Source organism: Stenella coeruleoalba (genome assembly GCF_951394435.1).
Source record: "Stenella coeruleoalba genome assembly, chromosome: 4".
Lineage (NCBI taxonomy): Eukaryota > Metazoa > Chordata > Mammalia > Artiodactyla > Delphinidae > Stenella > Stenella coeruleoalba.
In genome coordinates this window covers 121531820-122108535 of record NC_137149.1, presented here as the reverse complement: position 1 = coordinate 122108535, position 576716 = coordinate 121531820, and the positions used below count along the sequence as shown (strand labels likewise).

General features: G+C 36.5%; 1 protein-coding gene across 1 annotated transcript; it reads right to left on the bottom strand.

Annotated features, from left to right (window-relative positions):
* Positions 1–118035: 118035 nt before the first annotated feature.
* IQCM (IQ motif containing M) lies at positions 118036–575757 on the bottom strand (the record flags this gene model as incomplete). The annotated part of the gene is made up of 13 exons (XM_079919840.1): positions 575682–575757; positions 462299–462381; positions 454092–454174; positions 451678–451945; positions 410983–411073; positions 406801–406895; positions 364850–364965; positions 345296–345354; positions 325998–326196; positions 315595–315739; positions 306738–306872; positions 190421–190582; positions 118036–118139 (listed from the first exon to the last, which is right to left on the bottom strand). The coding sequence occupies exons 2-13, from the start codon at positions 462330–462332 to the stop codon at positions 118036–118038; spliced, it is 1491 nt and encodes a 496-aa protein (XP_079775966.1). The 5' UTR covers positions 462333–462381; positions 575682–575757.
* Between the last annotated feature and the right edge of the window lie 959 nt (positions 575758–576716).

Genomic DNA, 576716 nt, shown 5'->3' with positions numbered 1-576716 from the left:
GGCAGTACAAAATGAAAAGGGGCTTTTAGACCCTCAACCTATGCCTTCTTATGGGCAAGAAGCAGCTGAGGAGGCAATTCAGTGGCAAACTTTGTTCCTATGCAAAAGGAAGAATGATTTAGTGGTCAGGACCAAGAGCTTGGAGGGTAGAGCTAAGTGCAACAGAGAATCATTCACAGGACTGCGAGCAGGACTGGGCGCTAATCAAGGAAGTGGCAACATATGTCAGGGGTGCTTAAAGAATCACTACGGACCAGCCAGCGTTGCATCCATTTTCACCCACTTTGAATGAATTCCAGTTTTGTTTTTGTTTTTTATTTATATATTTATTTTTGGCTGTGTTGGGTCTTCGTTTCCATGCAGGGGCTTTCTCTAGTTGCAGCGAGCGGGGGCCACTTATCATCGCGGTGCGTGGGCCTCTCACTGTCGCGGCCTCTCTTGTTGCGGAGCACAAGCTCTAGACGCGCAGGCTCAGTAGTTGTGGCTCACGGGCCTAGTTGCTCCGTGGCATGTGGGATCTTCCCAGACCAGGGCTCGAACCCGTGTCCCCTGCATTGGCAGGCAGATTCCCAACCACTGAGCCACCAGGGAAGCCCTGAATTCCAGTTTTGAATGGGAATATTTACTGTGGTTATCCTATGCCCATTCCAACACTGTATATTGGTTGTATGGGTAGTAGGGGAAAAATAGCCTATTTATTTAGTACACAGGTCTTCAATTTAAGAGGAGCTGTGCCCAAGGAAACTTATTTATACCTGGACCTGACACCCATGACATGTTCCTAAAGCTCAAGCCTGAGCCTGATCCTATAATGAAATGAGATGCTTGGGAGTGGAGGTGCGTTGGGAAGGTGTGAGTATATTTTGCACTTGGGTTGGATATAAATTAATTTGTGGTCATGGGTGGACTGTAGCAGTTTTAAATAGTGGCTCCAACATATTTTAACACTTTTCCTATCAAGAGGTGGAGTCTATATCTTTTTTGCCTTAATCTGGGTTGTAACTGCTTGACCGCCATGACACTGTGTCAGTTTCTGGGTTTAGACCTTAAGAAACTAGCTGCTTCACTTCCTAAATGCTCAATCTTGGAACCCTGCACCATGTTGTGAGGAAGCTCAGGCAGCATGTGGAGAAGCCCAAGAGGAAAATACTGAAGCCGCAGGCCCACAACAGCCAGAAAACTTGAAAGTCAACACACACTTCTCCCTTAACGCATGCAACTACCCACATATCATTAACGCACTTTGATTAAAATTACTAATTTTATCACACATACATAAGAGTTTATACCATGTACATGTACAGTAAAGAATGTGTGTAAGCACCCACACCCCAGCTTAAGGAATCATAGGGTGCCCTATTTGTTCCCCACAAGGCATTCTACTCCCTCATTCCAAAGGTCACTGACATCCTGAGGTTTCTAATAATGACTTGCTTTTCATTAAAGTTTTAATATTCATGTATGTATCCCTCTATAATATATATTTATTTTTCTCTGGTTTTATACTTTATATAAGTATAATAGTATACTATGCATCCTCTGTAACATGACATTTTTTCAAAGTATTTGAGGTCTTTCAATATTGCCTTGTGCAATGATATTTTATTTGTATTACAACTTTGTAATACAAATTTTTTATACTCTGTTAACATTTGTTAATAGTCTCTAGTTCTGGATTTGGGTCTCCAAGAGAACAGATTGGTGTTTGCCAGAGGCAGGAAGTGGGGATGGGAGAATTGGGTGAAAGTGGTCAAAAGTTCAAATTTCCAATCACAAGATAAATAAATTCTGGGGATGTAATGTACAGCATGGTGACTATATATATTTATATATATATATATATATATATATATATATGATGCAATTAACAATACTGTATTGTATATTTGTAAGTTGCTAAGAGAATGGATTTTAAAAATTCTCATCACAAGGAAAAAATTGTAATTATGTAAGGTGATGGATGTTAACTAAACTTACTAATTTGTTGTTAATTATATATGTTTATCTTCTCCCAGTTTTTCTCTTATGATTTTATTCACATTTAGTGTCTTATGATCATCCAAAGTACTTACATTAATGTATTCAAATATACTGTTCTTTTCCTTTATTTTTTAGTGCCTTTTGTATCTTGTTTAAGAAATCTTACATCACTCTAAAAATATAAAGAAATTCTTCTCTAACTTCTTTTAAAACTTTTACAGGTTAGCTTTTTATATAATGGCCTTAATTCTCTTGTAATTTATTTTTGTATAGTGTGATACAGGAAAGAAAATTCACTTTTTTCCCAGTGGGCATAATCAGTGTTCCATTACCATTTATTTAGTATTCCAGACTTTCCACATGGATACTCAATCCATCCCTCATTCAAAAATATTTATGCCACCTTTATTACAAATTAAATTTCCACAAGTGCATGAATATAATCCTGGATTCTCTACTTTGTTCCATTGTTCAGTTGACTAATGGTGCACTAATATCAAACTGTCTTAATTAATAGAACTCTATGATATCTTGATGTTTTATAGGAAAGTCCCCATCCCCACCTCTACCTTGTTCAGAAATGCCATGGTTATTATTGGACCATTGTCCTTCCACATACATTTTGGAAAATCTTATACAGAATATGTAAAATAATCTTGTTGAAATTTTATTGAAAGTTTAATTTTATATAGAAAATTTTGGTAGAACTTATATATTCCTACATATATAAATGCCATATCTCTTGATCTATTAAATTCTCTTTTGTCTTTTAATAATGTGTTATAATATTCTCTACAAAAAGCTTGCCTTTTTTGTATATTAGTTTTAAAGTATTATATGCATTTATTGATAATGTAGATGTTTCCTTTCTTATGATAAAATTTCAACTGAAGAATAATATAATACATAAAAGTTCACATTCATGTATATAAAACAATAAATTATGACACTGGGAACCCATCCATGTAATTAACAAACAGATATAAAATATGAACATTATCAGAACTCCAGAAAATCCCTGCAGGATGCATCTCAAAATTTTCCTTTCCTAGAAGTACCACTATCCTCTCTAATTCAAAAATTTATTTGTTTTTTTTTTTACTTTAATTCAGTAAAATCATGCAATATGTGACTAGTTTCTTCAGCTCAACATTATATTTGTGAGATTCATCAGTGTAATAATGTAGCATTAGCTTGTTCATTTTCATTCCATATAATATTACATTGTTGTAATGTTCCACAATCTAATTTTCTATTCTAACCATTGATGTGTAGTTTTTGTTTATTAGTAACAGTATAGTTACGAACTTTTCTGTATCCATCCTGGTGCACATATGTTTACATTTCTAACTGGTATGTACCTGTTAGATCTAGAATTTTATTTTTCCCTATTTAAAAGCTAGTAAGTTAGTCTATGACTCTTTCATGGAAGAAGACAGGAGACTCCTGGGTCAGAGATAAATAATTTATCTCTCATGCCACAGCAAGCAGCATGAATATTAAAGTTTGTGTCACTTTCCCTTCTTCCCCCATGACAGGCATCCCCAAACCTCATGGGAATGATGCAGAAGACCAAGATAGCTGCTTGTACACATATTAAGTAGAATTGGAAATAGCAAACATCTTTTTCTTCTTCTAGATCAGGCAGCAAGCTTTCAAAATTTTATCATTAAATGAAATGTTTAATTCCATGTCATTACCATTTCTTATATTATTATTGCTATTATTCAAGCATAATTTAAATATAATATAGATGTTTTCACAAATGTACACAGACCCCAGTAAGGTCCCTGTGGTAGACACAATTCTAAGATGGCCCCCAAGTTTTCCATTCTTTGGGACACACATCTTCTATAATCCCCTCCCCCTGAGAGAGGGTGAGACCTGTGAATATGTTAGGATATTGCTCCCTTGATTACGTTATGTTCTATAGCCAAAGAGATTTTGCAGATTAAATTAACGTACCTTACCAGTTTATGCCCATCACAAGAGAGATTATCCTGGGAAGGCTTAACCTAGTCAGATAGCCATAAAAGAAAGAAGCAGCACCAGTGGACACTCTTATTTATTCTGGTCCATAAGAAGGCAATTAGGCATGTTGTGAACTGCCTATGGGGGTGGGATTGCATATGGCTAGAACCTGAGGCTGACCCTTAGGTATTTTTAATGACTCCTGGCTGAAAGTCTGTGAAACACAGGGATCTTAGTTCTACAGGTTCAAGGAACTGAAGCCTTCCAACATCCAAGGAACTTAGAAAAGGAATGGGGACTTCATCTGGACTTCATCCTTGTGTGACCCGGAGTAGAGGACCCAGCTATGCGATGCCCAGACTCTGACCTACAGAAACTGTGAGATATCAAACAGACATTGTTTAAGCCACTAAGTTTTTGGTAACTTGTTATGCAGCGATAGAAAACTACTACATTTCCTCTTGCTTTTTTCCAGGTAATTTTCATATCCTAGAGGGTGTTCTGATTTCAATCACCATATCTTAGTTTTGCCTTTCCTAGAATTTCATAAAAATTGTAACACATATATAAATAAAATATTTTGTGTCTGGCCTTTTGCTTCATATTTTAGTGTGTATCAGCAGTTTGTTCTTTTTACTGCTAAGTATTTTATTATGTGAATATACTGCAATTTGATTACTTCTTCACCTGATTTTGATGTTTGGGTTGTTTTCAGCTTGGGGATAATATGAATAAAGCTGCTATTTTGAACATTCTTGCCCACAAATCTTTTATGGTTGTATGTTTCATTGCTTTGGACTAAGTCCTAGAGTAAAATTGTTGAGTCATAGGGCAGGTGGATGTGTATAAGATATTGTCAAATTGTTTTCCAAAGGATTACATTATTTTTCACTCCCGCCAGCAACGCACGATCATGCCAGTTCCTCTACATCTTGACAACACTTATTATTGCCAGCCTTTTTAATAGACTCTGGAGTAAGACTGCCAGAATTTGAACCCTGGCATCAACATTTAGTGTATGACCTTGAACAAGTTATTTTCTGTACCTCAGTCTTATTGTTTGTAAATTGAGAATAATATTAGTATCTGATCCATAGGGTTGTTTTAATGCCTAAATGTGTTTATGTATGTAACATCCTGAGAATTGTGCTTGACATCTAATACAATGTAAATTAAAATTATTGTTATTTATAATTTTGCCCTTGTATTCATGATAAAGATTGCTCTAATTTTCCTTTCTTGTACTCACCTTTCAAGAGCTTTACTAACTTAATAAATTAGCAATAGCATATGTTCTTACTTTTTCTATTCTCTGGTAAATTTTATAAAATATTAGAGCTATCTAAACCTGAAATATTTGGTAAAACTCAGCCATATAGCTGTGTGAGACTGGTGGTATATTTTGAGAAGATTTTTAACTCCTGATTCTTTCTCTTTAATTGTCATGTGGAAATTCTAATTTTCTATTTCTTTGGGTATAAGATTGATAAATTATATTTTCCCAGAAATTTATCAATTTTATCTGATTATTCATATTCATTAGCTAATTTTTTCCAGTGGTCCTTTAAATTTTTCTTGCATCTGTAAGTATGAACTCGATTATTTCCTAATATTTTTTGTTTTTCTTTTTTTTAATTAATTGGTCTTGCCATCATGTTTTCTGTTCTTATGTTTTCAAACTCAGCTCTTAACTTTGTTGATCTGTATCAACTTTGTTGATCAACTTTGTTGATCTCATTGTATCTGTATTTTCCTTGTCATTTATTTATACTTTTATTATTAATTTTTCCTATTCTTGGCAGGGTAATTCTCTTCTTTTTTAATTTCCTAATTAGGATGTTTGATTCTTTAATTCTCAGCCCTTCTTTTAAACATGTCAGCACTTAAGTCTAAGTTTACATTCCCCGATGCACCCTATTAGCTGCACACCAAAAGTTTTGATATGAATTATTTTCATTAAAACTTACTACTAAATATTGACCAATTTCCACTATTATTTATTCTTTAATATGTGTTACACGCACATATGTTTTTCTAAATTCCAGTATGGCATCTTTTCTGGTCATCTTTTTGTTATTGAATTTTATCAAATGATTTTCTGCAGTTTTTGGAGAAAATAGGATAAAAAGAAAATACTGATAGTATCAATATTATGTATCTTTTTATTTTGATAATATGGCAAATTTTATAGTTGGTTGTCACATCTTGGAACGTTTATTTTTTTTATTTTTATTTTTTTTAACATCTTTATTGGGGTATAATTGCTTTACAATGGTGTGTTAGTTTCTGCTTTATAACAAAGTGAATCAGTCATACATAAACATATGTTCCCATATGTCTTCCCTCTTGCGTCTCCCTCCCTCCCACCCTCCCTATCCCACCCCTCCAGGCTGTCACAAAGCACCAAGCCAATATCCCTGTGCCATGCGGCTGCTTCCCACTAGCTATCTACCTTACTACGTTTGTTAGTGTGTATATGCCCATGACTCTCTCTCGCCCTGTCACAGCTCACCCTTCCCCCTCCCCATAACCTCAAGTCTGTTCTCTAGGAGGTCTGTGTCTTTATTTCTGCTTTACCCCTAGGTTCTTCATGACATTTTTTTTCTTAAATTCCATATATATGTGTTAGCATACGGTATTTGTCTTTTTCTTTCTGACTTACTTCACTCTGTATGACAGACTCTAGGTCTATCCACCTCATTACAAATAGCTCAATTTCGTTTCTTTTTATGGCTGAGTAATATTCCATTGTATATACCTAAGTTATGGTTAAGTTTCCTAAATATAATATATGTGCTTGAAAAAAAAAGTGCATTCTTCATTTGTGGAATATAGTGTTTTATATATTCATTGGTTGAGTTTGCTAATCAAATTCTTCAAAATCATGTCCTTACTGATTTTTCCTGTCTGCTTGATCTATCAATTATTGAACATTAATTCTTTTATTCACCTGTAATCAGTTATAATTTGGATTTGGTAATAAAACAAGCACTATGGAAATTGATAGCCTTGTCAAACTCAGCTTCTTATTTGGAATTTTTTTTTAATATATTTTGAGACTATATCATTACTTTCATACAACTATATCTTTCTGGTATTGAACTTAACATCAATATATGGTGATTCTTTTTTGTCACTAGTAAACTTTTGTTTCTTTTTTCTCTTATTTATATAACTACATTATCTTCTTTTGGTTAGTATTTGTCTCTTGTACCTTTTTGATATTTCTTCTTGTAAGAGTTGTATATTTTTATATTTTAAGAGTACTTAGCTCAACTAAAAAAGTCTAAACTGACAGTCTTTCTCCTTAAAATTGAAGAGTTTAGTCCATCTATGTTATTGTTAATACTTGTCAATTTGTTTATTTCTACCCTTTTATTTTGTGCTTCTCATTTTGTTTTTCCAAAACTAAGGAAGATTGTCTCTGAATAATTTCATTTTCCTCTTCTCTCTATCTGGTTATAGATAATAAATACCTCTTTCTAGGCTACTTTTTGAATAACTTCTGATTTCTCATCCAATTCTTTAATTCCTTCTTTACCTGAGTTGAATATGTAACTTAACTTATGCATTAACTTTAAAATTATGATTGTTGCTTTTATGCATAGAAGCTCTTTCTGATTGTTTTTCAAATTTGCTTGATAAGTTTCATATGCTCTTTTCTTTGTTCATATATTTAATCACTTTTATTAATTCAAATTTATTAACGCTATTTAATTTTTACTCTTACAATTTAAATATTATCAGGGATATGATGCTACCTTCTGTTGTTTTTCCTGACCCTTATATGGAGTCATATCTCTGTTTTTTTATGACTTTTAACTCTGAACTTTTGTCCCTTGGAACATTTTATTTATAGAATTCTTTGAGGCCTAGTTTGAGGTGCAGTCTCTAGAGGAGAATTGAGTTTGTTTCTGCTTATTCCTAGGAGCACCACTAATCTGGATTCACTTTACCTGGGTTGGCATGAATTTGTGCTATAGACTCACATGATGGGAGGATTGTGTTGTAACATCTCAAAGGAGAATTTTTCATATTCTTCTAATAACATGATCAAGAGAGGAAAGATTGCGTGCTGGCCACTTCTGCTAGGCAACCTGACACTGCCCATATAACCTTTGGGCCCCAGGTTTCTGCAAGAGAGTTGTATTAGACTCCATATTTGTGTCTGGCTGGAGGCTGTATGTTGAGTCTCTCACACATGCTGTAGCTGTTGAAACTAAAACTCAAGGTCACTAGGGTTTGGCAGATATCATCTGAATGGCTTAGGCTCTGGCTTACCTCCCAGAGTTCAGGCTTTCACTTCATTTTTTGGCCTCTGTAGATTCCAACCTTCTTTTTTTTTTTTTTTTTTTTTTTTGCTACCTCAGTTGTATACTAAAATTTGATATTAAAAATATTTTAATTTAGCCCAGATTATTAGTAATTTTCTGCAGTATAATTTTTCAGAGTAACCAGTCTACCATACTGGTATACATAGAAAACAGCTATTTTTTTTTAATATTTATAGAATCTGTCCCTTTTCTCTGTCCCACCTACAGCATCCTAAGTTTAGCCCTCAAGTGGGTTTTCACCTGGATCCTAGTTTCACTCTCTTCACAGTGTTTCACATGACACTGTGAACATGTCAAACTTTTATGGAGTTCTTTTTGACTTGGCATAAAATCCAGCTTCCTTGGAGGAAACAAAGGAGGAATGGTTGACAAGGTGTGATTTAAACTGAACAGTGTACTTTAAGAAAATAGAGCCAATTAAAAAATGGGTTAGTCAATAGTGTATCTTGCAGGATATAAGGCCACAAAGTTATTTCATTTTGCTTTTTAGTCTAAAAGCATAGATTTCTACTTTGCATCTGAGAAAATGGAGTTCCCAAGTTCATAGCTTGTATTTCAAAGCACATAAAATTATTTGCTTAATCTAAAAAGATCTTTGACAGCAAATTTTAAGTACTTAAGAATACATAGGTCTTCTTATCCATGAATAGAATGAACAGAGAGATGGATATATGCCTCGTTACAGAAGTCTTCCTGAATGATAATTCTATTGCAGATGGATAATGATATGTTGTCTCTCTTTACATTATTGAGCATTAGATTGTTATTAACACTTTGTTTCATTTTCTAATACCTACAAGGTAGAGATTGAGAGAGAAGTAGGTTCTTCTCATAGTGAATTTTCAAGGTTTATTTTTATCAGTCTAACATACTGTGATTTTAAAAGCATGTGATCAGTTCCTCCACTCAATTAATTTAATACTAATTTTAAAACCTACAGTCTTTACTAATAAGTAGGAGTTCAAGGAAATAATGAACCAGATAATGCTCTATTTTATTTTTCATTCTCCTGTACAGTATGCAAGGCACTCTCTCTCTCTCTCTCTCTCTCTCTCTCTCACACACACACACACACACACACACACACACACACACACACACACACATGCACACACACGTCTTTATCAGTGATCCAATTTAAAAAGTTCCTGGCACTTTTCTTGGACAGAAGGGGGAAGTTTTGTTGATAATATATCAATATATAAATACATCTAATATTTGGCAAAATGTCATTTAGTAAAAATGTTTAGATAGTGAAAAGCAAATTTTATGAAGAATATTACCATGGTTATAAACAGATTAAGAAACACAGCTGTCAAAGTAACAGTGTTGATGTAGAAGTTTCAGAGAAACAATATGCAATCAATAATTCCTTGCCAAAGGCCTGGAATGGATAGCACACACATAACTAAGTAGGCACTAAACTTAGTTCAGATGAGAACTATTTTCAAGGTAAGCGGTGTGCTGAGATTAGATGCCTGACTTCATAAAACCTACCTCTCTGGTTTAAGTGTCTTCATACTTTTGCCTGAACTTTCCTTATAATTGACACACAGTTAAAAGTGGGCTACTCTGTCTCAAAATATCAGGGTCTTGCTGATTTCATTGTCTTCCTAATAATGTTTCCCTGTGTCACAGTCATCAAATGCAACAGAAACCTTATAGTGCTGTCTACTTGTAGCCCAGAACTGTCCAACAGAAATATAAGCCAAAAATGCAAGCCACATATGTGATATAAAACTTTCCTGGGGCTTCCCTGGTGGCGCAGTGGTTGAGAGTCCGCCTGCCGATGCAGGGGACACGGGTTCGTGCCCCGGTCCGGGAGGATCCCACGTGCCGTGGAGCGGCTGGGCCCGTGAGCCATGGCCGCTGAGCCTGCGCGTCCGGAGCCTGTGCTCCGCGGGAGTGGCCACAACAGTGAGAGGCCCGCATACAGAAAAAAAAAAAAAAAAAAAAAAAACAAACTTTCCTGGGGCTCCCCTGGTGGCTCAGTGGTTAAGAATCCGCCCATCAATGCAGGGGACACGGGTTCGAGCTCTGGTCCAGGAAGATCCCACATGCCACGGAGCAACTAAGCCCGTGCGCCACAACTACTGAGCCTGCGCTCTAGAACCCACAAGCCACAACTACTGAAGTCTGTGCACCTAGAGCCTGTGTTCTGCAACAAGAGAAGCCACCGCAACAAGAGAAGCCACCACAGTAAGCCCACACACCAAAACAAAGAGCAGCCCCCGCTCACCGCAACTAGAGACAGCCTGCGTGTAGCAATGAAGACCCAACAGAGCCAAAAATAAAATAATTAAAAATATTTTTTTCTGGTACCATTTTTTTAACAAAGGAGAAGAAACAGAAGAAACATTTTAATAATGTATTTTATTTAATCCAACGTGCAAAATAGTATCATTTCAAGTATAATCAATTTTAAAATTATTAATCAGATATTTTACATTCTTTTTTCATACTAAGCCTACAAAATCCTTTGTGTATTTTATACTTCTAGCACATTTCAAGTTGGACTAGCCACATTTCAAGATTCAATATCCACATGTGGCTAGTGGCTACTGCATTGACAGCACTGTTTTAGACAGAAATTTTTTAAGAAGCACAAAAAAATAGGTTTTATGAACTTGAGCTCAGCTGTCTTTACTCCATCTCCGTGATAATGGAAGGGTGAGAATACACTTAACTTTCATGTTTAATCCCCCAAAGTTGAAATACCCATGTGTTTATTTAACAAATATTCATTCTTTGTTGATTCTTTATGATGGACTTGGTGCTGTGGTTAGTGTCACAAACTGTCCCCATTCCTATGGAGCCTACATTATTATAAGAAGGGGGGACTGACAAACATTTACTGAATATATATTTTGTGCCAGAAACTCCTCTAAGTGTTCTTTATATATTATCTCTGGCATGCATCAGGCAGGTGCTATCATTCTATCCAGTTTCAGATGAGAAAACGATAATCATTTAGCTCCGTGTCATAATGCCCTGTCTCCATAGCTCTGAACTTCCTCACACTGACGTAATTGATTCTCACCTAGAGAGTCCCTGGGCAGTGGTGTTCTACCTCCGTAGCACATTAGAACCATTTGGCGGGCTTCTTAAAATTATCAAAGCCTGGAAACCTCCCTCAGAAATTCTGATTTAGTTGGTTTGGGTTTCTAAAACCCATGACGCAAGTGATTCTAATATGCTGCCAGAATTGTTTAGGGGAAATTCAAGAAGCTTTAATCCCATCGTCATGGGAAACGGCTGCCAATCGCCATTGTTAGTAGTCCCTTTCTAAACTCTGCTCATCATAGAATAATTAAGCTTTGGCTTTGTCAATGATACCAAGTCTCAAAACTTTTACCCAAGTTCCTTTTACCACCTTCCGCTCACCTCAGACACCACAAATACTTAGCTCTTGCTAAACTTTCTGTTGAGTCTGGGGGCCTTCTCTGAACCCCTACCCCAAGGCAGGACTAAGTTTGCATTTCCAGCAATATCCAGGAGTCACCGTTGGTGTTTATCCAGGAAGCATACTTTGAGAACTACTGCTGTATGGAACCAGGACTGGATTCCTCAAATTGCTTGAAACTGAATCTGCCTCTTCCCACACACAGCATGGTGCTTGTCCCTCCTTAGTGAACATGCCCACTAATTTCCAGCATCTGCTGGTCGACCGTGTCTTTTGTACTTTGTACCTAGCTCTGTGATGAGATATACCTTGCAAACAGTTTCAGCTTCTCGGTAACTGGATCAAGGATGCTATTGAGGTTTTCTAGGCAAACCTCATTCATCTATGAGCACTGCATATGAAGCATGCACAAATCAGAACTTTAATTGCCCTAGAAATTTTATAGTGTTTTACAGAGAACTCAAGGTATGATGGCATATGGTTATGAGAACAACAGAGGACAAGCAAGCAGAAATAATTTAGGGAGGAGAGACTGTATCTATATTACAAAAAGGAAAAGTGAAATCAGATCTTCTTAGGTCATCTTTGTAGTAAGCTGCTACTGATTATTATTAAGGTGCAAAATGTACATTTCATGAAGAGTCTGCTTTACATAAATCAAGATCATTAGGTCACCATAAGGTTAATCAGTTTCTATTTTGTCTTACTTGGTTATCTTATAGTTATAGGTGGTCTTTCATGTTCTGTGCTTGATGTTTTCAGTTTGGTCTCTCCCTCTGTATTTTTTTTGTGGTCAGCTCATTCAACAATCTTTGCAACACTTTAATTCTTCATTTTCCTGTATAATATATATGATAGATGCTAGCTATATACAATATATATGATAGATATCAGCTTTCCTTCCTCTAGAGGTGGCATAATTCTGTGAAATAATCCTGATCAGGGAGATGGAAGCACAAGTCCCTAGGGAGGGCTTTCCTTCTCAAACAAAAATGCAAAACTTCACAAAAAGAAGACTTTCATCCTTGATCTTTTGCCCTTTGTCTATCTTCCTTCTTCCTACTGGGACAAAAACAGGATGTCTCATAAGTTCAATAGCCATCTTGCAACCAAAAAGATATAAGGATGTTAGAAGGAGCCCAGGTCTTTGATAAAATCTTTGAACAATCAAACCAGCCCTGAAACTCCTACCTCTGAACTTTCTGCTACATGAGAATGATAATCACCAATTTTACTCATCCTATTGCTCATCAAGTTTTTATAACAGCTGATTTCAACACTACATGATACATATGTTGAACTCAAGCTATGCTTTAAACTGTTAGACTATTTCTTTAAACATCAGCTTGTTACTGATGACTTTGAGCTCTCACTTGTTAGTATCGCCAGCTATATCTTGGCACTGAGGTAAAAACCCAAATCACCAGGCTACCGGAATATCTGCACGTAAGAGCTGAGGGAAAGCATTTTTCCTACCCCTCCATGGTCCAAATAATCAACACCTGCAACATGAAGAAGTAGCCATGGCAGCTCAGGGTACTTGTAGTCTATAGTTTGCTTGCTAGTGATGGGCTGCATTGGCCACCTCAACCTTCACTCTCTCCTCACCTACGTGCTGTCCCATTTTTGGTGTGTGGGGCAAGGGTCTGCTCCAATTCCAGCAGGTAGCCAAAGGTAGGTGTTTCATCTAATCAGTCACCTGTACACATTTGTGGAAGTTATTCCTTGACTTCTAGGGTGAAAAAGATGCACGTGCTACCCTACCTTTGGTTCAGGAACTAACGTGGTCTAGCTCAGAGTTCTGAGCTTGAGCACTGCCCAATACCCCACTCCGGTCCTTCCAGGGTACTCTGGGCAAATGTGACAGTCATTTGGAAGAGGTTACCAGAATGAAAGGAAGAAAACACCGCCACTTGCTCCAGAGCAATTTGCAAGCCATTTTCTGATAATCCTCCCTAAAGTGTTCCTTGAGGCTCAAAGGAACAAGTACTGCCCCTGGCCCCCGAATATGCAGAGACTGGATCTTCCTAAACCTACCAGCAGAACACAAGTAAAGACATGCATGGAAGCACAGAAACTTGCGGGTTAAGTTATTGTCAACCAAGAAGAGCTTAGTGTACTAAGGGGGAAAGTGCTGCCTTCAACATTTTAAACCTTGTCTGTCTCTGTAGTAGCGGGCTATAGTGCTTTAGTTTGAGATGAGTTGCTCATAAACTTGCCAAGATAAAGAACCTTTGTCAGATGCCTGTTTGTTTCCTAGCTGCTTTATGATTAGCAATACAACAGTCAGAGAACCACATCTTGTGGTCTCCTACCTGCTAAACAGTTTCATGACACCAGAATTTTACATTAAGTGAAAATGACTATTAAAATGCATTTCAGTGTATGGTGACTGACACTTTTGCTGTCTCACACACCAAGCAACTCTGAAATATCAGATGACTTATGCTTTTCATAATTTTTTGGCTGCATTTTAGTACTCTGAGCTTGAAAAACACAAATTTTAGCATTCATATCACCCCTTTCTTAACAAAAAGAAACACATTTCTCCTAAAAATGGAAAACTGGGCTTCCCTGGTGGCACAGTGATTGAGAGTCTGCCTGCCGATGCAGGGGACACGGGTTCGTGCCCCGGTCCGGGAAGATCCCACATGCCGCGGAGCGGCTGGGCCCGTGAGCCATGGCCACTGAGCCTGCGAGTCCGGAGCCTGTGCTCCACAACGGGAGAGGCTGCAACAGTGAGAGACCTGCGTATCTCAAAAAAAAAAAAAAAAGAAGGGAAAACTATTACAAAATTACCTACACACAAACATATTTCCAGTGGTTATCCAGGCCATATACAAAAAGGGTCCAAGGGAAGCAAATCACTTTTGGTGGCATTCTTTACATTTTTTTTAAACATCTTTATTGGAGTATAATTGCTTTACAATGGTATGTTAGTTTCTGCTTTATAACAAAGTGAATCATTTATACATATACATATATCCCCATATCTCTTCCCTCTTGCGTCTCCCTCCCTCCCATCTTCCCTATCCCACCCCTCTACGTGGTCACAAATATATACAATGGAATATTACTCAGCCATTCTTTACATTTTTAACTCCTTGCATTATTCCTGGAACTTCAATGGTTTCATTATTAAGTCAAAATGAAGGCCTTGGCAGTGACATCCCTTGAATGATGAACAAAGCAGGTTAATTAGAAGCGTTCTAACTTTTCTTAAGTTACAAATTCTCCTGAGTAAAAGAAATGAAATAGAAGTCTCATAAGGCAAGAAGAAAAGTGACATGGTTTTTATGCTTCCAGATGAATAAGTTACACTAGGAAAAGATATCGTTTATGGAAAATCTATAACAATAGTTGGATTTTTCTTTTGAAGAAGATTGGCCCCTTGTCATCTTTCTCACTGAGCATCTACTCCCTACGGCGACCACACCAGCAGCATTTTATGTAACAAACTTTTCTCCCATCTTTTCCCCTATAGTTGCGAGCTCCTGTCTTCTAGCCCTTCTTGCCCTGTGTTTGGACAGGAAGAGGATTTTTTTATGATCACAGTGATCTATAGTTGCCTTTCAATTATCATCACAGGCATTTTCCATTTCCCAGATTACCTCAGGCACTTCCTGAGCCAGCTTCTCCCACTGTGCAGCACGCTCCCAGGATAAATTCCCTGCCATCAGTTGCTGTGTGGGCAGGAAATGAAAACTAATTTTAACCTTAGCTTCACCAAACCATTATTAGAATCTTCAAACCACAGAAAATAAATCCTACAGTATAGGCAAAAGGCAAGTAAGAATGATATTTTGGGGAAGTCTGGGACTATCGGGTGCTGGGGCTTATTCTAATCTCTGATTCTCTCCATGAATACCAATCCTTGAGAGCAGAGGCCATAGCTTTGCATATTTATTATTCTCTAGCACATGTCAAATAGACAATATTTATCTGGGTCAGTGAGCTCAGTTGGTGTGGAGCTAATAAAGCCAAAAGCACGGGCTCTTTCCCCATAGAAACCAGGAAAAAGGACTCAGAGAGAAAAACCAACCTACTGTACATTCACTAGTTGTACCCCTAAACCTGGCCAGACATCTCGCAAGTGCATATTGTGGGTGACAAGTGGGGTGGGTGAGGAAAACTGTGCTAACTCGGAATGAGTCCAATGCAAGTGTTCTAGAGTTGACTCAAAGTTGAGGTCCTTTAGGAAGCAAAGCAAGTTGGTGACTGATTAGGAGGGTTGGAATTCATATGCTAGACAAAAACAGGCATATAGATGCATGTCACTGCCACTTACTATAGAAAACTGTTTGTAAGATGTTATCTCTGCTGATGTACACATTGTTTGTTCTAAAGAACTGATAATGAGTTTTTGATGGTTTCAACCGTTTTCAGGGTTCATTTCTTAGGTATGACTCTGCCTCTTGGCCACATAGGAAGACACTGCAGAAATATCTACTTTGGAGTCAGAGACCTGAGATCAAATCCCACCTGCATCATTTCCTTCTTGCATAGCCTTGGGCAAGATACTTGCACTCTCTATGTTGTTTCCTCATATGCAAGAGAGCTGTTGGGAGGATTCCAAGAGATAAGGTATGTGAAGCTATTAACTTCATGCCTGGGACATAGGAAACCACTAATGGTGATTTGTGTTATTAGTACATCAGAGGATGGCATTTGAACAATAAGTGGTGTAGTTCCAGGTTCATGATAGGAACTCAGTAAAGATTTGTTCCCATCCTTCTTCCCCAGTTTCTGTGGTTTTCCTGTAGGTATCTCCCTTTCTTCATTGTGTTGCATTTCTCTTCTCTTTGTGAGGCAATTTCTGTCTCTGCCCAGGGCATTCCTGCTCCATGATTTCACAGAACAGGTGCTTAAGGGTCCTGCTGCCACAGTCTCAGGTGTGCTGCATCCTGCATCCCTTCATTCCTGCATTGATTGTATCTCAAGGTCCTCTTCACAGAGCAGCCATCTTGCTATTTGACATTGTCTAAGGCTCACTCATTGGAAGATTTCTTTATCCATCCAAACCATGTATATTAGTGATGTTATTCAGGAAGCCTGATGTGAGGGATATATTTGGAAGGTGTAAGCCGCTTCATTTCCAGAAGGTTAAAAACTTGCTTGTCTATTTGTCCAAAAACTGGATTGTATATTGGTACCACATTCAACCTACTTGAGTTATTTTTTTCTTTTTTTTCCCCTCTTTAAGTGAAATTGAGAGTGAGCTTAATGAAAATAAATTGGTGGGCATAGAAGAAATTTATAATGAACCTTAAGTCTCACACGCTATGTTTCTCAAAGTTTAATGTTTGTGTAGGGACTCTATGCTGTTTCCATATTTCAGTGATATAAGTGGTAGAAATAATTGGACTTGATTTTTCCATGTGCATCTGAGTCAGTGCTTTGGTTCACCTTCCAAGCTATTAGGGAAGAAAAATCTCCAGGGGGTCAGAGATCACTTCAACTCTGCCATGGAAAACAGATTCCTTTTTAATATTACAGAAAGTGCATCTGTGAGTGAAAAAAATCCCAACAAGCAGCCCATGATTCCAGGATTTGCCTGGCTTCTCCTTGTTCACTCCCAGCTGGCTCTGAGGCCAGAGCAATCCTCACTCTTTTTTTTTTCCCCCCCTTTTTTCATGATGTGCTATAGTCAGATTTGATATCTTCTGCTATTAATTCAAGTATTGATCTCAGTTTGTCCCCAACTGTGATTTTTCTATACATTCTGGACTTTGATGACCCACACATGCCCTTGCAGATATATCTGACCTACATTTGTATTTTATGTTAGTTTTGAAAACTATTGGTAGGAGTCACAAAGAGACAAGATGTTGGATGCAAGGATCTCTGTATGGAAGCCCAGTCAAAAGAGCAAAGATCAATAAATTGCATTCTTCTAAAGCGGAATCCTTGCACAAGTGAATATTTCTTTGAACTCACTCTTGAGTATATTACCCAGTTGGGTCTAAAACAGATTATTCCTCACTCATTTCTTCATAATGTTGTGCTCCAATGCAAGTATAACTCTCAAGGGTTTTTCTCCTCAGATATCTTCCAAAGAATCCTTCTGAAAACTGTGGGCTGGTACCCTGGGAGGAGGCTCTCTTTATATGGGCTATGAGGCTGATGGTTGGTTTATGACTTAGGAAGGCATGCTCCAATGTTTTCTCAGCATTCTATGCAAAGGGTGGAAGATATAGTTAGGTGTATTGATTTCTTAAACTAACACATATTGAGCACTTATAATTAAACCCTCAAGACACAAAGATGAAGAAGACATTGTCCCTGCCCACCATCTAATGGAGAAAGACAGATACATAAATCATAATACAAAAATGTTTATTTATGAATAATGGATTTAGTTTTAATACTTCATTTCCTTATTGACAATATATGTGCTATTTAATACTACTGAAATAGTACACATTTTGGGGTGGAGTTAGCATCACAAGTCTATTAGTCTCACCATATCCTCTATCCATATTCGTTTCTCCTACCCCCTTTCTGTTTTTAATTTCCTGTCATTCCCTTAGGCCTCAGGCCCTCCATCAATCAGTTTCATCTAGTGTCTGTTTGATAAGCTGCAGGATGGTGTTATAAGTTTCAGTTTGTCTGCTAGCCCCAGATCACTGTCTAAATATACTAAAACCTAAAAATCACTTGGCAATGCTATTGGTTGAATCTCCAATAAAATTACACACTGGGATATACTTGAATTGAAGACAAACAGGTAATATTTTTTATTGATATACTCCTTTGAGTCAAGGACTCAAATTTTAAAACCAAATATACCTACAAGGAGGGTCATTTATAGGGTATTTGTTCATTAATTCAAACTGCCTTCACCATCTTTGAAAAAACCCATAGGACCCAGAGTACATGTATATTCCTCAAAACAGTATATTTTAACATAATTACAGAATGTAAAGGATCTCAATTAGTCAAACTCAACTCATGAATATTCATAAAGTTTTACTGTCTTTTTGCCCAGAGACTATCAGGACCTGACAAGTCATTTTCTCTTCCCTTTCTTTATACAAAATGAACTTATTAACAGTGATTACAATGATTAGAAGTGAAATGTTTAACAGAGCTGACATTTAGGTGCTTGTAATTAGGTTTGAAAGTGACCATATTACTGAGATGGATAGGAGAAGTGACTGTGTCACTTTCTCTTGTTCCAGTGGGCACAGTTCCATGGGCAATGGTATGTCACCAGAGGGAGGTTAAAAGTCCATAAAGTTTAAAATAGGATCCAGTAGAAGTCTTGCAGAGAGCCATCAATTTTCAAAATCATAGACTTTGAGCATGCTCCAATTTATGTTGTCTCTGTACAAGCTGGGAATTATTCTTTGTCCATAAATCAAGTGTGTTTGTATGTCAGTGTATGTTTCCTTTTACTCCCTTTAGTTACAACTATATGTATATTTGCATGTATTTTTTATTTTTCCTTTGGCCTCTAGAAGAGATCGATTGCTGCTAAGGTGTTATTATGTAAGGAGTGTTTCTAATCTAGTGTGTTCATTCTGTGTACCAGAATCCTAAGGGCAATTTTCAGTTGCCCTATGATTTAAGCACCTGTTTATAAAAATAATAGAATGAATCTTTACTAAACCTTAAACCACAAAGAGGTAGCTGTGGGTTGGGAACTCCATGTGCTTCACTTAGGTTTAATTAGGTTTAATTACTAATGAACACTGGTTCCAACTTCAGCATCCAATCCAATCCTTTCTTAAATTGGTGACATTCTTAGGTAAATTTGGCTAAAGAGATTGACTTTGGCCTCTGTAAGTTTCAGTCCTTTTCTTTGATTTTTCTGGCACTGCTTTGCTCCCTCACTAAAACATCGGTTCTCTAAAGGCAGGACTTCTATTTTGTTTACTTCTGAACTTCCTGTTCCTGGATGGTGCTAAATCTTTTCTGTGTGAACGATCTATCTTCTATGATGGTAGTAACTCTGGGCTTTTCTGTGTGATTGTCACACATTTGCTTTTATGTAGCCTACAGACAAATTTACATATATAAATTAAATACGTATAAGCACACATACACCTAGTATATTGCCTCTTTTTTTTTTACTAACATTCCAACATTGTGTTTATTCTAACTTTAAGAAGAAATTTAGTTCTGCATAGTAGGAAAATTTTTGACCTAAAAATAATTCCCACAACTTAGCAGATGATAGTATGGGGCAAGATAATCTACCTCTTTGAGCTTGAATTTTCTCACTTGTAAAAATTTTTTCAATTAATTAATTAATTAATTTTAATGAAGTATAGTTGATTTACAATGTTGTGTCAGTTTCAGGTGTACAGCAAAGTGATTCAATTATGCATACATATATATCTATTTTTTTTCAGATTCTTTTCCCTTATAGGTTATTAAACTATAATGCCTATCTCACAAGTTGTTGTGAGATTTAACCATGGTAATATACCTGAAGTATATAGTACAATCTTTGGTATCTAGTACACGCTCAATAAATATTATCAAAATGGTAGAGTTTATCTTATTCTCTCTTTGAGATTTAGATTCATGGAACATGACAATTACAAGGTTACAGAATTGCTTGGTGGCAAGTGGAGAAGGCGTGGCCAGAGTTACTGACTGTGAGATCTTATATGAATGGCAAAGCCTAAAATCAGCCAAAGTGTAATTGAATTGCTTATTTTGGCTTTATTTAACCATTAGTTCTGCACAATTAGTTACTATCAATCTATTCAAAATTAATGGAACTCCTTCTAGTGAAAGACTATTAGGCAGGCTATGCCTTTATTATTTAAAATGCTATAGTGTAGTTTAATGTAATTTCTAAATCAATATGCCCTACCCCAAAACCCAAAGTTAAAATATTGGTTAAAAAAATCGGTTGTATCAAAGCAAGCAATATGTCTCTGCATGTCAGTACCTTGGCTTCTCTGAGTTCTAGGTTTTAAGCATTAGTTAAATGCTACTTACTCCTTAGTTATTTTATCAGGAATAGAGGACTACATGGGCATATGGAAAATAGTAGTAGAATTATCTTTGCACATTTATTCGAAATGCCCCACACAGTTGCTTCAAAGTTTCAAAACATGCTGGTGTCAAGTCTACAATTCTCTGAAAATTCAATGAAAAAAATGCTGGAAAAACCTCACCTCCTTGTTTGATGCACTACCAAGTTGTGTCCCACAAGTTCTCTAGGTTCTAGGGAGAAGACTTGGATTCAGGGCCCACGTCACCAATGCTGAGGGCTGCTGGAGCTCAATGGTGGTCCCTTCTGACAGGCATGCCTTTTCAGTTCACCACGGTCCACCCTGGACCCACTTCTGCCATTTCTGATGAGTTTCTTTGCCCCTGAGACACTAGATTTGGGGATTCTGCATTTACCTCCACAGAGTGGAACAAAGTGACCGTACACATAAGAGGAAGTGCAACTTATTCAAAAGGTGAGGTTCTACAGAGTTGCTGCATGAAGATAACGGGACATTCACCAAGGCAAGGTGGATGATACAGCAAGCGGGCACCTGGATGGAAGAGAAAGAGTGTGGTATAAAGGAATCAAGAACTGTGGGTGGCTTTAGGAGAAGTTCCAATGCTAACAGCAGTCATAGGTTTGAGAGATTGATCCCTAGGCAATTATTTCTAAATAAATCATGTCTTTATCATTTGTTAAGGGTGGAATGCATGAACTGAGGAAGACAAACACCTTATTTTTTTCTGCCTGTTGCTTATATCTAGTCCCTCCCTATGCCTTATTTTTATCATTTACTTTTGCAATGCTGCTAGCAGTTTATTAGTAGTTTTATTTGACAAATATTTGTATAGCACTAACTATATACGGAGCACTACTCTAAGAATTTTACAAATGGTAACTCAGTGGTCCTCAGCCAGGGGCAACATCTGGAAATAATTTTGGTTGTCACAATTCGAGATGGGGTATTGTTACTTCATCTAGTGGGTAAAAGTCAGAGATGATGCTAAACCTTCTGTAATGCACAGGACAGCTGCTCTCCCCAAACCAAGAATTAATCTGGCCAAAAATATCAATAGCACCAGTGTTGAAAAACCCTCTATTAATTCCTTAATCCTTATAACAGCCCTATAGAGTAGGTGCTGTTCTTATGTTCATTTTATAGATAAGGAAAGTGAGGCACAGAGAGGTTAACTAAATGGCTCAAGGTCACACAGCCGATGAGTGGCAAGGTTGGTGTGTAAGACTAAGCAGTCTGTGTCTAAAATCCATGCTCTACCAACACACAAAGCTATCTCTCTCTATGGTTTTTATGCAAAGTATTTTTACTCTTTTGAAATCTCACCAAGAAAGGCCATAGTTCATCTCATCCCATTTCCTTACCTCCAGACCACAGAGCTTAGAAAATACTAGCTTTGTTCCATGTTACCCATCCCTTCAATGGATGCTTTGTTATTCCACTGGTGTGGGTATGTCAGGTGCAGGGAAGTTACCTCTCCCCTAAACTGGTCTCAGGTCACAGAGCATCTTTAACCCTACTCAGGGATTACTCAATCCTGTAGTCTCTTTATCTTCTTCTTCATGACTTCTAGCCTTTTGACTATTTTGGAGCTAATTTATGTAGGTTTCAGAAGGTAGGTAATGGATAATGAAATTCAAATGAACCTATTTTGTGACAAGTTAGCATCCCTGAAGAAAGTGTGAATACACAGTTCGGAAAATTATGAATAAAATTAAAATCAGCTCACTATCTGTGCATTCTTTATAATAAGACTTCTTAGGTCCTTATCTTTCTTTTGATACTCTAAGTTAAGTATAAATGTGTTATTTAATCATTGCAAAAATTTATAAGAAATTGCCTGATAAATCCACCCTTACTTAAAAAAATAAAGTAGAACTGGGTATCTATGTTATCTCCTTGCCGTACCGTGTGTATGTTCACTGATGAAACACAGGATTTCTAAGTAATATCTGAATCCTGTCACACAAAAGATCTAAAGGAAAATATATCAAAGTGTATGTTTCCAAAAAGCTACTCTTAAGTTTGTAAAACACTTGGTGTCCATCAAACAAAGTGTGGGTGGACAGCCTTGCACTCAGTAAATGAGACACAGTGGGTAATAATTAGGGTTCTAACTTTCCTCTACAATGTTGGTTCAATATGTATGTTGGGAAACCATGTTACTTCAATTGCCTGGATCTTCGGAGGCCATGTCACAGTTGGCCTGTGCCCTGGCATCACCCAATGTGACATGCTGAAAATGAATACAACTCCCTTTTCTTTATACCTCTCATTTCCATGCAAGTGTCATTACCAACCCAGGCTGTGGGCATGGATGCTGAAGGGACTATATATACACAGGGAAACAGAAGAGAGAGGAAAGGAAGGAAACCAATGAGAGGAAATGGACCAAGGCTTGAGTCCTCCAGCATTCAGAAGGAAGAGGGAACCAGTTAAGAAGAAAAAGAAGCAGCAGGATAGAAGAAAAACTAGGTGGGTGCTGTCTTCCAAAGGCCAAGGGAAGAAGTGTGCCCAAGTAGAGAAAGTAAACAGCTGTGTCAAATATTGTGGGAGAGACTAAGAGAGGCTGGGAGTGGACCATTGGATTTGGCAACATGGACACCACTGAAAACACTGACAATAGAGCCTGAGGACATTTTCTGTTATGGGAAAGATATCCCAGAACAAAAGAGAGACTCAGGAACAGTCTCAGCATCCTGGTCAAGATGGGCTTCCTTGTTCTTTCAAACTCTTTGCCATCCTGCATCTGAGATCAGCCCCTGCTCCTGGTGTCAGAGGTGATGCCAGGGTAGGAGGGTCCCAAGACCAGGAAGAACAGGGAGAGTTGTTGACTTGGGGTGGCCAGAAGCAAAGCAATTCATGGGAAGAAGTAACTCCATGACTGGGGAACTAGGCCCGAGCACCAGTTAGCAGTGCATCTATGTGTAGGTCTGTCCCCATCTCCTTCGCACCTCTGGTTAAAAGTGGTCACCTGCTTCCTGTCCCTGAGCACATCTAACACCACCTTTTCCAAGCTGCACCGGATTCCATTCCTTCTCACCTTCTCAAGGCTTCTGCTCCTTCCTTCTTTTATCACCTATCTCTCTCTCTCACCTATCTCATCTCTTCCAGGCTAATGTTATCAGCATACAAACAAGTTGCATTATCTCCAATCTAAACTACAAAATAAAACAAGCAGAACTCACTTCCCCCCAGGGGCCCCGCTAACTCTTGCCCATTCATTTGCTCCCCTTTACAGCAAAAACCCTCCAAAGAGGTGTCTATGCTCACTGTGTCCTCTTCCTCATCGCTCTGCATCTGCTCACCACAATCCAGAATTTGTCCACAAGACTCCACAGAAACAACTCTGGTTAAGTTTTTATCACCTCTGACAGGAGGAGCAGGGGCTGACATTAGATTCAGGATGTCATAGAGTGAGAGAGCCAGGGGGCCCTTCCCATCCATGAGGACCACACTCTGTTCCTGTGTCTTGTTCTGTGATATCTTCCCCATAACATGAAATGTCCACAGGCCAGTTCTTCAGTGTCTTCTTGGGAGCCTAAGCTGGTAATTGGGGAAAATGAATTTTGTCTTTGCTTCCCTTTGAGAATTGGGACTTTGAAACCTGCCACTGCTGGTCTCTGTTCACATTTTGCTACAGAGGAAAAAACAGAAAACATTGAATGTGGTCGTTGCCCTTCAAACATTGAAACTTGCTACCTATAGACCATCATTCTTCATTCAGGCCAGACCTGTGACAAATGATAGAATTACTAAGTCCTTATCAACAGTCATTCTGAAGCCAAAATTCTAATTCTCCTTTGTGCTGTGTATCTCTGCTAATGGGCATGTGTGTACAGAAGCACCATGACCCTCATTTGGGAGAAGAAGATGCCAGAGGCCAGGAGGTTGGTCTGCTTCTCCGTTGGCTGGGGAAAACTTGTCCTATCAAAGCTTTCCTCCAAATAGAGTTATAATGTAACCTACATCATTCTGAGTGCAGGTCTCCATTTATTCAGTAGAATTAGGCTAAAGAATTCCATTATATGACTGTGAAAATGTACAGATAGGGAAAGAGCTTCCACCCTCCCCACAAACCAAACTCAAACTGTCTTAGAAAATGTTCTGCTAACTCCCAGTGAGGGATCCTGTGCAGTAGGCGTTCTCATTGCTGAATTTATTTGGAAATTTAAAAAATTCCTTTTGAATGGAAATATTAACAAACAGTTTCCTAAGCATTTTTTTAAATTTCAATTTATTTTTAGGAAGTGATAATTTCTTGTTCCCAGGCAACATCAAATTGAGTTAAAGATACAGTGTCAAATGAGAGAGGCTTTGAGATCCTAGCATTGGATCTATTCTAATGTACTTGGAAAGAATAAGAATGCTGTTCTGTGCTGAGGGGACTGTGAGTGACTCTGGTGTCTGAGGAGGTCAGCATTAGCCACGTGGAATAACAACCCAGTGTATCGGGTCTGGGCCATAATGAGCTGAATAGGACTCACAAGTGAAAGCACCAGAAACAAAACAAAACAATAACAAAGGTGGCTCGTAGATGAACCAGGAGAGAAAGGCAGAAAAGGTAGAGTGGAAAAATATCGGGTAGAATCAGGCGACCTGGTTTAGCTCCCAGCTGTGCAACTGTGGAAATTACACTCTGAGCCTTGGTGCTCTGATCTCTAAACTGTGGGTATTAATACAGCGCCTGTTCACCACCTCCCTGCGTTGCTTCACAAAGGCAGGCTAGGTTCGTGTCCCACCACGGGAAACACTCCTACCATGGTAAAACGTCGTGGGTCCACAACCTCCCACGCATGATATCCGGCAAGGTACTCAGCGCCTTTTCCCCTTACTTTCCTCATCTGTAAAATGAGGAAAACAATAGGATCTGCCTCTTAGGAAGGCTCTGAGCATTAAAGGAGTGGGTTCTTACAAATGGTTGCAGCGGTGCCCAGCACACAGTGGGTGTTGACTGCACTATCGCACCTGGCCCTCCACCAATGATGGGGAAGAAGACAGATTTGCCCTTGCATTTGTCTCAGTTTGCGGTGGAGTTGTCAGCCATGCAGACAACTTCATATACTTGTTTTAAGGATCAAGCGACAGAATAAAGGGGAAAATGCTCTGTAAGTCAAGTTCTTTACAAATACAAGGCATTGTTTTTATTTGAATTCAGCACACCCCCAAGGAAGAAAAAAGACTTTAATGATGTGCATTCAACTAAACAATGCAGAATTTAATTAGTTTAAACTGTGGGATTTGGTATGAAAGACTTTTTAGGTGGGCTGTAGCATTGCTTTTAGAAAATCATGAGTCCATTTTAGGGTATGAAATGAGTTCCTAATGCCTTGAAGAATGAATGCACCCCCTGAAGAGCCCTCCTTAGGACTGGCCTGGCACCAGGGCAAAGAGAGCTCCTTGTTATCCAGACAACTATTGGCCCTTCCAATAAGCCACCTTGGGCTGTGTAGAAATAGCTGCACATTGGGTGAACTCCTCTTATTTGTTATTAATTTCCTTTCTACTTTTTCATGGGTTTAACCCTTTCAATGTGTTATTTATGTAAAGGGTTTGAGTGTTGTCCAGTGCACTTTTTCTATTCATCTAGACTGGCACAAGAAATTATTTTTTTAAATGTAAATGGATTCAAACGTTTGTACACTGGATGTCCATTATTGGCCTGACAGCTGAACTCCTGGATCTCTTGAGAGTTTAGATATTAATGTAGACTTTCAATAGCATTGTATTTGTTACATTCAATACCATCAAAAGGGAAATGGATGCCCTTCAAATAGCTGGCATTTGATAATGTGCATTTTCTGAAGTGCTCAAAAGAGATGTTCCCAAGGGAAAGGGACATCCGAAATACTTGCCGTAACTTTTTGTCCACCACAGGACTTCTTCTCCATTCCTAGAAAAAGTGAATGGAGTTCACTTTTCTAATTTCATGGAAGTTTCTAGCTACCTAGCTGCTCCTAGATGTAGACAATTTGGGGAATGATGGGTGGAGCTTGAATTAAGCAGCACTTTTCATTGAAATAAGATCTCTGGCACTTCAAGACTGATCCATTTTCAGAAAATAATGGGCCCCAAGTTTTATCCTGTCATCATGAAGCGTAATCTTAGAAGGAAGTTATTAAATCAGTATTACATTTTTGATAGATTTTAAATGCCCAGATGGTCTTAAAAGTAAAATATATTAGAAAATACCAATGTAAGCTAATTTTTGTCCGTGTTTAAAATCACAAGCTTTAGGTAACGTTCATTAAATTTTGTATTCTACATTTTTTAATGAGGGATAAGTAGTAATAGGATAAACCCCAAGAATTTTTAGAGAATTAAATTGGTAAAATGTGAAACAGGGATAGTGATAAAGAACAAATTTAGAGTAGAAAAGCCAAGAATTATCTAGTAATATTAAGTTTGTCATAGCTTATATTTATGCAAAACGGTAGATCAAGGAAGTTTTTCCAAGAGAAAATTTTAAGAATAAATTTGTAATGTCATGTTTTGGAGTTAGTTGGACCTGGGATTGAATCCTTTTTCTAATACTTATTGGTGTCAACCATGGACAAATGATTTAAACAAAGCTCTGTGTTTGCCCTGGAGATAGTGTATATGAATGCCTACCCTTTAGAACTGAGAGGAAAGAATGTAATAATATAATTTATGAAAAGTAGCTGGTTCGTAGAAAACACATACAGTATATACTTACATATGCAGTTGAACATTTTTGTGTGTATGAGTGTGTATTTGTGTGGGTGTGGGTATATGTACTTTTTCCTCCCTTACATATATAGAAAGTGAGACCCTGACTCGCGAATTTACTTTCCTAGGAACACATAGCTCTTCAATAGCATAATAAGGTTTGAATCCAAGACAGATCTTCTAAAGTTCCTTCTAGTTAATGCGATCTTCATAAATAACAGTAAATCAGCAGAACCCTCTAATGCTCCATTCTGAAAACAATCAAGTTGCTCTAATTATTTCTATATCTGATTAAGTACTATAATGAAAACAAATATATATATATACACATGCATGTGTGTTAGCGTTCAAGCGAAATAAACACAAACGAGCATGATAGAAAACTGAGGAAGTATTCAAGATGCTAAAACTGGAAGAAAACAAATTAACTCAGGAAGCAGGTAAAACATAAGCACAGCAGACAGCATGCTGGGTCTTTAGTATTGGTGAGTTTGAGAGAAATATCTATTCCATTCACAGTGTAAATCAGACCTTGTAATAGACATCAAAATATTAGCATATCCAAAACTTTGATTCATCACTCTAGGTTTTACTTTACTTTCACCCATCTTTTGCTAAGCTTACATGTTTTGCTAGGCAGTAATAATGATCATTAATAATACCTCTTCCTGAAATTCCTCCAAGGTTTATTTGAAACCAGCAGTCTCTGCTATACACCAATTCCCTTATGAATTGGTAGAAATGCAAATATAGTACCACTAATAATAACACATGCACACACACTTTCTCTTCTAGTCCATATGAGAGATAAATAATTAAGCTACAATCTTTGATTTCAAGATGGTTATAATGCAGTTTGGGACAATGTTATTTAGGATTAGGTTACTTTATGAGTGAGAGAAAACTCAAAATATAGCAGCTTAAACAAGGGTATGTGTTTCCTAGTACTGCTGTACAACATTGTCACAAACTTCATGACTGTAAACAATGGAATTTTATTCTCTCACAGTTCTGAAGGCCAGAGGTCCAAAATCCAGGTGTTGGCAGAGTCATGCTCTTTCTAGAGGCTCTAACAGAGATTCCTTTCCTACCTCTTCCAACTTGTGGTGGCCTCCAGCATTCCTTGCAGCTAGATCATTCCAATTTTCCGCCTGTCTTCACCTCCCCTTCTCTTCCATGTCTCTGAGCCTTCTCTTCCATGGTCTGTGTGTCTCTCCTCTGTGTGTTTGCAATGAGAACACTTAGAGTTGAATTTAGAGCCCGCCTGGACCATTTGAGATGATCTCATCTCTAATTATATTTGCAAAGACTCTTTCTCCAAATAAGGTTACATTCACAGGTTCCAGGGATAAGGATGTGGACCTATCTTTTGGGGGGTCATAATTCAACCCACTACAACCAGATTGAAGTTTATCTCTCTCTTGTAAAATCTAGGCAAAGAGTTAAAGGCTGATATGACTCTCCACAGTGCGTTAGCAACCCAGGCTCTTGCTATTCAGTTTCCCTGCTAGAAGCAGCTGCCTTATAATCCAAGATGGTAGCTCAAGCCACCACATCTGATGTGGAGCCAGTAAGAAGGAGAAATAGGGTTCATGAGTTTTCCAAGTGAGTTACTGAACCGCTGCCCCGATGACCTTATTACGTAATTATAAACTCTATATTTTAGTAATTGATAAATTAAACTAGCTTTTCTGAAACATATGTTTATTAAAGGATATTGAGCCATGTAGAGTAACATATCATAGAGGACTGTGATAGAGTCCAGAAGACGGGTGATCGCTGCAGCTTAGGTGGTCCAGAAAGAGCTGGTTCCTGATCATTTTAAGGATTGGTGAGATTTGTCAGTGTGGGGAAAATGCACTTCCAGATGACTTCAAGACTTGCCGATCTTTCTTAACCATAAAATTCAACCACTTGGATTTTTGTAATTACTTGTTACCTGTAACTACTTAGACTGCTCATTAGGGACAAAAATATACCATTCTTAGAAGAATCCAAGGTTGCACCACTCAGGTCTTAGGTTCTGCAATGCTGCTGATGGAGTTTAGCTAGGAAAGGAGAACCAGAAGAAACCTAAGATTTACCTAAGAAACAAGGCATAATCTGAGGGACAAAAAAAAAAAAAAAAAAAAAACCAAACAGATCTGGAAAGGAAGAAAAGAGGTGAGGGTGTCAAAATGTTGAGGGGGGTAGAAAAGAGTTTGGGGCAGCTGTTGTTATTTTTAAAAAATGCTGTCCACTTCCTGTTGGTAACACATTTGTTGCCACTTTAAGAGAATTCAGAGCAGATATAGTATTATTGAAGGCTTTGGAGTAGCACTGTAAAGAGCGAGGCTTAAATCAGGACAAGATGGCATGGGGGAAATATTCACACCTCTAAGATAAAAACAACAACAACAAAACTCAACAAACTCTACATAGTTCATATCTCCATTATATTCACTCAAGACTATCTTGAATGTAGATGATTACTTTTACTCAAGGTAGACACCCTTGAGAACCTGGGTACTGAGCTAGCCACAGAAGCGTTCACTCCCTTAAAATCACAGAAAGATGGGTAAGACACAGAAGACACACATACAGCATTAGATATTGGTTGTTTACATGGTATTTTCAATAGTATTCTACTTCTATTGCTTTAAAACTATTGTGTACAGTTTGCAAAGAACCATCAGGAGTATTTTTCCGTAAATTATTTTTCCCTGTGCTGAAAGGAGCACAGGCAATTCCCTACCAGAGGCAGAGGCACGAGGTGTTTACTTGCTACATAGCGCCATCTGGTGGCAAATGCTGCAAATTTCAGATACAGGGTCCCTGGGTTCCAGAGAGACTCCCAAAGTCGTATACCTTGAGGTATCCACCCAACGGAAAATGAGTAAATACACTGTCTTTAGGAACGTTTGTCAAAGTTGAAGATCAAGTTACTTGTTAATTATTCTCATTGATATTTCTAATATCTATAGTTAATAGATTCTCAATAAGAATGAACTGCTTTATGTACAAACTGATTCTTAATAGTAACAATTCTCAATCAGCATAACGCTGTCGTTTTCAAAGTCCTATTCTTCTGCGATGCACAAGAGGGGTATGAATATTATGCTTTTCTCACAAATATAAAATGAAACTCATGTAGGTTAGAGAAATTGCTCAAGCTCAAAAAGTTGAAAAAAATGGTGCTGCTGAAGCTCAAATAAAGACTCTGTCACTAATCTGTGTGTTGTCTTCACAATGATCCTGTTTCCCCCTCTGCTTAGAATGAAATGAAGCAGGTTCAGGTGAAGCTAGATTGAAAGTTTAGCTTTAGCAGGAAGTGGTCTTTTGAATTAGGTGGCACTTTATAAAGCAGTGGTCTCTCCTGATAGCATCTGAAGAAAGGCTCGGGAAACCTTGGTGGACAGGGCAGTGCATTCCTAAAGTTTGGTGCATGTGGTTTTTTTCTTGTTTTCTCTTCAGACCTTGTATTTACATATACACAACACCATCTCTTCGTGTTTTGCTCTGCTGCCCTGTCTTGAGATTTACTGTTTATAATCTTTTCATCAAAAGCACCACCTACTTCTCAGTAGACCTTCAGGTGGCCCTTCACTGCCTCCTAGTAGATAGATTTCTTTCAGAGTTAATCAAAGGGTGATATTTAAAGTGGCATCTCTTAGTGGGCATCTAGATGACTTATGCCATTCATATCAATGAGACCTTTTCAACTCTAATATCTGTTCCAGTGATCTGTGGAGCACAGCCTTGAAATTTAATTAAGGTGATGTTTCAGAGGCTGATGGAAGCTCTTGCAGCTTTAAGCATCTTGCTTTAAAATCATTAGACAGTCCCAGGTTTCAGTGCTGTAAACGATTGAAGACCAGTCTACTTCATGTCTTACCTTCATTATGACCTGTAGGTATAAGCTTACATTTCTCAGATCCTGTCAGGAAGTTTTTTGTCCTTTGGCTATGATATTTCATCTTGTGAAAAACTATTGAAATTTAAGGCTATTTTAAAAGAAGCCTATGTAAGTCTATGGATATCATCCTGATTCTGGCAGTAAGTATTTTGGTCATTGCTATACAGTTGCTTTCATTCTTAGACTTGGGCAATGAGTTCTGGAGCCATTCCAGGAGCAAAACTGAGACTTATCAATGTTGTATTCATCTAAAATAACCTCCTGGGAAAAATAGTAAATATGGATTTTATAATGCCTAATCTTTATTGGTTCATCAAAGCCATTTAAAAATTTATTTCAGAATGTATTTCAAAATGCAGAACATTTTCTTTCCTACAGTTATCAGACCACTGAAAACCTCAAATTTCCTTTTTTCTTTAAGCCATTTATTATCAGCAGCAATAAGGATTTTGGAGTTAGAACTTAGGTAGCAATTTTGGGATGATATATTAGCCCTTCTTCAACTACGTTTGCTCTAGAGAGCTGATTAATACAAATGTCAGTTTATTTGTAAACTAGGAGTATGTAACACAGAAAAGAAGACAGAGAAAAGAACTGATACTGCCATTTCCAGAGCCTCCTTTTAGACCCTAAATGAGTTTTAGTTGGGCCAATAAACATTAAAATTAATATTGCCTAAAATGACAGAAAACACAGTGGCATCAATCTCTTTTCAAGGTTAAGAAGTTGCTTATTCTGTTTCAAGAGCTCAGCATACAAATACAGTTTACAAGCCATTTTAAACTGATCACTGAAACATGTATATCTTCAACTGTTAAATCAAAAGGGAGCCTGTGGTGTTGATCAAGCCCAATAATCACTCTTTAATATCACTGGGGAGATAACAGCATGATGAAAAGGATAAGGATGGTATAAATCAACTGAAGAAATTCTGAGCCAAAGACCTTCATTTTTAAAAGGCAGAGATTAAAATCACCAAGCTAATAAGATCTGCTCAAGGACCTAGAAATGTCAGCCAAAAATATGGAAAATGTATCCCCCAAGAGGCAGCTTTACCCAGGTCGGTTTATAAATAATAGTTATCTGCTGAAAACAGACCATTAAGCTTGCTGTTTAGCTTAAAGCTAGTATTTAGTTAGAATTCTATATACGGAATATCTTACTCATATATTAATATTCATATCTAGTAGTTAGGAAAAGAAATAAACATTGCAAATGGATTTTGCATGAGTTTCATAGCTGTTTCCTAACATCTGGCATTCACTTCTCTGCTCTCAATAATACTACTTTGCAAATATCTTCCCCAACCCAAGACCCTCAACAGGTCCTCTTTGTCCATGGGGTACCTCAGATATTGATATTACCTAAGATAATATCAATACCTGAGATATCGACATTATCTTTTGACTGGGCAGTCATTCCCAATAGATTGGAGGTTAAAGAACAAAATAGTATATTAGTAATTTTTATGTCTCCAGGTCCTAGAGATTTTTATGTCTGTCAGGTTTTTATGTCTGTCATAAATTTTTATGTCTGTCAGGTTCCTGACAAAAAGCAAGTGCTCAATACTAATTGCTGAACTTCATTTAATTCTCTCATTATAAATGCCTCAGCATAAACATATCTTGAACCCAGATGATCAGCTTACATCCCCAGACACTGAAAATCCCCTCCTTTGTGCTTTGGCTTATACCCTGTGTCCTTCTAGGAGGTTCTGATTCTTCTTTACTTTTTCACTCTTTCCTTTTTTTATAAGATATAGTCTATGAGACGTTGTTTCCCAGAAAACACAAATTTTCTCTCCTTTCCCTTCCTGAGGCATTTACTATTTCCCCCAATTCTCCTAGTTCTTATTAGTACACGTTATCCTGTATCATTAGTTATGTTTTTAATTCACAGACACAATTCCTAATCAAGGTTGAGTCTTTTGAAGAACAGGAGTCATATCACGGATTTTGTCACATAGCAGTTACCCAGAGCATTGCATTAGCACACCCCAGTGCTCAGTAAATTTGAGTTTAAAGAACGCTGGTTCAAAGCTAGTCTAATGATACGATAGCATAATAAAAATGAAGCCCAGTGTCAACAACACAAGTGTAAACTATGAAGTGTCGGTCATAAATTGTGTGAAAGTTCAAGCTGAAACATGTAATGCACTGTGATTTGATAAAATTAATTTTTAAAGATGATTTGAACCATTAATTAATTAATTAATTTTTTTTTTGCGGTACGCGGGCCTCTCACTGCTGTGGCCTCTCCCGTTGCGGAGCACAGGCTCTGGACGCGCAGGCTCAGTGGCCATGGCTCACAGGCGCAGCCGCTCCGCGGCATGTGGGATCTTCCCAGACCGGGGCACGAACACGTGTCCTCTGCATCGGCAGGTGGACTCTCAACCACTGCGCCACCAGGGAAGCCCTGAATTAGTTTTTAAAGATTATTTGAAAAAGTTGTGTAAAACTCCTACTCATCATTCAAGAGGTAGGGAAAAAACGCCACTTTCTCCAGGAATACTTTCCTTATCCAGTCCCCTCCCCTCCCCAGCCAAACTAGAAGCAATGATTCCCTGAGATAAATACCCAAAACATGGTGTTTATTTCTCAAGGATTTTTTTTTTCTCAGCCACACTGGGGTGCTTATCATCTCCACTTTGGAACTGAACAGAATATATTTTGTCCTCTTCTAAACCATAAGGTATTTGAGGAAAGGAGATCAAGTTTAATTTATTTTTGAAACACTTCCAACATTTAGGGCATGATTTACCTATAGAAAGGTCCCAGTGTATGCATGCATGCCTACATGAGTGAATAAGGCCCATGTCATTAATACAAGGGCATTCAAGTTAAAATTCTGTATCTGGATACTAACAACCAATTCTTGAGTCTTAGACGCATACTTTTTAATTATAATGTTTCTGAAGTCAGAATACTTCTTACTTTTGATAGGTACATTTAATATTGTCACTGTTGATTGTGTTGGGGGGGAAGCAGTTATTAATCAATATCACATCTTAGAACGAATAGCATCTTTGTTTTTTGTTTTTAACATCTTTATTGGAGTATAATTGCTTTACAATGGTGTGTTAGTTTCTGCTTTATAACAAAGTGAATCAGTTATATATATATATATGTTCCCATATCTCTTCTCTCTTGCAATTCCCTCCCTCCCACCCTCCCTATCCCAACCCTCCAGGTGGTCACAAAGCACTGAGCTGATCTCCCTGTGCTATGCAGCTGTTTCCCACTAGCTATCTATTTTACGTTTGGTAGTGTATATATGTCCATGCTACTCTATCACTTTGTTCCAGCTTACCCTTCCCCCTCCCCATATCCTCAAGTCCATGCTCTAGTAGTTGAGAAACTAGAATACAGGTCAAAACTTCTAACTTCAAGATCAGTTACTGGGTTCTCATGTGTCCATGAGAGAGTGCATGGTTAAATGTGAGAAAAAGAAATTTTCATCCTTCCAGTGAGGTGTAGAATTTTTGCTCTATGCTTGCATGCCTGGAGTGAAACTAGTAAGTATTTGCTTTGACTAGATGACGTACTGATCTCTGAAAAACTCCAAGTAAGTGTTAAAAGAGAGCTATTCTTCACTGTTCTTCCTGCATTATTTTGTCCTCAGATGTGAATCTGTTAGTTTCCCAGGCCCCTAGTATCACTGTGATTCATGCCCATCTTTAAGTATAATTGCATCACTTAATAAGCCCTGCCATTCCTTTCTGTCTTCATTCATCTTTTGCCTGGACTTTCTCATTCACAATAAACACTGGTTACTTCGGATATGTAAAATCATGGGTCCACAGCCAAACAACAGTTTGTCAGTTTGCAAATTAAATCCTTGTTTACAAAGAGGTCCAGGAAGGAACAGGAAATGTGCATCACATAGTGTACCTAGAATTCTACTACTAGAAACACATTCCCTGGCACTAGATGTGCTGACAGTATGATGTGAGCACAATTTTAATCACGAGAGCAGGAGGCTGAGCTACCTGCTTGGCAGGGCAGGAAATAATCAAGAATAGAGAACCAAAAAGAAAAAAAAAAAAATAGAGAATCCTCTCTGATACCCTGCTGCCTACTTTGGGATTATCCATAAGGTTTATAAAAGTGAATAGAAGAGAGACTTCACACACTGCATTAATTTTGGATAATGGCCAGGGCAGCCACTTAAGTATATATATTCAGGAAGTCTCTGATAGAACAAGAAGACATTCTTATTTCTTAGGAATATATGTGGAAAATGCTGTTTAGTTTTCCTCTTTCTTTGCAGAGCAGTCCAGCCACTGGGTGTGTATGTTCATGCATCTGGGTAGGGATGAGTAGGCAAATGATAAAGAACATGTATTCAATGGAATTGCATTTTGAAATGTGAAGATTACTATAAAAGACTGTAATTGTCCTTTTGAGTCTAAAGAGTTAATATTTTTTTCTAGCATCATTTCATTTTACATCCCAAAGAATCAGATTACTCCCAGAAAAATGCCACTTAAACGGGAAAAATAAAAGGAGGCAAGAAAGGGATTGACAAAAAAAGGAGGCTTGAATACATAATGAATGCTTTGCAACTCATTGATAGACAACCCTTAAAACAAAGCATTGTTGTGTGAAATGTTCTAGAGAAAAGAACTCAAGAGTTTATCAAATGAGTTACTGGAAAAGAATTTTTTTAAAAATCTGCCAGAAATGTACCAGGCCATTATTGCATCTTATAAATTATTTATTATTCTTAGATATGTCATAAAGTCCAACACAAATAAAGGAAAAATGCTGACAAGACAGAAACATCATTGTGAATATAGACATAGCTGCTCAAAGCCTTGCAAAAAAAATTCCAAGAATCTTTGCACCCTGCCTGCCACATTTTCACCACTTAGGTATTTTGCTTTCTTGTATTTGAGGGTGTCAGCACTTTCTTTTTCCAACAAGACCACCCATTCCCATCTTTCTTCACATGGCTAAGGTAACAGACCACAAACCCTTTTGGCTGTGTGTGTGTGTGTGTGTGCGTGCGTGCGTGAGACAGCGCGTGAGAAAGAATTAACCATGAAAAATCAAGTAAAATACGATAGTGAAGAGAAATCCAGTTTTAAAAACATCTGTTCATATGATCGCCTAGTTTATATGCATTTTTGCATGATTTTGCTTGGGACTGCCTTAGCTATTCCAGAGTCTCACGTAATAAAACAGCCAAGTTTACTAAGAAAGACCCTAGTCTTTCATTCTTATGAAGCAGGCTAATGAAACATCATAGAAATAGTTTCATTTTAACACTGGGAAGACATTAAGTATCTGACTGTAATATATTTTTCTCCATATTCACTTTTTTTTAATAAAATCTCTTTATTGGAGTATAACTGCTTTACAATGGTGTGTTACTTTCTGCTTATAACAAAGTGTATCAGTTATACATATACATATGTCCCCATATCTCTTCCCTCTTGCATCTCCCTCCCTCCCACCCTCCCTATCCCACCCCTCTAGGTGGTCACACAGCACCGAGCTGATCTCCCTGTGCTATGGGGCTGCTTCCCACTAGGTATCTATTTTACATTTGGTAGTGTATATATGTCCATGCCACTCTCTCACTTTGTCCCAGTTTACCCTCCCCCCCCCCACCCCATATCCTCAAGTCCATTCTCTAGGAGGTCTGTGTGTTTATTCCTGTCTTGCCCCTAGGCTCTTCATGACCTTTTTTTTTTTTTTGACCTTTTTTTTTTTTAGATTCCATATATATGTGTTAGCATACGGTATTTGTTTTTCTCTTTCTGACTTACTTCACTCTGTATGACAGACTCTAGGTCCACCTCACTACAAATAACTCAATTTCATTTCTTTTTATGGCTGAGTAATATTCACTTTTAAGTGTCTTACGAAAATGAGTATGGTTTAAAGTAAAAGCAGCAATTTCAAAGTTGCCTAGGACTTCCCTGGTGGTGCAGTGGTTAAGAATCTACCTGCCAATGCAGGGGACACGGGTTTGAGCCCTGGTCCGGGAGGATCCCATATGCCACTGAGCAACTAAGCCCGTGTGCCACAGCTACTGAGTCCGCGTGCAACTACTACTGAAGCCCGAGCGCCCTAGAGCCCGCGCTCTGCAACAAGAGGAGCCACCGCAATGAGAAGCCTGCGCACTGCAACGAAGAGTAGCCCCCGCTCTCCACAACTAGAGAAAGCCCGCGTGCAGCAACGAAGACCCAACGCAGCCAAAAATAATGAATTAAAAAAAAAAAGTTGCCTAGTCTCACAATGACACACCATCATTCACCCCTTACTTTCTTTGCCCATTACTTATTTCAGAATCTGGAAACACATCTTTCTCCCTCATAGCCTTTCCAATGAATTGCTGGAACTATCTCACAAATTACTTTAGGACAGGTAGACACCTCGTCTTGTATATCTTAGTATCCTCCATGGCACTTCACCAAATGTGTTGCAGGTCACGAGGGTTCCAAAAATACTCGTTGATATTAATGTGTGTGGAGTGGGGGCGTGGAATCTTTCACCTCCCACTGCTGTGTGCTTAGAATCCTCTAGAACACCACGTATCACACAACTTTAACCGAACTTCATCACCAAGGCAGGTGTACAGGAGGGCACAGCTCTATTCCTTTGTATCTGAGAAATCAAACTAAACAATGTGGGTATTTTCCACTTAACTCGTCATAAGCACAACACTCCTAAGAAGACAAGTCGCCTGCTGTTAGCTCCCAGCCAAGCAGCTCAAAATGCCTACTTTCATTTTCTTAATCTTATATCCCAATTAACTTCACTTTTAACCTGTATATTTTTCAGAAACATTCCTATAAACTTTGTAAAGGATTGCTCTGGCAATATTCAGATGATATAAATTATAGATAGTCTAATACCTAGGAAAAAGTAGAAAATTTGAGGCATTGCAGTAAGAACTGTCATAATGACTAAGTTATAGTGAGGAATACCAAAGAATGCTGAAGTTGCCTGTGAAAGATGTGGAAGAAAGGGAATTGTTTTAATTTTATATTCTTCTTTTGACCATATTCAGGATCTTATAAAAACTAGATTGGTGGGCTTCCCTGATGGCGCAGTGGTTGAGAGTCCGCCTGCCGATGCAGGGGACACGGGTTCGTGCCCCAGCCTGGGAGGATCCCACATGCCGTGGAGCGGCTGGGCCCGTGAGCCATGGCTGCTGAGCCTGTGCGTCCGGAGCCTGTGCTCTGCAGCAGGAGAGGCCACAACAGTGAGAGGCCTGCGTACCGCAAAAAAAAAAAAAAAAACTAGATTGGTCATTGATTGGGACCGAAGGTCTCTATGACTATTTTTTTCCCTGGGAAATGTAATTCATTTCCTATGCACTCTTAAGCAGAGGTGCTTCCAAAGCAAGATTTTCCCTCCACCACTCTGGATCTCTTATTTTTTCCACTGAGAAAATACATTTATAGTATTCCGCGCAGAGAAGAGTCCTAATCAGTCCCAGGGAAATCTGCTAAATAGCGGAGAGAAAAATCTGTGGATACTGTGATCAAATAACATCTAGTCTAGTGTTTTACTTCAGACAGAGTTTACAACTTTGGATGAACATTGCATGATTTCCCTAAACCCAGAAGCCTGCTGTGTACAATATAGAGTGAAAATATGGCTGGTAGTGAGGGGGCTTTCCTAATAACAGACTGGAAGATTCTATATATTTCCCTTCTCCGTTACAGCTTATGCTACTATAAAGTGAGGGCAGTGGACTGGATTATTTCATTTCTCTATCATTTCTTGTATTCCATGGAGTCAATCTTGGATTCCTCCTTTCTCCAGGGCCCCATCATCAGTCACTCCACAATGACTCCTGATAATGTCTCTGCATCTCTTCCAGCCACTCTCTTGGTTCAGACTTCAACACAAAGGCTTCTTAAACATCTTTCCTACTTTCGTCTTTAATGGCTAGTTCATCCTGTACCTTTGGTCTCCTCTAACCATGATTAAATTGCATCAGCTGCAGCTCCAGCAACTTCAAAGAGGCCCCATGATCACAGAAGACAGTTCACCTCCCTGAGCCCAGGTCCCTCTTTAGCCAGAGTCTCATCTGGTTTTCATCTGTTCTTTATTGAGAAGTTAGCTATTAGCAGATTCCTATCCCTTCTTTCTGATTAAAAGCCCCAAACACTTCTCATGTTTTGATTCCAAACATAACCCGTTTTTTTTTTTTTTTTTTGGCCGCACCATGAGGCTTGTGGGATCTTAGTTCCCCAACCAGGGATTGAACCCAGGCCCTTGGCAGTGAAAGTGAGGAGTCCTAACTACTGGACTGCTAGGGAATTCCCACATAACACTTACTGAGGCAATTTTAAGCCCCCTTTCTTTCCTTAGATCACTCTACTGCACAGCGAGCTCCTTCATTCTAAATCTCTATGGCGCTATTGTTTCCACTCGTTTCTCCCTTGCCACTTATTGCCTCAAACCTGCATCTCCCAGTTAGCATACGTGTGGCTTTGGCTAATGCCATAGTCTCCCAGGTCTTCAGTTGTCCCATCTGTTAAATATGAACAACAGACACAGGTGGTTTTGGGTCTCCCAGATGATGTGTACAAAATTCTTTGCACTGCGTTCGGTTCCTAATGGTGACAACTATTATCACCTAGAAAATTATCACCTAGAAAATATGTATATTGCCCTTTTTTGTCATAAGAAGTTTACTCTTTTTTAAAATTTATTTTATTGAAGTATAATTGATTTGTAGTGTTCTGTTCATTTCTGCTGTACAGCAAAGTGATTCAGTTATATATAATCACTTAATATATATATCACTTTTTCATATTCTTTTCCATTATGGTTTATCACTGGATATTGAATATAGTTCCCTGTGCTATACAGTAGGACTTGGTCGTTTATCCATTCTCTGTATAATATTTTGCATCTGCCAACCCCAAACTCCAACCCATTCCCCCCACCTTAGCAACCACAAGTCTGTTCTCTATGTCTGTGAGTCTGTTTCTATTTCAGAGATAGGTTCATTTGTGTCATAGTTTAGATTCCAAGTGATATCATACGGTATTTGTTTTTCTCTTTCTGACTGACTTCACTTAGTATGATAATCTCCAGGTCCATCCATGTTGCTGCAAATGGCATGATTTCATTCTTTTCTATGGCTGAGTAGTATTCCACTGTATATATGTACCACATCTCCTTTATCCATTCATCTGTTGATGGACATTTAGGCCATTTCCATGTCTTGGCTGTTGTGAATAGTGCTGCTATGAACACAGGGGTGCATGTATAAGAACTTTACTCTCAATTGCAACAGGATACAAGACAAGGAAAAATAAAAGTTACCTAGATGTCTGGGTAGAATGCTTGTGTATACAAACATATGACTGCTCTTCTAATAATAAAGGAAATGACCAAGAATGTGTAAAAATGGGGAGTGTGAGGTATCTGTTACAAAAAAAAAAAAAAGACATGGGAAAGATATCATCGTCATTATGGAGTTCTCAAGATTGTTTGATAGAAACAACAGCAAGAAAATCATACTGGGAAAAGATGCTCGGAGGCTTACGGCAACTCATTTCCCCATGCCACAGAGGTGGCCTCGTGGGATCCCAAGTAGACGAGGTCAGGGACCCCCACAACACCTTCTGTTTTGGAGAGCTCAGCTCTCCAAATGGAAATGAAGGTGAGCTATAGGGCAAAAGGAGTTTCTTTGGCAGTTGTGTTGAGGATACTTGAGGGAAACTAAGCAGGTATGCCCAGGTTCATGAGCATTTATACACAACAGGAAGATTATGATGGGCTTTTCCTTGAAGCCGCAGGTCTGTGGTTGAAGAGGGCATGGATGAGCGATGAGCAGCCTCTCCCAGGCCACACTGGTACCATCAACCACTATGAAAAGACAGTGCCAAGGCCACACTCCTCTTTAGGAGATTGCCTATTACTTATACAAGAAAACATAGAAAGTTAATGACCTTTGAGTCAAGATTTAAACTCAGCTCTGTTTGGCTACAAAGTGCTAACATAATAGATTTAAAGACTAGGAAAGTTGTATATAACTGACTAAAGGTGTGCATCGAATCCAATTTGAAAAGTTTGAATAATTGTTATACATGTGGTTGCAAAAGTGATAACTTTAATTTTGAAAATAAAATGTGTGATACTGTGAGAATTTTAAAAACTGGAACTAAAAACTTAGATTATATGAAAATAAAACCAGGATGTGGGTGAGAAGGTAAAGTATGGTAATATTTTCATCTTGCATCACAGGAAGCCAGTGAATACCATTTTGTTCTTGATATTGATGAAACCCTGGGAAATTAAATACTCTTCCAGATAAACTGTGGGTGATTAAACACATCAAAACTGAATTTATCAAATGCATAGGGAATGATAATGACAACACTGAATACTAAAACCCATGGAACCCGGCCAAAGCTGAAATTAAAAGCAAATTTACACCATGAAATACTATGATTAAAAGAAGGAATGAAGATATGCAATAAACAAAATAACAAAATAGTTCAAAAGAAAGTAGAAATAGGGATTAATGAAATTACATATAGAAGCAAGTATAAGCAAAAAATGATTAGAATCTGTAAATAAAAGAAATTCCTTCTATTATATCACTCAGAATGGTCTTACAGATGTTAATAAAAACATGAAATTATGTTTGAGATTGCCTGATTTAAAATATTGGATACATGGACACCTCAAAATTAATTTTAGAGATTTCTGAGTAACTCAAAGAAATATGTTTCATACTTCAATATAGCTAAAACTGAGATGAATTTTTCACCTAATCTTGAGAACAGGTGAGATGGTCTGCAGTCAAATAAAGGCCATGAGGGATACATGAACTTCACTTTGGGAGCCCATGGGCATAGCTAAAAGAGAAGGTCGTAATCTCACAAACAACTAGAGCTGCAGCACAATGAGTGATTCTCAGACCACAAAATAGAAGAGATAATGCCACATGTCTTAAAACATAATAAAGAAAGAAAAAGGCATTTCATTATAAGTATAGAATAAAAAATCAGCATCAAGAACTATGAAGGGTGTGAGATTTTATTTATCCTACTTTCAAACTAAGTTTGCCTACACAAAACCCATGGGTCAGAGACAAAAGACTTTGTATCATGTTTGTATCAGTTCTTCTTTCACCCCAAGTCCTAGGGGGGTGATGTGGAGTAAGCCAGGTAGATGCTGTGCACACAGTGGATTTGTATCACAGCTAAGGAATTTGAGGAATCCTCAGCAAGAACCCAAATCTTTTAAAATAGACTGCAGGCAAATCTGCCTGACCTTTTTGCCCAAGCGGGATATTACCTTTTTTAAGCTAGGCAGTAAACACATCTGCCCTTTTCTCCAGAGGGAGACATTATCTCTATCTTCCAAGGCTATTCCCTTTGAAACATCCTTGAAAAGATAGTCCAGGACAAAGGCCACCTATGCCTCTGCTCACAATATATACAGAAGTGAGGGAGACCCATGGAGAATTGTCTCTAAACATACATAAATGCTCTAAATTTCAGGCATTGATTTATAATTGCTCTGCATCTCACTTGTACAACTCTATGTAGCAGGCTACAGACTAAATAGGAGCCAGGATTTATTTAACAACATTTAATGATTCTTCCAAGCAACTCAGGAAAGTTCAGCCAAGTAAATCCCAGGGTTAATTGGTTGAAATAATTTTTTAAGGAAAAGATAATAACTGGACAACCTGTATAAAAATTTTTAAAATACAGAAAATTAGAAATTAGGAAAGGTATAAAACACAGATCAAGAGGTCACAAAATATTATAAGAAAATACTATATATAATTAAATGATAATGTTGATGTAATAAATGATTTTCTAAGAAAACACAAATTATCTAATTTTTTGGCATTTAACTCAATCTTTCTGGAATAAACTTTAGTACATAATATGATAGAGGCATTGACTTTTAAAAAAATATTTGTTTATGGAATATCTCTAATATCTGATATCTCAAACATCATCTATTATATAATTCATCTTTAATCTATTGATTTAAATAGAGAAAATCCTAAAATAAAAGAAAATAACATAACATTAGAGATAGTAAAAAAACAAATGATCAGTAGATTTGATTTGTAATTTTATTGCCATCCATTCTGCTATAGGAGGTAGTACAGGGTAGCCCATAGGAATTCAGACCCAGGAGCCTAAGTTCTGAGTAAGATATCTGGTCACTAGACTTGAATAATTTGGGGCATGTTACTCTGCCTCTGAACATTTCTGTACCTCAGTTTCATCCACTATAAAATTAAGATAATAATTGTTCACATCTCTTATTAGGATTAAGTGAGTTAATAATTATAAAGGATTAAAACAGTGTCTGGTATAAAGCAAACACTCAAAAGTGTTAACTGTTACTATTTTTTTACTATTTTTTATTTAGCACACCAACACATAACAAATAAATATAGATGAGAAAAAAGGTAACATATCTGAGAGGCAGAGCATATGGTTTTAATTTATGAGAAGCTTACAAATCTTTAAGGAAAAACAAAGACCCTAGTGGAAAAATTGCTAAGAGGCATAGCAGATAATATACATACAGAAAAATGCCATAGGAAATAAAGTATTAAAATATTTAATGACTAACTAAATGAAATGACTAAAAATTGAAAATAGAAACAAACAGATTTTTTTCTGTCATACTGAAAAGATTAAAATAGGTAGGAAAAAATATGTATGAAAACTCTCAAATACATACTACTAAAAGAATCAGCAGAGAGCCATAGCAACTTCCCAGAGGAAATGTGTCAATCTGGATCAAATCCTTAAACGTTTAAAGACAAAAAATCCAACTACTCTAAATGTATTCCAATGATAAAATCAAATATGTCTGTGTTACACGTACATTGGAATGTTATTTATAACAGAAAAACATTAAAAACAACCTAAATGTCCAAAAGTACAGCACTGATTATGTATATCACGGCACATCTATAGGATACCAGGTGCAGGACTGGGACAAGGAGAAGCTCAGAGCACATGATTTCAGGAATCACTCACTCTCAGGGCTGTGCCAATGTCCACACTGCTCTTGCAGACGTCTGAGAGTGAGAGCCTCCTTAAATTTTGCTACCAAGGTACTTCTTTTGCCTCAACCTAGACCAGAGTCTAAAGATAGAAGTCATTTAAAATTATGTTATTAAAAATCATCTAGTAATTTAAGTTCATATCTTTATATATTTCTAATTCAAAATCCAGACTAGACATATGTACTGAAATATCATACTAGGATAACCATACTCTTAACTCTTGTGCTATTAATTATTTTACACTTAATTTCTTGCTTTTATTTTTTTAGTATTTTGAAGAGTGTTATGATGACTCTCCTTATATACAATTCTTTCTGTATATTGTACATTATTGATTTTTGTTTGGTTTTTAGAATTGGGATTATTGGTCAAAGAGTATGAACATTTTAAGACACTTGATAAAAGTTGATGATTACTTTCCAGAAAGACTCCCCATCTGTACACCCTCAAGTGTGCAATGTAATTCTCTAAGACCTGCAGACATGTGACACTTCTACTGAAGTTCAAATACATGATAAATTTGAATTATTTCCCCAACTCACCAACTATAGAAACTTCCATGAAGGCAAAGACTTGCCTGTATACATTTTTATTTTCCCTTATGTGCTTTGCATATGTAACCCAAGTTAGAAGCTTACTAGGCATTAATAGATTGATCATTCTTCAGATGTATTTTCTACCACAGTTGTAAAGACTTCTTAACCCTATGAGTTCTTTTTTTTTTTTTTTCTTTTTTCTCTTTTAATCTTCTGGTAGCAGCAATATGAATGGAAGCTGGCTGGAAGTCAAGGGAAGACAAAGAATCCCTCTGACGTTTCAGTAACTCCTGTAATTCTGGACCAGTCACAGTGTGGAAGATGCTGAGAAATGGCAAGTTAATGTAAGAGGTCTTTCAGGAGAACGTCTCTTCCCTCCCCAGACTGCTGTTCTTGATTCCCATGATTACATACAAAGTTTACTGCACAGGTGATATTGGGAATTTACTAAATTAAAATTAGAGCAACAGGACATTAAAACTCAGTTGAAGAAGAAGAGAAAGGAAATAGTTCTGAGTCTTGTTTCCATTGTCAAGGTGTGTTAGAAAAAGAGGCATCTCTCTGAAATGTTTTCCTCGTGTCCAAGCAGCTATGTTTGTGCTCTCAGGCTGCATCTAAATTGACCAGGGATCCTCTCTTACTCTTTTTATTTTCCTGCCTATATTACTGGGAATTTCCACCTAACTGGTCCCATAAGTGATTCAAGTATGCTGTATAGGGCAGATGAGAACACAGAATTCACAGCGTCATAGCCAAGGTTTTCTCTGTCACAAGGACATGGCTGAGAACCCACATGAAGTACCTTTGTGCTTCCCGTGGCAGCAGATGACAATAAACTCTGTAGGACTTTGCAGTGATGGGCAAACTGACACACAAAAGAAATGGTGTTATATTGTCACCTCAAATTCCTAGAGAGAATTTGTTATTAAGGCTTTGACATTTGTTTTATTTCTCTGTTCCTTTCCCAAACTTTTTTTCTGACTCACTCTTATACTTATGTGTTTATAAGGGAATTTTCAATTAATCCAAGAAATCTGCCTGTGCTTTTGTAAAACAACAGATCACCAGCCTTATTCTGTAAGGAATACTAATTAATGGGCATATTTGCAAAGGAACTCAGGTTTTATTGATGGACACTGTGAAATATTTTAAAAATCCCAATGTCTATTTGAGCAATTGACCCAGAGATAGTAACTTACAATCTTCCTAATCAGGTAAAGTGAAACTATATTTATGATTATCAGTTTTGAAATGTAAGCTACCAGCTATGAACATTTTAGAACGTTCATCCCTCCTTCAGCAGTTATGATATTGAAAATAATGATGCATATGAAACAGAAACAGACTCACAGCCATAGACAACAGACCTGTGGTTGCCCAGGGGGAGGGGGTGTGGGGGAGGGATAGACTGGGAGTTTGGGATTAGCAAATGCAAACTATTACCTATCGAATGGATAAAAAACAAGGTCTTACTGTACAGCACAGGGAAATATATTCAACATTCTGTGAGAAACCATAATGGAAAAGAACATGAAAAGGAATGTGTGTGTGTGTATATATATATATATATACACACACATATATATGTATATATAACTGAATCACCTTACTGTACAGCAGAAATTAATACAACATTGTAAATCAACCATACTTCAATAAATAAATTTTTAAAAATCATGATACAGATTTTACAAATCTAAAAATGACTTCTGATAACAGAAAAGGAAGCAATCTTAAGTGATTTCTCTCTTTGGTCCCTGGAAATCTAATGGGTCAAGCTTTCTGGGCACCTGCTGTCCCCAGCTGTGGTGACCACAGTCTGGCTATGTGACAATAGACTCATCAGACTCGAACACCACCAGCTGTTCCACGTCTTGCCCTCCAGGTCCCATTCTGATTCCCGTTGATCCAAATGTTTGCAGTGCCGGTGCTCTGAGCATGCATTATGAATGACATGCCCTGCCCATCCATCATCTGGATTCTGCAGGCCACCTCTACTTGTCAAAAGTAAGCAGGTTGCTACTTGTAGAAAATAACTGAGCCCAGCCCTGAAAAGGCTGGCATTCTCTGCATTTATTTTGTTCAGGGCCGTTCTGGGTCTTCCATTTGCCTCATTGTGTCAAATGCAGCTTTCCTTCCTTTCTAGCCAGTGAGGAAGTTTTGTAGCTAGAAATCTGATAAACATTACATGCAATGAGAGAAAAGAGTCAGAAGTCTTGATTCGGAGTTCTACTTGAGGATGTGAGCACATTTCTGCAATCTGGACCTGCATATTCATCTAATGAATTCAGTTGGGAAATTTGGCTCCCATTGCTACTTCCTAAAGGAGACGGAGTGCCAAGAGGGTGGCAGCTGACAGGGGAGGGACAGAAGGCTGGAGAGTGGGCGAGACTAATTGGTCTTGTCGCATAACACAGATTAGATTATGTCTGCCGAAAACTAGGAGGGGGCAGGGAGACTGAATCACTGTTTATACCAAAAAGATGTAGAGCAGAGCATCCTCCTGGAACCAAAAGCAGGGGATAGAAACACAAGCCTCTTGACAAGAAAACAGGAAAAACCAAGTGTAAGGCAATTAAAAAAAAAAAAAAGATACAATATTTTGCTCTTCAACTACTTAAGGGAATTGAGACCCAGAATAGCAAAGTACAATCTGATAAGAATTCTGATCATTTTTGATAATTCACAAAGGCCAGGACAGAACTTTACCTTGCTAAATAAGTCAATAGATCTTGAAAAAGAGCGCAAAAGATTGCTGGGGTTCTGAGGAGTATTCTAACCACAAAGAAAGATCAGCTTTTCAAGAAATGAGGAGCAAATTTTTGAATGTAAATAATTCACATGATTAACTGTTAATGATTCTTATGTCAAATAGTAAAGCAACTTAGAATCACTAATATAAAATTACTATTTGAATTCAAGTTACTGTATGTTCTACAATGTAAAACTGTACTTTTAAGACAATACTCTGTGAATTAATCTTACAGAACCCAGGGCTAAGTGACTACTACGTGCTGGCTTAGTGACCAAAATTCCTAAAAGAAGAAAACCAATGTTTTCCTTCTCTACCCTTTCTTCTTACCTGTTTGTCCTCCTGCTTCACTCTTTCCCTTGGATCTTTCTTCTTTTCCTGAGATACTTGGTCCCCTACTAGCAAATTTCAATTCTTTTAATAAGAAAACATGAAGAAGAAATAGAAAGTGTTGATGTGTGGCTAAAAGATTCCTTGAGATGAGTGTAGGTTCTATAACATAGCCTTTTCCCTAGACTCTGGAACTCCAATGAAATAGATATTTCCCCCAAGCCTTTGCTGCCTCTGGCCATGGACCACAATTAAGTCAGCCTCTCTGGGTTTGTCTTAACATCCTACATCAGATATCCCAAACACCCTCATTATTAAACCCAGCTGTGAGCTAACTAATGGTCCAAAACAGATTTTTCTCTCCTTTATACTGTTAGGAAGACATACATAAGAGTCACAGCTTCCTGTAAATAGCTGAGCCCATTCTGTTGTGTTCGTAAATAATCTGAGGATCTGTGATGGGGACTTCTTATTTAATGGGTGGACCTGGTTTGTCATATTGCATTGTGTCAAATAATTTAAAGATTTTCCTCTATTTTTTTTTTAAAGAAGGTTTCTGTGGGTTTTCTCTACTCAGTAAATCTTTCCAGTTTTTATTTTTCCACTCTCAGTTGCTAGATATTCACTTTCTGTGAAATTGTAATTAGTGATATTCCTAGAAAGAATAATATTGAGTTTTGGATTGCACCTCTCACACTCAGGTTCTCCACAGCTGTTTCTAGAACGATGAATGCTGAGGTTACACAATGACTGTGGAAGTAAAATAGTACCAATGATTGAGTGTTCAGAAATGGCTCATCTATGAGTTCAAAGGAGAATGTTCCTTTCTGAAAGGATATTGGCCAGGAATCTTTAGCAGGGAAGATGATTATGTTTGCTTTTAATACAAGAAAGTAACTCTAGCTTCTAATCTTACATTTATAGGATCAGAAAAGTCAATAAGGACAGGACAGGAGAGAGTGTGCAGAGAAAGGAAAGGACCCTGAGGGTGACAGGGAAGAGTCTTTGGGTGTCAATACAATCATGATGAAGGAAGACAATTACAGGAACCAGAGAATTGTGAAATAAAACATGTGATTCTGGACTTCCAGTTAGTTACAGAAGAATTCTGGGCATGTTGCGATAAAAAATACTCCTTTTGAATTTTTTTTTAATATTTATTTATTTAGCTGCATTGGGTCTTAGTTGCGGCACACTGGATCTTCATTGTGTCTTGTGGGATCTTTCGTTGTGACACGCGGGCCTTTCTAGTTGTGGTGCGTGGGCTCCAGAGCATGTAGGCTCTGTAGTTGTAGCACGTGGGCTCTCTGGTGTGGCTCTTGGCCTCAGTAGTTGCAGTGCATGAGCTTAGTTGCCCCACAACATGTGGGATCTCAGTTCTCTGACCAGGGATCAAACTAGCGTCCCCTGCATTCAATGGCAGATTCTTAACCACTGGACCACCAGGGAAGTCCCTATTTTTTAAATTTTTTTGGAAATTATTGGAATTATTTTTCATAAACACTGTTGCCAGTCACTGTCTGATTTTAAAGGCATCAGAGCTTTCTCAAGAGATCTGAGTTCAGGAGAAGTTAGTCTTCCCTGCCTTGTGATCTACAAAATTGGGGACAGTATTCTAATCAATTGCTCTGATAGTCCCATCTGAGTGCAATGTGAACAATACTGCCAGCCTGTGACATGTGTGGTCCCTTGGTCTATAGAATTCACTTGTGGTCATCCTGGCCATTAATCATATGGAGCTGTTTATTTTCCTTTCTGTTTTGTACCCCAAAATGACATCTTTAGATTCCATTAGAACAAAAGAAAAACAGACTATGTCTTTTGGTATTTACAAACAATGATGATTGCTGCTAATACTACTGACCATTTATAATTGTGATAGTCCAATATCTATCTATCTATCACCTCAACTGATTCTCATAACAATTTTATGAAGGTAGGTAATATTATCATCTCTATATTACCGTGAGAAAACTTACATTCAAGGGTTGAAAAATTCCCAGGGTCATAAGACAAGAGACAGACCCTCGTCATTTTGACTATAATGTCATACAACTACCTTGCTATCCCACTATTTTAGTTGATTTCATGGTTATCACATTGCCATTGTTTATGTCTAATAGGCAAAAAAGGCAGAAGTTATAAAAATGTTGGAATGAAATGAGTTATTCTTTGTTTTACTGTCATTCACTTGCCATTTCTCCATTTCTGGTCACTTGTTGATGAATATATTCTTACCCAGGTAATGAAAGGTACCAATGCAGTCATAGGATTTTGCTTTGATGCTTTTCTGTTTGGGCTAGCATTTGTGTTATTATCAGAGAAAATTTTCTAAATGCTCTGAGGTCACCCTTCACAGCTGTATTTTGTACTACTCAGTTCCTACTGTTGTTTGCCTGAAGAGAGAGAACTTTAGTCTTGAAAAACTCATAACTAAGAATATTTCTCAAAGTAACAACCTAAATGGTTGATCTCATGGCCTCTAAATCATGTTCTTGTGATGACACTGCATTGTATGCTTTTTCAACATTGAATTTGTCTGTCTCATTCCTTACAAAGTGATTTAAGTCAACTTAGAGAAAAGACACAATAGCAAGCATAATAATATGATGGGGAAAAAATCAGCAAATAAGACATAAGGAAAAGAGAAGAATGCAGGTAGCCAAATGGCAGGATTAGCTCAACTGTACAATTACACTCTAGGTTTGCCTCTGAACTTCACTGACACCAAAAGGAAGCATGATGAATTGTATTGTTATTATCTCTGGAAAGCACATGTTTTAGGAGATACAGTTGAGTGCATGTCAGCCCTATTGTGAACTCTTATTTTCACATCTTTATTATGTCCATTCCTCCCTATTCATTTTTCTAATTTTTTGGGGGGGGGTAAGTTTTGTTTTCTTTAAAATATTGACCAAATTTTTATTTCCTCTTGGAGCAATAGATCACAAAATCACGCTGCACACCTGTCAAAAAAAAAACTATTTAAGTTCTGAAAATGCCTCTATCTAGAACCAGAGACCTCACCAGCCACTACAGACAACACAGCATGTATTTAGAGACAGCACCTTTCCAGCTGTTTCCCACAACTATTTTTTTTGATCGGATTTTTACTTAACACTGAGTTGTTACCATTCCAGATTCTAGTTGGCATTTTTGTAAACTTTGAACCATTAAATAAAGCATAGCCTCATTAATCTAGACTCTAACACTCCAACAAAATGATTTATAGACTTTCCATGCATTAGCCATAATAATTTTCTATTTATATCACTTTGTAACACCTCTGAAATTAAAATGTGCTTTAACTTCTTTCTGATTTGTATTATGGGTATTTTCTAGAGAGAAAATAATATTTTATGGTTGAGAAGAAAATGACAACAAGAGGAGTCCAGGAAAAATCCAGAAACCATTCACTAGATTTCATGGGATTAGATAAATCAATTAGTAGAAAAAATGTAACTCAGTGATTCTGCTGCTCAACAGGTTTGATAAATGTACCCCCTAATTTTGAAATAACTGATTTTAAATTTTGTGTAATTTTACTTTATGTCCACTTCTTTTTAAGAGCAGTCATATTTATTCCCTATAAAGTAAATGGAAATGCAATTGTATTGGGAAATGTCTCTCAAGTTCTGAAACTAATACTTTTTTATTCATTATCAGGGATAATGTTCTATATCTATTGTAGGAAAATATACCAGCAAATTAGATGTACTTTCTGGATAGCATTTGTAGATAATGCAAAAGTGATATAGCAAACGCACGTATTGGTGACAGGACTTGCATTTTTAGCATAATTTCTTGATCACAAATGAAGAGGGCAAATGTTTAGCTGAAAAAGAAGATTCTAAGAAAGCATAAAAAGATGTTTTCTGATCATACATGCTGTGATGTACAAGAGATGCTAGATTTAATCTATGTTGCCTAATCAAATAAATTCAGGATCAATAAGAGGTTGTTGGAGAGAGATTGCTTTCAACTATCTATCAAAACTGCTTTCCATTTACAGCTTCATGAGGGCAGGAACAACATCTATCTTTTTTAGCATGTATCCAAGCATGGAGCACAATGCCTAGAAAAATAATAGTTATCCTATCAGTAATAGTTAAAGGAATGGAATTAGGATTTTGGAAAGAGAAGGAAAGGACTTCCCATTACTCTGGACGATTTTGTCTGCAGAAAATATGCTTCCATTCAGAGATCCTAGGTCAGGATATCCCAAGATGACCATGATGATCTATACCTTATAGTTTAGATCATCTAGTTCAGTGGCTGTCAAACTTTTTCTGTAAAGGTCAGATAATAAATATTTTAGGCACTGAAGGCCAGTCTTCCTCAGGAGTACTCCACTCTACTGTTATAGTATGAAAACAGCCATAAACAATAAGTGAAAGAATTGCTGTGGTTGGATTTGGCTCATTGGCAGGCCATAGTTTGCCAACCATGATCTAGTTACATATTACTTTCTCCCTACTTCCTTTATTTACCAACACACTTTTTAAAAATTTAAGTAATTTTTGTATTTTATTTGTGATTGTGGTAAAGTATACATAACAAAAAATTTACCTTTTTAACCATTTTTCAGTGAACAGTTCAGCAACATTAAATACATTATTGTTGTGTAATGACCATCACTATGCATCTCCAGAACTTTTTCATCATCCCAAAATGACACTCTATACCAGTTAAACAATAACTCCCCATTCCCTCCTCCCTCCAGCCCCTGGTAACCACTGTTTTACTTTCTGTCTTTATGAATTCAACTACTGTCTATACTTCATATAAATAGAACCATGCAATATTTGTCCTTTTGTGTCTAGCTTATTTCACTTAGTATAATGTCTCCAGGTTTCATCCATGTTGTAGTATAAATCAGAAGTTCATCCTTTTTTATAGGATTTATTTTTCCAGAGAAGTTTTAGATTCACAGCAAAACTAAGAGAAAAGTACAGTGATTTCCCACATACCTCTGCCTCTACACATGCACAGCCTCCCCCATTATCAACATCCCCTATCAGAGTGGTACATTTGTTACAACTTATGAACCTACATTGATACATCATAATCATCCAAATTTCATGGTTTCTCTCTTGATGTTATATATTCTATGGGTTTGACAAATGTTTGGATAATATGTACCCATTATTTTAGCATCATACAGGGTATTTTTACTGCCCTAAAAATCCTCTGCACTCTGTATGTTCACCCCTCCCTCTCTCATTCCCTAGAAACCACTGATCCTTTTACTGTAACCTTAGTTTTGCCTTTTCCAGAATGTAATATAGTTGGATTCATACAGTATGTGACCTTTTCAGACTGGCTTCTTTTATTCAGTAATGTGCATTTAAGGTTCCTCCCTCCATGTCTTTCCATGACTTGATAGCTCATTTCTTTTAGTGCTGAAAAATATTCCATTGTCTGAATGTACCAGTTTCTTTATCCGTTCACCTACTGAAGGATATCTTGGTTGCCTTCAAGTTTTAGCAATTATGAGTAAAACTGCTGTAAACATCTGTGTTCAGGGTTCTTTGTAAACATAAGGTTTCAACTCCTTTGCTGGCTCACATCGTTGGGATGTGTATAATTTTGTAAGATACTGCCAAACTGTCTTCCAAAGTAGCTATACTATTTCGCATTACCATCACATATAAATGAGGGTTCCTCGTGCTCCACATCCTCACCAACATTTCATGTTGTCAGTGTTTTGGATTTTAGTCATTCTAATAAGCATGTAATAGTATCTCACTGCTGTTTAGATTTTTATTTCCCCGATGACATGTGATGTGGATCATCTTTTCACATGCTGGTTTACCATCTGCATGTCTTCCTTGGCTAGGTGTCCATAAGTTCGTGAGCCCATTTTTTAATCAGGCTGTTTCTTATTGTTGAATTTCAAAAGTTCCTGGCATATTTTGAATAACAGTCCTTTATCAGATGTGTCTTTTGCAAATATGTTCTCTCAAATTGTAACTTGTCTTATTCTCTTGACCCTGCACTTTTATTAGATTTTTATATAAACATTCCAATTATATTTTAAGTATGTTATTAAAAATTGAGGGAAAATGCACTTCTGGTTAAGGGTAGGGCAGCTCCTCCTGAGCCAGTAGAGAGATAACAGTAATAATAAGTAAAAGATCACATATGAAAACAGAAGTCACAAGAGTAAATTGAGGTTATAAAGTCCAACCATCACTTTTCACTAATACCAGCTCTGAAGATTTTCTTTGGGCATTTCAGCACTCTGATGTGATTACAAAAAAGTTTATTAGGGTTCTGGTGTCTGGTAAAATTGAATAAGCACATTCTTCCACTAAATGCAGTTATAAAACATAGAACGCATGAGCAGCTATTTGGGAAATCTGAAAAGTAAATAGTAACAGCCAGATTTGAAAGAAGATCAGAATTGTAAGTGCCACTAAACCACCAATGATCTTACCATTTCTGTCTCTGTTATCTCCAAACCCAGTCTCAGTGCAGTCTGAAACCCGGAAGTGGGCATTCTTATAGACTGAGAGAGTTCCAGAAGTTCCAAATTTTGGCTTGCAAGATGGGAAAGGGATATTCTAATGGTTAGAGAGAGTGGGATAAAACCTCCTGTGTTGTTGTTTTCTTTTTTCCTTTCTCTCTTCCCCCAGTCCTCAAGCGATCCAGTGCAATTGGTGGTGGCACTGGAAGCAATAGCAACAGTGATGATTTAGGGACACACAATGAGGAATTAGAAGCGTCCCTACAAATCAGAGGAGATGAGGCCCCAAGAAAGTGGGGTGAGCACCTGATGCTTTTCCCTCCATCTTTTCCTGCTGCATCTAGGCTCAGGAAATGATCACAATTGGTAATGAATGACAGAACTGGTAAAATAAAGTCCAAGCTTTCTGGCTAAACTGAAAAGAGGAGCCACAGAGAGACTAAAACATTCTAAGGATGTCACAGAGAGGAAAGAGTTGGGAGAGTAGCTGGAAAAAAATAGTTATTAACTACTGAGAGCACTCCCACTATGCCCATGTAGAGCTTTGACAGAAAACAGCATACCATCGACTTTGAGAACTGAACTATAAGACAGATCACCACCCAGAACTAAGAGTGGCCACAGGGCGACACACACATAAGACAGATCTAAATAATATTGCAAAGGTATTTATAAAGGAAGTGACATTGGGACCACAACTCCCATAAGTCTTGTCAGAACTTGCAACCTGAAACAAACCAGGTCAAGTGCCTGCTGATCTAAAATATCAACATTCTCCAGAGGAGTTAAGCAAAACCCAGAGACTCCTAGCATAATATTCAAAATGTCTAGCATACAATCCAAAATTGCATGGCACATGAAGAACCAGGAAAATGTCAATTTGTATGGAAAGGCAACAAAGAGATGCTAACACTGAGATGCCACAGATGTTGGGATTATCTAACAAAGACTTTAAAGCAGCTATTAAAAAAACTCTCTAAGAAATAATGTCAAATACTATTAAAATGAATGGAAAGAGATAAGTCTCACCAAAGGAAAAAAAGAAATAAATAAGAACCAGGGAATTTTAGAATTGAAAAATAAATAATCAAAACTTGAAACTTACTGGATGGACTCAATACCAGATAGGAAATAACAAAACAAGGAGTGAACTTGAAGACAGAGTAATAAAAATTATCCAGTCTGAATGACAAAACGGGAAAAGGTTAAAAATTATGACCAGAACCTCAGGGATTTGTAATACAATGCCAAAAGCTTTAAATTTTATATCATTGGAAACACAAAAGGAGCATTAACACAAAAAGTATTAGCATTAACACAAAAAGAGCATTATTCTGGGAAATAGTTGAAGAGATAATCACTGAAAACTCCCCCAATTTGGGAAAAGACATACATTTACAGATTCAAGAAGTGCAGCAAACCCTAAACAGAATTTACCCAAAGAAATCCCCACACAGACATATAATTAAACTCTTCAAAACTAAAGGCAAAGAAAAAATCCTGAAAGAAACCAGAAAAAAATATTGCATTATTTATAGGGTGACAATGGTTTGAATGACCATATTTCTGATAAGAAAAAAATGGAGTCTGGAAGGAAGTAGAACAACACTTTTTAAAGTGCTAGGAGAAAGAAAAAAACACCCAGAATTCTATATCAAGAAAAAATATCACCCATAAATGAAAGTGAAATAAAGACATTAACAGAGGAAGGAAAACTGAAAGAATACATTGCCAGCAGACCAGGACTAAAGGAATTGCTAAAGGAAGTTCATCAGAGAGAAAGAAATGATATGGGAGGGAAACTTGGATGGCAAGGAGTAAAGAAATCACAATAGAATGCATATAATTGGGTAGATATAACATACTGTTCTTCTCTTAAGTTTTTAAAAATAAGTTTGATAGCAGAGAGCAAAAATTATAACACTGCCTGATACGGTTTCCTATGTATGTAGGTGTTGAACACATAAGAATATTATATCATAAGGGGGAGGGGAGTAAAGAGACCTAAATGGTCATCAAGTTTCTATATTCTACTTGAAGCAGTAAACTACTGATTTTAAGTTGACTGAGAAAAGTTAAGAATGCATACTATAATCTCTAGAGCAACCACTAAAATCCTCTACAAAGAAATAGATTTTAAAATGCAATAGATAAAGTAAAACAGAATACTAAAAAAATTGGTCAAATAACTCAAAAGAAGGCAGAAATGGAGAAACAGAAAGCAGAAATAATAGAAGAAACAAATATAAATCAAATAATAAAATGGTAGACACAATTCCAATCATATCAAGAATTACATCCAACAAAAATGGTCTTAAAAAGCTAACTAAAAGAGATTAGAATGCATTTTTTTAAAAGAAAGGAAAAGAAAAACATGATCCAACTTTATGCTGTCTACAAAATTTACTTTAAATATAATTATAGATGTTGATTAAAAGTTAAAGGATAGGAAAAGATACACCATACAAGCATTAATGTAGAGGCAGTTGGAATGGCTGTATTGATGTCAGACAAAATAGACTTCAGAGCTAATAAAATTACCAGGAACAAAAAGAACATTACATAATGATGAAGTAAATTTACCAAGCACACATAACAATCCTAAATATTTATGCATCAAAACAGAGCTTCAAAATTCATGAAACAAAAGGTGACAGAACTGAAGGGATGATTAGAGAAATTAAGAATTATAGTTTGAGATTTCAACACTCCTCACTCTGTAATTGTTAGAACCAGTAGACAGAAAATTAGCAAGGATACAGAAAAAGCAAAAAGCACCATCAACCAACCGGACCTATTTGACTTTTACAAAACCCACAGACAACAACAGCAGAATACACATTTGTTTTTAAGTGCACCTAGGACATTGACCAAGTTAGGTCATATATCCTGGCGATAAAACAAATGTTAAAAAATACAAAATAATTAAAACCATATAGAGTAGGCTCTCTGACCAAAATGGAATTAGATTGGAAATAGATAACAGAAAGCTAACAGAAAAATCTCAAAAGATTTGGATATTCAATAAGATATTCCTAAATAATCCATGCTTCAAAGAGGAATTCTCAAGAAAAAAATAGAAAATATGTGAACATATCAAAATTTGTGAGAGGCAGCTAAAACAGTGCTTAGCTGTACATTTATAGCATTCAATGCTTACTTTGAAAAAGAAGAAAGGCTTAAAGTTAATAATAGACTTCTACCTTAAGGAAAAAAGCAAAATAAACTCATATCAAGCAGAAAGAATAAAAGAAAAAAGAAAAAAATCAATAAAATTGAAAACAACAAGCAGTAGAGAAAAAATGTCAATAAAACAACAAGCAGTTTCTTTGAAAAAAAATCAGTAAAGTTGATATACCTCTAGCAAGACTAACAAAGACCCAAATTACTAATAAAGGAATAAAGATGTTGTATCACCATAGACTGAAGACATTAAGAGAAAACTATAACAAGTCTAGCACAAACTTTGAGATGAAATGATACAAATTCTTGAAAACTACTAACTCCCAAGAATTATCCAAATGGAAATAGATAAGCTGAATCACCCTATAACTATTGAAGAAATTAAATTCATATTTTAAAGCCTTCCAGAAAGGAAATCTCTGAGCCCAGAGTCTCCCTGGAGAATTCTACCAAACATTTAAAGAAAAAGTAAATTCTGCACAATTCTGCACAATCTCTAAAAGAAAATAGAAGAGGATAGAACACTTCATAACTTATTTTGGGAGGCCAGCACTTCCCTGATGAAATTAGATGAAGAATAGCAAGAAAAGAAAATTACAGGCCAATATCCTTCATTAAAATAGATTTTTAAATCCTCAACAAAATATAAGCAAATCCAATCCAGCAATATATAAAAAGAATAAACACCACAACCTAGTGGAATTTATCCTAGGACATCAGGACTGTTTCTATGTTCAAAAAGTGATTAGTGTAATCCACATTACAGTCTAAGGAGAAAACCAACATGATTTTTAATTGTTGAAGAAAAAGCATTTGACAAAACTCCAAATTCCCTCATGATAAGAACTCTCAGTGGACTAGGAATAAATGGTAAATTTTTCAACTTGATAAAAAGCATCTACAAAAAGCCTACAGCTAACTTCATACTTGGTGAAAGACTGACTTCTTTCCCACTAAGATTGATGAGAAGAAAAGAATTTCTACTCTCACACTCAATATGAAACTGCAATAGCGCAATAAAGCAAGAAAAAAATTTAAAGCCATACAGATCTAAATAAATAAATAAAATTGCCTCTATACTCAGACAATATGATTGTATATGTAGAAAATTCCAAGGAATATATTTTTTAAATCTCCTAAAAATAGAGTTTAGAAAAGTCACAAGTGAGAAGGCAGTACAAAGGTCAATTGCATTTCTGTATTTCTGTAATAAACAGTTAAAAACCATAATTTAAGAAAATAATACTATGGACTCCAGCTCAAAAAAATGAAATGCTTAAATGTAAATGTAACAAAACTGTACTCTGGCTGTCTATCTATATGCTAAAAACTACAAAACACTGATGAAAGAAAACAAAGACATAAACTAATAAAGGGACATACTGTGGTCACCTGGTCATTGATTAGAAGAATCAACATGGTAAAGATTCCAGTTCTCCCTATAAACAAAGAAGAACAAAGAGCATTGCTCACCACCTAGTTCTACAAAGATTAAGTCATCAGCCACTGCAGTCACTGAACTAGGGTGCACTCTGAGAGGAATTTAGGATGAAAAACAGGACTAGGCACTCTGTGCTTTGGAAAAACAGGCATCTTAGATAGTTGAATCACCCCATACAGAGAAAAGCACTGAAATCATTAACTTGAGATGTCTGTTCCTTGTGAGTAAGAGTAATCTTTTACCAGAATGTATGCTTGACTGCATACATATTCTGTAGCTAAAAATCATATATAAGCTGGTTTCTCCCCTATCTGTTCAGAGAAGTTCCCTCAGAGCTACTGAAAGGCTGACTCCCAGGCTATAGTCCTCAGTAAGACTGAATAAAACTTAAACTCACAACTCTTATGTTGTACGTTTTTCTTTAAGTCAACATCCCAAGTTGATCTGTAGTTTTAACATGTTTCTGATCAAAATCATAGCAGGATTTTTGGTAGATATAGACAAACTGATTCAAAAGTGTGTGTGTAAATGCAATGGAACTAGAATAACCAAAGCGAGTTTTAAAAAACAAAGTTGTGTGGAATCATAATATCCAATTCTAAGACTGCATAGCACAAGGAGAATCAATTCGATGCTTTGTGATAACCTAGAGGGTTGGGATAGGGAGGGTGGGAGGGAGGCTCAAGAGGGAGGGGATATGGGAATATATGTATACATATAGCTGATTCACTTTGCTGTATAGCAGTTATACTCCAATAAAGATGTGAAAAAAAAAGACTTACTGTAAAAGGACAGTAATCAAGATAATGTGTTATTAATGAAAGGATAGGTCTATAGATCAGTGGGAAAGAGTACAGAGTAAAAAATAGACCAACACAAGCACAGTCAATTACAAGAACAATTCAATGAGGAAAGAATAGGATTTTAAAGAAATGGTGTTAGAAGAATTGTATATAAAATAAAAATAAACTTCAACCTAAACCTTACACTTTATACAAAAATTAACACATAATAGATCATAGATCTAAATGTTAAACATAAAACTATAAGTTTTGGGGGGATAAAATGTAGAAGAAAATCCCATGAGGCAAAATCATGTTAGGCAGAGTTCTTAGACATGACAACAAAAACATAATCCATCAAAGACAAAATTGATAAGTAAGACTTTATCAAAATTAAAAACTTTTGTGTGATGAGAGATACTATTGAGAGAATTAAAGATAAGGTACAGACTGGGACAAAATATTTGTAAATCACATATCTGGAATATGATTTGAGTTCAGAATATGTAAAGAACACTCAAAGCCCAACAGTAAGGAAAAAATCCAATTTAAAAATGGGCAAAAGATTGAAGTGATACGTCCCCAGAGAAAATATACAGATGGAATATAAGCACATTAATAGATGTTCAACATCGTAGACATGCTCAATTAAAGCTATGTTGATATATACCACTACACACCTATTAGAATGGCTAAAATATAAAATACTGATAACCCCAAGGGCTAGTGAGAATGCAGAGCAACTGGAACTTTATTAGTTGCTGGTGAGAATGCAAAATGTCATAACCGTTCTGGAAAATAATTCGACAGCTTCTTACAAGGTTAAACATACACTTACCATATGACCCAGAAACCTCACTCCTGGGCATTTACCCTAGAGAACTAAAAACTTATGTTTATACAGAAGTCTAAACAACAGTGTTTACAGCCCTTTTACTCATAATGGGCCCAAACTGGAAAAAACCAAGATGTCCTTCAACAGGTGAATGAATAAACAAATGGTGGAACATTGGGAATTTACTATTCCCAATAAAGAGGAGTAAACTCTCAATACACACAGCTTAGATGTATTTCAAAGGCATTATGCTGAGGAAAACTTGCCAGCCTCAGAAAGTCATATATAGTATGATTCCATGTATATGACATTCTCAAAAAGACAAACTACAGTCCTTTGGAAGGGTCTGACTACAGAGGGATAGCATGATGGGATATTTCGTAGGTATGGAAATGTTTTATATCCTGATGGTGGTGTAGGAGAGGGAAAAAGTCTTTTTCTGTACCTATCTTAGGTTCTCCAGATGGGACCCTATAAATTAGACTTGTCAAAGACAGACTAACAGGAGAAAAACAAACAAATTTATCAACATGTGCATAGTGCATGTACACATGGAAACATCCAATGATGTGTAACCCAAATGGGTGGTTAGAACTTGGGCTAATTAGGCTAAATAATGGAAAAGTGGTTTTGTGTTCTGGGTGGGGTGGGGAAGACAAGCTAAGGAAAAGTTGGGGGGTGGGGAAGTATGGTCTACAGAGGTTGTTTAGTAAGGTTTGTTATGCAGATTCAAATCTTTGCCTTCTCCATTGGTATGAGCTATTGAGTCTTCCTCTTCCTAATGGAAGAAGGAGACACATTTTACAAAGGGAAATTTCCTTTACAAAAGGAAACCTTGTCCCCTGTTTTTAGAGTTTTCCCTGCATCTGCTGGTTCTCAATGGCCTTTAGCTCAAAATAATTCACATGTCAAAGAGGCATAATTTGGAATGGCATATTCTAGTACCCTTCAGGGATGACGTTTTATATGAATGTGTACTTATGTTAAAATTGAGAGGACTGTACTCTTTATGTGGTTTTATTTTATTTTAATTTGAGCAATAATACTTTTCTAAAAATGAAAACTCATTGGGGAAAAGTAAACTTAAAATGTGAAAGGAACTTTGGGTTAGAAGTTCATTCTATATCATCATCTAATAAATCACCTTCATCAAGTGAATTCATTTTTAATTTTTCTCAATCTATTAAATGGATATAATAATACCTAGCACAACTTTCTGAACAGTAGTGGTTCTCAATGTTTTTTAATCTCCATTTCCATTTAAGTTCTTAAAAATTATTAAGAATGTCAAAGAATTTTTATTTATATGGGTTATATGTATCAGTATTTACAATATTAGAAACTGAAACAGAACAAATGTAAATATCTATTAACTCATTTAAAAATAACAATAACAAAACTATTACATATTAACACAAATAACATTTTTTATAAAAACTATTTTCCAAATTAAATAAAATGGTGAGAATAATAAAATTGTATAAAATATTTTCAAATGTCCTAATGCCCAGCTTAATGGAAGACAGCTGGATTTTTTTAATAGTTGTGTCTGGTCTCTGGGACCCCTGGGATCTCACACCAGACTTTAAGAACTACTGCTTTATAGAATAGGAAAAAGGAGAAAGAAATATTTGACAAGAAAATTTCTCCATCAATGAATCTTTATATATCATTAATATGTTTTTAAATGGTGTGTATTATAGATAGATTTGAAAACAGAACTGAAAGATATTTATTTCTCTGTGTATGCGAAAAAAAGGAAATTATTGTCTTAGCCAAAACTAGAATCTACTTCTCTTGATCCCAAATCACATATTCTTTCACTATATCATTTCCCTCCCAAATGCCTTGCTAGGGACATCACAAATTCTGCTTTTCCCATCCTCCCCACCCCCAACTATATTGAAAGGTACATTAAACACTTCTGTAATCATTAGATATTTTTAAAGTCTAAAAGTGCTATTCTGATTTAGCTTGCTTTCTTTCCCATTTTTCCTTTTACTTTTTTCCCCTGAATTATGTCTTCCCAAATATTGTCTGAATTTTTCTGAATAACAACAGCTGTTCATTCCCAGGTTGGCTATGACCCCAAAGCAGCAATGGCATCAAGCCAATGTCCTCTCCTTGACAGCACCAAGAAAATTAACTTTTTCTGGTTTCTGTTCACTGTGAGATCCTCTTCCTACTTGAACTCATAGGAGATGTTAGGAAGAATGAAGTTAAAAGAAAATAGTACACCTTCTCAACTTTTTGCTTTGGCATATTTAAGAATATTGGGATGTTCCAAATGTTAATAAAGAACATATCTGGACGTTAAAATATTATAAAATTAAAGAATTTGATATATCCTGGAGAGAATTTTATTTCTCATTATTTATTCAGTAACACACTGATGTTTTTTACAGTTTTTATTGCATCAAACTGCTACAAATATTTCTCATAGTAGCCCATTTTAATAGTTAGTTTTTGCTACATAAGAAATCACTTCAAAATGTATTTATTTAGCTCTTGATTCTGTGGGCCAGCAATTTGGGCTAAGCTCAACTGACTGGTTCTTCTGGGCTCAGCTGCCTATGTATCTACAGTCTGCTGGGATGAGTCATTTCTACAACACAAATTCTTATCCTCTGGCAAGCTAGTCTACACATCGGCTGGTCAGAATTTTTCAACAGAGCAGATAATCAAGACTCTCTTGATGCCTGAACTTGGATTTGCATGCCATAACTTTTGCCACATTCTATTGGCCAAAGCAAGTCACACGGCCAGCCCAGATTGAAGGGGTAGGAGAGTAGAATCCATCTCTTGATGGGCAGAATTGCCAAGTAACATGGTAAGGGTATGTTTATAGGAAGGAGAATAATATAGCCAGTTCTTCAAACAATCTACTCTACCCATTTTATGAGATCCAGGAAGTTACTCTATGCCAATTTTAAGTTTGGGAAAATAATTACACAAGTATGGAAAAAGAATAAGAAAATATGTGGGGAAAATACCTAAATACAGAAGGAGGGACACTTTTGTTGATGGTGAAAGGGAGAAATGGAAAATGCTGAATGCTAAAAATTATAAAGAGCACTTCAATCTAGGAGTAATGGAGAGTGAAATTGAGAAAAAGAAAACTTGGGCAGAATTCCATGAAAGTTCTAAGAGTAAAGATTATTATTCTATAGAATAATCTTGCAGACAAAGCAATTTATTGTGCATTGCATAAGGATTTGATAAAAGCTTGTAGAAACACACTTTTTCATTCTATAAAGAAGAAACTTGCCTTATGTCAATACATTGCAGGACTGGCCAGTTTGTTTAGCTTTCTTCCTTTCTTTACTTATCTGCTGATGTCACCAATTTTCAAAGTATGTCATCACTTCCCCCACCATTTTCACAATATTTGGACTGGCCCTATTTGGATTACGCCTGGTGTGCTATAACAACATCCCTGTCAGCCACCCTGTTGCTTTCATTTCTCCTTCCTATACAATGCTGAGAATTGAATTCCAAAAGTATCATCTTGGAATTACACCCTCCTTAAAAATGTAGTGTTTTGTTTAGACTATCATTTTCAGCCAATGGACAATTTATTTGGCTCTGATCATACGCTAGGTGTTAGATAAAAACTAGTTTGTTATATAAAATGTTACTTTCCAACTGGATAGTTTCTTTTAATCATTTCAAAGAACTTTCTCATCTATTATTTCATTGAATCTCTGTGAATCAACTAAGCAGATGTTTTCTGACTTTTATATATGTGGAAACTAGGGCACTGTGATCTATGTGGGGTGGCTAGGTCATGTAGCAATTACCTAATTATCCAGTTCCCCGGGGTATAAAAAACAAACAGGGCTTCCCTGGTGGCGCAGTGGTTGAGAGTTCACCTGCCAATGCAGGGGACACAGGTTCATGCCCCGGTCCGGGAAGACCCCACATGCCACGGAGCGGCTAGGCCCGTGAGCCATAGCCGCTGAGCCTGTGTGTCCAGAGCCTGTGCTCTGCCACGGGAGAGGTCACAACAGTGAGAGGCCCGCGTACTGCAAAACAAAAACAAAAACAACAACAAAATTAAGACTGCAAGTCCTGAGAAAGAGATAGTAAGTGTACCTTTCGCTATTTGTTCTGTTTGAGCTGTCCAGTCCAATAACTAGATTTTCTAATTACCCCTTACTCAAAAAATACTTGCCTTATGTACATGGACCATTCTCACATGGACAATGTGCACTTTGTTCTGCCAGCTTTCTCCTCTGTTCAGAAGGTGCTTGGAGATTGGGTTAAGATGGTGGAGTAGAAGGATGTGCACTCACTCCCTCTTGTGAGAGCACTGAAATCACAACTAACTGCTGAACAACTATTGACGGGAAGACACTGGAATTCACCAAAAAAGATACCCACATCCAAAGACCAAGAAGCCAAAATGAGATGGTAGGAGGGGGGCGATCACAGTAAAACCAAATCCCATAATCGCTGGCTGGGTGACTCACAAACTGGAGAACAATTATACCACAGAAGTCTACCCACTGGAGTGGAGGTTCTGAGCCCCAAGTCAGGCTTCCCAACCTGGGGGTCTGGCAACGGGAGAAGGAATTCCTAGACTTACAGACTTTGAAGGTTAGTGGGATTTGACTGCAGGGCTTTGACAGGACTGGGGGAAACAGAGAATCCACTCTTGGAGGGCACACACAAAGTAGTGTGTGCATCAGGACCCTGGGGGAAGGAGCAGTGACCCCACAGGACACTGATAGACCTACCTGCTAGTGTTGGAGGGTCTCCTGCAGAGGAGGGGGTGGCTGTGGCTCACTGTGGGGACAAGGACACTGGCAGTAGAAGTGCTGAGAAGGACTCCTTGGCAGGAGCCCTCCCAGAGTCTGCCATTAGCCCAACCAAAGAGCCTGTAGCCTCTAGTGCTGGGTCACCTCAGGCCAAACAACCAACAGGGAGGGAACTCACCAACCATCAGCAGACCAGCAGATTAAAGTTTTACTGAGCTCTACCCACCAGAGCAGCACCCAACTCTACACACCACCAGTCCCTCCCACCATGAGGCCTGCACAAGCCTCTTAGATAACCTCATCCACCAGAGGGCAGACAGTAGAAGCAAGAAGAACTACAATCCTGAAGGCTGTGGAAGGAAAACCACATTCACAGAAAGACAGACAAAAAGAAAAGGCAGAGGGCTATGTACCAGATGAAGGAACAAGGTAAAACCCCAGAAAAACAACTAAAAGAAGTGGAGATGGGCAACCATCCAGAAAAAGAATTCAGTATAATGATAGGGAAGATGATCCAGGAGCTCAGAAAAAGAATGGAGGCAAAGATCAAGAAGATGCAAGAAATGTTTAACAAACACCTAGAAAAATTAAAGAACAAACACCTAGAAGAATTAAAGAAACAAACAAACAGAGATGAAAAATACAATAACTGAAATGAAAAATACACTAGAAGGAATCAATAGCAGAATAACTGAGGCAGAAGAACAGATAAGTGACTTGGAAGAAAGAATGGTGGAATTCACTGCTGCACAACAGAATAAAGAATGAAAAGAAATGAAGACAGCCTAAGAGACCTCTGGGACAACATTAAAAGCAATAACATTTGCATAATAGGGGTCCCAGAAGGAGAAGAGAGAGAGAAAGGACCAGAGAAAATATTTGAAGAGATTATAGTCAAAAACTTCCCTAACATGGGAAAGGAAATAGTCACCCAAGTCCAGGAAGTGCAGAGAGTCCCATACAGGATAAACCCAAGGAGAAACATGCCGAGACACATAGCAATCACATTGGCAAAAATAAAAGACAAAGAAAAATTATTGAAAACAGCAAGGGAAAAATGACAAATAACATACATGGGAACTCCCATAAGGTTAACAGCTGATTTCTCAGCAGAAACTCTACAAGCCAGAAGGGAGTGGCATGATATACTTAAAGTGATGAAAGGGAAGAACCTACAACCAGGATTAGTCTACAAGGCAAGGATCTCATTCAGATTTGATGGAGAAATCAAAAGCTTTACAGACAAGCAAAAGCTAGGAGAATTCAGCACCATCAAACCAGCTCTACAACAAACGCTAAAGGAACTTCTCTAAGTGGGAAACACAAGGGATGAAAAGGACCTACAAAAACAAACCCAAAACAATTAAGAAAATGCTGATAGGAACATACATATAGATAATTACCTTAAGCGTGAATAGATTAAATGCTCCAACCAAAAGACACAGGCTTGTTAAATGGTTAAAAAAACAAGATCCATATATATGCTGTCTACAAGAGACCCACTTCAGACCTAGGGACACATACAGACTGAAAGTGAGGGGATGGAAAAAGCCATTCCAAAAATCAAAAGAAAGCTGGAGTAGCAATACTCATATCAGATAAAATGACTTTAAAATAAAGAACATTACAAGAGACAAGGAAGGACACTACATAATGATCAAGGGATCAATCCAAGAAGAAGATATAACAATTATAAATATATATGCACCCAACATAGGAGCACCTCAATACATAAGGCAACTGCTAACAGCTCTAAAAGAGGAAACTGACTGTAACACAATAAGAGTGGGGGACTTTAACACTTCACTTACACCAATAGACAGATCATCCAAACAGAAAATTAATAAGGAAACAAAATATTTAAATGACACAATAGACCAGATAGATTTAATTGGTATTTATAGGACATTCCATCCTAAAACAGCAGATTACACTTTCTACTCAAGTGTGCATGGAACATTCTCCAGGATAGATCACATCTTGTATCACAAATCAAGCCTCAGTAAATTTAAGAAAATTGACATCATATCAAGCATCTTTTCTGACCACAGCACTATGAGATTAGAAATGAATTACAGGGGAAAAAACGTAAAAAGAGCAAACACATGGAGGCTAAACAATACGTTACTAAATAACCAAGAGATCACTGATGAAATCAAAAAGGAAATCAAAAAATACCTAGAGACAAATGACAATGAAAACACAATGATCCAAAACCTATGGGACGCAGCAAAAGCAGTTCTAAGAGGAAAGTTTATAGCTATACAAGCCTACCTCAAGAAACAAGAAATATCTCAATCTAAGCTTACACCTAAAGGAACTAGAGAAAGAAGAACAAACAAAACCCAACGTTAGCAGAAGGAAATAAATCATAAAGATCAGAGCAGAAATAAATGAAACAAAGAAAACAATAGCAAAGATCAATAAAACTAAAAGCTGGTTCTTTGAGAAGATAAACAAAATAGATAAACCATTAGCCAGACTCATCAAGAAAAAGAGGGCGAGGACTCATCAATAAAATTAGATACAAAAAAGGAGAAGTTACAACGGACACCGCAGAAACACAAAGCATCCTAAGAGACTAGTACAAGCAACTCTATGCCAATAAAATGGACAACCTGGAAGAAACGGGCAAATTCTTAGAAAGGTATAACCTTCCAAGACTGAACAAGGAAGAAAGAGAAAATATGAACAGACAAATCACAAGTAATGATATTGAAACTGTGATGAAAAATCTTCCAACAAACAAAATTCCAGGACCAGATGGCTTCACAGATGAATTCTATCAAACATTTAAAGAAGAGCTAACACCCATACTTCTCAAACTCTTCCAAAAAATTGCAGAGAAAGGAACACTCCCAAACTCATTCTATGAGGCCACCATCACCCTGATGCCAAAAACAAACAAACATACTACAAAAATAGAAAATTACAGACCAATATCACTGATGAATATAGCAGAAATCCTCAACAAATACTAGCAAACAGAATCCAACAACACATTAAAAGGCTCATACACCATGATCAAGTGGGATTTATCCCAGGGATGCAAGGATTCTTCAATAAATGCAAATCAATCAATGAGATACACCATATTAACAAATTGAAGAATAAAAACCATATGATCATCTCAATAGATGCAGAAAAAGTTTTTGACAAAATTCAACACCCATTTATGATAAAAAAAAAACTCCAGAAAGCGTGCATAGCGGGAACCTACCTCAATGTAATAAAGGCCATATACGACAAATCCACAGCAAACATCATTCTCAATGGTGAAAAACTGAAAGCATTTCCTCTAAGATCAGGAACAAGACAAGGATGTCCACCCTCACCACTATTATTCAACATAGTTTTGGAAGTCCTAGCCATGGCAATCAGAGAAGAAAAAGAAATAAAAGGAATACAAGTTGGAAAAGAAGAAGTAAAACTCTCACTGTTTGCAGATGACATGATACTACACATAGAGAATCCTAAAGATGCCAACAGAAAACTACTAGAGCTAATCAATGAATTTGGTAAAGTTGCAGGATACAAAATTAATGCATAGAAATCTCTTGCATTCCTATACACTAACAATGAAAGATCAGAAAGAGAAATTAAGGAAACACTCCCATTTACTATTGCAACAAAAAGAATAAAATACCTACCCAGGGAGACAAAAGACCTCTATGCAGAAAACTGTAAGACACTGATGAAAGAAATTAAAGATGATACCAGTAGATGGAGAGATATACCATGTTCTTGGACTGGAAGAATAAATATTGTGAAAATGACTATACTACCCAAAGCAATCTACAGATTCAACATAATCCCTATCAAATTACCAATGGCATTTTTTACAGAACTAGAACAAAAAATCTAAAAATTTGTATGGATACACAAAAGACCCCAAATAGCCAAAGCAGTCTTGAGGGAGAAAAGCCAAGCTGGAGGAATCAGACTTCCTGACTTCAAACTATACTACAAAGCTACAGTAATCAAGACAATATTGTACTGGCACAAAAACAGAAATATAGATCAATGGAACAGGATAGAAAGCCCAGAGGTAAACCCACACACCTGTGGTCAACTAATCTATGACAAAGGAGGCAAGGATATACAATGGAGAAAGGACAGTCTCTTCAATAATTGGTGCTGGGAAAACTGGACAGCTACATGTAAAGGAATGAAATTAGAACACTCCCTAACACCATACACAAAAATAAACTGAAAATGGATTAGAGACCAAATGTAAGACCAGACACTATAAAACTTTTAAAGGAAAACATAGGAAGAACACTCTTTGACATAAATCACAGTGAGATCTTTTTTGATCCACCACCTAGAGTAATGGAAATAAAAACAAAAATAAACAAATGGGACCTAATGAAACTTAAAAGCTTTTGCACAGCAAAGGAAACCATAAACAAGACCAAAAGACACCTCTCAGAATGGGAGAAAATACTTGCAAACAAATCAACATACAAAGGATTAATCTCCAAAATATACAAACAGCTCATGCAGCTCAATATTAACAAAACAAACAACCCAATCCAAAAATGGGCAGAAGACCTAAATAGACATCTCTCCAAAGAAGATATACAGATGGCCAAAGAGCACATGAAAAGCTGCTCAACATCACTAATTATTAGAGAAATGCAAATCGAAACTACAATGAGGTATCACCTCACACCAGTCAGAATGGGCATCATCAGAAAATCTACAAACAACAAATGCTGGAGAGGGTGTGGAGAAAATGGAACCCTCTTGAGCTGTTGATGGGAATGTAAATTGATACAGCCACTATGGAGAACAGTATGGACGCTCCTTAGAAAACTAAAAATAGAATTACCATGTGATGTAGCAATCCCACTACTGGGCATATACCCAGAGAAAACCATAATTCTAAAAGACAGATGCACCCCAATGTTCATTGCAGCACTATTTACAAGAGCCAAGTCATGGAAGCAACCTAAATGCCCATGGGCAGATGAATGGGTAAAGAAGTTGTGGTACATATATACAATGGAATATTACCCAGCCATAAAAAGGAACGAAATTAGGTCATTCGTAGAGACGTGGATGGATCTAGAGACTGTCATACAGAGTGAAGTAAGTCAGAAAGAGAAAAACAAATACCGTATTGCAACACACATATACGGAATCTAAAAAAAAAAAAAAAGATTCTGAAGAACCTAGGGGCAGGACAGGAATAAAGATGCAGATGTAGAGAATGGACTTGAGGACACGGGGAAGGGGAAGGGCAAGCTGGGACGAAGTGAGAGAGTGGCATAGACATATATACACTACCAAATGTAAAATAGCTAGGGGGAAGAAGCCTCATAGCACAGGGAGATCAGCTTAGTGCTTTGTGACCACCTAGAGGGGTGGGATAGGGCAGATGGGAGGGAGACGCAAGAGGGAGGCGATATGGGGATATATTTCTATGTATAGCTGATTCACTTTGTTATAAAGCAGAAACTAACACAGCATTGTAAAGCAATTATACTCCAATAAAGATATTATAAAAAATAAAAAGGCTTTCTTTTCATATGCCCTAAGGATTACTTGACTGGACTTGGATTGCTTTATCCATTTGATGGTTAGTTTCAGTTGTCATGAGTGAACAAAAGGGTAACTGTCTAGAACATATCAGACATTGTTTTGTTTTGTTTTGAAAACTATGTTCTACCTGAATACCTCTCATAGCCGGTTTTGTGAAATTATTCTGCTGTTAAAAATGTAGACTTATGTTTGACAGCTTTTAAATCAAATTCATACGGAATAAATAAAACTAATCCAGTGTGATTTAAAAAAAAAAAGACACATGCACCCCAATGTTCCTTGCAGCACTATCTACAATAGCCAGGTCATGGAGTCAACCTAAATGTCCATTGACAGATGAATGGATAAAGATGTGGTATATATATACAATGGAATATTAGTCATAAAAAGGAATGAAATTGGGTCATTTGTTGAGACATGGTTGGACCTAGAGACTGTCATACAGAGTGAAGTAAGTCAGAAAGAGAAAAACAAATATTGTATATTAACACATATATGTGGAATCTAGAAAAATGGTACAGATGAACCGGTTTGCAAGGCAGAAATAGAGACACAGATGTAGAGAACAAACATATGGACACCAATGGGGGGAAGCGGGGGGGGAGTGGTGGTGGGATGAACTGGGAGATTGGGATTGACATAGATACACTAATATGTATAAAATAGATAACTAATAAGAACCTGCTGTATTAAAAAAAAAAAAAGGAATGTTCTTTGACACCCACCTCCACCAAGAAATTGCCTCAGAGACACCCTGATTATAAAAAGGCTTTGCATTTACAGATTTCACTTAAAAAAAAAAAACCTATAGATTTTACTTGATCCCCGCATGATGGGATCAGTGGCCATTTTTATCCTATGTCACAGAGAAGGATCTGGTATGACTTCAAGAGGTTAAGGGATTTCCAGGATCATAGTTAGTAGAAGAGCCAATATTATGACTAAAGAAACCAGGGAGTTTCCTTCTACAAGTCACTGGCCCTAATCAGTCATCACAGTTTCTCCTTAGTGCCCGTGAACTTTGCTGTTACTCACTGCCTATTCCTTCTATTTACACGTGTGCCTTTCTATGGAACACATTCTCTCCCCAGTTATGAGCTGAATTCCCACCTCCCACCCCATTCCTATGTTGACGTCCCAACTCTCAGTACCTCAATGTAACCATATTTGGAGATAAGGTCTTTAAAGTGGTGATTAAGTTAAAATGGGGCCCTTCAGGTGGAGCCCTAATCCAATATAACTGCTGTCCTTATAAGAAGAGGGGCACCAGGGAAGAGCATGTGACGTCAGCAAGAAAGCAGCCATCTTCAAGCCACAAAGAGAGGCCTCAAGATAAATCAAACCTGCCAACACCTTGATCTTGGACTTCTGACCTCTAGAACTGTGAGGAAATAAATCTCTGTTCTTTAAACCACCTAATCGGTGGTATTTTGTAACGGCAACCCAAGCAGACAATACACCCCCTTAAAACTTATGGTCATGCTTCCTATTCCTTCAATATTATTATGCTACTCTTAAAACAGGACTGTTGTCATTTCCTGGTAGTTTTTGTCTCAACATAAAAGTTTCACAGTTGGAGGGTTTTCCAGGATCTTCAGAAATCAGAAAGAAAACCTAAAAGCCTTTGCCACAGCATTTTTTCTTCGAGATAAATCCATCCGATGATCTCTGCACTAAAACAACTGTTAAGGGTTTCAGGTAAGAAAATGGTATATAAAAAAAAAGGAAATTTGATAAGGAAAGTGTTTCATATTACCTCCCTGAAGCTTAAGGCTCTCAGGTCACCAAAGATAAAATCTCAGGCAACCTTGCAATATTTAAATGCTTATCAGGAGCTAGAGAAGTGTTGCTGTAGAACACGGCATCTGCTGTGTGACCACAATAACAAAGTGTGTTGCTAAAATAGAATTTGTTCCTTCCTGCCTATGTGTCTTTTCTCTTTCATCCTGGAAGCACACAATTCCACCAGTAGGTTAGTTGCCAAAACTAAAAACAGGCAGAATATGCATGGTAAAATGCCAAGCCAGGCTTGGTAAATTCTCTTCAGCTCTCCTTTTTTGTGCCAGTGGCTCTATTGTTTCCTAATCATGTTTGAAGTGCAGCATTGACTTTTTTTCCCAGCCTTGGAAGGACTCGGTCATTCTAGAAGAATGAGTTTTTGAAATACAGGGGACAGATCAGACATGGCGTAATGTTTCTTACAGTATCAGAGATCTGGCAAAGGATTAGAGAGGAAGTAACTCAAACCAATGCCATTCACACCTGCCGGATTTTTGGTCAATTAATGTGCTAAGTATTTGACAGAATAGTGATGAATGAACAATGAGAATCTTTAGAAAACATTAAAAACTGCTTTACTCTGAGATCTGCTCAGCACACAGACAAAACATAACTCAATAGATAAGAGCCACTGTCTAGAAAATAGAAAATTACAGAGCTACTGGTCCTCAGGCAAATATTAGTAGCACAATGGATACAAATACAGGTACATTCATTTTTAAGAACCTATGATACCCTGGGCCTGGCCTGGGCTGCACCTCTGGTCTGGTGTGCTGCTCACTGGTCAGGAGAACTGCAAGGAAGCAAGAATCACTCCAGGGGACTGGATCCGTACGAGCGCTTTTTGGAGCTTACTCCATGGGGACTGGCCAAAATAAATCCCACATTCCTTTCTCGCAACAAACAAATTTCTTGCGTTACACTAGAAGCCAAATGGACTTCCAGACCGTAGGAACCAGGACCAGAGATAGTCCTCTTAAAGACTTAGAATCAAATCCCAAATTTCCCCAAGGACCAAACCAGCCTGTAAGGCTAGTGGGTGGAGGCGGGTTGGAGATGAAGCAGATCCTTGAATCTAGGCCAAAGCAGGAAAAAAATCTTTAATCAGGAATCCATCCTACCAATATCTGTAAATGTACTTTTCTATGCTACCTCACTATTAAGTCCTGGAATGGCTAAACATTTGTCAGCTGAATTCAGTTCTGCTGCCCTTCACAATTTTCGTGTGGAAGAGGGCAGGGCACACCCTCCACCTGAAATGGAACATTCTTTCCGCTCTCTGCACCTCATCAATATGGAGAAGACAGTAGTAGCAGAGGGAGGATTATGATCTGAAGGGGAGGAAATATGGAGCTGCCCTCTCTGCCTTAAAGTTTCAAAATGCAAATAAATAATTCAAAACTTAGATTATTAACTTGTTCATAAAGTTAACTTTTGCTAGAAATCCAGCATGCTAGTATAAATAAAAGAACTTTTTCTCAAAGGGAATTGGAAAACACAGAGGGCTATCTTCAGATTTATTTTCTGCAAAGAACTTTTAGATCTTTGTAGATATTTTATATTATAAAAGTCATGCATGCTCCTTATAAAAGAAATTTAGACAATACAGAAGGATATAAAGTAGAACGTATGATACTCTCCTCTCCCTGCTCTGCTTTCTTCTTCTGAATCTAATTTTCTAGGGATGAACTGTTAATCTGATGTATAGCCTTACTCAAATGTCCCTGTGAATTTACAAATATAAACCCCATAGCCAGTTGAATTACAGTAGTTAGATTATATAGTAGAGAACATACTATTACCTTTTCATTTAGCAATTGACCATGGACATTTTCCAAATTAGAATATATAGATATACTTCAATATTTTCAACCACTGCATAATATTCTAGTATATGCATTGTAAAGAAACATTTAACCAACCCCTAAAGATGAAAACTTAGGTTGTTCCAAATTTCTGCTTTTAAAGTAACACAAATACCATGCTTAAACATCCAAACATGCATTATATACTATTTTTCTCCTATAGACTTATTCCTAAAATTGCAATTTATAGTTAAAAGGACATTAGCAATTAAAATATTGACTTATATTGACAAATTGCTCCCAAAAAGGTTATACTGAACTCATCTACAATCCAAGCAGTATTCTGAGTGCTCATTTCCTTTACTCTCACCCAGACTGGAGAGTACCAGTCATTTTGCCTTTTACCAATCAGATAGGTTAAAATTTACATCTCTTTGTTGTTTTAACTTTTATTTGTTTAGTGAAATTTAACATATTTTATTTGATGTTGGGTATTTGTACCTCCTGTTCCATGAGTTACCTGTTCACATAGCCTTTGCCCATTTAAAAAATGTTTATTTAATCATCAATATATAAGATCTCCTTTTATCTGAAGGACATTAAGCTTATTTTATGTACTATATGTTATGAATATATTTTGTTATTAATATTTAGGGGAGTTTCTTGATTCATGTAGAAGTTTTAAATTGGGATGTAGTAAAAATGTACCAGTTCTCTTTATGATTTCTAGATTTTGTGCCAGGCTTGGGAAATTCTTCCCTAATCCAAGATTATCATAATATTCAATCACATCTCATTTCAATACTTCTGCTGATTTTTAAGAACATTTAAACCTTTAACTCATTTGGAATTCATTCTGTTGTTAACTTTGAGGTAGGGATCCAGTTGTATTATCATTATTTTTAAATGACTATGTTACTGTACAAAACATCAGTGACTGAATACTTATCATTTTCCCAGTGATTTGCAATGCCATCTTTATCACACAGTGAATTCCAATAAATGTTTTAATCTATTTGTTGATTATTCTGCACCACTGGATTGTCTATTCTCTTACTGTTACCACACTATTTTAATTATTGTAGCTTTATGAAAACAATTTAAAATCTGACATGAATAGTTCCTCTAGATTATTCTTTCTTTCCAGCATTTCCCATCCAAGTCTCAGATATTTATATTTCTAGATGAAATTCATGAAGTTTAAAAAAAAGTTATGTTGTGATTCACATTGGGGTTTTATTTGTTTTAGAGATTAATTTAAGAAGGATTTTTATCATGACAGTATTGAATCTTCCTATGCAAGAATAGGAATTGTCTCCTCTTTTAAAAGGCATTATTTCTCACACTTGAAACTTATCATTTTCTTAAAAGTATGCATTTTTCTATATGCCTAGATTTTTTTGTTGTTTCTTTACTGGAACAAACAACTGGAATAGTTGTATTTAATCATCTTTGCTAACTGCTTATTAACATTTGTATGGTAATTTTAAAGTCCAACTAAAATTTTAAAATGCAGTTGATACTGTTTTTTATACCTCCAGGCATTGCAGTCATAATATTAATATAATCTGCAAATAATCTACCCCATTTGAATATAAACTCCAAGAGTGCAACCAGTCCATCTTTACATGGCTATACGGTGGTTCTCCAGTATCAACAGATGACTGATCCGAGGACCCCCACGGGTACAAAAATCCAGATGCTTAAGTCCTTATATAAAATGGATAGTATCTGCAGCTAAACAATGTACATCGTCCTATATACTTGTTTACTTTAAATCATCTCTAGATTACTTATAATACCTAATGCAATGTAGAAGCTATGTAAATAGTTGTAAATACAATGTAAACACTGTATAAATAGTTGCTGGCACGTGACAAATTCAAGTTTTGCTTCTGGGAACTTTCTGAAATCTTTTTCTGAATATTTTTGATTGGAGTTTGGCTGAATCTGTGGATGCAGAACTCTTGGATATGGAGGACTGACTATATATCCTAAGAGCCTTATTATATGGCCAACACTTGATAGGCTGTCTATCAATATTTGTGGAATAAATGGCTGAAATAACATTTTCCCCTTTGTGCCAACATTTCACATGTTTCATCATTAGTTTTAAACACTACCAATCATAGTGGGCATCACTGTTATATTTCTGACTTTAATTGTAATACTTCAAGTGCTTCACTCTTCATCATGAAACTTAGTTGGCATCCACATTTTTTTCATGTAAAGGAAATTTCTCTTTATTCCTATTTCTCTAAGACTTTTTCTTCTTGAATCAGGAGTGGGTAATGGAATTTTTCAAATGTCATATCAGCATATGTTGAAGCCATCCTTTGCTTGTTTCTCCTTTAACTCATTAATATGCTGAATATTATTAATGCCTTTTAAAACATTGAATCAGTTTGAATTTCTGGGTTGAATCCCAATTGGCCATGCTGAAGTACTCTTTTAATGTACTTCTAGATTCTATTTGCTAATATTTTACTTAGAATTTGCATCAATATTCCTAAGTGAGATTGGTTTTTCATTTTCTTTTTGGTACAGTTTTTGGATATCAGCATGATGGGTTTCAGACAGAGAAGTAGCAAGTTTACTTTCTTTGTGTTACAGAACATTTTAACAATAGCCAATCATTTTGGACTTGGAGCTTTCCTTCTCCCAACTCTGCTAGTCTGAAGAAAAATTAATTTTGATCCTTTTAGGGGAAATCCTTGCTTTCCCAGGTTTACACTATTGTCTTCATGTCTGGCCCTTTCAGGGTTAGCAGAGTTTTGTGACTTCTGCCTCCCTAGACAAGAGAGCCTTTAAAATTACTATGTGTGTATGGATACACTTGAGTACTTGAGAAACTTTTCCTTCATTGTTCATATTAAATTTGAGTTTTATCTTCTGAGTCTCCTTTCTGTGTGCCACAGTTTATTTTTATAGCTCTGGTTGGTATAAATGTATGTTTCATTTTATTAAAGATCTTGATTAAACACCGTACTTTTACTATTATTAAACAATTAAAGAGATAATCTACTGGAGAAGATTGTGTCTCATTCAACTTCAATACATTCAGTGCAAGAATTTTGAAACGCTACTGTTTATCATTTGAGAGGTGCAAGGTAAAATCAGAGTGGGGTAACCAAAAAGGCGCTGGTTCTATGATACCTCAAATTCTGACACTGTGACATCTACAGACACTGTTAAACAGACCAGACTATTTATTTATTTATTTATTTACAGGTTGTTTTTTTGGGGGGGGCTGCGTTGGGTCTTTGTTGCTGTGTGCGTGCTTTCTCTAGTTGTGACGAGCAGGGGCTACTCTTCACTGCACTGTGTGGGCTTCTCATTGCGGTGGCTTCTCTTGATGGGGAGCACGGGCTGTAGGCATGTGGGCGTCAGTAGTTGTGGCACCCGGGCTCAGTAGTTGTGGCTCACGGGCTCTAGAGCACAGGCTCAGTAGTTGTGGCACATGGGCTTAGTTGCTCCGCAGCATGTGGGGTCTTCCAGGACCAGGGATCGAACCCATGTCCCCTGCATTGGCAAGCGGATTCTTAACCACTGCGCCACCAGGGAAGTCCCCAGACTATCAAATCTATGGTTTGAGACAAACTTTCCTCTACTCTTCCCTGCCCGCAGGTGGGGTGATACTGGCTTCCAGTATTCCATGATGCCAGAATATTGAGATGTTATTAAATATCTAAATAACAGTATTTCGTTGTTGTAATATTGTTATTCTGGTATTTTTAAAAATCTGAAATCTGGATCATTGCTGCCTTAAAATGCCTCCATAGCATTTTATGCCACATTACATTTCTAACTGGAACAAAATATATTCCTTCAAAAGCATCCCTCATTGTTTAAAACCCATCCAATGTATCTTACTGTTTTTATTCCAAGTACTCATGTTACCAGTGAGGTTGAGCAAATTATATTTATTGTCTATTTCTATTTTTTTGTGGAGCCAGTTTGAATTTCTTCTACATTTGGATGATCCCAAAGGGATTTAAGGAAGATGGGAGAAGCTCGTGGAAGGATTGGGGAGACAGTGTAGACAGGGTCTAATAGGAGGTCCACAGACCCCATTTCAAGCTCTTGTCCTATTGCTGACCACCCTTTCCCCTAAGACTGGATTCCTCCTACTCTCAGTTTTTTCCTGTAGGACCAGGTCTAACCTTGAAGTTTTCCCCTTGCTATGATAATTTATTTTAACCAGGGACTTCTTTCTAGTTGTCCAACTGAGTGAGACTCAGGCATGCAGGACAGAGAAATTCAGCCCTGGATCCCAAGTTTTTCTTAGAGGGAATAACTTATGAGAACAAAGTACAGAAGACTGTGGCAATGGTATCTCACTTTTAAAGGTAAGTATATAAAGAGTAATATATTTTGTTCTCATACTGAAATCACTAAATACTTTGATGGACAAGGTCAAAAGAAACATATAACTTTCCTGCAACTTTATGCATACATGATGTGATCTAAATGGAAGATGTAACTGTTATGTAACTTCAATAAATTCTCACATGTAAATAAACTAAAAGAGAAGAACAGGACATTTAAGATATAAGGAAAAGTGTTATCAGACCCAGGGGCCATGGTAGAAAAAAAGAGACGTGAGGAAAGAGAGACTGAAATGATTAAATGAGAGACTGAAGGGTCAGTGGACTAGAAACTTCATGAGTTTGACAACCAGGCTTGGTGGTATGTTGGAACCTCACAGAATTCTAGCTGAATTTTATTTGGAGAAGAATGCAACTGGTTGTCCCTAGGTACAATGAAAGAGGATGACTTGACCTGAGTATGAAAGACAAAAAGCTGAAAGAGGAAAGAGTCATATAGAAATGTTAAATAGAGTAGAGGGTAGTGGTTGCAAGAGGCAAAGGAGAGTAGTAACCCCATGACTTGCGACCAAAGTACATGAGCAGTGAGGGAATGAAGTGCTACCACTGGAGAGACCACCTGCAGAACCTGGGTCCTCAGGGCACAGGCAGGTTTTACTAAAGCAGATGGAGAAGGAAGCACATGGAGAACTGTTTGAGTTATGAAGACAGGCTGATAACTATGGAAGGATAGTTCCAGGGGACACAGAGAGTTGGAGAAAGTTGAAGACATGAACATAAAGCCTTGTGGGAAACAGAGGGTGGTGGCTAATACCACAGGTGTCAACTGACAAAATCACACACAGGAAACGTGGTCAATTTAGTCTCATTTTGGAGGGTGTGGAAACTGTGCCTGATGCCCAGAGACCTTGGCATTTAAGATAGTCAAGCGTCTGCCATGTGCAAAATCAGTATTCAATATGAGTGACTTAAAACCAGCAATCATATAGAAAACTAAACATAATTTCAACTAACTCCTTTTTACTTATGATTTACCCATTTGATTTATAATAGGTATAGTGATATCATAGAAATTTACATGGTCTTTGTCCCTGATTCCTTTGTTCCCTGCTCCTAAAACCCTTGGAATTTCCTGAGTGATAAGGGTGATAGAATTGTCTGCTGTTCTAATGAGATGGGTCCCTAGGTAACTTCAGGATGAGGGCTAGTTATCAGAAAGACCAATCCTTGATTAGAAACTTGGAACATGCCATCCCACTCTCCAACCTCTGGGAAGGGGAGAGGGGCTGGAAATTGAGTTAATCATCAGGCTAATGATGGAATCAATCACGCCTACCTAATGAAACCTCCATTAAAAACCCCTCCATGACAAGGTATGGGGGGCTTTTGGATGGGTGAATGCATCCAAGCTGACACCCCAATTCTTCAAGAGGGTGACACACCCCAGTTCTACAAGATCCTGGAGACCTCTCCAGACATCACCCTATGTACCTCTGCACCTGGCTTCTTTGTATTCTTTATAATAAGCTGCTAAGCATAAGTAAAGTGTCTTTATGAGTTCTGTAGCCATTTTGGCATATTATTGAACCTGAGAAGGGGGTCATGGGAATCCTTGAGTTATATAGCCAGTCGGTCAAAAGTACAAGTGGCCCAAGACTTCCCATGAACTTCTGAAGTGAGAGCAGTCTTGTGGGACTGAGCCCTTCAGCTATGGGGTCTGCACTAATTCCAGATAGTTATTAGTGTCTGAATTGAATGGAATTGTTGGACATCTAGTTGGTGTCAGAAAGTTCAAGTTAGAGAAATTGTATTGGGCAAACACCATATATTCGATGCCAAGAGGAAAAAAACCTCTCTCAGGTACTATTTTATTATTAGCTTGAACAATACAGAATGAAGTAAAATCGAACAGAATACCAATTATACTGAGGTGAACTCTCTCATTTTCCCTATATTGAAATACAGCAGTGGGCTCCAACTCCAAAGTCAAATAGCAGTAATTATGAGCACAGCTGAAACCAGACTTTATGTGTGCCTGGCATTTTCTAAGAAACTGCAATCATCTTCCTTCCTCTGCATCATCCATATAGTTTTGGTCCTATTCCCAAGATTAGAATATAGTTATTTTATTTAGCTTGTAAATTTCAGGCTCATTCTGAGGTCAAGCTTGTTAGATGCTTCTATTGAAATGGATAACATTCCTAGACTGTGCTGTAATACTCCAAAATACTATGTGAGGAAAGAGGCTCAGGATGCACGCCAACCATATAAGCCCCACATGAAATAAATGTGTCATTGGTTTTTCTTGCAAGTATGGTGTGAATTTCAACGGACCAACAAGGGTAGCTGTTTGAGATCTTGAACATCTTTCTGAGATGAAATTTAAAGGAATGAATCACCCCCTTGGAGTCAAAAAGTATGACAATACAGAAACTGAAGTACTTCCTCTTATAGAATACCTCTTTGTCTATTATAACGTAGGTTTTCATTGTAGTATACAAATGCTGTATAAGTAAATAAGCATCTCATCTTTGTTCTTTCTCAATTCAAATAAGTATTCTGAAGCAAATCTTATTCTCCTGTACTTTAGTAAAGAGTTCCTGAAATATTCATGCATTTTTCTATGTCCCTTGAAAGTAAAGAGCATGACAGTTTCAGTCTACAATGTTGATGTGAGATAACATTTTCCTCAATATTTTCCTATGCAGTAAATTTGGAATAAAGAGGAAGATTTTAAACTCAGTACTTTCGAGTTGACAATGAATTATTAAACACAACACATAAATGCCAATGTGAATCTCTTACGTTCAGTAGATGAATTTAGAGAACATTTTAAAAAGTTAAAATTATATCTATTGCGAGTCTATCCAATCAACGCACTGACAAAAAATTTCCATATGGCCAGTTAATTATATATTTGAAGACAGAAATCTTTAGCACGTATACTTTTAAATGATCAAGACTATTTCTTCTCATGTTATTAGTCAATAACATACTGAACTGTCTAAGCACTGTTCAGAATTAGCAGATATATCTTAGAAGAAAAAAAATTATGCTTGTTAGCAGTGGTTTTACACTGAATAAAGCTGAAGTGCTGATATAACTTTCTTAATAAATTATGACACCCCTCGAATTTCTGTCATCTTACTATTTCTCCTCCCTTATTCTATACTGAATTTCAATCTGTAACATATGCACTTTAAATGGGATGCCAGAGTTATGTGAATATGCGAGCAGGTGTTGCTGTTAAAATTAGAACAAGAAAATGAAAAAAAGAAAGAAGGGTTTATTGCATTTTAACTCACATTAGCATAGAAACACAATGAAATTTACTTTTTGTCTGAGGTGGCAGGGTCATATGGAAATTTGACCTATGACTACATTGCTCACACTTATATAAATTAGTAGAATTTAAGACTTTAATGTACATCAGTGGGCATATATCAACTTCACTATGAAAAAAGAAAAGGTATTGGTATTTTGAAAGGCACATACGAAACATGCATACACACACAAAAGACAAAACAAACAACAGCAACAAAAAAAGAACAAACAACCTAACACAAAACACTGCTTAAAATAGTAATTATCTCTCATTAGCAGTTTGTATTGTATTATACTAAGAAGTGAATTGGACTCTCTGAAGGTCTCTAAAAATATTAACTCACTAAATACAAGGTAATCCACAAGCCATTGAATATATGCCTGGGTGCTTTCAGAGGGCTGTAGAACTCTGAATATAAGAATTAACAACGTAATCATGGTAATATAAAACTCTGCAGGTTACAAGAATTTAAAATCAAATACAAGTTTAAAATCAAACTAAAACTTTCCTAAAAACACCACAATATAAAAGCTTTTTTTTGCCTGCATATTGACACTTATTCTTTCATATAAAATAGTTGTTATCTCTGTATAGTATGTATGCTACTATAAGCATACATATTTAAATAAGGGGACTCTCATTTTGAAATGTCCTATGTGGACCCTAGAGAAATTCTACACTTTTGTTAGTTTTCAGGAAGAAAATTAATGTAGTAATTTCAATATGCAAAAGGATATTATTTTGTTTTTCTCAGAGCACCTGATGCAACTGAACCAAAAAAAAAAAGTCAAGGTATGAGGGATGGTCCCATCTCAAGGGAAGATAGTTTGTTGCGTTTTCTTTTAATACATAGTACTTCCAATGATATCAGATCTGGCAGCTTTTCAGGAATACATGGAAAATTCAACAAATGTGAATCAGGTTTTCTTGTAGATCTCCCTAAGGCTTGGACCACCTTAAGAATTCAATCTAAGGTTAATGAAAGAACTATACTGTATCTGACAGCAGACACTCTTGCTCAGTCAAGCTTGCTGAATTTTTGCCTTATGCAAAATGGCAGAAACATATCTTTCCAATATGGGCCACCCCTTATTAAATGACTAGTTCAACAGCACTGACTCCTCTTACCTGTTCCAATCACCCAATAGCCAAGTCTTAGGGCTTTATCAATCATTTTGAAAGGTTTTTGTTCAGTACTATTTTAGAACTTTTCCAAAGAGACATTTGCTTTCTTTCTTTGCGGGGGAGAGAGGAAGGGGTGACTACAGCATGATGAAGAATAGGAAACAGTATCTGTATTACCATATTCTCCTTCTCTCATCAAGTTTCATGGATATCTTCATGACAAGACAGTGAATAATAGATATTTTCAAAAAATGGCATTTCCCACCAGATAACCCCAATTTAAAACAGGATATCCTGGTCTCTCAATTGCCTGACAGAAACTCTCTTTGGATGAAACAGACCATCTGTTTTCCAGGATAGAAAACAAAGACATAAAGGATTTGGTGGGAAGTTACTAGACATTCCTTCCAAGGACGAAGGAAAGGAACAGAAGCATCTTGGAGCTGCACTCTGAAGGAGTGTGTCATAACAGATTTAGGAAATGATCATCCAAGCCACAGAGAAATATTTAGCTAGTGGAAGGGAGAATACATTTTCTAACATGAAGCTATTTAACATTTAGTTCTGTGGAGCAAAGAGTTTATAGGGGAAATTCTTTTGCTTCCCTGCTAGGATAATTCCCTGAGGATGTCTCTTTAACTCCTATCTAAAACACACCACTGAATCTTGGAATGGTAATGATTTTCATCACTTTTACAGGGATTTGTCAATTTTTTCGTAAGTCTGAGTATGTGAATTATTTATTTCCTCAAAATAGGGAAATATTCACAGATACTATTTACCAAGTATTCTTTCATTCTGAATTCATTTAGAAATAATATTTGCTTGGTATCATTGCTTATATAATTATAAAGGAGAATAACATTAATAAACTGAAAATGACTTACCTACCTTGAACACAAACATGATGGTACTGGTGATTCTCATTAGGAGTGTTGGTCTAGTATTGGTAATGTGTAGTGTGCTTGATATCATTGCTAATTGATATAAAGATCTTTATTTCTTAAGTTAACTAACATTTATCAAGTGTCTTCTACATACTCAGCACTGTACTAGGCACTGAAGAAACAGAGACGATCAAGAAAAATATCCATAAAAGGCAGTCTATTGTAACCAGTAACTTTGTTAAAGAGCTAAAGGTAGTAAGTAACCTTTTGATAAGCAGACATATATTAAGCACCTAATGTTCCAGAAACTATGGCTAAAATTTGGCTAAAACTAGTTGCTGAAAATTTTAAAGTGAATAAGAAAGACATAATTACTGCTCCCACAGATCATAGAGTGTAGCATAAGAGGAAGTCAGTTAGAACTAATTGCAATGAAATATGATAAAGACTGACAAGGAAGTTAAGATTACTAAGAGGAATACATAACTGCCCACCAAACCACTCACGTTAATCAAGAAGTGAAGACTTTGGGGAGGAAATGTCTGTTGGGACCTGAAGAATTATTAGCAGTTATAAGGTCAAGGCAGAGTGGGGAGTGGAAAGGGAGTTTACAGGCAGGGAAAACATGTGTGAAGATGCTGAAGTCCTGTCTTTAAGTGTGGAAGTGACGAGAATTGAGGATAGGGAGAAAAGCAGGGGCTATCTCGTAAAGGGCTTTGATCATTACCTCAGTAGGATTGGTCTTCATTTTAAGCCCAATGAGCAATCATTTCAGGTTGTAAGTATAGGAACAATTTATCAAACTTACCCTTGGGAATATTATAGTGGCTGCACTGAGGAAAATGGTTGGAGTAGAAAGCAGGGAGATCAATTAGGCTTTTGTAACAGTAATTCAGGTAAGAATAATGAGAGTCTGCACTAGGGCAGTGCGCGTGGAGGAAAAAAAGATGAATTTAAAAGATATTTAGAAAACAGGATGGTGGTTCCAAGTGGCTGGTAAATGAGGGAAGGGAGTGAAAGAGACAAGGTTAGAATAACCCTGGGTTTCTGATTTAAGCAACTCGTATGAAGGTGCCAATCATATATTCAGGGAATTCAGAGGAAGGAGCCATCTTAGAAGGTGGGAAGGTTGTAGCTGAGTTTTGGATAAGGTGAATTTCAGATGCATGTGAGCTCTCTAAGTAATAATATCTAACAGGCAAATGGTCTAAGGAGCATGAAAGAAGACTGAATTAGAAGAATAAATACTGGAGTCAGTACTCTCAAACCAGTAGAGTGTGCTATTATAGAAGCCAAAGGAAGAGAGTGCTTCAATAACAGTCATTATTAGAGACTAACTTTCTAGTTTCTTTTCTTCTCCTGGCTATGGGTGGGCACTGGGCCTATATGCAGAGCAAATCTAAAAGCATCTAGGAAGTAATACCACCAAAAAAAAAAAAAATCCATTGTCCACTGATATATAGGAAACTAGTGGATGAATGCCCCAGCTCGTTTGTGCCTTTTTTGCATTCTGAGTTGTATTCTACACAGTGGCCCCTGCGGCGATGGTGGTACCCGGGGGACCCATGGGCACGTTGGGGCAGCAAGGCAAGGGGTGGAGGTCTATGCAGGGGGCCAGAGAACTGGAAAATGGGGATTGTCTTCTGAGCACACGAGGGACAACACTCTGAGAAATTCTGTGAGACAAAGGATGGGCACTCTAGGAGGCAGAATCTACCCCAGATGAGGGGAGGCTTAATTAAGATCACCTTATTTCTGATATCTGTGGAAACCTAACTATTCTGTAGTCACAAGATATTGAGGCCAGGGCCATGTGAATTTTTAAATTAAAAGTATATAGAATGTGGGAGTTACAGTAAAGAGAAAAAAGTATTCAAATTGCATCAGAAAAAGTTAATTTTAGATATTTTGAGAAAATTACTGACTATAACTCATGATTTATCAAAGACAGGATATCTCGCCCTAAAGATTTTTTTTTTTGAGGCAATACACAAGTAGGGTTACATCTGTAGTCAAGGAAATGGGACAAATTAATATCTTCATCTGTCTTACAGCTTCCTTATTCAAATATGTGAGCACAGGTTTCAATATATTACTCACACATATAAACTCTGCTCACATACATGTAAAATTTTTAATGATTTGTTTTATAATAATATCTAAGAAATATATCCATTTCCACACTGATGAAAAACCATATTTTCAACTTAGACAAATAAGAACCTGTCATTGATATAAATCACACACTTTAAAAATTTTTATATTCCAGTTGAAAGATTAACTTGGCATGTAGACACAAATCAGCTTTCACTGATAGGCATTAAGATAACAAGAGGTATTTTTATATTTTAGTGTAGAGGCACAAACAAGAAACTTAAAAAGTATTCATTACTGTTAATACTCTATTTTAAAAATGGAAAACACTTATTGAAATAAAATAGCAAAAAAAATATATTAAATTTTACATATAAGTTTAAAAATTTGAACTATCAGAAAAGTTTCCCTAAGCGATGTGATATATATATTGTGCTAAATAGATACACATGCATACGCATACACATATACATACACACGAGTGCATGTGCAGTATTTATACATGTGCTATTCAAGGTAATAACTAATTCTTGTATGTTTTTCTTGGATAGAGGGATTCAAAACTCTTTCTGAGGTGATGCTGAAGAATGTTGCTATAATAAACTCTATTAAATTACTGGTTAGGCTAAACATTTTTTCTTTAGTGTGTGCCCAGTTACAGGAGCTCTAGAATTCAAGAGTCTACAAATTCTAATTTCACACATTAGAAAATTTCTAATACACAAATTAGAAAATTTATCAATATTATCAATTACCAATCAAAATATATTCATACTATCAATATTAATTAGAAACAATTTTCACATACGAATGAAGCATTTATGTTTTTTTTTTTAAGAACCAAATCTGAAGAGTATCAAGAAAACACAAAAATTAGGGATTTTCTACAAGTAGCCTTCTTTTATGTAAAATAAAAACAATGGACAAAATGTGTGGGAAGTCTAATTTTGGAAAAAGAAAGAATAAAGAAATTCTGAACATCTCATGAAGTTGTAAGAATACAGATTTCTCGAATTTATATGTCAGAGAGCTCCAGGCGGTCTGCTTATGAGAGGAGAACAAGGAATTGTCAATAAATGTTATTATTACACATGTTAATATTATATATTAACAGAAATGGACCTAAAAGTTGGAATATGGCCACATGTGAAACAAGTAAACTTCCTCCATTATTACCACTAAATATTTTACCACTTGATATAAACTGTATTTAGCATAAGGTATTTGGAAAAATAATATTATGTGATTATGTAGTTTCAAAATAATGCAAAACACTTTACTACATATCATATGGAGGTAATGAATATATATTTTTCAAAGGTAAGCTGTGAAAACAATTTTAAATTTAAAACTTACCAAACGCAATTTCAATGGATTAGTGGGTATTATGCATATTTCACAGAAGAATCAAATTATTAATATATCCTAAGATCAACATACAATCTAATTTTAATAAAATTTTCATGATTTTAGTATGTATACAAAATCAAATCTAAAATCTGTGCATGCATGACTCTTTGGAACCATACCAAAGTTAATTACATTGACATGATATAATACACTGGAAAAATACCAAAATGCAACACAATTCTAAGATGTTATTTTTATATAACCATATAATTATAATAATCTGGAGAGTTGCTGAAAATCACTTAGATCGCTTCTGCATGAAAATGTCGTTTTTAAGTGCTCTTGTTCTTGAAATTTCCTTTACATTTATAGATTTTTAATAAAAACTGTAAGCTCTGTGTTCTACTCATAGACTATGATCAATAAATAAGTTCTCCTGCCTATGTCTTAATCAGATTATTTGGGCAGTTTTTGGTTATTGAGTTTCCTACATTCTTTACATATTTTGGATATTAATCCCTTATTTGATAATAAGCCATAGAGATCTCATGTACAGTAGAATGAACATTGACAATAATATTGCACTATAACTGTGTAAGGCAATAAATATCACTACATTGGCAACCATATCAAGATATATAAATGTATCATAGTATCATGGTGCACCTTAAACTTACACAATGTTACAAGCCAAATTTATTCAATAATAAATAAACGTTACACGAATTAATTTAGAACATATATTATAAAACATTTAAAATAGTAGGCGTCTTAGAGATCAACTGAGCTAAACCCAACATTTTACATGAAGAGAAACTGAGGCCCAGAGAGGTTAAATAATTTGCCCCAAATCACTCCATTAGTTATCACATAACTGGGACTGGAACCCAGTGGACATTACGTATTTGTTCATTTACCTCCCATCATATCACACATACACATCCCCCCAAAACTAGTGCTATTTCATGCTTTATCATTAGTTACATGGTATTTAAAAAATTATTTCATGTGACTACCTTTTGTTTTCACAAAATTATAACCTCCTGCTCTATTGTCCCTCATAAGGGACCACAATGCTCATTAGTAAGTCTGCTAGGACCTTATGACTTTGACCGCTCCATGTCACTGCCCAAACCTCTTCTCTGAGGACTGCTGTGGCCTCCTAACTCGTCTTGCTGCCTCTGCCCTTGTATCTCCATGGTCCATGCTCTTCTCTGCACCCACAGTGATCCTCTTGAACTGTGAGTCAGGCCATGTTACTATTCTGTTCAATATCCTGTAATGGCTCCCGTTTCACTAGGGGTAAAGGTCAAATTCTCATGATGGTCTCTCCATGATCCTGCCTCCACCCCCAAGACACACACACCCAGCCTCCTCACCCACTGTCTGCTTCACTGCAGCCCTGCTGGCCTCCTTACTGTACCCACCCATGACAGCACGCTTCTGTCTCTGGGCCTTGGACCTACCTGTTGCCTCAACACAGAATGCGAGAACCCACGTGTCTGCAGAAATGTCTTACCATTTTAAAACATGCTCAATGTCACCTTCTAAATGAGGTTTATCTGATCACACAAGTGAGTGCAGTCCTCACCCAATGGGCTGCACTTTTAGTTTGGTCTATAGCATGTATTATTTTTTGAATACTCTAAAGTTCACTTCTTTGTACATTTTTTTTCGTTTGACTATCTCCTCTTACTGTAATGTAAGCTCCACAATAATAAGGAGTGTTGTCTTTTACTCACTTGCCTATTCCCAGTGCCTAGAACTGTGGACAGTGCATAGTAGATGCTTAATAAACATTTGTTAAATTTAAGTTAATTGACCACACTTTCCAATAAAAAGTTACTCAGTTCATTTACAGCATGTTTTTAAAATGTCTCAAATCATTGTATTTATATTAATTACTATGACAAAGCTATCATAATAACTTCAGATTGGGCAAAGTAGCTATAGAAAAATAAGAAATCAGGAGACTATAAAGATTTTATATCTTATATAATTCTTAATTTTACATTTTCAGTGTATAAACTTTTCTTAAATAATAGTTAATCATCTTTGAAAGCTACATTAATGCTTTCAGATGAGTAAGATGTTATTTAAAACACCACAGAAAAATGGAAGTTTACAAAGTAGTCAACACAAGTCTGCCTTGGTCTGTTATGTTTGTAACTTAAAAATCATATAAGCCCAGTTTTGTTTTAACTATCAGTAATTCTTACTGTGTCCATATCTAAAAACCTCATTCATAAGATTTGACCTCTTTTTATCACTTAAATTCAAATGGAAACATATTTGACCAAATACAAACAGAAATGTATATATGGCAATGATAATGTCATTTCATCCCAGTTGACTTTTCTTTAGTCCAATTATAAATGCATTTTTTTCTTTTACGTCTTCACAGTGATGCTTTCTGGTAATTAAGTTCTTCCCATGGGAAAAAGAGTACATTAGAAAATATATATTGAGTAAAAAGCATTGCTTAGAGAAGTCTACCAATAGTTTTATATCCTCTCAGCAAGAGTTAATTGTAAGATGAAATTTTTCAAACATTTTCTTTTTTATAAAAATAAAATTTGCTAATTGAAGCAGAGAATCTGTTGAGCTTTTGTTATCCCCAGTAGAGAAGCTGAAAATGCACGAGTTAATATACTGTGACTATGGAGCTTAGATACTATTAACAAGGGGAAAAATAAATATGATTCTAGGTCACCATCCATTTTTAGTAACTATATTTCTAGCTATTACTTTCCCTATTGAAAAGGTATATTAGGATTTGATGTGCTTATCATGGTATACAGAATGCTAATACTCGCTAATTATAGACTGTTTTCTAAAAATCAGGTAGATGCTACAAATAATGTCCAACTCATCTGCACCTGCACGGAAGCACTATTAACTCAATATTGCTGAGAAGGCAAGTGGCCAGTGGAAGATACTACACATCACAGCAATTTTATCTTAGCTTTGATTCCCTTTTCAGTATATCGCTTTGACTGAACACTTTCAACTATCTTTCCCTCAAATTTCTTCAGATTCAGGTTTAAAGACCATTTAAAAATGTAAAGTATTAGAATCCTAGACTATGTCTCCTTGAATATAAAAATCTCAGTGGATATTCACAAGAAGCAAGAATAAGGAAGTAAAATCGGATTAGATGAAGCGGTGGATAAGCAGATGATTATGGCAGGGAAGCAATGCACATAGTGAAAAAAGCAGAGGCTTTGGGGGCCAGCTCAACCTCAATTCAAATCCTGCTTTGGGTACTTTAAGCTACAATTGCCTCATTTCTTGTAATGCGATAATAATGGCCTAACCCATAGAATTTTTGTGAGGAGTAATGAGATAGGTAAAGCTTCCAGTGGAATCTTTGCACGTTGTAAATTTTCAATAGTAGGGAATTAGGGAATTCCCTATTAGTAGGGAATTATTTTCTTGAGTTTACTTAGGTTTTTCTTTTAGATGACTAGATCATCCTAAAATCAAGTAATCCAGTAGGACAAGAACATCATACAATTACACAAAGTAAACTTACTATGGTGTTGCTAGAAGTGTCTCTTCATTAAATAAAACAAAACAAAACAGTGAGGTTTCTTTTGAAATCTTTACTACAGAAAGTTTCAAGTGAGGTTTTGCAAGATGTTGCAAGTGCCTTATGGCTAGAGTGGAAAAATAATCCTGAAATTTTAGCCTCAAGATAAAGCTGGACTGGCACTGCCAAAGGATAAGGTTAGGCAGATGGTGTCACAAGAGGCTTCATGGGGAGACATTCAGGACCCCTGAGTCTCCAGGGTGCAAGGAATAACCATCTAATTTTCATGCTCACATATACGCTTTTTATGGTTAAAATATTTGAGAGTCACAATTACTAAGATTTAATTATGGTAAGGGGTAGATTTTTCTTTTTTCTTGAAAAGTTGTTTTTACAATAGTGCAGAACAAGTAGAACCGACTCTAATGCTATATAATGCATATAACTGACTTACTGCCCCTTCAAAGATCAATACAGTTCTGAATGAACTCTGCAAAATTAGACATATCGCCTCCTTGTCCCCAAATTGTGTATGGCAGAAACAATTTCATTCATCTCTCAAGGACAGAATCATATTAACCAGTTCATGTATAAAACTGAAATGCCAACTCATTAATTTACAGTGAATAATCTCTGTAATGAAACCAAAGTATTCGAATCCTGGCATGCAGGTCTAAATGCAAGCCAAATACAAATTAGAAGTTTTCCTTGAAAAGCAGAAATCAGACCAAGAGTAGTGTAGTGGAAATAGATGAGTGGAAATACACTGTTTCAATTCAGTGTTTAACAATAGGCTTCCTTAAATGCTACAGATGAGCCAGTTTGCAAGGCAGAAAGAGACACAGATGTAGAGAACAAATGTACGGACACCAAGAGGGGAAAGTGGGGTGGTGGTGGTGGGATGAATTGGGAGATTGGCATTGACATGTATACACTAATATGTATAAAATAGAGAACTAATTAAAAACAAACAAACAATAGGCTTCCTTGAATATGTATCTCCCTCCTGTTATTACCCCGTGGCTCTGCTCTCAATCCCTAACGAACTCTTCAGAAGCGTTTCCTGTAATGCTGTCTCTGCTTGCTCTCTCCCATCCTTCCATTCTTTCTTTCTTTTCTTTTTGACTTAAATAACAGAAATTTATTATCTCACAGTTTTGGAGGCTAAAAGTCCAAAATCAAGGTGTTATCAGGGTTGGTTTTTTCTGAGGGCTATGAGGGAAGGACCTATCGCAGGCCTCTCCTTGGCTTATAGACACTGACTTCTTTCTGTGTCTCTTCACATACTTTTCAGTCTATGAGGATCTATGTGTCCAAATTCTCCCTTTTTTGATGACAGCAGTCAGTTATATTGGATTAGGGCTTACCCTATTGACCTCCCTTTATCTTGTTTACCATTTTATAAACTTTTTCTCCAAATAAGATTACATTCTGAGGTGCTGGAGGTTAGGACTTTGACATACGAATTCTGAGGGAACACAATTCAACCCCTGACACTAGCTGATCATCTAACACTTGAAAGAAAATTTCTGTACGAGAAAGGTTTTAAAAATTTTTTTTTATTGACATATAGTTGATTTACAATGTTGTGTTAAAGCACAGGGAATTCTATTCAATACTCTGTAATAACCTATATGGGAATAGAATCTAAAAAAGAGTGGATATATGTGTATGTATAACTGACTTTGCTGTACAGCAGAAACTTCCATTCTTTCTTGAACTGACTCCAATTAGCCTTCCATGTTGCCAAATCCAGTGGTCATTTCTCAGTCCACACTAACTTGATCTTTCAGCAGTGTACAACCACCATCCTCCTCTTTGAAACATTCCTTTCACTTGTTTTCTAGCCATAATGTGCCCAGTACCATATTCCCTTGGTTTTCCAACACCACACTGGTTCTTAACGACTTTTTTTTTTAGCTTTTATTTTGAAATAACTTTATAGTTAGAGAAAAGTTGCAGGGATTGTACAAAGAAGTTCCATAGACCCTTCACCCAGATTCACCAACTGCTAACATTTTGCCACACTGTATCATTTTCTGTTTCAGTCATTCATCTTTTCCCCTGAACATTTTCAGCATAGATTGGAGCACTCAGACCCCCTGACTCCTTTACTTCTCTGTGTATTTCTTCAGAAGGAGGACATCATTTAATATAATTATAGTACAATAATCAAAATCAGAAAATGTAACATTGATGTGATACTATCAGTATTCTCCATTATTAGAATTAATCAAATTTTACCAATTGCCCCAGTAATATCCTTTATAGGATTTTCTTTTTTCTAGTCTGGGATCCAATCCAGGATCATGACTGCATTTTCCAATTATGTCACCTTTAATCTCAAGTGCCTCAGGCTGTATTTGTTTCCATGACATTGACTTCTGGAAGAATATCAGACAACTATTTTGTAGAATGAGTCTTCCTCATGATTAGATTCAGGTTTGCATGTTTGGTAGGAATACCACATACAGGACACTGTGTCTCTTCAGCACATCTTCATCAGGAGGCACACAGTGTTGGCTTGGTTTGTCCCACTAATGGTAACATTATCTCTGATCATTTGGTTAGAGTGATGTCCTCTGGGTTTCTCCCTGTAAAGTTACTACGTTTCCATTTACAATTAATATGTAATTAATGAGGAGATACTTTGAGGCTCTGGATAAATTCTGCTTCACATTAACTTACAGCCTCTAGTCTAGGCCACCTGCTGATGATTCTTGTCTTAGTCAATTATTATGATAAGGGTTGCAAAATGGTGACTTCCTAGCTTCAGCTACATTTGTTGGCATCCTACTCACCGTAAGGCAAAGTTTCCTCTTTCCCCCCATTTATTTGGAGAATCATATTTCATAACAGTGTGAAGTCATGGATTTATATTGTATTCAATAGGTTGATCAACGGGTTTATTCAATTCACTGCTTTCATCGTTTGTGTTGAAGCTGAAATTGTTACATTTTTTGAATCCCTTTCAGCTAGATCTTTTTCTTTTTTTCTAATTTCTTGGCCTGTGAACATTGGAATAATCTAGGGCTTGTCCATACTTCTGGTTTCTTTTCTATGCACTCATCCTAGGCATCTCATCCAATCCAATAGTTTAACTATCATCTTCATACTGAAGACCCTAAATGTATATCTTTAGCCCAACCCTTCCCCATGAACTCTAGATTTGCATTTGCAATAATAGCCTGCTTTACTCTCTGAAGTCTACTAGGCATTTCAAATTTAAACTACTCTCTAGATGTGCACACCTCCCCTTCAGGATATCCCATCTCAACTAAATACAATTCTCTTGAGCCAGTGATCAAGCACAAATTCTTGGAGTCCTTCTTAGCTCCTCTCTTTTTCTCACACCCCTTACCTAATCTGCCAGCAAGTCCTGCAGCCTCCAACTTCATAAATTATCTGGTATCTGACTGCTTCATATCACTTTCACGGTTACCACACAAATCCAAGATTATTATTCTTCACCTGGATTATTGCAATAGACTCCTGACTATTCTCCATGCTTCCACCTTTATCTGCTTTCCATGATCTATTCTCCGATCACCACTGACTGAGTCTTTAAAAGCATATATTATACCAGGACATTCTTCTGTTCAAAACCTTCTAATGGCTTCCTATCCATTTAAATTAAATTTTAAAAGCCTAATCATGGCCCATAAGGTTCTGCATAATCTGGCTGGTAATATCTGACATCTGTCTGACTTCATATCTACTCTCCAGTGCATTTCATCCTATCTTGTCTCCTTGCTCTTCCTCTAGCCCTCCTCAGCCTGCTCCTGCCTGAGGACTTTGACATGTGTTATTCCCTCGGTCTAATTTTCTCTTCTTTTAGATATTTAGATGGTTTACTCCTTCCCATCCTCCAGGTCTCCATTCAAATGTCACCTCCTCAGAGAAATTTTTGCTGATAACTTATCAAAAATAGCACTTCTGTGTCTATTCTTGTACTTTTTTTTTCCATAGCACATTTTACCGTATATTTCGTCATTTTTAAATGTCTATCTTCTACACTAGAATGTAATATCTGAAAGCAGAGACTTATCTTTGTTATTCAATGTTGTGTTTTCCTGTGTGTTGAAGAGTGTCTGATACATAGTAGAAATCCAATAAATATTTGTTGAATGAATAAAATATGTTGATGGAATTATGCAACCTTCTCCAAAAACAGCCTTGCTAATAAGTCCGAAGTTCCTGGTGTTTGCTGGTGCCAAGTTTTCTCTGCCCAGGACAGACTTGAGTGGCATTACCAAAATGATTCTCCTTCTGTGCTTCTCTGGCTTTCAGATTCCCTCCCCACTTCCTGAAGGTGTGACACAGTGTTTTCCTAGACTTGCCAGCCAGTACGGTTAGTCAGGTTATGTTTTTGTCTTGCTGGTCTGGGAATCATTTAGTCTATAAAATGATTTTGCCCATCTGTGCTCTGATCCATTGTGATTTTACACTTTAACTCTCAAAAACCAACTTTGATGCCTCTTTCCCAAGGTCTTGGTGACACCATGTCATCGTCTCTTGTTCTCAAAGTCACAATTGTCTGTTGTGAACTCTGCTTCTAGAATCATATATCATCTAGAGGAACTTGGCCAATGTTCCTGATACACAACAGCAGTTCTGGTTTGGAATTTGTTAGTTAGGGTTTGTTACACAGTATCTGATGAGAATATCATTCTTCATCTTGGCTGTTATGACATGTGGAAGCAGGCTCATGTATGTTCTTGGTTATATGTCAGTTTCTTTTAACATAAATGGAACAATTACTTGCATGTTATTTTGGTGTCACTTATGTCAAATGTTACAATTTACTACACTCTATATCAGATACATTCATGTTCACATATAAGCCTCTAAAAACCTTGTAGAAAAGAGTAAAAATTTCTACTTTAGAGACAAAGATATGGAAGCTTGGTAAGTGTAAGTAATTTTTCCCAAGATCATTCAAATAGGACTATAAATAAAAGACCTATCTATATTCAAACCCCAAGTTCATCAAACTCCAAAGCCTGTTCTTTTTCTACTGTATTATATTATGTCCTGGCTTTTTGTGACTCTCCAGCCAGCTAAGTGAATACTTTTGGTGTAAAGTCGTTTTCTTTTGAGTGTCTGTAGCAAATGCACATGGATCTTCATTAGGCATGACTGAAACACTTTACATTTTAAGCCAAGCAAAGTGTATAATATATAATAAGCCTCAAACCTGCCCATAATTATTGGCAGGTTTAATTTTTACCTACTTCTGCTCTTGTTTGCGATGAATTGATTTGGGTGGTGGTTCTCAACTGGGGGCAGTTTAGCTCCCCAAGGGATATTTAGCAATGTTTAGAGACATTTTTGGTTTTCACAACTATGGAAGTACTACTGGCATCTATTAGGTAGAAGACAACGATGATGCTAAACATCCTACAAAGCACAAAACAACTCTCTACAACAAAAAATTATCTGGCCCCATATACTGAGGTTGAGAAACTTTGATCTGTGGCAACCATGAAACTCAAAAAAGCCCAGATGGATTTGAAGTCCAGACTCTTTCATTTACTAGCCTCCCTAAATATCAATTATATATCCACAAAATGGGAATAATAATACGTAGCTCACATAGATTATTGTGAGGTTTAAATGAGACATTATATAAATAGCACCCACACTCAGGGTAAATGGTAAAGTTCACTAGCTGCTGCTCCAGTGTCCTCCATATTAGGGTTAGGGTTAAAAGGATTAAAGGAAATTGGGCCTTTTGGTCTCACCATTCCCTGTGGATTTTCTTTTTGTTTGGTTTTCATAAAACTCTAAATTTGCTCAGAACAATGCCTGACACATGGCAAACACTCCGTACATATTTGCTATTGCTATTATTAGTATTGTTCTATTTCTTTTACCTCTATGCCAGACAAGTGAACATTTCTTAGTTTTTGTCTTGAGGGATACACCCTAGCCTTGCCTCCCCAAAAGAACGGCTTCCTTAATCTAGAGAAATACTGAATTTTGATGGTTAGTATGTGTACTCCTTTTTATTTTGCACCACACCATGTCTGCTCTGAAAATTGAGCATCTGTGATCACTTTACACTTTTTCTGATCCTTTCTGTGAACTAGCAGATTGATTTTTAAGCTTATCCTGTTGACATTTTCAGTTCCTAGGAAGACGTTTGTTTTGCTCTAAGCTCTGTCCCTGTGGAAAACTTTACCCTGATGGCACCCATCTTTTTGGGATTTCAACAATCCCCCAAATAAATCCAAGTCCATCTGCTAAAGGACCTAAAAAGAGTCAGAAGTGTGATTAAAGGAAATTGAGACTTTTGGTCTCACCATCCCCTATGGATTTTCTTTTTGTTTGGTTTTCATGAAACTTTAAATTTGCCAAGGAACAAATACTCTTTCCCACAGGTTAATGCATGTATTCTCAGTAATATGAGAAATAAGGGGAAAAGGTGTTGGATAGAGAAAGTTATGACTGGGGAATATGGGAGGATTAGCTACAGTGAAGGGGAAAAGATATTTCAGCCTAATGGATTTTTAAAAGTTTTTTCCACTATTATGTGTATTATGTATTTAATATGTGGGGAATCACATTTTCCATATAGGAAGGTAATTGGGTAGAAATTTAGGCACAGATTAAGCTCAGATTTAGGCACTCCTAAACTTCTCCACTAGTTCAGCTTGAATTAACCACATGGTCTAAGCCCCATTAATTTCTTCATCCATATCATGAGGATAATAACATATTCATAGGGTAATTTTGAAAATTAAGATCATCTACCTGCAAGGACCTGATGCATAGTAAGCACCCAACATTACTATTATTTTACTTTCCCAATACGCTTCTTTGTGTTTCAGAGTCTCTAACCCTCTTTGGGAAGAGGAATGCCTGATCTGCTTCAACACAGAGATTTTATCAATATGTTCTAATCGCCTAAAATGTGATTTTTTAAGTTTTTTTTTTTAACTTGCTGTTTTTTCTTCTTTGTTTTCTCACAGTTCTCTGATATAGAGCAAGATAAAAGATTTCAGTTGTTACTTTTTAAACTATTTTCATATGCAAATATTTTTAAAATGTTTCACTCTATTATCTACTCTAGATCATAGAGTATGATGTATATATGTTATATATATGATGTTTATATATTAATGATGTTTGTATGATGTATATATATTAGTGATATATTAATTTCATTAATATATGATATGTACATATCATATATTAATATATACATATATCATATGTATATATATGATATATACATGTCATATGACATGTATATATATCATATATACATGTCATATGACATGTATATATCATATATATACATGTCATATGTATATATCATATATGTATGATGTTTGTATAATGTATATATATTAATGACATATATTAGTTATTTTTATATATATAAAACACACATATATATATATCTTAGTCACACTCTGAAAAACAGGTTAACGTCTCCATGCACCACAAATTGAACAGAAACTCATTAAAAAATCAAGGCCTGAAGCTATAGGCTTGCTGGTTTCCAAGCCCAGAAATATTCAGAGATAACTAAGAGTTGCTTCTCGAAGGGGAACAGGAGCTGGAGTAGGGTCATCTGTAATGGGAGACTGAAAGATTTCAGGAGCCTCCTGATGCTGTAGATTGTACAAAGCTGCATAGTGTGTGTAGACTGGAGTTAAGCCTCCATTTAGGTAAATGACCAGATCTGTGATAGCTCTCAGATCATTTATATTCTGCTGCCACTATTAGTTCAGATGCTGCACTGGATGAAATGGCGATCGAGTTAGGCAATCCAAAACCACAAAATACATAGGGATGGTTTAAAAGGAGGGAGAAAAGGAAAAAGGAACAGTAAGCAATTTGAAACAATTCCTACTAAGAAGGGTCTATATTCTACAGGACTGTGTAGAAAACTAACACTTTGGAACAAATCAACAAGATCAGTAATTAGGACATGGATTTACTAATACATTTTTTCAAATGATTGTAAGTGAGTAAAAGGGAAGAAGAGCAAACATATTTTTTTAAACATACTATGCAGAAAAATTAGGCAGGTATGAATCAAGAATAAATGAATATATAAAAGAATAAATTTTGCAATGAAAATATGTTAATTAAAAAAATTGTTTTAATTCCATGGACAAAATAGTACTCTAGAAAGACAGTCAAAGAGAGAATTACTGAATTGAAATATAGCCTTGAGAAATTCTTTCAGAACATCACTTTGAGAGATAAAGAAAGAAAAAAGCACAACAGAGAAATTTAGAGACATGAAGGGTAAAATGAGGCACCAATAAACTTAGGTATAATAAGTTTCCCAAAATTGATAATAGAGGTAATGACAGGCAATATTTGTTCAATATGGCTGAGTATTTTCCACATTTGAAGAAAATTTTAAATGTATATATAAAGCTCAGCTAGATTAATGAAAACAAACTACTCCCATGGACACATTCTCGTGAAATTTCAGAATACAAAGAAAAAGAATCTTATAAGTCTTTGAGAAGAATATTAAAAAGTACTTACAAAGGAATGACAATTACACTTACAGCAGTGTGCTCATCAGCAAAAATGAATGACAGAAGATGATGGAATAAAATCTAAGTACTGGAGGAAAATAACTTGCAATTTCAAATTCTAGATCCAGCTAAATAAAGTATCATTCTAAAGAGAGAGAATTAAAGATATTTTCAGATATTTAAACAAATAGGAGAATTTACTACCCACAGAACCTCATTGGAAGAACTACTAAAGCATGCAATTTAACAAGAATAAAACAACCCAGAAATAAAAATACCACAAACATTAAAATATTTACCATAGAGTTACTACTTTTTGGTCAAAATATGTACAAATCTAAAATTCTAAAAGTAAATTCTGTTCAATGAAGAGTTAACTTTCTAAGTTTTGTTCCTCATTCAAGAGAATAGAAGTAATGAAAACTTTAGAATCTGATAGAAAAATGATTTGAGTATGTATGCTAACTTTTTTAAAGATAGTAAACCAGTAGAGGGGAAAGAGTGAACAAAACAAACTTATCAATCCAACAGAAGGCAGATAAGGAGACAAATAAGCAAAGGAAAAGCATAGGAAACAGAAAACACAAAATGTTAGAGATAGTTCCAAATTCAACAGTCTAAAATGTGATGAAGTGAGAAATCTTTAAATATTAAATTATATATTTGGAAAATAAAATAATCTAAATACATAAATTAAAGATTAAATAAGATTAAGATTACAAAATATTTACAATGAATAACATAAAAGTATTATATAAAAACCTAATAGGATGCAGCTAAAGCATTGTTTAGATGGAAGTTTTACACAAATGCAATTATTTTAAAAACAAGAGACATTAAAAACAAATTAACTATAGAAGCTATTGAAAGAGAAACAGATTATACCTTAAAAAAGCAGAAATAAGGAAATAAAAGAGACAAGAGCAGACTAAAACAAAATAGAAAAAATAGTCACAAAAGCAATAGAATGTTTCTTAAAAAGACTAATAAAATGAACTATCCTCTAGCAAGACATTGATGTGAGTGCTTTACATTACATTAATTTGTTTAATCCTTACAGGAATAATAATACCTATATGGTAGGTATTATTAAGTGTCAGTACAAATAAACATTAACAGAGAAGGGAAAAGGAGAACATGGCTATAAATACAACAGAGATTTGACAAATAGTAGTAAATTCTGAAGACAATTTTTGCCACTACATTGAAAATTTGTCCATGTCAATTACCAAAAGTAACTTAAGAAGAAAAGAGCTAAATAACCCCATACCTATTTTTAAAAACAGAACTGGCAGTCTAAAACCTCTCCCTCTAAAAAGCTATTAGTAAGCTCAGGCAATTTTATAGAATCATTTTATTAATTTCTATGTTATATAAAAAGTTTTGTATAATTAAATTAGGGAGTAGGTTAACAAATTAATGTTAGGAAGTTAATATAAGTTTGAAAATAAGACCTGACAGAGAATTCAAGAAAATCTAAAATTATAGATAATCTCCTGTGGTAACATAGATGAAAAAGTCCTAAATTTAATTTTTATAAATCAAATCCAGCAGTGTTAATGTATACCTTGTAACTAAGGGGGATTTATCACAGGAACTCAAGAGTGATTCAACATCAGAAAATACTGCAATGTAATTTACACATTGACAAATAAAAACTATTTAAGAAAAAATATATATATATAAGTAAAACTTAAGAAATATATCCATTCTACATCAATAAGGCAGTGTTGCCCACTATCATGCATCATTCATAGTTATTAATCGTTGTACTAAAGTTCCTAGCCAAGGCAAGGCTACCAGAAAAATAAATAAAGCATAAGGATTGGTAAAGAGTAAATAAAACAATATTTATTTATATAGAACACATTTATCAATAAAGAGAATGTACAATAATTTCCAAACAAACAGTAAGAACACATAATAAAGTTTAGCAAAATGATTAGTATAAGATCAGTATATAAAATCAAAAGGAATTTTTATATTTTAATATATTAAATATATAAAATCAGTAAAATAACCAATTAAAATTATAATAGAAAATGGTACTGATTTTAATAGCAGTGAAAATTATAAAGTACCTAGGAAAATACCTACAAAAATATGTAAGCCCTGTATTCATTTCCTAGGGCTGCCTTAACAAAATAGTAGAAGCTGAGTGGCTTAAACCAACAGAAATATCTTGTCTCACGGATCTGGAGACTACAGGTCTAAAATCAAGGTGTTGGCAGGGCTATACTTTCTTTAAACCCTCTAAGGGATCCTTCCTTGCCTCTTCCAGTTTCTGGTAGCCTCAGGGGCTCCTTGGTTTGGAGATGCAGGACTCCAACCTTTGCCTCCATCTTAATTGTGGTGCTTTCCCTGCGTGTCTGTGTCTTCATATGGTCCACGGTCATCTTCTTATAAAGACCACATATTCTATCAGGGCCCCACTCTGTACCTGTATGAGCTCATCTTAACTAATTACAACTGTAACAATCTTCTTTGCAAATAAAGTCATATTCTGGGTACTGGGGGTGAAGACTTCAACGTATCTTTTGGAGGACACAATTCAGTGCATAACAATCCCCAAATTCAAATTATTATTTAAGGACATAGAAGACCTGTATCACTGTCCAGAAGACAAAGACCATCAGGAACACCTGTCTTCAAATTGACCTGTCATCAATTCTACAGATTACTTGACTCAGTGGGGAGAACTGCATGCCATGGGGAACAGTGGGGTATCTCAGTAAGATAAGGATGTGTATGGGGAGCTTCTGATAGGATTTGGGCTTGTGCGGATGATTTGGAGAGGGCTTAAGGAAGTGAGGGACTGCTCTGGACTGGATGATGTGAGAAAACAAAGGTAATTGCTTAAAGATTACAGGTTACTGGAGATCTTAACAACTTTAAGAGGTGAGAGGAACAGGGTGGAGCTCATTCTGTAACTGGCAAAGAAGCAACACTCACTCATGTTAGCTGGGAAGGGCATGGTTGGTCATCTTTGTGGCTAGCATGGTGCTTTTGTTTTCTTCTGTGTCATTAGGTCATGGCCTTGTTTTAGTCTTACTCCATCACAGTCTCAGGAGCCTTATCTGATGGATTCTGTGATATTATAGTCACCACCGTCTAACTGTCACAAGCCAGTTAACAGCTAAGAGCTATTAAGGGTACTTTTCCTTATCTTACCTGAATTACCATGATTATGAATGAGAATATTATAAAGATGTCAGTTCTACGCAAATTAATTGATAAAACCACTTTGCAGAATAAAAAGATGTAGTAAAGACTATGGAAAATTTGAAAGTGCTCCTTGCTAAAGGCATTAACAGACAATTCTGTTTTCCTTGAAAACAGTGCTGGCTTATAGCTATTGCCCCAGCTTCCAATCTGGTTAGCATTTTCCCCAGATTGTTTTATTTTTTAACAAGTATTATTTTTAATAATTACATTAAAAATAAGCCAGAATTAGTTTGGTAACATGCCTCTGTGTATGTCCAGCTTCTATCATAGTTTTCATCTAGTAGTATGTGATCTATATGTGCAGTGAACAGTTTTCATTCAACAGGAGCTTAATTCAGGAAATCAGTCTTCAATAACCCACCTCCCTTTTCCCAAAACTTTTCATAAGTAATACATCTTACGCCTTCCATTAAAGAACAACATGCAGAATAACCACTGATAAAACAAAGTGTGTACCAACAAGAGCAGCTAGAGACAGCAAACTTCTTTTGGTCTCCGGTTACACTGGGGAATGTATTTTTTTTATTTAAGCATATTTTTATTTACTAAGGACTCTCATCAAGATGGAAGCTCTTACCATTTGTCTTAGGAATAGAAATGTAAATTAACCTCCATTCATTTATTTTAGCAATATCCTAGCTTTTAATAGTATTTTCCCCAGCTTTATTGAGGTATAATTGACTAAAATGTAATATATATAAAGTGTATGACATGATGATTTGATATACAGGCATGCCTTGAAGATATTGCAGGTTTGGTTCCAGACAACCGCAATAAAACAAATATTGCAATAAACGGAATCACACGAATTTTTTGGTTTCCCAGTGCATATAAAAGTTAGGTTTCAGGCTTCCCTGGTGGCGCAGTGGTTAAGAATCCTCCTGCCAATGCAGGGGACACGGGTTCGAGCTCTGGTCTGGGAAGATCCCAAATGCTGCAGAGCAACTAAGCCTGCGCACCACAACTACTGAGCCACACGCCTAGAGCCTGCGCTCCACAACAAGAAAAGCCATGGCAGTGAGAAGCCCATACACTGCAACGAAGAGTAGCCCCTGCTCCCGCAACTAGGGTAAAGCCCATGCAGGGCAACGAAGACCCAACGCAGTCAAAAATAAGTAAAATTTATATATATATATATATATATATATATATATATAGTAAAAGAGTTGAGGAGCATTGCTATCTTCAAATAGGAATGGTTCAAGTCTTCATTAAAAAAGAAAAAGTTAGGTTTACACAATATTGTAGTCTATTAAGTGTGCAAAAGCATTATGCCTAAACAACAATGTACATACTTAATTTAAAAATACTTTATTGCTAAAAGTGCTAACCATCATCTGAGCCTTCAGCAAGTTGTAATCTTTTTGTTGGTGGAGGGTCTTGCCTCCATGCTGGTGGCTGCTGACTGATCAGGGTGATGGTTGCTGAAGGCTGGGGCTGCTGTGACCATGTCTTAAAATAAGACAACAATGAGGTTTGCCACATCAGTTGACTCTTCCTTTCACAAACAATTTCTCTGCAATATGCAGTGCTGTTTGATAACATTTTACCCACAGTAGGACTTCTTTTAAAATTGGAGTCAAATAAATACACTACCATGTGTAAAATAGCTAGTGGGAACCTGCTGTATAGCACAGGGAGCTCAGCTCAGTGCTCTGTGATGGCCTAGTTGGGTGGGATGGGGGGAGAGGAAGGGGGGTCCAAGAGGGAGGGGATATATGTATACATATGGCTGATTCACTTCGCTGTGTGGCAGAAACTAACACGACATTGTAAAGCAATTATACTCCAATAAAAAAATTAAATTAAATTAACTTTTAAAAAATAAATAAATAAAATTGGAGTCAATCCTCTCAAACCCTGACACTGCTTCATCAACTAAGTTCAATGTAATATTCTAAATCCTTTGTTGTCATTTCAACTATCTTCACAGCATCTTCACCAGGAGTACATTCCATTGCAAGTAACTACTTTCTTCGCTCATCCATAAGAAGCAACTCCTCAACACTTAATGTTTTAACATCTCTTGGAGAAATTTGGTCACATCTTCAGGCTCCACTTCTAATTCTAGTTCTATTTCCACTATATCTGCAGTTACTTCTTCCACTAAAGTCTTGAACCCCTCAAAGTCATCGATGAGAATTGGAATCAACTTCTTCCAAACTCTTGTTAATGTTGATATTTTGACCTCTTTCCAGGAATCACAAATGTCCTTAATGGCATCTAGAATGGTGAATCCTTTCCAGAAGATTTCCAGTTTACTTTGCCTAGATCCATCAGAGGAATCACACTATTTATGACAGCTATAGCCTTACGAAATGTACTTCCTAAATAATAAGACTCGAAAGTCAACATTATTCCTTGATCCATGGGCTGCAGAATGGATGCTGTGTTGGCAGGCATGAAAGCAAAATTAATCTCATTGTCCATTTCCATCAGTGCTCTTGAGTGACCAGGTGCACTGTCATTGAGCAGGAATATTTTGAAAGGAATCCTTTTTTTTTTTTTCTTTTTTTGAGCAGTAGATCTCAACATTGGAGTTCTAAATATTCAGTAAACCATGTTGTAAACAGATGTGCTATCATCCAGACTTTGTTGTTCTATTTATAGAGCAGAGGTAGAGTAGATTTAGCATGATTCTTAAGGGCCCTAGGATTTTCAGAATGGTAAGTGAGCATTGGCTTCAACTTAAAGTCACCAGCTGCATTAGCCTCTAACAAGAGAGTCAGCCTGTCCTTCGAAGCTTTGAAGCCAGGCGCTGACTTCTCCTCGTTAGCTATGAAAGTTCTAGTTGGCATCTTCCAATATAAGACTGTTTCATCTACACTGAAAATCTGTTTTTTAGTGCATCCACTTTCCTTCATTATCTTAGCTAGACCTACTGGATAACTTGCTGGTTCACCTTGCATTGTCATGTTATGGAGATGTCATCTTTCCTTAAACCTCATGAACCAACTCTGCTAGCTTCAGGCTTTTCTTCTGCAGCTTCCTCACCTCTCTCAACCTTCATAGAATTGAATAGAGTTAGGGTCTTGCTCTGCATTAGGCTTCAGCTTAAGGGAATGTTGTGGCTGCTTTGGTCTTCTATCCAGGCCACTAAATGTCTCTCCATATCAGCAATAGGGCTGTTTTGTTTTCTTATCATTTGTGTGTTCACTGCAGTAGTACTTTAAGTTTTCTTCAAAACCTTTTCCTTTGCATTCACAACTTGGCTAACTATTTGGTGCAAGAAGCCTAGTTTTCAGCCTTTCTTAGGTTTGACATGTCTTTCTCACTAAACTTGATTATTTCTAGCTTTTGATTTAAGGTGGGAAACACTCAACTTTTCCTTTAACTTGAACACTTAGAGGCAATTGTAGGATTATTAATTAGCCTAATTTCAATGTTGTTGTGTCTCAGGGAATAGGGAGGTCTCAGGAAAGGGATAGAGACAGGGGAACGGTCAGTTGGTGGAGCAGTCAGAACACACACAACATTTATCAATTAAGTTCGCCGTCTTATATGGGCGCAGTTTGCTTCTCCCCAAAACAATTACAATAGTAACATCAAAGACCATTGATCACAGGCCACCATAATAATTATAATAATAATGAAAAAGTTTGAAAGATTACGAGAATTGCAAAAATGTGAACCTGACATGAAGTGAGCAAATGCTGTTGAAAAAATGATGCCTATAGAGCCTTGCTCCATGCAGCGTTGCCACAAACCTTCAGGTTGTAAAAAAAAAAAAAAAAAAAAAAGCAGTATCTGTGAAGTGCAATAAAACGAGGTATGCCTGTACATATACATTACAGAAGGATTCCCACAACCAAGTGGGAGATGTATTTGATGCTGCTGCCTCTGCCAGCCACATGATGTACCAGACAGTTGTGCTATTGCCCCTCTCCCAGTTCACAAGATGCACAGAACTTCCAGATTTTGAGTTTGTGGGGTCCATAGGAAATAATGGCAAGTTACAGGTTAGATGTATATGGAATACGTAGAGGAAATGGATGCTGAACAGTCAGTAATCAAACATAGGGTGTAATCTAAATAGTCTCGCACAGTGGCTTTATAATTTACATTTATTTTGATAACATTTTCTCTTATTTTTTTCAATCATTTATGTGTATTATTATGAACTCATGGAGTTTTTTGTTTTCTTTTGATTTGGTTTTAATTTTGGGGTTAAAATCCAATAGTATTATTAGAGTTCATTCTAGCATTTAGAAAATTTTATTCTAAAAAATTACACTTTATTTGTAACTTCTCAGAAAGTGAGAGTCTTAGGTTTCATTATCTGAAACATATTTACTTCTTTGTCCAAGCCTAGTACAGGTGTAAAATAGTTTCAGAATCATTAGCCCATATCTTGTATGGTAACATTTTAATTTTGTAACAAACACTTTCTAGTAGCCATGAACTCAAGGAAACAATGTCTACATTCAATTAAAAATTAAGAACTAAATTTATTTCTTGAAAAAATGAATAATAAAATTTTCCAGTAGTTATTTTAAGAAGACCGTGCCCAAAGATCATGACTTAAAATGTAGATTCAGAAGATGCCATTAAGTATAATTCTGTGAAGTATAACACTGGTTTAATTACTAACTGGATTTTTGCTTATTTTCAATTCAAAATTTTCTTTTAATAATTTCCAAGTTAAATGATAGTTATTAATGTACTAACTCTATTAGCAGAAAATAATTACACAAACCATATTATATTAATATCATCAGATCCTACAAAGATATCAATTAAGGTAAGTCTAATAATGATATAATTTTTTTCATATACTTCATGTCATTAAAGTAAAGGTTTTTGAAATTTCATTCTTTGAAAGGTGAGAAATCTGATATTTTTATAAATGTTTCTGTAAATTCAGTTAAAAAGTTCAACATTGAAAATACAATTTTTGTTTTTGCAGTAGTAATATCAATATAAATTTTGTTAAGAATGGGATTATGGGGACTTCCCTGGTGGTCCAGTGCTTAAGAGTCTGCACTCCAATGCAGGGGGCCTGGGTTTGATCCCTGGTCAGGGAACTAGATCCCGCATGCTGCAATTATGAGCCTGCACGCAGCAACAAAGATCCTACCTGCTGCAACTAAGACCCGGCGCAGGCAAATAAATAAATAAATAAATAAATAAATATATTTTAAAGAATGGGATTATGGTAAAAAAAATGTTCTTACAATATTAAGAAATATTTGGGGCAGAAATATTCTTAGAATTGGTTGTAGTACACAGAGAATTCATAATTGCATACAAACAAGCTGCAGTATTCTGAAATAGAAACTGCAGTTGCTAAACATCACACACACACAAACACATACACACACATTTGTAACCAGAGTTAGAATAACTATACTATGGATACAAAGTTTGCAGGATGAAGAGGACATTGAAAATGAAGCAATACTTCTGCATAGCAGTATGCAATTTCTCTCTTTGCTGCCCATTTTAGAAGTGTTTTTTCTTTAAACTACTTTACTAATAAACTTTTTGTGAGTCCTCTGTATTTGCGGGTTATTTTCTTCAGAATCAATATGAAATTTTTTTTTTTTTTTTTTTTTTGAGGTATGCGGGCCTCTCACTGTTGTGGCCTCTCCCGTTGCGGAGCACAGACTCCGGACGCGCAGGCTCAGCGGCCATGGCTCAGGGACCTAGCTGCTCCGCGGCATGTGGGATCTTCCTGGACCGGGGCACAAACCCGTGTCTCCTGCATGGGCAGGTGGACTCTCAACCACTGCGCCACCAGGGAAGCCCTCAATATGAAATCTTTCCTAAAAATAATCAATAACGGGAGTTGACAAAATGCCATTTTTTAAAGATTTTATTGCATTGCAATTACTGAAAAACAATACTAGTGAACAGGAAGACTGCTTTTTATTCATATCTGATACTTATCCATATAAAAGCAAGAGACGGAGTGAGCAAATTAGGCAATAGTAGCTTAAATGATATATAAGATTTAATTCTAAAATTCTATAGTTTCACTTTGGAGTATCTTTAGTAGGAAAACAATGTTATTGGAGTTTTAATATTTAATTGTATAAGTTATGTTATGGAATGCAGTGAAATTAAAAATTGTGCGTAATTTTGCACAATCTGAAGTTAATAAAACATTCAAAAAATCATACTGAGAACATAGGTGATACACTTTTTCCATGTAAAAATATTAAAGAATGGTCTCTAACTGGAGGCTAAATGTGATTATCTGTTGTTGACCTGAAATAAATAGACTGCCAGATATTTCTCCAGCAAAGACGTATTTATTTGGAATCAGCAGAAAATTGCAACCATGGGTTTGGGGTCTGCAACCATGGCAAGCCATGCACAAGACCTCACAAGGGAAGAAGAACTCTTTTATAGAGGGGAAAAGGGAGTTGGGAGGGCTATAGTAAACACAGAGTCCATGGCTTTTCATTGGGTGAGTCCTTGACAGGAAAGAAGGGGAGTCTTTTTTTCTTCCTGTTGGGCTCTGCTATTATCACAGGGAGCAAGAACTCCCCCTCTGGCCTCCTGACTGTATGTAATTGAGATTTCTGCTTATTAATTTTTTATACGGTAAAAATATTTGGGTTGAAATATTTATATACATCAATACAAAAAATTTACAATTGAGAATATTCTCCACTTAGCAGAATTTGCTCTGAGTTTACCTCAGCACATATAAAAAGAGTGTTTTCTCAATTCCAAATAATATAATCTATGGAGAACATTCAATGGAAAGTGTCAATTTTAAATCTGTTAAACATAAAATGCAATTTAGAAGAATACTTCAGGCAATTTTATGAAAAAATTAAAGTGATACCATATTTGAGAAAGATACAAATGTCATGGCATTAAACAGCTATGTAATTCATTAAAGTATGTGATTTAAAAATGTGAATTAATAACAAGAACAAACATTCTGCTTGTCATTTTTATTGTTCAAATAATCACTAAAAAGATGTTTTGCTATGTTACATTAAGGCATATAGATGAAGGTTGTTTTCACTTTTTAAAAAAGAATTTTATCTTTGAAAAGAGCTTCAATTGACTTATTTTATAGATCCACCGATATAATAAAATGAGTTCATTGAAAAAAATAATTTTAGCTATGTTTAATACCATCTTTACTCTCACAATTGTTTCCGTTTGGATGATACATTTTTTCATTAGCTTTTTTGTGACCTGCTTCTGTCTGTATTTTTTCAAGCATTCGCTATATAATTACAGACTGGTGCCTTTCATGTCTTGGTAAAACCCTTGGTAGCCTCTTCTGTTTGATTGAGCCGTCTAGTTTAAAACCCTCTTAATAAAATGAGCATTTCTCAAAAATGTGTGCTATGTTTAGGTATAATGGCATAATCCTTGCTCTCAGGGATCTTTTTTTCTTTTTTCTGGTGAGTTAAAAGTCATGCACATGAAACAACTGGTTGAGACCAGTATAAATTGGTGCAAAATAACGTCATCAAGAACACAAATAAATGGTGCAAATCCACTCTGGCAGAAGAGAAAAAAAAGACTAAGGATGACAGTTTTCTGGGAAAGGTTTTAAGGTAACTCTAGGATTGGTTGCTGAGAAGACTAGCTAAACCTTGTGTGGATGAGGAGAAAATGGAAGAGGTGCCATGAACTAGGGCAGGAAGATGTCTTTCCTTGGGTGGTCTGTAGATTGGGCAAGAAGGTGAAGGTGTGTTGCAAGCAGCATAGAATGCAAAGGTAAAAACTGAACTTCATCTGAGGGTCTGGAAATTCATGGACAAGGGACTTGAGTGGGAAGGGCATACATTGCTAGATGGACATCCATATTTGAGAAAATTCTGAGACATATTAAGTAGTCTAGATTAGAACTGATAAGGTTCTGACCTAACAGAATGAATGCGAGAGTGAAAAAGAAAGGGACAAATCCAAGAAGTATTGTGACAAAAAGGAGAATTGGTAAAGTATTTTTACATAAGAAACTTTAAAAAATTCTAATTCTTTGGTTCTTTACCTCAAACACTTTGCATTGGCTAGCCTGGGAGGCAGGATCCAACAAGGGCTTTATATTCTGTACAGCACAGGCAATATAGCCAATATTTTATAATAACTTTAAACAGAGTATGATCTATAAAAATTTGAATCACTATGTTGTACACCTGAAACTAATATAATATAGTAAATCAACTATACCTCAATAAAAAAAGGAATATATTTGATAATTCAACATATGTAATTGCTTCTCAGTTGAAGATGACATGGCAGCACCAGCTATATTAATCAGGAAGAGATTTATTAAGAGATATAGACAACTAAAAAAACTGTTGGGATGGCAGAAAAAACAGATGGCAGGAGTTCCATGAATCACCCCTTGTATCACCTCAGGAACTGGCTTAACAAAATTAGGAAACTCTGAATCAGAAAGCTACACCATACCCGCTGATCAAGGCCAGGACACTGCCATGAAGTATTCTAGTAGGGTCAATGCTCTGTGCTCACCTTTTATCCCTACATAGCTCATTTCCTAAGCAAAATTTTGTATGGAGGAGGCTGAAAATATAGCATGCATTATTATTATTATTGTTACATTGTAAATGTATGTTTTACAATGTGGAAAACTAGTAAAATGTGCAGACTTTTAAAAATAATTGGAAGAACACAAATAGAAGTCCAAAGTGGAATTTGTTTAATAACCCCCAAACTTGAAAGTTTCAAGCATTTATTCCAGAAAGAGATACCCAAGGGAATGTACCCAAGTTAGCACATGTGTTCAAAACTTTCAGCAAACCTATTTAGAATTTTGTTTCTTTAAGTTTTCTCTTTTTCTTTCCTCTTAGTTGTTTAAAAATACTTTAAAAATGGGGATTTTTTAATTCCTCAATATTCTTGCCATTGAAATAAAAAGAATTACTTCTGAGATGGTAAGTGAGTCTTGCCTTAGTACCATTTTATTATCCTTTCTTTTCTTGATTATTTATATAGAAAAGTCTCCCTCTATTGCCCTGCAAGCATTAATTTTTGATAGACTGCTTCTCAAACTGGAAATAAGTTTTTTTAATATAAAAAGATGATTCTTATCAACATATTATTGAAAATTATTTATTTGACATATTTATTTGAATAACAAAAATAAAACCCGAAGTTCTTCAATTTCTAGAAAGAAAAGCACATATGTCAGAAATAAAAAAGAAAAATGGTTTCCCTTTAAATTGATGCTAGATGTTTCAGGATTCTTGATGAATTGTATGAGGAAGGGAATTAGCATCAAAATGCTAAAAAACTAAAAAAGACTGGATTATTTTAATATTTTTATAATAAATTATTTTTGCTGGTCTTTTTTTATTGAAATATAGTTGACCTACAATATTATATTAGTTTCAGGTATACCACACAGTGGTTTGACATTTATATACTTTACGAAATAATCACCACAATAAGTCTAGTAACCATCTGTCACCATACAAAGTTATTGCAATGTTGTTGACTATATTCCCTATGCTGTACATTACATCCCTGTGACTGGTTTATTTTATGGCTGGAAGTTTGTATCTCTTAATCCCTTTAACCTATTTCGTCCATTCCTCCACCTCCTTCCCCTCTAGCAACTACCAGTTTGTTCTCTGTATCTATGAGTCTGTTTCTGTTTTGGGTTTTTTGTTGTTGTTCACCTGTTTTGATTTTTACATTCCACATATAATTGAAATCATATGGTATTTGTCTTTGTCTGACTTATTTTGCTTATCATAATACACTCTAGATCCATTCATGTTGTTGCAAAAGGCAAGATTTCATTCTTTTTTATGCCTGAGTAATATTTCATTTTATATATATGATATATATATATGTATATATTAATCCTTTATTGGATATATCATTTGCAAATGTTTTCCCATTCCGTAAGTTGCCTTTTCGCTTTGTTGATGGTTTCCTTTACTGTGCAAAAGCTTTTAAGTTTGATATAGTCCTATTTGTTTATTTTTCCTTTTCTTTCCCTTGCCTGAGAAGACAGATCATAAAATATATTGTTAAGACCAATGGAAATTTAGATTGCTTCCATATCTTGGCTATTGTGAATAATGCCACAATAAAAATAGGGGTGCATATATCTTTTCAAATTAGTGTTTTTGCTTCTTTGGATACATACATCGATTTGGAATTGTAGGGTCATATGGTAGCTGTATTTTTAGTTTTTTGAGGAAACTCCATACTGTTTTTCATGGTGGCTACAGCAATTTACATTCCCACCAACAGTGCACAAGGGTTTCCTTTTCTCCACAGCCTTACTAATGATTGTTATTTCTTGTCTTTTTGATAATAGCCACTCTGACAGGTGTGAGTTGATATCTCATTGTGGTTTTGATTTGCATCTCCCTGATAATTAGTGATATTGAGCATCTTTTCATAGCCATCTGTATGTCTTCTTTGGAAAAATGTTTGTTCGAGTCCTCTGCTCACTTTTTTAACCTGATTGCTTTTTTTTGATATTGAATTGTATGTGTTCCTTGCATATTTTGGATATTAATCCTTTATTGGATATATCAGTTGCAAACACATTTTCCCATTCAGTAAGTTGCCTTTTCGTTTTGTTGATGGTTTCCTTTACTGTGCAAAAGCTTTTAAGTTTGATGTAGTCCTATTTGTTTATTTTTGTTTTATTTTTCCTTTTGTTTCCCTTGCCTGAGAAGACGGAATCTGTAGGTCTCCTTGGGTAGTCTAGACATTTTAACACTATAAATTTTTCCAGTCCCTGAGCACAGTATATATTGATATTTCTATTTATTTGTATTATCTGCAATTTTATTTCATCAATGTCTTATAGTTTTCAGAGTATAGGTCTTTCACTTCCTTGGTTATTCCCTAGTATTTTATTCTATTTGATGTAATTGTAAATGGGATTGTTTTCTTAACTTCTCTTTCTGCTCATATATTATTAGTGTATAAAAAAGCACCAGATTTCTGTATATTAATTTTGCACCCTGCAACTTTACTGAATTCATTGATTAGCTCTAACAGTTTTTTGTGAAATCTTTAGGATTTTCTATATATAGTAGTATCATGTCACCTGCAAATACTGACAGTTTTACATCTTCCTTTCCAACTTGGATGCCTTTATTTCTTTTTCTTATCTGTGTGGCTAGGACTTCCAATACTATATTAATAAAATAACAATAAATGTGGCCAGAGTGGCATCCTTGTCTTAATCCTGATCTTTGAGGAAATGCTTTCAGCTTTTCACTGTTGAGTATGCTGTTAGCTGGCTGCCATCAGCTTCTCAGTCCGCAGGGGGAGTCCCAGCTACCTCCTGCCTCACCAGGAGGCTCTCAAAGATCATTAAATGGGTCTGATCCAGGCACCTTTCAAACTGCTGCCTCTGCACTGGGACTTGGACCAAGTGAGGTGTTATGTGCCCACTTTAAGAGTGGAGTCTTGGTTTCCTAAAGCCCTCTGGCTCTCCTGACCCAAAGCTCCACTGGCTTTCAAAGCCAGACTTTTAAAGGCTTGTCTTCCCAGTTCAGGACCCTGGGATTGGGAGCCCAATGTGGGGCATGGATCCATCGTTCCTTGGAGAGGACCTCCATGGTTATGTTATCCCTCCAGCAGCGAGTCATTATGCTGATGGTCTGGTCTTAAGTAGACCATGTCTACACCCCTCACACCCATTTTATTGTGGCCCCTTCTTTATATCTTTAGTTGTGGAAAATCCTTTCTGCTAGTCTTCAGATCATTCTTAGAGATAGCTGCTCTATCAGTAGCTGTAATTTTGGTGGGCTATTAGAGGAGGTGAGCTCAAGATCTTCCAACACTGTCATCTTGATCCAGACTCCTTATAAGAATATTTTAAACCAGAATGATGACCATTCAAATGAAGGCATTTGAAATTTTTCCTGTTCCCTCAACTAACGAGGAGTGCAATTTACTCCCTATGCCTTAAAGTGGCATATTCTCTTTCAGGATGTAAAACTAGATTACACTTCCTAGGCCCCTTGCATTTAGATGGAACCAGGTAACAAATTCTCTCTAGTAGAATGTGAGTAGAAGTGATATGTTCCAAGTTCAGACTGAAGTAGATAAGAAGTGGGTATGCTTTCTCCACACTCTTTTTTTTATCTACAGCCTGGCTGTGAAGACTACAGTACAGGCCCTAAAGCATGTCAAAGCTATTAAGATGAAAAAAGCCTGAATGTCTAAAAGAGTGCATGGGGCAGTACCTGCTGGCTCACATTGGATTGTGAAGTGAGCAGAAAAGAAGTTATTATTTAAGCTAATGGGATTTGGGGGATTGTTTTTCAAAGCTATTAACCTACCTGGAATTATATACTTCTTTGAACATAATATGCTTTGGGAGAAAGCAGTTAATATAAAAATTTGGTCTACCTATTGTTGAAATAGGCCCAAGATAGAGCTGCTGCTACTCAGGGTGCCACAACAGCAAACCAAAATTTAGATAACTTCTGCATCCCTTACATGTTCCACTTGACCAGAAACACAGTAAATCCCATCAGCCAATCCCCAAACACCAAGCCAACTCTGGGCTCTACACTTATTTCCATGTTCCTTTTCATCCAAACAAGGTTGCCTGTGTGGCCCCAGCCAATCAGACATTTTCTATTTTTCTCTTCCTTTTTCTTTATTTTTTTATCCTATAAAAGTTTCCTGTCTTCCACCCCATTTTGCAGTTCTCTAAATGGAGACTGTCCACTTCATGAAATCACTTAGATTGTCTTATCATTTTTAACACAGTTTCCGTAATTCACATTTGTGTGAAAGTATACTGCAAATTCTAAAGCATTTTGCAAATTTAATATATTTTTGTTATTAACAACATTAATAAAAATATTAATAGTGTCAAGGAATTCAGTATTTCAATTTTGTGTTCTAGAATGGAAGTTGGGGAAAGGAATGAATCAACAAGGAAAAATTACCTTAAATCTGAATTTTCTGAAAAGTAGTCCATGTTGCAGGATCATGGAAGTTTGGCTTTCAATTATTCTAATAGCTGCATTTATTTAGAAAAATATCAATTTATAAGAAAATGTAAGACATAAGACAGATCATTTAAAAGATGTAAGAAAGCTAAGTCTTGACCTTTTGTTGTTTCTGCTTTCTTTTTCTTAATGCACTTTTATTTAATTTGGCTTAGCTATTTTAAAGATTGTATTACTCTAGTCAGAAGCAGCGTTGTAGAACTCAGCTGGGTCACAGGAACTTTCTCACCACTCCATTCTAATTTGCAGTTTTGCTATAATAAAAGCCCTAAATATATTGCTACTGTCTAGACGTTTTATCTGAAACAAGTGTCCTTTGTAGTCTCAGAGGACTTTTCTAATTTATTTCCAGTAAATCAAAGTCTGTGAAGAGCTTCGGTTCTTATTAAGACATACCCTTCACAGTCCAGTGATTGCCAACAGTGGCAAGCCATTGACAGTTCATTTACATATAAGTGATGACTTCCATCAGGTAGTTGGCTCAAAAACACAATGGACATTTCGAGCATATCCAATATTTCTTGTTCTTTGATGAGCACCAACTGCCAATTTTTATATAGAAACTGACTATTGAAAAGTGAAGGCTTTTTTCACTGACCTTACACTGTCTTCTACAGGTCTAGAGTGACATGTCACTGAACTTAATGTAGGATCACACCTCTAAAAGACATTCAGGAGCCCTACCTCAGTTTGCTAAAAAATCAAGAAGAATAGTCAAATCTAGAAAATATGAGACAAGAACAATCACACTTTTTTTTTAAAGGAAAAATAAATTTCTTCTGTGTCCTGCCCCCGATTGTCATAATCATAACTTAATTTTTATATTTTATTGTTATAAGGTAATTTTGATATTGTTTTTATATTAATTGTTTTCTCTTATAAATACATTTGCCATTTGAAATAGTGGCACTCATTACACAACACTCATTAGGAAATCTTGTGTTTTAGTTTATAAATGCATTTCATTATATTCTATGCTTTTGCTCCCAATTCTCTGGAATATTGAAGGCAGAAATCTAGTGAAATTTTTATCCTAATAATGCTATAAAAAGGAACAGGCTTCTGATCTGTTATCATGCTGGGACTCAACTCATGTGTGATTTTTTTCCCTTTATTTAACTGCGCATTTTCCAGCTTTTTTTCAGTACTGAAATAAAATGTTTTTCTTTAAAATCAGGCTCTCTCAATTATCAACTGGGATAATACAGATCATTTAATTTCACAGATAAGCTAACCTCTATATTTTAGCCAGTAATCACTTTTCCCCCCTATCAAACGTTTTACTGCTAACATTTTCTGAATAGGGTATCAGCATGTTTTTTAGTCCATCTTGGTTCTGGTTTTGGTGAGGCCCTGACTTAACATGATTCTTGTAATTAGCCTTCTAAAAATTTCATTCTAGTACCTTCCATATTTACAGTTCATGAAGTAGTCTGAGAGATTTTTTTTTTAAAACCAAAGTGTCTATTACAGAGGTAATAGATCAGGGCAAGAATTGAGAAAATGGAACACCTGTCATGTATTTCCTGTCTCTTTATTCATATCAAGTCACTGTGCTGTGCATGGATTCTGTTCCCTCTACTATTATTTCTACAATCTCATTCATAGATGGAGGGAGGAAGGGAGGGAGAGAGGGATGAATGCTGGTTAGATGGTTGGATGGATGGATGGATGAATGATGGATAGATAAAATTAAATTCAAGATTCTTTAGAGACTGGTGTTAGCCACTGTGCTTCAAATCTTTTCTGAACTAAGGTAGGTAATTCAGGAATACTATATATTAACTTTCAGTTTTTCACTTTAAAGTGAGCAATAAGAATAGGGAAAACATAATATGATGACTACACTAATAAAATATTTTAAAACACATTTTGAGAAACCATTTACAAAAAAATGTGAGGTTCTAGAAATAAGAATCTTAACATTTCTTTATGGCATTTATTGGTACTGCAACAAACCAAATTTAAGTCCAATGAAAGGAATTCTTGATACTATGTGATTTCAACTTCATTACGATAAAAGAGATGTCGTTTATAAAAAAAGGTCCAATGAATGGTTCATCCAAAGATATTTAGTAATTATAGACTGACTTGTTGAAGTTCTTTGGATGTGCAAAGATGCTTGTCCTTTTTTCCTGTTGATACAGAATTAATCCATGGCCTATGTTAATCTATGTCTTTGGGTAGATAGGTTCAACTCTTAAGGTTTCAACATTGTATTGAAAATACTATTTTACTTCTCATGATGAATACTGTTGTCTCATTTTCCTTTCTCTCATAGATCCGGCCACCAGGTTCCCAACAATCTGGATGTTAGCTCTTTTGAGTATTGGATGTCCCCTGACTGTAAGACAAAATATATAATTACATTAATAAATTTTAAATTATATGACACAATGTATCATGCTTTTGAAATAATTTTAAAATATTATAGGAAATCAGTTATGGTTGTGCTAAAACAAAGATTTGACTTGGGCACATTTCCTTCAGGTGTATTGAGATACATTATATATCATACCACGAGATTCAGCAAGAATTACTGTTGGACCAAAGAGTTGAGAGGAAGGATGGCAGAATCTGGATTCCACCAATCTACAGCATACTTGAAATAAATAAATTAGATGCAACATATGTTTGACCATAAGAACAACAGCATTGAAAATTTTTGCATTACAATGGAATCAGTTCTGATACTGATATTCAAATCAATACAAAGCACTATTTTTATAGATGGCTTGTACTTGATTCATCTTTATGTATAAAATGCCTTCAAATAAATAAAAAACATAGATTTACTGCAGACACCATTTTAGACAGTACTAATTTACAGATATGGTCATATACTTTGCCTTTTAAGACCTATTGTTGTTATTAAACAAAAACATAACCAACTACAAAAAAACAGTTAAAGTTGTGAGAAGAACAATCCTCATTACTAACAGAAAATGAATGACTTGATGTGTTGTCAAAGGAGAAGCAGGGCATTGTTGTTTTCAGGTTTATCTATATTGCCATTAGAAAAAGAGCAAGGCTTATAATAAAAAAACTAAATTAGACTACATTCCGAATATTTATGAAATAATTAGTATTAGTAATTATCATTGCAGGTGTAATCACAGGGAAAGGCAATCACCAATTGATGTCCCAATATAGTAGTTATACAAGATAAGTGTGTTAGTTCTAAAGGTGAGATCTTAGGACTAAATGATTTCCTACTGCAATTTTTTTGATAATATGCAATACCAACCATATATTTCATCAGGCAGAGAATAGCTGAAATACAGGATTACTCAAAGTAGGTAAAATAGAAGAAAAAGTGAATATAATGGTCCAAGCTCTTGTTCTTATACATTTGTGAGTGAATCCAAATTTAATACTCAATCTTAGTTTCCTTATTTTTGAAACAGGGATAATATCTATCCTGTCTGGTTGTTAAAAGGATCCAAAAACATATGTCAAGAGATATATGTGTAAGAATAATGTATTAATATTGACCCATCAATTATAAAATGTACCACACTAATGCAAGGTGTTAATAATAGGCAACAGGAGGAAGGGGTTGCAGGTGAGGGGGTATATGGGAACACCCTGTACTTTCCACTAGTATTTCTGTAAACCTAAAATTCCTCAAAAACATAAAGTCTATTAGTTAAAAATAAAGATATGTGCCTGACAATTCATTAAGTATTCAAAATTAGTTGCTGTATTATTATTATTTACACTATGAAGTTATAATATATGTAGGCTTTATAAAGAAATCACTAATAATTGTGTGAGATAATAGCAAATGTATATATATTGGTCTCTGTCCCCAGTTCCTGGCACAGAACTCTTAAAACGCTTACAATTTCCTAAGTGATAACAGCACTGGGAGCATCTTTTGTTCTAATGAGGTGACTCTGGGTGGGCTACTGGATGGGGGCTGGTCACCAGAAAGACCAAGCCATGATTAAAAGCTTGGAACTTTTAGCCCCCTCCCACCAACACTTCTCCAGGGAGGGACAGGGGCTAGAAATGGAGTTAATGGTCCACCATGCCTATGTGATAAAGCCTCAATAAAAATCCCAGTGGTACGGGGTTTGGAAAGCTTCCAGGTGGATGAAAACATCCTTGGACCGGAAGGGTGATGCCACAGGGACAGAAAACAGAAGTACAGGACTCTCCCAGATCTCACCCCACTTATCTCTTCAACTGGCTATTCGTTGGTATCCTTTATCCTATCCTTTAATAAAATGGTAAATAGAAGTAAATGTTTCCCTGAGTTCTGTGAGCTTCTCTAGCAAATTGATAAAACCTGAGGAGGGAGTTATGGGAACCTCTGATTTGTAGCCAAGTTGGACACAAGTTGTGGATAACTTGATAACCTACTACTTGTAATTGGCATCTGAAGTGGGGGACAGTCTCCTGGGATGGAGCACTTAACCTGGGAGATCTGACTGGCATCTGATTCTCTCTCCAGGTGGATTGTGTCAGAATTGAGTAAAATTGTAGGACACCCAGCTAGTGTCAGAGAATTGCTTGTTGACGTGGGAAAAAACAAAACTCACACATTGGAATTGGCGACCAGAATCTTAGTTGGTGACCGGAAGTGGGACTGGGAGCAGAATCCTAAATTGCATAATATATAATTTCATAAATATTTCAATTAAATAAAGGATCATTAATTTTAGGAAGGATAAAAATGTAAGTATACATGATATATTTTTAACCCTTCAAAGTAAGTATTCTCGACCTTCATTTTTGTCATATGGCAGAACAGATTCAGAGAAAAATCTTTTTGATTAAAACAACTCAAATCCTGAATAAAATATTAAGTGTATTTTAACTGCATTGCTAAATTGGCAGAGAAGGAAGAAAATGCAAAGGCCAAAAAAAGTAAAATCAGTAACCTTAGTGAATATTTGAGTGCTAAAGCCAGTTTTTTTTTCTAAGGTTTTCTGCTGAGCCCTGGATATCTGAGCTTCAGCCTTGTGAGGGGAGTGGGGTCAGGAGGTAAAGCATAAGGTTCACTCAAAATGGGAAGCCCGGCATGAGATCACAGCGGAGTGCGGGGCCCCAGAGGGCTACACATCAGAGTAGGTGGGATAATATCACAAAATAAAGAGAGAGAAGGAGAAAGAGAGAGAGAGAGAGAGAAGGGCAGGGAAATGAAGGCAAGGGAAGAGAAGAGAAAACTTCAAAGAAGAGGACAGCAAGGAACCTTTCCCTTTTCCATGAGGCTGGGTAGATGGAACAGAGCCTCAAAGTCACCATTGTTTGATGCCCTGGTTCATGTCACCTGTGTGGTCCAAAATACCTCAAATAAATTTAGAGTTTGTTGGGCCCCAAGAACAAATGAAAAAACCTCTCTAGAGGAAAGCAACTTCAACCAAGGTCTTTAAAATATGTCATAGAAACATATTTTATTAAACCCTTATATGTTACAATCAGTTTTAAATAGAAAAACAGGCTACAAAGCAGGATCTACAATGTGATCCCAGTTTTTAAAAAAGTTATATGCATAGGAAACCATGTACAGTATTAAATACCAAAATATTCACAGTGGTTGGAATTATAATTTAGCTTTAGTTCTTTTCACTTATCCATATTTATGACAGAAGATATTATTTATGTAAAATAACAGTATTAGAGATGTTCAAGTTTCTAGATTGGAATATACAGTAGAAAGTCATTTTTATTGTAGATAATGAATAATCAGAAGTTAGATCTTTGTTGATAGTCAATAATTTGAATAAATGATTTCAACTTGGGAAAATAATCAAATAAAAATAGATAATATGGTTAATATTCATTTAATAGGCTGTATTTTCAGAAAAGGGATACTAAATTTTCCTCAAAGGCTCAAAGTAAGCTTTTGTCCTCTGTTTTCTTCTAAACCATCTCTATGTTTTTATGTTCACAAGTCTATTTTATGATTTTTCATGCCATTTCCATGACCCACTCAAGGTTATATATTGTATTATTCTACACTATTGGCTACTTCCTGTCAGTGCTTCAAAATGAATCTTTGTAGAGCAACTTGGAAAGAAAACAAACACTGACTGTGTTAGAACATAAAATACACATTTAGGTCGTTGAGTATCTATTGAGTCCTATTTGTTCAGGTTCTTGCTAAGGGCTATGAGGTGATATAAAAGGCACTAGCTGAGACCTTTCTGGGTCTTCATTTCCTAATCCAGAAACAATTAAAAAAACAAACAAACAATTGCAATTATTATGCTACTCATAAACATTTAGTTTAAAAAATGAAAGTATCTACCTAATGCGGTATAATGGCCCTGCCCACCAGAAGATTATCATAGTGAATACAAAGCAAAAATATCGTCCTAGATGACAAACAATAAAGGACGTATTTAAGTAGTTACATTTGATGCTTATATGTTGCAAGGGTACAAATTTGAACCCAAGTTTTGTGCATCTGAGTATTTCAAACAGAGTTACGTCCATGAAGACTGGCTGAATAAATGCTCTAGAGATCTCTCTGCAAAGAAGGACCAAGAAATCTTCTTGGGGAAAAAAATTCTTAATATGAGAAGAGTGAGCTGAATATTTTCATCTTGGTCCAATAAGATGATGGCTGTTGGCAGGGATGAGTGGTTTCATGTGCTCTGAGCTACCTCTTGCTAAGATGATTTTGCCTTGACTCTGCACTCCCTTCTTCCCCACCCTCCCACCCCGCCAAAGAGATTCTGGCCTATAGCCTTGTGAAAGGAAGACTCAAATGAGAAAATAATGGAGCTGAAAAAGCTATTTTCCTATACCATGTTCTCGGGATACTGAGAGAACAGGGTATCAGTGCTCTGAGATTAAGGGAACTGGGTTACAAGGCCAGGAGAGCGATGGGCTTTTCCCTTCAGCAGGTTGGCTTAGGCCCATATGGAATCCACACACCATGGCCTGGACAGGTGCTAGTGGCAATAGCAGCAGCAAGACACCTCCATCAGGCTTCCTGAGCTTTGGAGTGACAACAGCAGACAGCACTGCAAGGGGGTGGGTGGGAGGGGGGTGAAATTTCTATGTTGCAGCTTAGAACGGTGTATTTATGAGCACAAGTGAGATATCCTAGGAGAACTTCTAGAAATAACTGCAGCTACCAGGATTGCTTTCAAAGAGACCAGAAGTTGCATAAGAGTAGGTAGAAAATTCTATGTGCCACTATTTTTGTGATTATGTATGTAGTTCCGCGGAGCAGCTGGGCCCGTGAGCCATGGCTGCTGAGCCTGCGCCTCCAGAGCCTGTGCTCCGCAATGGGAGAGGCCACAACAGTGAGAGGCCTGTGTACCGCAAAAAACGAAACAAAACAAAACAAACAAACAAAAAAACCTGAAAGGGTAAAGTAACATTAAAGAGACTCAGGAACCAACCTGAAAAAGCTCCCAAAGTCTAATGCTGGAATAATTTCAGCAACAACAACAGAATAATGTAGTCTTAGATTATAACTCATAGTAGGAAAGAAATATGTAGGAAAGAAATATTTATAAGTACATATTGATATAAATAAATGATTGAATAAAAGGGGAGAAAATATCTAATAATTCTTAATAATTTATGTTGATACTCCCACCTCCAAGAAAAAAGTTGAATTCCTCCATTCCTCCCCATTCCCTCCCCCAGTGTGAACTGGACTTAGATATATGCTTTCAAAAAATAGGTTGCAGAAGGTGGATGGGAGGAAAGTTACTTTATAGTGAGTGGAGAAACCTGACAAATACTACCTTGGCCAGGTGATTAAGGTTAACAGCACTGGGGATAAGTCATATTGATAGCATGTTCCTGCTGATATGATGTGGTGAGGAGGGCACGTCACCTATGACATTCTTTCAAAAAATGTATAATCTCAGCATTTAAAAAAACAATAACAATGAGAATAACAGCTGTCATTTAATGTACATTCATTCTGTGCCAGGCACTGTGCCGAGCACTTTACTTATCTTACTTTCTCTTTCCACCAATACCTGATGCTATCATGATTATTATTATAGGAAACTAAGACTCATATCAGTGACATGTTTCAATGGATAAATAATTCTTGATCTACATATGGACTGCAGAACCTTTTATAACAACTCATTGGAAAACATAGCACTCTATATATATCACTTATTTTTAAAGTAGGTCTAAGTTACATTATATTATTGCTTCTTTTTTTATACATTTGTCCTGTATCTTCAAAATATCAATAATTCACTTCTTTTTCTCAGTGCACTAATCTCTATGAGTGTGTCTTGCAGATAGATGAGTGTTCAATAAATAATTTTGATAATGCTTATTTTTGTTTTATAAAAATGACATCGTACCATGCATATTTTGCTTTCTTCACTCAAGAAGGATTAATTCATGGAAATTCCTTCAAGCTAACTAGTATAGCTCTAATTCATTATTTTAAGCGGTACATAGTATTTTGTGATATGAATAGACCATAATATTCCTCTACTGATTAATGTTTACTTTGTTTCTCAGTTTTTCCAAAGAAAAATAATGTTAAAATAAGCATGTTTGTTTGTTTGTTAGGTAGTGGTTTTATTTCTATGTGATAGATTCTCAAGATGGAGTGCAGAAACACATTTTTAATTTTAATTGATATTGTCAAGGTGCTTTCTAAAACACTGTAAAATTCATATTTCTACCAGCAATGTGTGATGGTACTTCTTTGCTCATATCCCAGCCAACAATAGCAATTATTTTGTTTTGTTTTAATTTTGGCCAATCTAAAAGCTGCTAATCTACTGAGTTTCCTCATCCACTAGTGACTTTGAGCATCATTGCATATATCCAATAGCTGTTGGATTTTTGTTTTGTGAATGGTTTCTCTACATTTTTTGTCTATTTTGCTATGATTGTTCCCTTGTTCCCGATTTTAAATAGCTCACTGTATTAAACCTCTGCCTTCAAAAATGCAATTCCACTCCAAATCAAATTTATTTTTAATTTTTTTTTGAATTTTATTTTATTTATTTTTTATACATCAGGTTCTTATTAGTTATCTATTTTATACACATCAGTGTATTCATGTCAATCCCAATCTCCCAATTCATCCCACCACCACCACCCCTCTACCACTTTTCCCCCCCTTGGTGTCCATACGTTTGTTCTCTGCATCTGTGTCTCTATTTCTGACTTGCTAACCCGTTCATCTGTACCATTTTTCTAGGTTCCACATATATGCATTAATATACAATATTTGTTTTTCTCTTTCTGACTTACTTCACTCTGTATGACAGTCTCTAGGTCCATCCACATCTCTACAAATGACCCAATTTCGTCCCTTTTTATGGTTCAGTAATACTCCATTGTATATATGTACCACATCTTCTTTATCCATTTGTCTGTCGATGGGCACTTAGGTTGCTTCAATGACCTGGCTATTGTAAATAGTGCTGCAGTGAACATTGGGGTGCATGTGTCTTTTTGAATCCAAATCAATTTTTTAAATAAATTTGCTTATGGTGTTTTTTCATAGAAAAGTTTTGAAAGTTTTATGTATAAGCAAGGTCATTTTTCTTTTCTTCTGTATTCTTTTTGAGTACTATCTTTCCTGCTCCTACCTTAAATATGTAGTTCTCTAGATTTCCTATCAGATTTATTTATTTAGTTAGTTACTTAATTATATACCTATTTATTTATTTAGATGGTTGTTCAGCTTTCTCAACTGCCTCTTTTAGTATCTATTGATATTATCATATGATTTTTTTCTCCCTAAAAATGTTGATGTAATAAACTATGGGAATAGAATTCTTAATTCTTAATATGGTATCATCCTTCTGTTTGGAACAGAATGTTTAATCGATGGCTGGGACAACTTACTTGTCTCCAAGTACTCTGTACTCATGACTACTAAGGCAAAGACTGCCAACTTCTTCCACCCTGTCAGAAACTGTTTTGGATCTTTCAGGCCCAATTACAAGAAATCAACTCTTAGTAAGAGCCCTTCAGCCAGGTTTACATAAAAGTGACCTGGGCATCTTCCATGAGCTGGTTCTCATTCTCTGACCAGTGGCTAAGAAATGAGGCTTTGAAGCAAAGACGTTAGAGATGAAAATACAAGAGCAATTCTAGAATTTTCAAATACAAATCCTTCATCATATTTCTTTAAGGGGGTGATAGAAAAAGACAAATTAACACAAGCGTAAGACTTTAGAATATATGTAAAACACACAAATAAGAAATTTCTCTGAGTTGATGTAGATCCTAACATTCCAAACAAATATATGAGATTAACTTGAGGAGGAGGCCCATCTAGAAAACACATTTTTAAATCCTAGGAAAAAATGTGTACAAATGCATTTTACCCCAGATGTTCTCCATAACTTAGTATATCTCTTGACCTTCCTTGGTTTTCCATCTCCTTGTCATAAAATGAACGTGGTATGGTATTATTACAAAAATCCACTAGGAAATACTCAAACAAGTGCTTCATTATTTATTTTAGTCTATATTAGGACAATAGCATAGTGAAGATTCAAACTGCTGAATTGCCTCTGAGAAGAAACAATCACAAGAAAATTAAAGTGTTCCAATATATGTGTACACTGGAAAAGAGCAAAGATGGTTCAACCATCTGTGTTATAACCTACTGAGCTCTAACTGAAATCCAATTGATCTTAATGGGATTTAGCTAAGGACAAACAAAGCAGGATGGTCAATATCTCACTAGGAAGTGATAAAAATTCTTGTGACATTTTTAGCACAAAGCAAATTTTGGGATCAGCAAGAATAGAATTCAAATACTGGCACTACTAACTTAGCGCCTCTGTGTTCTCAGGAAAGATGAGCTTGCCTTTCTTCAACTGTAAAATGAAGATAATAAGAGGACTTAACCTAAAAGGATTAGCATAGGAATTTAATGAGAAAATGCACACAAAGCACTTGATTTAGATTTGAATACATCATAATTTCTTAATAAATTTTAGCTGTTGTTATTGCCCTTCTCATTTTTTTTTTCAGTCATCCTCTACTGAGATGGAGATTAGTTTATCAGCATCTGCCTTAGTATATATTTATTTATTGGGTATATTGAGGTTAAAAAAAAAAAAGTGTGTTTGCTATGTGAATGCAACTTCCAGACAGGCAAACAACCTCTTCCAATGGACCGCCAGTTTGTTTCCTCTAACTTTTTCCTATATATTCTCTATTTACCACTGATGCGCCTACATTCTGATGTGAAGACAACTGAAATGTACAATTCTTTCTCCATTCTGACTGGGTTTCAATACACAACACTAGCTCCCCTGCCCACACACATTTCCCAAGTTAAACTCTGAGGAATAGAAATTTCATTTTGTTTAATCTTCTTCAATTAATCGGATAGATAAATCTATCTGGTGTGTATAAGAGATCTACCAATGCACAGCCCAAACTTCCTGCCCTCCCACCTCTCCCTTCTTTTATGAGCAAAACTTGGAAATATTGAAAGACTCAGGCTGGTAGAGTTCCACCAGTTTCATTTTCCCAGACCTTGAATCTAGGCAATGACAACTTCTGAGCAAGCATATTTATTAAGGTATTTAATCCCTTTCCATACAGGATCCACATCTGCGGAAAGGTTGAGAACAGGGTATGTTCAAAGGGTAAATTCGCTCACAGTTATACTTTACCACTAGATGGCACTCTTTGTCATATCGAAGCAAATGTGGGGTCACTTCCTACTACCAAAATGCTCTGCAGTAGGCACTTGGCCTGCACCTGAGAAACATCTAACAGTAACAGTGACTTTGTCACACTGGAAGCAAACAATAATTTCCAATGTAAGACCAAGTCTGGCCTTGATGAGGATAGGAAAATCCAATTATCTCCACCAACAAGAACCTCATTTAATAGGTTCCCACCTCCAGTGGGCTGAAGGCTACCTGCAGTGTTTCTATCTCCAACAGTATCCAGCTTTCCACACTCCATCATTCCAGAGGCTTATGGAATCACCTTTTACCCCCACAGACTGTGCTGTCACTATGGTACCAGACTGTGGTGTCACTAGCAAGAACTCAGATGAGCTTCCAATTTTGTGATGAAAACCAATACATCTTTACCATGTAAAACTCCTATGTAAACATGATCCAATTGTTCCTGATTCTCCAAGATTCATTCTACTACTGCTGACAGGTCATGGAAGTTAATTTTCAGGCTGAAAATGGGCATTTTTCTTTCTCAAAGATGCACAAGAACTGAACACATAAATTCCAGCAACAGTTTTTCAATAAGTCCACCCCAGAAACATTTTTGTGGAGCTGAGGTCATGAAAAGACCCCAGTTCTAAGCATTCTAAATCACACTTAACATTTTGTACTTACAAAGAAGCCCAGCCCTAGAGATTTAGTGGCATGTTCTAATCATGACCAAGTCCTTTTTCTCTATTTGATGCTTCTTATGAATTTCTCAAGTTTTTAAAAAATTATTGTAATTATTCTGAACCAAGAAAAAAACTTGCTTAATTGCAAGTTCCACAGCAGTGGACACATTCTCAGAGGCCCAAGTTTATCTGACATGAACATTCTCTGAACAGAAGAATTTTAAACCCTTCAAAAATTAGGTCTCCATTGAGACTTGGTTAAAACTCATGTCCAATTGAAAATTTTAAAAAGTACTTCCTTAATCTAGTAAATTTATATGGTGCTGAATAGGTTTTCTTCTCTTTCTGGCATTTCTTGCCTTAAGTAGGTCATCCTAAACACAACTGTAATTAGCACAAGTTCAGTTTCGTGGATGTCTCTCTCCTTTGCAGCTCCCTTTGACCAGAAAAAAAAAAAAATGGTGAAATGTACTCTTGGCTCAATTACAGAGTAATTTTAATGCTGAGCCCAGCAAGTTGGGTTTAAAACTCTAGATTATAGATCCCACAATGTTACCCCAATATAATTCAGGGGTTCATGTGATCTCGTTTCTGACATAATCTAGGGTAATGATAAAGAATTCTAATTTTTACTCATCATAAGAAAATGCCCATATACACACTACTATTCAAGATTTGAATCTAGCCGGTCAACAGACTTTGTACTTTTGCCTTTTGTCTGAATGTTAATTATTTGCATACATATTTAACTGAGATATATATTTATATGGTACACAAATATTTTATGCACATTATGATTTTAGCTCTAGGAATTTAAATTTAAAATTATACAAGCATTTATAAGCATCTTCTATTCTTGGATCTCGATTCTGTAGTGGATTGATTCCTCCCTTCAACCTTCCACCTCGATCTAGAGCAACCGGAGATACAAAAACTGTATTTCTGAGATGGCCTTGAAACTGACTCTGGATGTTAATTGCCTTCTACCAACTAGCTACACTTTCATAAGATTTGGAAGGGAAAGTGATGTGGAGACCATCTTTCTACCCTTTTCTTTTTTTTCTTTCTGCTAGTAGATAAGGTCAAAGAAAGGCAAGTTTGTTCTGCTCAAGTATTCCAAAGACTCTTACCTAAACTCTTGGGTGACTAGAAGTATTTGCAGCAGCAGCAACAAAAACATCTTCATGACTTCACATCCTGATTTCCGGAACAGCTACTGGGATGTGTTCTTGTATTCATAGCTCCAGTGGCAGCCACCAAGATGGTAACTTCCCTAGTGGGTCAGACCTTCATTGCTCTGAGAGTCACTCCTAGAAATTCAAACTAGAAACCATCCCTTCACCATTCAACAATTTTTTACAGGTCTTTTTAAAAAAATGTTATTGAAGTATAGTTGATTTACAATGTTGTATTTAATTTCTGCTGTACAGCAAAGTGACTCAGTTTTACATGTATATAGTATTTTCATATTCTTTTCCATTATGGTTTAACACAGGATATTGAATCTAGTTCCCCGTGCTGTAAAGTAGGACCTTGTTGTTTATCCATTCTATATATAATAGTTTGTATCTGCTAATTCCAAACTCCCAACACATCCTTTCCCCACCCACCCCCCTTGGCAACCACAGTCTGTTCTCTATGTCTGTGAGTCTGTTCCTGTTTTGTAGATAGGTTCATTTGTGTCATATTTTAGATTCTACATATAATAATCATATGGTATTTGTCTTTCTCTTTCTAACTTACTGCGCTTAGTATGATAATCTCTAGGTCCATCCATGTTGCTGCAAATGGCATTATTTCATTCAGCATTTTTTAAAGTACTAATTTTTGGCATCAAATCAGTTTCTTCTTAACATTTCTAGTGTGCTTTTCATTTCCTGTGCTGAGCCTTGACTGATAAAGTATTCATTGTCTGAATTGTATTACTGCTATCTGGTAAAAGTTCTTGAAGCTGATGCCTTTTAGAGACTGTGGAGCTGCTGCATCTTGCAGTTTTTTCTTTTCATGCATTCTGGTCCATCGTCCTCACCTAGTCCTCCTTTCCTTAGTAACCCTGTCCATTCACTACTTTAGAACCATTTATGAAAACTATTTTGTCAATCAAGCTTAATTTATCCCTTGGTTCCAGTTTAGGAATGTTAACATCATTTTGAAAGAAAAAGAAAATTCAGGAAATAGAATGTTTGTTTTAAGGCATTTAAAATGACAGTGTTCTGAATGAAGGGAAGTTTTGTTTGTTTCTTTTTCTCTTCTCTGGTATATTTAAACCAGGAAATATGTCCTGATCCCCAGCTCCTACCACTTTTCACCACTGCTGCTACATCCTTTGCTGCTGCTACTATTGCTGCTTCACCCTTGCCCTGAAAATTCTGTTTCGAAAAGTAGTGTAGGTACTGTACTTGATATTTTGCATTTGTCACAAAATAGAAATGTTTTCAAGATATGTGTGTATAAAAATTAGTGGTCAAGATCATGCCAAGTCCGTTGCCTCTGCCACAGTTTTGCACAAAATCCTTTGTGCTGAAAATCCCATCTTTTATTTTATTTTAGTTTTTTTAGAATATTCTTTATGAGCAAAATTTAGCCTAGGAATAGCCATTAAGGAAGTCCCAAATCCGGGAGATTGGGATTGACGTACATATACTGATGTGTATAAAATGGGTGACTAATAAGAACCTGCTGTATATAAAAAAAAGGAAGTCCCAAATCCATTCAGTTAAAAAGCTCAGTAAGTTCATATCAAACAATAAATATTGGTACCAGAGCACCTTGCTGAATTTGTTCTCAGCTAAACACTAAAATAAATACCATACATATTTATATGTGATGGTTGTTGGGAAGACTATCAGAAGGGTAAACAACATTTGGGGAAACCATCCGCCATTTGTTTCTTTGTACCTGACCAAAAATATGTTCAGCTGGTATTTGTGCTACTACATAGATGGGCGCCTACAGCCCATCTGATACTTCTGCTTTCATCCTCTTTCTCTGAAGAAGGGAAGGAGGAGACAGAGAGACCAAAAACTATGCCCAAGTCCCAAAATGCCATGGCCAGACCAGAGGAGTATCCTAACAAAGGAGAAAGTCTTTGTCAACAGGAGCTAAGTTAGCTCCTACTTTTTGGTTTATGGATGGCAAGGATTTTGTAGAAAAAAAGAAAAAAAATTAAGTAAAATACAATTTCCACTCTCAGATTATTTCAAACATTAGTTTGAAAGTTAATCGGGTTAATGCACTTCTGTGGAAAGAACTGGGACTTTTTGCACTCTGGTTTCTTTCCAGATCTTTTACAAAAACATAAACACAATTCCCATTTACATCTTCTTGCTATTCCATTGTGTTTTTCCTAAATATTATAATTCATTGATTCTTCCTCCCAGTTTATGTCTCTTTAAATTCAGATTGGAAGTATGGAATTTCCTTAGCAAATAGTATTAGATGCTGCAAGATTATTTTAATTTAAATTTACTATAAATAATCATTTAATGAAATAAGCAAACGTCTATTCCATTTTCATTGACAGGGCCAGAGGGTAATATTTGAGTATTTTGTTTCCAACAATTTATTATGAATATTTTCAAACATACTAAAACTGTGAATGAATTATACAATGAAAACCACTTAGATTCTACAATTAATAATTTACTGGACTTTATCATGTATCTTTCCATCTATCCGCCCTGTTTAAGGATTTTGTAATCAAATAATAGGAAGAATGAGCTGAAAAACATGGGCATGACTGAATAGAAATCCCCTCACTCTTAATATTTTCAACATTTTGACTTTGCTTTTTCCTCTCTAAACATTTCTATAAACATTTGGAGGATGTTTGAAATGAACACTGAGATTATGACTCATATCTCAACGTTTTCGGCAGGTTTTCCCATGTTTTTCAATAATGCAGGTTTTGTTGAGCAGTAGAGGAAGAAGGGTTATCTTTGAGTATCAGAGTAATATATAAAGCTCCTTACATGTCACGACTCTGCCCTCGATTTTTAAATAATGGGATTTTATAAAAAGACTGAATAAAGGACTCTAAAGCGATAAACTACAGAGAGATATAAGATGCTATTGCCAAAAACAGATAGCATTCAATTAGTTTTTTAAAGGCATTCTTATCACATCTACTCCTAATATTAGCTTTCTCAATAAACAATAGCCTGCTGCAATATTGCCAGGGTTGCCCAGCTGAGATGACAATGTGCAGTGACAGATGATAGGGACCATCTGAAATTGTTGATGTGATTCACAAATGGCACTCACTGGCCGCTCAGTCTTTAAGATCATTCAGTGACTCTAACAAGATACCAGATTAATATTTATGTGGTAACAGAGATAAGAAATGCATTTTTCTGCAATAAAAAATGAACTAAAAATATGTTGTGGGTTTATTTTCACTTACTTTTATCTAACTGAGCCTAATGTGTACATAAAAAACAATAAACACAAATCTTTCTGCTTTTTAAAAAGGGTTTAAATATTGTGTGCCTATTCAAGACTTTAGTTAAGATTTACAGCTTGTATTTGCTATAAATGAAGGGAAAATAGGTAGGGAAAAATATCTCTATGATTTAATGTAATCATGCCACCATTCACACTAGCTTACGTCAGTCTCTAATTTTTAAACATATGAATTAGCACATTAAACTACTGGGTCAAATTAAAGTTTAGAATAATACTTTATAATCTGTTCTTTTTCTCCAGAACATTGAAATTTTCTAGTTTTAAAATTTTAAAAATTCATTATTTTAAATCGTCTAACTAAAAATTATATTTTCAAGATATTTTGGCACATTGGCCAATTTGATAGGACTGAAACATTTGACCTTCTGAAAGGAAATGAAATATTTAGATTGAAATTTTTGAAACATTCCCAATTCAAGACACAAACCAACTGTTGGCTTATGGTAAACAAAAAATTTCTTAACATTATCTGTGAGGCTCTAAAAGGTCTGGCCCCTTCCTACCTTTCAAGTCTCATCTGGAAGGATGTTCACAGGATTTCTAGGTAAGGCAATACTCTAGTTTTCTCTTACCATAATGAGTTGCTGCTTCTTATTCTTTTAAGGATTATTCTTCCTTCTCTCTGACTTGGTATCAAATTCTGTGCCTTGAAACCTCCTCTATCTTTATCCCCCTTCTTCCCCAGAATTATGCCCTTAAATATCATACATTTGTTAATAGCTATCAAATTGATATCTCCAGCTTCAATAGCTCTCTAAGCTCCAGATTTGATGTGAAAGGGGACCCTAAAATCCACTGCATATCAAGGGTAAGAAAAATGAACACTTTCAGTGATATCCTGGACTGACTAGAGAAGATTTTACATATCTCTTCCCAATTCTCTGTTCAGTAACATCAGAGTTGGAGAGTCATAGGTATATGTTCTGCCTGACATTGCTGCTGTGAAGAGTAATGTGTTATAGAGCAGAGGAAATGAGATAGTAATGGGCAGAATAAAGCAAATATGCAAAGAGCAACAGTGCTAAGAGATCCTGTGGTTCAGGAAAGAGGGAGAGAAGGCAAGTTGACATTCCATAACCCATAATCCCATGTAGCATGGCTCTGCTGTCTGCAATTGGGTTTCATGTGCCTACATTCTGTTTTTTAAATAAACACGTTTTGCTTAAAAGTTCTTATTAAAAATTGCCGTTAAAGATTTAGTTGAGACAAAAATATCTCACTAACATCAAGATATGGTACCAAATTGACCTCTTGCAATCACCACTTAGATGTGCATTAGTCATCTCAAAATTCACGTCTAAAACTGAACTGAATTTCCCCCAAAGCTGCTTCATTCACATTTCCTCTTCTTCCTCAGCTCAGTAAATCCAACATTTTTAGTTGTTCAGGCTAAAATCATTAGACTTTGACTCCTTTTCTCTCACATAACTACATCCTCTCCCATTGCGTGTCCTGCTGGCTCTATCTTCTGAATATATTCAGAATCTGAATACTTCTCATCATCTCCATTGTCACCACCCTTTTCCAAGCCATTATTCTCTCCTGCCTGGATTATTGCAATAGCTCTTATTAGTCCCTGCTTCTGCCTCTCTCTGCCTCACTCTCCCACCCCTCAAGTCTATTTTCTACACAGCAGCCAGAGTAAATCTTGTCACTCTTCTGATCAACACTCCATTAAGCTTCCCATTTCCCTCAGGCTAAAAGCCAAAAACTTGATAATGACCCCTGCCTCTTTAGCTCTGTAACCTCCCCTCCAACTATGCACCTCTTCATTTATTTCCTTCCAACTACACGGGCTCCCCTGCTGTCCTGAAACACTCCAGACACTCTCCTTTCAGGTTCTTTGCCTTTGCTGTTCTTTTTTTTTAGAATTTCTCCTCAATGATCCCCCTGGCACAATTCCTCACCACTTCAGGTGTTTGCTTAAATGGCACCTTCTACATGCAGATTTCCTTGCTCATTCCATTTAAATTGAAGCACCACCTACTCCCAGGACATCCTAACCACTTCTAGCCCCTTTCTGCCATACAGTTTACAACCATATAACACAGTGTGTATTTTATTCATTTTGTTTATTTTCTGTTTCTCTCCACTAGAATATAAACTCTTGGCTGGCAGAAATTGTTGACTATTTAGATCAGAGCTGTATCCCCGTGTGCCTAGAATGATGCCTACTATATAGTAGATGCTCAATAAACCTTTGAATAAATGAATGAGTGAATTCAGATAATAAATAAAAATACTTCTGGGGGTGAAGTTGGAAAAATGGCTGAATTACACAAACTATTTGCCTCCACTGCCTTAATTCAATGGAATATTGCCAACTCTTTGTTTTGTTCTATTTTGATTCTGCATCTGTGTAGAGTTCGTTTCCAAAATTTGGGGATGTATAGTAATTTAGTCAGGGAAAAAGTTGTTTCCATGGATGCCTGGTAAACTGATTACAATGAAATTGGCAGTGGGTCCTAGCTTTAATATGACACCATGCCATATTATAATTCTAATTTCCACTATAAAGTTTTTCTAGTGGCAGAATGGGTACTTTCCCAGGTCCTTTTATTTTTTTACAAAACTTAGATAAAAAGCTCATGTTGTATTTGGCACCTGATCATTCACAGCAATCTTCTCAGATAAAAACACAGAGTCAGTGAGAAGAAAGGAAAAAAATCTCCTGCAGACCAGAAGGGAATAATCCCTTGCTATATGCTAATGAACCAACAATAAAGGCCCTATTATGTTATTGTTTTGAATGATATTGTTCACATTAAGTTTCAGTGATGCCAAAGGCAGAATCACCCAGAGGCTTGGATACATCAGTTAGGACAATGACACATACTTAAGCTCATCAATATTAACAATGGCTGGTGCATCTAGTTTAGACCAAAATGAAAAAAATGGAAACTTGAGTTTTCTTTTTAGTCTTATTTGGACATTATTGATCATATTCTTGAACAGAAAAAAAAAAAGGAAAATTATACTGTGGTATCAATACCCTGAAATACACACAAACATATGTCCTAATGGGACAACACCAGCATTAAAAGTATCTTGAGACCCCTGCCTGTTCCCAGGCTAAAATAGTAATACTAATTGTCCTTGTCTTGAATCTCTTGTGCCCTCACATTCTAAGATTTTTAAGTCTGGTTAGACTGGTAATTGCTTCCATTGCCATATGTAGACACTTTAAAAAATGATGTAGGTGATAGAAACCAGAGACAAAATGCATCATACATATATTTTGACTTGCTCATAAATCTAGGAAATTTAGAGGATCTCTAGTCATTAAATTATGTTTGAAATATGTGGATAATGAATATCTCTATGGCCCTCTAAGGATAATGCAGATTCCAAATTAGACACTAGAATTTTTTACCACATGAATGTGACACTGAGATCAGATGGACAGCATTCTGGCATATTCAATAAAACACAGTTGACACAATTCTGTTTTTTAAGTGTACAATTAAAGTTATGTCACAAACTGAGTAGCTGATTTCAGAAATTTTTAAATATTCAGCTGCAAAATTGACTATTAAATTTGAACAGCTGGATCTTTTTGGCCAAATGTCGACTGAAAGGATGGGCTAAATTCCTCCATTATTAATCCTCACATTCTCTATAGAACATTCTGGAGTATGTTATACATTAGAATTTCTTATGAAGTTACAGTTTCTATGAATGTGAAAATCATGTAGGACAGATGATGGAAAGTATGTCTTCTAATGAAATTTGAGACCTGAGAAGAACACTGGTGATCACCTAAGCTCAGTTTTTTCTTTCATTTTACAGATAAGAAGCTTCAATTCCAGTAAAGAAAATGATATGGGGCTTCCCTGGTGGTGCAGTGGTTGAGAGTCCTCCTGCTGATGCAGAGGACACGGGTTCGTGCCCCGGTCCGGGAAGATCCCACATGCCGCGGAGCAGCTGGGCCCGTGAGCCATGGCCGCTGAGCCTGTGCGTCCGGAGTCTGTGCTCCGCAACGGGAGAGGCCACAAGAGTGAGAGGCCCGCGTACAGCAAAAAAAAAAAAAAAAAAAAAAAAAAAAAAAAGAAAATGATATGGAGTCATATTAATAGTTATAATTGCATTATGTGACTGAAGGGGATCATAATATGCAGTCCCAAAATACGTCACTCTGGCAAAAGAATTATTTTGAGTTGACGGCAACTGAAGGGCAGCAGAGGCAGGAAGAACTCTCTGCTCTTCCACTTTCTGCCTAAAAGCAGGGCATACATTTTCCTTTGTGAAGGTGTTCTCCTCCCCTCTCCTGTAACTGGAAGAGAATGACTTTTAATCTCACTGCAGAGTCACTGACTTGAGCCTGCATAACAAACCTTATTAAACAATCCATATGTTCCATTAGTATCCCCATATATTTACCTTCCCAAAATTTGCTACACCTAGAAGCCCAAACCCCTTTTCCTTTGTCTAGTTACTTCTCCACAACCTAATGTTACTTGGTAAAATGGTATATAAGCCCGCAGGTTTAACTGACTCTTTGGGGCTTTCACTTCTTCTCTGTGAACCCCTCCCCATACACTGCATGTAAAAGTATTAAAGTCAATAAAATATGCATGCTTTTTTTCCTGTTAGTCTGTCTTTTGTCAGCTTAACTTGCAAGTCTCATTCATAAACCTAAAAGGGTAGAGGAAAAGTTTTTCCTGCCCTACATGACAAACGATTATTTGCCACTCAGTTAAATAGAATTTACTCAGAAACAGCTATTTCTGAGTTAAGAATTTACTCAGAAACAGCTATTTCCACAGTGTGTTTATAATCTAGCTGTGGGTGATTTAGCTTTATTACTTAAAAAATTGTACATCCTACACTATCCACTTCAGAACTCCATCCCTTTTATCTTCTACACGTGTTGCAGGAGAAGGGGAGATGCGGGGAGTGGGTGCTATTGCCGTTCATCCTAAAAGACTGTTTTAGAACGATATGAGAGGGAGAGAGAGCCTACTGGTTTAAAGTTGTGGCACTAGCTATATTTCAGGATTTAATTTTTAAATAGTCTTAATCTGCCTCCTTATTAATACCTTGAACACAGTTAAGTGCTTACAAAATATCAGACACTTGCTAAAAATGAGGAAGCCGTGATGCCTATCCTTAGAGGGCTTACAGTCGAACATGAGGAGACAGTTTAAAAAACAAGGAGTAGAATGAAGAGATTACAGACACCATGATAGTAGCCTGCTGCCAGAATAACAGAAGGACAAAGGCGAGAGTAGATAACTGTATCACAGTATGGGTTGACAAAAATGAATACAGAAGGTGGCCCTTGAGCTCATGAAAAGTTGCCTGTGAAGAGGAAGGTGATAAGTAAGATATGCCACTTTTACACTGAGTCAATCACAAATTCATCTCAAAGATTCCTAGAAGCCAAGACGTTTTCCCCAAAATACAGACCCAAATATCCAACTGACTTGACAAATCCATCAAGTTCAACATGTTTAACACCCAACTTAAAATCTTTCCTTACAAATCTGGTCTTCTTCACTATAGATATTCCATCTGTTTCTCAAGTTAGAAATTCGAGTCAAACTTGACTCTTTCTATTATCAAACCATTGTCAAGTTATTGATTTTACCCACAGAATACCTTTCAAATAAGTTCAAGTTTTTCAATTTTCTCCATTACTACTGTAATTCAAACTATGAGCATCAACCACTTCTACTATTGCATTACTTAAGGACTTAGAAGCATGCCTAGTACATAGTAAATGCTCAGTAAATATATTGAATAAATGATTGACTCAACTGGTTTCCTTGTACCCCTTTTGCTTACCTTTAATTCATTTTCCAAGGGGAAAAATGGTCTTTTCAGCTCTCTAGTATTATCATGCCATTCTCCTATTTAAAAACCACACTGGCTTTAAAGAAAAAAAATTAATAAGGCTTAAAAGGTCCTGCATGAATGGGTTGGTTAATGCTCTGTCTTGCACAAAACAAGATGAGAAATGTGTGTCTGTGTACTTGTAATTTATTACCACTGTATAGGATTTGCACTGTGATGTCAACCTCCACATTGAATAATTGGGAACTCTGAGTTTGCCATACTTCAGTGGATACAAGAGGAGGGAAAAGATTGGGGAGGAAGGTGGTGATCCCACATGGCACACACTTTTTGAAACAAAATTTCTGATTATAAATATTTTCAAACACAAAGTATAGAGAATATATAACAAACATTTAACACATACATTTAACAATTATCGATATTTTATACTCTACTCTTTGTAGCTGAAGTATTTTAGGGGAAATGCTAAACCTCATGTCACCTCATTTCAGAATGTTTTAATAGGCATCTTTAACAATATGCACACCTTCTTGCAAACTACAATGTCATTATCATACCTAACAAAAACAGTAAGAATTCCTTGGTATTATCTGATTCAAAGCTGAATTTAAAAATTTTAAATTTTATCAAAAAATGTCTTTTTCACATATCAGTTATTAGAATCAGGATCCAAACAAGGTCCATACAGTGTGTTTGGTGATGTCTCCTAAATCCTAATCTGAAGCAGTCCTTTTTCCCATTTTTAAAATTTTCATCCCATTAGTTTGAAGAAACTGGTTAGCTGTCCTATAGAATGCTCTATATCCTAAATGTCTCAGTTTGATTCCTTTGTGGTCTCATTTAACTTATTTTACCAGGAAACTTTCTGTAAATTGGAAGTTACTTTGAAAGTTTTAAATAAATTCAGGTTTAATGTCCTTCCTATCTCCTCCCACCAAGAACACTTAAGTGATGCTGTGTGTTTCACAGTCACATTGGGGATTGGGGCTTCAACATATGAATATGGGAAGAATACATTCATAGCAATCACACTGTTTTGATTACTGCTGTTTGTTTGTTGTTGTTTTAATTTTTTTTTAATTTTAATTAATTTTTTTAACATCTTTATTGGAGTATAATTGCGTTACAATGGTGTGTTAGTTTCTGCTTTATAACAAAGTGAATCAGTTATACATATACATATGTTCCCATATCTCTTCCCTCTTGCGTCTCCCTCCCTCCCACCCCTCCCAATCCCACCCCTCTAGGTGATCACAAACCACCGAGCTGATCTCCCTGTGCTATGCGACTGCTTCCCACTAGCTATCTAGTTTACGTTTGGTAGTGTATATATGCCCATACCACTCTCTCACTTTGTCACAGCTTACCCTTGCCCCTCCCCATATCTTCAAGTCCATTCTCTAGTAGGTCTGTGTCTTTATTCCCATCTTATCCCTAGGTTCTTCATGACCTTTTCTTTTTTTGTTTTTCTTTCCTTAGATTCCATATATATGTGTTAGCATACGGTATTTGTTTTTCTCTTTCTGACTTACTTCACTCTGTATGACAGACTCTAGGTCCATCCACCTCACTACAAATAACTCAGTTTTGTTTCTTTTTATGGCTAAGTATTATTTCATTGTATATATGTGCCACATCTTCTTTATCCATTCATCTGTTGATGGACACTTAGGTCACTTCCATGTCCTGGCTATTGTAAATAGAGCTGCAATGAACATTTTGGTATATGACTCTTTTTGAATTATGGTTTTCTCAGGGTATATGCCCAGGAGTGGGATCGCTGGGTCATATGGTAGTTCTATTTTTAGTTTTTTAAGGAACCTCAATACTGTTCTCCATAGCAGCTGTATCAATTTACATTCCCACCAACAGCACAAGAGTGTTCCCTTTTCTCCACACCCTCTCCAGCATTTATTGTTTCTACATTTTTTGATGACGGCCATTCTGACTGGTGTGAGATGATATCTCATTGTAGTTTTGATTTGCATTTCTCTAATGATTAATGAAGTTGAGCATTTTTTCATGTGTTTGTTGGCAGTCTGTATATCTTCTTTGGAGAAATGTCTATTTAGGTCTTCTGCCCATTTTTGGATTGGGTTGTTTGTTTTTTTGTTATTGAGCTGCAAGAGCTGCTTGTAAATTTTGGAGATTAATCCTTTGTCAGTTGCTTCATTTGCAAATATTTTCTCCCATTCTGAGGGTTGTCTTTTGGTCTTGTTTATGGTTTCCTTTGCTGTGCAAAAGCTTTTAAGTTTCATTAGGTCCCTTCAAACTATACTACAAAGCTACAGTAATCAAGACAGTATGGTACTGGCACAAAAACAGAAATATAGATCAATGGAACAGGATAGAAAGCCCAGAGATAAACCCATGCACATATGGTCACCTTACCTTTTATAAAGGAGGCAAGAATATACAGTGGAGAAAAGACAGCCTCTTCAATAAGTGGTGCTGGGAAAACTGGACAGGTACATGTAAAAGTATGAAATTAGAACACTCCCTAGCACCATACACAAAAATAAACTCAAAATGGATTAAAGACCTAAATGTAAGGCCAGACACTATCAAACTCTTAGAGGAAAATATAGGCAGAACACTCTATGACATAAATCACAGCAAGATCCTTTTTGACCCACCTACTAGAGAAATGGAAATAAAAACAAAAATGATTACTCCTGTTTTGTAGTGAAGTTTTAAAATCATGAAGCTTCCAACTTGAGTGAGTTCTCCATTGTTTTTCTATTCTTTATTTCATTATTCCCTCTTTAAACCTTATTTTAATTTATTTTTTAAATAAAATATAAAGTTAGGTTGTTGATTGGAAATCTTTCTTAGGGTGGAAAGTTAGGTTGTTGATTGGAGATCTTTCTTCTTTTTTAATATAGGCATTTGCAACTATAAATTTCCCTCTAAACACTACTTTAGTTGTATCCCATAAGTTTCAGTATGCTGTGTTTTTATTTTCATTCATTTCCAAGTATTTTCTAAAATTTCACTTGTGATTTCTTCTTTGATCTATTGGTTATTTAGGCAGTGTTGCTTATTTTCCACATATTGTGAATTTCCCAAATTTTCTTGATGTTGATTTCTAACTTAGATACACTGTGGTCAAAGAACAGACTTTGCATAAATAAAATACCTGTAAATTTATTGAGTCTTGTTTCATGGCCTAGCATATTCTCTATCCTGGAGAATGTTCTAAATATGCTTGAGAAGACTGTGTATTCTGCTGCTGTTCAGTAGTGTGTTCTACAGATGTCCGTAAAGTCTAGTTGGTTTTCAGTTTTCTGTAAGTTTTCAGTTTCCTTGTTGATCTTCTGCCTAGTTTTTCTATCCATTATGGAAAGTGGGGAATTGAAGCCTCCAACTATTATTTTTGAATTTTCTATTTCTCCCTTTATTTCTGTCATTTTTTTGCTTCATGGAGTTTGCAGCTTGTCAGCAGGCAAATATGGTTTATAGATGTTTGTCACATATTCTTGGCAATATCTTATCAGCTAGTAGCTTGTTTTACTAAAAGCAATGACTCTGAATTTCCTATTAGATTCTATTAATATTTCTTGTTGACCTTTATCACTTTCTTCCCAATTAATAAAAATTAGTGAGGTTTTATTACATATCTAAAATTTATATACACAAGTGAAATAAATTTCTTTAGGATTTGTGAAATAAGCTAATTTCTGACAAATATGATACCACAGTTCAACTGAACCTTTCTTTTCAAATTAGATTCTTTAAAATAATCAAACTAACATGTAAGTACAAAATACCACCATGATATAAAAGTTTTAAGGATGAGGCAGTGTAATGAATGGTTAAAGCTTATCAAATATAAAGATTAATCTGGATAAAATCATGCAAAAATTAAATGTAGTCAACAAGCGATCATACAATGAAGGATGCACTACCTTTAAAAAGAATCCATGCCTGATAACTGAGGCAAGCGTGGCTCTAAGAAGACTCTGCAAGTGTGTTTTATTAAAACATTGGAATTATGGAGAATGGGAGAAGGGAGGTAGAAAAGTCATGTTCCTTGCAAACTGGAGATTCTATGACCCCCCCATTAAAGTAATGAAAATGCACATGGGGCAAAAATTAATAGGGAGATAGAAATAGGGAATTAAAAGGCTGAAGACATAGCTATAGCTTCTCAGGGGTCATTTGTTAAACTTTGTCCTCTATAACCAATAACTACAGCTGTGAACAAAAAGCAGAAGACAAGCCTTGAGCTTACTTAAAGTGAAGAATTGGAGTTACTCTCTCCATATAATGTTCTATATATTATATCCATACATAGTTCAACTTCAGTGAAAGAATGGACTGGACAAAAATCTGCCCATGGGGAAAAGAAACATGTCTGATATAACCTGGACACTAGGTAGGAAAAAAAGAAAAGAAAAAAACAGAAAAAGAAAATACCCTTCATTGAGAAATTATAACCACTGTTCTTTCATGGGTTTAGGATTTATATTTACATTAACCATATTGTCCCAAAAAACTCTAAACTCAAAAATAAATTTATAGTTTTTCCATGATAGGGATGTCCCAGAAACTTGGAAAGAAGCCACAACAAATCTTTTCCAAGAGATGTATAGACTCATAATCCAAAATTTACATAATGCCCCAGGAAATAGGCAGACATTACTGAAAGCAGAACAACATACTGCAGATTTTGACTGCTGAGAACTTTGAATTTTAAAAAATATATGATATAATAAAAATTAATTAAAGTTTAAAGTAATAAGATTGGATCAAAAAGATGACCAAGTAATAAGATACTATCAAAATATCAAGTGATGTGGAAAATAACTGAATAGATGGCTAGAGATGAGAAATATAATAATTGAAATGATAAACTTCAATATTGGTGAAATAGCAAAATAGATAGTGTTGAAGAAGAATGAGTAAACCAAAAGAAGAGGTTGAAAAACTTAGCAAGAAGATAGAGTAGATCGAAAACATGAAAGATAAGTTATGAGATATGAAGGAAAGAATGAGAGGTTCCATTATAAACCTAATGGGAGCTTTACAAGAAAAGAATATAATGGAAAAGATGAAATGTTCTAAAGAATAGTAGGTGAGAATTTTAAGAACATAATGAAACATAGAAATTCAAGATTCTGGAATCCCAAACAAAACAAATAAAATTTTATTTTTTTTAGAAATTAAAAAATATATTTTCCACATCTAAACACCTCTTAGTGAAGCTGTATGGAATCAAAGACCAAGATGATATTTTAAAAGAATCAAGGGAGGGCACATACTTACATAAAAATGAGTGACAATAAAAATGGCAGCAACAATAGACCAAATTAATATTGTTAAGGTACTGAGAAAAAATGACTATAGGTGAAGAATTAAATGCCCAGCTTAACTATCATTCATGACTAAAATGGAAACAAAGATAATTTCCAAGAAATAAAAATGAGAATGTTTACCATCAAATAAAAAAATTTCTAAAGGATATATGTCTGGAAAAAGAAGGATCCCAGAAGGAAGTTGGAGATTCAAGAAAAATTGATGAGCAAAGAAATTGGTAAAAACACAAAAAAATCTAAACAAATGTTGAATGGATAAACAGTAAGTAGGTGGGCCTAAAAACACTGAATAATAGTTTCTAAGTCAGGAGGCTCGATTTCAAATGTATTTCTTCATTGTCTTCTCATAGTCAGTGTTGTTCTTGGCAAGCTCTATGCCATTTTTGTTCATAACAATTTGAATATAACCTCTTTTTACTTGTTTTATTGTCTTTGTAAGCTTTTGAATAATTTAAAGTAACATATCTTGATGGGTGTCTTACTGCACTTATTTTGATGGTTATATTGAGGGATCTTAAATGTTTGGAAAGTTTTCTTCCATTATTTCTTTGAAAATTTTCTATATTCTCCCTTCATTTTTTTCGATCTTTACTTTTTGAAATTCTAATATTTCAGAGTTGTACCTTACAGATTAATCCTCTAATTTTCTTATATTTGGTTGTTATTTTTCATTTGTTTTGTATTTTTTATGTACTCCATCTTTTTCTTTTGAGATATTTCTTTATCTTGCAAAGATTCCTTTTTTTTTTAAATGTTTATTATATTATTGGTTTCTAAGCAATGTTTTGGTTCTCTGTTTGTTGTTCTGGGCTTAATTTGTGTTCCTCCCTAAGTTTGCTCAGTCACATCATCCCCCTCTGATGCCTTGATCACTTACTTTATAAAAGTCCCACTGGGTCATCTCACTTTCTTTCCTAGCACAAGCAGTTATCTTGGCCTTTTTTGGAGTGAGGTCGGGTTCCATGGCCTCAAGGGTGAATGCCAAGGTGGGAGTCCCTACAGGTTGGATGCCTAGGTTCTGCCCAACTAAATTCAATCCCACTACTTGCAAACTAACCTGAAGCTCATAGAATCTGTCTTCTGAAGCAGCAATTACACACTTGGAAGATTTAATCTGAAAGAACTATTCTAAATAGTTTTGCACATTTAATCTCCTCATCTTGAGAAAAAGACTAATTTGAATATTTTTACCTAGTTCTTCGTTAACTTAAGTCAGAGAAAGGGACTTGAACCAAGTGTTTCTAGAGAATTTGCTTGATTAAGCAATTACACTGCCTTGAGGTCCACATCACTGCCTCCAAACAATCTTATTTTGCTTTTTACTGGCCTATAATTTAACTGACACAGAAAATATCTTGGAATTCCCACCAAATAAAACCTAGCTAAGGGAACAGGAAGAGCAGAGCACATGTCCACAAATCGGTATCTAAATATGCCCCAGTGAAATCTAAGAATTTAAAAGAGGCCAATTCAAATGGGAAAGATGTCACAAAGCAAAACATATAAACATATCTATAGCTAACATTTGTTTTGATCACACGTTCCTCTGGGAAACACATGGCAACTAGGAAGAAAATCATATTTTCATTGCCAGCAGTTAAAGGGCTAACCTGCCTTGGAATCCAAAGTATTAGGGGTATTGTATGTGTTTTAAAACTCAGCAAGTGCCACTTTACATGAATTGTAAAGGTTCACTTTTGCAGTAATGATAACTGTTTCTATTATAGAAATATCATTTGCTGAATATATACAGATTTCAGGCAAAAAATAAACCAGTATGTGAATAAATAGACCTCGGCTCTCATTAAGTGCTGCTCTTTGGAGAATGGTTTACATATGTTTACTTTGGATTTAATGTTTTATTTAAGCATAGTTTGTTTTTGTATAACAAAGGATGGATATAAAAGCATAAAGTGAAAGGGATCCCAAGGGGTTACACATTGCTTCTCTTCAACCACTGGTGAATTGTACAACCCACCTGTCATGGGGTTGTCTGTTCTCTGCCAAAGAATGAGGGTGAATCATAAATTATTCTAAGTAGCTCATTTCGATTTCCTACAACCATGCCTATCAGGAGACAGAAAAGTATTTTGGGAACAATAAAGTGCTATGCAAATGCAAGTTTTATAATTAGTATTAAGATTCTGTTCTCTATTCCCAGAAGGGGAAAATGACTAGACATTTTGCATCTTATAAAAATCCTCGTAACCCTGAAAACACTAATGTTATTCTTCAGATTTCCTTTACGAATAAAACTCACATTTTACTTTTTCCTCACAAGTAGTAAATTAGCAAAAACTGGGGTGGCTTTTGTTAAATTTTTGATGTTTCTGAATAAAGGTCAACATCGAGTTCAAGTCAGTCATGTCTAATATTTACTTTTTACAACTTTTAATTACAAATATTTTTAACATGAAAATTCAAAGAATACTAAAAGGAGCGCCTACATTACCAAGTAATCAACTGGATTCAGCATTATCAGCTTTTTCTCATAGTTGATGATCTATCACACACCCAAATGCACACATACCTAATTTACCAAATTGTTTGAAAGCTGCAGATGCTACCTAACAATAATACCATTATCTCACACAGAAATAACAATATCCTAATCTCATACAATGGCCAGTCCATGATCAAACTGCCACAATTGCTCCCCAAACGTCTTACCTTATCTATAGGTAATTCTTTTAATTAGACTTCGGTTTAGCTTTCCAATTCTTTTACTGAGAAAAATACATAAATTCTTGTGAAAGGAAGCATGCTGTATGCAGCTTTGTTCACTTAAAGTTTTAGACCTGTGATCTCTGTATATCGGTGTACATTGGGCATCTCCATTTCTCTTACCTCACGGGTTACATTGAATATGAGTGAATGTATGCAAAGCACTTATTAACACAATGCCTATAAAATAGAAAGCTCTCCATAAATGTTAACTGTTGTCCTTTTAGAGAGATTATATAAGAAGCCTGGAATTACTGAGAAAAACACCCTGCTGATTTTAGGGAAAGGTAATAAACACACATACGTGTAAATTGACTCCAAGATATTTACTAATTTGATGAAATACGATTATAGGCTTTGGACTGGCTACCAAAACACAGTAGCAACACCTTTGTTGCTTATCTCTTGCACTTTAGAGGCTGAAAACCTCTGTTACTCAACTGTCTATCCTCCACTGCAGCTCTTGATGCCATGAAACGTTATTATGGTCAATGAGAGTAGGTGAGAGTCCCAGACCTTCTCATCCCATAAAGAAGCCAAGTATCACTGGGACATGGGGAATAGTGTTTTTTGTTTGTTTGCTTTTAGAGTTTGTTTGTTTTCCCTCCTTCATCCCTCTTTCTACCCAGAACTCAGACCTGTGGTCTAATGGTACATAAGCTACTTTCAGGCCTTAAGGCAAAAGAAGCTTAAAGACAAAGTCTTACAGTTTAAGGATAGAAGAATGAAAAGTAGAAAAACCCTGAGTTCCTTATGTCACCACAGAGCTGCTGCACTCTCTAAATTGTTATAATGAGAACAATTTTTACTTTTTGAAAGCTATTTTTTGTCTGGTTTCTGGTCTTTTCAACCAAATGCATTCCTAACGGAGAGAGATAGAAATCAAAATCTTATAAAAATTTTTCTGAAAACATAATGTTTTCATTTTAAATTCCACTTTTGATAATTTGTCGTTCAGAATATCAAAGAATATTCAGAAAAAGAATGAGGAGGAACACTAATACTACAAGACCTTCTGCATATTAAAATGCATTTGAAGCAAAATTAGCTAAATTAGTATATCTCTGGGTGACAAATAAATGTTAGATCAATGGAGGAGTATTAAAGTCTAATAAATATCTAAAAGTCTAATACTTGATAAATCAGGCATGACCAAATGATGGAGAAGGAAAGAACTCAATAATTTTTTAAGAAGTCATTAATTTGAAAAAAAAAGACACTTGTCCACACATCTTCTTAGGTAAAGCCTTAAGATTAACCCTGTGGTGGACCATGTCTGCCGAGGGGAACCCAGGGACCGTGTTCTGTGCTGTTGCTGTACACTTTGCTCTGGCACTTTTCACATATGTTAGAAGTACTGACCTGTTTGTCTTTTAACACCAACTCCTAAAATAGCTGTGGGCTCAATAAATGTACAATAAGTAATTGAATGCATATCTCTTTAGATGCTTCTGGATGTACAAAATGTACGTGAATCAGACAGACCCACCTCTGAAACCTCACAACCAGAAAAGAGCATATGACAATGTAACTTCTGAAAATTATAATATGAGCAGAATGCTATAAATATCTTAAGGTGAATGAAAATAAAATATTCTGGGAATTCACAGTGTTCAAATGAAATCAAGGAAGACAGAGGGAAATATTTATGTTTTTATCAAATGTTTATGTTTATCAAACATAAACATAATTTTTAAATTTATATGTATTAATTAGAATAGTGTTTTTATCTTTCAGTGGATGATGGGCCACTTTGGGCATCCAATCCTTACCAATAAATGCTCCTATATCCATAGATAATAGTTTTGCACATGATTTCAGGAGATTCAAGGACTCCCCTGAAGTTTGGTCAGGAACACTTAGTTAAGGACCTTTGATCCATATATTTGTAGCTAAGCTTTTACCAATATTTATGTAATAGATGACCTGATTGTGTCCCCATATAAACTAGCAAATAAATATTTATTTTAATAGGACAGGAACAATGCTGCTGATCATGATACAATGAATGCATATTTTAAAATGCAGGTGTTAAACATTACATTTCATTGGTAACTTTAGAGTGATGAAACTTTCTAAATGATCACAATGCTGTTAATGAAAATGACAACTTTCCAATGATTACATCATAAAAACTTAGCACAGTTTAGTGGATTCTTTTACAAGGGTCGATAGTTTCCAGGATATTGAAAGCATTTTGTATGTGCAATTTTGATTGAACATTAATTATATTTTAATGCAAAACTATAATGGTTCAATTGGATTATGTGAAAATGCACTTAACACAACACTTCTATGGAAGGGAAAGGTGGATGCACTGACATAATTTGTGATTTTTCATAATGACTATATAGACAATTTGTGCTGGATGATAATCTGTTTCTTTTGTTGTTGCTATTGCTATTGACAGACACACATATCTAGGTGCAGAGAGAATAAAAAATCTTTGAAATTCAAGACTCATTTGGTGAATGTTATTAAGGCACAAACCAATATTCAGGTCCTTGGATTCCTCTTCTCCCACCAGCTTTCATTTTTCTATATTCCCTTGCCAAAAACCATTAGTTTATATTGTAGGGCTCTGGGAAAACAGCTATTCCACATGATCTTCTTCCCATACCTTTGTAAAAATTCAAGGCAGAAGAAGCAGAGGAGGAGCTCTAAGGGCACAAAATACACATGAGGGAGTTTATGTCCAGACGTGTTCAACTGAAAATGTGTGTCTCAGAAATTAGTATTTGCAGGTCTATAGATCATTTTGGTGGACATCTATTTGTTCTGAAAATGCCTTTTAAAATATATAACTGATATTAACACATAGAACTACCATATGACCCAGCAATCCCACTACTGGGCATATATCCTGAGAAAACCATAATTCAAAAAGATTCATGTACCAAAATGTTCATTGCAGCTCTATTTACAATAGCCTGGAGATGGAAACAACCTAAGTGTCCATCATCGGATGAATGGATAAAGAAGATGTGGCATATATATACAATGGAATATTACTCAGCCATAAAAAGAAATGAAATTGAGTTATTTGTAGTGAGGTGGATGGACCCCGAGTCTGTCATACAGAATGAAGTAAGTCAGAAAGAGAAAAACAAATACCGTATGCTAACACATATATATGGAATTTAAGAAAAAAAAAGTGTCATGAAGAACTTAGTGGTAAGACAGGAATAAAGACACAGACCTACAAGGGAATGGACTTGAGGATATGGGGAGGGGGAAGGGTAAGCTGTGACAAAGTGAGAGAGAGGCATGGACATATATACACTACCAAACGTAAGATAGATAGCTAGTGGGAAGCAGCCGCATAGCACAGGGAGATCAGCTCGGTGCTTTGTGACCGCCTGGAGGGGTGAGATAGGGAGGGTGGGAGGGAGGGAGACGCAAGAGGGAAGAGATATGGGAACATATGTATATGTATAACTGATTCACTTTGTTATAAAGCAGAAACTAGCACACTATTGTAAAGCAATTATACTCCAATAAAGATGTAAAAAAGAAAACAAAACCCCACAAACACAAAAAACCTGTTAACGATGAAAACTTATTATGCCAGGCCTTAGTATGGCCTGACTTGGAAATTTAGTTTCAGAGGCTTTTGTGAATATACCAAGGAAAGAGGACCTAGGTGTATCTTATTCCCACAGGCCGTCAATAAATATTTGCTTCATGGAGAAAAAATTAATATATAGTATAGGAGAGAACCTGACAGAAGCTTAACATTATTGAGTGATAGCAATGCCCAAACTCATCTGTGATCAAACACTATGAAAGTATCCTCCTAAGGATAAACTTATTACAAATAAGTGAAAATTCAATTATGGAGATACTTTCAGTTTCAGCTCTGATATGCAAATAGCTTGGAAGTTGTCACTGTATCTTGTCTTTACAAGATAATGCTGTACAAAATGAAAATCAATAGAAGATATATATAGATATATATATATAGATATATATATATATAACTGATATTAAACTCTAGGCCATCATTGATTCCTTTGTCCCTGAAGGCAAGGTGAGGAGAAGCTTGGCTTACAGAGGATTGAGGCAGAATGAGAGAAGAGAGGACCACGAACTCAATGACGCTTATTCACATTCAGTAAGCACGGTTCCTTTTTTTCATGAAATACCCATATGGGGATCAGTACTCGGTAAACAAAATTTAGAAATTATCTAACAATGCTTTGATCAACAGGTAGAACTATGTGATTATAACATATTTCTTAAGTACTTATTAGAAATTTTCTCTATTTGGAGTATCCCAGGTCATACAATCCTTTTTGTTGGTATGGTGCTACACAATTTACAAAGCACTTTCACAAACATGGTTTTATCTAAACTTCTTAACTTTTGAGTAGTTGCCTCCATTTATAAATGAGAAAACCTAGGTTTTTCAATGGCATATGCCTAAAATGGCAAGCCAAGTTGCTAATCAAGGTCTTTCAATTCTGTCTCGTTATCTCCATTATAACATGGTTAGTTACATTTCATGATACATAACATGTACAAGTTTTTCCATTTTTCATTATGATATAATGTATCATAATCCTCATGCCATTCTTATTTGAAAATTCATCAAAAATATATCCAGTATAAGCATCTTTAAGTGAATGGAATATTTTGATTATCTTAAGCATTTTATTTCTTAAGAAGGGAAGGAAAAATGTTCAAGGTAGCAACATTAGTTGGTGTTCAAATCTCCTTAAGAGAAATATTTATAGATCAAAACTACCTTTCTAGACTGCTGGTTTCTTTCCAAACAACATTTCTTTTTACTTGTTTTTTTCTCCCCTCTAGCACAATTTTTTGCATGTAACAGCAGGAATACAAATTATGTCAAAAGCACTTACATAGTTGGCAGAAGTATTTTCTCTTCTGCTACAAATTTATCAAACACTTTTCAAAACAGTAAATCCCTGAAAACAAGGGCTGAATTCCAAATAGGATCATTATAGTTATGCCATTTACAATGTCTTAGTTAAGAGAATCTTCAATTATCTATTGTAAATCCTAAGTTTGAGAGCAATAACCATTTGCTATGGGTCTGAACTGGCAGACTAATTTTCAACTTCAGGAACTCTATTTTTTTCTTGAAACTTTAGGCCAGTTTTTCACTATGGGAAATGCATGGCTAATTAGTGATGAGCTCCTGCATGAGTCTTTTCACTCAACCTACAAACACACATTCCCCTGCAGACAGTAGCATCATCATCAAATTGGGGGCATATTGGAACAGATCGAGGAGAAAGGAAAAGCTTTCAGGAGTCAGAAGACAAAATTGAGTGCGTACAACATCATTTATAATGTCCTTAGTGTGCACATTCAATTAGAGGTAAAATATTGATTAGGTAGTTGATGTCACAGATAATACATTATGGAAAAGTAATTAAACATCTTCAATTTTTCATTTATTAAATATTCATAACACTAGGGCAGAATTAAAGATGAGTTAGTTAGAAAGTAAATGGTGCTGACGAAGGAGAGAAATGAGTCAAGTATGGACAAACAACCAAGTGAGTATTTTTTTCATCATCAAGTGTTCAGCAAGCAGTTATTAAATGCCCAATATTTGTCAGGCACTCTGTCACGCAAAATAGATATAGAGGTGGACAAAATGAGTAAGACACCCGTCCTGTGAAACATCTCACACTATTGCTTCAATTCACTCAGGTATTTATCTGGAGTTACAGATATAAAACTGAGTATATTGAGGCAAAAACTGAGTACATTGAGGCAACTCCAGCTGCCACATCTCTGTTGGCCAATCAACACAAAAAAACTCATTAGTATAGTAGTGCAAATGGCCACCGTCAAAGCATGGATTTATTCAGAACTTTCCAGATTCTGAATAGTCGACTTTTGTCCTCTATTTATAAGTGGTGCTTGGAAATATTAAACAGGTGGAATCTCAGAGAAGAGTTTCTGGGCTCTTGACTGTTTATCAAATGAAAAGATACCCAGGGAGAGTTTGAATAATCATTTCTAAAAACACTGATATACACAGGAGGTAGAGATGTTATAAAAAGTTCCAATCTATGAACACAGAGGTAGAAGAGAATATAAGAAATGCACAGAGAGAAGGTGGTATCTATTTCTTGGGGTACAAAATCAAGTCTAGCAGCTCTTGATTCCCAGGCACTGAACTGGTTAATGGTGAGCAAAACAGACAAGGTCTCTGAAGCTATGGAACTCACTATCTAGAGAGGGAGATAATTAATACAGGCTCAGTATAGTGACAAATGCTAGGGGATAGTTCTGAGCTCATATTAATGGTCAGGGCAGTAAGGAAATGCTTCTTTGAGAAAGTGACACTTGAACTGAGATCTGAAGGATAGGTAGGATGATCTAGGAAAGAAGGGAAGGAAAAATGTTCAAGGTAGCAATAACAGCATGCACAAAGGTCCTGTGGCTGGAGAGAGTATGGCAAGAGACTTAAGAACAACATGGGTAAAGCAATGAGAACATCAGAGAGCTGTAATGTACAATGAGGCTGGAGAAGGAGGCAAGGAGGTTAAGGTCATACTAGAGACTTTAGTCTCTATTCTAAGAGCAAGGTGAAAAAAATGAATGGCGGGCATCCCTGGTGGCGCAGTAGTTGAGAGTCCGCCTGCCGAAGCAGGGGACACAGGTTCGTGCCCCGGTCCGGGAAGATCCCACATGCCGCGGAGTGGCTGGGCCCGTGAGCCATGGCCGCTGAGTCTGCACGTCCGGAGCCTGTGCTCCGCAATGGGAGATACCACAACAGTGAGAGGCCCGCGCACCGCAAAAAAAAAAAAAAAACAAAAAAAAACAAAAAACTTTTTTTAAGCAGAAGCAGACTCTGTGACATGATCAGATTCACAATAATCACACACACACAAAGTATTCTGTTTATGAGTGCTTGGAACTTTGGAAGCTGTAAATATTTTCAGCGTTTTCCATTAAAATGAATATGTTTTAAAAATTGATGCTTCTGTGGTAGATTTCAGTTATGTAAAAAATTAGATTGCATGAAACAGTTAATTCTCAACTATGCCAGGAAAAGCAGGTATTTTTCTGCTTAAAATTGGACCGACTCATTGTGACATATGTAGTAATAAAGAAAATGAATGATGCATGTATTCAACAGATGATTATTCTGTTAAAAGTAAGACAAGTAGACTGGTTAGAAAATAATTGATGAAGAATAAATGCTGATAAGATATGCCATCCTAAAATCTGTAAGAGTCCCTCCTGAACTGATACACTATGCCATCTGTACTCAAATAAACAACAGAACTGCTTCTTTTGCCTTTCAACGCAATTGTTTCCTATCATATAAGAAATTCCCACTAGAAACCAGGAAATGTTAAGAAGTGACTTTATCAGTCACTGAGTTCCTATTCTTTGCTACTGTAACAACAGGAGGTTAGTCTTAAAGAACTTTGTTTAAATTTGTTTAGATTTAAGATTCCATTTAGTTCCAAATACATCTTTGATTACTAGCTATAGTATGTCTGTGTTTGTGCAACTGTGTGTGCATGTAACATTGTTTTAAAAAATCGAAAAAATATCCTTTAAAGCTTTTTCTATGTTTAATTTTATTTTTTCAGATAATACCATAGTACAAAACACAACTGTTCCTCTTTAAGAGGAGCCTGTGTTCCTAACTGATGCTCTCAGGCTAATGAGAAAGAACATAATATGAAAGAAAAGCAGGGAGGTCTAGAAGTTTGTTTTTCATGCCATCCCAGAAAAACCTAACCTTGCTCCAACCTAGCTATTCAGCACTTTGGTCAGATATAAGCACACAACACAACCTTTGACAAAATTACTTCTGCAGTTACTTTTATTTTCCAAATGAGGTAGAGTTATGTAAAGTGATCAACAACTTTCAGCAACCCTCCTGAAGATGACAGAAATACTGTCCGAGGCCATTCTGGAAAACAAGGATGGACTCTCACACCAACGGTGGCCCTCAGCCAGTTCCAGGGCCCTTGGCCCTTATCCAGTGGGTGAGAAGCCAGATGAGAAAATATTTACCGAGAAGATTCACAAAAGGTCAGTCAAGATGGGGCGTCCAAAGACATTACAGCTGACTCTAAGACAAGTCCAAGGTGTCGTGTGTGAATTGAAGTATAGAAAGACCTGGCAGGGGTCAGTCTGTCACCCATGCTAGTCAACCCAGAGCCCAGAAATTCATGGCTCACAGAAGAATGGTCTCCGCTCAGACATTCTGGCACTCCCTACGGCTGCACACTGAGTGACAGGATGTGACAAATCGTCCAGAAATTATCATCCTGGCATTTCACAAAGTAAAACTCATGAGGTTGCTATTGTTCTGCTTTGTGACGGCCAAACTGACAACAGAACAAGAGATGGCAGGAAATTATTTGTTTCTTTCCCAAATATTTTTTTTAACATCTTTATTGGAGTATAATTGCTTTACAATGGTGTGTCAGTTTCTGCTTTATAACAAAGTGAATCATTTATACATATACATATGTCCCCATATCTCTTCCCTCTTGCATCTCCCTCCCTCCAACCCTCCCTATCCCACCTCTCTAGGTGGTCACAAAGCACCGAGCTGATCTCCCTGTGCTATGCGGCTGCTTCCCACTAGCTATCTATTTTACATTTGGTACTGTATATATGTCCATGCCACTCTCTCACTTTATCACAGCTTACCCTTGCCCCTCCCCATATCCTCAGGTCCATTCTCTAGTAGGTCTGTGTCTTTATTCCCGTCTTGCACCTAGGTTCTACAGGACATTTTTTTTTCTTAGATTCCATATATTTGTGTTAGTATACGGTATTTGTTTTTCTCTTTCTGACTTACTTCACTCTGTATGACAGACTCGAGATCCATCCACCTCACTACAAATAACTCAATTTTGTTTCTTTTTATGGCGGAGTAATATTCCATTGTATGTATGTGTCACAACTTCTTTATCCATTCATCTGTTGGTGGACACTTAGGCTGCTTCCATGACCTGGCAATTGTAAATAGAGCTGCAATGAACATTGTGGTACATGAATCTTTTTGAATTATGGTTTTCTCAGGGTATATGCCCAGTAGTGGGATCGCTGAGTCGTATGGTAGTTCTATTTTTAGTTTTCTAAGGAACATCCATACTGTTCTCCATAGTGGCTATAACAATTTACATTCCCACCAACAGTGCAAGAGGCTTCCCTTTTCCGCACACTCTCTCCAGCATTTATTGTTTGTAGATTTTTTGATGATGACCATTCTGACTGGTGTGAGATGATATCTCATTGTAGTTTTGATTTGCATTTCTCTAATGATTAATGATGTTGAGCATTCTTTCATGTGTTTGTTGGCAGTCTGTGTATCTTCTTTGGAGAAATGTCTATTTAGGTCTTCTGCCCATTTTTGGATTGGGTTATTTGTTTTTTTGATATTGAGCTGCATGAGCTGCTTGTAAATTTTGGAGATAAATCCTTTGTCAGTTGCTTCCTTTGCAAATATTTTCTCCCATTCTGAAGGTTGTCTTTTGGTCTTGTTTATGGTTTCCTTTGCTGTGCAAAAGCTTTTAACTTTCATTAGGTCCCATTTTTAAATTTTTGGTTTTATTAACATTTCTCTAGGTGGTGGGTCAAAAAGGATCTTGCTGTGATTTATGACATAGAGTGTTCTGCCTATGTTTTCCTCTAAGAGTTTGGTAGTTTCTGGCCTTACATTTAGGTCTTTAATCCATTTTGAGTTTATTATTGTGTATGGTGTTAGAGACTGTTCTAATTTCATTCTTTTAAATGTAGCTGTCCAGTTTTCCCAGGACCACTCATTGAAGAGGCTGTCTTTTCTCCACTGTATATTCTTGCCTCCTTTATCAAAGATAAGGTGACCATATGTGCATGGTTTTCTCTAGGTTTTCTAACCTGTTCCATTGATCTATTTTTTTGTTTTTGTGCCAGTACCATACTGTCTTGATTACTGTAGCTTTGTAGTATAGTCTGAAGTCAGGGAGCCTGATTTCTCAAGCACTGTTTATCTTTCTCAAGATTGCTTTGGCTATTCGGGGTCTTCTGTGTTTCCATACAAATTGTGAAATTTTTTGTTCTAGTTCTGTGAAAAATGCCAGTGGTAGTTTGATAGGGATTGCATTGAATCTGTAGATTGCTTTGGGTAGTAGAGTCATTTTCAAAGTGTTGATTCTTCCAAGCCAAGAATATGGTATATCTCTCCATCTATTTGTATCATCTTTAATTTCTTTCATCAGTGTCTTATAATTTTCTGCATACAGGACTTTTTTCTCCTTAGGTAGGTTTACTCCTCGATATTTTATTCTTTTTGTTGCAATGGTAAATGGGAGTGTTTTATTAATTTCACTTTCAGATTTTTCATCATTAGTGGATAGGAATGCAAGAGATTTCTGTGCATTAATTTTTTATCCTGTAACTTTACCTAATTCATTTATTAGCTCTAGTGGTTTCCTGGTAGCATCCTTAGTATTCTCTAGGTATAGTATCATGTCATCTGCAAACACTGACAGCTTTACCTCTTCTTTTCTGATTTGGATTCCTTTTATTTCCTTTTCTTCTCTGATTGCCGTGGCTAGGACTTCCAAAACTATGTTGAATAATAGTGGTGAGAGTGTGCATCCTTGTCTTGTTCCTGATCTTAGTGGAAATGATTTCAGTTTTTCACCATTGAGGATGAAGTTGGCTGTGGGTTTGTCATATTTGGCCTTTATTATGTTGAGGAAACATCCCTCTATGCCTACTTTCTGGAGGGTTTTTACCATAAATGGGTGTTGAATTTTGCCAAAAGCATTCTCTGCATCTATTGAGATGATCATATGGTTTTTCCCTTTCAATTTGTTAATATGGTGTATCACATTGATTGATTTGCGTATATTGAGAAATCCTTGCATTCCTGGGATAAACCCCACTTGATCATGGTGTATGATCCTTTTAATGGGCTGTCTGATTTGTTTCCTAGTATTTTGTTGAGGATTTTTGCATCTACGTTCATCAGTGATGTTGGCCTGTAGTTTTCTTTCTTTGTGATGTCTTTGTCTGGTTTTGGTATCAGGGTGATGGGGACCTCGTTGAATGAGTTTGGGAGTGTTCCTCCCTCTGCTATATTTTGGAAGAGTTTGAGAAGGATAGGTGTTAGCTCTTCTCTAAATGTTTGACAGAATTCGCCTGAGAAGCCATCTGGTCCTGGGCTTCTGTTTGTTGGAATATTTTTAATCACAGTTTCAATTTCAGTGCTTGCGATTGGTCTGTTCATATTTTCTATTTTTTCATGGTTCGCTCTCAGAAGGTTGTGCATTTCCAAGAATTTGTCCATTTTTTCCAGGTTGTCCATTTTATTGGCATACAATTGCTTGTAGTAATCTCTCATGATCCTTTGTATTTCTGCAGTATCAGTTTTTACTTCTCCTTTTTCATTTCTAATTCTATTGATTTGAGTCTTCTCCCTTTTTTTCTTGATACGTCTGGCTAATGGTTTATCAATTTTGCTCATATTCTCAGAGAACCAGCTTTCAGTTTTATTGATCTTTGCTATCATTTCCTTCATTTCTTTTTCATTTATTTCTGATCTGATCTTTATGATTTCTTTCCTTCTGATAACTTAGGGGATTTTTTGTTCTTCTTTCTCTAATTGCTTTAGGTGTAAGGTTAGGTGGTTTATTTGAGATGTTTCTTGTTTCTTGAGGTAGGATTGTATTGCTATAAACTTCCCTCGTAGAACTCATTTTGCTGCATCCCATAGGTTTTGGGTCATAGTGTTTTCTTTGTCATTTGTTTCTTGGTATTTTTTGATTTCCTCTGTGATTTCTTCAGTAATCTCTTGGTTATTAAGTAGTGTATTGTTTAGCCTCCATGTGTTTGTATTTTCTACAGATTTTTTCCTGTAATTGATACCTAGTCTCATAGTGTTGTGGTCAGAAAAGATCCTTGATACGATTTCAATTTTCTTAAATTTACCAAGGCTTGATTTGTGACCCAAGATATGATCTATCCTGGAGAATGTTCCATGAGCCCTTGAGAAGAATGTGTATTCTGTTGTTTTTGGATGGAATGTCCTGTAAAGATCAATTAAGTCCATCTTGTTTAATGTATCATTTAAAGCTTGTGTTTCCTTATTTATTTTCATTTTGGATGATCTGTCCATTGCTGAAAGTGGGGTGTTAAAGTACCCTAGTATGATTGTGTTACTGTCGATTTCCCGTTTTATGGCTGTTAGTATCTGTCTTATGTATTGAGGTGCTCCTATGTTGGGTGCATAAATATTTACAACTGTAATATCTTCTTCTTGGATTGATCCCTTGATCCTTATGTAGTGTCCTTCTTTGTCTCCTGTAATAGTCTTTGTTTTAAAGTCTATTTTGTCTGATATGAGAATTGCTACTCCAGCATTCTTTTGATTTCCATTTGCATGGAATATCTTTCTCCATCCCTTCACTTCCAGTCTGTATGTGTCCCTAGGTCTCAAGTCAGTCTCTTGTAGACAGCATATATATGGGTCTTGTTTTTGTATCCATTCAGCCAGTCTGTCTTTTGGTTGGAACATTTACTCCATTTACAATTAAGGTAATTATCGATATGTATGTTCCTATTACCATTTTCTTAATTGATTTAGGTTTGTTATTTTAGGTCTTTTCCTTCTCTCATGTTTCCTGCCTAGAGAAGTTCCTTTAGCATTTGTTGTGAAGCTGGTTTGGTGGTGCTCAATTCTCTTAGCTTTTGCTTGTCTATAAAGGTTTTAATTTCTCCATCCAATCTGAATGAGATCCTTGCTGGGTAGAGTAATGTTGGTTGTAGGTTTTTCTCCTTCATCACTTTAAATATGTCCTGCCACTCCCTTCTGGCTTGCGGAGTTTCTGCTGAAAGATCAGCTGTTAACCTTATCGGGATGCCCTTGTGTGTTATTTGTTGTTTTTCCCGTGCTGCTTTTAACATTTTTTCTTTGTATTTCATTTTTGATAGTATGATTAATATGTGTCTTGGCGCGTTTCTTCTTGGATTTATACTGTATTGGACTCTCTGTGCTTCCTGGACTTGATTAACTATTTCCTTTCCCATATTAGGGAAGTTTTCAACTAGAATCTCTTCAAATATTTTCTCAGTCCCTTTCTTTTTCTCTTCTTGTTCTGGGACCCCTATCATTCGAATGTTGGTGCGTTTAATGTTTTCCCAGAGGTCTCTGAGATTGTCCTCAATTCTTTTCATTCTTTTTTCTTTATTCTGCTCTGCAGTAGTTATTTCCACTATTTTACCTTCCACTCACTTATCCGTTATTCTGCCTCAGTTATTCTGCTACTGATCCCTTCTACAGAATTTTTATTTTCATTCGTTGTGTTGTTCATCACTGGTTGTTTGCTCTTTAGTTCTTCCACGTCCTTGTTAACCGTTTCCTGTATTTTCTCCATTCTATTTCCAATATTTTAGATGATCTTTACTATCATTATTCTGAATTCTTTTTCAGGTAGACTGCCTATTTCCTCTTCATTTGTTAGGTCTGGTGGGTTTTTGCCTTGGTCCTTCATCTGCTGTGTGTTTCTCTGTTTTCTCATTTTGCTTAACTTACTGTGTTTGGGGTCTCGTTTTTGCAGCCTGCAGGTTCATAGTTCCCGTTGTTTTTGGTGTCTGTCCGCAGTGGCTAAGGTTGATTCAGTGGGTTGTGTAGGCTTCCTGTTGGTGGGGACTAGTGCCTGTGTTCTGGTGGATGGGGCTTCATCTTGTCTTTCTAGTGGTCAGTTCCATGGCTGATGGTGTGTTTTGGGGGTGTCTGTGGCCTTATTATGATTTTATGCAGCCTTTCTGCTAATGGGTGGTGTTGTGTTCCTGTCTTGCTAGTTGTTTGGCATAGGGTGTCCAGCACTGTAGCTTGTTGGTTCTTGAGTGGAGTTGCATCTTGGCGCTAAGATGGAGATATCTGGGAGATATTCACCATTTGATATTACACGGATCTGGGAGGTCTCTTGTGGACCAGTGTTCTGAACGTGGCTTTCCCACCTCAGTGGCACAGCCCTGATGCCTGGCTGGAGCAGCAAGAGTGTGTCATTCACATGGCTCAGAGTAAAAGGGAAAAAGAAAGAAAGAAAGGAAGGAAGGAAGGAAGGAAGGAAGGAAGAAAGAACTAAAGAAAGAAAGAAAGAAAGAAAGGAAAGAAGGAAGGAAGGAGATAAAATAAAATAAAATTATTAAAATAAAAAGTAAAAAATAATTACTAATAAAAATTTTTCGAAAGAAAACAGACAGACATCACCCTAGGACAAATGGCAAAAGCAAAGCTATACAGACAAAATCACACACAGAGCCTACACATACACACTCACAAAAAGGGAAAAAGGAAAAAAAAAATATATCATTGCTCCCAAAGTCCACCTCCTCAATTTGTGATGATTTGTTGTCTCTTCAGGTATTCCACAGATGTAGGGTACATCACATTGATTGTGGAGATTTAATTCACTGCTCCTGAGGCTGCTGAGAGAAATTTCCCTTCTCTTCTTTGTTTGCACAGCTGCCAGTGTTCAGCTTTGGATTTGGACTCGCCTCTGCATGTAGGTTGCATGAGGGCATCTGTTCTTCGGTCCGAGGACGGTGTTAAAGAATCAGCTGATTTGGGGGCTCTGGCTCACTCAGGCCGGGGGAGGGAGGGGTACGGAGTGCTGGGTGAACCTGCAGCGGCCGAGGCCAGAGTGACGTTGCACTAGCCTGAGATGAACTGTGCGTTCTCCCGGGGAAGTTGTCCCTGGATCACGGGACCCTGGCAGTGGTGGGCTGCACAGGCTCTGGCAGGGGAGGTGTGGATAGTGACCTGTGTTTTCTCACATGCTTCTTTGTGGCTGCAGCAGCAGCCTTAGCATCCCATGCCCGTCTCTGGGGTCCATGTTGACAGCTGCAGCTTGGGCCCGTCTCTAGAGCTCCTTTCAGCAGCGCTCTTCATCCCCTCTCCTCGCACACCAGGAAACAAAGAGGCAAGAAAAGTCTCTTGCCTCTTCGGCAGCTCCAGACATTTTCCTGGACTCCCTCCCGGCTAGCCGTGGCGCACTAACCCCTGCAGGCTGTGTTCACGCAGCCAACCCCAGTCCTCTTCCTGTGCTCCGACCGAAGCCCAAGCCTCAGCTCTCAGCCCCCGCCCGCCCCGGCGGGTGAGCAGAGAAGCCTCTCGGGCTGGTGAGTGCCAGTTGGCACCAATCCTCTGTGCGGAAATCTCTTCACTTTGCCCCCACACACCTGTGGCTGCACTCTCCTCCGCGGTTCCGAAGCTTCCCCCCTTGGCCACCCGTAGTCTTCCCACCGAAGGGGCTCCTAGTGTGTGGAAACCTTTCCTCCTTCACAGCTCCCTCCCACTGGTGCAGGTCACATCCCTATTCTTTGTCTCTGTTTATTCTTTTTTCTTTTGCCCTACCCAGGTACGTGGGGAGTTTCTTGCCTTTGGGAGGTTTGAGGTCTTCTGCCAGCGTTCAGTAGGTGTTCTGTAGTTGTTTTTCCACATGTAGATGTATTTCTGATGTATTTGTGGGGAGGAAGGTAATCTCCATGTCTTACTCTTCCGCCATCTTGAAGCTCCTCCCACCAAATCCCTTTTTGAAGTCAATTAGAAATTTCTGTGGTGGCATAGAGTAGAACTGGTTTTTTTTAATGAATTATAAAACATTGGTAGTGTGTTAAAGGGCCTGTGAACAGCTCTGAGTGTTTAATGATCTGGAATCCTGAAAATGTCCCTATTCTTTCCTAGGGAATGGCCCCTCTCTGCTTATGAAGACCCTCTGCCCTTTTTCTAAAGGAAGTATGCATGCATCTCTGTAGCAGAGCAGTAACACAGAGAGGGGAAGTAGGAGTAGCAAAAGCCTTTCACTGGGCTATACCTCCCTTGCCAGCTATCCACACTGCATCCTGTATCACGCCAGTACTCCAAGAGAGCCAGTTCTACAGCAAAAGGCACCAAAATGCTCACTTTTGACCCTAGCATGCCTTGAAATCACAATTTTAGCTATCATAGTTTATAGTACTATATTTATATAGCATAAAACGGAACGCTAAATTATTATAATAAGCTTTCCTTCTTGTGGGGAAGGAAATATACACAAATACATAGCTAGTTGCTAGATATAGTATTTTCAGATGTAATATTTCCATATTTTAAATCAGAGGATATGATATACATCAATATATAAAAATAAAATTTATATATGTAATATTTTCATTTTGTAATTTATAAACAACTGGTTGTTGATGGTAAATTTGCATTTTTATAGACTGAAATTCAAGACCTAGAATATTAACAGTAGCATTCACATTGTCTATACTGGTTTTTTTTAGGCAAGCACATTGCTCATGTATCTCTGCCTTAAAAAGAGCTATTTTCAATTACATTTAGGCTAAAATTAGCCAAAGTCAGATTTCCATCTTTATCTAGTGATAGCTGATGAAGAGGAGATTTTGTGGATTTCACTGAAGGTCTTAAGGAAGCTATCTTACAACTGTCCAATAGTTTTTGTGGACCAAGGACCTATTCCCAATCCACCAACAGAGTGAACTTTATTGATTTATTTCACCTCACTAGATTTTAATTTTTACACTGGAACTATGTATAATATCCTGGCGAACAAATGAGCAAAACGCTACTTTATTGTTGTTTTTAAATTATGGAGAAAAAAAAAGAAATGAAGAAAACTTAATTAATTTTCTTAGTATGTTTTGAAAAGCTAAGAGGCATCCTCCCTGTTACCATGGATATAAACGTCCTATTTATAATAAGGGTCTTTTCAAAGAAATTGAAGCTCATTAAAATCACCAATTACCAAGTAACACTTCTATTGCAATGTCCCATTAAATTTATAAAATTTATGTATCCTCAATATTTTACTTTCAATAGAGTCTTTAGTAGCAGTTTTTTCCTACAATATGTTTTTCAAATGTCATTTTTAAATGATTAATATTTTCGTGTATTTTTAAACAAAATACAGATTCTGTTCATTGCAGTTCTGTTGGATAAAACATAATTGTTTAACAGTTCAAAATATGTTTGTATTTTTACACATATTGTGGTCATGCAAAATAGGTTAAAAACCTGTCAGTAGAAACGTCAATTGTAGCTAACATTTCTTGAGTGCTCACGATGTGTCAAGGTTTCTTTTAGGTGATTTGATTGTATTAACTAGTTTGTATTTTGGAATGAAAATTTATTTGGCAGCTTTAACAGAGGCTGAAATAAGTAAATCACATTTTGACTCTATAGAAAAATGGAATCTATTGTTTAAATATTCCACCCAGAGAAAGAGGAGTAAAAGGAATTCCTGAGGTGTTTTTTACTAGGTTAGTATGTTTCTAGTTCACCATAAGATCCATTTTATTAGGTTAAAAAAAGTAGTTTATGTTTACTAGGAAGTAGAATAATGAAGGTGGCTAAAAATTACTAGGTATTTTTAAATCAGGCACTATGCTATGTTACTTAAGCACCTTACATTATTCAAACCACATAATATTCTTTTCAGAATTTTTATTTTATGGATACGAAAACTGGTGCTGAGGAAAGTAAAGAATTTGTCCCAATATACACAATTGATAGTGATGGAGGCAAGATTGAGCCCAAAGTGTTCTACTGTTCTACTCCAGAATGCAAGGTCTCTACTATATATTTTTATTATTATAAATATAATCAATTAAACTAGATAGTCCTATAGATAACTTCATATTTATATTTTATATATCTTCATATATATCACATATATATCTTAATACATATAAAATTTATTTATATATATACTTTTTGGTTTTGTTAGTTTGTTTGTTCTTTGGCCTCTCATTCTGCAACCAGTCTTGGAGAATAGAACAGGAAAACAATTATGGTGGCCACAGTGGATATGAGGGTCTAAAAGTTATATCTTTGGGCTCTAAGGCAAAAAAGAAGATGTGAGCCCAGGTCACCCTAAGCCTAAGAAATTCCTCAAGACTTAAAAATAACAAGGCTAGTAAGGTTTTCTCCTCAAAAGTACATAAATTGGGATAAATTGGGAGACTGAGATTGACATATACACACTACCATGTGGGAACCTGCTGTGTAGCACAGGGAGCTCAGCTCGGTGCTCTGTGGTGACCTAGATGGGTGGGATGTGGGGTGGGGGAGGTCCAAGAGGGAGGGGATATATGCATACATCTGGCTGATTCACTTCATTGTATAGCAGAAACTAACACAACATTGTAAAGCAACTATACCCCAATTTTTAAAAGTACATAAATTATAATATGTTTATCTTTTGACCATTGAAAATATACAACTATGGATACCTAGAGCCTTCCCAAAGAGAATTCCTATATTTGTATTTTAATATCTTCTTGGAGTCAATGTAACTAAATTTACAGCCATATATTGATTTGCCTTAGTGTTGGTTATAAGCAGTAGTATCTCTGTAATACAGGCCCATGTTTCTGTACACTTATTCACACTTATTCAGAAGTATTTATTGAGCGCTTGTGATGTACCAGACAGTGTGCAAGGTACTGCAGATGCAAAGGTTAATAAGAAATGACTCCCACCAAATTTAGGAAACAGATCTGCATAGATCTAAATTATAATGTATTGTGCTAGGCATTTTCAACATCTGAAAAAAAGGGCTATGGGAACACAGGGGATAGAGTCATTAAGGAAATATTAACTTTCATGCCATGGTGCCATTGGATTTAGTTGAGGTATGTGAAGAGGATTTTCTGTACAAGGGAATCTGTGCTGAGGCAGGTCCAGGGATAGTTAAAAAGTTCAAAGTGCCAAGGAGGTAGGTAAGCAGGAGGTGATGGGGTAGGGAGAAAAATGTCAGGGCCAGACTAAGAAGGAGCTTGAATTTTGTTCTCCAAGACAGTGGTCTCTAAAATCTTTTACTCTGCACCTCTATTAGTATGATTCCCCCAGTATATGCATATTTATCTACGTATAGACGAACTTACGTACATTCTAAAACACACATTAAATACGAATCTCAAATACTATATAAAAAATAAAGGCAGATAAAGGTCCTGAGATTTTCTTCTCCCAACCCCGTGGATCCTCCTTTGTCTCTGCACCCCACTTGAGAAGCAACTTTTGTAGGCAACGAACATTCAAGAGATTTGAAAACCATCAGCTTTGCTTTTTTAAGAGACTAACTCAGGGAGCTGAGTGGAGAATGGACTGAAAGAGATCAGGTGGAGCCTAGAGCGATGGAGCAGGGGGGCTGCTGGGAACCTGGGTTCAACCTGAAGCAGGAGCAAGGGCTGTGACTGATGAGATCCTTGCAAGGGAGCAGGCAGGGAAGGCAGTCGGGGAGGGGCAGGGCCAGGACCACGCTGAGGGTCTAACTATCCATCTGCCGGGGCTACTCAGAACCATATACACACAGTTCTTAGAGGAACTCTTCTTCTGCACCTTTTATATCAAGACCTTGTTAAAGAAAGATAAAGAAATGAAATAGAAATTTAAAATACAGAGAAGTATATAAACAAAATTTTAAGAGTTCCATGTGGGTAGTGAATAGGTGGGTGCTGATTATATTAGTTGCTGTATTTCTCTATGTTGGGAAATATGTTAAAATAAAAATAGATTTACATGCTTACATGTTTAAATCTACTTCACTAACTAACAGAGAATTTTGATACCTGTGATTATTAAACATTACATTTTTCTTACAGAAACGAAGCAGTTTTGTTAAATTCAGTGAAATGTTGACATGTGAGCACTTCTTACCTTAAAATGACTAAATATTTCATACATCTGCAGATAGGCGCAAAATTGCTATCAACTCCCCTCTTCTGATACAAAAGTAATGTGTTCAGTGAAGGCGGAACAAAAACTTTTCCTCCAGGCATGTTATAAAAACATTTCTAGTTCTGGTATGACTGCGAAGTCTTGCCTGAAATCCAATGATTTAAAATATGCACATTTTTAAAGCTGATGAATGCCACATAGAGTAATTATTTTGATGCTTCTCATACTTAAAATCCCTGTCCTACCTTACCAAGTCCTATCTTACAATGAATGTTTTCCTAAGGGAGGTCTGAGGAATAATTAATGATTACATTCAGAGCATTTTCATTTCATCCGACTACTTAAGGATATGGAGCTCCAATAAATTCTGAATATCACTAAAGTACTCAATCGATACTTCTGTACCTTCTTCATAAAGGATGATCCTGTCCAAAACGGATACCTCGAATTATCTCAGGAGTAAGGGAATTGCTTTCACGATGATAGATTTTCTATGTTATGTAATAATACTGAGGTGTGAATTTTAGTCTCTGATTCATGGTACATTCATTTACTCTCAATTACAAGGGAAAAGCCGTGCTGGAAAGTGAGGTATGAACCCACTTAAAGTGCATAGAGAGAATCACAGATTCATGAAATAAATAATCATAGATGCACTCAGAGTTGGTCCATTATGCTCTCTGTGATAAAAATTTAATACTTTCATTTAATCTTTTCCCTCTCCCCTTTTAAAAGGCCCCATGAGAATTTTCCATATTTGCAGATACTTCTCAGTTGTACAATTAACGTTTGTCATTAATCTTTATAAATGAAAAAAATAACAATCCAAAAATATTAACAAACTGAGGACTTCTTCTAATATCAATAGTCCTATCTAAGAATTTTATTCTCACATTTGTGGAATAACAATCAGAGGTTTCAAATGTAAAATTTAACAAAATAGAAAATTTTAATTGGATTCCTATAGGACAATAAATCACATAGGGAAAAAACTGCAAATATCAGAAATATTAAAGCAACTCTTCTGTTTTGTAGATTCATGGAGAAAATTATTTGCATCAAATCTAATAAAAATATATTTTATAATATGGACTCAATTATATGTTTTCTTTTATAATTCTTATTTTCCACTTATATTCCATAGTACTTGTATCTAGTTGAAAATAAATTCATTTTACACAACTTCTAAAAATGTCAATTATGTTGGAAAAAGAAATGGATACTTCAATTAAAATGCCATCATGCCACATTTTCATCACATTTAAAAATGCATTGGAAAAGGACGGCCTTGAACGCTTGAAGTTTTGAGGTTACCTAGAAAAATTACATTGCAGGCATTGGTTTGTGAAGAAAGCTCAATCACTATTTCCTGCTCATCATTCTTTGTAATTGATGATACCACCATATGAAAAGGAGTCTACCATAAACTGACTGTGGCATCTTGGGCAAGACATAATTTCCTTAAACCTCAGTTTTCAACTCTGCTAAATGAAAAAAGGTTTATCTATCTGTGTCTATCTCTATCTGTCTACCTACCTAATACTTGCCTCGGTATTATTGAAATGTTCACAGTGACAGTGATCAGTGAGTTTTATAATGCTTTGTGTGAACCACAGAACAACTGCAAATATTCATAAGGAAGACGGCAGAAGCTTGCTGAATGACTGTTACTCTGCTTTGTGGCTCCTGATTTTTCAGAACAGCCAGAGTACTTTTCTAAATTTCCCAGTTTAACAGTGATGTTTGTTCCACACCTATTCACATATTGCAAATGAGCCAGGAAAAAAAAAAACGTCAGGAAAGGGACAGATGCTAGCATCTTCCATTCTGAGATGTGTAAGATTATAGGTAAAGTAGTAGTGCCTTCTGAAAGGACAGCTTTTCACAAACTCATCTATTCAAAGAGCTGGGCAGTAAGGTCGCTGGACTGGGGAAAAGCCTGCTAGTAGAGTTAGTTTAGAAGCCTCCTAATCAGAGGGCTGAGTGAGTATGACCCATGAACAAGTGGTTAACACTAGTACAAGAAAGATTCAGGGATGAAAACAGAGGAAACACAATCAGTCTCTCTCTCTTCCTCTTTCTCTCCTCCCCACCAACCCATGCTTCCCTCTCCCTCTCTTACACATTCTCCCTCCCTCTTTTCTCTCTCTCCCTCTCTATCTCTCTACCAATATGGACTTAAAAATAAATACCACAGAACCAAAGTGATCCTGAAGACTCAGAGGAATAACGTATTCCTGACACATTATCTACTGCTGTATTCAAAATATAATTGAAGTAGGAGGCAAGTCCTCATTCATTTGTTTAAACAAAAGGTTATTCAGTACCTTTTATGTGCCAGGCATTTTCAGGAGGCAGTGTTTCTCAGTCCCTGGTATGCACTAGAATCACCTGGGGGGGGGTCTGAAAAGAACTAATGGTGCCTGGGCCCCAAGGCAAATTATATTAGTCAGTGCTGCCCAGGTGATTCTAATGTGCCACCAAGGTTGAGAACCACTCGGCCAGAGGTGGAGGAGAAAGCTGTGAACACATGGACAAGATTCCAGCTGTCCTGGAGCCAGGGTTCTCCAGGTAAGAGTTGGGGCAAAAGCAGAGAAATAATAAAATTTTAGATAGTGATGAAAGCCATGATGAAAACAAAACAGCTTGTTGCACTTGGGAGAGGGACTGGAGGGACTGGGGCAGGACATTTTTGATGGGGTGGTGAGGGAGGTTAAAAAAAAAAAAAAAGGTGACATCTGAACTGAGATAGATCAGAAAGCTCTCCAGACCATAAGTGTTCGGGATTTTTAAATGAGAGGACATAGGAGATTTTAGGCAGGGGAGTGGCAAGATCTGATTTACAGTTATAGACCATTTTGACTTTGTGTGGAAAATAGACTGGTAGGTGAGCAAAGGGAATATTATTGAGAGACTTTAACCAGTCCAGACTAGAAATAATGTGACTTGAGTAAGAATGGAGGAAGTGGAGAAAGAACAAGGTATGTTCTGAACACCAAGAAAACACTGATAGCTGAGAAAGCTGGTACTGAGGTCCCCTGGGCTATTCCCTCTATTTTTGTGCATGTTGAAAATTTCTGGGAATAAAAAGCAGTCTAAATATGTAGAATAAATGAAGAATTGTTATGCGCCTTTGAGGGAAAAGAGTTGGACCCACGAACTTCATATGCTTTCTAGCTCTCTGAAGGGACAAACTTTCACAGCTATGTGAGGACATATATTCAAAATCTTTTAGATGGATTTTAACAGATGGAGTAATCAAAACTACACTTAAGGGTGGAAACGTTGTGTATAATAGGTTTGCCCTTATTCAGCTTGGAGCCCAAACTCAAGTGTCCTGTTGGATTACATGTGTCAGAACTTTGGTGCAGCCTGATTTGATTCTGTCCTTAGCAGTGTTTCTGCTTTTGCTGCTTTCCCTGTCTCAGGAAATGTATTTCTTGTGCCACACCCTTTAACCCACAATTTTAGATGGGATTTCTTGCCAGGCTGATGACTAATAAGATCTTTTAGGACTCACCCTTAAATTTGCATTTTAGTGCTTCTCTCCTTGAACATGAGGTTTTATCACCTCATGTCAGATCGCAACTGCAGCGTATTTACATTCCAGTGGGCTCAGCACTCTGCAGCTAGTTGTTCTGGAGCACTTTGGTTCCACTGGAATTGATCTTATTTGAAGATATTTCTGGGTGTTACCTCATTCTGTTAGCTTAAGTCCACTGGAATTTAATTTAGCAGTTTTCTAACGTGACTAATTAGAAACATAATTCACTATACATCACGGTGGACACTTTGGATGGGTGTGTCATTGTTTGGTACACAAAACCTGCTAGACTCAAAGTCCACAATCTAATACTTGTACAGCTAAGTTGTACAATCTAAGTTGTACAGCTGAGTCATCCCCCTCTGCTCTACAGGAGAGAGATGTGCTTTCCTGTCTCTTCTTCAGTGATTCGCCCTTTAGGCTAGACTCTTCCAAGCTACTGGGTGTATATATGTTCAGATGCCAAGCAATAAAAAAAATTCCCTATTTCCTTTCTCACTGTTTTTCATTAAAGGCAATTTAAACGGGCAAAACTAGAAACTTGAAGATTGTGGGAGCATATAAATAGTAATCTGGGTTTGTGGGATCAGTGAGGGTCATTACCTACGTACACTTGAGCCTAGCAAAAGCCATGATGGGTTCTGTTATCTTCTAGAACTTCTTTATTGGCTAAACTGTTTACACAGTTGGATACTGTCTGGGAGTACTACTAATTTTTCTTTTCCTTGAACATAAGCAGAGGATAGAGAAACAGACTGGCCATATTCTTTATGGAGAATCGTGATTGACACTCTTCGGCATCTGTTGAATCATGTCGAATGACCCTGAACACTCAATTATTCAATCAAGAAAGATTACTAAACTTTCCCAAGCTAATAGTATGTTTTCATTGTACTCTTCCATTATCATTTTTCATTCAGACATATGAATATTCTTGAGTTCACTGTGATAAAAATCAATACATACAGATGCGTTTAACTTTATTAACCTATACAGTAAGTGAAATGTCTTATAATTCATTATGCAATTAATGAAATACACACAAATATTAACAGAGATTATTTTGAGGAGGTAGATATTCCAGGTACTATTTAAAAATTTACTTTTTATTTGCATTTTCTAAATTTTCCACAATGAGCATGTATTATGTTTATAATCAGAAAAACGGATTTTGAAGTTCATATGTGTATGTATAATTTTTGTATACCCTGTCATTACAATATGTATTTTAAAAAACAAAACATTAGAAAATACAGCAGAAAGTTAATGGTAGTTATCTCTTGGTGGCCTATTTTATAGGTGATCTTAACACTCTATAAATATTTGTTGAATAAATGAATGAATTTTCTTCTTTATCCTTTCTAATTGTAAAAAGTTTTTGGTAATAAGTAAGTGTTGCAGTCTTTTTAAGAAAAAAGGCAATAAAATGCAACGTTGGTAATTGATGTTGGCTCATAAGAACTAATTTTGCATGCCTCTGTCCTCCCAAAAAAAGATTTTATTGATTACCACCTAAAATTGCCAGTAAAACATTATAACTATTTACAATATTCAATAATTCCCATCCAAATAATTGTGTATAAGTGTTGGCCTTGCTTTTGAACTGTTGTTTGAAGCTTTTATTCTGATCTACTTCTTTTACAGGTTACATGTTGGAAATCCTACATTACTTTAAATATTTTGAAACCATGGGCTGAAAAGTCAGAACACTGGGGTTTCACGTCATAACTCTACCACTTTCTAGCTATGCATTTTAGATATATTGCCTCTCTGTGATTCAGTGTTCTTATGGTGCATGGCCCATTGGGTTTCTATGAGGATTAAATAAGATTATTTAAATGAATTCAGATAAATCATTTAGCATAATTCTTTGCATATAGAAAGCATTCAATACATGTGAAGTATAATTATTTTTCCTTTTTTTTTCCAAATAATATAGTATCTGGAGCACAGTTCTAGTCCACTAAACAGATGTTGATCTACTTTGACTTCAAAGAATTTTGATTAACCTCAAACTTAAAGCCAGAAACCAAAATCACAATACCAGGTTATTCTTAAACAGGGAGTATATATTGAAGAGCACACTTAGTGTGTTCTACAGTGTGGAAGAATTGTTTTACTACTTACATACATAGATTGTATATTATATAAGCAATTTTTTTAAAAGCCAGAAATAGTTCTCTTGACTTCTGTCCGTACCTATGACAGTGTGTAATGGTGTGGTGATGTTTTTGCAAATAGTTAGGCACTGGCATCTACTACAAAATTCCTCTCCCACTCATCTCATCTATACTTTTCCCTCTCCTGCCTTTTCCCACTCTTAAAATCTCTAATAAGAGCCCATTAGACAGTCAGATGGAGGTTAATATGCATACTCATGAAAAGCACAAATATTTGATGGTGCCAAAACACCAACAAGTTTTTAGTTGAGTGGTCCTGAGAATCCACCTGTTGACTCTCAGGTGTCAGCTATATTGACTAGAAAGAAATCTACTCAATGTTCAGTTTGCTCTATGATCCTTTTATGTCTCTATATTGCGACAGTTTCCTGGTACATAGTACCACAGCATGAACTTCAGAATATCTATTGAATGAATGAATATATAAATAAATGAAGTTGTGGAAGTTTCTTTTAAATTGGGTGAGTTAGAATAGTTCATTTTTACATAAACATATGTCAAACTTACTCTGAATAAAAGCAGGCCATATCACTGTAAAGTGGACAGTATATAATTGTTATGTGAATGTTTATAAACTTATGTATGGTACTCATGGTCACTGAGTCCTTCCCATACATGGATAAAGGAATTACACTTAAAATTGTTGGAAGACCTCTGTTATCTGCACCATGACACGAAGATCAACCTTTTAAAATAAAGTTATGTGTTTTGTACAAGCAGCTGTCAATATATTTATTAGATAACTCCAGTCTCTGGTTGTTTGCATACCACATGCAATCTGGGAGCCTCTACATTTTTTAAACTTCACTACTCACTATTTTCCCACAATATGCAAAGAGTTAAAAGCTAAATAATCTTGTTCATTGGTTGATGTTAAGTCTCAAACAATCTGTATTTATGTGGAAATATCTATGCTCCAAATCATAAAGGCTTTAAGGAGGAAAGACAACTGTAGATTTAGTAGTACATGATTTTATATACTTGTAACTTGAAAGGCATTTAAAATGTTCTGTGCCCTCTAGGGTAATTTTATTTAATAGGTTAATTTATTCTAATATAATCAAAATAGGATTCAGGCAAACTATATTTGAACCCAGATTAACATAATGACGTAACTTTAATAGAAAGTCTTATCAGCTCCCTACAGTTATCAAATGTTCTCATTTAACTGACAGTCAAACAACACAGAAGACAATTATAACAATTCCAAAGTATTGTGAAAACATTTTTACCTCATTATACTGCAGTCTTGGGGAGAAAAGTCATCACTCTCCCACAGGGATATTAAATGATTTTCAGCTTAAAAAATATTTACATCTAATAAGGATCAGCTTTTGTTTTATGTGAAGTTTCATGATGAAATACTATGTCCTACTATTTAATATGTGTGGTTGGAAAAAGAAAGGAATTGAGCTTAAAACAGTCATGCGAAGCAACATATGAGGGGCCAAAAATGCGTGGTCAGAGCTTTCCAAGGAGTTTGGAACCCAATCTGTCCACAGGCAATAAGAGCTTTTGCAGGGCCAGGCTGCCTGGACTCCAGGCCTCTGCCTCACCTCCACTCCCAAGATAGAGCAAAAGGGGGAGTGAGTATATTTCTTTCAGATTTTGCTTCAGAAAATATTCAAAGGACAAAAGTAGCAGCAATTGTAAAGCTTGAGGAAAAGAAAAAAAAAAGACTAGTTCAAAGGCAGATACAGTGGTACTTACTTTGTCCAGAAAAATTACTTTTCATAAAAAGCCAGGACGGCTTGGGAAGTATGTCTGTGTGTGGTAGTGGTGGGGGTGATGGGCCTGATGCGACTCTGAACTTGAATCATCATCTTCACAGTTACAGTGAAGGTCATGACCTTGACTTAGCCTCTGCATCCTCAGATTCTCAATTCAAATGATACTTTTCTAATACCTCCTAACTGACTCCCCATAACAATGAAAAGGGAATTGGGCAAAATGATATGTAGTGTCCCTTCCAGGGCTTAAATATTCTAGTTACAAGTAGTTTTACAAATTACTGTAAAAGAATATGCCAAGATAATAAAAAGTGGTTATATTAAAGAAACTGAATTCTTAGTAATACTTCCCTATTTTTATAATTTTACAAATTTTCTAAAAGCCATCTTTATATTAAATTTATACATAACAATATCAATGTATAATACACTACAGTTGATCACTATATATTGAAGTAGTGCTTACTCTTTAGTAAACAAATGTACTGTTTTATTTTTTAGTTATACACACATATATATATATATATATATACTTTTTCAGATTCTTTTCCATTATAGCTTATTACAAAATATTGAACATAGTTCCCTGTGCTATACAGTAGGTCTTTGTTGTTTACCCATTTTATCCATAGTAGTGTATATGTTAATCCCTAACTCCTAATTTATCCCTTCCCCCTCTTTCCCCTTTAGTAACTATAAGTGTGTTTTCTATGTCTGTGAGTCTATTTCTGTTTTGTAAATAAGTTCATTTGTGTCTTTTTTTAAGTTCCACATATAAATGATATCACATGACATTTGTCTTTCTCTGACTTACTTCAACAAGTGTACTGTTTTTAATTATTGTTATTTTAGAAGGGCTGGCTATGCACATTATGAATGTGAGCATGAAATAACTTTAGAGTTATCCTTACAGCTCTCCAAAGATGCCGGGAGTGTCTGTGCCACAGCTCAGGCTCCTCTCTTGCAAAGCCCCTTCTGTGCCCTGCCTGACAAGACTGTTAAGCAGAGCAGCTGAGATGTGCTTGTTTTACAAGACTCATCACTTTATGTCTTCTATTGTAGTTAATTATGCATATGTATCATTTCCCCAGGCTAAATCATAAACACACAAAAGGGAAGCTACTCTATTAACTTTTGAAACTTCCTCACATTTATCACAAAACATTGAACACAAGGCACTCAATAAACATTTGTGGAGTGACTGAATAATGCTCTTCTTACCTTGGATTTCTGCCTCCATTATGGTTAAATTATATTTTATTAAATTAAAATGGTTAAATATTAAAGAACTGTGCCATACTATATTATATCCATATCACACTACAGTAATCTCTGAAGCAATCCAGAGAGAGTAAACAAAAGGAATTTTAATATATAAAAGATGAAAAAAATGGCTTAACTGCTATAGTAATACTTCACGTAAGCATTCATTCATAAAACAAATAGTTAATGCATAAATGCTTACTATGTGCTAAAGAATTTTAGTCTGGAAATAAGGAATATGTTCTCAAAAACTAATAGAACTACCAGAGAAAGAGATATGAAGTTTCCTGAAAAAGTTAAAAATAGAACTACCAACTAGTTATTCCATATCTGGGTATTTATCTGAAGGAAACAAAAACACTAACTCAAAAATATATGTACCCATGCTCATTGCAGGATTATTTACAATAGCTAAGACATGGAAGCAACTTAAGTGTCCATCAATGAATAGAGGGATTAAAAAATGTGGAGCATGTATACATATATATATATATATATATATATATATATATATATATATATGTATACATGCTCCACATTTTTTAATCCCTCTATTCATTGACATAGGGATATATATACATATATATTGTATATATATGTACATATATATATACACACATACAGTGGAATATTATTCAGCCATAAAAAGAAGGAAATCTTGCCATTTGCAACAACATGGATGGACCATGAAGTCATAATGCTGAGTGAGTGACATAAATCAGACAGAGAAAGACAAATACCATACAATTGCACTTATATATGGAATCTAAAAACCAAAAACAAAAAACCCTTAATTCATAGGTACGGAGAATAGATTGGTGGTTGCCAGAGGTGGGGGGGGCGGGGCAAATGGGAGAAGGTGGTCAAAAGGTACAAACTTACAGTTATAAAATAAATAAATCATGGGGATGTAATGTATAGTTTGTATATAATAATACTATAATGTATATTTGAAAGTTACTAAGAGAGTAGATCTTAAGAATTCTTGTCACAAGAAAAAAATTTGTAGCTATGTATTATGATGGATGTTAACTAGACTAATTGTTTTAATCATTTCACAATACATACAAATATCAAATCATTATATTGTACACCTGAAACTAATATAAAGTTATATGCCAATTATATCACAATAAGAAAAGAAGAGCCTTCTGCTAAATTGTTCAGGAGAATTTGATAAAAAAGAGCTTCTTAAAACAAAGTTAGTTCCCACATGTGGACTCTCCCATGCTCTTCCCTTTGCCTACAATCTTTCTTCTCTTCTGTACTTAGTAATTCTAACCTATTCTGTAAGGATAAACTCATATATCATCATCTTTATAAAATCATTTCTAATACTGCCAGATATAGCCATTCTCTTTTCCTAGGCTCATAATTATGCTTAATTGCTTCTAGTAAATCAATTACCATGTAATCTTTGTTTCTTTCTGTGCCTATTTATTGAAAATAACTTTTTCCCCACAGTATTAAGAGAAGCCTAACAGTTCTACAGCTATGTAACAAGTTAATACTTAAACTTTTTTTAATATCTCTTTAACCAATCAATTATAGTTCCATAGCCATGCTGACAAGTAACCCCCAGAACCAATATCAAGCCTGTTTTATCAGCTGGTAAGAACTCACCTCAGTAAACACACTTCTGAAAGCCAACCAATCAGTGAGAGATCCTACTTTTGAAAGTTAACCAATGAACAAAAGTTTCACTCTAGTTACAAAGTTTTTTGAAGGTCAGTCAACCAGCAGCCCAGTCTTTCCTGAGGAACTACACTCAATCCTATGTCATTTCACTTCCACTGTTAAAAAACACTAATCACTGACTTGTATGCTGTGTAAAAAATTACCCCCAAACTAAAAGCTTAAAACAACAAACATTTGTCTCACATAATAATAGTTAGGAATCTGGACTGGATTTTCTGCGTGGGTCAGGCCAGGGTCTCTCATGAAGTTGCAGTCAAGCTGTCACTGGAGCTGCAGTCATCGTTGTAGACGTACTGTTGGTGCTGGAGGTTCCACCTCCATGTTGCATTATTCACACAGACCTCAGTTCCTCACTGGCTGTAGCACATGCCCTCAGTTCATCAGCACATAGACCTCTCAACAGAGCTGCTAGAGTGTCTCCATGACATGGTAGCTAGCTTTCCTGACTAGCTTATCCAAAAGAGAGCAAGGGAGAAGCCACAAAGTCTTCTATGGCCTAGCCTGAGAAGTCACATACCATCACTAGGCATGACTCTCCCTTACTTAGATGGACAGTGAACTCAGCTTTGAGTTTTTATTTCAGATACTGAGTATTAATGTCAACCTTCGTTATTTGGAGATGTTCTTCCAAAAAATTTTTGGAAGATCCTCATTTGATATCACTCTATTTGACTCATGGACCAATAGGGGTGCTCACTGAGACTAACTGAGCCAAAATCTCATAGTGTTTTGGATCTGCTAGAATGTGAACACTTCTAGGGCAGGGATTAAGCTTTAATTGTTTCTCAATCTCTGTTGCCAAGCATATAGTAGACGCCTAATTCATGCTTGTTAAATAAATAGATGCAGAAGGCAAATAATGAAACAATGATCCTACAATTTTTATTTTACAAAGATAAGCAGTAAAGTATGGAGTGGTAGGTGGTTGTAAATGTGCAACTCACATTTCCTTTAACTTATGGATCTGATGCCTTATCTTAAAGTCTGCCTCCTCAATGCTTCCAACCTGCTTGGTAAAACTGGGGTTGAGGGAATGGGAAACACATCTCTGATTTTACCACTGAAGCCCAAGAAAAGAAATGGAAGTCACAAAGAACACAATGAGGAAGATATATTTCATCATCCTAAAGAATTTTTAGTAATTTGACAATAGTTAAGAAACACTTTAACCAGATACAATATAGCGTTCATTTTTATCTTTCCATTGGGTTATTCTTGTGAGTGTACTAAACGTTGAAAGTTTTAACCAACTGAACCATATAAAAATAAAATGACACTTTTCCTAGCAGCAATTACACTTATCACAAAAACACATTCACATCATTTGCCCTTAATGAAGAAAATCAAAGGGACATTAAAGAATATGAGACATTAAAGAATATGAAAGTAGAGGTTGTTGGGAGTTTATAGTTGGTAAAGGGAGATCAATGGGTATACACCTAAACAATTTTTCCTGTTCAGTTGACTTGAAAAATTTCAAGTGACCACATTATTCTCCTCAAGCAAGAAGATTTACCTCTATAGGTAAATTGCAACATTGAACTAGCCATAGTACATTTAAACTTCTCCAAATAATAATAGACCATTTCCTATGTTTGAGCAGATATAAGAGATATAAAATATATGGAAGGAGGAGCTTCAAGATGACAGAAAACTAAGACACGGAGATCACCTTCCTCCCCAAAAATACATCTACACGTGGAACAACTCCTACAAAACACCTACTGAATGCTGGCAGAAGACCTCAGACCTCCCAAAAGGCAAGAGACTCCCCCACGTACGTGGGTAGGGCAAAAGAAAAAAGAATAAACAGAGACAAAAGGATAGGGACGGGGCCACACCAGTGGGAGGGAGCTGTGAAGGAGGAAAGGTTTCCACACACTAGAAACCCCTTTGTAGGCGGAGACTGTGGGGGGCGGAGTGGTGAAGCTTCGGAGCCGTGGAGGAGAGCACAGCAACAGGGGTGCGGAGGGCAAAGCGGAGAGATTCCCGCACAGAGGATCGGTGCCGACCTGCACTCACCAGCCCGAGAGGCTTGTCTGCTCACCAGCCGGGGCGGGCGGGGGCTGGGAGTTGAGGCTCGGGCCTCGGAGGTCGGATCCCAGGGAGAGGACTGGAGTTGCCTGAGTGAATACAGCATGAAGGGGCTAGTGCGCCACAGCTAGCTGGGAGGGAGTCCGGGAAAAAGTCTGGAACTGCCTAAGAGGCAAGAGACCATTGTTTCCTGGTGTGCGAGGAGAGGGGATTAAGAGCGCCGCTTAAAGGAGCTCCAGAGACGGGCGCAAGCTGCAGCTATCAGTGTGGACCCCAGAGATGGGCATGAGACGCTAAGGCTGCTGCTGCCGCCACCAAGAAGACTGTGTGCAAGCACAGGTCACTCTCCACACCTCCCCTCCCAGGAGACTGTGCAGTCCGCCACTGCCAGGGTCCCGTGATGCAGGGACAACTTCCTGGGGAGAGCACACGGCGTGCCTCAGGCTGGTGCAACGTCATGATGATCTCTACCGCCGCAGGCTCGCCCCACATCCGTACCCCTCCCTCCCCCCGGCCTGAGTGAGCCAGAGGCCCCAAATCAGCTGCTCCTTTAACCCCGTCCTGTCTGAGCTAAGAACAGATGCCCTCAGGCGACCTACACGCAGAGGCAGGGTCAAATCCAAAGCTGAACCCCAGGAGCTGTGCGAACAAAGAACAGGAAGGGAAATTTCTCCCAGGAGCAGATTAAATCTTCACAATCAACTTGATGTACCCTGCATCTGTGGAATACCTGAATAGACAACAAATCATCCCAAATTGAGAAGGTGGACTTTGGGAGAAACGATATATATATTTTTTTCCGTTTTTCTCTTTTTGTGACTGTGTATGTGTACGCTTCTGAGTGTGACTTTGTCTTTATATCTTTACTTTTACCATTTGTCCTAGGGTTCTGTCTGTCCATTTATTTTATTACCTTTTAAAAACTTTTCCTTAATAATTATTTTTTGTTTTAATAACTTTAATTTATTTTTACTATTTTATTTTATCTTCTTTCTTTCTTTCTTTTCCTTTCTTTCTCTCTTTCTCTCTCTTTCTCTCTCTCCTCTCTCCCTTTCTCTCTCTCTCTCTCTTTCTCTCTTTCTTTCTATTTTTTCTCCCTTTTATTCTGAGCTGTGTGGATGAAATGCTCTTGGTGCTCCAGCCAGGCATCAAGGCTGGGCCTCTGAGGTGGGAGAGCCAAGTTCAGGAACTGGTCTACAAGAGACCTCCCAGCTCCATGTAATATTAAACAGCAAAAATCTCCCACAGATCTCCATCTAAAGGCCAAGACCCAGTTCCATTCAACGACCAGCAAGCAACAGTGCTGGACACCCTATGCCAAACAACTAGCAAAACAGGAACACAACCCAACCCATTAGCAGAGAGGCTGCCTAAAGTCATAATAAGGCCACAGACTCCACAAAACACACCACCAGACGTGGACCTGACACCAGAAAGACAAGATGCAGCCTCATCCACGAGAACACAGGCATTAGTCCCCTCCACCAGGAAGCCTACAAAACGCACTGAACCAACCTTAGTCACTGCGGACAGACACCAAAAAAAAAAAAGGAAACTATAAACCTGCAGCCTGCGAAAAGGAGACCCCAAATACAGTAAGTTAAGCAAAATGAGAAAACAGAGAAACACACAGCAGATGAAGGACCAAGGCAAAAACCCACCAGATCTATCAAGTGACGAGGAAATAGCAGTATACCTGAAAAAGAATTCAGAATTATGATAGTAAAGATGATCAAAAATCTTGGAAATAGAATAGAGAAAATACAAGAAACGTTTAACAAGGATGTAGAAGAAATAAAGAGCAAACAAACAGTGATGAACAACACAATAAATGAAATTAAAAATTCTCTAGAAGGGATCAGTAGCAGAATAACTGAGGCAGAATAACGGATAAGTGACCTGGAAGGTAAAATAGTGGAAATAACTACTGCAGAGCAGAATAAAGAAAAAAGAATTGCGGACAGTCTCAGAGACCTCTGGGACAACATTAAATGCAACAACACTCGAATGATGGGGTCCAAGAAGAAGAAGAGAAAAAGAAACGGACTGAGAAAATATTTGAAGAGATTATAGTTGAAAACTTCCCTAATATGGGAAAGGAAATAGTTAATCAAGTCCAGGAAGCACAGAGTCCCATACAGGATAAATCCAAGGAGAAACACGCAAGACACACATTAATCAAACTATCAAAAATTAAAAACATGGAACAAATATTAAGAGCAGCAAGGGAAAAACAACAAATAACACACAAGGGAACCCCTATAAGGATAAGAGCTGATCTTTCAGCAGAAATCTTGCAAGCCAGTAGGAGTGGCAGGACATATTTAAAGTGATGAAGGAAAAAAAACCTACAACCAACATTACTCTACCCAGCAAGGATCTCATTCAGATTGGATGGAGAAATTAAAACCTTTACAGACAAGTGAAAGCAAAGAGAATTCAGCACCACCAAACCAGCTTTACAAAAAATGCTAAAGGAACTTCTCTAGGCAGGAAACACAAGAGAAGGAAAAGACCTACAATAACAAACCCAATACAGTTAAGAAAATGGTAATAGGAACATACATACCGATAATTACCTTAAATGTAAATGGATTAAATGCTCCAACCAAAAGACATAGACTGGCTGAATGGATAGAAAAACAAGACCCATATATATGCTGTCTACAAGAGACTGACTTGAGACCTAGGGACACATACAGACTGAAAGTGAAGGGATGGAGAAAGATATTCCATGCAAATGGAAATCAAAAGAATGCTGGAGTAGCAATTCTCATATCAGACAAAATAGACTTTAAAACAAAGACTATTACAAGAGACAAAGAAGAACACTACATAATGATCAGGGGATTAATCCAAGAAGAAGATATAACAATTGTAAATATTTATGCACCTAACATAGGAGCAGCTCAATACATAAGGCAAATGCTAACAGGCATAAAATGGGAAACTGACAGTAACACAATCATAGTAGGGGACTTTAACACCCCACTTTCACCAATGGACAGATCATCCAAAATGAAAATAAATAAGGAAACACAAGCTTTAAGTGATACATTAAACAAGATGGACTTAATTGATATTTATAGGACATTCCATCCAAAACAACAGAGTACACATTCTTCTCAAGTGCTCATGGAACATTCTCCAGGATAGAATATATCTTGAGTCACAAATCAAGCCTTGGTAAATTTAAGAAAATTGAAGTCGTATCAAGTATCTTTTCTGACCACAACGCTACGAGACTGGGCACCATTTACAGGAAAAGATCTGCAAACAATACAAACATTCGGAGGCTAAACAATACACTACTTAATAACCAAGAGATCACTGAAGAAATCAAAAGGAAATCAAAATATACCTAGAAACAAATGACAATGGAAACACGATGACCCAAAACCTTTGGGATGCAGCAAAAGGAATTCTAAGAGGGAAGTTTATAGCAAACAATCCTATCTCAAGAAACAAGGAACATCTCAAATAAGCAACCAACCTTACACCTAACACAATTAGAGAAAGAAGAACAAAAAAACCCCTAAAGTCAGCAGAAGGGAAGAAATCATAAAGATCAGATCAGAAATAAATGAAAAAGAAATGAAGGAAATGATAGCAAAGATCAATAAAACTAAAAGCTGGTTCTTTGAGTAGATAAACAAAATTGATAAACCATTAGGCAGACTGTTCATGAAAAAAAGGGAGAAGACTCAAATCAATAAAATTAGAAATGAAAAAGGAGAAGTAATAACTGACACTGCAGAAGTACAAACGGTCATGAGAAATTACTACAAGCAACTCTATGCCAATAAAATGGACAACCTGGAAGAAATGGACAAATTCTTAGAAATGCACAACCTTCCATGAGTGAACCAGGAAGAAATAGAAAATATGAACAGTGCAATCACCAGCACTGAAATTGAAACTGTGATTAAAAATCTGGCAACAAACAAAAGCCCAGGACCAGATGGCTTCACAGGCGAATTCTGTCAAACATTTAGAGAAGAGCTAACACCTATCCTTCTCAAACTCTTCCTAAATATAGCAGAGGGAGGAACACTCCCAAACTCATTCTACGAGGCCACCATCACCCTGATACCACAATCAGACAAAGACATCACAAAGAAAGAAAACTACAGGCAAATATCGATGATGAACATAGTTGCAAAGATCCTCAACAAAATACTAGCAAACGGAATCCAACAGCACATTAAAAGGATCATACACAATGATCAAGTGGGGTTTATCCCAGGAATGCAAGGATTATTCAATATATGCAAATCAATTAATATCATATACCATATTAACAAATTGAAGAATGAAAACCATATGATCATCTCAATAGAAGCAGAGAAAGCTTTCGACAAAATTCAACACTTATTTATGATAAAAACCCTCCAGAAACTAGGCATAGAGGTAACTTTCCTCAACATAATAAAGGTCTGATATGACAAACTTACAGCCAACATCGTCCTCCATGGTGAAAAACTGAAACCATTTCCACTAAGATCAGGAACAAGACAAGGTTGCCCACTCTCAGCACTATTATCCAACATAGTTTTGGAAGTTTTAGCCACAGCAATCAGAAAAGAAAAAGAAATAAAAGAAATCCAAATTGGAAAAGAAAAAGTAATGCTGCCACTGTGTGCAGTTGACATGATACTATATCTAGAGAATCCTTAAGATGCCACCAAAAAACTACTAGAGATAATCAATGAATTTGGTAAAGTAGCAGGATACAAAATTAATGCACAGAAATCTCTAGCATTCCTACACACTAATAATGAAAAATCTGAAAGTGAAATTAAGGAAACACTCCCATTTACCATTGTAACAAAAAGAATAAAATATCTAGGAATAAACCTACCTAAGGAGACAAAAGACCTGTATGCAGAAAATTATAAGACACTGATGAAAGAAATTAAAGATGATACAACTAGATGGAGAGATATACCATGTTCTTGGATTGGAAGAATCAACATTGTGAAAATGACTCTACTACCCAAAGCAATCTACAGATTCAATGCAATCCCCATCAAACTACCACTGGCATTTTACACAGAACTAGAACAAAAAATTTCACAATTTGTATGGAAACACAAAAGACTCTGAACAGCCAAAGCAATCTTGAGAAAGAAAAATGGAGCTGGAGGAATCAGGCTCCCTGATTTCAGACTATATGACAAAGCTACAGTAATCAAGACACAAAAACAGAAATATAGATCAATGGAACAGAATGGAAAGCCCAGAGATAAACCATGCACATATGGTCACTTTATGTTTGATAAAGGAGGCAAGAATATACAGTGGAGAAAAGACAGCCTCTTCAATGAGTGGTCCTGGGAAAACTGGACAGCTACATTTAAAAGTATGAAATTAGAACATTCCCTAACACCATACACCAAAATAAACTCAAAATGGATTAAAGACCTAAATGTAAGGCCAGACACTATCAAACTCTTAGAGGAAAACATAGGCAGAACACTCTATGACATAAATCACAGCAAGATCCTTTTTGACCCACCACCTAGAGAAATGGAAATGAAACCAAAAATAAACAAATGGGACCTAATGAAACTTAAAAGCTTTTGCACAGCAAAGGAAACCATAAATAAGACGAAAAGACAACACTCAGAATGGGAGAAAATATTTGCAAAGGAAGCAACTGACAAAGGATTAATTTCCAAAACATGCAAGCAACTCATGCAGCTCAATACCAAAAGAACAAACAACCTAATCCAAAAATGGGCAGAAGACCTAAATAGACATTTCTCCAAAGAAGATATACAGATTGCCATCAAACACATGAAAGAATGCTCAACATCATTAATCATTAGAGAAATGCAAATCAAAACTACAATGAGGTATCATCTCACACCGGTCAGAATGGCCATCATCAAAAAATCTACAAGCAATAAATGCTGGAGAGGGCGTGGAGAGAAGGGAACCCTCTTGCACTGTTGGTGGGAATGTAAACTGATACAGCCACTGTGGAGAACAGTATGGAGGTTCCTTAAAAAACTAAAAATAGAACTACCATAAGACCCAGCAATCCCACTACTGGACATATTCTCTGAGAAAACCATAATTCAAAAAAAGTCATATACCACAATGTTCATTGCAGCTCTATTTACAATAGCCAGGACATGGAAGCAACCTGTCCATCAACAGATGAATGGATAAAGAAGGTGTGGCACATATATACAATGGAATATTAATCAGCTATAAAACGAAACGGAATTGAGTTATTTGTAGTGAGGTGGATGGACCTAAAGTCTGTCCTACAGAGTGAAGTAAGTCAGAAAGAGAAAAACAAATACCGTATGCTAACACATATATATGGAATCTAAGAAAAAAAAAAAAAAAAGGTCATGAAGAACCTAGGTGCAAGATGGGAATAAAGACACAGACCTACTAGAGAATGGACTTGAGGATATGGGGAGGGGGAAGGGTAAGCTGGGACAAAGTGAGAGAGTGGCATGGACATATATACACTACCAAACATAAAATAGATAGCTAGTGGGAAGCAGCCGCATAGCACAGGGAGATCAGCTCAGTGCTTTGTGACCACCTAGAGGGTTGTGATAGGGAGGGTGGGAGGGAGGGAGACGCAAGAGGGAAGAGATATGGGGACATATGTATATGTATAAATGATTCATTTTGTTATAAAGCAGAAACTAACACACCATTGTAAAGCAATTATACTGCAATAAAGATGTTAATTTTATATATATATATATATATATATATATATATATATGTATATATGGAGCTCCTTTCAAATCAGGATTTATTTGGGTTTTACATTATATAATAATCTTATAAAACACCTCAGAGAATGGGTTCAACATTGTCAACTGAGTTTTGACAAGAGTAATAAATGTCCATATTCTAAATAAGTTAAGGAAAATCAGGAGAAGTCAGGGTAGGAAATTTAAGAAGGCAAAATAAATTACACATATATCAAATAGCTACAAGAAATATGTCCATAAAAGGAGATTAAAAATGATAGATAGAAATCCAAGTAAATGCGGAGATGTGTATTTTTTTTTTTTTTTTTTTTTGCGGTACACGGGCCTCTCACTGCTGTGGCCTCTCCCGTTTCGGAGCACAGGCTCCGGACACGCAGGCTCAATGGCCATGGCTCACGGGCCCAGTCGCTCCGCGGCATGTGGGATCTTCCCGGACCGGGGCACGAACCCGCGTCCCCTGCATCGGCAGGCGGACTCTCAACCATTGTGCCACCAGGGAAGCCCGGAGATGTGTATTTTAAAGGTCTAAAAAAGCACAAAGATATAAGCAGAACATGTAGTAAGTAGGATTATATTCATAATAAATCAGACTTATTGGATTATTATATATTAGTCTGAGTTCCATCACTTAAAACAAATGAGAAAATGTGGGAAAGTTTAGAGAGAAGTGCCAAAAGACATTAAGGATTAGAAAGGGGACTTCTGAGGAATAATGTTTGAAAAGGAATATTTTCAGAAAAAAGAAAAGGTCTTAATCTTGTAGGCATAGCCTTTGTTTTGTGGAGAGTGAAACAGCTACAACTGCAATAAAGGATGCATAAGAAAAGAAAGTCATGTTGCAAAGTAGAAAATTCTGAGCTGTCAAGGATGACTGAGTAATTGCCACAGTCTTTAAAGATGGGACAGATTCCCATTTGGCTAATGTATATCAGGTCTTGCCTGAAGGCAGTGGAATAAACTGAAGGGCATAAAAAGATACCTTGTACTCGTAATACGTAACATAATAGTGATTAGGCCAGGAAATCAGGTTCCAGTATTAATTATACAACTTAAATAACCATATGTTATAAAGGTAAGTAAAACTTACTACATAAGGGCTCAAAATGATGTATGAAAAAGAAATAGAACTAGAGGTCTTTGCTCATTACTCAGAATCTGAACTGATTAGAAAACTTACATTAATATAACAATATGATTTCAGTTAAGAATGGACCATTGGTTTGAGAAAGTAGTTTAATCATTCATTTGTATTCCCTAAATTACTTCCCTGAAAGCAATGACTAACCTACCCCTTTCAAGGTATTCCTATTAGAATTCCAAGAGCTCATTAATGTAATATACAGCTTCCAGGCTGGAAATTCACCAAAGTCACAAAAACTTAATGAAGGAGAGGAACAAGTTCAGTGTACCTGTGATAGGCCATAAGGTCAGGGGAGCTCAGAAACAGACAACTCATAAGGAAAGATAACCAAAGACATATTAAAAGACTAGCCCTCCAAATAACCTTTCCGAAAACAGGTTTGACAAGACTATGCTCCCGGAAAAAAATTTAAAGACTTTTTTTTTTAACTTCATTGATGGTCTAAGATTACAAAATTATGATTCAGAATAAATACTTTGTGCCTATTAAGCAATTTGAAATTATGACATATGCAGCATTCCACTTACATTCAAGCCACTGTGCTAGGAATTCTGGGATATAAAATATGGATATATGAAATATTTTTAGAGTATGTATGGTCTTAATACTACATACTTTGTTAGTAGCCCATGCCATTTACAGAGCATTCAGTAACTCTGTTAACTACTCTTCAGTTCTTGCTGATGATACATCTGTAAATCTACAGAGTGAAATCAATAAACAGGAGTGCCTACATTGTGGAGTATTAATATTGGAACATGTAATAAATTCCCAGAGCTATATTCCCTAAAATGTTTATAGTCAAGGAGTTAACTGAGTTTCAGAAAGCACTTCTATAATAGACTAATCTTTTTCAAGGTAAATGCTGCAAACTCTATTGTCAATCAATTTAATAACAACTATAATTCAAAAAGATGCAAGGCCCTGGCCACCTACTAAAAAAGAGAAAGAAAGCATAAAACCTCAGAAGATGGAGTCCTCAACTTATAAGGCCACTTCCGTATTTCCTATTTGTTTTATTTGAACCAAATGTTCACAAATGGGCTTTAGACAATGAACACAAATCTTTTAGAATGATAGGTTAACTTTCAGAGAGAAAATTGCAAAGAGAAAATAAATTGCAATCAGGGTCTTGGTTCATCTTATAGAACCTAAAGCCTTCAACCTCCTTTTCATAATTTTCTCTTTCTTTCCCGCTTCTTCTTCCAGGCTATCTTTCAGAACTGAGCACTTAAATAGATCTTTATATGCACAAGCCAAATGAGACTGCATTAAATTTGTGACTCTCCAGATGAGTTCTAATATGCTACTTTTAAACTTAAAGAGAAGTCATCTTTCAAAAAATCCCAAAATACAAATTTAACTATCTTGGTTGTTTAACTTTATGTCTCCAACTTTATTTTTACAGCTTTATTGAAGTGTAAATAAAAAACTACATGTACTTAAAGTGTATAATTTGATGAATTTTGACATATGTTTACATCCATGGAACCATCACCTATCACCACAATCAAGTTAATAAACATTTCTATTGACAGCATCCCTCAAATTTTGTAATCCATCAGGTCTCACTTCTATTTCCCACCTCTGTCCCAGGTAACCACGGATCTGATTCTGTCACAGGCCTAGTTTGTTTGCAACTTCTAGACTTTTATATAAACGGAATCATACTCTTGTACTCTTTTTTGTCTAACCTTTTTCAGCATAATTCATGTGAGATTCAGCCATATTGTTTGTTATATGTATTATATACTGTCAATAGTTTGTTCTTTTATATTGATGAGTAGTATTCTGCATGGATATATCACAATTTGTTTATCCTTTCACCTGTAGATGGGCATTTGAGTTGTTTCTAGTTTGGGTCTTTAACAAAAAAAGAATCTATGAATATTCATGTACAAGTCCCTGTATGTACGTATACTTTTTCATGGACAAATATCTAGGAGTGGTATGGCTGAGTCATATAGTAAGTGTATCTATAACTTTTTAAGAAAATGTCAAACCATTTTGCATGGTGATTTTAAAATTTTACATTTGCATTGGCAGGATATTAGTGTTCCAGCTGCTGCACTTGGTGTGTTCTGACTTTTTAATTTAGCCCTTAAGGTAGGTGTGTAGTGGTATCCTACTGTGTTTAATTTACATCTCCCTAATGACTAATAGCAGTGCGCATCATTTTTGGATTTGTTTGCCATTCTTAAATTATTCTTTTTTTATTTTGTGTTTATTTTAAAAATTTTACTTTCAGCAAAATTCATTCTTTTTGGCATACAGTTTGTTTTAGCTATGCAGAACAGTTTCATCACCCTAAGAACTCCCTCATGCAACCTCTCTGTAGTCAAACCCTCCCACCAGCATTAACCCCTGACAATCACAGGGCTGACTCTGTCCTACTAGTTTTGCTTTTCCAAAGCGTCATTTAAATGGAATCAATATATAGCCTTTGAGTTTGGCTTCTTTCACTTAACATGATGCATTTGAAATTCATCCATGTTATTGTATCAGTATCTCATTCCTCTTTATTGCTGGATACTATTTCACTGTACAAATGTTAACAAATTTTGATTATCCATTCACCAGTTGAAGAACATTTGTGTTTTTCCAGCCCTTGGCAATTATGATTAAGCAGCTACATATATTTATATATAGGTTTTTGTGTAAACAAATACTTTCAATCCTCTTAGGAAATTACCTAGGAGTATGATGGCTAGGCTTTATGGTTAGAGCATATTAATTTATAAGTATCAAAATCTTTAGAAATGGGTTGTACAATTTAGTATTTCCACCAGCAATGTATGAATGTTCCAGTTTTTCTACATTCTTGCCAGATTTGGTATTGTCAGATTTTTAAATTTTATTTTAGTCATTCTAATAGATGAGTAGTGGTATGACATTATGGCTTTTATTTGTATTTTCCTAATGACTAATAATATTGATCATCTTTTCATGTGCTTATTTGCCATCTATATATTTTCTTTGGACTATCTGGTTTTCCAAAATACAAAGTTAACTCATAGAAGGATAGTCTTTTCAACAAATAGTGCTAGCACATTTGGGTATCAATATGTTAGAAAAAAGACAAAACTTCAATCTTGAGTCGTGCACGAAACAGAGCTCAAAACAAATTATATACTGAAATATAAAATTTAAAACTATATTTCTAGAAGAAAACTTTGTGACCAGAGGTCTAACCAATATTTCTTGGATATGACAGTAAAAGCGTGAGTCATAAAAGAATACAGTGGTAAACTGGACTTCATCAAAATTAAAATCTTCTGCTCTTCAGAAGATATTATTAAGAGAAAGAAAAGACAAGCCACAGACTGGGAGAAAATATTTGCGAAGCATATATATGTTAAATAATTTATATTCAGAATATCTAAAGGACTCTCAACACTTAAAACAACAGCAAAAAATATAAAACTGGCCAAAAATTTGAACAGACATTTCACCAAAGAAGATACACAAATGACAAATACATGAAAATATGCTGTATATCACTGTCTACTAGAGAAATGCAAATTAAAACCACAATGGAATATCAATGCTATCTCTTAGAACGGCTAAAATTAGAAAAACTGATTACACTGAGTATTGATATGGCCATGGAACAAATGCAACTCTCATATTTCTACTGATGGGGAATATGAAATGGTTTAACCATGCTGGAAAACAGTTTAGTCAAGAGAAATGCATACATGTGTCTATATACAGTCCAGTACATGAATGTTCGTAGCAGCTTTCCTTGTAGTATCACTTTTTCTAAAAAACAAGCCAAATATCCATCATCAGATAAATGGATAAACACAGTGTTTCCACTATTTTAATGGAGTCATCAAAGTATAAATCAGCCACTTTTTAAATTGCAAGCATAATACTCAAGAACGAAAGGGAATATTCTATAGGGCCTATCATCCCATATCATCTAAGTGATGGATAAGGGTTATATAAAGTACAAGGTCATTTCTGCCTTATTATAAAAGGAAATTATAAGGTTCAGCATCTTACCTATATATTTATATCCTTCTTCCCCATTTACTATGGGTCTTAGCCAAGTTGACCTAAGCCTCATATTAGTACGCACATGGGCACCTTGAGGAGGGTAGAGTGTAAATAACATTTCAATTGCATTGGACTTCTTGATGATATCAGAGTATTTTGCATGGTGTTCTGTAAAAAAAAAGAACATTAATTTGTTTTTAATTTTAGACATTTTTACAAAATTTCTAATGTGTTTCTTTTAAGGGATGTAAATTTAAAACTATTGAATAATTTGAATGCTAATGGTTATGCTGACAACGTAGTTTTCTTTAGCCAAAAATACTTCACCAAAAATCTTGCCGTTTAGATAATTCATAGCAAAAATTAAGGAGTACGGGCTTGCTAGTAGAATCTTCAAACACTATCAGTTTAAAGCACTGTTGTTAATAGCTGTAGAAAAAAGTAAGATAACCAACTAACAGCATTCACATTATACATACTATAACGTAATCATATTTTTTTAATTGCCATTAAACAATGAAATCAGAATAATCTGACAAAAATGTTGATTAAATGAAGAGTTCCATAAACTGGAACTACTGAAAGAATACATATTCTTAGGCTATGGTCTTTAAGAAAATATAATAACATCTATACAAATATTTATATAGCACTTACTATATGCAAGAAATGGTCCCAAGTGCTTTTGAATATTAACACACTTAATATTCATAACACATCTGTAAGGTAGATACTGTTATCATCATTTTACATGAGGAATTGGAGGCCCAAAGAAATTAAATAACTTGCCTAAATCTTACAGTCTGTAAATGATGCAATTAGGATTTGGATTGTCTGAGGAGAAGCTCTTATTTGCAAACAAATGTTTGTCAAGTGAACATGACCTGCATTAACCAGTAGATGAGAAAGCTGGGATTAAAAAATAATTTAAATTGTAGAGTGAAAAATCTTTGGTTATGGCCCTTGGGCCTGCAGTTTGTGTCTTCAGTTTTTGGTTGATAAGCCAATATCCTAAAATTTAATAAGGCAGTCTCCTGAGCAATTAATTCAAAGTGACTCTACCTAGAAACATTTCAAAGAAAAGAGAGCTACTGATGTAAATCTTCATTTATAATCCTGTTACATTGTCTATCTTTTTCTTCCTACCTCTACCTTCCTTCCCTTTTTTCCCCTTTATTTTTTCAAATATCATATTTTGTGGTACAGTAAGTATAAGGCAGTACAACATAATGATTAAATGATTAAGAAAGCAGATTTGTTGGCGGGTAGTATCCATCTATTGCCTCACCCTAAATCCACCCTTCATTGTCCTATTTGTGAGACTAGAATATTTCTCCCTTGCCATATGGGAAATTTTTAAGCATCCTTCATAGAGGGTAAGGTAGGAAACTAGAGGACAAAGAGGCTCTTCCTGGTTCCGGGGGCTTTTGTCTGATAGCTCCTACTGTGCATAGTGACCAGCAGCAGTGCAGGGCACCTTCTGGGCCATGTTGCTTGGCACCCCACAGGGCTTCCCTGACTCACACTCTAGGAGCTGGCTAGCACGTTCCGTGAGGCACCAACTTCCCTTGAATGGGTTCCACGCTGAGACACCTCCTTATGGGAAGTTTCCCCAGAACCCCAGAGAGTGGCTTCCCTGGGAGTTCCACTAGCATGCTACCTCAGCAAACGTCTCTGCCACTCACTGGGTCACAGCTATGTCCTCTTCAAGAAGAGCTGGATCCCAGGGTAAAGGGAGAGGGTAAGGGGCACTCTTTAAAATTTGTTCTTTCCTTAAGTGCTCTGCCTCAGACCGAGGGTTAGCGCCACTCCTTATATCTGCTCTTCTCAATTCTTTAGGTTTTTTTTTTACCCTTCGTAGCCAATCTTATTTAATCACCATCATAGTTAATAATTCTTTATATTAATCTTTTCCTTCTCAAGTCACCATGTAGTTTTAGTTTCTAACTGGATCCTGATTGATACAAACAGACCTGGGTTTTAATTCTTGAACCACCATTAACAGGCTATGAAATATTAGATGAATCACATTTATCTCCTGGTGATAATACTGACATCATAGGGTTATTGATTAAGTGATATAAGAGATATATCAAAATTTATAGCACCATGTCTATAAGTACTACATGAGTGTGTTAGTTTTAATTTTCATCTAGTATTATTCCAACACTAATAAAAACCATGAGAGAGCCAGGAAATAAAGTTATTGCATCTTTCAATTATAAACATCTTAGGAAGTTTTCTGCCTCTTCTTAAAAGGAAAAGTTCAAAATTATTCCCCTCTAACTAAAAAAGCAGACATCTTCATATGTGCTCAAATATGCAGTTATTAGATATATCTCATTTAAATAATTCTAAATCCTTTCTCATCTGTCAACAGAAGAAAGGAAGCCAGAACTATTACAAAGCAGTGCTAAAGAGTCACCCTGCTTTACTTTTTCATTCTGATTATACTTCTTCAAGAAGTTGATCAAGGGAGATCCTCAGGCAGTAGAGGTCTCTTCAAGTTGTGAAGGCGACAGCGTTTTGTGAAGGAGGATGAATTGTGAAGGAGGATGCAGCATTAATTACATTATGAGAAATCATAGAGTGAAATTAAATACAATCCTGAAGTTTTCCGTCACACACAAAGTGAGGAAATAAAATAGATCAGAGTTTCCCTCTTCAAAACCATAAAGAAAAAAAAATAAAGTAGAAAAATCTAGCAATAATAGCAGCCTTTTTAGTGTGAAGAACCAAATTACACTTAGATTTCTCTCCTCTTCAAGATTTATATCTTTCTAATTCCTTTAGCTTAAACAAGATGTTTAGTAACGTTATTTAATAGGGCTATGCTTATTAGTTTTGGGGTTTCTTTTTTTTGCGGTACACAGGCCTCTCACTGTTGTGGCCTCTCCTGTTGCGGAGCACAGGCTCCGGACACGCAGGCTCAGCGGCCATGGCTCATGGGCCCAGCCGCTCCGCGGCATGTGGGATCTTCCCAGACCGGGGCATGAACCCGTGCCCCTGCATTGGCAGGCGGACTCTCAACCACTGCGCCACCAGGGAAGTCCTATGCTTATCAGTTTTAATAAAGCATTTTATTTTCCATAAAGGCAAATGTTTTCATTTGGGGAAAAATAAAATGCCTACACTAAAATCTAAGCAGTGGTGAATGTAGACCTGCCACTTTCTCTTCCTGGCTTATCCTGATTGAAGACTTAAGCAGAAACACATGAAGTCTGTGGAAGCTGAACTTGCCATGACAATGTGATATCGTGATAGCTATAGTATCAGACACACATTCAAGGTTTTCAGCTCAGAATCTTGCTAATGCCACCATTTGCCATCAGGTAATACAAATGGAGACTTAGAGCTTATATAAACAAGGCATAATGATTTTGGAATAATTGTACCTCCTTTCATAATATCAAAGTTGATTACAAGTAAGCATTTTTCATTTTAGAAGACATATGGCTTGTAAAACATGTCCTCTTCTTTTTGTTTTATACATATGTCATCCCAAGATAAAAACAGGAATTTAATTTTTGTTGCTGATATTGATAATGTGTTATTTATAAAGCACCTTCCTTTTGATACACTGCTAAGTCACTAAGTCAATATTGCCACACTACATTTAGATGTAATAATACAGTTCTCAGAACTCAAAAGAATAAGAGCTCTTCCTTATGCCTTCTTCCCCAAGCCATGTCCATAGTAAAACTCTGAAGATCTTAGATGTATGTGTCTAGGTCTGGCAAAAGCCCACACAATAGTTCCATAAATCTCCATTGCTCCCAGGTCACCAAGTAATTAATTATCTTCATTAGAGGTAGCAGCAGTGGTTGAGAGCAGAGGCTTTAGAGCTGACCACTGCTTGGGTGTGAACCTGGATCTGCCATTTATGATCTGTGTGACCCGAAGCAAGTTAGCTAACCTCTTTCCAGCTCAGTATCATAGTAAAACTGTTCACATAATAGTGTTGTCATGAGCTGATATAAAGTCTTTAGAAGAACACCTAGTCTATGGCCAGCATTATTTAAGTGTTATTACTATTATTATCATGCTCTTCATTTAACAGATGCTGGTACAGCCTCTATCCTATTTAGATAATGAGGGCAGTTTCCTGTCTTGTCCCCCATCTTACTTGTCTTCTGGATGGGTGGGTGGAAAAGTGGACAGTCATCCTGAAGTCGTTGCTCTTTCTGGTCACTCCTACACTATTTTGGATATTCTAAGGGTAAGTGGTTCCTGTTCTATACTGATCAGAAGTTTTGTGTTAATTAGTGCTTGTGAGCTACTAACTGATGTTACGGTGGTCTTCCTTGTTGCTATTATTAGCATATTTTGTTGAATCTAAGACATTATAGATGTTGATGACCCCGTTAGTTTACACACCACGAAGAAATATAAAAGACTGGAAATTTAACTAGGGCATACCATTGATTATAAGATATAGCTCAATTTTAGAGACATTAAAATATGAAAATATACATCTTAGCGTTAACAAAATATGGCAAAATCATGATATCCAGTTGCCTAATTGACAACTCCACTTGGCTAACAAATAGGCACCAATGTCTGTCCTGTTCTAGGATTCCCTGTCTCAGTAAATAGCCCCTATTTAATGGCACAACCTAGAAAACTAGATCTTGACACCGCACTACCCACTGCCACCCTCCTAGAAAAACTATCATCTATTTTTATACAAACATTTTTGCCTCCTAAACAGTCTTCTTGGCCCTTTGGATCTTGCCTCTAAACAGCAGCCAGAATAATATATATATATATATTTTTTCGGTACGCGGGCCTCCCACTGCCGCGGCCTCTCCCGCTGCCGGACGCACAGGCTCAGCGGCTCACGGGCCCAGCCGCTCCGCGGCACGCGGGATCCTCCCGGACCGGGGCACAAACCCGTGTCCCCTGCATCGGCAGGCGGACTCTCAACCACTGCGCCACCAGGGAAGCTCCAGAATAATATTTTTTAAAGTATTTTTAATACATTTTTCTATTCAGCAGTTCCCTAGTTCATTTTCCTACTCAGCAGTTTCCCTGGTTCATTTTCCTACTCAATGGCTTCCTGATGCTCTTAAAATAATGCCAAGTCCTTACTATGCCCTGAAAGACTTTGAACATTCTGGCCCCTGCCTCCTCTTCCATCTCTACTCTAGCAACCTTGGCTTTCTTTCAGTTTCAGAATCACATCTTGCATCCTCCTACTTCAGAAGCTTTGCATAAGATGTTCTGTGTAGCTGGTATGTTCTCCTCCCAAACCCTTTCCTCCGTTGCCTCATCAACGTCTACAACACCTTCATGTCTCTTCTCAAAGTGTCCTCTAACTCTCACCAACTAGATCAAGCTTTCACATTATATCATCTCAGAGTTATTGTTCTCTGTACTTTTTCTCCATTACACTTACTGAAGTTTGTAATTATATTATTCCTATTATTACTTGAGATCTGCCTCGTTCACAAGACTATCAGTTACAGGCAGACAAGGTCCATGATTGTTTGCTAACCATTGAATCTCCTAGCACCTAGCCATGTGCCTGATACTGGGAAAGGGTCAATAAAAGGCTTTTTAATTAACAAATAAATACAACAATAATTAATAGTATTCATTGGGAGCTTAGTATATAGCAGGCAGTGTGCTAAGCAGGTTATGTACATTAGCTAAATTAATCCTAAAATCACATATGTGTGACTTACTGACAATCCTATGAGTTCAATACTAGCATACTCATAACATAGCTCAAGACACTGAGGCATATAGAGGTTAAAGAGCATTTTCATGGCCTCACAGTAAGTGGTGAGGCCAGTATAATCTTAATTCTAACTTGAAAGTCGATCCTTTCAATGAGGATGCCATATCATTTTAAACACACTGTTCCTGGTATCATGGGACTGTTAGCGCCTTCAGGGGTTGCTAGTTTTCTGGTGGCCTCTCCCTTTGAAGTCTTCTTCCAATCTTTCTAAATCCTTTAGCTGTCCGTGCATAGTCAGCACTATGGTTTCTCTCACAAGAACTCATAGCTCTTTCCAGATGGTTTTCTGATGTTAGTCTTCTCCACAAGAATTTATTTTCTACAGACTATTGACAACCCCTCAGGTCAAAACCACAGTTCATCAACTGATTATAACCCTCTTAGTTTGCTAAGGATGGAAGCCAGAATAAAACCCCACAGTGGGACCTCCTTAGACACCTATAGTTATCTCCTGCCTCTCAGATAAGCAAGGCTCATTATGCTTAATATTTAGAATAGATGGTGAGTGTTCAGAGGACCCAAAGATGCCTGTCCCTCCCTCTCCTGCACAGGCCGATTGTATTATTCAGGTCTCACTGCTTCCCTACTGCAGGCCCTGAATTTGAATATTTAAGGCAGTGGTCACCAGACTTGTACTTCAAGAATAACAGGGATTTTAAAAAACATTGTAAATGGAATCATACTAAAGACATACTTTTGTTTGGTAAATATTTTGGTTCCATGATTATTTTAACATTATTTTATGGTTTTAAAAGCATTACAGGAGGAGGAGCTTCAAGACGGTGGAAGAGTAAGACGCGGAGATCACCTTCCTCCCCACAGATACATCAGAAATACATCTACACGTGGAACAACTCCTACAGAACACCTACTGAACGCTGGCAGAAGACCTCAGACCTCCCAAAAGGCAAGAAACTCCCCACGTACCTGGGTAGGGCAAAAGAAAAAAGAATAAACAGAGTCAAAAGGATAGGGACGGATAGGACCTGCACCAGTGGGAGGGAGCTGTGAAGGAGGAAAGGTTTCCACACACTAGAAGCCCCTTCACGGGCGGAGACTGCGGGTGGCGGAGGGGGGAAGCTTCAGAGCCGCGGAGGAGAGCACAGCAACAGGGGTGCGGAGGGCAAAGCAGAGAGATTCCCACACAGAGGATCGGTGCCAACCGGCACTCACCAGCCCGAGAGGCTTGTCTGCTCACCCGCGGGGCAGGCGGGGGCCGGAAGCTGAGGCTCGGGCTTCGGTCAGAGCGCAGGGAGAGGACTGGTGGAGTGAACACAGCCTGAAGGGGTTAGTGCACCACGGCTAGCCAGGAGGGAGTTCGGGAAAAAATCTGGAGCTGCCGAAGAGGCAAGAGACTTTTTCTTCCCTCTTTGTTTCATGGTGCGCGAGGAGACGGGATTAAGAGCGCTGCTTAAAGAGCTCCAAAGATGGGAGCGAGCCGCGGCTATCAGCACGGACCCCAGAGACAGGCAGGAGACGCTAAGGCTGCTGCTGCCGCCACCAAGAAGCCAGTGTGCAAGCACAGGTCACTATCCCCACCTCCCCTCCCGGGAGCCTGTGCAGCCTGCCACTGCCAGGGTCCCGTGATGCAGGGACAACTCCCCTGGGAGAACGCACGGGGCGCCTCAGGCTGGTGCAACGTCATGCCGGCTTCTGCCGCCGCAGGCTCATCCCGCATCCGTACCCCTCCCTCCCCCTGGCCTGAGTGAGCCAGAGCCCCCGTATCAGCTGCTCCTTTAACCCCATCCTGTCTGAGCTAAGAACAGATGCCCTCAGGCGACCCAGACACAGAGGCGTGGCCAATCCAAACTGAACCCCAGGAACTGTGCGAACACAAAAGAGAAAGGGAAATCTCCCCCAGCAGCTTCAGGAGCAGTGGATTAAATCTCCACAATCAACTTGATGTACCCTGCATCTGTGGAATACCTGAATAGACAACGAATCATCCCAAATTGAGGAGATGGACGCTGGGAGCAACAATATATATATATATTTTTCCTTTTTCTCTTTTTGTGAGTGTGTATGTGTATGCTTCTGTGTGTGACTTTGTCTGTATAGCTTTGCTTTTATCATTTGTCCTAGGGTTCTGTCTCTCCGTTTTTGTTTTTGTTTTTTTTTTTTTGGAAAGTTTTTAGAACTTGTTATCATTGGTGGATTTGTTTTTTGCTTTGGTTGCTCTCTTTGCTTTTTTTATTATTACTTAAAAATTATTAATGATTATTTTTTATTTTAATAACTTTATTTTATTTTACTTTATTTTTTTAAATCTTCTTCTTCCTTTCTTTTTTTCTTTCTTTTTTTTTCTCCCTTTTATTCTGAGCCGTGTGATGACAGGCTCTTGGTGCTCCAGCCAGGAGTCAGGGCTGTGCCTCTGAGGTGGGAGAGACACATTCAGAAGGACACTGGTCCACAAGACACCTCCCAGCTCCACGTAATATCAAATGGCGAAAATCTCCCAGAGATCTCCATCTCAACGCCAAGACGCAGCTCCACTCAATGACCAGAAAGCTACAGTGATGGACAACGTATGCCAAACAACTTGCAAGACAGGAACGCAACCTCATCCATTAGCAGAGAGGCTTCCTAAAATCATAATAAGGCCACAGACACCTCAAAACACACCACCAGATGCAGACCATCCCACCAGAAAGACAAGATCCAGCCCCATCCACCAGAACACAGGCACTAGTCCCCTCCACCAGGAAGCCTACACAACCCACTGAACCAACCTTAGCTACTGAGGACAGACACCAAAAACAATGGGAACTACGAACCTGCAGCCTGCAAAAAGGAGACCCCAAACACAGTAAGATAAGCAAAATGAGAAGGCAGAGAAACACACAGCAGATGAAGAAGCAAGGTAAAAACCCACCAAACCTAAAAAATGAAGAGGAAATAGGCAGTCTACCGGAAAAAGAATTCAGAGTAATGATAGTAAAGATGATCCAAAATCTTGGAAATAGAATGGAGAAAATACAAGAAACGTTTAACAAGGATGTAGAAGAAATAAAGAGCAAACAAACAGTGATGAACAACACAATAAATGAAATTAAAAATTTTTTAGAAGGGATTAATAGCAGAATAACTGAGGCAGAAGAATGGATAAGTGACCTGGAAGATAAAGTAGTGGAAATAACTACTGCAGAGCAGAATAAAGAAAAAGGAATGAAAAGAATTGAGGACAGTCTCAGAGACCTCTGGGACAACATTAAATGCACCAACATTCGAATGATAGGGGTCCCAGAAGAAGAAGAGAAAAAGAAAGGGACTGAGAAAATATTTGAAGAGATTCTAGTTGAAAACTTCCCTAATATGGGAAAGGAAATAGTTAATCAAGTCCAGGAAGCACAGAGAGTCCCATAAAGGATAAATCCAAGGAGAAACACACCAAGACACATACTAATGAAACTATCAAAAATTAAATACGAAGAAAAAATATTAAAAGCAGGAAGGGATAAACAACATATAACACACAAGGGGATCCCCATAAGGTTAACAGCTGATCTTTCAGCAGAAACTCTGCAAGCCAGAAGGGAGTGGCAGGACATATTTAAAGTGATGAAGGAAAAAAAACCTACAACCAACATTACTCTACCCAGCAAGGATATCATTCAGATTTGATGGAGAAATTAAAACCTTTACAGACAAGCAAAAGCTAAGAGAATTCAGCACCACCAAACCAGCTTTATAAAAAAAGCTAAAGGAACTTCTCTAGGCAGGAAACACAAGAGAAGGAAAAGACCTACAATAACAAGCCCAAAACAATAAGTAAATGGTTATAGGAACATACATACCGATAATTACCTTAAATGTAAATGAATTAAATATCCAACCAAAAGACATAGACTGGCTGAATGGATACAAAAACAAGACCCATATATATGCTGTCTACAAGAGACTGACTTGAGACCTAGGGACACATACAGACTGAAAGTGAGGGGATGGAAAAAGATATTCCATGCAAATGGAAATCAAAAGAAAGCTGGAGTAGCAATTCTCATATCAGACAAAATAGCTTTTAAGACAAAGACTATTTATTACAAGAGACAAAGAAGGACACTACATAATGATCAAGGGATCAATCCAAGAAGAAGATATAACAATTGTAAATATTTATGCACCCAACACAGGAGCAGCTCAATACATAAGGCAAATGCTAACAGACATAAAATGGGAAATCTACATTAACACAATCATACTAGGAGTCTTTAACACCCTACTTTCACCAATGGACAGATCATCCAAAATGAAAATAAATACAGAAACACAGGCTTTAAATGATACATTAAACAAGATAGACTTAATTGATATTTATAGGACATTCCATCCAAAAACAACAGAGTACACTTTCAAGTACTCATGGAACATTCTCCAGGATGGATCATACCTTGGGTCACAAATCAAGCCTTGGTAAATTTAAGAAAATTGAAATCGTATCAAGTATCTTTTCTGACCACAACACTATGAGACTAGGTATCAATTACAGGAAATAATATGTGAAAAATACAAACACATGGAGGCTAAACAATACACTATTTAATAACCAAGAGATCACTGAAGAAATCAAAGAGGAAATCAAAAAATACCTAGAAACAAATGACAATGAAAACATGACGACCCAAAACCTATGGGATAGAGCAAAAGCAGTTCTAAGAGGGAAGTTTATAGCAATAGAATCCTACCTTAAGAAACAAGAAACATCTCAAATAAACAACCAACCTTACACCAAAAGCAATTAGAGAAAGAAGAACAAAGAAACCCCAAAGTTAGCAGAAGGAAAGAAATCATAAATTTCAGATCAGAAATAAATGAAAAAGAAATGAAGGAAACAATAGAAAAGATCAATACAACTAAAAGCTGGTTCTTTGAGAAGATAAACAAAATTGACCTAAGTGTCCATCAATAGATGAATGGATAAAGAAAATGTGACACATATATACAAAGGAATATTACTCAGCCATAAAAAGAAACGAAATTGAGTTATTTGTAGTGAGGTGGATGGACTCAGAGTCTGTCATACAGAGTGAAGTAAGTCAGAAAGAGAAAAACAAATACCATATGCTGACACATATATACGGAATCTAAAAAAAAAAAAGGTCATGAAGAACCTAGGGGCAAGACAGGAATAAAGACACCGACCTACTAGAGAATGGACTTGAGGATATGGGGAGGGGGAAGGGTAAGCTGGGACAAAGTGAGAGAGTGGCATGGACATATATATACTACCAAACTTAAAATAGATAGCTAGTTGGTAGCAGCCTCAAAGCACAGGGATATCAGCTCTGTGCTTTGTGACCACCTAGAGGGGTGGGAGGGAGGGAGATGCAAGAGGGAAGAGATATGGGGACATATATATATATGTATAACATTCACTTTGTTATAAAGCAGAAACTAACACACCATTGTAAAGCAATTGTACTCCGATAAAGATGTTTAAAAAAATAACAATTTTTTAGTATAAGCATATTCTATGAAATGTTTGGGATATACTTTTACTGTGAAAAAATATTATTTCTTACTGTGTAATGAACTATATGTGTAAAGAAGCTAAAAAAGAGTGGAGATATATATATATAGATGTATAACTGATTCACTTTACTGTACACCTGAAACTAACACAACATTGTTAATCAACTATACTCCAATAAATTTTTTTTTAAATATTAAAAAAATAAATAAAAGCATTATATGTTCATGATAGGAAATTCTGGAAATACAAAAAAGTATAAGGAATAATTATTATTCAGCATTTGCCAACTCTAATCCCATGTGTGTGATTTTTTTCTCCCACAACCCCCAAGAATGTATAATAGCACATTAGTACTAACAGGACACTTGGTGGCAGATCATTCTTAGAATTAGGAAACAGACATAAAGTTGTCAGCTTTACATTATAGGTAGGTGTGATAAAAAGAAAAAACATCTATCGTCGCAGTTGTTCCTTTCTAAAATTATTATTAATCTCAGTCATGTACACAGTACACAAGTAAATGTACTTTACAGCAAATGATGAGAAATTGAGCTTCTAGGAATTTTGGAAGTGTGAATTTCTTCCTAATGGGCCTGTCCTCAACACAAATCCCCAGCACCGACTTACTACTTAAAAAGGGCTCGTATATAAATCGTTAAGTTGAGGACCAGTCCTAAGTGTATCAAGAGAGAGTTAGATGGCTAATAAAGCTTTACTAGTGACCCTGGGTTATTAAACCAGAATAGAAGACCTCATTTTTGAAGTCAATTATTAAGAAGTATTTGCAAGTATGGGTAAAAATAGCCTAATCCTTTCCCTTTGCCCAGTACCTGCATTATTATGTAACTAAATTTATCACCAAGGTAAAAATACACTTCATAATCTTCACATGAACAAAGACTTCACAGGCTAAAAACAATGGTGACAGATAATCAAGATTTCCTTCCATTGTGAATATTATGCATTTATTAAAATGCAAACTTAGCTCTCATGGGCCACTGACCAGTCATATGAGGTTTTCAGCATGGGGTTATCAAACGTGAGTTCAAAGTGGTGGTCAAATAATCTATAACCCAGTGTAAATGACCAATTTCTAAATGTTGTACTTTTAATATATTGTCACTGTTAGAGCACTTTATGTTTTTATGCTGCATTCATTTTCTTTGATTTGAATTAGATGAATGTCATACTTTTTTGTCATGACACTTTTATCTACGCTTTCTCTATTCATCAGTAAATTTAAAAGAAGAATGCCAATTTATCAGTATAAAAAATTCCATATGTTATGAACAAGGGAAAGTGAATCTAAAGCATCGCCATTCATAAATCAATGGAACTTTCTTACATTTAATTTATCTTAAGCTGAAATATGAGATCTTAAAGATCACTGATGAAAGAGCAAAATGTTAAGAATCAAAACCAAAGGGCGGGGCTTCCCTGGTGGTACAGTGGTTAAGAATCTGCCTGTCAATGCAGGGGACACGGGTTTCAAGCCCTGGTCCAGGAAGATCCCACATGCCGCAGAGCAACTAAGCCCATGCGCCACAACTACTGCCTACAGCCCGTGCTCTACGTGCCTAGAGCCCATGCTCCACAACAAGAGAAGCCACTGCAATGAAAAGCCCACGCACTGCAACAAAGAGTAGCCCCCGCTCACCACAACTAGAGAAAGCCCATGTGCAACAATGAAGACCCAATGCAGCCAAAAATAAATAAATAAAATAAATAAGTTAAGAAAAAAAAAAAAACAAAGAGCAAAATGGTTAAGAAGGCAGTTAAACAACATGCCACTGGATGATACAACCGGTAAGAATAAATGCAAGGAACATTGATCTCTTATATTACAATTAAATACCAACATTGTTTAATTTAAAGAAGAACAAAAACGTTCATTAACACTTGAATCAGAGTAAAGAATATAAAATAAGGACATGAATTAATTAAAATTTTGTTAAAGTATAGCAGTATTATACTAAGTGAAGTCAGAAGGAGAAAGACAAATATCATATATCACTCATATGTGGAATCCGATTAAAAAAAAATAAACAAATGAACTTATTTATGAAACAGACTTACAGATACCGAAAACAAACATGATTGCCCAAAGGGAAATGTGGGGGCAGGGGAGGGATAAATCAGAAGCTTGGGATGAACACACACACACACTAGTATATATAAGATAGATAACCAACAAGGACCTACTGTATGGCACAGGGAACTCTACTCAATATTCTGTGATAACATATATGAGAAAAGCATCTAAAAAAGAATGAATATATGTATATGTATAACTAAATCACTTTGCTGAACACCTGAAACTAAAACAACGTAAATCGACTATACTCCAGTAAAATAAAAAATAAAAATAAAAAATAGAATAGTAAAATATAGCAATTACTACTTTTAAATCCCCTCATTTCATGAAAAAAACGTACATATTATAAATTCCGCCAGAACTTTCTTTACTATATAATTCAAAAGGTTAAATGTGGGAACACTGTGTCATTAACACATACAAACCTTTATAAATCCAATCAAATTTCTAATATAAAATAGGAAACTAGGTGATTGCAGCCACTTGATTGTTCAATAATCAAAGTACAGTTATTTCAAAAGGTTCACTTCTTCAGTGGAATAAGTATACAGAGTTCATAAATATGCTAACATTTATTTTTATTTCCATATTGATTTTTTTTGCCTTTTAGACTTATAAGCAAATTAAATACATTTGCAAGTGTTGGATGAAGAAAGCTAAAAGACCTTTCCCTTTTTCTGTCTTCATGGAATTTAGACAAAAACCCAGAACATATTAAGCCATATTAACATGTCACGTAGCTACATAAAACAAATAATTTTGGTTAATAATTCTGATAAAATTATAAGGATTCCTTATGAGCGGCATTTTCTTTTATTTTAAAAGCGATGTTAATAAAAATATGTTAAAACCTATAATAAACTGCTAAAGAAATGTTCAATGATAAATTTGCATTTTAAAAATAGCACTTTGTTATTAAACAACAAAGACTAAAAGAACTTTACATCTAAATACCCAAGAGCATACTTAAATACACATAATGAGGAACAAAGATTTAAGGTGGGAATGCAATAGGTCAAATAAAATGTAAACTGTCTCCATAGATTTCAAAAAGTATTTAATAAAAATGAAATTAAAACTCTTCATAAAGACATCTAGTAAACTAGGAAGAGAAGGATACAACTTAAAACAAGTCAATGGTACACAATAACATTAAAATTAGTGAGAAAATACCAATGTTCATCATTATCAATATTATCTAATGTTTTAAAAGTTCTAATTAATGCAAAAGTCAAGAAAAAGATATCTTTAATCATATCGTAAATAATGTGTAATTAGAAAAAATTTTATATCATTTTCAGGTGAAACAATTACACACTTATAAAACTCAAGATAAGCTGAAAATTATTATAATTTAGGAGGGTAAAATACAACTACTGATTATAAAATAAACATATAAATTAACAGTCTTTCTATATACAAGAAAAACTTGTTAGAATACATACTAGAAAAAAATGATTAAAAAAATTTTAAATCGCAAACAAAACAGCTGAAAACAATAATAAAAGCCTGTGTGTGTGTTTGTGTGTGTGTGTCTGTGTACTAGAAGTAATGCAAACATTGTCTCATAAATGATTAGTATTATGATTAATTTTAAGTACTTTTAAAAATATGCCCTTCATTTTTCTCTGAAGGTCTGAGTCTCAGGATAGCCAGATTAAATCCATTAACACGACTTTACTCTGACAGACTAAAGACAAATGCTCCTCTCACCTTAGTTAAAATGTTCTCACTTTGAGAAAAATATAATAGCACAAAAAATTCTTAAAACTTAGCACAGTGTCAGTTTTTATTGGACTCACCATACATAATTCAAAACATATTTCTTTTCTCTTAGTTTGGAAGAGTATTTTAATAAAGAAAGTCACCTTTCAGGGTTGGAAGCATAAAAATTCCAAATAAATATAGCTATTCTAAATTGTTAAATTACATTTGAATTACCCAATCCTCTTGTCTTTCTTGCCACATACTGCCATCGTTTTGGTTATTTTCCTACATGTATACATATCCTTAAGGATTGGGGAAAATTCAACCAATCTGTAGGCTATTCCTTGGTAATATGAGTTTTAAAAGGTATACTGGGGGAGGGGAGTGGAATTTGAAGTTAAAGACACAATTCAACATTGTAAGTATTACTGTCCCATATTATCTCAATCCCTGAGCAAAAAATGCAATAATTGGCAGATGACTATAACAGGCTTAGCTCTATACCTTTACTCAACAATGTCATCCTGCAAGCAAAAAATATTCTCACAAAACCCCAAAAATTTACGTTCCCTTTTATGTGCTTAGGATTGTCTCTAAACTCTGGAGACAAAACTAATACCATGCTATTTCATACAGCAAAAATGAACTCCAAATCAGTAAGAATCTTTCCTGATGGATTTTCCAAGTGAATACCAAATACCAAGTGGTATTCACTTGGAAAATTATTTGATATTGATTTTTTTAAACAGTTGATGCTGTCTTTTAGAACTAAACCATTCTCTAGCTTTTTGGAGTTCATTCACCAGAATAATTTAGATTTCCCAATACCAGTAAAGGGTCTATAATTCGAGGTCTGTTTATTGATTATAGAAAAGTTAAGATTAATCTGAATTCTTTATGCAACAAGGTTGGGTACAAGCTAATTATTAAGTGGAAGAATTTACTTATTTAACAAATGTCCAATTTCCTGGCTTAATTTATTTACAGGTATCAATAGGTAATAATATCCCTCATTAAACATGGTATAGTAGGGGCTTCCCTGGTGGCGCAGTGGTTGAGAGTCTGCCTGCCAATGCAGGGGACACGGGTTTGTGCCCCGGTCTGGGAAGATCCCACATGCCACGGAGCGGCTAGGCCCGTGAGCCATGGCCGCTGAGCCTGTGCGTCCGGAGCCTGTGCTCCGCAACGGGAGAGGCCACAATAGTGAGAGGCCCGTGTACCGCAAAAAAAACAAAAAAAACAAAAAAACATGGTATAACAAAAGGAATTTTTTCCTCTCCTCCTCTCCCAGGATACCCCAAAGAAACATGTTTAATCTATCAAAATACAAATATATTTACATCTTTAATGAAACATGAAAATTACCACAACTTCCAATAACTTTGAAGAATATGTGACAGAAACAATAAAATTCAGACCTAAGTGAGAGAATGCCTAAAACTGACACAAACCTCCTCAGTCCTCAGACAAGATACAGACATGTCTGAAAGGAAGAATCGTAGTCCTGAAAGACCCCTTCAAGGACCTGTTAAGGAAGTGACAAGACTTATGTGTGTGGATGAAACAGAGAAGAAACAAAAGATGTAACTGGGAAATCCAGTCCATGCCACACCTCAGAATGACAGTTGAGGCAGAGCTGAAGGAAGGAGATTCATGTTTGTCTCCTGCGTTAACCACATCCACTTTGTCCCAGCGTTCCCTAGTCTCTACCACTGATAGCATCAAGTCGGTCCAAAATTCCCATCAGCTCAAAAGTTCCTAAATCACTTAAACTTGGTTATGGGTGAAGCTCTCTGTATGATCCATCTTCGTGCACAATTCCTCTCTACCTATGGGCCTCTGAAACTTAAGAACAAGTTGTCTGCTCCCAAAATACAAAGGTGGAACAAGTGTAAGGTAACAATTAAGGTATCGCCATTCAAAAGGGAAAAAATTGAAAGAAAACATGGAGTGTTTCTGAAATCCAGCTGGAAGAACTCCATTAGATTCAAGGGCTGGAAATAAACCTCTGTGATTTTCAGCTCCGTCCTCTGAATCATCTTTCCTTTTTCATGAAGGGTAGCATGGATTTGTAGCTGACTAGTTTTATTAGTCTCTTTCCTGCCTATACACTTTTGGGTGTCCAGCAGCCTTCTTTCATTCCATACTGTCTCTGTCCCTTTTTCGTCCAAGCTGGCAATGTTCCATTGGTGTAAAATTTTCAAGAATCTTGTGGTTCTCTCATATATGTTATGGAGATCCACTCCATTAGACATGAGGCTTCTCCAGATATCTTTCCGGGAAAATCTCATCCCCATTCTTCTGCTTAGATGACTGAGAAGTTCAATGAGTCACGTATTTTTTTCTCTTCAGAGAACCTTTGTGTGACTGAATTCCCTTATTTCATCTTTCTGATGTATTAGCAAAAGATTGTCCAGCCACATTTTCAGCTTTTCCTCTAGAGCATTTTTTCCTGATAGTGAACTTGTTAATTTTAGCATCTTTCATAATTGGAATGAATTGAGAATTTCCCAAATCACCTAGTCTTGGTTTCTTTTTGTTTAACAGTTCTTCCCTCAATTTATCCTATTGCATTTTACTATACGCAGCAAAAAGTAGCCAGGTTGCAGTATCAACTCTGCTTGGAAAACTCCTCAGCTGAAGGTCATAGATAAAACATTCTACTTCCTACATAACTGTAAGACACAATTCCACTGAGCTTTCTGCCACTATAGAACAGGGATCTCTTTTTCCCCTAGTTTCCAATAACATGTTCATTTCCTTCTGAGCCCTTAGTAGCAGCAACTTAAACATCCATATTCTTACTAATAGTCTGTTTGTGATTTTGGTATTCTCTAAAGTGATTTAGGATTTCTCTACTATGTTCCTCATTTCCTTCTGAGTCCATATTAGCAGAATCATTAGCATCCATAATTCTACTAACAGTCTATGGAAGGCAATCCAGGCTTTTCCTATGAAGGTCCACAGTATTCTAACCTCCACCTGCTCAGTTCTACATTTTTAGACAATCTTTGTCAGTCAGTGTTCAACCAGAGAAGCAGATCCAGTAAGAGATATATATATATAAAGAGATTTACTGTAAGGAATTGGCTTATACAATTGTATAAGTTAGGGAGTGGTTAGGTAAGTCCTAAATCTATAGAGCAGGCCATCAGGAAGGGCAGGCTGGAATTCTTGGGCAGGGACTGAAGTTACCATCCATAGGCAGCATTTCTTCCTCAGGGAAGCCTCAGCTCTTTTTTAAAGGCTTGTCAACTGATTGTATCAAGCCTACCCCAATACAGATAATCTTCCTTACTTAAAGTCAACCAATTATGTACTTCATCACATCTACAAAATACCTTTGCAGCAACATCTAGATTAGTGTTTGACTGAATAAGTGGGAATTGTAGTCTACTCAAGCTTACACATGACCATGACAAGCTTAATGAACTTAAGAATATAGAAAGCATCCATTAGGAACCCAAATCACTTCCAACAGATGGTAAGAGCTGGCTTCAGTTTTTCCAAAACAACTTTCAACAAAAGAAGAAAAATACTTATAAAGTTCTGAGAGAAGATGTAATCCATGAGTTTTATATGAAGCCAAGTTTAAAGATATCAAAATATATTCTCAAGAAATAAAGCACCCACAACCTCTTCCTGGAATAAAACAAAACAATAAAAGACTACATTTTGTTAAAATCAAGCCAAATAAAATTGAATTAATATAAAGAACTAAAGAATGGAGAAGCCCATGGTAAAACATGAAGGAAGGAAGGAAGGAAGGAAGGAAGGAAGGGAGGGAGGGAGGGAGGGAAGGAGGGAGGGAGGAAGGAAACTGCTAAGTATTGAACCCATGTAAATATATAGAACTACAAGGCTGAACCACTGTAGGCCTTAGAGAAAAAGTACATATATTAGAAACCTTGAAAATATTTTCAAAAATCATAAGATATAATTTTAAAATTGGGAGAGGTTTTAGAGTAGAATTAAAAGGAAGTTTAAATGTGATAATTTTCTCATTATATTTGTAGGATGTCAGTAGAGATTTTTGATCAATTAGCAAAAACTTTAAGTATTATATTTAAATTTCCTTTCTTTTAAATTAAGGTAAAATTGACATATAATGTAATTTTAGTTTCAGATATAGAACATAATTATTTGATATTTGTATACACTGTAGAAATAATCACCATGATAAGTCTAGTTACTCTCTGTCACCATACAAAGTAATAAAATGTGCAATATAATACCATTGACTATAGTTGCCATGCTGTACATTACAACCCCATGACATTTATTTTATGACTGGAAGTTTGTACCTCTTGATCCCCTTCACCCATTTTGCCTAAGCCCCAACCCCTCTCCCTCTGGCAACCACCATTATATTCTCTACATTTATGAGTTTGGTTTTGTTGTGCTTTGTTTGTTCATGTTTCATTTTTTAGATTCCACATATATGTATATTTGTATTTCTCTGTCTGATTTCACTTAGCATATTTCATACTCAAGGTCCATACATGTTGTCTCAAATGGCAAAATTTCATTCTTATTTATGGCTGAGTAGTATTCCATTGTGTATATACATATATACACAAGGCATATACATACATACATACATACATATATATATATATATATATATATATATATATATATATATATGAATAATGCTGCAGTGAACACAGGGGTGCACATACAAATTAGTGTTTTCGTCTTCTTTGAATAAATACCCTGAGTGTAACAGCTGGATTTTACAATAGTTCTATATTTAGTTTTCTGAGGAACCTCTATACTGTTTTCCATAGTGGCTGCACCAATTTGCATTCTTATCAGTTTCAGCTGGTGTGTGTCCTTACATCTGAAGTGAACCTCTTGTAGGCAGCAGATAGATCAGTGTTACATTTTTATCCGTTCAGCCACACTATGCCTTTTGATTGGAGAATTTAGGCCATTTGCATTTAAGTAATTATAGATAGGTATGTATTACTGCCATTTAAAAAATTATTTTTGGCTATTTTGTATTTCTTTCTTCTTCTCTTGCTCCCTTCCCTTGTGGTTTGATGATTTTCTTTAGTACTATGTTTAGATTACATTCTCATCTTTTGTGTAACTACAATAGGTTTTTGTTTTGTGGTTACCAAGAGGTTCACATATATCAACCTATATGTTTAACAGTCTATTTTAAGTTAAGCTGATAGTAAGTTAAGTTTGAACACATTCTAAAACTACACTTTTACCTCCTCAACATTTTACGTTTTTGATGTCACATTGTACATCTCTTTACTTGGTGTATCCCTTAACTAATTATTGTAGTTATAGTTATTTTTTATTACTTTTGTCTTTTAACCATCATACTAGCTTTATAAGTGATTACTTCAGTAATTTTACTATATATTTACCTTTATCAGTGAGATTTATATTCATATGTTTTCTTGTTTACACTAATTAGTGCTCTTTCTTTCAGCTTAAAGCTTTTTTTTTTTTTTTTTTTTTGCGGTACTAGGGCCTCTCACTGTCGCGGCCTCTCCCGTTGCAGAGCACAGGCTCCAGATGCGCAGGCTCAGCGGCCATGGCTCACGGGCTCAGTCGCTCCACGGCATGTGGGATCCTCCCAGACCAGGGCACGAACCCATGTCCCCTGCATCGGCAGGTGGACTCTCAACCACTGCGCCACCAGGGAAGTCCTTAAAGCCCTTTTAACATTTCTTACAAAACTGCTTAGTGATGGTGCACTCCTTTAACTTTTGCTTGTTTGGAAAACTCTTTCTTTCAATTCTGAATGATAACCTTGTCAGATAGAGTTTTCTTGGTTGGATTTTTTTTGCTTTTAGCATTTCCACTCCCTTCTGGCCTACAGAGTTTTTGCTAAAAAGACTGCTGATAGTTTTATGCAGGTTCCCTTGTACATAACAAGTTGTTTTTCTCTTGTTGTTTTAAAGATTCTCTAAGTTTATCTTTAAGTTTTGGCATTTTAATTATGATGTGTCTTGGTGTGGATCTCTTTGTGTTCATCTTATTTGGAACTCTCCGAGCTTCCTGGATCTGGATGTCTATTTCATTTCCCAGGTTAGGAAAGTTTTCAGCCATTATTTCTTCAAATAAGTTTTCTGTCCCTTTTTCTATCTTTTCTCTTTCTGAGACCCCTATAATGCAATTGTTCTGCTTGATTTTGTCCCATACGTCCCTTAAACTATCTTTACTCTTTAAAAATTCTTTATTTTTGCTGCTAAGTTCCATTGCTCTGTCCTTTAGATCACTGATCCTTTTTTATTGCTTCATCTAGTCTGCTCTTGGAAGCTTACAGTGTATTTTTTCAGTTCAGTTATTGTATTCTTAAGCTCTGTGACTTCTGTTTGGTACTTTCTTATATTTTCTATCTCTTTGTTGAAGTTTTCTCTGTGCTCATCATTCTTCTCCCAAGATCAATGAGCATCTTTATGATCATTACTTTTAACTTTTTTTCTCATTATCTTTTTCTAAAAATTTTTATTTTATATTGGAGTATAGTTGATTAACAATGTTGTGTTAGTTTCACGTGTAAAGCAAAGTGATTCAGTTATACATATATATGTATCTATTCTTTTTCAAATTCTTTTCCCATTTAGGTTATTACAGAGTATTGAGAAGAGTTCCCTGTGCTATATATACAGTAGGTCCTTGTTGGTTATCCATTTTAAATATAGCAGTGTGTACATGTCAATCCCAAACTCCCAATCTATCCCTCCCCCTCCCCCTTCCCCCCAGTAACCATAAGTTCATTCCCTAAGTCTGTGAGTCTGTTTCTGTTTTGTAAATAAGTTCGTTTGTATCATTTTTTTTAGATTACACATATAAGCAATATCATATGATATTTGTCTTTCTCTGATTTACTTCACTTAGTATGATAATCTCCAGGTCCATCCATATTGCTGCAAATGGCATTTTTTCATTCTTCTTAAAGGCTGAGCAATATTCCAAAAGCTTTTGCACAGCAAAGGAAATCATAAACAAAGAGAAAAGACAGCCCACAAAATAGGAGAAAATATTTGCAAATAATGTGACCAACAAGGGATTAATCTCCAAAATTTACAAACAGCTCATGTGGCTCAATATCAAAAAAAAAAAAACCCAATCAAAAAATGGGCAGAAGATATAAATAGACACTTCTCCGAAGAAGACATACAGATGGCCAAGAAGCACATGAAAAGATGCTCAACATTGCTAATTATTAGAGAAATGCAAATGCAAATCAAAACTACGAGATATCACCTCATGCCTGTCAGAATAGCCACCATCAAAAAACCTACAAACAATAAATGCTGGTGAGGGTGTGGAGAAAAGGGAGCCCTCCTACACTGTTGGTGGGAATGTAAATTGGTACAGCCACTATGGAGAACAGTATGGAGGTTCCTTAAGAAACTAAAAACAGAGCTATCATATGATCCAGCAATTCCACTTCTGGGTATATATTTGGAGAAAAACATGGTTCGAAAGGATACATGCATCCAATGTTCATTGCAGCACTGTTTACAATAGCCAAGACATGGAAGCAACCTAAATGTCCATTGACAGGTGAATGGATAAAGAAGATGTGGTACATACCTACAATGGAATATTGCTTTTAACTCTTATCAGGTAAATTACTCATTTCCATTTCATTAAGGGTTTTTTTCTGGGGTTTTACCTTATTTTTTTATTTGGAACATATTCCACTGTTCCCTCATTTTGTGTGACTCTCTATTCGTTTCTATGTATTAAGTGAAACAGCTACTCCCCCAGTCTTGAAGGATTGACCCAGGAAGAACGGGGTGGGGGGGGGTGTTTCAGTCATCTGTTTGTGCAATGCTCTAGGGGTGGTAGCCTGCGCAAAGCTGTCTCTCCAGTTTTTTCAGTCCCATGGGGCCCAGAGCTAGGCATTCAGGGGGAATCCCCTGTGTGGACTGTGCACACCCACTGGCTTTGGCAGGGCAGGGGGGAGTGCCAGGCCAGGGCAAACCAACCTGCTGGCTTTCATAGGGCTTTGGTGGGGTGGCACCAGGCGAGGGAAAACCTGCCTGCTGGCTTTAGTGGGACTGTAGGAGGGTACTGGGAAGAAGTAGGCCTGCTGGCACCAGCAAAATAAAAGGATAGTGCTAAACATCACCCAACAGAGCCTCTGTCCCTGGAGAGAGTTCCAACAGACCCCTGCCTCTCTGGCAGATTCTTTAAGATTAGCAGATTAATCTCCTACACATACGGTCTAGGCACTTTTCAAACTGCTGATTTTGCTCTGGGTCCCAGAGCTAGTGAGTCTGTGCACAAGCCATTTAATAGCAGAATTTCTGTTTCCTACAGCCCTGTTGGTCTCCTGGATGTTAAGCCTCATTTGTTTTCAAAGCCAGATATCTTGGGGGTTTCTCTCTGAAATAGGTCTCAAGGTTTAGGGTGTGCGATGTGGGGCTCGAACCTTTTTTTTTTTAATTTAAAATTTTTTTATCTTTACTTATTTTCTTTGAATTTTATTTTTTTATACAACAGGTATATTAGTTATCTATTTTATACATATTAGTGTATATATGTCAATCCTAATCTCCCAATTTATCCCACAGGGGCTTGAACCCCTTGATCCTCAGGGAGAAGCTCCATATTTCTGAGATCCCTCCCAATTATGGTTTGCTGCACCAGGGGTAGGGCTTTGGGGGAGACTGTATCTCTGCCTCTCCTACACATCTCAATGTGGCCCTTTTATCCTCTGTTGTGGAAGGAGATTTTCAGCTACATTTCAGGTCTTTTTCAGAGGGAATTGTTTAATATGTAGCTGTATATTTGGTGTGTCCATGGGAGAAAGTGAGTTCAGTAACTTCCTACACTGCCATCTTGAATTGTCCCCCCTAAATTTCCTAAAGTGTTCTTTAAAAAGACCCAAAACATTGCAGAATAATTCCTGATAAAGCTAAACTCCCATTGAGTAGTATATATAGTATTTTAGCCAGACATATTGCTGCCTCTAACAATTTAGAGGTTTGGTTACCAATGAAAAGGGGAAAGACCACACACATATATATTTATGGTATCTTCACCGCATTCTCCAAATGAATTAATGGCATTTGGGAAAAAAAACTCTCATGAGATACTTTTTCTATAAATACATAAATATCATACTTTTTCTATAATATATATATAATTTTATGCTGTTTTCTAAATCTAAGTAAACATTTATCAATCAAGTTATCTAATAATTGCATTTGGGAGAAAAGTGATGTTTAATGATATATTTCTTACATTTGAGATTGGGTAAGCTGCAAAATTCCAGCGTTTTGTGCATGTCGTTTCTTGGAAATATAAGACAACTTGGGTTATTTCCCCTTGGGTTTTTTCCAAAAGAGCAAGATTAATTGCTGGAATAAAGATAGGCTTACATAATTTATAAATGTGTATGTCATCCACTGTGCTGTATTTAATTTCTTTCATGTGATAACAAGCTTAAAGGATAAATTAGAGTCCTGATATCTCTCTATTTTAATGGGGCTTTAAAGAAGATTTTATTAAAAAATTAAATGTAAATTAAAGAAAAACAGATTAGCAGGGACTAAGATCAAATGGATTGGCAGAAATAATAAACAGATTGTTTCTAGTGTTCCATGGCAAATTGACAGCAGATATTAGTTAAATTGATAACAAATATGAGCCTAACATATTGTATTGTCTTGAGAAAAAGGGGAAAACGTTAACATAATGTAGTTCAGAAAATGCATTGAGATAATCTTCAGAAATCGTACAAAGAAGAAAAGATAGATGACTATGACTACATTAAAATTAAAAACTACTGGACCACTTTTCCCCTTAATCTTCACTTCCTTTTGAGTTGAAAAATCCTTTATAAGCACAACCTGATAACATGATATATAGATTTTATCAGTCACAATGTTCATTTTTTACTATTAACCTGGAAGCACAGTCAAGAGATTTTGTGGACAACCAGCTCCTCCTTATGAACAGTATAACCTGTAGACAGGCCTTTCTGTGCACTTTTTTTCTGCACTTCAGTGCAGTCTTCTTCTTGGCTCAAAAATTAGCATTAACTAGATATAAGTGACTGAGAGAATGGTGGCTAAATGGTCAGCCTGGCTGTCAATGTAAGGTAAATCTCTATTCCCGCAGAAGCTCAGGTAACTATGGGTATGTCTGTGTTTAGATATGTGTATTTATATAAATGCCTGAGTTTTAGGCTATTTTAACAGAGGACATGGAATATGTATAAAGTTATTTCTAATTTACATTATCAAGCTTTTTAGTATGTATACATTTGATACTCCAGGTATCAAATTTCAAAATTAGAATTAAAATCAATACATTAAACCAGCCAACTGGTGGTTAAAAATATGATTGTAATGAAAGAAAATAAGTTATACAACCTAACTTTTGGGTCAAAACGATAAGTTGCAGGGACCTGATTTAACAGTGCTGTTAAATGTTGCCTGTGCTTAGGGTAATTGTTATCATCACTGGGTAGTAACATAAAAACTTTAGTTAGTTCAGAATTTTTTTCTGTATTGTTACTCTCTGCATCCCTTCATAACAGACTAACAGCTGTTTCTCTGATGATTTACCCTAAAATCTGGGATCTTGATTCAAATTTTTAAAGGAAGGTTTATGTTTCAAGCAGCATCAACATGTTTTACTCAGGCTATCAGTTGGAAATAAAAAGGGAATATCTTTATTTTTTCTTCTGAGAAATATAGCTGCCCATTCATTTGGGCTGTCATGTGATCTGCTACTGATCTGGTTAAAAAAAATGTTTCCCCCTACACTCACATGAGATTTAAGATCATTGCTCCAAACTAAAGAATATTTTCTATATATTCCTCCATGGTGTTGGCATGAGTGCACCCCCGCTCCCAAAATTTTGACCTTATTTTATCTAACTTTCAGAGAAATCACCAAGGACTAAAAAAATGTGAAAATTATTATATTCTGACATGTAATATTTTAGATAAAATTATGTTACTGAATTAAAATACTAAAAATACAGTTTAAAGATTTTTGTTTTCTTTTATTAGTTGTCACGAGAAATTTGGCATGGGCCATTCATGTTTTCTTATCTGGTGACTCCTATGATCCCTGAGATGTATTTATAAGGAAGCTGTCTTTAAAGAGGATTTTATTTTTGTGCAGTTAAATACAATGGATTCTTTGTGTCAAGCTAACTGGCCCATGAAATAACTGAATCTATATTGCTAGGTCTTTCTAATATGCTCCATTCAAAGGAGCTAGCTGGCTCAAATATAAATAATACTTAAACTTTCAAACAATAATAAAAATATGTGGGAAGATATATTTGCTTTTTAAAAAAGTGTTTAAGATGCAAAGTGTCATTTTAATGGACAGTAAATTGCACAGGCATGGGGGAAAACTTGAGAAGTTATAGCTAACTGAAAACAGAATTTTTTTACATGACACCAAGACCTTAATTTTAATAGTCTCTGGATATAGTTGAAGAAAATAATGGGTCTTACACTTATTCATTAACTTTACAGCTACAGATTTCATGTTAAAAATTCAAATTAAAGACATTATGCATTCTTCTAAATTGTACATATAAACGTATTTCCATGAAGTGTTCATTTTAGTAGAACATTTCATTAGAGAAATTTAGGGCAAATATGCTGTTTTAAAATCTCTTAAAATAAAGCCAGGATAATCAATTATAATTCCTTATAACCAGAATTATGAACTTGAGGATGGTTTATATTTTAAAATTTATTAAGTGAAATTCAAATGCTGCCAAAATGTTAAATCCCCAAACCAAAACGTTTATCTATGGCATTAACATAGCCAAAATCTAAAATCATTCATTTATTGAGTAATTATGATATGCTAGATACTGTTAGATATTAGGGATAAAAAGTGAGCAAAGTGGCACTTTCCTCCTTGAATCTGGTCTATTTGGATATGAGATAGATAATAAGAAAGTAAATCAACAAATATATACATACAAATTATTATTCATGTAACAAAGGAAAAAGACATGAAAGAAAATAATATGGTGAGTGGTAGAAGGAGATTGAATCACTTTAGCTAGGTTTTAAAGAAACTGCTTTATAAAAATTGAAAGTATATTTATAGAAATAGAATTATCAAATATCAATAAGGTAAAATTCAAAATGTCTGTCATCCAATAAAAAATATTAGGCATGCAAAGAAGCAACCCATACTGAGGAGAAAAATCAATCAACCTAAACAGACACAAATAACTTAGATGATAGAATTAACAGACAGTTCCATGAACTGGCAACTATTTATGTAGCATTTACATTGTATTTACAACTATTTACATAGCATTTACTTGGTATTAGGTATTATAAGTAACCTGGAGATGATTTAAAGTATACAGGAGGATGTGTGTATGTTATATACAAATACTATGTCATTTTATGTAAGGGACTTGAGCATCCTCGGATTTGGTATCTGCAGAGGGTTCTGGAATCAATCCCCCAAGGATATTGAGGGAAGACTGTACTTTCCTCTTAAAGTCAGGAAGAAAGCAAGGATAAACATTCTTACCACTTCTTTTTAACACACTCATGGTTCTAGTTAGTGTCATAAGCCCAGAAAAATAAATAAATAAAAGTCATCTATCTTTGGAAGGAAGCAGTAAAATTGTCTTTATTCACAGGCTACATGTCTGTCTATGCAAAAAATTCTATGGAATCTACAAAAAGCTACTAGAAGTAATAAGTAACTTTAGCCAGCTTGCAGATTACAAGAGCAATATAAAAAATCAATTGTGTTTTTATATGTAACAAAAAATCTGATTAGATATTAAAAATTTGATAATATACAAAGTATGTAAAGATAAATTAGATAGACTATATGTAAGGCTTGAACACTGAAAGCTACAAACATTGCTGAGAGAAATTAAAGAAAACCTAAACAAATTGAGAGATATATCATAGTTAAAGATCAGAAGACTCAATATTGTTAAGATGTCAATTCTCCCCAAATTGATCTATTGATTCAATGCAATACCAATCAGAGTCTTAATAGGACTTTTTTTGCAGAAATCGACAAGATGATTCTAAAATTCATATGGAAATGCAAAGTACCTAAAATAGCCAAAGCAATTTTGAAAAAAGAAGAAGAAAGTTGGAAGGTTTATACCACATAATTTTAAGTCTTATTATAAAGTTACAGTATTCAATATAGTGTGGTTATTTACATAAAGATATACAAATATGATCAATAGAACAGAATAGAGAGTCCAGAAATAGACCCAGTTATATATGGTCAAGTTGATATTTGACAAAGATACAAAGTCAGTTTAGTTTAGGAAAGACGGTCTTTTCAATAAATGTCAAAACATCAAACTTTGAGTTCATTTAAATATGTGCAGTTTATTATATGTCAACTAGGTTTCAATAAAGCTGTTCAACAACTTAAATGAAATGGATTATTTTCTAGAAAAGTTTAATTTGGAAAAAAACTAGAAACTAAGTTTTAAAAGAGAAACGGTAGGTAGAAAAGCTTTAAAGAATTAGGAAATGTGATGTAATCAACTGGAAGTAAAAGACCCAGGTGGCTATATCATAGAGACTGTGGGAGAAGATTAGTGATTAGATTGGAAAGATAGGCAAGGCCTAGAAAACATCTAGCCTTGTAGACAACAATTACTAATTGTTACATATATAATGGAAGGCCATAATAGGGTTTTATTCTGGCTAATGCTATGATTGAATTTACATATTTAATAGACCACTCTGATTCCTATGTGCTGAAAAGCAATAGTGGAAGGATACAGATTGGCTAAGAGGCTACTTGCAGTAATCCAGGCACAAAACAAGGGGCTGTGTAAAAAGGGGGCAGAGAGGGACAATCCAAAAATGACCTTTAAGAACAATCCCATTTACAATAGCATAAAAAAGAAAATAATTAAAAATAAAATTAATCACAGAAATGCAAGACTTGTATACTAAGCACTGAAAAAGAATGAATTTGGATGCCTACCTCACACCATACACAAAAATTAACTCAAAATGGTTCACAGACTTAAATATAAGCATTAAATTGTAAAACTACCTAGAGGGAAACATAGGAATTCATAATCTTGGATTAGGCAATGGTTTCTGAGATAACAATATCAAAAAGACAGGAACAAAATAAAAAAAGATAAACTGGACTTTGAAAAAATTAAAAACTTTGGCTTCAAAGGACACTATCAAGGAAAGGAAAAGACAACCCACAGACCGGGAGGAAATATCTGCAAATCTTATTTGTGACAATGGACTTGTATCCGGAATAGGTAAGGAACTCTTATAACTCGATGATAAAAAGACAACTCAAATTTTAAAGTGGGAAAATTATCTGAATAGATTTTTCTCCAGAGGAGATATACAAGGGCCCAATAGCACACAGATAGATGCTCACATGATTGGTCTTCAGGGAAATGTAAATCAAAATTACAGTGAGATACCACTTCACACCTAATAGAATGACAATAATCAGAAAGACAGACAGTAAGAGGTCAACAAAGATTATGGAGAAGTTAGAACCGTCAAACTTTATTGATGAGACTGTAAGATGATGCAGCCACTTTGGAAAAGAGTTTGGCAGTTCCTCAAAATGCTAAAGGTAGAATTATCATATGACCCAGAAATTTTACTCATAGGGATCTACCCACTAGAAATGAAAACATATGTCCACACAAAAACTTGTACATAATTGTTCATCACAGCATTACTACGAATAGCCCCAAAGTGGAAACAACCTAAACATCCATCAACTGATCAATGAATAAACAAAATGCTGCTTATCCATTCAGTGAAAACTATTTGGTAATAAAAAAAGAATAAAGTGCTGATACATACTACAACATGGATGAACTTCTAAATAAGTGAAGAAAGTCACTTATGAAATACCACATATAGTATGATTCCATTTCTATAAAATATCTAGTATAGGTACATCCATAAAGGCAGAAAGTAGATTAGTGGTTGCCTAAGGCTGGGGACTGGGTGCAGATAGCAGCCAAGCAGGGGATGGGGAGTGACTGCTATGGAGACAAGGTTTCTTTTGGAGATGATTAAAATATTCTAAAATTAGATTATGGTGATGATTGCACAACTCTGTGAATATGCTAGAAACCACTGAATTATACACTTTAAAAGGATGAATTTTCTAATATGTAAATTATATTTCAATAAAACTGTTCATGAAAAACAGGAAAGAGAAAAAATTATTTCAGATACAATACACATAAATTAAAAACAAGATTTGGTAATGGATTATATGTGGGGGTTAAGAAAGAAAGAAGAATCAAGTGTAACTCCTGGCAAAACTATTAACTCAGTGATACTGTCAAGTAGTAAGTTAGATGTACTAATCAGAAACTGAGAGGACAGGACTGGGCTGTATTTATAAATATATGCTGGCTCTCTCTCTCTCTCTCTGTATGTGTGTGTATGTATATATATATATATATATATATATATATACACACATATATGTTTGTAAATATAAATATTATAAAGTTATATAACTATATAAATATTAAATATAATTATGTAGCATATAAGTATATATATACAACATATATTTATATAAAATATATAAATAAAACAATTATCCATGAAATCAGTTATCTATTTAGACTGCGAGATGTGTAGTTCCCTTGGTCTGGAATCCTCTTTACCATTATCTTCAAGTTACAGTGCCCACTTGACTAGAAAATAGAGACCATGTGTATCTTGCTGTACGTTGTAGAGCAAATACCAAGTTCACACCTGGATTTAATAAACATTTGTTTAATGCCTTAATGAATAAATGACTTTAGTTTTATTAAAGCTATCAGTAAAGAAAAGTAATGATGTAGATTAACATTTAAAGTTTCCTATAAGCCCAGTGGTGTCCTAGGCATTGCCATACATGAGATTTCATGGATCACAGAGATTTTATGTTTCTGTTCTAATTCTCATTTAGAGATTGTTTTAAAGGCTCAGAGAGGTTAAATTTACCTAATGTTCCACAGCTCTAAATGAGGTCACTGTGGTTCCAAACTCAGATTTGTCTGATTTCAATTCTTTTCCTTATTCCACAATAAAAAGAATACCAATCTTTTATTTTCTTTCTTTCTTAAAATTGGTACAGTTCTTCCATATCTCACTTAGTTATAACTAGAGTTATGAGAAAACATTGAGAAACTTTCTCTGCTCTTGGATTGCATTACAATTAGGACTTTCTGGAAAAGCAGTGTCCTATTTGTCCACAAATAGATATGCATTAGCCCTGGAAATCTTCTCTTTATCTTCTCTAGTCTCCTGTGAGTTCCTCTGGTCACTAGCATTAGAAGAACAAAGGCAGAGTGATATAAATGTGCCCTGTAATAGAAAGGATAAACTGAACAGTGTGTTCTCTTTGAATATGCATTTCCAGAACAGGCTTTAGCAAAGTCTCATCAACCCTGGCATAGCTGACTTTTTTAATTTATAATAAATATGAGGAAATCCAAAACAAGGCCATCGGAAAACATTACTTATTTTTTGCTATTAGTGTGACAAATGAAAAAAGACATATCAGAGTTTGGCTGGGTGAAAAAAACAAAAAAGATAGAAAAGCATGATCAAAATTGTGTAACAATAAAATGAAAAAAAAAGATTTGGAAAAAGTGTACCATGGTGCCAATGTTTTAGAGACAAAGTTAGGGAAAAATTTTAAATTCTACTTTTTTCTATGACTAACATTTTCTATTTCAACTGCGCTTCTTTTTAAAAATGAGGACAAATGTTTGTATGCGTGTGAAGAGAAAAAGTGAAAAACCAGAAATTTATTTTGACTTGTTACTTTATTTCCTTTTCCCTACATATCTCAGTTAAAGTGAGTTCAGGAAATGTAAATTAAGCAGTGCTATATGCACTCCATCATATGTGATCTCAGAGAAAAGAGAGGAAGGAATACAAAAATGGGCATGCCATGAAAAAATATAGAATAGGGAGATATATATGTCACACAACTAACAAAAAAGTCAAATGTAACACGCACGGAAGAAAAATTATAAAATTTCATTGAGAAAGCAAAAGTGGAAGTGTTGGAAAATGTTTAAATGTTTAATTTTGTGCTTGAAAGTACTTAATAACTCAAGCACTGTGCTAATCACTTTAATTAAATTATCCTGGCCATCTAAGAAATAATGTGATTTCATCACATTAAAATAAGATCAATGAAGTATATTATGTTCAGTAAAAAATTTTGAATGCATGAACAAAAATAAGTTCAGGAAGAAAAAATGAAACCTCTTATCGAAAATTTATAATAGGGGGAGGGAGGAGCTTCAAGATGGTGGAAGAGTAAGACACAGAGATCACCTTCCTCCCCACAAATACATCAGAAATACATTTCATGTGGAACGACTCCTACATGACACCTACTGAAGGCTGGCAGAAGACCTCAGACCTCCCAAAAGGCAAGAAACTCCCCACGTACCTGGGTAGGGCAAAAGAAAAAAACAGAGACAAAAGAATAGGGACGGGACCTGCACCCGTGGGAGGGAGCTGTGAAGGAGGAAACGTTTCCACACATTAGGAAGCCCCTTCACGGGCGGAGACTGCGGGTGGCAGAGGGGGGAAACTTCGGAGCCACGGAGGAGAGCACAGCAACAGGGGTGCGGAGGGCAAAGCAGAGAGATTCGCACAGAGAATCGGTGCCGACGAGCACTCCCTAGCCCGAGAGGCTTGTCTGCTCACCCGCCGGGGAGGGTGGGGGCTGGGAGCTGAGGCTCGGGTTTGGGAGGTCAGATCCCAGGGAGAGGACTGGGGTTGGCTGCGTGAACACAGCCTGAAGGGGGCTAGTGCGCCACAGCTAGCTGGGAGGGAGTCAGGGAAAAAGTCTGAAGCTGCCGAAGAGGCAAGAGACTTTTTCTTGCCTCTCTGTTTCCTAGAGCACGAGGAGAGGGGATTAAGAGCGCAGCTTAAAGGAGCTCCAGAGATGGGCGCGAGCTACGGCTTAACAGCGCGGACCCCAGGGACGGGCATGAGACGCTAAGGCCGCTGCTGCAGCCACCAAGAAACCTGTGTGCGAGCACAGGTCACTATCCACACCTCCTTTCCAGGGAGCCTGTGCAGCCCGCCACTGCCAGGGTCCCGTGATCCAGGGACAACTTCCCCGGGAGAACACAAGGCGCACCTCAGGCTGGTACAATGTAATGCTGGCCTCTGCTGCCGCAGGCTCGCCCCACCTCCGTATGCCTCCCTCCCCCCGGCCTGAGTGACCCAGAGCCCCCGAATCAGCTGCTCCTTTAACCCCGTCCTGTCTGAGCGAAGAACAGACGCCATCAGGTGATCTACATGCAGAGGCAGGGCCCAAACCAAAGTTGAACCCCAGGAGCTGTGCAAACAAAGAAGAGAAAGGGAAGTTTCTGCCAGCAGCCTCAGGAGCAGTGGATTAAATTTCCACAATTAACTTGATGTACCCTGCATCTGTGGAATACCTGAATAGATAACGAATCATCCCAAATGGAGGAGGTGGACTTTCGGGGCAACGATATATATATATTTTTCCCTTTCTTTTTTGAGTGTGTATGTGTATGCTTCTGTGTGTGATTTTGTCTGTATAGCTTTCCTTTTACCATTTGCCCTAGGGTTCTGTCTGTCTGGTTTCTTTTTTTGTTTGTTTGTTTTTTAGTATAGCTTAGAGCGCTTGTTATCAGTGGTGGATTTGTTTTTTGGATTAGTTGCTCTCTTCCTTCTTTCTTTTTTTTTTATTACTTAAACAAATTTTTTAAAATAATTATTTATTTCTTTTTTAAATACATTTATTCTATTTTATTTTATCTCCTTTTTTCTTTCCTTTTCTTTCTTTTCTTTTCTTTCTTTCTTTTCCTTCCTTCCTCCCTCACTCCCTCCCTCTTCCTTTCTTTCTCTTTCTTTCCTTCTTTCTTTCCCTTTCTTTCTTTCTTTTTTTTCTTTTCTTTTCTTTCTTTCCTTCCTTCCCTTCCTTCCTTCCTTCCTTCCCTTCCTCCCTCCCTCCCTCCCTCCCTCCTCCCATTTATTCTGAGCCATGTGGATGACAGGCTCTTGGTGTTCCACCCAGGCATCAGGGCTGTGCCTCTGAGATGGGAGAACCATGTTCAGGATATTGGCCCATAAGAGACCTCCCAGATCCATGTAATATGAAACGGTGAAAATCTCCCAGATATCTCCAACTCAATGCCAAGACCCAGCTCCACTCAACGACCAGAAAGTTACAGTACTAGACTCCCTATGCCAAACACCTAGCAAAACAGGAACACAACCACAACCATTAGCAGAGAGGCTGCCGAAAATCATAATAAGCCCACCCCAATAAGACACCCCAAAACACACCACCAGACGTGGACCTGCCCACCAGGCAGACAAGATCTAACCCCATCCTCTAGAACACAGGCACTAGCATACACAACCACTGAAACAACCTTAGCCACTGGGGGCAGACATCAAAAACAATGGAAACTACAAACCTGCAGCCTGCAAAAAGGAGACCCCAAACATACTAAGTTAAGGAAAATGAGAAGACAGAAAAACACACAGGAGATGAAGGAGCAAGGTAAAAACCGACCAAGCCTAACAAATAAAGAGGAAATAGGCAGGCTACCTGAAAAAGAATTCAGAATAATGATAGTAAAGATGATCCAAAATCATGGAAATAGAATGCAGAAAATACAAGAAACATTTAACAAGGACGTAGAAGAACTAAAGAGCAAACAGTCATGAACAACACAATAAATGAAATTAAAAATTCTATAGAAGGGATCAATAGCAGAATAACTGAGGCAGAGTAACGGAAAAGTGACCTGGAAGATAAAATAGTGGAAATAACTACTGCAGAGCAGAATAAAGAAAAAAGAATGAAAAAAATTGAGGACAGTCTCAGAGACCTCTGGGACAACATTAAATGCAACAACATTCGAATGATAGGGGTCTCAAAAGAAGAAGAGAAAAAGAAAGGGATTGAGAAAATATTTGAAGAGATTCTAGTTGAAAACTTCCCTAATATGGGAAAGGAAATTGTTAATCAAGTCCAGGAAGCATAGAGAGTCACATACAAGGAGAAACACACCAAGACACATATTAATGAAACTATCAAAAATTAAATACAAAGAAAAAATATTAAAAGCAGCAAGGGAAAAACAACAAATAACACACAAGATCCCCATAAGGTTAACAGCTGATCTTTCAGTAGAAACTCTGCAAGCCAGAAGGGAGTGGCAGGACATATTTAAAGTGATGAAGGGGAAAAACCTATAACCAAGATTACCCTACCTAGCAAGGATCTCATTCAGATTTGATGGAGAAATTAAAACCTTTACAGACAAGCAAAGGCTAAGAGAATTCAGCACCACCAAACCAGCTTTACCACAAACGCTGAAGGAACTTCTCTAGGCAGGAAACACAACAGAAGGAAAGGACCTAAAATAACAAACCAAAAACAATTAAGAAAATAGTAATAGGAACATACATATAGATAATTATCTTCAATGTAAATGGACTAAAATCTCCAACCAAAAGACATAGACTGGGTGAATGGATACAAAAACAAGACTCATATATATGGTGTGTACAAGAGACCCATTTCAGACCTAGGGACACATACAGACTGAAAGTGAGGGGAAGGGAAAAGATATTCCATGCAAATGGAAATCAAAGGAAAGCTGGAGTAGCAATTCTCATATCAGACAAAATAGACTTTAAAACAAAGACTATTACAAGAGACAAAGAAGGACACTACATAATGATCAAGGGATCAATCCAAGAAGAAGATATAACAATTGTAAATATTTATGCACCCAACATAGGAGCACCTCAATACATAAGGCAAATATTAACAGCCGTAAAAGGGGAAATCGACAGTAACACAATCATAGTAGGGGACTTTAACACCCCACTTTCACCAATGGACAGATCATCCAAATGAAAATAAATATGGAAATAAAAGCTTTAAATGATACATTAAACAAGATGGACTTAATTGATATTTATAGGACATTCCATCCCTAAACAACAGAATACACTTTCTTCTCAAGGGCTCATGGAACATTCTCCAGGATAGATCATATCTTGTGTCACAAATCAAGCCTTGGTAAATTTAAGAAAATTGGACCACAATGCTATGAGACTAGATATCAATTACAGGAAAAAATCTGTAAAAACTAAAAACACACGGAAGCTAAACAATACACTACTTGATAACCAAGAGATCACTGAAGAAATCAAAGAGCAAATCAGAAAATACCTAGAAAAAATTACAATGGAAACATGACGACCCAAAACCTATGGGATGCAGCAAAAGCAGTTCTAAGAGGGAAGTTTATAGCAATACAATCCTACCTCAAGAAACAAGAAACATCTCAAATAAACAACCTAATCTTGCACCTAAAGCAATTAGAAAAAGAACAAAAAAACTCCAAAGTTTGCAGAAGGAATGAAATCATAAATTTCAGATCAAAAATAAATGAAAAAGAAATGATGGAAACGATAGTAAACATCAACAAAACTAAAAGCTCGTTCTTTGAGATGATAAAATTGATAAACCACTAGCCAGACTCATCAAGAAAAAAAAGTGAGAAGACTCACATCAACAGAATTAGAAATGAAAAAGGAGAAGTAACAAGTGACACTGCCGAAATACAAAGAATCATGAAGGATAACTACAAGCAACTTATGCCAATAAAATGGACAACCTGGAAGAAATGAACAAATTCTTAGAAAAGCACAACTTCCAAGACTGAACCAGGAAGAAATAGAAAACATAATCAGACCAATCACAAGCACTGAATTTGAGACTGTGATTAAAAGTCTTCCAACAAACAAAAGCCGAGGACCAGTGGCTTCACAGGTAAATTCTAGCAAACATTTAGAGAAGAGCTAACACCTATACTTCTCAAACTCTTCCAAAATATAGCAGAGGGAGGAACACTCCCAAACTCATTCTATGAGGCCCCCATCACCCTGATATCAAATCCAGACAAAGATGTCACCAAAAAAGAAAACTACAGGCCAATAACACTGATGAACATAGATGAAAAATCCTCAACAAAATACTAGTAAACAGAATCCAACAGCACTTTAAAAGGATCATACACCATGATCAAGTGGGGTTTATCCCCAGGAATGCAAGCAATCTTCAATATACGCAAATCAATAAATGTAATACAGCATATTAACAAATTGAAGGATAAAAACCAAATGATCATCTCCAATAAATGCAGAAAAAGCTTTCGACAAAATATAGCACCCACTTATGATTAAAAACTCTCCAGAAAGTAGGCATAGAGGGAACTTACCTCAACATAATAATGGCCATATATAACAAAGCCTCAGCCAACATCGTTCTGAATGGTGAAAAACTGAAACGATTTCCACTAAGATCAGGAACAAGACAAGTTTGCCTACTCTCACAAGTATCATTCAACATAGTTGTGGAAGTTTTAGCCACAGCAATTAGAGAAGAAAAAGAAATAAAAGGAATCCAAATCAGAAAAGAAGAAGTAAAACTGTCACGGAATCCAAATCAGAAAAGAAGAAGTAAAACTGTCACTGTTTGCAGATGATATGATACTATACATAGAGAATCCTAAAGATGGTACCAGAAAACTACTAGAGCTAATCAATGAATTTGGTAAAGTTGCAGGATACAAAATTAAATCAGAAATCTCTTCCATTCCTATACACTAACAATGAAAGACGAGAAAGAGAAATTAAGAAAACAATCCCATTCACCATTGCAACAAAAAGAATAAAATATCTAGGAATAAACCTATCTAAGGAGACAAAGACCTGTATGCAGAAAACTATAAGACACTGATGAAAGAAATTAAAGATGATACAAACAGATGGAGAGATATGCCATGTTCTTGGATTGGAAGAATCAACATTGTGAAAATGACAAAATACTATCCAAATACTATCCAAAGCAATCTGCAGATTCAATGCAATCCCTATCACTACCAATGACTTTTATCACAGAACTAGAACAAAAAATTTCACAGTTTGTATGTAAACATAAAAGACCCCACATAGCCAAAGCAATCTTAAGAAAAAAATATGGAGCTGGAGGAATCAGGCTCCCTGACTTCAAACTATACCGCAAAGCTACAGTAATCAAGACAGTATGGTAATGGCACAAAAACATAAATATAGATCAATGGAACAGAATAGAAAGCCCAGAGATAAAGCCACGCACATATGCTCACCTTATCTTTGATAAAGGAGGCAAATACACAGTGGAGAAAAGACAGCCTCTTCAATAAGTGGTGCTGGGAAAACTCGACAGCTACATTTAAAAGAATGAAATTAAAACACTCCCTAAGACCGTACACAAAAATAAACTCAAAATGGATTACAGACCTAAATGTAAGGCCAGACACTATCAAACTCTTAGAGGAAAACATAGGCAGAATATTCTATGACATAAATCACAGCAAGATCCTTTTTGACCCATCTCCTAGAGAAATGGAAATAAAAACAAAAATAAACAAATGGGACCTAATGAAACTTAAAAGCTTTTGCACAGCAAAGGAAACCATAAACAAGACGAAAAGACAACCTTCAGAATGGGAGAAAATATTTGCAGATGAATCTACTGAGAGAAGGATTAATCACCAAAATATACAAGCATCTCATGCAGCTCAATATCAAAAAAACAAACAATCCAATCCAAAAATGGGCAGAAGACCTAAATAGACATTTCTCCAAAGAAGATATACAGATTGCCAACAAACACATGAAAGGATGCTCAACATCACTAATCATTAGAGAAATGCAAATCAAAACTACAATGAGGTATCACTTCACACCAGTCAGAATGGCCATCATCAAAAAATCTACAAGCAATAAATGCTGGAGAGGGTGTGGAGAAAAGGGAACCCTCTTGCACTGTTGGTAGGAATGTAAGTTGACACAGCCACTATGGAAAACAGTACGGAGGTTCCTTAAAAAACTAAAAATAGAACTACCATACAACCCAGCAATCCCACTACTGGGCATTTACCCTGAGAAAACCATAATTCAAAAAGAGTCATGTACCAAAATGTTCATTGCAGCTCTATATACAATAGCCAGGAGATGGAAGCAACCTAAGTGTCCATCATCGGATGAATGGATAAAGAAGATGTGGCACATATATACAATGGAATATTACTCAGCCATAAAAAGAAACGAAATTGAGTTATTTGTAGTGAGGTGGATGTACCTAGAGACTGTCATACAGAGTGAAGTAAGTCAGAAAGAGAAAGACAAATACCTAATGCTAACACATATATATGGAGTCTAAGAAAAAAAATGTCATGAAGAACCTAGGGGTAAGACAGGAATAAAGACACAGACCTACTAGAGAATGGACTTTAGGATATGGGGAGGGGGAAGGGTAAGCTGTGACAAAGTGAGAGAGTGGCATGGACATATATACACTACCAAGCGTAAGGTAGATAGCTAGTGGGAAGCAGCTGCATAGCACAGGGAGATCAGCTCGGTGCTTTGTGACCACCTGGAGGCGTGGGATTGTGGGGCTAAGAGGGAGATGAAGGAGGGAGGGGATATGGGGATATGTGTGTGCATATGGCTGATTCACTTTTTGTGCAGTGGAAACTAATACAGCATTGTAAAGCAATTATATTCCAATAAAGATGTTAAAATAAATAAAGTAAAATTTATATATATATATATACATATATATATATATATACCCTATAAGTAAATTTAGGGGTCAAGATTAATGAAAAGCAATTTAAAAAATGAAAATATTGAGAGTATTTAAATTCTAAAGTGTAAGACTATTCCATAATCCTCTTAGTGCTTTGTTTTTGTTTTGTTTTTTTACTTTTCTTAATTTCCAGTCTTAGTAATCCTGTTGTTTGGTGGGTTTTAATTTGATAACATCTACTTTGCAAAACAGGAAAAAAACGAGTTAATTTTCTTATAGAAAAGATTAGAAAAGAGAGATTCAAACTATTTTATCCAATGTTCTTATAGACAAATTAGTTTGGTGTCAAACATTTTGAAAGTTAATTCAAAATTCAGTATTTTAGGTGCAAATCTTTCTCCAATTAGCAAAAATAGAGAAGTTTAATAATTGAGTTATAGATTGCAAACAAACAAACCCAATCCATAAACACCATTTTCCATGATCGTCTGAAAAGTACTAGATTTTGGGATTATGCTTTCCCACAGATTAAATAGTTTATCATTTGGGTACCATAGGCAGCCATCCAGTCTAGTAAATGTCTAACATACAGCATAACAAAAAGCTAGATGGAGGGTTTCTGTTATTGGTATTTTACTTTCAGCACCACTAGATTACAGTGCAGTAGGAGTGTTAATCCCTGAATGATGCCTTGAAAATATTCCAATATGTTTCATAGAGTGGGTTTCACTATACTGAAACAAATAAGGTCTAAACAGCTCAAGAAACATTATACTCCCTATTCTAATAGGCTATGGCATGATCATATGTTCAAAATGAACATGAAATAATTATTGTTCTTCTGCTTTCAATGGGATCAAACAGACTACGGGATGAAAACTAAGGATGCTCTGTGTTAAGATATTTACCTCATTTTCTCTCCCTAAGGTCAGATATAGCATTCTTGGCCATTCATCCCTGTCTCGCCAATGTTTGGCACTTAGCTACTAATAAATGTTGACTGTTGGATTAACTGAGAAGAGAACAATGAAGAAGAAATTGCAAAAACAAAATAAGAAATGCCTCCCTATAATTTTTTTCTCAATTAACTTGGTTTCAAAGTTTTAGAAATGGGTAGGTACACGCATAACATTATTAGCTGTATAAAAAGTCCACCCTAGAGTTACTCAAATAAATGTCTGAATTAGCCTGAGTAACATAATTATAATGCCCCAGGTTAAAAAAATCTCTGGGATCAAGGATGGAATTTTTTTGGTACAACATAGAGTGTCAGCTAAGAGGATCAATACTAATACATTGAAAAAAGGGGGAAAAAAAGAGGGAAAGAAGGAAGGACGGAAGGGAGGGAGGAGGGGAGGAAGGATCAAATGACTAACAGTATAAATTAACCTATGGACACAGAAAGCTGTAATGCATTTTAATACTCACCACTGCCACGCAGAATAAAAGGTACCGAAAGTCACTGGAAAATCTTTATTTCTAATGGAATAAAGATATCTGCTTTTAAAAATAATCAAGTATGGATTTTCAAAATCCGTGCTGGATCCCTCGACATGTTACTATTGTATTACTTCGAAATTTTTCTCTGTTAAAAAAATCACTGTCAAAATATGTCATTAAAGTAAGCTAAAGGGGCACATGGAATGCTACTGTTCATGGTAAGGTAACATCTAATGATCATTTTATAACATCAAGAATCATTTCTCCTTGATAAGAATGAAAAAATACCAATTATGCTTACGAACATCTAGCTTTATTTATATCAGACTAGATTAGAAAATGTCAAAGAAAGGAAACACGAGGAAAACATATCACCTTTGATTTTATTTTCAATTTTAAAATTGGTTGAAAAAAATAAGAAAAATTGTAGTGTGGAAAATTTCTTGTTAATGGTAACATGAAGCCAATAAAACTGAAGGAATAACTTACATATATACATCCTGAGGCTAAACGTGACATTGTGGATCATTTTATTCTTTTTTTTTAAAGGGAATATTATTTAATGGGTATAGAGTTTTATTTATTTATTTAAAGACCCAAACTCCCTGATGGCTTTTGGGGAAAGGGTTATTTTATTTTATTTTATTTTATTTACTTATTTATTTATTGGCTGCGTTGGGTCTTCGTTGCTGTGAGTGGGCTTTCTCTAGTTGTAGTGAGCGGGGGCTACTCTTTGTTGTGGTGTGCAGGCTTCTCATTGCAGTGGCTTCTCTTGTTGCGGAGCATGGGCTCTAGGCGTGCGGGTTTCAGTAGTTGTGGCTCACGGGCTCAGTAGTTGTGGCTCATCGGCTCTAGAGCACAGGCTCAGTAGTTGTGGTGCACAGGCTTAGTTGCTCCGCGGCACATGGGATCTTCCCGGACCAGGGATCGAACCCACGTCCCCTGCATAGGCAGATTCTCAACCACTGCACCACGAGCAAAGTCCCTGGATCATTTTCAAGAGAAGAAATTTCCATTAAAAATGACTGAATTTGGGCTTCCCTGGTGGCGCAGTGGTTGAGAGTCCACCTGCCGATGCAGAGAACGCGGGTTCGTGCCCCGGTCCGGGAAGATCCCACATGCGCGGAGCGGCTGGGCCCGTGAGCCATGGCCGCTGGGCCTGCGCGTCCGGAGCCTGTGCTCCGCAACGGGAGAGGCCACAACAGTGAGAGGCCCGCGTACCGCAAAAAAGAAAAAAAAGAAAGAAGAAAAAAAAAATGACTGAATTTTATCAAAACTTGGATTCGTCCTAATAGAAATATCTTGTCTTGCATCATCCTATGAGCTTGCTTATTATACTATCTAGGAAAAGAAGTGATAAATGACTAAAGAGTGAAGAGGTTTTAGAGAAAACATATGCCCAGAATATAAATGGTCAAAATGGCTGTGGCTTGGATAGAAGGTAAATATTAGTTACCTTAGGACTACTTGAAAAAACCCCAAATCTAAGCTAGAGGGAAGATATAGAAGCCTGAGAACTGAAGCAAACTTCTATTCCAAATAAGCCTTCTTTTAATTATTAGAGAAATGCAAATCAAAACTACAGTAAGGTATCACCTCACACCAGTCAGAATGGCCATCATCAAAAAGTCTACAGATAATAAATGCTGGAGAGAGTGCAGAGAAAAGGAATCCTCCTACACTGTTGGTGAGAATGTAAATTGGTGCAGCCACTATGGAGAACAGTATGGAGGTTCCTTTAAGAACTAAAAATAGAGCTACCATATGACCCAGCAATCCCATTCCTGGGTGTATATCTGGGAAAGATGAAAACTCTAATTCGAAAAGGTACATGCACACCAATGTTCATAGCAGCGCTATCCAAGACAGGAAGCAACCTAAATGTCCATCAACAGGTAAATGGATAAAGAAGATGTGGTATATATATACACAGTGGAATATTACTCAGACATAAAAGAGTGAAATAATGCCATTTGCAGCAACATGGATGGACGTAGAGATTATCATACTAAATGAAGTAAGTCATACAAAGACAAATATCATCTGATATCACTTATATGTGGAATCTAAAAAAAATAATTCAAAGGAACTTATTTACAGAACAGAAATAGCCTCACAGACGTAGAAACCAAACCTGTGGTTACCAAAGGGGAGGAGATAAATTAAGGATTTGGGATTAGTAGATACACACTACTATATATTAAATAAATAACCAACAAGGACCCACTATATAGCCCAGGGAACTATATTTAATATATTGTAATAACCAATAATGGGAAAGAATCTGGAAAAGAATAAAACTGAATCACTTTGCTGTACACCTGAAACATTGAAATCAACTATACTTCAATAAATTTTTTTAAAATCTAAAATGAAAAAACAAATAGTAAAGAAAAAAACCCAAAAATGAAATAAAGCATTAGTAAATGAGAAAGTAGAGATCCTTCCTACCCTATAAAAATCAGATGTTTTTACAGGCTTTATTGCATATATATTATGTACCTCTCTAGATACATTGTACCTAAAAGGGTTTATGTGTAATGTCTATTAAGTCATCTATGAATTCTTTGGAGATCTTATCAACGGAATGTTCTATATCTGTGCTGCCCAAATGCACACCATGATTTGGTAGGTCCGAGGTGGAGATTGAGATCATGCATTTCTAACATAAGCCCAAATGACATCAGTGTTGCTGATATCAATGAACACTGAGTGGAAAGGTTCTACCAGGCTGACTAACCAATACAGGGGAAGGGTCTTTTTCAGGGATACATCAAAATCAGAATGACCTTTCTTCAGAAAATGACTCAGTCAAAATAGTGACAAATAACAGTAGAGAGTGGCAGGCCAGCCCCATTGTCTCACTGTGCATGTGTTTCCTTGACTATTCTAAAGACATGGGAGGCAGAAGAAGGAGCATTAGAGGGATGGATGCAAATGAAAAACTACTCATCTTTCCCCATCTCACAATAGCACCTAACACGTACATACAGTATACGGAAGTTAATTTTCAATAAAGCAATAGGTTTCCTACTGTTTGAATTTCTGTCTTTTCTTGTTTATCTTACATGTGTCTTTTTCTCCATTTTCCACTGGATCCCATTAGTTATCATGGAAACAATGACTCATGGAAACAATGGAAACAATGTACATGAGGAATACAGACATAAGTATTTTCAACTGAGGCAAAGTGCCACAAGTTATTCAGTTCTCAGAGCTAGGTTTACACCACAGTTGGACAGAAGCAAAATTAAATCAGAAATTAGACTGCTGAATTATTCTGGATTCAACTCTAGAAGGCAGACTGCTAGTCTCTGCAGAAGAACATATGAATCTGAGCTGCAGAGAATGATTAGGCAATGAACAACACACTGGGAGAAAATGGATCTGTGGGAGGAAGGGATAAATAAAAGTTCTCCATCTCTTTTCTACAAATTTCAAAATATCCCTTTGCTGTGAGGCACTGGAGTTACTGCATTTAAAAAAAAAACTGTTAGAAAGTACTTAGGAAAATAGCATGATTTCCATCACTGAGGGAACAGCCTCTGGTTAGGAAATATAAAAAGACAGCCACATTACATAACAGTTCCGTTTATATACACAGGCAAGGTGAAGACTACTAAACTGGAAGTGTCCAATGAAAATCTGAACCTGATTCATTAAGTCATGAAGGCAAATGATGATCAAACAGAGCACTTTAAAATGAACTGCCATAAAGAACAGGAGTACAGCTTACCGCTGCTATTACCCATAATTGGGTTTTGGAAGGAAACAGAAGCTGAATGCAATAGAGGTAATTAAAGAACAAGCTTTTGTTAACACTGGCAATCAAGGGGTTGTGATTTTACAGACTTGGAACCTATTATGGTCTATTCTATTTTTAAAGAGGTAGTGTATTTCTCCTTCTTATAACACTAAAGCATAACTCTGGTTAACAGGTCATTTTCTATTCAAACTATTTACTATTCATTTAGGGAAAAGATGAGCATTTTTAGAATCCAGAATTACCATGGAAACCATATTCTTAATCCCTGAGGAATGGGGAACAATTGATTATGAAATCATGATGGCTAAGTTATAAGTCCCTATATAGTGCATTATTGTAACTACTATCTCAGTACTAAGCATATAGGTTTTTATTTTGTTTCCCTTTAAAATGAACTCATTGTTCTTTTATAAGATACCTATAACATTTTGATTAGGTAACTTAAAGCAAGTATGGTATTTCAAAATATGATGGCTGAGAACCAACCTTAAAATCCTAGTGAATATAAAAGAATGATTACAATTGTCATACTAGATGTTCAGCATTTCTGGAGAAATAACACAGACTAAGCTTTAAAAAAAAGTTGAAAAGTAAAACATGAAAATAACACCAGTAGAACTGATAAGTAGGAAACTTTTTAGAAAGTTCCTAATCACACTACTTGGAAAGAAAACTTGAATCTCAAAGTAGCTCATCAGATAAGAAATTAGGGTAAACTGCATATTTCTTTCTAGGTTGGGTACGGAGGTAGAATCATAAAGCTTGGTGGTATTCATCTTTTCCCTCTTTTATTGTATATGTAAATATTGCTACTCAGCTAAATAAAATGAACTACTGATCTCAGACTGTGCATACCTATCACCCCACAGAAAGGACACTAAACCCTACCTCAGGGTTCTGCTTTACATCACATTCTTAATCAGAGGGAGTTGAATTGCTCTCAAATTAGTCCTATTCTAAGATTATAATTTAATTCTACTAATTGGCTTCCAGACTAGTTCCTCATAAATAAACCACAATCTTCATCTTAAAATTACTCCAAATCCAGCACCCAGGGGATATTTCCTGTCCCCCTAACTAAATTCTTGACACAATATCTTATATGTGTCTAGTCCTATCAAGGATTAGAACTTATCCTGCTTGGATCTTGCTGGAGCTTTCTGGACTAGGCACCCAGCCCCTAAAGCCACTCTCTTGCCAGACTGGTCTGATTTCCTTGTCTTGACCTCTGACTATTGCCTATACCCTCAGATGTCATGCCTTTCTTACCTATGGCAAACCACTAAGCCTTTCTCATGCAGACTTAACTTGTCTAATTGTACCTCCAATTATAGTTTTTGTTGGAACCCTTGGAGATTGTCTTGCCTGACACAGGAGATCTACATCCTGTCTCAGGGTTCTAGTTTTATGTGATCAACACTACTTAATAGAACTTCCTGGGGTGTTGGAAATGTTCTATATCTGTGCTGCCCAAAATGGTAGCCATTGGGAACTTGTGGCTCTTGAGTACTAGAAATGTGATTAGTGTGACTAAGGAACTGAATTAAAATTTTTAAATAAATAAATTTATTTTATTTATTTATTTTTGGCTGTGTTGGGTCTTTGTTGATGCACACGGGCTTTCTCTAGTTGTAGCGAGCGGGGGCTACTCTTATTTGCGGTGTGTAGGCTTCTCATTGTGGTGGCTTCTCTTGTTGCAGAGCACGGGCTCTAGGCACGTGGGCTTCAGTAGTTGTGGCTCGCGGACTCTAGAGTGCAGGCTCAGTAGTTGTGGCACACGGGCTTACTTGCTCCGTGGCATGTGGGATCTTTCCGGACCAGGGTTCAAACCTATGTCCCCTGCATTGGCAGGCAGACTCTCAACCACTGTGCCACCAGGGAAGGCCCTGCATTTTTTTTTTAATTTTTAAATTTAATTTAATTTAATTTTTTATACAGCAGGTTCTTATTAGTTATCCATTTTATACATATTAGTGTAGCCCCTGAATTTTTAAAATTTTGATTAATTGAATATCATATTAGATATCTCAGATCCAGGTCCTCCCCTAACCTCTTGGTAGTTTACAAATAAAAATCATAATATAAAGATAAATAGGAAGAGTCATGAAGTCTAGATGTACATAGAGATACAGATAGAAGAAAACCATGATTTTATTTTCGTTTTTGTCCCCCCCCCCATTTTCATTATCTCTGTGTTACTAACCATCTTGTGCCAGTACACAAACCATTAATATAAGAACTAACAACATATTCAAGATGATATGTAAAGAAAAAGAAGAAATGACATTTAAATGCTAATCTTTGTGTACCATTTCTTAGACTATTGGATAAGGAAAAAACTTCAATGAAGAGAAAAATAGTTTTACATTTTGGTTTTTAAACAAATTACTTAACAGAAAATGTGAAATATGTGGCTTGAAAAGCACAGTTTATATAAATAATACACATGCTTTTAATTGGTCTCCAAGTCCACATAAACCTTTGTGGCATTGTCATTAAAAACATAGCGTTTCTATGTATAATGGAATGATATTAGGAGCCAAGGGACAAAATAGGTAACTAAGACTCCAGGTGAGTATGAGAAACTGAGACACTACATTTTAAGTTTAGAAAGCTACGTATTACTGTTGAGGCTATCTCCCCTCAGGGCGTGCTGAGTGATGTATACTCTAGAACCAGTTCTAACTCCCCTAAGACTTACCTCACTAGACAACCACCACAGCCACTGGGAGAAATAAAGGCGCCTCTGAGGAAAGACCACTTTAGGAAAGTTGTTCCTTCTCACCTCCTTCTGGGAACCTTCCCAAAGTCAAATGAGAAAGAGTCCAAAGAATTGATTGTAAATAATGGTGGCCTCTTCAAAAAGGGAAATTGGCTTTTTGGGTTGTAGTTGGCTTTCTGTTAGGCACTATGCTTACAGACCTGCTCTGTGCTACTGGAGCAGGGGAAAAGAACATGGGGGAATAATGAAAAACTACATGATAGAACATGCAGGTGGCAAAAGAAGGGCTGCCTCCTATGTCCCCATTTTCTGTGAGATCAAGGAGCACAGACGGATTGGGAGGAGGCAGGGGAGGAATGTGTGGCCAAGTTTTGCCTCAGACGCTGAAAGAATCATGCAAACACATCTGAGCATTAGAGGAATATACCAAGACACCAACAACAGAAGATGTAGTACATCCTAGCAAAGGGCCATCAAAGCCTATAGGGGCTTCTTGGGTATGAGCCTTTCTCCAGGGAGTCTTTATGAAGCTCTCACCACAGATACTACATCTATATACAATAAGCTAGAACAACAGATACCACCAACCTTGGCACAGGAAGTTAAATTAGGCCATCACTGCCTTTCCTAACCCCACTCCTGCCCAACATTAGGACAGTAATTGCCCAGGAGAAGGTATGGGAAAGTGAAAGTACAAACCATGCATCTTTACCAATTTTCATTCCACCTTTCTAACTCACAGGTCAACCTGTGTGAGAAAGGAGGGGGGCTTAGTTTCTAAGATTGTAAATATAAAATTAGTTGGTCAGAGTCTTACCAAACTGAAATGAGGGTGGTTTAGTAACTGGAAGTGACAGAAACATTACTGCATTATACTGAGACATCATTAATATAAATGTATTCCCAGCATAGAAATGTGTGGTGGAGGTTGATACAAGATAGCTGGAGGAACGTTATTAAATTATTTCACTTTACTCCAAAATGAGATGACATCCTTATGTAAATCACTTAGAGCTGAATCAGAATAATATACACTGGTATAGGTGTGAGTGCACGCATCCAGGCATGCATGTGTATGGATCACAACGTGTGCCCAATTAACAAGATGAGCAAAAAATTAAATTCACAGAAAAAGGTATAAAAATATTTGTGGAAAATGTAAAACTGTTAACACATATGTAATGAAATCTCAGAAGGAAAGAAGAGAGATAATGAGAAACTCAAAAATCAAACCAGAAATTCAGGAAGCACTAAGAAACCCAAGAATTATAACTACAAAGCAAATTATATGTAAGTATGGATAACAATTTTCTAAAAATCAAAACCAAGATGATAAAAGAACACAGAAAAAAGTAACATTTCCTTCAAGAGAGGAAAAATAAGACTGGCCTGACTTATTAATAATATAATGGAAGCCTAAATATAGTGGAATTAAATCATCAAAATTTGAAGCAAATGAATACCTGGCTAGAACTTTATACCCAACTAACTTATTCTTGAAAAATGAAAAAAAAATCTATTCAAACAAACAAAATTAGGAAATCTTCACAAGTTGAACCTAAGGCAAAAGAAATAAAAGTAAAAATAAACAAATAGGATCTAACTAAACGTAAAAGCTTTTGCACACCAAAGGAAATCATTGACAAAATGAAAAGATAACCTACTGAGTGTGAGAAAATATTTGCAAATGATATCACTTACAAGGCATTAATATACAAAATATATAAACAGCTGATACAACTCAATATCAAAAAAATAAACAACCCACTCAAAAAATGGGCAGAAGACCTGAAGAGATACTTCTCCAAAGAAGACATACAGATGATTTACAGGCATATGAAAAATGCTCAGCATCTCTAATTATCAGAGAAATGCAAATCAAAACAATGAAATATCACATCATACCTTTCAGAATGGCTATCATCAAAAAGTCTACAAATAACAAACACTGGAGAGGATGTGGAGAAAAGGGAATCCTTGTACACTATTGGTGGGAATGTAAATTGGTGCAGCCACTGTGGAAAACAGTATGGATGTGCCTCAAAAAAACTGAAAATAGAACTACCATATGATCCAGCAATTCCACTCCTCGATATATGTCCAGAAAAAACAAAAACATGAATTTGAAAAGATTCATGCACCCCAATGTTCATAGCAGCACTAGTTACAACAGCCAAGACATAGAAGCAACCCAAGTGCCCGTCAACAGATGAATGGAAAAAGAAGATGTGGTATGCATATATACAATAGAATATTACTCAGCCATAAAAAAGAATAAAATTCTGTCATTTGCAGCAACATAGATGGACCCAGAGAATATTATGCTTAGTGAAATAAGTCAAACAAAGACAAATACTGTATGATATCACTTATATGTGGAATCTAAAAAATAATATTTACAAGTGAATGTATATGCAAAATGGAAACAGACTCACAGATATAGAAAACAAACTAGTGGTTACCAAAAGGGAGAATGAAGGGGGGAGGGGCAAATTAGGGGTATGGGATTAACAGATACAACTACTGTGTATAAAATAGATAAGCAACAAGGATATATTGTATAGCACAGGGAATTAGAGCCATTATCTTATAATAAATTTTAATGGAGTATAATCTGTAAATCTACTGAATCACAATGCTGTATACCTGAAACTAATAAAATATTGTAAATTATACTTCAATAAAATAATCAGCAAGATTATAGAAGATCTGAACAACATAATTAACAAGCTTGACCTAAAACACACATTCTTTTCAAATTGCACATAGCACATTTACCAAAAATGACCATATCCTGGGCCGTAAGGCAAATTGCAACAGATGTTAAAGGGATAAAATAATTAAAAGTATGTTTTCTGACCATAGTGAAATTAAGCTAGAAATCAATTTTTTTAAAAAGATAACTGGTAAATCCACAAATGTTTGGAAACTAAGTATTGTACTCTCAGATAAATGATAGGTGATAGATAGATCTCAATAGAAAGTAGAACATATTTTGAACCAAATGATAATAAAAATATAGCATATCGGGCTTCCCTGGTGGTGCAGTGGTTGAGAGCCCGCCTGCCGATGCAGGGGACACGGATTCGTGCCCCGGTCTGGGAAGATCCCACATACCGCGGAGCGGCTGGGCCCGTGAGCCATAGCCACTGAGCCTGCGCGTCCGGAGCCTGTGCTCCGCAATGGGAGAGGCCACAACAGTGAGAGGCCCACGTACCGCAAAAAAAAAGAAAAAAAATATATATATAGCATGTCCAACCATATACAAATAATGAGAAAATATTTGCAACCTATATAACAAAGGATTAGTCTTAGTAACTAAGAGCTCTAACAAATCAATTTTTAAAATCTAACAAATAGAGAAATAGTAAAAAATAATTATCAAAAATTAACTGCAGAAGATATATGAATGGCTAATGAAGATGTGAATGTCAACCTTGTTTACAACCAGAGAAGAATACATTGAAACAACTGAAATCTAGTTTTGCTCATCAAATTTTCAAAAAGTAAACAAATTGACAATGTTGAATACAGTAGAATCAAAATCTAGGCTGACTCAATATCTTTTTCACTGCCATAAATATTGCTTCAGTAAATCAACATGTGATGTGGTTTTGAACAATTCTACGTGCACACGTCCATCATACCAGCTAGGACACACCATTACTCTCACTTGTTTATCTGTCTAGATCCCTCCCGCTAGGCTGCAAGCCTCTCCAGTGAAGGAAGTCTGTTGCATGTATCATATAGCCTGAGAGCCTTTCTTCATGCTTGGTGCATAACTGAGGTATAATAATAACATTCAATTAACTAGTGCTTCCTTAGTTTGCACTAATGCAAATGCGATAATCTGATCAAAGGAGATGTCTGCTCTGTTTTCTTCTGTATGGGTCAGGCCACATCTGAAATGATATACTAAATTCTACTTTTAGTATAGTATATTAGTATATATAGTATAGTATATATATTATTATAGTATATATATTATTATAGTATATATATTATTATAGTATATATATATTATTATATATATAATATAATATATAATATAATATATAAAAAATATAAAATATATAAAATATATATTATTATAGTATATATATTATTATATATATAATATAGTATATATATTATTATACTATATTATAGCGTAGTATATATATTATTAGTATATATAGTATAGTATATATATTCTGCATTACACTTTTTGCAGACTTTTTATCAAGGGGAACATGACCAAAGGAAGGTTCCAAGGATTATTGTACTGTTTATCAGAAAAGAGCTGGGATGCTTACCTTCAAGAATAGTAAAGTTGTGTCCATTAACAGAGGAATGGATAAAGAAGATGTGGTACATATATACAGCGGAGTATTACTCAGCCATAAAAAAGAATGAAATAATGCCATCTGCAACAACATGGATGGACCTAGAGATTATCATACTAAGTGAAGTAAGCCAGACAAAGACAAATATCACATGATATCACTTATATGTGGAATCTAAAAAAAGGCTACAAATTAACTTACCTACAAAACAGAAACAGAGTTACAGATGTAGAAAATAAACGAATGGCTACCAGGAGAAGGAGGGGAGGGATAAATTGAGAGATTGGGATTGATATATACACACTGCTATATATAAAATAGATAACTAATAAGAACCTACTGTATAGCACAGGGAAGTCTACTCAATACTCTGTAATGACCTATATGGGAAAAGAATCTATAAAAGAGTGGATATATGTATAACAGATTCACTTTGCTGTACACCTGAAACTAACACAACATTGTAAATCAACTATACTCCAATAAAAATTATATATATATAAAAAAGAGTAAAATCGCAGAGGGCCCTGGCAGCTATGTACAAATGTTAGGAAAAATGCCAGAGGAAAGACAGGCAAGATGGCAGAATTAGGAGAAAAGGATGTGAATTTCAGAGAGAGAAGTTTTCACTCAGTGTAATGATATATTATTTAATAATTAGTGATGTTTGAAAATGAAAATATTCTGTCACAGGCAATAGTGTTCTGACACTGGCTGTGTGGTCAGATAACCACTTTTCAGGATTGTTGAGCACAAGAATAGAGGCCCACAAACATACTTTCCAACACTGATAAGCTATGATCTTAAATTTGGGAGAATATCTGAATAAGGGTATAGAGAACCACATTATTATAGGAAGGAGAAAAGACATGATGAGAATTCTCAATTCATTTGCTTATTCATACTAACAACAGATATGTATTGAGTGTATACTGTGTGCCAGGTACTGTTCAACAAACAAAACAGTCAACGGTCACTGTTATGGAATACAGAAAATAAATAAGTACATTTCAACTAGGATCTCAGTAGGAAACAGATGACATACTTAATGAAAACACTTCTTTAAAAAGGTAAGGGCAAGGTTTAGGGAAACCAACAAGGGCTGATGCAAAATCCCAGGGAAGCAATTTCAGGGAGCTGTTATATGGAAGGCCCAATGGAAAAAGCAAAGAGCATAGTTATCAGAACTCAGAAAGGGCCATGTGGCTTTCAGTAGAGAAGAACAGCCAATGGTAGAGACACAGCAGGGAAGGAGCCGGGGAAATAAATACCTCAGCCTCATTCCCTTTCTCCCCTCTGATCTAGCGCTGTTGCCTCCCATTGGCTACACTCAACTGGAACCTGAAGGTAGGGAGCCTACTGATGTGGTTCATACATTTTACTATCCCAGGGCATACAGCAGGGTAGAGAATGGCTCTGAAGGAGCAAATGAAAAATATCCAGGATGGTATGTTAGAAGGTAATAAATATGGAAAGTAATCCAAAGAATGACAGAGTAGGGAAAGGGGGATAAAAAGTTTAGGGATCAGGAGAGGGTATTGCAAAATAAAATGACTAGAGTAAATATAACTGAGAAGGTATCAATTCAACTAAGACTTGAAGGAGATAGAGAAGTTAGCCAGCTGAATATCAGGGTAAGGAATATTCCAAGAAGAAGGAATGGTCTGTGCATGGCTGTTGTGTTTAAGAAAAAATAAGGAGCAGAGTGAGTGGGGAGGAAAATAGTTAAGAGATGGAGACAGAGTGTTTCAGGGGGCCAGATCATGCAAGGTTTTACAGGCTATTGAAAGGGCTTTGGTCTTTACTGAGCTGAGTGGGAAACTGAAGAAGGGTTTTGACCAGAGTAAAGACACGACCTTACATATTTTTAAAGGATCATTCTGGCTGCTGTGTTGGAAATAGACTGTGGCAGGGAGAGGCAGGGGTAGCATCAGGGCAGCAAGTGACGACGCTATTGCAGTAATCCAAGTGAGATGATGCTCAGACTAGGGTGTGAAAGCAGAGCTTAGTAGTAGTCAGATATAATTGAAGGTACAGCCAATAGGATTTCCTGACAGATTAGATGTTGGGATAAGAGAAACGAAGGAGTCAAGGATGCCCCTGGATTGCCTTGGAGCAATGGGAAGAATGGCACTGGCATTAACTAATATGGCAAGAACGTAAGTGGGGCCAATTTGAACCAGAAGATCAGCAATTTATTTTGGATATATTGAATAGGAGAATCTGAATCTCTTACTGAATCTGAAGTGGATATATTGACTAGGCAGACAAACGATCCTGGAGTCGGGAGAGAGGTCTGGGCTGCAAATGGAAATTTGCGAGTGGTCAACATATTTAAAGCTGTGAGACGGAACAGATCACCGAGGGAGTGAGTATGAATAGAGAAGGTAGGAGGGCCAAGGACTGAGGCTCAGGGAATTTCAATACTAAGGTGGTAGGAAGAAGATGAGGAATCAGCAAAGGGGACAGATAAAGAAAAGACAGAGAGAGGGGAGGAAAACCAGGAGATGTCTTTGAACAACAACAACAAAAATAAGTCTATCCAGGAGAATGGAATAACCAGTTGTGGGAAATGATGTTTATAGGCCAAGTAAGATGACGACTGGATTTAGCAGAATGAAGGCTTTTGGTGACCTTGACAAGAACAGTGTCTTTAGAGTAATGGGGAGGAAGGGACATGAGAGCCTGACAGTAGTGGGTTTGAAAGACAATAAATGGAGAGGAAATCAAAGACAAGGAGTGTAGGCAACTCTTTCAAGAAAGTTTGCTGCAAAAGAAGTGGGAACTAACAGAGGAAGAAACTTTATTTTTTTTTTAGCATGGGAGAAACAGCAGCATGTTTGTATACTGATGGGAAATATCCAGTAAAAAGGAAGATTGATGGTTTGGAGAGAGAGATCAGGGTTGCTGGAGCAATGTCCTTAAGAAGGCAAGATGGTGCTGGATCTAGGGCACAACTGAATGGACCAACTTAAGACTGGAACATGAATCAATTGGAGCATCTATGGTAGCAAGAGGAAGACAGGGTAACCGATGGAAGTAACAAAAGCATGAACATTTCTTGTAAGGAACAATGCTTAGCCTGTTTGCCTGATAGTAGGGTAAAAAATTCAAAATAAATCTGAGTCTCTTTACTTAAGCTCCCCAGAGTGGCAGGAAGAAGGCTGGTTTTATATTATGAGTGAGGACTTATATTACAGTATGAAACTAAATTAATGTATAGGTAAATTGACTTTATATTAAAGACAGAAAGTGATCAAAGCATTACTAAGTCTTAAGTGACATGCAGTAAGATTGGGCTGTGTCACTTTCAGCATAGTCACTCTCTGAGTCCACCTAAAGGCAAGAAGAGTCTGGGAATATAGGCCTGAAAATGCAGTAGAAGTTTGTATTAGTGTATCCTTTGTAACCTAGAAAAAAATAAATAAATTGCTAATTATTTTAAAGGTCCAAGGAAGTCAGATTCCAGATATCTTCTAACAGACTAGATTTGGTATAAGTTGTAGGGAGAGAAATTTCCTTAATTTTTTTTTTCCTTTTAGCCAGTTATAAGAAACGTGATGAGCCAGATATGAAAAAAACTGAGAGGGCACACCTCCCTGCCCGTCAGACCCAGGAACCCATCTCAGATCAGTAGCATTGAGTCCTCTTGCTATTTAATTATATTCCTATTAGTACAATAATAGCAACCTTTTATTTGAATAACAATCTACAAAGCTTTGTACTACATTAAATGGAAATTAAATTGAAAGGAGTCTCACAAATAGAGGAAGGAGAGAAATCTGGTTTCTGGGAAGACAGCTGGCTACTTGGAAGTTTACATGCCATCAGCGCTGTCCCAAATTCTCTTCATTTTTGTTTAATCACATAACAAAGACACGAATTTCAGGGGAAAATAAGCATTAGGTCATACATCTACTAAAAGATATTGTTTTGTGAAATATGGCTGTGTTCATAAAGTTAAAACTAAGGATCTGAAAGCCCTTACTCCTGTCTTTGATAAATCAATTGGTGATGTTCATTGGGGCTTATCTTAGACTACTTTCTATTAAAGTTATGTTTTCATGTCTCAGATAAACCTAAACCAGGACTGACTTTTAGGCATTTTCTGATGAACTGGCAGGCTGTGATCTGCCAGGGGCCTGTTAACAAGAGCTGATTTGCACAAGGGTAAGGGAGCCTTCAAAGAAGAAATTCCTCTCTGCTGAGAAGGGGAAGAAACATGAATAACCAGGAGGTGGATATTTATTGAGCATTTACTTTGTACCAAACACTTTTCTCGGAAATTGGGGTATATAAGGAAGCAAACATAGACATGGCTCTTAACTTCACAGGGCTTTACTGTCTGGTGGGGGCTGGGAGGAGACACACGTCAAATCAAATAGTCTCACAGATAAATGCAAACAGAAATGGAGCACTTATGATGGAAGGTATGATTTTGGGGGGTATATTGGCAAAAATAGTTGTGTGTGGTGTGGCAGATGCTGGGTGGTGTGAGTGGTATGGTCAAATGGCACAGACCTTTTAAAACAAAATCTTTTACAAGAAGGACTTGTAAAAAGCAAAAGCAAAAGTGGGATGTCAGAAACATTTCAATCCCATATCTTGCTCTGAGGTATCTGGATCTTAAGAAAACAAAGAGCCAATACTTGAAAGGGTTACGAGAGAACTGGCATGTTCAGGGGAGAGCCACATTCATAGTAAGTCCAGGAGCTAAAGAAACTACATACAAGAGTGAGGATATTGCAGGGTTGGATGACTGGGGGACCAGCAGCTCCAAGGGTAGGCTATCATAAAGTGAGACGAGATGAATCAGGGAAAGAATCAGGGAAAGAAAAGTAAAATATTATTGGGCCGAGGGCCTATACTTTGCACGTTGACTGATTAAAAGATGGGTTAATTCATTTACTTAACAGCTGAACAAATATTAAGCATCCCCATGGGTTCCAGGGCTGATGATCCAGTGAGACCTTAAAGAAGCAGGTCCCTCCCTTCACTAGGTAGTAGTAGATGTTGGATGGCTAGTAGCACTGACTCTGGAGCCAGCCCGCATGGGTTTAAATTCTGGCTACAACAGTTATTAGCTGTGTGACCTTGGGCAAGTTACTTTACATTTCTAAACTTTGACTGTCACATCTGTAATATATAATACACCTTTCTAATAAGTTTGAGGATTATATGACTTAGTCTATGTGAAGCATTTAGAATATCTTCTGGAACACAGGACTATACATGTTTGTTATTAGGCAGCTTATATTCTTTTTTTCTTTTCTTTTTTTTGTGGTACGCGGGCCTCTCACTGTTGTGGCCTCTCCCATTGCAGAGCACAGGCTCCGGATATGCAGGCTTAGCGGCCATGGCTCACGGGCCCAGCTGCTCCACGGCATGTGGGATCTTCCCGGACCGGGTCACGAGCCCGTGCCCCCTGCATTGGCAGGCAGACTCTCAACCACTGCGCCACCAGGGAAGCCCAGGCAACTTATATTCTTAAAAGAAACAATAACTATAGCAAAATGGTAAACAAGATCATTCCAGATAGCAGCGAAGGGACAGAGAGAGAGAGTGGGCCATGCAGAAGGCCATGGACAGCTTAGTGTGGTATGCAAGGTGCAGGGCTCTGGCATCTCACTACCTGGCTTCAGATCCTGACTCTACACCTTCTAATGTATGAACCTTTCTTAAGCTATGTGTCTTATTAATCTCTAAATGGTTATAACACTTATGGAGTTATTTTGAGGAATGAGACAAGTAAATACCTATAAGTTACTTAGAATAGTGCCAGGAATAGAGTTAGTGTGCAATAAGTATTGTTTATTAATATTATCATTATAATTTTAGATAGTGGAGAAGCATGTGAAAAGCCTCTAAGGCATGTTCAAAGAACAGAAAGAAAGCCACTGTGACAAGAAGTTAGTGAGCAAGTTTCAACAGTCTTTGATAGGAGGTGGGCAGCAGTCTTAGCCATCATAGGACTGGTGTTTCTTGTCTGGATGATGGCAGGTACGAGATTGTAGCCATTTGAGAGGATGTAGATCTCTCAGACTCCTACATTCTGACAGCCTGGAGCGATTCCCCAGCCTGGAACAAGAGTTGTGGGCCTGAATATAGCAAACGGCTACAGGGCATTATGATACATGGGGCACAAACTCTGCAGCTCAGGTACCAAGTCACAAGGATGTCATAATACATAATTAGCCAGAGGGGCAGTCTTCCCATTAAGGCACCAAACACACAAAGTTCTGGCTCAGTGAGGCTCAGAGGGAACATAATATGTTTGGTTCCTCTACAGTTCTGCTGCTTTGAACCACCAGGAGACACACTCATGAGCAATTTCATGGGGAGTACAGCAGCAGGCAATAGCACAATGGCCTGAGCCTCCCTCAAGGGATCTGAGGACAAAAGGAGGGCACAAGTGCTCTTGTTCATGAGAATCTAAAAGAGTCCTTCTGGGTCTTCCAGGAATGTACGGGGTGAGATTTCCTGATATTTACAGAACTCCTTGCAATTAGTTCAGGTTATAAGTAGGTGAAATTTGGGTATTAACATTAATGCAACTTCATTTGTACCTACAGGTTGATGATGACTGGGGATACTTGGAATATATATGCTTGTTATTTTTCCAAGTAAAATGTAACCTTGCAGACTATACACTATATCTCCTAAACTACTAATAAAATAGCCATTTAATAAATATCAGTTGATGATGGTAAAGGTGAGTCTTAGTTTCAATAGACTCAAAGGAGGCAAGAATTCCAGATCTTAGAAGTAAAGAATCATTCAGTTTCTCTCTGTCTCAAAATATGGACAAGTGTTGCTGGAGAGAAAATATCATAGCAGGAATAGAAAACTCTTTAGAGTTTAATAGGAATAATTCATATTTGAGTCACTTAATGCCAATGACTGACCATATTGACCCTATTAGCTTAAGTATGAGATAGAAATTCAGTAAGATAAACTATGTATTTTTCAAAAGCGTTCATCCCCAGTGGCCTGGTGTATAGAGGGAAAAACACTCTTCCAGTCCTGGTTCTGCCACATGGCCTCAGTTATGATATGTTGGGCATGTCACTTAAATTTTAAAATAATAATGATGATCATAATTATAAACTTCTATCATTTGGGGGTATTTATTCTTTGCCAATCACTGTTCTAAGGGCTTAACACCTATCAATGCCTTTGATCTTCTTAGCAACTCTAAGAGAAAGGTACTCATTACTTCCTTTAAAGGAAGAGGACCCTGGGAAACAGTAAACTAACATTTACAGGTCACACCAATTTTAAGTGGCAGAGCCAAGGTAAGAATTCAGGGAGTCCCCTCTTCTTCTTTTCCTTTCCTGAACAAGGCAGTCCTAAAGTCACTAGATGAGACTGAGCATGGTAGGCATCCACACCAGGTAGGCGAGCCGCAGTCCTCTGGCCTGGCACAGGGTGATGGAGTGAAGGTCTGGGCAGAACAAGAAGGGTACCCCTGCAGAGGGACAGCCTGGCACAGTGCACTGGATCCTAAAGGGAGTGAGGAAGACAGCCGTGTACAAACAGCCCAAGATGATGCCCAAGAGATTGTACGAAAGCTTGATATCAAATAGTGTGCTGCATGCCTAGACCTTTTGGAATAATGACTGCCACAGAGGGAATAAGGTGATACCCAGGAAAATAAAGTATGCAGAAACATTAGACGATGTATAAAAGAAAAAGAGCAGCAAATAGATCTGCAATTATAGGCCACTGACAGATATTAAAGGATGATCTTTATATGACTACTGACATGTAAAAGTCCTCTGTTCAAACAGGATAAGCATTGTTAATATGCCATCAGTAGACCCTCCCCTGATCACTATGATTTAAAAATAGTGTTTTTAAAAGATAATTAGATAGATACAGATAGATGATAGATAGATAGATTTTTTTATAGATTTTTTTCTTGATAGTTGATTCTTTTAACACATAAAACTCTTTGTATGAGTTTATTGGTATTGCTATACCGTAAAGGATTTCATGTGAAAAATATATGGTTACCATGCAGTATTTATTTACTCAAAAATAGCACTCAGAAATAAATATATTAATTTGCCTTACAAATACTTACCAATATAATCCAGTACCATAAGAAATATCCTAGTTGCAAAACAGGCATAAAAAAACAGTTATGCTAAAATGAGCAAACTAATTTAAGATGATAAAAATGCTCCCTATGAAAATGCTGTTCACTTTTCAAAAATGTATTTGGGATAGACTAGGAATTGGAAACAACCAAACTTTGAAATTCATTTTCATATAACTTTCATTTCAGGTCCAGAATATAAATACATTATGAAAAGTTGTTAATAGAACCTTTCCAGATATATCATTGCCATGATAACAAACTTCACACTGCTGTTTTTGAGGTTGTCCCTTAATATACAGACTCCAGATTGCATTAAAATGTGTAAAGAGAAAAGTGATAATTCTCTTCTTAGGTACTGAAAAGATGCAAATATGACCCCAAAGGACTCCATTTTATACTTTAATTTGCAGTGTTTTGTGAACTAAGTAAATTCTGGAAAAAAATAGAGGAGGCAGAGTAGGTAGACTAATTCCCAAGAAGAGAAAAGGTAATAGCAGACACTTCATCTCAAAAGGTAACATCAGCTGATAATGAATGTGGAAACTTGAAAACATGGGTGGGCTTTTCTATAGGACGGTGAGAAGGTGGACATTTTGATGACATGAATGGCTATGTAAAAAGCAGAGTGTTAATTTAAAATAGTTTTACTAAAACTATAGATCAAACAAAGTCTAGTGATTTATAATGAATGGCTCAGGATCTCATCCAGCTAAAAGACTTCAATGATCTAGCCCTCTCCAAATACATTTGGAATGGAGATCTAATTGGATGTTCTATTTAGAGTCTGTGCTATTGAAAAAGGCTTTTATCGACATCAAATGGGCATAGTCACATAATTCAACAAGCAAGCAAGTAATGGAATGGAATTAAACAAAGGAAAACATACACCCACAAAGGTGAACTTAGCATTGGAGGGCTTCAACTGCATTTTTTTTTTAAATTCTGAATTAAACACAAAATGCCCAACATGGTCTTCCCAGCAAGTACATTATGTGTTGGAAGCCAGAATACTGCTTCAGTGCATTCTGATTCCTCATTTTGTTACATAATAATATGCTTAAAAAGCAACACATTGTGAGCTTGGGAGCTGTTAGGCATTTATTTACCATGGTGGGTTAATCTCATTCAGTGAGGTATAGAAACTCAATAATGAGTGCTACAGTATATAAGCTAATTGCTAGGATAAAACCAAATGAATAATTACTTAACTCCAGAATGAGGCCTGTGGGAATTTTTCTTTAATAAAGGTTTAATTCACCAGTGATAATGAATGCAATCTCACATACTACTGAATAACACCATTAGCATAATGGCTGTGGTACAAAAACTATAATTAGAACTAAACAGAAATGTTAATTACAACCACCAAGGTACTGAATGAAATACTGTTGCTTAAGAAATTGACCTGCTTTGCTGTCATGCTTTATGGGCTCAAGGATATCTCTATAATTAAATACATATGTATATAAATATATACATGCATATATATAAACATAAAATAGGGTTTTTTATCAGTCTACCGGAATCCTCTTAAGTATAACAAATATATTAGTGAGAAATTGTCTAGAATTTGAAATACAAGATAAACATAAAAATGATGAAAATATTTGTTTTTTATTTGGTTAACTGCAAACATCAATATATGTGTTAAAAAAAATCCAACATTAGAGAGAGTAGGTGTCTTCAATTTTGCATTTTATTGGTGTTAGGTCTATGAACACCAGAAAAACAGTTACTAAAAGTGAATAGATTAATAAAGTGTGAAATATTTCTATAATAAGTTGGAAAAATAAGTTGCATAATCCATGAAAAAAAGTTAAAGTACTAAAATAATGGTTCTAAAAAGACTAGCTGTGATTCTTAAAATTCCTTGAATTTCACTTACCAGATATATAAATATGCACATAATATTTAACAGCACACATAATAGGAGATTTATGTATCTAGATAGATATATGTTGATAAACATTTTGAAGCCAAGTGTCCCACTCTATTAAATATTAAAAACAATAACAATAAGCATAATAGCCCTTTATTATTATGCAGACATTTTCAATTTATCAAAAAGATAAGCCATGCACTTCAAATATGTTTTATTGCCAACTCTAATGGTATTGAGTTTTCATAATAAAAGAATCTTTATTTTTAAGATAGAACTTCAATAGAAAATAAAAACATCCTATGAGCCAAAGCAGTAAGACTGGTTTAGTTATCAATGTATCCCTGGCTACTCTTTATCCTTTTGCTCCATTATTCTGTTTCAATAGAATAAATATACTTCCCACTACTTTCTTATCAGTCCTTTCCCTCCATAACAATGCATTTTTCAATAGTCAAACACGATTTTTGAGGTCTGATGTTTGTAGCATCTCCAGTACCTCTCTTCCTGCTATCAGCTATCCCATTGAAAACTCCATTCTCTAATGAAATATTACCTGCTAATAATGCATATGATAGATGTATTTATCCTTCACAGTACTGACTGCAATTTTCTGTGACTTGGATGATTGCCTGCCACAAGCAGATTACTAACCCTAGCAGCCACCCTGTCAATAGCCCATGAGGGAACAGGAGGGAGGAAGCATTAGCTTAGATACACTGACTCCCATGCTGCTCTCATGTCTTCTCTGCTAATAAACTGTGAGTTGAGCTGATGGTTGTTTGCAAGTTTCTCTTTTGCCATCCACTAGCCTATGGATGGTGCCTAAAATAATTATATCTAAACGGCCAGCTTTGACTTCTGAACTCCAGACCCGTGTTGGAGGTTCTTATAGATGACTACAACTCCTAAATAGGTCTTTGACCAAAGAAAGCATCTCTTATACCAGGGAATGTCATCCTCTTATACAGCTTTGGATAGGTTACAGAATGTAGGGTGGAAAGGGAAGAAAAGACTGTGTATGACCTAGCAAATTAGATGACTGAAATCAACTCTAGCACCAATGGGATAAGCGATCACCCTCATTACTTAGACACATCTAATTGCCTGGTGGGCGTCTCCAACTCAATGATCTACAGACTAAACCCAGCTTAGAATTAGTCTGCACAAGCCATCCTTCTCTTATGTTCCCTACCTCAGTTAATGGTAACACTGCTAGCTCAACCACCCAAGCAGGAAATCAGAAAATTTTCTCACATCCTTATATTCCATTAGATAACAACCTTTAAATATCTTAAAATTTTTATTTTTCTTATCATCCTCAATAATTCTCTCATTTTTTTCTCATTGAGAAGGTGGGCATAGAAGAGAAAATAATTTTCCTACAACAAAAACTTGAATGAGCTTTACCTTGAATTAAAAGAAATATTTTTAGACTCATTAAAAGCCAGCACTAAGATTTTTAAAATAATACTTTAACTTGCACAGCACAATGTTACCATTTTTGGAAAATGTGTCACCAATTTATCATCATAAATGTGGATTGAATACTATTAGTCCTTCCACGCAGGTCTAGAATTGCCTGTTATCATATATTAACTCCCCAAAACATATATGTTGAAATTGCCTGTAACCATGTGGGTTAGAGAAAGATATCATGTTTCAGGCATCAAGCAACTCTCTTTTTAAAGGAAGTGAAGGGAAGGGATCCTAATGGCTCTCAGCAATAGGTACTTTTGCCCTTGGGTGATCTCTGCAGTTAGAGAATGTGTGCATAGTCTAAGAAAAATTCACCTTGCTCTGGACCTTGAACCATTCTGCTAACACACAGAAAAAGAAATTAGGTTAATTCAAGTGCTGTTGCTGCTGCTAACACTGTCCTTCACTGAGGAGAAAAATAAATAAATAATAGGTGGGTGCGGGTAGTGGGGAGGACTACAGAGAAAGAAATTTGGAAACGGCACAAAAAGCTACATTCTGCCTAGTGCTTGCTGGAGAATAAATTTCTGAAAAGGAGAATCATAACTGAACATAAACCATCTACTCTGTTGTATAAAAATCAGCAACTGTAGTTCAAGCATGTGGCTCTATCCAGATACAATGCTTTTCTTCTTCTTTTTTATTTTCTGCCTTTTCTACTTCATAATATATAAAAACTCCTGTCCAAACAGAGCCTGATGCTACACCCACAATAAGATTCAGCCTCCTCTGTATTTTTAATTAACTCAGGCCCAGCAGTCTTTTTTAACAGCTAACATTTTGCATGAGTTACAGTATGCACACTGCTGAGACATAAATGCAAAGTAATCACTCTAATAAGTAGATATAAACATTTATAACAATTGCAACAAGTCTCTGCAACAAATAAGGGGCTATAAAGAAAAATAACCAGCAGCGAGCCAGGAAACAAGTCTCAATACAATGGCATGAGTATGACTGTCATTCAAAGCTCTGATCTTTTGCTGCCTTCAGTAATTTCAATACCCCAAAGTCACTAATGAGCTTGTACTTTTAATGCCAAAAAATGAGAACCCTGATTAAGAAACAAAAACCAAAACCAAGACTTAAACTTTCACGTTTGTGCCAAAGACACCAGCAGAGAACTCATGGCACTTGGGTGACTGCATCATCTCCACAACAGAAAGGAATTATAATGCCTCAGTCCAAAACAAACAGGGCAAGCCTTCAGCACTCTACCCACAAAGAACAATATGACCTAAGGTGGGAGGGCGCTGGACAGTACGAAGAGTAGGGAGAATGCCACAGGAGCAAGATGAGGTTGGAAAAGCAGGCTGTGGAAAGGTTGGTAGGTCAGGATAAGGGGAATGGATGTTATTCTAAGTACATATGTACACTATTGATACTATGTATAAAATAGATAACTGAGAATCTACTGTATAGCTCTGGGAACTCTACTCAGTGCTCTGTGGTGATCTAAATGGGAAGGAAATCCAAACAGGAGGGGTTATATGTATACATATAGCTGATTCACTTTGCTGTACAGTAGAAACTAACACAACATTGTAAAGCAACTATACTCCAATAAAAATTAATTTTAAAAAAAGAAGCCAGACAGTTAAAAAAAAAAAAGTACAATGAAGAAATGAGAGGGTTTTAAGCAAGGCGGCACCATGATCTTACTTATGTGTCTTAAAGGTTACTTGGGCAGCTGGTTAGAAAATAGATTGTATGTCAAGAATGAAACCAAAGAAACCACATATGGACTACTGTAGTGGCTGGTTTGGTATTCAGAGGTTGGACGATAGAGGCAGAAAGAATAGACAGATCAAGGGCAGGTATTAGAGAAGAAAGGAAAAGGAAGAGGTAAAGAACGAGTCAGGTTGGGACTTCAGCACACAGGAGAAGGAGGATGCCATTTACAGAGACAGGGAACACAGGGCAAGGGGAAAGCCTATACAGAATGAGAGCTTATATAGAATTTAAGTCAACAGTTTTCATGTTTCTGATCTGTATCAAGCGTTGTCTACTGTATAACCATAAATATTGTCATCACCATTGCCTTTTTTTTTTTTTTTTTGTGGTACGCAGGCCTCTCACTGTTGTGGCCTCTCCCGTTGTGGAGCACAGGCTCCGGACACACAGGCTCAGCAGCCATGGCTCACGGGCCTCGCCGCTTCGCGGCACGTGGGATCTTCCCGGACCAGGGCACGAACCCGTGTCCCCTGCATCGGCAGGTGGACTCTCAACCACTGCGCCACCAGGGAAGCCCACCATTGCCTTTTAATAGCTTACAATCTACTATAACACAGAGAGACAAATATAAGTAATCATAACACATAAAATGTGAGCTAAGCACTAGTCTAAGAGCTTTTCTCATTTAAACCTCACACAAACTCAGGTTACACGTGACGAAATTGGGGCCCAGAGAAGTAAAGCGACAAGCCCAAGATCACCCAGCTGATAAATGTTAGAGCTAAGATTTAAAGTTGAATCAGTCTGCCTCCAAAGTGTACGCCCTTAACCTTTTATACCATACAACTTTCAAATCACACACTTGTGCACAGGTACACACACACGCACGCACACACATGCAAAGTTCTATGGTAAAGGTACAATAGAATAAAGATTGATGCCAACTCTAAGCATCTGGGAAGGTGGAAAAGCCACTCTGAGGAGGGCAATGCAGAACAAACCTTGATGGCTAGGTAAGTTTTTGACAGAAAGGAAGAGCATGGTGTGCTTGCTAACACCACAAAAGGCAAAATGGTTAGTATAAGTATAAAACGGGTAAAAGAAAGGCACCTTCATTAGAGAATCCAAGGAAAGCTTGAGAAATTACTTCTTCTCAGATACAATTTTGTCTAAGTCATGATTTGCCAAAACAACTGACACAAAGCAAATGTCTATACTAAGCTGGTAGAGGGGTTTGTTTAATTCATTTCAATAATGGTGAGAATCTGATAGCTCATCACTTACATAATTCCTGCGTACCGAGTGTTCTACCATCTCAGAAGAGGAGGAGATATTTAGCTGCATGAGATTAAGCAAATAGAACCAGATTCTGATAACATGGGACCTGGCAGTTTCCATCTACAGGCCTTTGTACAGGGAAGTGAAATTACCTTTCAGGAGTGGCCAGCAAGATCTTTTCTAAAGGGAGACTCAGACTGGAGGGTGGAGGAGTAGGGAGGTAAGCAGGGTAGAGAGGGGAGTATTAGCAAATAACAATACTATGTATACCAACCTGACATGGTTCTTACTTATCCCTAATGGGGTCAGGCATTAAGAACTAGAATCTTGCAATTCTACCTAATTTAGGTAGAATAATGGTTCCTCAAAGATGTCCATATCTTTATTTCCAAAACCTTACATGGCAAAAAGAGACCCTGCAGATGTGATTAAATTAAGGATTTTCAGATGGGGAGATTATCCTGGATTACCTGGGTGGGCCCAGTGTAATCACAGGGTCTTTATAAGAGGGAGGAAGGAGAGTGAGAGTCAGAGAAGGAGATGTAAAGATGAAAGCAGAGATAAGAGAGAGAGTTGAAGCTGGCTTTGAAGAAGACAGAAGGGGCCACCGGCCAAGGACCGCAGGTAGCCTCTAGAAGCTGGAGAAGAAAGGAAATAGATTTTTCCCTAGAGGCTCCAGAAGAAATGCAGCCCCACTGACATCTTGATTTTAGGACTTCTGGCATCCAGAACTGCAAGATAATAAATGTGTGCTGTTTAAACCACTGTTTGTAGTTATTTGTTACAGCATCAATAAGAAACTAATAGTCTATAATTTTTGTAGCTTGCTCATTTTTTTATTGCTCCTTTTGTTCAACATTCATTCTTTCCTTTTGTTTCCAACTTTATTGGGGAATAATTGATATATTTATATATTTAAAGCATACGATGTGATGATTGTTTGTGTGTATGTGTGTGTATATATATATATATATATATATATATATATATATATATATATACACACACACACACATATTCATTGTAGAATGATTTATAAGATCAAGATAATTAACATATCCATCACCTTACATAGTTAACTTTTGGGTGGGTGTGTTTGGGTGTGTATGTGTGGTAAGAACATTTAAGATCTACTCTTAGCAAATTTCAAGTAAACAATGCTACATTATTAACTATGTTATTAACTATAGTCACCACCACTGTACCTTAGATCCTCAGAACTTGTTCTTCCTATAACTGAAAGCTTGTACCATTTGACATACATCTCTTCATTTCCCCCTCCCCCTCACTCCTGGCAACCACTATTCTGTTTCTACGAAATTGACTTTCTTTTAATTAGTTTCCATCTATAAGTAATACCATAGAGTATTTGTCTTTCTTTGTCTAGCTTATTTCACTTGGCATAATGGCCTCCAGGTCCACCCATGTTACTTTCATAAATGGTAGGATTTCCTTCTTTTTATAGCTGAATAATATTCCATTATAGATAGATAGATGGTAGATAGAGATAAAGATAGAGATATAGAGATATATTAATGTCGATACATAGATATATCACATTTTTTTATCCATTCATCCATTAAAGGACACGTAGGTTGTTGCCACATCTTGGCTATTGTGAATAATGCTACAATGAGCATAGGGGTGTAGATAGCTCTTTGAGATACTGATTTCATTTCTTTGGACATATACCCAGGAGTGAAATTGCTAGATTATACAGTAGTTCTATTTTTAATTTTTTCAGGAACCTCCATACTGTTTTCCATAGTGGCTGCACCAATTTACATTCCAACCAATAGTGTATGAGTTCTTTTTTTCTCCCTATCTTTGCCAACATTTGTAATCTCTTAACTTTATGATAATAGCCATTCAATAGGGGTAAGGTGATATCTCCTTGTGGTTTTGATTTGCATTTCCATGATGATTAGTGACACTGAACACCTTTTCATGTATCTATTGGCCATCTGTATGTCTTCTTCAGAACAATGTCTGTTCAGGTCTTTGTCCATTTTTAAATGAGGTCACTTGTTTTCTTGCCATTGAGTTGTTTGAGTTCTTTATATATTGTGGATATTAACCCCTTATTCAATGTATAGTTTGGACATATTTTCTCCCATTCAGTAGGTTTTCTCTTCACTTTTTTTTTTTTTTTTTTTGCGGTACGTGGGCCTCTCACTGTTGTGGCCTCTCCCATTGCGAAGCACAGGCTCCGGATGCGCAGGCTCAGCGGCCACAGCTCACGGGCCCAGCCGCTCCGCGGCATGTGGGATCTTCCCGAACCGGGGCACGAACCCGAGTCCCCTGCATCGGCAGGCGGACTCTCAACCACTGCGCCACCAGGGAAGCCCTCTCTTCACTTTTGACAATTGTTCCTTTGGGGTCCAAAAGCTTTTTAGTTTGATGCAATCCCTTTGTCTGTTTTTGCTTTCTTTGCCTGTATTTTTAAAATCATATCCAAAAAATATCACTGCCCAGACCAATGTCAAGAAACTTTTTCCCTATGTTTTCTTCTAGAATATTTCAGCTTCAGGTCTTACATTTAAGTCTTTAATCCATTTCAAGTCCATTTTTATATAAGAGTCCAATTTCATTCTTCTACATATGGATATCCAGTTTTCTCAACATCATTTATTGCAGAGACTATCCTTTCTCCATTATGAGTTCTTGGCACCTTTTTTGAAAATGAATTGAATGTAAATGTGTGAATTTATTTCTGAGATCTCTATTCTGCTCCACTGATCTATATGTCTGTGTATATGCCAGTATGTTTTGATTACTATAGCTTTGTAACATAGTTTGAAATTAGGATATGTGATGCCTTCAGGTTTGTTTTTCTTTCTCAAGATTGCTTTGGCTGTTTAGGGTCTTTTGTGGTTCCATATAAGTTTTAGGATTATTTTTTTCTATTATAGTGAAAAATCTCATTGGAATTTTGATAGGAATTACACTGACTCTGTAGGTCTCTTTGGGTAGTATGTATATATTAACAATACTGATTCTTCCAATTCATGAGCACATAATATCTTTCCATTTATTTATGTCTTCTTCAATTTCTTTCATCAATGTCTTATAGTTTTCAGTGTACAGATCTTTCACCTCCTTGGTTAAATACTTTCCTTAGTATTTTTTTTTTTGATGTTATCGAAATTGGGATTGTTTTCTGAATTGGGATTGTTTTCTTAATTTCTTTTTTGTTGTTCGTTGTTCATGCATTGAAGTGCAACTGATTTTTGTATGTTGATTTTTTATCCTGCAACTTTACTGAATTCGTTCATTAGTTTTAACAGAATTTTTTTGAAGTTTTAGGGTTTCCTATATATAAGATCATATCATCTGCAAACAGAGATGATTTTACACCTTCTTTTCCAATTTGGATGTGTTTTACTCATCTTGCCTAATTGCTATTACTAGGACTTTCAGTAATATGTTGAATAGAAGTGGTGAGAATGTGCATCCTTGTATTTTTCCTGATGTTAGAGAAAAGGTTTTTAATTTTTACTTATGAGTATGATGTTATCTGTGGGTCTGTCATATATGGTCTTTATTACATTGAGGTACATTTCTTCTATACCTAATTTGTTGAGTGTTTTCATCATGAAAGATGTAGAATTTTGTCAAATGCTTTTTCTACATCTATTGAAATGATCATATGATTTCTATCCTTCATTCTGTTAATGTAGTGTACAGCACTGATTGATTTGCAGATGTTGAACCATCTTTGCATGTGTATGATCCTTTTAATGTGCTCTTAAACTCAGTTTGCTAGTATTCTGTTGAGGACTTTTGCATATATGTTTAGAAAAAATGGATAAATTCCTAGAAAAATACAACAGACCAAGACAGAGTCATCAAGTAATAGAATATCTAAAGAGACCAATAACAAGCAAGGAGACTGAATCAGTAATCAAAAATAAATAAATAAAAGTCCAGGATCAGATGGCTGCACAGGTGAATTCTACCAAACATTTCAAATGAATTAATACCAATCATTCTCAAATTCTTCTAAAAAACTGAAGAGGAAGAAACACTTCCAAGTTCATTTTATACACTTCCAGGTTCATTTTATGAGGCCAGCATTGCCCTGATACCAAGGCTAGGCAAGGATACTATAAGAAAAAAAAAACAAAACAAAAAACTACAGGCTAATATCCTTGGTGATCATTCATCCCTTTACTCATCAAACGTTTCTCAAGCGTCAAGGCTTGCTAAGGTCTCCTTTACTGCCTAAAATATGATGGTAAATAAGACAAGAGATTTGCTCACTGTCTAGTGGAAGGGACAAAAACAGATAGTGCAATAAAATCCTTTAAGTCAGTGGTCCCCAAACTTTATGGCACCAGGGACTTGTTTCATGGAAGACAATTTTTCCATGGACCAAGGGATAGGGGGATGGTTTGGGGATGATTCAAGTGCATTACATTTATTGTGCATTTTATTTCTATTATTATTACATTGTAATATATAATGAAATAATTATACAACTCACCATAATGCAAAATCAGTGGGAGCCCTGAGCTTGTTTTCACTTGCCACTCACTGATAGGGTTTTGATATGGGTCTACAAGCAGTTGATTTATCATGGTCTCTGTGCAGTCAAACCTCTCTGCTAATGGTAATCTGTATTTGTAGCCACTCCCCAGTGCTAGCATCACCCCCTCAGCTCCACCTCAGATCATCAGGCATTAGATTCTCATAAGGAGCATACAACCTAGATCTCTCGCATGCACAGTTCACAGCAGGGTTTGCGCTCCTATGAGAATCTAATTCCTGTTTTTTTTTTTTCTTATAGTATCCTTGTCTAGCTTAGGTATCAGGGCAATGCTGGCCTCATAAAATGAACCTGGAAGTGTATAAAATGAACTTGAAAGTGTTTCTTCCTCTTCAGTTTTTTAGAAGAATTTGAGCAATGGGGAGTGGCTCTAAATAAAGATGGAGCTTTGCTCGCCTGCCGCTCATCTCCTGCTGTGTAGCCCAGTTCCTAACAGGCCATGGACCAGTACCAGTCCATGGCCTGGGGGTTGGAGACCACTGCTTTAAGTGATGGAGTGTGGAAATAGTGGGGAGACAAAGAAAGGAAACAAGTTCTGCTAGTTGTGGAGGGGCGGGATGAGGAGAAGTGTTCAGAAAGCCTTCGTAGAATCTTTTCCCTCTGTCTCTCTTTTTTTTCTTTTTTGTTAGAATAACTAAAAATTCTGAGTTGGACAGAACTATGACACTGTACTAGGAAGTTGTATAAATATTCCATTCTCCAGTCAATCTTTCAGAGAATGGAATGCCAAGGGATAAGTCTATGAGTGATGGCAGCTACTGCCCCCTGAGCTGGGTCCTGAGTTTCCTGGAAGAGCTGGAGGGACTCATAGAGGGCCTGGGCCTGAGAATGTCTCTCAGGATGAACAATAGAAAAGCCACAGGGCTTTTAGGCACAGGTAACCTCGACAAAATTAATCCTTTGTTTCCTCTCCAGAAAGCTAGATCTTATGGGGTAAATGTCACATTTTCCTGAAAGTTTATCAAGGTAAAAAATAATGTTGAAATTTTATTTCACTGTTAAAAAGAAAACAACTACCAAAAAGCTCTCTATATTACTATCAATTGCAAGTTGGTTTGTATACCCTGACTTGTAAGGGGCATGTTTGAAGGTGGTGAATAAAGAAAGAAACAAAAATAAATGTTCCCCACAAAGTTTATACTGTTCAATAACTGGCGTCTACCAGCAGAGCTGGGTATTTATTTATTTTTAACACCTTTATTGAAGTATAATTGCTTTACAATGGTGTGTTAGTTTCTGCTTTATAACAAAGTGAATCAGTTATACATATACATATGTCCCCATATCTCTTCCCTCTTGCGTCTCCTTCCCTCCCACCCTCCCTATCCCACCCCTCTAGGTGGACACAAAGCACCGAGCTGATCTCCCTGTGCTATGCGGCTGCTTCCCACTAGCTATCTATTTTACGTTTGGTAGTGTATATATGTCCATGCCACTCTCTCACTTTGTCAGAGCTTAGATTTTACAAGTGATATCTTGATTTATCCCTTTCAAATGAGTGGAGAAAAACACATAATCAACTTTCTTAAAGTCCCTAAAACACAAACACAATTCTGGCTCTTGAGAAACAGGACAGGGGAAGGGAGGATATTATAGAGAGACTGGGAATGTTAGGTGCAAGTGCTCATCTATGATATATTGCTCTGTAAGTTAAAAATACACATACATGTGCATATACCTGCTACTTTTTCTAGAAACAACATAGTACAATCTCCACAGTTTTATTTAGCTCCTTTAAATTTCACAAAGAAACAATATTTTTTCATCAAAATATTAGGAAAAAAATAATTTGCCTTAGTAAAGGAGAATGCAAACATAGTAACTCTAATTTGGAAATATACTAACCTATATTTATTGGCTAATCAAATATATTGTAAAAGCAGAAAGACACAGCAATATTTAAAACCTCACTGATTACCCTTTGGAGACAGATGACTAACAGCTTACTTCAGCAAAGCAAAAATTGCTACCAGAGACTTTTTTTATAGAAATAGTCCTTATTTATTATCTAAGTAACAGCTGTATACCCCATAGGCAAGAAATAAAAGCTCTTAAAGGCATGATTTTTTTAAATCCAAACTTTATGTTACAGTAATGTGATAATAATTAAAGTGGTGGCTTAGAAATAAATTCAATATGTCTACTCCATCACCCATTGTAATGAAAAAGGAAATGTAGACTGCTCAAAACAGTGGACAGAGTCAGCAGCATTTACTTTAGGATGTAATTTTTATTTGAATATTTGAGGCAGGGGAATAAAAAAATGTTTCAGAAATTGCCTTGAGACTACGTAAGTTCTTCTGTCTGAACCTTCCTTGCTCAACAACTTCCTGAAACTCACTCCATCCAGAGAACATCCTGCTCTTTCTTCAGCTGACCTAAGGCAACACCCTCAATGTGGCAGACCTTCCAAACCCTCTCTGGGAAAAAATGGTTTAAATGAACAACCAATTAATAAGCTTCTGTTTGTCCAAACACAACATGTACAAATACAATTTGGTTGAGAAATTTTGTTTCAATAACCTTTCTTTCAGTTTGAAAGGTAAAGAATCTAAGATAGCAATAAAGAATGATTATATGAGAAAGGTCTCAACTATCAATAAAGGGAGATATCCCTGCAACACTTTTCATTTTTCCCTTGTAGAAGTCTACATGAATATTTATGACTTAAGCCAGCAAAGTGCCAAATGTAGGCTTAAGTTAGTATCTTTGAGATAACATAAATCCTCTCACTTCATCTAGGAAGGAGGTAAACAATCTTGTGTTAGATGTACTGAATGGAACCTTAAGATAATTGAGAAGAAATTAAAAGAACATGTAAGTTTATAGAAAGAGTTCAAATACTCAGATCCAGATGACCAAATCAGAGATGGCTGAAAGAATCATCAGATATGAACACACACTATCTTGAATTAACTTTTAGGAGCCATACAAACTTGAAAAGGCAGCAAAAGACTAAGGTAGGCAAAAGGTGTCTTGTCCCTTTAGTTTTAAGGATGGGTTTCAGAAACCACAGAAACACTGACTTCAATCTCAAGATAAAATTATGGGACAGGTTTTTGAGCAGATGACTTGTATATATTTAGAGAAAAAAAGGTTAGAAATCAAAGGAGCACAACTAGGGTCAGTACTACTTTTCTATTAGAAGAGTAGAAGAATACCTCAGACATTCATGGCCCTGATTTCATTAAAATATTAAAAAAAAATCACATGATATCATGGAACATGATGTAGAAAGATATGGAACAATGAAATAGCAACCCGGAGTGCTACGCTGTTCTATGCCACTGGGTTCTTTCCTTTGGCAATTTTGTTTCCCGGTGACTTAAAAGAAAAGATGGAAGTCATGGTTATCCATGTTTAGAAGACAAAAATCTAGATTTATTAGCATGAGATACTTGAAATTCTTTCACTTTCATACTTTGGGCTACTGAGATATTTTTCCTATTACCTGTGTGACTGAACTAATCACATTGTGTTGTAAACTAGTTGTTTACTTGCTGCTCAGCATCTAGACTGTGACTGTCTTGATCCTTTGAAAGGAAAGGATACTTCTCTTTAAATTCATGTTGGCATTCTGAGTGTCTGAAACATAATAGGTATTCAGTGTTTGATGAATAAAACCAACTTGCATGATTTTAGATGTTAGTTGGGATGGTGAAAAATTCTTATCAGAAATTGCAGAAGAAACTGCAGTTACCTAGATATTAGAATATCTAGATATTAGAAAAGAAAATTCCTGGTAACATGAAAGACATTTAACCATTCATTGCTCCAGATTCCTACTGAAAGGACCAAGAGATTGTAAGATAAAATAAAGATATGAAAATAAAGATATGGAGAAATTTGATCAATAATGTAAGGGTCCACCAACATGACAACAGTTTTTAGTACAAACTATAGTATAGATGGGATCATACTGAAGACGGGAATTGAGAGATGATGCCCAAATTCTCCAGCTGTAAAAGCTAAGAATCAGCAGGAAGGAAGAAAACCCATGCAGAAACCCACTAACACCACTTAACTTTGAAGAGGAAATACTGGATTCATGGACAGTGCATGACCAATATGCAGCACACATTTAGACTCCTGTCCGCCACTAGGAAATCAATGGCCCTGGGAGGCTGCACTTGGGCTGCATTGTCAGCAGATGAGTAGAGCAGCAGCAGTACCAGGAAAGCTGATGTGAGTATAAGGCTGAGAGCCAAAAGAAAACACATCATCTGGAAGCCAGTTCCCAACATAGCACATTCATTAATAAAGAAGAAAATGCTCTATAAGGAAGTTCCCTTGTTAGCTACAGAGGAAAGTCCTTATAGTAAAGTTATAGAACTTCCTATAATTTTAGTTCCCTCTCAGTTCACGTTAGGCTATTAGATCACTGGTTAAGTAAATGCAGTCCACCAGTCAAAAATCACAAGATATGATAAAGGATTTTAATGGCACAGTTTAGACAATGAGAACCCATTAAGCTCTTTATGGGCAATTACTATCTATAAATAGCCTTATGCTCAATGAATAAGTTTTAAAAGTGTATAAATACATAAAGGAATATATATATATATAGAGAGAGAGAGACAGAGAGAGAGAGACAGAGGGACTTTTGCCAAAATAACTTACTATAGAAAACAAAAGTGAAATTTGTAAATATATCAACATTGTGATCACTATAAACATCAAGTAAAAAATGGATTCTGAAACCAGAGATGAAAAAATAAAATGGTAAAGCAACAGGCTGAGAAAAAGAAGAAAACAGATCACAATGAGGTAAGAGACTGAAGAAACGCAATCACAGAACTGAAATATGCATCAGGAGCAATGAATAGTAAAACTTGCACTACAGAAAACTTGAATTCATCATGTAGGGGACAAAAGGGAGAAAATTTCCAAGCAAGCAAAAAGGCTTGAAAATTGGTATTCAATAGACATCTATGTGTTCCTAAAGAAAATACCGGAAAAATCTGAATAAAAATACATAATTAAATTAAAAATAACTTTCCTGATCTATAGAAATGCTTGAATCTGTATATCTAAAAGGTTTACTAAAAAACAAAAAAAATTAATCCTGAAAAAAACATACATGGCTACATGGCAATGGAATTTTTAAGTTTCAGAGACAAAGACTCCCTAACCATCCAGACTGAATTATTTTGAGGGAAGAGGGGAATCAAAGTGGCTTCAGAATTTTTCTACCAAATATTAAATGCTAAAATGAAATGAAATTACATCTGCAGAGTTTTTAGAGAAAATAACTGTAACCCAAGATTTTGACGTGTAGCCAAATTGTAGGTCATGTGTAAACACAAAGGAAAGATTCTCTCAACGCCACAGCTCTTGGATATTAGATATTTTTTCTATAAATATTATTTGAAGGCTTACACCAGCCAACCAAGAGGTGAACCACAGGAAAAAAATAAATAAAAAACTGAAATGACCAACAAAATACCAAACTATAAAAAAGAATCTGTATCAAGCCAGAAACACTGAGGAACTATAAAGTAGAGACTAGAGGGTACTGAGAGAGATGCTTATTTCAAAACACTTACACCATCTAAATTTTAAAATAAACATCAAATTGGGAAAAAAAAGCATCTGGAATTTTGACAGAAAAAGGGTTATTATTCCAAGTATATAAAAACATAGCCAAATTATTAAGAAAAATACAACCAAACCATTAAACAAATTAGCAAATGACTCAAATGGACCATTAAAAAGGAAGAATTTCAAATGGCATGCAAGCCTATGAGAAAAGATTCACTCTTACTAGCAACTGAATAAGACAATTCAAAACAATGCTGTGAAATCATTTTTCATCTGTCAGATTAGAAATAATGAAAAAGTATGATACTACCCCAAGATGGCCAGGATGAGAATAAATGGATATTCTCATAGACAACTGGTGGTAACAAAATGAACACAAACTAGAATGTAAGAATGATATAGAAAAATCATCCATTTATTCATTGAGCAAATATTTCTTTTTAATTTTTTTAACATCTTTATTGGAGTAGAATTGCTTTACAATGGTGTGTTAGCTTCTGTTGTATAACAAAATGAATCAGCTATATGTATACATATATTCCCATATCCCCTCCCTCTTGCGTGAGCAAATATTTATTGATTACCTATTGTGTACCAGGTACAATTCTAAATGGGTACCTTTTGTAATAAATATGGCAGCTCAGATTCCTAATCTCATGGAGTTTACACTGTAATTGGGGAAAAAAGGGAAACAATAGGCACATCATTGAAATTTCTGAATATATTACCTAAAAGGTATGTAAGAAAGAAAACAAATTCATAAATTCATAGAACACCAATGACTTAGATATAATTTTAAAATAATCTTTCTTTGACACATCTATTGATGTAGCATTTCTTAAAGATGTGTCACACTGAAAAAGGGGGAATACTATACTCCCATTCTATTGGCAAATACTCTTGGAGATTCCCAATTAATACATTACAAGGCTCTGAAAAGTTCTGAAAGTAAGATATCTATTTCATTTTCTTTAAGCTTTCCAAAGTTTATATACTTTTTAAAAATGTACCTCTATAGTTTTTACCAGATCATATAAAAATGTATTTGAAACACTATCATAAAGAACAGTATAAAGAAGCAAATATAAATCATCTGAAGTCACACCATCCTGAGATAACCACATAAATGTTTTGCTGCTGCTGTTCCTTTCTTTCATCTCTCCACATCGACATAACCACACAGTCAAAATGTGTATTTAGAGATTGTTCTAAAATACTGTCCTTATTGTATATGCACTTTTCTCTTTTTTTCTTTTCTCTCACCTCTCCATCCTCCATCCTGAAAATCACTATTAAGGATCTGGTTGTTACTTTATTCCATATTCATATTATCATGTACAAATTTTTGTGTAAGAAGATGTTAAATTGTAAGAAGATGTTAAATTGGGATTGGTTCTGTACTCAGAGTGAGCTGAAACCCTAAACAGAAATGATGAGTGATAAGTGTCAAAACATTCTAACCATTTTTAAAGAGAGACCCCAGACACATTTTCACATGACTTATTAAAAGGTGAATAAAATGGGGCCTGTGAATCTTAGTCACTCCCCAACTTGAGCCTATGTGTGAATATTTATTAATATGAAGAGTGTTGGTTGGCCTGAGAATGAGCCAGCATTTCCTCTTCCTAATATAGGATGGGATGCTATCTTCCCAGGTACCAACCCAAGTGCAAGAGTAGGGAGTGAGGAGGGCAGTAATAAAATCCTTTGAGAAGATTAAAGGAGGCTTACATAAGAAGATTCTGCCATGTTATTTTCTGATTGGATGCTTGTTGACCTAAGGAAACTAACTCATCAGCCCAGCCAGCACTATATCCACTTCTATTACAAAAGAATTCTGAGAATATGATATAGTCCTACAAGAGTTTGGGGAATATGCCATAAAATCAGAGGCTGCTAGAATTCTCCTGACACCAGAATAAGAAGAGAAGATTGCAATGGGAGTAAAGTACATTTCCACAGATGTGGGGCAAGAGGGTAAGTTTTCCATAAGTCAAGTGATACTATAGATGTAAGTAGGTTAAAGCTGCCTTAAAAGAATCCCCTTTCAGGGTAACTGGCAGAAGGAAATGACCCCAAATATAAATCCTTTGAAAAGGAACTAAGAGAAAATTATAAAAGGATAAACCAAAAGTGCATCACTCAAATTAGGAAAAGGTGGAATATAAAAGGCCACTGCACCAAGGTGCAGCGGTGGCAATGCAGAATCTACAAATTCATTCTCAAGAGAAACCAGCAGCAGTTGGAGGTCTGTCACAAAAGACAGCATATAAGAGCCAAGAAAGAACTCCAAACAGCATCAGCTTCTGCCTGGTTGCCTCTCATCTCTTCTCCCTGCTCTGACACTGGAAGAATCAGAAGCAGCAAGAAAGTGAGGAAGGCAAGCAAGAACAAGATAGAAAAACAGTGAAAGAATAGATGATACTACATCACTACTCACCCCTCCCTTCCCATCTTCCTTACTGCCACTTTGCAGAAGCAAGAATCCAGCCTGAGCTAGGGGTAAGGGAGAAGATTTGAATTGGTTGAGAGGTTGAAGTTTTGGTATTAGGTTAGACTGGATTTTTTATTATCTTAAAAATTGGTTGGAACTGCCAAGAGATCTGAGATCAAGATTAATTCAGGGACAAGGAATATCCCAGAAAGTCTGTTCAGTCATCAGTAGAGAAAAGTAAGTTATTTCCTTTTTGCATTCCCTTGAGACTATCACATTTAATAAATAATATACATAGATAGATAAATATAGATATCTTGTATATATATATATCATGCATCACTATGAAATTTATAAAATGCAATCATATTTTACATATTTTGTAAATTTTTCATATATTCCTCTTGTTATTTAATAATACACTCTGGAAAGCCTCCCAAGCTTATTTCTAATTCATTCATAATGGTCGTTTTTGAGACCTTGGTGTTGATGTCAGCTTTTTCATCATTCCCATATTATAGATTTTCATTTCATTTCAGTAATTTTTTGCTACACCCCTGAAATATGCACTCTTATACTAACTTCTATTTTTATGGAATCATTTTCCAGGAGTCTGTTTGCTAGGAATATATATGTATATTATATTCTAATATATTGCCAAAATGAATTCCACAAAGAATTTAACAAAATTTCCACCAGCAATATATGAGTACCATGTTCTTGGAATCCCCACTTGCACCAGATATTACCACTTTTTAATTTTGAACAAACTAAAGAGATATCTCATCATTATTTTAATTTGCATGTCCTTGACCACCAGTGAGGTTGAGCATGTTTTATTTGTCATGTGAACTTGCTCTTCTAGGAAGTTCCTTATATCACTTACCTACATTTCTACTCAGTTATTTGTCTTTTTCATATCAATTTAAAAGAGTTTTCATATAGTATAGAATTTCATATAGTATAAAATTCTATAGTATAGAATTTAAATTTATTTCCCAAGTATTAATATTATTTGCAAATCAATCAAATCTTAGCCATATGTTATTTTTTCATTCTTTTAAAATAAACTTTTTTAAATAAATTTTTATTTTGGAAGAATTTTAGATTTATAGAAAAGTTACAAAGAAAGTACAGAGAATTCGTGAATACTCTTTACCTAGTTTCAGTTTCCCCCTGCTGTTATCATCTTCCATCATCATGGTATATTTGTCAAATCTAAGAACTCAATATTGGTATATTACCAATAACTAAATTTTAGTCTTTATTCGAATTTCACCAGCTTTACCATTAATGTTCTCTTTCTGCTCCTGGATCTAATCCAGGATAACACATTGCTTTGATTTGTTATCTCATTAGTATCCTCTGGTTTGTTCGCGATTGGTTCTCAATCTTTTGTTTTTCATGACCTTGAGAGCTTTGAGTAGTACTGTAGTGATCAAGTATTTTATAGTTTTTCCCTCAGTTTGGATCTGTCTGATGTTTTTCTCATGATTAGACTGGAGCGATGCGTTTTTTGGAAATAGTACCACAGAGGTGCTCCATCACACATTATCAGGCAGTATCTGATGCTGTGTGACATCACTGGTGATGGTAACCTTCATCACTTGCATACCACAGTGTTTGCCAGGTTTCTCCACTGTAAAGTTCCCAATTTTCCCTTTCCATACTCTATTCTTTGGAAGCAAGTCATTAAAGCCATACATTTTTTTTCATAATCAAATACTGTAGCGTAAGGCCTGACAGTATTTTTTTTCTTTTTTATAATGCAAGTGCCTGACTTAAGCTTTGAATGCCAAGGGATTCATTTTATAGAGGCATCCCACTAAGGCTCTTTTGAATAAACTCATCACCAGCCATACAACTAGCTAAAGAGCCAGGCCACCACCACCACTGAGGCTTCTTTGTTTTAGAGATATTGATTGACTTTGGTAATTAACCATTTGGGCCATTATTCAACATGACCCACAAGTCCACGGAGGATGTGACCCTCCCATCTTCCACAGCCTCATTCAGACATGCCTATTCTACTCTTCCTTTCTCTCCCTCACATCTGTTTCACTAAGGTTAGCCCCATTCTTTCTTCAGATATCAACTGATATATCACTTTTTTTCACAAATATATTTCATGAGATCTCCAGTTTGGGTCTGGTGACACATCTCTGTGCACCCAGAGCACATTGTCCTGCCCTGTCACAAACCTTATTATTATGTGTTATAATCCTCCGTATCCTGCACTGGATTACACATTACAATAGGGCAGTGATAGTGTCTTTCCTCTTTCTTTTGTGTCTCCAGGGGCTAACGTAGTGCCTGATACATAACAGATATTCAATAAATACTTGATGGTAAATAAATAAATGCTGCTTCCAAATACTATGGTCTTGACTACAGTGGCCCTCAATAATAATTGTTTACTGCTCTTCACTCATTCATCCATGCATGCATTCATTCAACCAGTATTTATTAAACACCTTCTTTGTGCCAGATATGTGCTAGATGCCTAGGGTATAAGGCAGACATAACTGCTCTTGTTACTTTATAATCATACACCACAAGAAATCATAAAACCTTTAAGAAGCGGAGACCATTCCAAAAAGTCACTTATGCATACTATGGTTGTCAACACTGACTGATCAACCTCTTAGTTTCCAGGGAATATGAGCTCTACTTAACAGAAAATATAAATCAAGTCCTCTTATTCTAACTGATCAACTTCCCTTAGAAAGCACAAGTAAGTAGTTTATAGGGGTTGGGAAGGTGGGGTAGGATTGAGGGATAGAAATGTGAAAGGAAGGAAGGGAAATGGTTTAGAAGTTGGAGATTTCCACAGTGTTTTGCAGTGATATCATGCAAAACCTAGACCTGCAAATTTTATTTCAAATGCTAGACTACGAAATTTGGCAACAGAAATGACACTGGCATTTTAAGACCCTTTATTATAGATATTTATTTAGCTTAACTTGAGAGAATTCATACATATAAATTTTAATGGAGAGCTTCTGACCTTTCATATTAGGTTTAATTTATTTCTCTTTCAAATTGTTTGAGTATTTTCATTTGATTCTGTGTTGTCAGTTGAATTATTCTACTAAGTCAGAGGTAAAGCTTACAATTATGAAATCCAAGCATACTTGTGACTTATGACCCAGCCACCTCATGTTACTGCTGACTGGGTGAACCCCAGACCTCCTAAAATATTAATTGTGTAATTTCCGCTGAGGCCTTTGCTATTTCTCATAAATATGTTTCAAAAAAAAATGAAGTCACTACAGTCATCCAGTGTTCTGAATAGCTTTTATCTCATAAAGCTGAAGTGTTTTTAATAAAGATACCCTTACTTCCCACAGTAAGATTGCTTGGATTGCTATGTGAATAGAACGAGAGGGATTTAGTCAAAGTTTAAAATACCATGTTTAGGTTTTTATTTTCCAGTCCATAAAATACCTCCAGTTTTTGTGCTACATAAATAACCCAGCCATGTCCTAGGTACCCTGCTCAACTACAGAGCTAATTCAGACTAATGAACTCCATGCAGCCCAAACCCACTTGAGCTAAGCAGTGGACCATAAGTCTAGAGTAGACAAATCTAAATCTACTCTTTATTCCAAAGAGAATCTTTGAAAGATCTATAATTTCCCATGGTATACTTCGCTTCTAAAGGGTATAGCATAATTTAAAACTTGGACAGCAAACTCAGTGAGGAAAGGGAGTTGGATATTTCTTAGTATAATGAGCCAAATTCTGAAGGTGAATAAGACTTCTGCAGTTAGTGCACTCATCTTATTTACAGTGTCCAAGTCATCCTTATGTTCTTGTCAACATAGCTTTAAGAGCTATTACTCACACCCTTAAAAAATTACCAATATACAAAACAAATATTCTCTCCAAAAGAGTAAGTGTAAAATGAAAAGAAAGAAAAGAGGGGCCACATTTATCCATTTAGTTGTAATAAATAATGCAAACTTTCCAAATGGAAGTACTGGAATAATGAAACTAATTTTCCAAAATTATTCTAGTGTATTCAATTATGGATTTTAATTATTTTAGAGAAGAAACTCACAGTGTTAATGAAAGGGACAGTAGTAGAAATCATGATGGAGTTAGGTTTCATGTTTCTGCATTCTATAAGCTTTATTAGATGATGTTAATCAAATATTTGATGAATACTAAGAGCCTTTTGGGATAGTAAAATGAATATTACCATCATGACTCTGAGAACTAGGTTGAAGTATAATCATAGTCAGTTAAGGTTAGTGGATTTCACTGCCAAAGGGAACATTGGTTGTTGAAAAGAGGCCTCTGGAGAACTGTTTGGTATCAATTATAAATAATAGCAAAATAAAAATTAAAGCATACTGAACTTATGACGTGAACTACAGGAAACGAAAAATAACAGGATAATGTTGCTCTTCAATCTTTTACTCACAATGAATAAAAAGATTCAGGAGGGTAAAAGAGAGTAGAGTAGATCCCTTATCATTTTATTTTCTACCTTATATTTGTTTCATGTGTCACCCAACTATATCTTATACTTTTCTCTCTAAGAAATCCTAAAAAGAAAGAAGGAGAAAAGAATATAAGAGGGACTTCCCTGGCAGTCCAGGGAAGACACTGTCCTGCCAATGCAGGAGGCATGGACTTGATCCCTAGTCAGGGAACTAAGCTCTCACATGCCATGTGGCGTGGCCAAAAGATAAAATAAAATAAAATAAATGAAAGAATATAAGAAAACAAAACAAATGCAATCAATGATTCTTAGACTACCTAGGAGTGACAGCTAAAGATACAGAATGCTGGTAGTTACCCCAAATCTAATGAATTAATTGCTAGTCTTAGGGCCAGGGATTTGTTCTATAAATAATCTACCCAAGTGGTTCTTCATCACATTAAGGTTTAAGACCACTGAAGTAGACTGCTGAGTGAAAGGACATGCTGAATATCTGACTATTAGGATTCCTCTCTTTTCCTCTAGCATTACCATGACAATTTTTGTAAAGTACGTGAATTTATTTTTTCTCTCGTAATGAGTATCACATACTGAAATACTTAGCTTATTTGAAGTTAAAAAAACTTTCTGGAAACTTATGTCAGGGAACTACTGCTGTGAAACAAACAGCATAGAATATTAGGGGCATACAAGGGTAAGCATTTATTTAGCACATTATCGATGAGAAACATTTCATTAGCTCATGTGAGTCAGCTGAACTAAGCTAGGCTTATCTAGGCAGCTATAAACTGCAAGTGGTTTATTCAGCCTCCACGTCTCTTATCCTCCTTGGACCAGAGGAATAGTTGCGGCATGTCACTCTCATGCAACGACACAGGCACAGGAAGACTAGCACATGTCAAGTCTCTGCTGGTGTCACATTCACTGATATCCAATTGGCCAAAGCAAGTCACATGGCCAAGCCCAAAGCCAAACCGTGAGGAAGCATATTCCATCCACTGTGAGGTTAAAGCTAGTTACATGGCCAAGTCCAACAGCAGGGGTGTAGGAAAGTATGTATACTCCTACCATGGAGTTGGTAGGGAGGAAGTGACTATTTAACAAGTCTAAAAGTTTTAATCTACCTTAAGAAAATTACAGTAGATCACTGCTAGCTTAGTGCTAACTGGGTAGATGAGGAAGACGTGGGAAGGGGTTTTATCCTACTCATCATCACCTAACTAAAATGTCACTCCTTTGGCCACACAGCATGTGGGATCTTAGTTCCCCGACTAGGGATCAAACCCACTCCCCCTGCATTGGAAGCATGGAGTCTTAACCACTGGGTCACCAGGGAAGTCCCAAAACATCACTCTTAAGTTTATTCCTTTGAGTAAAGTCTCTGTGATATGTAGGACTCCTGTATTATAACTCAAACTTTCCAGAAAGGAAACAATACATTTTGAACAAAGGAATATATTTTTATGTCTTTTTCCCCCCCAAAAAAGAGCACATTTAGGGGACTGTCTTAGTAGTATACTCATAAGTTATATGGGTCAGATATAAAGTAGCAGCCAAGAAAATAGAAAGGAAGGAGAAAGTAAGTCAGAGATACCAGGACAAAAGAACCAAGAGAACTTAACAACTGATTGGATAATGTGAAACAAATGGAAAGAATCACAATGAATTTTAGGTTCCAGTGGATATTGAGATGGAAATGACTCACAATTCTGTATTGAAAGTGTAAGGAGAGAATTCAGCCAAGAACACACTCATGTGCAAGAGAGAGAGAAACAAAGAGACATAGAAGAGAGATGTGGTAGTCTTGTACATAGAAATCACAATGAAAGTTGAGAAAGGTGATGAGATCACCTAAGAAAGCTCTGAGGAAAAGTACAGAAGTCAGTTAAAGAGACACTCTTGGGGAGTTCCTGCATTTAGGGAAAAGCTAGGAAAGGAAACAGAGAGAACACCTGAATTAAGTTTTCTTGTTCAGGACAAGTCACCGTACAATAAATAATCAATAACAGGTCACATCATTTGGTCTAGAGAAGATAGCAGAGAGATGAGACTAAATCCCTGTGTTGTGAGGTCTTGTCAAACAGTGAAAGAGACCATTTACCAGGCATTACCGCTGTTTTTCTAGATAGAAATCGTGTACTTGAATCCAGTAAAAATAAATAAGAGCAACTTTATGCTATTTACAACACAGAGAAAGCATTATGCAAACTTGTGATTAGTTTTCTGCGAGTATTTGGTGACTATTTGACGCTGTACCATTTTGGAAAATTGAAAAATAAATTCTAATTATTTTGCATGCAAAGAGAGTGATATTGGCTTTTCCTTGAATCAGACCATATCCTTGAATTTGCTTTCTTAAAAATGTGCCATTTAATATATGTGTCTTGCTTTTAAAATGCTGTCATGTTTGATATCTGCTAAGCAATATCTATTAGACTTGGCTAAGACATTCCCACCAAATGGTAAAGCCATGGTAATAACAGATAGGTAACCTTGTTACAGCACACATCTATACTCCAGGTACTGCTCAGAGTGCTTTCTGTATATTAACTTGTTTATTCCACACAACAACCTAATAAGGTGGGTTACCTTTATCATCTTTTTCAGGTAAGAAAATCAGAGCAAAAGGAGTTTGAGCAATGAACTCAGGCTCTCATGAACAGCAGATGCACAACTCAAACCCACACAGTCTAGCTCCAAAGCTCAGCTGACAATATGTCCTTCTCTACACCAAAGATTCACAGTTTTCCCTATGGTTCCAGTGTAATTATTAATGGCATGTCCTTTAATTCTCAAAGTGTCCCATTTGGGATGATAAATTATATGGTTAGCCTCCCCAGAGCCCAAACCCTTATCAACTACACAGTGCTGCCTCTCTGGCAGAAAGCTAGCAGTGCTGAAGAAGAAAAAAGGGAAAATAAAGAAAGTGCTTCTAAAAGCAGTAGGCAGATTAGTTAAAATGTACCATCCCCAAGGGCTATAGAATATATAAAGTGTTCTTTTCCTTATTATAGAAATGTAATTTGAATGCTCTAGGTGTCACTAACCTGTCAGCATAAATACAGTTCCATTAGCTTTAGGGCACAAATTCTAATTGCTCTTAAGCCCGTTTGAATGATTCTAAAACACCATGCTTTCCTTGAAGTCTTCCTCAGCTATATTAGGGTCTCCAAAATATGTACCACATACCTATAGACACACGCACTCATGCTTTTCTACCTTGCCTCCTCGGTGGAAGTCTGCCTTACTTACACTTAGCAGGGACATCTTTCCTATCCCATATGCCCCATAAGAACATCACTCTCTCAAGTGCCCCAAACTCTCTTATTGCTCTACTGGGCACATAAACTCTCTGCTGGTGGCTACTAGGATGTAGTGGGGTCCCAAGCTGCCCTGAGCTCTGTGATGAAGCAGGGATAAGGGCAGAATGGCTCCCTAACCCACTGTGGGCTGGTGCTTTTCCTTACCTGGGTCCATAAGAGTCATCTTTGACTCAAATCTCCCAAGATATTCATGAACAGTTCTTTCTGTTCATAGGCATAAACTCTCTTTACACAAGACCTCAAATCTGTCTACTAGTTGGAAAATCAGAGGTGGCAGAGAATAGTCTTTCATCTCAATTTTCTTCTTTGCCATATTTCTTAGTATCTAGGCATTAAAAAGAGGAAGAGGAGAATAAAAAGAAGGAGAGGGAGAACAAGAAATGGAAGGAAGGAAGGAAGGAAGGAAGGAAGGAAGGAAGGAAGGAAGGAAGGAAGGAAGGAAGGGGAGGAGAGTGGGAGGGAGGAAGGAAGGAAAAAAAGAATTAAAAGATTTTTTCCCTTTATTTTTCTCACCATGCAAATAATTACCTCACAATGCTCACAATTTCCATAAAGAATATCTCAGTTTCAGTCTCAGAGACAGAAAGAAAAATTATCCTAATTTTTATAATTGTTTAATTCTATTTAAATATGTGAATCTTTCAAGATTCCTCAGAAAGGATCAGAGGTTTTAGGTTAAAATGCATTCAATTTGCAGAGTCTCTAAGTCAGTTGACCCTTTAGACAATTATCTAAGTTTTTTCCAAAGATAAGCTATTATTTAAATATCTTCAACAACAATATAAAAGGCTTTACCGGATTAAGTGGGTGGGACTGAGAGAAACACCAAATTTCATTGCCTTCGCTATCCAGTTTTGGAGACAAAATAATAGTTCCTGAATTAATCAATCAGGTTATACTGACCCTTTAGAATCACACCTGCTGCCCTCCTCTGCCACCACAGCCCTACTGATCAGAGTACTTACACTGTTCTCCAGACTGGATGTGGCTACTGAGTCTGAGAGACTAGGATCTGCCAGGGATCAGTACATCTAAGCTCCTCTGGGCTATACAAAATAATGGAGGCTGAGGGTCCTCAGGTAAGGATCAGACCACTACCCCTTACTCTGAGAGAGTTGGGACGAGGAGTTATAAGAACCCTGGAAACAAAAGGCTGCCTATTCCAAAGAGCAAATGCTAGTCTCCCTTTCACTGGAAGTGTTACAGAGGAACAAACAGGTGAGCCCAGAGCTTCTGACACTAGAGGCTGAGAGAGCCTCTGCTGTTAAGACCACTTGGGAGCAGAGAGGGTTCTTCCAGGGTTTTCTGGTGCCTCACCATCCACTGCCAACTTGCCAGTCAGTCCCTGCCAACTATACAGAAGGACAGCTGTTCCCACCACCATTATCCAGACTGTCACAACTTCAGGTTAGCTAGCCCTGGCCACCAAGATATAAAGAACCATACATATCAAAGGAAAATTGCTCTGCTCTCTAGGAACCCAAGAGTCAAACAGAAGAAAAAGAAAGAAAACACCCAGACAGATGGCTTATAATAGAACAGAACTGTTGATGGAAACAGAAAACCACTAAACAAAATAAGGTAAGAAAATATAAGTACTATTAAAAGCATAAAAAATACTTTTTGTAACAAAAATATAATTCTCTACTTTAATAATTCAGTGGGTGAATTGAAAAAGAGAATAATCACTATTAAAGTCTGATTTAGTAGCTTAGAAGATTCATGAAGGAAATAATTTAAGAGATAGAGGGGAGAAAAGAAAAGAGCTTAATATCTCCAGAGAAAAGATAAGCAACATGACAACAGACCCAATAAGTACAACACAAAATCCAGTTATATGTAATTTACAAAAAAAACAGAATTTAAAATGTGCTTATAAAAGACTCATTTCAGAGCTAAACACACACACAGACTGAAAGGAGATGGAAAAAGAAAATCCATGTGAATGGAAATTAAAAGAAAGCTGGGGTAGTGATACTCATATCAGATGAAGTAGACTTTATGTTTTTAACATTTAAGAATATTATTTTAAATGCTTTTTGCCCAGAAACACTGCTCTGTACATTGATTTTCCACCCAACAATACAGTCAAAAGATCATTTTATTTACCTCCTTACCCAGAATATCCTCTTTCATTCTTTTTTATTATTTTTATTTTTTATTATTTTTTTAGTTAAAAAGATTTTTTTTACAATGTTGTATTAGTTTCTACTTACAGCAAAGTGGAGTTCCCTGTGCTATACAGCAGGATCTTATTAGTTATGTATTTTATACATATTAGTGTATGTATATCAATCCCAGTCTCCCAATTCATCCCACCCCCCACCCCCTGCTTGGTGTCCATACATTTGTTCTCTACACGTGTGTCTCTATTTCTGCCTTGCAAAGATGAAGCAGATTTTAAAACAAAGTCTATAACAAAAGAAAAGAAGGGCATTATATAATGATAAAGGGATCAATACAAGAAGAGGCTATCATATTCATAAACAAATATGCAACTAATATAGGAGAGCCTAAATATATAAAGCAAATATTAATAGACATAACGTGAGAAATTTACAATAATATAATAATAGTAGGGGACTTTAACACCTGACATACAGCAATGGAAAGATCATAGACAGAATACCAATAAAAAAACCAGTCACCTTAAATAACGCATTAGACCAGTTGGACTTAATGGATATCTACAGGACATTCCATCCCCAAACGGCAGAATACGTTATTTTCAAGAGCACATGGAACATTTTACAGGTTAGATCATATACTAGGCTACAAAACAAGTCTCAACAAATTTTAGAGGACAGAAATTATATCAAGCATCTTTTCTGAGAACAACTATATGAGAGTAGAAATAAATTACAGAAAGAAAAATGGGAAAAACACAAACACATGGAAACTGAACAACATACTGCTGAAAAACCAATGGGTCAAAGAAGAAATCACAGAGGAAATCAGAAAATACCTTAAGATAAATGAAAATAAAAAACACCTTTCCAAAATCCATGGCATGCAGCAAAAGCAATTCTAAGAGGGAAGGTTATAGCAACACAGGCCTACTTCAAGAAACAAGAAAAATGTCAAACAAACAACCTAATCTAACATCTAAAGGAATTAGAAAAAGAACATACAAAGCCCAAAGTCAGCAAAAGGAAGTAAATAATAAAAATCAGAGCATAAATAGAGGCCAAAAATATATATATATAGAAAAGATCAATGACACCAAGACCTAGCGTTTTGAAAAAACAAACAAAATTTATAAGCCTTTAGCCAGGATCATTAAGAAAAGTAAGAGGACCCAAGTAAACAAAATAAGAAATGAGAGAGAAGAAATAACAACCATTACAACAGAGATACAAACAATTACAAGAGAACACTATCAACAGTTATATGCCACAAAAAAAAAAAAAAAAATGGAGAAAATCCTAGAAACTTACGATCTTCCAAAAGTGAACCAGTAAGACTGATAATCTAAACAGACCAATCTCTAGTAGTGAAACTGAATCAGTAATCAAAAAATTCCCAGCAAACAAAAGTCCAGGACTGGATGGCTTCACAGGGTAATTCTACCAAACATATAAAGAAGAGTTAATATCTATGCTTCTCAAACTATTCCAAAAAATTACAGAGAAGGAAACACTCCCAAATTCATTCTGTGAGGCAAACATTACCCTGATACCAAAACCAGAAAAAGACACTACAATAAAAAGAAAATTACAGGCCAATATCCCCGATGAGCAAAAATGCAAAAATTCTCAACACAATATTAGCAAACCAAATTCAACAATATGTAAAAAGGATCATACACCATGATCAAGTGGGATTTATTCCGGGGATGGGAGGATGATCCAATATTCACAAATCAATCAATGTAATACCCTCCCATTAAAAAAATGAAGGATAAAAATCACATGATTCTCTCAATAGATGCAGAAAAACCATGTGACAAAATTTAACATCCATTCATGATAAAAGCTCTCAGCAAAGTTTTCACAGAGGGAACATATCTTGACATAAAGGCCATTTATGACAAACCCATAGCTAACATTATACTTAATGTTGAAAAGCTGAAAGCTTTTTCTCTAAAATTAGGAACAAGACAAGGATGCTCACTCTCACTATTTATATTTAACAGTTTTGGTAGTCCTAGTCATAGCAATCATATGAGGAAAAGTAAAAAAAAGGCCTTCAAATTGGAAGGGAAGAAGTAAAATTGTTATTATTTGCAGACAACATGGTACTATATATAGAAAACCCTGAAGTCTCCACTTCAAAACTATTAGAACCAATAAAGGAAGTCAGTAAAGTTGTAGGATACAAGATTAATATACAAAAATTTGCTGCTTTCTTATACACTAAAAATGAACTAGCAGAAAGAGAATGCAAAAAAATCCTATTTATAAACACATCAAAAGGAATAAAATATGTTTATATACAGTGTTAGAGATGTTCTAATTTCATTCTTTTTCTTATAACTGTTCAGTGTTCCCAGGAGCACTTGTTTAAGAGAGTGTCTTTTCTCCATTGTATATTCTTGCCCCCTTTGTCATAGACTAATTGACCTTAAGTGTGTGGGTTTATTTCTGAGTTCTCTATTCTGTTCTATCGATCTATGTGTCTGTTTTTGTGTCAGTGCCATACTGTTTTGATTAATGTAACTTGCTAGTATAGTCTGAAATCAGGGAGCATGATTTCTCCAGCTCTGTTCTTCTTTCTCAAGATTATTTTGGCTATTTGGGGTCTTTTGTGTTTCCATACCGATTTTTAAATTATTTGTTCTCATTCTGTGAAAAATGCCATTGGTATTTTGATAGGGATTGCATTGAATCTGTGGATTGCCTTGGGTAGTATGGTCACTTTAACAATATTAATTCTTGGGCTTCCCTGGTGGTGCAGTGGTTGAGAGTCCGCCTTCTGATGCAGGGGACATGGGTTCGTGCCCCGGTCTGGGAAGATCCCACATGCTGTGGAGCGGCTGGGCCCGTGAGCTATGGCTGCTGAGCCTGCGCATCTGGAGCCTGTGCTCCACAATAGGAAAGGCCACAACAGTGAGAGGCCCGCGTACCGCAAAAACAAACAAACAAAAACAATATTAATTCTTCTAATCCAAGAACATAGTATATCTTTCCATGTGTTTGTGTCATTTTCAGTTTCTTTCATCAGCGTCTTATAGTTTTCCAAGTAAAGGTCTTTTACCACCATATACAAAAATAAACTGAAAATGGATGAAAGACCTAAATGTAAGACCAGAAACCATAAAAATCATAGAGAAAAATATAGGCAAAACACTCTTGACATAAATTGCAGCAAAATTTCTTTTGATCTGTCTCCTAAAGCAAAGGAAATAAAAGCAAAGATAAATAAATAAATTAAACAAAATAAACTAATTAAATTTAAAAAGCTTTTGCATAGCAAAGGAAACTATCGACAAAATGAAATGACAACCTACTGACTGGGAGAAAATATGTGCAAATTAAATGACTGATAAGGGATTGATATCCACCATATATAAACAGCTCATACAACTCAACATCAAAAGAACAAACAACCCAGTTAAAAAATGGGCAGAATGACTGAAAAGACATTTTTCCAAAGAGGAAATGCAGATGGTCAACAAACACATGAAAAGATGCTCAACATCACTAATTGTCTGGGAAATGAAAATCAAAACCACAATGAGATATCACCTTACATTTGTCAGAATGGCTATCATCAAAAAGAACACAAATAAAAAGTGTTGGTGAGGATGTGGAGAAAAGTGAACCCGCCCGTACTGTTGGTGGGAATGTAAATTGGTACAGCTACTGTGGAAAACAGTATGGAGGTTCCTCAAAAAGCTAAAAATAGAACTAACATAAGATCCAGCAATTCCACTCCTTGGTATAAATCTGAATAAAACAAAAACACTAATTTGAAAAGATTCATGGACCCCAATGTTCATAGCAGCATTATTTACAATTGCCAAGATATAATAGATATACACAAAATGTATTTTATACAAATATACAGACACAGACACAGACACAGACACACACACACACACACATAATGGAATACTACTCAGCCATATAAAAGAATGAAATTTTACCACTTGCAACAACATGGATGGACTTGGAGGGTATTATGTGAAGTGAAATAAGTCAGACAGAGAAAGACAAATATTGTATATATCACTTACACAGGGAATCTAAAAAATACAACAAACTAGTGAATACAACAAAAAAGCATCAGACTCACAGAATTAGAAAACAAACTAGTGGTTACCAGTAGTCAAGGGAAGGGGGAGAGGCAATAAACAGGTAGCAGATTAAGAGGTACAAACTATTATGTATAAAAGAAACTATAAGGATATACTATACAACACAGGGAATATAGCCAATATTTTACAATAACTATAAATGCAGTATAACCTTTAAAAAGTGTGAATCACTATATTGTATGCCTGTAACTTATATAACATTGTAATCAACTACATTTCAATCTAAAAAAAAGATATTGCCAAAAATAGGAATAAAATACTTAGGAATAAACTTAACTATGGAGGTGAAAAACTAATACTCTGAAAACTACAAGACACTAATGAAGGAAACTGAAGATGACAGAAATAAATGGAAGAATATCCATTCGTGTTTGTGGACTGGAAAAAACTAATATTGTTAAAATGGACATACTACCTAAAGCAATGTACAGATTCAATGCAATCCCTATCAAAATACCCATGTCATTTTGCACAGAACTAGAACAAATAATCCTAAAATTTGTATGGAACCACAAAAGATCTCAATTAGCCAAAGCAATCTTGAGAAAAAAGGAATAAAGCTGGAGTTATCCTATTCCCTGACTTGAGACTATCATGAAAAGCTAAGCAATCAAAAAAGTATGGTACTGGCACAAAAACAGATACATATATCAATGGAAAAGAATAGAGAGCCCAGAAATATATCCTACACTAATATGGTCAATTAATCTACAAAAAGGAGGCAAGAATATACAACGGGGAAAGAGAGTTTCTTCAATATATGGTATTGGAAAAACTGGACAGATACATGCCAAAGAATAAAAGTGGACTACCTTCTTACACCATATACAAAAATAAACTCAAAATGGATTAAAGACCTGAATATAAGACTGGAAACCATAAAATTCCTAGAAGAAAACATAGGCAATGCACTCTTTGACTAAGTCTTAGCAATAACTTTTTTGTATCTATCTCCTCAGGCAAGGGAAACAAAAGCAAAAATAAACAAATGGAACCTAATTAAACTTAAAAGCTTTTGTATCAACAACACTAAAAGGACAACCTACTAAATGGGAGAAGATATTTGCATATGATATTCTGAAAAGGGGTTAATATCCAAAATATATAAAGACATCATACAATTACATATCAAAAATCCAAATAACCCAAAGAAAAAAATGAGCAGAAGACTTATTTAAATAGACATTTTTCCAAAGAAGCCATACTGTTGGCCAACAGGCACATGAAAAGATGCTCAACATCACTGTTATCAGGGAAATTTAAATCAAAATCACAAGGAGGTATCACCTCACATCTGTCAGAATGGCTCTTTTCAAAAAGACCACAAATAACAAATGTTGGCAAGGATGTGGAGAAAGAGGAACCCTTGTACACTGTTGGTAGGAATGTAAATTGGTGCAGCCACTGTGGAAAACAGTAGGGAGGTTGCTCAGAAAACTAAAACTAAAACTACCATATGATCCAATAATTCCACTCCTTGGTATATATATCTGAAGAAAACAAAAACACTAATTCGAAAAGATGCATGTGCCCCAACATTCACTGCAGCATTATTTACGATAGCCAAGATATGGAAACCACCTAAGTGTCCATCAACAGATGAATGGATAAAGAAGATGTGGCATATATATATACAATAAAATATTACTCAGCCATAAAAAAGAATGAAATTTTGCCATTTTAAACAACATGGATGGACCTGGAGAGATCATGCTTAGCAAAGTAAGTCAGACACAGAAAGACAAATACTGTATTTTTTCACTTATATGTAGAATCCAAAAAATAAAACAAACAAATGAATTTTAAAAATCAAAAACTATTCATAGAAACCAAGAACAAAGTAGTGGTTACTACTGAGGAGAGGAGTGGAGGGGTTACATAGGAGAAGGGAATTAAGAGGTACAAACTACTAGATATAAAATAAATAAAATACAGGATATAATGTACAGCATAGGGAATATAACCAGTATTTTATGATAACTTTAAATGGAGTATAATCTATAAAAATATTGAACCACTATGTCATACATCTGAAATTAACATTATAAATCAACTATACTTCAAGAAAAACATATTAAAACAGAAAAAAACAAGCGATCAATAAATGCTGAATTGGCAACAGATTGAATCAAGCAGCCACTCCTAAGAAAAACTTTAAAATAATAGACACATGAATGAATACAACAGAATAAAGGGTCTTTAATTAGATCTAAGCATTATGGGAATATAATATACAGAGAGATATTCTCATTCAGTGGTCAAAAGATAATTAACTTACTAAATGTTGTTGATACAAGCAGATATCCATTTCGAAGAAAGTTGGACTCACGTCATAACCAGATATAAACTCCAGGTGTATTAAAGATAAGAAAATATAACAATAATTTTAGAAGAAAATTTTAGTAGACTCTGTGTAACTCAGAACTTGAAAAACCTTTTTTTATTGCATTATAGTTGATGTGAATATTATATCAGTTTCAGTTGTACAATACAGTGATTCAAAATTTTACAGATTATACTCCATTTAAGGTTATTATAAAATATTTGCTATATTCCCTGTGCTGTAAAATATATCCTTGTAGCTTATTTATTTTATGAAAAATCTTTTCAATCAAAAAAGCAAAACCAAAGGTATAAAGATATACATTGATAGAAACAAATTTTTTATTACAAAACACCATATAAACATAGTTTACAATTAAATGACTGGAAAATGACTGTAAAATATATAAGTGAAAGATTACTATATAGAATATTGTAGAAAGCACATTAAAACCAACAACATAAAGAGAAATAATGAAAATGGGCAAAAATTGTAAATAGGCAAATTAGAGGAGAGCACAAATGTATGAAGAGCAGCTAAATGCCATAGAGAGAGAAACGTAAGGTAAGTTTAAATTATTCCTTACTCGCCAAACTGGCAATTCAGATAAAAAGGATACACTCAAACTTTGCTGGGGGGTGTGGAATTTGAATTATCACAGCCTTTTTAAAAATCATCCTGTAAATCTCAATGAAAAATTTTTAAATGTATAACCTTTGATTTAATAATCTCATTCTTGGAAATCTATCCCACAGAAATAAAAGCACCAATACAAAAAGATGTTTGTAATGGTCCCAAACTGTAAACAAAGTAAGCTCTAATCAACAGGAAAATGACTAAATAAACTGGAGTGTATATGTATTGTGGAATATTATCAAGGCATGAGAAAGAGTTAGAGGGTTCTCATGATATATTGCTAAGTGAAAAAAGATTTTTGAGAAATGTATATGATTCTAGTCTGTAAAAAAACAGTAATCATAAACATGTACTTTCATATGTATATATAAGCAAGAAGAACATAGAAGAAAATTTAAATTTTACAATGATACTACATTATTTACATCATCAAAAAGAGTTTTTTTACTGTGAAAAAGTTCAAAGCTATACAATATGAAAAAATGGCTCTTCCTCAAATGCTTTGCAGCCTGCTTACATTACAGAAGTGAAAATTTAATCTACACAGAATGAAAGCTACTTCTCTGTGTAATCATGAGACTAATCCACGTTTAATTTATAAATAAATAAATAATAGTATAATGACAAAATGCTCTAAATAGAACTTTAACAATTTGATATTGCTTTTGTCAATTGAACATGTTTGTAAACATTGGAACTAGGAAATCCCATGAAAGAAAAAATCTTATGGCAATATTTTAAATATGTAAACTGAATATGAAGAATTAACATCCAGAACAATAAAATAATCATTCTGGCATACTTTTTGTTATTTCCTACACATTTTGCTTATTGCTAAGTGTTATACTCTATTTTAAGGAAATTATTTATTATAAAAATTTACAAATAATCAATTCTACTATTTTTTATAACCTCTCATAAAAGTAATTACACATGTGTTAAGTTATAGGACATCTACAGATGAGTACCGTGAGGGGAATTCTAGTTATATGCCAAAGTACTTTCCTATCTGACTCCTGGAATTATGATCTCAGCAAGAACTGAAGTATAATAGTGATACCAAACTGTGAAGGGAATCACCAGATCAGTTTACTATAAATAGATCATGATTATCACTCTCATCAAGTAGGTAGCACTAAACTAAGCACCAACCAAAGCAGATTTGATAGTTGAGTCCTTTCCCCAGAATAGGAAGAAGAAAGGACATGAAGTTTCTAACATTTATGAACCTGTAGATGTGTTGCTTTATATAACATATGCATTTCTCTGTTGTTTGTCTCCCCCAAATTTCTTATGGTGAACCCCTAACCCCCAATGTTATAGTATTAGGAAGTGGGGCCTTTGGGAGGTAATTAGGCTGAGATGATGACATGAAAGTGGAGCTCCCATGATGGAATTAGTGTCCTTATTTGAAAAGAAATTGACATAAAAAAAAAAAAGAAATTGACATGAGAGCTTACTCTCACCAGATGAGGATGCAGTGAGAAGGTGGCCGTCACTGAGAACCAAATCTACCAGCATTTTGATCTTTGGCTTCCCAGCCTCTAGAATTGTGAGGAATAAATATCTGTTGCTTAAACACCCAGTATATTGTATTTTGTTATCACAGTCCAAGCTGACAAAGACACTAGATTTATTGGTGAAATAAATCTGTATTTTTAATTTCAATGCATTTGTCTTCAGAAACAATTACAAATAATAATTTCTTGAATGTAAGCTGGCAGCTACCAGTTTTTAAAATTCATTATATGCAGCACTAACAGAACCAGGCCCTGCAGAGGAGACTGCATACTAGTTATCATTCTGTCTTATTTTTATTTTAACAATAAGAATAATGCCCCTTTTTAATATTAAACATTTGTTCTGATTAAACACTCCATTTCTGCTGACTCATAACAGACACTGGCCTGGTACTGTTTATTAACTTTCCTATGAATATATTGTTTATAGCAGGTGTCTGATTAACATAACTGGTCACTGAAGCTTCATTGTTGGCTACATAGTTTGCCTGGTAGTAGTAGGTCCAGCTCCTTTATCACCTCATGCATTTGAATCATAATCAGATTTAATCCCCTCCTAACTTTCCCTTTTGTTGGGTGACTCACACTTGGCTGGCTATGCACACATGTCCTAAGTTCACCAGATCAGTGCAGAAAACTATCTGAATATGCCTGATACAGATTACTCATGAATAAGAAATTGTAACCTGAATATTATTATAGGATCTCCACCAACTTGCCTGGAGAAGAGTTTTGGAAAGTTCTAAGAGGAGCAGATTTTTTCTGAAGGGTAACTTCCCTTCATGGCCCCAAGACAAGATATAGGGCAACTAAATCATCTACTTTTTATCATCTCTAGGACTATATGGGTATATTCTACCTTTTTAATTTTTTTCTACTCCACTTATTTTAGAGGAAAGTAGTTAAAGATTTTCTTTTCATGTCTCTCACCTTAGTACTGGCATATGTCCTTCATTCTGCTGTGACTGGTGACACCACATCTACCCTCTTTTTTGTATACAAGGTTCTATCCTATGAACTGGATCATTGCAGTGAACAAGAAAGATAAGAACCCTGCCATGTTGAAATCAACAGGCAGTTGGAGGAGATAGACCATGAACAAACAAATATGTGTGTAATAAAATATCAGTTAGTGATAAGTGGAATGAAGAAAACTAAACATTAAAGAGATGGAAGAGGATAGAGGGCAGAGGACAGAGAGAGGAGAGTGGGATGTTTCAGACAGGAAAACCAGGAAAGGCCTTTCTGAGCAAATGATGCTTGAGCGGAGATGTGAGTCAAACTCTTGCAAAGTGATCCATGAGGAAAGAAAATTCTAAATAGAAGAAACAGCAAGTGCAAAGAATTTCGTGTATTCAAAAAAGCAGAAGGCATCAGCCTGACTGAAGTAGAGTAAGCAAGAGGGAGAGTGATAGGACCTGGGGTTAGAAAGGTAGAAAATGTCTCACTTCTTGGGTGTTTGAAGTTTATTCTACAAGTGATAGGAAGGAACTAGAGAACTTTTAAATTTTATTTTTAAGTATTTCAGACATGTAAAAAAGAAATAAAGGAAGAAAATGAGCACTGTGTACCCAGCATCTGCCGTAAGAAACATTACAAGACTAAAGAAAGTACTTTGAAATAAGCCTATTAAAGCAAGATGACTGAACTCTAAAGATCTGCTGTAGTATTTTGTACCTATATTCAACAGTACTGTATTGTGCACTTAAAAATTTGTTAGTAGAACAGATCTCATGGAAAGTGTTCCTACTACAACAACATAAAATAAAATTAAAAAAAGGAAATAATTCTAACAAAAATTTATAAGATCTTTAGGGAGAAAAAATAAAACCACTGAAAAACATAAAATATGTAAATACAAAGTATATGATGTAAAACTACATAATTTTATAATTTTTATAGAATATATAAAATATAAAGACAATCTATTGAAGAAAAGGATTTAATATCAAAAAGAAGTCAATTCTCTATAAATTATCTCAATATTAACTGCATTATTAATGCAATGAAAAAGATTCATTCCCGCATTTTCTTTTTTATAAATTTATTTATTTTTAGCTGCATTAGGTCTTCATTGCTATGCACGGGCTTTCTCTAGTTGCAGCGAGCGGGGGCTACTCTTCGTTGTGTTGCATGGATTTCTCATTGCTATGGCTTCTCTTTGTGCGGAGCACAGGCTCTAGGCATGTGGGCTTCAGTAGCTCTGGCTCACGGGCCCTAGAGCACAGGCTCAGTAGTTGTGGCGCACAGGCTAGTTGTTCCGTGGCATGTGGGATTTTCCCGGACCTGGGATTGAACACATGTCCCCTGCATTGGTAGGCAGATTCTTTTTTTTTTTAATTAATTAATTAATTTTATTTTTGGCTGCATTGGGTCTTCGTTTCTGTGTGCGGGCTTTCTCTAGTTGTGGTAAGCAGGGGCTAACTCTTTGTTGCAGTGTGGGGGCTTCTCACTGCGGTGGTTTCTCGTTGCAGAGCACAGGCTGTAGGCAGGAGGTCTTCAGTAGTTGTGGCACATGGGCTCAGTAGTTGTGGCTCATGGGCTCTAGAGCGCAGGCTCAGTAGTTGTGGAACATGGGCTTAGTTGCTCCGTGGCATGTGGGATCTTCCCGGATCAGGGCTCGAACCCGTGTCCCCTGCATTGGCAGGCAGATTCTTAACCACTGTGCCACCAGGTAAGTCCCCATTCCCACATTTATAAATAGTGAAAAAATTCAAGAAGTTCCAAGGCAAAAAAAAAAAAAAAAAAAAGTAGTAGAACTTCCCCTGCCAGGTATGGCTCATTACAAAGCTATACCAATTGGGGTGCTAGTTTAGGCATATACTAAGAGATAAAAGAAATAGAAATGAATATCCGGAAACAGACCCAGATTTAGTTGGAAATTTGACATCTGGTAGAAGCAGTGTATCATCCCCCTTATCTTTTTCTCGATTTCTTTCACTCCAGACCCATAACCTTATATGGAGCTCAGACTTAGCTGTGCTGGAGAGCTCTCCCTTTATGCAAAAATCTCATTATTTCACCAGCAGCTTCCAGAGAAGTTTCATCTGGGCTAAATTCGGCAGCATTTCTGACTGTGAGGTTATTAAGATGGAGGTTTTAGTTTCACATTTGGCTTTTTAAATGCTAGATTCTTGCTCTGTACCAATGTTAGCCTCTCTTCTCTGTAACTGACTGAGGTTCCCTGACATGCCCAGACTCCTTATAAAGCTGTTTCTTCTTTGGTGGGAAAGAAAAAGAGAAGTAGTCATTATTCTGAATTTGCTGTCTTCCTTTACCATTCATGTTTTTTGCTTTTACTGCATATATATGTGCTCTCAAACAATATAAAATATCATTTTGAATATCAACAAGTTTTACATAAATTGTGTCCTTTTGAAACTTTCTTTTTTCATAATTCTTTTTACAAATATTTATCCATGTTGATACATGCAGCACTAGCTCACTACTTGAGTGGTGTTTATTATATATTTTACTGGTTCTTTTTATACGTCTGAAGTACTTGATAATATGTCTTAAAAAGAAGAATGGTATAGGAGGTAAAGAAGGAAGTAGACTTGGCAAATAGACTCCATATTTTGAGGAGTTTCTTATAAAGGAGAGCAAAGAAATGGAATGATAATTGAAGAAGAACAATAGATTATGTGACATCTAGGGAGGGTGTTTGTCAGATGGCAAATTTCTCGGCATGTTTTGTATGCTCTTGAGATACAGTCCAGGAGAGCAGAAATAAATAACAGAGGTAAGACAGGAAATAATCTGGAGTAAAGAAAGTAAAGACAGTAATAAAATCCCTGAGTAAGTCAGAGACAACAGGAGACTGTGGTCAAGAAGGGATGAACAGGGAAAGTTCATCCATTGCAGGAGGAAGAAAAGCAGGTTCTGAGGCTGAAGATGCTGGAAGGTTGATAGATTGGGAGGTAGGAAGATAAAATAATCTTTTCTAATTGTGTCTGCTATATCAGTTTTATTAGAGACAAGGTCATCAACAGAAAGGAGGAAGATGAGATATTTAGTTTGAGGAGGGCCAAGATCATGTGGAATATTAATTGGGGAGAGGAAGAGACTGAATTAACTTGAAAAGTGGAATAAAACTGCCTGGCTATTCTGAGGGTCCACTTGACATTTGTGATCAGAAATTGAAAGTGAAATAAATCAGCCTAGTTATGATTTTTCTCCAGCCATGTCATGTTTATCTACATGAACTAAGCAGAAAGTTTGTTTTATCAGAGTCAGCCTGTTGGAAAATAAGTCTGCGGTGGGTGAGGAGGTTAAAAATGTATGCAGGGGTACCACGGAATGAATCTAAGCTGAGTAAGGAGAAAGGTAAAAAATCTCAGGGGTTATGAATACTGTAAACATAGTAAAGTTAATGGATTGAATGTCCCCATGGGGTTGCAGATTTATTGAAAGGGGAGAAGAGCCAAAAACATATGAGGAGGGGATCGGAGGGTAATAGGCTGAAAAGAAAGATGGAAGATATTACTGGTAATGAAAAAATCTAGTTACAACCTAGGAAGTATTATAATTAAGTAGCTTTCGAAATACAATCATTAGAAATGAAGACTCTAGAAAATGAGAGCTCAAGATGCAGCGAAAACTGTTATCGGCAAGCACCTTCAGAAGACTGAGAACACAAAACAGCGGGAAGTAAATAGAAAAATAAAAATTCCTTAAGGTACTCCAAATGCTACATCCTGTAAATTTTATGTTAAGGAGCTAGTTATCATCTGCAGACTAACCATTTAGAATATGGTAGTTGGTAATAGACCTCTTTGTCTTTCACTGTAACCAAAACACCATGAAGAACATAGTATTAGAAGTGTTCCAAACAATGATTGGTTTTAGGTATCCACAGAAAATACGAAAGCATGGCGTCAGCAAGAGGTATGCAGTAGTTATACAAGCAATCATCTCATCCCCGAAAAGCAACCCTACTCCTTATTCTGTACAATAATTAGAATTTTTTTTCCAAGGGAAGATTAAGCAGATTAAGATTTACCTGCTAGAAATTATTTAGCTCATAGGGGGCATTAATGCAAGACAGGGGTTCTCATTCTCTTTCTGGCTCCAACAGCCCAAGGGTGAGGCTCACTGCATGGCACAGAGACCACACTGCCATGGAGTTCTAGCACTCTAGCGATGGTTCCATCTTCTCTCTCCTTGACAAAGTCTTTGGAATTCCAGCAAGTGAAAGTTATAGGAATTATCTTTTAATCCATTCAAATTTATTTCTTACTTTAAAAGTCCGGGTACATTAACTTTCTTAGAATCAAAAGATTTGGAATTCACTTTACAACTTATTTAAATACATGAATATGTTATGAGACCTTGGCTAAGAGCCACTAGTTTAAGTGATTATTTAATATTCAATGTAAATCTCGGTGCTAGAAAATATGCACAATAAATTGTAGGTGTACACTCAATTTTGTGTCTTCTCTGATTGGTACTATGAATTAAACTCCATAAAAAAATAAAAGGAAGAGAAGGTTATGATATCTGCCTTTCTTATAGGCAGTTATTAGTACTGATGGGAGTTACTAACTATAATGCACATGCTATACTAATGTGCTTACATGGGTATTCCTATTTTTACCTCAAAGGATTATAAGTGCATTTAAGGATGTATATGAAAATCAAGTCCTCTATATCCAAACCACTAAACAACATCAGCTAAAAAGATGTCTGGTCCCTCATCATGCTAAAAATATATATAAGCATTGGTAGATAAAAAATCACTGGCAGGAATACTTCTAAAGAATAGAAACCCAACATCTTTATGGTAGGAAAATAAGATATTTACATTAAGATTCCTAAGAAACTATGCTCTAAAAGAAGCTTACTCTATAAACATCTCCTTGCACAACAGGCCAACATGACTCTGATTTAAAAAAAAAAAAACACTTCTGTTGACTTCAGTGTGGTAACAGTCACAGAATTTTAAATTTTGGAAACAGAAATACCAAAATGAAACTCTCGTGGGCTTGTACCTGAAGAGATAATCTTTAAGGAAACAATCCTTTAGCATTAACTTTTGGCTTCTATGCTGCCAAACTGGCAGCATCCTGCAAGAGGCTTGTTTTTATGAATCTGAATCACAAGCTTTCATTTCAATACCACTTATAACTTAGATCAGCATGATAGACTTCACAGCATAGGAGTGTCATGGTGCTTTATTGAGCAGAGCATAATTCCTTTTAAAAGCTTGATTCAGGAATGCTAGAAAATGTTCATTCCTAAAGGTGACTTAAGAAGTGAATTGAGAACTGTAAAACTTACTTGACCGTAAAGGTCTGAGAATTACTTTAAGCCCTTTGGACATTTTCATTTCACTGTGGGAATTAACAGGACTCTGGATCAAGTGAAATGCCAGAAGAAATAAAGCTCTTTAATGCAGTGTTTATGATGTTGGAATAATTATACTGTAACATAAAATTTTGCATTTCATAAGAATTTCTGATGAAATATTTTATATTAACATTTCTTTCATTTATCAGAGACTTCCAGAGCAAAGTTGTTCTCACCGAGGAGTTTATATTCCTGATCTTATAGTAATTCAATCACATAAACCAAAGACTTGCTGGTGGATCTCCGTGTGTTGGGAGTACTGGGTGTGTAATCTTAATAAACAATGATCTAACAAAAGAAGCCTAAAGCCTTGTTCTCTAACAGACTTATAAAAGTAATTATACCTTTATTGAAGTTACACCACTCTCAAACCCCTGCTGTTCCTGCTGTTTCTTAAAGATGGTTATTTTCTACTTAAAGAAAACAGACAGGCTTTAGAAGAATAGCTGGTGTTAAGTAATGTTACACAATTTAATCAGATTCTCTGTGCAGCTTATATAACAATGGTACAAATATTTCAACCCAAATAATAAAAGACTCAAAGTTTTAAAGAAACCCAGAATGGCTAATTAGGGTAACCTAATAATCGGAGTAACAACTCATGTGACTGTAGGATAGAAAAGAAAGGAAAGGGGAAAGTTTTCCACAGGCAATGACCATTCCCAGGGCATATCATTAGCATAGGCTTTCACAGGCTTTGCAGAGCCATGGATAGGGTCAAAAAAAGGCATTAACAGTGTTAAATAATGTAAGATGAGACAAAATGTCAAGAACTATCTTTTAAAAGTGTTAGAGGAGAAAGCAGGCAGAATTTTAGGAGCAGCTGCTTGGATTAGGTAGCTGAAGCAAGGTGAGGAGAGTCAGACCTTTCAGGATTGCTTTTTGCCCCTAGGGTTTGGTCTCTAGTTTATTCAGGGGTATTCAAGCTCTAGGGGAAAGTGTTTAAATAGCTCCTACTGTCACAAACTGATTTATATCCAAAATCTAATTTGCATTGTGCATTTGGAAACATCCATTTTCAATAGGCAGATGACAGGTGAATAAGGGACTTAAAATAAGAGGAATCCTATAGGGAAAAGCAGCCCCCATCAACTAGATCTCAGTGAATGATCTGGCATCTTTTAGTCAGCAGTTTTAGTAACATCGTGCCCTCTCCAGGTACCCACCCAGCAGACACGTCTCCTCTATTCAGTGTTACCAGAAACCCTGTAAATTCTAATTTGCTTTGCACACAATCCCTTATGCGTTAAACCTTGGTCTTTTTTTTATCTAGTTAACTCATCCTACAATGATTGACTAAGTCTTAAATACACTCTATAACTTTCCCTGATTTCCAAACTTAAGACATAATTAATATCTGTATCATCTTAGCACCTGATACATGTGTGAATGTGTAAGCATTTACAACATTGTATTTATCCGGTTATATATGTGCATGTCCCTCCAGTTATTATGGAGACTCTGAAACCTTTGAGCCACATTACATTTCATAGCACATATTAAGTGCTTAGAAGATCTTTGTTGAATATATTTGCAACAACAATTTTATCAAAAAAGATTCTGGATTGTCTCAACCAAGGAAGACATCCATATAATATGCTCTAATGCATTACCTTTCTCTTTATGACTTATACCAGAAATTATCCATCAGAGAAGAGAAAGTGCTTGTACCTTTCACATGGCTGAAAGCATTAGAGAATATCGGTTAAAATACCAGGGGGAAAAAAGTGGCATCCTTTTACACAGGGTTACACTACACCACTGACAAAACCTTTATATCTTTGTAATGCACAGAAAGAGTCTGTAGATTCAGGGGACCTTAGCAGTAATCCCTCAGAGCAGGTGGGACAAACGTCAAACACTTCTCAAGCTATCCAGTGTTGCATAACAAAATACTTAAATCCTGCTAAAAAACTTCATGGCAGTACAATTCATTGGACTCATTGGTGAAGTGGAAGTGATAGTAGAAAGACTATTCCTGTTGTTCAGTCATCAGCATGGGTGCCAGACTTTCCTAATATTGACCACATGCCTTAATCATCTTTATTGCTTCATTTCTGATAAGTAGATTTTGTGCTAGGAATTATATTCATTTACCTGCCTCCACATTTTTGAGCATTTTATCCTCCTCTAGTGAATAAATGTAGACCTATACGTCATGAGTTCTACTGAACTGGATCATGACAAGGATCTGAAGACCTGACCAATATCAGTATGTCTAAAATGAGAATCATTTTCTCCGCATAACAAGCCATCAAAGGAATCTAAACTGATTTGAAGAGGTAAGAAAAAAATCAACACCCATTGGCATTAACAGTATACATAACACACTTGATAAGAGATAAATGAGCAGATATTTCAGATCAGTGAGGCAGGACGCGCCACATGCTACATAGCCCGCCATCATTATCTGGCCACAAACTCATAAAAAGACAACGAAAAGCCAGACTGACTGAAATTAAAGCTTAATGGATGGAGGCTAGAAATAAAAATTAACTCCTTATAGAGAAACAGTGAGTTCATGGATTGAGATTTGTACCAGCAACATAAATACATAGTGTGATCACATTTTTAATATATATATAAAAAAAAGAAGACATTGCCAGACACTTTCCCCAAATGGTTATGGTGGCACTAAGAGATCTTTAAAAGACCTGGCTACCTGCTGTAGTTGACCTCTAGTCATTCTGAATCATAAAACTGTCAGTATTTTTCATTTCATCTTTGCTTTTTGTATGCATTTTCAAAATGATTTATGACAAGAATGTGTTAAATTTCTTTTTTATTTATTATTTATTTATTTATTTTTGGCTATGTTGGGTCTTCATTGCTGCACATGGGCTTTCTCTAGTTGCAGAGAGCGGGGGCTCAGTAGTTGTGGCTCACAGGCTCTAGAGCGCAGGCTGAGTAGTTGTGGCGCATGGGCTTAGTTGCTCCGCGGCAGGTGGCATCTTCCCAGACCAGGGATCGAACCCATGTCCCCTGCATTGGCAGGTGGATTCTTAACCACTGTGCCATCAGGGAAATCCTTTCTTTTTTAGAAGTAATTTAAAATAAGGCTTTTGTAACATGTTACCTCTGATAATTCTGCGTTATTTTTTTTAATGTTTATTTATTTATTTTCTTATTAGTCATCCATTTCATACACATCAGTGTATACATGTCAATCCCAATCTCCCAATTCATCACACCACCATCCCCACCCCCCACCGCTTTCCCCCCTTGGTGTCCATACGTTTTTTCTCTACTTCTGTGTCTCAATTTCTGCTCTGCAAACCAGTTCATCTGTTCCATTTTCTAGGTTCCACATATATGCGTTAACATACGATATTTGTTTTTCTCTTTCTGACTTACTTCACTGTGTATGAAAGTCTCTAGATGCATCCACATATCTACAATTGACCCAATTTCATACTTTTTTATGGCTGAGTAATATTCCATTGTATATATGTACCACATCTTCTTTATCCATTCATCTGTTGACGGGCATTTAGGTTGCTTCCATGTCCTGGCTATTGCAAACAGTACTGCAATGAATATTGTGGTACATGTCTCTTTTGGAATTATAGTTTTCCCTGGGTATATACCCAGTAGAGGGATTGCTGGGTCATATGGTAATTCTATTTTTAGTTCTTTAAGGAAACTCCATATTGTTCTCCATAGTGGCTGTATCAATTCACATTCCTGCCAACAGTGCAAGAGGGTTCCCTTTTCTTCACACCCTCTCCAGCATTTGTTGTTTGTAGATTTTCTGATGATGCCCATTCTAACTGGTGTGAGGTGACATCTCATTGTAGTTTTGATTTGCATTTCTCTAATAATGAGTGATGTTGAGCACCTTTTCATGTGCTTCCTGGCCATCTGTATGTCTTCTTTGGAGAAATGTCTATTTAGGTCTTCTGCCCATTTTTGGATTGGGCTGCTTGTTTTTTTAATATTGAGCTGCATGAGCTGTTTATATAATTTGGAGATTAATCCTTTGTCCGATGATTCATTTGCAAATATTTTCTCCCATTCTGAGGGTTGTCTTTTCATCTTGTTTATGGTTTCCTTTGCTGTGCAAAAGCTTTTAAGTTTCATTAGGTTCCATTTCTTTATTTTTGTTTTTATTTCCATTACTCTAGGAGGTGGATCAAAAATGATCTTGCTGTGATTTATGTCAAAGAGTGTTCTTCCTATGTTTTCCTGTAAGAGTTTTATAGTGTCCAGTCTTAATTTAGGTCTGTAATCCATTTTGAGTTTATTGTTGTGTATGGTGTTAGGGAGTGTTCTAATTTCATTCTTTTACATGTAGCTGTCCAGTTTTTCCAGCACCACTTATTGAAGAGACTGCCTTTTCTCCACTGTATATCTGCCTCCTTTATCATACATTAGTTGACCATATGTGCATGGGTTTATCTCTGGGCTTTCTATCCTGTTCCATTGATATATATTTCTGTTTTTGTGCCAGTACCATATTGTCTTGATTACTGTCACTTTGTAGTATAGTCTGAAGTCAGGGAGTCTGATTCCTCCAGCTCCTTTTTTTCCCTTAAGACTGCTTTGGCTATTCAGGGTCTTTTGTGTCTCCATACAAATTTTAAGATTTTTTGTTCTAGTTCTGTAAAAAGTGCCATTGGAAATTTGATAGGGATTGCACTGAATCTGTAGATTGCTTTGGGTAGTAGAGTCATTTTCACAATATTGATTCTTCCAATCCAAGAACATGGTATATCTCTCCATCTATTGGTATCACCTTTAATATCTTTCATCAGTGTCTTATAGTTTTCTGCATACAGGTCTTTTGTCTCCTTAGGTAGGTTTATTCTTAGGTATTTTATTCTTTTTGTTGCAATGGTAAATGGGAGTGTTTCCTTAATTTCTCTTTCAGATTTTTCATCATTAGTGTATAGAAATGCAAGAGATTTCTGTGCATTAATCTTGTATCTCACAACTTTACCAAATTCATTGATTAGCTCTAGTAGTTTTCTGGTGGCATCTTTACAATTCTCTATGTATAGTATCATGTCATCTGCAAACAGTGACAGTTTTACTTCTTCTTTTCCAACTTGTATTCCTTTTATTTCTTTTTCTTCTCTGATTGCCATGGCTAGGACTTCCAAAACTATGTTGAATAATAGTGGTGAGAGTGTACATCCTTGTCTTTTTCCTGATCTTAGAGGAAATGCTTTTAGTTTTTCACCATTGAGAATGATGTTTGCTGTGGGTTTGTCACATATGGCCTTTATTATGTTGAAGTAGGTTTCCTCTATGTGCACTTTCTCGAGAGTTTTTATCATAAATGGGTGTTGAATTTTGTCAAAAGCTTTTTCTGCATCTATTAAGAGGATCATATGGTTTTTATTCTTCAATTTCTTAATATGGTGTATCACACTGATTGGTTTGAGTATACTGAAGAATCCTTGCATCTCTGGGATAAACCCCACTTGATCATGGTGTATGATCCTTTTAATGTGCTATTGGATTCTGTTTGCTACTATTTTGTTGAGGATTTCTGCATCTATATTCATCAGTGATATTGGTCTCTAATTTCCTTTTTTTGTAGTATCTTTGTCTGGTTTTGGTATCAGGGTGATGGTGGCCTTGTAGAATGAGTTTGGGTCTGTTCCTTCCTCTGCAATTTTTTGGAAGAGTTTGCGAAGGATGGGTGTTAGCTCCTCTCTAAATGTTTGATAGAATTCACCTCTGAAGCCATCTGGTCCTGGACTTTTGTTTGTTGGGAGATTTTTAATCACAGTTTCAATTTCATTACTTGTGATTGGTCTGTTCATATTTTCTGTTTCTTCCTAGTTCAGTCTTGGAAGGTTATACCTTTCTAAGAATTTGTCCATTTCTTCCAGGTTGTCCATTTTATTGGCATAGAGTTGCTTGTACTAGTTTCTTAGGATGCTTTGTATTTCTGTGGTGTCTGTTATAACTTCTCCTTTTTCATTTCTAATTTTATTGATTTGAGTCCTCTCCCTCTTTTTCTTGATGAGTTTGGCTAATGGTTTACCAATTTTGTTTATCTTCCCAAAGAACCAGCTTTTAGTTTTATTGATCTTTGCTATTGTTTTCTTTGTTTCTATTTCATTTATTTCTGCTCTGATCTTTATGATTTCTTTCCTTCTGCTAATGTTGGGTTTTGTTTCTTCTTCTATCTCTAGTTCCTTCAGGTGTAACGTTAGATTGTTTGAGATTTTTCTTGTTTCTTGATGTAGGTTTGTATAGCTATAAACTTCCCTCTTAGAACTGCTTTTGCTGCATGCCATAGGTTTTGGATTGTCCCGTTTTCATTGTGATTTGTCTCTAGGTATTTTTTGATTTCCACTTTGATTTATTCTGTGATCTATTGGTTATTTAGTAACGTATTGTTTAGCCTCCACGTGTTTGTGTTTTTTATGTTTTTTCCCTGTACTTGATTTCTAATATCATAGGATTGTGGTCAGAAAAGATGCTTGATATGATTTCAATTTTCTTAAATTTACTGAGGCTTGATTTGTAACACAAGATGTGATCTATCCTGGAGAACGTTCCATGCAAACTTGAGAAGAAAGTGTAATCTGCTGTTTTGGGATGGAATGTCCTATAAATATCAATTAAATCTATCTGGTCTATTGGGTCATTTAAAGCTTCTGTTTCCTTATTAATTTTCTATTTGGATGGTCTGTCCATTGGTGTAAGTGAGGTGTTAAAGTCCCCTACTATTGCTGTGTTACTGTCAATTTCCTCTTTTAGAGCTGTGAGCAGATGCCTTATGTATTGAGGTGCTCCTATGTTGGGTGCATATATATTTATAATTGTTATATCTTCTTCTTGGATTGATCCCTTGATCATTATGTAGTGTCCTTCCTTGTCTCTTGTAATGTTCTTTATTTTAAAGTCTATTTTATCTGATATGAGTATTGCTACTCCAGCTTTCTTTTGATTTCCATTTGCATGGAATATCTTTTTCCATTCCCTCGCTTTCAGTCTGTATGTGTCCCTAGGTCTGAAGTTTTTCTCTTATAGACAGCATATATATGGGTTTTGTTTTTGTATCCATTCAGCAAGCCTGTGTCTTTTGGTTGGAGCATTTAATCCATTCACGTTTAAGGTAATTATCGATATGTATGTTCCATTTACCATTTTCTTGATTGTTTTGTGTTTGTTTTTGTAGGTCCTTTTCTTCTCTTGTGTTTCCCACTTAGAGAAGTTCCTTTAGCATTTGCTGTAGCGCTGGTTTGGTGGTGCTGAATTCTCTTGGCTTTTGCTTGTCTGTAAAGCTTTTGACTTCTCCATTGAATCTGAATGAGATCCTTGCTGGGTAGAGTAATCTTGGTTGTAGGTTTTTCCCTTTCATCACTTTAAGTATATCATGCCATTCCCTTCTGGCTTGTAGAGTTTCTGCTGAGAAATCAGCTGTTAACCTTATGGGAGTTCCCTTATATGTTATTTGTCATTTTTCCCTTGCTGCTTTCAATAATTTTTCTTTGTCTTTTATTTTTGCCAATTTGACTTCTATGTGTCTCAACGTGTTTCTCCTTGGGTTTATCCTGTATGGGACTCTCTGCACTTCCTGGACATGGGTGGGTATTTCCTTTCCCATGTTAGGGAAGTTTTCGACTATAATCTCTTCAAATATTTTCTCGGGGCCTTTCTCTCTCTCCTCCTTCTGGGACCCCCTATAATGTGAATGTTGTTGCGTTTAATGTTGTCCCAGAGGTCTCTTAGGCTGTCTTCATTTCTTTTCATTTTTTTTCTTTATTCCATTCTGCAGCAGTGAATTCCACCATTCTGTCTTCCAGGCCACTTATCTGTTCTTCTGCCTCAGTTATTCTGCTATTGATTCCTTCTAGTGTATTTTTCATTTCAGTTATTTTATTGTTCATCTCTGTTTTTTTGTTCTTTAATTCTTCTAGATCTTTGTTAAACATTTCTTGCATCTTCTTGATCTTTGCCTCCGTTCTTTTCCCGAGGTCCTGGATTATCTTCACTATCATTATTCTGAATTCTTTTTCTGGAAGGTTGCCTATCTCCACTTCATTTAGTTGTTTCTCTGGGGTTCTTTGTTGTTCCTTCATCTGGTACATAGCCCTCTGCCTTTTCATCTTGTCTGTCTTTCTGTGAATGTGGTTTTTGTTCCACAGGTTGCAGGATTATAGTTCTTCTTGCTTCTGCTGTCTGCCCACTGGTGGATGAGGCTATCTAAGAGGCTTGTGGAAGTTTCCTGATGGGAGGGACTGGTGGTGGGTAGAGCTGGCTGTTGCTCTGGTGGGCAGAGCTCAGTAAAACTTTAATCTGCTTGATGCTGATGAGTGGGGCTGGATTCCCTCCCTGTTGGTTGTTTGGCCTGAGGTGACCCAACACTGGAGCCCGGGCTCTTTGGTTGGGCTAATGGCAGACTTTGGGAGGGCTCACGCCAAGGAGTACTTTGCAGAACTTCTGCTGCCAGTGTCCTTGTCCCTTGGTGAGCCACAGCTGACCCCCACCTCTGCAGGAGACCCTCCAACACTAGCAGGTAGGTCTGGTTCAGTCTCCTATGGGGTCACTGCTCCTTCCCCTGACTCCCGATGCACACGCTACTTTGTGTGTGTCCTCCAAGAGTGGAGTTTCTGTTTCCCTCAGTCCTGCTGAAGTCCTGCAATCAAATCCCGCTAGCCTTCAAAGTCTGATTCTCTAAGAATTCTTCCTCTCATTGCCAGACCCCCAGGTTGGGAAGCCTGACATGTGGCTCAGAACCTTCACTCCAGTGGGTGGGCTTCTGTGGTATAAGTGTTCTCCAGTTTGTGAGTTAACCACCCAGCAGTTATGGGATTTGATTTTATTGTGATAGCACCCCTCCTACCTTCTCATTGCAGCTTCTCCTTTGTCTTTGCATGTGGGGTATCTGTTTTGGTGAGTTCCAGTGTTTCCTTGTCGATGATTGTTCAGCAGTTAGTTGTGATTCCAGTGTTTTTGAAAGAGGGAGTGAGAGCATATCCTTCTACTCCGCCATCTTGAACCAGTCTCCTTGCATTATTTTATCATTAAAATTTCTTATGCCCTAGAATACTACCTTTTTTAGTCCTCTTTAATCCCTTCTATGCTTAATCAAAATCTTATTATTAGGGCTTCCCTGGTGGCGCCGTGGTTGAGAGTCCGCCTGCCGATGCAGGGGACGCGGGGTCGTGCCCCGGTCCGGGAGGATCCCACATGCCGTGGAGCAGCTGGGCCCGTGAGCCATGGCCGCTGAGCCTGCGTTTCCGGAGCCTGTGCTCCACAATGGGAGAGGCCACAACAGTGAGAGGCCCGCGTCCCGCAAAAAAAAAATTAAAAAATAAAAATCTTATTATTAGACAGCTTGTTCATATGAAAACAATTTTAGGGGAAACTCATTATATGCTCTCCATTTAATAACATAAAGCCATATCTTGAGAAAATAACAGAAAATCCAGTGTTGTCTGCTTGTAGTGGGTAAAGCTGTGCCCTGAGGAGCAGGAGGCCCAGGATACAGTTACAATTTGCCACCAACTAGTCAGAGAGGCTGAAATAATTCATATCCTATCTCAGACCATTGTTTCTTCAGATGCAGAGGGTATTTCGGGTTTTAACATTTTTGTCTAGGGCTCCACAGTGAAAGTGGATTTGTCTTCATTGTTGAGTTCATTTCAATTGCAGAAAACAACCTAAAAGTTCTATTTATGTGTTGAGAAAACACTGGAAAACCTTCAAAGTTCAAACTTCTAAAATTAGTTAGATATGAGGATAGATAATATAGAACCAAATTATGATTTTCTTTCCTTTGAGATATGCCATCCTATTGTTATTAGTTTCATTTGTTGAGATGTAAATGAATATCAAGTAAAGGTTCTCATGTTTGCATAGTCTTCAGCTTTTAAGATCAGCCATACATGCAGTCTGAAGGGGCTTCATTATTCCAAAGGAAGATTTTCAGACAAAAATCACATCCTCAGTCACAATTTTTTGTTACCATAGTGATAAGAAAAAAAATGGAAAAAAAAAAAAAAGCTAAAAATACCTGAACACATACAGACAGTTTTGGAACTTTGGCCTACTTGGTGTCATACACTGACGAAGTTAATCAGTTTAATTAAGTACATATGGGTTAGGTGAAATATTCTACTGGATGAAAAAATGTGTAGGTTGCACATCTGGAGCTATTATCCACAATCAAATAAGTCAGTATGAATGAAGAAGATTGACAATCCAAAATGCATAAAATCAGATTCTCTTAGAAGAAGCAAGCAGAAAACATTAATTTAGCTCCATTTCCCATAAATTTTCTGTTTTCTTTCCATTATTTTAGAATATCTCCATTTTAAATTAAAGCTTCTTATAAACCACTAGAATTTTGAACTGGATGTAGCAGCATAATTGGACATATATTTTAAATTATGTTAGAGTGGCTTCTTTCTATAAAGGAAAGCTTCCCAATTTTAGGCATTATAATAAAAACAGTATGTTTTATACTAACTGTTCTTTTGAAAATTCTAGTTTTAATAAGAAATTTAATAGAGTACATCATTTTCAGAAAACCTACTATATTGCAAGGCATTATCTAGTCTGTGAAAGATCAATAAAAGGCAATACTTTCTGTCAAGAATATTTTAACCATCTATCTAATTATGCTTTTGTAACACTGAACTTTTAAATTTTATTCCACATAGTAAAATGGAAAGAGCATTGAACTTGACTTGAATAGACCAGGGATAGTTTCTGCTCTCCTAATGACTTAAAAAGGTCTCTAAGTCTCAGTTCTCTCATTTGTAAAATGAACAAAAATGAGCATATCATCTTCTCTAGCACACAGGTCATTATGGTAAGCAAGAGATGATATGGGTGTAAACCAGTTGATAACATTCAGTACAAAAATCTCTATAGAAATACGTCATTCAACAATTAGGTTCAACATTTTAACATTTTCAAAATAAAAATTATGAAAATTAATTGTCATAATTATCTAAGTATACTTAAAATTATTTAAGAATAATAATAGCAAACATTTATTGAGCACTTATAATGGGCCACATGTTTTACATGAATTATTTCATTTTAACCTCATAACAGCCCAATGACTTAAGAGTATTATCTTCCTTTTACATATATATAAAGTAAGGCATAGCAGAGATAAATAACTTGTCCAAAGACATACAGCTAATAAGTGCTGAAGCCAGGAATTAAATCCAGTCAAGCTAATACTAAGCCATGCCCTAAACCTAAGCCTTTATGATATACTCCAAAATAATCAGTGAAGGAAAATATCACTATGAAACTGTTAATTTGAAGAAAAACATATTTTAAATTACCAAGTTTCTGAAGTATAAGTTTCTGAAATCCCTAATTGATTTTATTTTGCTGCATTCAATTTTTAAAATTTTATTATTATTTATTATAAAGAAAAATGGTAAGAATTTAAATATAAACAGTAAATACAGAATACCCTTATGACAAGTTATTACTCTATCATAAATAATGTTGTAAAAGATACTTATGGCTTGGAAATTAATGAGTATTGTTAAGCAAAAAAGTAGATTTTCAAATATTTAGAAAATTCCAATTTTCATAAAAATGTTATATGCACAGAAAAAAACTGGGAATGATGAACATCAAATGTTAATTGCTATTGGTTAGTAATCTTATATATTTCTATATTCCCAAATTTTCTATAATAAATATTTAATGTTTTTGTCATCAGGAAAAATTTGCTTAAACATCCAACATGATCTGGATGCTTCTCCAGACTGTGAACAAATATTTACCAAGAGTCTAGAAAACTTTTCTAGGTACTAGGGATTCAGCAGTGGCAAAGCAAAGTCCATACATAGGTAAAGAATTAGATAATTACACTAAGAACTAACAAAGGAAGAGAACTTCAACCTTTAATGAAGCTTCAACCTTGTCACTCTGACATTAATCATACCTTCCTACTGGTATGTGGGCCCTTCACCTCTACTAAAAAAAAAGGTCCTGAAATATTTTGTTTTGCTTGTTTATCTTTTCCTCTCAATTAAATTACGGGTACATCATTCATCATCTTTAAACATGGCAGCCAGCCATAGCATTAGTGTGGACACAGAAAGAAATGATGAGAAGAATCTTAAGGAGTTAAGGAAAATTCAATGAGATCTCCCAAACCTTGGTGACAATTTGCACTCCATTACTAATCTTTAGAGAATGGAGAAATGTTGTTCCATTTAACTTACTAAATATTCCCATACAAAAACAATATTATCATTTCACTTATTGACTGTTCAGAAAAGAAATGATTTTCTAACTGTGAAAATCTATTGCATTGAAATAATTGATAATGTTTAAACATTTAAACTTGACTATATTCTTTGGTACCAAATCTATTCAGCAGAAATCATTTTAGCATCAGTATTTAAAATACATGGTGGTTTAAAATATATCCTGACATAACTTATATTGTATCAAAAATACATTAAAAGCTTAAAAAGCTAAAGAATCTCTTCTACCTCTCTAAAAATAATTTTACCGTATTAACTTCTTTTAACCTGTTCTTTTAATCTCTTCTTTCTGATATATTAAAATCAGGTTTTGAAAATTTGAAAAAAAGGGACTTATAAGACAAGTTTAATGAAAGTAAGAGAAGGAAGGAAAGAACAAAGGAGGAAAACATGGAGGAAAAAAAGAAAGGAGAAAGCAAAAAAAAGAAATGAGAAAATACCTCTATGGACCAGGTCCCAAACCTCATCAATTTGCTGGTGCATTGGGAAATGACCACAGTCATTGAAGTACTTAAGGAGCTCACTTCTTTCTAATCCTTGCCAATCTTCTCTTCTAGCAAACACTGTTTCATAGACTACAAGGAAAAAAAGATAAAATAAAATATTTTCTTTGTAAATAACAAATCAAATATACACCCCACCTGAAAGTGTGATCTGGATTTGAAGACACTTTCACTCCAGTTTTATTTTGATGTCTGGTGATAAGCCTCCATGAGGTGAGTAGGACCATGTCAGCCTCCTGGGGCAGGCAGAGGAAGTGGGCATGCTTCTCCCTCCCCCACTCCAAAGGAGGGAAATTTGGTCTTGCTTCCCCAAAGAGAACACTGGCATCCTCTGGCCTGGTTTACATGACAGTTGTCCATAGACTCTACATATATCAACGTTCAAACCACATCGTAAGACATAGCTCAGGGCTTCTGGGGGCCTGATTTCTGTTGACCCATTTCAGCATGCATTTTTTATTAGTTTTGATTAGTTTCCCTAATTTTTTCATCTCTTTTTGACTTCTACCCACATTTTAACTATTTACTTGAATTGGTGATTCCACATTGGACTGCTTATTCTACTGCTGATTTTGCCCTTAAAATATCTACTTTTTGGTAACATCATGCATTCCTACTTCCTACTTTAATGTCTTTTGTCACTCCTGGCTCAAGGCTTCCCCAGAAAATCATTCAGTCGGGACAACCCTCACCTATTTCCCATACTTGGCACTAGACAGGGTTTAGATAATGACCAAGAGAACTGATGCACGCGTTTCGTAAGTGTAGTTCTCCATTTTATTTTTGTTTCAAAAAGATGAAATTGAGTCTCCATTCTGAAGTATATGGATTAGCCCCATAAATCTGATTGTTAATCAGCATTTACAAGTTGACAGGGTCTGTCCTCAGCACAGGTTTAGCTCTGAAATACGGGCTCCCAATGACAAAGGGCACCAAAGTGGTTTCTAACAGAAGTTAATGTATCATTCTGACAATCAACCATATAGACTTCAATTTTCTATCCATTCACTCATCCACTCATTCAGTTGAGATGGACAGTCATAAGACATCAACAAGTTCAAGAAACATTTAGTGATTGCCTGAATACGAGTAGCTATTCCAGATTCTGAAACACAGCAGAAAATAAACATAAATGTCTATTTAATATCTCTATGATTTTTTCTATTCTAACAAGCAAACTAGAGCAGTTGCTGTCTCCATTCATATTGCCTTGTCCCTTACATGTCTGTGCATGCTAATCTGATTTAAATTTCCAGCACCTGCATTTCATTGCCTAAGGGGTCCCTCTGGCTGCAGGACTCCACTCTGCCTACCTGTGCAGCAAGCCAGAAGTGCCAGGCGATCAAGGCTCCCATTGGAGCAGCTCTTCATCTCTGACTGGGGGAGTTGGTGGGTAAAGACACAGCACTTGAGGCAAGGTGGCTGCACTGTTCCCTAGAGGGATTAAGCTCTGGTTGCCCACATGGTAACCATGTGGGCACCTTTGGTTAGATGGATGGATGATGCACCTTTTCCTTCCTTCCATCTCTTCCCTGACTCATTTCTCCATTCTGCTAACAGTATTTCCCCAAATAAGTTAGTTGCACTCCCTCTCACTTTTTAAAGGATTAAGTAAAAGAAGTCCCAGCAGTTTCCTAATGAAAGAAGAGTTTTCTCTTTCTCTGCCTCTCTTGTTTTCTCTTTCTGCCTTCTTCTTCCTGCCTTTTCATCTCTCAAATACTTTGCTCCTTCCTGCTTTTTTCTCTAGAAACCAGGCTGTTGGACTGGGGAAACTGATCTGAGTTCTATGATTCTGTGACTGATTCTATGACTTACATAGAATCTCTTTCTCTCTCTGGATTATTCCTTCCTCAACCTCTAGCCACCAAAAAGGAGGCATTCTAACTCAAAGAATTCTGGTTATTGATAAATACTTTTGGTACATAATTTTAGCATAATTAATAAGCTTAATGAAAACTATCCTTTCAAAAAATATTTTTGAGCCCTTCTGATAAACCAAGCATTTGTTAACAGTGGGTATGTATTAATGAACATAACAGACACAGTTCTTGTCTTCATGGAACTTACAGTCCACTATAAAATAAACATTTTATGACTAGCTGAAACTACCAAAAATGTAGCACTTTTACTTTATAAGGCAATAAGTTGCTGATTCCAGTTAAATATAAGTTATTTGGATCATTTTGTTGTTGTAGTTTTATTTCGTTTTTAAAGAAAAGTTACAAAAGCCATTGTTGGTTTTTTTAAATAAACTTATTTATTTTTGGCTGCGTTGGGTCTTCATTGCTGCGCACAGGCTTTCTCTAGCTGCGGCAAGCGGGGGCTACTCTTCATTGCAGTGACTGAGCTTCTCATTGCGGTGCACATGTTGTGGAGCACGGGCTCTAGGCGCGTGGGCTTCAGTAGTTGCAGCATGTGGGCTCAGTAGTTGTGGCTCGTGAGCTCTAGAGCACAGGCTCAGTAGTTGTGGAGCACGGGCTTAGTTGCTCGGCAGGTGAATTCTTTTTTTTTTTTTTTTGCGGTACGCGGGCCTCTCACTCTTGTGGCCTCTCCCGTTGCGGAGCACAGGCTCCGGACGCGCAGGCTCAGTGGCCATGGCTCACGGGCCCAGCGGCTCCGCGGCATGTGGGATCCTCCCGGACCAGGGCACGAACCCGTGTCCCCTGCATCGGCAGGCAGTCTCTCAACCACTGCACCACCAGGGAAGCCCTACAGGTGAATTCTTAACCACTGTGCCACCAGGGAAGTCCCATCCAAGAATTCTTAAATGGAACACAATGATGACAGGGAACCAAGCAAATGTTCACCTTGTATGAGCATCAGTTACTCCCTGTGCCCTCACACAGTGACATTCATGGGAGTTACTTCTTGCTCCCAGGCTATTATGTTCCAGCTCCTAGAGTTTTCTGCTTTTTGAAGTTGTGTCTCATCCTTCATAGCCTATCAGAAGTCAACTCACAGTCTCCTCTCCAATGTTCTAATTTCAGGATTCTAAGTTTCTATGGGCCTTCACTTTGCTGAACTTCCTGACCCCCAGCGTGTCCCCCAGGATGCAGGGGCCAATCTTCACCCACCCATCGTGTTTCTGCTTCTTGGCTGTTGCCATCTTTCTCCAGGAACTGAGTCTGCACATGCAAAAGCAGTTTTAAGTTTAAAACAAACTCGAGAAGGAGATACAGAAATTTCTCATAAATCCTTTACCCCCACACTCAAAGATAACTCCTCCCCCCATTATCAATTATTAATCAATGCACCAACTCCAGAGTGGTGCGTTTGTTATCAAGAATAAACCTACACTGACACATCATAATCACTAAAGCCAATAGTTTACCTTGGTGTTGTACATTCTTTGGGTTTGGACAAATGTATAATAACATGTATCCATCACTGTACAAAATAGTTTCATGGTCCTAAAACTCCTCTGTGCTTGCTGTTTCATCCTTCCCCCCACCCAATCCCACCCCAGGCAACCATCGATCTTTTTATTTTCTCCACAGTTTCGCCTTTTCCAAAATGTCAGATAGTTGGAATCATACAGAATGTAGCCTTTTCAGATTGGCTTCTTTCACTTAGTAATATGCACTTAAGGTTCCTCCATTTCTTTTCATGGCTTAACAGCTCATTTCTTCTTATAATGAAATGATATTCACTGTCTGGGTGCACCAGTTTATTTATCCATTCACCTACTAATGGAGGGAAAAGCTTGGAAGGTTGCTTCCCAGCTTTGGCAATTATGAAAATGCTGCTATAGATATCCATGTGTAGGGTTTGTGTGAACATAAATCCCCTGTGGCTAAACACCAAGGAGAATGATTGCTGGATTGTATGGCAAGAGTACGTTTAATTTTGTAAGAAAACACCAAACTGTCTTTCAAAATGGCTGTATCATTTTGCTTTCCCACCAACAAGGAATAACAGTGCCTGCTGCTTCACATCCTTGCCAGCGTTTGGTGCTGTCAGTGTTCTGGATTTTGGCCATTTTAATAGGTGTGTAGTGGTATCTCTTTGTTGTTTTAATTTGCACTTCCCTGATGACAAATGATGTGGAACATCATTCCATATGCTTATTTGTTATCTGTGCTGAGGTCTCTGTTGAGATCTTTGGCCCATATCTTAATCAAGTTGTTTGCTTTCTTATTGTTGACTTTTAAGAGTTCCTTATATATTTCGGATAACAGTCCTTTATTAGATATGTCTTTTGCAAATATTTTCTTTCAGTATGTGGCTCATCTTCCCATTCTCTTGATACTGTCTTTCACAGAGCAAAAGTTCTTCATTTTAATGTAGTCTAGTTTATCAATTAATTTTTTAATGAGTCATGTCTTTGGTGGTGTATCTAAAAAGTCACCATACCCAAGATCATCTAGGTTTTCTCCTATGTTACCTCCTAGGAGTTTCACAGTTTTGCATTTTACACTTAGGTCTATGATCCATTTTGAGTTAATTTTGTGAAGTGTGTAAAGTCTGTGTTTAGATTTATTTTTTTACACATGGATGCCCAGTTAGTCCAGCACCATTTGTTGAAAAGACTATCTTTGCCCTATTATATTGCCTTTGTTCTTTTGTCAAAGACCAGTTGACTATATTTATAGGGGTCTGTTTCTGGGCTCTCTATTCTGTTCCAATGATCTATTTGTCTATTCTTTCACCAATATCACACTTGAACTTGTAGCCTTATCATAAATCCTGAAGTCAGATAGCATCAGTCTTCCAATTTTGTTCTTCTTCAATATTGTGTTAGCTATTCTGGTCTTTTGCCTCTCCATATAAACTTTAGAATCATTTTGGTGGTGTCCACAAAATAATTTGCTGAGATTTTGAATGTGATTGCATTAAATCTATAGATCAAGTTAGAAAGAACTGACATCTTTACAATATTGAGACTACCTATCCATTAACATGAAATATCTATCCATTTATTTAGTTCTCTGATTTTGTTCATTGGAGTCTTGTAGTTTTCCTCATAAAGATCTTATACATATTTTGTTATCTTTAAACCTAAGTATTTCATTTTTGGAGGGTACTAATGTAAATGGTAGTGTGTTTTTAATTTCAAAGTCTACTTGTTCATTGTTGGTATCCAGGAAGCAATTAACTTTTGTATATTAACCTTGTATCCTGCAACCTTGATATAAATGGCTTGCTAGTTCCAGAGGGTTTTTGTCAATTCTTTCAGATTTGCTACACAAATGATCATATGATCTGCAAACAAAGATAGTTTTCTTTCTTCCCAATCTGTATGCCTTTATTTCCTTTTATTGCTTTATTGCATCAGCAAGAACTTCCAGCATGAAGTTGAAAAGAAGTGGTGAGAGAGAGTGGTGAGAGAGGATGTCCTTGTCATGTACCTGATCTTAGTAGGAAAACTCTGAGTTACTCACGTTAGGTATGATGTTAGCTGTAGTTTTTTTGTAGATAGTCTTTATCAAGTTGAGAAAGTTCCTCTCTATTTCCTGTTTACTGAGAGGTTTTATTATGAATGGGTGTTGGATTTTACCCAACTATGTTAGTGGATTCATCTATTTCTCCTTGTAGTTCTATCAGTTTTTGCCTCACGTAGTTTGATGCTATGTTGTTAGGCAGATACACAATTACAATTGTTAATGTATTCTTGGAGAATTGACCCCTTTACCATTATGTAATGCTCTTCTTCACCTTTGATAACTTTCCTTAATTTGCAACCTGCTCTGTCTGAAATTAATATAGCTGCTCCTGCTTTATCTTGATTATTGTTAGCATGGTACATTTTTCTCCATCCATTTACTTTTAACCTATATATGTCTTTATATTTAAAGTGGGTTTCTTGTAGACAGCATACCATTGGGTTGTGTTTTTTGACCTACTCTGACAATGTCTGCCTTTTAATTGGTGGATTTAGATCATTTAATGTTCGAAGTGATTACTGACACAGTTGGATTCAGATCTACTATATCTGATAGGTTTTCTATTTGTTGTCCTTGTTCTTTGTTCTTATTTTTCTCTTCTACTTTTCTCTGCCTTTTGTAATTTTAATTGAGGATTTTATATGTTTCTATTTTCTCTCATTTCAAAGCATACCTATTATCCTTTTTTTTTTACTTTATTTTAATGGTTGCCCTGGAGTTCACAATATACATTTATAGCTAATCTAAATCCACTTTCAAATAACACTATCCTACTTCATGGGTAGTGCAAATACCTTACAATAACAAAATAATTCTAATTCCTCCCTCCCATCCCTTGTATAATTGTTGTCATTCACTTCACTTATACATACATGTACATATATCAGCATATATAATTATACCTAAGCTATATATGTATATTGTAATTGAGTATATTGTTAGTATTATTTTGAACATGTTATCTGTAAGATCACTTAGGAATAAGAAAAATAAATGTTTTATTTTACCTTCTTATTTCTTCTTCAGTGCTCTTCTTTACTTTTTGTAGTCTGAGTTTCTGACCTATATTATTTCCCCTCTAAGAAATTTCTTTTAACACTTTTTGCAAGGCAGATATACTGGCAACAAATTCCCTCAATTTTTGTTTGTCTGAGGAAGTCCTTCATTTTTTAAGTATAATTTTTAAGGGTACAGAATTCTGGGTTGGTGTTTTATTTCTCTCAACATTTTAACTATTTCATGCCATTCTCCTTACTTGCATGGTTTTGGATAAGTCAAATGTAATTCTTTTTTTTTTTTTTCTCCAGAGGCCAGGTGCCTTCCCCATCTGGCTTCTTTCAGAATTTTTGTCTTTATCTTTAATTTTCTATAGTTTGAAGATGATACGCCTAGGTGTAGTTTTTTGGAATTTATTCCGCTTGGTGTTCTCTGGACTTCATGGATCTGTGGTTTGGTGTCTGACATTAATTTGGGGAAATTCTCAGTTATTATTGTTATAAATATTTCTTCTGTTTCTTTCTTCTCCCTCTGGTATTCCCATATGTTACTCCTTTTGTAGTTGCCCCACAGTCCCTAGATACTTTGTTCTGTTTTTTATTTCAGTTTTTGTTCTCTTTGCTTTTCAGTGTTCAAGGATTCTATTGATATAATTTCTAGCTCAGAGAATCTTTCCTCAGCCACCTTTCCAAGAAGCCCATCAGAGGCATTCTTCATTTCTGTTACAATATTTTTTATTTTTATCATTTCTTTGGGGTTCTTTCTTGGGATTTCCATCTCTCTGCCTACCTTGCCCATCTGTTCTTGCATGCTGTCTATTTTATGCATAATCAGCATATTTAATCATAGTTGTTTTAAATTCTCAGTCTGATAATTCCAACATCTCTGCCACGTCTGGTTCTGACGTTTGCTTTGTCTTTACAAATTGTGTTTTTTGCGTTTTTGTATACCTTGTAGTATACATGTAGCTAGTCATGACATAGTGGGTAAAAGAAACTGCTGTAAAAAGGTCTTTAGTAACGTGGTGATAAGGTGCTGGGGGAGAGGAAGTGTTCTAATGATTAGGTCTCAGTCTCTTATGGAGCCTATGTCTCTGGACTGTGAACTTTATGAATGTTTCCCAGTTTTTTTCTTCCTCCTTAGGTGGGACAGGATGGTCAGAGTGGACTGGAGTTGGGTATTTCCCTTCCACAGGTTTAATTAGGCTCTGATAATACCCAGCAGGTTAGGCTCTGGTTAATTAGTTTCCTCTCAAGGCAGGCCTTGTTAAGAAGAATGGAGTGCTCTGGCATATTTCAAAATGGTTCATTTTCTCATATTTACTGTGGGAATCTGATTGAGCTCCTGGAGGTAAATATCGCAGTATTGTGGAGGCCCCTTTATGACTGGATCCTCTGGAATTTTTAACTCTCAGAATTGTGCTCCTGCCATTTGTCAATTACAGTTCATTTTTCTTACCCCAGCACTGGTTCCCACACCGGATTCTGCTCATGAGTCTCTGCTCTGGTAAGCTGTGACTTTGTATGCCTGTCTCTCCAGTCTTAGGGGCAGCAGTTTGCCCTGTGTCTCCCCTCTTTTACGAATCCAGGAAGACTTGTTGATTTTTTAGTCTGTTCAGCTTTTTTACTTGTTGTTAAGATAGAGTGTTGACTTCCAAGCTCCTTACGTACAGAAGCAGAAACCAGAAGTCCTCATTTATTTTTTTTTTAATCAAGAAACAGACTGTAATATCCATCCTAATCAAGCAATAATAAATTCATTAAATATAATAAAAATCAGGATTCTGAAAGTTAAGATAGAAATTGGAAAACCTGTTCTTCACGTAGAATTTCAACACTAATAAGCAACATGTAATGGATATCTGTTGTTTAGTCTGCTCAGTGTCCTTTAACTGTTCTTCTGTTATAAATATGTAGTTTTCCTTTGGGGAGCTACTCCCTCCCCTCAATGAATATAGTTTCTAAGTTTCTATGCAACTCCCAAGCAGATTTCTTTGCCCTATCAAGGCAAAGTGTTGGACACATAACTCAAGCTAAACCAACCTAGAATTTGAATTTAAAGCTCAAGAATAAAAAATCATAAAGTGATAGCAGCTTTTCTATCCCCCAGAGGCAAACAGAGATTGCCTCTTATTTTTTGCTCCTTAGATCTCTGGAGCAGCTCTGGTTCATGTTCTTTCTGAAATCTCATTCTTTAGCTATCTTTCCTTTAAATTTCCTTTTTGTTTAGCCAGAATGAGATCCTAATAAATTAATCCACATATACATCAACTTAAAAAGTAAATAGCTTGAAGCAATAAAAATATCGCCTACTTGTGTTGTCTATGGGTAATTATATGTAAATTTTATGTAAATAATTAATGGTTAAAAAAATTCCAAATCTAAAATCAAATCAGAAATGATAGCATCACATACATTTTTTTCTGTCCATCCATTCCTCTAGCTCTGTAAGGTTTATAATTTGTCTCGTCCTCCAAAGACCAAGTCGATATTTAACACGATGGATTAGTCTGCAATACATGTTTATAACTGTTCTCAAATCTGGTCCATGATACAAAGCCTATAAAAGAGCAATATAGACAGCTGAACTCTTTATATATTTCTGCTATTTATATTTAATCTGATTTTGCCCTATTCATTTCATCTGTCTCACCCAGTTTCTCAGATTATGATGTATTTTATTTATGTTTTTAAATAAGTTTGGTTAAATACATGCATTATAGAGTGGGTTAATCTCCCTAAAGTTCAGAGAACATCATTTTGAGTTGCTCTGTTATTACATACTCATACTTCCCATAAAAAAGAGGTTTTGGTGATGGGTGATAGGAGCTTCCTAGGCTGGTGTACAGATTTTTATAGTATGTAGCCCACTTAGCCAGGAAAAAAAATAAAAGTTTTATTAAGGCATTACTCTGTAATGGATGATTCTTACCTAAGCTATCCACTCTGGGTGCTCAAATCCTTGTATTTTCTTTCTCTTGAAAATTATATATTTATGTATTGTACCTATTTTTCACTGGATATTTTCAGATTTTACTTGTTGATTTCTAAAAACACCATCAATATTAAAGAAAGTAACCCTTTTCAGCATATGTGCAAATGTTGTTCTGTCAGTTTACCTTTAATCTGTGACTATATTTTTCTGTATGTTCATTTTATACATTCTACTATAATACATTTTTTTAAATTAAAGTATAAAAATTCATCTATTTCAGGTTTTTTTTTTTTTTGGTTTTGTAAACAGCCAGTTCCATTTTATTTACCAATTCAAATATTTTTACATTTTCTAGCTCATTAATTTCTCTACTTATCTTTATTAATTCCTTTTTTTTAAGGTTTATTTTCTCCTTCTTGGCTTCTTGAATTAAAGATTTAATTAACCTATTTTCATTAATTTTTTACAAATGTACTGAAGTTCATAAAATTTCTTCTGAGTCCACTTTCCTTTGATGTGCTTTGCATACCATTATACAAGTAAAAACACTAAAGCATAACATCTTTAAATGACTTTCCCACGGTCCTATAGTTAGTAAATTGCAGAATTGGTTCTGAATTCAAAATAGGGACAATTCAGAGCCCACACTTTTAATTATATAAGTATTCCTCTTAATTTACTTGAATTTCACATTTTTCACCCATTCTGTAAATTTTTGTTTTGGTTTCTTTCCTAATATAGTTACTATTACACTTATGATTGTTCTTGCTCTTATTTATTTTCTGTTTTGCGTGATTCTTGGAAGATTGTTTTTATTATTTTATTTTTCTTCACCTTTTTAAAACACTATGTTTAAGCCTATATTTTTTAATTTATCAAAACTATCAATGAAATAATATTTCTTGATTTACCTAAATAAAAAAATAAATTAGCATAATTTCACTACTTTCCTTTTCTCCTTCCATCTGAATTCCATCAGAATCAGGCAGATTCTGAATGTTTGCTAATGTCTTTCAACATTTAATAACATTTTCCAGTGTGTATTTTTAATCTGCCTTTTGTTCAATAGGCTCTTGTCATTTTGTTGTTGTTTTGTTTTGTTTTAAATAATGGATTGGTCCCACTTTATTTATGGTTTTTAATTTTTTTTTAAACATCTTTATCGGAGTATAATTGCTTTACAATAGTGTGTTAGTTTCTGCTGTATAACAAAGTGAATCAGTTATACATATACATATATCCCCATATCTCTTCCCTCTTGCGTCTCCCTCCCTCCCACCCTCCCTATCCCACCCCTCTAGGTGGTCACAAAGCACCAAGCTGATCTCCCTGTGCTATGTGGCTGCTTCCCACTAGCTATCTATTTTACATTTCATAGTGAGGTGGATGGACCTAGAGTCTGTCATACAGAGTGAAGTAAGCCACACTTTTGGAGCACTCTCCATAATGTGAATCTTAGCAGAAGGCATAACTCACTTCCTACAATTTGAAGCCACAAATCAGTTGCTCATGATCCAAGCCTCCTCTGTTGCTGGGATGCAGACATGTGACAAAGCTTCCTCCATTATCTACACCAGACTCAGGTTTTCACTCGAAATTAATAATGCTTTTAAAAGTGAAACAACCAGTGAGAAATCTATTTGTGTGGTAGAGTAACCGTGGCAGCAATATCCATTTTCTAAGGGTAGCATTGGTGGAAGCAGAACAGGATTCAGCATTTGCAACAGACTCTGTGCAGGATTTGACTGGAGTCCAAGGAGCTATCTAGGCTAGGCTTCATCATTCCTTCATGTTCCTGAGCTTAATTCTTCAGACCTCTGCCCAATATTCTAGTCAATACCTTTCTGCTTAAGTCTGCCAGTAGGTTTCTTTTGCTAATAATTAAGAATCAAGCATTGTTTTAATTGTATTCTTAGAACATGAGGCAAAAGGTCCCTGCTTGAAGTGCTGCTTAGTTGAATGATGACATTTGCTAAGAGAGCAGGGGCATTTGGTCAGTCACCAAACCCAATATGAGTGTTTTTCCTCTGAATTTAATAAATCCTCTTTTGTGGACACAACCTGTCTTGTGAAGAAACCCTTCTCAGATCTGAGGCATTCAGAAGGCTACCTAGGAGGTTTTCATGGTTAAGAACTTGGGTCAGAGAAAATGGCAATGGTCCATCTGTGTGGTTCTTATTATAGCATGCCTCTCTGCCAGCCTTCTGTACAGAAATATGCCTCAGTTATGATGCTATGTCATCTCAGTATGTGAATCTTTCACCATATTTCTAAACGTTTCTCAAGACAGAATTAATCAGAAAAATGTACAAATTGATATTTACAACAGCAATATTGAAATAAAAGACAATGCAAATTACTGATTATAATTTTCCAATCCATGTTGATTTAAAGTGTAAATGTATCATGCTTATCGTATATCAGGATTTAAAAATATTTTCCAAATATAAGTCAGCTTTTTATTTGATATGGTCATGTCTTTTTTTAAAGTAATGAATTGACTGCTTGTTGGGAGGATTCCACTACCATATGATACTTAGTGGAACTTAATTTCTTTGATTACTAGCAAGAGTAGCTTCTTTCATGTTTACAAGCCATTTATGTTTCTCCTACTGTGAAGTACTAGTTCTTCTACCTATTTTTGCCTAGGCCTTCATTCCTAGCAGCATTGGAAATCACTGATCTAACCCTCTTTATTATACTGTGTCTGAACTTCCTTGATCTAGCATATTCTGGTTTTCTTCATACCTCTCTAGCTATGGAATTCATTTGTGGAATCCTCATCTCTGCCTTCTCCCTTGAGCATTGGTATTTCTCACTCTTGCCTTTTCATGCCTCTCTCCTTACTTTACATATGTTCTCTGGACAATGACATCAATTCCAATGTCTCTAGACAGTATCACTAATAATGATTCTCAAATCTACGGATGAGGGCAGAGTACAGAGGGTATCCTTGTTCAGGGACCTGAATCAAAATGTGTAGAAAAGATTTCCCAGATTTCACATCCTCTCATCCCATTCTCCACCATGTTGAAAATAATTTATTCAAAGACATGTGCCAGGGAAGTTCTAGACCTTATAGATTAGTGAACAGAAAAGACAAAATTCCTGTCTCACAATGAGTTACATTCTGATGGAAGGAAAAATAATCCAATAAACAAATATATATGTATTAGGTGGCAGTCCGTGGTATGAAGAACAATAGTGTTTTAAATGGAATAGGGAGTGACCAGAGTAAGTGTTATTTTTTTTATAGGGTAGTATGGGGCAGGCTTTTTGATAATGTAACAATGAACAGAAAGACGAATGAAATAAGAGAGCCATGCAGTCACCTTGGGAAAGAGCTTTCTCAGAGATAAAATGACAATCATTGCCAAATTGAGCCACTTTTATGGGTGGGATGGTTTTATATTCTTCTTTAGGTGTGTTAAGGTGGAAAAAGTTTAAGAACTACTGACGAACCTCAAATGTTTCCCTATGGCCCAGTCTTCCTTCTGAGCTTAGACTCATATACCCAACTGCTTCCCAGACATCTCAAGGATGTTCCACAGGCACTTCAAACTCAGTGTTGAAAACTCAACGCTGTCTCCTTTCCTTTCCTCCCACCTCTCCCACTCACTCCTCCGAAGTTCTATATTTCACAATCATCCATCAGGTTGCCCAAGACAAAAACCTAGGATCCATTCCTGACTCTTCCAGCTCCCTTATCTCCAAATCTAATCAAACCCAATGTCCTACCTACTGTGCAATTCTCCAACTTTGCCCCAAGCCACCACCATCATGCACTGGATTACTGAAAAAGCATACTAGTTGTTCTTTCTCTAATTTTGCCAACTTCTTTCCCCAATTCATTGTCCAGAGTCAGTAATTTTTCTAAAATAAAAAATCTCTTCATGTCACTGACCTGCTTTAAAGTCATCCATTCCCATACACTATGTATAAACTCCTTAGCATGGTTTTTAAGAACATTGTTAATCTGCTCCTACCTTCATCTTCCTCTACTGCCACTGTCCTCCTCCCAGCCAGCCCCCTAAATGTCTGTATCGTCTAAGGCCGTTGAGATTCCCTGGGCCTACAACTCTCTCAACCTCCCCATCTACATGACAAAACACAACTACCCTTCATCCTCCAGATCTCAATTTGTTGACACTACCCCCACACTAGACACAGTCCTTTGGGTTCAGTGGTCTTTCTAAGTTCTCTAATAATACCTAAGACTTAGTTACCTCCATTTCTATCTGGACTATTTGCTCTATACATCAGGCAAGATATCCGATCTAGTAAATAGTAACTATGATCACATTTCTTAAAAAGTGTTCTGGAATACATTAATACAGTTCTCCCAGTACCTGAGAGTTAACACATTTATGTAATAAAACTATTCCATACGAGGTCACCAGTGCCACAGGTCCATGAATGGGCTTCAGAATTTTCTTTTTATTTCTTATTGGGTTTTTTTTAGATAATGAGAGGAAATCCATACTTTATCAAATTTTCAAAGGATTCTGTAACCCCCAAAAGAATAAAGACCACTGACCTACGCATGGGATATTAAAACTCAGATTTCTAGGATTTCTCCAATTTTATTTATTCAACAAATATTTATTCAAAGCCAATTTTGAACACTTTTTTATTGCAACCACCAGCCATTCAAATGTTTTAGAATTTCAGTATTTTTGCCAAATAGCAACTGAACATATCAACTTAAGACTAAAATTTTAAAATTTAAATTATAAATATTCACAAAAAAATCTTTAAGTTAAAATCTTAGAGGCATTACACTGAGGAAAATACTGTTTTTGTGTCTTTAGGATTTTTTTCTGGATCATATTAACTTATACCAAAACACATGCAAACAAACAACATAGAAATTTTAAAAGGAAAAGGATATTTTTAATGGTGGAAATAAATAATGCTGATGGTTAAAGGCAGCAATTTCTGTGGTCTCCTTATGACTGATATAATTCAATGCTGCTTCATTATTTCTAAATAAACCCAAACTAGAGCATTTCACAGGAAATGGTGGAAACTATACAGTCTCCTGAGGTACTTTAGAGCAACATTCTAGCAGATATTGTCTACAGCCACAAGCTCTGAAGTGCCAGCCGAACAATATGACTATGTAAGTTTCCCAGTGGAGGGATTCCCACAGTGCTGACAATTATCCAGTGATTTGCTGTGCAGCCTTTACACCAGAAAGTCTATCAGGAATTCCCCCAACAGCAACACTGCACAAGGCTCAGTCCTGGAACCGGACTATGCATGCATTACAGGCCTGCCACATGACCATTTCAACAGTAAGCAGAACAACATTAACTGTATCAGCAGAGCAGCCATGCAACATACACACCAATGGTGGAATAAAAAAGAAAATCAATGATCATAACAAATTTCACAACCAAATCAAAGTAAACAATCTAGTTTATATTTGCTCAGACCCTTGAAAAAGGCTTCTCATTCTTTTTATCTCAATTCTACCTCCACATAGAAATTCAACATTTTCCTTGCCGAGCTCTCCTTTTCACTATCATCTTGGGCTCACTCTTGCTCTCTACGTTTTCTAGACCCATTTTGTCCCAGAGGTTATGGATGATGCTACCGTTCTCTCCAACATCAGGAAATGCTAAAATTAAGTTAAATTATAATATAAGTATATTATCATATACATAATATCGTGTATGATATATTTATTTATATATGTTTATATATATATATATATATATGAATAATTAGAGTGCCCTGATAAACTTCTACAACTATATTTTGTTGAATTAATTCATCCATTCTAAGACATTTGTGGAATAGCTACCATATGCCAAGCACTATTCTAAGCCTTTGGACATGGTAGCAAACAAGACAGAAAACAATATAAACATATACAAACAAGAAAATAAACAAGAAAAACAGCAGATAATAAGTGAATATAGTTAAAATAAGAGAGAATGCATGTATCAAAACAGTATGTGGTGCTATATAATATAAAAGTAAAGAGTATGTACTCCCAAACAGGTCACAGAAATTGTAGTGCCCATGACAGAGGTGTAAACAAAAGGTCAAACTGTAGAGGACTGGGCACAATAACGACCAAAAATAGAGAGCTCAGCTCTGCTTGATGGACCAAAAAAGGTGTCTAGGTATGAACACTTAAGCAAGATCTTAAAGAATGAGTTGGAGTTTATCAGAAAATTAGGAAGAGTATTCCAGTCTGAGAGAACAGTATAAAAACATAAGATAATAGGAAACAATCAGGGAATTAAAGGATTTGGGCTTTGCTAGAGCACAGGGTATTAGTGAAGAAGTGTCCTGTGATGAGGCTGGACAGTGGGAAATGGCCAGACCAGGGAGGCCATGTGTACTATGTTAGAGAATTCATATTTCATCTGATAAGAAACATGGGGCTTTCAAAAGACTATAAAGAAATGGAATAAGGTCATCAGAGTGGAATTTCCTCAACTGCAGATGACAGATTAGATGGGAGTAGGTCTACAGGCAGGGAGGCCAATTAGGAGACTACTGCAGTTCTCCATGTGAGGAGTGATGAATAGGAGCTATGGTAAGAGCCCAGAGAGGAAAAGCAGCACAGGAAATGTCAAGGAAGTGGTGACCAACTGAATATGGGGGTGAGAAAGTTGAAGGAGACTAAGAAAACACCAGGTGTATAGCTTGGACAATGGGTGGTGGGACAGTTCACCAAAATAGGTAGTACAGGAAAGGAAGAACTTTGTGGAGTAAGAAAATAAGTTCATTGAAGGCTCCGTGGAGTTTGGTTTAACTATGGACCTTGCAAATGGGGAATTAAATGCCTAAATCTAGAGCTGGAGAGATAGGTCTGGGATAGGGCCTTAGATTAGATTAGGGAGCAATCAGCTATAAAGTAGTTTAAGTCGATGATATAATATGTAGAATGACCATGGGCTTTGGGGTCAGACAAGGGTTTGAATTCTAGCTCTGTCACTTACCAGGAGGGCAACTCTAGTCAAATGACTTAATTTCTCTGAGCATCAGTTTCTTCACATATAAAATGTGATTTCACAGAATCACAGAGATTTCACAGAATTACTGAAAGATTAACTATATGGAATGCTTACTTATTGTCAGAGTTTTACACGCATTATCACATTGAATCATCAGAACTACAAATGTATGTTATATGTACATATTAATGCATGTACAAATATACACATGTCGATAGGCAAATGGACTACCTTCTAACAGCAAGCCTGTATTCTCAGAGAAATTCATTCAGGGTGCCCAATGAGAGGCCATTTGGGGGAGGTCCTCCCAGATAATCCAGGAATTCAAGTGGGCACTCCTGATCTATTCTTCTATTTCTAGTTGGTTTTCCAAATTCCTTTATGAGTAGCACAACTTTAGTCCTCAAGGTGAAACATTTTTGGATTCTCTCAAAGTTTTGCCAAAATCCATCCACTCAGGTTCTTCTGCATTTGCCCAGCCAAAATAGGTCCTTATGTTTTATTCTGAGTGTCAGGATTGCTGTTTATAAAAGTTGCTCAGGTGGGTGTGTGGATGTGTGTGTAGTTTCTTTTTAAGGTGAAGGTTTATGCACTGAAAGAGTATTCAGGAGTGTGGGAAGTGGAAAGTTACTTTAAACAGAGAATAAGCAGATAGCATAGGAGAAACAAAATCAATGCAAATAGGTGGTCCCAGCCTTAGAGTAAAAGTAATCCAGGAACTGTTGGGTTAAGGATAAGCTAGGCACTTGTTCACAGTCTCCAGCTTGATACAATCTGAAACTGTCACAAGAGTATATTATAAATAAAATTTTCTTAAACCAAAGAATGTAGACAGAACTTTATTTAGAAAAATCATAGGTATATTGACAAGGTGACTACTCAAAAGTCTGCTTAATTGAATCTAAATGTCCATTGATGGATGAATGGATAAAGAAAATGTGGTACACCAGTCAGATGGCCATCATCAAAAATCTACAAACAATAAAGGCTGGAGAGGGTGTGGTGAAAATGGAACACTCTTGCACTGTTGGTGGGAATGTAAATTGATAGAGCCACTATGGAGAACAGTATGGAGGTTCCTTGAAAAACTAAAAATAGAACTACCATATGACCCAGCAATCCCACTACTGGGCATATACCCTGAGAAAACCATAATTCAAAAATAGACATGTATCACAATGTTCATTGCAGCACTATTTACAATAGCCAGGACAGAGAAACAACCTAAGTGTCCATCGACAGATGAATGGATAAAAAAGATGTGGCACATATATACAACGGAATATTACTCAGCCATAAAAAGAAATGAAATTGAGTTATTTGTAGTGAGGTAGATGGACCTAGAGACTGTCATACAGAGTGAAGTAAGTCAGAAAGAGAAAAACAAATACCGTATGCTAACACATATATATGGAATCTAAAAAAAATTGGTTCTGAAGAACCTATGGTCAGGACAGGAATAAAGACGCAGACGTAGAGAATGGACTTGAGGACACAGGGGAGGGGAGAAGGGGAAGCTGGGACGAAGTGAGAAAGTGAGATTGACATATATACACTACCAAATGTAAAACAGATAGCTAGTGGGAAGCAGCTGCATAGCACAGGGAGATCAGCTTGGTGCTTTGTGACCACCTAGAGGAGTGGGATAGGGAGAGTGGGAGGGAGGCTCAAGAGGGAGGGAATATGGGGATACATATAGCTGATTCACTTTGATATACAGCAGAAACTAACACAACATTGTAAAGTAATTATACTCCAATAAACATATAAATAAATAAATAAATAAATAAATAAATATCCAGGAGAATGCTTAAAAAAAATGTGGTATATATATATATATATATATATATATATATATATATATATATATATATATATATATATAAAGTATATACATAAATGTATTTTATATATAAATACATATTTATATTTTAAATATATTTAAAATATATATATGTCTATACATTTATACATGGCTAAAAATGTGTATATTTATATACTTATACTCAGCCAAAAAAAAAAAAAAAGAATGAAATCTTGCCATTTGTGACAACCTAGAGGATATCTGTATGGACCTAGAGGGCATTATGCTAAGTGAAATAAGTCAGACAGAGGAAGACAAATACTGCATGATTTCACGTATATATGGAATATAAAAAGGAAAACAAATGAATAAACAACAAAACAGAAACAGAGTCATAGATACAAACAGGTTTTTGCCAGAGGAGAGGGGGTCGGAGGGAGGAGAGAAACAGGTAAAAGAGATTAAGAGGTATAAATTTCCAATTGTAAAATATATGAGTCACAGGTATGAAATGTACAGTATGGGGAATTTACTCAGTAATTACATAATATCTTTGTATGGTGACAAATGATAACTACACTTGTTGTGGTGATCATTTTGAAATGTATAAAAGTATCAACTCCTATGTTGTGAAATAGGAACTAACATAGTGTTGTAGGTCAATTACACCTCAAAAACAACAAACAAACTCATAGAAAAAGACCAGATTTGTGGTTACCAGAGGAGAGGGGGAGGCGAAGGGGAAATTGGAGGAAGGCAGTCAACAGGTACAAACTTCCAGTTATAGGATAAATGAGTACAAGGGATGTCATGTATAGCAGGACAAATATAATGAACTCAGCTGTATGTTATATATGGGAGATGTTAAGAGTAAATCCTGAGAGTTCTCATCACAAGGAAATTTGTTTTCTATTTCTTAATTTTTTATCTATATGAGATGATGCGTGGTCATTAAACTTACTGTGGTAATCATTTTGTGATGTAAGTCAAATCATTAGGCTGTATACGTTAAACTTGTACAGTGCTGTATATCAGTTATATCTCAATAAAACTGGAAGAATAAAAGACTTTTTAAACACATTATAATATTCAATATATGCTTTACCTTGATCATTATTCTTTGGAATCTTTTGCGTTCGAGCCACCCTCTGACAAGTGCCTGCATGACGATGACCATTCTAACAATGTTTTTGGTAATTGCGAATTTTTTCCTTCGCCGGAACACTTGGAAGTTTTCCATTTGTGGTCCAATTCTTTTAACTTTATTGTCAAGTTTATCACTTTTACTTAGAATAGATTTTGGGCTAAAAATAAAATATAAAACTTTCTTATTAGAGTTAATAAGAAAAATAAACTTCTAAAAAGTCTTAAATTCACTTTCATAATGAATATTTTGAAATAGGGAATATATTGAAATAGGAAATATATTGTAATTAGCACATAAAGTTCATAGGTGTATCAGCTGAACATTCCAACAGGGCTCTCCAAAGAAGGTTGAATATGCCAGAATTAATATAACATGTATAAATTAATCTTCTGAAGAAGGGAAACCCAAAAGAAAGTGAATCTGTCAAAGCTTATCCACAACTATTCAAAAGAGAGATATAGTATCTAAGGAACAAAATACTTTCCTATGACAGGGCACATTAGTAAAAATAACTTTCCTGTCCCAGAAGCTATTTTAAACTAAAGATTGCTTCAAAATTATTTGGCACTGATAATCTACTTACCAAACATCATCTGAAAAGTAATTTTATTTTCCAAATGCACTCAACTGAGAGGCAGGGTAGTATATTGTTAGGGCCATGGACTACAGAATCGCAGAAGTGAGGGATCATACTGGAAAACAGGACAAGCCCTGCATCGCTGATATGGATGGTCCGTCCTTGCAGTGATGATGACCATGTGAGAAAACTACAGACTTTCTACTATGAACAGACTGTCTGTAACCTTGGCAATCTTGTGTCTGCTTTTTTTCCTTTATATGTCTGTTGCATTTTTTATAGGTAGTCAGTTTTTTCAAAGTCTTCCAAAGTTCAAAGTGTAGTTTCCTTGCAATTTTTAGCATACAAACATATTTCTTTTTTGTTGTTGTTGCTGGATTTTTTATTTTTTTTAACAAAAGACCCCAAATAGCCAAAGCAATCTTGAGAAAGAAAAACGGAGCTGGAGGAATCAGGCTCCTGGACTTCAGACTATACTACAGTAATCAAGACAGTATGGTACTGGCACAAAAAGTAGCCACTACTGATCAATGACATTTGCTCAAGCACAGAAAACTGTCCTCCATATTTACTTTTGACGTATAGTTAAAGATACAGAACCGAGGCTGTTATTTCTTTGTGTTTGTGTATATAAATGAAAAATGTCCTTTTTGTCTTTGCAAAAGAAAGGAAGTTAGCCTTGTATGATGTTCTTGTAACTGTAGCTCTTTTGTATCTCTGGTTGGTTCTTTCTCTTATTCTCTCTCTTGAGAAAATTTCTGTAGATTAACGAGTCAAAAATACAACATGTGCTGTAGAGAAATATTCAAGTAGACAAAGCTACTAGAAAAGGCAAAGAAAATAAGGCAAAGTCTTATTTTTGTTTGTTTGAATTAAGATTGATTTTGAATAGCTTAGAAAAGAGGGAGCTCTGCCTTCTAAGAGTATTTTTGCTCCTTTAATATAACAATTTTTATGAACAGGCCTCCATGTATGAGATAAACTGGGAATGTGGATGAAATAGAAATGGTCACTTCTGGCTTGGCCAGAGTTTCAAGACCTACTGTGAAATCTAAAGGATCCTGAGTTGATGACTTTTTCTCAGAAGAAATAAGTCTTCTAGAAATACCTAGATGAGCCAACTTTATAGTCAAAGTTTCATGTTCTAACAATAAGGTGTAAAAAAATCTTAAAGGGATATGTGTGACTGACTGTAAGGTGATGTGTAATGCATAGTGTTAAAGTACCAGCAGTGGTCACATCTCTTCTGGTCTCCTAAAGTGCCTTGAATGGCTCAGAGTTCTTAGTCATGTAATGAAAAGTATATGTAGTGTGGGAGGGGGTCGGGGGAAGGGAGAAGGAGAATTGAAATTAGCTATTTTGGGTTAAAAGCTGTAGTTAATATGAGTGATTAAAACTACATTAATTAAAAGGATTATAAGGAAACACAAAAATGTTTACAAAATGATGGATAGGTTTTGTCTGTTTTTTTATCAATTGAAGAAGAAAAGAATTTTATCTTAGGCCCTAGCCATATGGACTTTCATCAACAGCACATCTCTAAACAATTAGAATGTTAAAAATAAAAGAAAGGGAAATTTAAAGTTGAAGAATAATTTATTGAAGGCTTGATGGAAGGTGAATTATATTTACAAATAATGGGTTTGAAAAGAAGCTATGAAATATACAAAATTTTGAAAAAGTTAGGTCACTTTTGATAAGCAAGCTTAATATTAAAATAGAGAAATGCCTGTGAATGAATACTCAGCTATGGAATGTTGTATAGGTGTTATACAGAAAGGAAAATTAGAATTTGATTTTCTTTCTGTTACACTGAGAAACTGATTTTTGAATAACAGTCTGCTCCTAATATGACAAAGGAAAAATCGTTCAGTACCTTCATTATAGATTTCCTAGGAAACAAAAGTTCCTGTATCACAAAAATATTTCTCCTATCAGGCTTATAAATCTTTTTTTTCTTCTTCCTTGTGATCTACTTCTTACAAAATCTGGTATTCCTAATATTTAATGTTACTTGTAGATATGTTACTTTTTTTTACTCTAAAGGCACCTATAACTTTTACTGATACTGCGCCTCCTGTGAAAATTCTTTCCAATTCAAATTCAAGCCCCAAATTTAAAAACAAACTGTTGTGATGTCTTTTTAACCTATCTTTTGGGTGTCCCAGATGGCTGCAAGACCATACCAAAGATTTTTTTCCTTCACTGTATAAGAGGAGGAATGCTAGAAATGGCAAGGTATGTGTGGCATAGTTGTTACATAAATGAGTCAAAAATGGCCCTTGTATATTGGCCCCTATGTTGTTTACTTCTTACGTTAGGCAAGGATTAGCTCAAAAGCCTGCTGGCTCCAAACTCAAAATTCTTAAACATCCAATTGTTTTAAATATGGCCCAAACAAGCATATTTTTTAGCCATTTAGAGCCTGCCTGTTTTGCATGTCCCATGAAACTATAACCAACATCTACCAGCCATAGATAAGACAGACTTTGAGGCCATAAAAGACCGCAAGCCACTGCTGCCCACTGGAGCTCTCTGACCCAGAGACACCCCCATCTTGCTGTGAGTGATATCACGTAGACATGTAAGCCCCCCTCTGACTCTCCTGTTCCCACAGGAGTTCCCTTACCCTCTTCCCCTTCTGGGTGATGGCTCTATGTCATGGTTTCTAGAAGGTCTCCTGCTGTGAGAGACTTCCCCTCTCACGCAAAGCTGTCCATATGATGCCCAGATAAAGCTCGTTATGTGCCATTGCCACTTCATGGCCATGCCTTTTCCTTGATTATCCCCATGATCTTTGAACTCAGTACAATGATCCATAGTTTTACTTAATTCAGCACTACTATTGAATATATTGAAATAGTCATTACATTGAAAGTTGTCCTGTTTATCCAAGTCCAAACCATGAAAAAAAATCAAAGAAAAGTCTCCTCCTTAAGTTAAATATGTAACAACTAAAATATTATTAATATAAATATATTAGGAGCTCACTGTGGTAAACTGATTGCCCTGACGGCCAATTAATGCTTCCTTATGTCCCTATCTTTGCAATGTGATTTTATAGCCCCAACCATCAAGAGGTAGAATCATAGGTTACCTACCTATGAATCTAGGCTATGATCAAGGTTATCAGATCAGATAGTTTTCAGTGAAAGAAGGAATCATTAAACAAGATTGCATGTGAGAAAAGATACAATAAGTTCATTATTAAGTTAATCATATCTAAACATTAGACACTGAGCTTGGCAAACATTTGAACAGGGAATTTCCTTTCAACTGCTAATGCTTATACGATAATATATATTAAACACTACATCAGTTTTAGAGTTTGTTTCAGATATTGCTACTAATTAGTTTTGGCTGATATTGAAGTATTTTGTATGTTCCATTTATAAAAGCACTCTTTGCCCATCTGTTCATAGGTTGAAAGTGATTAAAGGACACTTATTTTGGCTGTTGTAAAAGCCAAATACTTTTTAAGCTGCAAATATGTGACAAAATCAATTCAGGTTGCCAAGTTCGGAAATACATTAAAAGAGATTTGTGATGCCTCCCTACCCCCAATTCCTCTTCCAACCTGCATTATCGAGAAGTAAGTATCACCGCTTTCCTGATTAGACTATCATGCCTGCTTTGTCCAAATGCTTTGTAATTTAGTTATAATTTACACAATTTACTCTGATTTGGATCCTCTGCTACCAAGCTGTGTCAAGGGCTTTCGTTTCCTGTACTTGTAGCCTTGAAGTAGAAACACGTGATGCCCTCATGCTTTGAATGCTGGATCTGAAAGTAACTTGGCTAACAAGTGAAACAAGTTTGTGGCCTACTTTAATGTCCTATATGAGATCTGTTCAGTTTAAAAACAATGTATTAAATTCAGCATGGGTGAAAGAGATTTTTAAGAACAGGGATGCTATAAGACACTGATGAAAGAAATTAAAGATGATACAAATAGATGGAGACATATACCATGTTCTTGGATTGGAAGAATCAACATTGTGAAAATGACTCTACTACCCAAAGCAATCTATAGATTCAATGCAATCCCTATCAAACTACCACTGGCATTTTTCACAGAACTAGAACAAAAAATTTCGCAATTTGTATGGAAACACAAAAGACCCCGAATAGCCAAAGCAATCTTGAGAACAAAAAAAGGAACTGGAGGAATCAGGCTCCCTGACTTCAGACTATACTACAAAGCTACAGTTATCAAGACAGTATGGTACTGGCACAAAAACAGAAAGATAGATCAATGGAACAGGATAGAAAGCCCAGAGATAAACCCATGCACATATGGACACCTTATCTTTGATAAAGGTGGCAGGAATGTACAGTGGAAAAAGGACAGCCTCTTCAATAAATGGTGCTGGGAAAACTGGACAGGTACATGTAAAAGAATGAAATTAGAACACTCCCTAACACCATACACAAAAATAAGCTCAAAATGGATTAAAGACCTAAATATAAGGCCAGAAACTATCAAACTATTAGAGGAAAACATAGGCAGAACACTCTATGACATAAATCACAGCAAGATTCTTTCTGACCCACCCCCTAGAGTAATGGAAATAAAAACAAAAATAAACAAATGGGACCTAATGAAACTTCAAAGCTTTTGCACAGCAAAGGAAACCATAAACAAGACCAAAAGACAACCCTCAGAATGGGAGAAAATATTTGCAAATGAAGCAACTGACAACGGATTAATCTCCAAAATTTACAAGCAGCTCATGCAGCTCAACAACAAAAAAACAAACAACCCAATCCAAAAATGGGCAGAAGACCTAAATAGACATTTCTCCAAAGAAGATATACAGACTGCCAACAAACACATGAAAGAATGCTCAACATCATTAATCATTAGAGAAATGCAAATCAAAACTACAATGAGATATCATCTCACACCAGTCAGAATGGCCATCATCAATAAATCTAGAAACAATAAATGCTGGAGAGGGTGTGGAGAAAAGGGAACCCTCTTGCACTGCTGGTGGGAATGTGAATTGGTTCAGCCACTATGGAGAACAGTATGGAGGTTCCTTAAAAAACTACAAATAGAACTACCATATGACCCAGCAATCCCACTACTGGGCATATACCCTGAGAAAACCGAAATTCAAAAAGAGTCATGTACCAAAATGTTCATCGCAGCTCTATTTACAATAGCCCGGAGATGGAAACAACCTAAGTGCCCATCATCGGATGAATGGATAAAGAAGATGTGGCACATATATACAATGGAATATTACTCAGCCATAAAAAGAAACGAAATTGAGCTATTTGTAATGAGGTGGATAGACCTAGAGTCTGTCATACACAGTGAAGTAAGTCAGAACGAAAAAGACAAATACAGTATGCTAACACATATATATGGAATTTAAGAAAAAAAAAAAATGTCATGAAGAACCTAGGGGTAAGGCAGGAATAAAGACGCAGACCTCCTAGAGAACGGACTTGAGGTTATGGGGAGGGGGAAGGGTGAGCTGTGACGGGGCGAGAGAGAGTCATGGACATATACACACTAACAAACGTAGTAAGGTAGATAACTAGAGGGAAGCAGCCGCATGGCACGGGGATATTGGCTCGGTGCTCTGTGACAGCCTGGAGGGGTGGGATAGGGAGGGTGGGAGGGAGGGAGACGCAAGAGGGAAGAGATATGGGAACATATGTATGTGTATAACTGATTCACTTTGTTATAAAGCAGAAACTAACACACCATTGTAAAGTAATTATACCCCAATAAAGATGTTAAAAAAAAAAAAAAAAAGAAGAATAAATAAGTAAAATTTAAAAAAAAAAAAAAAAAAAAAAAGAACAGGGATGTTACACATTTCCATGAAAAATCTTGTCTCAATATTATTTAGTACTCCATTTTCAAATCTTCCCAAGGGTTTAGTACTTCATGCTAGCAAAACCTATTCACTTAAAAAAAATCAAAACAGGATTCCTGAAACTTTTAAAAATAGGTGCAATCCTCCTGAAGTGGAAGATAGACACCAGTTTAGTTAAGGCAAAAATTTTAAATAGTTTAAATATGTGAATGAGATGTGTTTTCTTCTGTGCTTTCCACACTTTTTTTGTGTTCTGATCATTCCTCAAAATGCTAGCCTGCCCTGAGCCATAAAACCCAAGACCCCTCCTATTTTGGGTAGCTCCCAGTTCCATGGCAATCTCTTTCACTAGATCATATTAAAGGGTGAGGTTGATATTCTGAAGCCAAGGGTACTTGGCTTCAACAGTTTACAACCTCAAGTGCTCTAACTAGTACCTATCCAGAAATGCAAATCATACAACGGGCTGGGAGAATTTCTTCTCCCTGCCCCCATACCTGATTTTCCTAGGAAGACATTCTCCCAGCCCATCATGTCATATATCTGGAAAGATGGGTTTTATTTTTGCTGCTGCTGCTGCTTGGTTTCAAGTTTCTAACGGTTCTTCCTCAAAACAAGATAGAGCTTTTTAAATTTCAAATTCAGTTCAAAAAAATGCAATTATTCTTTCCTGCACATATCAGCTTTTTGGAGGAACACTATTTGTTATGAATTAAACTGAAATTATCATTTCAGACAATACAAAAACAAAAGCAGAGAGGAAACACTGGTTTTGTTCAAATTTAATTGATTCTGACATTATGGGCAAGGTAAGTATGATGCACTTCCAGGGAATTCTCTCTAAAACAAACATTTAAACCACCTTTTTATTGTACCTACATGTTTTTATTTGAAGGGCACTGAAAAACATTACCACTGAAGATGTCTGTAATGACTAGGGTGTTTATGCCAAAGGTGTAATGGGAGCTGATATTTCTGTGGCACAGCACCCAGAGGTGTCAATTTTTCACGAGCTTATCTATGCAATAGGGAACATAACGAGTTGTATAGTCTTTCTCCCAAAACATTCATTTATTCCTCTTGGGGTAGCCTTTTGCTCTCAACCCAAACTTTGGTCAGTTATGGAGAAGAGCTGGCTCTACCCCCTGCCATCCGTCTCTCTCATCTCTGCTCCAAAAGAGCAGACAATGAAGATGGGTGCCTGTGCACAGATTCCTTTTCCCTAGAACTGGGCTTTAGGTAATGAAATAAATCCCCGCAACAGTTCAGGTGATTCTAAAAACAATTTCTGATATTATACTCAATATTTTATTCCCACCCACATAACTGTTTTAGGTACTGTCATTTCCAGGAATTGAGGAGACCCTCAAGCAAACACGTTCAGAGTGGTGGTCAGAAAGCAGGTCAAATTCTACTAGAAAAACAGGAAATGTGGACAGTCTTTGGAACAACCTGGAGAGGGATGGGACTTTGTAACCCCCTCTCCCCATGCTTCTGCCTCCCTACTCTCCCTCTGTATGAATGCTTCCATGAAAAAGTAATGGAAAATCTGATTTTCTCTGCTTGAGAAAATCTGCTTCTCTCCATTCATTCTTATTTTACTTTTCTGGGTAGGATTACTGTGACTTAGAGATGAGAACTTATGTGTTCTCCCTCTCATTATTCTGCTTGCTGTTTCTCAGATGTTTTCCTTCTGATTCCACACAGGAATTGTTACCAATAATGTCTGCTTCTTTCCCTACCCGGTTATTGTTCGCATCAATAAGGCAAAATTACTTTTTATAGCAGCAGACAGAAAAATTATTCATTGACCAAGGAATGGAGGAGGAGGAGGTCTTGCTCTAAAAGCCCCTTCTCCCTGAGTGTAGGCAAGGGTGAGATTTTCATAGGAAAAGGGGCTAAAGGGGCGGTATGGGGCAGAGGTCTTGTCATTTAGGTTCATGGAAATGGGTGGTGATTTCCTGGACCAGGGTCTGCACCTCTTTTCTGCCCTTTTATGGTCCTTTGGAGTTTGGGTCAGAAGCAGAGGGAACCAACATGGTGTCCTTGGGCAGGAATTTTAGCATTAAAATGAGATGATAAATAGTTGTAGAGAGACCTTTGTCCCAATTTCAAGTTCAGCCAGCTTATACCACTTCCTTGTAGTTAAGTCCTCTTGGTACTGTCAATGTAAACACAGCTAGAAGATACAGTCAGTTTGGTTTTCTGCAAGTTTGTCCAGAGGGAGGTTTTTATTAGAAATGAGTTTGGGGGGCGGGGGTGCTTCCTTGCTTTTTTGAGGAAAGCAGGTGTCCTTGTGTTTGTTTAATATCAGATCGTATTAGTTATCAATCAGATGGTATGTGAAGAACTAAAGAAAGTAGTAGTGGTGCCAAGAGCCAGAATGTGTACAAAAAGGATGCCAGGCCATCCTGAATTCATTTCCTTTGTTTTAATTTTATTACTGTTTTGTTTTGTTTTCACTATATTACTATACCAGGGAATTATTTATGATGTTTCTCAATTTCAGGAGGGCAAATTTCAAGATTCTCATAAAATCTTTGTAAACAAGGTAGAGAAATATAGGCTGACTGGGCAGTCTTGGGCGGTAGGGTGGATAGTGTCATTACTAGCTGAGATAGGGAATATAGGAGAGAAGACATGGGGAAGGGAAAACATAATTATTGCAATTTTGAGAGACGGTTATGGGATATCCCAGTGAAGATACCCAGGAAGGAGCAGAAAGTCTGAGATAGGAGTTATAAATTCCTGAAAGGGAAAAAAATCATTAGAAGGCAGAGAAAAGATCCAAAAATTTAATCCATGCATTGAACAAATATATATTCATTTACTCATTCATTCATTCATTCATTTAGTGTAAGATACTCTTCTAGCATTGAGGATACACTGATAAATAAAACATAGAAAATTCCCTGTCCTCATTAAGCTTACGTTCTAGTGGGAGAGACAGACAGTAATCACAGTAAACAAGTTAATTATTGAGTATTTTAGAAGGCAATGTATGCTTTGATAGAAAATAAAGCAGAGTAAGGAAGTTGGGGAGTGCTAGCAGGGGTGGAAATTGCACTTTTAAATAGTGTGTTATGGCTGGTGTGGGATTATTGAAAAGGTAACGTGTGAGCTAACGATCTCAGGCAAAAGTGATAAGGAGCTAAATCCAATGTTGAAATGTGATAGCTATGCTTATAAAGTTCTGCAATTGGTTAATATACATGATTGTACAAATAATTCCTCTCAGACTCATGAGGATGGTTAGGTACCTTTCCTCCATCATTGTAGTTACGACATAACTTAATTCTCTTGGTCTATCGCCCCTCTATACTCTGAATTCCCTAAGAGCAACTACTTTTCCTTGTGTACCTGGCAATATATAATAGATGAAGGGAAGAAAAAAAGGGATAGAGAAAGAAAAGAAAGGAGGGACAGCAAAAGAACAGAATAGGGATACGTTAGAATATCTGAGAAAGGCTCAGGGTTTGCTTGTCTGGGGTTTTATTTATTTTTCAGAAATGAAATCAATGTGAGTATTGCCCTTAAGAGACTGACCCCCAAAGCTGACATATGATGGGCTACATGAACTGATCTAGAATATCTACAGTTTGGTTCCACTCTACACTATTCATAAAATTACATCTGAAATACTATGTTCTTTCCTAAGCATCACACTTCAAGAGGGATACTTTTGAATATGGTGGGCATCTGTTCCTTTCCTCTGTTTTCACCTCCTTTCCCTTGTGGAATTGCACTTCTCCTCCATTCGTATGACTAGGATTTGTCTAGGGCTGGCCATGTCATCCAAGCTGGAAGGTCAGCCAGAATATTTCTCTGTGTGTGTGTGTCTAATAAGAGACCTTTCTTTCTGGTAAGAGCAGGAAGTAAGTCAATTACAAACAGCTGGAAGCCAACCATTTTGCTTACCACATGGAGAAAAAGTCTATAGTAAGAGGTTTTAAGGCCAAATAGGGGCAAGCAGAGATTTAAAATGAATGAAAGGAGAGCACATCCTGAAGACATTACTTGAACCTGTTGAATCAGTTGAGCCTAAGATGTTAAAGAGATAAAAAGAACGGATGTCTGACATACTCTACACTCTTGGAACCTCTACTTATATGAGCAAACAGATTTAATTACCATTTTGCTTAAGCTAATTTGAATTAGCATCCTAATAAATATATAAATATAATAAAGATGTGTGTGTGTGTATGTGTGTGTATAGAAAGAGAGAATCTAAAGAGAGAACTGGTAACTAGAGTGGCTTCAAGAAGACAGAATCAGGACCAGTGGGTACCAGCTCAAGGGGGATAGGTGCTGAGCCTCACAGAGACAGCTGTCAAAGTCAGAGCACTAATTAGAATGAAATGGATTCCACTTGAACAGAGTAATTACTAATCCCTGGAGTTTTCAAGTAGAGGTGATGTAGGTACCATGTTATAGAGGAGATTCACCCTTTGGATAGAGGGTTTCAGTAGAAAATCTTTAAGGTTCCTTAAACTCTTGAGATTCTATAATTCCCCAAAGACAAAATACAACTAGAGGAAGTATCATTGGAGAAATATCCACTATAAATTTATTTTCAAAAAATGCTTAGGCTGGGTACTGACCCAGAAAAAATAATCTGTTCACAGAAGATACCATAAACAAGCTAATATTACATTAGTAATTAACAAATTTTAGAAGAGACCAAAGGAAAGTTATTAGGTGGTAAACTGTAAAATTGTTTTGAGATAAAATAAGAGGACTTGACCCATTTCAGAAAAAATGATGATGGACAAATGCAGTAATTTTAGAGATATAAAGGAAACATTAAAGTACCTAGCTAAATCTCCAGACTCTGAAATGTGAATTTCATACTTAGATATGACAGTAAATGTACTATATTCTATTATATGAAAAAAGAGAAAATTTAGAATTCTTAGCACAGTTTTGCTTTTCAGTAACATATTAGTGAGTCATATCTGGTTACTACTACCCTTTTAGTTCTAGCATGCTACAAAATAGGAAGGGAAAATATATAATTATTCCACATTTACATATTTACATGAACTATCTGGATGCTTAGAATCCTAAAGAATGAAAAAAAAAGAGGAACTTAAGGGTTCTAAATGGTACACTTCATAGATGGTATATTTAAACAATGTTTTTATCATCCAGAATTGAAACAAACTAAAAAGTAAAATGGTGAAGGGCTGATGACCACCTTTTACAACTTCTTACAACTTCTTACAACTTTAACATTATGAATTAACGATAGAATATTTTTCTTCTATGAGTTAAAGACCCATCAATTTTTCTATTCTGTACTTGGAAATCAGTCAGTCATTTTAAAAAACAATTATGTACTTTAGAAATTCAACGAAAGGAAAATTTATCGAAAGGAAAATTTATCACTAAAGTCAGATGAATCTGCAAAGAATTAACAGCTCACTGCTGAAAGACATCAAAAGAGAGTAAGTGTTTTATTCATGAAATACAATAGTTTATCTGAACAAAGAAGGAGATACTATTTGCAATATAGTTAGAGGTGCCAAACAAATTCAAGTGGACCTCAAGGAAGATATATGAAGAAATCTTTCTCACAGAAAATAAAAGTACAATGTCATGGTAATAGTACAATAGATTACAATCCTGGTTCACAATTTTCACTTAGATATTGAGAATTAACTCTGTGTGCTAATGTATTATTTCCTTTTAGTTAATAATATAAACTGCTTTTGATATTTTTATATTTATGATACCACACAAAATAAGAGAAAATGTGTTAAGCATGAAGAAGTTAATGAAAAGATTTTAAAAAAGGTGATGCTAGGAAAAGACAAGATCCCACTTCATTGCAAAATATCATTCACTTTTTACCTTTATCAGGGTAAAAACATAAACATATATACTATAATTTGTGTACATATTACTTTTTTTAAATTACAAATTAAGAATTACATCTATTGGGCTTTAATTCTTTCTGGTTTAGAAATCTTACATAAAGTATTTTACTTTGAAAAACAATAAAACTCGTAAAAACGTTCCTTTGGCAATTCTATTTGAAATGAAATTGCTTGGCTCGCTTTGAAAAGCTCATCATAACCTTTCTTTTCCCTTAAAAAAGGTTTTAGGCTTTCTCAACCATACCTTAACCTTAAGGATTTCTAACAATCTTCTGACATTTACGGAGTTCTAAAATTTCAAAATTTACCATTTAAATTGAAATATTGAGGAAATAGAAACTTGCATTCTGAAATCAAATAATTTTGCTTTATATTGTTCATTTATGAAATTTATATTCTCTAAATGTTGGGCAAGGGTGTGTATGAAATGAGTATTTTTAGCAGAATTGAAAATCAAGACAATAAGATCATATCTCTCATAAAAATAACACAAATATATATTTAAGAACCCCAAAATAAAATCAAGTAGCCACCGTGTGGAATCTGGAACCTGGTAAATTTATCCTAAATGTACTGGATTTGAGCATTATAGTTCTTTGTTTAATAATGCTGCTAATGAAAAGTCTTATATACATCTGTATACATATTTGTATAGCAGATGGACCTAAGCACTACTGTTATATCTTTTTCTCTCCTTCTAAATTTTGAGATCTTTACAGTTGAAAACACTAGAAGATGGACAAAAAAAATAGAAATGTGAAAATATGCATTTTAGGTTCATGATCACTGAAGATTAGGACAAAAATAATTATAACTCTGCCTTATCTACCACTCTCTATCCATATAAGGTAACAGGTTCCCTTCCCTCTCAAGAACAGGAGTGGGTGCCCAAATTTGCAGTAATTCCAAATCAAGTGCAGCAACAGCATTTTTAGTTTGCTTAACTTCCCATCCCAACCTTTTAACAGCCAAGTGACTGCCTCCTTAAAAAACACTGCTGAGTGGGTGCATAAGCCAGTTCTATTTGCCAGCTGTAGAGAGTTCTCTCAAAGCTTGTGGCTATGGGTAAATAAATTCCATCATTTTTTTTTCTATAACTAAGAAGAGGGGGAAAAAACCAAACTCTCTTATATTTATTATAGCCTGGCAATGGTGATATATGTGTGACATATTTTCACCCTTGAAATGCAAAAGTACTTTAGAAATTGGCCAGTACCTTACTGAAATTGACAGATGACTGATGGAAGGTTATAATATACTCTGTCTCATGCAGATTCTACGGAAACCTCTAGCTGAAAATATATGAGAGATTTCTCTCTAACAAGAAAAACTCTTTAAGACAAGCTTAAAGGGTCCCAACATTTGGATTCTAAAGTTTCACAGAATTTCTATGACATAAATGGTATAGGATTTCAAATGAAGAAGAAAATCTTAATAGTGTTTCACTTAAATATTTTCAATGAAATGTGTCTGCATGTGAAATATTTAGTTTTATATCATTCACTACTTCACTCTGTTTTCATATTGTTTCACTTTCTTTTATCTCTCTTCCTCCAGAATTCTATCTAGTAATATGTTTTAATCACTAGAGCCACTCTTGTACTTGCTAATTCATTAGTTTCAGTCTACTTCTCTTAAGTAATCATCAGAAAGGCTGTTAAAATTTAAGATACAAATGGCATAAAAGCAGCATGACTGAGTAAGAACGCTGTGAATTGAGTGTTGGACTCTAGTAACAATTTTGGGTTTTTTTTTTCTTTTTACTTTTGTGACCTTGAAGAAGACACTTAATCTTTTTAAACTTTTACTTTCTCACCTGGAAATTAAAAGAATTGAATCAAGTGATCTCTAAACTTCCCTTCAGCCATCATCCTCTAAAACATTTATGACAGCCCTGCAAAAGTTAGCTAGATGTCCCTGCAAAATTGCCACAGCTCTTTATGCTGCAACAGATGGCAGACGGTACAGGAAAATGCTTAGCATTCAGAGTAGCTGGTTGGCTCCAGGAAAACAAATACAATAAACACTCACCTTTCAGAGTGTACAACTTTTTATTATTGAAAGGGCTGGACCAAATTTTACTTTAGTAATACCTATGAGAAAAAAAATGACTTCCCACTCAAACTAACCAGGTAAAGGATATTTACAGGAAAAAGACTTACACAAGAAGATAAGCTAACACCATCAAATAGTTTAAAAATATATAGTACTTTTTTCTTAAAGCAAGTCTTTTTATGAAAAGGTTTTTGATGACAAATTCAATTTCTTTAATAGATATGGGTTATTCAGATTTTCTATTTGTTCTGTGTCAGTTTGGTATGTCTTTTTTCAAGAATTTGTCCATTTCATCTCAGTTATTGAATGTGGTAGGCATGAACTTATTCATATAATCTTTTCTCCTTTTAATGTCTATACAATGTATAGTGATTCCACTTCTTTCATTTTTAATATTGGTAATTTGTGTTTTATCTCTTTTTCTTAGTTTTGTTAGGAGCTTACAAATTCTACTAATCTTTCCAAAGAACCAACTTTTGGCTTTCTTAATTTGCTTTATTGTTTCTGTTTTTTATTTCATTGCTTTCTGTTCTTATCTCTATAACGAATGTTACACGTGCACTTAAAAAAAAACATATCTTCTACATTTGTTGGTTGTAGTCTACAAATGTTAATTAGTTCAAATCAGTTGACGGTTTGTTCAAATCTGCTATGTTGTCATTTACTTTTTACTAATTTTCCTATCAATTACTAAAAGACGTGTAAAAAAATTCCAGTCATAATTATGCAGTTGTCCATTTTATTCTTTAGTCCTGTCAATTTCTGCTTTATTTGTGTTAAAGCTCTATTATTAAGTCATACACATTTAGGATTATTATCTAATTCTAATTAATTCATTCTTTTACAATTATGAAGTGTCCTCTTTATGTCTGGAAATCGTCCTTGAAGTCTACTTTGATGTATAGCCACCCTAGCACTCTTCTGCTAGCTTTTTTTCATTGTGTATCTTTTCTCTAACCTTTTACTTCCAATTAATGTCTTTTTATGTTCATCTCTTATAAATAGCATAGAGTTGGTTCTTGCTTTTTTATCCATCCTGACAAGCTCTTACTTTTAACTGCATGTTTATTCTGTATATGAAATATAAATGTTGGTACAGTTGGGTTTAAGTCTACCATTTTACTATTTGTTTTTTATTCACCCATTATATGTTCTCCCTTTCCTGTCTTCTTTTGGGATAACCAAATAGTTTTTGATATTCCATTTTAGTTTTCGTATTATCTTTTAGGTTTATCTTTTTGTATTAGTGGTTGCTCTGGGAATTACAATTTGCTTTCTTATCCCACTCTACTTAGAATTAATACCACTACACATAAAATGAAAGAAACTTGAAAAGTATAAGTCCATTATTTTGCTAGCATTGTCATATATGTTTTTGCCTCTACCTACTTATAAGTACCATAATAATGTTATGATTTTGCCTAAAATGTTCAATTTAAAAATAATTGGAAAAAATATTCTTTTTCATATATTTTCATCATATATTTTCTATGTTCAATGTTCTTTATTTCTTTTTGTAGATTCAAATATACAACAGGTGTCATTTCTCTCAGCATGAAGAGCTTCCTTTAACATTTGTGAAAAACAGATCAGTTGGCAGTATATTCTCATTTCTTTAATTTAGCTGAAAATTTCTTTTTTCAACCTCAATACTGTGAGATAGTTTCACTAGATACAGAATTATCAGTTGATAATCTTTCTTTTAGCACTTTAAATATATAATTTCATTGCCTTCTGGTCTGCATCATTTCCAGTGAGAAGACATCCATCATTCTCAGAATTGTAACCCTTTGTACAATGTGTACTTTTCCCTGCTGGTTATTTCAAAGGTTTTTCTTTGCCTTTAATTCTCAACTCTTTGCCTATGATATGCCTACGTGTTTTTTCTTGTGTTTATCTTGCTTAGATGTGATATCTTCTTGGACGCGTAAAGATGTTTTTCATTAAATTTGGAAATTTCCAGCTATTCTTTCTTTCTTTTTTTTATAAATGTATTTATTTTATTAACTTATTTTTGGCTCATTGGGTCTTCATTGCTGCACATGGGCTTTCTCTAGTTGCGACGAACGGGGGCTACTCTTCATTGCAGTGTGCGGGCTTCTCATTGCGGTGGCTTCTCTTGTTGCAGAGCATGGGCTCTAGGTGCATGGGCTTCAGTAGTTGTGGCCTGTGGGCTCAGCAGTTGTGGCTCGTGGGTTCTAGAGCACAGGCTCAGTAGTTGTGGCGCACAGGCTTAGCTGCTCTATGGCATGTGGGATCTTCCCGGACCAGGGCTCAAACCCATGCCCCCTGCAATGGCAGGTGGATTCTTAACCACTGCACCACCAGGGAAGCCCCCAGCTACTATTTCTTCAACTACTTTTTCTGCCTTATTCTAGTTCTCTTCTTCTGAGACTCCAATTCACATATGATAGGCCACTTGATATTAATTTATAGGCCCATCAGGCTTTGTTCATTTTGTTCTCAATCTATCGTTTTGTTCAGATTAGTCTCTATAGATCTGCAAGTTTACTAATCTTCTCTACTGCCTTCTCCAATATGGTGTTCAACCATTCAATGAAATTTTCACATCAGATACGTTATTTCTCAGTTCCAGAACTTTCATTTGATTATTGTCCTTATATTTTCCATTTATGCACTGGGATTCTCTGTTATTAGGAACATCTTTTTCTTTAAGTTCTTGAACATTTATAATAACTGCTTTCAAGCTCTTGTCTGCTAATTCTAACATTTGGGATATCTTTTTCTTTGATGTAACCCAGATTTTCCTGTTTCTTAACATGTCTAACATTTTATTTGTTGTGTACTAAACATTGTATATTGTAGGGATTGTGGATTATGTTACCGTCCTTGAAAGAATATTGATTGTTTTTTAATTCTAGGTGGCAGCTAAGTTACTGGTTTATCATCTTGAACTTGTTGAGGCTTAGTTTTATGCTTTTGTTAGGGTGAATCTGTTTGTTTCGTCCCTTGTACTAAGGTGAATTCCTTAGTCCTGGGGTATATTCTCCACTCCATAGGTGTTGGCCTTCCAAGATTTCCATGGAGAGACTGAGGTGTTTACTAAGTACTGTCATCTGAAAGGACTTAAACTCCAACTTCTGTCTCCCTCCATGGTGAACAGCAACTGAGAACTCTGCCTAGGCTTTAAATTCCACAAATGTAAGGAGTCTCTCTTGTTCATCCCGTCCTTAGCATCTTGTTAGCATCTTGTTAAATGAATAAACTGTGAAAGACTGAAAGAAAATTTTCTGAGCAGGACAAGACACAATCTGTTTTTCCTTTTCCTCTGGAAATTGTTCATTTGTTCAGTTATATTTTCTGAGTATCTACTACATTGCTGGGATTGTGCCATGAGCTATAGATAGAAAAGTTAACAGAATCAACCACCCCTACTCTCACAGAACTTGAAATTTTAGCCAGGGATCATTCTGGCATAATTTAGCTTATAGTATGTAGCAATGACTGCAATTAAAGGACCTATGTTTGAATCCAGCTCTATCACAGACTAGCTGATTGACCCTAAGTGAAATATTCAACCTCAGTTTACCCATCAGTAAAATGGTGATAATAAAATACATCATGTGTTGTTATGGGAGTTATATGAAAGTACCTCATACAAACTAAGCACAGAATGAATGCTACTACTAATGAATTTAGCTACTACTAAATTTAGTATGAGACTAAATCTCAGAAAACACCTAATCTTAAACTGGATATTTATTTATTGGAGGTTTAAACAATTATTTGGGATTATTTCACAGTCATATTTGGCCAAGATTTACCATATAGTGCAATTCCATAACACTTGAACCTTAGAGTCAAATGTATTTGGGAATTCAGATTTTGTTTCAAAGTCTAGGAAATTAATATAGCATGTATACCATATATTATGTAACATGTCTGGGGCAGTGTCCCATCATTGAACATATTAATATTAATTAGCTAATATAATTAATGTTAATATGTATGCAAAGTATGAATATTCACATGAAGTGGGAAAAGTAGAGACTATGAGTAATCATGATCACTTATTACTTCAGGTCAGGTTTTGACATTAAGAGTTTTGGCACCACCTTAGGTGACACCAACTTTCAGTTTCTGGAGCTTTCCAGATTTTGGAATTGTGAATAAGGGATTATGGACCACACCTTTTGAGTAACTGAGAGAAGGAATTAAGAAGGATGTCAAGTAAGAGAAGGTAGCTTGAATAATATATTTGAATAAACCTGTATTTACTAGGGGGTAAGTTTTCCAAACTGGTTGCTCTGACAAACTTCAGTCTCCAAGGTTTACCCTTTTGCTATTTGCATCAATATGGCTTGACACAGAGCTTTGCACCGAGTCAGTACAAAAATGGTATCTGGTGAATTAATAAATTAATGCATTACCAGTGAAAAAGAAAGCACAGGTCTGAAACCTGTCCTTTTCAGAAACTTCACTGTTAATTTTCCATAATCCCTTCTTTCCATCTCACTCTCCAATCTATCTCACAAAATCAGTTATTTTTCCACAAAAGTTTGTCAACAAATTTGCTACACAAAGAAGCAGAGCAATCTTAAGAATGCCTCATGGAGTCACTGAAAGGCATGCTGTACCATAGTGAATTGCAGGACATAGTCTCTAATAAACAAAACTGCTGAAACATCATACAGTACTGTTTACAATGCTTTTACTTGCCACTGCAAAGTAAACCTACAGCCTGGTCTACTGAATGAGCATTAATACACTCAAAAAAATAAGAATTTTTTATCCTTGCCTTAGTCAAATTAAATGGGAACTTTGAAAAAGATACGTTGAAAACTTGAGCTTTCAACAACCTACATTTCTTTAAACCAGATACTTAAGTCAGGATAAAACCAAAAGCAAGCATATTAATTTAAACTTTTCTGCTATTATATAAAGATATACCTGGGTTGTGGCTTTGATTCTGGCTTGACAGACTGTTGTTCTTTTTTGATAAAACTTTTCTAGAATAAGAGGAAGAAGAATTGACACAATTAGGAAACCAACTTCATTGTCTATAAAATCTTAATTCCACTGATGTTCTATTATATTATCAAAGGGAGAAACAACTGATCCATTTTAATATATAAGCCTAAACGTTGATATAAGTATATATTATAAACCTAAACACATATAAATAAGTATACTCAGAGGAGTATGATCACAGAACCTCCTCCGGCATCTTTTGGCCCCCAGGAATACAATTCCTTCTGATCATTTCAGTGAGCAAATAGCCATAAAAATCTACTAGAGATAAGAATTTATTTATTTAATTACTTATTTGCCCTCTGTCTTATAAAAAGTTTTAAGGTAGCTTACAAAAAATATAGTATGTGTGAAAAAAGAAAAAAAAGGATATCAAGTTAGAGGGAAAATACGGATAGAAAAATAATGTCAAGTGTTTTCTGATACTGCTTACTGTGTTACAAAGATTTGCCTCTCAAATTCCCAGCTACCAAAGTGTTACAGACTGAACTGTGTTCCCCTAAAAGTCATATGTTGAAGCCCTAATCCCGAAATGTGACTATATTTGGAGATAAGGCCTTTCAAGTGGTAATTAAGGTTAAATGAGGTCATAAGGGTGAGGCTCTAATCCAATAGGACTGGTGACCTTATAAGAAGAGGAAGAGATGCCAGGGGCATGTGTGCACAGAGAAAAGGCCATGTGAGGACACAGCAAGAAGCAGCCATCTATAGGCCAAGGAGAGAAGCCTCAGGAAAAACCAACTTTGCCCTAGAACTGTGAGAAAATTAATTTCCGTTGTGTCAGCCACCCATACTATTGTATTATGGCAGGCCTGGCAAACTAAAACACAAAGTAACAAAGAAAACACAGTAGTTCTAACATTCACAATATCTATAAGAGAAGTAAACTTATTTTCTGTGAAAAATTTCTTCCATGAGTCCTTCATAAGAAGCCTGGGATAGTGTAATGGTCAGCTTCAACAGCATCTCTTCAACAATGACACTTGAAAGTTTACTATGGATCTTTTACACAGTCCTTCAATGTCAGTCAACAGTTGAAAGAACAACTTAGGAGATGATTCTCCAAGATCTCAAAATAACTGGGTCATTCCCTTTCTGGTCATTTGGTGTGATCCAAAGGTTAAACTGATACCTAGAGGCATTGCATATCCATTTTATAATCTGCTATGACAATTATTTTGCCCAAAATAGCTTTTGAAAAAATGGCCTCAGATAAGAGGAATTTGAGGTAATCTTGACAATGAGTAAAGGTTAACGGATTTTGGATTGTTGGTGTTGTCTTCCCTCTCAGACTCTATAAGAAGTCGGTGCCAGAAAGTACCTTGGCTATTGATGTAATGCTCCTGATACCACAACGAAAATGCTTATTTTACTTTTGCTTTAAAGTTGCAAATAGGGACTTCCCTGGTGGCACAGTGGTTAAGAATCTGCCTACCAGGGCTTCCCTTGTGGTGCAGTGGTTAAGAATCCGCCTGCCAATGCAGGGGACACAGGTTCGAGCCCCGGTCCGGGAAGATCCCACATGCTGTGGAGCAACTAAGCCCATGCGCCACAACTACTGAGCCTGCGCTCTACAGCCCATGCGCCACAACTACTGAAGCCCTCATGCCTACAGCCCGTGCTCTGCAACAAGAGAAGCCACTGCAATGAGAAGCCCACGCACTGCAACAAAGAGTAGCCCCTGCTCGCCGCAACTAGAGAAGGCCCGCGCGCAGAAACAAAGACCCAACACAGCCAAAAATAAAATAATTAATTTTTTTAAAACAAGAATCAGCCTACCAATGCAGGGGACGTAGGTTCAATCCCTGGTCTGGGAAGATCCCACATGCCACAGAGCAACTAAGTCTGTGCGCCATAACTACAGAGCCTGCACTCTAGAGCCCTTGTGCCACAACTACTGAAGCCCACACACCTAGAGCCCACGCTCCGCAACAAGAGAAGCCACCACAATGAAAAGCCCATGCACTGCAACCAAGAGCAGCCCCCCTCGCGACAACTAGAGAAAGTCCACGCACAGCAATGAAGACCCAACACAGCCAAATATAAATAAATAAATTTATTTAAAAACATAAAGTTGCTAATATGTATTTAACCATTATTTGGCAACTGAACCCAAAGAAGTCTCTTCTATAAAATCTCAGGATATATAAAAAGTGTAAAGATGAAATGTGGAAGAAATTTGTATCTGTATTGCAAAAATACTCAGTTTTAAGATGCAGAGTGATTGTTTTAAATACAAGCTTCACTCTGTCCTATAGTGAGTGCTCTCTCGGATGCAGTCTGACTTGTATATGTAAACTTGTATTTCGTGCCATTCATTGTTTAAGACTGAAGATTAACTTTTCTTCTACTGTTATGTTAGAATGCAAGAATAACCTTGAGAATTAACTTGCATCACCTCTCAACTATTTGTCACTTTTAGAATTCCCTGATCATGTTTTATTTTTCAAAGCATTCACCCTCAAAAATAATACTGTACTTTTTAAAATTTATGTGTAACATGTAGGTGATAATAAAACAAGAAGAAGCACCTATATTTTAAATATTGCTCTCAAGATGTTCCATGACACATATTCATGGCTAGAAAAAATACTCACGGCTACAAAAATTATTTTTTAACTTATGTAGTCCATACTTTTGCACACAACAAAGTGCTTGGCTTGGAACACACTGTCCTTATGTGATACTACTATTTACACTTGCCAACTAAATTTTTTTAACTGCTTCCTTCTTGGCCAGACTAACTGAGATTTTCATATTCTCCACCATGAAAGGTGTCAAATATCAGGCCACTAAGCAAAACAGTCTCAGACAAACATTCTTGAGGATTTTTCTTAATAAAATGTTCTCTGATTTTTTTCCAGTTACCTCTGTTGTGTCTTTTTCTTCCTACCTACCATAATTAGAAACCGGTGGTGGCGGGGGAGTTTGGTCACCTTTTTGTGAAGTCAATAGCAGTCCTTTTCTTTAAGGGGTCCTGGGGTTTTTTTTCTAAGTCTTAGTTTTCTCCATACTTATATATTAAAATCTCAAGTCCATTCTGCCTTGATGTTTCAATTCCATTCTCTCTCAAAATGTTTCTTCTTTCCACAGCTGCCAGCTGCTTCTCTAGACTTCTTCAAGATCCTAGTCTCTCCATGACAATGCATTTGAAGCGACACATTCTAAATACTTGGATAATGATGTAAGTCACTTATTAAATACTCATGTCAAAATTTTCCAATTTTTTTAACAACCTGTGTGAATTTATTTCAAACCTTTTTCAGACTCCTTTCCCCCACATATTTTCTCAAATCCCACAACTTAACCGGCACCAACTTCTGATAATTCACATAATATTAAATCTCAAGCTTCTTTTTAGAAGCAGCTACCTAATCCACCAATTCCCCCTTCTTTCCAAATCTCATCTGGAATTTATTTCTTCCTTTTGACAATGCTGCTAATTTCTCTCATAGTTTGATGATTAAATTCTTGCATTGATTAACCACAGATGAAATATGGAAGAAAGCCTTTCATTTCACATCATAATGCTAGCCATACTTCTATATTACTACTATTAGTATGAAATTCTGCAATATGTTTGCAATAACAAGGTAATCTATAATTGGCACATTACACCTCCAATACTTACCCTAAAATGTGGTTAAAGGGGATTTTCTAAGTAGCAAGAAATTTTCATAGTTTTAAACAGCTTTGTGACCCTACCAGAAGCATATATAAACACACCATTCAAGGTAAATGAAAGGTTTCTTTAAAAATAGATAACTGTGAAGAGAAAATCACTGATAGCATATACATATAAAATTAAAAATTGCACATTAAAACATGTGAAATAAACTGAAAAGCTTTTTCTGCCAGGCTTGAAACTTGTGTTTCCCCAGCAGAAGTCAGTCATGTCACCAGCACATTCTGTGAAATAGCAGTGAGTTGCATTCCTTGTACCGCTACTGCTTCTTGTGTAAGAAATGTTTTAAAAAGAAAACTGTCAGTAACTTGCACACATGCAGAACCAGAAGGCACCAAACACATCATTTTGGAATTTTTCACAAGTCATTATCTTTACACTGTTGTATTTTAGAGCTTCTAAGAACACATACAAACCACAGAAGGGTTTTCCAGCCATAGAGCCACACCCAGGAAGTTGTGATAGGCCCAGGAAACCCATAGTTTCTCAAAATCTTCTTGTGGAGCCACAGAAGCCCCATTGTGAAGGTGTTCTCAAGTGTGGTATTTCTTTTACATTTCTTAAGAGAAGTGGAGGGAATACCATAGGTAATGCTGGTCACTGTGTAATAGCCATGACCTCAAAAAGCCATTCAACTTTCAAATTAGGCAAGACTGAGGGAGGTGGCCCAACAAAACATAGGTTTTTCCTTTATCAATCACTAGATAAAATTTCTTTAACCTCCAAGGGAAATGAAAACTCTTTGATATTTAGCAATTTAAGTATCACATAGGAGGCAATACAAAGACTGATGAGAAAGAGGGAGCTGGACAGAGAAGTTTACATCCCACTATAAGTCCCTCTGAGGGTTGGAACCTATTTGTAAAAGATATAACAGGGCTGTTGTTTCCAGTAGCACGTTCATAGCAACAAATCACAGCATAATACTAACACATATTCTAAAACGAAAAATCAAATATATTTTAAATGCATAGCTGAAATGAAGGGAAAGTAATAGAACTCTTTTCTGGTAGAAAACAACGAGAATGTTGAATTTACTGTTGTATGAGTTCTGGAGCCTGTCTTAGCCTTGGGGATGGCATGGAAATTTTAGACAACCTAGAACCTGGGTTCTAATGAGCCCTGTGCCCTGAAGTTGGGAGACAAACACTGGAACCCAGAGCATGAAGGAATATCAGAGCTGAGAACACCTCTCATAAAACCTAGGTACTGGAAGTGCAATATCCTTAGAATATAAACCAGGATTTTAAAATTCCCCTGGGGAGAGAAAGAAAGAAGTAGAAACAGAAGGAGAAAGAGATAGCATGAGACCACTTGTCTGTCATGGCCTTGCCTCTGGGTGGAGAGGAGAAAAAGTCACTCATAGGAATTTTTCAGGATAAGACTTCATTCATATGGATTTGGGGCCTGACTTCACACTATAGGCAATTCCGTAAACACATCCTATCAAAGAAAAGCAAAAAATTAAGAACAAAGTGGTCCCAGGTTGGTAGTGCACTGAAAGAGTACCCAGTAAAAGCTAATATCAATCATTTTTAGAAGAATGCAGTTTAAATTCAGGTTTCAAAGAATTCTCACAATAAAATACCAAGAAAAATGAGCTCACAGTCAGAAAATCATCAAACATAAGAAAATAAGCAATCAAAGCATCAGAAGAAACAACAAACTACTCATTCAGAAACTCAAAGACTCCAGTACTGAAACTAAGGTATACAGAATATAAAATAAGAATGAGCTTCCGTTTCTATATGTTTAGAGAAATATGTTAAAGTAACCAAAAATTTTCAAAGCTGACAAGCTGATTTGAAAAGTAACAACTAGACATTCTAAAAATGAAAAATATAATAATTGGAATAATTGGAAACTCAACGAGTAGCAAAAAAAAAAAAAGAATGGACACACAAAAAGAAAACACATAAAAGAGGAATCAGGAGGGAAAATAAGACCCAGGATATAGCAATAAGAGACAAAGAGATGGAAAATGTGAAAAAGTGGAAAAAAAGACAAAGAGTGACAATTAAATGGAAGACAACATATGTGTAAGGAGAGTTTTAGAAAAAGTTTTAAGCAGAGCTTATAAAGAAAAAAATGGAAGAAAAAAAGCATTTAAAGAGATAGTGACAGAGATTTTTTTCCAGAATGCTGAAAGACACTGACTTTCATAGTTAGGAAGCCAAACAGAAACCAAGCAGAATAAATAGAAAGAAAAACACACTTACACATCTCATAATAAAACAGCAGAACAATGAAAAGAAGTCCTTAGAAGTAGAGAAGAGAGATTACTCACAAAGGAAAGACAACTGGACAAACATCTGATTTTTCAACAGCAACAGTGGCAGCCAGAAAACAGGGGAAAGATAACTTCAAGATTCTGAGAATGTATTATTGAGGAGGAAAAAATAGATATAAACAGAAGTTTTCTGCCACCTGACCCTTACTAAAGGTACTTCTAAAGGATGTAATTCAAGAAGGAAAATCATCCTATAGCCTGTGATGCTAGATATAAGGGCAGGTAAAAAAAAAATTGGTAAGCATGTAGGTAAACCTAAACAGACAAGGAGGTAGAAAACAAAATAATGGTTTCTAATTTGTGAAGTTAAAAATAGTGAAAATAATAAGAGAATTAAACTCTGGTAGTTAAGGCAATCTAAGATTTCTGTATGAGGTGGGAAAAGGATAAATATACTTTAAAAGTATGTATTAAAATCCATAGGTTAACCACTTATAAAAAATAAAAAAAGAACATAAAGGTCAAACGAGAACAAGAAAAACTAGTACAATGCTAGTTTGTACAATGTACTAGTACAAAACTAGTACAAGGAAAACTAGTACTAGGAAAAATGGAACAAGACGGGAAAACATGTCAATCAATTTCCAAAATAGACAAAGGAGCAAAAGAGAAAAAAAAGGACAAAATAGAAAGAACAAATAGAGAACACAGAACAGAAGGGGTATAAATGCATCTAAATATATTTTTGAAAATACAACTGTATGATGTTCACAAAAAAGAAATAATCGTGGCCCAGAAATATGTGAAAAAAAATTCTCAGCCTGATTTGTCATTAGGGAAATGCAAATTAAAATCTCAAAGAAATATTTCATATCTTCCAAATTGGAAAAGGTTAAAATTTTGACATATTTTTAAGTGTTACCAAGCATATGAAGCAATGCAGACTCTCATAAACTGTTTCTAGGAGTGGAAAACTGTTCTCTATATTGCCTGGTAACACTGAATATACGCCCACTGGCCAGCACAGCCAATCTACTCCAGGCTGCTTGTGGCTAGAGGCAATCAATTATTCAGGCAGTTAATAATCAGTTATGGAGTTCCTACTGCCCAGGCCCTGTCCACCTGCCTCCCAGGCTGAAGGGATCAATATTCTGGCATCTATATAACCCGTTCTCAATGCAACAGGATGCAGGTTCATATTGATGCTGGGAATTCTTACCCTAGAGAAACTCTTGCACCTAACACTTGTAGAAGAATGTAGCAGAATTGTTCATAATAGGACATAACTTTTTAAAAAGGCAAATATCTCTCAGCAATAGAAAGGATAATTAAATTGTAGTGTATTCATTCAATGGGATGTTGTGCATCCATGAAAATGAATGTACCATGGGGTCACAGATTAACATTTATGAAGACTGATGGCTCTCAAAAATACATTGCTGGGACTTCCCTGGTGGCACAGTGGTTAAGAATCCGCCTGCCAATGCAGGGTACACGGGTTCGAGCCCTGGTCCGGGAAGATCCCACATGCCGCGGAGCAACTAAGCCCGTGCACCACAACTACTGAGCCTGCAGCTCTAGAGCCCGCGTGCTACAGCTACTGAAGCCCAAGTGCCTAGAGCCCGTGCTCCGCAACGAGAAGCCAGCAATAAGAAGCCCGTGCACCGTAACGAAGAGTAGCCCCCGCTCACCGCAGCTAGAGAAAGCCCGCGTGCAGCAACAAAGACCCAACTCAGCCAAAAATAAATAAATAAATTTATTTTAAAAAAAATACATTTCTGGGCAAAGAGAGAGAGAGAAAACATTATAATTCCACACACATAAAGTGAAAAACAAGTAAAAGTAAGCAAAATATTAAATAGAGATGTGTGTAGATGTGCTAAATTATAAAGAAAAGCAAGGGAACAATTAACGTAAAATTAAGGAGACTGGTTTCTTCAGGATATGAAGGGAAAGAAAAGACACGTTGGGTTCTGTTCCCTAAGTTTTACAGGTATTTGTTTTAGTGTTATTCTTTAAGATACAGAGCTATAAATAGATACGTATATGAATAATACACTGTTTTGTATAATTGATACATAAAACAATACAAATTTTTTAAATAGTGTGGTAAAAAAATTCCTTGAGTTTAAGATGAGTGTCTGTCCCCCGAGAAAGAAAAGAATGAAAAGATCTTGGGAATCTATGGGTTTCCCAAGTATTCAATATATCAAAACTTACTAGGAGGTTACATGGCTCCAAATCTCTCCTGTGGTTTGTATGTGTTCTTGGAAACTTCAAAATTCAAGAATGCCAAGCAATGGAACAGCTGCTGCCAGGATTGTGTTGTCTTATTCTGAAATTTTAAGTTTATGAATCTATAAATACATATGATTAATTTTTTTTATCAGCTAGAATTAAAACAACAAAATGAGGAAATGAGTTCATGTTTTACAATTTGAGGACATTTTAATGTGCTTGTGTTCATATCGATATTAAAGTTGATGCTCAAATGAATGTAAGGTGCTTATTTGATTTTGAATATGTTTCCCCCTTTGTATATAACATACCCTCCCAGGTAATTAATTTATTATTAAACAATTTGGTTATAAACTGGATAGAATTTTAAACTTTTGAATTCAATCCTTTTCATTTGTGCATTTGTTTGGGATTTATTTAACTGTAAGACCATTGTAAACAGTGAGTTTGGTTACCATCATAAGATTTATATACTATGTGCTAGATCTGGAACTGCATCCCAGAATAAATTGTTATAACTAATAATTAGAACCTACTATCTGCTTTATGTTCATGTTCTTCAATATTCACCAAGACTCTGCAAAATAGATACTTTAATTCTCACTTTCCCTTAGGAAGTTGAGAAGTTTAATATCTTTACCTTGATTACACAAGTAGGAAGGAGGTGACTGGGATTCATTCAGACTCAATACACTACTCTATCCGGAAGGTGAAATTGGTAATACAGGTAGAAAATTTTTAATCTATGAAAATAGAATACAGTGAACAAAGACAGCATTAGAGTTTACATTAATTTTTTTAATTGATTGGCACTCAGCAATTTTGTTTTCCACTCATTTCTTTTAGAAAATCTCCAATGATTTTGTAGGGAGTCAGTAGAACTTAATCATAATGGGACTTAGAACAGCCAATCAGATGCATGGTGGGGGTGGTCAAAAGCTGCCCCAGCCCCCTAACTACAACTTGACTATTTCTCCTTGTTTGGAGCATGTTTATGGGGAATTACATAAAACAGTGCTTATCAAACTTTATGCTCTTATAAATCACTAAGATCCAATTCCTAGAGACTCAGGATATACTTGGATGATATATCAGCTTATTGAAATTGTCCAGATTATTTTATTTGGGTGAAAGCTGTATTATCAAAATAGCTGGCATATTTTCCCAGGCCAATTTTGACATTCACTGTAGTTCTATTTCATTACTTGAAAATGTGTTTCTGATATCTTTGATCAGTTATAATCTCACTCGTCAACGTTCACAATAAACCACATTCCTATCCCACCACATGACTAAATTCAGCATAGAGTATCTGTACTTCAGGTATTTGTCAGGAAAACAATTACATTGTATAGACTGTCACTACTTATCAAAAGCTCACTTAAAAGGCAAAATATTATGGGGAATTGTCTAAAATAGTGTTTCTCAAATTTTTATATGCTTATAAATCACTACTGATCTTATTCAAATACAGATTCTGATTCAATACATTTGGGGTGGGTCCTGAAAGCTAAATTTTTAACAAGTTCCTGGATGATAACAATGCTATTGACCCATGGAGTCGGGAGGGCCTAACTAAACCTGCAGAGAATTATCTAATTTTAGTTGGTTATTGGTTTGCTTTTTCTTTGTGTACTTTTGTTTTTGAGGAATAAGAAGCAGTGGAAATCTATGTGAAAATCTAAAAGCAACACTTCTTTGGAGGAAAAATTAACAGTATATAATAAAAAACAAAGCAAAAGGGGGAAGCATACCAGCAACTCCACTACAAGGAATTTATCCTAAGGAAATTTAGAATATGCACCAAGATTTAATTACAAATATAATGCACTGCATTCCATTAAAGCATTGTCAATTGCCAAGATAACCAAAAATGAGTTATTTAATATTAAAGAAAATATGTTAATAAGAAAAGATGCTCAGAATATATTTTTGAGTGAAAAAAATAAGGTTATAAAGCATTGTTGCTATAATAAGTATGGTTGATTTTCTCATTTTTGGCTCATCTGTGTTTCCTTCAAAATATAGGTATTACGAGCATATTTATAAAAATTATTTTAACACGTGGTAAAAAGCAGATGTTAAAGGCTTTATAGGATGGTCATAATTATGTGGTAACAGTACAGGGAGAACAGAGAAGGAAGAACACAAAGACCTAAAATAATTTGAGTTTAAAAGTTGTCCTATGTGTCTGGTTCAAGGATACAACTGGAGTCAGATTAGGAATCAATCACTGCAGACAGAACCCTGAAGCAGCCTTGTGTGGCTGAGAGGATCATCGTCCTCTGATACTCTCCTAACACAACAACTGAATGGGAGTGTGTGTGGCCTCCTGATTCCTACCAACCAGATTTCACCATCTGCAACCTAGTCTTCATCACCAGATCTCCTACAACTCAGAGTTTTGAGTTTGTGCCCTTGGGATGGATTTGTTTGGTCCTCTCCAGACAGCCAATGAAACCCATCCTGTCTGCAGACTCAAAGGGATCTTCTAATGAGACTGTTGGAGGAGGTTAGAAAAAAGAAAAAAAGAACCCAACAGGAGAACTGTGTGACAAAATGAGAATGGCCACGGATTCCAGAGAAGAGGAATGGGCCAAAAAGTCCATTTCAGGGCAAAGAATTAAGGATCGTACAACTCTTTCAGTCAATACAGGAAAAAAAAAAAAAATTAATGCAACATCCTTAAATCACCTTTTTTTTCTTTTTCCTCTTCTTAATAATATTATCATGGTTGTGTTTTTCACTGCTTTGGAACCTTGGGTCTCTTATGTGTTCCACTTGGGGAAATGTCAAATAGCCTATTATTCATTTATTCAACAAATATTTTCTAAACCTCTAGTTTATGACAGAAACCATTCTAGGCACTGGGGTTGCACTGGTGATCTAAAATGTCCTCAGCCTTATGGAACCTACATTTAGTGAGGAAGGCCAGTAATAAACCAGTAAAGAGATTCATGATGCACTCTGAAAAAATAAAAGTAGTGGTGTTCCTTTAGGTGGGGTTCGGGGAAGAACAATCACAGGGAGTAGCATCTATCAGAGATATATAATCACATCTGCCTGATTCTGCTATTGGGAATCACATAAACATGGACATTCTGCAGTTAATTCCAGGACATGTCTTGCATCAAGTATCAATAACAATGAATATACGATCATGGTATTTTCCTTATAGAACTAATAATGTGTGTGTGTATGTTTTCAACCTTAAAAATAAAATAGCCAGTTATTTTACCCACAAAATGGGTTTATTCGGGAATAGCAGAGAATTGCAATTTGGGACAGACAAGCTATGGTGAATCACAGGCAAGTCTGAAAAATAAAGGAGAGGGGTCTGGCTTTTGAGTAGGTGTTAGGAGGAAATAAAGAAGGGCTGTTTTGAACAAAAGTTCATTGGAGAAGAGCAAGAGCTTGAGGTTGTGGGGAACCTTCCTTCTTTTTCTGAAAAGCAGGAGATAAAATTCCCCTGTGATTAATGTCTTCCCTTGTCAAAACAATTCTTACCTTCCTTCTTCCTGCTGGTTATGCAAGTGCAAAGAGTGGTATACACATGAGAGTTCCCCCTCAGGCTGCATGGCTCCATTTTAAATGAGGTTCCCTTTATTTATTTTCACAGTGTGTATATATATATTTGTGTGTGTGTGTGTGTGTGTGTGTGTGTGTGTGTCTGTCTGTCCTTATCTCCTTATCTTCCCCATCACCTTTATCTACTATGACCACCACTACTATTACTTTTGCTATCACTATTACTACTATAAGCCTATGATTCCTTATTTATAACTCAGAAATCCAGAAAGCTTTGAAAACCAACAAATTTTTCATAACACATATGGAGGGGAGAATTTAACTCACCTAACCTTTGGTGTCAAAACCTAACCAGAACCAACAAACAAATGACCTATATAGCAGCCTGTATCTCCCACTTAATGAGAATATTCATATGATTTACTACAAAATATTACCATGCTTTGATTACAGGTTTGATTACAGATCTACTTTTCTTTTTACCTCTCTAAAGTTTGAAATTTTCTGATTCCCAAATATGGCTGGTCCCAAGAGTTCTGAATAAAGCATGGATCTCCACACCTACGACAAGCTACAACTATCACCACTGCTGCTGCTCTTACTAAAAAACTTTGCCTTTGAGTACCTCTGTATTAGTTATTCCAATTCATTCTAACATCTCATTAGCCTAAATGAGTATAATTGAAGAGAAAATTTTGCACCTAATCCATCTACTGTTTAATGAATACTCTTGACTTTTCAGACATATTTCTCTGATCATTTAAAAAAGCATATCACAACAAATCTAAGTCAATGCAATATTAACAGCCATAGCATTATCCAAAGCCTGTGGCCATAACCCAGGATGTTTATGTCTCCTGGCACTTTCTATGTCTCCTGGCACTTTCTATGCCTACTTATTATTACTACTGAAGTTTTCATTCATATTCAACATCCATGTCTGGTGCATTTTGTTTGATGAAAACAATCTAATTAGTGCTGAACCTTTCCTAGTTCATAAATTTATTCCTAAGAACATTAAAAGGAAGTCAAGTGAGACATGTTCAGTAACAGATGTTTGCCTTTTTTGGCTGCCTTTTTACAGTTTGTTCTCTTTCATTACTTTTTAAGAAATTTAGTTAATGTTCCCTTTCCTAGAGAACAAGCGTACCTAGCTTCCCAGAAGGGTGGGGGTGGGGGGATTCCCCAGGGTAGGCACAGTCTGTTCACTCCCTTAACCTAATATCTGCTCCAATGTTCTTTGCATCCAGCTTTTCATTCTTTCATCCAGGTTTTGGTAACAATCACACTCCAGCTTATCTCAGAAAGAATGTGCATGTTGACTGGAGGTTATTATAAAACTAGAACTATGACGAGCACTGTTACTAATGCCCATGGGCCTAGTGTCCCTCAAATACCTTTCCCACACGAGGACATCTCAGAATAAAGGGGCAACATGATTGACAGAATTTGATTGAATCTTTTGGCTTCTACAGTAAAGAAAGATTGTGAAGTTACTTACGAAACTAAAAATCCAGTGGTCTTTTATGATAAAGAAGTATAGATCAAGATTTTTCTCTATAAAAATATATTGATCCAAAAATACAAATTTAAAATTATCCTGTTTATTTACCTAACCTTCCACTTTTGAATATCATTTAGTGTAAACGGTATTGTGAGCTGTTTAAATGATGGTACATTGGTAAGCCTAAGTAACATTACAATCCAAATCTTGCAATCACCAAGAGTGCTTTCTTTTAAAACTTTGTGAGAATAGTTTTAAATATATATGTCTTGACCAATTTGTTGTTGGTCTATACATCTTAACCTATTTATTGCTAAAGGAATTCTGCAATGGAGTACCTCTTTATTTTCCCAAAAAGTACTTTAATTAAGGCAACAGTAGAAATTTTTATCTAGAAGGAAAGATTTAATAAAAATAAAATAAATGATGATTATAAAATACCTAGGCCCATATAAAATATATAAAAATGTCAGGCTCAGATAATATTGCTACAAGGCAATATAACTATTAAAATGTGGGGTTTTAACTGCAACTATATACGTTAAAAAAATAATAGTTTTACCTATATGTATATATCAAAATAAATATATCATTCTTTCACAAAGATTCAAAATTTTATATTTCATAGGAAAATACATATGCATTTCAAAATTAAAATGTGAAGTTTGAAGATAATGTACAGCATTAGACATCACTGCTTGTAATAGTACCAAAACAAACAAAAGATCAGATAAGAGTAAACTGTTGGAATGCTCTTCAGTATGTCAAAAAATCATAGTCACGTAGTTAACTCAAGGCTTAAATTAAACCCAAGCCTAATTCTGTAAGAACAGAATTTTCAAAATGTAATTTCATTGATACCCAAAATGATTTTTTAAAATTTAGGAAATCATTTGAATAAATAGAAATTTTAAATTTAATAGTCATAATGATTTGTGTTAATTCTTCGAAATATCAGAAAATCAAATCAGATGACATTTTTTATCAAATGCAACCCACAAGAGGAGAAAATCATGAGTATGAAAATGATTACAATACCTCTCAAATGTGTGGAGGGAAAGAAAAGAGCAGAGAGAAGAAAATGTGATGGAGGAGAAAAAAATGAGCAAAGATATTTTACATATTATAAGTTAATTTACTATTTTTTATTATGTACTAAAATCAAGTGAATGCCCACAGTCTTCTGACAGCATAATTTGGTAAAGAATCACACAAAAATATCTAAATTTCCAAGTTAAGAGAAGAATATCCCCCTAGATTCTTACAGTTTTCTTTTCCCAAAATGGCTCAAGAAAATTCTCCAGAGAAGAGTGATAAGAAATTTCATTAAAATCTAGTCTACCCATTTCATGGTCAAAATTAAGCTAATGTGAAGCATAATGTTATATATGGAATTTCTTTTTTCATTTCTAAAAATATGTTTCTGCAAAACTAATAATTTTTTGTTTTGTTTATGAGCTGAATCTATAAGTATGTTTAAAAACAGGACAAGTGACTCTTGGTTTCTTCTCTCATATAGGACTTGTTCTCCTTGAAAGGAGGGAGATCCAAATGCCCAGAGGACTCACAGTGCATTCTTTGAAACACGAAACAATGTATAATGCAACTAGGTATTAAACCAAGTTCTATTTCCTTGTAATCTCTACTTCCTAGTGTCAAGGTTAGGCAAATTCCATCCAAGATTAAGAAAATAAAGGGATCAAATGTCTTCCTACAAGGAAGGCACTTCATGACGATGGAACTTGCTTAAATTTTGTTTCATTTCTTGCCACTTGCCCTCTTGAATGCTATACTTTTGCCACACTCAACTTCTTTCACTTCCTGAAATGCACTCTGCCCTCCCATTCAGACAACCACAACTGTTCTTTCCCCTCTGATCCTCCATCCCTGAACCCTGTCACCACCACAATAAGTATGCAAGCATGCATGCTTGGGCAGTCCCTTGCTTGTCATCTCATCCTCATTCTAGGGGTCACCAAATGGCAGAGTTCCCGTCAGGGAACCTTCTGATCCCAGAGCCACTGCAACAGAGTTGTGAGTTAGCCACTCACAGAGGAGAGTTTTGCCTTACTGATGACTAATGAATAAAAGTTTTTACTCTATATGTTCATAAATATTAGATAGAAATTAACTTCTTATACAAAGTTCTGTCAATATTTGCTTTCATCCTAGCTTTTTTAAGAGCACTATTGACACTAAATTTTGCACCTCAGAATTTTGATAAATACCAGAGTTGTTTTTCACACCTACAGTCCTTCAGGTTGTGGTTTTCCAGAGTGCTTCATACATTATCATAAAGTTAGAAAACCTTGTAAAGAAGAGTTATGAAATGAAATTGCAACAACAAAGTTGGAGATGGGTGGTGTTTCCTATATTATTGAAATGTAATACTATATTTTTATATTATGCAAGGGATCATATTCACAGGTGCTCACTTACTTTGGATAAATGTTATCTTTCAAGATAATTAAGGCTACAAATGTCTCAGGACTTCAGAGATCATAAAAAGTAGAATTAGTAACTTTTTCTTAGGAATGCAGTTTCTTTAACTTCATGTAAAGAAGTTTCAGGGGGCTATATGCCACTGTTTAAAATAACTGGGAATTCGAATACAATTCTAATATGATAAGTCGGCAGTTGCAGAAATGAAACATTAAAACTAAAGACATATAACATTATTGTATTATTTAATTAGAACTAAAAACATATAGGATTCAAAATACTTCAAAAAGAAAACAGAAACTCTGGCTTAAAAGGGATATTTTCTTTTAGCCTAAAGAAAGCATATCCACAGTGACTTTCTTATTTGAGCAAATTAAAATTTTGATGATTAGCTAAGGTATCGAGAGTGTTTTGAAAGCAAAATATGTTATATTTTTCTCTCCTCCTACAAAATCAAATACAGGGTTTTCTGCACCCTGTCTTCTTTCCTCTTTTAACAATGCAAACTTCTTTCTACATTCTCAACTTTCCTAGTTACTTTTGTCTTCTGGACCTGATTGAACAAACTCATATCAAGATTACTTAACACTTCACACCCATTAAGATGGCTATTAAGAAAACAGAAATATAATAAGTGCTGATGAAAATGTGGAGAAATTGGAGCACTTGTGCATTGCTAGAGGGAATGTAAAATGGTGCAACCACTCTGCAGAATAATATGATGATTCCTCAAAATATTAAATATAGGAATACAATATGGTCCAGCAATTCCACTTCTGGGTATATATCCAAAAAAAGAAAAAGAAAGGGTTCAAACAATAGTTCTACACCCTTGTTCATAGTGGCATTATTCACAATATCCAAATTGTGGAAGTAATCCAAGTGTCCACCAACAGATGAATGGATAAACAAAATATGGCATATATATTCGATAGAATATTATTCAGCCTTTTTAAAAAAGAAGGAAATTTTGACACATGCTACAGCATGGATGAACCTTGAAGACATTATAAGTGAGATGAGCCAGCCCCAAAAGAAAAAGTAAAATACTTGTTGCCAGAGGATGGTGGGGAAGGGAAGAACAAGGAATTAGTGTTTACTGGGTACAGAGTTTTAGTTTGGAAAGATAAAAAGGTTCTGGAGACGGATGGTGGTAATAGTTACACAGCAATGTGGGTGTACTTAACGCCACCAAACTGTACACCTAAAATGTTAAAATGGTAAATTTTATGTTATGTGTATTTTACCACAATAAAAAAAATGGCAGAAAAGATGAACTTAGAACTTGATATTTGATCCCTTCTAGTACTGTTATTATTTTAAAGGATAAATGAAAGGGGAATCCTTAATAAATAAATAAATAAATTAGACTTTCAATGGTGAAAATTAAAGATGCAGTGAGCTGCAGGAAAGAAATCTGAAGGTTTGAATCTTATCCCCTCTTACCCATTCACACCCCGCCCCCAACATAGTGGGTTTGCAAGAGTAAGATAAACCTCTAACTGGACTGAGGCAAAAGGCCTATTAATGCTCACCCAGTCTCCACTCTAGTCCACCCCAAATTTCTTTAGACAGGTACACATACCCAAAGCACCATCTATTATGCCAAAGCCATGGTTAGTAGCTCTTTGTACTCCTAATTCCCCCGTGGGCAATTCCCCAGTCTTGCATCTGGAGCTCTCCACAGTCATGTCTACTCTTGCCCAACTTATTCCCCAAAGAAATATGTTTAAATGTACTTCTTCACACAGCTAGGAGCAATCTCTAAATGATTAGTGTAAAACAGGGTAAGCAGTAGTTCATTTATTCACCTTTACTGGAAAATGAAAATGAAAACAGCCTTTTATGGGTGTTACTTTTGCTAAGGACATGTATGAATTAGCAATAGACATCCAATTAGCTGGAGGTAACTGTCTATTCTGTAATTAATTACTATGTTCTGAAAATAGTAGATTACAAAGACTTTGAATTTCACTAAACAATATTCATATAATTTCCTCATCTAAATTCATATAATTTTCCTTAATAATGTTTGTATAATACCCTTATCTAAAACAGGGATGCAATGATTTAGTTTTAGTATATTTACTCACAAAGAATTTAGCAGCAGAAGTTAAATATGATGTGATTCAAAAGTTTTGGTTTACAGAAAAAATATAAAAACTCAAGATTTTTAAAAATACTAGATAACGAACTATCCAGTAGATAAGAAAAATAATTGTTATCAGCTCTCTAATGGTGTATGGACTGAACTGTGTCTCCCCACAATTCATATGACTCCTTAAGCCCCAGTGTGACTGTATTTGGAGATGCGACCCTTAGAGAGGTAATTAGGTTAAATGAGGTCATATGGGTAAGGGCACTAATCCAATATGACCAGCATCCTTATAAGAAGAGAGGGAGGCACTAGAAACACAAACTGGAAAGGCCATGTGAGGACACAGAAAGGAGGCAGCTTTCTGCTAGCCAAGGAGAGAGAGGCCCCAGGAGAAAACAGCCGTACTGGCACCTTGATTTTGGACTTCCAGCCTTCAGGACTTTGAGAAATAAATGTCTGTTGTTTAAGCCACCCAGTCTGTGGTATTGTGTTATGGCAGCCCAAGAATACTAATACAAATCACAAGTCGAAAGGAAAAATAATTCATGATATAAAAAGAGGAAAGAAAAGGAAAATGAGACAGACACATTCACATACAGAGCAGAACACATAGGAGATGTAAAAATTCCAGACATCTATACAGACACCGTGAGACACAAATATTATAGAATGGCATTTTGCACTCTTTTAAGAAATCATTGCTAAAGATTTCAGAATCACATGAGTTTCTTCTACTACAGTAAGTCACCTACACACGAACAAGTTCCGTTCCGAGAGCACGTTCGTTAAGTCCAATTTGTTCGTAAGTCCAACAAAGTCAGCCTAGGTACCCAACTAACACAGTTAGCTATATACTACTGTACTGTAATAGTACTTTTCACACAAATAATACATAAAAAACACAAAAAATAAAGAAAACATTTTTAATCTTATAGTACAGTACCTTGAAAAGAACAGTACAATACATACTGCTGCTTTTACGCTTGCTTCTGGACATCCTGGGATTGAAATAAACATACTATACTACTGTACTCTACACAGTACTACACAATAAAATACACAAAAGCACAACCACTCGTACAGGACGCACGCATGTAACAATGTATGCCAAACACGTGAACTAACTTACGTGATTGGACATGTGAACACACATTTGCATCTTTGAAAGTTCGCAACTCGGAGGTTCATATGTAGGGGACTTACTGTATTTACATAGAGACATCTCAGAACTTGCCCTGATGAGCAGGTGAACTTAATGTGAAGTCCTGATTCCATCTTCAAGTCATAGATTCTCACGTCCCAGTTTGGAGAGCCCTCACTCACAAAACCATTAGTATGTGGTCGTGACATTGTCCTTGGATTGTTAAGTCCTCTTAGTGCCACACTCCTAACAAACATCTTTATTCTCCACTGGCTTCCACTGTATTTTCTTGATAGTCTAGGTACCATTACAAAAATAGTCGCTATCACATTTAGGGCAAACCACTGTGATGATCACTTTGGCTATTACCACTCTTCAAACAAAAACTAATATACATATTTAGGAGTTAAGGTGATCAGCAAGATTTACACAAAATAAGACAACAGAACAAAAGCACTGCTTCAGAAAAAAGATGAATTTCAATGGGGAATCATTTTAGGAATGAAATATGCCCATAGTAACATCTTACATGTTATATCAAAATGAATTCAATCATTTGCTAGAAAAATGGTAATGCAACTCTATGTCCGGTTTTACAAATACTTACACTACAATAATCCTGAAATACTGACGATGATCCAGAGAAACTAGGCCAACTGGAGTCATGAGTCAAACAGGAAAACCTTTTAGACACTACTCCTCTCCAATCATAGAACGCTCTGTCTGTTGGAAATATCAATGCAGGTTAAAAGAATATTTATCCAGGAAAAGTACACACTGATCATACTGCTTAGTGTTACAAAGAGGAACATAAATCATCTTTATGGCCCCACTATTCTGTATTAAAATCACATCTTTTCATCTACCATAACAAGATGAGGAAGTGATAGCACCGCATAGAGGCTTCAGTTAATGGGCTTCCTCACACAGTAAAGCTCTCGTGTTTTTATTACATACAGTGTGCCCATCAGAAAACTAATAAGTTCATTCTTTTGATTCTTCTCTTCAAGAACACTGACTTCTTTTTTAAGGGAGGCTTAAAGCAAAATCAGATTTGTGAATAGCACTTATGAAAACAAAAGAAAACCTCCTCTCCCTGTTACATAAGCACTTTAAAAGAGAATTCAAAATTATTATCAAGGTGCTAGTTTTGATATTGTGAAGTAAATAAAATTATTGAAAGTATTTAAGGTAAATAGGTTGGAAGAGCAAAAGGTTAGCCAGTACATGCCCACATATTTCTTCTGTCTCATGGTAGTTATGTGGGATTTCTGCACAAAATTTTTTAATGAAGAGGAGATTTCAGATTTATTTGTCCACTTATTTCTCAGAAATACAATTTAATCCTGCCATCCAAATGAATCAATCTATTTTTACATTTCCAATTTTCTTTCTAATACTCATTCATATACATATCTTCTTTCCTGAAATTTTTAATTTAATAGAGTCCTCCATGGACCAGTTAATTTCATATAAATTTAGAGAAAAATCAGAAGGAATGTATTCTCTCATTTCATTGCTTCAATTTATTTATAGGACCATAAGTTAAGTGTCCTATATATAGGGAGGTAGAGTAGTAACATAAAATAATAAAAATGTGATATTATCTCAGAGACATTCTAATCAATATACACACACATATCCTACCCCATCTTAATTTTACATATATTTCCTCAATTTCAGTCAGTCTCTGCCCTCTATCAAAAAGGAAAAATCTCTAGGAGAGGCACCATAACAAATTATGTATCTCAATCACAACCCAATATGAAGAAATGAATATCTTTAATGGAAGCGAATGCCAATAATGGGTAGATCATAGAGAATCTGAAAAGATTAGTATCTGAAAAGAGGATAGCAAAGGAAAGGCCATACACGTCATCCTTTACTGGGGACTTTCATAAACCCAGGGGGATATAAAAGGATAGCATAAGAGCGTTAGAGATGTGTATACCCCACATTTCTTATGAAGCTTTTTTGACTAATTTGAAGCATTTCTCAATTTACTAGCACTATCCCTATTTCGCCCACTTCCTTCAATGAACTTCTACAATAAATGTTCTCACTATTTTAGATAACAGAGCATCTCTTTCCAATCTCCTTTTTAAATGTATAAACTCCTCCAGGGCAAGGACAATATCTTACTTGGAATTGCTCTGTGATTCTGGTTCATTAGCAATGTGATTAAAGTTACTATGTAAACACTGGTGAACTAGAATTAGCCTCACAAGGTTAAATCTCACAGGCAAAAGGGAATCTTCCTGATCACTGAAGAGCCCAACCTCAAATGAAACTAAATGCTATATGACTTATTTTCCAAGAGATTCCAGAGCATTTCAAATATTTTATCTTGTTTACCCACAAAACAGACTCATATAATCAAGAAGGCCATACATTATTTTCTCCAGTATACAGGTATCACACTAGAAAATATAGCTATAACTTTTCCACTTCAGGAAGCAGTAAAGCCTCCACTAAAATCCTCAAGGTAATCATTCACACACTGATCTATACTAATGACTCCTCCTCAGAAGCTAAGCACAGAAGGTGACACGCAACAAATTCCAATTTATTCCACAAAGTCAGTCGAAAGTTATAAGCTGATAGTTTGAAGAAGACCAAAGTCATACATCAGACTAAATCTTCACAAACCCTTCACAGAGCCAACAAGCTTCACAGATAATGCCAAAGAGAAATTAAGATTCTGAAATCTAAGGGTGGGGGGGGGGGAAGCAAGAGTAGGCTGTATATTGATAGGTGAAAAAATAAGAAATCTTGTTAGAACTCCCAGTTTACCAGCCAGCAGGACAAAATAAAATACTCTGAGATTAAACAAATCTGGGGAAAATACAATAGCAAAATTTGGAAAGAAACCAAAATATCCCATCAGATTAACAAGGAGTTATTAGCTAATTCTGAACATTAAAAAAATTGTTAAATATCCATACTGATGTCTTTGTGTCCTTGTGTTTCCTCAATACTTATTTAGACTCTTTGAAAAACTTTATTATACCACTAGTTCATGTTATTTTGTTGTCTTCTTCAGATCTCATCTCCCTATCTAGACTTGAGAGTCTTTAACTTGCTTTGTATTCTCCATAATATTGAATACAGTGCTGTGCCCCAAGCATATGTTTAGTATATGCTACTGCACTGACTTGGTATTGGGTGAAAGGCCACTCAGGAAACTGCTGAGAGTGAAAGGCCCCATGTAATACAACTGATATAAACATCTGAAAAAATGGAAGAGTCTTTAAAAAGGGATTTTTAAAATTCTTTTTTTCAGGACCAAATATTTTTTTCACCAGACCATCTTCCCTCTCTTGATATTTATCTTGATGTTTATAATGGTAATCGTTTTTAAATACATATGAGTTGGGGGTGGCTTTTTATTTCCCATTTTCATTCAAATTTATGCAGTTAACAATGAGCCAATTATTTACACAGATGAGAGGGATTTTCAAAATCTAATAAGCATAATTACTTTAGAAACAAATTATTTAGATGAGTCACAGAAAACTGGTAAGATTGTATCTGGTGATACTGCCAAGAAAATGAGGAAAGGAACAAGGGAAAGGAGGGAGGAAGGAAGGATCTCTAACTAGGTAAAACATTCACCACTTTTCTGTGATCTTTGTAGTGACAAGCATTTCCTCCATATTGCAAATTGATAGATTTGTCCAAATTGTCTGAATATCAGCACAAAACCCAAAGACAATAGGATTTTAAACCTTTCAAATATATTGTTTCAGTCAACAAAGAAACCAAACGTTCACAGGAAATAATCTATGCAACTGCCTCTGATAGAGCCAGAGAAGTCCAGAGGCAAGTGTGGTGTATCTTTATGAGGACTTGACAGAGCCCAAGACACCACTGGTTTCAGCAGGCCTGTTGTCCCTAGAGCCTCTTTTATGCCAAGCTCGTTCTGTTTCCCTTTTATCAATTCCCTTCTATCAATTAATTCTTTGAGTTAATTGCACATGCAGTTTTAATCTGTAGGTAATTACAATCAATTAATAGGAGACAGAATTAGCAGTTCTTAGTTTGATTATCTATATAATTAAAAGGGGTGGTAAACTAGAGTTGACAAATAGCATCTTAATCAGTTGAATAATCAAACCCCAGAAGCTTGCTTGGGCAGCTGAATTCCATCTCTTGTATTAGTTCAGATTTTAGAATCAATGACTGAAATGTCCATTTAAATCAATTCATATTGTTAATTTATAGTCAAAAATGAACAATATGTATTCTAAAATTACTTAAACTATCTACCTTCTTTTGGTTATAGTGAACCGCTTCCAAAAGGATTCAATAAAAATAATGATCCAACAAACTAACTTATTTATATCTACTGAATACCAGTTAGTATTCATGGCTCCCAAATTATATGTTACAAAACATCTAAGAAATATGAGTAACTCCTTTTGTACTAGGTTCTACTTAACACTTTTATATGTGTGCTGAGAGACAGCAAATAAAACATAGCTTTAGTCTTTTTTTTTTTTTGGCTATCAAATGGAAACAGTTGTTTGTAGATACAGAGGCAATACTAAGATGCAGGATAAGCTTAACGTGAGTTAGAAAAATATATGAGAACTTCATCATGATTAGGATATAACATAATAGAACAGTAGCATCACTGTTGCATAATATCTTTCTGAATTGCCAAGTATTTGAACAAGTTTGGCAGATACTTCCAAGCTCACAGTAAATAAAAAATGTTCAAAAAGAATCATGATTTCTGGTTCAATATGGCTTGTTACCTTAGACTGTGAGGCAGCCCTTTTTATAGCCTCAAGAAAATACTATAACAATCATAAAAAGACGAAAATGTCAAGGTCACAAAAACATTATTTTAAGCATTCACCTATCTGCAGTTGAGAAAAAATTTTCATTAATTAGGATGATGGAAGTGAACTGAGGAAAGCAATCAGTGATCTTTACATAATAATAAACCCCTAGCCCATCTGAAAGCCATTAGAAAGAAGCTTAATACCACCTAAGAAAAAACCAAACAGAACAAACACCATTTCTCTAAAATGTGGGTGCTGCTCACTATCTACAATAGCCAGGACATGGAAGCAAACTAAATGTCCATCAACAGAGGAATGGATAAAGAAGATGTGGTACATATAAACAATGGATTATTATTCAGCCATGAAAAGGAATGAAATTGGGTCATTTGTAGAGACGTGGATGGACCTAGAGACCCTCATACAGACTGAAGTAAGTCAGAAAGAGAAAAACAAATATTGTATATTAACGCATATATGTGGAATCTAGAAAAATGGTGTAGATGATCTTATTTGCAAAGCAGAAATAGAGACACAGATGTAGAGAACAAATGTATGGATACCAAGGGGGAAGGCGGGTGGTGGGGGGAATTGGGAGATTGGGATTGACACATATACACGATTAATACTATGTATAAAATAGATAACTAATGAAAACATACTGTATAGCACAGGGAACTCTACTTAATGCACTCTGGTGAGCTAAATGGGAAGGAAATCCAAAAAAAGAGGGGATATATGTATATGTATAACTGATTCATTTTGCTGTACAGTAGAAACTAACACAACATTGTAAAGCAACTATACTCCAATAAAAATTAATTCAAAAAATTTTTAAAAATAAAATAAAATGTGGGTGCTGCTATTGAAAAACCATTTCCCTCCCCATACCCCCATCTATCACGATCCACTTGGGACACTACAGCTCCAAGAAAACAACTAGGAATGAAGTAATCCTGGTGGTAGGATTTAATACAGTCCTATTTCAAGGAAAGAGCTCTGTGCAGAGGGTGGGACAGGCAGGTCTTGATAACAATGTATAATGGAGATTATAATTCTCATGTGCTGAACAGCTAAAACTAATAAAGAACGAAGGGGTGGAATAGGAAAGGCCCCACCTTGGCAGAGCCAACCTATTTCAGATAGATAGATGTCTGCAGTTACCAGGAATTGCGCAGAGAAGTGGGCATTGACACCTGCTCCTCAACTATAGAACAAGAAAAGGTGACCAACACAACCAAGTGAACATGGAGTGGAGCTGAGAAAAATCCACCATGTTCTCTATTTGTGAAATCACTCACTTTGCATAGATCTGTTTCTCCTTATTCAGGGCAGAGTAAACACATTGGGGCCTACATTAATCATGACAATGCTAGTTAACATTTAGTGAGGACCTAGTTTGCTAAACACTTTACATTACTTGATCTAATTGGCAAAGTAACCCTATGAGGTCGGTGCTGAGTTTATCCCAGTTTAATAGCAAAGAAAACTAATTAAGTCACTCGCCCAAGTTCAGACAATTGCTAAGTGGTTGTGTGAACCCAGGTCATTCTGAATTTGAAGCCCATGTGACTGTGATACAAGGGGAAAGTTCCCTACAGTAGACTGAACAATGGCCCCAAAGATATCACATCCTCATCCCTAGAACCTGTAAATGTTAGCTCATAGGATAAGAGGGACTTTGCAGGTATGATTAAATTAAGAATCCTGAGAGGGGAAGATTATCCTGGATTATCCTGACGGACCCTACATGCAAGTGTCCTTACAAAGGGGAGATGTGACTAAAAGGGGAGAAGGAAATGTGATGACAGAAGCAAGAAACTGGAGTGATTAGAGAAAGAGGTCATGAGCCAAGAAATGCAAGCAGCCTTCAGAAGCTAGAAAAGGCAAAGAAACAGATTCTTCCCTAGAGTCCCAAAACTCTAAGTCCAGACTCTTGACAACTTAGTCCAGTGACATTAATTTTGGATTTCTAGCCTCTAGAACTATAAGAGAATAAATATGTATTGGTTTAAGCTAGCAAGTTTTGGTAAATTGTTAGAGGAGCCATGGGAAACTAATGCAGTCTGCAATTCTGAAAATCTAGTAAAATATTCTACTAGACTCAGAAGAAAATTTTAGAAAAGTGTTGGCATTCTCACTATATTGTAGCAAGCCAACTCTTCAAAATAGAGGCCAAAACATGGGGGTGCATGTATCTTTTCGAATTTGTGTTTTATACACCAATTGGATATACACCAAGGAGTAGAACTGCTCAGTCATGTGGTAGTTCTATTTCTAGTTTTTAGAGGAACCCCCATACTGTTTCCATAGTGGCTGCAGCAATTCCCACCAACAGTGTACAAGGGTTCCCTTTTCTCAACATCCTCACCAACATTGGTATTTGTAGACTTTTTGATGATAGTCATTCTAACAGGTGTGAGATGATATCTCATTGTGATTTTGATTCGCATGTCTCTAATGATTAGCGATGCTGAGTATGTTTTCATGGGCCTGTTGGCCATCTGTATACCTTCTTTGGAAAAATGTTTATTCAGGTCCTCTGTCCATTTTTAATCTGGTTGTTTGGGGTTTTTTTTTTATTGAGTTGTATGAGCTGTTTATATATTTTGGATATTAACCCCTTATCAGTCATATCACCTGCAAACATTTTCTCCCATTCATTAGGTTGTCTTTTTTATTTGTCCATGGTTTCCTTTGCTGTGCAAAAGCTTTTAAGTTTAATTAGGTCCCATTTGTTTATTCCTTTAGTTTCCTTTGACTTAGGAGACAGGTGTCCCCCCCAAAAAAATATATTGCTAAGATTTATATCAAGGAGTGGTCTGCCTATGTTTTCTTCTAGGAGTTTTATGGTTTCCAGTCTTACATTTAAGTCTTTAATCCATTGAGTTTATTTTTGTATATCATGTGAGAAAATATATCTGAAGAAAATGAAAACACTCATTTGAAAAGATACATGTATCCCAATATTCATAGCAGCATTATTTACAATAGCCAGGATACGGAAGCAACCTAAGTGTCCATCAACATATGAATGGATAAAGAAGATGTGGTGTATATATATACGATGGAATATTACTCATCCATATAAAAGGATGAAATTCTGACACTTTGCAGCAACGTGGATGGAACTAGAGGGTATTATGCTTAGTGAAATAAGTCAGACAGAGGAAGACAAATATGTCAAATTATCACTTATATGTGGTACCTAAAAAATAAAACAAATGAATTAGTATAACAAAACAGAAACAGACTCACAGATATAGACAGTAAACTAGTGGTTACCAGTGGGGAGAGGGAAGTGGGGAGGGGGAGGATAGGGGTAGGGGAGTAAGAGGTATAAACTACTATGCATAAAATAAACAGGCTACAAGGATATATTGTACAACACAAAAAAATATAGCCAATATTTTACAAGAACTTTAAATGTAGTAAAATATTGAAACTGATATAATATAACATTGTAAATCAACTATATTTCAATCTAAAAAATAGAGGTCAAAAGCAACAAGGAAAAAATAAACTAAGACTTTAGAAAATAATATTTGTTAAGGCAAACGAAAATGGAAATAGTGTTTTTAAAAAGGCAAGAAATACAAGGAAACCAAAAATGTACTTCAGTGTTAGTGGGGGAGTAGAAGACAGTGCAGAATACCAAATGACTGGATTTGGCAAGCACTCCTAGAGTGCAGAAGAAAAGTGTCCAAAGACGAAAATTATGAGAGAGAAGATTACAGATTAAAGAGGACAAAAGATAAATATCCATGAAAGGAATCATACAGTTTACCAAAGTTGAAAACAGAACAATCAGGAATGAAAAAATACACTACTGAATAATAATTTCCTGAGCTGAAAAAAAGATTTGCATCTTCTGAGTATTGGGGCTTACTGTGTTTTAGGATAAGTTAATTAAAAAGGATTTGTACACAAGTACATTCTGCAAAATTAAAGGAATAAAGAACATTTAAAGTATAAGAATAAAGAAAATTTCATATATATTTAGAAAGAAAAAAGCTCAAAGGAGCAAAACTCAGGTTCCTTCCAAATTTCTTCTGTGAAACAGTAAAAGAACCCATAAATAACAGAATACCACCAAGGGAAAAGAAAAGGTGTGAAACAGAAATTTCATAACAAAATTGTTCTCAATGTATAAAGGCCAGGAAACAAATCATTTTCAAATATACCAGTCCCCTGAAAATATGCTCAGAAAAATATGTTTTTGTTTAAGTAAATAAACAAACACTTACCTAAGACCAAGATGGGAATCAAATTCAAGGATAAAAGAATTTAGAAATCATGCTGTAAGAGTACCAGCAGTTCTTGCCGTACCAGCATGCAATTCTAGTAGGATCACTTGTGGTACGTGGATGCTGTAGCTCTGATGTAAAGCTTGGTCCTTCCAGGCTTTACCTCATAGTTTCTTTTCTGCTATTCTACTTTGTCAGGAACCAAACAATTTGTTTCCTAGGGTATACACTTGAATTCACTCACAGTTCAAATGAAATGTTCTTTCAAATGGAATCTTGCTCTATAGCCAATAACCAATGTTGTTCTGTCACGCACTTACAATGGTTAAACACTTGGAACATGTACCTAGAGACTCAGTAAATAAGACAAGAATAACAAAGAACAATATAATGGCTATTTTCAGGTTCAGAGAACTTAAATAATGACTTTTCTCCTTTCAAAAGTTCAAACTGAATCACCTGAGTCATGGCATCGCCCTTCACAAAGTTCCTCTTTATATTATAGGAACACCCTCTGAGGGTTCTTATGGAGCTCTGTCGTTTAACTAAGGGAAAAACTACACCTGGAAAATAGATTCTAGCAAATACACCAGAATTTAACAGTGAGTATCTCTGGGTGGTGGAATACCAATGGACTGTCATTTTTTGTGAGTGCTCTGTATTTTCCAAGTTTTCTGCAATTTATTACAACTAATTACAGTTTTAGGAAAAACATTTAAAATAGGCCATAAAATTTTAGGTAAAAATAAGCAAAAATTATGTAAAAACAAAATGAACAAAAGCAAGGAGAAAAGGCAGGCCCAGTGCACTGTTTTATCCTCCACACAACTGCAATGCCTAGTACAGAATACGTGCTAATTGTTTAAAGCAAATGAATGTTAAAATGAATTGGATGGTGTGTGTTTTACAGATGACAATGACGTCATAGATCTCTAGGCAAAAAGAGACAGAGGTCCAGGAGAAAAGTGCATTTTGGGTGATAATTTAATGGGAGCGTTCTTAATGTCCCTGCCCCCCACAAATGGAAGCAATGATTAGTCTTTGTTTCCTCTCATAAAACTCAATTATTTTTAATTAATTCTTTCAGGTTTATGATGAATTGCTGTTTGGACCATATGGATCTCACCTATTTTAGTCAAGGTTTTTGGTGCCCCCACTCATACATGCTTGGTGAAAGTGAAAATTTGAAAAGACTTCTGGGAAAGTAATTTGTCAGTAAGAGAAGTCTTTTAAAGCTCATATTTTTGATGTAATATCAATTTCTAGGAATCTTTCATAAGGAAATAATCTGGAATATGCCAAAAGATTTATTAACAAAGATGCTTATTACAGCATTATTTATAATAATTGTGCAGAAAAAGAGTTAGCGTAACAAACTTGAGACTGCTATTCTTAGAAGAAGATGCTTGCAAGGGTTGATCCTCAGCTGGCATCTAAGTACTTGGCAGGTAAACAGTTCCTTACCCACTGATGTAAACTTTCCCTAAAAGATAAGGGTATCTCACTATGCCTAAACTGTGCAAAAAACATGGTTTATGCAGAACACCTGCTTTCCTTCTGGAAATCTGGAATGTTGGTACATGCTAAGCAGAGGGCGCCTATGTAACCATGTCCCAGTAAAAACCTTGGGTGCTGAATCTCTAACGAGTTTCCCCAGTTACAACCCTTTACACGTGTAATGACTCATTGCTGGAGGAATTAAGTGCATCCATGTGACTCCACTGGAAGAGGACTCTTGGAAGCTGGCTCCTGGTTTCCTCTGGACTTCATCCCATGTGCCTTTTCCCTTGCTGATTTTGCTTTGTATCCTTTCACTGTAATAAAACTTAGCTGTTGATAAGGCTATGTACTGAGTCCCATGAGTCCTCCTAGCAAATCATTAAGCCTGGGGGTGGTCTTTGGGATCCCCAATACAATAATAAAATTGGAAATAAAATAAATGTCCAGTAATGGAAGATTCGTTAAGAAAATTACAAGACATACATATATTGGGTTATTTTTCAATAACAAAAATTTTGCCTATGAAGTTTTTTACATTATATAGAAAATTAAAAATATCATATACCTTATGCTTTTAATTATGAACCAAAAAATTTATAAACAACCAACAAATTCATAATTCATATGCTTTTAATTATGAACCAAAAAATTCATAAACAAGACTAAACAAAAATATGCCGAACTGCTAAAACTGATAGCTTCTGGTTTGATCAAATTTTTGTCTGTATTCTTTTCTTTTGTTCCTAATAGGCTGAGTGCAAGGTTCATAAATTCTTCGTAACTGACTCACATTTTGAGGAAAGCTATCCTAATCGTGTTTTCCTCATATTTGCAGTTTATGCATGAGCTAGAATTATTGTGCAAATTCTGGAATGAGAATTAGAAATTCTGGAATGGAATTAGAAAATGAAAATAAGAATCTAATCCCCTATGAAAGATTGTTAATTTTTAGTTATTTCCCCCTGTCTTTGATGATTGGGGTGGTAAGAAGACTGAAGTTCATTAATGTTTCATTATCTTTACTGAAAGCTCATTAAAGCAATACATTCAACAGAAGAAAAAAGACTCTGGTGGCAGAAACAAAAGGATAATCATAGTACAGCATTTTAGCCCTGCTTGTGTTTGTATGTTTATTCCAAATGTTTCACTCTATTCAACTCTCCTAGTCATAGCTAGTATCAAGATAGATTGTCACCTTGCATATGTATGGTCATATATAGACCATATATGATTAGTGAAAACTTAAGACTCAATTGCAGGCAGAAAACTGTAGAAAATAAAATTAGAGGTTTGTGTAAGTACAAAGTGATTCACAAAGCCCAAGTCTATAAAGCTACAGTAAGTATCATACATAAATATAACAAACAAGGTTAGTGAAATAAGCTAACAACAAGGACTTTCCATTGTTATGATCAACATTTACAATTTGGTTTTTTAAGGACCAGTGAATTTCAACCTGTCCTTTTCAGTCCTTTAAACCATTATCAGAAAGGAAGCAAAGATAAAACATAAATCAATGTTTCTACTTGTTATAACTACAAGTAAAAGTTTAAATTCTGAGTGGATGATGAAAATTCTGAATATTAATGTGTTAAATGTTATCTATGAAGCTCAGTAGCCATGTGGACCCTGTTTCCATTATTACTAATAAATGAAAATTGACTGTACTAATCAAATATTTCACAGATGCTCTGTCTTCTTACTACTACACATCAAAAGATCAAATTCAACAAAATTTGGTTCTTTCAAGAAACATAATATATATCATTTTAGCATCAACTTTAAGAATAATTGAGGACAAAATTAGGATCATTTCTTAGTGGTTTTACTAACCGCTATGTCCATATATGAATTTTTCCTCTAGTTTAAATGCTCTACTTGCCTTAATCCAAAAGAGTATTGAAGTCCACCTCCACTCATTTGCTTATGCCATGGTGCCCACTTGTGATGGTTAATTTTCATGTGTAAACTTGTCTAGGACACAGTACCTGGATACTTAGTCAAAAATATCTGGATGCTTCTGTGAAGGTATTTTTAGATGAGATTAACATTTAAATCTGCTTTGAGTAAAGCAGATTGCTCTCTATAAGGTAGGTGGGCCTCATCCGATCAGTTGAAGGCCTTCAGAAGAGAGAATTCTGCCAGTAGACTGCCTTCAGACTTGAGATACAACATCAGCTTTTCCCTGGGTCTCCAGCCTGCCAGCCCATACTGCAGATTTTAGACTTGCTAGCCTCTGTAAAAACTAAACTAATTCCTTAAAATAAATCTCTCCATATATGAGGGGGAGAGGTAGGGGAGAGATTTATTTTTTTAAATCACATATGGAGAAAGAGAGAGAGAAATCTATCTATCCATCTGTCTATCTATCCATCTATCTATCTGTTTATCCCTCTATCTGTCTACCTAGACCTCTATGTACATATATTGATCAATAGACATCTATATCTGTATCTATATCTGTATCTATAGAGAGAGATCCTACTGGTTCTGTTCCTCTCAAGAACCCTGGCCACTATTCCTAACCAGTCTCCACCTTCCCAAAGCACACCCAACTTTCAAGGCCAAGCTGTAATTCCATCATCTTTTTCTCTTCACTCATAAAAGCATATTGGAATTCAAAGGAATGTAACTGGCATGATTACAACAATAATCCTGAATCCATTCTAATTATTTAAAAGGTAAATAATTTTCAAAGTTTTGTCTTTCCAGAATTAAAAAATGTGCCTTGCAATCACCTCCTGATATGATACACCAATGTGAATGGTCATAGAGGCTGAGAGCCACTCACCCCCATCACTGGGACAGAACTCAACTTGTATTGTGGGTTACCTTTTGTGTTATAACTCAGCCACAACGCTATAAATTCTTTATAAGACATGGTTGAGGTCTAAAATTTTTTTGTACTCATTATATATCTAGCACAGCATTTTCTATGGTCAGTTTTTAAAACGTTAAAAATGAAAACTTTAATCAATTTCATTGCCTTCAAAATTCAGATGACATCTTTACTTCTATATAGATACTTATACCAAATGTCTTTATTCCTGTAAAAGATGGAAGCAAAAATGATATAACAACTCTGTCTTTACTTGAATGAAGTTTTATCAAAATATGATGAAAAATATGGAATTTGAACGATTACTAGTTATTAGTTGATATTAATAACTTATTAATTTTTAGATGAGATTATGATATTTTGGTGTGCTTTAAAAAAAGATTCCTTATATTTTATAATAAAATTGAAAAATACTTATGGATGGATAGCAAGAAATTTGCTTCAAATAATCCAAACTGAGACGGGAACTGAGTGAGTACATGGATGAAACAGCACTGACCATGAGTTCATAATTACTGGAGCCAGTAATTACTGGATACATATGGATTTGGTATCCTACTCTCTTTATTTTTGTATATATTTAGTTATTCTATAATAAAATGGCTTTCTATCTGTTTATTCTAAAATACATAAATTTTCCAATGCCAAGGAAAGTTTGAATTAAATAGCTGATCATCAGGGAAAGAGAGCAGAACACAGAGCAAAACATAAATAACATACTTTTCTATCTGGCAAAATCTGGTTTGGAAAAGGGGGAATTGAACTGAACAATAAGGTGTAAGGAAGCTCAGCTAAGCAAAATCCCCAAGTCCTCACATGGTGGCTTTGTTAACAATATTCTAAAATCCTAGGTCAGAACCTCCCTCAGGTAGAGCAGAGCATCAAAAATTTGTTTACTGTCTATCTTCTCCACTAGAATATAAGTACTACAAGGTCAGTAGCTTTTGTCATGTTCACCAGTGCCTCTCCAGCAATGAGCAGAGCACACATAGTAAGTGCTCAATAAATATTTGTCAGTTATTCCTGAATATAAAATATGCTCTCTCCTGATTACCATCAAAAGACCATAAATTATTAATTATAGGTATTAAACTATTAACATAAAAATTGACATCAAGAGGCTTCCCTGGTGGTGCAGTGGTTAAGAATCTGCCTGGCAATGCAGGGGACACAGGTTCGAGCCCTGGTCCAGGAAGATCCCATATGCCACGGAGCAACTAAGCCAGTGTGCCACAACTACTGAGCCTGCAATCTAGAGCCTGTGAGCCGCAACTACTGAAGCCCGCGCACCTAGAGCCCATGCTCTGCAACAAAATAAACCACTGCAAGAAGAAGCCCGCACACCGCAACGAAGAGTAGCCCCCGCTCGCCACAACTATAGAAAGCCCGCGTGCAGCAACAAAGACCCAACGAAGCCAAAAATAAATAAAATTTATAAAAAAAAATTCACATCAAAGATTTAAGTTTTATTTATGTATGCTTCTTCCTGAAAATTATTTATCAGTAACTTACATCTATTTGGTGTATTAAAAATAACTTCTACAAACACCATCTCATTTTAGCCTTATATCCATCAATATATGAAAAGCATAATATATTATGGACAATTAGGTGTTGCCCAAGAATATAAAGTTGGTTTTATATGTGAAAATTAATCAGTGCAATTCACTATATACACTATATATAATATAGTGTATTATATATAGTGTACTATATATAATACATTGAGAGAAAAATCAAATAATATTTAAGTACATGCATAAAAAATCTTCCAAAATTCAACAAGCATTTATGAATAAAAAAATTGTTCTACAGCAAACTACCAAAAATGGAAACTTCAAAATCCTGACAATAGGAACCTACAAAAAACTGTAGCTAATGTAATACATGATGGTGAGATAGTGAATGCCTTCTGCCTAAGATTTGAAACAAGATAGGATATCTGTGATCAGCATCATGCTAGAATTCCTAACCAGTGCAATAAAACAAGACAAAGAGAAAAAAACAAAAAGACATACAATTTGGAAAGAATGAAGTAAAACTACCTTTATTCAGAATGACATGACCATGTATGTAGTAAATTCTAATGAATCAGAAAGAAAACAATGAATTTGAGTAATGCTGCAAAGTACAAAGTCAATTAAAAAATCGACTGTATTCTATATAGTACCATAAACAGAAAAAGGAGTTAAAAATCAGTATCATTTGCAAGAGCTTCAAAAATCAAAGCATTAAGGATAAATTTAACAAATAGCATATAAATATAAAATGTATATTTTAAAAAAAATATTGCTGAGAGATTAAAGACTTAAACAAATGAAGAGTTATACTGCGTTCATGGATTGAAGACTTAATGTTAAGATTGTTGTTCTATATCCCTCAACTGATATATAGATTCAAAGCAATGTCAATTATAATCACAGCCATCTTTTTTTCTGGAAATTGACAAAATAACTTAAAATTTTATTTGGAAAGGCAAAGGAACAAAAATAGTAAAAACAATCTTGAAAAGGAAAAAAATCTGGAGGATATACACCACTTGACATCAAGATTTACTATAAAGCTACAGGAATAAGATAATGAGGTAGTGAAACAGAGTAAACAGACCTCAAATAGATGTGTACAAATACAATCAAAAATTTTGACAAAGGCACAAAAGCAATTCAATGGAGAAAGAAACCTCTTCAACAAATGATACTACCTTAAACTATACACAAAAATTAATTTGAAATGGATCATAGGTCCAAACATAAAAGCTAAAACAACAAAACTGCTAGGAAAAAAATATAGGTCTTCACAACCTTTAGATCAACAAAGTAATTTTAAAGAAGACACAGAAAGTACAAGTCACAAAGGAAAAAAATGAAAAAACTGGACTTCATCAAAAATAAAACCTTGTGCTAATAAGAAAATGCAAGAAAAAAAGGCAAGCTACTGAGAGTAAATATTCATAACACATGTGAGTAAGTATTCATAACACATGACAAAGGACCTAAATCCCAGAATATATATAGACTCTTGCAATTCAATAACAGAAAGACAAATGACTCTATTTTTAAAATGGGCAAAAGACAGAGTCACTTCACAAATGGAGATCTACAAATGTAAAACACGCATGTGAGAAAGTGCTCAGCATCATTAGTCATCAGGCAGAGGAATGCAAATTGAAACCCCAATGAGCTACTCCCACTGAAATGGCTAAAATGAAAGGGACTGACAACAACAAATGTCAGAGAATGTGGAGCAACTGGAAGGCCAATGGAAATGCAAATTGGTACCACCACTTTAGAAAACTTTCTCATTTCTAAAATAGTTAAACATACATCTACTCTGTGATCCATTAATTCTGTATCCAGGTGTTAATCCAAGAAAAATAAAAACACATGTCCACACAAATACTTGTACACAAATATTAATGGAAGCTTTACTTATAACAGCTAAAAACTAGAAACAGTTCAGATGTCCATTAACAGGAGAATGGATAGATACATGTGGTATTGTCAAACAGTTGACTACTAGTCAGCAATAAAAAAGAATGGACTACTGATACTTGCAACAACATGGATAAATCTCAAAAACATTATGCTAAATGAAAGAAGTCAGACAAGAAAACATACATAGTATATGACTTCATTTATATGAAATTCCTAAATTTCCAAAACTAAACAATGACACTAGGAATCAGATCAGTGTTACTTCTAGAGGCGGAGAGTGGGGCAGGGGTAGACTGACTGAGAAGTGGCAGACAGGAACTTTCTGAAGTGATAGAAATGCTGTGTCTCAGTATCTGTTCCCCAAAACTCACTGAATGGTACATTTGAGATAAGACCATTTCACTACTGTAAATTATATTTAAGTAAAAAAATAAAGACAAGTTAAATATTCTACGTATCTTCTAGTAGTATCTTCACATGAGCAATTTATATTATTCTTGTTATGGTGCCAAAGCAAATTTGAGTTATAGTCCTAAAAGGTTAAAAGCTCCTCCTATATATCTTAAAGGTACTTTCTAATTTGAAGTTCATCTTGAGAATAAATAATTCACAAAACAAATTAGAGTATTTCAAAATCTAAATAGCCAAGTGGTTTTCCTGGGACTAAGCTCTTACTTTTCTCACTGGGAAATGAACTAAATTCAAAAATAGTTTTCTATATGTTGCACTGAGGTGGTTTTCTGTTGAGAATAAGAATTCCTGTGGATATTTTAAATTCATTAGTATGAGACTTTTTTAACTTTAGACCTTCTGCAATGTTATGTTGTGATTCAAGTATTAATACTCCATTCTAAAAATAGTAATCAGAGTTTAATACTTCACAATTTACAGTTAACTTCTACAAAAACAATCTCATCTGATTCTTATATCCACCATGAGAAACAGATAAAGAGGGATTTCCCTCACTCATTATAAATAAGACAAAACTCTGGTTTTTTTCTTCTTTTACTCTTCTTATCATGAGTGAAATTCCTGTGAGTTTGTTTAACTGTTTTCCTGTTAAATTCTAACCACATTTTTCTATCTCTATACATCTCCATTTAAGGCTTTTTCCTTAGTTAAGATCCTCACTTTTCCTAAATAAATTATCCTTTTTATCAAACTTTTTTTTCATTTTGAGGCCTATCTTGGGATACAAAAGCAATTTTAATGGAGCCAAGAATACAGTAAAAGTTTTTTAACAACCTTGAGAAAATATTTGTTCTCACTTTCACTGATTATTAAAAACCTAACTCTGACAAAAACAAAACAATAAAAAAAGAAAACAGAATTATAACTATAAAGAATAATATAAAATGACTCTAATTTTATTTAGCCATTTTACTTACTAATTTCCTCTGTAACAATTTACTAATTCTAATGAGAATTGTTTTTAAAAGACTCTTTGTATTAGAATCACACACAAAATTCTATTTTTAATCATGTATTATTTCAGAAACACTAAAAATTGAAAAAAAATTGTGAATACTATTTTAAAAATTCATGTTCTACAAGATTAACTGTGGAAAAACACTTTCATTCACATGAAAATGATTAGGGGCAATTAAGATCATGAAAAACATAAGATTTCTTTCTACAAGTCTGTTTTTCTTTCTTGTAAAGTGATAAATTATATCCTTTTTTAAAACACAATAAGAGAAAATGCATCAGTCATTTAAATATTTTTCAATACATTCCCAAATCAAGTTTTGCCCCACAGAGGAATTTAAGTCAAAAATTAGAAACCCAGAAAAAGAAAACTTTCTAACATTCTATTTTCCTTATTTCCATGTTTTAGCCTCCTATTCCTTAAGTCAGATAAGCTTGCAAAATATACTATGACATACATGTAATTTACTATGGTCATGAATCATTAATTCTAATTTTTAAAACTTATACCAGAGAAAACTACCTTAAGTGTAAGAAAGGGATTGTAAATCTAGTTGGAAAATTGCCTTTAAAAGGGTTTGGGGCCAGGTTAAAAGAATAAGATCTTGCTTTTTGTATTCTAAAAATTAATTCAAAGTTCACTGTAAGTAAATGGACTAACATTAAGATTTTGGTTGTTCATGGACAAAGTCAAATTCACAGTGTGTATATTCAAGAAGAAATATTCCAAGCAGACAATAAGAGAGAGAGAAAAAAAAAAAACACTTTCAGAAAATGCTCTCACAGAGATTTCCTTTATGGAACTGATGGTACAAGTCATTACCATGACATTTAATAAATGGCACTTTTTGACTTCAAGTCAAAACCACCTTGGCTTTTGTTTGTAAGCAATAGAATTGTAGCATATTTTGCCAACATAGTTTCAAAACCTCATGTTTAAAAGATTCATATGCATGAAATGCTTGAAAGAAACATCCCTTATATACACTGTATTTCCCAGTGGACACAGTGTAGCACAAACTGATAAAAATAAAGGGTCAAAAAATAGGAAATCCATTTTCATACCCATTGGTGTGTAATTAAATAGATTCTTTGAATACTTGCTATAAATTAGTTCCAACTTAAAAGCAATGGAATATTTTACCTTTTGCAAAGCATTCAGGAATGACTAAAAGTATCCTTTAGCAAAGAAGGGATATTCTGCGATCTCAACAGTTACTGCCTTCATCTGTCTAAACTATAAACCCATCTCATGGACTGCATAAGAAAATTTGGAGCTCCTTCAAAGCTCAATCATCCAAATACAACAGAGATTCTCATTGGTTTAAAGTACATTTTAGAACATAAGAATATCGTTCCAGGATGTTAAATTTGAAGAATGACTGACTTTGGTTTCCCTGTGGGTTAGGACACAGTAATGAATAGTTCTCCTCAGACTTAGGACAGATTCAAAAATATATTGAAGGACACAAACATGTCTCCCAGTCCATAAAATTTGTATCACCCTTTGCCTTATGTATTAGAGAAAACATATCAAGTTTTTTTCTTAATTAGGAATAATAAATGTGATGGTTACGTAGCAGAACTCACACATAACATAGTATCTGCTCTAGAGGGGTGTATGTTCTAAGACATATATATCCAATAAGAATCAGTAGCCTATAGATAAGTGCTTAGTGTTTTTTCTTACTTTTTTAACTTTTTTTAAACTTTTTTTCAAATCAAAACTGTTATTTACCACAGTTACACTCTATCAGGCAAGCAATACTTAACTAAACATAGAAAGATAACATAGCATGGCTTTCATCAGGACCAAACTAATTGTTACACCTAGTATTTTAGTTCAGTACATGGTTTTGTCATCTGCAACCTCAGCAGATATTTATCTCATATTTACTAGATGCAGCTAAACAATGGATGCTTATGGTGTGGCAGGCATGTTGAGAACACAAGATGTTGAGAACACAAGATGAACAAGACAGCCCCAAGCTTTGAGAAATACACAGTCTAGTAGGGAAAAATAAACAAAGACAACTCACCACCACTTTGTACTAAGTGTTTAGTAGATTTATCTGTGGAGGCTCACTCAGAAACAAAGCAACTCTAGGGGCAGCTTCACTGGTAAGGGGACCCTCAAGGATGGTAAGTGGGTCTAACGTGGAGTAGAAGAGTTTCTGTCCCTTAGAGGAATTAGGGCTCTGAGTCCTACATTCTCAGGACACTCAAATCCTCTTTGGAGATCCCTGAGACTTAAGTCCAGAGAACTGTTTAGGCAGACAGTAGAGTGTAGGTGAGAGGACGCAGCCGAACTAGAAGTTGCCCACAATACCCTGCAAGGCTGCTCAGGCAGAACAAGACTGGGCTGTCAGGAGCCTCTCAAGAAACCTAACAAATTGTTTAACACGGTGCCATTGTCCTAGTTGTTTTAACTAGAAACTCCAAATAAATCTCTCCAGGGGTTTAGCCCTTCAATTCTTGCTTTAAACCCCAGTTTAAAGACTCTGCCTTCTTCATAATTTTATAATACATGACGAGATCTTCAGAACCTATCCTTTGTCCCTAATGGCCTCTGCAGTGTAAAGTATTCTAGATGCATGGTGACCAACCATCCCATTTTGCCCAAGACTGCCTCTACTTTAGTACTGAAAGTCTCAGATGCTGGGAACCTCCTCGGTCCAGGGCAAACTGAGCCAGTTGGTCACCCTAAGATGTCCCACTCCCAAGCCTCTAGCAGAATAGGTACTCAGCCTTGCTTTTCCTGGTGAAGCTGATCTTTTAAAAATCTACTGTTGTAAAAGTGTAACATACATAGAGGAAAGTACACTAAATGTTATATGCACAGATTTTAACAAAGAGTGGAGCACTTAGTACCAGAAACAATATATTTGCCCCACCCCAGAATGCTTCCTTCCCAATCAAAGTACTTTCCCTCTCCCAAGACCTAACTACTTCCCTGACTTTTCTATTAAACATTTGTCTTTTTTTATAAATGTACCAATAGTATTAAAATATAATGCTTAGTTTTACCTTTTTATTTGAACGCGATCTACCAAAATACTTCTGTGTTTTGCTTTTAGTGCTCAACATCATATTTATAAAATTCATCCATGTTGCTGCATGTAGATACAGGTTGTCCGCTCTCTTGCAATATACTCTTCCCTTGGATTTACCGTGATTTATTCATCATTGTGCTGTTGATGACATTTGAATTGTTTCCAGCCTGGAGTTATTACAGATCATGCTGCTATGAACATTCTTTTTTATTTTTTTTAATATTTATTTATTTGGCTGTGCTGGGTCTTAGCTGCGGCATGTGGGATCTTTAGTTGTGGCATACGGGCTCTTAGTTGCAGCATTCGGGATCTAGTTCCCTGACGAGGGATGGAACCCAGGCCCCCTGCATTGGGAGCATGGAGTCTTAACCGCTGGGCCACCAGGGAAGTCCCTGAACATTCTTGTATGTGCCTCCTAATTTATGTGTGTCAGAGGTTCTCTAATGCAAGTCTATGGATTAGGAGAATCCTCATCATCTGGGAACCCGAGAGAAATGCAGATGCTCAGGTCCCAACCCAGACTTACTAAATCAGAATATTCATCTTACCAAGATTCATTTGCACATTAAAGTCTGTGTGGAAACTATGCAGGACAGGGTGAGAGGCACTGCTCTACAGTGAGCTAAGGAGTGGAATCACTACCATTAAGCTTTACTTGACACCAGTAAGGGTATGAGCATCCCCAGCCTTCAACATCCTCACCAACACTTTGTACTCTCAGTCTTTTAGATCTATAACCATCTGGTAGGTGTGGTCTGGAATCGCCTAGCTTTCCTTTGCATATACCTAATCACCAACAAGGCTGAGCATCTTTGTATAAGTTCATAAGGAATTTGGATTTTAAACTCCCTTTCCAGTCTTTTGTCCAGTTTTCGGCAGGTTGTTTCTCACTTTCGCCCTAGTTTGAAGGAATCTGTTATATACACTAGGTTTTAGAGAACTGTTGGTGATATATATATTGTAATTTTTTTCTCCCACTCTGTGACTTGTCTTATTACTCTTTTTGGTACATTTGATGAATAGAAGTTCTTAATTTTGATATAGGTAAGTGAATCAGTTCTTTCACTTACATTTGGTGATATTGTGTCTTGTTTAAGAAATCCTTTCCTACTCCATGACCTTGGATATATTTCACTATATTGTCTTATAAAATTAAAAGATTAACATTTTTATTAAAATGTTATTCATGCAGAAAATTGAACATAAGAATTCAGTTTAGTAACTTTTCACAAACATCCTTGTTAACTATGACTAGATTAAGAACCAGAACATTTCTAGCAATCAGAAGCTCCCCTAATATTCCCCTTCAGTCACTACTCGCCAAGAGTGAGGTGATGTGAAATAGTTGTCTAGTTGTGCTTTTTTCTGTAAGGATATTTATTCTAGTACAATGTATTGAAAATTCCCTTTTCTTCCCATGCATATGTAGTGCTACCTCTTTGGTATATCATGTATTTTTATATAAGGTATAGATTCCTTGGCAAACTCACAGCCCCAGCTTGGCCTGGTGATCACTGTCTGACAGCCCTAGAAATAGAGACATCACACTCCAGACCTCCTGTCCACACTGGCTCTCCAACTCGCTCTGCTCATCTATCCTTGCCCAAAGTGGACACCAGGCCCGCCAGGTCTCTCACCCACAGCAGCATGCCCACTTCCCCTGCATGCCTGCATGCCTGGTGTCTGTCCTTAACTGAGGCTCGCATGCAACTCAGAAGGCTGCTTCCTGCTCACCCAGTAACTGTAGACCAGCTATGGTCCAGCCACACAGGGAACTTCTCTGCCTGCAACAGGCTGCAACTACACCTTCTCCAGTCTTGGGGAGGGAGGTCCCTTCCAAATTCTTCCATCTCTGCATACTCTCCTTCAGCCTTAAAATACCCTATAGAATTCACTGACATCTCTTTTACCATGTCTTAATAACTCTTTATATTAAATTTCCCCAGTTTAAATCATTATGTAGTACATGTCTCCTGATTAGACTTAGAATAAAATAAATCCTTTATATTTCTGAAATATAAATTTTTAACATCCCCTGAAATATAATATTAATTTATCCCTTGAATCCTTGATAGACTTTACCAGCAGAATCATTTGCCCTGGTAATTTGGGGAAAAATATTTTTCACAAAGATGTACTTTCTTCAATAATTGCAGAAGTCTTCAGGTTTTCTATTGTTTTGTTAAGTTAGTTAGGGTAGTATATATTTTTCCAGAAACCTTCTTATTGTGTATAAGTTCTCAATATTCCCTTTCTTTTTCTGTTAAGTCTATTTCTATAGTGATATCACCTTTTATATTCTTAATATTGATAAAAGGATAAAAATATATATACTATGTAAACAGAAGTCAAAAGAAAGCTGAAAAACCTTTTACTTCAACTTTTCTATAGTCTATATTTTAAATGTATCTCAAAAACAACATATAGTTGATTTTTTTCACCCTATACTCTGAAATTCTTTGACTTTTAACTGGAGTATTTTGTTCATTTTTGTTCAATGTATGTGATAATAATTACAGATGAATATAAACAATAGTAATTTTTTACTTGTATCTACCTTCTAATTTTCATTTTCTATTTTACCACGTTCCTTTCCTCCCTCTTCTTGCCCTCATTTGTGTTATGTACTATGCTTAATGCTATTTTTAACTACTAGTTTAAAAGTTACACAATTATGAAAGTGATATTCTAGATATTAAAAAGTGAATACTTGACAAAAACTCTTCAGATATTGCCTCTGCCATATCCCTTAGATGGGATATCCTCTCCCTCTTGGACTCTGATCATTGGGATATTAGATCTCTTCATAGTATTTTCATAGTATCATTCTTGCCTTCTCTTCTGTATTTTGCAACTTGTCTTTCTATGTTGCATTCTGGATAATTTCTTCTAACCTTACTATCATTTCACTGGTTATCTCTTCTGCTGTAACCAATATGCTACCAAGTATGCCAATATAGTTATTGTGCTTTTATTTTCTAGAAGTTTTGTTGTTTTAATTTCAAATTTATGTCACTTTTTATAATTTCCTATTCTCTACAGATATTTTCAACTTCTCTTATTTCTTTAAACACACTAAGTATAGTCGTTCTAATATTTGACTCTGATAATTCCAATATGTGAATCTAAATGAGCCTGTTACTATTGTGTATTTTTTTAGCTGGTTTTTGTACCTTTTGCATTGTTTCTTTATGTGCTTAGATATTATGGACTCCTTGATCTTCATTGCCCTTAAAAATTAATTTAAGCTCCTTTCATTCAAGAGGGTTTACATTTCCTTCTGCCAGCAGCCTGGGGGCATTTCCAGTTGGAAATCATCTTAACCTAAGTTATAACTTGAGGCTCCCTGACTAAGCTAGGCTATGCATACACAAGGTACAAATCCATGCAAGACCCTGTGAGTGGCCACAACTCCTCAGGGAATGTTTCTTTTTTCACATTTTTAAAACGTTTTTGCTTTGGTTGGAGAAGAAATGGGATACATCCTAGATTGCTCTTACTGGCTTAATGTAGGGAGGCTCTTTTATAAAAGTCTCCAACATGGACAGGCCCTGACCCTTGACTCTGTCCTCCTTACATACACGCTTCCTCTTCCCAGGTGTCCAGTATCACAATGCTTTCATGGCATAAACAAGTTTCCCACTCGAATGTTCTGCTTCTCACTCTGGTTAATAGGTGGTCAATCAAAAATTGACCAGTGGAGTTCTCCACTGTCTTTTTAGTTCTTCAGTGATTTTTAAGATAATTTAAAAACGTAATTTATTTAAAAATTTTTTTTATTTCAAAATGGATGATTTACCCAAATAACATTTCTCTCCATTAACTGAAATAAATACCTCGTTAGAATTATTAAAGCCAAAATTTAATAGATTTTGTTACGCACAAACTAAAACAAGATACTATTCCAATATCCACAGTTCCTTGGCTAAATAACACTTTTTTAATAGTTTTATATAAGTATTTATCTGTCCATAAGTAGATAACTAAGGAATGTTGGCCTATATTTCTATCTCCTGAAATAATAATCACTGGCAGGTCTCCAAACACCTTTTTCCCAACTTAACAAAGACACAAATTTAAACACAGTATTAAAATAAGGAAATCAATATGTCTCAATGGTTCAATATAGCTGTTATAAAAAGCACAATGTGTTTTTAATAATACTTTAGATTTGTTTCACAAAAATATTACTTATCTGTTAAAAAATAAATTGTGAGTTATAACAATCAGCTAATCCATTCTCTACCAAAAGATACTACCCCACATGTTATGGGTTAAATTGTGTCCTCCAAAAAGAAATGTTGAAGTCCTAAACACCAAATATCTCAGAACATCATCTTTTTGGAAATAGGGTCATTGCAGACATGGTTAGTTAAATTCAGATGATGTCATACTAGAGTAGAGTGGGCCCTTAAATCCAGTATGACTCATGTCCTTATGAGAAGAGGAGAGGCACACAGACCAGTAGAACAGAGCTATGTGAAGTCAGAAGCAGAGATTGGAGTCATGCTGCCACAAGCCAAGGAATGCCTGGAACTATCAGAAGCTGGAACAGACAAGAAAGGGTCCCCCCTAGAGGCTTCAGAGGGAGCATGGCCCTGCCAACACTTTGGGTTTGAACTACAGCCTCCAGAACTGTGAAAGAATAAATTTCTGTTGTTTTAAACCACTCAGGTTGTGGTAATTTGTTATGGCAGCCCTAACAAATTAATACACCCTATTAAAATGTTATGTTTAATTTTACTCATCAGTAACTTCTGAAGAAATTATAAGACTATCATTTAACATAAAAGTACAGATAGGTAATAATAAGAGCTTTGTGTTGAACATTAATGTATGAACTGCAGATTTTTCAGGGAGGCTTGCTTCTTGGCATTTGCTTTAGTTACTCAAAATATTATCATGCCTTTTCATTTGTAAATTTTGGGGTAAAAATATAGTCTTTACCCCTTCTTCTCTTAGAAACAGTCCAAAAATAATAATAAAAATGAAAAAATCAGAAAAGCAAATTCCTGAGATGAAATGAGAAGACATCCACAACTCGGAAGCACATTATCCAAGAAAGAGCTTCCAAATACACATGAAAGTTAAATGAGAGTGGAAGAAAGGGCAGTTAAAGATGCCCATGGTTGCAGATCTCAGACAATGCAGAGAATAGCTCGCTACGACAAGTAGCCACAACCCGAGGAGCGAATCCCTTCGGAAGAACGGAACTGAGGTGCTTATTCTGACAGCAGAAGCACCGTGGACCACGTTCTTACAAGGTCTCAAGAAGTCAGGAAAGGGGGCTGAATGAGGAATCACACAGAGATAGGGCATATTTTCAGGACTCAACCTCCTTGTTGTGGGGGTAAGGAGAGACAGTCAGTAATGTGAGCTGTCCCTCAGAGTGGGCACAGAATGGCTGAGCGGGAAGTAGAGGCTAAAGGAACTCATATACAAACAGGGACCTGTGTCATTAGTGGTGTCTCCCATTAATCTGGAAAACTGCTCTGACCCCTGACATACACAAACCTCCAAAACTCCTACAAGTGGCTGGCACAGGAAGAACTCACCACAAAGTGAGTAATGAAAAAAAAAAAAAAAAGGTATACAAAAAATACTGCAGAAACAAATAAAATGGAAAAGATGCTAAAAAATATGATGGATAAATACCACAAGAAAAATGTCTCCAGGGGTAACAAAAGGGATGAAAACTATTGCCACAAACAATGTAAACATTTTGACCAAACATATTGCCTAAGGTTTTTGGAGGGAAAAAAAGGTAATTGTTTCTATTAAATAACTCCCCCCCTGCAAAGGAATGTAAAAGCTGAAGAAAGATATGGTCAGACAATAGAAATACCCATGTGAGTTGATGGAAAGAAATAAAGTCATTTGCAGAAATGAAGGTCTATGTCCTCAAGGGCATTATGCTAAGTGAAATAAGTCAGACAGAGAAGGAGAAATACTGTATGATGTCTCTTATATGTGGAATCTATGAATACATATATGTATATGTATATATATGCTAAGCTCACAGATATGGAGAATAGATTTGTGGCTGCCAGAGGCAGGGGATGGAGGGTGGAAGAAATAGGTGAACTGTTTTTGTTTTTTGTTTAGGTAAATTGAATTTTTTAAAAAAACAGAAATGAACACTGACTATGGGACACTGAAAACAGGATTGATAGAAGAGAACAATGTGAAAAACAATAAAGACTTTAAAAGGATTACAAGAAAATGATACACATAGAGAACAGGCAAAGGAAGAAAAAAGAACAAAATAATAAAATAAAAATATATTAAGGACATAGTTTCAGGAGCAATTACCAAAATAAAATAAAATTAGGATCTTCAAATTGAAGGACATACTTTATATCAGGAAAAAAACTGTCTCTGTTTGATGCTTATCGAAACATATCTCAGAAACATTATTAGAATGCAGAATTAAAGAATCTTTTGAATAGCCAGGCCAAAAGAACAATACGCCTATAAGAAGCAAAGCCACAAGCTAAAAGGCAGTGGAGAAATGTCTACACATTACTCAAGAAAAATGAGTGTAACGTAAGATTTTTATCCTAGCCTAGATGACACAACTAATAAATAACTAACTGAAATTTTAAGAGGGAAAAGAAGTTGGTAAATGATGTGAGTAGCCGATTTCAACATCATTTATAGTCAAGGCGGAAAAGTACCATTTGGAATTAGTAAACTGCATGATCAAAAAGAGGTATATTTAAAGTATAAGGTATAGAGTAAGAGAAAAACACATATCTAACAAAATCTGGTGGTGGGTTAAAGAGAACGGAGGGAAGAATAAATAGATACACACAAATTCTGTTATTGTTCACAGGAGGGAGTCATAGTTATGTATAAAGAAAATATGTCTTCTACTCATGAAATATTAACTGCTATGGGAATTGACCTCCTGTCACAAACAATGAGAAAATTAGACAAAAGATTTATTATAAATATATGGTAATTAGGAGAGTGTAGTAGTACTCTTCCAAGGCTAGACAAACAGATTGATGGAACAGAAAAAGAGCACAGAAACATACCTATGAATATGTGGACATTTATATGGCAGAGGTGGCCCTGAAGACCACTAGGTAATGAAGGGATTTTTCAGTAAACATTTCTAGGACAATTGAGGGTCTCTATGAGAGGGGAATGGGGGAGAACGGGGAGGGAATAAAACTCGATCCTCCTCTCACAGCTTGTGCAAAAATCACTTCCAGTGTGCTTAAAAACCTAAATATATACATAAAAGCAATAAATAATTTAGAAGATAATAATGGACATTAATTCAATGATAGGTAGCAAAGAATTTCATATTTTAAAGACAAGATACAAAAAGAAATAGTCATAATGGAAACATTGATAATTTTCAATTCCTACTTATCAAGAGACACCATAAAAGAGTATATAAAGACAAACCATGTAAAGCAGAAACTAACACACCATTGTAAAGCAATTATACTCCAATAAAGATGTTAAAAAAAAAAAAGACAAACCATGGAGCTGGAGAAATTTTTTCAACACATGCAACTGACAAAGATGCAGTTTATAAAATTTTACAGAGAGTTTTTACAACTTAGTAAGAAAGACACTCAAAAGAAAATTGTAAAAGAAGCAACTAAACAAGATTTTTTTGAAAGAGGAAATCCACATGGCCAAGAAGCATATGTTAAGAATGCTCAATCTCATAAAAAATCAGAGAAATGCAAATTAAAATAAACAATTTTTAAAACACTGAATCCCAACTGATTGGCACAAATTTATGTGTTTAACAATTCTAAGACCTGAAGAGGTTGTGAAACAATGGGAATGTTCATTCTCTACAAGTGTAAATGTGAATTAGCACTAATCTTGTAATACAGTTTGACATTATTGAGAAGTTAAAGGTATACATAATCACGAACCAGAAAATTCTCTCCTTGGTATAAACCCTAGAGAAAGTCCTACACATGAGCACCAGGAGATATACACAGTATGATTCATAACACTCCTAAAGTGAAAACAGCTCAACGTCCATCAAGAATAGACTAAAAACTTCATGATCTATTCCTAAAATGGTATACTGTACAGCAGTGGAAATAACAAACTACAGTAATATTTAGAAGCATGGACAAATTTTATAAGCAATGTTGACCAAAACAGGTAAAGCACAGAAAATACATGCAGTATGATTTAATTTACCTAAATTTTTAAAATATGTACAAATAATTCACCATCACTCTGGATGGTAGAACTAGAGAGAAAAGCACAGACACTATTAACACAAAACTAAAGCTAGTGGTTAACTCTGAGGGGCGAATAAGAGTGTTCTTAGTGGGAAGAGAAATGGTGTGTGTGGAGGGGTGACTACTGGGCACTGACAGTGTCCTATTTTATGAGCTGCATAGTGCTTACACAGGATTAACTGTGTAACTGTGTAATTCTTCATCACATCATACCAGGTTTTCATTTATTCAGCTGTCTCTCTGTCTGTCATGGTGTGGTTTTATTTGCTATTTAATGTGCTCCCTTGAGCATGAGGACACTGGCTGGGCAAGCACAGACCCACATAGGTGTGCAGGCTGCATACACCCATGGGGCCTTTCTTGCTCCTGCATCCCGACCCGCATCAGGGGCAGAGGGTGGCTGCAGTCACTGGGCTGGAACCTGGAAGTGGGTGGTCAAGACCCCATCCCAGTGGACAGAGAAGGGGCCGGGAGGTGGAACCAACTGGGAACTAAGGCTCCAAGCTTCCAGTGCATGTTCCATTATCCTATCAGACTCACTCACAAACCACAATTTTAAAGGTAAAATTATTAAGAATTTCACAATGGCAACCACAGAGCATTAAGGCCCAAGCACTTACCCCTTCTGAGGGTGTAGTCCTATGTGACTGAAGGGTCGCATACCCATGAAGCCAGCCCCACAACATACATATAATGTTTTCTGTTCATTTCTGCCTGTAGGTTATATTGCACACGCATGTGTGTGAGCCCTTCTATTTCCTTCTGCAAGTCCCAGAGCCCTGGGTCAGGCCTGAGTAGAAGGGAAGTGAGAAGATCTGAAGTCATTGTGTCATTAACGTTTTAAATTGGCTATCAGGCTGAAACTGATTTACCAGAATTGTTCCTATATCTAAATGGCCTCCGTGTTTAAAGGCTGTTTTATAAATTAAGTATTTATAATTAAGATCACAGGCAATTAATTCCACAGCATGCTAAGCAACTGAACGTAATTGTCCTTGGCTCCACTTTCGATGCCAAGAACCTCCTACTCTCTGATTCTAGTTTCTTCCTTTCCACTCATATGTAACTGAAAAAAAGTACTATGTTTGGTGGGGTAATGAATAAGATCTAATAAAAGTGGACACAAATAGATTAAGTCATCTAATATGTGACTTAATTCAATTTCGGAAAAGAAAGGGGGTGAAAGGGAACCAATCAGGTGCTCAGCTTATGATACTTCAACACTTTCACAATAATTCTGAAAGGCAGATACAAATATCTCACCCCTACATAAAAGGACACAGATGTTAGGAAGAGTAAATACCCAATCCAAGGGCATCCAGCTAGTAAGTGGGTATACACATGGTTCTATCTGACTACAAATTTATCCTATTACCTTTCGTTGCTTCCTTTTTCTCTTTTTTAAAACATTTACTGTCCATTTACTATGTGCCAAGCATTATCACAGAAATGAGTGACCGAGATCTGGTGCAGCCCCGAATCCAAGGCTGTGCTGTCAGTATGGTAACAATGTGCCCATGAGCACTTGAAAGGTGGCTAGTATGAATTGAGATGTACAGTGTGTTAAATTATGCACAAGATTTCAAAGACTTAGTAAGAAAAAAAAGGATGTTAAATATGTTAATAATTTTTCATACTGATTACATATTGAAATGATAAATTTTGTATATATGCTTTAGGTTAAATAAAAAGTGTGTTTAAAATTTCTTTCAGTTGCTTCTCTTTACTTGTTTAATGTGGCTACTAGAAAATTGTAAATTATAAGTGTTTCTCAAATTTTATTTCGACTGTACATCACTGGCCAAAAGATATTCTCTCAATCTTACTTCAGGATATATAAATGAATTGCCTATCTGTAATTTTAAAATTATAGGTTATAGCTGAAGATTATTTTGAATAAGAAATTTCATATTTGAATCAACTATATTTTGAGATTGTTTGAATAAGAAATATATGTAATTCACTGTGGAATACATCTTCCTCCCACCATCAACATTTATTGACTATATATCCCATCTCTCTTGAGATTTTTAAAATTGGCCTAAAATTAGCTAAAGCGTATTTGTTTTTCTTTTCCTGACAGAGTGTATGGTGAACAGAGAAATACCTGGATTCAAGACACAAGCATGCTTGTAATGGATTGAAAACAGTTTTTACACCCCACAAGTATCTCTTAGAGATTTCCTGAACACTTTTAATATCATAGCATGCATTCTCCCAGCATGAAAATTTTTGGTTGTTTAGAATTTGGTACATTAAAAATATTTTTCACATTTTCCTAAAAAAGATGAGGCAAGTTGTGTTTTCAGACAATAAAACACTTGTGCTTTTATGAAATGTCTGTTAACATGAGCAGTGGGGCATCATACAAGACAGCTATCTTTCCTATTATATTGTTACATACTGAAAAAGCAATACAAACCAATTTATAATTCAATATAAAGGCAGATGCAGTAACATCATTGATGAACTTTTAAGACTGACTGAAAATGCAATTTAAAAAAGTATGTAGAGTAGTAAGAAACAAAATTTAGACTGTATGGGATCAGATGGACTAAAACTGATTCAAAAATCACACAAATTTACACGAGCTTTCAGTCCATAACATTAAATGTACCACAAAACAGTCATTTTATAAGCTCATTGTATATTGAATCATTCTGTTCTGCCTTGAAATACAGCTTTAAAATATCCTAATTTTAGAGTTATAGAGCAAAATATTCATTGCTACATATAAGACAATATGAACATTTATAAAGCAAAACAGTAAAATGGAACAAGAACTGAGAATCAGAAGCCTGATACTGGTGAGACTTGAGCTAGTTGCAAGCTTCTTGATATTTAGTTTCTTCACCTGAAAGATGAGAAAAGTCAGACTGGCCATGCCTGAAAATCCCATCAGAATCAAGGAGACAACATATAAAAAGAAACTTATTACTAGTATATTATTATATTAAAAAGAAATTTGTTCTATTATTTTATTATACACACCTATCCTTCAGTTAATATTTTGAGTAGGCATTGTGGCAAAAATAATAAAAATATTTTAAATATCTTAAATTTCACTTTTTCAAATCACTTTTATAATCACCTTGGTATAAAATAATAACTGAAATTGCACTAATAAAAGAAAATATTTATGAGAAGGTACTTAATGATTACAGTAGAATTTGGAGAGATAGGTAAGGACAGAATTAAAAGGGCAACTATCAACAGTCTAAATGTACACAAGGCGACTCTCTTAGAAAAACTTGTGGTTACCAAAGGGGATGGTGGGGTGGGGGGGTATAAATTAGGAGTTTGGGATTAACATACACACAGGACTATATATAAAACAGGTAAACAACAAGGACCTACTGTGTAGCACAGGGAACTACATTCAATATCTTATAATAACCTATAATGAAAAAGAATCTGACAAAGAATATATATGTGTGTGTATATATATATATATATTTGTATAATTGAATCACTTGAAACTAATGCAACATTGTGAATTAACTATACTTCAATAAAATAAATAAATAAATGTACACAAGACAAGCATCAACTACCTCCCACGCCACCTGTTATGATATAGTGGAAACTTGCATAAAACAATCTATTTAGAGATTTTACTATCTTAGATTTTGTTACTTTAAAAAATCTATTTTCCACTTCTGAAATGGGTTGAGACTCCCTCCCTCCCTCCCTCCCTTTCTTCCTTCAGCTGCCTTCACACAGTGTCGGAAGGCAGGAACAAAGAACATGTCTTTTCCTCCTCTGATACTGAGTGCCATGAACTGAACTGTGTCCCCACAAAACGTATGTGTTGAAGCCCTGCCCACCAATGAGACGGTATTCGGACATGGCATCTTTGGGAGATAATTAGGTTTAGATGAGATCATAAGTATGCGGCCCTCATGATGGGATTAGTGGATAGGAGAAGACCAGAGACTTCTCTCTCTTTGAATGTATGGTTTGAGGAAAGGCCAGGTGAGAAAACAGCTACAAGGCTGCAAGTCAGGAAGAGAGCTCCCATTAGAACCCAATCATGCTGGCACCCTGATCTCAGACCTCCAGCCTCTGGAACTGTGAGAAAATACGTCTGTTGCTTAAGCCACCAAGTGCATAGTATTTTGTTGTGGCAGCCCAAGCTAACTAGTACACTGAGTAAGCCCTGGAGGGGCAGGCAGGTGAAGAAGCTGGAGAGTTTGCTACCCGGGTACGTGGAGGAGAATTCTCTTACAATCACTGGGAAGAAATGAAATGGACATTTATATCCAATTAATGAAAGGAAATTAATAGACTTAATTAGAAAAAAATCAAAATTTGTATAGCCACTAGGTTTTAAAAAGATGCAAAGGGAACAAAATTGGAAGGAAATAAACAAGTTGTTAGTCATGGAGAGGGTGGTGGCACTAATGGACAAGTTTTTTCTTTTCTCCAAATGTTCTTTAGTAAGATTATATGTATTTTTATAACAAAAAGAAATGAAAACTAAAAATTTGCTATTGATCTTAATATGAGTCTAATTGTGAGGGTTTCATTTTAAGCGATCTTCACAGGGGAACGAGGACTATTTATAAAACATTTTTTGAGATCTCATGTGTCTTCCACTTTCTATCGGCTATTTTTAAAGAAGGACTGATGTCCTCAAAAAACTCATCCATTTTACTGAGAGAAGACTGCATCACACTTATTAGATAACAATACCATATATAACAGAATTTAGAAAGTGTTCATTGTTATGAGTAAATGCTGAAGTAAAACCAAATAACAAATATTAGGGTCTCAAGGTGCTCAGTCAGAGCTGACCACAGCATGAAGATCAGGAAAATATAGCAATTAATAGAAATTCATGAAATAGACAGCAGTGTACTATAGAGAAATTTGACAAAGCTAAAAATTTGGTTTAAATAAAAAAGAAAACAATAAAGTTAACTGACTTTAGCAAAACTGACCAAAGAGAAACAGGAGGAAGGAAGAGGGGGAGGGAGGAGGAGAGGGAGGTGGGGGAAGAGAGAGAGAGAGAGCGCCTAAATAATTAATACCAAAAATTAAAAAGAAGACATCAGTACAAACGTTACTGTGGACAATTTTATGGCAATACTTTTGACAATTTAGAATATCATTATAAACATAACTTACTAAAACTGAAAGAAGATGAAAACAAGCAAAATTGCAGGTCATTTCTCTCTTCAGTAAAAAGAAAAAACCCTCAAAAGAATATTAGCAAATTGAATTCATATTAGGTTTATTCCAGGGTTGAAGATTAGTTTAACATCTGAAAACCAATGAGTATAATTCACTACATTAAAAGAACAAATGAGGGGTTTCCCTGGTGGTGCAGTGGTTAAGAATTCTCCTGCCAGTGCAGCAGACACAGGTTCGAGCCCTGGTCCGGTAAGATCCCACATGCTGCAGAGCAGCTAAGCCCGTGCGCCACTACTGAGCCTGCACTCTAGAGCCCGTGAGCCACAACTACTGAGCCCGTGTACCACAACTGCTGAAGCCCACGGGCCTAGAGCCTGTGCTCTGCAACAAGAGAAGCCACCACAATGAGAAGCCTACACACCGCAACAAAGAGTAGCCCCCGCTCACCGCAACTAGAGAAAGCCTGCGCACAGCAACGAAGATCCAATGCAGCCAAAAATAAATAAATAAAATAAATTTATTTAAAAAAAAAGAACAAATGAGGGAAATCATACAATCATCTTAAGAGATAAAGAGAAAATCATTTGATAAAGTACAACATCGATTCATGATAAACTCTTAGCAACCTAGGAACTTTTTAGTATAAGAAGGAGAGTCTATAATAAACACAATACATTATACTTAATGCTAACATATATAATAACTCCTTCTGAGATAGGAAATGAGACAAGAAACCTTCTCACCACTTCTATTTTACATAGGGTAGGAAGTGTTCACTACCACAATAAGGTAAGAAAAAATAAATAAAAGCTCTAGAATAGGAAGGAAAGAACAAAAACTATCATCATTCATGGACAACATGATTGTGTATATAGAAAGTCTAAAATGAGCAATATATACACCAGATAAACTACTAGAAGTAGTAAGTTAATTTATAAAAGCCATAAAGATATAAGGTCCGTGCAAAAAAGATCAACTGGATTTCTATATTCCAGAAAAGGGGGTAGGGATAAAATAAAATTTTAGACACCATTTAAAATAGCATCAAAAACATCAAATGCATAGAAATAAATCTTTTTTAAAAATGCAGAATATTATAAAATATTATTGAGACAGTTCTAAGAAGGCCTAAATAAAAGGAAGGATATTTCATATCCATCTGTATTTCATTCTAAAAATTTGTTTTTCTCAATTCTTAATCTACCTGGAGGCAGGTATATCTAAATAAACATTATCTTTAATAATTAATAATAATTATGGCATGGCTTGTGGGGTTAAAGTTTTAAAAAAGAGAAAATTGAAATAATGGAAAATGATAGTAAGAAATTCAAAACGGAGGAAGAGCAAATCTAAAGTGCTTCATAGCCCTTTTATTATCCCGGAGAGGATAAGATTTTTGCTAAATTTTACTGTATTTGAATCAATATTATTTGTTTATCAAAGACACCTTAAATAAAGTGAAAAGACTAGCCACAATATAATTAACAAAGGATTAGTACCAAGAATGTAACAGAATTCCTCCAAATCTGGGGTGGAAGCAAAGGGATAGAATTTGCAAGAGGCACGGTAGATGATAGTTTCTGTCAATATTATAGTTTTGGGGCTGAGGGATGATTTTATTTGTGTTCATGATAATACTAAATAATACAAAAAATAAATTAAAGAGGGCAATTCATGGACAAGTGATGATAATGCATCATGAAACAGTAATTTCTATTAATCTAATTCTAGATACCTGAGGCCAGACAACAAATACATGCATGTACAATAAATGCTGATAGATACGTAGATAGATAGATAGACAGACAGGAAAACAGAGAAAAGTGATGCCAGTTTTTTTTTTTTTTTTAAACTAGGAAAGTTCTAGGCCACCAGGAATAAGTATAAGCCCTAAAAAACAAATCACTCTAAGGAACATTAAACCCCTATGGAATCATGCTTTCTTATATTTTCTGCTTTTATTATTTTTGTCCTTTCCTGGCAGTTCAGCCAGGTTACTAAAGTTATTTTTTTAATATTTAACTAGAAATTTTAGGTGTCCTGTACCCAGAAGTCTCTCCTTACATGGTTGTTCACGATATGCTCAGAAACATGCGTGCACACGTGCACACACACACACACACACACACACACACACACACACAGCTGTATTTTTTCTAGCTGTAAGTTTTTTATTCAAAATGACAAAAACATAATTTGAGCTCCATTGGTGAAAATATTTATTCTGATAAATTAGATAACTTTCCTCATTGAATAGAAAAAATAAACATGAAAATTTTTACCACTCTTTTAGAAAATAAAATAGCAGTTATCTTCATTCATCCAACAAAATATAGTGAGCACTTCCTATGTTCCAGGAATGATTCTGGGTCCAAGGGATTTATTAATGAATTAATCAGTCAAAACTATCTGCATTCATGGAGATTACACTATAGCAGGAGTAGACAAAACCAGATAAGTAAGTAGGCAATATGTCCTGAGGACTTAAATGTTAGAGATCAAAATAAAGCAGGATTGGTAAATGGGGCTGGGTGGGGGGTATAGTTGCTACTATAATAGGCTGGTCAGGGATGGCTTCACTGATCTGAAGGCATCTGAACAAAGCCCAGAATTTGTAATGGAGTGATGCTGTGACGTCTAAGGTAAAGAGCTTTCCAGGCAGAAAACACCATGTACAAAGTTCCTGAGTCAGACATGTTAAGTTCGAAATGCGTAATAAAAACCCAGGCAGAAATGTTGATTAAGCATTTGAATGTGAGCTGGAATTGAGGAGAATGACCAGGCTGGAGATATAAATTTGAGTCATCTGCATATAAATGGTAGTTAAAGCTATGGATTAGATAAAATTACCAAGAGAATGAGTATAGCTCGAGAAAAAATTCAAAAATTAATCTCCAGGCCTATGAACATTGGGGGCCCCCAGACACCCAGTGGGAGTTAAAAAAAATGTTGGAGTTTAGAAGGTAGTCTGGTTGACTGGTAGTGCTCTTCAAAATGAGATTTTGGAACTATTTCAAAGGTCTCTAGGCCATAACTTTCAGAGAATATATATATATATATATATATATATATATATACACACACACACACACACACACACACACACATATATGTATATGTGTGTATATGTGTGTGTGTGTGTGTGTGTGCGTGTGTGTGTGTGTGTATATATATATATATATACATACATACATATGTGTATATAGTACGAAAGGCACCAAACTCATTGGAGGAGAAGAACTCAAGGAATCAAGAAGCCAATGAGTTACAGAGCTCATTTATTTGGATACCAAAATCACAAAGAGTTATTACAAGACTAGAGCTAGTAAAAGTTACAAGGATCCAAGGGCTAAATTCTTTAGGATATGAGAGAATGGATATAAATCAATAGATTACAGTAGGAAGGAGAGGTAATGAAGGATATCATTTGATGACATGATATTCAAAGCTGGCAGATTTAGTGAAGAGGGAGGGAGAATGGTCTAGAAACATCATGAGGAGTAAGGAGATCACCTCACCATCTCCAGTCCCAGAGACATGAAGCATGAGAGAGAGAGAAGACCATCACCTCTTAAGAGAGCAGCAGAGAAATAAATGTCCTGAGGGTTGGGGACAGAGCACAGATTTCAACTAGACCAAGAAGGTGAAAGGAACACTTAGAAGAGGTTAAGGATTCAGGATTTTTGCTGGCTACTGGCTAGCAGTTCAAGGATAACAGTAAACAGGTTTCAGAGGTGGGAAGGGTGAGGGATAAACTCAGAGAAGAAAGACATACAGAATTATATAGATAGTGGGGTTTTGATGATAAGAGTTGACCTGGAAGTCCTTGGTGTCTTGTGGAGACTAATATAGACAGAGTTAAAGGACATATTTAATAAGATTCATCCTGAGGGTCTCAAGGCTGTGAACCTAGCAAGTAGGGAGAGGTAAGAAATCTTGCCAAGAGCAGAGTCTGGGGGGATTGGTCCTCTTCTCTCCTGCCAATGATTATGTAGAGAGGTTTTAATATCTGAGAAGCAGCCATACAGGAAAAGGACATTTTCTAACCTTTCATCCCTTTCATTGAGGGCAGTTTCATTCTTTCCTTGAGGATGACAGAGAACTGAAAGGATCTGCACCAGGCCACACAGAGAACTGGTTCTTATGGAGAGCAACGTGGGCTTCTTTGACACATGGCCACCTTCCTAGAACTCTCTTTGATAAAGTCTGTTAAAGAGTTTCTACCATGGGCCTATTCCATTAGAATCATAAAGATGGGGAGAAAAATCACCAGTGAAAGGTGTGCTTGAGGAATATCATTTTAAGAATGACCTTCCAAATTCACTGAAATAGGAGGGCAAACAGGCAGAGTCAAGGTCTAGAATAGGATGTGAACAATGACAATGGCAAAAATAGTTGAATCCAGGAAAGGCTGCCATGATTGTGTTTATACAATAACCATAAACCTCACTTCCTGAGTTCAGTGCTTTGATAGTGTAAGGCAAAGTCGTAATGAGGTGTGTCTTGTGCTTCTAGTAATACGTCCTTTAGGACAGGGTCAAAGCCTTTTCAAGTGTATCATGCTTTACTATGTATATCAAGGGAACTGTAGCTAAGAATTACAGCTCAATTTATTAAGTACTAGGATGTATGATATATACTTCACAAGCATTATCAAAAAAACTTTAGGTAGGTATTGTTATTATTCCCAATTTAACCAATGAGGAGACTGAGTCACAGAGTGATTAACTTGAATGAGGTTTCCCAGCTAGAAACTGGCAGGGTCAGAATTCTAACCTCATTAGAGTAACTACAATAACTCCAGTGCCTTCACTCTTAATCACTGTGCTATACTGCTTTAAAAGGCAAGGCTTCAAGCAGTATTAGGTACATACATTTACATATATAATATTATAAATATATTATTATTATATACTATATATCAAAAGGATAGAAATCATGACTTTGTCTTAATTCCTATGTTCTAATTTCCTCTCCTTTTTCCTTTAATAAGAATAATTTATTTATCCTAAAAAAAAACTGGGCAACTTTAAGAGCCCAGTAAATTACCATACACCCCAGAGAAAACCACAAGATCTATATTCTCTCACAATTTAAGCAACATTCTGTTGTTAAACAGACCTCAGTGGCTGTTTCAGACATTCAGTGAAGCTGTAACTTACTAAACAGAGTTACAATAATATGTGGATAAAAGGCTTTGTTGTACAAATTTTTAGACTCTAGTCTTAAAATGAACTAAAAAATTAGCAAGCATAAAAAATATATTCATTATTTCTTCACCCAAGACACAAAGCCAGGACCACACCTAGGTTATTCAAAAAGAAAATCAACATTTTTCACATTTTACTAGTAGCTTACATAAAATAAGTTTCTGGCCACAGGTCCTCAGATATTTCTGCCCTTATTTTTAAAAATGTTGCAATTATAAAAGAGCAATTTAGCTTAAAACCAAACAAAACAAAAACCTCACATACAACAAAGCAGTGATGAAATTCCCATTCTTACTTGATTAAAAATACCTTTCATTTTAAGGAAAAAAGAATAGCTACCCTGTAGCATTTGGAAATAATGATTTTTACTGCCATTTTTTATACTTTTAGCCTGTTTAACTTTAAATTTCCCATGAGGTTTATGAGTATTGAGAGACTTACATCATAAAACTAATAATCTGCCCAACAATTTGGTTTTAAATCATGTAAAGTACACTGCATAACATTTTACTTATTTTTATGGTATCTGAGCAGTCTACATAAAATCAGCATAAATAAGAACTATAAAAAGATAGTATCCAGTGTTATTCTTTTGCATGTTTATATTCACTGCTGTTATTATTGTATTTTATTTTCCCAAATTCTTTTTTCTTTTATCAGTTATCAAGTTTTAGCTTACTGTATAGAAACAGACACATAGATACATACAGAAGTATATTCCATTTGAGTGGCTTCTCCTATTAATTTATCTTCATTCATTCATACATTCATTTAACAAATGTTTATTAATGCCCAATATGTGGCAGTCACTGTGATAAGTATATGAATTCTTTAGCTTTCATGAAGCTATAGTTCTATTAGTAAATATTTCAGATATTTCAGCAGAACATTTTTGCACAGCTAGAACCTTTAGCAAATCTCAAAACATATCATGTAGGTGCCAGCCTTACACTCACAATTTCACAATAATCTATAGCTAGTAACTGGGATTCTCTCAACAAATATTTTAGAAGAAAGGTCTTCTATCTTATCTTTAGCACTAGATGAACAGTGGTCAAGCTCCTGTATAGTAAGCTCCACATATACAGAGAAAGAAGACTCACATATCTACTTTCAAACTAAAGCCATGAGAATTACCAAACACTTCAATGGGCTAATAGGCTCCTCCACAAGGGAAAGACACATGTGATTTACCTGAGGTGGATGGTATTTGAAAATAGAGGCTTTTATCAACCCTTAGGATGATCCTGAATAAACTCTAAATGTCACACAATTAGTAGAATTTTGACGACGTCGTAGTTAAGGGCTGTAAACATCAGTTTTCAGGGTCATCGGGTTGGTTTTTTTTTAAATATTTTATTTGTTTATCTTATTTATTTATTTTGCTACATCGGGTCTTAGTTGTGGCACGCAGAAATTTCGTTGAGGCATGTGGGCTCTTCGTTGCAGCGGGCGGGCTTCTCTCTAGTTGCAATGTGTGGTTTTCTCTCTCTAGTTGTGGCACACAGGCTCCAGAGCATGTGGGTTCTGTAGTTTGCAGCACGCAGGCTCTCTAGTTGAGGCACAAGAGCTCAGTAGTTGTGGCGCACGGGCTTAGTCGCCCTGCAGCATGTGGGATCTTAGTTCCCCAACCAGGGACCAAACTCGTGTCCCCTGCATTGGAAGGCAGATTCTTTACCACTGGACCACCAGGGAAGTCCCTAGGGTTATCAGATTTTAAGACTGTTATCTATTAAAACTATTTCACCACCAGACCCTGTACCATATGAGGAATTTTTGATAGCACTTACCTCTTCACATACATACTTAATGCTAGACTCAACTGAGACCCACACATTATTCTACTACCCTGGGGCTTCAAATTATCTGATCAAGCCTTAAAAGAACTTAAGCTATGGACAAATACAAGAAGTAAATATTTTAAATAGACCTATTGTATGTGTTCAAGATTCTGACATTATATTCACAAACAGTAATAGTTTGGATGAATATTGGTTCGATTAATAAAAATGTGTTTGATGAGCCTCCAGTTGATGTTTAAATTCCTTCTGTAATAATCCAAACAAATAAAGGCTGGTAAAATTGTAGATGGATAAAGGAAATTTTAAACAAGAGTGCCTTGAGAAACCAAGGAGGAGTTTATTCTGCAAATTTTCAAAAATGCATTCCAAAATCAATCAAAGTCCCACCCTACAAGAAGAGTTTTCTCTTAATGACAGCCTGAAGCTCAAGAACATGACTAACAAGTTAAAAAGAGGGAAAACTACAAAATAGTTTTTGAATCAACAGCCCCCAAGGTCATCACATAGCTCACCAAGTTCCAGAGTTGCTCAATCACACTTAAGGGACATGAGGGTCATCTATATTTTCTTTTGAAGAAATACATATTTTTTTAAAACAACAAAAACTCAACTATAGAGACACATTTAAAATTATAAGAATTTATCCTTATAATTTCCTAAAACCTTCAATATTTACACACATTAAAAAAAATTCAATCTCTAAAGTTCAAATAAAGGAGCTAAAAAATTAGTTATTAGTGGTTGTTTCCGAAATCTCTATCTCGTGACACATTATTTGAAATGAAATATAAAGGAAATGACTGTTCAATACCAGCTGTTTGACTTTGCATTTTAAATGAATACAAAATAATGAAAGTCACTGTGTTGCTACCACACTTAAGCAGTATGACTCACCATTTTCTTTCAAAAGCCCCATGGAAGAGGAGGTCATGGGTTGTGAGTGCAAGCCAAGGTTGATGATGGGGAAGGCACAAAATGAGTCCACCATTCTGTTTCCAAAACATGAAGGTAGAGCTTTGAGTGATTTACTAGTAATCAAACTTTCTAGACTAATGTTACAGGATTAGATGCTAATCATGGAGAGAAAACCTCATCTCCTATCGACAGAGACTATGACTATTGTATCATCAGGACCCTCACTGCAGAGTAAGGGGCACATGGTAGGCCCTCTATAAATATTTATTATTGAATGAAGACAAAATAATACCAAATTTTGCTGGATCTAAGCAGGGATAACATAGGAACATTTGCTTTCTGAAAGAAAAATTCTAATAAAAATCAGAAAAATGAACATGCATCATATCTATTTCTTCTGTTTTGCAAGAGATTTTAAGTAATATGTTTTCCTATCATGACTTGGAGAGCTTCAACCAAGTCAGCTGAATCAAAAAACGGGCACCATGTAGCAACTTTAGAAAATGTAAATAAGCAAAAGTAAGAAAATAAAAATTACCCCTAGTTCACTACCCTAGTACATGAATAATAATTGCAAAGCCTTAAATGCTTCCTATGAGCTGAGCACTATTCTAAGCCCTTTATGTGTCTTACCACATTTAATACTCACAACAAGCCTCTGAATATTTACTATTATTATACTCATTTTATAAAGGAAGAGACTAAGAGATTTAGGGGTTAAATAGTATATAGTTCAGATTACTCCAGCTACAAATGGGTAGAGCCAGGATTTGAATCCAGGCAGTGGGATTTAAGGAACTAAGTAAGCGCCTTATTACTACTTTATACTCACTCCATTTGTCATGATTAACATGTGTAATATACCCCACACCTTCTCTATGTTTAGGTGTACATAAATGTACATGAACTTTTTAGCTTATTTTTTATATGTGATAACATATAGTGAATATATTTCTTTGTAAATGCACAAAGATACACGTCATTATTTTGGTATAGAAATGCAATTGCTAGTTCAAATATTAAAGAAATGTTACATAAATTTTTAGGATTTTAAAACATTCTACCCATCAAAAAACTAGGGTCTATGAAGAAAGTCTGTGACTGTCCGCTTTTGAGTTTCATATCTGGCATATAGTAGGTGTTCAATAAATAGTAAATAAATGAGTGACTTATAGGATCCATTAGTCTGTCACTCATGTGGTCACGTTTATGCAGTTGGCCAAAGAACTGAGGTACCCCTTATATGACAAAATCACATTGTCAAGGGAAAATACGAGAGGTTTGAGTATGCAGGCAGCTTTGCAAAACTCCATTTGAAATTCTAGAATTTTATTTATATGATCAAGAATGGGATCAACATACATAGCTGTAGTTTGCTTTGCTTCCTTATAACTAGTCCCTGGTTAACTATTAGTTAAATCTCCAAATTAGAACTATTAATTGCATTTTTCAATGATTCCCTATTAATGAAAGATTCTAACAGAAGTAGACCACAATTCGTTCACTTAAGCAAAATATTGTGCAAACACTAAGGTGAAATACCAGAGTTGTTTCAACACAAATGTACCAAATGCCATGAGGAATTCTATCATTATTTTATAATACCCTCATTCTGCTATTAAATTGATCAGAATAACCTAAATACAAATTGTTATGTAACACATAAGAAACTCCCACTGATCACAAAACTACGGGAAGTATTTCACTTGCCTGAAATACAGAATGCGTTTACAGAAATGCAGTTGTCATACCTTCAAATGTACCAAATATTATTAACTAAAAAATTAGCTCTAATAAATAAATGCATAATAAATAAATTTCCTTGATGGAAAATTAATATTTAGAATGCACTCACATTTATCATTATTGAAATAAAAAGAGTATTTAATGTATGACAATTAATCTTTGAAGTTAGAATTCAAAGGTGTATTGAAGAACTTCATTTCCTTAAGCTTAAACTTGAAACTGCAGAAGTATTCAATTTTGTTTTCCTTTGCAAGTCAAACATAGAGAAATTTGGGAAAAGGAAAAAAAAACATACATTTATAAGATTCCATCATATTTCTTCATGTATTTTCCAAGGAAATTTCTTTTGTTGGGTCAATATTTTTATGGTCTACCTAAAAATATTATGTGTCACCTTAAAAATTAGTGTTTTCCACAGCATCTTCTAGGAAATTAAAAGTCGTTTCTGTACAACTCCTCTCTCTGGGTTCTATTTGTCTTGAACAGAAACCTTTCCAGGGTCTCACAAAGAGTTGGGCAGTTCATGCTAATTAGTCCGAAAGCCTTCCCTGCATTGTTAACAACCCCCTACCTGATTTCCTGACTGATTCCATTTTCCTTTCTGTTGCTTATACCCTCATGGCTAAGTCACTTCTAACATTTATGAAAAGAAGCCAACTGCTGTGGCAGGAAACAAGTTACCGCCATAAGTTAGCTATAAATAAAGACAAAGCAGGGCTTCCCTGGTGGCGCAGTGGTTGAGAGTTCGCCTGCCAATGCAAGGGGCGTGGGTTCGTGCCCCGGTCCGGGACGATCCCACATGCCGCGAGCGGCTGGGCCCGTGAGCCATGGCCACTGAGCCTGGGCGTCCGGAGCCTGTGCTCCGCAACGCGAGAGGCCACAACAGTGAGAGATCCGCATACCGCATAAAAAAAAAAAAAGACAAGGCAGGCTTAGTGGATTGAAGTTCAGTCTCTATGTACCCCAGGCTGTCATTGAAGTACTTGCTCTTAGTTTCAAAGGGTGTTGATCTTCCTCATTAACCAGGTTTTGTTTTCATTAAACATGGATTGTTAGGATGTCAAGAGATCTTTATCTTTCACCAGTTGCTGAAGAAACAATTCTTTGGGAAATACTCAACTCTCTTGAGAAAGACATACTGAAAGATGTTAAACCTGATCAGGTTTATTAATGAGTGCTCTAATTTTCCCTAAATTATCACTATTCTTCCTTGGATTACAGCCCCATCTAAATATACTGAAAATGGTAGTTTTTCAACATTAGTTCAGTTAGCTTTTCTAGTTTTAAAGTTTAGCTGAAATTCTAAACTGTTTGGTTAAATTGCTATATTAACTACTCTTTTAGCAGGTAACACTCTGCTAGACCAACCTGGCTCTCAGGTTAACTTAAGTAAAGGCAAAAGAATATTTTTTTAAACTAGTATATTTCCAATACAATCATTTATTTTCCTTCCTAATTAATATCTTCTCTTACCATGGATAAAACCAAACCCTCAGTATTAAAGCTGTACATATACTCCACTCTTCCAAATTCCAGTATCGTATTACACTTTAAGCCAAGAAAGTGGTTACTTCTGAGCATAAAACTTGTAGTGCTAAGCACAGTTTGCAGGATAAATGTTGGAAGATCCAGGACATTCTTTACAGTCACAGCAACATTTTTTCTAATTTCTATTATTTATAGCTGTGCCAATTACCCCACATTTCTGACCATGTTATATAATGAATTAATACAAAACAAGCCACTGAAAAATACATTTTAACAGAGCAGTATTTACATTCTAGAAGTATAAATGTTCCTACAAAATGTGCTGAAGGGCCTTTAGAGGTTCTATCTGTAGCTTTAGGGCCAAAAACTATGTACACAATTGTAACATTACCCCAAAGATGATGCTGTTATTTAGTGGAATAACTCAGAAAAGTAACTGACCCATCTCCAGACACCTTTGGAAAGCAGAAGCAATGCTCAAAATTCCTGCCTTCAAACTATGCTCAGTAGGATCATCCTCACCTTCTGTTAGAAAAAGACTAACTTTAAATTATTATATTAAAAAAGAAAAATTATAACAACTCTGCTCCATAATAGCTGCAGATGAATTATTAAAATACCAAACTTATGTAATATTATCATAAAACATGGCATTTTTCTCAAGAAAGCCACAAATTGGATTTGAGCTTATGCACTGTAAAACCCAGATGGTTTGCTTAACTATTCAGACATCTTCCAGTTCAAAAGTTAATTGAACTGAAAACTAAAATTTTGATAATTAATATGCTTTGAGGTACTCAAGCAGAAGGACAAATTAGCCTCATGCATGGGGTGTTAACAGACTTGACAAACCATGACAATTGGTCAACAAATACTGGCAAAGTAGAATAGTGTATGTTTTCTATAAGTTAACCAATTACACATTACCTGGTCTTCGCATGGTGCTGTTGCTTCTCTTTCTCCATTTTTTTACTCACTGAATCAATATTAGTCACTATTTTACCCAGGTTAACTTGTTCTGGAATTCGAAAGAAAAGAAAAGCTTTAATTGTATACTATTAGTTTTCAAGTTCTAAGTGCATTCTTTGAATTAAACTGCAAATCACAGATTTTTTTAATAATAGGTATGATATTTTTCAAAAAAATTACTAACACAAAGATATGGTAAAAATAAACATTTAAGTGTTTTTTTCCACCCCATGCTCCTCAGATGTTTTGCAATTACTAAAATTTAGGACTGAAAGTGTAGAGTATATGAACTGCATATATCAGAAAGGAGATAGCTTCCAGAGAAATGTCTGCAAGAATACAGCACATTCCAATGAGTACAAAAAGCCTCGTTTATACATATCAGCATTATTATCATCCTTATCTTCAGCAGGCTTAGGTTTTATTGCAGAGCCTGCTATTTTAAAATAATTTAGCAATCATTAGTTAATGTAAATAGGAACACTGAGTGCTCCAGAAATCTCCTCCATTTGATAGAAAGACTGAAGTCCACAAAAGGCAAAGGTTCTGCTATTTAAAAAATCTAGTTCTTAGAGTTTATAAAGAAACCTACATAAATATTTTTTAAATACCTATTACTTTCTATTTTGTACAAATAATGGGACTAACACAGTTTGAAACACTGCAACAAAATATTAAGTCATGTATCTATTAAAGACATTCTAGCTACTAGTTCAGGTATATTAAAAAGATATTAAAGATACAGAGAACATATGAGATTAAACCCTCTGTTTTAGAAATTTTACAAACTACTTGGTTTGTAAATGCTAACAAATAAAAGAGCATAGTCGATAGCATTATATAATCTAGATTTAAAATGTATAACAAAGAACACAAAAAGTTGGGAGAAATGGAAAACAGAATGCTAATATTTATTGACTATTTATATCAGGGGTGTTGGTTAGCATTCCCTGTGAATTATCTCACACTTAAACCTCAAAACTGTTCTATTGTTTTTTGGTGAAGTATTGTGATTATTCTCTATTATACAGGAAAACAGTTTACCAAAGATCTAAGTTAAAAGGTGCAGAGCCAGGGCACAAACCCATATCCCTCTGACTGTAAATTCACTCTTCTTCACTCTGCTCCACTGCCCCCAGGCAGAGCTCCCGGGGCCTCAGGTGCCTAACTATGGGAAAAGGATAATTTCTGCCATGCTTACTTTGGAGGGTGACTACAGAGCTCAAAAGACACACTTTACATAAAGATACACAGTAAGTTGAGAAATATCGTATTAAAGTGAAGAAGTAGAGAAAGAATTTATAAGTTAGAGTCGTAAAAATAGAAACATTTAAAAATATCTGCCATATGCCAAGTGCGCTACTTGCTGTATACAGATTAGCATATTTTATTCTCACAACCACCCCATAAATTAGGTACTATTATTATCCCCATTTTACAGATGAGAACACTGAAGCAGAGAAACAGAGATTAACTTTCCTAAGGTTATACAGCTAGCAGGAGGTAGAGGCAATATTCAAACCCAGGCAGGCAGTCCCTACAGCCTGCATTCTTAATCACTAGGATACCCAATATGCATATTTTTAATTTTACTTATTTAAGGAATATCTACTGAGTGAAAATTGTCATGCTAACTCCTAGAGAGGAGATATAGGATATAATGATTAATAAAAGATTGCCACTCTCAATGGACAGCATAACTAACATGAAAATCACTCAGAAAAGTGAAGGAGAAAAAGGATGTGGGGAAATGTCAGGAGACGTGCAACCCAGATATCTAGAGAGTGAATTTTACAGTGATACTAAAGGAACTAAGCTTGTGCTACTACAATAATTAATAAAGCAAAAGATATGCCCATTTTGAGAAAAAAGTATTAAAAACTTTAGGGATAATCCATTTAATCGCTAAACTGAAAGCCCTCTACATTACCATTTAACTAAATCATGTTAGTACTGCATCCAAAATAGAAAATAAGTGCAGTTACACCCCTTTCAAATAGTAGTATAGGGGCTTCCCTGGTGGCACAGTGGTTAAGAATCCTCCTGCCAATGCAGGGGACATGGGTTCGAGCCCTGGTCTGGGAAGATCCCACATGCTGTGGAGCAAGCCCGTGTGCCCCAACTAAGCCCGTGTGCCCCAACTACTGAGCCTGTACTCTAGACCCCACGAGCCACAACTACTGAGCCCACGAGCCACAACTACTGAAGCCCATGCGCCTAGAGCCGGTGCTCTGCAACAAGAGAAGCCACTGCAATGAGAAGCCTGCACACCACAACAAAGAGTAGCCCCCGGCTCGCTGCAACTAGAGAAAGCCTGTGTGCAGCAACGAAGACACAACAGAGCCAAAAATAAAAATAAATTAAAAATAAATAAAATTTTTTTAAGTAGTATAGAGTTAATGAAGATTTCTAGAAAGGCAATTAAAGCATATGAAAATCCTACATTACTTCTAATTAGTTTAGATAAACCTTTAGATGGGGAACAAGACTTACTGTGTGACTTTGGGCAAATTATAACATTTCTGAGTTCATAACCATTCCCTTTATGTAAAATCTAGTCTCTAAAACAATTACATCAACTCTAGAATTTCAGTTCTGGAACATAAACTATAAATCACTTCTGGTTAAAATGATTAGTAAGAGACAGGAAGACTGGGAAAAGAAAATGCAGGTAAAGTGATGAACATTTGGGGGTTTTGTAATGAAATCAAACAAATGAAACATAAGGCATTAGAACTTCCAACCAAAAAACTCTAGTCCTTAACACTATTTACCATGTTTTTCTCAGAGTTCAGCTGGAATCAATCATTCATTCATCTGGAGTCAATCATCCATTCAATTTCCTTCACTTCTGACTATTTCACTTGTCTCCTTCATGGGCTCATTTTGCTATGACTACCTCAACTTGTAGTCTTGTTGTGTATGCCCCACAGCTCTTTCCTTGACTGCCTTCTAACCCTTTGCTTAAATGATTTGGTCCACTCCCATGGCTATATTCATCATGTAAATGTGGATACTTCACAAAATCTCTATATCTTGATCAGACCACTCTCAAGGGCCAAATTTGAATAACTATCTCTATATGCATGTCCCAAAGACATTCCAATCAACATGTCCCCTCTCACAATTAATGACACCACCATCCATTCAAAACCCAGAAGTCACCTCTACTACTCACTCTCCCTCAGCCTCCTAGTACAATCAGTCATCAAATCCCTTCCACTTTTCCACTCATACTGTCTCAACACAGAGCTTTACCATCTCTTCTCTGGAACACTAATAGCTTCCTCACTTGGATTCCTGCTTCCAACCATGATACCCTCCAATCCATCCTCCATACTTTCTATAAATAATCCATAATTTTCCAAATAATGGGATTTTAAATTATCATTGTTATTATTTAAAAATTTAATTTCACTGTAATCAGAGACCATGATTTATATAATTCTAAAATCTTTGAAATTTACTGACCCCTACTTAATAGACCAATGTGTAGTCAGTTTTCACAATGTTCCATACTTGTCTGAAAATGTACATCCTCTCACTGTTGTTCTGTACTCATCTAATAAATTAAGCTTCTTAATTTAGTTGTTTAAGTCAAATACTTTGTAGCCTTACTGATATATGTGTATGCACACAGTTATGTAAATATGTGTGTATACATTATTTTTTGCTGGACAATTTGAAAGTTGCAAACAGTATGACATTTCACCCCTAAATACTTCATCACATAACTCCTAAAAACAAGCACATCCTCTACACATTCACAATATCCACCCAAGAAATTAACATTGATACAATAAGACCTTAACCCTAACACTAACCCTAACCGGATGTATCTGTATACAAATTCCCATAGTATTGTGTAGGGACTATGTGACAAGTTCTCCTGGTCTCCATCCTATGAACACCTGGCTGCTCATTTTCAATCTCTCTCCTTCTTCTATCAGACCTCTAAAAAATGCAGTCCCATGAGCCTCTATCATAAGCCCTTTCACTTGTGTTAACTTCACTTGTTCCTTGGGAGATTTCATCCAGTTCCTTAGGTAAATATGTCCATACATCAGTGACTCTAAAACTTTATCCTCCAGGCCATACCTGTCCTCAAAATTTCAGACCCATGTATATAATTGTCTTACACGTGAAGTTGCATATTAATAAGCATTTCAAATATAATGTATTTAATAGAAACCTTGGTCTTCTCTTCCAAACACTGTTCTTTCTTGTCTTTCTTGTGTCAGTAAATGACATCACCACACAGCCACCCACTCAAACCAGAAACTCATAACCTGTCACTAAAATATATATCAAATTTACCAATTTCCTCCAGTGTCACTAATACCACCACAATAATGCTACATACCAAACCAAACCAAAACTCAGTGGATTATAAGTTTAGATGATTCTTGCTCATGGTTCTTTGACTTGGCCAGAGCAGCTCCGCTTCAGGCTCTGAGGCATGTGGCTTAGATGGGCCATGCCGGAGGGGCAGCTACCTGGGGCATGGTCTTCTCATGGCAGACCAAGGAGTAAGACATACAAGTTAAACCACTAAAACAGCAGTCCCCAACCTTTTTGGCACCAGGAACCAGTTTCACGGAAGACAATTTTTCCATGGACCAGACGGTGGGGGGATAGTTTTGGGAGGATTCAAGCCCATTACATTTACTGTGTACTTCCTTTCTATTATTATTATATTATAATATATAATGAAATAATTATACAACTCACCATAATGCTGACAGGAGGTGGAGCTCAGGCGATAATGCAAGCGATGGGGAGCAGCTGTAAATACAGATGAAGCTTCACTCGCTTGCCAGCTGCTCACTTCTTGCTGTGTGGCCCAGTTCCTAACAGGCCACAGACCAGTACGGGTCCATGGTCCAAGGGTTGGGGACCCCTGCACTAAAACATTTAAAACTATTGCCTGTGTTATATCTTGTCACTTTCCATTGGCCAAAGCAAGCACACGGTCAGTCTCAAAGGCTGGCCAGGGAAGGGAAGCATACTCCAACCCACGGTGGAGGAGGAAGAGAGCGGATGTGTCTTGAAAAATAACTCAATCTAAGCCAACATTATCTTTTGCCTAGACTGAAAACTAGCTTTCTAATTACCCTCCCACTTTCCCTCTAGACTCTGCTCACTCCAGTCTACACACAAAGGTCAACATATCTTTTCAAAATGGAAATGTGGGGGAGACCTTCAAGATGGCAGAGGAGTAAAATGTAGAGATCACCTTCCTCCCCACACATACACCAGAAATACATCTAAATATGGAACAACTCCTACAGAACACCTACTGAATGCTGGCAGAAGACCTCAGACTTCCCAAAAGGCAAGAAACTCCCCACATACCTGGGTAGGGCAAAAAAAACAAGAAAAAACAGAGACAAAAGAATAAGGATGGACCTGCACCTTGGGGAGGGAGCTGTGAAGGAGGAAAAGTTTCCACACACTAGGAAGCCCCTTCGCGGGCAGAGACTGCGGGTGGCGGAGGGGGGAAGCTTTGGAGCCACGGAGGAGAGCGCAGCAACAGGGGTGCGGAGGGCAAAGCGGAGAGATTCCTACACAGAGGATCACTGCCAACCAGCACTCACCAGCCTGAGAAGCTTGTCTGCTCACCAGCCAGGGTGGGCGGGGGCTGCGAGTTGAGGCTTGGGCTTCGGAGGTCAGATCCCAGGGAGAGGACTGGGGTTTGCTGCGTGAACACAGCCTGAAGGGGGCCGGTACACTACAGCTAGCCAGGAGGTAGTCCGGGAAAAAGTCTGGAACTGCCTAAGAGGCAAGAGACCATTGTTTCGGGGTGTGCAAGGACAGGGGACTCAAAGCACTGCCTCAACAAGCCCCAGAGATGAGCACGAGCCATGGCTATCAGTGTGGACACTAGAGACCAGCATGAGATGCTAAGGCTGCTGCAGCCACCAAGAAGCCTGTGTGCGAGCACAGGTCACTATGTACACCTCCCATCCTAGAAGCCTGTGCAGCCCACCACTGCCAGGATCCTGTGATCCAGGGACAACTTCCCTGGGAGAACACATAGTGTGCCTCAGGCTGTTGCAATGTCATGCTGGCCTCTGCCACCGCAGGCTCACCCCACATTCCATATCCCTCCTTCCCCCCAACCTGAGTGAGCCAGAGCCCCCAAATCAGCCACTCTTTTAACCAACCCCCCCAAGTCTGGGCAGGAACAGATGCCCTCAGGCGACCTACACGCAGAGGCCAAAATTTAAATTTGGGGCCAAATGCAAAGCTGAACCCCAGGAGCTGTGTGAAGAAAGAAGAGAAAGGGAAATTTCTCCCAAAGGCCTCAGGAGCAGCAGATTAAATGTCCACAGTCAACCTGATATACCCTGCATCTCTGGAATACCTGAATAGATAACACATCATCCCGAAATGGAGGCGGTGGACTTTCAGAGCAACTGTAGACTTGGGGTTTGCTTTCTGCATCTAATTTGTTTCTGGTTTTATGTTAACTTAGTTTAGTATTTACAGCTTATTAACATTGGTAGATTTGTTTATTGATTTGGTTGCTCTCTTCTTTTTTTGTATATAGATATATATTTTTTTCCTTTTTCTCTTTTTGTGAGTGCGTATGTGTATGCTTCTTTGTGTAATTTTGTCTGTATAGCTTTGCTTTTACCATTTGTGCTAGGGATCTGTCGGTCCGTGGTTTTTTTTTTAATATAGTTTTTAGCACTTGTTATCATTGGTGGATTTGTTTTTTGGTTTGGTTGCTCTCTTACTTCTTTCTCTATATTTTCTTTTCTTTAATAACTTTTTAATTTTAATAATTTAAAAAAAATTTTACTTTAATAACTTTGTTTTTATTTTATTCTCTTTCTTCCTCCCTCTCTCCTTCCCTCCCTCCCTCCCTCTTTCTTTCTCTTTCTTTCTTTCTTTCTTTCTCTCTTTCTATGTCTGTTTCTCTGTCTCTCTGTCTGTCTGTCTGTCTCTCTCTCTCTCTCTGTCTCTCTTTCTCTCTTTCTTTCTCCTTTTTCTTCTGAGCTGTGCGGCTGACATGGTCTTGGTGCTCCAGCCAGGGGTCAGGCCTGTGCCTCTGAGGTGGGAGAGATGAGTTCAGAATATTGGTACACCAAAGACCTCCCAGCTCCACATAATATCAAATGGAGAAAGCTCTCCCAGAGATCTCCACCTCAAAGTTAAGACCCAGCTCGACTCAACAACCAGAAGGCTACACTGCTGGACACCCTATGCCAAACAACTAGCAAGACAGGAAAACAAACCCACCCATTAGCAGAGAGGCTGCCTAAAATCATAATAAGGTCAAAGACACCCCAAAACACACCACTGGACGCAGTCCTGCCCACCAGAAAGACAAGATCCAGCCTCATCCACCAGAACACAGGAGAAAGTCACCTCCACCAGGAAGCCTACACAACCCACTGAACCAACCTTAGCCACTGGGGCAGACACCAAAAACAATGGGAACTATGAACATGCAGCCTATGAAAAAGAGACCCCAAACACAGTAAGTTAAGCAAAATGAGAAGACAGAGAAACATACAGCAGATGAAGAAGCAAGGTAAAAACCTGCCAGACCAAACAAATGAAGAGGAAATAGGCAGTCTACCTGAAAAAGAATTCAGAGTAATGATAGTAAAGATGATCCAAAATCTTGAAAAAGAATGGAGAAAATACAAGAAACGTTTAACAAGGACCTAGAAGAACTGAAGAGCAAACAAACAGTCATGAACAACACAATAAATGAAATTAAAAATTCTCTAGAAGGAATCAATAGCAGAATAACTGAGGCAGAAGAACGGATAAGTGACCTGGAAAAAAGAATGGTGGGGCTTCCCTGGTGGCGCAGTGGTTGAGAGTCCACCTGCCGATGCAGGGGACACGGGTTTGTGCCCCGGTCCGGGAAGATCCCACATGCCGTGGAGCGGCTGGGCCCGTGAGCCATGGCCGCTAAGCCTGCACGTCCGGAGCCTGTGCCCCGCAACGCGAGAGGTCACAACAGTGAGAGGCCCGCATACCGCAAAAAAAAAAAAAAAAGAATGGTGGAAATAACTACTGCAGAGCAGAATAAAGGAAAAAGAATGAAAAGAATTGAGGAAAATCTTAGAGACCACTGGGTCAACATTAAACACACCAACATTCGAATTATAGGGGTTCCAGAAGAAGAAGAGAAAAAGAAAGGGACTGAGAAAATATTTGAAGAGATTATTGAAAACTTCCCTGATATGGGAAAGGAAATAGTCAATCAAATCCAGGAAGGGCAGAGAGTCCCATACAGGATAAATCCAAGGAGAAACACACCAAGACACATATTAATCAAACTATCAAAAATTAAATACAGGGCTTCCCTGGTGGTGCAGTGGTTGAGAGTCCGCCTGCCGATGCAGGGGACATGGGTTCATGTCCCAGTCTGGGAGGATCCCACATGCCGCGGAGCGGCTGGGCCCGTGAGTCGTGGCCGCTGGGCCTGCGTGTCCGGAGCCTGTGCTCTGCAACGGGAGAGGCCACAACAGTGTGAGGCCCGTGTATCGCAAAAAAAAAAAAAAAAATTAAATACAAAGAAAAAATATTAAAAGCAGCAAGGGAAAAACAACAAATAACATACAAGGGAATCCCCATAAGGTTAACAGCTGATCTTTCAGCAGAAATTCTGCAAGCCAGAAAGGAGTGGCAGGACATATTGGAAGTGATGAAAGGGAGAAACCTACAACCAAGATTACTCTACCCAGCAAGGATCTCATTCAGATTCAACGGAGCAATTAAAACCTTTACAGAAAAGCAAAAGCTAAGAGAATTCAGCTCCACCAAACCAGCTTTACAACAAATGCTAAAGGAACTTCTCTAGGCAAGAAACACAAGAGAAGGAAAAGACCTATAATAACGAACCCAAAACAATTTAGAAAATGGGAATAGGAACATACATATCGATAATTACCTTAAATGTAAATGGACTAAATGCTCCCACCAAAAGACACAGATTAGCTGAATGGATACAAAAACAAGACCCATATATATGCTGTCTACAAGAGACTGACTTGAGACCTAGGGACACATACAGACTGAAAGTGAGGGGATGGAGAAAGATATTCCATGCAAATGGAAATCAAAAGAATGCTGGAGTAGCAATTCTCATATCAGACAAAATAGACTTTAAAATAAGGACTATTAAAAGAGACAAAGAAGGACACTACATAATGATCAAGGGATCGATCCAAGAAGAAGATATAATAATTGTAACCATTTATGCAGCCAACATAGGAGCACCTCAATACATAAAGCAAATGCTAACATCCATAAAAGGGGAAATCGACAGTAACACAATAATACTAGCGGAATGAACACCCAACTTCCACCAATGGACAGGTCATCCAAACTGAAAATAAATAAGGAAACACAAGCTTTAAATGATACATGAAACAAAATGGACTTAATTGATATTTATAGAACATTCCATCCAAAAACAACAGAATACACATTCTTCTCAAGTGCTCATGGAAAATTCTCCAGGATAGATCATATCTTGGGTCACAAATCAAGCCTTGGTAAATTTAAGAAAGTTGAAACCGTATCAGGTATCTTTTCCAATCACAACACTATGAGACTAGATATCAATTACAGGAAAAAGTCTGTAAAAATTACAAACACATGAAGGCTAAACAATACACTACTAAATAACCCAGAGATCACTGAAGAAATCAAAGAGGAAATCAAAAAATACCTAGAGACAAATGACAATGGAAACACGACAACCCAAAACCTATGTGATGCAGCAAAAGCAGTTGTAAGAGGGAAGTTTATAGCAATACAATTCTACCTCAAGAAGCAAGAAACATCTCAAGTAAACAACCTAACCTTACACCTAAAGCAATTACTGAAAGAAGAACAAAAAAAAAACCCAAAGTTAGCAGAAGGAAAGACATCATAAAGATCAGATCAGAAATAAATGAAAAAGAAATGAAGGAAACAATAGCTAAGATCAATAAAACTAAAAGCTGGTTCTTTGAGAAGATAAAATTGATAAACCATTAGCCAGACTCAGGAAAAAAAGGGAGAAGACTCAAATCAATAGAATTATAAATGAAAAGGGAGAAGTAACAACTGACACTGCAGAAATACAAAAAATCATGCAGGATTACTACAAGCAACTCTACGCCAGTAAAATGGACAACCTGGAAGAAATGGACAAATTCTTAGGAAAGCACAACCTTCCGAGACTGAACCAGGAAGAAATAGAGAATTTAAAAGACCAATCACAAGCAGTGAAATTGAAACTGTGATTAAAAATCTTCCAACAAACAAAAGCCCAGGACCAGATGGCTTCACAGGCGAATTCTATCAAACATTTAGAGAAGAGCTAACATCTATCCTTCTCAAGCTCTTCCAAACTATGGCTGAGGAACACTCCCAAACTCATTTTAAGAGGCCACCATCACCCTGATACCAAAACCAGACAAAGATGTCTCAAAAAAAGAAAACTAAAGGCCAATATCACTGATGAACATAGATGCAAAAATCCTCAACAAAATATGAGCAAACAGAATCCAACAGTACATTAAAGGGATCATACACCATGATCAAGTAGGGTTTATCCCAGGAATGCAAGGATTCTTCAATACATGCAAATCAATCAATGTGATAAACCATATTAACAAATTGAAGGAGAAAAACCATATGATCATCTCAATAGATGCGAAAAAGCTTTTGATAAAATTCAACACCCATTTATGATAAAAGCCCTCCAGAAGGTAGGCATAGAGGGAACTTTCCTCAACATAATAAAGGCCATATATGACAAACCCACAGCCAACATTGTTCCCAGTGGTGAAAAACTGAAACCATTTCCTCTAAGATCAGGAACAAAACAAGGTTGTCCACTCTCACCACTATTATTCAACATAGTTTTGGAAGTTTTAGCCACAGCAATTAGAGCAGAAAAGAAGATGTCCTCAGAGACACCTTCATGACATTTACATCTAAAGTATGTCCCCAGTCTACTACATCACTCTATTTTCTTCACTGTGACCTTCACATTTCATGATTATCTTGTCTATCTCTTTGCTTGCTTTTTGTGTATTTTCTCCCAGCAGAATATAAGCTCCATTTTCACAACTATATCACCAGTGTCAAGAAGAGTGGTTGGCATATAATAGATGTTTAATAAATAATGAATGAATGAATGAATGAATGAATTTTTCTCTTGGTATATTATGAGCTATTTAAAATGGAACATTTTTATTCCGTTTCTAACTCACACATAGCATTATAAATCAGCAGCCCAATAAATATTAATTGAATAAATGAAGTAATTAATGTGTTTACTAGATATAGATGTAATAAATTTCAGATTTCATTGTCATGTCAGAAAGCGGAATAAAGACATTTGTGCTAGACAGGTTATCTGAATACTTCAGATTTCACTTACATTTTTCTACTCCACCCTCATGTAGTTATTATTGTCCAGTATAATACCCTTCAACAAATAAATTATTATTAACTACCTCCCTTCAGCTATGTGTCAGAGCCAATGGAGGTTATAGGAAAAGGGGGAAACATCACCACCACTTTGCAGAAGTTCATATCCTATCAATCCCAAAGTAATGGTAGTCATTCATTCATTGTTGAACAAATACCTCAGTGCCTAGCCTAGCATATATTAGGTACTCAATAAATGCTGAATGAACAAACAGAAGTCAGCCAGGAACCAAGAGCAGAGTTGAATTAAATGCAAGAGAATATGTAATTCCACATGATGTCAGCAGAAGAGTACTGTAAATTAATCCATGTTTTGCCAGCACAATTTAACTCCACTATGAGACCTCAGTGTATGAAACAATAGTGTGAAATGTTTTTAAAAACATCTTGAATTTTTTAAAAAAACAAAAAATAGATAACTATTTCAGGAATATAAAAATATAATGTAATAGTAATGAAGAGGAGGACAAAAATTATACAATTCCAATAAGCTTTAAGATATTTTACTCAAGTATAATCAATTTGATATCTATTGGTACAAATTATTAAATTAACTGATATATTTCAGGAATCAGAATCTCATCCTCCAGGTGGGTATACTGTATTGTTTATGATGGATAATACAGAGAAGTGGTTAAGAAAGCAGACAGACTCAAGGGGGTATACATTTGAACTTCATCATCAGTATGACCCTCAGCAAGTTATATTCTATCTCTGAGTTCAGCATCTTCATTTGTAAAAATGTCTATGATGATAATAGACTGCTATGAAGACTGCATGAGTGATACATGCAAAATACTTAGCACAACACCTGGTTACATAGTAAGTGCTCAATAAAATTAGTGATGCAATGGTAATAATGATGAAAATTATAAGAACATGACATTGATTACAGTCTACACAGGAGATGAAGCAGACATATAACATGTTATAAGTGCCATAAGATAAAATGCTACCAAAAGACTATATCAATTATGTAAACTTGAAGTAATAGCACAACATATTAAAAACAAAACACAGTCATGTTATGCTAAATAAATACTCCTATGCCTAAAACTTCTCCATCAGGCATTCATTTCTCTCTTATCCAGTCATAAATTACAACAGTACTCATCAAGCCTTTGGCAAATTAGGTAGCATACACTATTCTCCCAGAAGGAAAATAATGCCAGTTATACCTTAGTAAAATAGCTGAATCTCTACCAAATAAATACCATAGCCAAAGGCTTAACAAAATTGTCCAGAAGAAATGTGTTTATATTGATCTTCTTGGGCTACCCTCTCCAACAAAAAACAAACAAAAAACTAAAAGACAAACAACAACAAAAATCCAAAGATGTGGCTACAATTCAATGACTCTCACAAATCAACCCGATGGGAAAATACTGGTGTATATCTCTAGTCAGTTTATCCCTTGATCTTTCCCTTACACAAAATTAAAACAGATGTCAAGAAATAATGCTCCATGAATGTTTTCACAATTTCTGCAGTGTCAAGGATTTCTGAGCAACAAATTCTGGAACCTGGGTTAAAGGATGCTCAAATAGCAAACAAGCCATGGAAGTTAAAGACCCTTAGAAGTTAAAGAGGCACCTTCTCTGGAGCCATTTACTTACATTCCAAAAAGTAACAGACTTAGAGAACTTCACTTCATCTCCTCTTCCCAGAATGGATTTGCTTACATTCTCTCTCTCTATTGGGGAGGAGAGGTAATTGTGCCAAATGCCCTATATAAACACTAAGATTCATAATTTCAGACTTCCTCTTCTGTGGTACTCCCTCCAGTGTACCTGAGGCATGAGAAAACTGAGATAAGATGCTCTCTGAGTAATTAAAAGTCTGTCTCCAATCCAGAAACCTCATGTTTCTTATCAGGATTACAGATGTGGATGGATGAATATATGGAAGATAGACAGACAGATAGATAAGAATTAACATAAACAGGGCTGATATACTCCTATGAACTCATCTTTCCTTCCCATTGTGTCTGATCTAGGAAATATAGGAGACTTAGTAATAAGTCCAAATCTCTTTGAACATGCTTCCCAAAAGTGAGACATACAAACAAACTGAGTCTCAGTAGCAAGTAAAACATAAGGACACTCTCACATAGGGTCTGAATCAGATTTTGATTCAAAGAACTCAAAGAAATCATTCGACTCTAGCTGGAATACTGTCTGAAGAAACTTGGGAAGAGAACAATCATTAGGAGGGGTGACAGGTGTAAAGACAATCAATATAAAACTAATTATATTCACTTGTCAGGTGGGAAAAATACAAGCACTCACGGAGAAGCTTCCAACACCACAGCCCTTTATTATAACCATTTAGTAACCTTGACATAGCAAGGAGGATATTCATTTATAATTTTATTCTTCACAGCAGATATTAGTGGGGTGAGAAGGGAGTAATTATTAGGGCAGGGCTGCTAAACATAGATGGTGGTAACTTGAAGGCATTAGTGAGCGCTTGTAAATGGAGACTGTTTTCATTTATTCATTTTTGGTAGCATTAATCACGTTGCATCCTGCAGTGGTGTTGTCATTTCTCTTGCATGCACACACTGAATTTCTGAGCAGCACTATGCAATTGTGTCTCACACGCTCTGGCATTTCCATTTCATGCTTCACAGTTTTAGTGTCACTTTGAGGTTTGAAATGTTTCACAGTTATTTGCTATATGTGGGTGCCAAAAAAAAAAAAGTCAGCCTATATCACTGAAAAAGATACTGCAAGAATAGAAAATGGCTAGAATCAGATGGGAATTTCTGTCTCATTAATATTCAGAACTTTATCATGAATCAATTTACTTTTTATCAAAATCTAATTTATGTTTTACAGATGCATGAATGCATACAATTATTTTGCTCACCACATACAGTTCTTATAAAGTTAAACATAAACTTTTATTGATGTAGATAAGATTCTATAATTAGAAGGAAACTGAAAATACCATACATCTTTTCTAGCCTACAACTTACCCATATGCTCTAACATAACAAACCCAAAAGCCTCCATTCAGTCACCTGATCTAACCCAGTATATTGACTGAATTTCTATCTATACATCTTGACGCATGTTTCAGTTTAATGTGTTAAAGTGAGCCTATTTAAACAAAGATAGAATAACTATATCTGTCACAAATATAAATGCATTAAGACTGATCATACACTGAACAACATATTGATCAATATCTACAAATATTGACAGATTTTACTGTCAATTTTGGAAAATACACACTTGATGACCTATTTCTGACTGTATATTCTTGCTAGGTATGACTTACACACTTCACACATACAGCAGTTGGGCATTTGACCACCCAAATACTGAATGCATTTTTTAATTAACATAACCTGTCCAGTAGTGAACCAAAAATTACATGTTAAGACACACATGTTAACATGTGTGTTAATATGTGTGAACCAAATAATTAACATGTTAAGACACACAAAAAAGGAAGCTTCCCACACAAGAGAATTATCTAGAATAAGCACTTGTCACAAATCAAGCACTAAGTCAAGGTTCATCCTCTTCCTCCCCTTGTCTTTCCAACTGCACAAGATACCTCCTCAAGTTTAAATGTCTGGTTTGTTTCATTACAAATAGAAACTGAGAGCCATTGGTGAGCATGAAAAGAGAGCAAAAGAGAAATAAGCAAATACAGGTGGAAACTAAAGTAGTGACATGTTTACAAATGCTGTAAGTTTTTAATATCTGAAATGATTTCCCTCTGACACTTTAAAATAATTTTTCCCTTGTTGGAAGAGGGAATTTATGCTTAAATGTGGCAATCTGAAAGATTACAATTGCTGGAAAGTAAAAGAGTAACTTTTCCATCTAGTGCTTAACAAAGAAACAAATAATGACTGATAATGCTGACGTGTTGCCAGAATGACTAAAAATTCAAAGGGGCTACTCTAGTTTCAAATATTCCATCAGGAATCCCGGGTAATCCTGAAAGTGGGTGTGTGGAGACAAAGCTGACCTCCACAGAATGGACAATGGGTGCATGAAAAGCTGATCAAGACAGAATGCTAGCATGGTCTGGACTGTGTTCCCAACTTAACCTAAACTCTAACTTGACAAGGCAACACTAAAAATTCAAAACGATCTCTACTGATTATATTGCACATTTGCAACTTTCTCTTTAAATGCACGCACAATTAAATGCTTAGCAGCAACCACCACAGCAAAAGATTTAAAACATACAACCTCTTTACAGTAAGGATGAAAGTAGGCTACTTAGAAAGCAACAATGTTACACTATTTAAAAGGTTTTGATTTAATTTGATTACCTATATTAGCCACCTGGACTGAACATTCTGACCCTAGGTTTACTGTAGCCCCAAAGTACTGAAATTGTACCAAACAGCCTCATGAAATTAAAAAAAGGATCTCAAAATAAATGAATTATAATTCATATTAAAGTTAAAATTAACACTTCCCAGTGGCAGGTTTAGAACTGGGGGTGGAGGGGTGGGGTGAGGAGTGGAAGAAATGGACCACACAATATATGCAAACTTCATAACTATCACAACTTCCTCCAAAAAGAGAGGCAAATATTGGTATAGAAGGTAGACCAGGGCCTCTAACTACGGTCTCTAAAGAGACCTATAGGTCCTTCAGTCAATTATGTTTGCTTATCTTTAATTAGGAACATGTTGCCCTTTGTGTATCAGACTTTGTCAGATGCCAAGGGGTTAACAAAAGCTAGAAAAATTATGGTCAGAGCCATCAACAGACTTAGAGAATAATACCTTAGGAAGAATATGAAGTCATTTTAATTATATTTAGAAAGTAATAATACAGAATATTCCTGAGACTGCCAAAGGGAAAATGACTACTGTTAAAAGGAAAATTACACTAATGGTCAACTGTTGGGTAGCTGAGAATATTCCAATAAAAATGTGGGAGAATTCGACTCAGAGGGCAGACAGCAGAAGCAAGAAGAACTACAATTCTGCAGCCTGTGGAACGAAAACCACATTCACAGAAAGACAAAATGAAAAGGCAGAGGAATATATACCAGATGAAGGAACAAGATGAAACCCCAGAAAAACAACTAAATGGAGTGGAAATAGGCAACCTTTCAGAAAACAGAATTCAGAATAATGATAGTGAGAATGATCCAGGACCTTGGAAAAAGAAAGGAGGCAAAGATCTAGAAGATGCAAGAAATGTTTAACAAAGACCTAGAAGAATTAAAGAACAAACATCTAGAAGAATTAAAGAACAAACAAAAAGAGATGAACAATACAATAACTGAAATGAAAAACAGAAGGAATCAATAGCAGAATACCTGAGGCAGAAGATCAGATAAGTGACCTGGAAGACAGAATGGTGGAATTCAGTGCCACGGAACAGAAAAAAGAATGAAAAGAAATGAAGACAGCCTAAGAGACCTCTGGGACTACTTTAAATGCACCAACATTCACATTATAGGGGTCCAGAGGAGAAGAGAGAGAGAAAGGACCTAAGAAAATATTTGAAGAGATTAGAGTCGAAAACTTCCCTAACATGGGAAAGGAAATATCAACCCAAGTCCAGGAAGCACAAAGAGTCCCAGACAGGATAAACCCAAGAAGAAACACACCAAGACACATAGTAACCAAATTGACAAAAATTAAAGACAAAGAAAAATTATTAAAAGCAACAAGGGAAAAATGACAAAATACATACAAGGGAACTCCCATAAGGTTAACAGCTGATTTCTCAGCAGAAACTCTACAAGCCAGAAGGGACTGGCATGATATATTTAAAGTGATGAAAGGGTAAAACCTACAACCAAGATTACTCTAGCTGGCAAGGATCTCCTTCAGATTCGATGGAGAAATCAAAAGCTTTACAGACAGCAAAAGCTGAGAGAATTCAGCACCACAAAACCAGCTCTACAACAAATACTAAAAGAACTTATCTAAATGGGAAACACAAGAAAAGGACTTACAAAAACAAACCCAAAACAATTAAGAAAATGGTAATAGGAACATACATATCGATAATCACCTTAAATGTGAATGGATTAAATGCTCCAACCAAAACACACAGGCTCACCGTATGGATATATAAAGAAGACCCGTATATATGTTGTCTACAAGAGAACCACTTCAGACCTAGGGACACATACAGACTGAAAATGAGGGGATGGAAAAACATATTCCATACAAATGGAAAAGAAAAGAAAGCTGGAAATCCCACTACTGAGCATATACCCTGAGAAAACCATAATTCAAAAAGTCATGTACGGGCTTCCCTGGTGGCGCAGTGGTTGACAGTCCGCCTGCCGATGCAGGGGACACGGGTTCGTGCCCCGGTCCGGGAAGATCCCACATGCTGCGGAGCGGCTGGGCCTGTGAGCCATGGCCGCCGAGCCTGTGCGTCCAGAGCCTGTGCTCCGCAACAGGAGAGGCCACAACAGTGAGAGGCCCGCGTACCGCAAAAAAAAAAAAGTCATGTACCACAATGTTCGTTGCAGTTCTATTTACAATAGCCAGGATGTGGAAGCAACCTAAGTGTCCATCGACAGATAAATGGATAAAAAAGATGTGGCACGTATATACAATGGAATATTACTCAGTCATAAAAAGAAATGAAATTGAGTTATTTGTATTGACATGGATGGACCCAGAGTCTGTCATACAGAGTGAACTAAGTCAGAAAGTGAAAAAGAAATACCATATGCTAAACACATATATATGGAATCTAAAAAAAAACCGGTTATGAAGAACCTAGGGGCAGGACAGGAATAAAGACGCAGATGCAGAGAATGGACTAGAGGACACGGGGAGGGGGAAGGTAAGCTGGGATGAAATGAGAGAGCGGCATGAACTTATATATACTACCAAATGTAAAACAGATAGCTAGTGGGAAGCAACCGCATAGCCCAAGGAGATCGGCTCAGTGTTCTGTGACCCCCTAGAGGGGTGGGATAGGGAGGATGGGAGGGAGACACAAGAAGGAGGAGATATGGGGATATATGTATATATATAGCTGATTCACTTTGTTATAAAGCAGAAACTAACACACCATTGTAAATCAACTATACACCAGTAAAGATGTTAAAAAAAAAAAAAAAGAAAGCTGGAGTAGCAATTCTCATATCACATAAAATAGACTTTAAAATAAAGAATGTTATAAGAGACAAGGAAGGACACTACATAATGATCAAGGGATCAGTCCAAGAAGAAGATATAATAATTATAAATATATATGCACCCAACATAGCAGCACCTGAATACATAAGGCAAAAGCTAACAGCTATAAACAAGAAAATGGACAGTATCACAATAATAGTGGGAGACTTTAACACTTCACATACCAATGAACAGATCATCCAGACAGAAAATAATAAGGAAACACAAGCTTTAAATGACACAATAGACCAGATAGATTTAACCGATATTTATGACATTCCATCCGAAAACAGCAGATTACACTTTCTTCTCATGTGCACAGAGGTTATCCACAAGTTGTGTTACTACATGTCAAAACTGATTTGCCCATTGCTTTTTCATACAAAATTGAATATTCTTTTTTTTCAAACTGTTTCAAGATGAAGTAGAAAGGACACAGGACGAGGAGTTTGGAAATTCGGTTCTAGCCACAACTGGTATAACAAACTAGCTTTACTGACTTGAGCAAGTCACTGCATCTCCTTTGCTTCTCTTTCAGCATAATGATGGGTGACAGCAGCTGACAACTAATATTCTATTTAGCTCTGAAAGCCTATGCGTATTGCAAAATGGCAGCTGGAGGGCCAAGTCCAGAGGCAGACATAGATCTGGGGGACATATGATACTCAAGAAATGTTGAAGCAGGGTGTCTGACGGGTGTGCCTTCTCTCGTTTGCTGTCGTCATTCCTCCCATTGACCACACTGCCTATTTTTCTGTTATCTGCTGGTCTTAGAAGGGGATTTAAGTTTGTAGCCCATGATTTAAAGGAATTATAATTCTGTTCTCATTTCAATACCTAGATTGTTTATCCTATATATGAAAAACAGAAATACTATTGTTACTAAACAGAATTTGGAACACATAATCAGAAGGTACTAATTTCTGCCAATATCCTTGGATTCTTTTTCTTTCAGAATGCAATGTAGTGCAGTGACAAAAACAATGAATTTTATATACAGAAAAACTTGGGTTTGGTGTTCTCTTTACCACTAATAAGACCTTTAACCTTGGGTGGCAATTCACTGAGACTTTCTGGACCTCTGCTTTCTTATTCATAAAATGGAGGTGGGGTAGTTAGACTAAGTTGTGTCTGATGTACATTTTCTCTCTACAGCTCTGCAGTTCTATAACAGGCAATTTCATTGTTTTGACCCTATTTCCTACAACTTTGTGAAAGCTATGGGCCTTTAGAAATAAACAGATTTATCTAAGCTAAGGAGAGGAAAAGATGTAGGAACACACTAGACCAACAGAATCAAAATGCAGGAACAGATGAGAAAAAGGAGACCTCATTTCCTGAAACGTACATGGTAGTATATAAAATAATGGAAAAGTCCTCACTACAACACCATGCCATCATAGCCTGACAATCCTTTAGCAGTAATGCAAAACAGCTAATGGTAACATTAGACTATGCCTGCTGTGCCATTTATTTGTGATTTTAGCTTCTTATTTAAACACAATGGGCCTCAAATTCCTCATTTGCTCAAAAGAGGGAATAATAATGCTTTGAAACTACAAATACCTGTGCATAGAGTTTATGCATGTTACAACACACACATATGGTTTGGAAGATAATTGTCTTGAGTTCCTTAGTGTTGGAAGAGGCAGTCCACCGTGGGTTCTGAGCACCCCTGACAATCAATCATACTGGATGCCAAGAATGGCAGGTTCTGGCTGTTCTCTGCTCTTTACCCAGATTGTTTCCCAGGGTTGTGTTCACAGCAGGCAACCTTGAGGAGTGAGGTAATACCTCCCCCTGGGAAAAAGAGCATATTTTCTTTGAAAGCCATAGATTCCCCAAACTTATACTTTGAGCCATAACACAAACCCACATGCACAGCATTCACCTGAGCCCCTCCATGTGGCCCCAGGGGACTTGGGGGTGAGGGAAACTGACATGAACACGAAGCTCAGCCTGCATGCTATGCCGTAAGGAAGTCCTTGTCTCTGACAGGTCCTGATTCTGTGTCTGCAGTCAGCCGGCATCCATGAAACTGTGGCAGGCTAAATTTTTAGCTTGTGAATAGGAGGAAACCCCATACCCATCACAGGTCCTGTGAAGATGCTTAGTGAATGCACGATTGTTGGATGAATGTAAAATTAGGGTATCTCATATATAATATTTCATTACTTTTTCTTAGTAGCGATCTAAGGTAAGTGCATTACCTATTCTTAGTAGAATAAAGGGTCTTATATTTTAATCTAGAACCAGGAAGAGAATTTGTGTGGCGTTTGTGATCTTCCTTCTTCCTGGTTCTCACAAATTGTCATCCGTCAGCTAATTCACTGTACTACCATCAACAGCCCATCCTACCAACCACTCAGCACTACTGAAGACAAATGCCAGCACCTCAGCCCCTTCTTTCCTCACACAGAAAGTCAAAATTTTTCCCACATTCAAAGCTAAGCTCTTACAGCCTCACTGCTGAGGTTCTGATTCTGAGCTAATTCTAGATCTGCCAAACTAATTATAAAGCACATAACTGTGATGTTATCTAGCACCAAAACCCAAAATACACTGTCTTTGTGGAAGCTTTACAAAATGATACTTCTGTGCCTTAACTGCACTTGAAATTGTTAGAGAAAATAGGCAGAGCTGAAAGGACTAAAATTGCTTAGGATCGTAGACAGAAACTTGGAGATTTATGTGCCACCTCTACCATATTTTGTCAGAATGTAAATATAATTGCAGGTGCTTAGAAAAAAAAGGACAAGTATACCAATAAAAATCTTACATGCTGAACGCCAGGAAAGCAATAACACTTCTATTATAAGCCATTTTATGTGATAATTGTCTTTTGAGAAATAGGGGTAGGGATATTATAACCAACAGAAAGGCTTTAAAGAAATGCAAATTCCTGATTATTGTTTTCAAGTGAGGTAAACAGCTATTTGTAAATGATTCTTTCTTTCTTTGTTTTCTTACCAGCTCTTAGCTTTCCTCAACAAATGAAACAAATTTCATACCATTACTTGTTTTAGGCAAAATATCTCAAACACCTTGACATATTTTTTCACTTTGCATCAGGAGTCATATTTTTCCCATGCCTAAAACTAAGTCTACATGAAAGGACCAAGGATGCTTGCCAAACCACGACCTGCTGTTTGTCCTCAAATGGATTTGGCACTCTTTCTGTTGTTTATCTACACAGACTTGCCAACGGTATTAACCACCACACAGAACAGGAATCTAACTCATGTGCAGCCAATCACGAAACTCTAGGCTATAAAGCTGACCAGAAGCAGAAACCAAGGTGAAACAGAGAATGGAACCTGGCCTCACTCCTAATTAAGACACTTCTGCTGAAAACTTTATTCCCCAGTATATTTGATGCCAACACTTGTCACAGTTGTTCCCTAGCAGTTTATTAAGTAGTTAAGGTTTTATTAACTCCTTAAAAGCACATGATACACGAAACTTTAAAACCAAATGATACACTTGGGCACCAATGTAACTTGAACACATTTACATAAAACTAGAACATTAGTTTTCAGATAACCACCAGGCAAATGTATCATACCAAGCTTTAGATTCCCTACCCGGTGTCAAGTTGGAATATGATCTGCTGACTGAGGGGAAGTAAAAGATGGGAGGCAACACAGTCAACCCACTCATATTTCCAGATAAATTTTCTTTTTGCAAAAGCACTTTGTAACTGCTTACACCGATAGACAACCACAGCTTTTCTGTATCAGCATATATGTTCTCATGAGTCTTTCGAGTCATTAATAATGTGCCTGCTATTTTCTAGTTTACATTATGTTTTCACACAGAAATCTCACTTGGTCCTTGCAGCAATGTAGTCAGCAGTTATTTTTATCAACACCATTTAACAAAATAGGAAACTGAGGATCCAATGTGTTAAATAATTTGGCCAGATCATGCAGTAAGAGAACCAGACCTTGATTTTTGATTTTCACTTCTATATCTCAGATTCTTTCCCAAGAAGATGCAGAGAGTTTATTAAGTGTGACACGCTTATCAGACTCCCATTATCCTCCACGCACAGACCATCATTCTGGACTATGTTCACAGTATGGACGCACAAATTCAAGGTCTTCTTGTTACCCACCCTCTCCAGCCACAGAAGCTGCTTCTTTACGGAGTGCAAATATTCCCCTCATGGATGGGACGTTTATATCAGGGCTGCAGACACAGGAACAAATCTAGGAAGATGTGAAATTCACTCCAGGTTCAAGAAAATAAAACTTGAAGGCCAACCTCAATAGGAGTAAAACCTCTAGTTACAGTGAAAATCAACACTTGAAAAACATTCCTTTTTCAAGGGTAAGAGACCCAAATCTGGAGATCTGGATGATTAAAATTTCTGTAGGAAATAAATGAGAGAAAAGTCACACACTCTTTTGATTTTACTGCTGATGCCATAAATCTTTTTCTAAGTGTAATAGAACTGTAAATAAATAAAATCAGTTGCAAAAGGCAGTTTTGAAAAAGTTGGGGTTCCAGCGATTTTTTTCCATTAAACAAGGCAAAAGCACTATGTACAAATTTTAGAAAGGTTTCATATAAAAGCCAGGCAAAGAAAGTCTTGGGCAGTATAAACCCAAGGTCTTGGTAATTCTAGCACTGGATCCTAAAATTGTAAACACACAGTGTCATTGCTAAATTCTAACTACTCACATAATTTTATTTTGGAAACTGTCTAGGAACACCAAGAATACTTTTATGGCCATTTTGGAGCAGTTGATTATTACTGGCCCAGCAAAGTAATCATGCCCTCACCTCTTTTCCAGAAACAGTCCATTCTTCCCCATACTCCTGCTGCTCTTCCCACTCAAGAAAACCAACACTCTCCCATTAACGAGTGTGGTATTGTTAGAAATGATTCTCTGGGTATGTAGAACGGTCACCATTTTCACAATAAAAAGAAAAGAAAGCAACTGCTGAAGTTCATCTGAAAGCTAACATTCTAACCTTTAAAATATCTGTGTAACACTAGCTGTATTTTCATTTTTACTATCAACAACTATATGTTCATTTCCCGGGAGTTCTTGAGCTCTCCAATCCATAGCACGATAGACGCCTCAGATGTCATTTCTTTTCTGGGGCAATTTCTGAAATGAAACAGGTCTTTGTGGCTTTGGTCAGACAGGAACTCGAAAGCAGCAGCCAGTAGTCGAACACTTGACTACAGATCCACACAAGCAATCAGGGCTGAATTACCTGACTGCCACCACTCCCTGGCATTCTTCCTTTTCATCCACAGGATGCCTCTGTGAGGACTTACTAAAAACAACACTGCCACTTGGAACCATCTTTGGAAGAACTGGAAAAGCATTCAATTGCTGCAGGATGTAAATGACAAAGGTGTCATTTTCATTACTATCTAAGAATGAGGTTGGGCACATTAAATGTCACCTTTCTTCTGCAAGATCATAGCTCTTCATAAAAATAAAATAGTTTTCTAAAGCAGCAAGGATGAGATGAGTTTTATGAGGCAAACTGAGAAAAGTGACTTGCTCAAGGCAGACAAGAATTAAGGAAAAGATTTAGAACCATTTCCACACCACTAGAGCACCTGAGAGACCCTCAGTCCTCCAAGCACCCTGGACTGCTCCTAATGCCACCAAGAAAGAGGATGTAGCCCAGCACATGAGTGGAAGGAGTTTGCAAGCCTTAGTCAGAAAGACCTCAAATCCTGGTTCTGCCAATAGGTGCCAGCAGCTGGAGCAGGTCTCTCTCTGAGCCAGAGTTTTCTTATCTGTGGAACGCAACTAACGATCTGCCTATCTTTCAAGACTTGATAATGCATGGCTTAACATAGTGCCTAATAATTAGCAGATGCTCAATATATGACATTCCGTAGCCCCTCTGTCTTAGTCTCCATTAATTAGCTTCCAGTAGAACAACAGTGGAAGCATTTTTAGTTTCTTAAAATCAGCTTGTAGAGATATATAGAGATTTCCAAACGTTCACTGAGAAATAAAAAATCAAAGGTCATTTATTTACAGAACTACAACCAGGTATCTGAGTCTATTTTTGAATACTACTTAAAGGTCACACTTAGGATTTAGTGTAGCTGGAAATCAAAAACTTCAGTAGAAACTGCCATCAACTCCATACATAGGAAGTACTTGTGAGCACCTATTAAACACGTGATAACACTTTATGTGTCTTCATGAATGTCTCTACAGTGACTACATGAAACACTTTCCTGACTATAGTCAGAGTACTCATTGGCTTCTGGAATACTTAAAAAAATAAAGCATCTCTAAAAAAAATGTTTTGACTCATTAAGTGCGATGGGATCAAAACCAGATGGATTGGCAGTGGGCTCATTTCCCTAGTTCCTAGGCTGCTTCAGAGCAGTGCCAGCTCAGGGAGGGGATGATCAATGTCACACATTCCACACTTCAGGCAGTAATAGATCCTTGGCTCCAGGTTTACCAGTGTTCAGAGGGAATGCCAGAATACACATGCTGTGACAGAATCATTTTGGAAGTATCCATGCAGGCCAGAGAAATGAATAACTGCCTTGGGCACTGAATAGCCCAGGCAACAGCTGTTTTACGCCAGATGGTGATTAGGATCGTCTCTTTATCCTGTACAGTAACTATCACACTTCACACACATGTACACACACACACGGTCTCCTTAAGCTGTAACATGGGAGATCAGAACCTTATAACAGAAGTATCCACTCAATATTACATGGAATAGTTCGAAGAACCACCAGGCTTGCTTAAACCTGGTTAGTAATTTACACACATGCTTACACTCACACCTCCTTTGCTGCACTATTCAACAAATATTTATAGAATATCTTTCAGGCTAAATGAGCCCATCATTCTGCTGCTTAGGCACTGTGGATAAAGATACAAACAAGACACATATGATCCCTGCCCTCTAAAGGCTTACTTTCTAGCAGGGAATCCAGATCAGTACACAGGCAAGCAACCTGATAGATGTTATTGGAGCTACAAATAGGAGGAGTACCTAATGCTCCTCTAAAATGGTAATAAGGACACTTTCCCCTCATCCTGGAAGACTTGATACATCATGAAGCTACTGCCCAAGGTATCCTTACGATGCCGGCTTAATCAGTACCTCTGTAGTAGAGAGCTATGAAGAAGGGTATTGTATTTTAAAACTTATTTAACCTGAGGGCCTATTGTATAGCACAAGGAACTATATTCAGTATTTTTAATAACCTATAAGGGAAAAGAATCTGAAAACGAATATATATACATATATATATACATATGTGTGTATATATATATATATATATAAAACTGAATCACTGTGCTATATACCTGGAACTAACACAACATTGTAAATCAATTATACGTCAATTTAAAAAAGTTATTTGACCTGAAAAATAACTTATCTTGGTATGTTCTGGTATAAATCAACTGAGTAGGTCAAGGTACAAATAAGCAGCCTCATTAGAGGAAAGAAGTTTATGAAGACATTGGGTGGCCAAGGCTTGCTAATAGTAATGGTAGCTAGCAAAATTAGCAATATCAACTAGTTGATAAGAGGATTATTTTAGCTAAAGCATATGTTCTTATAAATACAAGAATATGTTTGCTTAATTCAACATGTCTTGCTTTTTTCTGCCTGATCCCTGCCCTCACAAAAAGTTGACTTGTTTGGGTTTGCCTGTCCCATGCAACCCCCTTCCCCCAAACCACTCTCGTTTATAGACTCTGCTGTGAGGTTGGGCCTAAGTGGCCATAATGGTACCTTATCACCATCACTCCTGTCCTGACTGTGGCTTTGGGATCACCTAACCCAACCTAGGCCCATCATGTCCCTCTTCCAGAATCATGAGCACTAAGAAAGTGAGTTAGATGTGTGGAGGGAAATCAAAAGTTCACACTGACTTAGGATTGAGGTGCCCATGTTGGTCTGTGTGTAAGATGAGAAGAGACCCATCTATGAGGAAAGGCAGAGGAAAGCAGTCCCACCAGGAGAAGCTACATGAGAGACCTCAGTTCCTGGGGGATTTCAGTTATGAAGCCCCACTGTAGTTTATGTTCTCATTTTTGCATTTAGCAAAGTCTGAAAATTAAAATAAGTTCCCTTTACCTGCTTGGGTCTTTTGTCCTGTGCACTCCACAAATGCATGAGGACAAATGCAGTTGCTGATTAAAACACTGACTCAGAGTGACCTACTTTCGTCACCTTCCCTCCATTCTGATAGTCAACTTTTTCTCTGAATTCATTCAGAAACATTTATTGAATGTCTGTCAGGCTGACATATGGGTTATAAAAACCAAAAGAAACTATTGTCTGTCCTCAAGGAGCCTTTCGTGTTCATATTCATACCTTAATCCTCTTCAGTACCAGTCACTGCTCCTTGATGAGTCAATTTGAAGCTGCCTACTCTCTAATCCCCACATTCTATTTATTCCCCATCACCAACAATTTTTGACCCCTACCAGGACGTGTAATTCATTGATACCACCACCTCTTCACTCTCCCTCACCACCTTCATATCTTAAGCCAGCTTAAATTCCAAAGTCAATCTTTATGACCACTCTCTCTCATAGACTCCCAACTCCATCACCCCTGCCCGCCGCATTCTGTCATCCTCATTTGAGAAAACACAAAACCCTAGTTGAATCTAAGTCTACACCTATTCTGTGGTATTTGTACCCTGAATAATTGATGTGATGGGAGAAACAAAAACATGATTGGTCTCATTTCACATTCATTAATAAGAACCCAAGTGGATCTGAATGTTACCCAGTAATCACAGTACAACTCCTTAGTCCATTCACTCTCCCCTCTCTAGCTCATATTTTCTACTCACTCTTCAAACTTCCAGCACTGCCCCCTGACCTTACTTGGAGCTGATGTCCTTGCTTTCAATTTCACTGGGAAAACAAAAGCAATCAAAAGAGACTGCCAAAGCTGCCCTCCTGAGAGCATCTGTATCCATACACTTTGTGTGCCCTCTCATTACTGCAGGTGAAAATCATCCACATTCCAATCTAAAGGCAACCCCTCTTCTTGTACAACAGCTCTCACCCGCTCGCTTTCTCAAGGACATTGCTTTGGCTATTCTCCCCTCTCCTTCCCCTCTTAGTGATTTTCCTCTCTTCTCTTGATTGCCCACATCAGAAAACAAAAGACCTACTGTCTCTTGATCTCACCTCCACAGCAGGCACCCAATTTCTGTGTTCTCCTCTACAACTTCTTGAAGTCGTTCTTCTACTTGTTGTCTAATTTCTCTTCACCCATTCTTTGTAACTGACCTCTCTGTTAAAACAGCAGATATTGAGGTCATTGCTAAGTTCAATGTCAATTTTCAGTCCTTGCCTTATTTCATCTATAAGCATAATTCAACACAGTTGATCAAACACTCCCTCCTCCTAGAAACACCCTTTTCACCCAGTTTCCAGCACATCTCTGTCCTGTTTTGGGGTTTTCTTTTTTGCTCCTCACTTAATGCTCCTTCCTTAGGCATCATTGCTAGTTTCTCCTCATTTCTGTGACCTCTAAATACTCCACAGCTTAGTCCTTGGACTCCTCTAACTCACTCCCATGGCATATCATAGAGCCTCTGGGCATTAAACACTAACTGTAAGCTGAGGTATCACAAAATGACATCTGAGTCTAGTCCTCTGCCAGGAACTCCAAACCCAGACAACCACCTTTCTATTCAATATCTCCACCTAGATATTTAACAGACATCTCAGACAGTACAGGACTGAACCTCTGATAAGAATCAAATCTGTTCCTCCCATAGATTCCCCCATCTTGGTAAATGGCATCTCCATCCTCAGTGACTTGGAGCAAAAGCATTTTGGGGATTTGATTTGAAGGTAGAAACTTCCATAGGATTTGCTGATGAATTGCTCATCTTTGATTCTTCTCTGTCTCTCCAATAACATGCAATAACCAACTCACCAGCAAATCCTGCTGAAGGTTCTACCTTCAAGACAAACCCAAATCCTACATACTTGCCATCACCCTAATCCAAGCCACCATCTCACTGCTTCTGTTTTACAGCCACAGCCTCCAGTCGTTCTGCTTCTAACTTTGCCTCTCCATCGGTGGTGAAGTCAGATATTCTGGGGACTGAAACATAAAACTGTGGGGCCTAACTAAAGGAAGTGTCTGTCAAAGCAGAAACACAAAACGAGGTGTGAATGTGAATGCTAGAATTAAAGAAGGGGGTTTTTTGTGGTTATCAACACAAATGACAAATTCTAAAAAACTAACAAATAATCACAACATTTCAAAATCCAGAAAAATAACAATATCTTTGTTAACTAACTACCAGATATACCTATCTATCTATAATACTCTTTTTCCTACTTTTTTGGCTATATAGTGTTTGGTTACTTCTTCATGCAACAAAAATTTCATATTTTCCGTACAAAGAATAGAAAGATAATTCACTCTTTCTTCTACCATGGTTGATCAAGTTTTTAAAAATATTTATAGTTGGGATGCATAAAATACATAACTTCACTTCCTCTATCCTCTAGGCTCCGGGGAAGCATTGAGGGATTTTAGAAAAAAAGAGTGTAGGATTTTCATTTTACACACACAAAAAAAATCACTCTGGCATAACTTTGTTTAAAGATTAAGTCAGGTTTACATCAGAGGCAGGGGGACAAGTTAGGGGAACACATTAATAATGTAGGCTCAAAATGACAAAAGAGTTTTCTTCTTACGGGAAATGTGATTATGATCTTAACAAGATTCTTTAGCTTATGTGGACAGCAAAGAAAAATAACTCCATTTCAAAATTAGTAAAAAGGGAAGTCATTTAAGTTAGCCTCTGCTGATTTCTTTTATATAAACATATATCCATCTCAGAAAGGTATGATCTCAGAAAGACAACTAAGATTCTAATAAGAAATTCAGCCTCGATGTTTAAAGTTAACTTTGCTTGATTTACCAATTAGGATGTGATGATCAGATATGTGCCTGAAAAATGTTAAAGTAATACAAGTGTTAGGGATTGGGTTTGACCCACTTCCACAAAGTAGAACAGAAATAATTGTGGGTCCCTTGGCTACAACGTATAATACATTGAGAGGAAGGAAATGTTCCATGGTTTACACTTTTCTTAATGTCCCAAAGTGCCTAGCATTGCTAGGAGGAAATTACATGCCACTCAGTAAAAGATTTCATTACCTTAAAACCCACTTCATGGCCGTTCCTTTTCCAAACCCTCCAAAAGGTATGTAAACCTCAGACTCTAGGCAAATCCCACAAGTAGTTAGTAACATAGTGACCTCTGATGCTAGGAATTTGTTTCGTTGAGGAGCACAGATACATTTATTCTTTCTCTTAGCTCAGTTATACAAGAGACATGAGGGTACCGCTAGAAAGAATAGTTCAAGGCTTTGGTTGGTGAGTAGAAGGCCTGACTCACCAGCCCGCTTCCTCACTCTGACTAGTCCCTTTGGTGTTTCTCCAGCCTGCCAGCATGGAGGCAGCAAGTAAACTCTCCTCTGCACTGCAAGGCTGAGTTAGAGGAGGACATGTGCTGCTTTGTGCAGAGGGCAGGAGTGGGAGGTTGCTGCTGGCAAATACTGCCTACGACTGGGAAGGTGAGTTTCATTCTAGGAGAGCATTAACAAGCTACCGGGCTACTTACCCAGAGCCAAATTCTCTCATCAGCTTTCTCTGTAACAAAATGAACGTTTCAATCTCCATCTGCCCAGTTCTTGGGTCTTATTCCTCAATTCAGTTGGCTCCAAACTCAGAAGGGAAAGGGCAGTGTTCCTTATTATAACCCTGGTTATCCACTCCCATCACCAGAAAAAACAAAACAACAACAACAACAAAACAAAAAAACCCCTACAATATCTATATTTTTTAAAAGAGAGAAAGGGTAATTCACTGCTGCTAAACTGAAAGTTCCATGAGAGTAGGGCCCATGGTACACAGCACCTGGCTCAAGTAGGAGCTTAATAGAGCTGCTGAATAAATACATGAATGAGGAAATGCAAGTCGAAACAATTAGCCCATTGATCACACTTCGGTACTCATTATAACAAAAAAATTAAGTGACGTCTAGAATTGAAACCTCGTTTTGTAAGTACACTATATTAGTTTTCTATGCCCATCGTAACAAATTACCCAAAACTGGGTGGCTTAAAATGACGGAAGTTTATTCTCTCTCAGTTTTGGAGGCCAGAAGTCCAAAATCAAGGTGCCAGCAGGGCTGTGCACCTCAGAGGCTCTATAGATAAATCTGTTCCTGCCTCTTCCAGCTTCTGGTGGCTGCCCACAATCCTTGGCTTGTGGACATATCATTCCAACCCTGCCTCCATGGTTACACTGTGTCTCCTCTTCTGTGTGTCTGTAATCTCCATCTGGCTTTCTCTTATAAAGATACTTGTGATGGCATTTAGGGCCCACTAAAATAATCTAGCTAATCTCTTTAATTTAAGATCTTCAATCTAATCGTATCTGCAAAGACACTTTTCCCAAAGAAGGTAACAGTTACTGGTTTTAGGAATTAGGATCTGATATCTTTGGGTGGTCATTATTCAGCCTACTACACACACTTTAAGTGTAATTTTTTCAACAATGACTAGATGAGGAAGGTGCTTCCATCAGACAACCACTGAAAACCACCAGAAAACCAAGTTAGGTTAAAGAAATAGAAGAAACAAATGAGTGAGAAAGCTGGGATTTGAATCTAGGGCATTGAATTCCTACGTTCCAGGGAGCCACTAAACTATGCTGCTTTCTCAAAAGAGGAAAATTCACAAATTCATACAAACTGAAAAATCCAGGTAACATTTGTCTTCAGCAAAGCTTGGGCTAGAGGCTCCAACAATGTCATCAGCACTTGATTTCTCTGCATCATTCAGCTCACTCTCCCATGTTGATTTTAGACTGGAATTCCCTGTTGTGTTCTCTGGTACCTCTGAGCTCACAACATCCTTGCTGGTTTAAACCCAATCACTCCACCCATCGCTGTGGCCAGGAGAATGAACTCTTCTCACTGACTGTGCCTGAATCACATGCCAACCCTGGAGCTAGGGGGTAGGGTGACAGCCCTGCTCAAATTGCACAAACTCATAGTGGGAGGGCATTTCTCCAAAGTCAAATCAGAGTGTTGCTACCAGAGGTCAGGTTAAAAGACACTGAGTGGCCGACCCAAAATAACAAATGTCCAGTGAAGAAGGTTTTCCCTACAAACAGGAAACCATTTCTAGGAAGCAACTTGCTCTCAGTTTACCTCCTCAGAGAAGTTGGTATTATTTACTTGTACATAAGCTTATGCACAAATGACCTAGGAAGGACCCTTGCCCACTGGAAGGTATGTCACTAGCCTCCTAACTCTTCTCTGCCTGTGTTCCTTGTCCAATGCAAAGCATGGAACAAATGTGCTTCATCAGAAAATCTCTGTAAGTCACTAATCTAGTCTAAGATTTCTGTTCTCTGTAAGCTGTCCTCGGGGCTAGTAAGAGAATTAGTAGAAGGTAGATGGTAAAAAGAATGCCTTTCTATGGTCTCTAAATCCTTTATAATGTTTTAATAATTTTCATATTTAAGATGCTATTAATTTATTAAAAGTTATGAACTTTGTGGCTACTTCAGTGTGGTAAACCACGTTATACAGAGGCACAGGGTCTCCTGTCTTACTTTGAGTCTCCATCCTGCATCTTTCTATTTCAGAGTTCACAAGGTCAGTACAAAAAGAGAAAAAGCATAAATTAGAACGGACTATGTTCAAGACATTGGCTGCTCGGATATATAATTCTTTTCAGTTGCTAATTTTAAGAATTCTGTTGAGGTTCTTTCTTCAATACTATAGACAAGCAAAAGAAAATTCCTGACAAGAAATGGGAAGAAACAGGTATCTAAAGCAGAAAGAAACTAAGAGAAGCAGAGAAGCACTTGCAAAATTCTGTATGATGATCTCTAAAGACATTATCCCAAATTTATTCCCTCATTTAGAAATCCCTCAATTATAGTCTGTTTTCATACATGGAGGAAGATAAATATGTTTCAAATCTTCAAAAATCAAATTATTTTGTAATATCTAATTCAATTTTCTTTTCCACTTCATTAAAAAAAAATCTCTAGCTTCCACGTTTCTTATAAATTGTTATGGAAGCTGGTCTTAAGTTCCTCCAAATAATTTTGTGAGAATGAGTAAAAAAATAGTATTAATATATTTGTTAATATCCTAGTATACGTAAAGTCATCAAAATATAAAATAAAAGACTTTATAAACACTGTTAATCTTAAAGCATGAACATTCTTTATCATAAAGCATTGTTAAAATTCATTATGCCTTCATTTTATATTTAAAGGAATAGATTTGTGATTTGGAACACACACACATACTCCTTTCCAAATTGGCTAAGGAACAATCCAATATCCCCTAAATATATTTGCTTGACCTGAATATCACGACATCTTATTGAGATTAACTAAAATCTGTTTTCAAATTTAAACAACTCAAATTAGACCTACGTATTTTTTTGTTCCCAAGGGAATGCATACGTAGATGAATACTATATAATATATGGTAACTATAAACTAATATTTAATGTATATTAAAAAAAATTGAGTTTTACATGTGATTTCTAATTATCAAGACCCATAAGTCGCTGGCAGCATGAAAATAGAAACTGGTTAAGCAGCACTGTAGAATAGCTATATACTCAGAAAGCAAATCATTTCATATTTTTTTATTTTGCTCTACTAAGAAAAATATGGGCATGTATTACATGCAAGCACAGGGTACATATTTACTAAAGATATTTGATATTATAATTGTTACATTGTATTTTTAAAGTTGATATCCTTGGATTAAATTCAAGGAATGTTTGTCCTGTCCTCACCTAAGATGTTCAGCTTTTCGAAGGTAACGCAACCAAATTTGTCAATGCAGCATGAGCAAAAGGCACATATACCCCACACACAGGACTCACTTTTCTTTCTAATCTCACAAACTTTAATCAAGTTCTGGAATTAATGTGACTGATATCTTAGATCATGCATATCTTAGATCATTCACACTGAAGTGAATATTGGAAATATGTTTAAAAAATAGATCCAAGTTACAGACTTAATATACACTTTTTGAGATAAGAACCTGGAGAAATGAATTGCAATTTTAATTTAAATATAAACTCTGAGATCAGCCCTTCACAGCTGTCTGGTGGGACACATGCAAACTTTCCTAGTAAAATGTCTCTGACTTCAACAGAGCCTATAATAGGATTGTCAGGAGGACCACTGTCCTCCTTGTGCTCCTAATCAATCCTTCACTCCTTTCTCCCACGCCCCACCCCCCAAAACCTTGGCCTCGTGATTACAAACTACTAAAGAGAACAACCCCCCAAAAGAAAAGCCCCGCCACCTTTCCGGCCTGGCTGGTGACCTAGGCGGCACAGTGGTTATGGCGCTTGGTCATTGTTCTACATTTAAGAGGAGCTACATGCGACCGGACGGCTTCCTGCAGTCTTTCCAGGACTCCAGGAGTGGAACCCCGGCAACTTCTGGAAGGACCGAGGCCTAGGTCGCATTAATTGCACTTGTTGGGTGTTGGTGTCGGGTGGCGAGCCCCTCTCCCTGCAAGCGCCCCAGACACCCAGAGGTACTCAGAGCCGGTGTGGTCCAGTCAGGCAGGGCCGCTACGATGAAGGGCCACTGAGGATGCTGTGCGCAGGCGGGGGCCAGGCAGGGGCCCCCAAGCTTCTTAGGGGAGACGGTGCTGGGATTTGGTCCCGGAGACAGACCATCATTAAGATGGGATTACTCACCTTTTCTAAGAGACCCTGAGAACTAGTCTTCTCACTCTCTTTGCTGTTTACCTTAATCTCCACAGACCCTCAATATTTCCTCCTTCCTTGAATCACCCCCAAAACCCTTCACTGTGCCCTAAGAAACATCAGGTCTTTCATCAGCTAAATTGACACTCTAGCTATGTCTCTGTATGTTCCACCATCTTCTGGTTCTTATTTTCCTAAGGGCATAGCTTCTTCAGCAACTCTCAAGGGGTTACACCCTTTCCCTACTCTAAGGATAAAGTCAACTTCTTCCTTGATCTTTATTGACACTTCCCAATCATTTCTCTTTTCTCTTAAAAAAGGGTGGGGGGGTGGATTTTATTTTTCACAGCAAACTATCTTTTCATAGTCCATTAACTTTCACTCTTTCCCAGATTTTGTTTATCTCACCCTTCTCCTCACACCTCAGAACTCCAATACTTCCCATCCCATCCTCAAGTGAAGACCTCACTTCTAAATTCACTGAAAAATAGAAGCAACCACACCACCTAATCTACCAAAAGGCCTGTGTCTGTGCCCATGACCCTGCCTTCCTCTGACAATGGATGAGCTTTCTTTGCTCCTCCTAAGGCCTTCCTCCTCCTTGATTGAAACATGAGTAACATATTTCACACTTTCCTGATTTCCCTCCTAGCTGCTCTTTTCCACTTCCTTTGCTGAGTACTCCTCTTCTTATTCCCTAAATATTAGAATCCCCCAAGGACTTAGTCCTTGGATTTTTTTCTCTACCTACATTTACTTCTTAGATGATCTAATCTAAGTCTGTGATTGTCAATAAAATCTATACCTCTGCTGTCCGATAGAGTAGCCACTCATCAACTGTAGCTATTGAGCATTTGAAATGTGGCTAGTCCAATTTCTACAATATACACTGGATTTTGGAAACTTAAGATGAAAATAATGTAAAATATCTCCTTAATAATTTTTATACTAATTATTAAAATAATATTTTAGATATATTAGGTTAAATAAATCTATTATTAAAATTAATTTTACCTGCCTTTTTTTTTTACTTTTTATGTGGCCACTAGGAAATTTTCAGTTACAACTTTTGTAGCTCTCATTTCTATTGAACATATTTCTATTGGACATTGATCTCTACGTTAATGACTCCAACCTTTTCTATATGCCCACACCTACATAACAGACTACCTATTAGACATTTTCATTTATATATGTATTGATAAAAAGAACCTCAACATAATGTGTCTAAATCTCAACTCTGGGTTTCTGCCTATTCCAAAACTGCATCTCTCTATCTCTCTCTCCCCAATCTCAGGAAATGGCAATTCTTATCTTCCAGTTCATCAGGCCTAAAGGGTGAAGAATCACCCTTCCTTGATCTTCCTTTCCCTCACACTCCACCCCCAATCTTTCAGCAAGTACTGACAACTTGCCACCAAAATATTTTCAAGGGAGTATTTTAAGGACTTGAGCTTCCGGAACAGGAATGAACAATGAGGGAAAAAAATAAAACAAGAAAGAAGTGAGAAATAATGTAAGAATCCTTTTTGAGTTGACCACCACCACAAGAGACTGGCTGCTTAACTATTTGGGACCTTCTGAGAAGCTTTATAGAATGTAACTGAGACCCTTCCGCCCAGGGGAAGAAAGGAGGAAACATTATCCATCAGCCCTCACCCTCCCTTACTGGACTGCTCATGTGTCAGAGCTGAGCCCATTCCTGTGGGTGTCCCAAGCCAGGAAGGAGCTGGGGAAGCCTGGAAGGAACCTCACCACAGCAGGGGAAGGAATAAGAAGTGAGCCAAGAGGATCTCAAGCTGTATGGACGGTGTTTGCCAAAATGCTCCAGAGAGCAGACTGAGCATCTCTTCCCAACTCCAGTGATCAGTGATGTCATATCGGTAGCTTGAAATCGGCTATGTGAGAGTATTTACACTATGGAAATCGGCAAAAACCGCAGATTAGGCTTGCTCCCTCCTCCCACCACAGCCAGTTGTTGCACATGTCCTACAGCATCACTGACAACAAGGTTCTGCCTTTCAGACAGCTGCAGCTGACCCCTCTCCAGCTCCTTCTCAGAACTGCAGGCACATCTGTTCTTTTTGCACTTCTTTGAAAGCACGTCTGTGCTTCCCTCACTTGGGCCATTGCAAATAGTTTTCCCATGGCCTAGAACTCCAAGCAGGAATTACTCCTCATCTAAGAAATTTTTTCTCATTTCTCACATCTTAGCTCAAATGACACTTCCTCTAGGAAGCCTTTGCTGACCACCAGACCAGGTCCAATTCATATGTCCTATACTCTCAATCTGTATATAAGTGATGATTTAATTAATATCTGTTTCTTCAGTTAGACTACAAGTTCCATGAGGGATCAAGTCATGACCATTTTTTCTCACTCACCAAGTTTTGTATATTTACTCAATGTCCGAACAAAAGTTTTTCAAGCAACAGATATTAAAAGCACTTTTACCACTCCCGCATGAGTGAAACTGCAATTGTTTTTTAACAGTGTTGAAAAAGAGTCTTTATACTTGAAAATGTGGGGAGCCATGTTGAGAGCACAAGACATTTTTATGGATGTGCATCACTTCCAGCTATAATCCACTGAGCCAAATCTCAGTCATATAGCTCCTCCTAACTACAAGGGACATGAGAAATGTAATTTAGCCAAGTACCCAGGAAGAAAAGGATATAGTAAGTTTGATGAGCATATAGCCAGTCTCTGCCACAGTCTGCCCTTTTGGACATCAAATATCCATTCTTATCCTCTGACACGACACAAAGGAGACAACCCAAAGTTCCACCAAGGCACTACATCCAGCTCAGAGCCCAGGATCTCTGGCTGTTTGTAGTCTTTTCCATCAGGCCCAGATGTGGCTCCTTCTGGTCTAATAATAATGTGCACCAAATTCATAAATTATTTCCACCTTTCTCCAAAAGCACACAACAGCCAGTAGTGGAGCAGGTATAGGATAACCTCAGTAAAAACGCCACTAGTGAAAGGGGAAATGAGAAGATGCATAGCAATCACTAGGCCAAAGAAGTTATGGAATTCTGCTGGGGAGGCACTGAGAAGTCCCCTACGTTGCAGGTGGGGAAATTCTCTGAGTAGACAAGGATTCTGTTCTGAGCAGCACTCCCTTGTTCACTTTTTTATTGGCCCCGGGTCAACTCTGGGAAGATTTTTCCTTGCACCTTGGCCACATCTTGTTATTATCCTACTTGGAGACTGTATAGCCTTTGTAATCCACTTCCAGACAAAGCCAGGTTATTTTACTTTTGAACATTCAATTAAATCAAGGTTCATGGTTTCTTTGGCAACAAAATCTTCTAAAATACTTGGTAGACGTTTTAATCTATTTTCTTCCAATTCTACATGCCAATAACCACATTCAAAGTTCATTTTTTATACATAGCTTTAAAATATCCTTTGTATCCTCACTTCTTTACCCCCTGCCTTAGTCTCTCAACAGTAAGTGCCTTTAGGTCATCTGAAACAATGAGCTGGGTTGGGAAAAACATACCCTTAATCTGATTTTTGCTACAATGATTAAGTCTTAGTAGATATTTGCTCAAAACCAAGGACCCAAATACTTGGTACCTCTCTATGCTCTTTCATTTCTGATTGCAAACCAGCCAATACTTTTCTTACTTCATCTCTTTTTTTTATAAAAACTTCCCAAAGGCAGCCCAAACCACCAACATATTTTAATAATGCTGTTTCCCAACTTCTTCACCTAGAGCTACAAAGCTCAGTAGATACATGGTTTAGATTCCAGTTTATTGCATACATAAGAAGCATCTCCAACCCTTTAATTTGCTATATGTTTCCATGCTGCCACTCAGTACCACTAAGCCAATGAATCCTACAGCCCTTCTCTGTTATGTTCCACCTTATTGTTGACCTAATCTAGATAACTCTACTTCTCAAATATTTCTAAAATCTCTCCCCTCAGTTCTATCCCCAGTGCCACTGCCTTAATTCAAGTCATCCTTTCTCGTGGGAGTTACTGTCTCCTCATTGGTCTCTGTGCCTCCAAAATTCATCATACCTCATCTCTGCTGCCAGTATATGTTCTAAAATGCAAATGTGACCACTGCAACTTTTCTTTAAAACATCTGGATTACTTTTAGGTTAAAATTCAATGTTCTTCTAGTCTCATCTCTAATTACTCCCCAATCCTAAGTCAGTTATGTAAAATTATTTCAGTTCCCTCAAGTACACTATAATTACTTTCTCAGATATTCATTGTCATGTAGACACTAGACGCTCTGACTAGATAGGACTTTTCTTCCTTCTTGAGTTAACGCTTATTCATCCTTCACAATTTACCAGACTTTAAATCTCCTGGGAATCCATCCCTATTCCTAAATCTGAATCAGGTATCTTTCCAATTGATTTTTAAAGAGGTAGAGCTTGTTTTTATTATAGTCAGTCACACTGTACTATAATCATCTATTTATCCTCCTTCATCCAACCACACACAAATTATATATAGCAAATTTCAACTTCTTGAGGGCAAGTAGCATATCTTTTAACTCTCTATATCTCACCTAGTAAATAAATTTGGTTGAACAAATGCATGAACCCCACAGTTTCAGTTCAGCAGCGACCCACAACATCAATCTTGAATCTTCACCTATCTCTCTCTCAGGTGTCAGACCTCCATTTCCAACTTTCTAATGGCTATCTCCATATGCATGTCTACTTAATAGATCTAAAACTGAATTTGTTATCTTTTACATCCCTTTCTTCACCTGCCCTAAATCTGCTTCTCCTTCTGAATTCCTAACTCAGCTTAATGATGTCTGTTGAGCTTTCCAGTCTAGAAACCTGAATATCTTTCTTTAGGAATTCTTTGGTCAAACAAATTGGTGATAGCCAGGTTAAAAAACATTAAACAGATTTCTTTTCTGTAGTATTTCTTAGAGTTTTCAATATATTAATGCTCAATATGGATCTCCAAGAAGTAAATGCATTTTTTCAAACTCACCTTACCAAGAACACTTATGTCAAGGTGAATCACTCAGGACTAGTGTTCTGAAAACTACACTTTGAGAAATGCTGCTGGAACATCCCTCCTCCACACTTCATGCTTCACTACTGCCCTACTTTAAGCCCCTGCCATCCTTTACATGGACCATCTCTTTCCTGGGCAGCTTCCTTTCTTATCTCTCTGGCACCATTCTCTCCACAGCCTCTACCACCAGTTTTATTTTTCTAAACAGAAAGAATCGGTCATACCTCACCCCCATCATCACTGGCTCTCCATTACACATAGGGTCAACTCCTAGGTCTGCTATTATATTCACATCAAAACCTAGCCTCACCCCTCTCCCCAACTTCATTTCTTACCGTATCTCTCCTTTCCCAAAACATATCACTTTCTTTTGTCCTTCAGAGCTTTAATATTTTTCTCCCATGGTTCAATATGGCCTTTCCTGTTACCACCTACCTTTAACAAACTTCTCCTTAAAACCCATTTCTAATGAGATCTCATCTGAGAAAGTTTCATTCTGGCATCTGGTTGGTTACTCCTCAGTGCTTCCATAATGCTTTGTACTGACTCTAGTACAGCAGTTGTCACACTATATGATAAGAAATTACCCAAGTATTTATCCCCACCATTACTCTCTGAGCCTTTTAAGCTTTGTTTTTCCAACTCCTAACATACTGCCTGGCACAGAGCAGGCACTCACTGAATGAAAAAATTCAAATGAATGAATAACATAATAAGCAATAACAAAAGAGGGAAAATGCAGATGAAGTTATGAAAGCTTATAACTAGAAATGTACTTTAAGAGGTCATTCCAGCCAGGAAAACCAGTTAGTCTCAGAAAACAGTATAACTTTGCCTAAATAGACCTCCAGGTTCCACCTTACCAAGCTCCTGAAAGAGAATAAACCTTTATCACAATTGGTCTTAAAGGAAACTCTATAGCTCCCAAAAATCCCTTTAGGGTTTTGGGGGGACACACTCACAAATAGCTTGCCTACCCTACCTACCCTGCTCAACAACAAAATCCAGAGCCATGAGCCTCTGCATGCTCTAGGAACAGTGTCTGTTGGAAGAAGTGGCTAACCGGTTTCGTTCCCCTGCATTCCTCTCTCCCATTAGGATGCCCTCTTCTCAATATCTGGTGGCTCCCAGAGGTTAGCAGCCCTTTTAATCATGCCTCCCTACCTTTCACTGCTAACATTTAAAGTGTAGGATTTTGTTTGAACAAGGAAATTCCATTACAAGCACACCATAAGCAAACAGTTTTGCCTGCTGGCTTGCTAAATGTCTTTGCTCCACCAAAAACTTACCTTTCACAATTAGATCTATAGACCCCTTGTATTTTTTTTTTACATTGAAAATGCGTGGCTCCTTGAAAGAAGTTCGTGATGGAGCCTCCTCAGAATGTCCACTTTTGGAACAGTCTTTGAGAAAACAAATCATTTTGTATGCTGCCTGAAGTTCTCGGACCGTATCAAGTGTTTCCTGTTTTTTGATCTCCAAAGGTATGAATTTCCTACATTTCGGTTTCTGATGTTTATTTCTAAAGACATTTATAGAAGTACCTGGAACTTTATTCTATGAACAAAACAAAAATAAATTTAATAAAATTTAATTTTAACTGTATAAAAAATTATGTAATCAATTTTGTTAATAAATTAATAAAATTATATCCACTAAATATATTTTACAAAGTACCTTAACTTAAAGCACATAACAATAATCAGATAAAGCACATGTTATCCTTTATAGTTCTCCAAAAGCCCTTAACAAGCATGAGGGTTACATTCAACTTAAAAAATATATGAATTTTAAAATAGTGATTTTTTCCTCAAATGTGATATTTTCTAATACAGCTTTAAAGTCCATTTTAAAATAGAAGTTTTCAAATAGACATATAAGAATTTATTTTCAACCATCTTTGGAGAATCTTCAAATGTCAAAAAAATGCTAACACCCCCAAAACTCTCTGTTGAACCAGAAATAACTGCTCATACATGGAGGTAGATTCTCAAAAAAAGCATATTACTAATTGAATATGTATTTTAGATCCTTTCAATCACTTAATTTCTTATTAATTTTGACTACTTTGAGCAACAGAAAAATAATACAGTCCCAGGTCTCTGACAGGCAATTATCCAAACAATTATAATTGTTTTAGTCTAGCAATTCTCTGGCCCACAGATAGAGCTACAGCTCTCCTCCTCCCCACAAGAAAAGATTTAGACAAATTCAAGCTGTTGCCAACTCAAGATGACAATAAGGGGACTTCCCTGGTGGTCCAGTGGTAAAGAATCCGCCTTCCAGTGCAGAGGACACGGGTTCAATTCCTGGTTGGGGAACTAAGATCCCACATGCCACGGGGCAACTAAGTCCATGCCCCACAACTACTGAACCCGCGCCTCAACTAGAGAGCCCGCGGGCCTCAAACTACAGAGCCCATGCGCCCTGGAGCCTGCACGCCAACTAGAGAAGAGAAAACCCTCGTGCCACAGCAAGAGAGAAGCCCGCGCACTACAAGGAAAGATCCCCCATGCCGCGACTGAGACCTGACACGGCCAAAAAAAACAAAATAGAAGATGCCAATAAGGAGGTTTTAGTAGACTAGTATTACATTTTACCAAGCAACCAAAGGTAGAATATTATGCTGTTATTATTAGATAAAATTCTAAAAATAGGTGAAGGTTCTAAGGCACAGCTACCTAACTGTGAAGACAGTGCACTTTTCATCTCACATGCCTACTGGTGAAATCAAATACTTCTAATTGATTAGAGGCAAAAATTAGTTAAGCAATGTTAACAATGTTGATTACAAGATTAAATAAAACCTATGGTCAGTCTCAGCCTAGAGGACCATTCAAAAGAAACATATGTAAAAATTATAATCCTCTTCCCCCTCACAGTAAGCATAGAAAAATACTTAAAATCTTTATTTAAAATTCTGTTCGTTTTTTTTTTAAAGTATTCAAAATGGAGAAGAATAGTGTGGCACACAGTAAACCATCCTAAGTCCCCTGCCCTCACCTGTCTCCCCAAAGGCCCATTGTCACAACGGCAGCTGCTCCCCAAATTATCCGTCTCCTCTGTAGATGCTCTCCTCCAAAATTTCACCCTGTACCCACCCTCCTGCCTCTTTGCCACCCCTTTCCCTTTCATTCCTTCTCACCTTCCAAATCCATGCCATTAAGCAATTATTTATTGAGCCAGACACAAGGCTTACTGCTAGAGATGCAACATTCAAAAAAAGACAGTTACTGCCCTCAAGGAGCTATTAGACTAGTAAACAGTCCTAATACAAAGTGATGTAGGAGAAGATACAGGTAAGCATGTCATGCAGGTGGCATAAGAGAGACGCCTCTCACAGTATATTTTATCTGTTAGCTTTGCCTAACAGTGTTTAGAGAGGGATATTTACTTGAGATATTTAATCCAAAAACTTGTTATAATTCATCAACAGGAGACATTAAAAATTAAATTAAATGTGCAAACTTAAAATATATGTAATTAAATAAGCTGTACAGCTGAAAAATCTTTTTAAATTTTTAAATTTAAAATTTTTAAATGCAATCTGAAATCAATTTTTATAGCTAGTAAGGATTTCATTTTCTCTTCTATTCAAAATCTATTAGGGTTCATGCAATCATTTGGATCAATTATTGTAGTATATAAAAATTGCTATTAGTTTCCTGAAAAATACAGTGTTAGATAAATGCAAAGCACTAACCTCATTTATTTTCTTATAGTGTTGGGCAATGAGAGTTTTTGCTTCTTGAAAAAAATCTTGCTTGGGAATCTCTAATATAGGACCTAAAATAGAAACAGAGAAATAGTTTATTTTTTTTAATGTAGTTAACGTACTTTCTTAACCAAAAATGGCAAAACTATGAAACTGAAATTTGGAGAGTTATGTTTTTTGCGTTACGCGGGCCTCTCACTGCTTTGGCCTCTCCCGTTCCGGGGCACAGGCTTGGACGCGCAGGATCACCGGCCATGGCTCATGGGCCCAGCCGCTCCGTGGCATGTGGGATCTTCCCAGACCGGGGCACGAACCCGTGTCCCCTGCATCGGCAGGCGGACTCTCAACCACTGCGCCACCAGGGAAGCCCTGGAGAGTTATGAATTTGCAGGATGTTATAAAAAGAAAATTTTATAAGTGGATGTTTTAAGAGAATGCAAAGGAAGTTAATGTAATGTTCCTTTAATGTAATATTTTACTTTAAAAAAAACATTAGCTTACAATGGTCAGAGTGTTAAGTAGATTATCCTAAATTATTAAAGTCCAGGGAGACCAAAGAAAACACACAAAATTGATATCTCCTTTAGTTCTGAAAGTTCTTTAAATACAGAAGACACACCATGATTTGGACACAAAAATTATTAGTAAGTCTATCTGTGTTTTCTATACCTGATGACTAATTAATATGGCTGTACATTTCTTCAAGAATATTTACGTTACAACTTGATAAAATTATAACTGCATAATAAAACTCAAAAGGTTTATTAAGTAGGAATAGCATTGAAATAAAAATATATGTACCTACAAGTGGGTAACACTACAATGATAACTCATCCCTCATCTGTATTTTCCTAAGATTCTTATTCATTTTACCCAGATCTATGTATAGAATTCTATAGCGTGTACATAGAATACATCATCTTCATTTAGTCTCATCTAAGATTTCCTACTTATATATTTCCTTTATTATTAGCTGATTCTGATGTTTTTAAGTTTCTTGGCTTTCTCTTCCTAACCTGGACTCAGTAAAATTTAAATATATTACTTATCAAATTAGCTTTTCAGTCTGGCCTGTATGCTCCCCATTTCTTTAATTACACCTCCTTTAGTACCCTTGGGATCAAGATTTTCTCTCTCTTCTTTTCACCTACTCAAATTTTAAGCCATTAAAAACTCCATCTTCATGCAAATCAAAACCACAATAAGATACTATCTTAGTCTGTTTGGGTTGGTATAACAAAATACCACAGACTGGGTAGGTTATAAACAACAAAAATTTGTTTATCTCAATTCTGGAGGCTGGAAGTCCAATATCAAGGTGGCAGCATGGTCGGGTGAGGGCCCTCTTCCTGGTTGTAGATGTCTAGTTGTATCCTCACATAGTAGAGGGGAGTAGGAAGGTCTGTGGGGCCTCTTTTACACCAGCACTAATCCCATTCGTGAGGGTTCCACCCTCATGACCTGATCACCTTCCAAAGGCCTCAACCCCTAATACCATCATCACATTGGGCATTAGGATTTCAACATATGAATTTTAGGGGGACACAAACATTCAGACTATAGCAGATACCACCACATGCCCACCAGAATGGCTAAAATTAAAAAGACTGAAAACAGCCAATGTTGGCGAGACAGTGGAGCTACTGGAACCCTCATGTGTCATTGGTGGAAATATAAAATAGGATAATCAATTTGGAAAAGCTAGAGCAATTTCTTACAAAAACCTAATATACACCTTCTCTGTGACTGCAAAATCCCACTCCTAGGTTTTTACCAAAGAGAATGAAACATTATACTTACAAAAGACTTGTATAAGAATGCTCACAGCAGGTATATTCATAATAATTCCAAACTGGAAAGAGCTCAGATGGGTATCAACAAGAGAACAGTGAACAAACTGTGATATCCTCATACAATGAAGTACTACTCAACAACAAAAAAGAATCAGGGGCTTCCCTGGTGGCGCAGTGGTTGAGAGTCCACCTGCCGATGCAGGGGACACAGGTTCGTGCCCCGGTCCGGGAAGATCCCACATGCCGCGGAGCGGCTAGGCCCCTGAGCCATGGCCGCTGAGCCTGCGCGTCCGGAGCCTGTGCTCCGCAACGGGAGAGGCCACAACAGTGAGAGGCCCGCGTACCGCAAAGAAAAAAAAAAAAGAATCAAACTACTGACATACACGACAACATGAATGAATTTCAAAAACATTATGTCAAGTAAGCATCCTTACACAAAAAAGCAAATACTGTATGGTTCCACTTATGTTCTAGAGTAAATAAAGCTAATATATAGGAGAAAAAAAGCCAGAACATTGATCTTCATGGACTGACTGAGAAGGGACATGAAGGAAATTTCTGGGGGACATGACAGTGTTCTATGTCTTGATACACAGTAGATTACACAGGTATATTATTATAACTCAATGAATATACACCTAAGATTTCTGCACTTCATTGTAGTACATTGTACATCAAAAAAGAAAAACTATAAACAAACACTGAATTCTGACTAATGATATGTATGTTGATTGATGGATGGATATGTGATAAATCAAATTCAATAAAATATTAATGGTGAGCACTGGGTTGTAGATCTTTGGGTGTTGATTCAAAATTATTTCAAGTTTGCTGTATGTTTGAAAATTCATAATGAAACATTGAGGCAAACTCTTTATTCCTTCACAAAATTTCCCCTTGTTTTTTACCATGTAGACTAGTGGGCAACAGGCCACTGTTACTTTGGGGCAATGACATCCTGAGGACTGAACCTGGGGAAGACCCTAGCAATGAACGGAACAACTGGGCTCTAACCCACCTTAAAAGTGCTGGGTTAGGAGAGAAAGCATCTACTAAGCTGTCTCATCATTGGGATGAGATTGTCACTGCAGTTATTCTAGAAAGAGCATCTCCTCTTGCTCTCTTTCTTCTCCCTTCCTTCCACTCATACCTATGGACAGTGCTGTAAAGTCATTACCAAACTCGAATCTCCCTGTTCTCCCACATTTGCCACTGTATCTGCCCACATTCAGGGCTGTCTACATATTTCTAAGGACAATGATTGATGGATTTTTTTTTCTTATTTCCAAAAGTAGTTGTCAAGACTTCACACACACGCTTCTGAAAAAGTGTACATATTCTTTGAATACATCAGAGCACAAAACCACATGTGAATCATAAAATGGTTCATACAAAGTTTACCATTCAAAGCCATAAGATGCACTGTCCTCACATGGAAGAGACAGGAGTTCAGGGATTTAAACTGTCTCTTTCACCAAGTTTCAACTAAAATCTACATCTACTTTGAGGGGGCTTCTAACCAGACCACTTAGTTCCCAGAGGAAAGGCAGTGAGGCATTCCAAGGTGTGGCTCCACACACTGTCCTCTTCTTTTCTCCTCTCATGAAAATCTTTCCTCCTTTAATTCTCTTCTTCTGACTAATCAAACCTCCCTTACAATTACTTATAATTACAATATTGCCATGTGTCATACACATGACAAACAATATCATTTATTAATATACGAAATGATTAAGTCATTAGGTTTTGGTGAAAATGTACCTTCACAAAAGCCATTGCATCTTCATTCCAAGCAAGACCTTAGAGATAATCTAGTCTTCATTTGCAGGGAAAGCTCTGAGACACAGGGAGCCCAAGTGCCTTCTAAAGTCAACCAGGCTGGGAACCCACAAGGTACTGGTCTTCTGAGTTGCTTGCTGTTTTTTGTTTTTAACACATCTGCTGCTTTTCCTAATGTCATGCACTCCTTGTGAGTTCTGGAGACCTTTGAGGTTTGGCTGGTCACCCTAGTGGAGTACTCCTATTTCACTGACATTTTCTACTGCGGACTGAATATGTGCGTCCGCCCAAAATTCATATGTTGAAACCTAATGCCCAATGTGATGGTATTAAGAGGTGGGGCCTTTGGTACATGATTAGGCCATGAGGGTGGAGCCTCATGATTGAGATTAGTGCCCTTATAAAAGAGACCCCAGAGAGCTAGATAGTCCCTTCTACCATATGAGCCTATTAGTGAGGAGGCAGGCCTTCACCAGTCAACAAATCTGCTGATGCCATGATCTTGGACTTCCCAGCCTCCAGAACTACGAGAAATAAATTTCTGTTGTTTATAAGCCACCCACATTATGACATTTTGTTATGGCATCCTGAATGGACTAAGACACCTTCATTTCAAGCCAGCAATCCTTTGCCCCATTATAATGTAATGTGCTGATGGAGCCGTTCTGATTTTCCCCTTCCTAACCAAAAAATTAGCCTTTGACAGAGGAGTTTAAATTCCCAAGGTAACATTTTCTTTCTAGCTGGGCTCTTTGTTGACCAGTGTGCCTGATATTCACCATCCTCAAGAACAAGGCCTGAAATTTTCTTAAAAGGGCAGAGAAAGGCAGCCACCACCAGAAGAGAATGATTTCACACAGACCTAGAAATGGTTCCACTGAAGACATGGACGCATAGACACCAAGTCAGCAGTCCTGAGCCCTCACTATCATTTAAGATACTGAGGCAGCTGTTCTGATTTTCTCTCGTAACTAAAAATTAGCCTTGGAACCAAAGAGTTAAATTTTCAGGGCATCACAGATAACTCATATCTCAATGCCTTAGAAAAGGCAAAGACAGAGTGTGTTCTTTATTTTTATAATATCCAAGGATATGTATATATTCAACAAATGCATTCTAAAATTACAAGAAATTAAACAACTTTGATGTTAAAAATTCATCCAGTTAATAATGTTTGAGGCTTCTGTTTCTTTGTTCACAACAGGGTAAGTATGTAAGCATGCAGCTTTTATATGTTCAAGTGTACATTATAACTTCAGTTATTAAGAAGTTGTCAAGGTCTCCTCCTTCTCTGTTAAAAATTCTATAATTAAGGTTTTCTTTATTTGCAAATACATATCCACAGCATATAAAATGATTTTTAAGAGCTCTCATTCCTGAGTCATACTGTTTAGCTCTGAATTCCAATTTGTTCATGAACCATATTTTATTGTTCTTAAGCCTTCATTTTCTCATTTGTAAAATGAAGATGATAATAATAATATATCTTGCACAGAACTGTCTTGATGGTTACATTGGACTTGGTTACAAAGCACTTAGCACAGAGCCTGGCACATAATAAGCTTTCAATAAATGTGAGCAATTATTATTACTGTAGTTACAGCTGTATTACTATCATTGGGCTAAACATCTACCCAACAGTGTTTATATAATTAATTTCATTAATCAATCCTCATTTCTTCAATAACACAAAGATAAATTTCAACTTCCTAAATTAGTTTGAAAGAATCTGGTCTTATTATAGATTCTTTATACCCAAAACTAATTAATTAATAGGTTTGCAAATAATAAAATCTCTTCATACTTTGGATTCTTCAAGTTACTAAATCCCCAAAATGCAATAAAAAATCACTATAAGCAATAACAAATATTTTATGATAAAGTTCATGAAGAGGTTGAAATAGTCATATTAAACTTATCTAAAACATGAGTGCAAATATTAACATTCCCATGGGGGAAAAAAATGAATCTCTAATACCAAGGGATTTCACTAGCCTAAAAGATTTTCTTACATTTATTTTATATATATTTTTAAAACTCACTCTTCATACATCATCAGTTTAATGCTATTATGATTAATAGTTCATAAAACTTCAGATTTCTCTCAATGCCTTATAGATTCTGTATAATTGCTCTAGTAAATCTCTGAAGTGAAGACACCAGAAGAAGATCTAATTATGGAAACTATGACAGCAAATGAGCCACTGGCCATCTCTTGATTGTAATGATTAAACAAGTCTTTTCTGCATCCAAAAAGACCTGGGGACTAACAAACGTGTTTTTTATAACCATAACAAAAATAACTGCCCTTAATCACAGGGTTCCCATTCTTCCTACAAACTGGTTGCATTCTTCAGAGCCTTTGTGACAACTTACTAAGAAGATATCCTGAACAAAGATGCACGGCCACATGGCTAAGCCCTCCCTTGCTTATACAGTCAGACTTAGTGCCTAAATGCCTAATTTCACAGGTGTTAAAAAAGCACTACTTCACATTCAATGAGACTCAGTTCAGCATACGTTCGTTAAGCACCTACTAGTCCTAGATGCTGTTTTGACATTAAATGTGCTGAAATAAATAAGACAACTTGGTACCCCAGCCTTCCAGGTGCTTAGAGCCTAACGTCAGAAAATAAAATTGTAAATAAATGCCATGACATTCAGTAAAATACTGTGACACAGGCCAAAATAAATCACCAACACCCCCTACTGCCAGCTCACTAATGTATGAATTTCCCTTTAAAGATATAAGGCTTTCCACTGTATTATTAGAGATAAGATTTAAAACAGAAAATATCCCAAAGAGAAATAACACAGTGAATCAAATCCAGACTCAGGCAGTGGTTTTAAAACTGTCTCATCAATTTCACTGCCTTGGAGGCTTTTCTTCAATGAGAGCAGCTTAGACCTTGTCTGTTTTACATATTTGAACTCTTCCTAAGTTTTATTTTGTAGGAAAAAAATTCCTTAGCTAAAAATAACAAACACACACCAAACCATTAAAAAACAAATGAAGGGTTAGGGGACCAGAGAAACTTAGAGACGAGAAGCAGGAGAGGGAAGCTAGAACTAACAGTCTTTAATTAGTTCTCATGCAAAGAGTTGTAGAAGCTAGAAAGTGAACAGATGCTCTTTGAGAAAGACCTCAAATAAAATAGTTTATATTCAGTTCCATTACTTACAAGTGAAGAAAAGAAAATTTATTTCTAATTTCTTTTCAGAAAGAATTTTAAAACCAAGCAAAACCCAAATTTCAAGTGGCATATGGCTATCATCTCCTAAAGTCCACATTCAACAATTTTTTTCACAACACACACTGCATTAAGACCCAACTTTTCAGTTCCAACTTAAAGGCATTCTGTTGTCTCTTATAGCTACAATTTTCCTCACTTCCCCAATTTTATTCTTCTTAAGCAAAATGTCTTATTTTCTTTGCAACAATATATGATTAATAGGTTACCTAAGTACCTCAGGGAGATTTTACAATGTACCCGCCACCCCAAAATCTCTATGGTAATATTTCTCAGACTGGTGTTAGGTTGCTAAGAAGATGTAGGGGAATTCCAAGCTCATAGATGCAAGACTTCAAGTATAATTTAAGTAATTATGGGCATGACCCAAAGGCAAAATGAAACTAGAGAACATTCCTCCTCCACTTCCTGGATCTTCCTCCCTTTCTGCCCTTTCCATCTTGAAAAATGTGCTGTATTATCCAAATAGGAAGAGAGTTAATGTAATCCACAATGCACTCTATTTGTAGCCCTGGACAGAAGTCAGCTGGCCTGTATCATATACTGCCTGGGGTCACAAGAGCCAAGGGGAGGTAGCAGGACAGAAAATCTTAATGATCCCAGCTCTACATACAGTACTAAATGTTTCTCAATCATGCTACCTAAGCCTAAATTCAAGATTACTTGAAGTGTTGCCAAGTCTAGAGCAGCTCTAAACGAAGTATACTGTGTGCCCCATTTGTAATTTAAAATTTTCTAGTAGTTGCATTTTTAAAAGTGAAAAGAGGTGAAATTAATTTTAATAACGTATAATAATTATTATAGAATGTTTTATTTAAACAAAATATATCCAAACATTATCATTTCAATATTAAACAATATTAGAAATTAACAAGATATTTTACATTCTCTTTTTGTTCTATCTTCAAAATCCTGTACGTATTTTGCACTTACATACATCTCAATTCAGATGTCAAATTTTTATCAGAAATACTTTAGCTGTATTTACAAAATGTCCACTTGAAAAAATAGATTCACATGCCCAAGTTGCTCCAAACATGCTTAAAAGTTTTCCAATAACTGAATTATCAGGTTTCATATTGAAAGTAAAATGATTTAAATACTCAGTTCCTTAGTTTCACTAGCCACATTTCAAGCCCTAAATAGCCATATGTGACTACTGCATACCGTATCAGACAGCACATTAAGTCAAAAGTTGCTCTATATCTCTCAAAAGTTGGTTATACTTAAATAAAGGGAATGAGGTGGATTCTTGCAGGCTTGCCAATAAAGTTAGCACTCTGAGAGCCAGTAACTAACAGGAGAGTTTCCTCAAAGCCACTGGAGCATCATGCACTGTGTACTGAGTTGTTAGGAAAGCAGTGATACTCACTTTCTGCTTGGTCGGGCCCAGCCTCTGCAGCCATGGTGGGCAGTTAGGGGGACCTTCTCTTTTGAAGGCAGGGCTTCACGTCCCTAAACACAATGACATAAAGTAACTCAGTGATAATGAATACTTATTTTTAGCTATTTCTTTTACTTATTCATGATGAAATAGCATAAATGATTAAAAATTTTAATACATCACTACTCTGCTCTAATACCTTCAATGCCTTCCCCTCCAAAAGACAATAATAATACCCAGCTAGCATTGGGTAGTGCTCTGTGGTTTATCAAGCCCTTGTATACACATTACCTTACTGGTTCTAAACAATCCCATAAGAACTCTTGTCCCACTTTCAGCAGATGTGGCAACTGGAGCTCAGAGAAGTGAAATACCTTGTCAATGTAAGCAGTTACTCAGTGGCAGGAACAGAACTCAAAGCCAGATCTTTGGGCCCAAGTCCCTGTGAAGGTCCATCTGATTTCTCACAATTTTCCAACTAATATCCAATTAATACTTGGCATATACCTTACACATTCTCACCTTAAGCTTACACACTTGAGCTCAGGTTTATGCCAGTCTTCCACTCAGAATGTCCTGTTCTCACATCTATGTTTATTTATATCCTACCCATTCTTAAAGCATAGATTCAAATCCTATCTCCAGCCTCCAAGATCTGTTCCTCCCTTAAACTCAGTAGTTATGTTGTCCATGCCTCTCACTTGAAATGTATCATATGCTTCTGGGTAAGGAACTAAAAAGGCAGAGTAATGGATGTAAATAGAAGTTCAATATTCCCGATTAGACTCCTACTGCCTTGTACCAAACTATACTTTATACCAGAGGTACTCAACCCAGGATGACAAGTGCCTGGAGAGAGGGTGGGGAATGCTAAAAATACACCAAGTCTAGAGTGGGGCCTAGACATCTACAATTCTTGACATTTCCCAAAAGATTTAAATGTTCAGTTGGAGTTGCCTTGTTCTTTGAACTTCAAGGTTCCCAGCTCAGTGCATCACATTCTGGATGCTCAATAAAGGGCTGATGAATGGGTTGATTGAGCTGAGCCATTCTTCCTACATTTGAAATTATCATTTACTTCCAAAGGATTATCCAAGATGCATCAAATGCTGTCCCTACAGCCAGAAAGTCAGTTACATCAATGCGTACTAGTTTGTGCTCACGTGGCTTTATAATTAGAAATAGGAATATTAAATGCTTTATGGAGACTCTTGTTTTAAAACTTTAAGTATAATTGTTCAGTTAGCTGACTAGACCATCAAACTGTGGTGAAGTATTTGAGGCCTGTTAAATAATTTAGGGATTAGTTGAGTAAATCTGTAAACCATCTTTGCCCTATGGAAGTCACGACTCTGTAATCACATGCTCTTAGATAAAAGGCGACAACACTTTTCCTCAGCTCCTACCCAGAGGGGAAAGACTACCGCAGTTATAGTTTTAAAATAACAAATCTGGAACATCCAAAAAGGATTAATTCTCAAATTGTCAGCCTTATATCATGGGAAAGAACGCAGAATATGTACCTAATCTGCCTAGTTCTACAAATGACTGGGATAAATTAAAATACTGCACCTCCCTTAGCAATTAACAATCAAAACTCATCTTCTGGTCTGGCTTAACTACGGTCTTCTTTCCTTTTAAATATAAAAAGAAAACAAAGGTGTCTGTGCTCTGTCATTTTCTTGTTTTAATCTCCATAGAAATGGACTCTTCTCTGAGGCAGTTGGCTCCTCCACCTTAATTCAGCGTGCCAGGAGTGTCAGCCTGCGTTAAATTGGTTGACAAGCAAGATATTCCACTGTCCTTTTAATGCAGAAAACTAGCCAAGCATCCTAAGGGGTGCTGGCATGGTAATGCCCCTGCAAACCCAAAGTGATGGGGGACGACTCTGAGATAGGAGCTGGGGTTGGAAGAAAGCCCCAGAGGATGGAATTGCTTAAAGATAAGCACAGTGACACAGAATATCAGCAGATAGGGTCCCTCTCCACTTTAGGTCCCCAGCAGACAGTTACAAGATGCTGAGTGCCTCCTGATGCACTGATCAATTAAGAAGTACATATTTACTGTCTCAGTTGTGCAAGAAGCATGCCATCTATTTTGGAAGAAAAGACAAAAGTCTACGTCAAATTTTTAAATAAAATGCAAACAATTGTATGTCAGATGTCCTAAGAAAGTCTGCAAGCTTTGTGAAATAAGTGGTATAAACCCATGGGTACCATGAATTCAAATGAAGATGAGGTCACTGAAGACTGAGGAAGGAACTAGGAAAGGCTCTCAAGAGACTGAGCTACACCTGGAAGGGTGGGTGCAGGGGTAACAGTGAAACGTTGAGTAACTGGTTCAGCACAAGCATCAACCAGTTAGAACTGGATACTGACCAGCACACCCCTGTGGTACTGAATACCAGTCTTGAGTAGGTCAGGTTGGCCCACTTAAGAGGAGTAGAGAAGCAGGCAGATGAGAGAATGAGCACAAACGCAAGGAAGTGAGAACATATGTGGTTTGGGGGACAGCAAGTAGTGAGTCTGTTTGATTTAAGCAAGAGGCTAAATCTTATGCTGCTGAAATGGGCAACAAAGTTTTTGAACAGCGTACTGACATAATTAGCGTTCTGGAATTTAACTTCCATAAAGGCAAGGACTTTGTTTTTTTTTCCTGCTGTATTCCCAGGGCCTTGAACAGGACCTGGCATGTAGAAGGATTTCAAAAAATATTTGAAACGTCCCTTACTTACAGAATGGGAAAAAATATTTGCAAACCATATATCTGATAAGAGGTTAATATCCAAAATATACAAAGAATTCATACAACTCAGTAGCAAAAAAACAAATAACTCAATTTAAAAATGGGCAAAGGGCCTAAACAGACATTTCCCCAAAGAAGATATACAAAAGGCCAACAAATACATAAAAAGATGTGCAACATCACTAGTCATTAGGGAAATGCAAATTAAAACCACAATGAAATATCACCTCACACCTGTTAGAATGGCCATCATCATAAATATAAGATATATCAAATACTGGTATGGATGTGGAGAAAAGGGGACCTCTGTACATGGTTGGTGGATTGTAAATTGGCACAGCCACTATGGAAAAATAGTTTGGAGAACAAAAAAGATATCTGTACCCCCATGTTGACAGCAGCATTATTTACAATAGCCTACACATGGAAGCAACCTAAGTGTCCATCAATGAATGAATGGATAAAGAAGTTTTAGCATATATATATATATATATATATATATATATATACACAAACAATGAAATTTTATTGAGCCATAAAAAACTAAGAAACCAAAAAAGTAAGAAACCATTTGTGGCATGGATGGACATTAAAGGCATTATGCTAATATCCAATTAATACTTGGCATATATGTATGATCTCATTTATATATAAAATTTAAAACAAACAAAAAACTCTCAGAAAAATAGATCAGACTTGTGGTTACCAGGTGCTGGGGGTGGTGGGAGGAATGGGACAGGGGGATTTGATGAAGATGGTCAAAAGGTACAAACTTCCAACTATAAATAAGTAAGTACTAGGGATTTCATGCACAATATGACAACTACAGCTAACACTGCTATATGATGTATAGGAAAGCTGTTATGAGAGTAAACCCTGAAAGTTCTCATCATAAGAGAATTTTTTTCCTTTTTTTCTTTTTTTCTTTCTTCTCTTTTTGTTGTATCCATAAAAGAAGAAGGATGTTAGCAGAACCTATTGTGGTAATCATTTCACAGTGTATGCAAACCAAACCATTATGTTATATGCCTTAAACTTATAGAGTGATGCATGTCAATTATTTCTCAATAAACCAGGTAAATAAATAAATAAATATTTGTGAAATGAGTAACTATGGCAACAACATGCTAGACAGAAATGTCCCACCTTCCCATGTCTCCTTGAGCATATTTGTGAAAAAGTCCTTTCACAACTTCTCCTTCAGAAGATGCAACTTAAGGCTTCCCTAAATCAGGTTACAGGGATGCAGAGGATTTCTAATTCCATTCCTACATGGATATAAGGCAAACAGAAGTAAAAACAGTATTTTCCTACCTTTTCGTCTTAGCTTCCCCTTCCACAGCTTGTTCTTCCAAAGATAAATCTTATGTCTTTATCATGATATCCTGTATAATTAAGTATCCTGGTGGTGAGAAACTGCCCTATGGTATTCAGCAGGACTCGGGGAAACAGGTCATGGGATAGGGATCTAGATGGACAGTTTCACCAGTTGATATATGGTGAACGGGAGCAAATCTTCATTTTCTACCCCAAATTTTCTCCTCACTTGCCCTCCATCCAAATCCTCCTAGCTGTCCATCACATGTTGACTCTCTCCCCCACTTCTCTATATTAGAAATTGTACCTATATCCACCCAGTTGCTTAAGCCATCAAATTTTGATTCCTCCTATATTTTTACCTATCACATCCAATCCATCAGTCTTCTACATTTTAACTTCAAAATATGCTTCTCCTCATCTTCCCTCTCCTAGCCACCCTCTGACGAGACATCCGATATGCTGGCAGCAAACAAGAGGAATGAGAAAAGAGTAAGAAGAACAGGCAAAGAAAACAAGGAAAAGTCGTAACTAGATCCAATATAACAAGGCCAATATATTGGATAAAATGGTATACCAGACGGTAGGAGAATAAAAAATTCATAATTGCATAATTAAAATTATGAACCAAATTAGTCAGAGGGCCATAAGATGAGTTGGAAAGAAAATACTCTATGAATTCATGACCATTAATATCAGATAAGCTGTGATTCTGGGGACGCATTCAACAGCGGGAAGCACATGGAGTAACACTCCTTTCCTGGCACGAAACCTCTCTCTGATTCTCTAATTAACTCGGATTAATATATTTCAGAGTCAGGAAGTGGGAAGGAAGAGGACATAATTGAATCATTAGGATATTACTGCAGCTGACGCAAACATCAGAGTCTCAGAGCACTATGGAGAGAGCAAACTTGGATTTCAGTCCTGATTCTGCCTTGGTAGTATGTGACCTCTTCCAAACTGCTTAACCTCACTGAATTAATTCCACCGCCTTGTCCATAGTGAAGGATTTAAAATAGACACACAATTTTAGAAGAGCAGCTTCAACCTTTGTTTGAAGAAACTCTAGGAACTTAATGAGGACAACAGATGAAAGCCTGGCTGTTCTTACCAAATAGGGTCTCAGAGCCTCTCCCCGTAGAACCTCCCCATCACTCCCACCCACGCCAGCCCCAACATTCCAGGATTGGAGAAGCCCAGTCAGTGACTTCACAGATGCCTTCTGCCTGTAAGATTCAACTCTTTCATAAAATCAACATTATGTTCTATTTCCCTGTGGGCTTGTATGGACACGGACACTAATTAAGATACCCCACATATCCTGTTTTTACATAAAATATTTAAATCTTTAAATCACAAGCAAAAGCTATTAACTTCATTGCAGTTCTCAAGTCATTAAAAAGGAGAAGCGAAACTGAGAAGACTCTCACATTATACTTTAAAATGATTTCAAATACTCTTTTTAGCTACAATATACTAATTGTTTCACCTTTTGCCTCACTGTGTAAAAGAAAACTGGTCCTTCTGAGCCACATTCCATAAGCTATGGAGTTTTTCTGTGATCTTGCCTTAGGGTTTTAATCTAGAGATGTATAAAGTAGGATTTGGTGATACATGAATACATACATTGAGGGCCACTGATAGTCAGAGATTACCAACAGGAGATGAAGGGCTGGAGTGGTAGAGAGAAGATTAGCATTCCATGGTGGTGACGTCAAGTAACTTGGTGGGAAGCGGAAGCAATCAATGTCACATGGAGCCACACATCAGTAAAGAGATCAACTACTAGAGGGAACTGAAATTTTGAATTTTAGTCCCTGTATATTCTAAAATTAAAAGCAGAAACAAAACATATACAATATAAATATTCTTTGCAAATCAATGAAAAAGACAAATCTAATATAAAAGTTGGCAAATGACTGTAATAGACTCTTTGCAAAGGGGATTTCCTAGTAGGAAATCAGCATGTGAAAAAATGCTTAAAACTCATTGGTCATCAAGGAAACACAAAGTAAAGCCACACCACCACATACCCAAACAAATGTCTTTAACAAAATACTAACGGTTGACAAGACTATACAGATACTGAAATATTCATACACTGCCCGTCAGAGTGTAAACTGGTAATCTTTGGAGAACTATTTGGTAATATCTTCACAACCTAAATCTATACCTAAGTAGGACCCAGCCCTCCCACTCCCAACAGACACACTTTATAATGTGGACCGAAAAACACACATAAGGATGATCACAGTAGCACCATTATGTAACAGCAAAAAACTAGAAGCAACCCAGATGTCCACTGACAGTAGAATAGATAAATTGCAGTTTATTCATACAATGTAGTGTTTCATAGCAGCAAGAATGAACTGCTATACACAAGACATGACTGATTCTCACACACATAATCTTGAGAGAGAAACAGCATAAAAAGGACATACAGTATGCTTTCATTAACACAAAGTTCAAAAACAGGCAAATTTTACTAATAGAGAAACAGGGTACTAGTATCCTTTGAAGAGAGACTTTTGTGTCTGAGGGTGGCACAAGGAAGCCTCTAGGGTGCTTGTAATGTTCTATTTATCATTGGATAGTAGTCATACAGGTGTGTTCACTTCCTGAATATTCCTTGAGCTGTACACTTAGGAATAGTGCACTTTTCTTATTATTTGCTATGTATCAATTTAAATTTATTTAACAGTAAGATTTTCATTTTAATTTTTAATTATTAGTTTTTCAAAGTAACCTAGTAAAACTCTGAAAACACAACCTTTGTCATTATAGGTAGTTTCATTTCTCCTATAATGTCCCAAACATCTCAGCAGGAATTGCCTTATAAATCAAGTTTTCACTCTTTATTGTTATTTATAAAATGTTAATGGCTTCTATTTAAGGCATGTGTGATTAATAGCTGAGAAAATGTACTTTTATAACAGCACTGTTTTAACCTGTGAAAATCACAAGGAAAACAGAGCCAAAACATGCCACAATTACTGTTCCTCAAAAGAAATATGAAGCATAGAGCTTTGCTAAAAGGAACAATATCTATGCTAGATTATAAGCCCCACCAGAGAAGAAACTAGTTTTTCAAATTTCTGTTATGTCTTCCATAAGACTGAGTACATGGCTAGCCAAGCAATAAGTACCCCATAAAAGCAGTTGATTTAAATTCCTGTAGGGAAGTTCTGAAATATTACAATCTGCTTAATTTTCGCAGAGTTCTTAATATTTATTTAGAAATCTCACTCCTACTAAAGTTTCCATGTAACTTGTCATAATTTTTTGCAGTATGGCTAATGGACTTTGCTTGTTTAATTTTATATACTTAGTTATCTTGCTAGGAAGACCATAATGATCCAAATGAGAAAAGAAGTTAATTACTTTGGCCCAAAATGAGTGCTAATCACACACTCACACACACACACACAAACTGGTTTCAGAAAGGCCCATATTATTCCATAATTTTTTCACCTCAATTTCCCATTTAGTCTTGAATTCAACCTTAAGATGCTGACAGAAAGGAGCAGAGGTAAAAGGAAGAGCAAGAAGAGGCCTTTCTTGAATAAAATGTTAAATATACCTGAAGTTATCATATAAATTTGGGGTGGGAGGAATTCCGGTTAGAAACATATCAGACAGAACCCGTGTGTCCAGGAACAAAAAAATAAGGTAATAGTGCCTTATTTCTCAAGTAGTCAATTATATAACAAATGCTTTCAAAATATCTTATGAAGATTTCCATGTCAATACATGGGGCTATGCCTTCAATGATAATTGTGGCATGTTTTACTCTTTTTCTTGTGATTTTCACAGATTAAAACAGTGCTGTTATAAAAGTATATTCTCTCAGCTATTAAATCACACATGCCTTAAATAGAAGCCGTTAACATTTTATAAATAACAATAAAGAGTGAAAACTTGATTTATAAAGCAATTCCTGCTGAGATGTTTGGGACATTATATAAACAGTTAAAGACAACAGTGAAAACACCATAAAGTTAATTCACAAGTCAAATAAAATAAATTAAGGGCAAAAAAACTGTTAAACGGCTGCAGTGGAATTTTGCTATACTCAGAAATAATAACTGATGTTAAAGAGCTAGATCTAGAAATTTGAGCAAAATCAGGAAATATTGTAAATCCTGGCATACATTTCAGATTTCTTCTTTCTCAATGACCGTGTAAAAACTAGCTAATATTAATGGGCAATGAAATGCTTCTGGAGAGCTTACATTTAAAGGACAGTTTTAAGTAATATAATTTTTAAACTGGAAACAATTTTAGGAGTTGTCATCTTGTTAGCCCCTCAATTTACAGGGGAGGGAATGGCAGCATGGAGATGTGATTTGTTCAGCTCCACACTGAGTTTGTGAATGTACTGGAATCAGAAATTTCCCCTGACGAAATCGCCTCCGGAAAACAGTATTTCCCCTCTATGAATTCCTTCATGCCTTTATCTTCTACCTCCTTTCTAAATCAGCCCTTTTTTTTTTTTTCCCTACTTCGTTCTGATGGAGACAGTAAAACATCATGGTGAAGAGCAAAGACGTTAGGCTCAAGTGGGCCTGGGTTCAAGTCCAGGCTTTGCCACTTCCTAGTCACTGAACTTGGGCCTTGTGGGGCCAAATTTATCCCAGTTTTCCTGGGACTTTCCTGGTTTTAAAACTGAAGGTTCTGCCTGAGTCCTGACAGCCATCTCAGCCCCAGACAAATTAGGACAGCTACTTACGTTACTCTCCTAGCTTGAGCTCTTTCATCTGTAAAATATGGATAACAATAATTCTTATACCTCACAGTGCTGCTGGGAGACCAAATGAACGAATGTACAGCACCTAAGCCTGGCCCACAACAGGCACTCATTTCCATACCAGTCACTTCCTCTTGATCTCTTTCTATGTTGGAGAGTAGATTTGAAAGCAGTTTAAAACAGAGGTTATATGTAAAGCTCAGAGAGAGAATGAGTGTTCTGAGAAAAAAGACAAGCAACAGACTCGTGGAGGGTGGAACAGCACAGAAAGAAAGAGAACACTAAGAAGGAAGGAGAGTGTTTCAAGGCCACATTGGTCAACATAATCAAACAAGGAACAAGGGAATTCCTGGGCCATGGCATGCACGGAGGGGCTAACTAATAAATTTTACTCTTTTATGTGGCCGTGCTGCGTGGCATGTGGCATGTGAGATCTTAGTCTCCTGACCAGGGATGGAACCTACGTCCCCTGCAGTGGAAGCACGCAGTCTTAACCACTGGACTGCCAGGGAAGTCCTGACTCTTGAGTCTATAAATATATGTAGATTATATTTTATAAAGGATTAAAAGAAAAGTAAGAAAGAAGAAGTAAGGGTAAGGGATAAATAGGTATAATATTTTCTGTTCTACATGGGATAACTTTAGAAACATGAAGAATCCCCCAAAGAGCCAAAAATATCTACCATAACCACATCATTTATGCATACAGTACCACATCCAGCATTTATATCCTTCTAGAAATAAACCTCTAAGAGGAATAACACATTGAAAAACAAATATCAAAACACATATCCTTTTCTCACCAATATCTAATTGAAAGCTTTTCCCTATGGAATGAAATAGGCATAAATAAGGTAGGGATGTACTTTCAGTCATCTTCAAGAACCAGAGATAGAAAATAAGTGCAGAGTGATGAGAGGACTGAAGCTGTGGATGCTGTCCCAGCTTCTCGACACAGGCAGAGGCAGCCTGGAGTTCAGTCCCCATGGGATCCCCAGAACTCAGTGCAATCCCTATGTGAGACCGGGGATCAAGACCAGGCTTCGCTAAAAACTACTGACTGAGAGGAGGCAGAAAATACAACACCCGCTTCTCACTTGGGGTGAGGGCTTATCATAAGTTCCATACTCGGAGAGGCAAAAGACACACACATGTCTCACCACTAGGACCTAGCCACACCAGCCACTGGCTCAGAGTCAGGATGTGAAATATCAAAATCACAGGAGCTGGAGCCCCAAGGAACCAATACAAGACCTGGTTCTGGAATGGGAAACACAGTGGGAACTATAATACTGTGAATCAGAAAGTGGTGAATGTAGAAGTAAATAAAATATGTGGTATACTACTATATTTAAAAAGGATAACCAACAAGGACCTACTGTATAGCACAGGGAACTCTGTTCAATGTTATGTGGCAGCCTGGATGGGAGGGGAGTCTGGGAGAGAATGGATACATATATATGTATGGCTGAGTCCCTTTGCTGTGCACCCGAAACTACCATAACATTGTTAATCGGCTATACTGCAATATAAAATAAAAAGTTAGAAAAAAAATATGTGGTACATATATACAATGGAATATTACACAGCCATAAAAGGAATGAAATTGGGTCATTTGTAGAGACGTGGATGGACCTGGAGTCTGTCATACAGAGTGAAGTAAGTCAGAAAGAGAAAAACAAATATCATATTTAACACATATATGTGGAATCTGAAAAAACTGTTATACACTATCTTATTTACAAAGCAGAAATAGAGACACAGACATAGAGAACAAATGTATGGATAGCAAGGGGGAAAAGGGGTGGGAGTAGGATGAACTGGGAGATTGGGATTGACATATATACAGTACTGATACTATGTATAAAATAGATAACTAATGAAAACATACTGTATAGCACAGGGAACTCTACTCAATGCTCTGTGGTTACCTAACTGGGAAGGAAATCTGAAAAAGAGGGGATATATGTATACGTACAGCTGATTCACTTTACTATACAGTAGAAACTAACACAACTTTGTAAAGCAACTATACTCCAATAAAATTTTTTACAAAAATAAATAAAATAAATAAATTAAATATAACAATACAATAAAACTTCCTACTTCACATAAAAGTCTGAAAATTGTTATGAAATAATTTTGAAATTATAAAACACATGTTGAAAACTAATACTAGGGAAGACAGCCAATAAAATCAACAATTAGGATAGTAATTATTTCCACAGAATATGACTATGAAACAAAAATGAAAACAATAAAAGAATATGAAAAATATTTTTAAATAAGGGGGTTAAGACTCCAGTAAGAGATAGAGGAGAAAATAATATTCCTAAAAATGATATAGAAATATGAAACAAAGTAGCCAGAAATAAAACAGGTATATAAAGAAGGAACTGGAGCTTCAGCGCACGTCCCAAGCTGAGGTGTCGGCTCAGCTATTTCACAAGGAACTCTGGTCTGAAGGGGCGGTGGTAAGGCCTCTGCACAGAGCCCACTATGAGCAAGTAAAACAGACTAAGCACAAAGGGAAAAAAGGTGGATGGGCTAGACCTGAAGTGAAATAGCCACATTTATGTCCTTTCCAGATGAAATGCGGATCCTCTAGCAACAGGAGAAAGCAATTTTAAGCTGTTAAGTCCAACAATGTGGCACAATTTTTCCAGTTGGCAATGAAAAAGTTCAACAACGCTTGTCTCTCTTTGGTGGAAATGACACTTAATTCTAATTGGGTGTGAAGAGAGAGGACCTTCAAGATGGCGGAGTAAGACATGGTGATCACCTTCTTCCCAATAAATACACCAAAAATACATCTACATATGGAACAACTCCTACAGAACACCTACTGAACGCTGGCAGACGACCTCAGACTTCTCAAAAGCTGTGTGGATGACAGGGTCTTGGTGCTCCAGCCTGGGGTCCGGCCTGGGCCTCTAAGGTGGGAGAGCCAAGTTCAGGACACTGGACTACCACAGACATCCCAGCTCCACGTAATATCACTCAGCATGAGATCTCCCAGATATCACCATCGCAACCCTAAGACCCAGCTCCACCCAACGGCCAGCAAGCTCCAGTGCTGGACGCCCCATGCTAAACAACTAGCAAGACAGGAACACAACCCCACCCATTAGCAGAGAGGCTGCCTAAAATCATAATAAAGTCACAGACACCCCAAAACACACCAGACACAGTCCTGCCCACCTGAAAACCAAGATCCAGCCTCATCCACCAGAACACAGGCACCAGTCCCCTCCACCAGGAAGCCTACACAACCCACTGAACCAACCTTAGCCACTGGGGGCAGACACCAAAAACAACGGGAACTACGAACCTGCAGCCTGCAAAAAGGAGATCCCAAACACAGTAAGTTAAGCAAAATAAGAAGACAGAGAAGTATGCAGCAGATGAAGGATCAAGGTAAAAACCCACCAGACCAAATAAAAAACGAGGAAATGGGCAGTCTCCCTGAAAAAGAATTCAGAGTAATGAGAGTAAAGATGATATAGAATCTTGGAAATAGAATGGAGAAAATACAAGAAACATTTAATAAGGACTTAGAAGAGCTAAAGAGTGAATGATGAACAACACATTAAATGAAATAAAAATTCTCTAGAAGGAATCAATAGCAGAATAACTGAGGCAGAAGAACGGATAAGTGACCTGAAGATAAAATAGTGGAAATAACTACCGTAGAGCAGAATAAAGAAAAAACAATAAAAAGAATTGAGGAGAGGGGCTTCCCTGGTGGCGCAGTGGTTGACAATCTGCCTGCTAATGCAGGGGACACGGGTTCGAGCCCTGGTCTGGGAGGATCCCACATGCCGCGGAGCAACTAGGCCCGTGAGCCACAACTACTAAGCCTGTGCGTCTGGAGCCTGGCCGCAATAGCGAGAGGCCCGCGCACAGCGATGAAGAGTGGCCCCAGCTTGCCACAACTAGAGAAAGCCCTCGCACAGAAACGAAGACCCAACACAGCAAAAATAAATTAATTAATTAATAAAATCCTACTCCCAACATCTAAAAAAAAAAAAAGAATTGAGGACAGTCTCAGAGACCTCTGGGACAACATTAAACACAACAACATTCGATTGATAGGGGTCTCAAAGAAGAAGAGAAAAAGAAAGGGACTGAGAAAATATTTGAAGAGATTCTAGTTGAAAACTTCCCTAATATGGGAAAGGAAATAGTCAATCAAGTCCAGGAAATGCAGAGTCCCATACAGGATAAATCCAAGGAGAAACACACCAAGACACATATTAATCAAACTATCAAAAATTAAACACAAAGAAAAAATATTGAAAGCAGCAAGGGAAAAGCAACAAATAACATAAAAGGCAATCTCCATAAGGTTAACAGCTGATCTTTCAGCAGAAACTCTGCAAGCCAGAAGGGAATTTCAGGATATATTTAAAGTGATGAAACGGAAAAAACTACAACCAAGATTACCTAGCAATATCTCATTCAGATTCGACAGAGAAATTAAAACCTTTACAGACAAGCAAAAGCTAAGAGAATTCAACACCACCAAACCAGCTTCACAACAAATGCTAAAGGAATTTCTCTAGGCAGGAAACACAGAGCAGGAAAAGACCTACAATAACAAACCCAAAATAATTAAGAAAATGGTAATAGGAACATACATATCAATAATACCTTAACTCTAAACGGATTAAATGCTCCAACCAAAAGACACAGAATGGCTGAATGGATACAAAAACAAGACCCGTATATATGCTGTCTACAAAGGACCCACTTCATCCTAGGGACACATACAGACTAAAAGTGAGGGGGTGGAAAAAGATATTCCATGCAATGGAAATAAAAAGAAAGCTGAAGAAGCAATTTTCATATGAAACAAAATAGACATTAAAATAAAGACTATTACAAGAGACAAAGTAGGACACTACATAATGATCAAGGGATCAATCCAAGAAGTAAATATAACAATTATAAATATTTTTGCACCCAACACAGGAGCACCTCAATACATAAGGCAAATGCTAACAGCCATAAAAGGGGAAATCAACAGTAATACGATAATAGTAGGGGACCTTGGCACCCCACTTTCACCAATGGACAGATCAACCAAAATGAAAATAAATAAGGAAATACAAGCTTTAAATGACACATTAAACAAGATGGAATTAATTGATATTTATAAAACATTCCACCCAAAAACAAAAGAATACACTTTCTACTCAAGTGCTCATGGAACATTCTCCAGGATCCATCATATCTTGGGTCATAAATCAAGCCTTGATAAATTTAAGAAAACTGAAATTGTATCAAGAATCTTTTCCGACTACAATGCTATGAAACTAGATATCAATTACGGAAAAAAAACTGTAAAAACTACAAACACATGGAGGCTAAACAATACGCAACTAAATAACCAAGAAATCACTGAAGAAATCAAAGGGGAAATCAAAAAATACCTAGAAAAAAATGACAATGAAAACACGTTGACCCAAAACCTGTGGGATGCAGCAAAAGCAGTTCTAAGAGGGAAGTAAGAGCAATACAATCCTACCTTAAGAAAAAAGAAATATCTCAAATAAACAACCTAACCTTACACCTAAGGCAACTAGACAAAGAAGAACAAAAAACCCCAAAGTTAGCAAAAGGATAGAAATCATAAAGATCAGATCAGAAATAAATGAAAAAGAATTGAAGGAAAGACCAATAAAACTAAAAGCTGGTTCCTTGAGAAGATAAACAAAATTGATAAACCATTAGCCAGACTCATCAAGAAGAAAAGGAGAAGACTAAATCAACAGATTTAGAAATGAAAAAGGAGAAGTAACAACTGACACTGTACAAATACATAAGATCATGAGAGATTACTACAAGCAACTATATGCCAATAAAATGGACAACCTGGAAGAAATGGACAGATACTTAGAAAAGCACAACCTTCCGAGACTGAACCAGGAAGAAAGAGAAAATATAAACAGACTAGTCACAAGCAATGAAATTGAAACTGTGATTAAAAATCTTCCGACAAACAAAAGCCCAGGACCAGAGGGCTTCACAGGCAAATGTTATCAAACGTTTAGAGAAGAGCTAACACCTATCCTTCTCAAACTGTTCCAAAATAGAGCAGAGGGGGTAACACTTCCACACTCATTCTACGAGGGCACCATCACCCTGATACCAAAACCAAAGATGTCACAAAGAAAGAAAAATACAGGTCAGTATCATTGATGACATAGATGCAAAAATCCTCAACAAAATACTAGCAAACAGAATCCAACAGCACATTGAAAGGATCATACCCCTGATCAAGTGGGGTTTACCTGAGGAATGCAAGGATTCTTCAATATACACAAATCAAACAATGTGACACACCATATTAACAAACTGAAGGAGAAAAATCATATGATCATCTCAATAGATACAGAGAAAGCATTCGACAAAATTGAACACCCATTTAAGATAAAAACTCTCCAGAAAGTAGAAATAGAGGGAACTTACCTCAACAATATAAAGGCCATATATGACAAACCCACAGCCACCACTGTCCTCAATGGTGAAAAACTGAAACCATTTCCACTAAGATCAGGAACACGACAAGGTTGCCCACTCTCACCACTATTATTCAAGATAGTTTTGGAAGTTTTAGCCACAGCAATCAGAGAAGAAAAAGAAATAAAAGGAATCCAAATCGGAAAAGAAGTAAAACTGTCACTCTTTGAAGATGACATGATACCATACATAGAGAATCGTAAAAAAGCAACCAGAAAACTACTAGAGCTAATCAATGAATTTGGTAAAGTAGCAGGATACAAAATTAATGCACAGAAATCTCCTGCATTCCTATACACTGGTGATGTAAAATCTGAAAGAGAAATTAAGGAAACACTCACATTTACCATTGCAATGAAAAGAATAAAATACCTAGGTATAAGCCTACCTAAGGAGGCAAAAGACATGTATGCAGAAAACTATGACACTGTTGAAAGAAATTAAAGACGGAACAAACAGATGGAGAGGTATAACATGTTCTTGGATTGGAAGAATCAACATTGTGAAAATGACTATACTACCCAAAGCAATCTACAGATTCGATGCAATCCCTATCAAACTACCAATGGCATTTTTCACAGAACTAGAACAAAAAATGTCACAATTTGTATGGAAACACAAAAGACCCCAAATAGCTAAAGGAATCTTGGGAAAGAAAATCGGAGCTGGAGGAATCAGGCTTCCAGATTTCAGACTATACTACCAAGCTGCAGTAATCAAGACAGTATGGTACTGGCACAAAAACAGAAATATAGATCAATGCAACAGGATAGAAAACCCACGAGATAAACCCACGCATATATGGTCACCTTATGTTTGATACAGGAGGAAAGAATATACCATGGAGAAAAGATAACCTCTTCAATAAGTGGGGCTGGGAAAACAAGACAGCTCCACGTAAAAGAATGAAATTAGAACACTCCTTAACACCATACACAAAAATAAACTCAAAATGGATTAAACACCTAAATGTAAGGCCAGACACTATCAAACTCTTAGAGGAAAACATAGGCAGAACACTCTATGACATAAATCACAGCAAGACCCTTTCTGACCCACCTTCTAGAGAAATGGAAATAAAAACAAAAATAAACAAATGGGACCTAATGAAACGTAAAGCTTTTGCACAGCAAAGGAAACCATAAACAAAACGAAAAGACACCCCTCAGAATGGGGGAAAATATTTGCAAATGTAGCAACTGACAAAGGATTAATCTCCAAAAGTTACAAGCAGCTCATACAGCTCAATATCAAAAAAACAAACAACCGGGCTTCCCTGGTGGCACAGTGGTTGAGAGTCCGCCTGCCGATGCAGGGGACACGGGTTTGTGCCCCAGTCCAGGAGGATCCCACATGCCGCGGAGCAGCTAGGCCCATGAGCCATGGCCAGTGAGCCTGCGCGTCTGGGGCCTGTGCTCTGCAACAGGAGAGGCCACAACAGTGAGAGGTCCGTGGACCGCAAAAAAAAAAACAAAAAAAAAACCCAATCCAAAAAATGGGCAGAAGACCTAAATAGACATTTCTCCAAAGAAGATATACAGATTGCCAACGACCACATGAAAGAATGCTCAACATCACTAATCATTAGAGAAATGCAAATCAAAACTACAATGAGGTATCACCTCACACCAGTCAGAATGGCCATCATCAAACAATCTACAAACAATAAATGCTGGAGAGGATGTGGAGAAAAGGGAATGCTCTTGCACTGTTGGTGGGAATGTAAATTGATACAGCCACTATGGAGAACAGCATGGAGGTTCCTTAAAAATCTAAAAATAGAACTACCACATGACCCAGCAATCCCACTACTGGGCATATACTCTGAGAAAACCATACTTCAAAAAGAGTCATGTACCACAATGTTCATTGCAGCTCTATTTACAATAGCCAGGACATGGAAGCAACCTAAGTGTCCATCAACAGATGAATGGATAAAGAGATGTGGTACAGATATACAATGGAATATTAGCCATAAAAAGAAACGAAATTGATTTATTTGTAGTGAGATGGATGGACATAGAATCTGTCATACAGCGTGAAGTAAGTCAGAAAGAGAAAAACAAATACTGTATGCTAATACATATATATGGAATCTAAAAAAAAAAAAAACAAGGTTCTAAAGAACCTAGAGGCAGGACAGGAACAAAGACTCAGACGTAGATCGTGGACTTAAAGACATGGGGAGGGGGAAGGGTAAGCTGGGACGAAGTGAGAGAGTGGCTCGGACATATATACACTACCAAATACAAAATAGATAGCTAGTGGGAAGCAGCTGCATAGCACAGGGAGATCAGCTCTGTGCTTTGTGACCACCTAGAGGGGTGGGATAGGGAGGATGGGAGGGAGACACAAGAGGGAGGGGATATGGGGATATAGTATATCGCTGATTCACTCTGTTAAACAGCAGAAACTAACACAACAATGTAAAGCAATTATACTCCAATAAATATGTTAAAAATAAATAAATAAAAAAATTTTAAATTTTAAAAAGGAACCAATCAGGCTTCCCTGGTGGCACAGTGGTTGAGAGTCCGCCTGCCGATGCAGGGGACACGGGTTTGTGCCCCGGTCAGGGAAGATCCCACATGCCGTGCAGCGGCTAGGCCCGTGAGCCATGGCCACTGAGCCTGCGCGTCCGGAGCCTGTGCTCCACAACGGGAGAGGCCACAACAGTGAGAGGACCGCGTAACGCCAAAAAAAAAAAAAAAAAAAAAAAAAAGGAACCTATCTGAGCCCTGGAAATAAAAATATATTCTATGGAAAAAAACTTTTATAAACCAAATAAACAATAAAATCTAGGCCTGACACAGTATATGGAAACCAGTGAATTATAATACTGAGGAATTTCCCAAAAGCCAGCAAAAAGAGATATAGATAAAAAGATGAAATAATAATTAAAAGATAGATTGGAAGATCCTAATGTGTATATAAAGGAAGTTCCAGGGGAAAGCAAAGGAAATGGAGGAAAAGCAATATTTAAAGTTTAGTATGACATGAATCTTGAGATTGAAAGTACACTCCAGATGCTAAGCAAGAAAAATAAAAATAAACCCACACCAGCACAATCCCTATGTGAGGCAAAGGATCAGGGCCGATTTCTGTCTTCCCATTTTCTTTTGAACCCACTCTCATCAGGCTTTTGCCCTTGACCTCCATCTAAACTGATTCTAATGGATTCAGTAATACGGATTCAGTAAAGCACCACCCAGAGCCTCCTGAAGAACTGACTCCCTGGCTGCTGGAAATGCTACCAGAAGACAGCCCTCACCTATGACTCTTCCTTAGATTTCACTAGCTATAGAGCCACCTTGTCCAAAATCATGCCGCTTTCCTTGTCCAAAATCAGCTCACTTTCAGTGACTAGTCAACAAGAGGTTTATGCACATCCAGATACCTCGTCCCAATTCAGGCAACTCTGAAGGGGCATCTTTAGACCCCCCGTGGAGTCTGCTGAGGTCTTCATTAGACTGCATCACAGCCCAACTTCTCCAATTCCTGCTTCCTTCCCTTCCTTTTCCTTCTGCAGAGGATGATTCCAAAAGCACTTCCTTACAAACTTCTTGTTCATCTCCATCTCAGAGTCTGCTTCCTGGGGAATACAACCTGCCATTCCTTTTATCAAGGTCACTGATAACCTTCATGCTGTTAAATCCAACTGTCAATTCTTAGTCCTTATCTTGGTTCACCTATTAACAGCACTTATATATTTTATAACTGACTCCTTCTTAAAATATTTTCTGTGTTTGGCCCCTGCGAACCCCCACTGTCCTAGATTTTCTCTTTACCATCTCTTACCTCCTCCTCAGTCTCTTTTGCTGGTCCCTCCTCATCTCATTGACCTCAAAACATCAAAATTTCCCAAGGCTCAGACCTTGAATATCTTTTCCACCACATATATTTACATTGCTATTTTATCCAGCCTCATGGCTTTATATGCCAGTCTCTATGTTGATGATTCACAAATATTCAACCTGGTCCTGTCCCCTTGCTATTTCACATGTCCATTTAGATGTCATAACGGCATCTCACATTTTATATATCAAAACTGAGCTCCTAATCTTCCTCCGATAATTTTCCCAAACTCAGCAAATAACATCACCACTCTTCCAGTTACTGAGGCCAAACTATCACCCTTGACTCTTCTCTTTTTTGTACATCCCACATCCTATTCATTAGCATATCCTTTCAGCAATACTTTCAAAATATATTCATAAATCTGATAGTTTCACACCACCTTCACTGTGAACACCCTAATCCAAGCCATCATTGTCTTTCACCTGGATTATTAGAGCACCCTCTCTCTAACTGGCCTGTCTGACTCTACTCCCTGCCCACGTCCCACAGTCTATTCCCAACCCAGCAACCAGAGTTATCCCACTAAAAACTAAGTCAGATCATAACCTCCATTCAAAACCCACTTCCAGTCTCAGAGTGAAATCGGAAGTCCTTACAATGGCTCACACAGCCCTACATTATCTGTTACCTCACTGACTTCATTTTTACCCCAGCCCCTTGCTCACTCTCCTAGAGCTATATTCCTTTCCTTGGGGCTCTGGCCAGGCCGGGATGGCCCCCACCTCAAGACATTTGCCATTTGCTATTTGCTGTGCCAGACATGTTCTTCTCTCAAGCCTCCACAAGGTACCAAGCCCTCACTGTTGTAGGTGTATACTTAAATGTACCCTCTGAGTAAGGACTTCACCAGCCACCTGTATGCAATTGTGACCCCACCTTCCACAACCCTCCCTAGGCCCCTCCTTGGTTTGTTTTCCTCCTTAGCATCGATACTTCTATTTAGCATACTATGTGTTTTACTTATTTACTATCTGTTTCTCCATGGCAGAGACTACTAGCTGATCCCCAAATGTTTTTCTCTTTCTCCTGGGCCCATAGCTGAACTACCTTTCCCAGGCACCCTTGGAGTTAAATGTGAACAAGTGACTGAGTTCTAACCATGAGAACGTGGGCCAAAGTGAAAAGCGTCACTTGCAGGCCTGGTACTTTAAAACCTCCCATGCTACTCTCCATGTTCTTTTCCCTCTCTGGCTGCTAGAATGTTGGGACTCCAGGATAGCACTGGAACCAAATGTTAAAGATGGCACAGCCACGAGGAAGAAGAAGCCTGTATCTTGAGAGCTGCCTAACTAGGAACATACATAAGAGATAGTTAGATAAATAAAAAATAAAATTGCAAGGCATTAAGTCACTAATAATCAGGGGTTTAATTTATGACAGTAGCTAGCTTTATCTTAGCTAATATATTCACTTGCTAGACTGTAAGGTCTACAAGTGCAGGGATTTTTGACTGCTTTGTACACCGATGAATCCCCAGTGCCTAGAACACTAACTGTCAATCAATAAATATTTGAAGAATAATGAATAAATGAATAAAAAACTTAAATTCTCACACAGAGAAAAGAGGCCATCTAGAAAGGGATGACAACTTTGACAAAACCTCTCATAAGCAGTGATAGCTGACAGAAGACAAATTGCATCTTAAAACATCTAAGGGAAAATAAAAACAAATATAAAATTCAGAATCAATCTAAACTATCATGCAAAAGGGAGAACAAAATAAAGACTTTTCTCTCTCTCTCTCTCTCTCTCTCTCTCTCACACACACACACACACACACACACACACAGAGATACACACAGATTTCCCCCAAAATGAGCTGTTAAAGGATATACTTCAATAAGAAGAAACTGAGCCCAAAAGGAATAAATGGAATGTGAAAAAAAATGGTAAGCACAGAAATTTGATCAAGTATATTTATAAATTTAAATAACTATTACCTACAAAAACATATGAGTAGTTAATATGAATGTTTTTATGTGGAACTATTTGAAATACAATAAACAGGAAGAGAAGGGAAGACACAGAATGGAGCAGTTTTCAGTGGACTAAGAGTCCAGTGTCCTGGTCTTGCTTGAGACAAGAATAAATATATTGAGTAATTTTTTAAGAAAAAAAATAGAGACAAACATTTCCACTAACATGGTAAAGCTAACTCTAATAAAATGGACATATAATGTATAGCTCTCAAACTATCAGAGGAATCATATAATAATTATTGAAAACATTATCAAGAGAAAGAAGGCAAGAGGTTAGAAAAAGCAAAGAAAAAAATGGACTATAAACAGAACCTAAAATAAGATAGTAAAATAAACATAAATTATCAGTAAGTACCACAAATATAAAGACTACAATCATCTATTAATACACATATATTGTCGAATAAGATAATACAAATAAAATCCAACCAAAGTATTGACTATAAAAGACATATTTAAAACCAAAGAACATAAGAAAGATTGAAAACTCATGAAAAAAATACTTGCCAGTAAATAATAAATTTAAAAACTGTTGTAGTACTAATACTATCAGGTAAAAATAGACAGCAGATCAAAAATTATTAATAGGAATGAAGTGGTACACTAAATCATGATTAAGGGAACAGTGCTTCAGGAAGACAGGAAAACCATGAATTTGTATATACCTAACAAAATAGCTCCAAACTTTTTTTTAAATTTTTACTGGAGTATAGTTTATTTTAAATGTTGTGTTAGTTTCTGCTGTACTGCAAAGTGAATCAGTTATACATATATATATATGCCCTCTTTCTAAAATTTTTTTCCCATGTATGTCCTTACAGAGTATTGAGAAGAGTTCCCTGAGCTATACAGTAGGTCCTTATTAGTTATCTATTTTTTATATAGTAGTGTGTATATGTCAATCCCAATCTCCCAATTTATCCCCTCCTTTCCCCCAAATAGCTCCAAACTTTTAAGTAATAGAATTACAAGGAAAAATTAATAAAATGACAATTAGACAGGCAGATTTTAACATACCACTATTAGCAACATAGATCAAGTACACAAAAAATAGTAAGGATATAGATTTAACATTAGAAACATGCTTGATCTAATATGTATTTTTAGAATCCGGCAGAAATAGAGAAAACACATTCTTTTCAAGCACATATAGGGCATTAAAATTTTTTCTGTCACATGAAATGTCTCAATAAATGTTAAATATTTGAATAATATAATTGTTACAAATCAACAATAAAGATTTTTTAAGTGTATTCCTGAATAACTCATTGATTATAAGCAGTAGATCAGAATGGAAATTATGAAATATTTAGAACAAGAGTAGACGAAGACAACAAATTAAACCTGTGGAATGCAGGCAAAGTTGTCATTTTTATTCGTTTAAGTGTATTTATTAAACAAAATAGTAGTATTTATTATAGTTAAACATTCTACTTTAACAGATATAGAGCAAAAAATTGTTAAATTCAAAGAAAGCAGAAGAAAGAAACCAACAGAGATAAGAGCAAAAATGAATGGACACACTACTATATATAAAATAGAAAACTAATAAGAACCTACTATATAGCACAGGGAACTCTACTCAATGTTCTGTAATGGCCTATATGAAAAGAGAATCTAAAAAAGAGTGGATATATGTATATGTATAACGGATTCACTTTGCTGTATAGCAGCAACATTGTAGATCAACTATACTCCAAAAATCTACAAACAATAAATGCTGGAGAGGGTGTGGAGAAAAGGGAACCCTTTTGCACTGATGGTGGGAATGTAAATTGATACAGCCACTGTAGAGAAAAGTATGGAGGTTCCTTAAAAAACTAAAAACAGTACTACCATATGACCCAGCAATCCCACTCCTGGGCATATACCCTGAGAAAACCATAATTCAAAAGGACACATGTACCCCAATGTTCACTGCAGCACTATTTACAATAGCCAAGACATGGAAACAACCTAAATGTCCAATGACAGATGAATGGATAAAGATGATGTGGCACATATACACAATGGAATATTACTCAGCCATAAAAAGGAACATAATTGGGTCATTTGTAGAGATGTGGATGGACCTAGAGTCTGTCATACAGAGTGAAGTAAGCCAGAAAGGGAAAAATAGATATCGTATATTAACGCATATATGTGGAATCTAGAAAAATGGTACAGATGAACCTATTTGCAGGGCAGGAATACAGACGCAGACATAGAGAACGGACATGTGGACACAGTGGGGGAAGGGGAGAGTGGGACGAATTGGGGGATTAGGATTGATATATATACACTACCATGCGTAAAATACCCAGCTAGCAGGAACATGCTATAAAGCACAGGAAGCTCAACACAGTGTTCTGTGACAATCTAGATGGGTGGGATGGGGGCTGGGGTAGGTCCAAGAGGGAGGGGCTATAGGTATACATATAGCTGATCACTTCATTGTACAGGAGAAACTAATCCGACAATGTAAAGCAATTATACTCCAATAAAGAAATAAAAAATAGTAAATTAAATAAATAAATTTTTAAAATGAATGGAATGGAAAACAACTACAAAAAATGAAAAAATAGAGATTGTCAACAAAATTAAAAGCAAGTCCTTTGTAAATACTGACAACATATACAAGTTTCTAGGTACCACATAAAGCAGAGAGAGAGAGAGAGAGAAAGGCAGGCAAGTAGGCAGGCAAATATGCAATATTAGGAAAACTTAAGGCTGAAGAGGATGGGGAGAGAAGTCTAAATATGTTAGGATGCTGGATGGACCAAACAGGTCCAGGTAAGGCAGGAGAGTGAGGAAGACTCCAACATCCAAGAGCAGCATGAAAGTACTGAGTCCTACATGGAAGAAGAAATTACAGAGAATGAGGAAAAACGACCACAAAGAGCATCAAATACATTAGAGGCAAGTGAAGAGCAGCATAAGGTAACCATAGGCTAGCTCTTCAAGTGTGCTCCTTTCTAAGGCAAAAGCTAGCATATAATAAAATCAATTCAGAATAAAATGACTTATTAAGAACTATTCATACAAAATTAAAATAATGTAGCAGAAGGCTGGGAGTGAACTTAATTGTTCTTTTATACATCTGAATAGCTCATTTACAGAAATCAAGGTATTCATTAACAAAGCATAGCCAATCTTCCTCCAGAGAAGAATACCTAATCTAACTACCCACCAAGGTCTGGTTCCTGATTTCATGTGCTAGGAAACACCTTTTATGTATGAAACACTGATTATTTTGCTTCATTTTTACTTAATAAATAAAAATTTTATTTTAATAAAATTAAAATTGTATTAAATAAAAATTATATAAGAACTACCAATGAACTCAGTATGCTGTATTTACTGAGCTTATTTACATGTATGTATGTATCTATTTATATCTGATATATTTCAGAGATCTTTCAAAACAGCATTAGGTAAAATTGTGCACTAAAAAAAAAAAAAAAAAAAAAAAATTAGTGTTTGTCTAGATTTTCTTCTAGAAACGTTCTTCCCCTTTGAGATATCCTTTCCCTGCACAGGGCTCTCAGACTATGCCCAGAGGCTTTTTGTATTTTAACAGGGGAAAATACATCAAGATATTGATCACTTGCCTTTAAGGAATATGTATAAGAAAATATCAGATATTAGCAGAGAATTCTGTTACGTCTTTATAAAACCAGCTTTCATAGCATCCCTAAAATTACAAAATATAGAATCACTACTGTTCTGTCAATTCCATGGCCCAAAATGCCTATGATATATAGACCAGAATGTGAAATTGAACAAGGATATTTAGTGTCGAATAAATAATATATAATTCAGCTATTTCTTCACACATGACCTTATTTTTCAACATCAAAAAAAAAAAATCTCCCTTAGCTATGGATCTATTCATGTTTCTCTTTTGATCAAAGTGTCAGTGTCTAAACAAATAACCCAAAGCCACAAATCCAACTCTAAGTCCCAACATCTCATTTATGCATGGTAAGCAAGCTTCTCATTTCCTATTCCCACCAGCACCACCCTATGCTTTCCTCCTTCCTCAGCTTTGCTCGTGTCACTTTCTCCACCAAGATATCTGTAAGGCCAACTGGCCCGAGGCAGGGGAACACAATCAGATTCACAGGTTGCATCAGACAGAAATTCTCCGGACCACCCAGTTCCAGAAACTGCCCTGGAGACATTCCGGACCACCCAGTTCCAGGAACTGACCTGGGGACTTTGAACCCAGCCCAGCCTTTCCGCCTTTCCAGGGGCGGGACTAACGGTCCCCCAGGATACCCGAAAAGACCACCAAATAAGGAATACCCTGCGCCCTCCCAGATTCACCACACCCCTTTCCCTTCTTCCCCTATAAAATCTTGCCCAACCCTCGCCCTGGTGCGACTTCTCTGGCCCCTTTCTCTCGGACCAGTGAACCTCGCCCGGGAGCGCTCCCTAATAAAGCTCACTTGAAGCTTTCCTTTGTTTCGCGGTGCCGTTTGTTAAGATCCGACCTTACAATATCAACCCTCCTATTTCCCAAAGAGCAACTAATCCTGATTTTCCTTAGAGGAACATATCAAATGCCTCCTCCTCCACAAACTTTTCTCCTTATCCTCCACATCAGAAGTCTTCCTTCTCTCCTAAGAATCCCAGAGCACTTACACTATCTCTCGTTTATAACATTTGTCCTTTTATATCTCATATTATGATTATTTGTGTGTAAACTGATTTCCCCTACTACACAGCAAAAGTCTTAAGGATGATATTCCTGTCTGAACTATCATAATATCCCTCACAGTTCCTACGAAAATTCTCTCAATGTAAGTGTTCAAAAATTATTTGTAAAACAAGTATAGCAAAAAGTTACAGTGGTTATATTAGCAATAGAAAAATCCAGTTCCCCAAAAATATATGTACCAAAAAAATGTTCAGTTGCTGACTTCTTGTATAACATAACCTCTTTTCTGGGGTATCAATTTCTCAAATACATAGCATTAATTAATAAAAAAAAATTTCAACTTAAGAAATTTATGAAAAAATACTTGTGTGCTACATAATGTGAACATTAAGTACCTTAGAACTAAAGTAGATGTTATTCATAACAACACTCAAGAAGCGGTCTGGCAGCTTATAGTAAGGAACTGAGGCATTGATCTCCATTAACAATGTTGAATTATAAGTTGGGACAATATATATATATATATAGATAAGGAGATAACACTTTAAGAAAGTGAAAGCATGAGAGCGAGACCTCACAAATTTTTTAAATTGGATACTAAAAGATGTAAGTTTCTCAACATAATCTTCATGATTAAAGGATAAAAGATCTAGGCATGGTTCATCAGAAGAAAAAAAAAAAGACTGAGGCACCAGGATATTGGCTGTCAAATTTAGGAAGGACAGAATACAGATTAATCAGTCTAGGCAAATTAGAAGTAATGGCAGGGCTTCCCTGGTTGCGCAGTTGTTGAGAGACCGCCTGCTGATGCAAGGGACACGGGTTCATGCCCCGGTCCGGGAAGATCCCACATGCTGCGGAGCGGCTGGGCCTGTGAGCCATGGCCGCTGAGCCTGTGTGTCCGGAGCCTGTGCCCCGCAACGGGAGAGGCCACAACAGTAAGAGGCCCGCGTACCGCAAAAAAAAAAAAAAAAAGTAATGGCGAGAGATTTGAGAAGATGGCGGAAGAGTAAGACGCGGAGATCACCTTCCTCCCCACAGAAACATCAGAAATACGTCTACACGTGTAACTGCTCCTATAGAACACCCACTGAATGCTAGAAGAAGACCTCAGACCTCCCAAAAGGCAAGAAACTCCCCAGGTACCTGGGTAGGGCAAAAGAAAAAAGAAAAAACAGAGATAAAGAATAGGGATGGGACCTGCACCTCTGGGAAGGAGCTGTGAAGGAGGAAAGGTTTCCAAACAGTAGGAGGCCCCTTCATGGGCGGAAACTGCAGGTGGCGGAGGGGGTAAGCTTCGGAGCCATGGAGGAGAGAGCAGCCACAGGGGAAGGGAGGGCAAAACAGAGACATTCCCGCACAGAGGATTGGTACCGACCAGCACACACCAGCCCAAGAGGCTTGTCTGCTCACCCGCCAGGGCAGGTGGGGCTGAGGATCGAAGGGAGAGGACTCGGGTTGGCAGCAAGAACACAGCCTGAAGGGGTTAGTGGGCCACGGCTGGCCGGGAAGAACTCTGGACCTGCCGAAGAGGCAAGAGGCTTTTTCTTCCCTCTTTGTTTCCTGGTGCGCGAGGAGAGGGGATTAACAGCACCGCTTAAAGGAGCTCCAGAGACAGGCTTGAGCCGCGGCTATCACTGGGGACCCCAGAGACGGGCATGAGATGCTAAGGCTGCTGCTGCCGCCACCAAGAAGCCTGTGTGCAAGCACAGATCACTATCCACACCGTCCCTCCCGGTAGCCTGTGCAGCCCCCCTGCCAGGGTCCCGTGATCCAGGGACAACTTCCCCGGGAGAACTCACAGCGTGCATCAGGCTGGTGCAACATCACACCGGCCTCTGTCGCCACAGGCTCGCCCTGCACTCCGTACCACTCCATGCCCCCAGCCAGAGAGAGCCACAGCCCCCGAATTAGCTGCTCCTGTAACCCTGTCCTGTCTCAGCAAACAATAGACGCCCTCAGGCTACCAATACGCCGAGGCAGGGCCAAATCCAAAGCTGAAACCCAGGAGCTGTGTGAACAAAGAAGAGAAAGGGAAATTTCTCCCAGCAGCCTCAGAAGCAACAGATTAAAGCTCCACAATCAACCTGATGTACCCTGCATCTGTGGAATACCTGAATAGACCACTAATCATCCCAAATTGAGGTGGTGGACTTTGGGAGCAAGATATATTATTTTTTCCCCTTTTCCTCTTTTTGTGAGTATGTATGTGTATGCTTCCATGTGAGATTTTGTCTGTATATAGCTTTGCTTTCACCAAATGTCCCAGGGTTCTGTGCGTCCTTTTTTTTTTTCTTACTTTTTAAACTTTTTAAATTAATAATTGTTTTTTATTTTAATAAATTTATTTTAACTTACTTTATTTTATTTTATCCTCTTTCTTTCTTTCTTTCTTTCTATTTTTTCTCCCTTTTATTCTGAGCCGTGTGGATGAAAGGCTATTGGTGCTCCAGCCAGGAGTCAGTGCTGTGCCTTGGAGGTGGGAGAGCCAACTTCAGGACACTGGTCCAGAAGAGACCTCCCAGCTCCACGTAATATCAAACGGCAAAAAACTCCCAGAAATCTCCATCTCAACACCAAGACCCAGCTTCACTCAACGACCAACAAGCTACAGTGCTGGACACCCTATGCCAAACAACTAGCAAGACAGGAACACAGCCTCATCCATTAGTACAGAGGCTGCCTAGAATCATAATAAGACCACAGACACCCCAAAACACACCACCAGACCTGGACCTGCCCACCAGAAAGACAAGATCCAGCCTCATCCACCAGAACACAGGCACTAGTCCCCTCCACCAGGAAGCCTACACAACTCACTGAATCAACCTTAACCACTGGGGACAGATGGCAAAAAACAACGGGAACTACGAACCTGCAGCCTGCGAAAAAGGAGACCCCAAACACAGTAAGATAAGCAAAATGAGAAGACAGAAAAACACACAGCAGAGGAAGGAGCAAGGTAAAAACCCACCAGACATAAAAAATGAAAAGGAAATAGGCAGTCTACCTGAAAAAGAATTCAGAATAATGATAGTAAAGATGATCCAAAATCTTGGAAATAGAATAGAGAAAATGAAAGAAACATTTAACAAGGACCTAGGAGAACTAAAGAGGAAACAGGCAATGATGAACAACACAATAAATGAAATTAAAAACACTCTAGAAGGGATCAATACCAGAATAACTGAGGCAGAAGAACTGATAGGTGACCTGGAAGATAAATTACTGGAAATAACTACTGCAGAATAGAATAAAGAAAAAAGAATGAAGAGAACTGAGGACAGTCTCAGAGAACTCTGGGACAACATTAAACACAACAACATTCGAACGATAGGGGTCCCAGAAGAAGAAGAGAAAAAGAAAGGGACTGGTAAAATACTTGAAGAGATTCTAGTTGAAAACTTCCCTAATATGGGAAAGGAAATAGTAAATCAAGTCCAGGAAGCACAGAGAGTCCCGAACAGGATAAATCCAAGGAGAAACATGCCAAGACACATATTAATCAAACTATCAAAAACTAAATACAAAGAAAACATATTAAAAGCAGCAAGGGAAAAACAACAAATAACACACAAGGGAATCCCCATAAGGTTAACAGCCGATCTTGCAGCAGAAACCCTGCAAGCCAGAAGGGAGTGGCAGGACATATTTAAAGTGACGAAGGAGAAAAACCTACAAACAAGATTACTCTACCCAGCAAGGATCTCATTCAGATTTGATGGAGAAATTAAAACCTTTACAGACAAGCAAAACCTAACAGAGTTCAGCACCACTGAACCAGCTTTACAACAAATGCTAAAGGAACTTCTCTAGGCAAGAAACACAAGAGAAGGAAAAGACCTAACACAACAAACCCAAAACTATTAATAAAATGGGAATAGGAACATACATATCGATAATTACCTTAAATGTAAATGGATTAAATGCTCCCACCAAAAGACACAGACTGGCTGAATGGATACAAAAACAAGACCTGTATATATGCTGTCTACAAGAGATCCACTTCAGACCTAGGAACACATACAGACTGAAAGTCAGGGGATGGAAAAAGATATTCCATGCAAATGGAAATCAAAAGAAAGCTGGAGTAGCAATTTTCATATCAGACAAAATAGACTTTAAAATAAAGACTATTACAAGAGACAAAGAAGGACACTACATAATGATCAAGGAATTGATCCAAGAAGATCGATTGTAAATATTTATGCACCCAACATAGAAGCACCTCAATACATAAGACAAATAATAACAACCATAAAAGGGGAAATAGACAGTAACACAATCACAGAAGGGGACTTTAACACCCCACTTTCAGCAATGGACAGATCATCCAAAATGAAAATAAATTAAGGAAATGAGCTTTCAATGATACATTAAACAAGATGGACTTAATTGATATTTATAGGACATTCCATCCAAAAGCAACAGAATACACATTTTTCATAAGTGCTCATGGAACATTCTCCAGGATAGATCATATCTTGGGTCACAAATCAAGCCTTGGTAAATTTAAGAAAACTGAAATCTTATCAAGTATATTTTCTGACCACAACGCTATAAGACTAGATATGAATTACAGGAAAAGATCTATAAAAAATACAAACACATGGAGGCTAAACAATACACTACTTAATAACCAAGTGATCACTGAAGAAATCAAAGAGCAAATCAAAAAATACCTAGAAACAAACGACAATGAAAACACGATGACCCAAAACCTATGGGATGCAGCAAAAGCTGTTCTAAGAGGGAAGTTTATAGCAATACAATACTACCTTAAGAAATAGGAAAAATCTCAAATAAACAACTTAACCTTGCACCTAAGGAAATTACAGAAAGAAGAACAAAAAAAACCCAAAAGTTAGCAAAAGGAAAGTAATCATAAAGATCAGATCAGAAATAAATGAAAAAGGAATGAAGGAAATGAGAGCAAAGATCAATAAAACTAAAAGCTGGTTCTTTGAGGAAGATAAACAAAATTGATAAACCATTAGCCAGACTCATCAAGAAAAAAAGGGAGAAGACTCAAATCAATAGAATTAAAATGAAAAAAGACAAGTAACAGCTGACACTGCAGATATACAAAGGATCATGAGAGATTATTACAAGCAACTCTATGCCAATAAACTGGACAACCTGGAAAAAATGGACAAATTCTTAGAAATGGACAACCTTCCAAGACTGAACCAGGAAGAAATAGAAACTATGAACAGACCAATCACAAGCACTGCAATTGAAACTGTGGTTAAAAATCCGCCAACGAACAAAAGCTCAGGACCAGATGGCTTGACAGGCAAATTCTATCAAACATTTAGAGAAGAGCTAACACCTATCTTTCTCAAACTCTTCCTAAATATAGCAGAGGGAGGAAAACTCCCAATCTCATTCTATGAGGCCACCGTCACCCTGATACCAAAACCAGACAAGATGTCACAAATAAAGAAAACTATAGGGCAATATCACTGACGAACATAGATGTAAAACTCCTCAACAAAATACTAGCAAACAGAATCCAACAGCACATTAAAAGGATCATACACTATGATCAAGTGGGGTTTGTTCCAGGAATGCAAGGATTCTTCAATATATGCAAATCAATGAACGTTATACACCAAATTAACAAATTCAAGGAGAAAAAACATATGATCATCTCAATAGATGCAGAGAAAGCTTATGACAAAATTCAACAGCCATTTATGAGAAAAACCCTGCAGAAAGTAGGCATAGAGGAAACTTTCCTCAACCTAATAAAGGCCATATATGACAAACCCACAGCCAACATTGTCCTCAATGGTGAAAAACTGAAACCATTTCCACTAAGATCAGGAACACGACAAGGTTGCCCACTCTCACCACTATTATTTAACATAGTTTCGGAAGTTTTAGCCACAGCAATCAGAGAAGAAAAAGAAATAAAAGGAATCCAAATCGGAAAAGAAGAAGTAAAGCTGTCTCTGTTTGCAGATGACATGATACGATACCTAGAGAATCCTAAAGATGCTACCATAAAACCACTAGAGATAATCAATGAATTTGGTAAAGTAGCAGGATACAAATTAATGCACAGAAAACTCTGGCATTCCTATACACTAACGATGAAAAATCTGAAACTGAAAACACTCCCATTTAGCATTGCAACAAAAAGAATAAAATACCTAGGAATAAACCTACCTAAGGAGAGAAAAGACCTGTATGCAGAAAATTATAAGACACTGATGAAAGAAATTAAAGATGATACAAATAGATCGAGATATATACCATGTTCCTGTATTGGAAGAATCAACATTGTGAAAATGACTATACTACCCAAAGCACTCGACAGATTCAATGCAATCCCTATCAAACTACCACTGGCATTTTGCACAGAACTAGAGCAAAAAATTTCACTATTTGTATGGAAACACAAAAGACCCCAAATAGCCAAAGCAGTCTTGAGAACAAAAAACGCAGCTGGAAGAATCAGGCTCCCTGACTTCAGACTACACAACAAAGCTACAGTAATCAAGACAGTATGGTACTGGCACAAAAACAGAAATATATATCAATGGAACAGGATAGAAAGCCCAGTGTTAAACCCACGGACATATGGTCACATTATCCTTCATAAAAGGAGGCAAGAATATACAGTGGAGAAAAGACAGCCTCTTCAATAAGTGGTGCTGGGAAAACTGGACAACTACATGTAAAAGAATGAAATTAGAACACTCCCTAACACCATACACAGAAATAAACTCAAAATGGATTAAAGACCTAAATGTAAGGCCAGACACTATCAAACTCTGAGAGGAAAACATAGGCAGAACACTCTATGACATAAATCACAGCAAGATCCTTTTTGACCCACCTCCTAGAGAAAAGGAAATTAAAACAAAAATAAACAAATGGGACCTAATGAAACTTCAAAGCTTTTGCACAGCAAAGGAAACCAAAAACAAGACCAAAAGACAACCCTCAGAATGGGAGAAAATATTTGCAAATGAAGCAACTGACAAAGGGTTAATCTCCAAAATTTACAAGCAGCTCATGTAGCTCAATAACAAAAGAACAAACAATCCAATCCAAAAATGGGCAGAAGACCTAAATAGACATTTCTCCAAAGAAAATATACTGATTGCCAACAAACACATGAAAGAATGCTCTACATCATTAATCATTAGAGAAATGCAAAACAAAACTACCATGAGATATCATCTCACACCGGTCAGAATGGCCATCATCAAAAAATCTACAAACAATAAATGCTGGAGAGGGTGTGGAGAAAAGGGAACACTCTTGCACTGTTGGTGGGAATGTAAATTGATACAGCCACTATGGAGATCAGTATGGAGGTTTCTTAAAAAAGTAAAAATAGAACTACCATACAACCCAGGAATCCCACTACTGGGCATATACCCTGAGAAAACCATAATTCAAAAAGAGTCATGTACCAAAATGTTCACTGCAGCTGTATTTACAATAGCCAGGACATGGAAGCAACCTAAGTGTCCATCAACAGATGAATGGATAAAGAAGATGAGGCACATATATTCAATGGAATATTACTCAGCCATAAAAGGAAACAAAATTGAGTTATTTGTAGTGAGGTGGATGGACCTAGAGTCTTCATACAGAGTGAAGTAAGTCAGAAAGAGAAAAACTAATACCGTATGCTAACACATATATATTGAATCTAAGAAAAAAAAAAATTCATGAAGAACCCAGGAGTAAGACGGGAATAAAGGCACAGACCTAGTAGAGAATGGACTTGAGGATATGGGGAGGGGAAAGAGTAAGCTGTGACAAAGTGAGAGAGTGGCATGGAGATATATACACTACCAAACATAAAACAGATAGCTAGTGGGAATCAGCCGCATAGCACAGGGAGATCAGCTCAGTGGTTTGTAACCACCTAGAGGGGTAGGATAGGGAGGGTCTGAGGGAGGGAGACACAAGAGGGGAGAGATATCGGAACATATGTATATGTATAACTGATTCACTTTGCTATAAAGCAGAAACTAACACACCATTGTAAAGCAATTATATTCCAATGAAGATGTTAAAAAAAAAAAAGAAGTAATGGCAATGGCATTTTTTCATTAAAATAGAACAAACAACCCTAAAATTTGCGTGGAACCACAAAAGACCCCAAAGAGCCAAAGCAACAGAGAAAGAAGAACAAATCTGAAGGTATCATGCTTCCTGATTTCAAACTATACTATAAATCTATAGTAATCAAACCGGTATGATATTGGCATAAAAACGGACACATAGATTAATGGAACAGAATAGAGAGCCCACAGCTGATGTCAAGGAGCCAAGAACATGCAATGTGGAAAGAACCACCTCTTCAGTAAATGGTGCTCGGAAAACTAGACAGCCACATGCAAAATAATGTAACAGGACCACTATCTTACACCATACACAAAAATTAACTAAAAATGCATTAAAGACATCAAAGACTGAAAGAGCTGAAACCATAAAACTCCAAGAAGAAAACATAGCTCCTTGACAATGATTTTTTAAGTTTGACAACAAAAGCAAAAGTAATAAAAGCAAAAATCAACAAGTGCAACTACACCAAACTAAAAATCACAGCAAAGGAAACCATCAACAAAATGAAAAGACAACCTACCGAATGGAGAAGATATTTGCAAATCATATATCTTATAAGATATCTAAAATACATAAAGGATACATTAACTCAATAGCAAAAATACCCAAGTAAATAATGGACAGAGGGGACTTCCCTGGCAGGCCAGTGGTTAAGACTTCACCTTCCAATGCAGGGGCTGCAGGTTTGATCTCTGGTCGGGGAGCTAAGATCCCACATGCTTCAGGGCCAAAACCCAAAAAACATAAAAACAGTAGCAATATTGTAATAACCTCAACAAAGACTTAAAAAAAAATGGTCCACATCAAAAAAAATTCTTTTAAAAAAATGGACAGAGGACCTGAATAGACATATTTTACAAAGAAGATATAAAGATGGTCAACAGGTACATGAAAAGGTGCTCAGCATCATTAATCATTAGGGAGGGGCTTCCCTGGTGGCACAGTTGCACAGGAGGGACTAGAAAAAATAATTTCTAGTTCAGATTAATTTATAAAAAGCCTATTCAGTTATAATTCAGAGACAAGGTTCTCCACAGATCTCTACCAACCCCTAACAGACAAATGCCAAACTACTTTTTTATTTAAATCACCTTTCCTAATTACTCTCAGTAGGGGTTCCCAGAGATCTTAATCCTTTGCCATGCAGCAATCTTGAGTAGCAGCTTTAGTGAAAATATAAAATTTAAACAAAATGTATACATGGAGTGCACACACACACACACACACACACAGCCAGGTCCGTGCTCTGATAACATCATCTGAAGAAAGCTTTTGAGTACATTCAATGAGTGAGGTTTAAATATAATTAAATATAAGCTAATATTGCCCTTTATCTAAAAAATATGATGGCTTCCTATTTATGCAGAGTGCATCATTATCACTGTCATGAGAAAGCAATAACATGGACAACACATGATATCGCTGGAGTAGTACAGCATGATTTATAGACAGCAGCAAGAACAAATAAATATCATTTGCAATCGCTGCAGAATGTCATACTTTAACATGTTAAGTTTGGCTGTGCATGAAAATACGTGGTTTTAAGAAGGTCGTGAAGGAGGAAAACATGCTTGGAGAAGCACAAAAGTCAAGGTGTTTCCTAAACTTGAACATCAGAGAGAATCTCACAAAGATTTGTAAAATAAAAGTAATTGGTGTATGAAGCCCCCAGGGTATGATCTTCATCATGCTAAATCCTCTAAAGCATGATTTTATTGAATATCCACACAATGCTCTGCACTTAGTTCTAATAATCTAGATTTCTTAGATAAAGACATCGGAGCTTGGTGAAGTCCAGTAACTTGTTCAAGGCCAAAGAGCTAAAGATGGCAAAGCCAGGGTTCAAGTCAGGAACCTCTGACTCAAAAACTCAAGCTTTTAACCACTGGACATGCTGCGTCTTATTATGAAAGGAATGAAGAGAAACTCCCACAGAAAGAGGCAATGCCTGAAGAGTCAGGAACTTTTTTTTTTTGACATGGAAGAATCTGTGCAATGAGGAAAAGGAGTTGAGAGCACAAAGTACTTGGTGGTCGTAGTGGTAGAGCTGAGGAATATGCCTCATTTGCCAGGGGAAAAAATTTATTTTCCTCAAAAAAAAAAAAAAATTCCATATTTACTTTGTGACCAAAGTGCCTGATTCCAGCATGACGATGCTGCAATATCCCTCAGTGCAGAAACAGGCACCACAGACATCAGAGCTAGATAGTCCTTTTGAAATAAAAGTGAATGGGAGGGTTTCCCTTTCCCTGGTGGCACAGTGGTTGAGAGTCTGCCTGCCAATGCAGGGGACACGGGTTCGTGCCCCGGTCCGGGAAGATCCCACATGCCGCGGAGCAGCTGGGCCCGTGAGCCACAGCCGCTGACAGACCACAACAGTGAGAGGCCCGCGTACCGCAAAAACAAAAAAAAAAAAAAAAAAAAAAAAAGAATGGGAGTGTAGGAAGGACTACAGATACACTTTAAAAAGAGAGAGAGAAAACATAAAATGGCCTTTTCTAACTATATATGTACTAAGAAGATCTGTTTTCGAGTTTTGGGTATTTTCTATTTTTAACTTAGATATATGGTTTAGTTTTAGTTACATGAGCCTAGAAAAATCTATATAAAATGACTGTGAGTACCACTCTCTGTCTCAAGGAAATTAATTCACAGCCCTGATACAAATAATTTTATCACCTAAGTTCCTAGAAGGATAACTTGACAGGAGGTGACATTCTTTTCACATATCTTACATTTTGCTTCCAATTAAACTTTTATTTCACACACACCAAAAATGTGAAGGGCTGGGTAGATTAAACTATTAATATTACTAACCATGCTTTCAGCAGAGACAAAATTTCACAATCACTGTGACGCCTCTGCAATTTGGAGATTGGATTAATTGCAACACCAGGAGGCAGAATGCCAAAAAAAGGGTTAGAAATTGAAAAGTTTACTCACTAGATAAATAACTTATAATGAATCAACTGATTTTATTAACTTTCTGAATTGTTACAGGCATAATAATTTACACCAATAATAAACAACAGTTGACAAAAAACAAATTTGTAAGTAGAGGTAGCATATCAAATATCATTTCATCTCTTTAAAAATTTCTGGACAAGTGCATTTTAAAGTTAAAATAGGGGAGGAGCTTCAAGATGGTGGAAGAGTAAGAAATGGAGATCACCTTCCTCCCCACAAATACATCAGAAATACATCTACATGTGGAACACCCTAAAGAACACCTACTGAACGCTGGCAGAAGACCTCAGACCTCCCAAAAGGCAAGAAACTCCCCACGTACCTGGGTAGGGCAAAAGAAAAAAGAAAAAACGGAGACAAAAGAATAGGGACGGGAACTGCACCAGTGGGAGGGAGCTGTGAAGGAGGAAAAGTTTCCACACACTAGGAAGCCCCTTTGCGGGTGGAGACTGCGGGTGGCGGAGGGGGGAAGCTTCGGAGCCACGGAGGAAAGCGCAGCAACAGGTGTGCGGAGGGCAAAGCGGAGAGATTCCCGCACGGAGGATCGCTGCCGACCAGCACTCACCAGCCCGAGAGGCTTGTCTGCTCACCCGCCGGGGCGGGCGGGGCTGGGAGTTGACGCTCGGGCTTCGGAGGTTGCATCCCAGGAAGAGGACTGGCCTAAACGAGCTCCAGAGACAGGTGCAAGCCGCAGCTATCAGCGTGGACCCCAGAGACGGGCATGAGACACTAACGCTGCTGCTGCAGCCACCAAGAAGCAGCCTGTGTGCAAGCACTGGTCACTATCCACACCTCCCCTCCAGGGATCCTCTGCAGCCCACCACTGCCAGGGTCCAGCGATCCAGGAACAATTTCCCCAGGAGAACACAAGGCACGCCTCAGGGTGGTGCAACGTCACGCTGGCCTCTGCCACCACAGGATCGCCCTGCAGCCCGTACCCCTCCCTCACCCCAGCCTGAATGAGCCAGAGCCCCCAAAGCAGCTGCTTCTTTAACCCCGTCCTGTCTGAGCGAACAACAGATGCCCTCAGGTGACCTACACACAGAGGCAGGGCCAAATCCAAAGCTGAATCCCAGGAGCTGTGCGAACAAGGAAGAGAAAGGGAAATCTCTCCCAGCAGCCTCAGGAGCAGTGGATTAAAGCTCCACAGTCAACTTGATGTACCCTGCATCTGTGGAATACCTGAATAGACAATGAATCATCCCAAATTGATGAGGTGGACTTTGGGAGCAACGATACACTTTTTTTTTTTTTTTTTGCCTTTTTCTCTTTTGGTGTGTATGAGAATGCTTCTGTGTGTGGTTTTGTCTGTATAGACTTGCTTATACCATTTGTCCTAGGATTCTGTCTGTCCGTTTATTTTCTTTTTTTTTTTTAGCATAGTTTTCAGTGCTTGAAATCATTGGTGGATTTTCTCTTTTGGTTTGGTTATTCTTTCTATTTTTTAATTACTTTAAAAAAATTTCAATAATTATCTTTTGGTTTTTATTTTAATAACTTTATTTTATTATATTTTATTTTATCTTTTTCTTTCTTTCTTTCTTTCTCCCTTTTATTCTGAGCCGTGTGGATGACAAGCTCTTGGTGCTCCAGACAGGAATCAGGGCTGTGCCTCTGAGGTGGGAGAGCCAAGTTCAGGACATTGGTCCACCAGAGACCCCTCAGCTCCATGTAATATCAAACGGCGAAAATATCCTAGAGATCTACATCTGAACGCCAAGACCCAGCTCCACTCAATGACCAGCAAGCTACAGTGCTGGACCACCTATGCCAAACAACTAGCAAGACTGGAACAAAACCTTACCCATTAGCAGAGAGGCTGCCTAAAATCACAATAAGGTCACAGACAGCATAAAACACACCATCAGACGTGGACGTGCCCACCAGAAAGACAAGATCCAGCCCCATCCACCAAAACACAGGCACTAGTCCCCTCCAGCAGGAAGCCTACACAACCTACTGAACCAACCTTAGCCACTGAGGGAAGACACCAAAAACAAGGGGAACTATGAACCTGCAGCCTGTGAAAAGGAGACCCCAAACACAGTAAGATAAGCAAAATGAGAAGACAGAGAAACACACAGCAGATGAAGGAGCAAGGTAAAAACCCACCTAGCCTAACAAATGAAGAGGAAATAGGCCGTCTATCTGAAAAAGAATTCAGAGTACTGATAGTAAAGATGATCTAAAATCTTGGAAATAGAATGAGGAAATACAAGAAACGTTTAACAAGGACCTAGAAGAACTAAAGAGCAAACAAACAGTCATGAACAACACAATAAATACAATTTAAAATTCTCTAGATGGGATCAATAGCAGAATAACTGAGGCAGAAGAACAGATAAGTGACCTGGAAGATAAAATAGTGGAAATAACTACTGCAGAGCAGAATAAAGAAAAAAGAATGAAAAGAATTGAGGGCAGTCTCAGAGACCTCTGGGACAATATTAAATGCACCAACATTTGAATTATAGGGGTCCCAGAAGAAGAAGAGAAAAAGAAAGGGACTGGTAAAATATTTGAAGAGATTATAGTTGAAAACTTCCGTAATATGGGAAAGGAAATAGTTAACCAAGTCCAGGAAGCACAGAGAGTCCCATACAGGATAAATCCAAAGAGAAACATGCCAAGACACATATTAATCAAGCTATCAAAAATTAAATACAAAGAAAAAATATTAAAAGCAGCAAGGTAAAAACAACAAATAACATACAATGGAATCCCCATAAGGTTAACAGCTGACCTTTAAGCACAACCTCTGCAAGTCAGAAGGGAGTGGCAGGACATATTTAAAGTGATGAAAGGGGAAAACCTACAACCAAGATTACTCTACCCAGCAAGGAGCTAATTCAGATTTGACGGAGAAATTAAAATCTTTACAGACAAGCAAAAGCTAAGAGAATTCAGCAAAAACAAACCAGCTTTACAACAAATGCTAAAGGAACTTCTCTAAGCAGGAAACACAAGAGAAGGAAAAGACCTAAAATAACAAACCCAAAACAATTAAGAAAATGGTAATAGGAACATATATACAGATAATTACCTTAAATCTAAATGGATTAAATGCTCCAACCAAAAGACACAGACTGGCTGAAAGGATACAAAAAAATACACTTATATACTCTCTACGAGAGACCCATTTCAGACCTAGGGACACATACAGACTGAAAGTGAGGGGATAGAAAAAGATATTCCATGCAAATGGAAATTAAAAGAAATCTGGAGTAGCAATTCTCATATCAGACAGAATAGACTTTAAAGCAAAGACTATTTATGACAAAAGACAAAGAAGAACACTATATAATTATCAAGAGATCAATCCAAGAAGAAGATATAACAACTGAAAATATTTATGCACCCAACATAGAAGCACCTCAATACATAAGGCAAATAATAACAGCCATAAAAGGGAAAATCGGCATTAACACAATCATAGTAGAGAACTTTAACATGCCACATTCACCAATGGACAGATCATCCAAAATGAAAACAAATAAGGAAAAACAAGCTTTAAATTATACATTAAACAAGATGGACTTAATTGATATTGATAGGACATTCCATGAAAAAACAACATAATACACTATTTCTCAACTGCTCATAGAACATTCTGCAGGATAGATAATATCTTCGGTGACAAGTAAAGCCTTGGTAAATTTAAGACAATTGAAATCGTATCAAGTATCTTTTCTGACCACAACATTATAAGACTAGATATCAACTGCAGGAAAAAATCTGGAAAAAATACAAACACATGGAGGCAAACAACACATTACTTAATATCCAAGAGATCACTGAAGAAATCAAAGAGGAAATCAAAAAATACCTAGAAACAAATGACAAAGAAAACGCGACAACCCAAAACCTATGGGATGCAAAAAAAGCAGTTATAAGAAGGAAGTTTATAGCAATACAATCCTACCTCAACAAACAAGAAACATCTCAAATAAAAACCTAACCTTATACCTAAAGCAATTAGAGAAAGAAGAACAAAAAAACCCAAAGTTAGCAGAAGGAAAGAAATCATAAAGATCAGATCAGAAATAAATGAAAAAGAAATGAAGGAAACGATAGCAAAGATCAATAAAACTAAAAGCTGGTTCATTGAGAAGATAAACAAAATTGATAAACAATTAGCCAGACTCATCAAGAAAAAAAGGGAGAAGACTCAAATCAATACAATTAGAATGAAAAATAAGAAGTAACAACTGACACTGCAGAACAACAAAGGATCATAAGAGATTACTACACGCAACTCTATACCAATAAAATGGACAACCTGGAAGAAATGAAAAAATTCTTAGAAATGCACAACCTTCCAAGACTGAACCAGGAAGAAATAGAAATATGAACAGACCAATCACAAGAACTGAAATTGAAACTGTGATTAAAAATCTTCCAACAAAGTAATCAGGGTTGGATGAGTTTATGAGGCTGGGGCCTTAAAAGAAAAAGATTACTGACCTTATAGGAAATGATACCAGACAGCATGCTCTCTCTCTCTCTCCACCATGTGAGGACACAGCAAGAAGGTAGCTGCAGCCATCTGCAAGCCAGGAAGAGAGGCTTCACCAAGAAATGAATTTGGCCAGGACCTTAATCTTGGACTTACCAGCCTCCACAACTCTTAGAAAATAAATTTCTGTTGTTTAAGCCACCTAGTTTATGCTATCTGTTATGGAAGCCCAAACAGAATAAGCCCCTACTGCAAGCTTCTACAGTGCTTACACTGGTCTAACACAGCAACAATTACATTAAATTTGAATTGTATGCTTATTTGTTAATGTTCTCCAGCATCCTGTGAGTCACGTAAAGGGCAAGGACCATATATTTTCTCTCTGAACACTCCCACATTTATCTAACTAAATAAATGCTCCATAGGAAAAAAAAAAAAAAAATCTTCCAACAAACAGAAGCCCATGACCAGATGGCTTCACAAGTGAATTCTATCAAACATTTAGAGAAGCTAACACCTATCCTTCTCAAATTCTTCCAAAGTATAGCATAGGGAGGAGCATTCCCAAACTCATTCGAAGAGGCCACCATCACCCTGATACCAAAACCAGACAAAGATGTCACAAAGAAAGAAACTACAGGCCAACATCACTGATGAATATAGATGCAAAAATCCTCAACAAAATACTAGCAAACAGAATCCAACAGCACATTAAAAGGATCATACACCATGACCAAGTGGGGTTTATCCCAGGAATGCAAGGATTCTTCAATATATGCAAATCAATCAACGTGATACACCATATTAACAAATTGAAGGAGAAAAACCATATGATCATGTCAATAGATGCAGAGAAAGCTTTTGACAAAATTCAACACCCATTTATGACAAAAACCCTCCAGGAAGGACAAACAGAGGGAACTTTCCTCAACCTAAAAAAGGCCATACATGACAAACCCACAGGCAACATCGTGCACAATGGTGAAAAACTGAAACCACTTCCTCTAAGATCAGGAACAAGACAAGGTTGCCCACTCTCACCACTATTATTCAACATACTTTTGGAAGTTTTAGCCACAGCAATAAGAGAAGAAAAAGAAATAAAAAGAATCAAAATTGGAAAAGAAGAAATAAAGCTGTCACTGTTTGCAGATAACATGATACTATATAGAAAGAATCCTAAAGCTGCTACCAGAAAACTACAAGAACTAATCAATGAATTTGGTAAAGTAGCAGGATACAAAATTAATGCACAGAAAACTCTGGCATTCCTATACACTAATGATGAAAAATCTGAAACTGAAAACACTCCCATTTAGCATTGCAACAAAAGGAATAAAATATCTAGGAATAAACCTACCTAAGGAAACAAAAGACCTATAGGCAGAAAATTATAAGACACTGATGAAAGAAATTAAAGATGATACAAATAGATGGAGAGATATACCATGTTCTTGGATTGGAAGAAACAACATTGTGAAAATGACTATACTACCCAAAGCACTCGACAGATTCAATGCAATCGCTGTCAAACTACCACTGGCATTTTGCACAGAACTAGAACAAAAAAATTTCACAATTTGTATTGAAACACAAAAGATCCCAAATAGCCAAAGCAATCTTGAGAAAACGGTGCTGGAGGAATCAGGCTCCCTGACTTCAGACTATACTACAAAGCTACAGTATTCAAGACAGTATAATACTGGCTTGTACCAGTACATTTCTGTAAAACAGAAATATAGATCAATGGAACAGGACAGAAAGCCCAGAGACATGCCCACGCACATATGGTCACCTTATCTTTTATAAAGGAGGCAGGAATATACAGTGGAGAAAAGACAGCCTCTTCAATAAGCGGTGCTTGGAAAACTGGACAGGTACATGGAAAACTATGAAATTAGAACACTCCCTAGCACCATAGACAAAAATAAACTCAAAATGGATTAAAGACCTAAATGTAAGGCCAGACACTATCAAACTCTTAGAGAAAAACATAGGCAGAACACTCTATGACATAAATCACAGCAAGGTCCTTTTTGACCCACCTCCTAGAGAAATGGAAATAAAAACAAAAATAAAATGGGACCGAAGGTAACTTAGCTTTTGCAAAGCAAAGGAAACCATAAACAAGATCAAAAGAAAAACCTCAGAATGGGGGAAAATATTTGCAAAGGATTAATCTGACAAAGGATTAATCTCCAAAATTTACAAGCAATTCATGCAGCTCAGTATCAAAAAAACAAAAATCCCAATCCAAAAATGGGCAGAAGACCTAAATAGACATTTCTCCAAAGAAGATATACAGACTGCCAACAAACACATGAAAGAACACTCAACATCATTAATCATTAGAGAAATGCAAATCAAAACTACAATATGATGTTATCTCACACCAGTCAGAATGGCCATCATCAAAAAATCTAGAAACGATAAATACTGGAGAGGGTGTGGAGAAAAGGGAACCCTCATACACTATTCGTGGGAATGTAAATTGATACAGCCACTATGGAGAACATTATGGAGGTTCCTTAAAAAACTAAAAATAGAACTACCATACAACCCAGCAATCCCACTACTGGGCATATACCCTGAGAAAACCATAATTCAAAAATAGTTATGTACCACAATGTTCATTGTAGCTCCATTTACAATAGGCAGGACAAGGAAGCAACCCAAGTGTCCATCGACAGATGAATGGATAAAGAAGATGTGACACATATATAAAATGGATTATTACTCAGCCGTAAAAGGAAACGAAAATGAGTTATTTGTAGTGAGATGGATGGACCTAGAGTCTATCCTACAGAGTGAAGTAATCAGAAAGAGATAAACAAATACCATATGCTAACACATATATATGGAATCTAAAAAAAAAAAAAAAAAAGGTCATGAAGAACCCAGGGGCAAGATGGGAATAAAGACACAGACCTACTAGAGAATGGACTTGAGGACACAGGGAGGGGGAAGGGTAAGCTGGGACAAGGTGAGAGAGTGGCATTGACATATATACACTACCAAATGTAAAATAGATAGCTAGTGGGAAGCAGCTGCATAGCACAGGGAGATCAGCTCAGTGCTTTGTGACCAGCTAGAAGGGTGAGATAAGGAGGGTGGGAGGGAGGGACACACAAGAGGGAAGAGATATGGGGATTTATGTATATGTATAACTGATTCACTTTGTTATAAATAGGAACTAACACACCATTGTAAAGCAATTATACTCCAATAAAAACGTTAAAAACTAATTAATTCATTAAAAAGTAAAGTTAAAATAAATTCCTATTTAGGATGAATATTTTGAACAGCCCACACAATGCTTAGGAACTTCAGTTTCTCCTGCCAAAAGTTCCAACCTGTAGAATCCAGCCTGTGATATTTCTGTCTGTAATTTGATTATCCCAATATTTTCCCCAACCCTAGTCACAGTAAGGTTACTCAACAACAGGTGCACTTAAACAGAGACCATGGATCATTAAGGAAAACTCTCACGAGATTTGGCAATTGAATCGCTTATCTAATGAAGGCTTAAAATATGTGAGTCCTCCATGGAATTACTTGGCACTAAGAGTTCTGAACAAAACAGCTGAAAAACTTGAGCCTTTGGGCACTTTACGTAACTTGTTGACCAGGACAATTCAATTCTTTTCAGCATCTGAGGCTAAATTTAGAAAAATACTTATGAATAATTTAAACTACTTAGGGTAATATATTTAGATCAAGCACTTTTGAAGGAATATTAAAACCTGCACAGATCAGAGAGTGAAATATCAAAATTATTTTCCATGATAAAGGATTCATTGTCATTTGCCTTTAACAATTCGTAAACATAAGAGACTTTCATTACCATAAGTATATCTACTGCATTAGAACTTAACCTAAACTACATATTCTTTCTCATTAAATATCCACATTTTCCAGGTTTTCGTTCTTGGTTCTTCTCTCTTTCTGAACAGCTTTCTTAGGGGATTTCATTTATACCCATAAATTGAAGTAGCTCCCATGGGCTGATAGCTCTGAGTCATAGAACCATATATTCAGAACTGACTACTGGACATATCTCCTTCAAGGTTGTCCATCAGGAATCACAAACTCAACCTGACCAGATAAAATCCATGTGCTTTTATATACAAAATGTGTCCCTTTCCGTATCTCTGCAGGTAAAACTACCAACCATTCAGACCCAGCATTTTAATGGGGCACACATGTGGGAAAGAAAACACATTCCAGGTCCCTAAAAAGTGTAAAGGGAGATCAGAGACCTACATCACATGAAATCTAGAGCCCAAAAATGTGTAGTGCTTAAGAGCTAAAAGAAATTAAAAGTGAAAAGATAGAAAAGATAGCCCATGCTACACTAAGCAAAAAGAAAAAGAAAAAAAGCTGGAATGGTTGTACTAATATTAGTTAAACTAGATTTCAGAGCAAAGAATATGCAAGGGATAGAGAAGATCACTTCATAATTATAAAGAGGTCAATTCATTAAGAGGACATAACAATCCTAAAAGATTATGTACCTAATGACAGAACTACAAACTACACAAAGCAAAACACTGATAGAATTGCAGATTATAGTTGGAGACTTCAACATCTCTCAATAATTGATAGGCAAAGCACACAGAAATTCAGTAAAGATATATGCATCTTAATACTATCAAGCAAAGAAAGAGGTAGGCCAAGCCGAAGCATCAGGCAAGCAATTCTGTGCTGGGAACTCTAATCCAGTGTGTAAGGTTCAAGGCCTCTGCACAGGACAGGAAGTGTGCTCCATAAGATGAGGGACTCAGCTGTCTGGTTCTACACTGAATGTCAAGCTCTCAACTCATAATTCCTCACTAGGCACTCTGAACTGAAGTGCTGGCTGCGAGGCCTCTGTATGAAGCACCCTGTGAACAACTATAACTAGACAAAACACAAAGAAAAAAAAAGCAAGTTGAAAAACCTCTGAAAAAAAATGCCTCTGCACCTCTAGCTCTTGCGGAGGTTGGCATATTCAGTGGAGTCTCCTATTGCAGGGGGACCTTCAAGATGGCAGAGGAGTAAGACATAGAGATCACCTTCCACTCCACAAATACACAAAAATACAGTGACATGTGGAACAACTCTTACAGAAGACCTAACAAACGCTGGCAAAAGACCTCAGACTTCCCAAAAGACAAAAAAATCCCCATGTACCTGGTCGTGCAACTGACAGGGCCTTAGTGATCTGATATGGTGTCACACCTGAACCTCCAAGGTGGGAAAACCGAATTCAGGACACTGGACCAGAAGACACCTCCCAGCCCCACGTAATATCAATCAGCGAGAGCTCTCCCAGAGATCTCTGTCTCAATGCTAAGACCCAGCTCCACCCAATGTTCAGCAAGCTACAGTGCTGCATGCCCCATGCCAACTAGCAAGTCAGACACACAACCCCACCAATTAGCAGAGAGGCAGCCTAACATCATACTAAGTTCACAGACACCCCAAAACACACCACTGGACATGGCCCTGCCCACCAGAAAGACAAGATCCAGTAGCACCCACCAGAACACAGGCACCAGTCCCCTCCACCAGGAAGCCTACACAACCCACTGAACCAACCTCACCCACTGGGAGCAGACACCAAAAAGAACGGGAACTACAAACCTGCAGCCGGAGAAAAGCAGACCCCAAACAAAGTTAAGTTAAACAAAATGAGAAGACAGAGAAATATGCATCAGATGAAGAAGCAAGGTAAAAACCCACCAGACCAAATAAACAAAGAGGAAATAGGCAGTCTACCTGAAAATGAATTGAGTAATGATAGTAAACATGATCAAAAATCTTGGAAACAGAATGGAGAATATACAAGAAACGTTTAACAAGGACATAGAAGAACTAAAGAGCAAACAAACATTGATGAACAACACAATAAATGAAATTGAAAATTCTCTAGAAGGAATCAATAGCAGAATAACTGAGGCAGAAGAACAGATAGGTGACCTGGAAGATAAAATAGTGGAAATACCTACCACAGAGCAGAATAAAGAAAAAAGAATGAAAAGAAATGATGACAGTCTCAGAGACCTCTGGGACAACATTAAACACACCAACATTCAAATGATACGGGTCCCATAAGAAGAGGAGAAAAAGAAACGGACTGAGAAAATATTTGAAGAGATTATGGTTGAAAACTTCCCTAACATGGGAAAGGAAATATTCAATCAAGTGCAGGAAGCACAGAGAGTCCCATTCAGGGTACAACCAAGGAGAAACACACCAAGACACATATAAATCAAACTATCAAAAATTAATTACACAGAAAAAATATTAAGAGCAGAAAGGGAAAAGGAACAAATAACATACAAGGGAATCCCCATAAGGTTAACAGCTGATCTTTCAGCAGAAACTCTGCAAGCCAGAAGGCAGTGGCAGGACATATTCAAAGTGATGAAAAGGAATAACATACAACCAAGATTAATCTACCCATCAAGGATCTCATACAGATTCAACAGAGAAATTAAAACCTTTACAGACAAGCAAAAGTTAAGAAAGTTCCGCACCACCAAACCAGCTTTACAAAAAATGCTAAAGGAACTTCTCTAGGCAGGAAACACAAGAGCAGGAAAAGACCTACAATAACAAACCCAAAACAATTAAGAAAATGGTAATAGGAACATACTTATCGATAATTTCCTTAAATGTAAATGGATTAAATGCTCCAAACAAAAGACACAGACCGGCTGAATGGATACAAGAACAAAACCCATATATATGCTGTCTACAAAAGACCCACTGAAGATGTAGGGACACATACTGAAAGTGAGGGGATTGAAAAAGGTATTCCATGCAAATGGAAATCAAAAGAAAGCTGGAGTAGCAATACACATATCAGAGAAAATACACTTTAAACACTATTACAAGTGGGCTTCCCTGGTGGCACAGTGATTGAGAGCCCGCCTGCCGATGCAGGGGACATGGGTTTGTGCCGCGGTCCGGGAAGATCCCACATGCCGCGCAGCGGCTGGGCCCATGAGCCATGGCCACTGAGCCTGCGCGTCCGGAGCCTGTGCTCTGCAACGGGAGAGTCCACAACAGTGAGAGGTCCACGTACCACACACACAAAAAAAGACTATTACAAGAGACAAAGAAGGACACTACATAATAATTGAAGAATCAACCCAAGAAGAAGATACCACAATTATAAATATTTATGCACCCAATATAGGAGCACCGCAGTACATAAGGGAAATGCTAACAGCTATAAAAGAGGAAATCGACAGTAACACAATAATAGTGGGGGACTTTAAGACCTCACTTACACCAATGGACAGATCATCCAGACAGGAAATTTATAAGGAAACACAAGCTTTAAGGGACATGATACACCAGACAGATTTAATTGATATTTATAGGACATTCCATCTGAAAACAGCAGATTACACTTTCTTCCCAAGTGCACAATGAACATTCTCCAGGATAGATCACATCTTGGGTCACAAATCAAGCCTCAGTAAACTTCAGAAAATTGAAATCATATCAAGCATCTTTTCTGATCACAAAACTATGAAATTAGAAATAAATTACAGGGAAAAACACGTAAAAAACACAAATACGAGGAGCCTAAACAATATGCTACTAAATAACCAAGAGATCACTAGAAATCAAAGAGGAAATAAAAAAATACCTAGAAACAAATTATAATGAAAACACGACAAACCAAAACCTATGAGATGCAGCAAAAGCAGTTCCAAGAGGGAAGTTTATAGCAATAGAATCCTACCTCAACAAACAAGAAACATCTCAAATAAACCTAAACTTACATCTAAAGCAATTAGAGAAAGAACAAAAACAACAAAAGAGAAAAACCAAAGTTTCAGAAGGAAAGAAATCATAAAGATACGATCAGAAATAAATCAAAAAGAAATGAAGGAAACAATGGCAAACATCAATAAAACTAAAAGCTGTTTCTTTGAAAAGATAAACAAAATTGATAAACCATTAGCCATATTCATCACGAAAGAAAGGGAGAAGACTCAAATCAACAGAATTAGAAATGAAAAGGGAGGACAACTGACACTGCAGAAATACAAAGGATCATGAGAGATTACTACAAGCAACTCTATGCCAATAAAATGGACAACCTGGAAGAAATAGACAGATACTTAGAAAAGCACAACCTTCTGAAACTGAACCAGGAAGAAATAGAAAATATGAACAGACCAATCACAAGCACTGAAATCGAAACTGTGATTAAAAATCTTCCAACAAACAAAAGCCCAAAACCAGATGGCTTCACAGATGAATTCTATCAAACATTTAGAGAAGAGCTAACACCTATCCCTCTCAAACTCTTCCAAAATACAGCAGAGAGGAACATTCCCAAACTCATTCTACGAGGCCACCATCACCCTGATACCAAAACCAGACAAAGCTACAGTAATCAAGACAGTATGGTACTAGAACAAACACATAAATATAGATCAATGGAACAGGATAGAAAGCCCAGAGATAAACCCACGCAAATATGGTCACCTTATCTTTGATAAAGGAGGCAAGAATATACAATGGTGAAAAGACAGTCTCTTCAGTAAAAGGTGCTGGGAAAACTGGACTGCTACATGTAAAAGAATGAAATTAGAACACTCCGTAACGCTATACAAAAAAATAAACTCAAAATGGATTAAAGACCTAAATGTAAGGCCAGAAACTATCGAACTCTCAGAGGAAAACATCGGCAGAACACTTTATGATATAAATCACAGCAAGATCCCTTTTGACCCACGTCCTAGAGAAATGGAAATAAAAACAAAAATAAACAAATGGGACCTAATGAAACTTCAAAGCTTTTGCACAGCAAAGGAAACCATAAACAAGACCAAAAGACAACCCTCAGAATGGGAGAAAATATTTGCAAACAAAGCAACTGACAAAGGATTAACCTCCAAAATACACAAGCAGCTCATGCAGCTCAAAATCAAAAAAAACAAACCAATCCAAAAATGGGCAGAAGACCTAAATAGACATTTCTCCAAAGAAGATATACAGACTGCCAACAAACACATGAAAGAATGCTCAACATCATTAATCATTAGAGAAATACAAATCAAAACTAAAATGTGATATCATCTCACACCAGTTAGAATGGCCATCATCAAAAAATCTACAAACAATAAATGCTGGAGAAGGTGTGGAGAAAAGGGAACCCTCATACACTGTTGGTGAGAATGTAAATTGATACAGTCACTATGGAGAACGTTATGGAGGTTTCTAAAAAAACTAAAAATAGAACTACCATACAACCCAGCAATCCCACTACTGAGCATGTACCCTGAGAAAACCATAATTCAAAAATAGTTATGTACCACAATGTTCACTGCAGCTCTATTTACAATAGCCAGGACATGGAAGCAACCTAAGTGTCCATCGACAGATAAATGGATAAAGAAGATGTGGCACATATATACAATGGAATATTACTCAGCCATAAAACGAAATGAAATTGAGTTATTTGTAGTGAGATGAATGGACCTAGAGTCTGTCATACAGAGTGAAGTCAGAAAGAGAAATACCGTATACTAACACATATATATGGAATCAAAAAAAAAGTTATGAAAAACTTAGGGACAGGACAGAAATAAAGAGGCATATGTAGAAAATGGACTTGAGGACACGGGGTGGGGGAAAGGGTAAGCTGGGACGAAGTGAGAGAGTGGCATGGACTAATATACACTACAAAATGTAAAACAGATAGCTAGTGGGAATCAGACGCATAGCACAGGGAGATCAGCTCAGTGTTTTGTGTCCACGTAGAGGGGTGGGATAGGGAGTAGGGGAGGGAGACGCAAGAGGGACTAGATATGGGAATATATGTATACATATAGCTGATGCACTTTGTTATAAAGCAGAAATTAACACACCATTGTGAAGCAGTCATACTCCAATAAAGATGTTTAAAAAAAAAGCAAACTAAATATAGAGCTACCACATGACCCAGCAATCCCACTACTGGGCATATACCCTGAGAAAACCATAATCAAAAAGAGACATGTACCACAATGTTCACTGCAACACTATTTACAATAGCCAGGACATGGAAGCAACCTAAGTGTCCATCAACAGATAAATGGATAAAGAAAATGTGGCACATATATACAATGGACTATTACTCAGTCATAAAAAGAAACGAAATTGAACTATTTGTAATGAGGTGGATGGACCTAGAGTCTGTCATACAGAGTGAAGTAAGCCAGAAAGAGGAAAACAAATACCATATGCTAACACACATATATGGAATCTAAGAAAGAAAAAAAAAAGGTTCTAATGAACCTAGGGGCAGGACAGGAATAAAGAACCAGACGTAGAGAACTGACCTGAGGACATGGGGAGGGGGAAGGGTAAGCTGGGCCGAAGTGAGAAAGTAGCAATGACATATACACTACCAAATGTAAAATAGATAGCTAGTGGGAAGCAGCTGCATAGCACAGGGAGATCAGCTTGGTGCTCTGTGACCACCTAATAGGGGTGGGATAGGGAGATTGGAAGGGAGGAGCAAGAGGGAGGGGATATGCAGATATATGTATACATGTAGCTCATTCACTTTGTTATAGAGCAGAAACTAACACAATATTGTAAAGCAATTATACACCAAAAAAGATGTTAAAAAAAAAGAACAAAAAAGAGGTAACCTGCATAGCTCTGTGTCTATTTTAAAAACTGAATATGTAGTTAAAATTTTTCCACAAAGAAAACTCCAGGCCCAGATGGCTTCTCTGGTGAATTCTACCAAATATTTAAGGAAAGTGTTATCAATTCTACACAAGCTGTCCTAGTAAATTGGAAAGGGCAAAAATACTCCCTACTCCTTTTATGAGGCAAGCATTAAGACAAAACCAGACAAATACTAGGAAAAGAAAATAAAACCTACCTCATGAACACAGACGCAAAAATCCTCCATGAAATATTAGTGAATTATATCCAATAATATATAAAAAAGGATAATAGATCATGACAAAGTGAGGTTTGTCCTAGTAATGCAAGATTAGCTTAACAATCAAATATCAGTAAATGTAATTCACCATATTAACAAATAAAAAGGAAAAAAAATATGATCTTTTCAATAAATTCAGAAAAAATTTTTAAACAAAATCCAACATCCATTCTTAATAATAATTTTTTAAAATTCTCATCAGACTATGAGTAGAAGGGAATTTCCTTGACCTGATAAAGAACATCTCTGCAGAATCTGCAGCAAGCATCATATTTAATGGCAGAAGACTGAACATTTTTCCCCCAAGATAAGGAACAAGGCAAGAAAGCCTGCTCTCACCCTCCTCTACTGGAGGTTCTAGCTGGTGCAGTAAGGCAAGAAAATGAAAGTCATCCAGATTGGAAAAGAAGGAAAATTGCCTTTATTATCTAGTGCTCTTTCTATTGATACCATACCTCTAATTTTATAATTTAAAATTTCTCTCTTTACATATTTTAAATAGTAAAAGAATTCCACCATTAAAATTAGAACAAGAGCATTCATCAACAATTATATATTTCCTATGAAGAACAGATTTTTTTTGTCAGATGACCCAAGGGAACTTCTGCTAAACACACTGAATATCACTGTGTGTCAAGAATCCTCACGGTAACCACTTTGAAATTAGCAGGTTTTTTTTTTTAAATGTCCTACTTCATTACTGTCTTAGAATTATCATTTAAATATCTGCCCCTGTCAAACACAATGCCTTACCTGCATGTAATGCAAGTAAAACAAAGGCAAAAGAACAAAAGCTAAAGACAAAGACTGCCTTAAAATAGTTGTCACACTTAAATGTCATACTGTCTTAAAATGTCCTTTATTACAAGCTAATTAATTCATTCACTTACATTGTGAATATTATTTCAACACAGTCCACTGTAGAGTGGAATTCCTTTCCCTTTTTATTTAGATTGACTTGCAGGCTAATAAAGTTCTTTCATCCTTCTTTATTTACTTGGTTACTCGGTTCATCCTTGATAGTATATACTTTGAAATGTGTTATGTTCAGATCTCTTTATAATTTTATAATGGAGTTACACTGTTGGTCCTAAATTGTGTGTATGTGTGATTTCTAACACTCAGTGTAGCTTCACATTCACTCATAAGGAGAACTCTGATGAATAAGCAAGCATAAATTCTTATGCTTGATAATGAGTTGTTATGACAAAAGGTATACTTCTATTACCTTTATTAAAAATCAGTCATGCTTGGATACAAAATTAATGCACAGAAATCTCTGGCATTCCTATACACTAACGATGAAAAATCTGAAAGTGAAATCAAGAAAACACTCTCATTTACCACTGCAACAAAAAGAATAAACTATCTAGGAATAAACCTTCCTAAGGAGTCAAAAGACCTGTATGCAGAAAATTATAAGACACTGATGAAAGAAATTAAAGATGATACAAATAGATGGAGAGATATACCATGTTCTTGGATTGGAAGAATCAACATTGTGAAAATGACTCTGCTGCAATCTAGAGATTCAATGCAATTCCTATCAAACTACCACTGGCATTTTTCACAGAACTAGAACAAAACATTTCACAATTTGTATGGAAACACAAAAGACCCTGAATAGCCAAAGCAATCTTGAGAATGAAAAATGGTGCTGGAGGAATCAGGCTTCCTGACTTCAGACTATACTACAAAGCTACAGTAATCAAGACAGTATGGCACTGGCAAAAAAACAGAAAGACAGATCATAGGAACAGGATAGAAAGCCCAGAGATAAACCCACACACACATATGGTCACCTTATCTTTGATAAGGGAGGCAGGAATGTACAGTGGAGAAAGGACATCCTCTTCAATAAGGGGTGCTGGGAAAACTGGACAGGTACGTGTAAAAGTATGAGATTAGATCACTCCCTAACACCATACACAAAAATAAGCTCAAAATGGATTAAAGACCTAAATGTAAGGCCAGAAACTATCAAACTCTTAAAGGAAAACATAGGCAGAACACTCTATGACATAAATCACAGCAAGGCCCTTTTTCTCTATGACATAAATCACAGCAAGATCCTTTCTGACCCACCTCCTAGAGAAATGTAAATAAAAACAAAAATAAACAAATGGGACCTAATGAAACTTCAAAGCTTTTGCACAGCAAAGGAAACCATAAACAAGACCAAAAGACAACCCTCAGAATGGGAGAAAATATTTGCAAATGAAGCAACTGACAAAGGGTTAATCTCCAAAATTTATAAGCAGCTCATGCAGCTCAATAACAAGAAAACAAACGACCCAATCCAAAAATGGGCAGAAGACCTAAATAGACATTTCTCCAAAGAAGATATACAGACTGCCAACAAACACATGAAAGAATGCTCAACATCATTAATCATTAGAGAAATGCAAATCAAAACTACAATGAGATATCATCTCACACCAGTCAGAATGGCCATCATCAAAAAATCTAGAAACAATAAATGCTGGAGAGGGTGTGGAGAAAAGGGAACACTCTTGCACTGCTGGTGGGAATGTGAATTGGTACAGCCACTATGGAGAACATTATGGAGGTTCCTTAAAAAACTACAAAAAGAACTACCATATGACCCAGCAATCCCACTTGGGCATATACCCTGAGAAAACCATAATTCAAAGAGTCATGTACCAAAATGTTCACTGCAGCACTATTTACAATAGCCAGGAGATGGAAACAACCTAAGTGTCCATCATCGGATGAATGGATAAAGAAGATGTGGCACATATATACAATGGAATATTACTCAGCCATAAAAAGAAACAAAACTGAGTTATTTGTAGTGAGGTGGATGGACCTAGAGTCTGTCATACAAAGTGAAGTAAGTCAGAAAGAAAGAGACAAATACCGTATGCTAACACATATATATGGAATTTAAGGGAAAAAAATGTCATGAAGAGCCTAGGGGCAAGATGGGAATAAAGACACAGACCTACTAGAGAATGGACTTGAGGATATGGGGAGAGGGAAGGGTAAGCTGTGACAAAGTGAGAGAGTGGCATGGACATATATACACTGCCAAACGTACAATAGATAGCTAGTGGGAAGAAGCCACATAGCACAGGGAGATCAGCTCGGTGCTTTGTGACCACCTAGAGGGGTGGGATAGGAAGGTTGGAAGGGAGGGAGATGCAAGAAGAAAGAGATATGGGAACATATGTATATGTATATCTGATTCACTTTGTTATAAAGCAGAAACTAACACACCATTGTAAAGCAATTATATTCCAATAAAGATGTAAAAAAAAAATTCAGTCATGCTAAGGGATTTTTTATCCTAATGGGGGTAGAATTAGAGGAATTTTAATTTAAAAGGGAAATAATCATACTTTCTTTTAGTAGGATGACTGACCCTAGATCCTACTTCAATTAGCTGAGTCTTTGTTTCCATCTATTCCAGTTCTGTCCAGCTTAGCATCTTTTCTGGTGAAAGTGTCCTGGTTTGGAGGATCAATTACATGGTCAGCCTACCTTTTAGAGAGATTACTCTGAGACTTAAGACATTTTCATATCTTTTGATCTAATAATTCTTCAAGAAATCTATTCAAAGGAAATAACCACAGATACAGAGATGTACATTTGTATGTAAATATGTCCGTTATGGGATTATTCAGGCACAAAAGGTAAACAACTTAAAGGCCAACAATAGAAGAATTGTTGAATAAGTAATGGTTCATAAATAAATGGGATGTTATGCAGTGCTTAAACATTGTTACCAAAAATAGTTAATGACTGAGAAAAGTTCAAAATTTTGACAAAAAAGTACAAAATGTATTTATAAGTCCCACCCTATTACATATATTTCATACAAAAACACACATATACCACTCAGAAAAATAGAAATATACAAAATGATGAGTGGTTATCACTGCATAATGATTATGGATAATTTTTTCTTCAAATTTTGCCATACTTTTCAAATTTTCTTTAACAATGTATCACTTTTATAACCAGCAAAAAATAAACATTACTACGAGAGCATAAGAGAAAGAGAATCAGAATGATGAAAAATATACACTTTGGAGTTTTGGCAGTGGAGAGACCAGTTTGAGCAAGTAAATGAAACATAAAGCAAGAAGCATCTTTAGAAATAACATGGCAAGATTGGTTAATAACAGGTCATTTTCTGTGACTGTCATCCTTTTCAAGTATTACTAATTCAAACAGGAAAAGTATCTAAAACTGAAGTAGTATATAGTAGTGCCAACTAAAAACTGTCAGCATCTGTTTCTAGAAGAATGAAGTAGCTTCTGCAGTCGCTGACCTTCAACACATTCTGAAAGGAGTTCAGGGTGGAGATCAGGAATGCGGCACTCTGTGCTCTGGGAAAAACTAGCAGAACAGGCCTTCAGATAGCTGGGTATTTTCTGGAGAAGATTTTATGAGCCCAATTTCTTGCATTGTCTCATATCTAGAAAAGCACTAAAATCATTAACGGAGGCAGCTGTTCCTTGTGACTAGCAGCAACCTTCTTGTGACTAGCAGCAACCCTCTGTCAAGTTTGCATGATTGCATTCCCCTTCACTAAAATCACATATGTACCGACCTTCCCCCCTACCTCTTCAGAGCAGTTCCTCGGAGCTATCTGAGAGGCTGTCTCCTGGGCTACAGTCCTCATTTCGCCCCAAATAAAACTTAACTCACAACTCTCACATTGTGCATTTTTTTTTCACATGACAGTAGTCTTAAACTTAAAATAGTCCAATGTCACCTTGAGTTTTATACTGCGGGCACTTTAAAATAAACTTTTTTTTAATGGAACATATTTAAAGGATAGCAACTAACATTAAAAAAAATCTGAATGTTATATGAAGAAAACTTAAGGACACTCACACTACTTATTGAAAAGAAGTGAAAATTTAAGCAGACAAAAGTTTTGCATCATCTGGTGAAGAAATAGCTGATGGTCAGAGCTAACTTATTAAGAAATGGGAGTTCTCATCAGGCAGTGAGTTCCCCCTTCCTAACCACTTGAGAACTGCTGTTACTGTGCAAAAGAACTCACACGACAACCACTTAGGAATCTGCTGTTGTTTGCAAAAATATCCTTCTTAATCTGGTCTTAGAGAAGCTAGGCATCAGATGAGTATTTAGACCAACTATTCTCTAATGACCCCTCCAAATCTCGCATGATATAATGTTAATATATCTAAGGTTTGATCCACATTGCTCACATCTAGTTTTACATCAAACTGTATGATAAAGCTGATGTATCATCATTTAATAGTCAGTGAGTAATTATTCTCAGCCACTTCACTGTTCATTAGCACTGCCACTAGAGGTGGAGAGGGCGGAGGAGTTCAAATGGTTGACTCTTACTCACATTAAAAGTTAAAATGCCAGACTACATGTAAGAGTTTAATACCACTGGCCAAAGTGGTAAATTTGTATTCTGCATGTGCTCCCTTAACCACTTTATCCCCATTATCTAGTTCCCATGTATTAGGTGTTTTCTGTCTGTTAACTAAACATACAATTAAGGCTTTAGAATGTAACTGTCATCTCAAATGGCATGATAATGCAGAGCTCATCTAGCCTAACTCAGAGTTCTGATTTTATCACAATTGAATACACATTTTACAAATGACTGATCCTTTGATCCTCTGTCCTGCTCTACCATGACTTCTAAGGTAGATGTCATTCACTCTAAGAGAATGGATCATAAACATCTCTAGGCTTCGTTATTGTAGATTTCAGATGACTTCTTCATCCAGAAAGTTTATTTACAGAAAATAGACTACATTTACCAGGTAACACTTTGCTTCTATTATTATTATTATTGTGGTAAAAAACACATAACATCAAATTTACCATCTTAACCATTTTTAAGTGTACAATTCAATAGTGTTAAGTATATTCACATTGTTGCAAAACAGAGCTCCAGAACTTTTTCATCTTGCAAAACTGAAATACCCATTAAACAACTCCTCTATCCACCCTGCCCCCATCCCTGGTAATCACCATTCTACCTTCTGTTTTTAATAATTTGCTTTTTCTGTTCATTTTGCCCGATTTTCTTGTATTTTTAATACATTTGTGAAAAAAGGGGAGAACATACAAATATTTCACCTCACATCTGTTTTTCTGGAAAAAAATCATTCAAATATCAGGTTTCTCTGAATGCCATAGAATATATTGTTTTAATGCTGCTGCAATTATAAATGCAGTTTGAAGAGTAATAGGCATTTTATTTCTTATCATACCTAGAAAGTGATTGTTAAAAAAAAATGTAAGAGGCATTTAAGCACTTTTTCTCCTTAGTTTTGCCCAAATATAGCAAGAGTATAATTAGCTGGACAAACTGCCTAACTCTGTAAGATATGTCACCTCAACTTACAAACCTAAAGTGACAAGTTTTCCAATAAAATAAAATTCTCTACTTCCTTAAAAAAATTACTTTCAGAGAGATGAAATAAAACACCTCCAATTTTCTCTTTCACAAGAGGAAAGTATATATATAAAAGAGAAGTTAGAGAAAATTCTTCTTTTTTTTTTTAAATTTAGCAGGTTAATAGGGGCAGGACAGGAATAAAGACAGACGTAGAGAATGGACTTGAGGACACGGAGAGGGGGAAGGGTAAGATAAGACGAAGTGAGAGAGTAGCACTGACATATGTACACTACCAAATGTAAAACAGATAGCTAGTGGGAAGCAGCCACAAAGCACAAGGAGATCAGCTCGTGCTTTGTGACCACCTAGAGGGGTAGGATAAGGAGGGTGGGAGGGAAACTCAAGAGGGAGAGGATATGGAGATATATGTATAACTGATTCACTTTGTTATACAGCAGCCACTAACACAACAGTGTAAAGCAATTATACTCCAAAAAAGATGTTAAAAAAGAAAATTTAGCAGGTTAAGATGCTGCAATAATGAGGAGACATTCATTTTATCACCACCAAGTAATAACTTCCACATTACTGGACAGCTTCATGGGTTTGACTGCTTCATTGCCGCTTAATGATCCTGGAAATAAGCCAACATTTTTATTGGGTTCTTTTTGCTCCAAAAAAATAAAATCCAAGAAGTTACTTTGGCAATGCAGCAACTAGAGTATTTCACTTTGGATTATTCCTCCTTTTTGGTGAACATTTAAAAGATAAATTACTTTCTTACATTCTGCCCCTAAAGTCAAAGTCTCTAAGATATAGATCTCCTGATTTTACCCATGTTCCTGAAATGAGTAAATACAATCTTCTCTGAAATAAGTATCTGACTGAATATTCCTTCTCCAAAAACAAATGCTTCAAAATATGACCCAGAACACATATTTCCAGACCAAGTAAAGAAGTAATGCCTAAAATTTTTAAAGATCTACAAAGGGGAAGCTAATAATAACCCAGCAAATCATGCACTGGCAGCTCAGAAGAACCTTAACTCTGCTGATAAAGAGACAAGGAAATGGATCCCCAAAACTACTAAATTCTACTAAATAATCTGAGATAAAACCACAATCTCTTCATTTCTGATTTTATAATGTTCTTTTCAGTTCTATTTGTCAGCACAGGTCGGAGACTCACCATGTGTTGCAATTTTAACGAATTCATGATTCTAAGTGCATATTTTCTTATTCATTGCTGGTACATCTCTTAAATTATAATTTGTTTGCACAAGTTGAAAAAAGTTGTATATTATATAGCTGCAAGTTCCTCCCACTCAACCTATTTTAAGTTCTGATATCAGTCAAGATAACAATGTTCATAATGAAACACTATCTCATGTTTAAATACCTATTTTAAAAATATCCATTAACTCAAGGGTTAAGAGCACCCCAAATGAAAGGCACTGGGCTAGCTGATATACATGACACAAAGATGGATGACTATCCTTGCCCTCAGTCAGTTTTCAATCTACCTAGGATGACAGGTATGAAGAGAACAACAACTATATTTTGTGTGACAAATCTATTATTCAAGCTATGACACTTCTGAGAGTGAGACAGAGGTACTCTCAAAAATTAAGCCAGGGTAACAGACATAAACAAGTCTGTCCCAGGAAAACTGGGAAATAAAGTCACCCTAACTATGGTATATAACGTTTTGCAGTTTATTAACTGCTTTTCAAAAATCTTACTTTATTTTTTTCCCTGAAAACAAAGCTATGAGATAAATAATACACCATCCCCACTTTTAGATGGGAAAACTAAGCCTCAGCGAAATGAAATGATTTACCTAAGGACACACAGCTAACAAATGATGGGTTCAAGGTTTGAGGTGAAATTTTCTAATTCCAAATCTAATGTCTTTCCACTGTAACATATTGCCTCATCAATAACTGTATCCACTAGATACATAGCTACATTCTATAATTACAACTTGTGGGAAGCATAGTTCTGATTATGAGACCCCTAAAGAGATATAAGAAAACATTTACCAATTTGACAGTATTATCATTTTCATGGTAAAATTTATGTGGATAAATGAAGGCAGTTTAATAAAAGGAAACTATATAACATAAAGTTGACACCAAAAAATAAGAGCTAAAACAATTTCAAGTAAAATCAGAAAGTAAGGGAGGATGTCTTCATCACCATTATTCAAAATTCTCTTGAAAGTTGGAATGAATAAATACTGGATAAAAGGAGATAAAAACACCTCTTTTTGCTAATAAGATTGTATAATACTACTGATAATGACTAGAATCTTGAAAAATGGGTAAGATGGTTAGATTCAAGATAAATATTTTAAAACTCTATAATTTTTCTGTGTTCCAGCAATAAGCTCCCCTTCCTACCAGCCCCAAGATCCTCCAGACCACTTCTCATTCTGTACATAGACTTCTGCCCCAGTTATATCATATATTTACAATCTTGAACAGAATATTTAACATCCCACTCTGAATTATCTGCTTTGCATATTTCTCCAAATTCCAGAGCTATCACCAAAACAATGATTTATCTTATATCTATGACCAACAGAACTTACTAAGATCTCCCCTTTGAGGATAAAGACACTACCTCTAAGACAAAATTCTACCCCACTCTTAGAGCCACTGGCAGCAAATTCTTGGAAATTTTTAAATTGCACATTTGTCTCTGTTTGCAGTTTTAAAGAATGCATAACTACTGACATCCGGAATTATATCATTCAACTCAGACAAGCAAAAAAAAATGCCCATGATAAAAAGACATGCCTGTGATTTTTATGGAAATTGTCCAATTCAATATTATTTCCCTAATAACCTGATACAACCTGTTTTATATGACTTTCAGCCTTTAAAATCTCTTTTTTTCTAAATAAAAGACAGCAGTTCCTATAAAACTCAAAACTAGTTGATTTTATCGATGAGATTCACATGTCATCCTTTTAAAGACTGCTAGTAACAGTAAAGGAATTTTCATTTTATTGCTGTGTTGAGGTTTATTCCCTGAGACCTTTTATCTTTTCTGCCTACAGTAGGTATAAGGGACTTTCCTTGTGGGCTTGATGAAGTGAGCAGCCATATGGAGAAGCCTACATGGCAAAGAATGCAATAACCTCAAGGGCTCTAGGGACTGCAGGTTGCCTCTAGGACCTGGGCCATATTTAACCAACAATCAGCAAAAAGTTGGGCTCTTTAGTTATATAACCACAAGGAAATAGATTCTGCCAACAACCTTAATGAGCTAGGAAATGGATTCTTCTCCAGTTGAGAACGCAACCTGGCCAATCCAGTGAATGAAGCCTTCTGAGACCCTGAAGCACAAAGCACATTCAAGCCATGCCCAGAATCCTGGCCCACAGAGACCGAGATGATAAATGCATGTGTTGTTTTCAGCCACCTAATTTGTGATAATTTGTTACACAACAATAGGAAACTAATAGACTTTCCAATGGCTTTCTGTCTTAAGAGTGAAATCCCAAGTCATTTCTACAATTTGGGCCCTTGCTACCCTCTCTAACCTCATCTTCCTCCATTTTTGTCATTGCACAATGGCCTACAAGTTCATCAAATATGACAGATTCACCACTGGCTCAGGGCCTTCAAACATTCTGTCTGGAATGCTGTTCCCAGATTTCTGCTCAGCTCACAGCTCACCTTCTTCAGGTACCCATTTAAAGATTACTGTGCTGGAGACACCTTCCCTTAAAAAGAAAATAGGAATTCCTAACCCCACTCAGCATGCACTAACATCTGACTGCTTTATTTTCTCCACAGCATTCACATTTCACCACTTGATATGTGTTTATTCATTTATCTGCTTATAGTATTTTTCCCTGTACCAGAATGTAAAGTCCGAGGGGGCAGTGACTTTATTTTGTTAACTGCTGTTAATCTATACATGGGGGAGATCTGTTGAAGAAACAAATGAGTAAATGGAGAGATAAGTTAACGAATTAATCAAAGCAAATCACAAAGATACTGAAAAACTTAGAGAGAAGTTAATAGATATGAAGAGTAAATTTAAAAATTTATAAAGATAAATTTTAACTAACAAATGAAACAGAAAAAGAATTCAGAGCTACAGTAAATAATAATTTCCCAATTCCACCTGATTCAGGTGGAGAAAATAATATAATTTTTCTAACCATGGGAATTAAGCTAACTTCGTACTTCTTCACAGCAACTTCCAGAAGACAATGCAGCAATAACTAAAATGTTCTAAGGGGAAGAGACTGTGACCTAAGGATTTTTTTTTTAAGAGAAGGGCTCTTTTATTTTAATTAATTAATTTATTTATTTATTTTTTTGGTCATGTTGGGTCTTCGTTGCTGCACGTGGGCCTTCTTTTAGTTGCAGTGAGCGGGGGCTACTCTCCATTGCGGTGCGCAGGCTTCTCATCGTCGTGGCTTCTTTTGTTGTGGAGCATGGGCTCTAGGCATGCAGGCTTCAGTAGTTGTGGCACGTGGGCTCAGTAGTTGTGGCTTGCGGGCTCTAGAGCTCAGGCTCAGTAGTTGTGGCGCACGGGCTTAGCTGCTCCACGGCATGTGGGATCTTCCCAGGCCAGGGCTCGAACCCATGTCCCTTGCATTGGCAGGCGGATTCTTAACCACTGCACCACCAGGGAAGCCCTGACCTAAGGATTTTATACTCACTCATCTTTTCCTTTGAGATTCAGGCAACTGACTTTATTAATCTCACAAAATCATAAGAAATGCACTTTCTATGATAGTTTCATGAAAAGTGAAGTCTGCAATCAAGAAATAGATGAAACAAGGGACTCAGAAACGAAAAAGCAAGGATGAATAAGTGTTAGTGGGCACTGAATCAATTTAAATACACCTATTTAAACAACAACAGTAATTTGTTAGAAGATATAACTTGAATGTTTTAAACCATGATGAAGAAAAATAATATGGCCAACAAAGCTGAAAGATTAGTGAGGAGATAGTTAGAAGGAAAAGGTTAATTATTTCCTCACAATTCACATCAGGGAGAAAATTTATATCTCAAAAATTGACACATAAAATTTTTTAAATTACCCTAACAACTTAATTTATCCTTCCAGATAATTTTCCTAACATTAGAACTTTGAGGAATTTTTTTTTTACAAACTTTTTTGTAGATTGGCAGAAAGTAAATATTTAGATTTTTGTGGGCCACATACAATCTCTGTTGTATTTGTATTGCTTTGTTTCTTTTATAACCCTTTAAAAATGTAAAAACCAACCTTAGCCCTCAAACTTCACAAAACCAGGCCATGGGCTGAATTTGTCCTGCTTATTGTAGTTTGTTGACCCCTGGCTAAGAGTTAAGTAACACTGAGCTAAAATTCTGTTGTTCTTTCATTTTCACTCTAGGATTCTGTCAAATTTAAGTAAAGTTAACAGTGGTATTTTTGTATTTCAAAATTTTAAGATAATGTATAGGACTTCCTATACATTACTTCCTTGACTTTTGGTCAAGAGGTACCCGACAGGTATGATTCACAATGTTTGACATCCAATCAAAAATTATAAAGCATGCAAAGAACCAGGCCAATATAACTCACAATGAGGAAAAACTAAATCAAAACCAAACCAGGAATTACACAAATGACAAAATTTGTAGACAAGAACATCAGAATAGCTCTTAATACTGTATTCCATATGTTCAAATAGCTAGAGGAAAGACTGAGCATGTTAAGGGACAATCTGGAAGATATTTAATATCTAACCACTAGAGATGAAAACTATAATGTCTAAGATAAAAAATACACTGGATGGGATTAACAGTGATAAACACTGCAAGAGAAAAAAATACTAAACTTGAAAGCATATCAATAGAAATTAATCAAAAATTAAACACAGAAAGAAAAAAGACGGAAAAAAATAAAACATCAGTGAGTTGTGGGAATACTCAAAGTGGTCCTACAACTTATTGATGTTCTGTTAATCATCTGTTTAATTGAATCCTTGAAAAAGAAGGGCGAGGACAGAAAAATATTTGAAGATACAATGGACAAAAACTTTCCAAATTTGATGAAAACTATATAACCAGAGATCCAAGAAGTTCAATAAACCCCAAGCTCAAGAAAAATGAACCACAACAAATTGTTTAAAACCAGTGATAAAGAGAAAATTCTTAAAAGCAGCCAAGGAAAAAGACAGGTTGCATACAAGGAAACACAGATACAAACTGAAAAGCCAAAGGCAGTGGAGTCACAGCTTCAAAGTACTGAAAGAAAATATCAACCTAGAATTCTAAACCCAGAAAAAATACATTTCAACAACAAAGATATACACCTATTAGAATGACTAAAACAGAACACTGACATCAAATTCTGGCAAGAATGTGGAGCAGTGGGAACTCTCATATATCACTGGTAGAAATGCAAAATGGTACAGCCACTTTGGAAGACAATTTGGTGGTTTCTTACAAAACTAAATATACTCTTACCATACAACCCAGTAATCATACACCTTGGCATTTACCCAAAGGAGCTGAAAACTTAACGTCCATAGAAAAACCTACACAAGGATGTTTATAAAAGCTTTATTCATATATTTCTTTAAAAGATAATTATTTAAAGAAAAATTTAAAGCAAAATTGCCAAAACTTGGAAGCAATCAAGATGTCCTTCAGCAGATGAGTGAGTACATTTACCTGTAGTACAACCAGACAATGGAATATTATTAAGTGCTAAAAAGAAAAAAGCTGTCAATACAGGAAAAAACATGGAGGAAGCTTAAATGCATATTACCATTATATGATTCCAATTATACATATATTCTGGAAAAGGCAAAACTATGGAGACAATAAAAAAGATCAGTGGTTGTGGGGTGGTGGGTAGGAGGAGATGAGGCAGAGCAGAGAATTTTTTAGGGCAGTGAAAATACTCTGTATAAATATAACATTATAATAATAGATATATGTCATTATACATTTCCCCACCTCCATAGAGTATACAGTACCAAAAGTGAACTCTAAGATAGGCTATAGACTTTGGGTGATTATGACGTGTCAATGTAGGTTCATCCTTGGTAAAATGTAAATCAAAACCATAATGAGATAACACTTCACACACATCAAAATGGCTATAATTTAAAAAAAGACAAACAGTATCAAGTGTTGACAAGGATCTAGAGAAACAGGAACACTCATACACTGCTAGTGGGAATGTAAAATGGTGTATTCACTTTGGAAAATAGTTTGTCAGTTTTTGAAAATGCTAAACACATAATAACCATGTGATCCAGCATGGATCCAACACCTAGGTGTTTATCCAGAAGAAATGAAAGCATGTATTCACACAAAGACTTATACATAAATGTTCATAGCAGCATTGTTCACAATAGCCAAAAAGTAGAAACAAACCAAATATTCATCAACTGATGAGTGGATTAAAAAGACATGTTTATATCCATACAATAGATTTATATTTGGTGATAAAAAGGAACAAAGTATCAATACTTACACATCATGAAAGAAGGTCAAAAAACATTACGCTTAGTGAAAGAAGCCAGACACAAATGAACACGTATTATATGATTCCAGCTACACAAAAAGCAAAACTACAGTAACAGAAAGTAGATTAGTGATTGCACATGGCTGGGGCAGGAATGAGGAGTGACTGCAGATAGGCATGAGATTTCATTTTGGGGTAAAGAAAATGCTCTAAAGTTAAACTGTTGGGATGGTTACACAACTCTGTAAATATAATAAAAATCACTAAACTGTATACTTAAAATAGATTAATTTTATAGTATCTTAATTGAACCTTATTAAATAAGTTTAAAAAACACAAAAGTGAAATAAACACCTTTTCAGACACAGAAACACAGAAATAATTTATCACCAGCAACCCTGCACTATAATAAATGATAAAGTAAGGCCTTCAGGCAGATGGAAAATGATACCATATAGAAACCTGGATCCAAATAAAGGAATGAAGAGCACAGAAAATGGTAAATATGTGGGTGAATATAAAACTTTTTAATTCATTTAAATCGTTTTAAAAGATAATTATTTAAAGCAAAAATAATAAAAATGTATTGTGACATATATATAACATATTATGTAAGTAAAATGTATGACAATAGCACATAGGCCATGAGAAGAGAAGTGGAAGAAAACTTGTAAGTTATCTATATTATCCATGAAGTAGTATAATGTCATTTAAAGGTAGAATGTGTTAAGTTAAAGGTGTTTACTATAAACCTAAAGCAATCATTAGAATAATGCAACACAGAGTTACAGCTGACACACCAATAAGAGATAAAATGGAATAAAAACCAGAATTTTTTTATTTTATTTTTGTTAATCCAAAACACAGTAGAAACAAAAGAAAAACAGAACAAAAATAGATGGAAAAATAGAAAATAAATAACAAATAGCTTTAAACCCAAACATATCAATAATACCATTAAATGTAAATGGTAAAAATACACCCAATTCAAAGGCAGAGATTGTCTTATTGAGTAAAAAGCAAGATCAATTATATGCCGCATACATGAAACCCATTTAAAATATAAATACAAAGAGATTAGAAAAAAAGAATCAGAAAAGTATGCTATGGTAACACTAATCAAACTAATGTTGAAGTGGTAATATTAATATCAGACAAAGTTGATGTTACAGCAAAGAATATTATCAAAGATAAACAGAGTCATTTCATAGTGAAAAAGAAGTTAATTGATAAAGAGGACATGACAATCCTTAACACTTATGTACCTAATAACAGAACTTCAAAATATATTAAGCAATAATTAATAGAACTAGAAGGAGAAATCAGAGGTTATAGTCAGAGATTTCAACACATATATATTAGTAATTAACAGAATAAATTGGCAGAAAATCAGTAAGGATATAGAACACTTGTACATACTATCAGTCAACTTAACATAATTGACATTTATAGAATACTTCACCTAACAACAGCTGAAAATATATTCTATTCAAGTGTATTCAGAACAATTATTGAAGTAGACCACTTTGGGGAGAATAAAACAAGTCTCAATAAATTTAAAAGAATACAAATCATATAAATTATGTTCCTGACAATATTACTAAATTAGAAAGCAATAACAGAAATATAGCTGGCAAATCCCAAAATGTTTGGAAACTAAGTGACACTCTTCTAAATACTCATAGGTCAAAGAAAAATATCAAAAGAGAAATTATATTGCAGTTTGAACTAAATAAAAATGACAACACAACATGCTAAAATTTGTGGGATTTAATTAAAGTAATACCTATAGAGAAACATATGTCTATATTAGGTTAAAAAAAAAGTTCTCAAAACAAAACCTCAGCTTCCATTAAAAAAAAAACCTAGTAAAGGTAAAATGAATTAAATCCATAGTAAGCAAGAGAAAATAACAATAAAGATCAAAGTAAAAATCAATGACATAGAAACAGAAAGAATAGAGAAAAATTAATGAAACCCAAAGCTGGTTACCTGAGAAGATCAATAAAATTGATAAACTTCTAGCCAGAAGCATTAGCAAAAAAAGGGATAAGAGAGAGGGTTCAAGATGGTGGCATGGGAAAAACCTGAACTCACCTCCTTCCACAAATACAACACATTGACCTCTGGAATAACTTCCTCAAAAGGAGACCTGAAAACCGGATGAACAGAGCCTCCACAACAAAGGGTAAAAGGACAGCACCAAGACAGGTAGGAGAAGCAAAGAGATGATCTCACCAAGGAAAAAACCACACCCTAGCCATGGCAATCCACAATTGGTAGGAATCACAAAGGTCCAGATCTTTTCCCTGAACAGAGAGGGACATAAGCTCCACATCAAGCACAGCAACCTCTAGATCCTGCATGGGAGAGATGAGCCCCCAAAACATCTGGCTTTGAAAACAAACAGAGATTATATACAAGAAAACTAAAGAACTGTGGGGAAGACAAAGGCCGCTCTTAAAGGGCCTGCATACAGACACACTTGACCCAAAACCCTGTGAGAAAACACCAGAGTGAAAAATTCATGAACCACAGGTGAGGGGGACCCAGTTACTAATCTTAAAAATTCTGCCAGAGAGGCAGGAACCAGTTAGGATGCTTCCTGTGGCTCTGAGACACTGGTGGGAAGAGCATTTTTCAATCTCAGGCTATCTTGCAAATGCTGGCACTGGCAAGTGCCATTTTAAAATTCTCCCTTTAACATGTTATCAACAGTGGGTGCGCCCTGTTGAGAGCCCCAATCACCCCTGTGCCTCGGCCACACCCCACTGCCAGCTGACTGATAGCCCTGCCCATGAGTAGCCCACAACATTTGAGGCCCAATAAAAGAGGAGGTTTCATGCAACCAACAGAAGGGATGCCCCTTGAGTGCCTGGCTCTGGTGGCCACGTGGGATTGTGCCTCTGAGCCCCACAGGACATCTCTTAAATAAGACCGCTCTTTTAAGACTGGGCAAGATAGCTGATTTACTTAATACATATAAACAAACAAACAGAATTACACAAAATTAGGAGAGGAATATATTCCAATTGAGAGAACGAGACAATACCTCAGGGAAAAAAAAAACTAAACACAACAAAAAAGCAATCTAGGGCTTCCCTGATGGTGCAGTGGTTGAGAGTCCGCCTACCGATGCAGGGGACATGGGTTCGTGACCTGGTCCGGGAAGATCCCACATGCCGCAGAGCAGCTGGGCCTGTGAGCCATGGCCGCTGAGCCTGCGCATCCGGAGCCTGTGCTCCGCAACTGGAGACACCACAACAGTGAGAGGCCCACATACCACAAAAAAAAAAAAAGCAATCTACTTGATAAAAGGTTCAAAGTAATGGTCATAAAAGTATTCACCAAACTCAGGAGAATAATGGATGAATGCAGTGGGAACTTCAATAAAGAGACAGAAAATATAAGAAAGTACCAAACAGAAGTAATAATTGAACTAAAAAATACACTAGAGGGGTTCAACAGCAGACTGGATGAGGTAGAAGAATGAATCAGCAACCTGGAAGACAAAACAATGGAACTCACCCAGCCAGAGCAGCAAAATTATAAAAGAATTTTTTAAAGTGAAGTTACCTTAAGAGACCTTCAATACAACAACAAGCAGAATAATATTCACTTTATAGGGGTCCCAGGAGTAGACAAGAGAGAGAAAGGGCCAAAAAATTATTTGAAGTAGTGGCTGAAAACCTCCCTAATCTGGAGAAGTAAACAGACAACCAGGTTCAGAAAGCATAGACAGTTCTAAATAAGATGAACCCAAAGAGACATACACCAAGCCATATTTTAAGTAAAATGGTAAAAGTGAAGGATAAAGAGAGAATCCTAAAAACAGCAAAGGAAAAACAATGTGTTACATCAAACAGAATCTCCATAAGTCTATCAGATTTTTCAGCAGAAATTTTATAGGCCAGAAAGGAGTGCCATGACACATCCAAAGTGCTAAAAGGAAAAAAAAATCCAACCAAGAATTCTCTACTCAGCAAGGTTATCATTCAGAATTGAAGAAGAAATCAATAGTTTTCCAGACAAGCAAAACCTAAAGAAGTTTATCACCACCATCTTTACAAGAAATGTCAAAGGGACTTCTTTGAGCTGAAAAGAAATGGCACTAATTAATAATACGAAATCATACAAAACATCTTACTGGAAAAAGTAAATATATAATAAAGGTAATGGATCAATCACTTATAAAGCAAGCATGAAAGTTAAAAGACAAAAGTAGTAAGATTAACTAAAATTAGCATAATTAGTGAAGGGATGCATAAAATAAAAAGATGTAAAATGTGTCATCAAAAGTATAAAATGTGGAGTGGGAGAGATAAAGCTTTGTAATGTGTTTAAACTTTGGTTGTTTCCAAATTAAAACAGGCTACTATTTACATAGGATGTTATATGTGAACCTCATGGTAACCACAAGGAAAAAAACTTATAGTAAATACACAAAAGAAAAGGAGAAAGGAATCTGATCTTAACACTAAAGAAAACCACCAAAACTCAAGGGAAGAGAAAAAAGGAACAGAGAGGAACTACAAAGACAGCCAGAAAACAATTAACAAAGTGGCCATAAGTACATACCTATCAATAATTACTTTAAATGTAAATGGACTAAATTTGCCAACTAAAGACACAGAGTGGTTAAATGAGTAAAATTTTTAAAAAAAGCAAGAAACATCTATATGCTGCCTACAAGAGGCTCATTTCAGAAGAAAAGAAATGCACAAGCTGAAATTGAAGGAATGGAAAAAGATATTCTATAGAAATGAAAAGAGGTGGCGTAGTGGTTAAGAATCCACCTGCCAATGCAGGGGACACAGGTTCAAGCCCTGGTCCGGGAATATCCCACATGCCACAGAGCAATTAAGTCCAAGCACCACAGCTACTGAGCCTGCACTCTAGGGCCCACAAGCCACAACTACTGAGCCCGCGCACCTAGAGCCCATGATGCAACAAGAGAAGCCACGGCAATAAGACACCTGCACACAGCAACAGAAAGTAGCCTCCGCTCACCGCAACTAGAGAAAGCTGGCATGCAGCAATGAAGACCCAACGCATCCAAAAATAAATAAATAAATTTTTTTAAAAAAAGAAAAGCTGGAGTAGCTATATTCATTTAAGATAAAATACACTTTAAAACAAATATTGTAATAAAAGACAAGAAAGGCATTACAGAATGATAAAAAGGTCAATCCAGCAAGAAGGTGTAACATCTAGAAATGTATATGCACCCAACAGAGAAACACCAAGATATATAAAGCAAATATTAACAGTCTTAAAATGAGAAACTGAAAGCAATACAATAACAACAGGAGATTTCAATCGCCAACTTACATCAATGGATAGATCATCCATACATAAACTCAATAAGGAAACATTGGATTTAAATGACATGTTAGATCAGATGAACTTAACAGATATATACAAGATTTTCCATCCAGAATCAGCAGAATACACATTCTTCTCAAGAGCCCATGGAACAGGTTCCAAGGTAGATCACATGTTAGGTCACAAAACAAGTCTCAAATTCAATAAGACTGAAATCATATCAAGCATCTTCTCCAACCCCAATGGCACAAAACCAGAGATCAAACACAAGAAAAAAATGAAAAATCCACAAAAACGTGGAGATTAAATAACATGCTACTGAACAACCAATGGGTCATAGCAGAAATCAAAGAAGAAATAAAAAAATGCCTAAGGACAAATGAAAACAGTATTACAACATACCAAAATCTATGGGATGCAGCAAAAAATGGTTCTAAGAGATTACTTCATAACAATATAGGCCTACCTCAAGAAACAAGAAAAATACCAAATAAACAATCTACACCTAAAGGAACTAGAATAAGAACAAACAAAGCCCAAAGTCAGCAGAAAGAAGAAAATGATAAAGATCAGAGCATAAATATTGGGGTGGCCAAAAAGTTCATTCAGGTTTTTCCATACAATGTTACGAAAGACCCAACAAGCTTTTTGGCCAACCCAGTAAATAAAATTATGACTAAAAAACGACAGAAAATATCAAAATATCTAAGAGCTGATTCTTTGAAAAGATAAACAAAATCAAATTTTAGCTATACTGATTAGGAAAAAAATAGAGGAGTCAACTAAATAAAATCAGAAATTAAAGAGTTGAACATAGTTGAACATAGATACAAAAATCCACAACAAAATATTAACAAAATAAATCCAACAATACATTAAAAGGCTTACATACCACAATCAAGTAGGATTTATTCCAGGGATGTAAGAATGGTTCAATATTTGCAAATCAATCAATGTGACAACACAGTGAAGAATAAAAATCACATGATCATCTCAATAGATGCAGAAAAGCATTTGACAAAATTCAACATACATTTATGATAAAAACTCTCAACAAGGTAGATAGAGAGAGAACATAATAAAGGCACAAACCCACAGCTAACATCATACTCAACAGTGAAAAGCTAAACACTTTTCCTCTAGGATCAGAGAAAAGACAAGGATGCCCACTCTCATCACTTTTGTTCAACATAGCACTGGAAGTCCGAGCCACAGCAATTAGGCAAAAAAAAGCACCCAAATCAGAAAGAAAGAAAACTGTCACTATTTGCAGATGACATGATACCCTAAAGACTCCACCAAAAAACTGTTAGAATTAATGAATTCAGTAAAGTCACAGGATATGAAATCAATATACAGAAACCTGTGTCATTTCTATACACTAATAAAAAACTATCAGAATGAGAAATTAAGAAAACAATCCCATTTACAGTTGCATCAAAAAGAATAAACGGATAAATTTAACCAAGGAGGTGAAAGACCTGAACACTGAAAACTATAAGACACTGATGAAAGGCATTAAAGAAGACACAAATAAGTAGAAAAACATTGCATGTTCATGGATTGGAAGCATTAATACTGTTAAAATGTCCATACAACACAAAGCAATCCACAGATTCAATGCAATCCCTAAATAATTTCTAGTGGCATATTTTACAGAACTAGAACAAATATCAATAATTCTAAAATTTGTATGGAAACACAAAAGATCCTGAACAGCCAAAACAATCTTGAAAAAGAAGAACAAAGCTGGATGTATCATGTGCCCTAATTTCAAACTATACTACAATGCTACAGTAATCAAAACAGTATGGTACTGGCATAAAAACAGACACACAGATTAATTGAGAGCCCAGAAATAAACCCACACATATGGACAATTAACTTATGACAAAGGAGCAAAGAACAAAGATGGAGAAAGGATAGTCTCTTCAGTAAATGGTGTTGGGAAAACTGGACAGCCACATGCAAAAAAATGAAACTAGACTATTATCTTAAACCATACACAAATTAACTCAAAGTAAATCAGACTTGAATATAAGACCTAAAACCATAAAATTCCTAGAAGAAAATAAGTGATAACCCCATTGACATCGGTCTTAGTGATGTCTGACTCCAAATGCAAGGGAAACAAAGGCAAAAATAAACAAATGTAACTACAGCAAACTAAAAAGCTTCAGCATAGCAAAGGATACCATCATCAAGACAAAAAGGCAACAAACTGAACAGGAGAAGATGTTTGCAAATTATATATCCCATAAGGGGTTAATACCCAAAATATATAAAGAATTCATACAACTCAACAACATTAAAACAAACAACCCAATTTTAAAAATGGGCAGAGGATCTGAATAGACATGTTTCCAATGAAGACATACAAATAGCCAATAGGCATGTGAAAAGATATTCAACATCACTAATTTATTATGGAAAAGTAATTCAAAACCACAATGAGATATCACTTCACACCTGTTAGAATGGCTATTATCGAAAAGACAAAAAATAAATGTTATAGAGGATGTGGAGGAAAAAAGCTTTCATACATTGTTAGTAGGACTGTAAATTGGTATAACCACTATGCAAAACAGTATGGAGGATTCTTAAAAACTTAAGACTACAACTACCATATGACCCAGCTATTCCACTGTGTATTTATCTCAAAAACACAAAAACACTAATTTGAAAAGGTACATGCACCCCTATGTTTATTGCAGCATTATTCACAACAGCCAAGATATGGAAACAACTTGAGTGTCCAACGATGAATAAATAGATAAAGATGTGGAATGGAATACTACTCAACCATAAAAAAGAGTTAAATCCTGTCATTTGTGACAACATGGATAGACTCTGAAGGTATTATGCTAAGTGAAATAAGCCAGAGAAAAACATATACCTATGATTTCACTCAAATGTAGAATCTAAAAACAAACAAACAAAATAAACAAAAACTCAAAGATACATAGATCAGATCAGTGGTTACCAGAGAAGCAGGGGGTTGGGGGTGGTTGAAATGGGTGAAGGGAGTCAGCTACATGGTGATGGATGATAACTAGACTTGTGGTGCTAATCACTTTGTAGTGTATACAGACATCAAATTATAATGCTGTAAACATGAAATTTATATAATAAGAGAAATTATAAATAAAGCATTTCCATCCCCATCCTGGCCTCTTGTCTAAGGCCAGTGTTTTAATTTTGTTTTTAGTATTGATAATAGTAAAATAAATGATAGCAGCCACCAGAAATAACAAAGACTTAATATTTTATGTCAGTAAATACTTAATAGTTTGTCAATAAATTAAGCAATTTAGTTGAAATAGACAAATTCCTTGAAAGACACAAACTACCAAAGGTCACTCAAGAAAAAATTATAAACAAATGGCAAAGAAGTCTATTAAATAAATCATATTTGTAGTTTAAAATCTCCCCAAAAAGAAAACTGGTCCAGATGGCTTCACTGGTGGGGTCTGAATATGAGAAAGCAGGGATAAATGGGGACCATCTTAGAGTCTGTCACATATGGTACATAGTATGATCCCATTTTACTAAAATTATTTCTGAGTAACTGCCACTCACTCGATCTGGCTATCCATCCATTTGTAACATAGAGAATGTTCATTTAATAACTGAGGCTATTTCTCAGTGGGAATAGGGGCAATTTTCAGCTTTCTTCTTTGTAACTTTAGATAGAATGAGTGTGTATCATTTTTATAAAATATCATGTTAGAATACTAAAATCATTATTCTTTTAGAAAATAATAACGATTGAAGACCCAAGTTAGTGTAATGTCATGAAGTCAATGAACAAAAGAATTTCAGGAAAGAATATGTGATCAACAGCAATAAATTCAGCAAAAAGTTCAATAAGCAAGAGAGCTAAGAAAAGGCCATTTGGTTTAGAAATTGGAAGATCAGTACAGCTTCTACAAAGTGGAGATGGAGAAGCCAGATTGCAGGGTGTTAAGCAGTGAGTGAGTGGTGAGGCAGCGGAGAAAATGGTTTAAACCACTTTTTTGAGAAACTGGGCTCTGAAAGGATGGTATCTGTACCCCAGTGTAGCTGTGGGAGGAATTATAAAATTATTACAACTTTACTCTTACAAAATAACTGGGACACCTAAGGAAAGCCATCTAATCAATTCATGTAATTGTGAGAAAATATCGATGTAAAGAGCAATATCAGGCCCACATCCACCAAAGGAGAGAATAAGTTTCTGTCCTAACGCAGTGAACTGGAGATAAAATGAGATAGAAGACAATTCTAGCTTCAAGAGGGATTACACTTGTCCTGAAAGTAAGTAAAGTTTTTTTTTCCCCTACAAAATAAAATTCCTACAATGGACAAGAAAAAAGACATCTTAAAAGCAGTCAACTAAATATAGAGAACAATGTGATCAAGTTAGCTTTACTATATCATTAAGATTGCATATTCTTTACAAGAGTGCTTTGCATACATTACCCAAATAACTAAAATATGTCTTCCAAAATGTATCTATAGAATTTCTAATTGTTCTTTAAATATGTTCCTATAGATGCAATGCAAATCACATCCCCCACCACATCCTTCAGAATGATTATCCTCTGGCTTCACTTTTTAAACAAGGAAATCAGTAAGCTGATTTCAGTAAATGTAAAAAATGCTCAGGTGTATCGTATTAAAATTCATATCCTATAGACATTTTTATGATGACTTTTAAATTTAGACTCCTTTAAAACAAAACAATATTTAGACTCCTTTAAAACAAAACTTTTTTGAATTTTATTTTTTTTATACAGCAGGTTCTTATTAGTTCTCTATTTTATACATATTAGTGTATATATGTCAATCCCAATCTCCCAGTTCATCCCATTACCCACCCACACCCTGCTTTCCCCCCTTGGTGTCCATATGTTTGTTCTCTACATCTGTGTCTCTATTTCTGCCTTGCAAACCGGTTCATCTCTGAATGACGGATAGATTTGTATTATTTATCAACGAAAATACCCACTATCATATTATCTACTTGAATAAATCAGAATTTACCAATTGTATTTTCCCTAAGGAAACTTTTCAATGTAAGCATACATTGGAGCTGAATTGAAAAGAGGCAGATGATTCCAGCGGTTCCACATTTTTTGTCTACTTAAGTTTTTTTGCTGGAAACTGAATAAACAGAACCAAATGAATCCCCTGAGTCTTTTTGTTATACTCCATATTGTTTACTGACAAATCTTCTATGCAATCTGTGGGCTCTTAGCTCTAACCTGGCATATGTCCTCAGCATATTTAGCTGGTATATCTAGCATTAAAAAACAAAGGTGACACAATGTATCAGTATCTATATTTCTCCATTAAAGAGCTGGCTGTAGTGATCAGCATTTTAGTCAGTATGTCATGATACATGGCTTTCTTATCATTGATACTTCTCAAGCAAATATCTGCTCAAATTTATCAATCACGTGCTACGGAAAAGGACAAGAATTCAGATCAAGAGATAAGCATCTTAATTACATACGAATGTTGAAAAGTCTTTTTTCACTTAAAAGCAAAATATGCTACTGTAAAAAGCCATTGACTATTTTAAAATACCTCATCTAAACTAATGAGGTCCTTTGTATCAATTATCCCTATGTCACTATGTTACCTTAGATGAGTATAATTTTAATCATTCAGAAAATATATAATTTAGCATCTAATGAAATTTAATTATTCACCCTCTATCACTGTTTAATATTTGCCATTTACTAATTTTGTATTGCCTGCCTTCCATAAACAAAGAAAATTGATTCTCTTTCTGTAGTAAGTTTCAGAGAGTAAAGTAAAACTTGAGCTCGACAAAAGGGGAATATATAGGCTCATGCAATTAAGAAGTACAAAGCAAAACATTTCAGGCATGGCTGGACCTAGAGGCTTAAAAATTTCATCATGGCTCATTTTCTCTTTTTTCATCTCTCAGCCCTTATCTATGTTGGCCCTATCCCCAGCAAGATCCCAATATAATGAAAAGATGGCTTCAACAGTTCTAAGCTGACATTGTCAAAGCTCAGTATACTCTGCTTTAATTTTAGCAAAGGTCCATGAATAAATTATCATTGGCTCTGAAGGTCTTGGCTTGGGCCACTTGTCTATCTGGGAACAAATCACAATATTCTCACTGACCAGGCGTGGGTTATACCCTCCCTTGGAGATATTCCCAAATCACAGGGACTGAAAACAGATGACATGTAGTTCTCTAAGGAACATCAGAGAAATCTTATTAAAAAAATTTTTTTAATTTTGGTACCAGAAATTTTGATTTTCACTATCCAAGGCTAGTAGTCATTTTATATACAGATCAAACCATGGTCTCTACAAAAACCCTGTGACACTAACATCCTTTCACTTGGGGCTGTCTGGAATTCACGTGCTAAAATACCCGTCAGAGACTACTATGTTCCTATCTGATAACGTCTGTCAGAAGAAACCAGGTTCCCTAACAAAACATTCTGTATTAAACGTTAATTAACTTGAAGGAGGTAAAAACACACCAATTTGCTGCACCAGCCCAATCAGTAGAATGTGGCAGATATAAAAGCACCTAATACAAGCAAAAAGTAAAAGAAAACAATGACTAAACAAAAACAAATAATACTCTTGCTGATTCAACCAGAAAATCAGTTTAGGGAGGTCTTCTACTATGACGACTCACTCCTTCATCCTTCTAATTCTTAAATCTGAGACCACTTATCCCCCCAACTACAAACACAGTCCTGCATCAAGATTTCTAGTCCTGAAGAATTTAAGCACCCCAGATCAACAATTCCGTCTTGATTCAGCCTTGGTGTTGGCCCTTTATTGACTTTGTTCCCTGAACCTAATAACTGGATTCTTGCTGCATTCCTCAAAATAAACACTCCACTAGTATTGCAGTTCCGAAGTTTCCTTGTTCCTGAGTTTCTTTTTCTGTATGAACCCAGCCCTGAATCACCTCCACTTCATTCATTCTTTCTTTCAATAAAATTTTATTGAGCACCTGCTAGTTTCTACACATTGTGTTAGGTTGCCATGGATGTAGATATCATAACTGCCCTCATGTTGCAACTATTGCCTATTCCCAGACTCCCCTGGCTCCATGCTTTCCCCACCCACTCGGGTGAGAGTGGCTTACCAGTATCTCTCCTAAAACGTATCATCTCTGGAGTCAGAAAGACTTCAAACTCTATATCCCATATAACTTTGGGCTGGTTACCTAATCTCTTAAATCTTAGTTTCTTCTTTTTTATTTATTTTATTTTATTTTTTGCGGTATGCGGGCCTCTCACTGTTGTGGCCTCTCCCATCGCGGAGCACAGGCTCCGGACGCACAGGCTCAGCGGCCATGGCTCACGGGCCCAGCCGCTCCACGGCATGTGGGATCTTCCCGGACCGGGTCACGAACCCATGTCCCCTGCATCGGCAGGTGGACTCTCAACCACTGCGCCACCAGGGAAGCCCAGTTTCTTCATTTTTATAGTAGAAATAATAATAACCTAATCTAACCATACCATAGATGAATTATGGAAATTAAAAAATCATATAGTAGGCAAATATAAATGTACATTTCCTTCTTATGGCCTACCACCATTCAAATATACAATTTATATTTGGAAAGGTGAACACTGCTTTGAATTAATTAAAGAGTCCTGTCAATAAAATCACTTAAGTATAACCTCTACTATGGATCAGATACCATAAAAGGATAAACTCAAATAAAATGTGTTCTCTGTTGCAAGAAACCCTGTGTTAGTGGAATGAATAACTCATATGGTATAACTCGTGGGGGTAATTGGAAAATGATAATCTGGTCCCCAAATTTAGGAATACATTAAAGACTAAGTGGGAGGGTCCCTGCATAATTAAGGATGAAATTCTTCCTAGAAGATAGGCTAAAATCATAATATAATATCAAAAGTGACAGTGAAACAGCACAGCTCAGCAACTATAAATTCCACTCTGAGACAACCCAGAGGTCAGGCCACATGCCAAAGAAAAACATACACTCACGCACACCGACTTCCCTCTAAGCATCAATTAAACAGACACCAAATGTAGCTCCTATACATTTATGCTAATAAAGTCTGATGACTTGAGTTAAGTAACTCAATCATCCAATTTTAATGGTCTTTGAAATTTATCATTTCAATATTAACATGAAGACACATATTATGAGTTTATACTCCTTAATACTCTCTTATATGTTAGATCATTGACTTCATTTTAGAAAGAACAATGGTTATTTTAGATAATCAAATATTCAGTAATTAAAAAGCCAAGCAATATGAAGTACAAGTAATTTTATTCAGGCACCAAAAATTCCAATAAGAGAATTAATGATAAGATTTATGCTTTGTATTTCATTACACATAAATAGCATTTGTAGGTAACACTATTGACTATATTTTATTACTGTCTTTTGTTGTTTTTCTCCACCTTTCTTTCATTGACTCTAATTATCCTTTTTACCTAGAAAAAAATTTTAATGTGCATTCTGCAGTCATGCTATTGAATAGCTAAGAATTCTAAACAGTTTGTTGCACATCAGAAACATAACCATATTTCATATGACGTCCTTATTTTATACCACAGGGATGTTTAGAAGAACAGCCTATAACAGAATAAGAAACAAAACTCCAGAATCCCATTCAATTACTTGGAAACTGTCATTATTGCAAACAGTACAAATTTAAACTATCACACTGGAATCCCAAATCTTAAACTCAACACAGAGATTAAATACCAGTAGAAAAATAAGTATGGGTGAGAACTAAAGTTGTTTTTTCTTCCGCAACATGAAGAGAGTGTGTATACAACTGACATCAAGAACAGGCTAACCAGAGACTAAACTGAAGCAAACAGCATGCCAAGCAAAACTCAGCTTTCTGCCAAAGATTTTCCCCAAGAGGTGAATAACATTTTCCATAAGTCCATGGAAATTGCAGAACTGGTTTGGTAATGAAATACACTTAGCCACTTTTTATGTATGATTTAACATTTCTGTCCTCTACTGAATAGGATAAGTTGCATTAATTATATCAGAGGGACGCCCATACTTATTATTCGATGAAAAGATTAAGAGTATTTTAATTCACTTGAGAAAATTTTACCATATGTAAAAATGAAAATATGCATTTTAAAACTTACTTTTGATAATATAAGCCTATTCATACAATTACAGTGTAATTCCATGAGTTAAAATTAAATATAAAATTTTCAGACAGAAGCACTTTGTATTATGTGATGCTAATTACAGAATATCATAATTTAAAGAGTCACACTGCAGTTTTCATAGAGCTACATGTTTGGGCCAATTTGTCATTGGAAGGTTAGATAGCCTTGCAAAGGAAGCAGATTTTAAAAAATATTTTCTGTCCAGTTATTCCTAAAATGCATCATAGGTGATTATAAAACAACAGAAAAATCTAACATATCAGTTATCTCTACTTTTGACTTTGACCCATCATCATTACCGTCTTCTATTATTAGTACTATTCAATGTGTTTACAAACAGAAGACATAGTTGGCTGCTACGCTTACTGTTTTTATTTTACTAGATCACTTCCGGAGATTAGAAAAGCATAGCCAACCAAGTCATAAAAAATACAAGTGATGCTGCAATATTACAGTGAGTCAGGCAGTAACGCACCTGAGTGTTCTCCAAAGTGTTCATGGGAGCCAAGGCTTTCAGAAGGTTTCAACCGTGGTATAAAAGCAGGCTCTACACTGGGCCCCATGCATCTCAGCACTGGAGCAATGTTCACATGCAGAAGGCTATCCTGAAAAAATACATATATTGTCTGTGCCCTTCACTGGGCCCGTGTGACTTTAGAAAATTAAATTTCACATTCATTATTCATGAGGTCAGCACAAATCCCTTGATGGAATTTCAGCCTAATTAAGAAGTGTTAAGAGAGGTTTGCATTTCCTCATGAGTTCGCATAAACACTCCACTGGTATAAAAACTAAATAGCTACCCTCTGACTGAAGAAAACTAATGAATCCATAGCATTTATACCCAAGATCATCAAGAGAAACTCAAATTTGTTTTTCTTTTATAGTTTTGAGCTCTAAGTGTTCAGGGTCAGAGCTACATCAAAGTTTCTTCCATGCCCAAAGGAAGCAACAGGTAAGAGACGAGATATTTTCCTGTTTCACTTTTTACCATCAGGCGCCTCTTTCCCCACCATCTGCAAGTTCTTCTACTCTACTCCTCCTAGTGCTGCTTTCCTCTAATTTCACCAGCTTCGAGTCCATTCCTTCGATTCTTTCCTGCTTCATAACTATAAAATCAGGCAAAGCAAAAGATGGTTTAAGTAAAATTCATTCAAAGTACATACTATTTTAAATATGGATATGGAGTGTTGGTTTTTAGTTCGTATGCATTTGCCAGAACACAAATTTGCCACAACAAAACTTTCACATCTCTGTTAAAATACTTTCAGTGATGGTTCCATGCTAGTGGGTTTTAAGAATTAGTCACTCAACAAATATTTACTGGGTCTGTGCAGTATCCACTCATTGAGAGAAATCTATAAGGATAAAGAGAGGGGAAAATACCTGTAAGATACTTAAACCTATTTTCAATGCCCCTAAAATTCTTTAAAAACAACAAAAAAAAGGCAAAAGCCTCAATACTTAAATAACAAAATCACATTCATAATGCATGCTACTATTGAGGCAGGGTGGAAGCCTGAGCACAAACTTCTACCTTTCTCTCCCTCAAATCACACTGAAATGAATCTAAAAACATAGAAAAGTCAATATAAAAACAAAAAGTGAATGAGGTAAGAAAGCTAGTGCACAGTAAACTCTGAGTGGGCTACAATATTTAATGGATTTAGAGAAGACAGGACACAGCATTACTGTGGTGACTCTGTGTGAAGACAAAGCCTGGGACGCAGATGAGGGCTGCACAGAAGGTAGATAGCTCTGTTTTGCCCAAGAGAGAACCCCAGAAAGGTTCTAACAGCACAAGCTGGAGGCGTGGAAGACAAGAGTAGGTTATACAGCAGTACTGAGGGTATTTGAATAAAGGACTGACCACTGAACAGCTGGACAATTCTCTCCCACTTTCACTGTCAGACAACTGGCAGAAATGCCATAGGACACAGCCCATCGCTAAAGAATTTAAATGATTTTTCATGGAAGGAGTAGACTCCAAAGGAGAGCACCAGACTATTATACAATGCACATCTTAAATTCAGGCCTCTGAAATTAAGTAGTCAACATGCCTACTCAGGTACACATAGAAAGAATCAACTCTTTCCACCAGGGGAAACAGAGGTAAACAATGGCAAAGGAAAGCACTGCCCCGAGTGATGATGATCAAACTTCCCCATTAACAAGTAAGAATGAACAACCATGCATCACCAGGCATTTGACGAAAATCAATAACAGAAGACAAAGTCTAAGAAATACTGCACCCATACAATAAAAAGAGGTGTCTGGCGGGAGGGGAGTAATTACAGAACAAGATTTTAAGGGAAATTAAAAGTATAATTACTAAAATTAAAATTCAATGGAAGAGTTATAAGATAAAGTCAAGAAATAATGGAGTAAAAAGAAGATAGTAAAAAGTTAAGATAGATATATACACAGATTTAGATATTTCAGCCTTTACTGTTCTTTAGTATACAATGTATAGGATATAACTTTTTAAACTACAAGATCTGCAAAGAGACAAGAAACCCATAATCGGGAGATTATATATTCAATAGAAGCAAGATACAATGGTTGAAAAGATAGAAGTAGTCAGGAGATAAGTGGAAACTCTAAAAAAAAAACTAAAGGCAATTCTAAACTGAAAAATACAACTATCTGAAATTTTAAAATTCATTGGATGGACTTCAGATTGCACACTGCAGAAGAAAATAGTACTGAAACTGGAGAGAGGTCAAAATGATAAAGTTTAAACTGGGCATAAATAAGGACAGATGGATAACATTTTAATTATTTTGAATATCACCTTTCGTTCTGAAAATTATCTGGATTTGGATTCAATGATACATCATATGGTCACCCTAGCTATTAGATATGAAGCTGTAACTTCTGACTTTCCAGATTTGATTTTTCCAAACTGGTATGAATGAGATCATTTATTTCCTCACAGGTAATATATATCTGTAATTATAGGCTATTATAATTACATAATAACCTATAACATTATAAGTTATTATAAGGTTAAAAGCTCTAAAATGGTAGGTGGTGTCTGGACTCCAGTGTGGCTTTCAGTTTCCCATGGGTGTGATTAACCAAAAATATGTTAGCTTGCTTTTCCACTCACATATGCTGTTCTATAAGAACAAGTCTAACAATTCCTAAAATAAGTAGATTATATTTCAAAGGCTTTACAATTTAGAGCAAGCTTAAAAAAAATAGAAATACCTGCTTAAGCTAAAATATTTTTCAAGCCTACCAAGGACACTACATTGCATTATCCTTGCCATGTAGTAAACTATAAAGAAAAAAATATGTATCTGAAAGAAATATTTCTTTCAATTAACAGAGTTGCAGAATTGCTTTACTGAATAATTCAGAGATCTCTTTGCCTTTGACAATAATTAGTCTCATAACCCTGATTATTTATTCCCTTAAGTTTAAAATAAAAATAGTTTAATTAAATTTCTTTCCTCTAGTTGACGGAAGTCTAAGGAATAATGTTTAATTGAATTAAACATTTGTTTAATTGTTTAAACATTAAGCAATTGTTTAATGAATAAAATATAACAGCACTATATATGTTTTATGGCATATTTCTAATACAACTTGTCTGTTTTTAAAGTCTATATTTTCCTTCCCATAATATTAAGATATGTATTACACAAAACATAACACAAATTTCAGGCAAAAATACAAAACCATTTCTCCATAGTGCCCAATACTATTAACATAAAAGCCTTTATCATAGAAAAAGAACTGGCCCACAATATTCCAAAGTTGAAAATTTGTCTTTGCCATTTTCCCACTCCTCTTTCCTCATGCATCTCCTAGCTTCTGAGTCTCATCTTCCCAATGCCAAATATCCAGTGCCCTCATGCTGCCCTTTGGATGTCAAAAGTAAGCCCACTTTAGTGCCCTCTGCTCAAGACTTGCCTTATACTTAAGAACCCCAGGGACTAAATTACTTCCCTTTTCTCCCTTCCTGACCCCCATCAAAACTCCCATTAACTAGAGAAAAGCAATTTAATTAAACTAAGCGACATTAAATTGTGAATGATTGATTAATAGACTACTTAACCTTCCCTGGGATATTTTTATTTTAAAAGAGGACACTGTAATCTAAGTAAATCTGTAGTAGGCAGAATTTGAAACAGTTCTAAAAAGTAGGGAGAAATATATAGGCTTCTTTCAGGGAGATATGTTTTCATAGAAGGGCCTTGTGAGGGTCCCTTAAATTATTCCTGTTGGTGGCCACCTATTCAGCCTCAGTTCCTGACTTGGAGAATAAAGCGTTGACTGAAATGCCCTTTTCCAGTTTCATAAGTGAACAGCAAAGTACTCTCAAAGGAGAGCATTTGACTTTGAAACAGACTTCAGAAGTTGAAGTATGGTTTATTACTCCTCTGGGTGAACTGAGAAATACAAATGCTTCTTTTAACCTAGAATCAAATTCCCAAGAGCTATCCTTAAACACCAAATATCACTATGACAAAGGTCAAATCCTTTGTCATGTGGAAATGACCCTACAGATAGTCTTTTTAGTTTGACTACATGTTTTTAACTTTTAATTGGAGAATAGGAATGAGCACCAGAAGTATATGATTATAACCCCATACTGCAAAGATGCAAATGAGAATATAATGGTAGAGGAGCCTCTACAAACTTTATGGTTAAAATTCAGCCTCTCATCTCATCTATCCTACCTTCCAGATCATCTAAACACACACACACCCCTTAAGTGACAGTAAAAACTCCTATTCCCCAAATATTATTTACAGTGTATCGTCTTAAAATTTAGCTACATTTCATATAAACATTTTGTAATGACATTGATAATTAAACTGTTGACATATCTCTATTGTTCACAAATAGGTTAGAAGTAATAACAACTTCCTTTTACCTTTGACTGACAATGTACTTTTGTCTGTCTTATCCCAGGTATAAAATGCAAAGAGAAGGAACTGTTTACACTTTGCCTCCAGTTTGAGTGATGTAAATTGAAAAAAGACCTTCTACTCTGGCTAATTATAAATGTCGCCCTCCCCTACAACAAAGTGACAATGCAGGCCTCTCTGGTCATGATAAAAGCCTCTAGCATTTTACTTTATTGTAATAGTTGTAGAAATTAACAACTTGACCCTGGTTATGAGACAACTGCATTAATATCTCAGAGTTCTGAGCATCTTTCTGCAGAAATGTCAGGCTATACTTATCCCCTGATGAACTTTTTCACTGCATTAAAATAGATACTTAGCCCTTGGTCATCCTTTTCACTGCATTATACTTTGTCTTAACTTTCAAAATTCACATGGGTGGCTGGATAGAAAACTACCACACAAGAAAGACACAGTTGCAGTATCTATACCCCAAATACAAAATTTTAATTGATATATTTTTCCTTTTAACTCAAAAAATAAATCCTTCTTCACAGCTAAGTAAACTTTCTACATCAGACCCTGGAGCACTATTAGTTTAAGATCTGTCTTCTCAAAGCTTCCCATTCAAAGGTACATTTTGAATAGGGTGTTCCAGGGCAAGACGGTGTATTGAACAAAAGCATCTAATTTGGCCTTTTTTTTAAAGACATGAACCTACAAGAACAAAAAGAACAAGACAGGAGACAATGGCAACTAAATTTTGGAAGATGGAAAGCAGGTGCACAAGTAGTAATTGACTTATCAGACCCAAGAAAGCTCAATCTTAAGTGGGCAGCAGGAAAAGCCAAGAACTAACAAGTTACACAACAGATTCCCCAAAATGCTCTACAACTGGTAGCGCCAGTTCCTCTAGAATCGGGACAAAGGTGGGTAGGCAGGTAAGAACCTAAAATAAGGAGAACTGGATAAAAGCTATTTGAGAAGTGGTTAGATACCTACACATCTTCCCCTACCCCACTTTGCGGAGCAATGCTCCTCACCACTGCCCCTGTTCCCTCTCCATCACTCCCACTGAAGTCTGGAAAGGGTAAAACAGAGGGTCTTTGAATTGGGAGGATCCCAAGCAAGTGAGGACATGGTAAAACTACTGAAAGCAAGAGGATTAAGTAACTGCACATATAGGAAGGAGGCAAGATGCTGAGACATCCTCCTTCCACCCCCATGGCCCATTTCCTAGTGCCAGAAGGCTGGAGGCTAGAACTTTCCCCTCCAGGAAGAGTAGAACACATTTATCTAGGGAGTTTGAATACCCAATTAATGTCCCACCTAGATCACTCACAGTAAAGCTCAAATTTGACATTGCTAAAATGCTCAGAGCTCCCAAGCAGCTTTTTAGTTCCCTACTTAGGGGAGATAGGCCAAAACCAATTACTTATTTAAAATGCAACTTGTAGAACATAGAAACTATTCATGGAGAAAAAAAAACTTTTTCAAAAAAATCAGAGCAATACATGAAGATATCTCATTAATAATGACAAGAGATCAAAATGCCACAAATAAGGAACATTCAAAGAACAACCACAAAAAGAACTTTTAGAAAACAAAAGCATAATAGAAGAAATTTAGGGCTTCCCTGGTGGCACAGTGGTTAAGAATCCGCCTGCCAATACAGGGGATGCGGGTTCGAGCCCTGGTCCGGGAGGATCCCACGTGCCGTGGAGCAACTAGGCCCATGTGCCACAACTGCTGAACCTGAGCTCTAGAGCCCATGAGCCACAACTACTGAACCCAAGTGCCACAGCCGCTGAGGCTCACGCACCTAGAGCCTGTGCTCCACAGCAAGAGAAGCTGCCGCAATGAGAAGCCCATGCGCCGCAATGAAGAGTAGCCCCCGCTCACCACAACTAGAGAAGAGCCCGCGTGCAGCAATGAAGACCCAATGCAGTCAAAAATAAAATAAATTTTTAAAAAAAGGAGAAGAAATTTAAAAATCAATATAAGGGTTAAAAGATAAAATTGGAGAAATCTCTTAGAAAATAGATCAAAAGGACAAAGAGATTTTTTTTAAAGAAGAAAAGGAAAGATATGAAAGGAGATGAACAGTCTAGGAGGTCCAACAACTGTAAAACAGGGTTTCCAGGAAGAGAAAACAGGAGAGAGAAAATCATCAAATAGTTCAAGGATATTTTTTCAGCTCTCTAACCATACCAGTTGAAGTCTGAGGAACAATTGAACTGGCTCCCCTTTGGTGCAGTTTCTCCACATGTTCAATTTTAAGTAGAAAACAAATCTAGATAGTACCAAATCCCTAAAGCCAAATAGATGATGTTTTACTTAAATGACTATTTTTGAATCACCTTTTTACTGAGCTGGAGCAAAGTGATGGATCTCTTAATAAGGAATACTTTTGAAAGAACTCTTTCACTCGTTAGTCCTCAATAATGTTCTTCCTTCCTTAGAAAAACAAAGAAACAAGCAAGTGCCAAAATTATTATTCCAATGTCTTTAGCACAGATTGCCTGTTGGATTTTCTCACAATCTGACAAAGTACAAAGTAAGTTCTGACCCATTTAGAACCCGAAAGCTTCATTACAAACCTCCCAAGAACTGGAAATCTGTACTTCATTAGGAACAAGCTGGGATCCAGGGCTTCACGAAGGAGTTGCCTGAATGGCAGGAGGCAGTTGGAAAGAATCTTCTAAATTCCTTTACATTACTAAAAATAAACAGGAGACTCTCTTGATGAGCTAAAGATACAGAAAATCAAACAAAGCCTAGATCCTGGGTTCTTCAATACTCATCAGAAAACCTCTTGCACACTATCCAAATTCTCAAATATAGAAAATTATGTTTAAAAATTGCAAGACATTCCAAGAGGTGATACTGAAGTGCAAATTTCTGTCAGATACTGATCAAGTCATTTCACACCAAAATGAGAATTTATGCTGATATTTCCATATTAGAAATCATGTTCGAAGCCTGTAACCTCCTCCCCTTGAAAACAAATAATTAGCTATACTATTCTGGAAACAGCTCTAGAAAATGATCTCTTATCACCAGAACTGTATTCATAAGCTGTTCTGAAAGAACAATCCAGTCTTTACCAAGCTAATTACCTTAATTGAGTCTATACTATAATTACTCAAGATGGACAAAGTGATGTTTTTACACTTAACCACTCCAAAAGAATAGACAGATAATATTTTTTAGTATGTCTCCAGAACTCCATGACAGTTTTTTTCATAACAAATCACAAATATCAACCAGGTGTCCAGAATGATTATTCCAAAAATCACTATTTACCACTGTTCCATCTCACTTAGCAATAGTTAAGAATAATTTCTCTGAATTATTTCTTAGGACTATCATTAGCATTTGACCCAATGGACAGAGGCCATCAATAGTAAAAATGTATAATGCTCACATAAATCCTATATATTACCACTTTGGAATCTAAATCATATTACTACAGTTAAAATCTGGGATTTTTCTCATGCCTCATTCAATACAAATATTTCAAGAGATTAAATAAGTTTTTGTCCAAGTACATTTTAAAAATCCATACTTGAACAACATGATTCAGCAACAGAGTTGATTTTTTAAAAGAAAGCAACAAAAACAAGAGTGTCCTACTCTTTGAAGATGGCATGATTTTATTTTCTCTTTGTTAGAAGCCTCTCAAAGCAGCACTGATCTCTGTTGACAACAGTCATAACAGCTCAACATTAATGCTAAATGTATTTAATTTGGCAAAATTCTTCAGCTTTTAAATGGAAATTTTTAAGTAGCCCAAGAAAGTAAATCTACTCACAAAGCTACATGGGATATAGTTTATAACTGAGGTTGCATGAGGATGCCATACTACCTAAAATCAGACATTGGCCAGGGGGCGTTAAGTGCTTTTTATACACAATGTAGCATAGTAGTAACTCCACCTTAAAATTTTTCCTTCTGAGTCCATCTGCTTTCCTTCCTATGAGACACAGAACTCAGAGCTAACTGACAACATTCTCCTGTCTTGTAAAACATTCATTGTTGACTATATATCTCAAGATCTCTAGGCAAAAAGCTATAAATTTTGTCAAATCCTAAAATTTACTTCTTTGGACATATTCTATGTAAAAAAAATGTGCCTTGTAGAATAACTTAAAAGCTTTTCTGAAAAACATATAATGAATACTAAACTCAATTGATACTACTGATACTTAATCACTTACCTTTTTGGCTTAGCTCCAACAGAACTTCCAGAAATGAATTCACTGCCCCAAAGTTATAATGATCTTAGTTGCTTAATAATACCTAATTCCTGTATTCTTCTTTTATTCTTTTTTGATCTTTAGTTATCCAATTATACATTGTTTTAAATTTTTAAAACCAATATTAAATAAGTAACAAATAATTGAAATAGTTTTCTAGATCATGGCAACCCTGTGATCATTTCCTCCTTCTCAAAGATATGCCTGTCTTTGTCAAACACCAAAAGAATTCTAGAATCAGAATATTTCCTTGTGATGTACTAGATGGTGATCATTGGTTGTTACCATCACATTACTTATATCAAGGTGAGCTTTTCTACTTCAGACAAGAGTACAAGCTAAGTTCCTTTGTGAAGAACACCAAAACTGACCACAGAAAATATAAAATGCCTCACAGAAGAGTCTCTACTTTTAACATGTAAGATTTAAAAGAATCAATAAAAGTTGACTGAAGGATAAATATTCCTTAGTTTTCGCTTCTTAAAATATTTAACATTATTGGAACAGTATAAAATTACATTTGTCCATGATGATTAAAACTTCAGTACTTATAAATGCCAAGTATTAAATTACATCAAAGACTTGATCATTCTCAATGCTGGATTCAAATGCAACAACAAATGCAAAACTATCAAATGTTGCCCAGTTGCCAAATCTAGGATATTGAAATAACACTGCAGCCATCTCTGAAAGGTTTAAACTTCTAAGACTTAGCTCAGCTTGAATGGGCTTAGTGGCAAATGGACTAAATACTGTGATTGGCACCTTATTTTAATACACACACAGTGATGTCTTCAAGATGTATTCCTTGACATTGGTCATTCTTCTCTTTCTTGCATCATCAGTGTCAAATAGTGGACCTCAGTAGGGGTGATTTTTATTCCCCTGGGGACATTTGGCAATTTCTAGACACATTTTTGATTGTCACAACTGGGAGTAGTGCTACTGGCATCTAGCTACCTACAATGCACAGGACACCCCCCCTACCCACCACAACAAAGAATTATCCAGCCCCAAATGACAATACTGTGCAGGTTTAGAGACTGTTACAAGGACTAACACTCAAAAGCTCCTACTAATGTGCTATGCCTTCAGGTTGCCATAAGGAACCTCAGGGGCTGTGCTTCAGATTGCCTCAGCTTGAATTAAGGAAGGAGAAAGGAGAACTCAGGCTGACAGTTCATAACTGCTTCTACGGTCAGTTTAACCCTGGAATTCATTGCACATTTGGGCACTCAAAGCCCATATTCATTAAGCTCTCATTCTAGTCACATCCTTTCATTCATTCAAAAATCTTATTTATGCCATTCCAGGCCAATGCTGGAAGATTCCTCTGTATAATTAAAATTAAGTACAATTTTTAATAAAAGCCCTCAGGGTCATGTCTATTTTGAACAAAAGCTCAAAGAGAAGCTAAATAAAATACATCTAATCAATCACTAGTTCTTCAATATCCTCCCTTTAAACCATTTAACTTTTACTCCCCAAATGAAGCCAATTGTTTACCTGTAATTTTCATGTTTTTATTACAGTTCTGACAGTTCTTTGAAATTTTAGGGCTGATCACAAAGAGAGATGCTCTAAAATGCAAATCAGATGTCCTCACTGTATTAAAAACTGAATAGTGTCACAACAGAAATAACTGAAGTTGAAGTTCTCTGATAGATGCTTTCTATGAAATATGAAATAGCTAACTAACAAACTTTAAGCTATGCCTTAAATTTATGTGCTTCCAAGCTATTCAAACATAAAGCAAGCAATAACAAATGGGCAACCTTGTCCATTGCAAGGCTAATAAATCAAAATCACCAAGGTAAGTTAACTGCATTTCCGGTGGGTGCAGATTTATCATCAGAGGCCTGATAATCATGCAACCACTAGAAAAAGAAATGTGTTTCCCATGACCTTGGTCATAATTCATCAACAACACCGACTTGTAACTTCTCCCTATTATGTCACACTGGGCATACTCTAAAGAAGATTTCATGATTTTTGGACTTCTGAATGAACATAAATGTGTTCATTTGGTGATATCTATTTTTACATTAGAACTCAGTATAAAAACTATAAACATCTAATACATGAATAATAGGACAGTGGATAAGAAAACTGAAGAAAAGCAGGACTTAAATGTCCAGAAATTTTCTGAAAACTCAAAGCTGGTTAGAACTTGAGTTGGTCCAAATGCAGAAGGCTCCAAAATTTCACCTTTTCAGCAATTACTGTATCTCTTACATCTGGCAATTCCTTTTAGTTGAATTCCCCACACCAAACTGGTAATAAAGTAAGCAGGAATGTCATCAAGGTTGAAATAAAGTCAGAGAAGCTTTCAAGCATTCCATTCTGTAAGTACTTTTATTTTGATCTCCACAAGTAGAGAAAGGCCCGGCTGCCACAAATGTTTCAAAGAGGGGGAAAGTAGTTAAGAGATGCTGATATCTTTCTAGGCTTTTCAGAGATTAATAGAAAGTAGGGCAAATCCTTTCAAGAACACAAGATGGAGGGAACAGGGAATAAACTGTTGCAACAACGGGGCAACAAGTCAAGGTATGTTTACCAAACTTGGACACTGGCTCCCAAGTTTTGAATGAGAGAGAATAGAAATGATGAAATTTTTTTAAATATTTAAGTAGATTTTTTTTTTTGTCTTAGGAAAATAGGCCAAGTAGCCACAAGATAAAATGCTGAGGAAGTGCACCATTGGAAGAACTGCTTACAATTGAAAGCAATTGTAAGCAATTGGAATCTTGATCTTGATAGCAATCCTGGATTGGATGTATAACTTCAGGCTAGTTATGTAATCACTCAGAGCCTCTGGTTTTTGCTGTTTTTTGTTTTTCTTTGTTTTGTTTTGCTTTGGTGTTGGTTCTGATTTTAGTTTTAAGCTGAAAAACAGAGATTGTAAAAATCTATCTTCCAGAAGGATTATATGGGCTAATGTATGTAAAGGGCCTGAAACATGTATTATGTAAGAAAGTGTATGACATTGATTATTAACTCTCTGACAAAGTAGGTTATGAGGTCTCTATGTCAGAAGACAAAGAGCAAAGACAGAGGGCGGAGAGGAGCCAGAATACTGGATCTCACACACTTTGCCAGCCCTGATTCTGAAGACGGCCCACAGAGCAACCACTATGGAGATTTTTTGACTGCTGGTTGGGAAGTAAGTCTGTTGGAAAACTCAAGATTCTAACAATTATAGTAGCTAATATGCCAGACACAACAATCCAATTGAGGTGGTTCTAACATTTTCTATTAGCATTATTCTACAGCTGCAGGACCCAAAGGTCAAAGAAATCAAGGAACTTACCCAGGTTACAGGTAGCAAATGGGAGGCATGGGGCCTCGAGATGTACTAGGACCAAAAGCAAGCCCAAGAGCAGGTGGCAATTAATACAGAGAGGGTTCAGTCCATAATGAGTCCTGGATGCTGGCTTCCCACCAGGGTGTCCCTTTTGCGCTTGCAGTTGGGGCTAACCATTCTTCTAGACACACCTTTCCTTTAGCACCCTACCTTCCCTCAATGGAGCAGGATCTGATGTTCCAGCAGGGATTTGGGAGAAGACCAATGTTTTAGCAAAGAAGAAAAGATGAACAGCAGGATTGGGTTCCAGGACAGTCAAGCTTGAATGAGTGGGATGGCCAGAAACAAGTACAACACTGAGACAATATACAAGATTGTTTTTGTTTTTTGCCATAAAATATCTGAGAAAATGCAAAGGTTAAAACTGAAGAAGCCAATTTTGACATCAGCAGAAAGGGTAAGCACAAGGTCTGGAAAGAGCAGGCAAAGCCAAGAAATTAGGAACTAAATATACTCAGGAATAAATTAGAAAATCAGAAGCAAAAGCAGAAAGAAAGCAAAAGGGTCCAGACATTTTGCCTTGAACAGGGGCATTCAGACACAATAATGAGTGGAGCAGAGTCAATACCCTAGGGGTCAACCCATAACCAGTGGGTAACAGAAGCCCATGGATTTGTGCTTCAGCCTCCTGTTCTTAGGGCAGACAATTCTGAGAAGCCCTCCGCACAGTTCTCAGAGGTTCAGATGGAATAGTGCCCCCAATGCCAATAACACACCTTTATATTGGTTTTCTTTCCCTGCCTTATGCTCCCCACTTTCTAATTCTACAGTGTCTCAAATGAGATAAGAACTTTGTGTCTGGATGTCCCAAGAGCCCATAATTGCAGCTGGTAAATGGTACAGATGAACGGGTTTACAGGGCAGAAAATGAGACACAGATGTAGAGAATAAACGTATGGACACCAAGCAGGAAAAGCAGCGGGCGGGGGGGTGGGGGGGGTGTGATGAATTGGGAGATTGGGATTGACATGTATACACTGATGTGTATAAAATGGATGACTAATAAGAACCTGCTGTATAAAAAAATAAGTTAAATTAAAAATTTTTTTTAAAAAAAGAAAAGTTATAAAAGAGACATTAACTCCTACTTTACCAGATATCCCCACCCACTGGTATGGTAGCCCTGTCAGGTCTGCAAAACCTCAGTCAAAAGGCAAAGGAAACCCCACCATCACCTACCTTGTCCCAGAGGAAGGCACACATCTCTGGGTGACTCAATATCACTGCAAATGCCATCGGAATCAGGCCCAGTATGGTTAGTGTTTGTACACTGCTAAGCACTGAATTGACTACAGAATGAAAATGAGGAAATCATTTTGGCTTCTTTTGTAACACTGCAATTTTTGTAATATTGCAATAAAGTAGAATTTGGAGTGCTATTTTATCTCAATAAGGTAGAATCTTTCCTAGAGAGGGAATACCTTCTCAAGATTGCCAAGTCCTTGGATAGGCAATTCTATTAGGACAACCATGAGGGAAACTGGTGTGACAAAAGCTATGTGTGACTGAAGGAGGAATACAAACACAGAGCTCTTATGGATCTGATGACCATGAATTGTCCTCAAGAGCACTGCAAATGCCATCAGAACCCAGGCTTGATGTCTCTCAGTCTGCAGAAAATCTAGGTGGAAAGAATGCACATAGATGAGTGACATCAGAAGACTTCCTTGGCCTCGCCTCACCTTGGCCTCCTACTGAGTGGCCTGGAGAGCCTCTCCACTAAGCAGAATGGCACCTAAAAAAGTGGCAGACTTGGCAGCAACAGGAGATGGATAAACTTTGTCAGGTCAAGGAGAACTCAACCTCCTTGAAATTGCCCAGCCAGAGGTCTACCTGATGGGCCTGAAGGCTGGCATATGTAATTCTGGAAGAGAATACTGGCCTTTCTATGATCTCCTAAGCATACATTTTGCTTGTTTATACCTGCTGCAAAGATATACCTCATATGACTTTATAAATATCCTTAAATACAATAAAGCATTTATTATCAAATTTTTAAGTATTTTAAAGCATTTATTATCAAATGCTTTATTACATTTGAGGTAATTTTTTAAAATATATATGGCAAATGACAAAAAAAGAGAGGAAATCAGAGCAGAGGGTAAATTGGGAGACAATAATAAGACAAAACAAATGGAATACATAAATTACCAGCCAGCCTAATATTTTAAGGAACATCCACAAAATTAGGGACAGGTAATAATAATATAAACACTTATAGAATATTTATATATGTCAGTCACTGTTCTAAGCACCTTTCATAAATATTGTATCATTTCATTTTGACCACAACCTTATAGAGTAGCAATCACCTTTTTCTCCATTTTATAGGTGGGGAGGCAAGAGAAATAAAGTAATTTACCCAAGGCCACACAACTTGTAAATAGTGGAGCTAGGATTCAAATCCAGGCAGTGTGGCCCCAAAGGCCATGCTCTCATCTACTGACTTATGTCCTGTCCCAAAAGGGAAGGAACCAGGAACACAAAGAAATTGAAAAGAGTGTAAGAGGCTAAAAATTTTGAAAACCTAGGGATAATGCTTACAGGAAAATACATACTACTAAAATCAACCATGTAAAGGAGAGAAAAACTAAACTAAAACCATGGGGAAAAAATTAGGAAGTTGTCACAGACCTACCCTCAAAAAACTGCCAGATCTAGTGCTTTCTACATTAATTATTTCAAAATTTCAAGGAATATATAATTAAAATATTATCTCAAAAATTTCAGAGCATAGGGGGAAAAAAAGAAGAAAAAGTTATGTAAATTTATTTTCTGAGTCCAGCATAAACTTGGTACCAAAACCTGACAAAAAGATGACACAAGCAGGAAACAATGGGTCAATTTTGCTTAGAAATATAATTGCAGGCCTCCTGTGTAAAATATTAAAAATTCATATCCAGTGTGTTACTTAAAAATAACAACGAAAACATGGAGTCTTTATACAAAGAGTGCAAGACAGGTTCAACGCTAGGCTATGTATTAATGGAAGTCATTACAGTAAGGGAAAAAATGAGAGCAACAGTGGGATCATTCCAATAGATCCTGAAAACTGCATCTGAAAACAATGGGCATCCACGATGATATATTTTTTTAAAGCTTTTAGTAAAGTAGGGATAAAAAGGAATTCCTTTAACATGATCAAAATACTTTTCAAATAGACCAAAGCAAATATCCTTAACGATGAAATACTAGACTCATTCTCATAAGAGAAGGAAGTTATTAAATCTTCCCTTAGTCTATTATAAACACATATTAAAAGAGGAGAATAGAAAATTCAGATACATCTACAGATAGCAAGATAAGTAGAAGATAAAAGGATAATTTTTAAATAAATGGGAAATAATGAATTATAAAATAAATATGATTGAGACAATTACCTTTTATTTAGGACAAAAGAAATTTTCCCTCACACCACAACAAACAAAAACTAAATTCCAAAACCAATAAAGGTTTATATATAAAGATCAAATAATACACTTTAAAAATTAAAATATTTTTACCTTGAGATTGTTCTTTCTAAGCATGAACTGAAACCAAGAAATCATAAAGGAAAATATTAAAAGATTCTTACATGTAAAAGCTGTAACTTTTGTTCAAGAAAATATACCATAAACAAAATTAAAAGACAGAGAAATTATTGAGAAAAACAGTTGTAGTATACATGACAAAGGGTTAATATTTTTATTCAATAGGGAGTACTTTTAAAACAACTTAAAAAGATGAACACCTCAGTTTTTAAAAAATCAAAAGATATTTTAAAATTCATAAAAGAAATGCAAATGGCCAATAGCTACAAGAAAAAGATGTTCAATCTCACTAATGATTAAAAGATTACAATTATAACAATCTGATAATCATCTATTAAAAAATAATATGATTGGTTGTTAATTCCCAGTGTTTAGGGGTGGGGAGGATTTAAGTTAGGGACTCAATTCACTGCTGATGGAAGTGTAAATCAGTACAGCTTTCCTGGAAAGGAATGTAGCAATCTATATCAAATCTAAAATATGCCTGCCTTCAAACATGGCACTTCTGCCTCTAGGAATGTTTCTAAGGAACTAATCTAACAAGCATTCAATGAATTATATACAAAGGCATTTCTGGAAAGAAATACTTAAAACAATGACTTTTTACATTTTTTTCCCCACCTTTGAGATATTATTGACATGTAACATATGTACATATGTACATATACTGACATGTAACATATATACGTGATGACTAGGTATATGTATATATTGCAAAGTGATTACCACAATAAACTTAGTTAACATCTCCTATCCCTTCACATAATTACAATTATTATGTGTGTGGTGATAATATTTAAGACCTACTCTCTTAAAAACTTTCAAGTACATAATACACTATTGTTAATTATAGTCACCATGCTGCACAAAACATATTTAAAACAATGTAGATGTCCCTCAATTTACTGGTCAAATTATGGTGCTTCCATACTATGAAATGTTATTCACTTGTTTAGGAAAATAAAGTGAACTGATATTTAGAAAGTTCTTCATGAACATACTACAACTTGATTAAAGTAAGCTTGAAAATAATTATTAATACCGGGGTGCAATTTATGAAACTAAATGCATTTTTTAAGTCTAGAAAGGTATAACCAAAAAAAAGAAAAGAAAAGAACTTAGAAAAATATAAACAAATATTTATATATAAACATGGTTGTCCATGAATGGTTGGACTATGAATACTTTTTTCCTTCCTTTTGTTTCTATAGTTATTGATTTTTCCTTAATAAATGTGTTTTGCCCTTCTAATGATTATTTAAATTTCTTACAATCAAAGAATCTAGATTAAAATATCCATCTTTTTAATAGACACGTAAACATTAATTTTACAGACCCATAAACAGAAAACCAATCTGTTTTCACAGAATACTGTTTTTTGCTATTATGGCAAAATACACCAACCTTCCTAGTATTATTTTTTTCATATTTAGGATCATTGATTAGTTGCTTCTAAACATATAAAATCAAAGGACACAGCTAATACAGAATATTTGATGAGCCCTTATAATTTTAGCCTTTCCAAACTAAAATTATGTCTCTTCACAAGTCAATTTGTTTTTAAAGTGACATGGGCGTGATTCAGTGTTGGCATCCAACACATGCTGTTGATTGGCTGGCTCATTTTCTACCAATCCAGAAAAATGTCATGATGTCCACTGACACACTATAACATGATGACAGACTATTTACTGGGTAAATTGTAATTACAGAAAAAGAAAATAAACAGGGGGAAATAAAGAATCCTGAAGTTGACCAAATCAAGAATTCTGCATAAATTGAAAGACAAGAGTTTCTTCTGTTCATAAATGATAGCTGGTTACTTCTGCAATTAGTTTTTAAAGTCTCAAATCATATTCAGGAAGCACTCTATCTCAAAACAAGTTTGTTATTTTAGTCTCCACACTCGTTGAGTCTTTCTCCAAAGAAGTTGCCAAACCAGCACCTGCTGGCCCCTTGAGAACAAGTCTAGGCTAACAGTAGATATTTCCTTTTGAATTGTTAATAGAGATTAAAAGGATAGAGTTGAACTAATCTAAACCTGTTAAGTTGGAATAAAGGGTTACAATCGAGAGAGTTTGAATTGTGCAGTAAAAATTTCAAACATATCCATTCTCTTCCCTATAAATCCCTTACCTCTTTTAAGGGTTCTGGTTTTTCTTGAATATCAACAGTAAAGTGCCTAGCAATTCCCCCGCTCCTTTATGCCTAGCTCTTTCTTGATGTTGTCAGAGCAGTGCTTGGAAGCATTAGTGAAACCTGGATGAAAACAGGCACAGCAGCAAAGCTTGTGGTACCCAACCCTCACCTCCTTCCCTACTTTCCTGGACTCCATCCACAATATCAATAAACTTTACAGAGATTCAAGTTAATAAGAAAAAATAAATTCATATGATTGCTAGATTGCTAGTGAGAATATAAATTGACCCAACCACTCTACAGGGCAATTTGTGGCAATGCTCTTTAAAATATTCATGACCTTTGATCCAGTAATTCCCCAGAACTATTTATATTCAACTAGGTTCAGCACAACATTATTTGAGTCACAACAGACTCACTCTTTCACTGGATCTTTTTAACTTCGATCAGGTTGTATTCTCATCCAGAAACAACAGTGTTAGAGCCACAGACACTGAGCGATCCTTCAGCCTAATGATCTCCAATGATTCTCAACCAGGGTCCCAGGAGTTCTTTAGAAATGTGGTAGAGCGTTTGATGGTCTTATTAGGTGGGACCAGGGATGCTACATGCCTGCAATGCCTGGATTATTTCCACATAACAAAGAATTACCATGCTCAAAATCACCAGTAATAGAAACTGGTGCTCCGCCCAGGTCTCCTCTTCAAGGCCAACACACTCACCCTTAAGTTGCAGGGAATATCATTTGCTTATATTTCACAGCTATGTCCTTCATTGAGCATTGCCTCTGCTGCAGAGAACTGCCTTGCCCAAAGTTGTTCTCCTTCCCAGGAAGAACCCCTAAGTGATGTCTGGCTGATAAAGGATACTGAGGTCTGACTCCTTTGCTTCAATTTAGAACAAAACCTTCATATCCCTATAGTTTTCTTGAAGACTGGCTGAGAGGCCTCAGTTGCTATCCTAACTTCAGGTCAGCTTCTCCCTCTGCCCAATTTTGTCTTCCTAACTTCATCACAGGAGTTATCTCCTGTGAACACATATATACCAGTAAAACTTCTGCACTCAGTTCTCTCTCTCAGAGTCTGCTTCCACAGAACTCGATTTATGACAATCCTCACTGAGCCACACTGCTTTAGTCCATCCCCTCATTTTCCAGATGAATAAAGTAGTGCCTGGAGAACGTAAAGGTCATGCTCAAGTTACAGAGGTAGCTAGTTCCACACTCATTGCACATACTACACGTTAAAAAACGTGAGAAGGTTGAGAAATTGGGAGAGAACTGAATGAGGAAGAAAAAAGTGTTAAAATATTTATTGTGGAAAATAATAAGTACCCAAGGAGAAAAAAGCAGAATAAGAATTTTTTTAAAGTATTTAGATTTGACTATATGGGTAAGTTTAAATAATGGTAGAGACTGAGAATCAATATTACTAGTTCTTTGCAATCACAGAAATCTAAAGAAGACCGCCAAAATATCTCAGTTTGGGAAGACTACTTACTGGATAACCTAATTACTATCAGTTTGCCTAAACTGCTTAATATTTAGTGTTCATCATCATGATCGAGCCAAAAAAGTAATAATTAGGCATTTTCCTCCTAAAAGCAAACAGCTAATATCATATGGAGATCATATATGAAGGTGAGAGCGAATAAACATGAACCGGTAAATCAAATCCCCTTCATTTACAACCCTTATTCCTCTTTCCTCGGAAAAGGCAGCAAGTTCTAGACACTCACTGTCCATCAAAGAAGTCTTTCTTAGCCCCAGTTTTCACTTCCAAGCCATTTGTCAGTCTTGGAAGACACATCTCTACCATGGTCAATTCTTCCACTCTTATTTTAACACAGTTCTTAAATGTGGTATTATATTTTCACCCTGCAACTTTTATGCTTACAATATCTTACTTCTGTTCCAATTGCCAAAATTTTCCCTATTGTTTTCAAGAATCAAGTAGAAAGAACTACAGTGCTGCTGAAAGTTCCAATAATGGTGTTAATAACCACACCTTCCCCCACAGAAAAAAAGAAAAACAAAATATACAGGTTTTAAATGCAAACCCATACCTGGAATGCAAAACTAAGGTGAAAATTACTAAGACTTCTCATTTTTTGCATAAAAGAAAAATTGCCTTTATCACACTAGAATTCTTCATTTTCTCAGAATCAAAATTAGTTATTTTAAAAGGCAAGGAATAAAGCACATTGAATGAATGGAATTATAACCAAAGCCAATACAATCAAGATAATTTTCCCCCAAGCCTCATTTGAAAAGAATTTGACATTTTAATGTGAAAACTCACAGAAATCCTTTGCCTTTAACTAAGCTCCTCAAAATATTGTGCCAAATACTTAACATTTATTTTAAAACATTTTAAGTAGTACTTTTACCATATACATGTCCAAAAACAATCCTGAAAAGAACATTTTTTCTAACTTACAATAAAAATCTTCCTGCTTTTCAAAGTCTGATCAGTTACAATCGTAAAATACTAGGTTCCTGTTTATTCGCTCATGATATGAAAAGAATTATGTCCAACAGCTTCAGGGGAAAGTACTAACTAGAATTTACTATTAATAATGTCCTCATTGTCTTGGTCATCTATGTGACATACAGTAGGATGGAGTCAAATGTTAGGACTCACTCTTCAAAAAGTTGAAAAATGACAGGAGTTACTGCAAGATCCCACTCTGTTACACAAACTCTGGTTTTACAGCAAAGACCACCGTGGTTTTATTTTAGTCATCCTCTGATTTACTGGCCCCCATGTTTTTCACGTTGCATAGAACAATCATATGTCCAATTAAATCTGGGAAAAGTAATAAGCATTCCACATTTTGGGGGTAGCAATATGGGCCTCCTCCTGTGTTAAACATGTCCCAGTTTACAGCTAAGCTGACAATTCAAAGGCTAAACTAGTAAAGTCAGGACAGCTTGACTCTGTTGGTTTCCCAGCTGTACAGCTTGCAATCTCTCTATTTCATCGAGGTAACAGGGCACCATAACAGGAACAGATTGTTCCATCAGCAGAACAAAAATTGAACCATCAGCAGCTTTCTCCAAAACTGTAACTGTTTTCCAAATGTGCATGCTCTAGTCAGGGCTAAAGTTATTTATTCAAATGCTAATAGAAGTTATTGTGGTCACTAGCGCTCTAAGCTGAATTTAGAAACTGTTCTTTTCTCTTCTGCCTAAAAGATCTGGTCATCTTCCTACATTTTTTTCCTCATAGATAGGCTCTGAACCAAATATCCTTTTGTATCTGTGCGAAATAGTGATCTGATGTTGATCACTCTGTTTATCTTGGCATCATTCCACAAACACTCATACATTTAGAAAATGACATTTCCTCCATATCCTTTTAATTATGATTTACTTCTTCTCTACTGGATCACTTTTAAGACCAGTCTATGACAAAGGTAACGAAAAGACTGGAAACCCTCGGATCATGGAAATAGCTTTCTGGTAGATATTCTCTGTTAAATCTCTGTTATATCATCCCTGGCTTTCCAATGTCCTTGAAATGAAATCAAAACTACATAATTTGGAGAGGAACCAAGATGGCGGAGTAGAAGGACGTGCTCTCGCTCCCTCTTGCAAGAACACCAGAATCAAAACTAGCTGCTGGACAATCATCAACAGGAAGACACTGGAACTCACCAAAAAAAATACCCGACATCCAAAGACAAAGGAGAAGCCACAATGAGACAGTAGGAGGGGCACAATCACAGTAAAATCAAATCCCATAACTGCTGGGTGGGTGGGTGACTCACAGACTGGAGAACACTTATACCACAGAAGTCTACCCACTGGAGTGAAGGTTCTGAGCCCCACATCAGGCTTCCCAACCTGGGGGTCCAGCAACAAGAGGAGGAATTCCTAGAGAATCAGACTTTGAAGCCTAGTGGGAATTGATTGCAAGACTTTAATAGGACTGGGGGAAACAGAGACTCCACTCTTGGAGGGCATACACAAAGCAGTGTGTGCATCGGGACCCAGGGAAGGCGCAGTGACCCCAGGGGAGACCGAACCAGACCCGTCTGCTAGTGTTGGAGGCTCTCCTGCAGAGGTGGGGAGGTGGGGGAGGCTGTGGCTCACTGGGGGACAAGGACACTGGCAGCATAAGTTCTGGGAAGTACTCCTTGGCGAGAGCCCTCCCAGAGTCTGTCATTAGCCCCACCAAAGAGCCTAGGTAGGTTCCAGTGTTGGGTTGCCTGAGGCCAAACAACCAACAGGGAGGGAACCCAGCCCCACATATCAACGGTCAAGTGGATTAAAGTGTTACTGAACTCTGCGCACCAGAGCAACAGTCAGCTCTACCCACCACCAGTCCCTCCCATCAAGCCTCTTAGATAGCCTCATCCACCAGAGTGCAGACAGCAGAAGCAAGAATAACTACAATCCTGCAGCCTGTGGAACAAAAACCACATTCACAGAAAGATAGACAAGATGAAAAGGCATAGGGTTAGGTACCAGATGAAGAATCAAGATAAAACCCCAGGAAAACAACTAAATGAAGTGGAGATAGGCAACCTTCCAGAAAAGGAATTCAGAATAATGATAGTAAAGATGATCCAGGACCTCGGAAAAAGAATGGAGGCAAAGATCGAGAAGATGCAAGAAATGTTTAACAAAGACCTAGAAGAATTAAAGGACAAACAAACAGAGATGAACAATACAATAACTAAAATGAAAACTACACTAGAAGGAATCAATAGCAGAATAACTGAGGCAGAAGAACGGATAAGTGACCCCAAAGACAGAATGACGGAATTCACTGCTGTGGAAAGGAATAAAGAAAAAAGAATGAAAAGAAACGAAGACAGCCTAAGAGACCTCTGGAACAACATTAAACGCAACAACATTTGCCTTATAGGGGTCCCAGAAGGAGAAGAGAGAGAGAAACGACCAGAGAAAATATTTGAAGAGATTATAGTCAAAACCTTCCCTAACGTGGGAAAGGAAATAGCCAACCAAGTCCAGGAAGCGCAGTGAGTCCCGTACAGGATAAACCCAAGGAGAAACATGCCAAGACACATAGTAATCAAATTGTCAAAAATTAAAGACAAAGAAAACTTACTGAAAGCAGAAAGGGAAAAATTAAAAATAACGTACAAGTGAACTCCCATAAGGTTAACAGCTGATTTCTCAGCAGAAACTCTACAAGCCAGAAGGGAGTGGCAAGATATACTTAAAGTGATGAAAAGGAAGAACCTACAACCAATATTACTCTACCCGCAAGGATCTCCTTCAGATTCGATGAAGAAATCATAAGCTTTACAGACAAGCAAAAGCTGAAAGAATTCAGCACCACCAAACCAGCTCTACAACAAATGCTAAAGGAACTTCTCTAAGTGGGAAACACAGGACAAGAAAAGGACCTACAAAAACAAACCCAAAACAATTAAGAAAATGGTCATAGGAACATACATATCGATAATTACCTTAAATGTGAATGGATTAAATGCTCCAACCAAAAGACACAGGCTTGCTGAATGGATAAAAAAAATAAGACCCATATATATGCTGTTTACAAAGACCCACTTCAGACCTAGGGACACATACAGACTGAAAGTGAGGGGATGGAAAAACATATTCCATGCAAATGGAAATCAAGAAAAAGCTGGAGTAGCTATACTCATATCAGATAAAATAGACTTTCAAATAAAGAATATTACAAGAGACAAGGAAGGACACTACATAACGATCAAGGGATCAATCCAAGAAGAAGATATAACAATTATAAATATATATGCACCCAACACAGGAGCACCTCAATACATAAGGCAACTGCTAAAAGCTATAAAAGAGGAAATCCACAGTAACAAGAATAGTGGGGGACTTTAACACCTCACTTACACCAATGGACAGATCATCCAAAATGAAAATAAATAAGGAAACAGAAGCTTTAAATGACACAATAGACCAGATAGATTTAATTGATACTTATAGGACATTCCATCCAAAAACAGCAGATTACACTTTCTTCTCAAGTGCGCATGGAACATTCTCCAGGATAGATCACATCTTGGGTCACAAATCAAGTCTCAGTAAGTTTAAGAAAATTGAAATCATATCAAGCATCTTTTCTGCCCACAACGCTATGAGATTAGAAATGAATTACAGGGAAAAACACGTAAAAAACACAAATACATGGAGGCTAAACAATACGTTACTAAATAACCAAGAGATCACTGAGGAAATCAAAAAGACAAAAGGCACTGAAAACATAATGATCCAAAACCTATGGGATGCAGCAAAAGCAGTTCTAAGAGGGAAGTTTATAGCTATACAAGTCTACATCAAGAAATAGGAAAGATCTCAAGTAAACAATCTAAACTTACACCTAAAGGAACTAGAGAAAGAAGAACAACCAAAACCCAAAGTTAGCAGAAGGAAAGAAATCATAAAGACCAGAGCAGAAATAAATGAAATAGAAACAAAGAAAACAATAGCAAAGATCAATAAAACTAAAAGCTAGTTCTTTGAGAAGATAAACAAAATTGATAAACCATTAGCCAGACTCATCAAGAAAAAGAGTGAGAGGACTCAAATCAATAAAGTTAGAAATGAAAAAGTAGAAGTTACAACAGACACCGCAGAAATACAAAGCATTGTAAGAGACTACTACAAGCAACTCTATGCCAATAAAATGGACAACCTGGAAGAAATGGAGAAATTCTTAGAAAGGTATAACCTTCTAAGACTGAACCAGGAAGAAACAGAAAATATGAACAGACCTATCACAAGTAATGAAATTGAAGCCTTGATTAAAAATCTTCCAACAAACAGAAGTCCAGGACCAGATGGCTTCACAGGTGAATTCTATCAAACATTTAGAGAACAGCTAACACCCATCCTTCTCAAACTATTCCATAAAATTGCAGAGGAAGGAACACTCCCAAACTCATTCTATGAGGCCACCATCGTCCTGATACCAAAACCAGACAAAGATACTACAAAAAAAGAAAATTACTGACCAATATCACTGATGAATATAGATACAAAATTCCTAAACAAAATACTAGCAAACAGAATCCAATAACACATTAAAAGGATCATACACCATGATCAAGTGGGATTTATCCCAGGGATGCAAGGATTCTTCAATATATGCAAATCAATCAATGTGATACACCATATTAACAAATTGAAGAATAAAAACCATATGATCGGGCTTCCCTGGTGGTGCAGTGGTTGAGAGTCCACTAGCCGATGAAGGGGACACGGGTTCGTGCCCCGGTCCGGGAAGATCCCACATGCGGCGGAGCGGGTGGGCCCGTGAACCATGGCCACTGAGCCTGTGCGTCCGGAGCCTGTGCTCCACAACAGGAAAGGCCACAACAGTGAGAGGCCCGCGTACCACAAAAAACAGACCAAAAAAACACACCATATGGTCATCTCAATAGATGCAAAAGAGCTTTTGACAAAATTCAACATCCATTTATGATAAAAACTCTCCAGAAAGTGGGCATAGAGGGAACCTACCTCAACATAGTAAAGGCCATATACAACAAACCCACAGCAAATATCATTCTTAATAGTGAGAAACTGAAAGCATTTCCTCTAAGATCAGGAATGAGACAAAGATGTCCACTCTCACCACTATTATTCAACATAGTTTTGGAAGTCCTAGCCACGGCAATCAGAGAAGAAAAAGAAATAAAATGAATACAAATTGAAAAAAAAGAAGTAAAACTGTCACTGTTTGCAGATGACATGGTACTATACATAGAGAATCCTAAAAATGCCACCAGAAAACTACTAGAGCTAATCAATCAATTTGGTAAAGTTGCAGGATACAAAATTAATGCACAGATATCTCTTGCATTCCTATACAGTAATGATGAAAAATCTGAAAGAGAAATTATGGAAACACTCCCATTTACCTTTGCAACAAAAAGAATAAAATACCTAGGAATAAACCTACCTAGGGAGACAAAAGACCTGTATGCAGAAAACTCTAAGACACTGATGAAAGAAATTAAAGATGATACCAACAGATGGAGAGATATACCATGTTCTAGGATTGGAAGAATCAATATTGTGAAAATGACTATACTACCCAAAGCAATCTACAGATTCAATGCAATATCTATCAAATTATCAATGGCATTTTTAACAGAACTAGAATAAAATATCTTAAAATTTGTATGGAGACACAAAAGACCTCGAATAGCCAAAGCAGTCTTGAAGGAAAAAAACGGAGCTGGAGAAATAAAACTTTCTGACTTCAGACTATACTACAAAGCTACAGTAATCAAGACAATATGGTACTGACACAAAAACAGAAACATAGATAGAAAGCCCAGAGATAAACCCACGTACCTGTGGTCAACTAATCTATGACAAAGGAGGCAAAGATATACAATGGAGAAAAGACAGTCTTTTCAATAAGTGGTGCTGGGAAAACTGGACAGCTACTTGTAAAAGAATGAAATTAGAACACTCCCTACACAAAAATGAACTCAAAATGGATTCGAGACCTAAATGTAAGACCGGACACTATAAAACTCTTAGAGGAAAACATAGGAAGAACACTCTTTGACATAAATCACAGCAAGGTCTTTTTTGATCCACCTCCTAGAGTAATGGAAGTAAAAATAAACAAATGGGACCTAATGAAACTTAAAAGCTTTTGCACAACAAAGGAAACCATAAACAAGATGAAAAGACAACCCTCAGAATGGGAGAAAATATATGCAAACAAATCAACAAAGGATTAATCTCCAAAATATATAAACAGCTCATGCAGCTCAATATTAAATAAACAAACAACCCAATTCAAAAATGGGCAGAAGACCTAAATGGACATTTCTCCAAAGAAGACATACAGATGGCCAAGAAGCACATGAAAAACTCCTCAGCATCACTAATTATTAGAGAAATGCAAATCAAAACTACAGTGAGGTATCACCTCACACCAGTTAGAATGGGCATCATCAGAAAATCTACAAACAACAAATGCTGGAGAGTGTGTGGAGAAAAGCGAACCCTCTTGCACTGTTGGTGGGAATGTAAATTGATACAGCCACTATGGAGAACAGTATGGAGGCTCCTTAAAAAACTAAAAATAGAATTATCATATGATCCAGCAATCCCACTACTGGGCATATACCCAGAGAAAACCATAATTCAAAAAGACAGGGCTTCCCTGGTGGCGCAGTGGTTGGGAGTCCACCTGCCGATGCGGGGGACACGGGTTCGTGCCCCGGTCTGGAGGATCCCACGTGCCACAGGGCGGCTAGGCCCGTGAGCCATGGCCACTGAGCCTGCGCGTCTGGAGCCTGTGCTCCGCAGCAGAGCCAGAACAGTGAGAGGCCCGCATACTGCAAAAAAAAAAAAAAAAAAGACATATGCATCCCAATGTTCACTGCAGCACTATTTACAATAGCCAGGTCATGGAAGCAACCTAAATGCCCATCGACAGATGAATGGATAAAGAATTTGTGGTACATATATACAATGGAATATTACTCAGCCATAAAAAGGAACAAAATTGAGTCATTTGTTGAGACCTGGATGGATCCAGAGACTGTCATACAGAGTGAAGTAAGTCAGAAAGAGAAAAACAAATGTCATATATTAACACATGTACGTGGAACCTAGAAAAATGGTACAGATGAACCGGTCTGCAGGGCAGAAGTTGAGACACCGATGTAGAGAACAAACGTATGGACACCAAGGGGGGAAAACCGCAGTGGAGTGGGGATGGTGGTGTGCTGAATTGGGCGACTGGGATTGACATGTATACACTGATGTGTATAAAATTGATGACTAATAAGAACCTGCAGTATAAAAAAACAAACAAAAAAAAACTAATATTAAACTTTCTTTGGGTTATTTGTATGGAAATATGTTAATATAAATGTTTCAGACATTACATGAAATTTCTAAAAATCTTATATGTTCTGGTATAATGTTATAAGTCATAATTCTAGTTATTACTTTAAAATGTATATCTCAAAATATCTAAATTTCCTTGTCAATTGCATTAATATGAACTTTCATCAAATCTTTAAAAAAAAAAAAAACTACATAATTTGCCTTACAAGCACTGTACCATCTGCCTTCTGCTCATTTCTGTAATGCCTCATTTCCCCTTGAACTCTAGCTTCAGCTTCAGTAAACTTCTTCTCATTCTCGAAGGCACCATGGTCCTCTGGCCTTGGAGTCTGCACACACACTTCTCTCTGCCTAAACACTCTTACTAGTATCCCCACCCTTTTTGCCTGACTACCACCTTCTCATCCATCTTTCCCTATCTTTTTCATAAATATATACGGAGTATGTCAAGGTTTGATAGAATTCATGTTGCCATCAAAAGACTCTTCTGTCTTAAAACATCTCCCTTACTAGGACATTTTTGTGAAGATACAAATATAAATTTTAAGGGAACTGACAAAGAATTATTTGCATGTATTGAACTTAGTGAAGTTAATAATATGGTTTGCTTTGTGAATATGCCAAGCAGAGAACAGAGCCCCAAGGTAAGAAATGAAGGCCTGGATGGAGAACGCCCTTAGGGGCCCTGCTCATCTATATTAGTGCTACCAAACAGGGGACTGCGATTGGTACTTGTCTGTGAACTCTTTGTTAAAGGAGGATGAGGAGATAGAACTTGCACTAGAAAGTAAATCAACACACTGCTTCCTTCATTGAGAAAGTCTCACCATGCCCCCCCCCAAAAAAAGTTAGCTGAATTAAACATGTGTTGAGTGACTTTGCATAGCACTGCTTACAGCATAATCTGAAAGTCTTAGAAAAAGAACTGAACATAATAAAAAGGATCTTAAAAGTAAGAAGAAGCTTACTAAATAAAAACTTTGTGTCTGTCAATTCTATTTAAGGTCAGGCCTTAAATTATATCCATAACTGTATCCATTTTCCCTTACCTCTGGCATACTAGACCTAGCTATGATGCTGACAAGGTAAAGGAGGAAAAGTCTCTTAATTCAGAAAATATGCGTAAGACATTTACATTCTTTTACAATGAAGGGGTTGCACTAGATCAGTTGTTTTCAACTGAAGGTGATTTTGCCCCCCCATGTAGCATCTGGCAAAAACCAAGAAATTTTGATTCTCACAGCTGGGACCCAGCGGGGTGGGGGAAGGGATATACTACTGGCATTTACTGGATAGAGACTAGGGATACTGGTAAACATCCTATGATGCACACAACTACCCACCCCACTCCAACAAACAAAATCCAGTCCAAAAAATTCCAATAGTGCTGAGGCTGTGAAACCCTGCACTGGATAAAGTCCCTTTCATCTCTAACATTCTCTGATTCTTTATTTTGATGTTCAGAAGAATTGTATTCATTTTAGTGATCTAATGACAAGTGGGCAAAAGTAACTTCTTTAGCTAATATCAATTTCTATAGTGAAATATATTTAGGCTATAAAAAATAGGGTAATATAATTTCAGTATAAATTCAAAAACTGAAATGATTACAATTCCCAACAAACTTCCATAATGTTGATAATTTATCTGATTGAATTAAAAAATTAAAAGGAGAAAAAAAGCCAGAAACTTCTGCCTAAAATGACTTATTTTTCTCTATCAGCTATTTGTCTAATCCAGTTGTACAAAAAGCAGAAAAACATTCAAGAAATAGGTTAAGTCAGTACCTCTGTCCCGGTCTAACACAGACCCTTAAGCAGGGTTCTATATTCTGGGCTTTTGGTTTTTGTTTGTTTGTATTTACAGAGATACCACCTGAAGGCTACAACCAAGAATGGCACAAAAATATGAAGGTTTATCGTATTTCTTGAGGTCTTTAAACTTTCCCACAGTTAAAAAAAATGCTACCATGAAAACAGTTTTATTCTAATATTCTATATGAGTATTCTGCAAATTCTTTAAGTCGAATGACTATTCCTTTTAGGTACATTTTATATTGTACCGCAAATTTTTTTGTTAAAGTACTAACTCAAAAGACTATATATCTTATTGCAAATAAACATTATTTCCAGATAATTTCTAATGCTTGCTTGCTTAACGATATCACTGTGACTAAGATTCACCAGGGCCACTATGCTTTGGTGAAAGAAAAGACCAAAGATTCTCACAAAGGATGTCAGTCATGCCCCTGGAATTATACCCTTCTATTTCATCTGTTCCAACTTTCTCAGCTGGCACGTGCATACTTGAAAAGATAAAAAGAAAACCTCAAGTTCCCAGGATCGTCTTTTGTCTTCAGTCCTTTTTGCAGAAAGAAGTGATCTTGTCTCTGCATCTCCCACTATAGTTTTGTTGAGTGGTTCCAAAAGCACTTACCCCAAGTACTTGGATATGGCTCTTAATCTAAATCATTAGATCTTTTATGTTCAGAGCCATAAACAAATAGGGTTTTGTAAGCCTTATATAAATATTAATGACTACACGCTAAGCATCAGAGGCAAAATGGGCAATCAGGATTTTTATTTAAATTTAAAGATGCAGGATAGAAATGTCAAGCCAATAGGTGGAAACTGCAGACTTGATCTCAAAAGGCAATATGGATAACTGAAAAAGTAACAGGGAAGTTTCCAAGTGTATCAGAACAAGTAGTGAAACCCAAATAAAATGATAATGGTATACTTACAAAACAAGTAAACTTGTTTTGACCTATTAGTAAAATGTAGTATTTAAGGGAAAAGTCTCTGAAGTCCCAGCTCTGCCTATGACATCCGTAACTTTATACATTTTGATTTCCTTGTTGGTAAATCAGGATTTTAAAAATACTTAGCTTCATAGAGTTAGTATGAGTATCAAATGAATCTCCGTGTTCATATGTTTGCCCAGTGCCTGACATGGAGCATGCACTTAATGTGCATTGACTATTATTCAGAAAAATGATATAGAAATACTCAAAGGTCTAGACCAATGGTTGGTAAACTACAGCCTGGTCCACAAGCCAAATCCAGCTAGCCACCTGTTTTTATAAATGGTTTTCTTGGAACACAGCCATGCCCCATTTATTTATGCATTGTATAGGGCTGTTTTTGCCCTTCAACAGCAAAGTTGAGCCTTTGTCACATAGACCATATGGCCTGCAAAGCCTAAAATATTTACTATCTAGACCTTTACTGTTTCTAAGGATCTGTTGCCCTGAAAAAACAAAAGACAATAAACATGCATCAAGAAGCAGAGCACAAGTCCCCTCTGCTTTCACATGCCCAAAGGTTTTCGGGAAGTTCTTCTCCTAAAGGGTTTTGATTTGAAAGAGGCACGGGAGGAACGAGACTGGTGAAGGAGAGAGAACAAGCACATCCTATAGGGATGAAAGGAAAAGAAACCTTTCTTCAAATACTGGGTTCTTGCCACTGAAAGCCACTGTCATGGTTGTTGTCTCTTTTACGGCGTTAAAATAAGACCATTTTGAAAGTGTTCTTGAGAGACTATACAGAGTTCTGATTAAGAGCACAAACACTGGAGCTAGGCTTCTCGGGTTCAAATGCTGGCTCTGCCATTAACTAGCTATCTTGGAAAATTTGTCTCTCTGTAGTCAAGGATCAAATAAATAAGTAAAAGCACGTCCTACTTAACATCAGTAGTCCACTCCTGAAAACTGAATGTTGTATGCACAAATGCTCATCAGACTGCATTATTTTTAAATAAGAAAATCCCTCATGTGTGTGTGCCCCACCTCACACACCCCACCCACTACTTACATACATCTACACGACCACTACATCCTGACTCCACAATAACTCTTTACATACAACACTAACCCTTCCTATGTGTGTGCCAGTCCTGGCTGGGGCTTTCAGCACAATGCTGTCACCTTCCAAAAAAAAAAAAAACCTACAGCAGTAAAACTGTGCCTATTTATAATTATTAAAGTATCATTTTAGGATTTAGATGTTCAAAATATCTCTTTCTCATCACTAAACATCATTAATACGTTTATTAAAAACAGCTGCTTTGGGCTTCCCTGGTGGCGCAGTGGTTGAGAGTCTGCCCGCTGACGCAGAGAACACAGATTCGTGCCCCGGTCCGGGAAGATCCCACATGCCGCGGAGCAGCTAGGCCCGTGAGCCATGGCCGCTGAGCCTGCGCGTCCGGAGCCTGTGCTCCGCAACGGGAGAGGCCACAACAGTGAGAGGCCCGCGTAAAGCAAAAGAAAAAAAAAACAGCTGCTTTATATGAAGTAACATCTTTTCCATTCAGTTGCTTTTCTCGGTTGCTCTGCTATGTCACTATTTTCTTCAACACTTTCTCCTTGTTCAGTTTTAGACAAAACAAGGCCTCAATACAAAAGGCATCGTGGAAACATGTTCAGAACCAGAGCACAATGACAGAGAGAGGCTGGCACTGAGCAGAAGCCCGTGAGGCCCACCCTGGAGCCCACAGCATTTAAGATGCCCAACATCTTGGCTTTGCGAGAAGGCGGCTCGCAGTTCTTACTCTCCACCCTTCTGTAATAACTCCAGGCTTTTTAAACATATCGCGGTTTTTTTTACATGGAGCTTGGTGAATGTAAATATAAATTTTTCCCACATAAACACTGCCTGAGAGTATATGTACACTACAAAGTCTGAGTATGAAAAACCAAAATGTAAGTTCCCAACAACACCCCCCAAATCCTCCTCGGACGCCACCCCAGGCCCGCTACTCACCAGTCTTCCCGCCCTCACAGTCTCCTCGCCCTTCCCGCCTCATCAGCTTCCGGGAGCCATCAACTTCCGGGAGCCTTCACCTTCCGGTTGGGCCAAGCCCCGCCCCCAGCACGGCTCCTCCCCCAGCACAGCTCCTCCCCCAGCACGGCTCCTCCCCCCAGCACGGCTCCTCCCCCCGCCCGACTCCCCCGCCCGACTCCCCCGCCCGACTCCTCCGCCCGACTCCTCCGCCCGACTCCTCCGCCCTTCAGCCGCGTCGGCCGCTTTCTTGCCCCGGCAGCAGAGCGATATGTGGTAAGAGCTTCCTAGGCGTTAACCCTACACCCACAGCCCAGGCTTCCGGGGCTTGATAACGCCTGAGGACACTGCCTCCTGTTTGCAGGAGCCTTGTCAAGCCCCGGAATGGTGTCTCTCAAAGGCAAACAGGCCTTCCAGCAATGGCCATTGCCAAACCTCAGATGTAGCTGTAGTTCACCAAGATGATGGACAGAGAGCTTCACAAACTTCAGAGGTAGCCTGGTCAGCTCGAAAGTCTTTGTAGGCCTGTGGCCTCTTAATCTGATAGCCCAGGACTACTAGAAAATGGATGCGAAGAATTTGGTAACTGCTGGAAATAGGAACCATAGATCTATGCGTCACCTCAATGTCAGAACTCCACCTCTGGGTTCCCCCTTTTGCCTACACACTGGAGGACAGTTTCCCCACTCTGAACTCCCATGGGCACCCCTTGGGGTCATGCATAAAGAGATGACCAAAGAAACTGTTGCAAGTAACAGACTGGTGCTTTCTAGTTCTGTGATGCTCTGTTCTCTGCCTCACTGACCAACTCTTCCATGATTAAGGAGTTGGGAGCCCAGGAGAAGCCAGACACCCTTTCTCATTGCTCTACGTACCCCAGGTTCCAACTTTTCAGGGCATGTTCTCAACTCCACCTCACACACCCCACCTGCTACAAACACACCTCTGCACAATCACTATATCCTGACTCCACAATAGCCAGTTACATTAGGACACTAACCCTTCCTATGTGAGTGT